At 40.7% G+C, this 546,633-nt stretch overlaps 9 protein-coding genes, 1 long non-coding RNA gene, 1 other non-coding gene and 1 pseudogene across 54 annotated transcripts in view; 4 read left to right on the top strand and 8 right to left on the bottom strand.

The window, feature by feature from the left end:
• Positions 1–26,750: 26,750 nt before the first annotated feature.
• Positions 26,751–36,829, bottom strand: Pdcl (phosducin like). Its single transcript, XM_038336889.1, has 4 exons — positions 36,707–36,829; positions 34,999–35,166; positions 31,904–32,085; positions 26,751–28,383 (listed from the first exon to the last, which is right to left on the bottom strand). The coding sequence occupies exons 2-4, from the start codon at positions 35,159–35,161 to the stop codon at positions 27,832–27,834; spliced, it is 897 nt and encodes a 298-aa protein (XP_038192817.1). The 5' UTR covers positions 35,162–35,166; positions 36,707–36,829; the 3' UTR covers positions 26,751–27,831.
• A 27,995-nt stretch (positions 36,830–64,824) lies between these two features.
• Rc3h2 (ring finger and CCCH-type domains 2) lies at positions 64,825–117,126 on the bottom strand. Of its 13 annotated transcripts, none has more exons than XR_005286134.1 (24): positions 116,851–117,111; positions 113,709–113,744; positions 109,669–109,965; positions 107,102–107,219; positions 104,459–104,692; positions 98,771–98,946; positions 95,260–95,460; positions 94,462–94,594; positions 94,219–94,337; positions 92,805–92,917; positions 86,480–86,788; positions 81,577–81,791; positions 81,196–81,228; positions 78,930–79,363; positions 77,974–78,138; positions 74,773–74,919; positions 74,229–74,442; positions 73,775–73,859; positions 73,258–73,339; positions 73,038–73,172; positions 71,425–71,532; positions 71,177–71,325; positions 67,649–70,021; positions 64,825–66,089 (listed from the first exon to the last, which is right to left on the bottom strand). XR_005286134.1 is itself a non-coding variant. In XM_038335908.1 (24 exons), exons 3-24 carry the CDS (start codon positions 109,897–109,899, stop codon positions 66,087–66,089), a joined length of 3,465 nt encoding a protein of 1,154 aa, XP_038191836.1. In that variant the 5' UTR covers positions 109,900–109,965; positions 113,709–113,744; positions 116,851–117,114; the 3' UTR covers positions 64,825–66,086. The 13 variants fall into 13 exon arrangements, 12 of the variants coding, with proteins under 12 accessions (XP_038191836.1, XP_038191838.1, XP_038191835.1 ...); XM_038335908.1 differs by having other exon boundaries at positions 67,649–67,709; positions 116,851–117,114; XM_038335910.1 differs by having other exon boundaries at positions 67,649–67,709; positions 71,196–71,325; positions 116,851–117,114.
• LOC119820142 lies at positions 94,683–94,793 on the bottom strand. The gene has a single exon (XR_005286409.1). It is a non-coding gene; the product is annotated as a small nucleolar RNA SNORD90 (small nucleolar RNA).
• A 1,717-nt stretch (positions 117,127–118,843) lies between the features above and the next one.
• On the bottom strand, positions 118,844–123,928 carry Zbtb6 (zinc finger and BTB domain containing 6). The gene is made up of 2 exons (XM_038336459.1): positions 123,858–123,928; positions 118,844–122,711 (listed from the first exon to the last, which is right to left on the bottom strand). Exon 2 carries the CDS (start codon positions 122,700–122,702, stop codon positions 121,431–121,433), a length of 1,272 nt encoding a protein of 423 aa, XP_038192387.1. The 5' UTR covers positions 122,703–122,711; positions 123,858–123,928; the 3' UTR covers positions 118,844–121,430.
• A 1,149-nt stretch (positions 123,929–125,077) lies between these two features.
• Zbtb26 (zinc finger and BTB domain containing 26) lies at positions 125,078–138,235 on the bottom strand. Of its 7 annotated transcripts, XM_038337213.1 has the most exons (3): positions 137,761–138,210; positions 130,658–132,372; positions 125,078–129,767 (listed from the first exon to the last, which is right to left on the bottom strand). In XM_038337213.1, the coding sequence occupies exon 3, from the start codon at positions 129,755–129,757 to the stop codon at positions 128,432–128,434; it is 1,326 nt and encodes a 441-aa protein (XP_038193141.1). In that variant the 5' UTR covers positions 129,758–129,767; positions 130,658–132,372; positions 137,761–138,210; the 3' UTR covers positions 125,078–128,431. The 7 variants fall into 7 exon arrangements, with proteins under 7 accessions (XP_038193141.1, XP_038193143.1, XP_038193138.1 ...); XM_038337215.1 differs by lacking the exon at positions 130,658–132,372 and having other exon boundaries at positions 138,136–138,235; XM_038337210.1 differs by having other exon boundaries at positions 125,078–132,372; positions 138,132–138,222.
• A 120-nt stretch (positions 138,236–138,355) lies between these two features.
• Rabgap1 (RAB GTPase activating protein 1) lies at positions 138,356–286,235 on the top strand. Of its 7 annotated transcripts, none has more exons than XM_038336124.1 (28): positions 138,356–138,547; positions 162,977–163,037; positions 170,760–170,979; positions 171,850–172,054; positions 175,393–175,567; positions 176,655–176,812; positions 179,579–179,689; positions 180,456–180,522; positions 181,418–181,442; positions 181,988–182,085; positions 182,758–182,860; positions 185,134–185,303; positions 207,485–207,659; positions 213,566–213,659; positions 218,914–219,064; positions 247,049–247,162; positions 257,981–258,055; positions 261,039–261,164; positions 261,688–261,831; positions 263,127–263,168; positions 263,381–263,509; positions 274,713–274,805; positions 275,202–275,312; positions 281,764–281,868; positions 282,438–282,521; positions 282,986–283,057; positions 284,144–284,341; positions 285,397–286,235. In XM_038336124.1, the coding sequence occupies exons 1-28, from the start codon at positions 138,513–138,515 to the stop codon at positions 285,517–285,519; spliced, it is 3,264 nt and encodes a 1,087-aa protein (XP_038192052.1). In that variant the 5' UTR covers positions 138,356–138,512; the 3' UTR covers positions 285,520–286,235. The 7 variants fall into 7 exon arrangements, with proteins under 7 accessions (XP_038192052.1, XP_038192050.1, XP_038192049.1 ...); XM_038336122.1 differs by having other exon boundaries at positions 162,839–163,037; XM_038336121.1 differs by lacking the exon at positions 138,356–138,547 and adding an exon at positions 146,780–146,845 and having other exon boundaries at positions 162,839–163,037.
• Positions 142,618–146,666, bottom strand: LOC119818589. Its single transcript, XR_005286164.1, has 2 exons — positions 146,541–146,666; positions 142,618–142,930 (listed from the first exon to the last, which is right to left on the bottom strand). It is a non-coding gene; the product is annotated as an uncharacterized LOC119818589 (long non-coding RNA).
• LOC119818751 lies at positions 210,015–210,630 on the top strand (annotated as a pseudogene).
• On the top strand, positions 226,627–227,676 carry Gpr21 (G protein-coupled receptor 21). Its single transcript, XM_038336137.1, has one exon. It carries the CDS (start codon positions 226,627–226,629, stop codon positions 227,674–227,676), a length of 1,050 nt encoding a protein of 349 aa, XP_038192065.1.
• A 4,029-nt stretch (positions 286,236–290,264) lies between the features above and the next one.
• LOC119818587 (spermatid perinuclear RNA binding protein) lies at positions 290,265–429,862 on the bottom strand. 9 transcript variants are annotated; one of them, XR_005286163.1, is made up of 18 exons: positions 429,703–429,862; positions 371,637–371,802; positions 368,623–368,840; positions 363,973–364,138; positions 355,610–355,754; positions 346,942–347,033; positions 345,829–345,924; positions 344,593–344,704; positions 343,924–344,021; positions 343,612–343,723; positions 332,470–332,562; positions 331,229–331,428; positions 325,851–326,009; positions 319,659–319,793; positions 319,117–319,257; positions 306,436–306,480; positions 300,707–300,840; positions 290,265–290,518 (listed from the first exon to the last, which is right to left on the bottom strand). XR_005286163.1 is itself a non-coding variant. In XM_038336132.1 (18 exons), the coding sequence occupies exons 2-18, from the start codon at positions 371,637–371,639 to the stop codon at positions 300,836–300,838; spliced, it is 1,944 nt and encodes a 647-aa protein (XP_038192060.1). In that variant the 5' UTR covers positions 371,640–371,802; positions 429,703–429,862; the 3' UTR covers positions 300,196–300,835. The 9 variants fall into 9 exon arrangements, 8 of the variants coding, with proteins under 8 accessions (XP_038192060.1, XP_038192061.1, XP_038192056.1 ...); XM_038336132.1 differs by lacking the exon at positions 290,265–290,518 and adding an exon at positions 312,155–312,278 and having other exon boundaries at positions 300,196–300,840; XM_038336128.1 differs by lacking the exons at positions 290,265–290,518; positions 300,707–300,840 and adding exons at positions 303,147–304,096; positions 312,155–312,278.
• A 93,546-nt stretch (positions 429,863–523,408) lies between these two features.
• On the top strand, positions 523,409–542,621 carry Crb2 (crumbs cell polarity complex component 2). The gene is made up of 13 exons (XM_038338186.1): positions 523,409–523,502; positions 529,760–530,083; positions 532,510–532,705; positions 532,790–532,929; positions 533,388–533,573; positions 533,811–533,924; positions 536,212–537,084; positions 537,167–537,675; positions 538,100–538,265; positions 539,079–539,847; positions 540,367–540,483; positions 541,139–541,265; positions 542,397–542,621. The coding sequence occupies exons 1-13, from the start codon at positions 523,409–523,411 to the stop codon at positions 542,619–542,621; spliced, it is 3,840 nt and encodes a 1,279-aa protein (XP_038194114.1).
• A 2,266-nt stretch (positions 542,622–544,887) lies between these two features.
• The window catches only part of Dennd1a (DENN domain containing 1A), a 533,475-nt gene continuing 531,729 nt past the window's right edge, over positions 544,888–546,633 (bottom strand). For all 12 annotated transcript variants that reach the window (XM_038335860.2, XM_038335849.2, XM_038335850.2 and 9 more), the window contains one exon: positions 544,888–546,633. This exon is cut by the window's right edge and continues 468 nt beyond it. In XM_038335860.2, coding sequence (XP_038191788.1) covers positions 545,899–546,633 — 735 coding nt within the window. In that variant the 3' untranslated portion in view covers positions 544,888–545,898.

The raw sequence follows: 546,633 nt of genomic DNA, 5'->3' as shown, positions 1-546,633 counted from the left end.
ATGTTTCCAGGCTGCGCGGTACTCTGCGCCTCAGATTTGGCTGTAACTTGGATGAAAAGAGTTTCTGTGCTGCACGCTCAGTCTCAGAGTTAAAGTGCTGAGTGCGGCTCCTACCTGGCGGCCCCAGAGCTAGTAGAAAATGGTACGTCCTCCATTTTGAAATTGGAGAGAGGTGGAGCCAACATCAGATCAGCCCGGCAGCTCTGCAGCTCAGAGGTGCAACCGATTTAGAGTCACAAGCGGCTCCGCCATGTTGGACTGGGCGGGGCAAGCTCACAGTACCTGTTTTTGACCTAGGAATGTCATAGCTTAAAGTCTTAAGCGCTTAGCGATGTAGAGGCGCAAATCAAACATGTTTCTGGACAATAAAAAAATTACAGATTCACAATAGGACACATTCAGACATAAAAGACTTTTAAATGAGTCACAATGTTGGATGAATGTGTGTAGGCTTGAGAGAGAGAAAAAATAAATATATAGAAAATAAAGTTAATGCCTTAAAAAAGGGTAAAGTTTTTAAAGAGACAGAATAAAGTAAAGTGATAGAGTAAAAATAAGCCACGTAAAAATGAAAAATTCACAGAGAGTCTGGATTATGTATTTTATTGTATTTTCTTTGAAAATTTTGACTGTAAAGGAGCTAAATACAGAGAGACATTTCATTATATGGGCTGCCAGGCTAGACCAGAATGGACATCTTAACGGTATGACTTCAGGATTTGGATCTAAGAACATGATGCTTTGGAAAAGAGTTTCTTCTTTTGTTTTCACAGAGGACGAGACTCTGTGGATTGCTTCTATCCCAATATGGTATGATAGACCATGCCCTCCTGAAAGGTTGCTGTGAACATCTTCAAAAAATTACTTCACTCAACTGCCAACTGAGAGGAACCTAGCACACAGGTTACACCATAAAAGACCTAAATAACAGCGCCCCCATTCAACAGGAAGCAGTTTGGAGAGAAATAACTGTGCCCACATTCCCAAATATTGCTTATAAATGTTCTTTTACATTTAAAGGGGGATATGATATAGAGATGAATAATTTGCATTGGTATAGATTTTAAGGTCAATTTTGTTATAGGTATATGTATTTCTGATCTTGATTAAGGTATTGTCATTGTGTAGTTCATTTAAAAATGTAATATATAATTAGGAAATATAGGTTGTTAATGGATAATCATTGATAATAGTTAAGCTTGTAGTCATGTTATTAGATTTTCTAGATATGTAGAGATATATTTCAGTTAGATAGACATTCTTCATATCTTTCAAAGACTGCAGAATATGGCATTTAATGTTTTAATAACTTAGGGTTTTTCATGACAATGAGACACATCTGCTTCTGGCAACACCAATCTACTTCGAGAGGAAGATGGGCATCGAAGAGGCTACTTATGGAGTTTGTTAGCCATTTGGGCAAGAAACTGCGCTTGCCTGGACTGTTGCATAAACTGGACACAAGGAACCCACAGAAAGAGGACTGCTGAACTTGCCTAAAGGTGAGATGGCCTTTTGGGGTTCCTGATTCATTAAAGAGTCTGCGAGACGTTCTGCAGGACACAGAAGAAAGTGACTGAACTGTCTTTGGAATTTCCTGCTTCATGGAAATGTCTGCTGGATACTTATGGGCCTGTAGGCTGAAGATGGATGCCCCAACGGTACAGAGGAACTTTGGGTGACTGTCCAGGCAGCGAGTTGTCTCTGTCATTTCTAGAGTTTGAAAGTTGCATATGACTTGTTTACTTAGGTAATATTATATCCTTCTGGAGTCTTTGATGGAGTTGAAAAATAAATAGATAGTTATAGCTTTCCTTAGTTGTGATAAAAGATAAAATAGATTTAAATATTGTAACTGTAATTCTTGCTTGATAACTCTTTTGTTATATGTAATTTTACTATGTTAAAGTTAAAGCCTTTCTTTTCTGTTTAAACAGAAAAAGGGGAAAAGATGGAGGAGTGTCTATGTATTACTTTCATTATTAATAAAGAAAACTGCCTTGGCCCTTTAAGAGAACAGAAAATTAGGTAGGCGGAGTAGACAGAACAGAATGCTGGGTAGCAGGAGTTGGGGAGATGCTTCAGGCAGTCGCCATAGTGAGTCGCCATGATTCTTCTCTCTGAGATGGACGCAGGTTAAGATCTCTCCTGGTAAGCCACACCTCGTGGTGCTACACAGATTACTAAGTATGGGTTAAAGGAAGATGTGAGAATTAACCAATAAGAGGCTACAGATAATGGGCCAGGCAGTGTTTAAAAGAATACAGTTTCCGAGTAATTATTTCGGGTGTAAAGCTAGCCGGCAGCCGGGTGGCGGGATGCAGCCCTGCCGCTTCCTTTCTACAAGGATCATACCTAAATATAATAAAAGCAATATACAGCAAGATGAGATCTAACATCAAATTAAATGGGGAGAAACTTAAATCCATTCCACTAAAATCAGGAACAAGACAAGACTGTCCACTCTCTCCATATCTCTTCTATATAGTGCTTGAAGTTCTAGCAATAGCAATAAGACAACATAAGGAAATCAAGGAGATTTTAATTGGGAAGGAAGAAGTCAAACTTTAGTTATTTGCAGATATGATAGTGTACATAAGTGACCTCAAAATCTCTACCAAAGAATTCCTACAGCTGATAAACACTTTTAGTGATGTGGCAGGATACAAGATCAACTCAAAAATGTCAGTTGCCTTCCTATACACAAAGAACAAAGCAGAGAGGGAAATCAGAGAAATATCACCTTTCACGATAGCCACAAATAGCATAAAGTATCTTGGGATAACTCTAACCAAGGAAGAGAAAGATCTATTTGACAAGAACTTTAAGTCTTTGAAGAAAGAAATTGAAGAGGATACCAGAAAATGGAAGGATCTCCCATGCTTTTAGATTAGGAGGATCAACATAATAAAAAATGGCCATTCTACCAAAAGCAATCTATAGATTCAGTGCAATACCCATCAAAATCCCAACAAAATTCTTTACAGACCTTGAAAGAACAATAATCAACTTTATATGGAAAAACAAAAAAAAAACAGAATAGCCAAAACAATCCTATATAATAATAGTACTTCTAGAGGCATTACCATCCCTGACTTTAAACTCTATTACAGAGCTAAAGTAATGAAAACAGTTTTGTATTGGCATAAAATCAGAGATGTTGACCAATGGAATCCAATCGAAGACATGGATGTTAATCTACAAACCTATTAAGACCAGATTTTTGACTAAAGGAGCTAAAATTATACAATGGAAGAAAGAAAGCATCTGTAACAAATGGTGCTGGCAGAACTGGATGTCAACCTGTAGAGTGAAAATAGATCCATATCTATCACCATGCACTAAACTCAAGTCCAAATGAATTAAAGACCTCAATATAAATCTGACCACACTGCACCTAATAGAAGAGAAAGTGGGAAGTAGTCTGCAACACGTGGGTCCAGGAGACCACTTCCTATGTATAACCTCAGTAGCACAGACGTTAAGAGCAACAATGAATAAATGGGACCTCCTGAAACTGAGAAGCTTTTGTAATGCAAAAACACTGTCATTAAGCCAAAAAGCAACCTACTGAATGGGAGAAGATCTTCACCAACCCCACATCAGACAAAGGTCTGATTTCCAAAATATATAAAGAACTCAAGAAACTAGACTTTAAAATGCTAATTAACCCAATTAAAAAATGGGACACTGATCTGAACAGAGAAATCTCATCAGAAGTTCAAATGGCCAAAAGACACTTAAGATCATGCTCAACCTCCTTAGCGATCAGGGAAATGCAAATCAAAACAACTTTGAGATACCATCTTACACCTGTCAGAATGGCTAAAATCAAAAACACCAATGATAGCCTTTGCTGGAGAGGATGTGGAGTAGGGGTACACTCATCCATTGCTGGTGGGAATCAAACTTGTACAACCACTTTGGAAAGCAGTGTGGTGGTTTCTCAGGAAATTCTGGATCAACCTTCCCCAGGATCTAGCAATACCACTCCTGGGAATATACCCAAGAGATGCCCTATCATACTACAAAAGCATTTGTTCAACTATGTTCATAGTTTGTAATAGCCATAAACTGGAAACAATGTAGATGCCCCCTTAATAGAAGAATAGATAAAGAAGGTGTGGCACATATACACTTTAGAGTTCTACTTAGTGGTAAAAAACAATGACATCTTGAATTTTGCATGCAAATGAATGGAAATAGAAAACACTATTCTGAGTGAGGTAACCCAGACCCAAAAAGATGAATATGGTATATACTCACTCATAAGAGGATTCTAGCCATAAACAAAGGACATCGAGCCTATAATTCATGATCCTAGAGAAGCTAAATAAGAAGTTGAACCCAAAGAAAAACATGTAGTTATCCTCCTGGATATTGGAAGCAGACAAGATCTCCGTGCAAAAGTTGGGAGCACGAGGGTGGGGGTTTGGTGGGGAAAGGGGGATATAGGAAGAGAAAAGGGAGAAGAGGAGGATTGGGGAGAGCTTGGGGGAATGGCATGGGTGAGATGGAGGAATGGTAGATATGGGAGCAGAGAAGAAGATATCTTAATTAAGGGAGCCATTTTAGGGCTGGCAAGAGACTTGACTCTAGAAGGGTTCCCAGGTGTCCAAGGAGATGTCCCCAGCTAGGTCCTTGGACAGCAGAGGAGAGGGTACCTGAACTGGCCTTATTTTATAGCCACACTGTGAATATCTTGCATATCACCATAGAACCTTCATCTGCGATGGATGGAGATAGAGACAGAGACCCACACTGGAGCACTAGACTGAGCTCCCAAGGTCCAGATGAAGAGCAGAAGGACAGAGAACATGAGCAAGGAAGTCACAACCGCAAGGGGTGCATCTACCCATGGAGATAGTGGGACTGATCTAATGGGAGCTCACCAAGGCCATCTGGACTGGGACTGAACGAGCATGTGATCAAACGGGACTCTCTGAATGTGACTGACAACGAGGGCTGACTGAGAAGCCAATGATAATGGCCCTGGGTTTTGATTCTACTGCATGTACTGGCTTTTTGGGAGCCAAGTCTGTTTGGATGCACACCTTCCTTGGCCTAGATGGAGGGAGAAGGGCCTTGGACTTCCCACCGGGCAGGAAACCCTGACTTCTCTTAGGACAGGAGAGGAAGGGGGAGTGGGAAATAAGAGAGAAATGGGAGGAGGCGAGGAGATTAAATTTTTTAATAAATAAATAAATTTTTAAAAAAACATGTTTGCATATCTAAACATCTTAATTCCCATCCTTGTGAAGCACACGATATAAAGCAAGTCAGGATTGAAAACTTCAAAGAAAGGAAATGAGAAGTATCTATACTGATGAGATAAAAAATTCAAACTACAGCAAAACACAAATTTTGCAATATTTAATACTATCAACTAAAATTACAGTATATATGCATTGCTGTGGAATACTATTTTAAGATGCATTACATTTGTTTATGCTATGGAGCATTAGTTTAATGATATAAAGATGTATAGTTTTTGTTTATGTTGCATTTATTTAATTTTGTGAAGCTGCAATTCTTGACCTGTCTAAAACATTTGATGGTCTAATAATGAGCTAATGAGCCAATAACAAGGCAAAAGAAAGGATAGGCAGGGCTGGCAGCCACAGAGAATAAATAGAACGAGAAATCTGAAAGGAAATAAGGAGCAAGAGAAAAGAAGGAGAGAGGATGGTAGGGTCTGACCACTCTCTGAAGTAAGCTTGAAAGCAACACAATGGAAAAGGAAAAAGCTCAAGGACAAAAGGTAGCTGGGATTATTTAAATTAAGAAAATCTGGATAGAGAAAAGCCAAGAAAAGGCCATTTTTTATTTTAAAAAAAGCATTAGTCCTCCCTGTGTGACTTACTTGCGAGCTGTGTGGTGGGTCCCCCAAAATAAAAGAACTAAGGACCCCTCAATAGAGCCCAAAGAGTAAAAGAAAAAGAGTAAAAACAACCAACTATGTGTCAATCGTCAAACATGGCAATTAATTATATAAATAAAGGTAAATTTCACCTACTGCAAATAACAGAAATCTAACTTTGATGGTTTTCATAAATGCATGCTCTTTTAATTAAACTCTTGTAAAAGTCAATAAATAACTTCACTTGCAGAAATTTACCTATGAATACTTTGTCTATATCCTCATCCTCTTTTAAAGTAAATACTATTATTATTTTTCCTATGAAATTAGTTTAATTTGATGTTGAATTTTATATAAGTAAAATTATGCACTAAATTAAAAAAGAAAGAAAGAAAAACCCAGAATTTCTGTCTCATGTCAGGAGTTATGATATGGGACAGAAAGAAAAAAGAATTTAGAAAACATCTTTGCTTTTCTTCATATCTATCATACCTTTCATTGAATATATATGTCTGTATATGTCTATATAACTGTTTAAGTTTTCCACAATGAACAATGAATTTTCCTGCAGTAATCTTTGAAGTTTCCAGAAAGAAGATGGGGCCCCACAACAACAATTCCACTTGGTTGATATGACATCCCCTTTCCCAGCAAAGTTTGTCCTCAGGCATAGGGACATCATTTTGGGGTTGATTATAATTGGTATACAGTTCAGGGTTGGGGGAGGAATTCTATAAGCTCAGGGATCTTTTGGCGGAAAAAAGGGGAAAATTGGATGATAGGATAATAGATTGGTATTTGTGAGTTATTTTTTATAAACAATTACATTAGTATAGATTCTTGTATATGGATACAAAGTTAAATTATATTGAATATTGTATGCATGCATGCTTCTACCTCTGTTTAAAACATTTTTATGTATATACGTGTATATATATATATATATATATATTTACCATATTGCAGTGTACATCTACCTTTGATTAAGATACTTATATATTGTTTATATTGATATATATTTACCATATTGCAGTGTACATTTCTACCTCTAATCAAGATATTTATACATTGTTTACATTTGGAGGTCATTGTCCTCATTTATCACACAGTTGTTTATTATCTGAGTCTTTAAGTTAGATAAGTAATAAGAATTATAGATCAATCTATGTTTGTCATATTTATAGTTAGACTAATCAGCTTCTTTAGATACATAGAGATTATATTCTGTATAAATAGATAATCTTCTACTTCTTCAAAGAGCTATAGAAAATGGCATTTAATCTAACTTAGAGTTCTGTGGTAGCAAGACACAATCACTCCTGGCAATACCAATCTATCCCTAAGAGATTGTTGAGCACCAAAGACACTCCACTTGGAGCTTGTCTTCTTCTTGGCAAAACTGGCCTTTGGGCAAGGAACTGCCCATACCTCAACCACTGACAAAATACATGGTCTACGGAAATGGATAAGCAGAACTGTCAAATCTTGCCAAGACAGGGTAAGATGATTTTGAAAAATTTCTTGCCTTTAAAAATAATCTGTCAGTTATTCTAAGCCTTAGCCAAAGTTGGTTGCTTCAACATTGCAAACATGACTTTGGGTGATTTCCTCAGGTAGCCAGTTGTCTCTGTGATTTGTTGCATGTTTTGGAAGTTGTTTTATTGCACTTCCTAATTACTCAGGTAATATTATTTCCCTTCTTGGATCTTTGATGGGGTTGAAGACTAGATAATTGTAGTTACTTTCCTCTCATGACTTGACCAAGTTATTTATTATACAAGACTTAAGCTAGTTAAAATAGGATATTTGTTCTTATTGTATTAATTTTATAGTAGGTTTAGAACTCTCTTATTTAAATAAAAAGGGGAGGTGCTGTAGGAAGGTTATAGCTAATACTTACCAGCCTACTGGGGCGTGGCCTCATGGACTATTTACCTGGATGAGGAAGCACATCTGGCCCCTTCCTCTCTCTGCTTGCCTTTGGGCCCTGTTTTGGCTGTTTGGTTTGCTTTGGATCTGATCTTTGTCCATTGTTCAAGCAGAACATCCTGACCTTGTAAGTCTACCCCTTAATAAATACCTATCTGTTTTCTTAGTTCTGAGTTAGTGTGAGATTCCTTTTTTGTTAAGTGCCCAATCATTTCCACCTTCAATATGCTGCCATCAAAAGAGCCATCCACCTGGTGCTATGCCTTCCCACTATAATGAACTGTATTCCTCAGACTATGAGCCAAAACTCTTTCCTTCCTCAGTGCTTTCATGTTCTTATCCCCTAAAATGCCCATGTTATTTTGCTATACCCAATTAAGAGACAGTCTTCTAGTATATTCCCTATTATATGTCTATTCATTTTATTTTACAATTCTGTTCTTGAAAGTCAAGGTTCTGTTTTCATTTTTTTTTGTTCCATCAAAAAAAGTTTTTTTAATTGCACCCTGATGGGGAAGAAAAGCTATCAATAGTCTTTCTAATTTAGGGACCCTGAATGATACATTAATGATCTGAAAAATCAAGACTGTTATGTTATAACCAACTTCCTACTGACTACATTTGAAGCCCACTTCACAGGAAGAAATTAATATCTTTTACTTCAAACCTACTCAAAAGCCCATGTCTGAGATCATAGGCCTTGGGAGGGAAGTTATTTGGGCTAGTAAGTTTTTTGTTTGGTTGGTAACTCAACACAAACTAAAGCAATCTTGGAAAGCAGAACCTCAGTTGAGAAAATGCCCCATGAAACTGGGCTATAGACAACACTATGTGGCATTTTCTTGATTAGTGATAAATGTGGAAGGACCCAGCCACTGTGAGTGGTGTCACTCCCCCAGGCAGATGATCCTGAGTTGTTTAAGAAAAAAGGGTAAGCAAGTCATGGAGAGAAAGTCAGTAAGCAGTGTTCCTACTTTAATTTCCACCTTGACTTCCATTGGTGGTGGACTGTAAAATAATTGAGATAATCCATTTTTTCCCAAGTTATTTTCAGTTGGGTTTATAACAGCAAGAGAAAGAAAACTAAACTACATTATTAATACCGCCAATCAAGATGTGCCCACTTGTGAAATAGTGGCATGACTGTTCCTGAAGTAACAAACCACTTTCTAGCAGGGTGGTGGTGGTGAACTCCTTTAATCCCAGCACTCAGGGAGCCTGAGACAGGCAGATCTCTGAGTTCAAGGCCAAACTGGTCTACAAAGCGAGTTCCAGGACAGTCAAGGCAACACAGAGAAATCCTGTCTCAAAAAGAAAAATCACTTTCTTACTGAATTTGAAGCTCAACTACACAGAAGGAATTTAAGCCCAGTACTGGAAACTTAGCCAATTTAGCCAAAAGCCCAGAACAGAGATGTCATAGGCCCTTTTACTGTTGTTTTGCTAAATGATCATGCTGCCAAACTGCCTTGTAACTATTTACTTATCCCCATAAATTATTGCTGCTCTCAGCATTGATCAGAGAAGCTCCTATCTACAGTAAACTATGGTTAATGCAAACTTATAAATAGCCAAATGTTGAAAATAAGTGACTATTGAATGCTTATACTAAACAGGTAAACATTGCAGAAAGAATATAAGAGCTAGAAGATGGGAAGGAGTGTTGTAAACTGTTATCTTCTGGACACAACCAACTGCTGGGCCCATGAAATGACAGTAGTTAATTATCTGCATAAGACTATCAACATCCCATCATAGAGAGGGGAGAGGCTGATGAAGTCCTACCCATCTCTGTGGAGATATAGGATATAAGCAGTTAATGTTTGCTAGGTGGGGGGATTAGCCACTAAGTTGCCTTACTCAAGTAAATAACACCCCTACCCATGTTCATATAAGTAATTACATGCGATGGAGAGTACAAACAAACAAACAAAAAGAACATGGAGGTAGGAAGGGGATTCACTGCAAAGATGGGGTTCAGTGGGAAGACAAAGAAATAAGAGAAGATAGGGGATATTATCAATCTGTATGTGTGTGAAACCGTAGGAAAAAAATAATCAGATCATGGATGGAAGAGGAACTCATGAGTCCCTAACATTTAAAGAGCTATTGGCAGTTAATGGTTGTTGAGGGAAGGGGAAACATTTTGTTCAGTAGTGTAGCTGCTGTAAGTTGTCCATGATCCAGTCAATAACCCCTCACTCATGTTATATAAACAACCCTAACTAACTCAGTAAAGCATCAAAACCAAAAATACATCAAAGCAGAAGAGGAACTATTTGTAAAGAAGGAAGTCAGTGTGGAGGGGGAGATGAAGACAAGAGAAGGTGATAGGGTGAACATAATCAAAATGCATTATATTTCTTTATGAAATTATCAAAAATGAATTTTGTAAAGAAAACAATATTTTGAATTGTTCCTGCCCATTTACTCAGACACTCTTCTAGACACCTGTACAATGAGTGATCCAAAACACAAAACAAATCCCAAAGATGTAAGTGCCTTAGCAAAAGAATGGTAACTTAAATATCTAATACAGGGGCTGGCTCAACATGGTGTGGTTTATTCAACAGTGAATTATAAAGCCACTGATTTATTCCAGGCTTTTACAATATACCAAAGCATTTTAGTATGTACTATTATATAAGGCAGAACATAAATTCAATAACTATAAATGTTATTAAATTATTTGTTAAAAGATTGGAAAGAAACTAGAAATAAACTAGAACATTCAACCATATCTGCTCCTAAAGTTCTTCTTGACTTCTACAAGGAGCTCCTTAGTCAGCAGTACAACACACTCTGTTTTTGTTGATTAAATCCAACAAGTATGTCCAAGACTAATTTACAGTTTGTTTCTGAGCAACCAAAAAACTCAACTGTGAATACTAAAGCTAATTTTACTTCCAGGTTACATTTTATTTCCCCTGATACTAGGACATATTATTTAAGGAATAATCAAAAGGAAACAAAAACTTGAATGGCAATGAATTTTATAAATACACACATATACATAAAGTTAGAAAGAGATCTGTAAAAACTATGACAGGAATTATTACTAGTGAAATTTTTTCTCATTTATTATTAAAAATTTCCATCTCCTCCCCTCCCCTCCTCCCCTTTCCCTCCCCTTCCCTCCATACCCCCACTCCCTCCCTCTCCAGGCCAAAGAGCCATCAGGGTTCCCTACTCTATGATAAGTCCAAGGTCCTCCCAACTCCCCCCAGGTCCAGGAAGGTGAGCATCCAAACTGACAAGGCTCACACATGCCGTAGAATCAAATCCCATTGCCATTGTCCTTGGCTTCTCAGTCAGCCTCCACCATCAGCCACATTCTGAGAGTCCGGTTTGCTCACATGTTCCATCAGTCCCATTCCAACTGGTCTTGGTGATCTCCTGTTAGTTCTGTCCCACCGTCTCAGTGGGTGAACGCACCCCTCACGGTCCTGACTTTCTTGCTCATGTTCTCCCTCCTTCTGCTCCTCATCAGGACCTTGGGAGCTCAGTCCAGTGCTCGAATGTGGGGCTCTGTCTCTATCTCCATCCATCACCAGATGAAGGTTCTATGGTGATATGCAAGGTATTCATCAGTATGGCTATAGGATCTGGCCATTTCCGGCTCCGTCTCCTCAGCTGCCCAAGGAACTAGCTGGGGACATCTCCCTGGATAGCAGAGAACCCCTCTAGAGTCAAGTCTCTTGACAACCCTCAGATGGCTCCCTTAATTAAGATATATGCTTCCCTGCTTCCATATCCACCCTTTCTATATCCAACCATCCCATTCCCCCAAGCTTTCCCCATCCTCCCCTTCACACTTTTCTCTCCCCATCTCCCCTTACCTCTATCTCCCCCCGCCCCCAGGTTCCCAATTTTTGTCCGGCAATCTTGTCTACTTCCAATATCCAGGAGGATAACAATATGTTTTTCTTTGGGTTCGCCTTCTTATTATTTTCTCTAGGATCACGAATTATAGGCTCGATGTCCTTTATTTATGGCTAGAAACCGATTATGAGTGAGTACATCCCATGTTCATCTTTTTGGGTCTGGGTTACCTCACTCAGAATAGTGTTTTCTATTTCCATCCATTTGCATGCAAAATTCAAGATGTTATTGTTTTTTATCGCTGAGTAGTGCTCTAATATGTATATATTCTACAGCTTCTTCATCCATTCTTCCACTAAAGGGCATCTAGGTTGTTTCCAGGTTCTGGCTATTACAAATAATGCTGCTATGAACATAGTTGAACAAATGCTTTTGCAGTATGATTGGGCATCTCTTGGGTAAATTCCCAAGAGTGGAATTGCTGGGTCCTGGGGTAGGTTGATCCCGAATTTCCTGAGAAACCGCCACACTGCTTTCCAAAGTGGTTGCACAAGTTTGCATTCCCACCAGCAATGGATGAGTGTACCCCTTACCCCACAACATCTCCAGCAAAGGCTATCATTGGTGTTTTTGATTTTAGCCAATCTGACAGGTATAAGATGGTATATCAAAGTTGTTTGGATTTGCATTTCCCTGATAGCTAAGGAGGTTGAGCATGACCTTAAGTGTCTTTTGGCCATTTGAACTTCTTCTGTTGAGAATTCTCTGTTCAGTTGAGAGCCCCATTTTTTAAATGGGTTAATTAGCATTGGAACTTCTGGAGGCATTACCATCCCTGATTTCAAACTCTATTACAGAGCTACAGTATTGAAAACAGCTTGGTATTGGCATAAAAACAGAGAAGTCAACCAATGGAATCAAATAGAAGACCCGGATCTTAACCCACAAACCTATGAACACCTGATTTTTTGATAAAGGAGCCAAAAGTACACAATGGAAGAAAGAGGCCATCTTCAACAAATGGTGCTGGCATAACTGGATATCAATCTGTAGAAGAATGAAAGTAGATCCATATCTATCACCATGCACAAAACTCAAGTCCAAATGGATTAAAGACCTCAATATTAATCGGAACACACTGAGTCTGATAGAGGAGAAAGTGGGAAGTACTCTACAACATATAGGCACATGAGACTGTTTCCTACATATAACCCCAGCAGCACACATATTAAGGGCAACATTGAATATTTGATTTGGGACCTCCTGAAGCTGAGCAGCTTCTGTAAAGCAAAGGACACTGTCACTAAGACACAAAGGCAGCCTACTGACTGGGAAAAGATCTTCACCAACCCCGCAACTGACAAAGGCCTGATCTCCAAAATATATAAGGAACTCGAGAGTTACTAGTGAAATTTTATGGCTTTTTTATTACTTTAAAAAATACCGATCCGGGAACTGGAGAGATGGCTCGGTGGTCAAGAGTACTGACTGCTTTTCCAGAGGACCCAAGTTTAATTCCCAGTACCCACATGGCAGCTCACAACTGTCTGTAACCCCAGTTTCAGTGGATCTGACACCTGTTCACCAATGCACATAAAATAAATTTAAGTAAATTATTTTTTAAAAAATACCAATCCAAAGTCCCACTCCCTCCACACACACTCCAAAGCCTCCCCCCTCCAATCCCAAGAGAGGACAAGGAACCATGTCCTGTGAAAAGTCCAAAGCCCTCCCCAATACATCCAAGTTGAGCAAGGTATGGATCAAAGAGAACAGGATCCCAAAAAGCTAGTGCATGCAATAGAGACAAATCCCAGTGCCACTGTCAGTGGCACCTCAGTCTGCCCCAATTGTCAACCACATTCAGATGGACTAGTTTGATCCCATGCTAGTTCATTCCCAGTCCAGCTGGAGCTGGTGAGCTCCCATTAGCTCAGACAAACTGTCTCAGTGGGTGAACCCCTCATGGTCTTGACCCCTTACTCATATTCTCACTCCTTCTACTCTCCAACTGGACCTTGGGAGCTCAGTCCAGTGCTCCGATGTGGTTCTCTGCCTCTGTTCCCATCTGTTGTTGGACAAAGGTTCTGTGGAGATATTTAAGATAATCATCAGTCTGACTACAGGGCAAGGCCAGTTCAGTCACCCTCTCCTCTATTGCTTAGGGTCTGGGATCATCCTTGTGGATTCCTGGGAATTTTTCTAGAGGCAGATTTATTGCTAACACCAAAATGGCTCCCTCAATCAAGATATCTCTTTCCTTGCTCTCATATCTGTCCTTCCTCCATCTTGACTATCCCATTCCCTCAAGTTCTCCTCAACCCTTCCCTTCTCCCTTTTCTTCTCTCCCCTGCCCCCATGCTCCTAATTTTGTCAGGTGATCCTGTCTCTTTCCATTCCCAGGTGAGTTTATGTATGTTTTTCTTTGGGTTCATCTTATTACTTAGCTTCTCCAGAATCATGAACAATAGGCTCAATGTCCTTTGTTTATGGCTAATATCCACTTATGAGTGAGTACATACCATATTCATTTTTTGGGGTCCGGGTTACCTCACCAGGATAGTGTTTTCTAATTTCATCCATTTGCATGCAAAATTCAAGATGTCATTGTTTTTTTACAACTGAGTGGCACTCTAATGTGTAAACGTGCCACACTTTCTTTATCCATTCTTCAGTTGAGGGGCATCTAGGTTGTTTCCAGGTTCTGGCTATTACAAATAATGCTGCTATAAACAGTTTAAAAATGCTTTTGTAGTATGATTGAGCATCTTCTGGACATATTGCCAAGAGTAGTACTACTGGATCCTGAGGTAGGTTGACTCCCAGCTTTCTGAGAAACCACCACATTAATTTTCAAAGTGGTTGCACAAGTTTACATTCCCAACATCAATGGATGAGTGTTCCCCTTACTCCGCATCCTCTCCAGCATAAGCTATCATTAGTGTTTTTGATCTTACCCATTCTGACAGGTGTAAGATGGTATCTCAGAGTGGTTTTGATTTGCATTTCCCTGAAAGCTAAGGAAGTTGAACATGTTCTTAAGTGTCTTTTGGCCATCTGAAATTCTTCTATTGAGAATTCTATGTTTAGCTCAATACACCATTTTTAAATTGGGTTATTTAGAATTTTAATGTCTAATTTCTTGAGTTCTTTATATATTTTAGAGATCAGTCCTTTGCCTGACATGGGTTGGTGAATATATTTTCCCATCAATAGTCTGCCTTTTTGTCTTATTAACTGTGTCCTTTACTTAACAGAAGTGTCTCAGTTTCAGGAGGTACCATTTATTTATTGTTGCTCTTATTGTCTATGCTACTGAAGTTATATTTAGGAAGTGGTCGCCTGTGCCCATGAATTGAAGGCTACTTCCCACTTTCTCTTCTATAAGGTTCAGTGTGGTCAGATTTATATTGAGATCTTTAATCCATCTGGACTTGAGTGTTGTGCAATAGATATTCATTCTTCTGCAGGTTGACATCCAGTTATGCCAGCATCATTTTGTTGAAGATTTTTTTTACATTGTATAATTTTAGCTTCTTTGTCAAAAATAAGGTGTTCATAGGTGTGTAGAATAATATCTGGGTCTTCAGTTCTATTCCATTGGGCAATGCCTCTGTTTTTATGCCAATACCAAGCTGTTTTCAGTACTGTAGCTCTGTAATAAAGCTTAATATCAGGGATGGTAATACTCCAGAACTTCCTTTATTGTATAGGACTATTTTGGCTATCTTGGGTTTTTGTTTTTCCATATGAAGTTGATTATTATTCTTTCAAGGTCTGTGAAAAATTGTGTTGGGATTTTGATGATTTTGATGGATTTGTGATACAATTTTGATTGCATTGAATCTATAGATTGCTTTTGGTAGGATTGTCATTTTTACTATGCTGATCCTTCCTATCCAACAGCATGGGAGTCTTTCCATTTTCTGGTGTCTTCTGTAATTTCTTTCTTCAAAATCTTAAAGTTCTTGTCAAATAGGGCTTTCAATTCCTTGGTTAGTGTTACCCCAAGATATTTTATGCTATTTGTGGCTATTGTGAACGGTGATGTTTCTCTGATTTTCCTCTCAGCTTCTTTATCTTTTGTGTATAGGAGGAGCATTGATTTTTTTTCTCAATTTTTTTATTAAAGATTTCCATCTCCTCCCCTCCGCCTCCCCCTTCCCTCCCCTCCCTTCCACCCATACCCCCACTCCACCCCTCTCCAAGACAAAGAGCCATCAGGGTTCCCTTCACTATGTTAAGTCCAAGGTCCTCCCAGCTCCCCCTAAGTCCAGGAAGGTGAGCAACCAAACTGACATGGCTCACAGTGAGCCTGTCCATGCTGTAGAGTTCATGTTCATTGCCGTTGTCCTTGGTTTCTCAGTCCTCCTCCACCGTCAGCCACATTCAGAGAGTCCGGTTTGGTCCCCTGTTCCATCAGTCCCATTACAACTAGACTTGGTGGTCTCCCTTTAGATCTGTCCCACCGTCTCAATGGGTAAATGCACTCCTCACGGTCCTGACTTCCTTGCTCATGATCTCCCTCCTTTTGCTCTTCATCAGGACCTTGGGAGGTCAGTCCGGTGCTCCTATGTGGGGCTCTGTCATCTTCTCCATCCAATGCCAGGTGAAGGTTCTATGGTGATATGCAAGATATTCATGAGTATGGCAATAGGATCTGGACATTTCTGGCACCCTCTCCTCAGCTGCCCAAGGACCTAGCTGGGGGCGTCTTCCCGGACACCTGGGAACCCCTCTAGAGTCAAGTCTCTGCCAACCCTAGAATGGCTCCCTCAACTAAGATATATAATTCCTTGTTCCATATCCACCCTTCTTGTATCCTGACACATCACTGAAGGTATTTATCAGCTCTAGGAGTTCTCTGGTAGAGTTTTTGGGTCGTTTATGTACACTATCATATCATCTGCAAAGAATGAATGTTTGACTTCTTCCTTTTCAATTTGTATATGCTTCATCTCCTTATGTTATTGCTATTGCTTAAACTTAACTATGTTGAAGAGATATGGAGAGAGTGGACAGTCTTGTATCGTTCCTGATTTTAGTGGAATTGCTTTGAATTTCTCTCCATTTAATTTGTTGTTAGCTGTCTGGTTGCTGCATATTGCTTTTAATATATTTAAATATGATCCTTGTATCCATAATCTTTCCAAGACCTTTATTATTAAGGGGTGTTAGATTTTGTCAAATGCTTTTTCAGCATCTAATAAAATTATCATTATTTCTTTCAGTTTACTTATATGATGAATTACATTGATAGATTTTTATATGTTGAACCAGCCCTGCATCTCTTGGATGAAGCCTAGTGGATCATGATGGATGATTTTTTTATATTTATTGAGCTCTACATTTTACTCTGCTCCCCTTCCTGCCTCTCCCCTCCCCACTTCAGACCTCCTGAAAGGTCCCAATACTCCCAATTTAGTCAGGAGATCTTGTCTTTTTCTACCTTCTACTTCCCATGTAGATTAGATCTATGTAAGTCTCTCTTAGTGTCCTCATTTTTGTCTAAGTTTTCGGGGATTGTGATTTGTAGGCTGGCTTTCTTTATGTTTAAAAACCACCTGTGAGTGAGTACATGTGATAATTGTCTTTCTGTGTCTGGGTTACCTCACTCAATATGTTCTCTAGCTCCATTCGTTTTCCTGCAAAATTCAAGATGCCGTTATTTTTTTCTGCTGTGTAGAAAAAAATCCATTGTGTAAATGTACCACATTTTCCTTATCCATTTTTCAGTCAAGGGGCATTTAGGTTGTTTTCAGATTCTGGTTATGACAAACCATGCTGCTGTGAACATATTTGGCCACATATCCTTGTGGTACAATTGAGCATCCTTTGGATACATACCCAAAAGTGGTATTATTGGGCTTTCAGGAAGGTTGTTTCCTAATTTTCTGAGAAATCGCCATACTGACATCCAAAGGGGTTGTACCATCTTGCATTCCCACCAGCAATGCAGAAGTGTTTCCTTTTCCTCATAACCACTTCAGCATAAGTTGTCATCAGTGTTTTTTATCTTGGCCATTCTTACAGGTGTAAGATGGAATCTCAGAGTTGTTTTAATTTGCATTTCTCTGATGACTAAGGATATTGAACATCCTTAAGTGTCTTTCAGCCATTTTAGATTCCTCTGTTGAGAGTTCTCTGTTAAGGTCTGTACTCCATTTTTTATTGGATTATGTGATCTTTTGGTGTCCAATTTCTTCAATTCCTTGTATATTTTGGCGATCAGACCTCTGTCTGATGTGGGGTTGGTGAAGTTTTTTTCCCATTCTGTAGGTTGTTGTTTTGTCTTATTGACCGAGTCCTTTGCTTTACAGAAGCTTTTCAGTTTCAGGAGTTCCCATTTATTAATTGTTTCTCTCAGTATCTGTGCTGCTGGGGTTCTATTTAGGAAGTGGTCTCCAGTGCCAGTACGTTCAAGTGTACTTCCCACTTTCTCTTCTATAAGTTTCAGTGTGGCTGGTTATTGTTCCATGATCCATTTGGACTTGAGTTTTCTGCATGGTTATAGATATGAGTCTATTTTCATTCTTTTACATGTTAATATCCAGTTATGCCAGCAGCACATGTTAAATGTGCTTTCTTATTTCCTTTTGATTTTTCTTTTTGCTTCTTTATCAAAAATCAGGTATTCAAAGATGTATGGATTGATGTCTGGTCTTCTATTCGGTTCCGTTGGTCATCCTGTCTGTTCTTATGCCAGTACCAGGCTGTTTTCAGTACTGTAGCTCTGTAGTAGAGTTTGAAGTCAGGGATTGTGATGCCTCCAGAAGTTCTTTTATTGCTCAGGACTGTTTTGGCTATCCTGGGTTTTTTGTTTTTCCTAATGAAGTTGAATACTGTTCTTTCGAGGTCTTTGAGGAATTTTTCTGGGATTTTGATGGGCATTGAGTTGAATCTGTTGCTTTTGGTAAGATTGCCATTTTTACTATGTTAATTCTGCCTACCCAAGAGCATGGGAGATCTTTCCAATTTCTGGTGTCTTCTTCAATTTCTTTCTTCAAACATTTAAAGGTCCTGTCATACAAGTCTTCCACTTATTTGATTAGATTTACTCCGAGATATTTTACGCTATTTGTAGCTATTGTGAAGAGTGTTGATTCTCTGATTTCTTCCTCAGAACTTTTATCATCTTTGTAACAGTAGGGCTACTGATTTTTTTTTAGTTAATCTTGTATCCTGCTACATTGCTGAAACTGTTTATGAGTTGTAGAAGTTCCTTGGTAGAATTTTTGGGATCACTTATGTAAACTATCATATCATCAGTGAACAGTGAGAGTTTGACTTCTTTTCCAATTTGAATCCCCTTGATCTTCTTTTGATATCTTATTGCTCTAGCTAGAACCTCAAGAACTATATTGAATAGATATGGAGAGAGTGGTCAACCTTGTCTTGTTCCTGATTTCAGTGGAATCTCTGTGAGTTTCTCTCCATTTAGTTTGAATTTGGCTGTTGGCTTGCTGCATGGTGCCTTAATTATGTTTATGTATGTTTCTTGTATCCCTGCTCTCTCCAAGACCCTCCATGAAGGGATGTTGTATTTTGTCAAAAGCTCTTTCAGCATCTAATGAGATGATCATGTAGTTTTTATTTTTCAGTTTGTTTATATGGTGGATTACTTTGACAGATTTCATATATTGAACCATCCCTGCATCTCTGGGATGAAGCCAGCACGATCATGGTTGATGATGGTTCTGATGTGTTCTTGGATTTGATTTGCCAGTATTTTATTTAGTATTTTTGCATCAATGTTCATGAGTGAGATTGGTCTGTAATTCTCTTTCTTAGTAATGTCTTTCTGTAGTTTGGGTATCAGGGTAATTGTAGCCTCATAAAAAGATTTTGGCAATGTTCCTTCTGTTTCCATTGTGTGGAATAATTTGAGGAGTATTGGTATTAGTTCTTTTTTTGAAAGTCTTGGAGAATTCTGAGCTGAAACCATCTGATCCTGGAGGGTTTTTGTTTTTGTTTTTGTTTTTGGTTGGGAGACTTTTGATGACTGTTTCTATTTTTTCACCAGTTATAGGTCTGTTTAATTTGCTTATCTTGTCTTGATTTAATTTTGGTAAGTGATTTTTATCCAGAAAGTTATCCACTTCCTTTAAGTTTTCCAATTTTGTGGAGTACAGGGTTTTCAAAATATGACCTGATGATTCTCTGTATTTCCTCCATGTCTGTCATTATGTCCCCCTTTTCGTTTCTGATTTTGTTAATTTGTATATTCTGTCTCTGCCTTTTGGTTAGTTTGGATAAAGGTTTCTTTATTTTGTTGATTTTCTCAATGAAACAAGTCTTTTTCTCATTGATTCTTTGTATTGTTTCCTTTGTTTCTATTTTGTTGATGCCAGCTCTCAATTTGATTATTTCCTGCCATCTAGTTCTCTTAGGTGAGTTTGATTCTTTTTTTCTGTTTTCAAATGTTCTGTTAATTCACTAGTGTGGGGTTTTTCCAGATTCTTTTTTTTTTATTTTTTAGATTTTTTTTTATTTATTATGTATACAACATTCTGCCTCCATGTATGCCTGCAGGCCAGAGGAGGGTGCCAGATCTCATTACAGATGGTTATGAGCCACCATTCCAGATTCTTTATGTAGGCATTTAGTGCTATGAACTTGCCTCTTAACACTGCTTTCATTGTATCCCATAAATTTGGGTATGTTGTGTGGTCATTTTCATTGAATTTTAGGAAGTCTTTAATTTCCCCCCTTTATTTATTCCTTGTCCCATTGATGATTCAGGTGAGCATTGTTTAATGTCCATGTGTTTGTGAGTTTTCTGGAATTAGTATTGCTGTTGACTTCTAGTTTTAAACCATGGTGATCTGATAAGGTACATTGGGTTATTCCAATTTTTTTGTATTTCTTGAGGTTTGTTTTGTTATGGAGTATGTGGTCAGTTTTTGAGAAGGTTCCATGAAGTGCTGAGAAGAAGGTATATTCTTTTCGATTAGGATGGAATATTCTATAGATGTCTGTTAGGTCCATTTGAGTTATAACATCTGTTATTTCTCTTATTTCTCTGTTCATTTTTTGTCTGATTGTCCTGTACAGTGCTGAGAGGGTAGTGTTGAAGTCTCCCACTATTAACATGTGGGGTTTAATGTATGATTTAAGCTTTAGACTTGTTTCTTTGACTATGAGGGTACCCTTGTGTTTGGGGCATAAATGTTCAGTATTGAAATTTCCTCTTAATGGAGTTTTCCTGTGACTAATATGAAATGACCTTCTTTGTCTCATTTGACTGATTTTAGCTTTAAGTCTATTTTGTTAGATATTAGGATAGCTACACCCGCTTGTTTCTTAGGTCCATTTGATTGGTATATTTTTCCCAACCCTTTACTCTGAGATGATATCTGTATTTGAGGTTGAGATATGTTTCTTGTATGCAGAAGGATGTGTTCTGTTTTCCCAACCAATCTGTTGGTTGGTGCCTTTTTATAGGTGAGTTGAGTCCATTTACATTAAGGGATATTAATGACCAATGATTGCTATCCCCTGTTAACTTAGTTTTCATTGTTGGTGATGTTAATTTGTGCATTTTTTTCTTCTTTGGGATTTGCTGTAATGAAATCATCAATTGTCTGTGGTTTTGTTGGTGTAGCCATCTTCCTTGGGTTGGAGTTTTTGTAGTATTTTGTGTAGGACTGGGTTTGTGGCTTGGTATTGGTGAAATCTAGATTTGTCATGGATTATCTTGTTTTGTCCTTCTATGGTGATTGTCAGTTTTGCTGGATATTGTAGTCTGGGCTGGCATCCATGGTCTCTTCATGTCTGCATAATGCTTGACCATGACCTTCTGGCTTTCATTGTCTCCAATGAGAAGTCAGGTGTAATTTTGATAGGTCTACCTTTATATGTTACTTGGCCTTTTTTCATTGAAGCTCTTAATATTCTTTCTTTATTCTGTATGTTTAGTGTTTTATTATTATGTGGGGAGAGAACTTTTTTGGGGATCCAGTCTATTTAGTGTTCTGTAAGCTTCCTGTATCTTCATAGGCATATCTTTCTTTAGGTAGGGAAAGTTTCTTCTATGATTTTGTTAAATAAATTTTCTGTGCCTTTGAATTGAACTTCTCTTTCTTTTATACCTATTATTCGAAGATTTGGCCTTGTCATCGTGTCCCATATTTCACGGATATTTTGGGTTAAGCTTTTGTTAGATTTAATGTTTTCTTTAACTGATGAGTCTATTTCCTCTATTGTATCTTCGGTGCTTGAGATTCTGTCTTCCATGTCTTGTATTCTGCTGTTCATGCTTGCATTTGTGGTTCCTGGTCTTTTTCTCATGATTTCTTTTTCTATGATTCTTTCGGCTTGTGTTTTCTTTATTTTTTCTATTTCAGTTTTCAAGTCCTGGATAGTTTCTTTTATATGTTTGATTTCTTTTTCTTGGTTTTCCTTAAGTAAATTGCTTATAGCCTCCAATTTTTCATTTGACTTTTCATCAATTTCTTTAAGGGAATTTCTCATTTCATCCTTAAGAATTTCAAACATTCTCTTGAAGTTATTTTTTAGGTCATTTTCTTCTGGTTCATCCATATTTGGTTGGTCAGGTCTTGCTGTTGTAGGGTTTTACTGGTGTTGTGTTGCTCTTTATGGTATAGCATGTGATCTTACCTTTTCTACTCATCTTTTCCTCTAATAGGTGTGGCTGGGGCTGTCTGAGATTCTGTTGAATAATCTAGGTGCTGGTGAATCCAAAGTTCAGATGGTTGTTCCTCGTGGTACAGTCATTGTCACAGTTCTAGTTATCCTGTTGGTTATCCCTGTTCCGGGAGATAGCTCTGTACTCCTGTGCTTTGCTCTGCTCCTTTGGAGTTTGCTATCTCAGGCCTACTTTGGCCTAGGTTGCTGGCTTTGATCTGTTTCTGTAAATCCTGGTCTGGATCCCCTCCTGCGGAAGTCCCTGGCTTGAAGGTGGGCCTGTTCTGGTGGAGATTGCTGACTCTGGATCTGGTTGCTGACTCAATCCTGATCCACCAGTGTTCTGGGACTAGGTTGTCTCCTGGGACTGGATTTGCTCCTGGTTTCTGCTCCTGGTAGTTTGTTTTCTGATGATCTTTTTGATGTGTTCTTAGATTCTGTTTGCCAATATTTTGAGAATTTTTGCATCCATGTTTATTAGTGAGATTGGTCTATAATTCTCTTTCTTGGTTGAGTCTTTGTGCGGTTTTGGTATCAGAGTAACTGTAGCCTCATAAAAAGAGTTTAGCAATAACCCTTCTGTTTCTATTATGTGGAGCACTTTGAGGAGTATAATTATTAGCTCCTCTTGAACATTCTGGTAGAATTTTGCACTAAAACCATCCTGCCCTGGGCTTTTTTTTTTTTTTTTTTGGAGGTTTTTGATGGCAGCTCCTATTTCCTTGCAGCTTATAGGTCTATTTAATTGTCAACCTGGTCTTGATTTAATTTTGGTATATGGTATCTATCTAAAAAATTGTCCATTTCTTTTAAATTTTCTAATTTTGTGGAGTACAGGTTTTTGTAGTAAGACCTAATGATTTTCTGAATTTCCTCAGTGTCTATTGTTAATGTCCCCCTTTTCATTTCTGATTTTGTTAATTTCTATGTTCTCTCTCCACCTTTTGATTAGTTTGGGTAAGGGTTTGTCTATCTTGTTGATTTTATCAAAGAACCAGCTCTTTGTTTCATTGATTCTTTGTATTGTTTTCTGTGTTTCTATTTTGTTGTGTTCAGCTGTCAATTTGATTATTTCCTGTCTTTTACTGCTCCTGGGTGAGTCTGCTTTTTTTTTTCTAGAGCTTTCAGGTATACTGTTAAGTCACTAACATGAGCTTTCTCCGTTTTCTTTATGTGGGCACTTAGTGGTATGAACTTTCCTCTTAGCACTGCTTTCATAGTGTCCCATAGGTTTGGATATGTTGTGCCTTCATTTCCGTTGAATTCAAGGAAGACTTTAATTTCTTTATTTCTTCCTTGATCCAAGTGTGGTTCAGTAGTTGACTGTTCAGTTTCCATGAGTCTGTAGGCTTTCTGGGAGTAATATTGTTCTTAAATTCTAACTTTACTCCATGGTGATTCGATAAGACACGGGGTTACTCCAATTTTTTTGTATCTGTAGATGTTTGCTTTGTTACCGAGTATGTCATCGATTTTAGAGAAGGTTTCATGAGGTTCTGAGAAGGTATAATCTTTTTTGAGTGGAATGTTCTATAGATGTCTGTTAAGTCCATTTGATTCATTATATCTGTTAGTTCTCTTATTTCTCTGTTAAGTGTCTGTCTGGTTGACCTGTCCATTGGTGAGAGAGGTGTTGAAATCTACTATTAATGTGTGGGGTTTGATGTTCGATTTAAGTTTTAGTAATGTTTCTTTTACATATGTGGGTGCTTTTGTATTAGGGGCATAGATATTCAGGATTGAGACTTCATCCTGATCAATTGTTCCTTTCATGAGTATAAAGCATCCTTTTCCATCTCTTCTGACTGATTTAAATCTGAAATCAATTTTGTTAGATATTAGGATAACCACACCACCTTGTTTCTTAGGTCCATTTGATTGGAAAACCTTTTCCCAACCCTTTACTCTGAGGTAGTGTCTGTCTTTGAAGTTGAGGTGTGTATTTCTTGTAAACAGCAGAATGTTGGATCCTGTTTTCATATCCATTCTCTTAACTGAGCCTTTTTTATACGTAAATTGAGCCCATTGATATTAAGCGATATTAATAACCAGTGGTAAACTCTGGTTATTTTTCAGTAGTAGTGTTTGTGTGTTTTCTTTCTGAGTTATGCTGGTAGAGGGTTATCAGATGTCTGTGTTATTGTGGGTGTAGTTAGCTTCCTTGGGTTGAGATTTTCCTTCTAGTACTTTCTGTAAGGCTGGGTTTGTGGATATGTATTGTTTAAATCTGTTTTTGTCCTGGAATATACTGTTTTCTCCATCGATGGTGAAAGAAAGTTTTGCTGGGTATAGTAGTCTGGGCTTGCATCCATAGTCTCTTAGTGTCTGCAGCACATATATCCAGGACCTTCTGGCTTTCATGGTTTCCATAGAGAAGTAAGGTGTAAGTCTGATAGGTTTACCTTTATGTTACTTGACCTTTTTCCTTTGCAGCTCTTAGTATCCTTTCTTCATTCTGTATCTGGATCTCACAGACAAAAGGCCTACCTTGCTGCAGGCAGACTGTTGAAACAAAGGAACTCTGGCCCGGTTGCACTCACCACCCCATCCCAGCACCCAAACAGGCAGAGCTGGGGGATCTTATGGCCCCGAAGAAGGAAGAAGGGAGGGTTTGCCTGGGTGCAAGCTGGGATGGGATAGGAGGAGAGAGGCAGTAGCCCGGGAGAGTAGCCCCTGCACAGAATGACCAGGAAGCATAGGGGGTTGAGGAATGTCTGTGCTCCGTCTCCCGGGGTGCTGCCTTGGGTCAGGAACTCACTCACCCCTCTGATGGATCTTGGAGCTGTATTAGAGCCCCTCGCTGGCCAGGGAGCTCACAGACAAAAGGCCTACCTTGCTGCAGGGGAGCTGTTGAAACAAAGGAACTCTGGTCCAGTTGCACTCACTACCCCGTCCCAACGCCCAAATGGGCTGAGTTGGGGGATCTTATGGCCCCAAAGAAGGGAGACAGAAGGGAGGGATTGCCTGGGTACAAGCTGGGATGGGATGGTAAGAGAGGCAGTAGCCAGGGAGAGAAGTCCCTGCAGAATGATCAGGAAGTATGGGGGGTTGAGGAATGTCTATGTTCAGTCTCCTGGGCTTCTGCCGGGGGTCAGGAACTCACTCACCCCCTCTGATGCATCTTCTGGAGCGGTATCAGAGCCCCTCGCTGGCCAGGGAGCTCTCAGACAAAAAGCCTATCTTGCTGCAGGCAGGCTGTTGAAACAAAGGAACTTCAGCCTGGTTGCACTCACTACCCCGTCCCAGCTCCCAAATGGCTATTCTGTATGTTTTATGTTTTGATTATTATATGATGAGGGAATTTTTTTTATCCTATTTGGTGTTCTGTAACCTGTAAAACTCCCTGTACTTCTTGTACCTTCATAGGGGTATCCTTCTTTAGGTTGAGAAAGTTTTCTTTTTATAATTATGTTGAATGTATTTTCTGGGCCTTTGAGCTGGAGTTCTTCTCCTTCTACCCCTATTATTCTTAGGTTTGGTCTTTTCATGGTGTTCCAGATTTCCTGAATGTTTTAAGAATTTGTTGTATTTAATGTTTTCTTTGACCATTGAGTCTATTTCCTTTATAGTATCTACAGTACCTGAGATTCTTTCTTCTATGTCTTGTATTTTGTTGGTTATACTTGTCTCTGTAGTTCCTGTTCATTTACCCAGATTTTCCATATCCAAAATTCCCTTGGTTTGTTTTCTTTATTACCTATATTTCAGTCATCAAGTCTTGAACTGTTTCCTTCACCTGTCTGATTGCTTTTTCTTGGTTTTCTTTGAGGGATTAATTTCTTCCAGTTTTTTTTTATCTTCTCTTTCCTTTCTTTAAGGGAGTTTTTTACTTCCTGTTTAAAGGTCTCTATTATTTTCATAAAGTTACTTTTAAAGTCATTTTCTTCTACTTCTGGGTTAAGATGATCAAGTCTTCCTTTTTTGTGTCTGCTGGATTCTGGTGTTACTATGTTGCTTTTTAGAATGTTGGAGGAATTCTTGCTTTGGCACCTACCCATCTCTTCCTTCAAATGAGGCCAGAGTGTCTTGGTGTCTTGGTTCAATCCTTGTTGTTGCTGTCTCTTAGGTCCCCTCAGTATTAGAGGAAGATGTGTTTCAGGGTTCCACAGAGCTCAGAGGCAAATAGGTGGGTTTGGGGGCAGGCTGGGTTGAGGGATAGCCTAGACACAGGAAAACTCCGATGGCTGGCTAGAAAGCTGAGGGAGTTGGTCCCTGGGTTTTGTCCCATGGGGAGATCTTAGAGAGTGGGGCGTCCGGCTGCCCGGCCCTGTGGCTGTTGACTTATTCCCCTCAGTACTGGAGCAATCTGTGATCCAGGGTTCCACTGAGCTCACAAGCAAGCAGGCGGATGTGGGGGCAGAGTGGGTTGGGGGTAGTTCAGCCGCAGGAATACTCCCTGCTGGCTGGCTCTTAGATCCCCTCAGTATTGGAGCAAGCTGTGTTCCAGGGGTTTCACTGAGTTCGCAGGCAAACAGGGAGGTCGGCTTTTAAATATCTTTTAAGCGTAATTTTTATTATATGTTCTACAATTGAACATGTTGCTTTCATAATAATAAAAGTTTGCCATCTTTGTAAAAAATAACCACCAAGCAGATTACAGTATATGTACCAATGGACTATAAAATGTTACAGAAGAGTATTTACTAATATGAAAAAAAATTCTGATGTTAGTGGCTGACCATATGATCAGACAGTATGCTCAGAATGATCCCAATTTCATTTAAAAACAAACAAAAGCCTCTGAATACATAAAAAACCTACATATGAAATATACCAAAGCATAGTATTTATGTGGTAGAAATATATATATATATATGTATATTAAACCATTTTTGCATCTGTATCTGGCCAATTTTCCTCTACTAAATATGAATTTTTTCTTAACTAGCAAAAAAAAGTTCTTTTTTTTTTTAAATCTAGATTAAACAAGAAGTTATCTTGTTAAATAGAATGAATCGAGTTGATGAGCAAAACAGAAAGGTCCTCCTACTGAGGCTTCAAGCTCTACCCATACAAGTGTCAGTCTTGGAGCCCTATATATGCTCCAAGTAAGTGTTCACCACTGAGCTACATCACTAACCTTGTATGAAGCCTCTAAGTCAGACCCTGGTGGAGAAGGGTCTAGAGAAAAAGAAAGTAGAGTTATGAGTCTGATTACAGGAAAACATGATTTTCAACAAGTGATTATGGAAATGCACTATTTATATTACACATAACACACTCACTAGGGAATTATACTCTCAGACCGGGTAGAACTCTGAGGTTATTAAAAGACAATTTTCAAGACATTGCCTTCAAGGGTGTCATGTCAATACTGACTAGAAACAATATCAGAGAAAACACTAGATAAGTAAAAAGCTCAAAGCTTAGCTTCCTGTTTATATACTCTGAAGTCACTTTACTGCTAGCCAGAACGTGAGTCGACATTCTGATTTAATCTAAGCATTTCTTGACTTTCATATATACTAAGTGAGACTATGAAGAACAGCTGTAAAGCCAGAAGATGCAGGAGGGACAGAAATATGTGTCCTCTAGCCCATACAATAAGATAACTCTGGAATTAAATTATCAGTTCAATCTAATTCCAGATCACTGTCTTCACTATGACAGGTGGCAGAGTTTCGCACAGATGTCAGCACCAAGACTTCTTTTTCTGGGAGCAATCCAAATTCCTGTAGGAAAGCTTCAAGGTCTACAGCAAAGAAGTCTTCCCCTAGCTGGTCAGTGACACGAACAAAATTGCCGATTAATTCACCCGCCTTGTAGATGAGCAGAGCAGGAAGGGCATTCCGGGTAAAACGACTGCTGGCCCCAATAACTGAGCTCCTCACTCGGCAGAATTTGACAGCCGGGTACTCTGTGGCAAGGCAGAGCATGCAGCCATTCATGGCTTCAGTCCCAGGAATGCCATCTTCATAAATATGAACCATGATAAGGGTGTTTTTCTGTTCTTTATCAATCATGTCTAAAAATCCTTCTCCACTCGGGATCTCAAAAACTTGCTTGAACTGGGGCCCTTTATGAAACTGCTGCCTCATCTCTTCCATTCTCTGCTTCCGGTACTGCTGCAGAAACTCTTCGTCATCCAGGGTCTTGTCTACTGTAGCAAACTCCTTCAGAGTCATCTGCAGGAAGACCAGCAGGTGAACAAAAACAGAAACTAAACAGTTTAATCAATGTGGATATGCACCCTGTAGTTAGAACACATAAGGAGCCACATTAACGACTTATGCACATTATGTCAATCTCTTTTATGTACAGAGGTGTGTTATATGTGCACCATGTGCATTCTGGTGCTTGTGGAAGACAGAAGAACACATTGGATGCCCTGGAACTGAAGTTACAGAGGTTGCAAGTTATCACATGGGTGCCGGGAACCAAGCCTGGGTTGTCTACAAAAACAAGTACTCTTAACAGCTGAGTCATCTTTCCAGACCATCTTGAAATTTTAAGTTACATTTACACTCAGAGGGCAGAGGGCATGCCCATACCTTTATGCTCCTATGGAAGGTAGAAGACAACTTGAAGGAGTTAGTTCTTTCCTACCATATGGGGCCCAGAAGTTTTTTTTTCCTCTTTAAAACAGGGTCTTTTTAAAAAAATATTTATTTATTTATTATGAATACAATGGTCTGTCTGTGTGTGTGCCTGCAGGCCAGAAGAGGGCACCAGACCCCATTACAGATGGTTGTGAGCCACCACGTGGCTACTGAGAATTGAACTCAGGACCTTTGGAAGAGTAGGCAACGCTCTTAACCACTGAGCCATCTCTCCAGCCCCCAAAACAGGGTCTTATTATGTTGCCTGGACTAGCTCTGCCATGGTCTCCCAAGTAATTAGTAGTATATGCCCTGGCTGTCACCCTTGAGTTTACCTATCACTGAACTCTATTAATGTAGGTTTAACCCAAAGAGTTTACATTATTTGCACAAATTCACACAAGTATGGAGTACAACATGAGGATTCAAACTAGACTCTTTTTAAAGGTTTATTTTTATTACTTTTAATTATGTATATCTTAATTATTATTTTATTACTTTTAATTATGTATATTTTAATTATGTGTCTGTGTGGGGGTATATGAGTGCAGAGGCCTGCAGAGTTCACAGGCAGCCTCACAGAATATCAGCTCTCTGATGGACACTCTTTCTGTCAGCCTCGCCAAGCATGACTTTAGTCACTTGATCCTTTTGAAAAGACATCGCAATTAAACTTCCAAAGGAACACACCTCATTGCTGCTTCGCACATGCATTCACATGACACAAACTCTAAATTTCCCTTTTTTTTTAAGATTTATTCACTTTATGTGTGAGTGTTTTGCCTGCATGTATTTATGAACACCAAATGAGTGATCAGTATGTTCGAAAGTCAGAAGTGGACACTAGATCTCCTGGAACTAGAGTTATGGATGACTGTTAATTACTATGTAGGTGCTGAAAATCAAACCCAAGTCCTCCACAAAAACATGTGCTCTTAATCACTAAGCCAGCTCTCCAGCCCGTTTTTTTCTCTTTTTTGAAACAGGGTTTCCCTATGTAGATCAGGCTGGCCTGGTAAGCACAATATAGATCAGGTTGGCTTCAAACTACCAATGCCCCCAACTGGGACTCCCATGTACCACCAAGCCAGCTTTTCTATCTGCTACTCAAGTGACTGTAGTTGTCTTGCTTCTGTAGCAGCAGCAGCTGTGGGTATTGTAACCTGCTTTTGTCTCTAGTTACTGCTAACAATACTTTATATTGTTATATATATTAAAGGTGGTGGTGCACACCTTTAATCCCAGCACTCAGAAGGCAGAGGCAGGTGGATCTCGGCGATCTATGGCCAGGTTTACACAGTGAGTTTCTATCTCAAAAAATTAAAAAATGTCCTCGTGGAGAGCACCCACCCACTGAGATGGTGGGGCTGATCTAATGGGAGCTCACCAAGGCCAGCTAAACTGGGACTGAAAAAGCATGGGATAAAACCAGACTCCCTGAACATGACGGACAATGAGGGCTGCTGAGAAGCCAAGGACAATGGCACTGGGTTTTGATCCTACTGCATGTACTAGCTTTGGATGGGGCCTAGCCTGTTTGGATGCTCACCTCCTAGACCTGGATGGAGAGGGGAGGACCGTGGACTTCCCACAGGGCAGGGAACCCTTACTGGTCTTCGGACTGGAGAGGAAGGGGGAGGGGAGGAGGGAGGGAAATGGGAGGCGGGGAGGAGGTGGAAATTTTTAATAAATAAAAAAAATGTCCTCGTGTTTCCAAACACTTTTATAAACTGATATATGTATGTCATGCTTAACCTTTCCCCCAGCCTCATTTCTGCCAACTAGGCAGTTTTCAATTCTGGTCTACTATAGGCAACTCAACAAGATAGAGACAGAATCTCTCAAATCTGACCTATGTGGTCATATGACTATTGGTTCATTCTGCTCTTTCTGTTCATTTGCTGTGAGCAGCAGGCACAGTGTGCTACAGCCAGCTTCCCTGACAGATATCTTTCTCCTGGCCTGGTACAGCAAGACATCTATTTCTAATCTTGTATAGACTAGGGGTGGTAACCAGGTACCACACTAGAGCAGAGCACTGAGTCAGTACTGTGTCATAACAAACCAGTATCCTTCTGGACTCTGTCTTATTACCAATCTTCCCATCACGTTAACCTGAGACTGTCTTATTTGGCCAACCTAACTGGGTCTTTTAGTTGATACACTATATTCAGGTTTTATGTCCAGAAATCATTCCCCAACTCTTGACTTAATGCTTTATCTGCACCCTTAAGTTGACTGATTTTTTTTAATTTTTGTTTTGTTGGTTTGTTTTGTTGTTTTTTTCTTTGTTTGTTTGGTTTTGGGTTTTGGTTTTTCCAGACAGGGTTTCTCTATCGTTTTGGAGCCTGTCCTGGAACTCACTCTGTAGACCAGGCTGGCTCCAAACTCAGAAATCTCCATCTCTGCCTCCCGAGTGCTGGGATTAAAGGTGTGCACCACCACCGACTGGCTATTGGGTGATATTTTTAAATGTTAACTTACTATCACAGTGTGTGCATATGCATGCACACATGTGAATGTGTGGGTACATGTGTTACAGTGTACAGATGGGGGTCAGAGGACAGCTCTGTGGATCTGGTTCTTTCCTCCCTTTACATGGGTTCTGGGAACTGAACTCAGGCCACCAAGCTTGCATGGCAAGCACCTTTCCTACTGAGTCTTCTTCTCACTGACCCCTTTGCTTGGTATTTTTAGCTTTAGGCCACAGTTAATTGATCTTAGGCACTCTAGGACATTTCTTCCTTTGTCAGAGAGAACAAGAGAGACTTTAAATGTTGGTAAGGTAAGGAGGTGTCAGGAACCTGGACTCAAATATCTCCTAGTTCTACTATACTGCCTCAACAAAATAAATGTTCGTGAATATGATTAAGAAACTAATAGATACTCCACTTTCAACAGGCCAGTCCTTAACATGGATATTTGACCTGCAGAACCCTGGGGAGCTCAGGCAGCACTGAGACCAAACCCAGATGCACCCTGAATTATGACAAGGTTCTCCCCTTTGCCATACTCTGCAAAGCTCAGAAGTCAAATTCAACTCCTCCCTTTCCTGAATCACCAAGCCCACTTTCAGCAGTCAGGAAGTATCAGAAGATGTCATTACCTTCCCACTGATTTTCTCCTGGAGGTCCTTCTGTTTCTGCTGCTCCTCCTCTTCGTCCAGATGGGACCTGCAGGTCATAGACAGCTTTTTGATCAGCCGCTCCATCTCCCGGCACTGCTCTTCCCTCTGCTCTGTCTCCAACTGCTTGAAGCGGCGCCAGTCATTGATCACACCTTTTGGACCTGAGTAGGGCAAACATGACCAAGAACAGACAAATGCTTTAGACAAGCTGACATCCATAAACAGGGACTTACATCAGCAGGAAGCTTGTTCAATCTATTACACAGCAGGAGCCTCCACATATCCTTATACAGGGCAGAATGTTCTACATACAATGAGTTCTACTACAACATAATTTGCAGGAATTAAATGGCCAACCTAATGCCCAACAATGGGCATTTACTAAAAGGTAAATAAAAAAAAATTTAGGAAGCTCAAGGTAATTCTAGACAGAGCTTGGTGGCTCATGCCTACAGGGTAAGCATTCCACACTCAGGAAGATCAAATGTTCAGTCAGCCTGAGCTGTAAGATCCTTCCTCCAGGCAATCTTACCAAAAGCAATCTACAGTTTCAACACAATGCCTATCAAAATCCCAGCAAAATTCTTCAAAGACCTCAAAAGAATGGTACTCAACTTCATATGGAAAAGCAAAAACCCAGTATAGCCAAAACAATCCTGAGCAATAAAAGAACTTCTGGAGGCATCACAACCCCTGACTTCAAACTCTACTACAGAGCTACAGTACTGAAAACAGCTTGGTATTGGCATACAGACAGGAGGACCAATGGAACAGAACAGAAGACTCGGATATCAATCCATACATCTTCGAATACCTGATTTTTGACAAAGAAGCAAAAAATATCAAATGAAAAAAGGAAAGCATATTTAACATGTGGTGCTGGCATAACCGAATATCAACACATAGAAGAATGAAAATAGACTCATATCTATCACCATGCAGAAAACTCAAGTCCAAATGGATCAAAGACCTCAACATAAAGCCAGCCACACTGAACCTTATAGAAGAGAAAGTGGGAAATACACTTGAATGCATTGGCACTGGAGACCACTTCCTAAATAGAACCCCAGCAGCATCAACACTGAGAGAAACAATTAATAAATGGGAACTCCTGAAACTGAAAAGCTTCTGTAAAGCAAAGGACACAGCCAACAAGACAAAACAACAGCCCACAGAATGGGAAAAGATCTTCACTAACCCCACATCAGACAGAGGTCTGTGTGTATGCCTGCAGGCCAGAAGATGGCACCAGACACCATTACAGATGGTTGTGAGCCACCATGTGGTTGCTGGGAATTGAACTCAGGACCTTTGGAGGAGTAGACAATTCTCTTAACCTCTGAGCCATCTCTCCAGCCCAGACAGAGGTCTGATCGCCAAAATATACAAAGAACTTGGAACACCAAAAGATCACATAATCCAATTGAAAAAAAAAAAAATGGAGTATAGACCTTAACAGAGAACTCTCAACAGAGGAATCTAAAATGGCTGAAAGACACTTAAGGAAATGTTCAATATCCTTAGTCATCAGAGAAATGCAAATTAAAACTCTGAGATTCCATCTTATACCTGTAAGAATGGCCAAGATAAAAAACACTGATGACAACTTATGCTGGAGTGGTTATGAGGAAAAGGAAACACTTCTGCATTGCTGGTGGGAATGCAAGATGGTACAACCCCTTTGGATGTCAGTATGGCGATTTCTCAGAAAATTAGGAAACAACCTTCCTGAAAGCCCAATAATACCACTTTTGGGTATGTATCCAAAGGATGCTCAATTGTACCACAAGGATATGTGGCCAAATATGTTCACAGCAGCATGGTTTGTCATAACCAGAATCTGAAATCAACCTAAATGCCCCTCAAACGAAGAATGGATAAGGAAAATGTGGTACATTTTCACAATGGAGTACTACACAGCAGAAAAAAATGACAGTTTGAATTTTGCAGGAAAATGGAGCTAGAAAATATTATACTGAGTGAGGTAACCCAGACACAGAAAGACAATTATCACATGTACTCACTCATAGGTGGTTTTAAAACACAAAGCAAAGAAAGCCAGCCTACAAACCACAATCCCAGAGAACTTAGACAACAATGAGGACACTAAGAGAGACTTACATAGATCTAATCTACATGGAAAGTAGAAAGTAGAAAAAGACAAGATCTCCTGAGGACCTTGGGGGAAAGTTGAAGTGGGGAGGAGAGAGGCAGGGAGGGGAGCAGAGAAAAATGTAGAGCTCAATAAAAATCAATAATTAAAAAAAAAAAAGAATCTAGAGCTAATGGACCAAGCAGTGATTAAAAAAAAATCCTTCCTCCAAAACCAAGGACTGGGAATGTAGGTCAGCTTACAGAATACTAACCAAGAACTCACAACACCCACCCTGTATTTGACCCCAGCAGCAAAAGGCAAGAGGGGCAGGATGAGAAAATTCTACATTTCTTGACATGAAAGATACTTCATAAATAATAGGGGGGTTAGGGGGCTCTAGGCATAGTAGTACATGTCAGGAGTATGCCAGAAATTTCTACTATAGAGAAGCTGAGGATGAAGGATCATTTGAGATCATGAATTCAAGGCCAGCCCAGGAAACACAGTGAGACTCTTATCTATAAAAAGAAAACAAAAATGACTATTTCTTATCTAATAAGATGGCACCAATTTAGAAAGTTGCTAATACAGTAGAAGAAAAAGTGTAAGGAAAAATACTGTATTGCTGGCTGAACTCTAAGAATCACCTCAACTTATAGCACTGGCATATTGAGACATTAAAGAGGACTGGGGATGTAACTCAGTGATAGAGCACGTGCATAGTATGAACAAAGCCCTCAATTCAACTCTCAGAAATTAAAAAAAAAAAAAAACCTAAAAACAATACACAGTATTATAAGAGCCACTGGAGTGGCTCAGTAGGTAAGGACCTGTAGTCCAAGCCAAGCACAAAGACAACACTGTGCTGTCTCTAGAAGTGGGATTGGAGTTGGATAAAGGAGACTAGGAGTTTCTAGTTGCTATATACTTTACAGGCCACTTTTTGAGTCAGTTTTCAGAGCTCAGCACTTTCCAGTACCTGTATTGACTGAAATGCCTTCGCCTGCCAAGTCGGCCTCCGCAGGTGTGGAGCTGCTGGCTGGAGCTCTGTCTCTGTCTTCGTGGTCACTGTCCTCATCCTCGCTGGTGCTGTAGTAGTACTGCAGTTTCTCCCCCAGCAGTTTATCATCCAGGGTTGTCATGGTGCCTGGAAAAGGGCAATGACTGTACCAAGGATTTCTGCTGGCTTGAGCAAGGACACAAATCTGACCCATGCGAGGTGCTCTTGTGCTGACATCAGAATTTGTTTTCAATAAGCAGAATCTCAACAAACCCCAGCCCTGGCTCTATGCCGTAGTTTACCGGGTCTTCTGTTATAGAAGGCATAAGCAAGGCTTAGATAAAGGATGTTTCTTTCCCAAACTCGGCAACAAAAGCTGGTAACAGATCCACAGATATGTGTTCCTGTGTAATCGTGTGCACTGGGTAAGAGCAATCTACTGGCTGGTCGCTTTATCCACACACGCTTCCAGTTTGAAGACTGCTAGCTAACAAACTGGGGAAAGGTTCTCAGGGAAAACATCAAAGGGGACCACCAAGAGCATAGTTTTGCAACTAAATTGTTCACTCCTCTTCCTCACTAAGGCTGGCCTCAAGATGAACCAACTGTGATGAGCTAAAACAAGTTTCTACGACAAGATTTAAAACAATAACCAAATGTTTAAAGAACACGTAAGACCCAGCTATTTGGGGGAAGAGGTATAGTCAGCTCCTTAAAAGTTTGTTTGAGGAACTAGCAGGAATGACTAGAATAAAAGAATAATCTGGGTGTGACAGTGCACACCTTTAATCCCAGCACTGAGGGGGCAGAAGCAGGTGGATCTCTGAGCTGGAGGCCAGCCTGATTTAGTGAGTTCCAGGACAGCCAGGGCTACACAGAGAAACTAGGTCTAGAAAACCACTCCCCACCCCCACCCCACCCCCAAAAAAGGAAAGAAAGGAAGGAAAAAATACAAAATGGCCCTTCCTCTTAGCATACAAACACCTTGATGCCTTCAGGAGGGACAATACACAACTTTTACAGTATTACAATGTGCCTATCTCCCACAGAACAGAAACCCAACAGTCAAAACAGAGTACTGTGCAGGTCAAATGGAAGAAAACGTTAAAAAAAAAAAAGACACCTCTTTGTCAGGGGTGCACAACTAAGTCCGAGAGACAGGTAAAGACAGGTATCAGAGATGTGCAGTGGGTAAGTATGCTGGGCCAAGAGAGTGCTGAGGAGGCTGACCAGCTGAGGTGAGGAAGGCCTGCACTCTGGCACAGAGAAGTACCACGGGTAGGAAGACCATGAAGAAGGCGGTCTAAGGAGAAGGCAGTCAGATGGGCAGGGCCAGAGAAAGAGAAAGGCTTGCAGAGCGGCAGCAAGGAAGGGAGGGATTCTGAGCAAGCGGCAGTGAAGGCGGAGCCACAAGGGGCGGAGCAGGAAAAAGTGCCCTGAGGAAGGCGGGGCCAGGGAAGAAAAACCACGGGAGGGCGGGGCTGAGGGGGAACAGAACAATGCGGAAGGTGGGCTGAGGAGGCGGAGCCAGCGTGGGGCTGGCGAGGGGCACAATGAGGAGGGCGGTACTGATGAGGGGCGCGGAGTCTCAAGGGGAAGAGCGGAAGCCCCTCGCGCCTAGGCGCGCAGCCCCGGCCCCACCCAGTCTAGGCCCGCCACTCCCTCCCGCTGAGGCCGGTGCGGTTACCTCGCCTCGCTCAGTCCGTTCCTCCAGTCACCAGCACGGAATGCTCGCTAGGAGAAAGAAGTGCCAGACCGCCTTGAGCGACAGTGCAAAGCTGCCGAGAGCGGCCGGTGCGGACCAATCAGGAGGTCTTCCGGCGTCATGGCGGACGCACGCTGCCCAATCACAAGAAGCTTATTCTGGCTGCTGAGGGGGAGCTACGGGTACTATCTTAGGACAAAACTCTTCAAAACTAAGTTTGAACTATGTATTTCTAGCTTTAAATAATAAGTTTATCAACTTCCCTTCCAAGTTTAGAAAGAAGTTCCGAAAGCATTTTCTTGGTTTTTCTTTTTTTATGTCTATTAAGACGAAGAAATGGCCAGGCGGTGGTGCCGCACGCCTTTAATCCTAGCACTCGGGAGGCAGAGACAGATGGATCTCTGTGAGTTCGAAACCAGTCTAGGCTACAGAACTAGTTCCAGGAGAGACGGGGAGAGGAAGGAAGGGAAGGGGAGAGAGGGGAGGGGGAACAGCTCTCTTAAAACACTCCAAAAACAACAAAACATTTATTTCTTCAAGGATAAGTAACCCAAAGAACAGAAATTAAAACTTAAAAAAATACAAATCCAAGCCCTTAACAACCAAAAGTATGACATCCTGAATTGGATTATTGGACAGGAAAACGGTATGAAGAACTGAAGAATTTGAATGCCTTCTATCAACTAATATTAGTTAAACAGTTGTTGAATCAGTAGTTTGCATAATTACTACAGTTATATATGGTGATAACCTTGAAAATTTTAGATAAAGAGATAAAGAAAACTATCCTATTTTTGCAAATTTTGTTAGACCTAACATGATTTCAAACTCAGAGTTAGTTGAGGTGTCAATACACAGCTGTGAAATTTCTCATTAAAAACCGTGTTCAAATTAAATCATATAAAATATGCTAGATTTATATGAAATACATTGTTTAAGATAGGGCACAATTTGAAGAAAAGGGTTCTCAATTTATGGTTCCAGGATCACCTAAACATTACTGCAAATTTGTCTACATGCACGTTTTCTTTAGAAGTTATTTGTTCAGGCTAACAGAGGCAGCATCTTCCAGCAACCACGCATACACACTCGCGCGCGCGCGCGCGCACACACACACAACACACAAACACACACACACACACACCAATTTAAAGCAATTCACTTTAAAAGCTCCGTTGTAGAATAAATACCTTATGTTTTTCAGTTGTATATGCATAGTAGATTTTAAGTTTGTGATCTGCTTTTCTGCTTTAAGTGGCACAACCAACACTCAGAAAGAGTGACTCTGCAAACAAACAAAAAAGTCCATATATATATATATATATATATATATATATATATATATATATTTGGTTTTTCGAGACAGAGTTGAATTATATATATTTTTAATGAGTACTTGAGGGCCAGTGGAGATGACTCATCCAGCTAAAGTGTCTGGGCACCTGAGTTCAGTCCCTGGGACATGCATGGTGGAAGGCAAGAACTGACTCTGAAAGATATCCTCAGACTGCTACAGAGAGTCATCCTCCCCCAACCATGTAAATAAATAAATCAATGTTAAAACATTTTTCATATATACTTAGTAAATGCTTTCACTTTAATTTTACTTTTATTGAGCTCTCCCTATTGAGGCTGTCTTCTTCATCTTTTAAAGTTTTTAAAGTCTGGCTGGGCAGTGGTGGTGCACGCCTTTAATCCCAGCACTTGGGAGGCAGAGACAGGTAGATCTCTGTGAGTTCGAGGCCAACCTGGTCTACAAGAGCTAGTTCCAGGACAGGATTCAAAGCTACAGAAAAACCCTGTCTTGGAAAAAAAAATCACTTCAGTGCTGCCCAACAATCCTCCGTTTATTTGGGCAATTTCTTCTCTCATTATAAGAAAAGTAATTCATATCTATTCTTTCAAATTTCAGTACCTCTTCCCCTTCCCTCACTTAGATAAACTTGACTTTCGTTAACCCGAAAAATAAAAACAATCAGAAGAGACTTGCACTTGATTCAACAACCGAAATGCACCCAGTGTTTTCCTACTGCCACTCACTAAATGAATCACTGGTACTGTTTCTTGAACTAACAGCACTGTTTGTCTCTTCCTCCCGTTTCTATAGCATATTAATATACTTTCTCATCCTTAAAACAATATTAATACTATTGTTTACCTTTATGATTATTGAAGTCTAAAATTGAGGAATATATCAATATTGCAAACTTGTACCTTTTAGCTTAATCATTCCACTTAACAGGGTTACAGGTATATATTGTTTCATTTAATAATGAGTTGTTACTTATTAATAGAGTAACTAAGGAGAAGTTTGGAAACATACACCTGCAGAAGTCCCAGTACTTAGGACAATGAATAGGAGGGTCACTGGAGCCCAACACCAAGTTGGTCAAAAGAGACCCTATCTCAAAACAAAATAAATAGATCAGTATATATCAGTCTTATGTCTGCATAAAATAACCATATAAACAACATTTATTATATATACATAAAGACAAAGACAGATAGGTAAATATATAAGAAATAAGTTACCTTTGCAGAGCAAATGAGAATCAGAAGTACAAGAGACACTACTTTTTTATTTTTCAAGACAGGGTTTTACTGTGTAGCCCTGGCTATCCTGGAACTAGCTCTGTAGACAAGGCTGGCCTCAAACTCACAGAGATATTCACCTGCCTCTGCCTTCCAAATGGTGGGATAAAGGTGTGCGCCACTACCACACAGTGATAATTATTTACACAAATTTATATCTAATTTTCAATCATCTAAATGCTATTACCTATTATAATATTGTCTTGATTGCTGTTCTATTGCTGTGAGGATATACCATGACAAAGACAGCTCCTACAAAAGGAAGTATTTAATTGGGGGCTTGCTTACAATTAAGAGCAATGTTTCACAACCTGTAGGTCATTACCCTTTTGGGAGTAAAACGACCTTTTACAGAAATCACATATCAGATATTTATATTATGATTTATAACAGTAGCAAAATTAGTTATGAAGTATCAATAAAATAATTTTAATGTGGTAACCATAACATGAGGAACTTTATTAAAGGGTTACAGCTTTAGGATGTTGAGAACCACTGTTTCAGAGGATTACGTCATGATCATCACAGCAAAAAACAGACAGGCATGGTGCTGGAGCAGTAACTGAGGGTTTTACATTCTGATCCACAGTCAGAGAGAGATGCTGTACTTAGGATGGGCTTTTACACATCTGCAGCAAGGCTACACCTCTTAATCCTTCCCAACTAGTTCCACAAATTGAAACCAAGCATTTAAACATATAATTCTATGAGGGGCATTCTCATTCAAACCACCACAAATAAACTCATTTTTTTAAAAAAAAAATGATTTATTTATTATGTATACAGTGTTCTGCCCACAAACATGCCTGAAGGCAAGAAGAAGGCACCAGATCTCATTATAGATGGCTTTGCTGGGAGTTGAACTCAAGACTCTGGAAAAGTAGTCTGTGCTCTTAACCTCTGAGTCTTCTCTCCAGCCCCAGCAAACTCACTTTTTAAAAATATAAGCTACTTCCTTCCTCCACATCCCTCTGACCATATCTCAGTTTTCTGACTCTTCTTATAAGACTCCAAAAATTCTAGACATCCCTTCTTGCATTTCTTATTTGTGACACACACTACAAGTTAAGGCCTGTTCCCACTAGTCCATTGAAGCCATGGGCATCACAATAACCACAGATTTCACAAGGCAGCCTTTGTAGGTCCTTTATAAGTTTTCATTTGTGTTTTAAAGTTTCCTTTTTCTTTCTTTTTTTTGTTTTTTTTTGTTTGTTTGTTTGTTTGTTTTTGGTTTTAGGAGAAAGCGTTTTTCTGTATAACAGTCCAGACTGTCATGAAACTAGCTCTGTAGACCAGGCTGGTCTCAAACTCACAGAGATCTGCCTGTCTCTGCCTCCTGAGTGCTGGGATTAAAGGTGTGTGCCACCACCATCATCCAGTTAAAAAAAAAGGCTTATATTTTATGTATTTCAGTGCTCTACCTACATGTGTGCCTGCGTGCTAGAAGAGAGCCATTGCAGATGGTTATAAGGCACCATGTGAGCTCAGGACCTCTGGAAGAGCAGCCAGTTCTCTTAACTGCTGAGCCATCTCTCCAGCCCATTTTCTTTTCATTTTTATTTTATGTGTATGAATATTTTGCCTTCATGACTATAACTGTACCACATGTGTTCATTGCTTGCCAGATAACTGTCATATCCCTGAAACTGAAATTACACATAGTTGAAAGCTGTCATATGGGTGGGAACCAAACCCAAGTCCTCTTCAAGAGCAGCCAGTGCTCTTAACCACTAAGCCATCTCTTTAGCCCCAATTCTATGGTCTTCTTACTCCATTCATTACTTTCTCCCATTTTTACCAAGTCCATTGAGGTTCTTGGTGACCTCTCTGCTTCCTTGCCTCTAAATAATACTGTGCCCTAGGACACACACACACACACACACACACACACACACACACGCACACACACACACAGAGGGAGGCTCTTTCCAAATAATAAGGAAGAAGTAAATTACATTCAAACATTTAATCAAATGAAGAAGTTAGTAGATGTATGTCAACAAAGGTTTTTTTTTTTAAACTTAGCTAGGTGGTGGTGGTGCATACCTTTAATCCTAGCACTTGGGAGGCAGAGGCAGGCAGATCTCTGTGAGTTCGAGGCCAGCCTGGTCTACAGAGCTAGTTCCAGAGAAGCTAGGACTGTTAAACAGAGAAGCCCTGTCTCAAAAAAACAAAAAAAAAACTTACTGATTTATAAAAAGATGGGGAAAGTGAAATGTTGAGAAACCAAGATGAGTCTGGCAGAAACTAACTAGGAAAGAGATTGGAAAGCAGTCATTATAGGGTGAGGATGTTGACCTTTGAGAGCAGATCAAGTCATTAAGGAAAATAATTGTTTGTATTGTTGTAAGCGCCTCTATTTTGAAATAGAACTGCTATTTCCTAGTCAATTTTTTATTGCTGATCAGAATTCTTCAGATAAAAAGAACCAGTAGGAAGGATGGATTGATACACATCTATCCATCCATATATAGCGGAAAAATCATGAGGAATTGATTCATGTGATAAGAAGGTCAATTTTTTGTTGTTGTTTGGGTTTAGGTTTTGGTTTTGGTTTTTTTGAATTTTTTTAGACAGATTTTCTTTGTGTAACAGCTGTGGCTGTCCTGGAACTCTTTTTGTAGAACAGGCTGACCTCAAACTCATAGAGATCTGCCTGCCTCTGCCTCCTGAGTGCTGGGATAAAAGGCTTGTGCCACCAATACCCAGTGAAGGCCAGTAATTTTGTTGTTGATGATGATGATGTTGCCTCTGTGGGTTGTTTTGTTTTTCAAGACAGGGTTTCTCTGTGTAGCTTTGGAGCCTGTCCTGAAACTCACTCTGTAGGAAGGTCAGTACTATAAATGATGTATTTGCTCATTGGCTGATGGGTTAAAAGTGGGTTGTTACTATATAATACTAGTATGATAGATGAATAAATTTGTAAACTGTGATGACCTTGAACTCAGAGATCTACCTACCTCTGCTTCCTCAAGTTCTGGGATCAAAAACATGCACTGTCCCCTAGCATGGAAGATACAATTATAATAGTCATTAGCAATTGTGACATTTGAGTTTCTTGTGTATTATTTGGGTCACAAAGAAATATATCCATTGCACGTTTGGAGTGCGAAGCTTGCATGGTAATAATCCTGGTGCAATTTACTGAAATTTGGCTCAGATTGATTATCAACATGACAGAATATAGAAAAAGGGACAAGCCTCCAGACATGCCTGTGAAGGATTATCTAGCTAGGTTAGTTGAGGTGGAAAGAGTTGTTCAATGGGATGGGGTCCTGGACAGAAAAAAATGGAGAAAGTGGCGGGTGTGGTGGCACATGCCTTTAATCCCAGCATTTGGGAGGCAGAGGTAGATGGATTTCTGTGAGTTCAAGGCCGGATGAAGTTTCAGGATACAGAGACTGAGTTCCATGGCAGCCTGGTCTACACAGAGAAACCCTGTCTTGAAAAACAAAACCCAAAAAACAGAGAGAGTGAGCTGAGCACAAGCCTTTTTTATTCTTGCTTGCTGACTGTGGACATAATGCCTCCTGTTCTGCTGCTCCTCCTTCCCATCCATGACAGATCGCATACTCTGGAACTGTAAGCAAAAGCAACCACTTAAAAATGTCACTTTCAGGTATTTTGTCACAGCAGTGAGAAAAATTGATGTGAGATGCCCCTCTGTATGTGGTGAATATGTTTTAGTACCATTGGTGGAAGGAGGAGGAGGAGGAGGAAGAAGAAGAAGAAGAAGAAGAAGAAGAAGAAGAAGAAGAAGAAGAAGAAGAAGAAGAAGAAGAAGAAGAAGAAGAAGAGAAGAAGAAGAAGCTGCTTCTGCCTATGGCAGATCAGAATAATCAGAATATAGCTAAGTGGGAAATCCAAACAGATAAACAGGGAGAAAGAAGAGGCAGAGTGAGAGAGATGCCAGCAGCTGCTGGCGGAGTAAGATGCCAAAGCTTTACTGGTAAGCTACAGGGAATGTGGTGACAGACAAATTATTAGAAATGGATTAATTTATATGTGGAGCTAACCAGTAAAAAGCCTGAGCCATCAGTCAAACAATTATAATTAATTTTAAGCTTCCAATTGATTATTTCATAAGTGGCTGCAGGGACTGGCAGGACAGAGAAAAGATTTCCAGTACACATGGTATTTTCTCCCTCTCTTCGTAAGTAACTTGTTCCTCTTAATAAAATGTTAGTCACAGAAAGATTTGTTGTTTTGTTTTTTTTTTTCAGATAGTGTCTCACAGTGTAGCTTCAGCTGGCCTGAAACTCACAGTCAACTTCCTGCCTCAGCTTCTCAAGTGCTAGGATTATAGGTATGACCTACCATAAGAGACTAAAGATTTAAGAAGTTGGAAATGTTAAAAAGATCTCAAATTCAGGTTACACTGATATTGAGAGAATAATAAAAAACACGGAGTGTGTGAGAAATATAGTTAAAATTTAGTTCTGAGTCTTAAAATCATGTAACAACTGAGAAAGAATATATTAGAAAATAATTGGGCCATCACTTGTATTTTTAGTCTAATATTTTATTCTTCATATTCTTCCCTTGGATTTCTTTATACTTCCAAGAAATGTAAATGTAGCTAATAGTCATTACTGTAGTGAAATATCCTAGTAACACTGGAAGGAAACAACAAACATGATAGCAGGTTTATGTGGCTCAGGAATCTGGGCATGTCTTACTTGCTCAAGGTTTCTATGATACTGAAGTCAAACTCACTGGAGCAACAGCTGGGGTGGGGCAACAGGGTAACAGAGTCACTATTAAGCTGGAACTCATGGTTGATGACCAATTTAATTGTTTAACCATGTGTTTCTCCATAAAATTATTTATTTTGTTGCATGTGTGGTGTGTGTTGTACATGGTTACTGGCACACATGTGTGCACATGAAAACTGAAGGTTGATTTCTAGAGTCTTCCTCAATCATTCTTTACTGTGCCCATTGAGAAAAGGGCTCTCATTGAACCTAGAGCTCCTAATATGGCCAGTTTAAACTAGTCAGTTTTTGTAAGGATTCCATCTCTACATTCCAAGTACTGTAATTATGCAGGTGGGCCACAATACCTATCCATCTTTCTAAGATCTGAACTCAGGTCCTTAAAGTTGAGAGACACATGCTTTAGCTGCTGAGCCATCTCCCCAGCTCTGTTTGTTTGATTTGAAGATTCTTATTTTGGAGGGTTTTTTTTTGGGGGGGGGTATTGTTTTGGTTTGATTTTTTTTTTTTTTAGACAGGAGCCTCACTCTGTATTCCCAGCTGACCTCCAAAGTACTGGGATTACAGGTATGCACCACATGCATGGCCTCATAGTCTCGTGCCTGCCTGCTGGTGTTTGTGTGTGTGTATGTGTGTATGGGTGTGTGTGCAAGTACTCACATGCATGGCATTTATTGAAGGAGACAGAGAAGAAAAAGAGGAAGAGGGAGGGAAAGAAAGAAGAAAGATGAGGATCAGCAAGATGGTTCAGTGGGTGGGGCTCATGTCACCAAGCCTGACAACCAGGGTTTGATTCTAGACTCATATAGTTAAAGGAGAAACTGACTCCATGGCATATTGTGGGTTCTCTCTCTCTCTCTCTCTCTCTCTCTCTCTCTCTCTCTCTCTCTCTCTCTCCCTCTCCCTCTCCCTCTCCCTCTCCCTCCCTCTCTCCCTCCCTCCCTCCCTCCCTCCCTCCCTCTCTCTCTCTCTCTCTCTCTCTCTCTCTCTCTCTCTCTCTCTCTCTCTCTCTCTCTCTCTCTCACACACACACACACACTTTTTAACTATTTAAGGAGAAGCGAGCCCAAAACTAAAATGGAGGAGATGAAGAGATGGCACAAAGATTTTTTGTTTTGTTTTTAGAGACAGGGTTTCTCTGGCTGTCCTGAAACTCACTCTGTAGACAAGGCTGGCCTTGAACTCACAGAGATCAATCTGTTAATATGCTCAATTACAGGTTTTCAATGTAAAAACCAATCTGCATTTCTGAAAAAAGCATGTTTGGACTTGATGTGTTATATTTTGTATGTTTATATACTAAAATTCTGTTGCAACTTATAATAAAATAGTTCCACCCTGGCCCAGAATGGAGTATAATAAAGGTTGGTTTATTTAGGGTTAGACTCACAGGAAAAAGCAGTGATCAGCAGTTCTCTGTGTGAGAGGGGAACTGGAACTGAATCCAGCAGCCAAGGGGATGACACACACTTTTCATCTGCATTTATAGTACATGAGATCTTGCCCAAAGTGGGCCGGTATCTTAAAGGCTATTGACTGAATGAGTTTCCACAGCACCTCCCCCTTTGTCTAAATAAGATAGGTCTAAGCCTAATACAAAACTATATACAATAAGAACAAATATCAAGTATTGTCCAGAGAAAAGAAGAAGCAAAAACATACATAGAAATTAGAATTATAACCAATATGAACAGTATCAAACAAGAAACATATGCTAAATGTTTCAATAATTATCATATCCTAAAGAGTCTAAATCTTATGTTAAAAACATCCTGGCTAAGTTATGAGAGGAAAGTAACTATGACTTCAACTCCATCAAAGACCTGAGAAGGGAATTTATATTACTTGACTAAACAGGAAGCACAATCAAACAACTAACAAAATGGGCAAGAAATGACAGAGACAACCAGCTCCGTGGGCAATCACCCAAAATCTCATTTGGGGCAACCAACTTTGGTTAAGGTCTAGAGTAACTGAGAGACCATTTTCAGAGGCAGGAACATTTTCAAAACCGTCTTACCCTGTCTTGAAAAGGTTTGTCAATTTTTTTGCTTATTGCTTGTCCAGTCTGGACACCATGCATTCCAGGGAGGAGCAGATCTTTGCGCAAAGGCCAGTTTTGCACAGAAGAAAACAAGCTCTAAGTGGAGTATCTTCAGTGCCCAACATTCTCTCGGGAATAGATCTGTGCTGCCAGGAGCAATCGTGTCTCACATCAACAGAACCCTAAGTTATTTAAATGCCACATTCTACAGTTTTTTTGAAGTGGTTGAAGACTACATATCTATGCAGAATACAATCTAATATGCATCCAAAGAACCTGATTAGTCTAAATATAAGTATGACAAACATGGATTGCTATTGACCTATAATTCTTAATACCTATATAACTTAAAGAGTAAAGCTTCATATTAAAATATTAAACAATTGTTAAACAACTTTGCAGAAAATGAGAACAATGACTTTCCAATGAAACAATGTATAAGTATCATGATCAGAAATAGAAATGTAGAGTGCAATATGATAAATATATCCTAAAATTGCATCAATATACAAAATATCTTAAGCAGAGGTAGAAACATGCATGCAAACAATATGACAAAATAACTTTGCATTGGTTCACAAATATTGTAAACAGAAATAGGATAATATCCAATATAACAAATATAATTTAAATTTGTATCAATATACAAGAATCTATATCAAGGCAAATTTCTGTAAGTAATAGCTCACAAGTATTTTCACTATTACTATTATTATCAGTGTGAATAAGCTCACTCGCACAAATATACCTGTTATCGCATCCAATCCTTTTTTCCAAAGAGAGATCCCTGAGCCTCTTAATTTCCACCCCCAACCTTATACCACTTATAATCAACCCCTAATAGATGTCCCTAACCCTGAGGACAAATTTTGTTGGGAGAGGGGACATCATCTTCTAGAATTACTTCCAGTTGTCATGGGGCAATGCTCTATCTATGGGATCCTGTAAAAACTAAAATGATGGTTGAGTTTCAAGATTGCTGTCTGGAGTAATTGCAAATAGTCTCTCAATAGTTGATAGGCTTTTTCTGAAGTTCTTATTTGAAGTTCTAGCCAGAATGTTATAAGAAGGTGCACCATCTCAGCTTGGAATCATCTTGAGCAGCTTGTAACCCAAAACCAGTCTTAAAGTAGTGCTATTGACATAATGATATAATATCAACCAGTTGGAATCGTTGTTGTGGGGCCCCATCTTCTTCCTGGAAACTTCAAAGATTACTGCATGAAAATTTATTGTTAATTGTGGGAAACTTAAACTTTATTCATATAGACATATATTCAACAAAAGGTTCCAAAGAGACAAAGATAGGTATGGGGAGAAAGAAAAGGTTTCCTAAATTCTTTCTTCTTTCTGTTCTATATCAAATGGCTCCTGATATGAGACAGAAACTCTTAATTTTTCTTTTAACAACATGCTTGGATTTAGAGAAGGACCAAGCCATTGTCCAACTCCAAAGCCAGCTTTGATTTTTAAGTGAGTTGTGACTATTTTTATACTGAGAAATATATATATATTCAGTTAGTGAAATTTTATCCTGCAGAGGATATTGGTACCATAAGTCAGATTTCTCTTTGCTTGGTGATTCTTTTTTTCTCTTTCGGCATCTAGATGTCCAGGACTCTCAACGTTTTGAAGATGAGCACTGTCCCTCAAAGACAAGATCAGAACCCTGCCCCAACCCTAATGAGATTTCCTTACCACCTGTAGGATTGTCATCTCTGTGGATGAGCTGTCATTTCTCTTTGTCAAGAGGCTTCTCCTTTTCAAACAGAATCTTTTTAGTTCTGTTGGTATCCATAGCTTTTCTTCTCCTGTGGATACAAGAGCAAAACCCCTTCTCCACCCTAGCACTTCTTCTGGTTGCCATTCTGAGGTCCACACATTCTGGAAATACACTGGCTGATTTAATTCAGAAGTGTTTTTCTGTTAACCAATGTCTCTCTGCTGCCCTTGTTCCTTTCTCATTAGCATTAAGAAAATACAAGGTTAATAAAGAATTATGCAATCTATTTCTGGGAGTATTATCCACCCTTTTCTGTTTGTTCAGCATAACCTTTATAGTTCAATCTGATCTTTCTATAACTGCCTGATCTGTAGGGTTATTTGGTATTCCTGTTATATGCTTTATATTATAATGAGCAAAAAACTGTTTCATTTTCTTAGAAATGTGCAGGTATACCCATTTTGGCCATAACTTCTAGTAAATGCATGATTACCAAATCAGTCTTTTCCAAACTCAAAGCGATTGCCTATTGAAAACCTAAATAGGTGTCAATGGTGTGTGTATATATTTTAATTTTCTAAATTCTACAAAGTGGAACACATCTATCTGCCAGATTTTATTCCTTTGTGTACCCTTTGGGTTATTTCCTGAAGGGAGTGGTGTTTGGTTATATAAAGAACAAGTAGAAATCTCCTTATTTTCTCCTTAGCTTGTTGCCATGTAATAGAAATTTTCAGCAAATTTCCAATCAATAATCGATCAATTTCTTCATTACATTTTGCAAACTTGTATGGGATCAGATGTGTGTCATGTATATAGCACAAAGTCTATTCCTAATTATATTTTGAATCTGAATGAATAATGAAGTCAGTTCTGTATCATCTGGTATAAATTCAGCAGTTTCAATATGCAAAACAACTCTTTCTGCATATTGCAAACCAGTAACTATATTGAGAGGTTCTTTAAAATCACTTAGTGCCATGAGCATATCATATAATTCTGACTTTTGGACAGAATTAGATGGGCTTGGTTCCACTTTACTTAAATCTTTTGATTTGTAGCCTGCCTTTCCTGATTTATTTGCATCAGTATAAAATGTACAGGCTCCAGTCGTGTACAGTGCAGGGAAGGATCCAAATAGCTCTCTTTATAAGGTTAATTCTATCACTTTTAGGATAGTTGTTATTAATCTTTCCCAAAAATTTAGCACAAGCTCTTTGCCAGGGTTTGCTGTCTTCCATCACTAGTAAAAGATACTATAATCTCTGCTTGGTCTATTCCTACTAATTGACAAAGTTTCAATTTTCCCTTTATAATTAATTGAGACATTTTCCACATAAGTTTTTGATTTTTTATTCAGTTTATGTGGTAAAAGATCAATTCTAAGATAATATCTTCCCTCTGCATTAAAATTCCTGTAAGGGGAAATTTTGGAGGGTAACATGATTAGAATGCAGTTAAAATTCAGATTCACCTGATCCACATGTGCCTCCTGTAATTTCTCTTCATAGTCAAGTCCTCCCAGCTTCAGCTGTTAATTCCATGGGAATATTTAAGTCTTTATCATCATCTAAGGTTTTGTTTAAATGAATTATTAATTCAGGCGTTACCCATGAAGTGGGTCATAGGTTGGAAACGACTCACAGCAAACTTTGATAATCATTAAGAGTCTGCAGTTGATCTCTCCTAATTTGCACTTCTTATGTTCTAATTTTCTGTAAACCTATTTTATAAACGAGGTAATTGATAGAATCTGTTCTTTGTATTTTTTTTCAGGAGCAATTTGTTGATGTGGTCTTCCCCTCTGTTTGCTGTAAATATGACTGGCTAATAAAGAATCTGTCTTGAGCCTGGCAGGGCAGAATAAAGGTAGGCAGGGAAAAATAAACTGAATACTGGGGTGAAAAAAGGTGGAGTCAGGAGAAGCCATGTAACTGGTACTGGGAAAAGATGAGCTAGAACCTTGTTGGTAAGCCACAGCCACATGGTAATACACAGATTAATGGAGATGGACTAGTTTAGGATGTAAAACCTAGCCAATAAGAGGCTAGAGCTAATAGCCAAGTAGTATTTTAAATAATATAGTTTCTGTGTTGTTTAGTTCTGGGCAGTGGGAACAAACAAGTGACCTCTTACAACAGATTGGCATACCAACATGGATGACTATATCCATGTAAAACCTGAGAAAGCTTAGAAAGTAATTCTAGACACAAAAGAACAGAGTTAAGCATGGCTTCTTGGTAGCCAGCATTTTCCTGACTGCTGACAGAATGCTGCAGCTCCCTTAAGTGAGGTCTTCCTGATTCCGTGGTAGAAAAAAACAAATCCAGGTTTTGAAACAGTGGCTTCCTGGGCCTGGGCAATTTTGTCAGCATAAACTCTGACTCTTTAAAGAGGTCCAGCTATGGAGCATTTCAATGGGGTCTTTGAGCAGTGTTTCCAAGAGTGCTACAACTTGCTTAATGGCAACATAGACCTATTGTGTGCCTGAAAATGGAAATGTGAGCATGGCATGTGCTAAACAGGACTCTGCCCCACCATGTTGGACTGAGTAGAGCCAAAAGGCAAAGCAGCCTTAGTCTTAGTAAGGACGCTTAGTATTTTAAGAAGTGCTTCTGGTCAGAAAATAATTACAGATATGCATTAAAGACAAATCCAGAAGGAAAAGACCTCTAAATGGGTCACAGTGTTGGATAAGTATACATAGGCATGGGAGAGAGAAGGAAAAGAGTATAGAGAGTTATAAAAAGAAGTAAATTTTTTTTAAAAAACAGAGTACAGATAGTCATAGATTAAAAGGAGTAAAGAAAAATAAGCCACATAAATATGGAAAATACAGAGAGTCTGGATTATGTATATTATTGTGTTTTCTTTGAATTTTTTGACTGTGAAGGAGCTAAGTACAGAGAGACATTTTATTGTATATGCTACTAAGCTAAACCAACAATTTTAAAGGTGTTTTGACTTCAAAATATGGGCCTAATGATATGTTGCTTTAGAAAAGAGGTTCTTCTTTTGTTTACACAGAAGATGAGAACCTATGGATTCCTTCCAGACTAATGTGGTTTGACGAACCAAGATTCCCCAAAAGGTTGCTGTGAATACCCCCAAAAATTACTTTGCCCAACAAAAAGCAGGAAACTGTTTGGTGAGAACTATGCCAAAATTCCCAAATATTCTTTATAAATGTTTGTTTTCATTTAAAGGGGGATATGCTATAGAGATTTGCATTGGTATAGATCTTAGTTTATTGATAAAAATTTAAGGTCAATTTTATTATACTATGTATATGTATTTCTGATCTTAATTAAGGTATTGTGTTTGTCCAGCTCATTTAAAAATGTTATGTATAATTAAGAAATATAAGTTAATAGATAATCATCTAAAACAGTCAAATTTGTAGTCAAGTTAGTTAGGTTTTCTAGATATATAGAGATATATTTCAGTTAGATAAGTATTCTTCAAATCTTTCAGAGACCTTTAGATTATGGCATTTAAAATGTTTTAATAATTTAGGACTTTTCATGACAATGAGACACATCTGCTCCTGGCAGCATCAATAACTTCAAGAGGAAGATGGGTATTGAAGAGGCTCCTTATGGAGTTTGTTAGCCATTTGGGAAAGAAACTACTCTTGTCTAGACTGCTTGATGGCATGCTGTGTGAACTGGACATGCAGAACCCACAGAGAAATGACTGCTGAACTTGCTTAAAGGTGAGACAGTCCTTAGGGGTTTCTGCTTCATGAAAGAGACTGCTAGACATTCAGCAGGACACACAAAAAAGCAACTGATGGACTTTGCCATTGCAAGGCAGAACAGATCTTCAAGTTTCCTGCTTTATGGAAAAGTCTGCTGGATACTATGGGCATGTGGTCTGAAGATTGGATGACTGTCCAGACAGCGAGATGTCTCTGTCAATTCTAGAGTTTTGGAAGTTGCTTACAATGCACTTTCTGTTTACTTTGGTAAAATTATATCCTTCTGGAGTCTTTGATGGAGATGATATAAAGTAGATATAAATAGTGTAACTGTAATTCTTGCTTGATACCTGTTTTGTTGTATATAATTTTACTATGTTAAAGTTAAGACCTTCCTTTTTTTTTTTTCGAGACAGGGTTTCTCTGTGGCTTTGGAGCCTGTCCTGGAACTAGCTCTTGTAGACCAGGCTGGTCTCGAACTCACAGAGATCCGCCTGCCTCTGCCTCCTGAGTGAGACCTTCCTTTTTATTTGAACAGAAAAGGGGAAACGGTACAGGAGGTCCTTTTGTCTATGTGTTGCTTTCATTGGTTAATGAATAAAGAAACTGCTTTAGCTTATAGCAAGGCAGAACTTACTTAGGCATGGAAAACTAAAATGAATTCTGGAAAAAAAGAAGGTGGAGTCAGGAGAAGCCATAGAGCCGCTGTCAGAGACAGACATGATGAGACTTTGCCAGTAAGCCACAGCCATGAGGCAATATACAGATTAATTGAGATGGGTTAATTTAAGATGTGAGTTAGCCAGGAATACACTTAGCTATTTGGCCAAACAGTATTGAAAATAATATAGTTTCTGTATAATTATTTTGGGACTCTGGGTAGCCAGAAACATACAAGTGGAGTACTACAACAGTTTGTAATCCTCATTTAGCAAAACTTTACTTCTTCAAACATTCTTTCCAAAGTATCTACATTCGAATCAGATAGCAAATTGTCATCCATGTAATGGTATACTATAGATATAGGAAACTGCTTACATTTTATTTCCAATGGATGACTTAACAAAATATTGGAACAAGGTAGGACTATTTAACATTCCCTGAGGGAGGATCCTCCCTAATAGGCTGTGAATTATTATAAGTAGGTACTGTCATCCATGTAATGGTATACTATAGATATAGGAAATTGCTTACATTTTATTTCCAATGGATGACTTAACAAAATATTGGAACAAGGTAGGACTATTTAACATTCCCTGAGGGAGGATCCTCCCTAGTAGGCTGTGAATTATTATAAGTAGGTAGTTATTCTCTGTCTTTTTCTTGTAAAGTCTAATGAAAAAACAATCTTTTAAATCATGAACTATAAGGGTTCGTCCTTTAGGTAAAAGGGAAGGCAAAGAATTTACAAATTATAGAGGGACATTGGCTGAATTACCTTATTGACAGCTCTTAGATCTGTCACTATTCTTCATTTTCCAGATTTCTTTTTAACAACAAATACAGGAGAATTCCAAGGGCTGGTTGATTCTTCAATATGGTGAACATCTAGTTGCTTCCGTACCAACTGTTCTAAAACCTTCAGTTTCTCTTCTGCTAAAGGCCATTGTTTATCTGATATTGGTTCCTTGATTAACCATTTTAAAGGTAGGGCCTCTGAATGTTTGCTAGTTGTTTTGTGTTTTTGTGCAGTCTGAATGGTCGGTGACTTTTTTTTATAGTATCTTATAATATCCTTCCCAGAAACATGAGTTGGTTTATGATCCATTTCTAAGACTGCAGAAATGTTAATCTAGGTATTCCATTGCTGCAACAAATCATGACCCCATAGATCCACTGCTATATTAGCCACATATGGCCTCAGCTTTCCTCTTTGTCCTTCTGGCCCTTTGCATTCAACCCTACCTTGTGCTTTCTTTTACTTGAGATAAAGTTCCAATTACTAGGAATTGAATATGTGCCTCATGAAGAGGCTAATTCAGATGCCAAGATTCTGGATTAATAAAAATCACATCTGCACATGTGTCCAGAATCTTTCCATTACAATGTCATTTATTTGTACTCTAAGCTTTGGTCTTTGATTGTTTATAGAAGTCTGCCAAAATTTACGTTTCCTATTTTCTATTGGAATTTTTGATTCATTCTCTGTGTTTATTCCATCATCCAGAGCAGTATGGTTTTTTACAATAGGCACTATTGTAAAATGGTTATTGTAAAATTTAAAATGGGTTTTTTAAATTTTATTGGGGAGACATGTCCTCCACAGTGACTGGGAATAATTGGACCACATTTGACCTGGGGGCCTGTGAGAGCATACCCGCCAGGAGTTTCCTGATGGTAACAGGTTGCCTTATTTGTCTCTTGTTGATCTACAGTCATTGGCCTAATGTCGGCCTTTGCTACATCTTCTACATAATCCAGAAGGTTGAGACTTTCTATTTTTGTCATTCCCAGAGCACGCGTTATTTCTAGGAACACCTTGTCTACAATCCCTTTTCACATGTCCTATCCTACCACAATTAAAACATTTGGCATTTTGATGTCTCTTCATACCTTTGGAAATTGCTTCTCCTACCCAAGCATTACAATACCCAAGTATTACAGTCAAATGACTCAACATTTACTGTGTGCAGGATCCATTCATTTACTAGTGTTGATCTGACCTTTAAAGGTACAACTATGTTTTTGCGTTATAAGTTGGCATTTTCAAAAGCCAGAGATTCAAAACCTGTCTAGATTTTGTATCTCTTATCCCAATTTGTATAGCTTTAGTTAATCTTTGTAAAAAGTCACTAAATGGTTCTATTGAACCTTGTTTAACTTTAGTATATGATTTAATTATTCCTGGTTCTTGAATTCTGTCCCAATCATTTAAGGCTGCTGTATGGCATGGAGACAAGATGTATTCATTACAAATAGCCTGACTCTGTGGATCAGCATAACAGCCCTTGCCAAGTATTTGATCTTGGGAAGCCTCAAATCCTTTGACCCTTCCTTGCTGCTCTAAGGCTTTAGCCTCCTCTCTCCAATAGCACATTCACTATAACTGTGACCCATCTTCAGTGATCTGTTGAGACTAATTGAAGCCAATCATGCGAAGTAACCTTATTTCTTGAAGCCCATGTCTTTACCATCTCCTTAACAAATAGTGAACTACTGCTTGCTTAATTTCTTTTAAATCTTTCATACCTATAGTTTTCCATTTATATTCTTTGCATTCATTTGGGTAATTTTGGCTTTTCAGAAGTAATAACAGGATAAGTAGCTAAAACTCTTGGTAAGTCATCTCTAAATCTGAGAGGTACTGGCAATGCTAAATCCTTTGCCTGTACCTCCTCTCCTTGTTTTTCAGTTCTGACAATTTCCTCAATTGATTCCAATGTCTTTTTTACCACTGTCTTTTGTAAAGCCTGAATCTCTTGACCTGTGAATATTTCTAACAATTTCATTGAATCAAATAATTTCTGGTCCTCATTCTGCACATATGATTCCAAGGTATTAAAAATTTCCATTAATGATAACTTCTTATCCTTGGATATTATTTGGGTGGCATGCAGATTGCCTTCCTGGAGAGATATTTAACAGTATGAATCCTTTCAGATAATCTCTCAGTACCCTTTTGTAAGGTTTCATAACCCACTGATATGTATTGAATTTTGTCTGTCAAATTAAGGTTATCCTTTTCAATGTTATGAATCCTTTCAGCTAACTTTTCATTTTCAATGATATGAATCCTTTCAGCTAACTTCTCATTATCAGTCTATAAAGACTGTATCATTTCTACAAGTTTCTCATTCTTGACTCTGTTATTAAACCATTTCTTTACGGATATAATATGAAAAACAAAGGTGAGCCCCATGATCACACACACACACACACACACACACACACACACACACACACAAAATTAACAGGGTAACTCCTGTAACTCTTGCAGAATTCCATCCATAATAGAAACAAAAAGGCTGTTAAATTCCTCAATGAAGATATCGTCTACCATTATCTTGGGGTTTGTTTGCAATTTTCTAATTTATTTATTTATTAATCAAATGAACTCACCCCCATTACAGTTTTCAGAAAACTGTTGTAGGTGTAATAATCCTTATTGGCCAGCAGGTGTTGCAGTTGCGGGTGTGGGGCAATGTGAAAAGTTGTGGAGTAAACAAAGTCCCTGCGTAATTCCACAGTGGCAGCAGCTCAAATACTAACAACTATAGTAAGAGCAATTAAATCAATTCTGTATATGGAAAAGGTTCGAGCAGAACTTAGAGCTTACAGGCAGTTGTAAGTTATAAGAGCAGTGAGGTTACTGGCCAGGCATTTGCTTATCCGAACTGGGAATGCAAGCTGGAGGACCCTGCCCCATGAGACAGAGATAGGCCTGATTAAAGCAGGCCTGGCAGAAACCAGAGAAGCCTGGGAGGGATTTCAGCAACAAATTTCTTAGTAGGTGTGATCAAGTCACATGGGCGAGGGTGGGAGAAGGCTGCAGACCTTCTGGGCAGGTCCTGATAATGGTATGGGCCTGGGCGCCACATAGGCACCAATCTGTTGCAATTTATACTAAAATAGTCCCATACTGGCCCAGAATGGAATCTACTAAAGGTTTATTTTTTAGGGGAAGACTCACAGAAAAAGTGGTGATAGTAGTCCTCTGCATGAGCAGGGATCTGGAACCAAATAAAGCAGCCAACGGGCCTTGTGCACATTTTCATCTGCATTTATAGTACATGAGACCACACCCAAAGTCAACTGGTATTTTAAATGCTGTTGGCTGAAGGAGTTCCCACAGAAAAAAATCATTATGTATATATTAAGAATTTTTTACACATATGTTCCTAAAGAATTTTTGGTAATGGTTTTGGTATCTGGTTTTATTTTCAGGGTTACTTTGGTGCCCTGGTTTATTGACACAAACCTAGACAAATGTATGAAGAAAAAATATTATTTCTAGAAAAGGACTCCATGAGATTGGCCTGTACGCAAACCTGTGTGAGCATTTTCTTAGTTAGAGGTTGCTGTAGATAGAAGAGTTGAACCCATTCTGGGTGGTGTGCCTCTGAGCAGGGAGTCCTTGGGCAAAGCAAGCCAGTTATTAGCACTCTTCCATAACTTCTGCTTCAGCTCCTGCTTCCAGGTTCCTGCCCTAACTCCCCAGTGATGAAATGACCCTAGAGTTTAAGATAAAATGAACCCTTCCCTCCCTGTTGCTTTTAGTTGTGGTGTTTCACCACATAAACAGAAACCCTAACAAAGACATTTGGTTTAATAAAACTAGTTGGAAGTTAACTTTTTTACTTTCTTAAGAACTTTTGTAAAATTGGTGCTATTTTAAGTATTTAATAAAATTGACTTTAAGAATGGGTCTGGAATTTTGTCAGGTTTTCTGTAATGAATTCAATTTCCTTAGTAAGTATGCAGCCATCCTAGGTAGCTCGTAAAAAGTTCTTTGGCTGATTAATTTACTGCCTTTATTCTAGACTCTTTAACGATGGCCAGAATACCCCAAAGATTTATCCCTGCTCAGTAAAGACATTGAGGGATTTTCTCAGTAGAGGGCACAGGAGGCTTTCCTGCAGCCACATGGAGGCCAGCAATGTTAATGTAAGGATATCCAGTAGAGCACTCCTCCATTCATGCATCTACCATATGTGGTCCCTTGTGGACACTTCAATCTACTCTCAATGCAAAAACTGGTGTTTTGAAGCTACCCTCCAACTTCCAAAGACCTACTGAGAACCCTCGTACCAATTTCCTCTGTAGCTGCATACTTCACCTGTGGCCTGGAGAATGGTTCTCTGCTAGTAAACTAGTTTGAACCTGAGCAATCCAACAATATTTTACCCATTAGACTGAGTATAGTGTCTCCTATGCAGTCTGAACCCCAGCCTTGAGAAGTGGCCTCTTTCAACTTTGGCCTTAGGAACAATTTGCTGAACCAGTGTGCTATATTTTACCTTATAATTGTTCTTTAAAATAGAGCCTAGTGTTCAAAAAAATACATCCGATATAACCACTACATGGTTTCTGTCTCCCAACTGGACAAAATCCTACTGCCAAAACAAAAAACCTGTCTATAGGATGCATGCTGTTGTATGACTCTCCTTGCCTCAAGTGCGAACTTGACCTAGGGCCTTTCTTTCGAGAACTAAAATATCACAAAAGTAATGAGATGCCACTTCCAAAATACAGTTCTAAAACTAACTTTTCAGCTTTCTTGCTTGCTATATGGATTTTCCTGCCACCTAGATGAGCCAATCTTATCCAATGCCTACTGTGAGATGTCCGACAGAGGCTCTTCTGGGCTCCATTGGACAGCCAGCAAAAGCCTGAGGCTTTCATTCCAACAGTTCATAAAGGAGGAGATCCTTGCAACCATTATAGTGGTGAAATTGGAAGCTTATCGTTCCACATCTGAGCAGAGAAATGATGGCAATGCCAACTAACTTCTGGATTGCAGTTTTTAAAGGACCCATTCAAGCCACATTCAACTTCCTGACCTACAGAATCTGAGATAGTTAAGTACTGTTGTGTTACACTGCTGTTTGGATGGCAATTTGTGACAACATAAAACTAATACAGGCAAATGCCAACTTACTCGTGTATCCATTTTTGCAAGCTCAATTTTTAAAAATTTTATTTTTATGCATATGGATTTTTTTTTTTTTTTGCTTGCAAGTATGTCTGTATGCCATGAGGGCATAGTGCCCATGGAGCCCAGAAGACATCAGATCCTCTGGGACTGGAGTTACAGATAGTCCTGAGTTGTCATCTGGTGCTATGGGAAAATTGTCTGTAATCTGTCAATCATGTTATAAATAAAACGCTGCTTGGCCAGGCAGAAAAACCACACAGGAAGTAAAAATGATGTAATGAGAACAGGAGAATTCTGGGAAGGAGGAAGTTGATTCCTTGCATTCCTGCCCAGATCATTGAAGCAACAGGATGTGATCTGCCTCACTGAGAAAAGGTACTGAGCCACATGGCTAACATAGATCAGAAAAATGGGTTAATCAAGATGTGAGAGTTAGCCAGTGAGAGGCTATAGCTAATGGGCCAATCAGCTTTATAACTTTAGAGACATGTGTGATTTTCTTTGGGGCTAAACGGCTGTGGGGTACCGGGCGGGACAGAAACCCAAACAAACAAGCAGGCCTGGCTTCCGTTCATTGTTACAATCTGGGAGCTGGAAACCCAGGTCCTTTGGAAGAGTAGCTAGTGCTCTTAACCACTGAACCATCTCACCAGCCCTGGCAAACTGAATTTTTAAGGAATTCATCTAAGTTGACACTTCATCATCCTCTTCAGAGGTAGATAAATACCAGCTTATTTACTCAATTTTTCAGAAATAAAAACTATATCCACACAAAAGCATTTATACAAATGTTCATAGCAGCTTTATTTGTAATAGAAATTTGAAACAACTCAAATGCCTTTTCATGGATGATGGTTAAACAAACCACGGTATAGCTGTACCATGGCATAATACTCCGCAATATAAAGGAACAATCTATTAATACATGCAACAACTTGAATGAAGTTCAAGGTAATTGTGCTGAAGTCAGTAAAAAAAAAAAAAAAAAGCCAATTTCAAAAGGTTACATATAATTTCATTTATAACATTGTCACCATGACATAATTACAGAGATGGAGAACGGATTAATGGTTGTCAGGGTTCAGAGAGTATAAGAAAAATGATGTGAATATAAAGGGCAAAAGGAATGAATGAGAGGAAACGACTGTTATTTTAGGAAAGGCCTTTCCACAAACTTACACTTGAGAAAACTGCATCAGAACCATCTACATGCCTTACTTTGTGGGTGAGCATATACAGGTGAATGAATACACACGAAGCTGAGGAGGGGTAAATAATGTCTATGGATTGCCTGTTAAGTCCGTTTTCTGGTTCTGATACTGTACTAGCTATGCAAGATACTACCATCGGATAAACTATGTGAAAAGTACATGGTAATGGCCATACTTTCTGTAACTTCCTATGAATCTCTAACTATTACAAAATAGTTTTTTTAAAAAATACTTTTATTGATCTCTATCCTCTTGGACTTAGATATCTATTTTAAATTGCACCTTTCGTTACTTTCCATCTGATTTTCATTGAGGTTAGGTTTTGAGAAACTCCTGAAACACCTAGTCATGAAGCTATCCCATGGGCATCTGAGCTACTCGGTTAAACATGTTATTTCAACAGGGATTAACTATAAATCTCTCAAAAATTTTATTTCTTCCATGATGCTTCCTTTCCTTGCTGGTGTGAACACATGTGACCTTAGCACTCTGAATAATGAGTTTCAGGCCAAGAGGGCTACCCAAGACCCTATCCCTGTAGTAACTCGATTCCTCTGCCTGGTTCGCTTTTCTTCTTGCTTTTTCCTATACTCTAAACTCACTCCGGGGCTCATGCAAGACTGCATGTGACAATCATGTCTTCCTTCAGCAAAACAGAGTTTGCAATCTTTAAACAATCCCCTAATAATGCATATATGCCTAATGTACTTGTTTTGCACAGCAAATCTGGTCAGTTGTTCTCCCCAACCTCAATCTTCAAGCTCATCTTTTCTTCCATGCCTGCATGGCCATGTAGTCTACATTTAACTTACAGTATTGACCCAGCCTCTTTGCTAGTCTATCTCCAGCTTCATCTTTTACATCACTGCCAAAGTATCCTTTCTAAAATCTCAAATCATTCAGCTTATGTAACTTCCAAGCTTCTCTTATGATTTTGTTAGTAAGGTAGTCAATGCCCATCTTCCTCTTCTAATAATGTAAACTTGGGCAAATTTTTAAGAGTATCTATTTCTTTTCTTGACTAGAAATGGTGAAAATAATCTACATTGTAACAATTATAAACTCTGTCTGAAACATACTCAGAGAACAACTGGCTGTTTTTATTATTACTAAATCCCATTTTTTTTTTTTTTTTTTGGGTCCTGATTTTTCAAGACAGGGTTTCTCTGTGTAACAGTTCTAGCTCTCCAAAGACTCAACCAAGAAAGAGAATTACAGGCCAATCTCACTCATGAACATGGACGCAAAAATTCTCAATAAAATACTGGCAAACCGAATCCAAGAACACATTAGAAAAATTATCCATTACGATCAAGTAGGCTTCATCCCAGAGATGCAGGGCTGGTTCAACATACGAAAATCTATTAATGTAATCCATCATATAAACAAGCTGAAGGAAAAAAACCATATGGTCATCTCATTAGATGCTGAAAAAGCATTTGACAAAATTCAGCACCCTTTTATGATAAAGGTCTTGGAGAGATTAGGGATACAAGGGTCATTCCTAAATATAATAAAAGCTATTTACAGCAAACCGACAGCTAACATCAAATTAAACGGAGAGAAACTCAAGGCTATCCCACTAAATTCAGGAACACGACAAGGCTGTCCACTCTCTCCTTATCTCTTCAATATAGTGCTTGAAGTTCTAGCAATAGCAATAAGACAACATAAGGGAATCAAGGGGATCCAATTTGGAAAGGAAGAAGTTAAACTTTCATTATTTGCAGATGATATGATAGTATACATAAGCGACCCCAAAAACTCCACCAAAGAACTCCTACAGCTGATAAACTCCTTCAGTAACGTGGCAGGATACAAGATCAACTCCAAAAAATCAGTCGCCCTCCTATACACAAAGGATAAGGAAGCAGAGAGGGAAATCAGAGAAGTATCACCTTTCACAATAGCCACAAATAGCATAAGATATCTGGGAGTATCGCTAACCAAGGAAGTGAAGGATTTATATGACAAGAACTTTAAGTCTTTGAAGAAAGAAATTGAAGAGGATACCAGAAAATGGAAGGATCTCCCCTGCTCGTGGATTGGGAGGATCAACATAGTAAAAATGGCAATTCTACCAAAAGCAATCTATAGATTCAATGCAATCCCAATCAAGGTCCCATTAAAATTCTTCACAGAGATTGAGAAGACAATAATCAACTTTATATGGAAAAACAAGAAACCCAGGATAGCCAAAAAAATCTTATACAATAAAGGTACTTCTGGAGGCATTACCATCCCTGACTTCAAACTCTATTACAGAGCTACAGTATTGAAAACGGCTTGGTATTGGCATAAGAACAGAGAAGTTGACCAATGGAATCGTATAGAAGACCCGGATCTTAAACCACAAACCTATGAACACCTGATTTTTGATAAAGGAGCCAAAAGTACACAATGGAAAAAAGAGGGCATCTTCAACAAATGGTGCTGGCATAACTGGATGTCAACCTGTAGAAGAATGAAAGTAGATCCATATCTATCACCATGCACAAAACTCAAGTCCAAATGGATTAAAGACCTCAATATTAATTTGAACACATTGAGATTGATAGAGGAGAAAGTGGGAAGTACTCTACAACAAATGGGCACAGGGAACCGTTTCCTATGCATAACCCCAGCTGCACAGACTTTAAGGGCAACATTGAATAAATGGGACCTCCTGAAGTTGAGCAGCTTCTGTAAAGCAAAGGACATTGTCACTAAGACACAAAGGCAGCCTACTGACTGGGAAAAGATCTTCACCAACCCTGCAACTGACAAAGGTCTGATCTCTAAAATATATAAGGAACTCAAGAGACTAGACGGTAAAATGCCAATTAACCCAATTAAAAAATGGGGCGATGAACTGAACAGAGAATTCTCAACAGAAGAAGTTCGAATGGCCAAAAGACACTTAAGGTCATGCTCAACCTCCCTAGCTATCAGGGAAATGCAAATCAAAACAACTTTGAGATATCATCTCACACCTGTCAGATTGGCTAAAATCCAAAACACCAATAATAACCTTTGCTGGAGAGGTTGTGGGGTAAGGGGCACACTCATCCATTGCTGGTGGGAATGCAAACTTGTGCAACCACTTTGGAAAGCAGTGTGGCGGTTTCTCAGGAAATTCGGGATCAACCTACCCCAGGACCCAGCAATTCCACTATTGGGAATCTACCCAAGAGATGCCCAATCATACAACAAAAGCATATGCTCATCTATGTTCATAGCAGCATTATTTGTAATAGCCAGATCCTGGAGACAGCCTAGATGCCCTTCAGTGGAAGAATGGATGAAGAAACTGTGGAATATATACATGCTAGAATACTACTCAGCGGTAAAAAACAATGACATCTTGAATTTTGCAGGCAAATGGATGGAAATAGAAAACACTATTCTGAGTGAGGTAACCCAGACCCATAAAGATGAACATGGGATGTACTCACTCATATTCGGTTTCTAGCCATGATTATAGGACATCGAGCCTATAAGTTTGGGATCCTTGAGAAGATAATAAGAAGGTGAACTCCCAAAAAAGATATAGTAATCCTCCTGGATATTGGAAGTAGACATGATCGCCAGGCAAAATTGGGAACTTGAGGGTTGGGCAAGACTGGGCCAAGGGAAGATGGGGAGAGAAAAGTGTGAAGGGGAGAGCGGGGGGAGCTCGGAGGAATGGGGTGCTTGGGATATAGGAAGGGTGGATATGAGAGCAGGGAAGCATATATCTGAATTTAAGGAGCTACCTGAGGGTTGTCAAGAGACTTGACCCTAGAGGGGTTCCCAGGTTTCCAGGGAGACGCCCCCAGTTAGTTCCTTGGGCAGCTGAGGAGAGGGAGCCTGAAAAGGCCAGTTCCTATAGCCATACTGATGAATTTCTTGCATATCACCATAGAACCTCCACCTGACGATAGATGAGAAAATGACAGAGCCCCACCTTGGAGCACCGGACTGAGCTCCCAAGGTCCTGATGAGGAGCAGAAGGAGAGAGAACATGAGAAGGAAAGTCAGGATCGTGAGGGAACCTCCAGCTGGCGACAGATGGGGAAGGTGACTGAGCCCCACATTGGAGCACTGGACTGAGCTCCCAAGGTCCCAATGAGGAGCAGAAGGAGCGAGAACATGAGGGAGAAAGTCAGGAACGAGAGGGGTGCGTTCACTCATGGAGACGGTGGGACAGAACTAATGGGAGATCACCAACTCCAGTTGGAATGGGACTGATGGATCATGCGACCAAACCCGTCTCTCTGAGTGTGGCCAACAGCGGGGGCTGACTGAGAAGCAAAGGACAATGGCTCTGGGCTCTGATTCTTCTTCATGGACGGGCTCTGTGGGAGCCTTCTCAGCTTGGTCGATCACCTTCCTGGACCTGGGGGGAGTTGGGAGGACCTTGGTCTTAGCATAGAGTGGGGAACCCTGATGGCTCCTTGGCCTTGAGAGGGAGGGAGGGGAGGTATGGGTGGAGGGGAGGGGAGGGAAGGGGGAGAAGGAGGGGAGAGAAAGGGGAGAAGGAGGGGAGGGAGGGGGGAGGAGGAGGGAAGGAGATGGAAATTTTTAAATATAAAAAAAAAATAAACCATGAGAGAGAAAAAAAAAAAAAAAAAAACAGTTCTAGCTCTCCTAGAACTAGCTCTTGTAAACCAGGCTGGCCTCAAACTGAAGATCTGCTTGTCTCTGCCTCCCAAGTGCTGGGATCAAAGGTGTGCGCCACTGCCCCCTGGCTTAAAACCCATTTCTTAATCAAACTTTCCATTTAAGTGGAAATGGATCCAACAACCACTACTGTTACCTTTTTGAGAGAAAGCAAGATGGCAGAACTCGGACTCTGTTACCTTTCTGGTTATGAGATCTTGGCAAATAACCTATCAAATATAAAACAAGATTACAATACAAAATAGAGGTAAAAGTCGTGAAGGTAATCTGTTACAGCTACAAATGTTATGCAGGATTTAAAGTCTAGCTAGAGGTGGTCTCAGAGAAGCACCCCCTCTTGCTCAATTCAACTACAACTGGCCCCTTAGTAGGTAGCTTTCTGAGTTATTCAAATTGGTCTTTGCCATTTCTACACTGTAAGTTTCTAGGGAAAGGGCTCATTTCATTACCTATAATCTTAGGGGCTTATTACACATAAGTGGGGTGAATAAAAGTACTCTGAGGTCAATGACAATGGTGCCGAGATTCACACCATTTTTTTAAAAAAAACTTTTCTGAAGTCTACAGAATGATTTTCGTAACACATGACTTTGTCCTATTTATGCATCTGTCCTATTATCTCCCAGACAGTAAACTCAGTATTATATTTTACACCACCACCCATTTAAAAAGTGCTCTATATTGAATGAAGTGTCAAACAGAATTAAGAAATATTTCATCTCCTTAGGTCTATTTACCTCCCAATGTATACCAATGAAGCAGGTGAACATTTAAGTCCCTACTTAAGGAGTTTCTTTGCAGCTTTATTAAAGATAATATTAAGAAAATCAGGACAACTAAAACATACCATAAACTTAACATTGACACTAAGCAAACAACTTTTAAGGTGGACAAATAATTTTATTTTGTGCATGCAAATACATGTCAAGTACTGCAAACTTTTTCCATCAATTTTCTCTCAAACACTGAAAATCATGATGCTCTAGTTTGTGAACAGCCAAAGCTAATATCTCTTCACTTCAGTGCTACAGCAAAAACACACAGAATTCACTCTTTGCTATTCACTATCATCACAACCCTCATTGTTCCATCTTTGCCCTCCCCCCATATACAGGCCTTATAAGTTTTAGCCTTCCCCCCATTTAATCCTATTCCTATAGCACAAAGGGAAACATTACAATTTGGAAATTCAAATTGAAATAAATGGAATAGAATTTATTCCCATATATATTCCCCATATTTCATTGTACAGAATTATTTTATAGTTTTAAATAGAAGCTGAGTATATGCCTTAAAAATGAGCATTAAATCCATCTTAGAGATGGTGCCTGCTTTTTACATGATGGGTGTACACCATCTTTAATTTCATTTACATTTCAATCGAACAATAGATTTGCAAAGAAAATGTCTAATACAGACGTAAAAATATTCACACTAAGCTTCACAATCGGTTGTACAATTGACAAATAGGCCTCTTTCCCCAAACTTTCCAGCTAAGCAAATTTATAAAATGTAATCAATGCAACAAGAAGAACATTTCTCTTTCACTTCCAGGGAAAAGAATATGCAATAAACAGTATAAATGCAGACGGCAGTTGTAAGCTAACCACGATACTCCCAAGTGGCTGTACAGTGGGTATGTGCAGTACAAATAAAAGCCACATGTGTTGTATCACAACTACAGTATAATTGTTTGCCCAGCTAAAAGAATGCATGCACTTTCATGCTGTGGGTTATAAAGAGAGGCCTAATTCTTGACAGGTTGATGGAATATGTGCAAATGACTTTGGCTTTTGGCAGTACTAAGTGCAGCCAGTATCTATTTTCCATTGGTTTAGGGGATATTTTTTAATTTTTTATATAAGAGAAAAAATAATTGCCAGTTTCATACTTGGGGGAATAACTCCCCTTAGAGTAAAAATAAGTCTCCACTCAAATGTGGGGTGTTCTGATCTGGGGTTTGACTCCTTGTACTCCCTTGCCAGCAAAGGGATACAAAGAAACAGCTCATGTAAAGGAGTTACTAGCAAACTTAATCTTTAGAAAACAGGATACTCTTTGAGCATGTTCATTTGTGTTCTGCTTGCAGAAGGTGCCCTTCTGTAGAAGTTACAGTAAGTGATCCCATCAGTACTCTTGATTCACTAAAACACAAGAAAAGTTCTAAGACACTAATACATAGCTGCAATGCAACTTTTCTCTTTAATGATTAATTACCAATATTGATGACAGACTGCTCAGAAAATAATTTAAAGAAACATGGGAAGAAATACTCAAGATTCACAGCTGAAATCATATGCTGAATCAGATTGTTTTAAGTTCCAACTCTAGCTAAAAAGACAACATGGACTGTATCACATCTAAAATTCAAAAGTAGGGTAGGTGGCTTTTAAACAATTTTTTTCAAATGGTTAAATGATCCCATTTTTCAAAAGTCCTACAAACCACTGCATTCTGTAATCTGTATATAAAATCAGGATGTGCTTTATAACTCAGCATCAACTTGAAATCTGGGTCAAAGTGACTAGGATCTATACAAAAGGGAATTTTTAGTTTTTGTATGAGAGGTTTTATTTAATTCTTTTACTAGGGTAAAAAGTACGAAAGGAGAGAATAAGTCCATAGGCCTAAAGAGCTACCTTTTTTCTTTTTTGTGAATGTACAGCTGTCCCCACATATACTGGTTTACTGCATGGCATTAAAATAAGTCATGGTAGCATAGGTAAGAGAATATGATTTGTTTAGGTACCAACTAGAAGAAATACACATAGAACTCTTAGAATTCATAAAATTAAATGACCCCACACAAGACTAAAGATGCTATATTCACAGCATCTGAATGTGGTACACTGACTGGATTTAGAAACTGGGAAGAAAAACAAAACACAAGGAAATCCACATCATTTTTCTGCTTTTCAGACCTCAGAGTGCTTTTCCCTGATTATACCCATAGGCAACACATGCAGTTTAGATATCAACATTACTAATTTTCTCTTCTATTGCAGCTGTAATCTCTGATCCCAAACGGGTTCATCATAATGTCTTATTAAAGGGTCAAAGTGATGATTGCCCCCAATTTTAATAAGCCATGTTCTAGGTCTGTTTATACTATTTTCCTTTTGACATCATTAGGTATCATTTTGAAGAAAGGTCAGATGAACTGTCCTTTCTTCTGAAGTGGCAGAAATCCAATGGCTTTATTTCACATTAACCCACCAAAACAGAGAGTAGGTTGTCACTACATAAAAGATGCAATACGGAATAATGACACAAAAACAATTCCTCTGTTGTTAGTGAGAAAGAGAATCTAAGAATAGGGAGTTACTATTTTCTGGGATCATCTACTGCAAGACAAGTATTTGACGCTACGTATTTGAGACATACCAATAAGACTGGCAGGAACACATACTGATGCAAATGTAATTTACTGAACAAGTAGGCAAACACCTAAGCATCCTAACCCCCTCCAGCAGAGCACAACCTCGCTTCAAATGTCAATTTTAAAATTAAAAAGATAAGGTTAAATACACAAGATCAATTTATGTAGTATATAATCACCCTCAGAAAGTACTGAAGATGTTTGTGTAGTTCTGTTGCACAGAGGGTTCTTTCCCTGAGGGCACATAAGGAGCTCTCAACTGTTAATAGGTCTCTATTTTGTAACAAAATAGCAATTTTAAAATCTTAAAAAAAAATACATTACCTTCAACATGGAAGATCTCACTATTAAATATCCATGAAATAGACAGACTGGTTTACATAACCTTTTTGGAATTACAAAAGGAAAAAAAAAGAGCATTGGAAGCATTTCAAATGTAATAAGCTCATATTCATAGAAAGGTTCTGATATAAATTATATAACAATCAAGTTCCTGTAATATCCTAGACTAATACATAATGTCAGAAATAAGTTAATGTAACATGGTTTAAAACTCTTGTTCCTATCCATTTCAGGTTATAGAGCGAAATAAATAAAATGTCTTTGTAGGGATGGGGAGCACTGGCCATGGCAAAAGGTACAGTATTAACCAAAGGAAATTAAGTCAAGGCTACTGTGCTGTTATGCTATAAACAAACATCTCCATACACTTAAGTATTAAATAAATGTGTAAGATCTTCCATACTGACACCAGAATATCAAAACTACCCCTTTGTTTCTCAGGTATTATTTACAACTTATCAGTCACCTTATGAGCATGTTCATTAAGACAGTTATCAAACACCAGTATTTACTTATTCCAATCAAGAAATTTCAGGGAAATGTCAACCCTCCCACCCCTGGAAATGTGCACAAAACGTTTTATCAAAATCTTATCTGATACAATGCTGTGTTTTTTTTTTTTTGTAAAATAACTAAATAGCTCAGACGACCAATAACATGATCCTGTTTAAGCATCTTGCTAGCAGGAGAAGCCCTTACATACAGTACACCTGGTGAAAGATCAGCTTGGCTTAAAATATTCCAGTACAATTTTCAGAGTAAACAACTTCACAGAAGTTAATTAAAAAACAATAAAAGTCAAACTAATCTTAAAGAAATGGAGGAAAAACAAAAACAAAAAAAAACAAACTATAGGTAATATTACCACCAGGAAGAAATGCCCAGCTTTTGTTTTCAAACGTTGACTAAAATTTAAGCTTCAATAAAATACCACTCGCAAATCTGAGACATGGCTGGCTAGACATACTGCATACTTTCAGATGCCAACTAAAAATTTCAGTCACATTATGGCAGGGCAGAAATTATTCATGTTTTTAAGTATGGATAAATGTTAGCCAATGTTCTACTACTACATGGTTCAAAGTCTTATCAACCTAACAGTCAGAAAACATGGAAAATTAAACCCAATAATGAAGTAAACAATAAACAATATGTAACTAAAACAATGCAATGAACACCCAAATTATATTAATTAAAGACCCAGCAATACCGTCTTGTTAATCAGTGCAAACGCTACATACAGGGTTTTCTCAAGAAAGCTGAAAGCACCTGATTCTTTTGCCAAGTCATCAGATTCAATAATGTACAGGCTTAAATCTGCATTTTAAAAAATTGCCATTACATTAGTGCATAATTTATCAAAATTGTAAAAACGATTCTGCATAACTTAGGAGAATTTAATATCTAGTACATCAGCTGAAAGACTTAGGCACTTGGTTATATTTTTAGTTAATTACTTCAACAAGTAGCCTTTGTATAAATATTAACAAAGCAGAAACTATCCTTGAAAAATGGAAAATTAAAAAAATTAAATGCTACAGATAAAAGCACTGCACCACACTTCTACATATAATGCAGTAAAGCTAGTATATAACCCTGTAAAACTCTATGGTTAAGAACATCTAACTTCACTCTTTAAAAACAAAAAAGAAAAATACATGCAAAGCTCAATAAAAAAGATAAATAAAGCATCTGGAATGAGATGGAAATTTCTCTCAGTGAAACATAAAATAGAAATAAATTAATTAATTAACTCTACTTTCACTAGATGTATCATTGTAGGATCCTGCTAGTTTAATAACTGAGTTGTTAATTTACTGTAGAAGCCATTTAAAATAGGAAATGGCTCAGTTACTGCACCGGATTGCTACAAACTCATAAAAAGCTGCTTGAAGCTTAAGTTAAATGTCCAAATTCCAATAATTTCTGGAAAGTGAACATTACCCTAGTAAAGTAAATTTTCTTTTTTTTCATAATGCTAATGCAAGAGGGCTTGAAGTATCAAAGAGTCCACAGGAAATGGATGCCCCCAATAATATTCTTTTTTTTTAAAAAAAATATACATTATATAATATATATTATATATATATATATATATATAAAAAGCTAGTGTAAATGCTTCCAAGGTGTGGTCATAAATTTGAAAGATGAGCCTCCTTTCAGCTGTTAACCATCTTCCCATTTGCAATAGGTTTTAAAAAGTCGTTTTTATCTTCAGACATAACATGAGTTTTCAGGATGAGATTGCCAACACTGACAGATGTAGTGATGGGGAGGCAGCCTGCACTGCTAATAGATACTGGGAGTGGCTGGTTAAAGCAAGACGTTACTGGCAGAATTGTTTTTTGTTCCTCCCTATGAGAAAATAAATGATAGTGAAAGCAAATTAACTTTAAGTGCAAATATTTAAGAGTTACCATATATGCTCTCTAAAAGCTATTTCAAACTCTTAAGAGCCCACAGAAAAAGTCTATCTTCTTTATCAAGAAAAGTACTGAATGGGGGCTGGAGAGATGGCTCAGCAGATAGAGCATTAGCTGCTATTCCAGAGGACCTGGGTTCAACTCCTAGCACCCAAAATGGCATCTCACAAAGGTCTATAACTCGAATCCCAGGAGACACAATGCCCACTCTGGCCTCTGCAGGCACAAGGTTAGCACATGGTGCACAGATGAAATGCAGGCAAAATACCCAGACACACAAAAATTAATAAATAAAAATCAAAGTAATTTTTAAAATATAAGAAGTCACTAAAAAGGTCCTATTTTTCAAATTTATGATAAAAATTAAAATACTGACTAGATGACATATAAATTATCAAGCTTAAGACCAGGCCCAAATCTTTGGCAGTAATTAAACAAAATGGCAATATAATAGTCAAGAAAATCCTAACATGATTTTTAAGACAAGAAACACTTAACACTTTTTGTTTGCTCTAGTTTTTATGATTTTTTTTTTAAAAAAGATTGTTTTTCGTGTATGGATGTGAACCACATGTGTGCACTGCCCTTGGAGGTCTCAAGATTCTCTGGAACAAGAATTACTGATGATTGTGAGTTACCATGTGAATATTGGGAACCAGCAAGTGCTCCTAACTGCTGAGCCTTTTTCCAGTCCCTTATGGTTTGTTTCTGAGATAGGGTTTTGCTACAGATTCCATGATAGCCAAGAACATATAAGTAGCTGATCCTGACTCTGCCTAACAAGCGCTGAAGTTACAGCTGTGTTAATCTAGGATTTAATTTCAAAATTGCAAGTTTGGCCAAATTGAAGAAGTATACTAGAGACTAGAGAACTTTCATCCCAACAAATAGTTAAGTTTTAGGTTATTAAAACAAACTACTTTACAAGTTCAAATTTCCCCAAAAATACAGACTGACCAAATCATTACTTTAATACATAAGGGTCCCCCTAATAGTAAAAAGACAAAATTAATCTAACACTACATCTACTTCTCTAAATATTTATATCCTATGTCCCCTGCTGATAAAGGATCTGTCTAACACTCACAGAGTTACACGGTCTTCACCTAAACTCTGTCTCTTCTGCTTTACTGGGTCCTTCTGCTGTTGCTGGCCAGGATGGCCATTTTCCACTGCTGTTCCATTCAGCAACTGATCATTTTGAGAACTGATACCAAGTTGTATGTCCAGGATTTCCTAAGAAAATAAAAAGTTAATCTTTCAATATGACAGTATTTTATGCGTTTTAATTTACAACAGAACAAAGTCATCTAATTATCTAATTGTGACACTTACTTCAATTTGTTCACTTTGTCCATCAGGTTCATCAGTGTCAAGTGCTGAAAGCTCTAACTCAATATCTCTATCGGGCTTTGTATCTACTATGTCTTCTGTATAATCACTCTGTAAATAAGAAAAATATTAATTTTATACCTGCAGAACCTGAGGCCTCCTTTAAATTAAAATGGGAATCCTACAGATTTAGCTAAAGATCAGAAGTCTGGAGATAGAGACAGAGACCCACATTGGAGCACTAGACTGTGCTCCCAAGGTCCAGTTGAAGAGCAGAAGGAGGGAGAAGGAAGTCAGGACCACGAGGGGTTGGTACACTGAGACAGTGTACCCAACCAAAGCAAGCTGGACTGGGAGTGAACGCGTATGTGATCAAACCAGACTCTCTGAATGTGGCTGACAATGGGGGCTGACTGAGAAGCCAATTTGTCTCTACTGCATGTACTGGCTTTTTCGGATTCTAGTCTGTTTGGATGCACACCTTTCCTAGGCCTGGATGGAGGGGGGAGGGCCTTGGACTTCCCACAGGGCAGGGAACCCTGCCCTCTCTTAGGACTGGAGGGGGAGGGGGAGGGAAATGGGAGGAGAGGAGGAAATGGAAATTTTGAATGGTATTATTTATAAAGCAATAAAAATTTTAAAAATGTGCATATAAATAAAAAATTTAGAGCTGGAGAGATGGCTCAGCCGTTAAGAGCACAGACTGCTCTTCCAGAGGTCTTGAGTTCAATTCCCAGTAACCACGTGGTGGCTCACAACCACCTATAATGAGATCTGGTGCTCTCTTCTGGCCTAGAGGCAAGATACTGCATATATCAATCAATCAATCAATCAATCAATCAATCAATCAATAATCTTTTTTAAAAAGTAGCAAAAGAGAACAACAAACAAACCTTTAGTGAGGTAGAAAAAGAGCTCCCTGCAACAGCAAGGGAGAAGACTAAAAGATGAGGTTGCCCTAAAAAGCATTTTTCAAAGCTAGAAATAACAGATTCCCTTAAAAAATAGAATACTGTAGTCTTCATATAACTTCTTTAAAAAAATTTCTAACATTATAAAAAAGGGTATTACAAAGATACTATTTTGCATTTGAAATGTGGAAATGAAAATTTATAGTCTCTTCATATGAATACTCAAGAAATTAGTCACTCAGTTTATCTTAAACATTTATGCTTTTTCAGTTTAATAGAACTTAATTAAAGTTGTCCATTTAGAACAGGGTTACAGTGCAATAGTTTATTTACTAAGATAAATACGAAGAATGAAGCTTCTAAAACAGATTCACAAACTTTACTAAAATTTGAAGGACCTTTCAAACTTAACTATTAATAATTCTGTTTTAATTTTGAAATTATAACATAATTACATTTCTCCCTTCCCTTTCTTCTCTCTAAGGCCTCACATATATGCCTTCCTTCTCTCCTTCAAATCTGTGGCCTCTTTTATTTGTTACTGCATCTTCAAATGTACTTGCATATCCAAATACATTTCTAAATATAAAAAAAGTAATCCATCATACCTCTGAAAAATTCACTAAGAAATAGTAGGTACATCTCAATACACAGTTACAGAAAGCAAATACATTAATACGAAGCCAAGATATTCAGTTTTCTTACCTCTCCATTTCTCAGTTCAATTTCCTTGCTTAGAAGATTTAAAGTAAGATGTCGGCCTTCATCCAGAGAATTCCACTTCTGTTGCATGGCCAGAGCATTAGCTTCCCTCTGAAGAAGTAATGAGTTACTCTTGGCCTCCATGAAGAGAGAGAAAAACATAAACTTAGCTTTCAATTATTATTTACTTTTTAAAAATCAAAGCTAAATAAATAGAGCCTACCTGCTGAAGTTCAATGCTCAAAAGGTCTCCAGTACTGGAATGCTTTCTATGACCAGATAAATCAGTAACAATGAATCTGTCCCTTTAAAAAGAAATATGTTTATTGTAGTAAAAGTGAGAAATAAAGCAACTAAAGCATTAATGACTATATGTTCTTTGTAACTATCAACACTGAATATGTTTTAGTCATCATTCCAAATAGCTGTGTATCTACTGTGGCTTATTCCATGGAAAATTAGTAGTGATACACACACACACACACACACACACACGTATATATGGATGTAAATTTTTTTTTTTGATTTTTCAAGACAGGATTTCTCTGCAAAACAATCCTGACTGTTCTGAAACTCGCTCTGTAGACCTGTAGCTGGCCGCAAACTCAGAGATCTATCTGCTTCTGCCTTCTGAGTGCTGGGATTAAAGGCGTGTGCCGACATCGCTCGGCTGGTTTCTATATTTTAAGATGCATGTAGTTTGAAAGTAAAGTATCGTAAGGAAATGAGAGCAAAGTTACCGATCAATATAGTGTGCTGATGATGTGGCCTCATTTCCATATGAACTCCACCTTGAATCAACAGCATTGACATAAGGGACATAATCTGTAGGAAACAAAAAGAAACAATTATTAAAAAAGCAGAAGATAAGCCAGACAAGGTGGTGCACATCTGCAATACCAGTACTCAAGAGACTGAGGCAGGAAGACTGCCACAAGTTTGAGGCCAGCTTGGATACAGAGTGAGACCATGTCTCAAAAATAAATAAATAAGAAGACAAAGAAAAATTTAAAAATCAGTATGTAAGTACAAATATACTTTTTAAATGGCTGTGTATTTTTTCCTACTAGCCAAAGGATTTGCTTAAAACACTTCATTCTCAGTTTTAGATGGTTAGATGAAATGTTTTCTATCTCACAGGTTAGGAATAAAAGTACATGGTATAAATTCTTTGGTATTACTAAAATGGATCACCTGATACACTGATGGGCTTAGTAGTACTTCCTTGGGAAGCAGTTGCCTGGACAGGATCTGTTGTATGGTAACCTGTTCGGGAGGATCGGGAAATTGCACCCCATTTTGAGATAATTGGTCCATCACTAAAGGGAATAATTGGGTCTTCTTCTTTTGTCCTTCTCTGAGTTTCAAATAAATGAACTCTTCTCTTAACATCCCCACTGTCCAGGTCCTGCACAAAACAAAGAATATCAATCAAAGGTCATTACTGTAGCTAAAGATAAACTATGCTCTTAGAAGACACATAGTTAAGTTTTTCTGGTCAAATTTATACTAACTGTGGATCTAAATGGTACGTAACAACCATATTAAACTACTAAGTTATGGTTAAATAATTGAAACATTCTATGAAATTTGTTTTATTAAAATATTATCCTGCTATTTACACTTAAGTTATACAGTCAGAATATAAAAAAAATAGCCTTCATTTTAAAACTTGAAACATTAGCATTACCTTCCCTACCTCCAAAACCCCCTTTTACCCAGTCAAACAAAATCATACCATTAGCACAGCATTTGAATTAGCAATTACGTCTTTGGGCTCTGAATCAATGGCATTTATACAAGAGCCTATGGTGCCACAAGACCAGGGAGAATAATGGGAAAGATGGTCTTCCTCAAATTTTGTGCCACTCACACTCTCAGAGAACTGATTAAAAAAGGAGGAAAAAAAGGCAAATTAGTATGAGACCTAACTTTACAAGTTTGTAACTAATACTGAATAACTACTATACAATTAAAGGATCATACAGTTAATAACTGAACTCTTTCCAGAACTTATGTAACAGCTGGGCGTGCTGCCTCACTTCCATAATAACTATAATATGGTGACCTGAGGAAAAACTGCATGGAGTTCAAGGTGAACATGAGCTATATTGGGTTCCACATCAGCCTGGTGGTGTGGAACAGAACCTTCTCTCAAAAGGAATAAAACAAACAAATAATAAATCAGCTCTAAGCAATAATATTCATATAACAGAAAATAGCACACCTTCTTTTCCTCTGTCTTGTAAGTTATTTATTCTATACATTCTTTCATTTTTGTCCTATTAAGTGATTTTTAAAAATTTTTTTAAAACACATTCAAATTTCATTTTATTTATTTATTTATTTAGTGCTTATGTACGCAGGTGCCATGAGGTATGAGAAGCCAAAAGACAACTTGTGGGAGTTGGTTCTCTCCCTCCACCATGTGGGTCCCAGGAATCAGACTAAAGGTATCAGATTCTACAGCAAGTAGTACAGCAAGTAGCCCTACTTACTAAAGCTTACTGCCTCAGTCCTTTAAGTGTTCTTACAAAACTCCTGACCAGTAATATCAAAATCAATTAATAACAACACACTAAAATGGTATGTGATGCTAGCAAAAAAAAAAAAAAAAAGAGGAAAAATAAAAAACACAGATCATGGTCCATGTCTTAAAGCAGTCTATAATTCTCTTGAGGAAAAAAGATCATGTAGCAAATAAAGGAACATCATAATTTATGCAGTGTTAACTAACAAAAGGAATTCCAAGGCAGCTCTAAAGCTAGAAAAGGAAAAGAACAGATGTGAAAGGAAATGTAATATACTATAATACTACTGCCAGGACACTAAAGTTTTAACAATCATAAAATCTACTTAAATAATTATAGAGACTGGGAAACTGAGGAACAGAAAAGTTAAACATGAGTAATGCTATTTGCCAATACCTGATCTGAATCGCAAAGAAATACTTATTTCTTAAAGTATATTGCATAAAAAAGTGAAACTATGGGCCAGACAGTGTTGACACACACCTTTAATCCCAGCACTTAGGAGGCAGAGGCAAGTGGATCTCCAAATCTGAGGCCAACCTGGTCTACAGAGCTAGTTCCAGGACAACCAGGGCAACACAGAGAAACCCCATCTCCAAAAAACAAGAAAAAGAAGAAAAAAGGAAAATTATTCTATAATATTGACATCTTTAACATCATTGCCAAGCTGTTTACTAGAGGCAGTCTCAGTTTAGTGAGATGAATATGAACAGGTTAAAAAGTAGCATTTTAATGAAATATTCCTGAATAGAAATATTTATTTAATTTGGGCGTTATAGCTCACATTTGCAGATCCAGCACTAGGGAGGCTGATTCAGGGGAATTGCTGAGTCCTGGGCTACCTAGTGAAACACTGTCTCAACAATCAAATTAGGGAATGGAGAAATGGCTCAGTAGAGTATCTGCTCTTATTCCAGAGTACATGAGTTTGGTTCCAGCACCCACACTGATCAGTTAATAACGTTCCTTAACGCCTGTTCCAGAAAATCCAATGCCCTCTTGCCTCTATGGGCATCTATATAGGTGGTATAATCTCAGACAGACAGACAAACACACACACAGATTTTAAAAAGTAAATTAAAAAATAAAAAACAAGACAAAACTCAACAAATTTAATTAAAAATGAATGTGTATGTATAGCTAGGACTATGCCAAAATAATCCAATGGTAAGAAGCACAAATGAAATAAATTTGGCCAAGTTGACAATTTTGGAAGTGATATAATTATATGTAATTATTATGAGTCATTTTTTTGTATGTCTGAAACTTTTCATTACAAAAAGGTATAAAAACTGTTGTTTGTTTGTTTGTACCAGAAACCTGAGGAAAAAATAAACAAAAGAGTATGCAAAGAAATTTTCTCATCATACAGTGGTAGCGCACACTTATAATCCAGCACTTGAAAGGCAGAGGCAGGCAGATCTGTGAGTTTGAGGTCAGTCTGGTCTACAGAGCAAGTTACACAAAGAGACCCTATTTTGAAAAACATAAAGAAAAAAAAAACAAAAAAGATTTTTCCTCTAATATACTATATTTAGAGAAATAACACACACACACACACAACATACAATAAAAAAGGCAGATAGAATAGAAATCATCCTGTCATAGACTTGTTTTGTAACAACTAACAAGAATAATTAACAGGGATACAAATAGGAGAAATAATACAGCAGGCCATTTCTGTACTTCCTGTGAAACAGAAAAAAAAAAAAACAGGATTCAAACTCTAAGCTATGTATAAACTGAAAGATATTGGACAAATTATTTAAGTTCCCTGGGTTATAAGCTATACAATGCAGATAATACATGCCTTCTAATTTAATTCATGAGAATTAAATAAAACAGCATTTTTTAAGTAGTTACTACTAGGTAACTACTAGGTAAATGGTAGCTATATTTTTATTCTGAATCTTACACCAATCAGGAATTAGCATAAAGTTCAATGGTAGAGGATGTACAAGTTTTGGACTTAGCCCAAAACTAAAAAAGCCAAGAAACATAACAATAACAATAAAAATATAAAGTATTAAGTCTACTACTGCAACAATCTTGAAATCTTGGTAAAGGACCCTTATGTTGAGAATCTCCTCCCCTAGCCATAGTTTACACGCCGCTTACTGAGCTAAATGTTTTTTGTTTGTTTGGTTTTTCAAGACAGGGTTTCTCTGTGGCTTTTGGAGTCTGTCCTGGAACTAGCTCTTGTAGACTAGGCTGGCCTCAAACTCACAGAGATCCACCGCCTCTGCCTCCCGAGTGCTGGGATTAAAGGCGTGCGCCACTACCTCCCGGCTAATGAGCTAAATTTGACTTCATACAAAACCATTCCAAAATATACAAATCAGTTAACCATAATTTAAAGTCATCTGTTTGAACATCAGTGATTACTAAGTGGTTAAAACCTTTCTTACATCTGTTCGGAAGTCTACACTGAATAGAGAAGGTGGTGTTGGTGACTGTGTTGCCACAGGAAGAGTTGAAGAGACAGGTGCTTTCTGGGTATGGTACTGTGCCCACTGATCTGGCTTTCTTCTTATCTGTTCCTCACAACTGGTCTTCAAATGACTACAAGGCTCCTAAGAAGGATAAAAGAAAAAAAAAATCTTGGTCACCTGTAGAGTGGTAAATAAACTATGTTCTGTGAGAATAAAGTAAAAAGTTTCTATGGTTGGGATGTACACATGTATAAAAAGAACAGAGAAACTGCCTTAGAACCCTAGTGTTTTCTCTATACTCAAATGGTTCAGCTGATATCAAGGAAAATGTGAGCACTCATTTTTCTACTTTAGAAGTCATTTGTATATATGTGAAGCTACTGAAAAGAGGCCTTGTCCTTCTATCTTCAGGACTGTTTTTAAATTTCTGCATCTGTTCCTAACTGAACATAACACTTTTTTTTTCTCCTTTTTTTGGTTTTTGTTTTTGTTTTGTTTGTTTTTTCAAGACAGGGTTTCTCTGTGAAATAGTCCTGCTGTCCTGGAACTCACTATGTAGACCAGGGTGGCCTTGAACTCACAAAAATCCGCCTGTATCTACCCCCCAAGTGCTGGGATTAAAGGCGTGATCCACCACCACCTGGCAACATAACACTTTTTTGAATACTATCAAGTCTAGTTCTAAGAGTTTTGATTTTTTTTAAACTAATTCTCACAACAGTCTTATAAGTAGGTGCTACTCTTACTTCCATCAAACAGATAAAAAAAAAAAAAAAACACAAAACGGACAACAACAACAAAAAAGGCCAAGCCATACAAAGGTCAAACAACTTCTCTAAATCACAGTGAGTGAGAATCTATCTGGTTTAACTCAAGACACCAGATCTCAACTAACACACGACAGTAATATTTTTATGTTCAACATTATTTACCCTTGGTAAAGGCACAGTCGTCCTTGGCTCATTTGGTGGCTGACAAGCCATTGAATAATATCCATCTAATGAATTATATCTTTCCCGTAAAGATGTCTGATAGACAGATGAATGCATCACATCCATTGGAGGTAAAGAATTGCTTCTAATAATGTCATCTCGTTGGTACATAGCTGGGCGCCAGATGCGCCTGCTGTCATACACAGGAGCATACATTCCAGAAGGTACTGGAGGAACTGGTCCGTACTGCTGCGGAGGAGGAGGCTGGTAAGGAGAAGAATTCATTCGGTCTCGAGGGGAAAATGTACTGTAATGATCAGCATATGGCATGGAAGCAGGTGGGAGGGAGGACTCTGGAACATTATTGGACCTCACAAAGCGAGGAACACAAGGAGTCACACCAGCTGGTACCGTTGGAGGTGGTGGGTAGTATCCTTGAAAATTGGAAAGAGGAATATTCAATGTAACATCTTAGTAAAAAGAACATTTTATAATGTTTCAAGTCTAAAGCTGCCCTGATTGTGGGAAAATATAATCAGCATTGACCTTTACCTTCATATAGAAACTATATTATTGTCAAGATACCATTATAGTAATATCAACATTCAACAATGTTAAAACTACATGGAGCTTTTGCCAGATAGCAGACTGATTCTTGTTTAATGAATCTTTCCCTCCCTCCCTCCTTCCTTTCTTTTTAGGTTTTAAAAGACAGGATTTCTCTGTACTCTGGCTGTTCTGGAACTTGCTTTGTAGAACAGGCTAGCCTCAAACACACTGAGTTCCCTTCGTCTGCCTCCCCAGTGCTGGGATTAAAGATGTGCAACACCACTGCCCAGCCTGTTAAATGAATCTTTTCCATGAGGTTTCTAAATAAGTAATTAGTTATATCACTGTCTCTTATTAAGCATTTGAGTGCAGAGGTTAAAGATCTCTCTTTCCTTCCTTCCTTTTTTTTTTTTTTTTTTTTGAGACTGGCTGCCCTGGAACTGGAACTCACTCTAGACTAGGTTGGCCTCAAACTCACAGAGATCCGCCTGCTTCTGCCTTCCCAGTGCTGGGATTAAAGGCGTAAGCTACTCCCACCTTAAAGATCTCTTTCAGAATTTGTTATTCATTTTCTTTCCAAATTGTACAAAAAATAGATATGACGGCACTCTCCTTTTATCCCAGCATTTGTGAGGCAGAATAGGTGGATCTCTGAGTTTGAGGCCAGCTTGGTCTAAGAGTTTCAGACCAGCCTGGGCTACATATATTGCGATCCTGCCTCGAAAATAAATGAAAATTAAAAAGTAGGGTTGTAGAAATGGCTCAGTGAATAAAAGCACTTGCTATTCTTGCAGAGCACCTGGGTTCAGCTTCCAGCAACCACAAAGCAGTTCACAACCATTAGTAACCCCAGTTCCATGTATATACACATACGGACAAACACTCATATACATAAAAGTAAAAATGTCTTCTTTTAACGAAGCACAAAAGCATTACATTTTATATACCATTTCATTGAGGTAATTTTTACAAAAGACCTAGTATCTAGGTAGAAAAGAATAAAACAGACTCTTACCTCTAACTAGTTATAAAAATTAATTCTGTAGAGAGTAAAGATTTCTATATATTACCTGGAACTATAAACCTTTTAGAAAAAATCATGAGAAATGCTTCAAGGTACTAGAACAATCAAGATTTTTTTTGCTTTGTTTTGGAAAAAACCCCAAAAGTAAAAAAAAGACAAATCAGGAAAGTGGAACTTTCTATCAAATAATAAAACTTCTCATAGGCTAAAAATCAGACTGTAGAAGCAACCTACAGAATGGGAAACAATATTTGCAAGCTACATATATGACAAATGCAATAAAAAAACAAAGCAACTTGATAAATATAAACAGTATATTTAAATAAACATTTGCTAAAAGATATCCAAAAGGTCAACTAGTAAAATACAAATGTTTAACACCAGTAATATTTTGGAACATCCAAAAAAAAATATCACCTTACTCCAGTACGAATGGCTATTATTTTTAAAAAAAAAAAAAAAAAAAAAAGATAAGAAAAGAAAAAAGAAAGCCAGGACAGCAATTAAGAGCATGTAGACCAAAGTTCAGCATGAGTTCACCTCCCAAACCCACATGCTGGAAATAGAGAACTGACTCTGACTACCATATGTGCACTGATGCACCAATGTTCCCTTTTTATTACACTACCCCCACATACACAGAAAAGACCAAAGATACCAAGTACTGACAAGGATATATAACAATACAAATACCTGTAATAGTGGGAATGTAGAAAACATATGCACCTAGGTATATGAATGGAGCAAATGTTAGTGCAATTGTAATGCAAATGCAAATGAGTAACAGCCTTTGCTGGTTGGTTTGTCTATTTTGAAACATGGTCTCCTGTAGTACAAGTTGACCTTGAACTCACTGTGTAGCTAAGGCTGGCTTGACTTCTGATTCTCCTTGACACCGTCTACCAAATGACAGAATTACTAACTAGAAGCAAGTATTTCCTAGGGCAGAAGAAAATTTATGGATCATGGAGTAGTATTAATCTGTTAATTTACTCAGCCTAGACACTCATTTATTTAGGATAATAAATACTTATATTGGCTTCTTTGTTCTTAGAATCGACTAAAATTACTTACCTGTTTGTGGGTATTGTGGGACTTCAAAGGGTATCTGAGTCCTTGGGTCTTGAAAATACTGAATGCTTTCAGAATGCTGAGGATATACTGGAACTCTAGTTAGAAATGGGCTGGATTTGGGAGGCACAGAGCTTAACTCTGTTCCAAAATTAGAGGGCCCAGCGGAGGTAGCTGCTGCATTACTTACAGGAGTCTTCGGAGGAGAACCAATTTTACTGGAGAGAGAATTGAACAAAGAGGAAAGGATAACTATGATCACTAATTTTCCTCAGAAAAATGTCTCATAAAATTTTAAGCCAAAATTATCAACAGAAAACATGTCAGGTATTTTGACAGGGGCAAATATATTTGGCAAGAAATTTCACTGCCTCCTCAAACTGTAATTCACAAGCCCATATAGTTTAACAGTTCTCATGTTCTGATGAGGCTAACAGGATATAAAAACAAATTTCAGGCACTAAAGTGGCTTTTCACCTGACTTTGATTCACTCTTTAAAGGTTTTTCCTATTGAAAAAAAAAAATCAAAAAACAAACAACAAATCCTGCTCAGTAAGTTTAAAAAATAAACAATAGAAAGTCTACTAGTAGAAGTCTTTGGGATAAAGAAGATAGAAACAGTAAAAAAAATTGATTAGCTAAAATGTAATCTAAGAAAAGTCCATTTTTGTCTATTTTGTTAACTCTATGAATGTGACATCTAGAAAACAGCTCCTGGCTTGGAGCAGGCACTCAATAAATATTTGCTTGAAAAATAAAATATATCCTAGTACAAAGTGAGTACTTAATATTTGTTGGGTGATGTAAAGCCAATTCATTTTTTGTTTTAATTTAAAAGGAATTTCTTGGTTGTATAAGCAAGTAATTAGCCCCAAAGAACATTATCATAACATTCTTGTTCCCTTTCTAAAGCTTTATAAACTCTGCAGGCAACAGTGCACACAACTTGAATCCCAGTGCTTGGGATGCAGAGGAAGGTGGAGGCCTGGGTTTGAGTTCCAGGACAGCCAAGGGCACACAAAGAAAAACCCTGTTCCCCCCTTCCCACACCCTAAAAAAAAAAAAAAAGGAAAAAAGAAAAAAAAAAGCTCTAAAATTTCTACAAAGAGTGTTAAATATATAGGAATTCAATGGATTACAACCCAATCACATTAAGAAGCTTTTTTCCAGCCAGGCAGTGGTGGCGCTGACTTTAATTCCAACATTCAAGAGGCTTTCTTTGCACACACATCTCCCAGAAGAATGAAGCACACATATTACTGTGTTCCAATAATACAAAACCATTCAAAGTGTATCATATAGAACTGTTTATATATCTAACACCCAAACTACACTAGAAGACTCTTAGAGGATGGGGTTTATCTGACTCATTTTCATAAGGACATCAGTTGGGTCTCATGTTTGGCATGTATTAGGCAATCCATATATTTAAATGAATAAGTAGTTTAATTACATCTTAAATTTTTTATTGTGTCTTATTTACTCATGTGTGCATGTGTACACACATGGAGAAGAACAGACTGTAGTACATTCTCTCCTTACAACTCTGTAGGTCCTGGGATTGAATGCCAGTTGTCAGGCTTGGCAGCAAGTATATTTCCCTTGTAATCATCTTGCTATACATCTTACAAATATATTTCCTTTTATACCTAATCGCTTATTTTATGTGCTTATGTATATTCATTGGCATGCACCTGCCAAACAATACATATGAAGAACAGGATGGTAACTTTTGGGTGTCTTTCTCTCCTTCCACCATATGGCGTCAGTCACCAAATGGCGTCAGTGGACTGAACTTAGGCTGCAAGGACCTTTATTAACACACTGAATTACTTTACCAGCTCTGTCCATTTCTTAAGTGGTAGAGCAGATGCCTAAAATATAGAAAGAGCCAGGCTTGATTCCCAGACGAAAGGAAAAAAAGAAAGTTAAGAACTCAAACTGTAATTCATGGTTTTAAGGTATGTACGTATCACTTGTATCAATAAATCAAGATTTATACCAATACTGGCTTTTGACATAAGATTTCCAACTATCTAAATAGAAGTCTGCACCCATTAACATTCACTCCCTATGTCCATCCTTAACCCCAGCAGTGACTACTGATTGTCTTTCTCTCACTACAAATTTGCCTTTTTTTGGACAATTCTATTAAACTGAACTGCAAACAGCATTTTGCACCTGGGTTCTTTCAAGTCACCATAATTTTTTTTTCTCTTTTGGAAGTGGATATTAAAAGCGGGGTTGTGCATGTTGGCATGCATGGAGAAACTAACCTATATATCTGAGGAGGGGATTCGACAAGGTCTTACTAATTTATTCAAGCTGACCTTAAATTTCCTCTGTATCCGAGGCTGGCCTTGATCTTGGGATACTAATAACTCAATCTACTAAGTCCCTAAGACTATAGACCTGCACCACCAGGCCTGGTGTAGCGTATTTCCAAGGTTGATGACGTGACACATAGTGATTTTTCATGGCAGAATAACATGCTACCTTACCAAAATCTTTAGCATTCTATCTTCTAAACATGTAGCGTAACGTTTTTATAGCCTCATAACAGTTGACTTCTATGTATATGTATCCGTCAGTTAACATAAACCTTCAGATACATAAATGAGTATCTGGCGCTAGGGATCAAATCTAGGGCTTTTTAAGCAAGCACTCTACCATTGAGCTATAACTCCAGCACAAACTTTCAGTTCTCTAAGCCTAGCCCTAATACTTCACATATTTACCAGTAAAGTTACATCATATTGTTCCCCCATTAAAACTTTTATACTACACCAGGAACATGGAATACGCCTATCCTTTAATATGCTTCATTTGTGTAAATGCTACATCCACATTTATAGAACTGAGTCCTTCAAAAGAAGAGAAGCCTATTCTTCAGGTCTTTCGTTTTTGTCACAATGCCAGTGACAAAGCTTAGAATGAAGTAGTCAATATTTTTGATCTGTCTTTTTTCAAATACATTCCAGTGAAGATCATTCTTTTAATAAAGAATTTCCCCATTACATACTGAACTATACAAGTTGAAAATATATTTAACTTATACAGTCTCCATGACATCAAGTCAGTAACAGTTTACTATGTGCAAAGCATAATGCTTTTTTCCCACAGCAGACATATACTAGTACTGACAAACTTACTCAAGAGCAATGAAATCTGAAAATGCTTTTAACTGCAATTTTTAAACTTCAAAATATGAGATTCCAAAACTGGAAGTAACTTCTAATTACCTCAAACTTTCAATACTTTTCATATTCATAAGATTAAAAAAATCCTTTTATAAAATGAAATCTTACATTGATAACCAACAACAATAATGGTAGTAAAAACAAAGCAGATATTTACTGAGTGGCTACTAATGGACAAGTAATGTTCAAAATACAGTACAGCATTAAGTCGTTTAAGTTTCACAAGTACTGGGCTGGAGAGATGGCTCAGAGGTTAAGAGCACTGCCTGCTCTTCCAAAGGTCCTGAGTTCTATTTTCAGCAGCCACATGGTGGCTCACAACCATCTGTAATGGGGTCTGGTACCCTCTTCTGGCCTGCAGGCATACACACAGACAGACCAATAAATAAATAAATAAATAAATAAATAAATAAATAAATAAATAAATAAATAAATAAATATTTATTTATTTTAAAAAAGTTTCACAAGTACTTGATCACTGACTTGCATACCTAGCCCATGAAGAAGTTATTGTAATTTGAGGTAGACTGATAAAACAACTCATTTAACATCCAATAGTAAGAAAAAGTTGAGTCATAATTTGAGTCCAAAGAGCTTGGCTCCCAAGAGTCTGCCCTAAAATATATTACAGAGAATGTAGTGGAAGCTGACTGAAACAGCTAGAAATTCAACCTTCTCACCCGCTTAGGTTTCTACTTAGATTTCTATGAAATTCATACTGAAATTCAAGAAAAATAAAGGTATGGAAATCCTAATTCTGGTCCAGTCTCATTAATATAGTTGAGGAAAACAAAACTCAAGAGTTAAAGTGACTTTCCAAGTTTGCAGAGTTATTCAGTTGCCTTGTGAGGATTAGAACTCAAATTTCTGCTGCATGATGGCACACGCTTTTAATCCCAGCACTCAGGAGGCAGGGGCAAGTGGATCACTATGAGTTCGAGATCAGCCTGGTCTACAGAGTGTGTTCCAGGACAGCAAGAGCTGCACAGAGAAATTCTGTTTAAAAAAAAAAAAAAATCCAATGGTCCATGGCATATGTAGAGATGAAGAGAAGGGAGCAGACTGCAAGTGTTTGGTGACCAGATGTGACAATATATTGTATGTGGAGCATGAAAGCAATTCACCCAGCATACTGTCAACATCAAGGCTCTGGGCTGGAGAAACTAGGATGTGAGTTACATTGCCAGTTGCTAGAATGGGAAGCCAGGAAAGGACAGATTTGAAACAAGCCTTTGGAGTTGTTTTTAGAACTGCTAAACTTAAGGAAACTATCAGAGTCACAAGTAGAGCTGTGCATGCCTGCAACCCCAGTACTCAGGAGGCTGAAGCAGGAGAATCGTGAGGTTTTCTGATTGCTTTTAGTTTTACTTGCTGGAAGTTGAAAGCTGCACTGTATGAATGTTAGGCAAGTGCTCTACCACTGAGCTTATATCGCTAGCCCAGGAGCTTGAGTTTAAAACCATCCTGGGCTAAAAAACCAAACAAACAGAAAATGAGATTCAAGTGGACTTTTGTAGCAAGATGGTGAAATATTTGGGTCAAAAAAAAAATCCAATGGGGAAGAAAAACCTCCAAATTTCTTTGTATTTAGTTTATTACATGAATAACTGCATAAAATTTCAACTAATTATTGTACCTCAGGATAAAAAAATAAGGTCATTTCTAAAAAGGAGAAATAAACCCATCATTTTCATCCAATACCTACTTTTCAGACACAGACTCTGCAGAGGGCCCAGCAGGGTTCTGTCCATTAGTGCCAACTTTCCCGACTTTCTTCACAGTCTCTAGAGTTCTTAGCGCACTGTCAGTGCTTCGTGGGATTAGCTGGGAAACACTGTTTTCTGCATTTGAAATTCCATTTGTACTTGGAACAATTTTCCCAGATGTTTCAGTACTTCCTATGACCGAAATGCCATTTCCAGCTGTGGTTGTAACAGTGCTGTTTATACCAACTTTATTCAGAAGAGGGAATGTTCTTACAGTTGCACTCATCTTTTTGTTCCTTAATCGGTACCTGTTTAAAAATAATCAACATATTTGTAATACTGTTCCCAATTTTAATCTCAAAAGTAAAAAAGAAAATATTTCTTAAAAAGGAAACAGCTTTGTAAGAGTTTCTTCAGCTAAATAACAAATACTCTACAAGCCACATATGCATGTAATATACATGCATACACACACATATAATTAATACAGCAAGCAAGTACATAAACATTTGAAGCTTTATGAAGGAGTAGAGTTTGAAAATCATCTGGTTTTTTTTTTTTTTTTTTAGTTTTTCAAGACAGGGTTTCTCTGCAGCTTTAGAGCCTGTCCTGGAGCTAGCTCTTATAGACCAGGCTGGTCTCGAACTCACAGAGACCCGCCTGCCTCTGCCTCCCGAGTGCTGGGATTAAAGGTGTGCGCCACCACCGCCCGGCTGAAATCATCTGTTTTTATGTTGTATCAAAAAAGCACCAAATTCTGAAAGTAACAGAACAGGAAAATATTCAAGAGTTGAATGCATTCTCTGCTGTTATTTAATTATATAAGCAGAGTGTAATTATAAAGAAATAATAAAAACTCAAACTCATTTTTGAACTTTACACCAAAACATAGAAATTTTATATTATTCCTAAATGAGTTTATCTCCAAAGAAGAGTATTTAGATTACAGATTTTTCTGATATCAATTTATTTATGAAGACTGGATATAATGTTGTAATACACAACAATATGATCTTTTAGTTCATATAAAAATACTTATAGCTGGGCAGTGGTGTGCACACCTTTAATCCCAGCACTCGGAAGGCAGAGACAGGAGAATCTCCTTGATTTTGAGGTCAGCCTGGTCTACAAAGTGAATGCCAAGACAGTCTCCAAAGCTACAGAAAAACCCTATCTTGAAAAAAACAACTAAAGAAAAAAAATTTTCTACTTGTATATTTCATTCTGGGACTAGAAAGATGGCTGGAGGGTTAAAGATCACTGGCTGCTTTTTCAAAGGACCTAGGTTTAGTTCTCAGGACCCAACAGCAGCTGGCAACTGTTACTCCAGTTCCTGGAGATCTAAGGCCCTCTTCTGGCTTGTGCAGATATTGCACGCATGTGGTACACAGCATACATGCAAACAAACACCTTAATACCTAAAATCATTATTTAAAATTTTTTTTTAAAATTCTCATTATTACACTGTCTTAGTCCTGGTCCTTACTTCCTATATTATATATATATAATTAGAAGAAAACAAAATCAATAAAGGATGAGTGCCCTGAGATAAGACTAGATAACGAAGGAATAGAATAAAACAGTAAAAACAAAAAGCAGAGAGTCAACAACCCTTATAGTGAGTGACTAATTCACATACCATTATAGACACAGGGATTGGTGGCCCAAGAACTTTTTCTTAAGGAAGAGGAGGAGAATGAGCAGACTTATACTACAGAAAGCAAACTGTTACCATCAAGAGGTAAGGAATTCGTTTTCTTCAGTATGTTCTCTGAAATGTCTTCATTCTATTCTTCAAAGTTCTTAAAGAAAATGGCCAGTTACTCCTTGCTTTCCAACTTCAAAGTCAAGTACATATCCTCTATCTTTAAAATTTATATCTGTCTGAGGGTATCACACACACAAGTATGTGCACTCATGTCTCAGCTAGGATGTTAGGCAGCAGGCCTGAGCCATACTCTATCACTTCCAACCCTCTTTGTAGCTGGGGTACAGGCAGTTGTGGGGATACCTAGCTTGTTACACTGGTGCTGAGATCCAAACACAGGTCCTCATGATATGGAACTAGTGCTTTTAACCAATAATCCATCTTTCCAGCCCTGTAAGTCCACATTCTTAAGATTGTTCATATAAGCAATAAAATTTTGTTTCCCTCTAAAAAGAGGGAAAAGTAAAATCATAATAAAATGTGTCGAATCAGTGAAGAGAAGGTGTATGCACTGGTCTCCTGGTTACTAAAACCATGGAGTTACAAACTAACTCTCACATTTGAAACAGGCAATTCTTTTTAAGCCACTCATGAGCACCTTCAAGTACTGCCTCTCTCATTTTACAGTCTACTACCAGACACTACCACCTCCCTTTTAAGTACCTTTGACTCTCTAGCCATAGGATGTATAGAAAATGGTCCCCCTTACAAAATTTATCTGACAAAATTCAGCTCAATTACTCTGTAATTATTCACAAACAACTAGCTAAATGTGTGGAGGGGGGGATACAATCGCACTGTAAAGACCTTCAAAATTTGTATATTTAAAATCACTAAGCAATTCACTGATGTACGTCTTTCCTAACTTTACTTTCTCATCTTTAACATTCTGTTTCTTTCCACAGCTCCCCCAACCTGACAATACGGCATCCTTAATATTGAAAATATGACATAATAGAACTATCACTAATTCCACTAGCTTCCTGTACCTATAACACTATATTCTTTATAAGACAAAGAGCAGAGTTCCAGTTCCTAAAGTGAATTTACTTGTGCTTGATGCCTCAAACCTATCTGCTTTCTCAAAGACTTCACTCCTCTAAGTATTTTTTTTATTTCTCTTTTGTACTGTAACTTCAGGCAGGTGACTGTTTAAATGTCATATCCTCTGATAACTGAGGTCTGTGTGCATACAAATACAGGAACATGGACCCTCACATAGAAATATGCACATAAACATAATAATTACACATACGCACACAAGTCTCAGTGAGGCAGCAACATATAATTTTAAAAAGATAATCTGATACAATTAAGAGATTTTTTTTTCTGTTTTATGACCCCTTTTTGTTTGTTTTTTTTGAAGAGCAATACAAAAAAAATGAGGCTAACTGGAAATATGAAACAAAATGTAGATTATCTGCTCCTTCATTGAAAACACTAACAAGAAAGATAAAAATGAACAACCCAAGCGATAAATGGTGTCCAATGAAAATATAAAAGTAAATGAATAATTAAGAAAAAGCAAGTTTATAACTATTAGTGACAGTAACCATGAAAAGAACACTGCTTTGATTTCAATGTGTTCTTCTAAGTTCAAGGTTGGAATCTTAATCCTTAATGAATTAAGAAATGAGACTCCCCCCTTAAATGATTTAGTCATGAGAACCAGTGTGGTAGACGCATTTTCTCTTCTCAAATGACTCCAGTTTGTGTGAAATTAACAAAAATCTGAGTAGAGCAATGGCTTTATGCCATTACCATGGGAATGGGCTCCTAATAAAAGGGGGAGGGTTCAGTCCCATTTTCTATTTTTTTTCCTCTTTCATGCGTATTTTTTTCTCCCCTTCTATCTTCTACCTAGGATGATGCTATAAGAAGGCTCTCACCAGATTTGGCCCTTCATTCTTAGACTTCCCAATCTATAGAACAGTAAACCAAATACACCAAGCGGTAGTGGTACATCTTTAATCCCAGCACTCTGGAGGCAGAAGCTGGTGGATCTCTGTGAGTTTGAGGCCAGCCTGGTCTCCATTGAGCGAGTTCCAAGACTGGCTCCACAGCTACTAAGAAAACCTTTCTTGAAAACCCAAAAATAGAACAACAACAACAACAACAAAAAACAAAAAACAAAAAAAAAAACCAGTAAGCCAAATAGATTTTCTACATTATAAACTATCTACTGGGGTTTCTGCTACAGCAGAAGCAAACAAACTAACACAAGTGCTTTGTCAGCATGATGACAAAAGGAGCCAATACTCCTCAGGCAAGTCAGGGACACCTACAGAGATGACACCTGAGTATGATTAAACATAGATAGAAGGGAAAGTGTACAAGAAGAGTAAAACAAATGCATATAGTGGGGTGATGGTTAGTATTGTCAACTTTGCAGGACCCAGAATTACCAAGGAGCCAAGTTTCTGGTTACAACTGTGATAAAGTTTCTAAACTTGGGTGGGAAGATACACCCAACTATAGGTGGCATTATCACAGTCAGGGATCCAGGACTGAATAAAAAGGAGAAGTGAGGGGCTGGCGAGACCGCTCAGCGGTTAAGAGCATTGCCTGCTCTTCCGAAGGTCCTGAGTTCAATTCCCAGCAACCACATGGTGGCTCACAACCATCTGTAATGAGATCTGGTGCCCTCTTCTGGCCTGCAGGCATATATGCAGACAGAATATTGTATACTTAATAAATAAATAAATATTAAAAAGTGAGATTCATTGTTCTTTGATTCCTGACTGTAGATGCCTGACACTATGACTTCCCCATCATGATGAATTGTAACCTCAAACTGTGAGCCAGAATAGTCCCTTCCTTCCATAAATTGTATTTATTAGTATTTTATTATAGTGACTAGAAAACATAAAAAATTGAAATGGTTGATATGATAAGCCTGATCATATGGTTTAAAGTCAAAGGCCTTTGAAACTAGTTCATAGGAAGATTATGGAAAAGTTTGTAGCTTTGGTCTAGAAAATTCCTAGAACACTGTAAACAGAGGTTAATAGACCATTTTGGTAGAAATTTAGAAGACCACGATGTTGTGAAATAATCTTTTTGCACACCGTGAAGATTTGTCACTCTGGTTTAATAAAAAGCTGATGGGCTAATGAGATGGAGGGCTCAGCAGTTAAGAGCACTGACTTCTCTTTCAGAGGTCCTGAGTTCAATTCTCAGCAACTACATGGAGGCATACAACAATCTATAGTGAGATATAATGCCGCCTTCTGGAATAAAGGTGTACATGCAGATAGAGCACTTATACATAAAATAAGTAAAACAATTTTTTAAAGCTGAATGGACAAAAGCTAGACAGGATTTCGGACACAGATGACACTGGGAAAAAGGGTGGAGACATCAGGGGACATAGAGAAAGCAGCATGGGTATTACAAAATAAAGGTAACCAAGCCTCATAAAAGAACATAGATGAGCACAGGGAACCACTTCCTAAATAGAACCCCAGCAGCACAGACACTGAGAGAAATAATTAATAAATGGGACCTCCTAAAACTGAAAAGCTTCTGTAAAGCAAAGGACACAGCCAACAAGACAAAACAACAGCCCACAGAATGGGAAAAGATCTTCACTAACACCACATCAGACAGAGGTCTAATCTCCAAAATATACAAAGAACTCAAGAAACTGAACACCAAAAAATCACATAATCCAATAAAAAAATGGAGTACAGACCTAAACAGAGAACTCTCAACATCCTTAGTCATCAGAGAAATGCAAATCAAAACAACTCTGAGATTCCATCTTACACCTATAAGAATGGCCAAGATCAAAAACACTGATGACAACTTATGCTGGAGAGGTTGTGGGGAAAGGGGAACACTTCTGCAATGCTGGTGGGAGTGCAAACTGGTACAACCGTTCTTGATGTCAGTGTGGCAATTTCTCAGAAAATTAGGAAACAACCTTCCTCAAGACCCAGTAATACCACTTTTGGGTATATATCCAAAGGATGCTCAATACTGACACAAGGACATGTGCTCAGCTATGTTCACAACAGCTTTGTCATAGCCAGAACCTGGAAACAACCTAAATGCCCCTCAAATGAAGAATGGATAAGGAACATGTGGTACATTTACACAACGGAGTACTACACAGCAGAAATAACAACATCTTGAATTTTGCAGGAAAATGGACGGAGCTAGAAAACATTATTTTGAGTGAGGTAACCCAGACACAGAAAGACAATTATCACATGTACTCACTCATAGGTGGTTTTTAAACATAAAGCAAAGAAAGCCAGCCTACAAACTACAATCCCAGAGAACTTAGACAACAATGAGGACACTAAGAGAGATTTACAAAGATCTAATCTACATGGGAAGTAGAAAGTAGAAAAAGACAAGATCTCCTGAGTACATTGGGAGCATGGGAACCTTGGGGGAGGATTGAAGGAGGAAGGGGAGAGACAGGGAGGGAAGCAGAGAAAAATGTAGAGCTCAATAAATATCAATAAAAAATGTATATAAAAAATGCAGGAAGATTGCTGACAAAGGAGATTTCCAAACCATGCCCTGCACATGTTTAATAGTTTAATAAGCAGAATCCAATAGAAAAAAGACAAGGGGGACATCAGAAGACATTTCTCCAGACTTACTTTTCAAGTTCTTCCTGAGAATGGGCAAATGTACAATTTGTTCCTCGTGGACAACCCCCTTGTTGTCGCAAATCTCGGCACATGCTAGTTTTGTACTTGCTGTTTGGCTGAGGCTATAACAATAAGCATTTAGCAAATGGAAGAGAGAAGATATCAGTTACTATTCACTCTCTGGACTCCACAACTTAATGATTATACCACCCTTAAGACTTTTTTGCATCAGAGAAGGAACTCTCATGCTAAAACAAGTTCTACCCCATCATTTCCCATTGTGAGAGTGAGTGACATCCCTTTCCAAAGATTAGCTGAAATTGATTCAAATATGCATCTATTTATTTCTTAGGTAATGTAATTTTCATGGAAAATATTTCTCATTTTATTATTATCTTCAAATTGTGATAACAAAATGAAATAATTTTAAAAGCACTTAAAAATGGCAGACTATGATCTTTATCCATTTAAAACCCTCCTAGAAAAAGGTGATGAAAATTATCACTTCATTAGTTGACTTGTATGTACAACTCTATTCATAGGCAAACAATGATGGAAGGTAAGAAAATGAATCTTAACTGTTATATTGTACATCAAAATCTAAGAAGTTGTTCTTATTTCTGTGACCTTAAGATAAAGCATTCATCATTCAATTAACAACAGAATATTATAGTATTTTCTAAATAAATATGGATAGGAGAATATAAAGTTAATAGATTTTGGAGTACTTTTGACCCTACCTCTGTCAGATACGGAGAGCACACCCTTCAATATCTAAACCCTTTAAATTTCAGCTTGGCAACAGAAATTACCCTCCAATTAGTTATTAGGATTAGAAATAAAATATGTAAAACATTGTACATAGACAGTATCCTAAAACAACTCACCAAATGAATTTGGATAGGGGATTAGATTTTAACTTCCCTTTCTAAAGTACACTAAAAATATTGGGGAATTTCAAATTCCATGTATGTTATAAAACAGAAATTCACTTGAGAGAACAAAGGAGAAAAAAACTTTCTGCTAAACAAACAAACAAACAAACAAACAAAACACTGGATAAAATGTCTGAAGGACTCAATGAGCTATAGTTGGTCAAAAACATTGCAATTCAGAAAATTCATATCCAAAATGCCCATCTAAACTCATTATACACTGAAAAGCTAATCAAGTACAATAAAAAGCAATTTTCCCCCCAAAAGTACAAAATAAAAATTTTCAAGAAGGATGGGTATGCCATTCGATGTCCGACTTGTAGCCAAATCTGTCAGGTATGAAGCCCTGGGTTCAATGCCTGTACACTACACAAGCACCTTCCCCTCCTGCACACACAAGGAGTCTATTAGCTAATCAAATTGTTCATATGTTCTGGATGAAACTGTGTTAGACACAGCAGTGGTTATAGTGTAATAAATCATCTTACCTGGGGTGTCTCGTGGCCTTTTCTACTATAGTTTTGTATGAAGTCCACAAGACCATGAACCACTGTTTTAACAGCTACCATTGCATTTTCCAGCTGTTCCCAAGTTGGAGAAGCAGCATCTAATTTAAGAGCCAAAGGGATGGGGCGGGGGTTGGAGGAGACAACATATCAACAGTCATTCCACTGTACTATTTACATCAGAGTTTCATAAAGTAGAAGCACTGGTGCATTTCCCCCACGTACCTGGATTAGGGTCTATGTTTGCAAGAAGTTCTAAATGAGGCCTCAGTCTATTTAAATTAGCTGGGTCACCTGTTCGTTGCAAAACAATTGTCAATTCTTGGACACTCTTTGCAAATGATTCTGGAGACTGTAGCTAACAAACAGAAAAGAAAATGATTTTTACTCTGAATTTTAGAACATACCTATATTCAAATGCTTTCCAAAAGATCACCTTTCTTCATAGGTTTTCAAGTGTCTTCAGTTTTCATAATAGGACGATCAATGATGAATTAAATTTTCACCTCAGAATCTGCCCTATGAAACTCATCACTAGACACTTAGAAAACATATTTATCAGCTATGCTAGCTCTCTGGGGCCAGAATGTAGATAAAAGTTTTCAAACTTACAACATTACAAAAGCAAAACATATTCAGTAGAAAGTATTTCATATTTTACATTTAAGTTTTTCCAGGTGAGTGATATAAAGTACAGTATTCACATCGTGGTACAATGGCACCAAGCTACAACTCTCAGTAAGCCACATAAGCATGTCTTTAAAAAACAGTTTCCTTGCTTAGAAAGTTGTATTTTGCTGTTTTAGTGAAAAAGAGTCCTGCTTTCTTATTTGAGAAGGAGCAGGGCTGAGTGCATAGCATCACAAATACATCACAAAGCCCAAAGTGTACAATGCTGCTAAGTTATCATCTTCACTAGGTTAGATCAGATGGGCATAGTAAGTTGTAAAAAGAGGAGTGTATGTGCTACAGTACTCTGTGAAACAGAAAGCATATAAGATCAGTACCTCTAATTTCACAAACCTTATCAATGATAGATTGCATGTGTGACTTATGAGCCAAGTCCCCGTACAGCAGTGAGGACCACTGCTCAGGTGAAATACGGAGTCCTGCTTCCATGGCAATGTGAACAATTTGGGCATCATGTTCTCTGCGCAGTGCCTCATAACTCCGAAATTCCTCTTTTAGCTGCATCAGGGAAGAGTCTTCATCCCTTTTAGTAACCTAAAAATGGAGAAAAAAAATCAAACTCATTAGAATTGGCCTGTTCTTTCCCCTTACCCAACTCATTTACTTTGGGTGTGAGAGTTGGGGTAAAAGGGGATATATACCATACACCAAAGCAGAAAATGTCAACACAAATTCTCTTCAGAACAAAATAGAAACTACATAACCATGTATTCAGTTCTTGTCTTTAATAACTTCATCAGCACTTTAGAAAAAGAAAATTATAGTAATGGTGCTCCATTACTCCATAGCAACATGAACAAAAGGCAATTAAAAATGACAATTAACAGAAGGAAATTGTTCAGAAAAGGTTTTCTCTTGGCTGAAGTCTATGTAATCTACATCATGAAAAATAAGATTTCTTTAGGAAAAGGGAGAAAATAAAATTCTGAAAAAAAAAAAAAAAAGGTAAAACAGAAACATGAATGAAGAAAGGGCACAGAGTTAAAAATTATTATACAGGCCACAGAAGACTCAGCCTTAAATAAGATGGTAAAACAGGTATTAAATCCTGAAAGGAATGACGTCACCAAAATTTTTTACAGATGTGCTATCATCATGTACATGTCTTTAAAAAACAGTTTCCTTGCTTAGAAAGTTGTATTTTGCTGTTTTAGTGAAAAAGAGTCCTGCTTTCTTATTTGAGGAGGAGCAGGGCTGAGTGCACAGCATCTTTCTAAGATGGTTGGAGTAGACTATTACTTGGAGCATTATTTACTGTGGTTCTTTGAGAAATGAGATATTGCAGTTTAAGAAATTAGAGTCCTGTTTCTAAGGTTGAGATTGTCTTTTTACCTAGAACAGTTTTGTGCAGAATGAGAATGAGTGCTTGTTTTTGTTTTTGAATTCTGTTATCTTTGTCTCTTTCCCCGTGTGTGTGTGTGTGTGTGTGTGTGTGTGTGTACAAGTCAGAGAACAACCTTGGAAGTGAGGTTCTGGGAAAATTTCCTTTCACCTTCTATTCATCTCACTGTACAGGCTCTGGGATTTAAGATTCAAAGCACATAATACCACACCAAATTCTGAGACTCAGTCTAGACAAACCATTTGATCTATTCAAAACTCAACTTTTCCTGCTGGGCATGAGGGTACAAACACCAGCATTTAAGAAGCTCAAACAGAAGAATCATGAGCACAAGTTTGGCCTGCACTAAATAATAAGACCCTGTCACAACCGCACAGTGTTGGCACACGCCTTAAATCAGCTCTAGGGAGGCAAGTGGATCTCCATGAGTTTGAGAGCAACCTGGTCTACAAAGCAATTTCTAGGACAGTCATGGTAGTTATACATACCTTTAATCCCAGCACTCAGGAGGCAGAGGCAGGGGGATATCTGTGAGTTCGAGCCAGCATGGTCTACAGAGCAAGTTCCAGGACAGGCTCCAAAGCTACAAAGAAACCCTGTCTTGAAAAACAAAAAGAAAAAATACTTATCACAAACAAACTTTGTTTTCCTCATTGGTGAAAGAAAAAAGCTCCGGAGTACCTCTGTGGTTGAGTGTACTGAGAGGGTCTGCCTCTATACTCTATCTTTGCCTCAAAATTCAGAAATCCCCTTGCCAAACCTCCCAATTGCTAGGATTACAGGTGTGGATCACTATGCCCTGCTTTAATTATTTTTATTTCTGCTTCTGGCACATCAGACAGCAGTAATCTGTCCCTCAAAACATGAACACAAGGAAATTAACCATCACCTCATAATTCATAGGTCATATACTCTTTGGGAATCAAAAATTGTTAAGAGTTTGGGACACACAAAACAAAACTACTCTTTTACTTATATGATTATTCACCTGCTTATATATATGTACATCATAGGTGTGCTTTGTGCCCATGGAGGCCAGAAAAGGGTGTCAGATTCCCATGTGGATGCCAAGAACAAAAGCCAGGTCTTCTTCAAGAACAACAGTATTTCTATCATTGAGCCATTCATCACTCCAGCCCCAATCAATACAATCGTAAGCATTTATTAATTAGTGAGGTGTGAGCGTAACTCAAAAATTGGTATTCTTCAATAACCCACATTAAAAGAAAAGGGGGAATTATTAACCTAAATAAGGGGGAGAGAGGGAATAAAGATCTAGAGGATTACAGCACACCTCTAAGCATCATGAACAGCAAGAGCACTTGAAAGAAGACTTAGGTAACTAACAGGGCCCGATACAATTAATATTAATAGGCATCAAAATCATTTGTGAAGGGCTGCTGGAGATGTACTTCAGTTGATAAGAGTACTTGACTAGCATGTACAAAGCTGGGGTGTGATCCCTAGCACTACATAAAAACTCGGCATTGAAGTGATGCACATTCATAATCTTAGTAGTTGTGAGGTAAAAGGAAGAGGACGTTTAAAGTCATACTCAGCTACAAAACAAGTTCAAGGTCAGTTTAAGATACAGGAGAACCTATCTTCACATATACACACAGAGGTAAGTTTAGGATACAGAAGAACCTATCTTAAAACACACACACCAAAGAAAAAGGGAAAACAACAAACAAACAAACAAAACCCCGAAATCTATGAAGCTTTGAAGACATAATCTCAAATCTTCTTGATGCCAGAGCCCAGGAATATAAACATAGACGACTCCAGTGCTGAACTTTTCTTTCTTTTCTTTTCTTTCCTTCCTTCCTTCCTTCCTTCCTTCCTTCCTTCCTTCCTTCCTTTCTTTTCTTTCTTTCATTGGTTTTTCAAGACAGGGTTTCTCTGTAGCTTTAGAGCCTGTCCTGAACTAGCTCTTATAGACCAGGCTGGCCTCGAATCCAGAGACCCGCCTACCTCTGCCTCCCAAGTGCTGGGATTAAAGGCGTGCGCCACCGCCCAGCTCAACTTTTGAATTTCTTGGGGGGAGGCAGTTTTTGAAACAAGGTTTCTGTTTAATAGCCTTGGTTGTCCTGGAACTCACTCAGGCTGGCCTCAAACTCACAGAGATTCACCTACTTGCCTTTGTGCCCCCCTCCCCCACCTCGCCAAGTTCTGGAAGTAGAGGCCAATGGGACTCCTTGCTTAAAACAACTGATATAAAGAAGTGAGACTTGTTTAGTTTACTTTTACAAGTTTACTTTTACAAGAGTCTAAGGTTAGGGTTTTACATATGTTCAATTCAAAGTTACTGAAACCAATAGGGAGTAACAACTACCTGGTATCAAAAATTAATTAATACAGAAGAGAAAATAAAAAAAACAATTCCTCTGAACTTTGGAAGTGTTCTGTATTTCTGGGGTCATTACTCTAGGTAATATGGATTCTAGGAAGCTTCTATCTCACACAATAAGCATGCAATCATCAGAGCTGTACAGCACTTACTTTAAAACAAGAAGCTCGATACAGTAGCTGCACAACATGACCAATACTTGTTTTTGATGCCTGAGGAAATCTTGGTTCTAGTCTTTGCACAACAAAAAGTACCAGAACTTTCCTTGAGAGGGCAGAACCATCTTCCAGTGCCAGTAATACTAACTTCAAGGCTTCTTCTTGCATAGCTAGAAACAGTAAAGGAACAAAGATTATATCTGTCATGATGATATCTGTCAAAAGTATATTTAGATATCAACTTATGGTGGTACACTAAAAACAACTGCATCTAATTAGCATGAAAAAGGGAAATCACACATATACAAAAACAATTCATTTTTAAATTTACCAAGGGCCAGCAAAATGACTCATGAGGTAAAAATGCTCATTAAGACTAGCAACCTGAATTCAAACCTCAGACCCAGATAAAAATAAAAGAAAAGACTCCACAAAATTCTCCCACAAACTCCACATGTCAAGGTATACTTTCAGTTAAACAGATTCAACACACCCCATACCCACACTATTAACTTTTCCGTTTATTTTTGGTTTTCAAGACAGGATTTCTCTTTCTAGCCTTGGCTGTCCTGGAACCCTGTCTGTCTGTATGTATATATGTACGTGTACATGTATGTATGCATACATTTTTATATATGTATGTGTACATACATGCTGATCTTGAACTCAGAGATCCACCTGCCTCTGCCTCCTTAGTGCTCAGATTAAAAGCATGCAGTTTGTAATATTAAAATATTTTTTTTTTTAGATTTATGTGTAACAAAGTTTTCTCTACATGTGTGTGCCTGGTGCCATGGAGATTCTGAAAGGGTATAGTACCCCTGGAACTGGAGTTTGCAGATAGTAAAACCACTATCTGAGTACTGGGAATAGAACCTAGATCCTCTGCAAGAGCAAAGACTGATCTTCAACCAATAAGTCATCTCTACAGCCCCATTAAGTAAGAATTTTAAAAGTTATTAAGCAAAAGAAAACATGTTGCACTAATGATCATTCAGAACATAGGTGTGAACAGGACATTATTTCTTTTATTATTATTTTTTAAATTGTATATGTATGAGTGACAGTCTATGCATCTGTAAAGGTGCCTTCTCAGGTTAGAGGGGTCTTTCTTACCCCTCAGAGACTGAATTACAAGTGAGTCACCTACTATAGATACTGGAATCAAACTCTGTAATAGCAGTGGCTGCTCCTAACCATTGAGTCATCCCTCCAACACAGTGAACAGAAATTTCAATAAAATATCTTTTATAGTTAAATAACAGTAATTAGATGATGCTAATGGGAAAGCAATTCATAAAACAGAGTACTACTTTGGCAGTGATAATTTGCAAAGGACATACATATTTGGCTTATACACTAGACAGTTAATGTGCCTCTCAGAAACTATTTTGCCTATAATTTTAAATAATATTAGCCTTTGGGTAAACTATCTAAAGAAGGCATTAGCCTCGCTTATGTTGATTTATTATTCATTGGTTTTTAGAGACAGGGTTTCTGTAGATTAGCTATTCTGTGTGGACCGGGCTGGCCTCAGACTCAGAGGTCACCTGCCTCTGCATCCTAAGTGCTGGGATTAAAGACATGTGCCACCACTTCCTGGCTACTTATGCTGTCTTATAATTAGGAAAATGCAGAATATTCTCAGTCAAATCACTAGGGAACACCAGGCAAACCTAAAACGACAAATATTCTATAAAATAAATAGTCTGTATTCTTCAAGAATATGAATGCCAATGTTCAAGATGCTGATGGCTGGTCATGGCAGCTCAGGCCTCTTAATACTTGGAATGATGAGGCAAGAAGCTCTTGAGTTCCAGGTTAGCCTGGGCTTCTACATAGTAAGACCTTGAAAAACAACAAACAAATAACATTAAAAAGAGTCGTTGTGGTCAGGCAGTGGTGGTGCAGTCCAGCACTCAGGAGGCAGAGGCGGGCAGATCTCTGTGAGTTCGAGGCCAGCCTGGTCTACAAGAGCTAGTTCCAGGACAGGCTACAAAGCTACAGAGAAACCCTGTCTCACAAACAAAACATACACACACACACACACACACACACAAAGGAAAGAAAAAGAGACACTGTGATAACACAGTAAGAGACTGTAAGTTGGCTCTAACACTAGAAAACTCACAGAGATATGCCTGCCTCTGTCTCCCAAGTGCTGAATTAAAAGCATGTACCACTGCCGCCTGGCTTGTCATCAATTTTTTAATTTGACGAATACACTCTTTTCAAAGAGTAGTACCCTTGCTTTTAGAAAACATACTAAAGTATTGAGTAAAAAAAGGAGAAAAAATATGCGACCTATTTTAAAATATTTTAGAAAAGAAAATAGTTACCAAATGTAGAATATTAAAAGTGATTAACAGTTAAGGAATATAATTATCTGTATTATTTTTGCATGTTTTTAGTGAATTTAAAGTTATTTCAAACTAAAAAATTAAAAATACATTATTATTTATCAAAACAATGGAACTTTACAACTGAGATACCATCAAGAGTCTAGAGTCAATCCAATACACTTTTCAAAGTGAGGCTATTATGAATCATGAGGACAGTATCATGCCACCATCATTAGTCAAGAACAAAATGAGAGCTAATTGAGGACTTTACAAAAATTCGAGATAGAATTCTCATAAAATTAACCATTTTAAAAACATCCAGGAATAAAACTTAGATGTAGCGTTCTTTCTTGCTTAGTATATGCAAGACCCTTAATTCCATCCCAGCACTGTAAAACAAAAAGGTGGTTTGAAATATCCAGTAGCAGTTAGTACATTGCAGTTACTACATTCACAGGACAACCATTAATTGTACCTATTCAAAGACATTTTTACTGCTCCAGAGGAAAACTCATAGTCACCAAGAAGTCATTTCTGGTAACCTTTTCTCCTTAGCAATCACTCATATCCTATCAGGTTTCCTTCAAGTAACACAGTATTTTCAAACACTACAAGTAGTATGTATCACTCTAGGAATATGTCACATTTTGTTTTACTTTACTTCTTTATATGGTTAGACAACACTTTATGAACACATTATGTTTTGATTATGCCTCTATTAGTTGACTGACAAATAGGATGCTTCTGCCTTTAAAATGCATGGCCTATATCGAGGACGATCCCTGCCATCAACACGATGTAGGGAATGGTTCCAGATAAAAGAACACTAAAGGCTAGGCATGGTGGCATATCTGTAAAATCAATACTGAGGTTCTCTGAGACAGGGGTTGATATGTAGCCCAGACTGTCTCCAACTCATCTTCCTACTTGATCCTCCCCAAGTGCCAAGATAACATATATGCATGGTTATGACCAGCTTGTGCCTACTTTTTTTCCCATGTGAGTTCTACCATTTCCAAATTGTGCCTACTTTTTAATCATTATAAATATTATTGCTATAAACATCTGTGTCCGAGTATCAGTTTGAGTATCTAATTTCTATTATTTTGGAAGGCCCAGTGAACTCCTGGGTTGCATTCAACTTTAGAGGGACTGCCAAAGTCTTTTCAATATAGGAGAGCACTGTTTTTCTATGTCCACATTCTTCACAGCATTATCAATTTATCAGGTGGTTTTGTTTTTAATCACAGCAAATCAAATATGTATGAAGTAGTATCTCACTGTGGTTTATAATTGCATACGCATGCTCTGGGGAGCAACCTCAGTCAAAGCCTAACACAAGCTAGGAAAGCATTATCACAGAGTTCCACCCTGCCGCCGCTTGCTGAATGTGATTTATTAAAAGACTTTCGTTGTCCTACATATGCTTATTCTCCACCTGTCTCTGTCTCTTATTTGGATGTTAGTCTTTTTTTTTTTTTTTTTTTTTTTGGATGTTAAGTCTTTGAGCCACTTTTGAATCAGGTTTTTGTCTTTCTGAGTTAAAATAAGAAATACCAGGTATCTAGTGCTTCTACAGATAAAAAATAAACATGGATAAATATTCAAAAGCATCCATCATCTTTAAGTTCATAAAGAATGAAGATTTTTTTTAAAAAATTTTAAATGTAACTTCGAGTTGTGAAAGATTAAAAGCACACATTTAACTATCAACACAGCTGTTTTCAGAAAGGTTTGTTAACTTTTTCACTTTTCTAGTTTATTTTACCTCATGGGTCTAAATGTAAGTCCCAGACAACATATTACTTTATCCTTAAATACATATTTGTAATTGGTGACCCTTTTTCTTTTCTTTTCTCTTTTGGTTTTTCAGTACAGCGCTTCTCTGTGTAACTAACAGTCCTGGATGCCCTGGAACTTGCTCTGTAGACCAGGCTGGCTTCAAACTCAGAGATCTGCCTGCCTCTGCCTCCTGAGTGCTGAAATTAAAGGTTCTTAGCACCACCACGGCACAACTGGTGAGTTTTTAAAATCTTTACATAGGACTAACAAAAATAATGTATTTCCTTAATTTAATATCAAATCCACATTTTATTTTTCCCATTATATTAATAGCACTTACTTATAGTTGGTTTAAGTTTCCAAAGATATTTAAAGAGGCACCCAATTCTTTTGCCACATTTCAGTCCAGTTGTCCCAATGTCTCTCAGTAAAAATGTTTCCTAATACCTGTCTCAACAAACTAAAATCAAAACAAAACAAAAAGTTTCCTAACAGCCAAAGAGATGGATCAGTAGTTAAGAGCACTTGCTACATTTCAAGAGGTCCCAAGTTCAATTAGATAGAGTACCTGTGTCAGTCAGCTCACAACTGCCTGTAATTCCACTCCAGGCAGAGTATCTGACACTATTTTCTGGCCTCCTTTGGTACCTGAATACATGTGACACACACTCACAGGAACAAATAAATACATGACTTTAAACTCAGCATTTGGGAGGCAGATGCAGGTGGATCCCTTTGAGTTCAAGGCCAGCTTGGTCTATATAGTGAGTTTCAGGATAGCCAGAGATACATAGTGGGACGAGCACGTCCACACACGCATGCACACACACAATTAAGTAAATATTTAATGAAAATGTTTAGCTAGCTGGGTATGGTGGTGAATGATTGTAATTCGAGCTGAGGCAAAAGGAGACCAACCTGTACACAAAATATTCTAGGTCAGTCTTAGCTATACGAGTGACTTAAAAAGAAAAAAAAAAGAAAGAAAAAAAAAGGCAAAACAAACGAAATAAAATGTTTCCTATATAAATTTTATTCAAATTACAGCTCTAAATCAAAAAATAAATTTCCCAATTAGCAGACAAGTACTTTATAACTTGGTATTAGAGATTGTTTTAAACAGGCCATCCATAGCATTGATCATAAAGAAACTTCTTGCTGGTTTCAACATGTCCCATGTTTTCCAAGTGTTAACAATCAATCCAAAGTTTATTATTTGTATTATGCTGTCCCCTCCCAAATAATTTTATCTTCCTTGATGTACACCCGTGCAAATATAGGCCCTTTCCTAAACCAGTTTTTAATTTGTAAATTGCAGATGAGCCCAATTTCTTCCAAAGCAGTGGCTAAAAGAATAGACCATGGCCAGGTGGTGGTGGCACATACCTTTAATCCCAATGCTCAGGAGACAAACAGAGGCATAGCTCTGTGAGTTCGAGGACAGCCTGGTCTACAAAGTGAGTTCCAGGACAGTCAGGGCTGTGACAGAAAAATCTTGTCTCAAAAAAAGACTATGACTTATATTTTACAATGTCTGGATATGCAGGATTGTTTTTACCTGGCCCTAGAAACTGGCATCCTCGAGCCCTGACAGCAGCCCATAGGTTGGCAGACAGCTGCTGAGGGTTCTGGTGCTGCAGAATCAGTTCTGTCACAGTTCTTTCTCCTAGTGAACGGGCCGCTCGCATAGCTCTGACACGACCTTCTTCCTCTACCAGTTGACAGTTTACAAGTGTGACTAGCTTCCTTTGCATTGGACGGCTTAGGGCACTCTGGTTCAAACTAGCTACACCTTTAACAAAAGGAGACAAATAAAACTCAACATATTTTCAACAAAAAAAGACAATTTTCATCATCTATGTTTAATTATTAAATAATAAAGTCTGTTGTTAGATAATTTGATTTTCTAACCGAATATTGTGGCCCTGTTGATTACAATTCTTTAATAATAAAGAGCCCAGTTCTTAAATACTTCAGGTATCATTTAGATGTCTAGTTTTCTAGGCTGGATCTGTTCAAAGATTACACTGGGATTTACTTTACTCTCTGCCTTTAATAAAGTACCTGGAGATAAATTTATAGACAAATGAATATAAATTTTAACCTTAAAAAGTAACAATTAATAATGGTTATAAAAAAAGCTGCACACAAAAAATAAATGTGAAACACTGCTTAAATATAGTTCTTATTCCCTTCCTTTGGACCCACTAACGGCATTGGTCAGGAGGAATCCTCCCCTCTTCTAGACATACAGTGTTTTTTCACTGCTTGAGCAGTTCCATCAGCAAAATATTTAAGAACAAGTATGCCACCATTCCAATAATCTTAAAAATGCAATGCGCGTAGACTGAAGAATGGGTAAGAAAAATGTGGTACATTTACACAACGGAGTACTACACAGCAGAAAAAAATAATTACATCTTGAATTTTGCAGGAAAATGGATGGAGCTAGAAAACATTTTTGAGTGAGGTAACCCAGACACAGAAAGACAATTTTCACATGTACTCACTCATAAGTGGTTTTTAAACATAACACAAAGAAAACCAGCCCACAAACCACAATCCCAGAGAACTTAGATGACAATGAGGACACTAAGACAGACTTACATAGATCTAATCTACATGGGAAGTAGAAAGTAGAAAAAGACAAAATCTCCTGAGTAAAGTGGGAGCATGGGAACCTTGGGGGAGGGTTGAAGGGGGAGGGGAGAGACAGGGAGGGGAGCAGAGAAAAATGTAGAGCTCAGTAAATATCAATAAAAAAAGAAAGAAAAAGGGAAAAACAGACAATTACATCTACTTTGTTAAATCCACAGTTAATTTTCAACTGTTATTTTATTTGACTTTTCAGTAACATTCAATATAGATGATTTTAGTCCTTTAAGCACTTTATTTTGGTTTATAGAACATTCCATTTTCTTAGTTTTCTTCCTTCTAGTATCCCTTGATATCAGTTTTTAACTCCCACCCTGACCTACTAGCATTAAAGAGTCTATCTTCTAAACTCATTAAAGATGATCTCATCCAGTCTCATTGATATCCAAAACATTCATATTGTAATAATCCCTGAAGTTATAGGCCATGCACCCCATGCTGAATTCAACTCACTGGCCACTCAATACCAGCTTAATATAACCAAACTGAACTTGAGCTTCTTACCCAAACGTGATCTATTCCAAAAGTTGAAGCAACTCTCTTTGCAGGTACTTAGCAAAAACTTCAAGAGTTGCAGTTGTTTCTTCTGCTCTGCCTCTCAAACTCCCAATCTAGGAAATATTTTTTGCCTTATCTCCAAATGTATCCAAACTTGTTACCAACTCCACTTTTGCTAACTGCTCCAATTGCTTAACTGTTCACTATTTCCTTTTGTCCTTCTAAACAGTCTCAATGGAACAGTCAAAGTGACCCTTTAATGTTAGTCAAATTATGTCACTACTCTGTTCAAAACCACTCCCCAACTTTACTTAGAGCAAAAGCCCACGTCTTTAAATGGTCTGAAAGTCGGTGTATCACTTTGTCTCACTATAGTCATCTTAATTTTTCTTGTAATACTCTCCTCACTCACATTATTCCAAGCACACTCTCCTCTTGCCACAGGGACAATACACTGGATGGCTGTTTCCGCTACCCAGAAAATACTTTTCCAGGATCTATCTCAGTATCTACCTCACCTCTTTTACCACAATTAAATTTCAAGAGCCACATTCTAAAAAAGGACTTCACCAGACATTCTTAAAACTTGTAATCTGTCTTTATCCTTTCTCCCTGACATTTTAACTTCTGTGTATTCTTTTTTTATACCAATTACCACTTATATTATAAAACCTAATTCATCATACTGTTTATTATAATTTCTATTTACTGAAATACAAGTACTACATATAGGTTCAGGTTGTGTTTTTCTGTTTACTAAAGTATTTCAAGCATCCTAAGTTCACTCTTTATTAATAGGCACAAAATAAATATTTAATTTATTCAATAACCATTATATTTGTAAAAAATAGCTAATCACTGGAAAAGCAATGATAAACTACAACTCTGCTTTTGTCAAAGCAATTAAAATAATTTATTATACTTATATACCCATCTAATAGACTGTGGATTCCATGACAGGCAGTGACTCTAGCTAATGTTAAGAGCTCAACACCTTAACACTTGACAAAGTCTTACACACTAATAAAAATGAATATTACAAACTTACCTTTACCTCCACTTAGTGGTTTTAAGTAGAGTGCCAAATCTTCAACGCATTTTTTTGCCACTTCATAGTGTTTATTCTCACCTAGATTACTTAATTTTATTGACTGATGATCTGGCACCTAAAAAATAAAATAAAAAAAATTGTAGCAATGCATTCATTCAGGTCATGCAACTTCTCTTTATATATCCGCTAATAGTCTTGGAGAGTATAAAATTGTTATACATATTCTACATCAAAGCCATTTAAGTGAACTTAAAATGAAGCTGGAAAGTTAATAGCAGTCTATCAATGTTAATCTTTAACCATACATACCATTTAGTACTAACTTCTACATGACTTTAGCTATTAAATTTATATATTATGACCTATACACCCTTGACAGAATGTAAGTACCAGAGATGTAGTAACTCAATGATCAGAATTCCCAACTAGTCCATGTGAGGCCCTTGGTTTAATCCCAGCATCAGAAGAAAAAAAAAGTGGGTAAACTTCATCTCAATTTCCATATCTGTAAAACGATGAAGATATGTTTCATAATGTTATTATGAAAGTTTAATTCAGTACAATACTGACATTTATAGAATATTTCTCATGTGTTTACACTATGGATCTATCAATAATCAAAAAAAAGTCTGCCTCAAAGAGTTTATGTTACAGAGGTTAAGAGGCAGCTAATAAATAAATAAATATATAAATGAATACTATGTTAGAAGGTGATCTATGAAATTACACTGCAAGTACAAGTGGAAGAAGAACTATGGAGAGAGCTGGAGAGGTGGCTCAGTGGTTAAGAGCCCTTGCTGCTGTTCTAGATGACCCAGGTTCAGTTCCTAGCACCCATGTTGGGCAATTCGTAACAGCATGTAACTCCAGCTTCAGGGATCTAACACCCTCTTTGGATTACTTGCATGCATGTGTGACATAAATAAAGGTAAGATTTGGGGTTGTAACATTCCTACATATAGACACACCCACACAGACACATTTACGCAATTAAAAAATAATAAAAATAAGCTTTAGAAAATGAAGAACTGGAAAAGAATGGCAATTTACTGAGTAACTTCCTGAAGAACTATAAACATCTGAAAATACTTCAAAGTAGAGAGAGGGGAATTATTGTAAATAAAGATATTTTTAAAATCCCTATTCATTAATATACATAGCATATTTGAGAACTCCAGCATAACTAGAGACAGGGAAGAGATGAACCTGAAAAAACGCATTTTACAATGCACAGATCCACAGACTATTTTAAGCACTACAATAATATATTTATTCGGAAGGAATACTAAGACTACCTGAGCTAGAGCAGTCTGACAGTAGGTAGTAGTATTGTAAAAAGCAAGTATTTTACTGGCTCTTAAAGTGCCAATGTTGTCAAGAGAGAGCATTATTCTATGATACATTGGGAAAAACATGCTATGCTGCCAATTAAACCATGACACTATTGATTATGGAATCACCACCAAGCTTGATTTTCAAACAGTGAAAATAAGACTTTGAGCATTAAAAGAACAGCATCAAAAAGAAATGAATATAGTGAATTATTAAATTTCCTGAATAAGCCAAGAAGCTTTTCATAAATCTGTAAACTCCATGCTTTAGTTAGTTTTGGGTTTGTTGTTTTGTAGATGCTATTTCACTTGACTTTTTAGAGATAGTTTCCCTATTTGGGCCACACTGACACTGAACTCTTATCTTCCTTCCTGGAGCACTGCCACTAGTCTCTTGCTTACATGTACTGTGCCATGCATGGAATTTCATCTTCTCTTCTGTAAGTAGGGGTAATAGGTACCTAAAGAGCTTAGAATTAGAAATAACATTAAGAACATTTATTCTCATACGTACAATTGAACAGACCCTAATGAAATAAAAGTTATTTATCAAAAATAGGGGGTTTTTTTTGTTTTGTTTTGTTTTCGTTTTTTGAGACAGGGTTTCTCTGTAGCTTTGGAGCCTTTACTGGAACAGCTCTTATAGACCAGGGTGGCCTTGAACTCACAGAGATCAAGAGGCTTGCCTCTGCCTCCTGAGTGCTGGGATTAAAGGCGTGCACCACCACTGCCTGGCAAATAAAGGTTCTTGCTATCATTCAGTGAAATTATATGTGAAATAATCATTGCATAACATACAGGGGAATAAGATGCTGCACAGAAATTGCTACTGATACAATTTATTTTCTCATTTACATATCCAACTGACAGTAATATTCTAAACCAATTGAAGTTCTAAAAAACACTAACAAAGTCTTTACCTTAGGGCTATTTAAACCTTTGATTATATTTTTCACATGACTTAATGAATAAATACTGATATACTCATATACAAACTGTTGCTCAACAATCAAAGCACTTACATAAATTTTGGCCTTGGTATTGAGAAAACAAAGATATAATTGTAATGTGATTCATTATTTTGTGTAAGAATTTATAGCATTAAAACAACTCACAAAAAGTAAATACACTGATGTTCTAGGTTTCAACTACCATTCAACATACACTGTACTGGCTAATAAACTAATTCTGACAACTGACTACACTAAATCAGTAAAAATACTGGACACTTACCTGGGCTCCAACTAACTGAAGAAGTGCAAAGTTGACAGGGAGTACGTCAATGTCTGTGTTTATGGCAGTTTGGTCAAAAGGACACGCTTTTCGGTGAAGTTTATTCAAGCAGGTCTTGCAAACTGTATGTGAACAACCTAAACTGATGGGTTTGTGCACATTCTCATCAAATTCATTATAGCAGATTGGACAGGACAGAAACTCTGTCCACTGAGCTGCCTGCACAGGCATTGTGGAAGCTGATGCTCAGGTTAGCAATCTAGCATATCATTATTTTGCAGTGTAGTGTTTTATAAGCTGCAAATGGATAAAAGTAAGAATTAATGATACATTTATTAGTCACTCAGTTAACTATTAAAATCAACTACCAACAGTGCAGAACCTGAAACATTTCTGAATATAGGCTTTAGATGTCTCTATAACAATAAACAACAAAACTGTATTTTGAATTTTGAAAATTTACCCAGAAACAATTTGTTAATATTATTCCTTTCAACGAAATTCTGATTGCTCATGTAATAGTAAACAAAACTGTGTATTTCTTTAGTGACCATAAACATATTTTCACATTATAATTTTTATTACATTTAATGTTTTTATTCTGAACAAATGTGTGTTTATGTGGATGTATGCATGCCATGGCATGCTAGTCAGTTTTCTCCTTCTACCATGTGCAATCTGAGGATAGAGCACAGGTCATCCACTGGGTTTGGCGATAAACATCTTTACTATCTCACTTGCCTTCCACATTCTGTCTTAACAAGAACTATTAGACCTAAAGTTTCAAGTGTTTTCCTTGGATAACCACTACCTAAAAATATACTGATATGGCTTACTAGCTAGTAAGCTTCGGAAACTATTGACCAAAATAACACTATAGGGATAGGGATGTAGCTCAGTCATACAGTGTCTGCTCAACAGGCTGGAAGCCCCGATTCAATTCCTAGTACCACAACCATCACAACAAACAACACTATCCACTTCAGAGTGAAAATGTCACCTTGGCACCTGAAGGAAGGAAGAAGTCTATGGTTAGGATGTGCCTCAGAAGCTAAGTGAGTTGCTGAAAATCTACATCCAAGACTGTGATGAGAGAGGTGTCTGTTGCCCATAAATGAAAAAATGCTAAACTAAAGCAAAGAAAATATTGTCTAGGTCATTAATATGGCTCAGAAGGTAAAAGCACTTGCTGCTAAGCTTGACAACCCATGTTCAAGCTCTAGGACCAAACTGTGGAAGGAGAGAAACAATTTTCACAAGCTTTCTATGAACATGAGCATTACATGCAACTCACCCCTAACAAAGTAAAATGCAAAATTCCCCAAACCAAAAAATTATCTACAATCTTTTGTCATAGTTCATTATAATACTTTTGACAAAAGTGTGTATCTGTATCCAAACCTTGTCAAACCCAATAGAGCTGGCTTAGAAGAAGAAAACGTTATTCTTTTCAAATAATTCTAAGCAGAAAAAAGCAAAATATAAAATTTCTATCTTTGCATTGATTATAGTAGGCACATAGAAAAACAACTATAAGGAAATAATCTTATGTATTTTCTTGTTTAATAGTTGCATAGCATTTAGTGTAACTCATAAAACTTCAATATTTTCCAATTTAAAACTATGCCAGGTGGTGGCACACACCTTTAATCCCATCACTCCAGAGGCAGGAGATATCTGTGAGACCAGTCTGGTCTACAGTCTGATATACAGAGCAAGTTCCAGGACTGTTACACACAGAAACCTTGTCTTTGAAAAACAAAAACAAAAAACCTTATGTAAGTCTGACAAAGGCCATCAGACAAACAACAAATCTAGGTATTTAGAGTAATTGAATAGCCAATACCTTATTTCATACAAATGTTTACCTACTAAATACATAAGACATACAGAATACTTGTTGCTTGAAAGAGTAATCAGCATCAGGCAAGAGGAACATGTAACAATGAGCACTACCCCAGCACCCCAAGAGACAAACAAAAACTCTTACTGCAATATTAAAAAAAAACAAACTTAAAAATTACTTGGTAAACATAAATTACAGGTCTTACTATATTAAAAAAAATCCCATACAATGGACTAATTTTCACAAAACAGCTCTAATGCAGAAAAATATTACATATTAACATCAACAATATATTTTCTTCTAAGCAACTCAAAAATTTCAAGTTATTATTTTTATACTGTATCCTCAAATTTCCAAACTGATTAGAGCTACCAATCTAAAACTATCTAGTCTGCTTCCAACTTTAGAGATCGGCAATAAGCAGGTGAGCAAATTCTCCCTGAAACTAACATATTAGATGTTCTGTTTTCTGGCTGCAGAATTATAAATCTAGACAAAAAGATGAATTTCATTTTAAATCTACAAGTGGAGCTTTGAATTAGTAACACAAAGTGATATTTTTCAGACAGATACTAACTCTGCTGAGTTACGGTATCATAGGCTGCTGGACAACAACAGACTAAGAACTAAGTCTCCTTAGTTTCCCAAGACCATTAGGACAGTACTCCACATTCATTTGACAGTCCTGTAATTACATATGCATACACACACACACACACACACACACACACACACGAGTTTCTAATACTGTCGACAAGTTTAGTTCATATTTAGAAACTACATGCCTTTAAAATGTATAGAAAAGAGCTAAATAGAACTTTGACAATAACTATTGAGTTTTTCCCTTACTGTTTGCCAGACTCTAATAGTAAATTTATGAACTAAACTTTCCTTATAGGATATGATTTGATTTCTAAGAATGTTTTCCTTCAGTATTATAATCAATAAATTTTAGTTACTCAAATTAGAAATTAAGATTTTATCTAAAATACAGAAACTTGCATAGCCCATTAAAATATTTAATTAGTGACAAAATTGGAATTTCAATTCTCTATTAAAGAAAGTTTTTCTTCTTCTGGTTTTTCAAGACAGGGTTTCTCTGTATAGACTTCAAATTCATAGAGACCTGCCTGCCTCTGCCTTCCAAGTGCTGGGATTAAAGATGCTACCATGCCAGGCAAAAAGAGCTTCTTAAACTTATGTACAAAATACTTTAACAACTACCCAAAATGATAGATATCCTATTATTTTTATATTTTTAAGAGAAATATATAAATTAACAATAAAGAGATAAGCATACTAATTTATAGAACTTTTAAGCTTATAGTGATGCATTTTAACAATGACTTGATTCAGTGGGTACCTTAATTGCTGCTAACATTTATAGTGACTAGACGCACTTACTCCTAAATATACTTCCCAAATGTTTCAAATTGATAGAAAACGGATTAAAAAGACCAAAAGTCTAGATACCTACAGAGATTGAGAAAACATATTTTTGCATTAACTAATTTTAGTAACTAGTTTTAAGAACTGAAAAAGCGTAAGTTAAAGCACAAATGGAAAAAGGCTAAATTAGAGGCGGAACCTGAAACTGTCTCAGATCCTTGTTGTTAATAAACTTTTTATGATATACAAGAGTAACAGACTTGCTGATGGTGTTGGCACACGCCTATAATCTCAGCACTCAAGAGGCAGAGACAGGCGGATCTCTGTGAGTGTGAGTTTAAGGCCAGCCTGGTCTACAAGAGCTAGTTCCAGGACAGGCTCCAAAAGCTACAGAGAAACCCTGTCTCGAAAAACCAAAACCAAACCAAAACAAACAAACAAACAAAAAAAGTAACAGACTGGTCTTATAGCTGTAAATTACAAACTTCTTTACCAAAAACAAAACAAAACAACATACCAGCTAAACACTTTCATTTTCTGTTATTTATATTACACAATCAGATCAGGACACAACACGGAGTAGAGAGTATATAGGCCTTTTTCACTGCATTATGTTAACACATAGTACTTTATAATTCTGTTTATAAAACTATACACTTAGAAGTCAGTTCTGTTACTTTAAAAAAATTAATTATATTTGAGTACTATAAGCTACTGAAATGGACTACACCAGTACTTCCTTATATAGAACATATCAAAGTAATTAGCTGTGATCAGGGATGTGGCTCAGTGGTGGAACACTTGCCTAATGTTTGTGAAGCTTTAAATTCAATCCCCGGTACTGCAAAACAAAACAAAACACAGCTTTAGATTTAAAATCATACTGTAAGCATCAGATGTACAATGTAAGACTCAACCTAAGAAACAAGGAAACGCTAATGGAAATAACCTGTAAATTCTGTGGCTCAGCACTCAAGGACAACAGAGTTTGGAGAAAAGAGAAGCTATATCACAATGTCAAAAACTACTATTTTGTTTAAAGCTATGAGATGGATGCGATCAATTTTAATCCCCAAATTAGGCTTGAACCAAGTTTTTTAAAAAGAGAGAACTTTCAATGCATTCTAATAGGAAAAAAAACCTTCCAATTTAACAAAGTTCTATTTCTTTAGTGATGGCTAGATTTGAAAAAATACTTTGTGACGAAAATTATGTGTTCTGACACTAGATTACCTTACCTTTCTTATTACTAGAATCCTTATCCCTCGAATTACTTTGACGCTAAAAGGATACCATCATAAGTTTTTGGTTCTTCATGTATTTATTTATTGTACCCCTGCATTGCAGTTGACCCTTATAAGTACTAAGGAAGTTCAGGGCAAGAGTATAGTCAAGTTCAAGGCTAGCTTAGGCTACACAGTGAGTTCTAGGCCAGCCTGGGTTAGAATGAGAGCCTGAATCAAAAAACAACAAAAAAAAAACTATAACAATTTCTGATTGTCAAATTTTTAAAAAGGCCAGCACTTGGGAGGCAGAGGCAGGTGGATCTCTGTGAGTTTGAGGCCAGCCTGGTCTATAAGAGCTAGTTCCAGGACAGGCACCAAAGCTCACAGAGAAACCCTGTCTCAAAAAACAAAAAAAACTAAACAAAAAAATTAAAAAAGGAAAAAGAACATAGATGAATCACTTTTAGTGGTACATTTTATATAATTAAGTAAAATATCATTTTAACCTGCAATTATATAAAAACTTAAAATATTAAAATGTTTTAGAATTTTCAATTAAAGTCTTTGAAATATGGTATATAATTTGCACTTAACACATTTCAAGTCCTTAGTTGTTACATGTGGCTGCTATCAGGTAGTAAAGGTAAATCTAGACTACAAATGATTATAAGGTAATACTCAAAATATAATTTTTATTAGGAATTTTGAGGTAAAAGTCACATTTAAGGTTCTAATGGAATTAGAAAACTTGATCACAAAGATAAAATCGACAACACTCATGTGACTAGATGCAATTCATTTTTAATTTCCAATTAGCTTTATTTTTCTGCAGACTTCCTTTTTCCAACACTAGGAAGTGAAACTTCAACCAAGTCCAACCAAATATAAGAAAGTACTTATTACAACTTTGTTACCACCAGTCATGGTGGTGTACTACCTTAGTCTCAGCGCAAATGAGGCAGAGGCAGAATGATCACTCACTGTGAGTTCAAGACCAGACTGATCTACATAGTGAGTTTCAGGACAGTCAGGGCTATGAAGAGAGGACCTTGTTTCCAAAACAAAACAAAATAAATTAATAAACAGAACAACCTTGTTACAAATTATCAGCATTCTTAACCATCACACACAATGTTCTCGTTTTAAATATAAAATCCCGAGTGTAGGGAAAAATGCTTTTGCCAACTAGAAGGAAGCAAATTACAGAGAAAGTGAATTAACAAAAACATGGATATTAAGTCTTCCTGCATGACACACTAACACAACAGTAACAGATCAAGAGTAATTCAAAGGCTTCTCTAATGAACTAGACTGCAAAGATATTCTCAAAGAACAAAAGCCTGTTAGAATTATGGTATCAGCCTTTTCTAAACAAGACCGGGAAATAAATTTAACATTTTGTACTAGCAATTTTCCAAACTCTGAAATTTGGGAAAACAAGAATCTCCAAATCAACAACAAAAGGGGGAGGGGAGGATGCCTTTAATAGGATGTGTTTAATGGCTTTTATTTGTTCAAGAATTGACTGTGTTAGTAAGCAACTTAAGATACTGATGCTGAGGTCGGAACAATGATGTAGGTTTTTGTTTTGTTTGGTCGTTTTTTAAAACCAGAATAAAGGTGGAAATGGGGGAATCTACAAAGTATTCTGGACCCACCAAATGAAACCAACATTTGTTTCTTTCCTTCCGGGTCATATTATATCACTTTAGTGTGTCATTATTAGTTTTCTCAGGTAAACTAAAAGCTTTTATTGGAGCTTTAAAAGTGTGACTAATAAAAAAATGATAGTAAGATTACTTAAACACTTTATTTGGGATACAAAGTCACTAATCAAGGTAAGAAGAAATTACTAAAAAGGGTTCTTAGGCAAGAGGACAGTAGGATTAAAAAGAATTGAGATAGAGCTTAAATAAAAATATAAACAGGTTGACTACTTTATGTCTGTGATTACTTGTGACTATTTTGGTGTGAAGGCTGTGTCTGCGAGTATCTTAAAACTCTTGGTGATTTCAAGGATGGAAATGACAGCTACCCTTATCCTCTTTCTTCTTGAGTGCTAAGGACAGAGAAAAGTCCAGTTGTTTTTCTGAGAAACAAAGATGCTTCCTACCATTCTCCTAAGATGGTGGAAGAATCTCCTCAAGAGGCTTCCCCAAGGAAAATAAGACGAAAGAGGGAAAGAAAGCCTTAACAGACTTCCCGGTCTGTGTTTCATGCCATTGATCCTAGTCACATCCCCTGCGCACCCTCTCTGGTCTAGCCTAACAGGGAGGTTAAGCCTTCCCTGGGCATTGTTTGGCCAGGGTCCCTATTAACGTCAGGCAGATCGCCTCCACCATTCGTGCGCTGGGGTCTTGGTAAGCCCTGAGGCTGAAAGAGGACGTTATCAGGGCTTCGGAAAACCCTCTTCCTAACCGGGATAAGCAAAGGAAGTCGGCCTCTGCTCGGGTGGGCTTCTCAGTGGTCAGAGGGCATCCCTTCAGCTAGGAACGGTGGCCATTTGAGCGTTTCGCTTCTCATCAGAAAGCCCTACCGGAGCAAGGGGCTCTTCGGGGTCCGGGGTCCGCCAAGGGTCGGGTGCGGCCCGCGATTCCCAACCCTCGGGGCACCAGCGGCCACCATGCACAGGCCGCCGGGCAGAGACAGCTCCCCGCCCCACCTTTGGGGACCGGACAGCGGGGCCGGGGCCCAGCCGCACCGTGCCCGCCCCCGCCCTACCTGAGGGGCCCGGGCGGGGTCGCTAAGGGCCGCTCCCGGGAACCCCGCGACGGCGCGGCTTGGCTACGGAGGCGCCTCGTCTCGCCGGGGCAGAGCTCGGCGGCGGTTTCAGGGCCTCAAACTCCATCGGGAGCTACAGGGACAGCCCCGTTGGCGGCGGCGAAGGCCGCGACGGGGCCTCCTCCTCCCTCCGCCTCCTCCTCCTTCTCCTCCTCCTCCTCAGCACGGAGGCGGACCTGGAGGGATCCCTACTTAACTCTCGCGAGAAGATACTGTTCACTTCCCGCGAGATTTCGCAAGCCCGGGATTTGGGGTGGAAGGGAAGCGTAGTGGCCCTCACTTCACTGCGCGTTAGTTTCCCTCTGAAGAGCTACACCGTGGTCACATGACCAAGGGAGCCCCGGAGTACTGTGGGAGATGCTGTGAGGAGTAGGGAAGCCAAAGAGACTTATGGGAAACTCCCTGAACTAAGCCTTGAGTCCAGGCCGTTTGTGCAGTTGAGCCAACGTTAACCTTCCACCAAGAAAGGCTTATCATCCATTGAGCAGATCCTATTGAACCCTTCTTGTGAGATACTGACCAAATTAGCAAATAATGTTCCAGGTTACAAGAACCAGGACCAAAGTGAGACGTTTGCGGACCCACCTACCTCATCTAAAATCCCAAATGCCTCAAAAAGAGGAAGGATCATAATCTGCAAGTTTTGGCATTTTGACTCAGTATTTGTTAGAGAATTTATAGCAAACTGTAAAATGGGAATTATCCTTTGTTCTAATAAATGAAGAAACATTGGGAATAAAGATGAGAAAAGCAACAATTATGAATTACTATATGCCAGACTTTATAAGTGATATAAGCATTTTAGTTTTACTTATAATTCACTTGCCAAAGTAATACTGAAAGGTTGATATTGTGTAACCTTTGTTAATGATGTGCAACTGAAGAATAGAGGTTAATGGTCACGCCTTGTAATTAAACTCGCATTTTCCAATGTAAAATGAAATATTCAACAAAAAAAATCTGTGAATCTGTACATAAACTAGAATATGGAAAAATGACTTTGATAAGGAGCCTTTAAAACACATGATTTGTAAGCCAGGTGTGGTGGTGCATGCCTGTGAACCCAGTAATTCAAAGACTGGGGCAGAATCATAGACTGGGCTGCACATCAAGAATTCTCACCCTCCCCAATATTTGTACACACACACACTCCATAACCACAGCAACTCACAACCTCCTGAAACTGCAGCTCGAGGAGGAGATCCAAAGCTTCTGGCACTTACAAGAACAGTGTTTCAATTTTTTATGAAAGATCCATTGGCCCCACAAATCTTATTCCATTTATTATTACTACTTTCATACAATTATGCTATTCAAAACAGGAAATTTCCCATCAGGTGTACACTTTTGTATTTTCAACTGACAGTGATGAGAAATTTTACATATACACATTCCTAACCAATAGTGTATGTGTGCATTTTTCATCTTATGCCCATTAGATATACCCTTCCATTTCACGGAAGAAAGATAAATTCCTCAAATGTGGAAAACTATATTTAAAGTAACAACTACACCTTTTTTTCCTATCAATAATTTATACCTGGCATTATGTTTGCCAAACTGATTTCAAAATTTTACGTACATTGTCTACCTCCAAGACAGCTGGTATTCTTTGTGTACTTAACTTTTAGTACAGATAAAAAGAAACCAAGTAGCTATTTCAAAAATGACTAAATAGCAGGAATAACGGAGGACTAGATGCTCAGTGGTTAATGTAGCCTACAACTTTTGCACAGTTCTCAGATCCCACATACAGCAGTTCACAAGTGCCTGGAACTGCAGCTGCAGGAGGGGAAACAGCTTCTGGCAAACATGTGCCCACACAATACACATAACTAAAAAAATAACAAATCACACACACACAATTTTTAAAAACCTTATCACCAAACAAATTCAGTTCTTTAAAATTCATAGAAATACACAACCCAAGTTCTCCATTCCCACCTCCAGTTTATTATGTTTTATACAAACATAATTACATACAATAAAAAGAGGAAAGGAGTCTCTCTGCAATAAAATAACAACTACCTTTAAGATTGTTTACATATGGAAATGCAGTAAATAAAAGAGATTCAACTCGAACATTTTCTGTCATAAACAGCTAAAAGTATTTAAAAATTAATAAAGGCTATACTTTGTCGTACCTGCATATTTTAACAGATTCTACTTTGCTGATTTTTTTTTCAGACATGTCATGCAAACAGACACTCTCCCAGGAATGTTTTTTTGCTCGTTTACCTTTTCCCCTCCAAAACAAGGTCTCCTTTAGCTGAGGCTAGCCTCAAACTTAGCTATATAATGAAGGCTAGCCCTGAATTGATTCTCTTGCCTCTACCTCCCAAGTGCTGGGATTACATACAGGCATGTGTACTTTACCCAACTCCTAGGAATGTTTTAAAATCAATCTGTATACATAACAAAAATAAATAGTATAACAACCACTTTATAAAACACCCTCCCCACAAGCAAAATTTTCAAAGTGCTCACAAAAATTTTTACAACAATCTTACAAGGCACACACAAAACTTAAAACACCTTCAATCAAAATGTCCCAAATATTAAATATAGTCGATACTACTTCCTAAAAAAAAAATCTTTTTTTTTTTACACTATAGTTTACCCTCTCCACCCATCCCTAGCCCTCCCTTCCAAAATTCACTCAGGAAGCAAAATTAGAAGCACTTCAGTCACAAGTAAACAATTTCTCAGAGGGAAATACTCTCACAACTATAATTGGTCATTCTTAAGTCATGTGGGAAAGGAAATTAGCCACTATAGTGGTCCATTAACTAATGGAACAAAGCGTTTCCCTTAGAAAAGTTCTGTCTCCAAGCGAGTACTCAAATAGCAGTGCTCATAAAGACATCACTGTCTCCTCTGCTCTAATGAGGAATATAAACTTGTAGAAATTTAGACCTAGAAATAATTCTAAAAATTATCAAGATCAAAGTTATTTTATATAAAACTAAGAAAAGCTGAAGAAGTGACCTGGTCAATGTCATTAATTAGTGTCCCAGGTTATGAACTCAATTGTGAGACCTAGATTCTTTAAAGTCTCACCCAGAGCTAAAATTCTATATAGATCATTACTCCCATGAAAGTGTCACAAAAATTATATTTAACACTTATAGGATTTTCACAACTCTTTTATAGTACAAAGTATATTACATGTTAAAATACCAAACTCTGTCAGCAGAACTTAAATACAGTAGAAACTCTACACAGAGCTGAGTTATGTAGAGAAATAGGATAGCTTGAAAGTCAGTGCTTTCTACAGTCAGGAAAAGTGATTTGCATTGCAGTGAATTTTGCTCTTTATTGTAAGGGCAAATAAATTTTAGATTTAGAGGTATTCATATACATGAGATATTAAAACTAATTATAGTAGCTTTTTAAATTTAAACAATTCACCTGGTGACTGCTTGAAAAGAAAATGTATATATAAACAATTCAACACAGAAAAGGGGCCAGGCACATCCCAGTGTTCAAGAAGTTAGGCAAATTCGAGGCCAACCTGGGCTATACAAATCAAGTCAAAAGTAAAGTAAGAGAGAAGATAAAATAAAGAAATAAAAAAGGACTTGTTAATATATACATAAATGAAGCTCAAAGGCATTATGTTGTATAAAAAAATATCAAAAGGTAACATACTAGAAGATTCCAGTTTTATATTACCCCAGATTTTAACAAATTATAGTGATGAAGAACTCTTCCTAGAATTTAGAGTTGGAAGAGTAGATAATAGAGGAGCAGCATAAGAGCACTCTGGGAGTTGTGTCCCAACTGCAAAAAATTATTACATGTGTTAAATTCATAGAAAACTCCTCAGAGAAAGGTCAATTTTAGTGCATGTTAAGCAAAGCAAACAAAACAAAAATCCCTAAGTAAACAGTAGGTGTCTTTAATGAAACTGAAATATTTAGAAAAAATACTTTTCCAATCTAAGCCAAGAACATACTTTCATTGGCCACTGAGTTCTTAATTCAACTATATAATATGTAATCAGGAATAGGGTCTAATTACATATTCTCTTGGATATTTAAATAATGAAATTCTAAGGAAATCTGCTGGTCCCATGTGAATATAGATTGTGCTCCTTTAAAACAATAATTGGGTGTTTTAGCTATAATCCAAGTACACTAGTTAAACATTAAAAACCAAACTGTTAGTCCTGTTTTCAAAATTAATAGTAATGGATAACACTATGCTTTCAAATCTATTTTCTTGTCATTTGAACTTATTAAAGTTACTATATAAATTCAACATTAAATCACTAATCTAAAAACTACACATCAGAATCTGCAGTTCCTGCTGAACAGAGGATTAAAACTAATGTTTGAGACAAAATAGAATACCATAAATTTAATCACTCCATTCACAACTTTGGAACTATTAGAAATTCAGAATGAATAATAGGTAGGAAGAACAAAAACAAAAGCTAAAGATTGGGGTGGGGGGAATATAACACTACCAATGTTGTGTCTTTAAAAACTTGCTTTCGTTGCAAGTTCATGATTTGATTACAATAGATTCTGCCGTTTCAGATCAGGCCTAGATAGTTTTTCACCACTGCTTCTGCCATGAACAGAGGTTAAATGCTTTTTGAGAGCAGATTTGTGTTTGAAATCCATATCACAACAATGGCATTTATATGGTCGGTCCCCACTGTGTATGTTCAAGTGGTCCTGAAGTGTGCTTTTAGCAGTAAAGGTCTTTAAGCACACAGTACACTGAAAGGGTCGTATACCCATGTGTCCTCGAATATGCCGGTTGAGATTTTTCTTCTGTGTAAATGTTTTCCCACACTGCAAGCACAAGAACAGTTTATGCATCTTAAGGTGACGCAGATAGTTTTCTACATGAATAAAGCCCCTTGGGCACCTGGGGCACTGATGCCTCAATGAAAAATTCTCATCTAGATTCTGGATCTCATTTACTGTACCATGGCTTCCATCAGTATTCTCACAAAATAACCCTTGATTTTGATTTCCGGGAACTTCTGCCACTCTGCTCTCAACTGTAGAATTGATCAATGAATGCTGTGTTTCAGGGAAATACATGCTTGCTTTGGATGATGTACAAGGCTGTGAAAACTGCCCATTCTCTACACTATCTGTACTGATCGATTCTACATGGAGGATACAAATTTCATTCTCTTTAAAACCACTATCTACTGTAGAGAGCTCTGGAGATTTCATTTCCCTCTGCTCTGATGTCAGCCTCTCCACAGCAGACTGTAATGTGTTGCTTTCCTCTTCTTTAACATGGAAATCTAGGTTTACAGGACTATCTTCTGAAATTTCAATTATCTCACAGTCTTTATCAGAATTTTCCTCTTCATTCTTAACATCTGTATCTGAAGATTGACACAAGTCAGTGTGTTGGTTATTTTTCATAGAAAGATCAATTTCCAGATACTTGGACAAAGCTTCTGTGCATTTTTCTACAATGTGAACCATCTGGAGATAACTGGCAGCAGTCAGGTATTTCAGAAGCTCTTTCCTTTTCACTTCAAGTGCTCCAGTATAGCAGGACAGCAACAACTTTCTGCCAACTTCTGCACTCTGCAGAATGGTGATTCTGACATGCTTTGACTGTGTTAGCAAAAACTGATCTCTCATGAAAGTGGAACAAGCAGCCAAAATCACCTTGTGACCTTGGAACTCAGTATCATTAATATAAATTGATACATCACAAAATAAATTCTGCTGTCTCAAGAGATTCATTTTCTGTAAGACCACATCTCCTTGCTGTTCAAACTGGAAGTGTAGAACATCAGACTCAGTTGCCATGGTCAAAATCTACGCAAAACAGAGCACAAGCATTGATACAGCATACGCAATGCTATTTCAATTTATTAAGGTAAAGAGTCACCCACTTTCCAACATACATTAGGAAAAATGAAGACCTAAACTCTACTTTGGGTGTTAGGAGTTAATCTGTCCCCAAATAAATCCAAAATGTCATAATGCATTTGTGTCATCATATGGTACATAATTTTTAAATACCAGTCAGTAATGAGTACAGTGACACAAAGAGTACACTTGTTATCTTAAATTAGAAAATGTAATCTTCAAATTGCCTATTACTAGCACCCCCATTACAAGTCCCTAGTCCTGCCCTGACCATCGTTAATGCTTTCAACAGGTATCCTGACAGAGCACTATTTGAATATTCTGAACTACATCCTGAATTCCCACTAACATTATGATTTAAAAAAGGAGGAGAGAAAAAAAACTTCTTATGCTTTAAGCCCACTGTTTCTTCCACTTCCTGGACTGCCTTTCATTCTTAAAAAGAATGCAAACTCCTTCAGGATTTCCACCCTACCACACTTTTTACAGATGGATCGTTCTTTTTCTCTCTCTCTCTTTTTTTTTTTTTTTGGTTTTTCGAGACAGAGCTTCTCTGTGGCTTTGGAGCCTGTCCTGGAACTAGCTCTTGTAGACCAGGCTGGCCTCGAACTCACAGAGATCCGTCTGCCTCTGCCTCCCGAGTGCTGGGATTAAAGGCGTGCGCCACCACCGCCCGGCTACAGATGGATCTGTTTTTCATATACCCATCGTTGTACTATGAGCCCCATTTGCCTATTACATTCACGCTTCCTGCTCCATTTCCCAATTCGTGCTTTAGCTCTGTTGAACCCAAACCCAAACGTGACTCTTCGTCTCCCAGAGATCTTTTGATCCTTATTTTGTGTTCACCCAGTGATCGCAGCGTTCCACACACAGCAGGAAGAGCTGACGCGAATCCGAGAGGGCCAGCCTGCCAACTCCCTCCGGCACCGCACAAGGTTCCCACGCCGAGCCTTCCGAAGGTCAAGGCCCAGCCGGCCAGGCCGGTAGGATTCCAGGCTGGGGCTGAAGCCGAGGCCGCCCCGGCTGCAATTCCGCGCAGCGCCGTCCCCTAGCCTCATCCCCAGGCAAGTCTCCTTCTCTTTCACTTACCGACTAGCAAAACAGGCTTTGAGGCTTCCGCAGCAACGGCGGCCCAGGCCGGAAGATGGACCTTAACCCAGGAGGAAACGCTTCCGGTGTCAACCAGCCTCACTCTTTAAGAAGACTGTCTAGACGCCCCGGAAGGACATCCTGACCTGCTCTTTTTTTCCCTCACTTTGTCCGCTTCTGGAACAACAGAAAGACGTCAGAATACCGGCGAGTCGGTCTTTTCTGGCAGTTCCCACCATGCCGTGAAGCTAGTTATAACGAGTGAAGAACGCTCAAGACCGGAACCGCAGACGAGCTGAGCAGCGGGGCCGAAGGAAAGGACCTCGTGGCTCAGTTTTGGGTTGGCCCCAAACTCTTGGGTGCAACTCCACCACCGTATCCACCCTCCCCTCCTCACCCTGCTTCGGACAGCCTGTCACTAAGAATGTTTCTATGCTCCCAGTTCAGAAAGGATTTTTTTTCTCCTTTTGGGTGATGGGAACTGAACATTGGGCCTTGCGAACGCAAAACACTGCTTTGCCATTTACCCTTCAAAACTGGCTTATACCGAAATCTCTAAACTGATCCTCAATTAAGTTGGGATCCAGTTGGAAATGAATTCTCTTCAAAACTGAACCTACAACCTACATCGAAATATATCCTACATCAAGGGAGGGGATTACTTAGGACAATATGTACCTAACTTTGCATTTGCAGAGTGAAGATTTTTTTGTGTACCTGTTGCCAGAGCCCGGGCTGCTGGAATGCTAGGCAAGCACTCTACACCACCGAGTCACACACATTAGCCCTGAAACCGGGGTCCTTTATTCTCAGCAGCTTCATAAAGCAGTAACTGGTTCTACTAATAATTTCTGGATAACCCACACTTTCTTCAAAAGGCAATCTCAAAATTTCTTTCTAGTGCTGAGGCTCAAACCCAGGGTCTTTGCATGCATTTGCATTTTCAGTCCCTCACCATCCTTAAGATGTGTTTATAAAAACAGGCGGTAGTGGCGCATGCCTTTAATTCCAGCACTAAGGAGACAGAGACAGTAGTTGGGTCTCTGTGAGTTTGAGGCTAGCCTGGTCTACAGAGTGAGTTCCAGGACAGTTAGCTAGGGCTGTTACACAGAGAAACCCTATCTTGAAAAACAAAACCAACAGCAAAAAATAAAACATTCTTGAATTTAAATTCAAGCAACTGAGAAAGAAGGGAAGACAGTAAGAAAATAAGTCAATGACACAGTTTAATTGTCACACTTTTATTAAGGAAACTTCCCCATTTTAAGTAAAGAGGTAGTTCAAAGTATGTCTAACATACAACAGATTTAGAACAGCCATTCATAAGCTGAAATCAAATGTTCTGAGTTGTTTGTTGATACAGTATTTTAGAAATGGTGACAATAGTCACCTTTCACACATCTTCCAAAGCAAAACCACACATGCTTTACCTCACAGTCACTTCAGTTTGGAGCTCGTTTTAATATTAAATAATAAATAAATAACATCAAATTTTAAAAGACCAAACTGCAGTAAAGAGAGTCCTCTTCCTTTTGAAGTTTTCCTAGGAATCCACATAACACAAATATTGAGCCCAGCACTTAGGAGGCTGAGGCAGCAAAGGGTACAATAGTGAGATCCTGCCTCCAAAAACAAAACAAAACAAAAAACCCAAATGCTGGGTAACTAAGATTTATACCCTGACCCCATATAATCATGACTAGTGTTAAACCTCTTCCACCATAAAATAACTTGACCTCTTTGCAATTAAATCTGAGAAATGTGTAAGAACCCTAGTCCCACCAAACTGAAATGTCTCGCACAAATGAGAACTCTCCAGGCAAGAAATGAAAGGCTTGCAAACAGTGAGAAGTGAAAATTTTAGTAACAGAAAACACTTAAGAAAACTAACATTACATCAGTGGTTCTCAACCATATAGTTCCCTGTAATATAAATATCTGTGTTTTCCAATGGTCTTGGGTGATCCCTGTGAAAGGGTCATTCAACACCTCCCCACCCCCAAATTGTGCTGGAGACCCACAGATTGAGAACCACTACTTTAAATGCTGGGGGGGGGGGGGGGGGAGGCAGCCATTCTTAGTCATGAAATAAATTGGGGACCTTGTCTCACTAAAATTACTTGACACTGTAAGTCCTATAACAACAAGGATATATCAATTCCTATCCTCAGAATCTATCACAGTGCCTTGGAAATACCAGTTGCTTAGTAATGTTTCTTGAGGCTATGGGAGTAGCTCAGTGATAGAGAACATGGTCAGTGTGTTTGCGGTCTTGGGTTCAAACTCCCAAGCATTTAAGAAAAGAAAGAAAGAAAGAAAAGAAAAAAAAGGCTTCTGAGTGACTAAAATGAATCAAGATACAGCCTCCAACATAAGAGGTCAATATTATTTGAACCCATTCTGTTTTTAGTCTTCAGACTACCAACAGCAATCAGACAAGAAAAACAACATGTATAGCCCCCTTATTTTGAAATGTTCCTATGAAAAAAAAAATTCAGAGAAAATATTCAAAACATTGGATGACATAGCAGAATCCCATTGTTGCAAAGAATCGGTGCTCTTTGGATGAATCATTAAAATTCAGAATCCTAGAAAACACTATTAGACTATACAGTGAGTGATGTTGAACATAAAGTACCAACAAGTCTTATTAGTCAACTGTATTCTATTTATTTAGTAGAAATTATGCCTCAAATCTGAGCCATGTGTAAATATATCAAATTATAACAAATTAATACCTCTTACCATCTATATATAAATTAAGTTTAACTTTTGAATTATCTGTACATGTACTCTCATAGCTCCAAAAAAAAGTCTGGTGGAAATAAAATTTCTTATATAAATTTAGTTTCACATTTGGATCTATCTCACATTATTCTAATTTGCCCTTCGCTTCATACCTAAACCAGCTACTCATTTAGAAATAATACAATATTCATCTATCTAAAAAACAAATAACAGGATTGTAGTTCAGTGGCAGGTTCAGTGCTTGGCTAGCACATGTGAGATGCTGGGTTTGACTCCCAGCACCACTACAATAAAATAATTACATTTATTTAGGTCTTAGTCCAGGCTGACCTTTAACTTACAGCAACCCTCCTGCTTCAACTGCACAAGTCACCAAAATAAAATCAGTTTAAAAAAGTTCTTCTGTAACATTTTGTTGGCAAATCCTAAGCTGTCTCCAAAAGCTAAAATGGATATACATTAGTGAAGCAAAACTAGAAAATTTCTGTGAATGCACTATTGTTCACCATCTTTTAAAGCCAAAAGGTATAGCAGAAGAGAGGCATGAAAACATTCATTCATTCATATTTAGTTGGGTGTGGGTTTTGTTGTTGGTTTTTTTTTTTTTTTTTTGGTCAGTGGTGGCCAGGAAATCTGACTCTGAATGGTCCTACTTAAAATGACAGAGATAGTATAAACAATCTTGTAAGAGTTTCTACGTTCTCTAGCAATCCTACACCTCATTGTGACCCATGGGTCAGAAACAAGCTCAAAATTATGTCTGAAATGTACTTAGAATAAAGAATTGTTTTTTTTTCCATCCTTCAAGACCATCTATGAAAGGTGGCAAAGTAGACAGTGTATCTCTAAGACTATCTAAAAGCAAAACTTCTGGTTGTCTTCTGTATACCACTTAATTTTTTTTCATGTTTTCAAGATGAAGGTATACAAGAAAAGGAAAACAGGGAGATACTGTAAACAGCACAAAAGGGATGGCCAAACTCACCTTTCTTATGAAATAAACTGTGATATACAGGTCAGACTCCAATATAGTCTATTTCTATAGAGGCCATTCATTATTCTTTAGCTCATTTAAATATGCCAAAGCACTTCCAATTACAAGAGCATCAACAAGGTACATAAGTAAGCAGCTGGTCTCTTGTTTAGGAAACCTTCCATGTGCCCACTGTTCTTTTATTATACTTCTATTATTTGTTGATTATCTTCCCCACAGTGGGAAGATGTTGCTGAAAGAATTGTATTCTGGGTTATGAGAACAACCCAGTGGGCTGTGTTAGTGTATAAAGTACAAACTGACATACTTCTTCATAGCAGCTCCAAAAAAAAAAAGTACAAATGGTAGGAAGCAGACTCACTTATCAGTCTTAGATGAATCACAGTAGACAGAGGCTCTATCGCATATTTAGATCAACAGCAGTATCACCTCATATCCCAGCCTCATTTCCCTCAACGAAAAGTGTGAACTTTTCTAAGTACAGCATCTATTGGTGGGAAGTAGGTAATGTTATTTGTTAGTACCTTCAGATGTGCTCAGTAAAAAGATTGGAACAGTGTCAGTCTATGCCAGGCATTGACACTAGGTAGACAAATGGAATTATATTTTAAAAAGGAAAATAGACATCATAAAATAAATAACTCAAAAAAGAGTCGGGAGAGGGCTAAAGAAAAGCAAAGCCACTGCAAGTGGGTTGCCTGGTCTGCTGCTAATTACCCATGACCACCTGCTTGGAGGCTTTGGAGAAGAAACTATCCAAACCACGTCTAAAAAGACTTAGAACTATTGTCACACTCTCAGTCAATTCTAGCTGTGAGTACTAGGCCCCTCCTCAGTTTACACATGTACTCTCACTCCTTAAGCTGAGGACAGCTTGGGTCAGTTTACCTGCATCCAGGACCTGTGTTGCATCAGGTTGTGGTTGACAACCTTTAGAGTCTGTGACTGTTGTACATGCGAAAGAATCAAAATCCACTGTGAGGTCTTGCACATTCCTCTCATTGGCATTATCAAAGCTGTTTTTGCCATGCAGCTGTTTAAGGTGTTTCCTCAAAACTGGCTTATGTGCAAAAACCATGTCACAATAGTTACATTTATGGGGCTTATCTCCACTGTGAAGGTTAAGATGGTCCTGCAAGGAACACTTCTGAGAAAAGGTTTTCCCACAGATTTTACACTGGAAAGGTTTAATTCCGGCATGTACACGCATGTGTCGATGAAGATTGCCTTTCTGAGTGAAAGTCTTGCCGCAGAGTAGACACATAAAGAGTTTGTGCATTTTTAAATGGTTGGCGTAGTTCTCCAGGTGACGGAACACCCTGGTACACTTTGGGCATTGGTGATGCCACTGTAAGCCTTTGTCTACACCTCGAATATTAGGCCCAAAAACATCTTTTGAGGTCATAATGATGTCATCATTGCCTGTGTAAGAGAGGGCGTAATTGTGGAGATGGCTCTGGTCTAGTTCACTTACTCTGTTTTCCACAGTTGAGTTTATTAGGGAGTGCTGGGGTTCTGATGAATGTAAAGCAGTGGGTTCAGAGGAAATGTACTGGTTCTGATCTTTCTTACTTCTAACCTCTGATACATCCCCAATAGATTCTACCTTAACAATCTGAATATCACTGTCCTCCATATCCATACTGTCTTCAGATGGATGAACACAAGGTAAGTCCTGTTTTGAAGAGCCTCTGGCATCTCCCTGCTGTTCTTTCGACTGGGAAGAAGCACTTTGTGGTTCACATCCCTCTTTACTATCCATTGGTTGTTTTGGCTTTATAAACTTCCACAGCGCCTGTGTGCACCGTTCTACAATGTGGCTCATCTGAAGAAAACTCGCAGCAGTCAAGTAATTTACCAGTTCCATCTCAGGGAATTCCAGCACACCACTATAGCACGATAAGAGCAATTGTCTCCCCACTTCAGAACTTTGTAATATGGAGATTTTTACCTCTCGGGAATCATTCAGTAAAAACTGGTCTCTTAAGAAGGGGGAACCTGCAGCAAAAACAATTTTATGCCCCTGCACCTCAACATCATCTATGAGAACCGTAACATCACAAAATTTATTCTCTTCTCTTAATTTGTTCATTTTTTGTAACATTGAATCTCCATAATTTTCAAACTTGAAGTGAAGGAGATCTGATCTTTCAGACATTTTGGCAGACCTAAAGAACAGAAATGTAAAAAAGGTGGAATTTAAGAAAATTTAAACAATTTAGAAACCTGGATTTACCTTTCAAAACCAAATGTGTTGTTTTGTATGTATCCAAAAAGCTATAATAAGAGCTTTCAAAGGTCATGGATAATTATTCTTTACCAGTATCAGGTGCCAACAGTTCCCAATAAGTAGACACATAGAAATGTAAATAACTGGGCATTCACTCAATTTTTTAAGACACTTAACACAACAACAAAGCTCAAGTTAGTTCAAGAAATTTATTTTTCATGTCTCAAATGAAAATTCTATCTATTAAAAAGAAAACATCATAACCCAACTAACAATGAAGACATTATTTTCTTTTACACAAAAGATATACCGGCTTTTTCAAAAACAAAATGCTTTTTTTGTTTCCTATTTTTATTATTGTTTTGCCTGTATCCATAGCCATGTGCCTGATCCCCACAGAGGCCAGAAGAGTGTCAGTTCTTTGGAACTGGAGTTACAGATGGTTGTCAGCTGCCATGTGGATGTTGGGAATCAAACTGGAGTCCTCTTGAAAAGCAGCCAGTGCTCTTAACCACTAAGCTAGCTCCCTAATCCCTCTCTTTCTATTTTAGAGTTTACAGGGGCACTGTTTGCTGGGAACTGCCACCCTCCTTTTCTGTTTAAACTGGTATGAATTTATTCATATAGCTATTCCTGTGATAAAAGTCACAGACTTAAAGAGACGGTGTTTAGTCACTGGCAAAGACACAATTCTTTATCATGTGCACTACAGATAAATCTAAACTCTCTTGTAAGGAGAACAAAACACTATCAGATAAACCAATCATGGCGGTATGAATGAGAACAGATGCAGATTCAATACTTACTAGATTGTTCTTTCCTTCTTACCTCTATGTGTACATCATTTCTCATGTGGACTACTAGAATTGACTCTTAAATGCTTTCCTTGGATTCCAACTCCTCTTCTCTGAAACTTAACATATACACCACATTTCAAAAACAATAGGTTATATCTAACCCATCTAAATTTCTACTCAATGTCTCTTGGATAAAGGTTAGCCTTTTGGTTATAAGTCAATTAACTAAAACTAATAAAGGTAAATAATGATGTAACACAGTCAATCACAGAGAAGGTTTCTTTGACAAAACTCCCTGCATAGGGTTCAGAATATCCAGAGTATCTATATCTCAGTAGTAGATAATCTGCCTAGTCATTATGTGAAGCTAGATTCAATCCACAACACTGTTAAAAATAAGCAAATGAAACTAATTCTGCATATTGTTCTGTTTATAAGACAAATCTTTCCTGAGAAAGTCCTCATGTTCTGATTGCATTCTTTCCAGGTTTTCTCATAACTTGGCTTCTCATGTATATTTCTAAAAGGGAAGGACAAATTAGTCATATCAATACTATAATCCAGTCTACTAACTAATCACAAAAATAACTAGTATTCTTTTCTTTCCTTTCTTTTTTTAAAAATATTTATTTATTTGTTTGTTTGTTTATTTATTTATTTATTTGGTTTTTCAAGACAGGGTTTCTCTGTGCAGCTTTGGAGCCTGTCCTGGAACCTTCTCTGTAGACCAGGCTGGCCTTGACCACACCGAGATCCACCAACCTCTGCCTCCAGAGTGCTGGGATTAAAGGTGTGTACCACAACCATCCGGCTCCAGTATTCTCTTTTTAGAAACCAGCCTTCTATCAGGTCAGTAAGAATGTCACTTCTGTCTTTCAAAAGCAGTTCTATAATCTCAGCAGGTTAGGAAATCCAGCTTGAATCCTGTGTTCTCAACTGCGATTTACTTCATAGTCAAATGAGACAGCCAGATTTTCTTGGATACATCAAGATTTTGGTTTTCTGTTTTTGTTTTGTTTGTTTTTGAGACACGGTTTCTCTGTGTAGCCCCAGCTGTCTTGGAACTCTCTTTGTAGATCAGGCTGGCCTAGAACTCAGGGATCCGCCTGCCTCTGCCTCCTGAGTGCTGGGATCAAAGGTGTGAACCACCGTGCCAGGCATCACATCTAAATTCTAAAGCCTAAAATTCATAATCTTATTATTTCAAAGTGTCAGCTCCCGATGACAGAGTTCAGGTGTTTGTTATTCCTCAGTGCTTGGTAGATAATGTATCATCTACTTGCTCGAAGCTTGTCACACACATTGCACTAGTCTAGAACACTGCATTCTAGCCAGTCTAGCGCTGTTTCCTGGCAGGCAGTTTTCCAACCACTTAGAGCAAAAGAGTTGTCTCTAGGGCCCTTAGGACTGTACTTCTATGTAACACTCAAAAGGCTTTATCAAATAATTCCTTCCTGTTCAAACATAAATTCCCTGGCATTAGGAAGCAACATATACATCTTATGTCATGGGGCCGAAGTTGGAAACAGTCTGCTTTCACCTCAAATTCTTACTGCAGTCACCCTGCTTCTTCCACTGTTGACCAAACTCTCCTTTGTTCAAAGTGGTGCACACTGCTATCACCCACACCATACCAAACACACAGGAAGGGCTCAGTGTGCAGCAGTGAAACCTACAGCATTAGTTTCACCATAAAAAGAATTTTGTTAAGTAGACCAGGTCTTCCATGAGTGAGGCTACAAGGACCTAGAAAGGAATGAAAACGGAAATAAGAAACAAGCAAAAAAAAAAAAAATAGTAAAAGGTATTTCAGAGAACTTGAAAACTGATAATGAGAATAAAAAAAGAAAAAGAAGGAAAACCAAAAACAACCAAAAACCCAACGGCACACTCAGTACTCAGAATCTAAGATAGATAGATTGCAAGAGCCAGGCTAGTCTGAGTTACATAGTGAGATCCTATCTCAACAAAATTTTAAATCTCAGAGTTTAGCTGAATGTCACAGAAAGAGTACCCATTTAGGATGGTGTGTCACATGTATGTTAATAATCACAAACCGTTTAAGGTTTTCTCCTGGATGGCATTCTGAATGTGGGGATAATAAATCATGGCAATAAAGGAACTGCATTAGAGAAGGGGAATGCAGAGAATCAAATGCAGCAGAGAAATCAATGAGTTTCAAACAAGGGGAAATCTAGAAAACATAGGGAATTTTATCAGTATTTGGAGCAAACAAACTGTATTATCACTGGTCAATTTTAGTGGTAATAGCTTAGAAATTTCATTCTGTAACTGGAACAGTGAATGTTCCCATTTAACAAAAAGTTATAAAAATGACCATTGTTTCAAGTTGCTAAACAAAAGCGGCATTGTCTTTTTAGAGTTGAGCTGGTCTTGAATTCACTAAAGCAGTATTTTCCTAGTCATAGTAAAAATCGAATTAATTGTTTCCAGTTAGAGTATAGCAGTACTCAGAATGTTTTAAATGTCTTTGGGGAAACTTGTTCCTTGTTTCTCTACAGAGGAGCCTGAGTACGGTTTCATTTAATCTGACTCATGAGTTCTCAACAGAAGTCAAACAGTGTCTCAAAACAAACAAAACCGTGCTTTGATCTTCCTGCTGCAGTCCAAGAAAGTTTGGGAAGTCTATTGTTTACTTTAGGAAGTTTTTTCCTAGTATCTATCAGTCCAATTATCCCTTTAATAATCTATTCCCAGGCCGGGCGGTGGTGGCGCACGCCTTTAATCCCAGCACTCGGGAGGCAGAGGCAGGCGGATCTCTGTGAGTTCGAGACCAGCCTGGTCTACAAGAGCTAGTTCCAGGACAGGCTCCAAAGCCACAGAGAAACCCTGTCTCGAAAAACCAAAAAAAAAAAATCTATTCCCAGGTCATATACTTTCATCATTAGCTATTTTCTGTCATTAGTCTACTTTGCCAATAGGTCGTTAGTTATTTGAGGACACGAACCAACTGTTTATTTCACTTTACACTGCTCATTAAACAAAACACAGCACTATAGTAACTCCTCGATATTTGCTATGAAATTATTATTTGCCTATAAGAGATGATTTTTTTAATACCATTATATCCTGTTTGTTTGGTTTTTTTTTTTTTTTTGAAGATTTTGAAGATTTTATTATGTATGACTACAGACCAGAAGAGAGCACCAGATCTCATTATAGATGGGTGTGAACCACCATGTGCTTGCTGGGAATTGAACTCAGGACCTCTGGAAGAGCAGCCACTGCTCTTAACTGCTGAGCCATCTTTCCAGCCCTGATATCATCTTTTGAGGACCCGAAGAACTCTTTAGATTATGTAGACCCAAATTTGTAATACCTTTTTTAAAAATAGAAAAAAATACGTTGCAATAATTGATTGTTCAGTAGTAGAATGTGTACTTAGTAGAAATGGAATCCTAGGTTTAATCCCAGCACCACATGTACACGAGTAAATAGGTGCTATAAAAGTAAATGTATATGCACAGACAACCAAACAAGTTAATATAAAATTATAGTAATCTGCAGTGGTAGTTTTTGGGGGTTGGCACACACCTTTAATCCTAGTACTCAGGAGGCAGAGGCAGGCATATCTTTGTGAGTTTGAGGCCAGCCTGGTCTACAGAGTGAGTTCCAGGACAGCCAAGGCTGCGCAAAGAAACTCTATCTTGGAGTAATATGTATATATACATACACACACATACATTATATATGTATGTATGTATGTATGTATTTAAAAAAAATCACCTAACAGGATTCATTCCTTTTACAAAATGATACCTAATATCTTCTAAATTCATATCACATTTCAAATATACTGCTATAGGCTTTATCTAAATTAATTCATTTAGTCCTGAAAGTCTCTACTGTTAGGTTATTACTACTCCTGTTTGACTATAAAAAAACAAAGATGAGAGAACATAAATAATATGCTGAAATTAATAGAGATAAAATGGCTAATTGTTAGAGCTGAAACTTCTGCTCGAGCTATGAATCAACATAGAAAATAAATGGACAAGCACAGCTTAGCTTAAGAATTTATCTGAACTGTGTAATGGTTCAGATTTTCCTTCTCATATTGAGAATTACCAAGGAAATCTATGAAGCACTACACTGTGATCTGTAGACTTTTGTATTTTAGTTATATTTCAGTAAAAAATGTTGGAGGAAGTGGGCTGGCCTCTTTTCCGGCTGTGGGATTCAGTTGCTGTTCTCCATTCCAGCAGAGGATACTGATTTGTGAATCTACCCCTAAATAAATAATCCTCTATTGGTCTCAATTCTGAGCTAGAGTGGGATTTCTTTTAAGCGTCCATCTTCAAAAAAATTCACATCTAAAAGCAAAAAGTATAAATTAAACCAAATTTATAGTGTAGAGAAGATAACGACAAGCCATTTATGTATTGGCTAACACTACTAATACATACATAGATTCTTGAGTGCATCTTATATGTCTTTATCCTCCTTCTTCTGATCTCGGGGGTTTTGTTGCATTTTTTTAGACTTATTTTATTTTTATTAATATGTATTGTGTTTGTCTGTATGTATATGTGTATGTGCATGCAGGTGCCAGTGGAGGCCAAAAGACAATAGATAGAGAACAGAGAAAAATTATCAAAACAACTAAATATTTTAGCTCAAGTGCCTAGGTATATTTGAGTGTCATTCAGTAATCTAGAGAACACTAAAGGGACAATCCTAAGGCTGGTCATTAAAATGTGCACAGGCGTCCTTTGAGGCACCAGAGTAAAATCTAGTAATCTGTTTAGAAACAGGCCTGATGCTATAAAAGAAACCTCAGTATAAATCGTAAATAAATTGTAAATGAAGCTTTACATTGGAGTAAAAGAAATAAATACTTAAGTTAGCATAGCGTGGAAGAGGACCCTAGGACAAAAGGGAAAAAAGCATATATACAATATAATATAAACTCATCACTTACCACTTTCAACTTTGCTATCCTTGTAGGTCTCTCTTAAACAATAAGCCTATCTTTCCTTACAATATTTCTACTCCTTGACTCCTATATAGTCACCACATAGCACAGTAAGTAAAGTATGGACTCCGAAATCCAATATCTAAGGTTAAAAATCAGTTACAGCACAGGCTCCAAAGCTACAGAGAAACCCTGTCTCAAACCACGCCCCCCACGACAAAAAAATCATTTACTAGCTATATGGCCATGGGTGAATTACTTATTCAGTCTGTTTCAGCTTTCTTGTCAACCAATAGTAAATTACTTTATGAGACTGCTAAGGGAAATTAAATAAGCTCATAATTAAAGAAGATTTAATTATTTTATATCATGAACGTTCTGCCTGAATGTATGTGCCTAATTTGCATGGTGTCAGTGGAGGTAAAGAGGTATCAGATTCCCTGGAACTGGAGTTATGGACGGTTGTGAAGCATGTCAGTCCTGAGAACTAAACAAGTAAGTCATTTCTCCAGCCCATTAGTCCATTTTCAAAACAGCTTAGGATGGTGTCTGTTATGTGCTCTTTAAACATGTGTTGAGTAGCTGGGCAGTGGTACACACACCTTTAATCCCAGCACTTGGGAGGCAGATGTCTGTGAGTTTAAGGCCAGCCTGGTCTATAGCACGAGTGCCAGGACAGGCTCCAAAGCTACACAGAGAAACCCTATCTCCAAAAACCAAAATAAAAATTTTTTAAAAATGTTGAATAAATAAACAAGTAAGGTCTGTCAGTTTTCTTTGTGAAATCCTTCACTTTTTCTTTTCCCAATTGAGGGCTCTGGTATTTTATATTGCATTACCTCATCTACTAAAATTAATTTTTACCAGGTCACTGATGGCCTGTTAATAAAAAGATACTTTCTTTTTTCTTTCTCATTCCCCAGTAGCTGAGCACCATCAGTGGACTCTCTTCAAAACTCTCTCCTGATAGCAGGTCACCAAAGTTGCGGCCGCCCTGTGTTCTTGGGCTTTCTTTTCTACCTCTCTCTGTGGGCTCTAATTTGCTGTTCTGCTTCAACTATAACCATCATCCTTCAAATCACCTTTTCTCAGTGCTCAGTCCTCGATGCCAACTTTTCTCACGATGTCTACCGACACGCCAATTTTCAAATATTTTACCTGTAGCTCCAATATTTAGGCTGATCTCCACATTTGTGTTCCCAACTCTTTTTTTAAAAATATTTATTTATTATGTATACAATATTCTGACTGCATGTGTGCCTGAGGGCCAGAAGAGGGCGCCAGACCTCATTACAGATGGTTGTGAGCCACCATGTGGTTGCTGGGAATTGAACTCAGGACCTTTGGAAGAGCAGGCAATGCTCTTAACCACTGAGCCATCTCTCCAGCCCCTGTTCCCAACTCTTAAACTGAACAGTTATATGTGGTTAACCCTTTAGACAGAACTCAACATGAACAGAAAATGAATTTGTATTTCTTGCTAGCCTTATGGTTTTATTTCTGATTATGGCATCACCATTTTTTAAATGTCAAGTGCCTAATACTTAGGGTTTTTTCCTCCTTCAATGTATGATTATCTACATTAGCACTTTTTTCTCTATTTTAGACTTTATTGCATCTCACCAGGAAGAACTCAATATTTTTTCAAAATAATCACCAACAGAACTGTATTCTAGCTAAGAGAGCCCGGATTCAGCTAGTTTCTATTCTACCAGCTTCCCAGAAAATACAGTACAAATACGACTATATCAGTTTTCTGCTCAAAGAGTTTAAAAAAGATAATCCATCTCCTTTTATGATTAATTAAACCTTTCACTATCTGGACTTCATCTTACTTATCGGGTTCAAATTCCATCTTATGCATACAACCTCCCTTACTTCTATTTCTTTTTCTTTTCACGCACACTCTATTACGTCTCAGTAGTACTAAAACTTTCCCTTTTGCCGCAAAAGTACTTCCACGAAGTAGAATTTAGAGGCCACTTTCTACCGGCTTCCCGCAACTGTCCTTAGAGCAGCTAATATAAGTAACCAATTGCACACCCCGACCCGGATACGAGCATCAATTTGTTCATATATCGTTTCCAAACGAGTATGAATACTAAATATGTGATGACCCTCCACTGTTTGGCATAGCGCTAGTAATACAAAAGGTGCTGTAGCCAGCGGCTGAGCAAAGGCAAAAGTCTGGCACTTACAGCAGTCTCGCAGTCGGCACTGAAGGCCTTGCCTTGGCTAACTCCCGCGGTTCAGTTTTCTGCTGGCCTCAAGTCCAGCACTTTTTACAAAATGCCAAGGTCTGGCGTCCTGGCAAGTCACAGGGCCCTAGGAAGAGGGTCCCAGGAGGTGGTCCCTGGGGCATCCTGAGACTCTCCACTGCAGATTCGGTAAAGGGGAAGAGCGTGGGATGCATCATGGGCCGGTCCAAGGCTTAAGTCCCCCGGGGCCTAGACCAGCACCTCGACTCGCATCCCAGGGCAGATCACGGCCAAACCAGATCCCCAACGGGGGCTCCATTTCCAGAGACCCCCGCACCCCAGCCCGGCTCTCCGTTCGCCTCCGAACTTACAGACCCGGGGGAAAAGCCGCCATCTGGATCTGGCACCGTCTGGAGCTCCGGCCCCTCGGGGCTCCAGGAAGGGGGAGGGGCCGGCAACCTGAGCCAAAGGGGGACCCAACGGAACCGGAAGGGCAGCCCTGGCCGGACAAAGACAACTTCCAGGTCCCATGGTCATCTCCGCCAATCGGAATGCTCGAAGGACGACGAGCCCCTGAGAGGGACTTCCCGCGTTGTGGGCGGGGCGCAGGCCAAGGCTGGGGAGTCGTCTGCGGCTGCGGAGTGTCTGTGTCTTCGGTTTGTTCTGCAGCTTCGGGTCTTCCGTGGGATGCGTGTCCCAGCTCTGTTCTCGGTGGCTGTCGTCACGCAGGGCTCACACCGTCCGCCTCCTGCATGGGCCTGAACAGCCTGTCTGCGCACAAGCCGTGGTAAGTCCCTCCCGCCCTGGGATGTGGACTCGCCGCGTGGGAGCCTGGAACGCCTAAAGCTGTTGGTTCCCCTCCCTTGTGGATACTGGTGTGTCTTAGGGACTCTTTCTTATGTGTTCCGGGCCAGTCTCTTGCCTTCCATAGCTTCGGTTACCCTGGAGGTTCACAGATCTCTCGTTAGCCTGAAAACGTCTCTCGAGATATATTTAGTGTTGATTGTCCAATGTTTTAATGTGCCTGTTTGAATCAAGTTCATGCCCAGGCCTACCCAGCTATAGTTCTTGGTTGTTGAAAACATAACAGGAATCATCCACGTACTCCTCCCGATGAGAAAATTTGAATATCTTTCTGAATCCCCTGTGCTTTGCCAGTCCACTTGTTTGCTGCGTTATCTTCATTTATTTTATTTACCCTTCGGGGGCGTTATTATGTAAAAAAAATAATTGTCATTTTAATCAGTTGCCAACCTAAATTTAAGTGGCCTTGTGCAATGTTGTGTAACCACTACTAGCTATTCCCGCTTTACCACTTTCTATTCTTTTGTGGATATCCACGTTTTGTAACATGTGTTAAAAACCTTCCGCCATGGAGTGTACTTGTTGAAAATCAATTAGCTTATGAGAATTTTTTGCCGGGCTGTCAAGAGTACAGTGATCTATATATTTATCCATATTAGTACCATACTGCTTTGCAGGCATTTTTTTGCATTTATTATTCATCTTTCTTTAAGACTGTTTTGGTTCTTCAAGATATTTGGTACCTCCATTTGAATTTGGTACCAGGGATTGAACCAAGGGCTTTCTTGGTGCTACACAAGTACTGTAGTACTGAGCTACATCTCTAGCCCTATTTTTGTATTGACTTGAGGATTGACTTTACCTTTCTTGGAAAAAGGCTTTTGGAAATGGGGTTTTATGGAATATGTAGGTTGCATTGGATAGTGTTAAGATTTTGATGCCTACCCGTACATAAACATAAAATGCTTCTTTCTTTAAGTCTTTATTAATTGCTTTCAACAATTAGTTTTTGGCATTATTGGTTCATTGACACTTTTTGTTGTTTGTTGTTGTTGTTTTCTGAGACAGGGTTTCTCTATGTAACCCTGGGTGCCCTAGAACTCACTCTGTAGACCAGGATGTCCTCAAAATCACAGAGATCCCCTTGTGTACGCCTCTGAGTGAGTGCTGATTTCAAAGTGTGCACCACCACTGCCTGGCTTCATTCACACATTTTTATTGGATTTGCTTATTTAATTTCCTTTTTCTATTTCTTATTGCTAGTGTCCAAAAATAATTTTTAAAAAACACTGATTTTTTTTTTTCATGTGTTGGTATAGTTGTAGTTCACTTATTCTGGTACTTCTCTTGTGGCCTCTTTTGATTTTCTACTATAGATTGGTGTAATCTATGAACAAAGATCATTTTACTTTTCCAACAGGATACTTTTTCTTTTTCTTGTCTAATAGTTCTAGCAATTAGTACAATGTTGAGCAGGAGTAGTAACAGTAAAGTAAAAGTGGGCATCCTTGTTTTATTTCTGATGTTAAGAGGAATTTTTTATGCCTTAAATTATTATGTGTTTCACTCTGAGTTTTTCATAAACACCTTTGCCATGTTGAAGAATTTTCTGCCCATTCTTTTGTTGTATCAGTGTATTCTGTTGATTGATTTTGTTTAACTACCTTGCGTCCATGAAGTAGGCTGAATCTACTTGGTCATGGTGAAATTCTTTTAATATGCTTTTGGGTTTAATGTATTTATAGTTTGCTGATTATTTTCATATCAAGTCTTCATTGGTACTGATCTGTATTTTTATTTATCTATAATGCATTTGACTGATTTTGGTGTCAGTAGTACTGACTGCATAGAATGTATTAGGAAGCATTCATTCCTCAATTTTTTGTAAAAGTTTCAGGAAAACTCTGCTAATTCTTCCTTTAAACATTTAATAGAGCCGGGCAGTATGGCACATGCCTTTAATCCCAGCCTTTGCTAGGTAGAGGGAGGCAGATCTCTGTGAGTTCAAGGCCAGCTTGGTCTACAGAGTGAGTTCCACGACAACCAGGGATGTTACACAGAGAAATCCTGTCTTGAAACAAAAAACAAAACAAAACAAAAAACATTTAATAGAATTCATTAATGAGACTGAACAATGTGAGACTTTGCTTGTTGGGAAATTTCGATTTCTAAATAAATCTCTTTATTTTGTATAGGGTTATTGAGGTTTTCTCTTGAACCAGTTTAGTTCATTTATTTCAAGTGATGTGTCCTTTTCTTTTTTGCTCTCTAATTTTTGACATGTAGTTATTACAATACTCTCATTTAAAAATTATAATGTTAATAGTAATATATCCCTGGTTTTATTTCTTGTTACAGTTATATGTATATTGTCTCTAATTATTCTGTCAATTTTGTTGTTCCTTTTTTTTATAATTTTTGTTGATTTTTCTCTTGCTTTTTTCAACTGCTTTGTCTCTTATTTAATCTTTAATTTTTTTTAATTTTTGTGCTAGCTTTGATTCTTTGTTTTGTTTTGTTTTGTTTGTTTATGATACAGGATCTCTCTTTGTGGGCCTGGTTGTCCTAGAACTCCCTATGTAAACCAGGCTAGCCTCAAACCCATAGAGATCCACCTTCTGATTGCCAAGTGCTGGGATTAAAGACCATACCTAGTTTGCTTTACCTATTATGTCTTTTTGTAGATCTTTGAAGAATAAGGTCTAGGTTTTTTATATGAGTTTTTTTGTTATTGTTGGTTTGTTTCTTTTGTTGTGTTTTTGAATTTTGAAACCGGGCTTATCCTAAACTGGCATTGATCTCACTATTTAGACAGAGATTGTCCCTGAATTTGTTATCCTCTTGCCTCTACCCTTCAAGTACTGGGATTACAAGTATGCACCCATCTATTCTTTTGCACCCACCTCTGAGGTCTATTTTAAATATAAACTTAAAATTAAAGTTCCTTCTGATGATTGTCATAACTACAGCTTATAAAATTAATATGCACATTATGTTTGTTTATTTCTAAGTATTTTATAATTCCCTTTGATTTTCTTCTAGCACTTATTGGTATTGTTTCTATATGTTTATAATGATTCTAGTTTTCCTCTTCTTGTTGATTTCTAACTTTATTCTGTTACGTTGACAGGAAATCTGTAGTTTGTTGTTGTTTTATTACCCTTTTGGCTCTTTGCTCTCTGAGAGCCTGTCATGCAGCTCCCAAATAAGTGTGCACACACACACACTTCTTCTTACTTATAAATGCCCGGCCTTAGCTTGATTTCTTTCTAGCCAGTTTTTCTTAACTTAGATTACCCATCTACCTGTTATCTCTGGGCCTTTTTCTTTTCTTACTTCTGTAATCTTATTTTCGCTCTTACACCCCATCTGTGGCTGGAGATGTGGTGAGGAGACTCACCCCTTTTTTTCTTGCTCCTCGATCTCTCTTCTTGCTCCTCGATCTCTCTTCTTGCTCCTCCTTCTTCTATTTTTCTTCTCCTTTTATTTATTCTCTCTGCCTGTCAGCCCCATCTGTCCTTTCTTCTGCTTTGCTATTGTCCGTTCAGCTCTTTATTAGACCAATCAAGACCAATCAAGTGTCACAGTAACAGACACAGTAACACAGCTTCACAGAGTTAAACAAATGCAATTAAAAGAATGCAGCACATCTTTGCATCATTATACAAATATTCCACAGCATAAACAGATGTAACATGACTTAAAATAATATTCCACAACAAAGATCCTTTGTGGACTTGTAAAATTCACTAGGGCTTGTATTGTTGTCTCTCTTGGTGACTCTTGCATATAGACTTGAGAACAATGTGTACTTTGTGATTAATGTATGGAATGGTTTATACATGCATGCTAATAACTCTAGTTGCCCACCCCCAGCTGTCCTGGAACTCACTCTATAGACCAGGCTGGCCTTGAACTCTGAGATTTGCCTGACTCTGCTGGAATTTAAGGCGAGTGCCATCACTAGCCAGCAGAAAGCTTGACTCATGGTTTCAGAGTTTTCAGTGCATCATGGTCACAAGGATGTAACAGAGCTGAGCAGCCACAAAATCAATGATTTAGCTCGCTCATTTTATTCTACCCCCTCCCAAAGTTGGGGGTTATACCCAAGGCATTGGTTATTTCTTTTGGTCATTGGGATATAAGCACAAGCCAGCTACCATTTTTTTTTGTTCATTTTGATATAATTTTTAGGAGTTTTAAGGGAATGACATTGTATTATTTCCCTTTTACTCTATTTGGAATCAAAGATTAGGACATTGATAAGCAACTGTTTATGTGGAGCAAAGTAGACCACTGCTGTGCTGATCAGGGAGGACTCAGGCATGTTGGGGGAGGCTGCTTGTTTATTCCCAGATGTCCAGACCTGAAATAAACACAGAAACCATATTATTTGTAGTACTGTTTGGCCAATAGCTTAAGCATATTTCTAGCTAGCTCTTAAATCTTAAATTAACCCATTTCTATTAATATGTAGCTTACCCTCAAGGTTTCAGCGTGTCTGTCTCCTGCTGCGGGTACATGGTGTCCCTGACTTCGCCTACTTTTTCTATATATCTTTTCCAGTCTGGCTTTATTCTGTTAAGCCATTGGCTGAAAGCAGCTTCTATATTAACCAATGGCAATAAAACATATTTACAGCATACAGAGGGGATCCCACATCACAGGCTTATGTGCATGATGACAGTACGCAGGCTCATGTACATGTTCAGTAGGGTTGCAGGCTCACTGAAGAGCCAGGAAAAGATTAAAACTGGGCTGAAGAGATAGCTCAGTGGTTAAGACCTGGGTTCAATTACCAGCATGGTATTTCACAGCCTGCTATCTGTAGCTCTAGTTCCAGGATGCCTGATGCCTTCTTTTAGCCCCTGAGTGCCTCTATGATGTACACAGACATACATGCTGGCAAAAAACACTCATATACATAAAAATGAAACAAAAATTAAAATCCCAACAAATAAGGGGGATAAGGGAGATCTTGGTTTCTACAATTACCACATATGATTCAGATGTCTTAATTTCCAGTAAGTTTGAAAATCACAAAGCAGAACTGAAGAGATGGCTCAGTGGTGAAGAGCACTTGCTGTTCTTGGAAAGGGCCCAGGTTCAGGTCCTAGCACCTACATGGCAACTTACATGGAGTCTGTAACTCCATGTCCTGGATTTGTGTCAGCTTGACACAAGCTGGAGAGACTGGAGAGAACCTCAATTGAGAGAATGCCTCCATCAGATCAGGCTGGATGGAAGCCTATAGAGCATTTTCTGAATTAGTGATTAATGTGGGAGGACCTGACCCATTGTGGGTAGAGCCATCCCTGGGCTCATGGTTCTGTGTTCTATAAGAAAGCAAAACTGAGCAAACCATTGGCAACAAGCAGTAAGCAACATTCCTTTGCGACTTCTTCCGCTTCTGGACTTCAGGTTCCCAGCCTATCTGAGTAGAATTTCTTCAGTGAGGAACAGTGATGTGGAAACATAAGCCAAATAAACCCTTTGCTCCCCAAGTTACTTTGGTCATAGTGTTTCATCACAGCAGTAGTAACCCTAACTAGAACACTCCAGTTCCAGGGGACCTGACTCCCTCTTCTTGCCTTTGCAGGCACCAGGCACTCATGTGGTACACATAGCATTCATGCAGGCAAAACCAAAATACATAAAATAAAGGTAAATAAATATTTTCTTAAAAGCATAAAGAAATTGTGAGAGATATAAAGAAATAGGAAGGTATGGTCCATTTGAAATAAAAAATTAAGTCCAAAAATTGTCCCCAAGGAAGCTTAGATATTTTATTTAATATTTAACAAAAAATTTATGGGGTATTGGTCTTGATCAAACCTAGAGACCCATGTATTTTGGCCATATCTGACAGACTTTAAAACATCAGTTTTGAGTTACTATAAAAATTCAAGTCGTGAATGAAGTCAAGAAAACAATATATGAACAAAACGAGAATCTCATGAAAAAAAGGTTATGCAAAGCAGCCAAAATAAAATTCTGACATTGAAAAGTACAACAATGGAAATAAAATATTGATTGATGGGGTTGAGTGGATGGCTCACTCGGTTAAGTGTTTGCTGTGTAAGCAGAAGGACCCAAGTTCAGTCCCTAGAACCCACACAAATAAACCAGGCCTTGCAGTAAATGCTTGCAGTTCTAGTGCTACAGAGGTGAAATCTGCTGAACTCCTGAGTTGGATGCCCAGCCAGTGTATCCTAATCATGGAACTCCAGGCCAGTGAGAGACCTTATTTCCAAAAAAAAAAAAAAAAAGCAAGATGTACAGGATGAGTAACATTTAGAATGTCCTCAGGCCTCTAAGCACATGCTTACGTGCCTTCTTGTACATACATGTGCATGCACTCAGGCGCCCCCCCCCCCCCCCCACACATTATTGGAAGACTTCCAGGGCAGATTTGACCAGCCAATCAGTTAGTTTGGATGGGGTTCTATTTTAAATGCCCTAGTCCGACTTCCTTGTGCTTAGCTTTCCTGCATTGTTATCTAGTATGTCTAACACAGCATTCTAAGTAACATGCATTAGTCCATAATGTTTCTCTCAAGTCCTTGAACTTTCAGATACAACTTCTAGTTTGCAAAAGTGTAGGATTTATAAGGCAAACTCAATGACTTCACTGTAGATTTCTTGAAGCAAATTTTATTCAAATCCAGGAATTTTGTACTTCAGTTTTTTAGATATTTGTAAAGAGCCATTCATTTTCAAATTGTACATTTAAAAAACACCTAAAGGGCACAAGTAGATGCAAATAATGATCTAATAATTAGATGTAATAATAAAAAGTAAGGTATGTATTGTTAATTGAAAAAGGAGATTACTAACTGATATGTTACTCTAGCATTTGGGAGATGGAGGCAGGAGTACCAAGAGGCAAGCCTGGGTTACATGATGCTCTGTGTCAAAAAATGGCATCAGATTACTAAACCAATCTTGTCAACTGAAATGTTAACATTGGTGGTGAAAATATGACATTCCTATTTATGTCTATTTTTTAATTTTTTCCAAACTTATTGATTATGCAATAGTTTTATTTAAGAATACTTAATTTATACATGTATTTTGACTATACTTATGAATCGAGGAATTTATGAAAGTTGTCTACTAAAATAGTAAACATTTTGCTAGGAGTTCCCAAGATTATACTTTCTTCCTCATTATTTGCATACTTTAAAATAGGTGTGTAAAAAGGAAACATCATCCTTATCCCACTGGAGTGTAGGTGTTTCGTAAAGCATAGACACAAAGAGGAACTGTAGCAACAAAACTTTTTTAGGGAGGTGTTTTTATTGCTTTTCTTGTTCACATTATAAATGAGTCACTAGGAAAGGAGTGTATTTCGTTCTGATATCGAGTAAGGGGCTTTAGAAGTATAAAGTACGAAATCTTGTATAGTAGCAGTGCCTGGTGACAAAGACCTGTAATCCTAGCTACCTAGGAAGGTCAAGATAGGAGGATGAAAAATTCAAGACTTGCTTGATTTACAAAGTGAGTTCAAGGCAGCCTGGGGTAACTCAGTGAGAAGTCTCAAATAAAAGTAAATCTGTGTGGTAAATGCATGAGGTCCTAGGTTCAAGCCTTAGCAACAACAACAAAATAACTTAAAAAAAACTGCACACCGCCTGTTTTGTTTTCGGCTACATTGTGTTTTCTGGAGAGGAATTTTAAATTTTGCTTTATTGCTGTTGCTTTGTATTCAATTTGTAATGCTTTTCAAATAAAATTCTAATCTTCGGAGTCACAGTCCGAAACAACCTTATTCCTTTCTAGTTTCTTCAGTGCCTAAAACGGGCTAACTCTAGGGAGTCTATAGTCTAATTTGTAGATAGGATTCTACCACATAATCCTCACGGGTTTGGGGTAAAGATGAAATAAGAGAGAGGTTTCTATAAAACCACTTATCACAACCCTGGCTTTGCGCGCCTCAGTAAAAGTTGGGGGCTTGAGTTGGCGTTAAGTGCTACCTTGCAGATTTAGGACTTGCTCATTAAAGGTGGCATCCGGGCTCAGGTTCCAGCTGCTGTCGCAGGTTGTTGAGGCTGAGTATCGGGCGCAAGCGCAGATCTTCCAGCAGGTTCCTAGGTAGGGCTGCAAGTAAGGAAGCTCCGCCTCGCGGGAGGACACGGGGCCTATGAGGTGGGGCGGGAGGCGGGCCGGAGGACGGAAGGAGCCGCTTCACGTGAGCAGGGGGCGGGAAGGGGGGGGGGGAGGCAGGGCGGCGGGGAGGCCCAGGCGGCGGAGCCTCCCGGATGGTGCTCGGCGGCAGCAGGTCGGGTAGTGTCGCCGTTCCCCTCCTCTCACTCTGGTCTCCCCACTCCGGAGGCGGGGGGTACTTTTGCCGCCCTGGCTGGAGCCCGGCTGCCTTCTCCCGCCGGGCGTGGTCCAGCCGGGAGTTGCAGGGGGCTCCCAGGACGGGCGGAGTTCTGAGGGGAGAGGAGATTGGGTGTGGGGAAGCGGCCGCGGAGGGCAGATGGCGCATGCGCGGGCCCTACCCTCCAGGAGCCCCTGTCCAAACCGGTTCCCCCAGTCAGAGTGGGTGTCTGTCTCCAAGCTACTACGTAACTGCTGCCTTTTGAGAGGTCTCTCCCCCCCCCCACACACACACACCCCCAGCAAAGCCGGTTTCTCTACTTTCGTGTTTTGGTCTCGGTTTTGTTTGAGGAATTGCCGATGTTCTCTGCCTCAGTTTCTCCCGTTGCCTACTAGGTCGGTGTGTGTGTGACTGAGGTTGATTTGGGCCTCCAGTTGGCTTCCCTGGTTGCTCCTAATTTGAAAGACTTGATCGCTTTCAGTGTCGCTCTGCTTTCTCCTATTGGTGTTTTGTGTCTCATATTATCCACCTGCAATTAAAGTGTCTTTGGCATAGCACTCTTTCCATCCACAAGAAACTCCTGTATGCTCCAGCGCCTTATCATGTCTTGATTTTTTTAGCACCTTTCGGGGTTATGTGAGTCCTCCCAAAGGCTATCCCCGGTCTTCCAGGAGTGTACTGTCCATTTCCTGATAGTAGGCAGGACCATAGTCTTGACAAATACCCACATTTGTAGTCTGCACCTTTTCTTGAAAGCATATCCATACCTGTGTTACCCGAAGGATCCACTTCTCTTGGAAGCGTATGACCTAAGCAGACTTAAACTCATTATGCTCGCAGCACTCGTTTTAAAACCGTGCTCCTACTTCAATTTGAGATTTGGGGGTTGGGGAAGTCCGCAGGGCGTGGGTCCCCTCCCCAACAGGGAGAGGCTTTCACAGTGTGCTTGATATTTTCATTTAGATCAACACCTGTGTTTGCATTATTGTGAATAGACACACGTATATGAGCATCCAGCTGCATTGTTTATTTAGGCAGAGAAGCAATGGAAGGTAGTGAAACTGTCCAGCTGAAAAGTCATTGAAAAAAAACTTCGGTGCCGAGGAAGTGCATGTATAACTTTTTGGTTTTTCAAGGCAGGGTTATTTTGTGTATCCCTTACTTGTCTTGAAACTCCTCCGTAGAAAGGCTTGTGCCACCACCACCCAGTGCATATATAACTTTTTAATGTAAGTGAAGGACCTGTTGTCTTAATTCACAGCTATATATGGTGCTATAGATTATGCTATATATTAAAGATTTAACCAAACCTTTCTTAGGAAATGAAAATGAAAAAGAAAATTCTTTATGATCTTTCTTTATAGCTCTAAATTTGATTTAAAATTTGAATGCATGATTGATTTGAATATATTTACATTTTAATTTACATGCTCCATGGCTGTAGTAGGAGGCCCTTGAGTTCAGGGCCCTACCTGGGCTATGTAGTAAAACCCTGTCTCAAAGAACAACAAACCCCCTCCCCAAATTACATGTAACTTTAATACAAAATGTTAGATCAGTTTCATGATTAAAGTTGCCATATTGCTATGTTGTGGTACAATTTTCCGTAACTGTGTGTCAGTGTGTGTGTATGTGTGTGTGTGAATCTGAGTTTAAAAGCAAATCAGTGTTTGACAGTGTGCCTTGGTAGATCATAGCATTAGCCAAGCAGACTCATACACACACTCAAAAATACAGTTGAAGAAATTGCTCTGACAATGGCTCGCCATAATTAATTATCTTTGCAGCTTTTATATTCTTATTCTTGGACGCTTCACTATGATTTATGATTGCCAAGAAGTCTACTTCAAAGTGAGGAAATAAAAACATTTTAAAACAAAATACAAGATAACAGACTTTTAAAGAATCAGTATATACCTAAAGTAACTCAGTTTATAATTGTTTTATAATTCTTTTTTTTGGTTTTTCAAGACAGAGTTTCTCTGTAGTTTTGGAGCCTGTCCTGGCTCTTGTACACCAGGCTGGCCTCAAACTCACAGAGATCCACCTTTCTCTGCCTCCCGAGTGCTGAGATTAAAGGCATGCAACACTACTGCCCAGCCATTTTGGTACTTCGTATGTATTGCTTTTCTTCTTTTTTTTTTAACCAAATTTTCATAGATCTTAAGGAATAGATACCCATGTATATCCTGAAAGGAAAATGCTGCTTCACCTGAACACTGTGTTTTCATTTCTTCACAAACTAGTCACCTGGTCGTCCTTCTCCACTTTCATCCTTTCCTGTATTGTTAGCCTTAAAAGAAAAATATAAGCAAAGCAATATTGCGGGTGTTTGCACTGTTGTTGACTCATTTCATGTACAAAGACTGACCAAATATAGAAGTGTGTAAGTCATAAACATGTTACTTTATACAGTTTGGCCTAAAATTTTCTCTTCTCTTTCAAGTTGATCATAATATTCTGAAGATTTTCTCTCAGAGTAGAGTTTTGTAAGACCCAAGTTTCCCCAACCCTTCTTTCAGTCATTAAAAAGTAAATAAAACCCTAATTCTGTCTTTTAAGTTCATTATTGACACTAAGCTTTTCAATAAAATAAAAATAGATTTTAATTAACGATGCTGCCAGACTTAGAGGTTTGTATTTCCCAGTGCATAATTGTTAAGAATTTCTGGTTACGTCTGTATCAGATCAGCATTTGCATCATAAGCCACTGGTCTTTGGATTCTGTCAACCTTTGTGGCAATAAATTTTTCTCCATATCAAAGTCTTGCCTTTATTTATTTATTCATTCATTTATTTATTATTTATTTATTTGTTTGTTTGTTTAAAGGCTAGAGTAGCCTGGGCTAGTGATCCTTCTGTTAGCTGCTGAAAGTACAGAAATGCACCTCACTTGTAGCTTGTGTTGGACTTTTTATGGCATGTTAACTATGAGTTTCTGTGGTAAATTTAACATTTTGTTAATTTAACGTGTTGTGTTAAAAACATTTAATAGTAATTTGTTTTTCAACTTTCTCTTTCATTTTCCATTAAACATTTTGGTAATTGCAACCCATAGAGTACAGTCTGGATCTACCTCTAAGGATGAGTCTTGCACCTCTTAAAAGAAGTAGTATTGAAGGGCTCTAAGTATGGCCTGAGTATAGCAAACATTGAAGACAGGTTTTGCCCTTTTCCTCTTTCCCTTGCTAAACCTGGTACATTACTAAAGCTAGCACCCAAGGCCTCTTCTCTTATTTGGCCATGACTTGTTCCTAAGGTAAAACATCAAGGTCCAACAATCAAAATTCAGTATTTAGCTAACATGACCAATCAGGATTTTCCAGCTCACCCTAGCACAGATTCCCCCTTTTCCCCTTAAAAACCTACTCCTGTTTAAAAAAAAAAACAAAAACAAAAAACTTGCTGTCTCTCTCCCTCCTTCCTTCTCTCCCTCTCTCTTTTGTTTTTGTTTTTCTTTTTCAAGACAGGGTTTCTCTGGAACTTTGAAGCTTTAGAGCCTGTCCTGGAACTTACTTGTTTTGTGAACCAGACTGGCCTTGAACTCACAGAGATCTTTCTGTCTCTGTCTCCCTAGTGCTGGGATTCTCTCTTGCTCTCTTGTTGTTGCTCTTGTTTTGAGACAGTGTCTCTTGTAGCACTGACTTTCCTAGAATCTAGTTTGTAAACCAGGTTGGTCCTGAACTCACTGATATCCACCTGCCTCACAACTGCAGGGATTAAAGGCGTGAGCCACTAGACCCAACTTGACTTAATATTTGAAGATAGTAAGTGCACTCACATCTATATTGGATTAAATGTGGAGTGTATGTACAAGATTGATGGAAATAGGCAATGATTTTTATTATTTTTGTGATGAGCTCTGTGCATTTGAAGGTATCCTGATGAATGAACTGTTTCTGGCAATAGGGGGTAGGGATATGTCATATAAATCTCTTGCTGTGCCACACAGTGGTGGTGCACGCCTTTGAACCCAGAGGCAGGCGAGTCTCAGTGAGTTTGAGGCCAGCCTGGTCTACAAAGTGAGTTCCAGGACAGCCTAGGCTACATAGAGAAACCCTGTCTCAAAACAATAACAACAACAACAACAACAACAAAAAAAACCCTCTTGCTGTGGCATAGGATTTTCTGTGTATACCTTTGATTACTTGCTGAAGAAAAATTATTTCTTTGTTGTCATGAGTTACCTGTTGCATCCTCTGTATTGAAATGAAAGCTGATTTTTGGGGGTGGCAATGGTGACACATGCCTTTAACCAACACTCTAAAGGCAGAGCCAGGCAGATCTCTGTGAGTTCGAGGCCAGCATGGTCTACAGAGCTTGTTCCAGGACAGTCAGAGCTACACAAAGAAATTCTGTCTATAAACATGCCCCCACCCTCGCAAAATAAAAGAAAAAAAAAGCTGAAATTTTTTTTTGTCTGACCCAAAAAGCTAAAACTTAACCAGTCCTATATTTAAAATACTTTTATTTTGGTTTTGGCTTTAAGAAATGGTCTTTTCAGATAGATTTAAAACATTTATGGAATTTAAATATTTATGAATTTTGTATCTTCTTGCACAAATGCCTGTTACAGTAATTTAAGATGCTAATGAACTGCCTTCCCATGTGCTTGATACACTTCCTAATATCTTCCATCCCTTTGTTAGTATGGACTGGACCTCTATCAAACATTATTGGTATGCTCTCAACATATTCCTCTGAAAAATAAACAAGTTATAGAAAATAGAAACTACTAGTACATTTCTCCTAGATTTTAGTCTATTACTGATACATAGTCAGACATTTCAGATCTCAAGTACAACAAACAGGTAGATATTCTAAATGGAAGAAGTTCATTTTTCTTAACTATGCATGAGGAGGAATTATGTTGACTAATTTTCTAAAAGGTTGAAAAAAATCTTTGAAAGATTTGCAATGCTTTAAAGTATTCATATTTTATATCTACACAATGCTAATTTAAATTACATTATGCTTCTGAAATCTGTTCAGAAAAAAATGAATAAATTTTTTTAATGTGCTAGTAGGACTCAGAAGAAATGACCTTGACACTAAGCAGTAGTAAGTTCATTGATATTAAGATAATTTTCATATGTTCCTTTTGTGTAGTTTCTATTATGAAAAGGGCTTTCAAATAGCAATTTAAATATTTAGTAGGTACTTTGAAGTGACATGAGTTCTAGAGGGAAGAAAAAGTACTGTGTCCTGAAGTAGCCATACAAACATAAACCATTTATTTCATCCTTTTATTAAATTTTCAGTATCAGCATTATTGCATTCAAGTAATCAACAGAGTTAAGAGGATTGTTTTTTAAAAATATATTTTATGGTTTATTTAACTTTATTTTATGTTCATTGGTGTGAAGGTGTCATACTCCTACAACTGGATCTTCAGTCAGTTGTGAGCTGCAATGGGGGTGCTGGGAATTGAACCCAGGTCCTCTGGAAGAGCAGTCAGTGCTCTTAACCACTGAGCCCTCTCTCCATCCCCAAGAGGATTGTTTTATGTACACTTCTCTCCCTATTCCTGGTACTTTTTCTCAATAGTACCAAGGTATAGTGGGAAGAATATTAACTTTGGGATCAGAAAGACATGGACATCCCAAAGCCTTAGACTTAATTTAATATGTAATTGGAGGTAAAAATACTCACTAAATTTGAGATTTAGTTTCTTCATTGGTTAAAATGGAGCTACTTACTTTTAGCTCATGGGTTATTGTACCACTGCAAAGCACCTAATATTTTCTACTTTCTTAGGTAAAATAATAAGGTTCAGTCCCCTCATTTTACATAATAGAAATAACATCACTGTATAAGGTTTTAAGAAGAAAATCAAAATTTAGCTCTTTTTTGAAACCTATTAGATTACATTGTTAACCTTTAGATTAAACAAGAAGGGTTGATTGCTCATGAGAAAAAAAATAAAGCATTGGCTTTCTGTAGGAATTTTACAATACTCATTTTGTAAGGACTTTATTTACTTGCCTGCCTAGGCACCATGTTGTGCCTGGTCTCTGCAGAGGCCAGAAGAGGGTGTCACATACTCTGGAACTGGTTTTACAAGTGGTCATGAATGTCCATTTGTGGCTGGAACCAAAGCCAACTCCTCTGTAAAAAACAAGTGTTCTTAGCTGTTGAGCCTTCTCTCCAATCCCTCATTTTTGAGTTTTCAGGGTTTTAACCTGGGTGATATGGATAAATAGTATATGACTTGTGATTCAACCTTTAAAAAAAAACTCTTTAAAAGTTATGCCTTCTACAACATTGATTGACTTTGATGACATTATACTGAATGAACGAAGCCATCTTGAAAAAGACAGATTTTGTGTAATCCTGTTGCATAAGAGGTATTCAAGAGTATAACAGTCATGGTGAAAGAAGATAGAATGGTGGTTGCAAGAGACTGGAGATGAGAGAGATCCTAGGTGGTAGTAATATAGATGTGCTTAGTGCACAAATCTCACCCTAAACATGCCTCAGGTGGTGAAGTTGTATCACATGTATTTGACTGTGATGGTAGAAAGAAAGGAAAACTTTGTCTCAACTTTTAGATAAACTAGCTTTTCTAATTTTTAATTACAAATATACCCAAGATAAGTAAGTTTTCTTTTGTTTTTGTATTTAAAGTTGAAATTAATCAGAAGATTTGCTTACACATGATTCCATTACTTCACTAAATACAGTTCAAAGAAGCAGCTCCAAGTTAAGGGTCAGACTTTAAAACAAAGCCTATTGTTTAGCAATTAGTGGTGGAAAATAATCTGTATGGGAGGATTTTCCATTGAGTTCATTTAGTCTGTTTCATCCTTTTCAGGGGGGATATTCTATGAGAAATTCATTTGAAAACAAATGCAAGGAAAAAGGTTTAAAGACTGACAAAAAGCAAAGAACCTAGACTAATCTGTATATTCCCTTGTTACTCTGCTTATTTAATTTTGGTACTGGGGATCAAACTCAGAGCCTCACACATGCCAAGCATGTGCTCTGCCACTGAGCCCTACTGTAGATCCTAACTGTTCTTTGTGGAGGTTATGCCCTTTTGCTTGTGGACACTGGTGGTAGACACCAGCTAGTTGTTCTCAATTGTTTTCTGCATTCATGTTTTGAGGTAGGTTCTCTTGCTGAACCTGAAACTCACCAGTCAGCTACCTGATCAATGAGCTTTAATGTTCTACCCCACCCATACTCCCGTGCTGGAATTATGGGCTTATATATTTTTTAAAAAGTGGATTCCCAAGGATCTGAATTCAGGTCCTATTGATTGATTGCCATGGCAATAATGGCTTTTGCTGCTGACCTGTCTTCCCAGCGCTCATTTTACTTTAAAAGATACAAACCCAGTGGGAATTGACCTGCTATAACATCTTTGAACCTTGTTTTGTTTCTTCCTGTTATGTTCTAATTCCTGAACTGAGAGTGGTCTTAACCAGAGTTAAATTTTAGAAGGACACAGCATAGAGGACAGGCAAAGAATGGAGATAGAGATAGTAAGGAGTGAGATACAACTCAGAAAAGAATATAAACACCTACACCTTGGTGATCAGATAGATTCTCAGACCAGAGCTGAATCTTATATTAGCATAGTTTATTTGAGTCTGTGAAAACTATAGCATTGTTTGTTTTGTCCATATTCATACATTAAAATTATCCTTAACATTGAAAAAAAAAACAGAATAGAAACACCTAGGTGCCTGGGTTTACAACAACAACCTTTATAATTTTCTCTGTGAGCTAAAGCAAGTTACCCAACCTGTCTTGAGCTTGGGTTTGTCATAGAAAGTTAATAATCATCTGCCAAGGTTAGTGTGGCACTGGCAAAAATGTGTTTAAAGCCTCTCAACATCGGGCCTAAAATTGGCACTCAGTAAATTAAAACATATTACTTTCTTTTTAGATTTAGCAAGATGTTTAAGCATCCTCCTTAAGATTCCATAAAGCAAAAAAAAAAAGATTCCATAGAATTGTTCTGTGCTTACTGAGCAACACAGTCAACGTTATGAACAACAAAAAATGGTAGTGAGTAGGAAGGAAGTGATGAGTGTGTTTGTTCCAAAGGAAATACAAGGTATGTTTTGAGATTCTGATGTTTAACTGTCTTGTTGACTATGATGTTTGGGAATGTTCAAGGGTAGTTAGTATCTCGGATAGTTGGCACACTCCTGTAATCCCAGATCCCAGGAGTCTGAGGCAAGAGTCAATTTTAAGGCTAAATGGGGTTGTGCAGTGAGATTTTGGTCTCAAAAGAATGTGCTGGGCTGGAGAGATGGCGCAGTGGTTTAAGAGCACTGGATGTTCTTCCAGAGGACCCGAGTTCAATTCCCAGCGCCCACGTGGCAGCTCACAACTGTCTGTAACTCCAATTCAGGGAACCCGGCACCTTTATACCAATGCACATGAAATAAATTTAAATAAGTTATTAAAAACAAACAAAAAAGAATATGCTGTTGTTTGGTTTGGGTTTTTTCCTATTAGTTTTCTATAGCTATATTCCCAAGTACTTGCATATAGTGTAGCATATTGGTCATTTGTCTTTCTACCCAGATCCTACCATTACACTCATGCAGTCGTTGTCCCCCAGTGTCTTGCAGGATGGGATTGGTTCAAAGACCTGCCCATACTAAAATGGTATAATATTTGCATATAACCTGGACATCCTTGCACATCCCACATCTGACATACTGTAAATTATCTCTTGGATACTCGATACAATGTAAATACTTTTTACTTGTTATGCTATATTATTTAAGTGCTGTGGGGGGAAAGTACATGTTGGGTATAGATGTAATATTTTTTCTGCATATTTGTGATCCTCAGTTGAACTACATTGTGATCATGTATTCCCAGTGTGTAGCATATTTACTTCTAAAATGACTAGAGAATGAGTATAGTAGAGTAGGAGAGGTGTAACTTATTATATGATATAGTATATATCATAGTTCTTGTGATAAAACTTAAAAGCAAAGAAAAAAATTAGAAGCCCTAGCATGAAATTAAATAAACATTTCAGACTGCTTAACTATGTCACTAGATTGTTGTTGGATGGGGGGGGGGTCTCACTGGGAGGAAAAGAGGCACATTTCTCACTTAGGAACCACCATATAAAAACGCTTACAAGCCTAAAAGTAGTGAAATATTTGGTTGACTGTGTGGTATGATTTGATAAGAATAAAATGATAGCCAGGCTCAAGATTTTGAAGACTAAGTGATTCAAAGAATTTGGGTTTCAGTTTTCTTCTCAATTTTTTTTTAAATTTTTAAAATTTTTACCTGGGTGATGGTGGTTCATGCCTTTGAATCCCAGCACTTGGGAGGCAGAAGCAGGCAGATCTTAGTGAATTTGATATCTACAAAGCGATATTCAAGACAGCCAAGACTGTTAAACAGAGAAACCCTGTCTCAAAAAAACAAACAAAAAAATCATTTTTATGTGCATGGGTGTTTTGCCTGCACATATAAGAACAGCCTTCAGGAGGTCACAGGTTTGAGACAAACCAGAGTTATATGACAAGGCCTGACTCCTCCTACATCTTCCCAGATACAATTTAAATGGCACTACCTTTCACTGGATACCCTTACTCTGGTGTTTGTACTGCTGCTTTAGTAAACATTTGAACATTTATTGTGTGTCACACTAGGAACTAATACAACAACCATTAATGAAATGCTGAAAGGAGCTGGGTTTTAATTTACATGATATTTGAAAACAAAATTATATATTAAGTGATAAAGAGGTGCCATGGAGACTTGTAGAAATGGATGGAGATCAACTATTTTCACAAGGGAGTTTGTACTTCATTGTCTGTGGAAATTGGAATTAGAGACTGAAAGATGAAGACTTGATCAAAGGTAGATAGCTTTGTTGCAAGGAGCAGCTTGTTCGTCCCGACTGCCCAGCTAGCTTAGACCCGAAATAATCACACAAAAACTGTATTAATTAAATCATTGCTTGGCCTATTAGCTCTAGCTTCTTTTCCCTGTCTACCTAAGTTCTGCCCTATCAACAGGCCAAAGCAGTTTCTTTATTCATTAATGATATCACCTCCCCTTTTCTGTTTAAAAAGGAAGGTTTTAACTTTACCATAGTAAAATTACATATAACCGGTATCAAGCAAGAATTACAGTTACAATATTTATATCTACTTTATCTTTTATTATAACTAAGAAGAACTATAACTATCAATTCTTCAACTCCATCAAAGACTCCAGACGGATATAATTTTACCTAAGTAAACTGGAAGTTCATTGTAAGCAACTTCTAAAACACTAAAAATGACAGAGACATCTTGCTCTCTGGACAGTCACCCAAAGTTCTTCTGTACCATTGGGGCATCCATCTTCAGCCTACAGGCTCATAGTATCCAGTAGACTTTTCCTTGGAGCAGGAAATTTCAAAGACAGGTCTGCCTATATTGGCAGTTTGCCAGTCACTCTTCTATCTCCTGCAGAATGTCTTGCAGACTCTTTCATGAAGCAGGAACCCCGAAGGATCGTCTCACCTTTAGGCAAGTTCAGCAGTCATTTCTCTGTGTGTCTTGCATGTCCAGTTCATCTTGCATAAGGAGCCTCTTCGATAACCATCTTCCTCTTGAAATAGATGGGTGCTGCCAGGAGCAGATGTGTCTCACTCTCATGAAAAGTCCTAAATTTTTAAAACAATTTAAATGCCATATTCTGAAGGCCTCTGAAAGATTTGAAGAATACCTATATCATTGAAATATATCTCTGTAATCTAGAAAACCTAACTAACATAACTACAATCTTGACTATTAAGTTATATTTCTTAATTATACATTATGTTTTTAAATGGGCTGTACAAACACAATACCTTAATCAAGAGCACAATTATACATATAACAAAATTGACCTTAAATTTGTATCAGTAAACCAAGATCCATACCAATGCAAATTATTCATATCTATATTATATCCCCTTTTAAATGTAAACAAACATTTATGACAATATTTGGAAATATGGGTGTAGTTATTTTTCCAAAACTGCTTCCTCCTGTTTATTGGGCAAAGTAATTTCTTTGTGGGGTGTAGTTTTGAGGAGTATTCAAGGCAACCTTTCAGGAGGTCTTGGTCCATCAAACCATATTGGTCTTGAAGCAACCCACAGGGTCTCATCTTCTGTGAAAACAAAAGAAGAACCTTTTCCAAAGTAACATATCCTTAGACTCAATTTTGGAATCAAAATACCTTTATGTTGTTTTAACTTAGCAGTCCATACAATGGAATGTCTCTTTGTACTTAGCTCCTTCATAGTCAAAAAATTAAAAGGTAACACAATAATATACATAATCCAGACTGTGAATTTTCCATTTTTACATGGATTTTTACATGGCTTATTTTTTTACTCCTTTTGATCTATGACTATACTCTTTAAAGATTTTACCATGTTTTTTAGCATTAACTTTATTTTATGACTCTATATTTTTTTTCTTCTCTCTTCCAAGCCTACATACATTTATCTAACACTATGGCTCATCCGGATTCATCTTTATTGCATCTCTGTAATCCTTTACTGTCCAGAAGCGCTTTTTAAAATGTTAAGTGCTTCTTAAAACCTAAGATGTGCCATTTATAGGGTATTTATGGTTCTGTCTTCTTGCTGGTCCAGCCTAAAACTTAAGCTGCGCCATTACTATAGTATATATGGTATTCTCTGATTGCCTTCCCAGTCCAGCATGGCGGAGCTGCTAGCACCTCTTGAGAGCTATGCACACAGCCCCATTCTCAGGCACACAGCCAGTCCATGTTGCCATTAAGCAAGCTGCAACAGTCTGCTAACAGACCCCATCCAAATGCTCTGTAGCCGGACCTTCTGCCTGAAAGAGTTAGAGTTTATGCTGGCAGGGCCTAGAAAGCCAGCATTTTAAAACCACCACTTTTTTCCTACTACAGCTGAATCAGGTAAACCTCTTTTAAAGGAGCTGCCACACACTGGCAAACAGCAAGAAGCTGCGTTAAACTCTGTATTTTTGTGTCTAGAATACCTTTTCAAGCTCTCACATTTTTAAGTGGATTTAGTTGGCTACATGGGCACCAATCTGTTGCAAGGAGTGGCTTGTTCGTTCTGGCTGCCTGGCTTGCTTAGACCTGAAATAATCACACAAAAACTGTATTAATTAAATCACTGCTTGGCCCATTAGCTCTAGCTTTGTATTGGCTAACTCTTCATCTCTATTAATCTGTGTACCACCACAAGGTCGTGACCTACCAGCAAAGTTTCAGCATGTCTCCAGCAACGAATCCATGGCATCTCTCTGACTCTGCCCTTCTTTCTTCCAGCATTCAGTCCAGTCTTCCTTGCCAACCCAAGTTCTGCCCTATCAACGGGCCAAGGCAGTTTCTTTATTCATTAACATTAATCACAGCACACAGAGGAGACTCCCACATCACGGCTTGGCTTCTTGTTCTAACTGATAAAAATAGAATTTTAAAACAAAACAAAATTAGTCCTTAGTGTCTTAACGCAAGACTATAAGTCTCTGAGTATTACCAGAAGTTATCAATTTCTGTGATGCTGTTCGTTGCCAAGGCTGGAAAGGCTCTTACAGTCTGTCCATGAAGAATGGAAAGAAGTCTTAGAGTATAGTGTTTAATAAGCTTCATTCCTGCTGAGTGATTCAGTTAGTTTTAGCATATTTTTTTAAAAAAGCAAAAAACACAGTAAATTATCTTAAGTGTGTTTTTATCACCTCCTCAAAGGAACAGGTGGGACTTTGAGCCCACCAAATCTTTCTGACTTCAGAGTATTGGTAAAAGTTGTTAGACTCTGGGGTCATATGGGAGAGAGTTTTCCCAGGCCTTCTACTGGTGCTGCACTATTGACTTCAATTTAAAATAGAACCAAGACTTACTTGGCATGAAAAACTGACTTAAAATACAAGCTCTAAAAGAAACTTCTCAGCGCTGAGATGTTAGCTAATAAACAGGCATTGTCTTGATAGAGCTCTGCTTTGGGATCCACAGTAACAGTACAGTTTTGGTCTTGAGTTCTATTAGTTATGTACCTTGATCAAGTCAAACCATCTCATTCACACTTAATTTTATTATTTATAAAATAACAATGTGAAGATTAAATTAAGACACTTTCATCATGACATTATCAAACAACACAGTGTTTTTTTAGAAAACAAATTTTAACTGCAATGGGAATATCAACAAAGAAGCAATTCCTTTGACTTAAGTGAAAATGATCAGTTGGACTGAAAAGACTCCTAAAAGTAGAAGGGATACTAAACAAGCTGATTCTATACAGATGACAGGAGACCACTGTTACTAAGTCCAAGCCTGAAGGTATTGAAGTCTGCATCCTTAGCAAAATTCTTAGTTAGTGCTTATCCAACATGTTTCTTAGTTTGATACTCTAAATCAGCATATTTGGCCTTTATAAATTTGCATCTCTACAGGGCCTGTAAAGATGATTCAGCAGTTATCAACATTGTCAGTTCTTTCAGAGATATTGAGTTCAAATCCCAGCAACCACACAGTGGCTCACAATCATCTATAATGGTATCCGATGACCTCTTGGCATGCAGGTGTACATGCAGATAGAGTATTGCCACATACATAAAATAAACAAAGCTTTTAAAAAATTGCCTATCTGCTAAGACTTTGATTTGTTTTACTAACATTACTTTTACTGTACCAAATGTTCAATGTGTATTCATTCAGTGGATGAATGAAAACATTTTTCTTTGGACTTTTCAGAAGATGATTTTAAAGTATTTTTCAATCTGGTACTATGTATTCATTTAAAATTTTAAAACATGTTTATGAGCATTTGACGTGCATGTATTATGTATGTGCACTACATGTGTGCCTGGTATCCACAGAGTCCAGAAGACATGGGTCTCCTGGAACCAGACTTACAGATGGTTATAAGCATAGTTATCTGCATGCTGGGAAGAGAACCTGGGTCCTCTACAGGAACCAAAAGTGTTCTAACTTCTGAGCCATGTTTCTAGCCCTATTCATCATTTTTGAAACAGGGACTTACTGAGTACCCACCGCTGGCCTCAAACTTACAGCAGTCCTCCTGTCTTAATATCCTGAGTGGTAGAATTATAAGTGAGCACTGCTATGTTCCTCCCTACTATGCATTTATATTTGGTCTTGTAAAATATAGTCTCCAGATAATCTTTATTTGTTAATTTTCTTGAGACAGGATCCACCAATGTAGCTCTGGCTGGCTTAAAACTCAGCAACGTAGACTAGGCTGTCCTGGAATACACCAAGATCTGCCTGCTTCTACCTCTGTAGAGTGTTGGGAATAAATATATGTGCCACTGTGCCTGACTCTGTAATTGTTTTTTGTTTTTTTTCCAGTTATTTTATTTTATGTGCATTAGTGTTTTGCCATGAGTTTGGGGTCCCTGTAGAACTGGAGTTACAGACAGTTGTGAGCTCCCACATGGGTTCTAGGAGTTGAACCTGAGTCCTCTGGTAGAACAGCCAGTGACCCTTACCACACAGCCATCTCTCCAGCCCCTGACACCATAATCTTAAAGCAGAAGAAAAGTAAATAAAAGGCAACAGAAAGTCCAGAATAGAATCTATCCTTATCTGTGTCATTAGCTTGTTAAGTGATTTTTTTTCCCTTCTTTTGGAGTTGCTGTTTGTTTATGTTTAATATTATTGATGATTTCTGATTTGTAGTTTTTTGTTTTTATTATTTTGTTTAATACTTAGGAATGATGCAACTCTTTTTTTTCTGAGACAAGGGTTTCTCTGTGTAACAGCCCTGGCTGTTCTGGCACTTTCTTTATAGACCAGGCTGGCCTTGAACTCACTGAAATCCACCTGCCTCTGCCTCCCAACTACTGGGATTAAAGGCGTGCACCACCACTGCTCAGCTGAATGGTCCAACTCTTGATAAGTGCTTTAGTTGAGACTTAGACGAGAAAATAGTATGTTCAATAAGTATATGTTCATTAAAAATCCAAACCACAGGGTATGGAGCAGTGCCTCAGTGGTTAAGAGTACTTACTGCTCTTACAGAAGAGGGCCTGGATTCAATTCCCTGCACCCACATTGTGGCTCAAAATCATTATTAACTCTAGTTCCATGGGATCTGAAGCACTCTCATGCCTTGTTGGGTACTGCGTCCATGTGATATACATACATATTCAGGAAAAAGTCTGCACACATAAAATACTGATCTTAAAAAAATTTCAAAGCCTAAGCCAACTAATCTTTGAGTTGGAAAGATTAAACACTTAGCTTTATTGATGCAGTGAACATAATGCTATAGTTGTGTTTAGTTCTGTTTTTGTTTTATTTTCTAGATAGGGCTTCTCTGTGCAGCCCTGACTGTCCTGGAACTCGCTGACTCTGTAGACCAGGCTGGCCTTGTAAAGTGTAGGAGAAGATTGAGTTTTTACTAGAAGATATTTCCAAGATGTAGAATTTCTGTTTGCCCTGCATTGGATTTATCTCTTTTGTGTATTAATATGAGATTTTGTTTACTATAACTATCATATATTTTTTTTTTGGTTTTTCGAGACAGAACTATCATATATTTTAAATTTTACTATTGATGATTTTAGGGAAATATAGTTATTACAGTTTCACAATAACCAGGTGTTTTAACTTTATTTATGTGTAAAGTATTAAAAATTAAGAGTACTATTGAAATCTCCTTTGCTTTTGGAAACCAAGACCAGAGTTGCAATATGTGCCAAAGACAGCCCTGTAGGTAGGTGGGGTTACTATAAAGAGAGTGTTTTATTTATTTGTAACCTAAGCTATCTTGGCCCAGAATAGCACAGAATACCTTAACAGAATGAAAATCCTAAATTACAAGTAGCAGGTGTCCTGGAAAAATACTTTACAAGCTTTCAAAAAAAGTTTTACTTTTAGTTTGCCCATTTTTTAAAAACAATAGAGCATAATTGATTATGTGACTTATATTTTATATGATTCTTTACGGTTTTTGTTTTTCAGACATTTAAAAATATATAACCATTTATGAGTTGAGCCTCATTCTTGAGTTATGGATGACAAGGCTTCTGTTGGAAAAATCAGTGTCTCCTCAGACTCAGTATCTACTCTTAATAGTGAAGATTTTGTCTTGGTTTCCAGGCAAGGAGATGAGACACCATCTACAAATAACGGGAGTGATGATGAGAAGACTGGACTAAAGGTAAAGCTTGAGAGCCTAAGTTTGTCTTGCAAAATCCAGTGCACAACTTGGGCTTAATAGGGAAAAGATTAACATGGGAAGAACAGAGAACTCATAGATAAACTTCTCAGTGGTGTTGAAGACTTTTGTATATACTTAATGAGTTAGTTTTTATTTAAGGATTTTTTTTATTGATTTTTATTGTGCTATACATTTTTTTCTACTTCCCTCCCTGCCTCTCTCCTCACCTGCAACACTCCAAAAAGGTCCTCATGTATTAATTTTTTTATCCATTCTTCGATCAAGGGGCATTTAGATTGTTTCCAGGTTCTGGCTATGACAAACAAAGCTGCTATGAACATAGTTGAGCACATGTCCTTGTGGCACGATTGAGCTTCCTTTGGATATATATCCAAAAGTGGTATTGCTGGGTCTTGAGGAAGGTTGTTTCCTAATTTTCTGAGAAATCAGCACACTGATATCCAAAGGGGCTATGCCAGCTTGCATTTCCACCAGCAATGCAGGAGTGTTCCCTTTACCCTACAACCTCTCCAGGTGTAAGATGGAATCTCAGAATTGTTTTGATTTGCATTTCTCTGATGAATAAGGATGTTGACCATTTCCTTAAGTGTCTTTCAGCCATTTTAGATTCCTCTGTTGAGAGTTCTCTGTTTAGGTCTGTACTCCAACTTTTTATTGGATTATTTGTTCTTTGATGACCAATTTCTTGAGTTCTTTGTTTATTTTGGAGATAGACCTCTGTCTGATGTGGGGTTAGTGAAGATCTTTTCCCATTCTGTTGGCTGTCGTTTTGTCTTATTGACCGTGTCCTTTGCTTTACAGAAGCTTTTCAGTTTCAGGAGGTCCCATTTATTGATTGTTTCTCTCAGTGTTTATGTTACTGGGGTTCTATTTAGGAAGTGGTTTCCAGTGCCAATGCATTCAGGTATATTTCCCACTTTCTCTTCTATAAGGTTCAGTGTGGCTGGCTTTGATCCATTTGGACTTGAGGTTTGTCCATGGTGATAGATATGTGTAGAAGGAGCAGTGGGCTGCGTTCCTGCCACCCGTCTCCCAGCCACCTGGCTAGCTTATGCCCCGAAATAACAACATACAGATTGTATTCTTTTAAACACTGCTTGGCCCATTAGCTCTAGCTTCTTATTGGCTAACTCTCACATCTTGATTAATACATTTCTAATAATCTGTGTACCACCATAAAGTGGTGGCTTACCTGGAAGATTCTAGCCACTGTCCATCTTGGGTAGGAGAAGCATGGCAACTGACTCACTTCCCTTCTTCCCAGCATTCTGTTCTGTCTTCCCCGCCTACCTATGTTCTGACCTATCAGGCCAAGCAGTTTCTTTATTAATTAACCAATGAAACCAACAGATAGATAGAAGACCCACCTATATCAGATATGGGTCTATTTTCATTCTTCTTCATGTTGATATCCAGTTATGCGAGCACCATTTGTTAAATAAGATTTCCCTTTTCCATTTGATATTTTTTTGCTGCTTTGTCAAAAATCAGATGTTCAAAGATGTGTGGATTAATATTTGGTTCTTTGATTCGGTTCCATTGGTCCTCCTGTCTGTTCTTATGCCAGTACCAGACTGTTTTCAGTACTGTAGCTCTGTAGTAGAGTTTGAAGTCAGGGATTGTGATGCCTCCAGAAGTTCTTTTGTTGTACATGATTATTTTGGCTATCCTGGGTTTTGTTTTTCCAATATGAAGTTGAGTACCGTTCTTTCGAGGTCTTTGAAGAATTTTGCTGGGATTTTGCTGGGCATTGCATTGAATCTGTAGATTACTTTTGGTAAGATTGCCATTTTTTTTTTTAATTCTACCTACCCAAGAGCATGGGGAATCTTTCCACTTTCTGGTGTCTTCTTCAGTTTCTTTCTTAAAAGATTTAAAGTTTTTGTCATACAAGTCTTCCACTTGTTTGGTTAGAGTTTCTTTACCAGCCCTTTTATCATCTGTGTACAGGAGGGCTACTGATATTTTTGAGTTAATCTTATATCCTGCTACATTACTGAAAGCGTTTATGAGTTGTACAAGTTCCTTGATAGAATTTTTGGGGTCACTTATGTAAACTATCATATCATCAGCAAATAGTGATAGTTTGGCTTTTTTTTTTACAATATGTATCCCCTTGATCTCCTTTTGGTGTTTTATCGCTCTGGCTAGGACCTCAAGAACTGTATTGAATAGATATGGAGAGAATGGACAGCCTTGTCTTGTTCCTGATTTCAGTGAGATCACTGGGAGTTTCTCTCCATTTAGTTTGATGTTGTCTGTTGACTTGCTGCATATTGCCTTAATTATGTTTAGGTATGTTCCGTGTATCCCTGCTCTCCAAGACCTTTATTATGAAGGGATGTTGTATTTTGTGGAAAGTTTTTTCGGCATCTGATGAGATGATCATGTGGTTTTTATTTTTCAGCTTGTTTATATGGTGGATTACATTGACAGATTTTCGTATGTTGAACCATTCCTGCATCTGTGGGATGAAGCCAACCTGATCTTGGTGGATGATGGTTCTGGTGTGTTCTTGGATTTGAGTTGCCATTATTTTCTTTAGTATTTTCGCATCCATGTTCTTGAGTGAGATTGGTCTGTAACTCTCTTTCTTAGTAAGGTCTTTCTGTGGTTTGGGTATCAGGGTAATTGTAGCCTCATAAAAAGAGTTTGGCAATGTTCTACTCATCTTTTCCTTTAATAGGTGTGGTTGGGGCTGTCTATGATTTTGTTGATTAATCTTCTAAGTGCCAGTGAATCCAAGGTTTAGATGGTTGTTTCTTGTGGTACAGTCAGTGCCACGGTTCTAGTCACCCCTTTGGTCACTCCATGTTCCTGGAGGTCACTCAGCACTCTCGGGCTTTCCTCCACTCCCTTGGAGTTTGCTGTCTCAAGCCTGCTCTAGCCTATGTTACCAGCTTTGACCTAGTTCTGTAAATCCTGGTCTGGATCCACTCCTGCAGAGGTCCCTGGCTTGGAGTTGGTCCTGTAAACATCTCTGGGTCCGGTCTACTTCCTTGGAGTTCCCAGGCTTTTGTGCACCCAGAACCATAGAGGACCTGGCTCAGGCTTACTCCCACAGAGGTCCCAGACTCATGTTGGGAGCCACAGAGGTTTCTGGTTTCTGCCTATTCCCTTTGATGTCCCAGACCAACGCCTGGACCCACAAAGGTCCTGGCTTAGGCCCACTACCTCTGAGGTCCCAGACTTACACCTGGACCCACTGAGATCTCTAATTCCTGCCTACTCCCTAGGAGGTCCCAGATTCATACCCAGACCCACAGAGGAACTGACTCAGGCCTAGTTCCTGGGAGGTCCTAGGCTCATGCCCAGACCCACAGGGTCCTGGTTTAGGTATACTCCCTTGTAGGTCCCAGATTCACGTCCAGACCCTCAGCAGTCTCTGGCTCTGGCTCACTCGATCAGCTACCCTGTACCTTTTCCGGTGGAGTTCGCTGTCTCAGGTCTGCCAATGTCCCTGTACTTGATTTGCTCCTGAGCTTGCTTTCTCAGGCCCACTTTGTCCTCTGTAGCTGGTTTAGTCCTATTCCTGTGGAATTTGTTGCCTCAGGCCTATTTTGGACTAGGTTCCTGGCTTTGTCCTGGTTCTGTAAATCCTGGTATGGATCTGCTCCTGCAGCGCTATTTAAGGATTTTTTTTATTTTGATTAGCTTCTCTTAAATTTTTTGAAACCCCTGTCAAAACTCTTAGGGTATAAACATTTTTAACATGAGAATTATTCTCTTTTTACTATTTAATCAAAAATACTTGTTTCTTGTTGTTGGTTTTTTGTTTGTTTGTTTTGTTTGTTTGTTTTCTGAGACAGGGTCTCTCCTTGTAGTTATTTATGGCTGGCTGTTCTGGAACTTGCTCTGTAGACCAGGCTGTTTTTGACCTCACAGAAATCTGCCTACCTCTGCCTCTGTGCTGGGTTTAAAGGAGTGTGCCACCACTGCTGGGCCAAATGCTTATTTCTTTCAGGCTTGTATGTGTAGTGTAAGGACAATACCAGGTCAGCATTGCCATTCATAAAAAAATAACATTTAAGCCAAAAACAGAGCTTTAAATACCTCACCTTTTGGCCACTCTGTTTATCATTTCCCATGTAAATAAAGAACCATTCCTTCTTTTGACATGCTCCGTTGCTGTTCTGCTTTTCATGGATATAAATGGAAATATATTTTTGAAATTTTTTATTTAAAATATAAGTAATTACAATATTCCAAGTTCTATTATATCTGTTCATTCAACAAATACTTCTTGAAAACTCCCTGTGTCAAGTATTGGTAACGTGGTGGTGAACAATGCCCTGACCTCTTAGAGCTTACACACTAATGGGTGGGTAAAGAATACAGACATCAGAAAGTAAAGTGGCCTGGGATTGTGACTTAGGTGGTAGCATGTTTGCCTAGCATGTAAGAAGTTCCAGATTTGCTTTCTAGTACCATATAAATCTAGGGATGTTGACATATAATCTCAACACTTGTCAGTAGAGGAAGCAGGAGCGAAAGTTAGAGGTTGTCCTCTGCTGAGCAGTAAGTTGGAGCCAGTCTTCAATATTGGAACCTGTTTTAAAAACTAATAATTTAAAACTTATGTAAATATGTTAAGAAAAAGAGAGGATACATGGGTAAGTAATGAAAGATTTTATGTTTTTTTGAGGGGGTGGGGAGGTTCAAAACAGTGTTTCTTTGTGTAGCCCTGGTTGTCCTAGAACTCTGTAGACCAGGCTGCCATCAAACTAAAATTTGCCTACCTCTGCCTCCTGAGTCTTGAGAATAAAGGTGTGTGCCACACTGCCCAGATATGGTTGTTTTTTAACTGTTGCAAGCTTCTGTCAAATTTTTAAAAATTCATTTAAAAATGTTTTTGTGTGTGTATAAATTGTCAGGTGCTTCTATTATACCCTATGGGTATAGGTAGTTGGTTCCTTCCATACAGCATGTGAATCCTTGGGCGCAAACCCAGCTTATAAAGCAATCTCCTTTGCTGACTGAGCCATCTCACCAGCATGTCAACATATTCTTATTATCTATCACTTGTAAATGGATAAAAGGAATAAATTTTAAAAAGTTAAAATAACTCCAGTTTTCAGGCCAGTGTTGGTTCACGCTTTTAGTCCCAACACTTGGGAGGCAGAAGAAGCAGGTGGATCTCTATGAGTTTGAGGCCAGTCTGCTCTACAGAGCTTGTGCCAGGACAGGCTCCAGAGCTCCACAAAGAAACCCTGTTTCAAAAAGAAAAACAATAACAACAACAACAAAAAACCCTCCAGTTCTAGGTGATCTTACCCTCTAATGCATTCATACACATCAGTAAAAAATAAAATATTTAAAAATTAGTGACAGTTACTATTTTAATGAGCAGTATTGAGGGGCTGGGAATGTAGAGCACCTTCCTAGCATGTACATGATCTTGGGTTCAATGCCCAGGAATTTTTTTTTGATAGATTTTTTTTTTTTTTTACAAAAAGCAGGGGGGAAAAACTCATTTTGAAGTAAGCCCTGAATGAAATGAAGAAAACCATAGAAGATTGAGAAACTTTTCAATGTCAGAACCAGATACAGAGACACTTGGGCAGAGGCTGCAGCAGGGCCAGAGGAGTAAACTGGGACCAGTGTGATCCGAGGGGGGCAGGGGCAGGCCCACAACATGGCCTGTTTTGTTTTGTTTTGTTTTGTTTTTCTCGCATCTTGGTACAGATTTGAGCTTTGTTCTAAACGTGAGGAGAATTCTTGAAAGTTTTGAATGGGAACATGATCTAATTTACATTTTAAAAAGCTAGCTAGCTGAGAGTGATGCCCAGCATAACAGGAAGACCTACTCCCCAAAACACTGTTGACAATTATTAAGACAAAAATAAAAAGTAGCATTTGAAATCTCTGGAAATCTTGGAAAAGAAGTGCAGCAAATAAAAAAATCTTAATCATGAAAGTACAGTAAGATTCTCTCGTTTTGCACTTCACCATCTTGTTGTTCCTCTCTCACCTCAGGAATACGCAGACGGAAACACGCTAACCATATCCGCTCTGCAGACCAGTACATAATCAAGATGGCCTAGGGAATGGGGAATGGATCAAAGAATGTGGTCAAAATGTACTTTATGAACAAAATATTAGAAAGAAAATAGGGTTCAGAAAGGTCATTGACCCAACTCCTAGTTCCAGAGCAGAGACTCAGATTTTTGCTTGGAAGGAACTACAAGCCATAAAACAGCTCTTCAACAGATGTAAACAGAAGTCCTCAAGTGGGGTCAAGATCCTAAGTACAACATATTGTATACAGTGTCTAGTTTTCAACAACAACAACAGCAAAAATATGAATATACACAGGAATAAAATATTATCTATTCACTGAAAAGAAAAAAGCAGGTAACAAATTTCTAGTTAGTGACCATTGAAATTAACATATGAAGCATTCCAAGACAACCAGAGCTACACAGGCAAACCTTGTCTTAAAAAAGCGGAAGAGGAAGAAAAAAAATTTCAAAGTAGTCTTTTATTGCTGTGTCCAACAAATTATAGAATATAATGCTTGCAGAACAGATGTATACATGACAATGACATCAAATACTGTAGACAGCATAAATAAGGAAAACTGGAGAGATGGGTTAGCAGAGGTCCCAGGTTAGATGCCCAGCACTCACAGGGTGGCTCGCTGCTGTCTGTAACATTAATTTCAGGGACTCTGCCAAGCTTTTTTGACTTCCACCAGCAGCAGAGGCATTTAGGCAAAACTATCCCTAAGGAACTACATTGCTTTTAAAGAGTTACCTGAAACTTCTGGAACTAAAAAGTATAATAAGCAATAAATGTTTAATAATAAATACTTATAATAATAAATACTTAGTATTCAGAATGCCCCCTCATGTAGCCCTTCCTTTTAATTTTTTTTCTAAATTAATTATTTTAATATTGTTTTGTTTTGTTTTTGTTTTTTGAAACAGGATTTCTCTCTAGCTTTGGAGCCTGTCCTGGAACTAGCTCTTGCAGACCAGGCTGGCCTTGAACTCACAGAGACCCACATGCCTCTGCCTCCTGAGTGCTGGGATTAAAGACATTTGCCACCACTGCCTGGCTTATTTTATTAGTTTTTAAAATAATTCTTAAACAGTAACAGTTTCTTGGTTTTATTATCTGTATGATTTTTTTTTTTTAGCATCAAACAGTCTTAACTTGATTTTGCAGTTGTTCGCTCCGGTTTATGAGCAACTAATGATAAACTATTATGGCCTGGGGTATAACTTACTAAAGAAACAAACAAAGAGAAAAGATAAAGTAAGTCATTGGAATACAGTACTTTTCTTTTTTAGGACTGACATACTCATGCTGTCAGCTTTACTCGCATGTCTCAGTTCATATATAAACCGAGGAGACTTATTACAGGAGACTGACTCATAAAATATATGTGAGCTTTTACTGTATTTTGCATCTCTTAACTTTTAGAAACAAGCACATTTTTTTAGAAACATTATTAAACAGAAAACATTAATATTGTCATGTTGTTACCTATTTGTGAATATTGTTTTAGATTCATTCTGTGCTATTTCGTGGAAAACTGGAAGAAGAGAGCAGCCGCAGCCTTTATTTGTTTATTTAGGTCATCTATTTGAGAGTGATGTCCAGCATACTGCCTTTGCTGATCCTTTGCTTCAGAACATGGACCCGCTTGAATCAGTGCTGGCCTCTTGCTTTGCTGATTGTGTTTGTGACCCTTAGATTGTAGGGAATGGAAGTGAGCAGCAGCTGCAGAAAGAGCTCGCAGATGTGCTGATGGACCCTCCCATGGATGACCAGCCAGGGGAAAGGTCACAGCCAGATGGTGAAGGAGATGGGCCTCTTTCTAATCAACTCTCAGCTTCGTCTACCATTAACCCTGTGCCACTAGTAGGACTTCAAAAACCAGAGATGAGTTTGCCAGTGGAACCTGGACAAGGAGGTTAGGATTGCTGCATTGCTTATGTAACTGAAGGTTATTGTTTTTAATACTTGAGTGTTTCTGTCTATACTAAATTCAAGAATTTGAAAACCATATAAGTTCTCTAAAAGCTCCATATTTTAGACCTAAAAAGTTGTCAAATATATATGCCATTCTGACCTTTCCTTTAACTTTTTCTGTTATACCAAAGAATGAAAAACAGTAGTTGGTCACTGAATGTGCATTTGGCTTAAATGTAAATTATAAAATCAGAACAAATTAGGGAACAGAAAGAGGAGTCAGAGCTGAATCTCAGGTTAGATTTTGGGTTTGGAATTAACATCAGTGCCTGAAAATCTTGGTATTAGAGTTCAAGTATAAGCTCCCTAGCTTCTATGGGCTGTCTATCTGTCTGTCTGTCTGTCTGTCTGTCTGTCTGTCTGTCTGTCTGTCTGTCTGTCTATCATCTACTATCATCTATTATCATCTATCTATCATCTATCTATCTACCTATCATCTATCTACCTACCTACCTATCTATCATCTATCTATCATCTATCTATCTATCATCTACCTACCTACCTATCTATCATCTATCTGTCTACCTATCTACCTACCTACCTACCTATCTATCATCTATCTATCTATCATCTATCAATCTATCTATCTATCTATCATCTATCTACCTACCTATCAATCATCCATCTATCTATCTATCTATCTATCTATCTATCTATCTATCTATCTTATTTTGCCCACTGGAAATTTGGCATACTATATTAATTGATTTTTTTTAACCTAAATGTGTCTTTTAGATGTTTATTTGCTGTTCACATCAATACTATTCAAATAGAGAAGAAGAAGCATATTCTTATATTTTGTTTCTTTCAGATTCTGAAGTGTCAAGTCCTTTCACACCAGTGGCTGATGAGGATAGTGTGGTTTTTAGTAAACTAACTTACTTAGGCTGTGCCTCAGTAAATGCTCCCCGGAGTGAAGTGGAAGCCTTGAGGATGATGTCCATCTTGAGAAGTCAGTGTCAGATTTCTCTGGATGTGACCCTCTCAGTGCCAAATATATCTGAAGGAACTGTGAGGTAAGTCTGGCCTCTGTGAAGTGCTGTTGCACAAGGAAGCACTCACTAGTAGGTAACATATGCCATATTCATATCCTCCTCGAATTGCAACCCTCATGAGAAATGGATGTTCATTTGTACATGTTCCACATCCCAATCCTGTATAGACTATTAGAGATTTAAATGGTTTGGGGAAAATTGAAACATACTGACAATGAAAGAAAGATTTCTTCTTCTTTTTTAAAATGAGAAAACAGAGTTCCAGAGAAGTCCTAGAAATGAATATTGTTTATTCAAAGACATAAAGATAGCCATGACATGATTGTTATCAACGAGTTAAATAAAGAATTGCTAATTCAGAAATATGTTTATTTCAGAAAAATAACATGAACTAAAAAAAAACTTTTAATTTTACTTTCTTACTGATAATCAGTTAAAGTCTTGGCTCATGTATACACTTTATAAAGGCCAAGAAAATAGCTGTGTATCACAAGGATATGAATTCAAAGGATTATGGCACTAGCTCATGATCCCAGTGCTAGGGAGGCAAACAGATGGATCCATGGGTCTCACTGGTCAGTCAGTCTCAGTGTGTGTATGTCATTTCTCTCTCTCTCTCTCTCTCTCTCTCTCTCTCTCTCTCTCTCTCTCTCTTTCTCTCTCTCTCTCTCTCTCCCTGTTTCTATGTGTGCTTGTCTATTTATGTGTGTCTCTCTGTCTGGTGGGGTGCTCACACACACTGTAGATGTCTCCTGAGCAATAGCTCCTAGTTAATCTTATATCTTCATGTGTAGTAACATACCCAATACCAAACTCTTTGTGTATATATGTGTGCTCACCTTTGTGTTGCAGTAATAGAACCCTAGAGAAATGATTTTTTTAAAAGTAGTATTCATTTTGGTAAGTGGTTTCAGAGGTTTTTAGTCCAAGGTCAGCTGCTCAGTGTCTCTCTGCCTGGTGAGGTAATATATCACAGCAAAAGGCCTTGGTAAAGGAAATCTTTTATTTGTTTATTTTATTTACTATTTTTTGTTTTTCGTGTCAGGGTTTCTCTATACTATGGAGCCTGTCTTGGAACTAGCTCTTATAGACCAGGCTGGCCTCCAACTCACAGAGATCCTCCTGCCTCTACCTCCCAGGTGCTAGGATTAAAGTTGTGCGCCACCACCTCTTGGTGATAGAGGAAATCTTACCTCATGGTAGTCTAAGTAGAGAGAAACAGAACAAATGCAGAGAAAAGATAGGTATGTCCCAGTGACCTGTTTCATCCAGCTGTGGCCTGTTGTCCAAAGGGTCTACCACCTCTTAATGTAGCACTGACAGCTTTCAGTGCACGAGTCTGATAGTTCATACTAAAGGCATACAGTGTATATGGATGGGTGTGTGTCTGTGTATGTGTTTATAAATCCACATACACATGCATATATCACTGTCAGTACATTTTTGCTGGCAGTAGAATTACATATGATGTATATTATATTTCCTTCATTTAGTTTTATATTGTGAGCCTTTTACCATGTCAGTAGATTTGCTTTAGTTTATCATAGGTGCATAAACATTAATAACCGTTTCTTTTTAAATATTTTTAATTCATGTGTATTGGTGTTTTGTCTGTATGAGGGTGTCGGGTACCCTGGAACTGGAGTTGCAGATGTTCTTGAGAATTGAACCCAGGTCCTCTGGAAAAGCAACCAGTGCCCTTAACAGCTGAGCCATCTCTCCAGCCCAACTTCTTCCTTTTTAAAATTCTTTTTATCTATCTATCTATCTATCTGTCTGTCTGTCTGTCTGTCTGTCTATCTGTCTATTTACTTATTTATTTATTTTGGTTTTTCTAGACTCGGTTTCTCTGTATAACAGCCCTGACTGTCCTGGAACTCGCTTTGTAGACCAGGCTGGCTTCAAACTCACTGAAATCCACCTGCCTCTGCCTCCCAAGTGCTGGGATTAAAGGCGTGTGGTCAGTTATTGTGCAGTTATTTAGTGCCTTATAAGTGGGTGGGTAATTTGCTTGATCTTAATTTCCTTAGGATACATTCCTGGTATACTTACTGGCTCAAAAGTCTCCCCGTTGTTACTGCTTTTATTGTGTTTAGAAAATAATTGATCCGGGGCTGGAGAGATGGCTCAGTGGTTAAGAGCATTGACTAATCTTCCAGAGTACCTGAGTTCCAACTCCTGGCACCCACATGGCACCTCACACCTGTCTGTAACTCCAGTTCCAGGGGAACCCGACAGACATACACATAGGCAAAACACCAATAAACATAAAAGAAAAATAATAAATTATTAAAAACAATAATTGATCCAATTTATACTTTGGTCAGTAGTTTCTGTGTTTTTCAGTACTCTTAGAAACATGCTTGGTTTTCAGCCAGGCAGTGGTTGGTGCATGCCTTTAATCCCAGCACTTAGGAGGCAGAAGCAGGCAGGTCTCTGTGAGTTGGAGACCAGCCTGGTCTACAGAATGAGTTCCAGGACAGATTCCAAAACTACAGAGAAACCCGGTCTGAAAAACAAAAAACAAAACAAAAGATTAATTCTGATTACTTTTAGTGTGCATTTCAAAGTGAATGCTTATTCTAACAACTGAAATTAATACTTTGTACTAATAGAGTTTCCTTCAGTAAGGAAATAAGAAAACATCTGTCTTGCCCCACATTCTCAGAGCCTTTGTGAAAGTGTCTTTAACCGGGGTTAGAGCCCCTTTTGGGTTCTTCCATTTTCAAGAGGGCTCCTAGAACATTTTCCATTGATGGCTTTGCTGTGCAGTGTGGAAATTGTATAGTTACTTCTTGACCTTTTGTCACTATCTTTAGTGCCCGAAAGAGTCTAGAATATCGTAGCTATCACATAAATACTTGTGGAGTAAGTAGATTTGATTGGGTGATGTCCTTTTGACTTGCATTAACTATACTTTGGATTTAATATGTGGTTTTGAACAATGGTTTTTATGCTCAATCATGCACTGCAACTTTTTTTTTACTTTTATAAACAGAACATTCTTTTAAAATGATAACCAGATGCAAAGGTTTCACAGTCTGTTTAGTTAGTCTTAATTTAGTTAGTACTGGTTTTGTCTTTATTTTAGTTGCAGGCTATAAGACTCATATTTGCTGATGTTGATACCTTTCTATGGGCCTCTCCCAAACATGCACTTCTCTAGATTAACATGGAATTATGTGATCAGTACCTTCAACATCCCTATGTGATTTATGTATCAAAATTTAGTATGCTTGGCTAGCATACTAAAAGTGGCTTACATTATCATCTTTCTGGACAGATATCTTGAGTCCTAATATAAATACAATATGTTACTCATAATAAATTTCTTTTTTTTTTTTGTTTTGTCTGAACAGACTTTTAGATCCTCAGACCAAAACTGAAATAGCAAACTACCCTATCTACAAGATCCTCTTCTGTGTCAGAGGACACGATGGTACCCCTGAAAGCGACTGTTTTGCATTCACTGAAAGTCACTATAATGCAGAGCTCTTCAGGATACATGTATTTCGCTGTGAAATACAAGAAGCTGTAAGTCTTTAAAGGAGAACTACAAATGAGATTTCACCACCATTACTGCAAATGGCACAGGACAGGGAGATACTAAATGGGTAAAATGATCCTGGGGTTTGCTGGCTAGCCATTCTAGTTTAAACAGAGTTCCCAGTTCAATGAGAGACTCTTTCTCAGAAAATAGAGAATAATGGATAAAGACACCCAACTGCAGTCTCTGACCTATGCACACACGCTAGTGAACACACCTGTGCACTTGTACATGCAGTGCTGTAAGAGGCCTGATGGTGATCGGCTAGTGGATTAGACCCACATTCTTACCCTGACAGTGACACATTTGCAAGCTGTTCTGTCCTGAGTTTGTCCTAAATTGTTAGAGCCATGCTTGTTATTAAAAGTATATTTACATAGAATCTGACATTAAGGATGTGATTTTTTTTTCAGTTAAGTTTTTTAATTGTGTATATGTGTGTTTGTATTTTTAACTATCTCTGTTTTTAAAAAATCCCTCTGATGATTTTGTTTTAAAACCTAACAAATTACATAATTAACTAAAAAAGTGGGTAAGGGAAAGACAAGTGTTGCTTTCTCCCAAGTAAATAAGTACTTAACCTCAATAAAACTCATTTCTGCTTAACTTATATGGTTATTATGATTGCATGTTTGTGTACATGTTGGGGGATATGGAGTTCAGTTGGCAACTTTGTGGCATCGGTCCCTCCTTCCATGCTTACGAGGGTTCCAGGGATCTAACTCAGGTTTCTAGGCTTGCACAGAAACTTTCTCCACCTGCTTTGTCATCTCACTCACCCTGAGATGGACTTTGTATAAAGTGTAGACCTCCTCAGTGGTAGCCTGGTGACTTTCTACCATTACCCAGATGAAGATACAGAGCATACCCAGCATTTGGGAATGATCTCATTTGTTACCCCATCCTTCACCCCCACCCGCACAAAACATAACTGCTATTCTGAGCCATGTCCCCAAATGTTGATTTTGCTTATTTCTTGTAAAGGATGTTGTACAACAAGTGCTTTTGTAAGTTGGGGGGGGGGTGTTTCCTGTCTAACTATAACAGCCAATTTCCTGACATGTCTGCTTGTAGGTAAGCCGGATCCTTTACAGTTTTGCCACTGCCTTCCGCCGTACTGCCAAGCAGACCCCACTCTCAGCCACTGCCACACCGCAGACTCCAGACAGTGACATTTTTACCTTCTCTGTGTCTTTAGAAATAAAAGAAGATGATGGTAAAGGTTATTTTAGGTAAAGCATCTTACCTGTTTATTTTGTGAATTTATTTAGTACACTATTATCTATGGCACAGAAGAAATTAGATCAGATTAAATACCTTTCATACTTAAAATGGTTTTTCCTACAAGGAGTAAGTCAATGACAGCAAGAAAAGAGGGAAAGATAGATTTATAGTGTCAATGTTTAAAGAATTTTAAAGTGTTGAATTCATCTTACAGAGAACCTGTTACTTTATTATTTTAGTCAAAATGACTCTAGCTGACTGATAAGAATTACGGCCTAAGTTAAGTAGACTACATTTATAGCTAAACTTGTGTCTTAGGTTTACTATTGCTGTGATGACCAAAGCGACCTGGAGAGGAAAGGGTTTATTTGGCTTATGCTAAATCACAGTTTATCATTAAAGGAAGCCAGAGAACACAAATTCAAACAGGACAGTAACTTATAGTCAGGAGCTGGTCCAGAGGCCATGAAGGAATACTGCTTACTGGCTTGCTCCCCATGGCTTACTCAGTCTGCTTTCTTATGAAAACCTGGACCACTAGCCCAGAGATGGCTCTACCCACAATGGACTGGGCTGTCTTCCCCACCACCACCCCAGTCACTAAGAAAATGTCACTAAGATATTAAGGAAATGTCCTACAAGCTTGACTACAGCCAAACCTTATGGCATTTTCTTTTTTTCTTTTTTTTTTTTCCCACAAGAAGCCGTGGGAGAGAGGGACACACACACACACACACACACACACACACACACACACACACACGGTTCACACAAGCAGCACACAGACACACGGGACCCGAACTCGCGGACACACGCACACGCACTCACGCCATCACCAGCGCCCTACACGATGAGCCACCGCATGGCTCGCTTTATGGCATTTTCTTATTTGAGATTCCTTCCAGATGACTTTAGCTTATACCAAGTTGACAAAACTATTTAGCACAATTTGTCTTCTTTTAAAATGTGGTTTGTTTTAAAGACCTTAAGATTTTTGACATCCAGTTTTACCACTAAAGTTTATCTAAACCTTATTAGAAGGAGAAATATGAGTTAAAGATAATTTAAGTTTATGTTCTTTTCATTATTTAATTTCATTCATTCATTCATTTATCCTTTGAGATAAATGGACCTCACTAGAATACCAGGCTGGCTTACAACTCACAATGTAAACTGGGTGTGGTGACACACGCCTTTCATTCCAGGATTTGGGAGGCTGAGGCAGGTCGGTCTCTAAGTTTAAGGCCACCCTGACTTACTAATCTACAGAGAAAGTACCAGCGCAGCCAAGGTTAATCAGAATATGTCTGTCTTTGGGGTGTGTGTGTGTGTGTGTATGTAGTCGGGGAAAGGTCCTCAAAATGTAGCTCAAACTGGCCTCAAATTCATAGTAATTCTCCAGTAAGCTTCTTAGGGGCTGAGATTACAGGTGTGAGCCATCATACCTGGGCAGTTTGGTTTTTTAAAAAAATATTTCTTTGAGTAATAGGAAGGACCCAGAAATAAACATCAAAACTTGGGTTTAGTTGCTGATATTTCACTGGTGTGGCTATTTGGAAGTTCCTTTACCTTTCCTGTCTGCAGTTCTTATTTGTAAAATGCAGTGGCCAGAATTAGATTCTGAAGTTATGGTTGCAAGATGACTGGTTTTTTATTCATATAGCTCATATCATAAAGTGAGTGACCATAATTAATAATTGTATGTACAAGTCTCTTCTATGGTATCTCATAAAATTGGTAGAATCAAATTATGAGAAGAATATATGATTTCTAATAATTTGTTAAGTGAAAAGCACAACAGCTGACTGTTTTTTTCTTAAACTGCTGTCTCTGTACTTTTCATGTCATCTGGTGGCAAATTTTATTAAAAAATAATATGTATTACATTTTAATACAAAACAGTTTAGGAAAATTTACCCCTGAGAAACTTTCAAAATGATTGGTTGGTTGACTGGCTGGCTGGTTGCTCAGTTGCTTGGTTGACTGATTGATTTGATATCATTTAACCTTCTGAGCAACTCAGGTGAAATTATGCCTTGACCTCCCAAGACTAAGATGTGATTTTTAGTTCATAAGGTGTACAGTGGGAATTAAATGTAAAGATCCTTTTTTGGGTAATGTAGTCATAGGTCAAGAAATGTAATTTGGCCCCGGTATTCAGTTAAGTGAATTCCCACTGAATTTTGGCATTTCTAAACTCCTCTGCTGGAATTTTTTGTTTGTAATGAAAGCATTGCAAAGTATGGATTGACAAATGCAAAAATGCACAAATATTCCAAAGTAGTATTTATGTAATGAATACCTACCAGTTTTCAACTACTCATGTATTTTATCTACCAAGTTCTGTTGCCATTAAATCAGTATTTTAAGTCAATAAGATAGTTTAGAGTTGCTGCATAAAAGCTAATTGCCACTGGTACTGTCACCTTTGAGATCAGTGCAGCTAGAGAGTATATGGGAGATTAGGCAATGGTTTTGGTAAAGAGGCATTTTAAGACTTTTAAACTTTCTTAAGCTGGCATTTATTGGCTACTCAAAATAACAACAATAGTATTCATAAGGTTATCACTACCTAAGGACAGTAAATTGTCATGGTTAGGCAATAAATAAATTGGTTACCCTTTTTTCCATCTTGTTATTCATACTCAGTTCTATTTTCTTTTTTGCTACTCCTTGTAAATCAGACAGAAAGCAATCAAAAATCTGAGACTTTAAAATAATTGTTAAGGTGTCTGACAAGAAATTGACATTAATGAAATGTATTGGCCTTGCAGTGCTGTTCCCAAGGACAAGGACAGGCAATGCTTTAAACTTCGACAGGGAATTGATAAGAAGATTGTCATCTGTGTGCAGCAAACAGCTAACAAAGAACTTGCCATTGAAAGGTAAACATTTCTCTATGTTTATCTTAAATATGAGTTTTGGGTTTTATCTGTCTAGTAGAATAGTCATACACTGTATTAAAAATTCACTCTCAAAGTATTTTCACTCCTTGGTAATTCTTTTGTTTTTGTTGTTTTGTTTTGTTTTGTTTTGAAGAGAGGGTTTCTCTGTGTAGCTCTGGTTGTCCTGGAACTAGCTCTGTAGATCAGGCTGGCCTCAAACTCAGAGATCCACCTGCCTATGCCTCCTGAGTGCTGGATTTAAAGGCGTTGTAAAAATACAATGCTGCGGGTCCCTGAGTGGCAGCAGCAGCCAACTTCGGCAGGTCAGCTGGTCACATGCGGAGTGGCTGGTCAGAGACAGAGACAGGGCACGCCATGCAACGTGAGGTTGGATATTTATTTAGTGGGTTATAAAGGGCAGAAGGGGAAGAGCAGAGAGAGGGAGAGGAGGGGAGATGAGTAGAGGAGAAGAGAAGCTACCTCTTCAGGAGAGAGAGGGAAAGGAAGGAGCTCAGGCTGAAAGTGGAAGGAAGATCCCCTTGCCTTGGTGGACAGGGGAGAGAATGGGTGGCGCTTGTCTCTTAAAGGGACAGGACAGACCATTACAGTAGTAAAAGACAAAGCTTGCTTAACTAAGGTAAAGATGATGATTGTGACAATACTGATTTATTAGAATGCTCCTTTTCCACTCATAAGAAAAGTGTTAAGTACATAACTTAAAATGTATGTGTATGCTTTTAGTTTTATCACAGTTTTTTTTTTCCAGGTGCTTTGGTCTTCTCCTTAGCCCAGGAAAAGATGTCCGAAATAGTGATATGCATTTGTTGGACTTGGTAAGGTTCTTGTCATAGGTTCTTTTGGTTGTGGTTGGTTGGTTCTTATTAGAAGATTATAAACTATTTCTATTTCATTAATATATTGGTTTACTTTATTACACTGGACTCAAAACTTGTTTATATAAGTGTTCATTTAGGCTACAAAGCAATGCACAAGGATAATTTCTCCCCCCCCAAAGGATTTAAAGTCTGACCTTGAATAAATAGCTCAGCCTTGGTGTCTTTTGCTTTGTTTTGTCTTTAGTTCCTGAGATAGGGTTTCTCTGTAGCTTTGGAGCTGGTCTTGGAACTCCCTCAGTTCGAGGCTGGCCTCGAACTCACAGAGATCCTCCTGCCTCTGCCTCCCAAGTGCTGGGATAAAAGCTCTGCACCACGACCGCCAAACCAGCCTTGGTATTTAGACCTAGGTAGTACTGATAATGATTTTTTTGTACTTTTTACGTAGGATTGATGTGAGAATCAAGCTGCTGTGTATTTTATTCACAAGCAGAAGTAGTTGTGCATGGTGGCATATGCCTGTAACTTCAACACTTGGGAGGTTGAGGCAGTCACACAGTCAAACCTTATCTCAAAAAAAGGGGGGGAGGGGCTGGAGAGATGGCTCAGTGGTAAGAGCATTGCCTGCTCTTACAAAGGTCCTGAGTTCAATTCCCAGCAACCACATGGTGGCTCACAACCATCTGTAATGAGGTCTAGTGCCCTCTTCTGGCCTGCAGGCATACACACAGACAGAATATTGTAAAATAATAAATAAATATTTAAAAAAAACCAAGTTCAAAATAGAAAACTGACACAAAAATTCATGTAAGTAGTAGGAGGTATTAAGGTTATTGCTGTTATATGAAAATCATTTGAAAAACTAAAAGTTACATGGTGATCATTCTCTTGACAGAAAATTCAACATAGGACTTTGAGAGGTAAATTACCCTGATTTTTTTTTTCATTTGATGTGATTTATATACATTTACCTTATATAACTTTAGGAACAGTTATGAAAATAATTGACGTGTCTTTATTCTTAAGTGTAACCATTCAATGGACAAACTCTGATTCTTGAGCAGCTTTATACAAGGCTGCATTAGTGCCTTCTTTGTTTCACAACACTGTTCAATAGAAGTCCATTTTATTGTCTTTTGAGTTTTGATGGATGATGGATGCCACAAGAAAAGCTGCCTGCACTGTGGATTGTGTAGCAGCTGTATATGGTGCCTTTGATACTGGGAATTCAATAAATCTACTTGAATATATTCAAAGTGGCTTTGCTTGTTTGGTTATAGATATTTTACATCCCAGGAGGAAGAAATGACATGGAAAGAACTGAGTATCAAACACTATAAATTATGCCACCTTAGAGTCAGAATTGATAGCATAGGAGTTCAGAAACTAGACTTGAATCATTTCTTCCACTAACCAAATTTTGTACTTAAACTGCTAATATGAAAATTAGATTTATTTATTTCAGATCATCAAGATAAAAATGAATATAAGGTTTTAGAGAGCCATTCAGATTTCATTAATGGTTTGCTGTTTCATCCCAGAGAAGGCCAACCAGTTGCAAGAGTGAGTAATTACTGTACCTGCAGTGATAAACTTGGAAGGAAGTTAGAATCCTGAGAAAGCTTTTAAGTTGATGGTCACAGAGGCAAATAGAACAGTCTAGTTTTATGTTTTTGGGGCATAATTGTCCTTTGAGTCAGAACAGGTACTATTAATGTCAACACACTCATGCTTCATAAACACCTTCAAAATTGTAGCTTTTATAGGAAGTGATTGGTTAATTTGGGATATAACTTGACCAGTTAGCCTTTTCACATGGATTTAGACTAGGTAGTCAGGTCATCTGCAATTAATAAAAGTTATTTTGCAACCACTGGTTATTTTGATATATGACAAATCAGTTTCAAATTACTCCATCTTCATTGGTTTTGAGATACTGGATCTCCCTCTTGCCTAGCATAGTGCTCTCCCACAGTGTGGGATGTGGGAAAGACCATGAACAGTTATCGTTCTGGGTAACTTGAAATGTGCAATCTTTGCAGCACTTTAGATTCCTGGATGGTTTTAGTATATATTTTGGAGACTTCCACACTGTATATCAAATATATGTAAAATTCTTTAAAATTACTACAATCCCTATCAAAATTATGTATTTTGAATTCCTTTTTTTTAAAAGCCTCAAGATGAAAATAAGCCCACTTTTTCATTAACGTTTACTTTTACTCTTTTCTTTAGGAGTCTATGGGCAAAAGTTCAGATGGCAAGTCATATGTTATTACTGGAAGCTGGAATCCAAAATCCCCACATTTTCAAGTTGTGAATGAAGAAACTCCTAAAGGTGGTGCAGAATTTTAAGACTTACTTATTATTTTACATGGATGGGTATTTTGGCTACATGTGTATCTGTGAAACTCATTCATACCTGATGCTGACAGGTTACAGAAGATGTCAAATCTCTTGAAACTAGGTACAGATAATAATAGACTGCTGTGTGGATGGTGGGAATTAAACCTGACTCCTCCAAAAGAGAAGCAAGTACTCTTAACCATTGAGCCATCAGTATCAGCCCATGGGGTGATACTGATTTTTTGTTTGTTTGTTTCTTTGGGTTTTTGGTTTTTTAAGATGTGGACTCTGTGTAGCCTTGGCTGTTGGGAAACTCACTATGTAGACCATGCTTACCTCAAACTCAATGAGGTCCTCTTGCTTTGCCTCCCAAGTGCTGGGATTAATGGTGTGTGCCATCACCCCTGGCCTGATGATAGAAAATTTTAACATTCACATTTTTAGGAAACTTTGGTGAAACAATTTGAATAATTCTGAAGTTTTTTTCTAAATTTAACCTAAAAACAATATCACTTTTGGTTATTTGGGTTTTTTTCCTTCCCTTTTTTCATTACACTTATGTAGGTGAGCTGGGTAGTGGTGGCACATGCCTTTAATCTCAGCACTCTGGAGGAAGCAGCAGGCAGATTGCTGTAAGTGTGAGTAGTATTCCATTGTGTAAATATACCACAGTTTCCTTATCCATTCTTTGGTTGAGGGGCATCTGTGTTATATCCAGGTTCTGGTTATTATAAATAATGTTGCTATGAACATAGCTGAGCACATGTCCTTATGGTATGATTGAGCATCCTTTGGTTATATCCCCAAGATTGGTATAACTGAGTCTTGAGGTAGATTGTATCCTAATTTTCTGAGAAATGGCCATATTGATTTCCAAAGTGACTGTACAAGTTTGCACTCTTACCAGCAGTGGAGGAGTGTTCCTGTTACTCCACATCCTCTCCAGCATAAGCTGTCATTAATATTTTTACCTTAGCCATTCTGACAGGTATAAGATGGTATCTCAGAGTAGTTTTGATTTTATTTCCCTAATGACTAAGAATGTTGAACAATTCTTTAAGTGTATTTCAGCCATTTGAGATCCTTCTGTTGAGAATTCTTTGTTTAGATCTGGGTTTCAGTTTTAAATTGAATTATTTGGTATTTTGATGTCTAGTTTCTTGAGTTCTTTATATATTTTGGAGATCAGCCCTCTGTCAAATGTGAGGTTGGTGAAGATCTTTTCCCATTCTGTAGGATGCTGTTTTGTCTTATTGACAGTGGCCTTTGCCTTACAGAAGCTTTTCAGTTTCAGGAGATCCTGTTTATTAATTGTTCTTAGTGTCTGTGCTACTGGTATTATATCCAGGAAGGGGTCTCCTGTGCCAATGTATTTAAGACTGTTCATCATTTTCTCTTCTATCAGCTTCAGTGTAACTGGATTTATGTTGAGGTCTTTGATTGACTTGGACATGAGTTTTGTACAAGGCGATAGATATCAATCTATTTGTCTTTTTCTTTATGTCAACATCCATTTATACCAGCACCATTTATTGAAGATGCTTTCTTTTCTCCATTCTACAATTTTGGCTTCTTTTTAAAAAGAATCATGTGTTCATAGGTGTGTCAATTTATGTCAGGGTCTTTGATTCGATTTCATTAATCTGAGTGTCTGTTTTTATGCTAATACCAAAATGTTTTTATTACTATAACTCTATAGTAGAACTTGAAGTCAGGGATGGTGATAGCTCCAGAGGTTCCTTTATTGTACTGTATTTTTTTTTTTTTAAGCTATCCTGGGTTTTTTGTATAATAACCTTGCCTGTCCTGGAACTCAATTTGTAGACCAGGCTGGCCTCAAACTCAAAGAGATCCACCTGCCTCTGCCTCCCGAGTTCTGGGATTAAAGGTGTGTGCTACCACTGCCTGGTTAAAAAGCCAGTACTAATAAAATTGACAACTTGACAATCTACAGGGTTTGTGCAAGAGACTTAAGAGATGTATAGCACTTTTGTAGACATGGTCTGACTGTATATTTCTTTCTGCCGGACTGTTGTCACCACCTAATTCTACTTCTGGAATCCTACCTAGGATCAAAGTTATCAGTGTGAAAAAAGATTTCAGCTGCTTGTCTAATATTTTATTTTTCATGTCTGCTTACAGAATTTTCATAGTTGACCTTAAGATATCTTGAATACTTAACAATTAGAATCAATTACTTCTCCAGTGATTACATGAACAAATATATTTCCGTATTTTCTCTTTCTTGTTTCTCTCCCTATCTAGATAAAGTGTTGTTCATGACAACAGCTGTGGATTTGGTGATAACAGAAGTACAGGAGCCCGTTCGTTTTCTTTTGGAGACGAAAGTTCGAGTTTGTTCGCCTAATGAAAGGTTGTTCTGGCCCTTCAGCAAACGCAGCACTACTGAAAACTTCTTTCTGAAACTGAAGCAGGTACTTTGTCCCCCAGGGAGATAAAAAAGTAGGGTCAAACCTGAGGCTGATCAATCATTTATTATTAGATCTTTGAAAGAGTCATATGCCTTTTAAATGTATTAAAAAGGAAAATAATTTAATAATTTTACTCACCTGTTGTAATCCAATACTTTTTACCTTTCCTGAAGATCCAGGGTTCCATTTATCTTCATCCAAAGGAATTCAGAATTTCCTGCATGCATATTTTCCTCCTTGTCTTTATTCCACCTCTTTCAACATGGTGTTTTCACTGGATGTAAGGTTCTTCTATTCGTCTTCCTCAGCTCCACTGCTGTGTCTGATGAAGGATTTTTTTTTTCTTTTTTAGTTTTGTGCTTATATTGTTCATTTCTGGAATGTCCAGCTGATTCTTATAGTGTTTTTCTTTTGTTTTATTTGTTTTTAATTTCTTCTGAGAGTTTGTTCTCTTTTGAGCAGATTTTCTTTGACACTCTTGAGCATTATGTGCTACAATTCTTTCAGAAATCACTGAATGACCCTACAGGGATGATGAGTAATATCTTCCCTTTGTTTGTCTGTATCATAGTCATGTTAATTATTTAACAGTGCTGCTGTGTTTTTAACAGATTCTATTGTGTTGTTTTGAAAGAGGTCATTTTCCTTCTTACTTTGTTCTTAGGCGGCAGTTAACTTTGACAGGAGTCAGTTATTTATCTTACCTGTGATGGCAGTGGCTGAAATATGGTGTGTTCTTTAGCCTTCCTTGGTTCTCAATTTTCCACCACATACTGGTCCTTATTTTTTTTTTAATTGATATTTATTGAGCTCTACATTTTTCTCTGCTCCCCTCCCTGCCTTTCCCCTTCCCCAAGGTCCCCATGCTCCCAATTTACTCAGGAGATCTTGTCTTTTTCTACTTCAAATGTAGATTAGAACTATGTAAGTCTCTCTTAGTGTCTTCATTGTTGTCTAAATTCTCTGGGATTGTGGCTTACATGTAGGCTGGCTTTCTTTGCTTTATGTTTTAAAAACCACCTATGAGTGAGTACATGTGATAATTGTCTTTCTGTGTCTGGGTTACCTCACTCAAAATAATGTTTTCTAGCTCCATCCATTTTCCTGCAAAATTCAAGCTGTTGTTATTTCTGCTGTGTAGTACTCCATTGTGTAAATGTACCACATTTTCCTTATCCATTGTTTGATCGAGGGGAATTTAGGTTGTTTCCAGGTTCTGGCTATGACAAACAAAGCTGCTATGAACATAGTTGAGCACATGTCCTTGTGGCACGATTGAGCATCAATGTTCATGAGTGAGATTGGTCTGTAATTCTCTTTCTTAATAATGACTTTCTGTGGTTTGGGTATCAGGGTAATTGTAGCCTCATAAAAAGAGTTTGGCCATGTTCCTTCTGTTTCTATTGTGTGGAACAATTTGAGGAGTATTGGTATTAGATCTTCTTTGAAAGTCTTTTAGAATTCTGAGCTGAAACCATCTGGTCCTGGTCTTTTTTTTGGTTGGGAGACTTTTAATGACTGTTTCTATTTCTTCAGCAGTTATAGGTCTGTTTAATTTGTTTATCTGGTCTTGATTTAATTTTGGCAAGTGATATTTATCCAGAAAGTTATCCATTTCCTTTAAGTTTTCTAATTTTGTGGAATACAGGGTTTCAAAATATGACCTGATGATCCTCAGTATTTCCTCCTTGTCTATTGTTATGTCCCCCTTTTTATTTCTGATTTGTTAATTTGGATATTCTTTCTCTGCCTCTTGGTCAGTTTGGATAAAGGTTTGTCTATTTTGTTGATTTTTCTTTTTTTAATTAATTAATTAATTTTTCCATCAAAAATTTACACTTCCTCCCCTCCTGTTTTCCTCTAACAGGTATGGTTGGGACTGTCTGAGATTCTGTTGAATAATCTTCTAGGTGCCAGTGAATCCAAAGCTCAGACGATTGTTCCTCTTGGTACAGTCAGTGTCACAGTTCTAGTTATCCCGTTGGTTACCCCTGTTCCTGGAGATAGCTCAGTGCTCCTGGGCTTTGCTCTGCTCCCTTGGAGTTTGCTGTCTCAGGCCTATCTTGGCCTAGGTTGCTGGCTTTGATCTTTTTCTGTAAATCCTGGTCTGGAACCCCTCCTGCAGAAGTCCCTGGCTTGGAGTTGGACCTGTTCTGGTGGAGATCGCTGACTCTGGATCTGGATCTCAATCCTGATCTGCCAGCATTCTGGGACTGGGTTGACTCCCAGGACTGGATTTGCCCAGACTGGCAGGGGTCCTGGCTTAAGTAAACTCCCTTGAAGTTCCCAGATTCATGTCCAGACCCTCGGCTGTCTCTAGCTCTGGCTCACTCTTTCAGTGGTTATGCCCCTGTACCTGTTCCAGTGGGGATCATTGACTCTGGATCTGGTTGCTGGTTTAGTCCTGTTCTACCCATGTCACAGGACTGAATTTGCTCCTGACTTCTGCTCCTGGCTGAGCTTGTTCTCTCTCTGTCCTAGGCAGCTGGTTCAGTCCCACTCTGGTTTTGGTGGAGATCGCAGACTCTGAGTCAGGTCGTTGGCTCAATCCTGGTCTGCCAGTGTCCCAGGACTGGGTTGGCTCCCGGGACTAGAATTGCTCCTTGCTTCTGCTCCCAGTGGAGTTTGTTTCCCTGGTCCTTATTTTTAATCTCTTCATGGCTGCCTCTGCAATTGCTGCCATCTCCGTGTTCCCCTCCTTCATCGTCCCTCATACCTTCTTTCCTTTTCTTCCTTCTTCACTTATTCTTGTTGAGCCAATATTCTGCTATTGACCTACACCATCAGCCTCTGTCTCCACTCTAATTTTCCTGTGTGGCCAAATTTCTTGAAGAAAGTCACGGTCCCTGTTGACCTAAATTGCTAATCTGAGTTCTCAGCTCCTTCTACCTTTCTGTGGCATTTCTTCACTCCTCACTTTATTTCTAGGATGTCTCATACTTACTCCACTCTCGAGTGCTCCACCTATCTGCCTTTAGTGTTGCAGTTTATAGCCATTACCTAATAATTTCTTAGTCCAAGAAATGTACATTTTTATTCCTTGTGCTTCATATCCAGTGTTGGAGGAAATCCTGTTTCCTTTCAAGACATATCACATGTCTGCCCACTTTTCTGCACCCGAATTATGTTAACCCTCATTCACTTGCCATCGCTTTTCACCTGTATTATGCTAATAATATCGTATGTTTTAAACATACCTTCTTTAAGTCAGATCTTGTTTTTTTTTCTATTCCAAACTCTTTATCCTTATTTTTTTTAAACTTTATTTGATGCGCATTGGTCTGAAGGTGTCAGATTCCCTGGAACTGAGTTACAGAGAGTTGTGAACTGCCATATGGGTACTGGGTATTGAACCTATGTTCTCTGGAAGAACAATCAGTACTCTAAACCACTGGGCCATCTCTCTATTTCAATCCTTATTTTTTAAGAGCTAGAAATCAATCTTTCTTTCTTTCCTTTTTTCTTTCTTTTTCTTTTTCTTTTCCCTTTTTTTTTTTTTTGTTTTTTTTTTTGCCAAAATTCTTATCAGACTGTAATCAGTGGGCTGCCTCCTAGGTTCCAGTAGATATGTCTTTCTCTTCCTTTCCTGGTGCACACTGCTCTAGTCATGTTCTTTTTATTTTTTGTTTTCTAAGTCAGGGTTTCTCTATGTAACAGTCCCGGAACTCATTCTGTAGATCAGGCTGGCCTTGAACTCTGCCTTCCTCTGTCTCCCAAGTTCTGGAATTAAAGGCCTGTATACTACCACCAATGCCTGGCTTCTAGGCACATTCTTAAGGACTCAGTTATCAGCTGTTCCTTATCAACTACTCCTTGGAGTACTTTCCCCTGGTTTCTATTGACTAATGCTCATCTTTTCCTTATCCTGTGAGTTTTCACTCAGATTTACTCAAATGCTCACCGTGAGTACCCATTTAGTTTGCCTATTCTTATGCTGGTACTGCCAATGTCCTGCAAGATAGGGCAACATAGTGTGTATGTGTGTGTGAATGATATAACATGTATAACTAGCTTTCATCTTTTTATTTTATACTATATACAATGTAATATATTTTTATTTTTCTTAGCCATTTTATAATCTTTGCTAATCATTGAATACTGATCCACTGATAAATCCTAAGGACTTAGTGTAATGGTAAAAATAAAATGGCACCGTTCACCAAGAGGTGGCAGTGGGCCATGCGGGGCAGCGGGCCCCAGAAAGGGAGCCACACAGCGGGTGAGAGACCTCTGCGTGTCAGCAGGTCCCACGAGGAGCCACTGCAGGTGAGAGACAAAGATGGATAGGCACGCCATGTGGAGAGAAACTGGCTTTTTATTTAGTGGGTTATGGAGGGGATAGAGAAAGGGAAAAAGGGGGGAGGGCAAAGAGAGAGAGAGAAAAAGAGAAAAAAAACAGAAATGGCAGGGGGGTTAGAAGCTACCCCTTCAGGAGAGAGACTGAAAAGAGAGAAAGAGCTCAGGCTAGAAGAGGAAGGAAGATTAGCTTGTCTTGGCGGACAAAGGAGGGAGTAGGCTTGTTTCTTAAAGGGACAGGACAGACCATTACATTCCCATCTCTTTTTTATGATAAAAAGGCAGGAGATTAGGCACAACAGGTAAAAGGAATTAGGTGGTAGATTCTCAAGACTGCTTCTTCCTTATTTGTGGGCATTGTCTTGGGGGGGGGAACTTGAGAAAGCTGGGTGCTGGTCACATCCTGGGGTAGCTGGTCCCTTTGCTCCTGTCTGGTGTTTGTGGTATGGAAATGTCTGGTGTCTGTTACACCTGTTTAAGGTTTTTGCAGAACAGAGGACAAAGTTAAGTTTAGGAAAAAAAATTTTAAGATCAGGGAATTGAGAGGGATGTATCTGACCTGTTTAAGATGGATCCTTCAGTTCAGCTCCCTGGAACTCAGTAATTTGGGGGGTTGTGAAAGCATAAGTTTTAGCATATTTATGTCAGAATGACTGTGGCAGATGTTTTTGCACCATGAAAAGTATTTTTAAGACAGTGGAAGGCAGTGTGAGAGAGAAATTCCATAGTGTGTATTTGTCCTCACTCATTTATAACTTGCAGGTACACACCTTAATAACTTGTATTTGTATTTTGTTGAAATTTGTTTGGTGAGGTTTTCCTTTTAAACTAATAAAACCTCTCAACTGTCAAACTTCATAAGAGATATTTGAAAAGGATAAATTTTTACTTGAGCTATTGATTAAAAAATGACAGAGAACTTACTTGGTTGGCACCTAGAGCTACTCCTTCAGGTCCTCCATGGTCGCTGAGGGTCGTATTTGCCTTTTGCTTTTTAGCACAGGGCCTGCCAGGCTCCAGAAGATCCTATGGGCTAAGAAATCTGCAGGAAGACAAGCCTACCTTGACCTGAGCAGCTAGGCTGTCGATTCCAGCGACTCTGTCCACTGTCTGGAGATCTTCAGTTTAGATCTAAGGCAGTTTTTCCCAGTGGTCAGCGCTTGGCAGTTGAAGTGAATTGCGGATGGACATTGTTCTGTGCCCACCTGTCTTCTGTCTTCTTTGGAGGAAGTAGAGTAGAGTGCTGCTGCTAAAAGCCAACCTGTCTGTCTCTTTTTGTTATGAACAGTTTTTTAATAATTAAACATTTGAATGCCATATTCCCCAGATCTCTGAGCAGTTGAGGACTGTTTACAGGGTATAGATGAGTTATAACTGCAGTATAGAATCTACCTGGAGAGCTGGATATGAGCTTGATTGTACTGGCTCTCAACTTAACTGGTAAAGCAGAGTTGGAGTAAGAGACTTAAAAGTACATTCCAATTTAAAACATGAGATTTATTGCTTTGTTAGTCTGGAATGAAATATAATGGGCAGACAATTATAACATTTAACAATAAATATAGGTGCATTTAAATTACATGTATGTACACACATGCACACAGACATAGTGAACAAGAATTGGGCTCAGTAGATGCTCTTGGTGGGCCCTACCAAAGGCATGCCACTGTACAAAACATACATGTAATAGAGTCAGCACTGGGGAACCAGGCAGGACATACCTCAATAAAGATGGCGGGACTTGGTCACCTGATCTGGCCCTCAATTAAGATGGCGGTGAAGTCACCTGACCTCAGTCAAAATGGCAGTGGTCACGTGTTGTATGGAGAAGTCATGGGTTTTTGTTGTTGTTGTTGTTTGGGGTGGGGGGCGTTGGTGTTTTAAATATAGTAATAAGAGAGACTTAGAGGCTGTGTAGAACATACATTTAAAACAGAATTACATCCATGTGGCCACACCATTTACACATTCTTTCATACATGAAGTAGAGAGGAAAATTACTCAGCATTGTGAGCCACTTTGTTGCCAAGCTGCCGCGCCACAAGCTGCGGCGGCGAGCAAAGGCTGGAATTGAAAACAGCTTCCACGTGGATCGACTCGTCTTGTTGGTTTCTGCGGGACCAGTGGTAGTGGTGGCAGGGGTAGAATAGACAGAATGGGAGTGAGACGAAAAGAACATTTTCAGATGGGTAGAAGGGGCTGCCCACTGAAAAGAAAAGCAGAGCCAACAGGACACCAACAGAACATTCATTCATAGGCAGGTGTGATAGTTTGATGGTTTATAGTTCATAGCTGAAAACGTGAAAACAGTAACCATAAGGCCTGTAGAACGTCTTTTCTCTACAGGTGGAGTGTTGATGAGACCAACTGGAAAGCCAGAGGCTAGAGGCCGTCCTGGATGATCTCTCACAGCGGGGACCCCAGGCCCTAAAGTGAACGCACTGCTTAGTGTGTGCAGTGCTAGTACGAGAGGAATGACCCTGGGTCATCTGATCACGTTTTTAGCTATTGGAAGCAACCAGAGATGAATGTCAGTGTAGGGCTTAACCGCAGCCATGAAAGCTGTGGTTGGGGGATTCCCCCCATTTCTAGGAACACCATGGCATTGCCAGGAGCTCAATGGTCAAGTCCTCAGGTTCACAGAAACAGTTTAGCTGACTGGAAAGGGGGAAACTCACCACCGAAGTTGATGGTGTGCATAGAGGTCAGCATTCGGGCAGATAGAATGTGGGGCTGTTGGAAAGAAACCTGGTTCCCTAGCCAAAGGTTCCAACGTGTCCTCAGCCAGTCCACCTGTGGGCGGGCAGGAACGTGGAGAGTGCCTGGCCAAGTCATGAGCACCAATATAATGGTAAGAATAAAACAGCTCCATTCCCCAAGGGAGACAGCAGGCAGCAGACAGCAGGCCACGAGGGACAGCAGGTCCCAGGCAGGAAGACGCGTGGCAGGTGAGAGACTACATACAGCACATCAGCTGGTCACATGAGGAGCTGTGGTGGGAGAGAGACAAGGACGGATAGGCACACCATATGGAGAATGTGGGCACTTATTTAGTGGGTTCTGGAGGGGAAAGGGAAACGGGAAAGAGGAACAGCACAGAGAAGCGGGGTGGGGGAGAGGGAGAAAGTGGGCGAGGCTTGTCTCTTAAAGAGACAGGACAGACAGAGCATAGTAATTCTCAGTAATTATTTTATTTTAGTTTTTGTTGAATTAAGTTTATGTACTTGTAACTTTGATTTTCTACTCAATAAAATTATAGTATTATGTATATAGTAAGTTTTGGATCCCTGATTATTGGATATCCACCACTGATGATAAGCCATTCAAATTAAATTAATAATGTTATGCACAGATCACGGAGTCCCCTCAAAACCAACTAGGAGACTTGAGTCCTGTATGTAAAAGCAAAGAGCCTTTATTCTTACACAAGTTTGCAAACTCTAAGACTCTCCCTGTGTCCATCATATTGGAGTGGTCGGAGAGCCCCAAGCTTAGTTGGGGTTGGATTTTTGTAGTAGCAAAGGTAGGGGTGAGGGATTTCTAAGGTTCAGAACCCCTGATTGGCTGACATTTGTCTAGGGGTGTCCTGTGGAAAGTGATGAGTGTGTGCTGGCAGGTGATCCTATCTACAATGGTTTGGAACATTAGGCATTTCCTTTGGATGGTCTGTTCCTTGGTGGTGCCTGGGTGGTCTCAGTTTGTGGTCTTTCTTGGAACCAGGGTAAACAACTGAGACTCAGGCCTCTATCGAGTTTGTTATGGCTGTGTCCTACAAATAAATCCAGGTTTAATGAACAGAGGGTGACTCTCAGGGAGAGTGGGAGGGGAATCACGTGGCAAATATGGCTACCAGGTCTTAAGTAGCCTATAGGCATGGTCTTGAGCAGCCCCCAGAGAAAGAGCTGTTGCTTGGCGATCTTTCTGAGGGGAGGGGTTGCTGCTCGATGGTCTTGTTGAAGGGGTGGGTATTGGAATGTGAGGAGTGAGACCTAAACGTGGAATGGGGCCCCAAGCTGGAGATCCCCAACATCCAAACCTTTTTGAGTATGTATGGATGCTGGTAGGGCTTCCACCTAAACATCGCAAGTCTTGCTACTTCCTGCAGGCATGGAGTTGGTGGCTCACATTCTGTGGACAGTGTAAGTTAAAAAACATTCAGTTAGCTGCCATCCTGGAAACCTCAGGAACCTTGTTTCTTGAGGATGCAGAAAAGACAGCATGGTTAGAGAAAAAGTAGGTTGTTATCATTGGCCCCATGAACAGGTCTAGCCATGAAGAATAATAACTGCCAGGAAGAATAAAATGGAGAAGTGCCCTGGATGTACAAAAGAGGCAAGGGTGAATGAACAAAGCATGAGGGCACATAGGCTGTTCATTGGGACATCTCAGAAAACCAGGTTCCAGTTGCTGGGTAGGTGTCCACTTGATTCTGGAGAGGTGGTACCATTGGTGAAGTCCTAGGAGTTGGTACAGGTGATGGCGTATTTGGATGGCCCTCTGTAAGGTTTGGCCTTGGCCCAGGCTGGAGGAGTGAACCTGCAAAATATGCTCAAAAAGAGGTGGGATCAAATGGGCACTGGAGACTTATTTTTCATCAGACCAGATTTCTTAACACAGTAGCAAAACTTCTCCCAGGAACCTGCGGGTGTCTGTAAAATAACTGAACCGATTTACCTCTTAGTGTCCTAGTAAAAAGGCCATGGCTTTGCTTTGAAAGGCATGAACAATTTAGAAGACTACCAGAGGAAATTTAAGACTCTGAACCTCCAGAGTTCATAATTAAACCTGTTAATTTTGGACTATTGAAGCCTAGGAACTGTGCACACCTGTCTGTACTTTAACAGGAAACTTAATGAGTTACCAGGGTACTTGTAGCCTTGGAGGGCAGAGGAGAGCTGTTAAACTGGTACCCTATTTATCAGTGGCCACCAAATCTGAGAGGAATAAATTTGAGCAGAAGTCAGACAGCCTTCTAGCTTCCTAGGCTGCAGTCTCAGGTCTTTGGCGAATACAAGTCTCAGAAGCAGTACTTGCTTGCCTTTAGCTGCTAAGCCCAGGAGGCCTGACAGACTTTTTCTGTGGAATAGAGATTTGGAGATTGGCCTGCCTAACTTGTTAGGGTGGAACATTCAATCCCCTATTGCTCTGCTTGTTCACAGTGTGGACAGGGTCTTGGCAGTTGAGGTGAAAGGCAGTTTTTTGCCCAGTAGCTGGCATCGCCACATTTGAAGCAAGCCTCCAGGTGGAAGTTCTACAGCTATCTGTCTTGGAGAAGATACAGGATGTGCCAGGAGCTGGCATGTCTATCATAAAAAGCATTTTTCTTTTATGCCATACTCTCAGATCTGTAAAGGTGCTTAAGGATCAGGGTATGATTACCTGTCAGGTATATATAAATTAGACAAATATTGTTTAGGCTTAGCTTGGAGATCATATAAATTACATATGGACATACAGTTTACCCAGTTAGTCACAGACTAGCACAGTTAATAAAGGCACAAGATTAGAAGGAATGTTTCAGTCTCTAGTTTTCAGTTGTGGGCCTGAGACCTAGAGCATAATCATAATCTGTGTAAGGCAAAACCAAGTTTTAACATTGTAAACAGTTTAATGTTTTAAATCAATAACATCAAGGGGTTTACTCTTAGGTTACAAAATCTGGCTCATTCATTCCTGTACATGAATGTAGAGGTGCAGCTTTTAATATCTCAGTAAGCCAGCATTGTTTTAAATCCTATCTTTTATAAACTTTATTTTTAGGACAAGACAGGAATTATCATACAGAAACATATCCTAACCCAAAGCATATTGGAGGTCTAATGTCTCGTTGGTGGGGCCAGTCCGTGTGGTCACCCTTACTAAAGATGGCAGTAAACTCAGAAGACCTCTGTCTCTGACCTTAGTCAAAATGGCACTTGCCCAAATGTTATAACGTCTTTGCAGATCACGTGGTGTTTTCCAGAGCAGTTTCAATCTGGAGTCACAAACACACATACACACACAAAGACATAGAACAGGCATGCTGTGACCACATTATTCAAACACACACACAGAATAGCAGGGACATACCAACAGAAAGGCAAACAAAACCCTAAAATAAGAGTTTACAATATAAAACAGCATAGGAAAGACAGTTTCTGGCCATGGCAGTTGCCTGGGTGGTGGCAGCCTCCTAGTGGCAGTGCTGTGGAGGGCAACTGAATAGTCAGGAACAAACAAGGAGAGTGGAGTTGCTATAGGTGGATCGGACTGGTAGAGTTACAACATGATACTGTAGAAGAGAAGGCAGAACAGGCAGAAGGTATGGACCTGCTGTGGGAAGAATCCCCGCAAGGCCAGACCAACCGCTAGGGAAGCCTGTTGGACAAAGTCAAAGTGAGCAAGCAGACCGTGCCAAAGGTATGCCAGTAAGAGAACACAGGAGAAACAAGAGATTCATTCAGGTTGGGGGGAAAAGGAGTGAAAGGGCAGCCTGGAGGTAAGACATGAGAAGCAGATGAGCAGGGAGCAAGGGGTTTGGGGAGGGAAGAACATGGGAAAGAACCAATGGGACCCGGGAAAGAGCCTGAGAACTGGGAACCTATAGGGCCACTTGGCAGAGAGGACACAGCTGACTGTAGCATAAGCTGTAGGTCTTCCAGGCTGTTGGGGCAGAGGAAGCAAACAGCCATGGCTGGACCAAACATCAGGGAAGCAAAAGCAAAGTTAGAGTAAGCATCCATGAAAGCAACAAGTCAGGGAAACTGGGAGGACAAGTGGACAGAAGCATGAGATAACAGGCAGACAGAGAAGCAAGATTGCCTGCAGACAGTAGGAAGGGAGGGGGCAGGAATGCAGTTCTCAGGAACCTGGCTAGGGTAGCTCAAACCAATATAAGGTGAGACAGCCCCAGTTTGGATAAATGTCATAGTGTGTCTGGGAAGCGAACTTGGACCTGGAAGTATCCAGTCTCAAATCATTAACTGCCAGAGACTATGGCAGGGCAGTCCCTGAGATAGCCTGAGGCCAGAAAACGGAAAGACAAAAGTATGCCTGAGTGGGACTTGTCCCAGACAAGGAATCCTAAGAGGCTAGAACTGTCCCTACCCTGTAAAGGGCCAGTCGCTGCAGTGGCTTGGCAAGCAGGAAGGGATCCTGGATCCATTTGAGGCTGTTGGCTTGAAGTGGGTAACTCACCAAGCAAGTCTGTCAGATGGCGGGGGGGAAAAAAGAGTAGTTTTCCACAGCCACATGGTCACCAGAAAACTCCACTTGATTCGACTTTTTAATCCCTAGTTATTGGCTATCTGCTGCCACTATTGCAATGTGCCAATCAAACTGTATTAATAAGTCCAAGTTTAATGAACCTCTGTTCACTCCTGGGTGACCCTCAGGAAGGCGGGAAATGAATCACAAGATAAATATGGCTACCAGGTCTTAAGTAGCCTATGGGCGTGGTCTTTAGCAGCACCCAGGAAGAGGAGCTGACCTTGGCAGGCTTTCCGAGGGAAGGGACCGCTGTTTGGTGTGCTTTTTGAGGGGCAGGTATTGGAATGGGAGGAGTGAGACCTGAGCATGTAATGGGGCCCCAAGTTGGAGATCCCCAGCAGTATGGATTTACTTTATATCCAGATTAGTTCTGATGAGTATATTTAGACAAGGGTTTCTGTCCATCATTGTCTTAAGAAGCAGAGTAACCCTGAGCCTTCACAGGAAAAGGAGATTAGCATAAAACCAGCATCCTGCCTTTAACCAATGGCCAGCTTTATGACTTTCAGTGATTTTCTTTGACTGTGTGTCTCAGTTCACTGAATTCTAAATTGGCCCCAATAATAGAATCTCCCTCATCCTGCTCCCTCATCTGGCATTAAAGAGAAACTCTATAAAGTTGGATTGGAAATTTTATTTAAGAGGTACTATGACAAAAATCAGAAAATTCTAAGTCATAAATGAGAACATTGCTTAACATTTATTTACTCATTTCGAAAGCCTTATTCCATCAAGGTTGGCCTCAAACCCTCAATCCTTCTGCCCCTATTTCCTGAATGGTAAGAACTAAAGACTTGTCCACACCCAGCACCATTCATTGTTTAGGTGGGATGGTAGTGCTCAGGGAAGAGTGTAGCCAGAGGCTTTTTTGCATCCCACAGCTGCTTATAAAATCACTCCCAGGGTTAATATTAATTATAATTGTTTGACCGATAGCCCAGACTTGTTACTAGCCAGCTCTTACATATAAATTAACTCAATTCTATTCTCATGGCATCTTATTCCTTGGTGGCTGCTGACATCCCTTTAGATCCCACCTTCTTTTTTCCTTGTAATCAGTTTGGCTTTTCCACCTAGCTATATTGTGCCCTGCCATAGGCCAAAGCAGCTTTATTCATCAACCAATGGAAGCAACACATATTCACAGTGTACAGAAGAACTCCACATCAGAAGAGCACTTCAGAAGTCAAGTAAGTTCACAAGCATAACTGAATGTCCTGAGAGTAAGGGAATAATACAAAGTGTGTCTACAGTAGCTCTTGAGAGATGTTGACTCAGTGATTAAGAGCACTGTCTGCACTTCCAGAGAACCTGGATTCAATTCCTAGACGATTTACAACCGTCTCCAACTCCAGTCCAGGGGATCTAGCACCCTCTTCTGGCCTTTCAGCCACTTACGCATATGGTGTACAGACAATGCAAGCAAAATACAAAATACCTATATACGTAAAATAAAGATAAATCTTTTACAAGTATCTAGTGCAATAAGCAATAAATAATTTATATTAATAACTAGAAACTATATAATTTTTATAGAACAAACTTGTAAGTTTCTTTTACTAATGTTCTGGTTTATTAGTCTTGGGTTAGTAGACATAACTCTTCGGATACTGCATTTTTCTTGGGTTTCTTGTTATCTTCATTTTAAGTATTGTGACCTGCTAGACTAGGGAAGGTAAATCTTTTGTTGTTTTGTTTTTTAAAGACTGCATGGGTTGGTAGAAATATTACTTTTTTGGTTAAGTATAGAGTATTTCTTCATGAAAATATTTTTTTTAATTCCTTGAAGAGATGAAAATATATACCTAAGGTATTCTAGCACTTTTAGCTTTACTTTTAAAGTTAGGCTATAAAAGTGTAGTGAGTCTTTCTCTGTCCCAGCCACCTCCCAAATAACTACACGGGAACTTATTATTAATTATGAAAGCCCTGCTGATAGCTTAGGCTTGTTTCTAACTAGGTCTCATAACTTAAATTAACCCATTTTTATTCACCTGTGCACTACCCCATGGCTCATGACTTGTTGCCTCATCTATTACATGTCATGCTTCCTCTATGTCTTCTTGTGTCTCCACCATCTTCTTCCCAGCATTCTTTCTGCCCCCAAAATCCTGCCTAGCTGTTGGTTGTTTAGCTTATTATTAAGCCTGTCACAGTGACATACCTTCACACAGTGTAAAGGAATATTCCACAGCAGTAAAATATGAAGTACTGAAACAATTTTTCACGATTTTTAGACACTCACAACTAGTCTTAATCGCACTCCTTGTAATCTAGTAGCCTGCCTGCATCCATCACTTTACTGGCCATTGCTGTCTGTCCTGTGCCGCTTTCACAGCAATTCAGTGAGCATGTGCACTGTTCTCCTGGACTAGTTACCAGAGAGATACACTTTCACAGCAACTCAGTGAGCATGTGCACTGTTCTGCTGGATGAGTTACCTAGAGAGATACACTTTCACAGCAACTCAGTGAGCATGTGCACTGTTCTCCTGGATGAGTTACCTAGAGAGATACACTTTCACAGCAACTCAGTGAGCATGTGCACTGTTCTGCTGGATGAGTTACCTAGAGAGATACACTTTCACAGCAACTCAGTGAGCGTGTGCACTGTTCTCCTGGATGAGTCATCTAGAGAGATACACTTTCACAGAATGACCATAAGCATAATACTTGCTCAGCCTTCTGAGTGTCAGCAGGATTCTTCCACAGAGACAGGCTATTTTTGTCTTTCTACTAAATCTTTTTTTTTTAGGATTTACTTAAATTAAGTAGTAATTGAAATTTGTAGCCCTTTTGATTTCTGAGCAGACAGAAAACAAAATAGGACTACCAAGCAGCTTTTTAAAATACACAATGTATAGTCTTTCATGTTATTGTTGGTTTTTTACTTTTTGTGGGTTTTTCATCATAAATATGAGGAAATGTTGTTGTTGGTGTGTGTGTGTGTGTGTGTGTGTGTGTGTGTGTGTGTGTGTTGTATATTTAAAACCTTGTTTTTTCTTTCACTTAAATTATCTGGTGACTCAGTAACTCCTCTAACTCCTCTTTAAGTTGGAATCCTTCCCTTCTGGTATGTTTTATTATGATGGAATCATATTAGAAAAGAAACTTAAATTAGTAAGGAAAGAAAGACTGCATTCTTTAAGCTAAATGTTCAGATAACATTTACTAAAAAGAGCCGGGCGGTGGTGGCGCACGCCTTTAATCCCAGCACTTGGGAGGCAGAGGCAGGCGGATCTCTGTGAGTTCGAGACCAGCCTGGTCTACAAGAGCTAGTTCCAGGTCAGGCTCCAAAGCCACAGAGAAACCCTGTCTCGAAAAACCAAAAAAAAAAAAAAAAAAAAAAAAAAAAACATTTACTAAAAAGGATCTAAATTCGAAATAGTGGCATAAGGTAAGTGCAAACCAACAAGATATTCTTGGCAGTATAAAATTATAGGCGAAATCCTGCTAATTGTCCTCTCAACTCCATACAGGAGCACATCACACATTCCCATAATAAATGAATAAATGTAGTTTTTTTAAAAAAAAAAAAAAAGACAGAGAAATCAGCTGAAGAGATGGGTCAGGAGTTAAGAGCACTGAGTACTCTTAAAGAATGAGTTCCCAGCCTTCATACCATTTGTAACTTCAGTACCAGGGAGTGCAGTGCCCTCTTCTGGCTTTGCAGGTACAGGACACACAGGTGCAAGTAAGAGTCAACTGCACATAAGTTAAAACAAAAATTTTAAAGACTGAAAAAGAAAAAAATATATCAAATTATAGAATTTGGGGGCTGGCAAGATAACTCATATTTGATTATTGAATGCCATGTAAAAAAGTCAAATGTGGTCATGTATATATATCTGTAATCCCAGAATTCCCACAGCCAGCAAGGAGACAGAGATAGGCGAATAGTCCAGAAACCTCAGGGTCAGCTAGCAGTGTGGCAGAAAAAAGTAGATACTAGAAGGAAACTAACTTGTCAGAGTTGTCCTCTGACTTCCACATTCATGCCATGGTCCATGCATGTCTGTACTCATACACAATAATAAATTACAAACTTCTTACTGCCAAATAAACTATAGGGCATTCAATTTTGTATGCAATTGCTATTTTACAAATAAAGTTAATATCAGCTGAAAAACTTAAGTGATGTTACCAGAATCATAGAGATAAGTAATTAATATAACCATAACTGATAACCTGGGCATCTTGTTCTTCTCATTTGCTCTGTGTGTGTGTGTGTGTGTGTGTGTGTGTGTGTGTGTGTGTGTGTGTATAGCATATGCAGTAAACTAGTATACATCTGCCAAATTTAGGGACCGGGGAGATGGCTTCTTGGCTAAAAGTGCCTACTGAACAATCATGGACACTTCAGTTTGAATTCCTTTCACCCACATAAATGTGTGGTCATGACCCCACATCCCTCGAACCCCACTGTTGAAGGACCAAAGCAAGCCTGGATGAGATGGTGAGTTTCAGTGAGAGATCCTGTTTCCAGGAAATAAGGTGGAGAGAGAGAGAGGGGGGGGGGTACCACAGACATACACTGCACAGTCACACACACCACAGAATACTACACTGCCACACACACACACCAAAGACAAACATACTCTACAGACATACCACACAGACACACATACCACAGGCGTGATATGTGCATATACCACACACACACATACACCAGATACATACTGTATACACAGAATTAAAATATATCCCAACATTTTAAAAACTGTTGACTTTATGTATCAGCGTTTGCCCTCAGATGTCTCTCAATGGGTGACTGGTGCTCAAAGAGGCCAGAAGAGGATGTCTGATCTCCCAGAACTGAAATGATAGATAGTTATGAGCCACCATGTGGGTGCTAGGAAAGAAAGTCATGTCCTTGGGAAGAGCAGCCGGGGCTCATCATTGCTGACCTATATTTGCAGCCCCTGTGTTTCAGCATGTTTTAGTATACTGGAGAATTCTTTCACTGCTAATTTAGGAAATGCATGTTTTTCCACAGTTTTCAGTGGGAATATGATCAGTTAAGGTGGGTTCTCTGGTTCTTCTCTTTGTAAAAGTGAGTTTTTTTCCCCTTTGTATTTATAGCCAGTAGCTCTTGGTAGAATACATTTTGTAGATTATAAATACAGTGGGTTTTTTTTTCTTTTATTTTCTTCTTTCCCCTCTCCCATTTCTTTCGTGTGTGTATAAGTGTTTGGCCTGCAACTGTGTACCGTGTGTTTGCCTTGTATCCACAGAGGTATGAAAGAGGCCATCAGATCCTCTGTGAATCTGCTGGCAGGCAGTTGTGAGCCCTCATGTGGGAACCAAAGCTGAGTTCTCTGGAAGAGCAGCCAAGGCTCTTCACCACTGAGCCGGCTTTTCAAGCCCTCCCTAAATATAGTATTTTCTCATGCATGGAGATGTATTTCAAAATCACTAGTGGGTGCCTGGAACACTGGCTACTATTGATTCCTATGTATGCACTGTTTTTTTCCTATATGCACGCAAATTTAATACCTTTTATGTCTTAACTAAGCAATTTTTCTGTGCTGTGAACATAATTTTTATAGTTTAAGTCCAACAAAATTAGCAAAAATTTGTTGTTTTAGACTATTGTGACCATCTATCATAAAAAAAATTTAGCACATGATTTACTGTCTTTCCTTCCCCCCACCCCCCCAGACATTCTTTCTTTGGTAGGCTCAGCTGTCCTAGCTTTGTAGAGTAGGCTGGCTTCAAACTCACAGAGATCCACCTACCTTTGTGTCCAGAGTGCTATGATTAAAGGTGTGTGCCACCACCACCCAACTGATTCACTTTCTTAATCAACTAAATAAAGAACTTCCATTGTTTTACTTAAAGAAAAAGTATAACCAGAAACTGCTCATTTGTTTCCCGACTGCTCAGACCCAAATAATCACATAAAACTATATTAATCACAACTCTGTATGGCTTAGGCATATTCCTAGCTAGCTCTTACATCTTAAATTGACCAATTTCTATTAATCTGTGTTTCACCACGAGTTTGTGGCTTACCAGTAAGGTTCTGGGATCATCCTTCTGCAGCTACATGGCATCTCCCTGATTCCACCTTCTTTCTCCCTGCATTCAGTTTAGTTTTTCTTGTCTTACTGTGCTCTGCCCTGCCATAGGCCAAAGTTTCTTCTTTATTAACCAATGGTAATAAAACATACAGCATACAGAGGGGAATCTTACATCAAAGAAACATTTCCTGGTATATCTAAAGCATGTCCAGATTTATAACTTCAGTGCTGTGCTTTCAAGCTATTTATTAACTGAAACCCAGGTTACTTCAACACAAACACCACACTACAGTGACACTGGTCTCTTGACCAAAGGAAGGGAGCCTGTGTGTGATGGCAAAGGGAAGATTTGTGTCCTAGGCAAATTCATGTACTACTCAGATCACCATACAATTTAATGCTTGTCAGTTGCTTACTTCTGTGATTTTCCATTTACTATTTTTGCCTGTACTGGATGATTGGGAGCTGAAACTGGAAAGTAGAAACACAGATAAGAGGATCCAACTATGTTCTGCTCTGTATCAGCTTTTTCTTAGCATCCATTCGTTATGCTTGCCAGAATTCATTGAGTTTATTTAAACATTTACTATAGAAACTTAACATTACAAAGTTTTCTCTTTTTTTATTATGAATATTGGTCTTAGTTACAAGACCAATAGTATACTTAATTTTACTTGTCTTCAAGTTTCAAAAAATATTAGTTTTGCCTTAATAAAATATTCAGTGAAATTTAAGATTTTTGTGGCACTTCTTTTTGGTCTTTAAGTATCTTTCAGTAACATAAAATTGATACTTGGAGTAATAATGGTTGTCGTAGTGATAGACTTGAACTCAGAGCCTTGAGCTACACAAATGCCCAAGAATGAATTATACTCCAACTCAGAATAACTTTTTTCATTGTGGTCCTGTTATCATATGATGTATACTTAGGCTTATTTGTTTCTATTTATTTTCAGTTGTGGGCTTAGGTTATTTGTGTTCTTCTCAATTTAATTTTTGAATATGTAGAATGCTTATATTGACTAACAAGAAGCAAAATTCTGTAAACCTATTATCAGAAGCAGTGTCCCCGTTTTTGTCAGCAAACCCCATTCCACAGGTAACACTTACTGGTTTCTGCTTTTCTTCTTTCTTTCTTTTTTTAAGATAATAAATATTCTTGTGTGGATTTTAACATGTTTTAAAATATAAATTAGTATGTTGTAGATATTTTTCTGTTCCATTTAAACTTACTATAACCTGAGAATATTTTACATTCAACCTGTTTCTCTAAAAGCGTTTTATGGATCTGGATGGTGCAGTGTTTACTGTGGATAATTTTACCTTTTATGCATAATGGTAATTTTCCTTTTTTTTCTATGTTTCCTGTTAACATCATTTACTTTGTTTTTTCTTTTTGATTTGATTGTGTGCGTGTGTGTGTGTGTGTGTGTGTGTGTGTGTGTGTGTGTGTGTGTGCACGCGCACAAATTCATGCATGCGTGTATGTGTTTAGATAGGGTCCCAAGCCAGGGTAAGCTCTTAACTCCTCTTCCTCCTCTGTTCTGGGGATTATAGGTTCTTTATGTATTTATTAGTTAAACCCTTTAGATGTTTTCCCAGTTTTTCACTAATCTTTTCACTTTAATTTTAGTGATTCTTTTTCAGTTTGTCACACCATTTCTTTTTATGTCCTTGAATTTATCAAGTTTTCCTTTTAAAGCATCTGAATTTGATTTCAGAATTGTAAAGCTAAAAATAATATTCCCCTTTTCTATGACTTGCTATCATGATGTTTCTAGATCTGTGATTCATTAGTATTTAATGTAGTGATCTATTGTTCACTGAAATGGGCTGCCTTTATTTCCCAAGCGCCATCCAACTGCCCAGGTGAAATTCATTAATTTTGTTCAGTGATTGGTAACGCTCTTTTTATCCAGTTTTCATGTATCTTTGGCCCTTTTTTTTTTTTTTTTTGCGGGGTGGGGGGAGTTTCCTTCCTGGTCCATTTGTAATGCATTGATGTCAAAGATTTTATGTCTTTGTATGTTATGGGATCCATTTCATTCTGCAAATACTCCTGTGTTTATGGTCTTTCTTAGATACTCTTGTTCATTTTTTAGATAAACAATGGAATCCATTAGTTTTGTTCTGGGAAAAAGTTACTTCTCTTAAGGAGATATCATCTTACCCAAGAACAAGGAATGTCTTAATTTATTCATGTCTATTCTCCTTTTGTCCTATCAGACTGATTTTCTTATAATTATGTATATAATTTTATTTGTTTATTTTGTTTTTTCAGGGAAGGGTTTATCTGTGTAGGTTTGGAACCTGTCCTGGAACTCACTCTGTAGACCAGGCTGGCCTTAAACTCACAGAGATCTGTCTGCATCTATAATTTATATATAGTATGTATTGTATACTATATAGTAACTTACTTTATATATTTGAATGTATGGTAACATAGTTTAGAAACTTACCTATTTAAATTACTTAATATTTATAAAAATATGTGTTGTAACATGTAAATTTCAAAGCTTTTTACTATAGAAAATTCTGAGGTTTTTAATATAGTATAATGCATCCCCTGTCCTTGAACAGTGAGTATCTTCACATGTGGCATTGTTAACTTACCAGTTTGTCTCCATTCTCAGTTCTGTGTAACTTCACAAGGCATATTTTTTCTAGGCAAATAACATTGGTAACCTTATTTTTGTAGTCATGGAGAAAAATTTGTTTGTTTTAATATGTGTTGCTAGTATTTGAAGTCTTTCAGATAGCAATTAAGTGACATTTCAAAGAGCAATAAAGGCCAGGCCCGTTGGTGCATGTCTTTAACCCCAGCACTTCGACAGTAGCAGCAAGTGGATGTCTGTTGGCTTTTTCACATTAGCCTGTTTATACAGTGAGACACTGTGTTTCGTTTTGGTTTTTAGAATAATTTAACAAAATTACATCAAAACAAAAGATTTAAATAATATTTTCCTGCCAAGGAATTTAACTATTCAGGGATGAATATGTATCAAGGATTATAATATAGTTCACTAATGAATTAGCCAGTAAGATGATAAAAACTAATGCTAAGTATTTAAGATCTTGGGACTATGTTGTCCTTCTTTTTTAAAAAAATGTGCTAGAATAAGATTACTAAGTTTAGTATCCTATAGGTTACCTTTGGGTTGTCTTTTCTATTTGATAGAAATAATTTTCATATGTCCTAGACACAAATCTGCAGACTACTATGTCCCATCACAGAGCCAGAATCCTTTATTAATAATGAGTAGCTAAATTTGGAACAAATACATATTCATCTAGAAAGCTAAGTAATCCTAGAGTCAGTTATTAACTAATCAAATAGCCTGCTGTGGCTCCACACTGTTCCTGTTGGGGAGGTTTTGTTGTGCTTACTCTGTGTTGTGCTTGACCTCTCCTGACAGAGAGGCTTATTGCAGCAGGGATTGCTGGCCTTCAGGCTAAGACTCCCAGATTAAGTTGTGCTTCAGGACACGTTGCCTTACTCCCAAGATTGGGGTAATGTTTGTGCAATGAAAAGCCAAGAGGAGATTGGGGTGGTAAAGTCCACTCTGATGTTCCGGTACCCTGTGGAGGTCCATCACCATCTGTCTGCTGTGCACCTTTCTGTGCTTACAACCTCTCTCTCTCCCTTGTGCTTCATGTCGCATGATAACCTTTTCCAACTGGCATAATAAGTATGTTAAGGTGCTCAAAATATGTATTATACTGACAGAATTGTATTTGTGTGTCTTTTTTTTTTAATTAGGCCTGTGTAAATTGTTTATAGTGCTTGCCTAAAAGTAAAAACCAACGTATAGGTTGATTTCACTTGGCAAAATTGGTGGGATTTTTAATTGATGTCTTTTTGGCTGTTCATCCCCACCCATTGCCCTTTTCCCACCCTGAACTGTTGATTTGGAATTAAGAAAATCTCCTGTGTATTGCTTGTGTTAAGCAAAAGAAGAAAAGGATTTTCTTAGTGCTAAATTTTTAGAATGTATGAATGGATTTAATATGTGATTTTAGGTAAGAAACCTGAAAAGGCACCTTAAATTTATTGGAAAGACACAGGATGGTTAGCTTTCACATTAACTAAATACTGGTGATTATTTTATTGACAGATAAAACTATAGAACACTTAAAGTGTTCAATTTTCTTAAGAGGTTTTGTTTGTTTGTCTGAGGCAGGGTGTCTATATAGCCCTGACTGGCTTTGAACTCACAGAGGATCCACTTGCTTCTGATTGCTACATGCTGGATTTAAAGGGTTTGTTTGTTTGGGGGTGGGGGACGTTCTATTAGTGGTGGTGGTAGTTTTTTGTTTGTTTGTTTTTTGCGGTTTTGGTTTTGGTTTTTTGGTTTTTTTGAGACAGGGTTTCTCTGTGTAGCTCTGGAACTTACTCTGTAAACCAGGCTGGCCTCAAACTCAGAGAGATCCGCCTGCCTCTGTCTCCTGAGTGCTGGGAGACGTTTAAGTCTTAACATAAGCTTTTCTGCTTGATAAAGGTTACATTGGTATAGGATTCAAGAAACCACTATTTATTCTTATATCCAATATAAAATCAAAAGTGATTAAAATAGAATTTTACTTCATAATCTGCTCTTTTGTTGTTATTGTTGTCAAGATAAAGCAAAAGGAGAGGAAGAATAATGCTGATACTTTATATGAAGTTGTGTGTTTGGAAAGTGAGTCAGAGAGAGAGAGGAGGAAAACTACAGCCAGTCCTTCAGCTCGCCTGCCACAGTCTGGATCTCAGAGCTCCATGATTCCCTCTCCTCCGGAAGATGATGAAGACGAAGGTAAGTATAGAAAGATTGTGTGGAGGGTAGAGGGCTATCCACACTGCTGCAACTCCATCTTTATGGGGCTGATAATGGGACATGGGATTGGAATTCATTCAGTGAGCACTTGTGAGATTCTCCCATAGACAAGCAACTAGGAAAGGCCGGAAAATAGTCGATGTTGGCCTTTCTCTGCCTCTCTCTCTCAGTATTTATTTTTGAGTATGTTTGTTTTGTACTTGTGACACAGTGTACCTGTGAAAGTCAGGGGGCAACTTGGCTGGAATCTGTTCTTTCTTTTCACCCTGTGGGTTGCAGGGATCACCCTGAGGTCACTAAGCATAGCAGCAAGCACATTTACCCAATTAGCCATCTCACCAGACCACACTGGGCATTCTTTAAGGTACCTGTAATCCAATTGAGGAAAATGAGATTTTATAATGTGCTGGTCACTATTTAATGGTAATACACAGAAGTGGAGACTACAGGAAGTCTCAGATACAGGAAAAGAGAATATTTCACAATGGTTGTCTAGCTCATAGCAGTACAGCGGCTTCATTTTTAATGAATGAAATGGATGATGATGAAGGTCATTTGAGTTTGAATCTGAAGTTTACTCGAAATTGATTAAATTTTTCACTCAAGGATCTAATGGGACATCATAAGGGTGGTTTCTGAGCTGGGATTGAAAATACAAAAACTCAGTGGAGAGGAATGGGCTTCTCTGAACATTTCTGGCTAAGAAATCGGGGAGGGAAGGGGGAGGAGGAGGGGAGGGAGGGGGGAGGAGGAGGGAAGGAGATGGAAATTTTTAAATATAAAAAAAAAAAATAAACCATGAGGGGAAAAAAAAAAGAAAGTGAGAGGGAAAGAGAAAGTAAGAGAGAGAGATGTAGAGGGAAAAGGGAAAGGCAGAGAAGTAAAATGGGTGATTTAGAGGGAGAGGGAGAGAGGGAAAGATAGTCACAGAGAGAAGAGAAAGGTGGGAAGAGAGTCAGTGGTAAAGAGGGGAGAGAGAGCAAGAGAAACACACAGAGAGAAAGTGAGAGAGCAAAAGAGGGGAGAGAGGAAGATAAAGGAATAGAGAGAAAAACTGAAAAGAGAAAAAAGATAGGAGAGTGAAAAAGAGTGGGAGAGAGAACAGCAGACAGAGAGAAACAGAGGGCATATGGTATGTGGAAAGTGAGAAGATTGGAGAAAGAGAAAGAGCGAGAACAAGAAACAGAGTGTTGTGGGGTATCTGACCACATTGTGAAACTCCAAGACTGCGTTAATAAAATTAATTTTGAATTAAAAAAAAAAAAAAGAAATCACATTAACAAAACTATAGAGATGTAAGGAATCACTATCTTTGTTAAAAGAGATAAATACCTATGATTGCGTGTGCATTTTCAAGGTTAGAGTAAGCAATGACTTTTTACGTCCTCATTTTTTTTTTGTTTATTTTTTTTTTTGGCATAATTCCCTCCCTGTTTGTTTTTTTGGCATAATTCCCTCTCGCTTGTAATTAATCACCTTATGTTCAGTTTTTAGGACTATTAATGCCTAATGATTAAATGCTTATTGTGTGGTAGCAAAGTGCCTTATTCTCAATAATCCTCACAGTAAACCTAAAAGTAGGAATTATTATTGTCCTCGTTTTTCACATTAAGTAAAATGAGAGAAAAGTAAATTTGCCCCAAGCTACAGGGATAGAAAATGGCAGTTACAATGTCAATCAAATTCATGTACTTAAAATCTGAAGTGAAGTCTGTCTTCATCGTCTGCATTTAGTTCTCATAAATCATTGAAGTGCAAAAAAAGACCCATGTGTTTTTTTGAGGTCAGGTGCAATTTGGCATTCCCCTTTCAAACCAGTTCAAGTTATGTTTTTTCTTCTTTTTTCTTTTTAGATTTATTTATTTATTTTATGTATGTGGGTGTTTTGTCTACATGTATGTCTGCACACTAGCAGAGGCATCAGATTCAGTGGGACTATAAGTTCTAAGTTGCCATGTGAGTGCTGGGACTTGAACCCAGGACTTCTGCAATAGTTGCTATTGCTCTTAACTGCTGAGCCATCTCTCCGACCCCTTAATTTTTTTTCATGGGAAACTTACAATATTTCCACTGTTTGAGATTGTCGATTATATGTCTGGTAGACTTACAACTTGGAGCTTCTCTTTTTGGTCAGTATCAGCTACAATGAAGAATAGAAAACTGTCTCCATAAATCTCCTGAAACTCAGCAGTAAAACAAAGAACTCAAGTTTGAGAGAGGCTATCATGACAGGAGACTATTGAGTCTCCATTCAGTGGAGCTTGAGGAATATCTGCTGGTTGCAAAGAGTTGCAGAGTTGGCCCAACTAAAAAATGGTATGAGGGGGTGCTGTCATGGCGGGTGCGTTGAAGAAGACCACCGGCCTGGTGGGATTGGCAGTGTGCCACACTACACATGAGAGGCTAACAATATTGTATGCAAAGATTCTTGATATTCTGAAGCAGTTCCTTAAACATGCAGCCTATAGAAAATACACAGAACAGATCACCAATGAGAAGCTGGATGTGGTCAAGGCCGAACCAGATGTTAAAAATTAGAAAACTTGCTTCAGGGTGGTGAAGTAGAAGAGGTAATTCTTCAGGCTGAAAATGAACTAAGTCTGACAAGGAAGATGTTGCAGTGGAAGCCATGGGAGCCACTGGGGAAAGAGCCTCCTAGTAGTACTAATCTGTGGGGGAAAAAAAAGATTTTTAAATTTTTAGCAGATTCAGGAGAATCTACTAATAGTTATTTGTTGTTGTTGTTTTCCAAGATAGGGTTTTTCTGTATAGCACTGGTTGTCCTAGAACTCTGTAAACTGAGCTGGCCTTGAGCTCACAGAGATCTGCTTGCCTCTGCCTCTTAAGGGCTGGGATTAAAGGCCTGTACCACACCCACTCTGCTAACTGATGGTTCTTAACTAGGAAGAAAGAAGGACTAATGGCACCTGATAGTCCATGGGGAAGGTAGTGGTACTAGAGCATGAACTCTGCAGAGGAACAGTTTTCCCTGCTGTGTTCCTTAGTGTTTCCCACAATAGCCAGTGTGCATGGGCATTCAGAAAATATTGGCGGATTGAGTTAAGTCCCTACACTTCCCTAACAAGAAGCTAATGACAGGACGTCTGGAGTACAGAGATTGTGACCATGTCTTCTTCAGTCAGAATCTTTCTAATTTAGTGTTCCCACCAGGAACCATGTTGTATTGTGATATTTACTCCCTGGGAAAAATGACTACTCTCCAGAGAGATTTCTTACCCATAGGACATCTGACAAGAAATTGAGCACTTAACAAAACCACATTCTGAAACTTGAAATAACTTTACATTCCCTTTCTCTCCCTCTAGCCTGTTACCTGAGACTCTAATGACAAATCCAAGTTATTACTCTTGAGATTTATTGGAAGGGCCAGAGCAGTAGAAGCTGAGTGTGGAAGATAGGCCTTCCTACTGCTTCTGAACAGCTTACCACACTTTTCTTGACATTACACAGATTTCATCGCATGATTGGATTTTAGCAACACCTAGCCCATAATAGCACATTTTTTTGTCATCTTCATGGGTTGTATATGTAATATTTTAATGAATGGGAAATTGAGAAATTACAAAGTAGTGTTATTCTGGCATATTAATGAATTTAGAAAAATTGACCTTAGTGTCCTAAGCTTTTTCTGTTCATTATTATTCATATACAGAAATATCTAATTTATAGTCAGTGTCTTTTCCTTGTCTCACAAGCAAAACTATAATAATATCCAAAATGTTACAATGTAGGAAGTTTGATAATAGATTTCAAAGATTTATGAGCTTTTAAAGTTGGTGCTTTGCCGGGCGGTGGTGGCGCACGCCTTTAATCCCAGCACTCGGGAGGCAGAGGCAGGCGGATCTCTGAGTTCGAGGCCAGCCTGGTCTACAAGAGCTAGTTCCAGGACAGGTTCTAGAAACTACAGGGAAACCCTGTCTCGAAAAAGCAAAAAAAAAAAAAATAAAGTTGGTGCTTTGTGGTAATACTCTGATGAGGGCTGGTGCATGGTGATGCTGTCCTCACATTTTGGCTGGGTGAGGTTGTATGAGGACAAGTACTGCTGCAGCCACGTAGTGAGAATGCACAGCATCACGACTATTGAAAAAGACAGTTTGTCAGGTAATTACTAAATCCTAAAATGTAATGGTGTTTTTTTCCTAAAAAGTCCATTTCTAGGCATGTTCCCAATAAGGCCATGAGACATTATCCTAATGCTGCTGAAAGCTGAGCATTGGAAACCCTTCAGTGTCCAGAAACAGGATTAAGGAAATAATATGCCATTGTCATCTTCTGTTTTCTTTTTTCCTTTTTGGTTTTTTGAGACAGGGTTTTGCTGTGTAACAGTTCTGGCTGTTTTGGTACCAGTTTTTGTAGATAAGGCTAGCCTCAAACTCACAGATATCCTCCTGCCTCTGCCTCTGCTGAGATTAAAGGTTTGTACCACCACTGCCTGGCTAAGAATTTTTGGGGGCGTGGAGAAACATCTGCTGTTTTCTAATCTTTGGTGCTGGGTGTGAACCAAAGCCTCAAATATGCGAAGTCTGTCACTGAGCTATGCCCTCAGCTTTCCTCTACAACCTGCATATTTTATACTCTCTAAATTTTTGATTCATTAAACTGATTTAATATTTGCTTTAATGCGTATGGATATTTTGCCTGCGTGTATATCTGTACCGTGTGCATTCTTGGTGTCCAACGAGGACTGTAGAGGGTCAAATCCCCTGAGACTGGAGTTACAGATGGTTGTGAGCCACTAAATGGGTGTTGGGAACCAAAACCAGGTTCTCTGGAAGAGTAGCCACTGTTCTTAACCACTGTGCACTCTCTCCAGCCCCCTCTAAATTCTTAATTAATTAATTAATTTTAGTTATTTAAATTTTAAATTATTCATTTTGTCCTTTTTAATGTTCTGTTTTCTGTTGTAAATTAATGTCATCCTGTGGAACATTTAGAAAGTCATAACGTCATGAAAGACCAGTGAAAAATATTCATGGTAATTGATCATTCACACACATAATGATTATTAATGTCTTAACTGTGCTCCACTGCCATCTATCTATTTGGTGTTTTTTAACAGATCCTACTGACAGCTCTTCTTTTTTTTTTTTTTTTTTTTTTTTTTTTTTTTTTTTTTTTTGGTTTTTCGAGACAGGGTTTCTCTGTGGCTTTAGAGCCTGTCCTGGAACTAGCTCTTGTAGACCAGGCTGGTCTCGAACTCACAGAGATCCGCCTGCCTCTGCCTCCCGAGTGCTGGGATTAAAGGCGTGCGCCACCATCGCCCGGCAACTCTTCATATTTTTATTATATCATTATGTAAATACAAACACTTGCATTCAGTTACCTTGAATACATGTCATAATTCAATACTTTTAAAATTAGCATACAAAGTATTAGGCATCATTATAGCATTTTAAAACATAAACGTAAAACTGGGGAAAGAGGGCTGGAGAGACAAACAGGAGAGAAGATTCAGCAAAACATCACTTACCAGGTACTCTTTTTAGGTGACTAAGTTTGCTACTTACTGTTTTAAATAAACACTTTTGTGGGTGTTAAATTTGTTTGTATATAAAGCTACTTACTTTGGAAAAGGAGAAAGACCATTCCACATTTTGAGTTATTTTATAAATAAATGACTCTTTTCCTAAATTGACATAATAAAGACATATATAGAAAGCAAAAGAGAATTAAACAGGTTATAAAATCATTGTACCTGTGACAGGATTATTCAGATTTGTACATAAATACTAAGAACATATATTATGACTTTATAATAATATAATATATATTAAATATATAACAAAATAGAAGTAATAAATGTTTACATTTGCTTTTTATATTCCCATGTTTTTTTTAATAAGCCTAAATTTTGCTTATTACAGATAATGATGAACCTCTCTTGAGTGGATTTGGTGATGTATCCAAAGAATGTGCAGAAAAAATTCTTGAAACATGGGGAGAACTACTGTCAAAATGGTGAGTTGTAGAATCACTCTGCCTCTCGCTGTCACCTCATCCCATAGACAGGGAATCCTACCTGCTTCTCAGTCTAGAACTGATAACAGAAATCTGCAAGTAAGGCCTCATTCTAGAATATAATAGACATTTATAAGGATTACAGCAGAGATTTGAATCGGTTCTGAGACTTACCAGAAGCCTCATTGATAGAAAAGAATTTCCAGACATGGAATTCATAGACAGAGAGGGAGAAATTAGCTGGTCCTGTACAGTGAAGAAGATAGGTAGATTATAAGAACTCTATAAGAACTCTATTGTAGCTGCCACTATCATTCTCTAATGCCAGAGCTGTCTCTTACTTACCAAGCTCTGAATGAAGAAGTTTAAGGAGGTCTCTGTACAGTGGCTTGCACAAAGGAGACTGCCCCATAAATCTACTTGCAAGAGTGTGCCCTCTAGGGGGCTGGAGAGATGGCTCAGTGGTTAAGAGCACTGCCTGCTCTTCCAAAGGTCCTGAGTTCAATTCCCAGCAACCACATGGTGGCTCACAACCATCTGTAATGGGGTCTGGTGCCCTCTTCTGGCCTGCAGGCACACACACAGACAGAATATTGTATACGTAATAAATAAATAAATATGTTAAAAAAAAAAAAAAAAAAAAAAAAAAAAAAAAAAAAAAAGTGTGCCCTCTACTCGAGAGGTGAGGAAACGTAATGGTCACAGGCCTGATTGTACAATACTCTGAAATTAGATGCTATCAGGAGTCCATTGGACTTAGATTAGACATCCATACAGTCTCTGGTAAGAAATTCCTTAGGGTTTCAAAATAAGTATGTGCTTCCAAAATGTGGCTATTGGTGCTGTGCAGGAGGCAGATGAGATGGCCTGTCTTGTTTGCCTTTGTATGTTATCCAGGCCAAATGTTTATCAGTTATACCATAAAATGCCCTGTTAGCAAACCATGCACATGGTGAACTTGCTTAAGAATCCCCTGTGATAGTGCACGCCTCTAATCCCAGCAATCGGGATACAGAGGCAGGCAGATCTCTGTGAGTTTGAGGCCAGCCTGGTCTACAAGAGCTAGTTTCAGGACAGTCATGAAAGTTACACAGAGAAACCTTGTCTTGAAAAAAAATAGAAAGAAAGAAAAAGAACCCACTTTGATGGAAAACAGTTCATCTTCACAATGTGTTTTCCTCTCTTCCAATTATTGGTAATTCTCAATGTTAGATAATTTTCCCTATTTAGTTTAAAGGTATCTAAGCACAATTGGCAAGTAGAAAATAGGGGACAGAAATCAGATATTGGCAGTTTTCCCATTGTCGTTTGTGTGGGAAATTTAATTTTATTATAAAAATGAGGCAAAAAAAAAAAAAAAGCAGTGCTGTATGTCAGCTTCCATGAGCAGAGCAGCAGTCACCTTACAGCCATTGAAAATTCATCTGATGAATTGTTAAGATGGGAAAATTGTACTCTCAGTGATCAGAGAAGTGTAGGAGATGGTCACTGTGTGTGTGTGTGCGCGCGCGCGCGCGGCGCACATATGTGCGCGTGCACATGTGTGTTAAATAGTAGAACCCTCAGGTAGAGTTTTTCTTTACCTATGTTACATAAGATACCTATAATGGCAGAGCAGAGTATCCAAACATGATATGAGTGCCTTGCTATATTCATTATTTTTATGTTATTTGTATATCCCCAGGTTTGGGTTTTTTGTTTGTTTGTTTGTTTTGTTTTTTCTGTGTTTTTTGTTTGTTTGTTTTGCTTTTTCAAGAAAGGGTTTCTCTGTATAACAGCTCTGGCTATCCCAGAACTCACTCTGTAGACCAGGCTAGCCTTGAACTCACAGAGGTCTGCTTGCCTTTGCTTCCTGAATCCCAGGATTAAAGATGTGTGCCAACACCATCTGGCTTGTGTGTTCCTAGTTTAGGTTTAGTCTGGGGATATAATTCTGTCATATAGAATATTTGCCAGGCCATGCTTGGGTCACTCTGTTTAATCCTCAGAACTGCAAAACAAAATGTGACTGCTTCCCAAGACAGGCATGGTGGACATGTCTACAATCTCAGCATTGGGATGTGGAGGCAGGAGGATTAAGACTTCAAATCCAGCCTGGGTTATATAGCAAAATTGTGTCTCAAAACCAAGAATTTGGCCCAGACATGGTGACTCATGCCTTTAAATACCAACACTCGGGAGGCCAAGGATCTCTGTGAGTTTGAGACCAGCCTAGTCTACATAATGAATTCTAGGCCAGCCTGGGGTATACAAGAGACCCTCTCTAAAAACAAACAGAAAAAAAGACAACACAACAGTGTTAGGAAGCATTGTTCTTTAGCCTATTTACAGAGAGGTGTTGATTAGCATACTAGAGATAGTCCAGTGGGACATATACGGAGTATCTTTTCTTCCTTAGTAAGATGTCTTGGAGGAAAAAGCTAAGTTTGAAAGTGGTCTGATGTCTGTGTTGCAGATGCTCTGGTTATTAAGGTTCTCATTAAAGTTCCCTATGGACCTTATTCTTTTTTTTTTTTTTAAATATTTATTTATTTATTTATTTATTTATTATGTATACAATATTCTGTCTACATGTATGCCTGCAGGCCAGAAGAGGGCACCAGACCTTATTACAGATGGTTGTGAGCCACCATGTGGTTGCTGGGAATTGAACTCAGGACCTTTGGAAGAGCAGGCGATGCTCTTAACCGCTGAGCCATCTCTCCAGCCCTGGACCTTATTCATTAAGGGTTTTTTTTTTTTCCTCCTAGAAGTTTTGCCTGTTAAATCCTTCCCTGTATTTTTAGTAAAGCTGTGTCTCAGCAGATGTGATGACCCTTAATGCTAACAGTACACATGACGATGCTTTCACAATGCTTTACACTTTGAACAAAATACTGTCTGCAGCCAGGCAGTGATGGTGCATACCTTTAATCCCATCACTCAGGAAACAGAGGCAGGTGGATTTCTGTGCATTTGGTTTCTGTGAGCTAGTTCTAGGACAGGCTTCAAAGCTATACAGAGAAACCCCGTTTTTGAAAAACTAAAAAAAAAAAAAAAAAAAAAAAAAAGCAAACCACTCTGCATTTCTGCATTGCATTGGGAAAAATCTCAAAAATGTATTAAAAAAACCAACAAATCAAAACATGAATTGTCTTTAGACATATGACCTAGAATGCATGAACTATGCAAAAGCCCTCAGGAACATTTCTTCTTAAATTTTGATGTTTCTTTACTCTCAGGAGTCAGTCAGTCTCAGCTTCCACTCAGTGAGTTTTGAGGGTGTGAACTGCTGATGCAGAAAGTCTTACAGACGTGAAATGTTCCTACTCTAAACCAGCATTGTAATCAGTGCTGACCTAATTTCATAGTAGCGTGTTTAAAATCATCTCCACGGTATTTACAGTCGAGAATGCATTTTCTGTCCTGAAACTCACTCTGTAGCCCAGGCTGGCCTTGAACTTACAGAGATCTACCTTCCTCTGCCTCCAAGTGCTGGTACACATTAGGCAAGAACTCATTTAATTCTGTGAATTAACATTTCATTTCATGACTTAGTTTGTTGTCAAACTTTGTTGCTCATAATCAGCTGTGTCCTCCCATTCTCTTAAACATATTAACTGAATTCCCATCTGTGTCTGCTGTCATCAGATTTTTTTTAACTGGTTTTGCTTATTTGAGTCATGTCTCCAAATATATAATAATCTAATAATCTGTTCTGTTTCATCCATCTCATCGTTTTCGTCTATCTTGGGTGTTCTATGAACATTGTAATATCATGGAAATTAGGAGTGTGCAAAACTACTGATAGTCCTGTTGTTTAAAGTTTATAGATTTTAGGGTTGTAGTAATCATAGGTGAAACATTTATCATGCGCCAAACAGTGTCAGATTGTATGCACTCTTTCAACTATAACAATATTACAAACTTCTGCATTTTCACACACAAGGTAAGGATTCTAATAAGAATAGCCATAATTTTTTTAACATAACATGTCTGATCTTGAAGTTAGTTTATTTACAAAAGTAGATTTTCATACAGTATTAGTATCTTTGTATGTCATTTTCCAGGTTCATTTGAATATGATTCTTGGAAGATAGGAGTACTGATGCACTGATGTCCTCAGTATAAAATAAATAGTGTGCTAATTATATGTCGAGTTAAAACTGTTAATGGTTGAAATCACTCTGAAAGAAATCTTACCACTTTAAATTAGGGTTAGCAAATATTTCTGCGAAGGACCAAAGAATAAATATTTAAGACATTGTGGCCCAATGATAGTCTGTCACAACTACTCACCTCTACTACAGAAAATCAAAACAATCATAAACAATACAGAGACATACTCATAATTGTGTCGTAAAAGTATTTACAACAGAGATGGAGGACTGTATTTAGCTTAAAGGCTATAGTGTTTCAAACCTTTAGTTAGCAGCAGAACAACTAATACTGTTTTTTACTGACAATTCTCCATGCGTACACACATGCAAGGAAAGTTTATATGAGAGCACCCTTATCTCTCATATCATGGTATAGTCTGGGTCTCTGCAAGAGCTGCTGCAATTGGTTTTAGCAGTTAAGCATGTCTCTAGCACCTAATTGCAGTTTCTCTCTGTGTGTCTGTCTGTCTGTCTCTCTCTGTCTCTCTCTCTCTCTCTGTGTCTCTGTCTCTCTCTCTCTCTCTCTCTCTCTCTCTATATATATATATATATATATATATCTTTCTGTCTCTCTCTCTCTCTCTCTCTCTCTCTCTCTCTCTCTCTCTCTCTCTCTCTCTCTCTCTCTCTCTCTCTCTCGGCTTTTCAAGACAGGGTTTCTCTGTAGCTTTGGAGCCTGTCCTGAAACTAGCTCTTGTAGACCAGGTTGACCTCAAACTCACAGAGATCTGCCTGCCACTTGCAGTTTTTCTCTTAAATTGTACGTAAGCTACAACAAAAAAGCATCTCTGCAGTTTCCAGTTCTAAAGACAGTTTTTATTTGTTTTATTTTGTTTTAAAGACAGTGGTTCTTTGGCTGTCCTAGAACCGGTCTCGAACTCAAAGATCCACCTGCCTCTGCTGTGATTAAAGGTGTGTGCGGCCACCATCTGGCTTCCAGTTTTACTTTTTAGATGATTTAAAGATACGTAGAGTAGCTTGCAGGTGCCATGTCACTGCTTCCACTTTTATTATTATTACTGTGTTACCTTCTTATATCTTTGTGAACCATTTTCATTAAAGACTTTCAGAGTATCTCCCTTTGCTGCAGTAATGAATTGTGACTTTATTTTTAGGCATCTCAACTTGAGTGTGAGACCGAAGCAGTTGTCATCCTTAGTGAGAAGTGGTGTCCCAGAAGCTCTTCGTGGAGAAGTCTGGCAGCTGCTAGCTGGCTGCCACAACAATGATCACTTAGTAGAAAAGTACCGAATTCTCATCACAAAGGTCAGAGAGGATGTGAGCTTCAAAGTGAATAGATGAATGCTGTATAATTTATGTTAAATGAGTAGTTCAGAGATGTTTCTTTTCTTGACACAAAGACAAATGAATGCATGAAGTTTACCTCTCCAGTTGAGTTTGTCTCAGGGTAGATCATGCCCTCTGACCCACTGTGCGTCTCAGTCCTTTCCACCTAGATTAACAATGAGCCAGATTACTTGTGCAGTGCAGTGTACACAAATGTTTTGTTTTGTTGGTGTGGGTTTTTATTTATTTGGTTGCTTTTTGTTTTGGTTTGTTGTTTGTTTGTTTTTTTAAATGGGTTCTGGGCTTGTCTAGAACTCACAGTATAGACAAGACTGGCCTTGAACTGTGGCAGTCTCCCTACCTAAGGCTCCCAATTGCTGGCATTATAAGCATGAGCTTCCACAAACTAGCTATATTTTTTTTTTCCATAGAAATACGCTTTGGTAAAGAAGGCCTTCTTTTATTTTCTACACTTATAAGAAAATAATCCTGTAGCTTTACACTTAATCTGCTGTGGCTTATATCCTCTAAGGTGAAACCTTTATTTCACAGTGTTCCCTGCTCAAGTTGAAGCATTCTTCAAAGTTTCACGAGCAAAGCAAGAGGGGATAAAATACTGTGTCCCAAGTACAAAGATGTAATTTCCTACTGGGTTAGGCAGCATTTGTGCCTTTTGTACCCATATAATAGGTTTGGTTTTAGTTTTCTCAAAATGTTGGCAATGTTTATCTACTAGGAAGCAGCTTCTCTAATAGGTAAATTTGGAATCTGGGTTATGAACATGCAGATTCTCCCACAGCACTTGAAATTTCTTAAAATTGCATTTACATTTTATTTGTTGTGTTTGCATATGTATGTGTGTGTTTGGGCATGCTAGTGCCCCAGTATATTTTGGGGCTTAGAGGAAAACTGGTAAAAGTCCATTCTCCTCTCTCTCTCTCTCTCTCTCTCTCTCTTTCTCTCTCTCTCTCTCTCTCTTTAAAGATTTATTTATTTATTATATATACAGTGTTCAGTCTGCATGTATGCCTACTAGCCAGAAGAGGGCACCAGATCTCATTATAGATGGTTGTGAGCTACCATGTGGTTGATGGGAATTGAACTCAGAACCTCTGGAAGAGCAGCTGGTGTTCTTAATCTCTAAACCATCTTTCCATACCAAGTCCATTCTGAAGAAAATTCACCATATGGGTCCAAGGGACCAAACTCAGGTTTTCAGACTTAGGTACCTTTAACCACTGAGCCATCTCACCTGCCCAACGTGAAAACTTTTTATATGACAAAAGGTAAAAACCTTTGTAAACAAAATATTTAAACCTTATGAGGAGTTTATATTATCTTTTTAAAACTGTTAACACAAAAAATCTTATAGAAAAGCAACATAAAGAAAGAAGATACAATCTTCAAAGAAAATGAGAGTCTAACATAACAGTTGTGGTCCGAGGAAGCCAAACACAAGAACAGCTGAGTGTCCTTTATTGAATGTGCCTGACAAATCACAGTGGGAGCCATAAAGGAGAGGTTCATGTGGTGTATTTTAATGGGTGGGCAGCTTTTGAGACAGCTTCTAGAAAAGAATTTGTATCATCCCCTACAAGGCTCAGGAAACACTACAGAAGATGGTGTGGAAAGGATATAGGACCCAGGGGCAAAACGTGGAGTACAGTAGAGAGCTGTCTTCCAGGCACAGTATGGCCTTTCCGATTTGCAGCTTCCAGAACCTTTTTCAGTCCCTTCTGTCTTTGGCTATACTTTATAATATTTTATATTTTATGTCAGTACCTCTCAGTGTTCCTTTTGATTCAATATTTAGTATTCAAAATTTACAGCAAAACTTGTACGGTAAATTATTTTATAGTGAGAGACTAATTGGTCAGCAGCATATCCTGGTGTTCCTCTTTTTCACCCCTTGCTCCTTCTCAAACGTGTGTGGTCTTTTCTGAGCTTTAATGTCTTTTTTTGTTTCTTGGTTGGTTGGTTGGTTGGTTGGGTTTTTTTTTTTGAGACAGGATTTCACAGTAGCTATGGAGTCAGTCCTGGAAATCACTCTGTAGAACAGGCTGGTTTCGAACTCACAGGGATCCACCTGTCTCTGCCTCCCAAGTGCTAGAATTAAAGGTGTGTGCTACCACCACCTAGCAAGCTTTAATTTCAATTTTAAGACTTTTCTGCAATTACATGTGCATATCAAGACCCTAAGTTAGCAGCACTTCTATATCACAGCTTTTTATCTCTTAATTACTTATCGAGTTGAAGCTTAGGGGGCCCAGCCACATTTTACTAGTCTAGAAATAGAATGCACCAATGATGGTGTCATCACTGAGCAGATTGCTTCCTTCTTAAATAAAAATAGCTCTCTGGAATTTAATAGGCACGGACTGAAATCACAAGAATGTAGCTCAGGACACCCAGCAATGAAAACCTGTTTGTTTAGCAGGAAGCACCTGGAGTTAGGAAGCCTGAGCACTGATTCAGTGCACTCATTTGTAAACCCAAATATGGTTCTGTACCATGGATCAGTCGTTGGGACATAGATGAAAGCCCTTTCTGAATTTTTAGATCCTATATAAATAGATCTAACCATCAGTGATAGAAAATGTTTTTGAAGGTTTGCTTCAGTATCAAAAATCTATAAACTTTTTTCTTATTATTTCCCAAATAAAATAATAGCAATTATTTATGTAGGCATTTACATTGTATTATGTATTGTTAGTAATTTATACAGGAATATTGGGGTATTTTTCTTAAATATTTGTTTTGGAGTTTGATTTTTTTGTTTTGTTTATTTGCTTTGCAACAGAGTTTCTTTGCATAATAGCCTAGGCCATCTTGGAACTCACTTTGTAGACCAGGCTGGCCCCAAAACTCACAGATATCAACATGCCTCTACCTCCTGAAGCTGGGATTAAAGGCATGCACCACTACTGCACAGCTTACAGGAATATTGTTTATGTTGCATATAAATACTCCTTCCTTCCCATGTTGTAGATTGAACTCAGGATCTTGGGCATGGTAGGCAAGCACTCTACCATAGTCCCTAGTTCCCCATTGCATCATTTTCTGTAAGGCATATGAGCATCCATGAATTCTACATTCAATAGAGGTTCTGTGACCTATTTTCTTTGGGTACTGAGAAATTGCTAGTGTTTTACCTCAAAACACAGGCCATGATTCTACCATATCAAAGTGGATACTCCTATTGTATAAGAAATCATAGGGGCTGGAGAGAGATGGCTTAGCAATTAGGAGTACTTATTTGCTCTTGTGGAAGCCCTGGGTTTGGTTTCTAGAACCCACATGGCGATTCACAACTGTCTATAATTCCAGTTCCAGAGTATTAGATGCCCACATGTAGTATACATAAACTTATCTAAATATACACATATACACATAAAAATAAAAACTAATTAATTTCTCTTAATAGAAAGACTTTATGTTGTGAGTTGTCCTTAAGACTGTTTTCTGTAAGGAAGAGGGCTGCTGACTGGTACTGGATTTTGGGGACTACAAGAATGAGGAGTGGGAGGGAATTTAAACACAACGTATAATGATACACATGCATTAAAGTGTTATGAAACCCATTATTTTGTACACTAAAAAGTATACAGACAAAATATAGGAGACACGGACACACAAATTACCCTGTATTACTGCTTCCATATAGCAGTTGCTACATCATGTCTCTTTAAATTACTTGTGAAAATAATATTCTGCATATCAAATCTATCTAGGGAGTTCTAATGTTTCCTGAATTCCAAGAATGTGAATATATTGGTTTGATTATTTTGAAATTGTTAGTATTTGGGATTTTTTTTTTTTTTTAAATTTTATGTCATTTAGCCTAGTATAGATCGAACATCTCTAAAAGTTTGGGATTGGAACTGTTTCAGATTTGTGGTTTTCCTCTTGGTTGTGGTGGTGATGTTTTTGGTTTGTCTTGGTTTTGCTTTTGTATAAACTATCAGTTAAAGCACCATGATATGAAAATATGAAGTGCTCTGAAACCGTAGGCTAGTGGAAGTCTTTCATTGCTTGCTTCTAGGTCCTAGACTTTAGGAAAGGAGCGCTTCCCCTGTATTGTGACTGCACCAGCAGTTGTCATTGCTGTATTTGAAAGCTCTTTCAACCCAAAAACAGAATTTCTGTTGTATTTGGCTTGTGTTGTTTATTCATTTAAAGAAGAATTTTCTCTCTGGATCAGTCCTGAGAAAACTAGGCATTTAACTATAAACAATTCAAATTCCGTGAGAATTTTAGAAGAATGTACATCATCACTGAATTCAGATGGCATTAAAGGTTTCTCATCTAGCCAGGCGGTAGTGGCATGCGCCTTTAAACCCAGCACTCGAGGCAAACAGGTGGATCTCTGTGAGTTTGAGACTAGCCTGGTCTAGAGAGCAAGTTTGAGGACAGCCAGGGCTACACAGAGAGAGCGTGTCTAGAAAAACAAACAAAGGTTTCTCACCCAGCCTTCTAAAGGTCTTGTCTTCTGAAGTCATCCTGGAGGTTGGCAGTTGGGCACATTGTGCAGTGCTACAGTGTTGAGGAGGTGGAGCTCTCATGGTCAGAGGTGAGGCATTGGCTAAGCCCATGTGAGGCCAGGATAAGTAAGGCCAGAAAACCCAGCATGGGCCAGATTCCAGTTGACCTTAATAAAGAATGAATCATTTTATCTCATGTTTATTTTATAGCATTTTGTATTTCCAGTGCTGGCTGTATATCCAAGACAAATGCTCTACTGTTTCCCTATGTTTAGGTTTAAAAGGCAGTATAACTGGGTGTGGTGGTACAGAGGCAGGCTGATTTCTGTGAGTTTGAGGGCAGCCTAGTCTATGTAGTGAGACTCTGCCTCAAAAAAGCAAATAAATAGATGAAATTTTAAAAAGTAAAAAACATGTAAGATGATTTCACGTGTCTGACAGAAGGCAGGCTGTCTTGGTTCAAATCCTAGCTCCCATGTTTTCTAGCTGTCATTGGGCAACTTAATACCACTAGGCATAAAATGGGATGATAATAGAAACCTACTTCTATGATTGTTAGTATTAACAGGGTTAATAAGTAAAAGTATTCAGCTCGATTCATAGTCATATTAAGTGTAAGCAGCTGCCTAATTACTGTTATTAACTTGTTTATTTGTCATTTTAGTTTTAGAATATTATTTTAGTTCCAGTGAAACATGGCATTAAGATAATTGTGGGTTAGACTGGGGTGAGAGATAGCAAAGGAGACTCCCTTATTTGCTGGGGACATGTTCCAAGACCTCCAGCATCAGATAGTGCCAGACTTGTAACTGTTTTATCCTTTCTATACCTTTAATAAAGTATAACTTACAAAGTAGGCATAGTAAGAGGTTAAAAAAATAGATAATAATAAAATAGCTATAACAGTATGTTGTGGTAAGTATTAATGTGGGCTGTCTCAAAGTGCAGCATTTTCTATTTGGTGCTTTTAGACTACAGCTGAGCCTAGATAATGGGCTATAAAATTGCAGCTCAGGAGACTGATATTACTGTGTAAGACACGCTCAGAGGTAGAGCCCTTAGCATACCGCGTGTTTGGTGATGAGTGTGGAAAGAGAGTGGGAGAAGGAGCAGGAGTCAGTCAGTACCTCAAATAATCTTTGAGCTACAATGATTTAAATACAGAAAGATGCTGCTGCTCTCTGCTGAGGCCTGTCACGTACTGCTTGCTGTTAGTCTTGTGCTTCAGCATGTTTTCAGGTCCTTGCTTTCCTGCGGTAAAGTGTTCACACTTCACTGAATTGTGATTGTAAGGCATCCTTTTGCCCACAGTAAGAAAGAATGTATAAAATAAATAAGAATACAAGTTGGATCACACATAATGTTCTGTTCAGTTTGCAGACTTCCTGGAATCATGACAGACACCACCATTTGTTTTCTTTCACCCTACTAGAAATGTGGGGCTTTTTTCTGGCAGAATTATACCATTCCCTCAGCACCCAATTCCTAGTTATTGAAGAGCACCTTTTATGATATTATCTGAAATAAATGCTGTATGATTTCAATTTGCATCATAAGATTGGAAAACTTGTACCTAAATATCTGCATGCTGTTTCGAGCGTCACTTGGGTAGAGCGCCTAACTAGACTGATGAAGAGGCAATATCCAATAAACGAGAAAATAAAATTGAGGCTGAATATTTAAGTCTTCTAACTATAACTTCTTGTGCATCTGAGTTAGAGTCCCTCCATTGCCATATACTGTTAACACAATTCCTTTCTCTGAGAACTGTTCTTTGTCCTTGGGAAAATGGTACAAAATAGGACTTTACCCCTCACTCCTCTAGTAGTGAGCTTCAGCCCAACTCCTGACTCCTCCTTCTCTTCCCTCCCTCTCCGCCCATCCACCCTTGTAGTTACTGCCTATTTTTCTTGCTGGCAGTCTGAATTCTACTCATTTACCTAAGAGAGGGATTCTAGACAGAAGGGAGACAGCTTTCAAACACTCTGGACTGCTGGCAACCCAAGTCAGTGCCCATGGTGTGTCTGATTTTGAAAACCCGGAGCTTCTCTCTGGCGATGAGCTGCCCACGATGCTAGATGCTAAATGTGAGCACATTTGGTTTCCTTCCCTTTCCCCGTTCTTTCTTTTCCCAAGTCCCTTCTCCCTGCTTCCCCTCCTACTCCATTTTCCTCTCCCTCTGTGCTTTAGTTCTGCCGTACACAGGCTGAAGCACAATCCTGCACTTCAAGGCTTTCTGTTAAGGATTTATTGTGGCTTTTGTTTGGATTTCATCATGCAGAATTACAGGTAACACTCTGAAATTGAGCTAAGCATTTAAATTCTATTAAGATGTTTTCAGTGGTAAAATAGTACATTGAATTTAATGGAAAAATTAATCTTGGTTAATTTTTATCAGTGATAATTGTAGCCAGATGTTTTCGGGATTACCATAAGGAGATTCTGTCTCCCACAACACGTTAAATAAAAGAAAATAAGGGTAGAATGGATCAATAAGTGCTTTCCTTTTATGTTGATCTTGGAATAGCTGCTCCACTGGAGTAAGCGCCCTTTATAGATGGGTGCTGCTGAGGGGGGGGTGGTGGTCGCAGTCAGAACTAGCTAGGTTTTTTGATTAGGATATGGAATGCAAAATGTAAAATGCTTTCTCCTTTTCTTCTGTCAGCTGTTCAGAGGAGACTCATTACAACTCCTGCTGAAGCTTCCAATCTTCCTCTCTCTGTCCCTACCCCCACTATCACTTGGCCTGAAGACACTGTCCCCAGTTTACCTTACTCCCTTGGTGCTATGCACATGGTAAACATGGCAGTATGGCCAAGTCTGGGACTGGCCAGACAACTGCTGTTGACTTTCCCAATTCCAGGAAGAATTTAAAGGGAAATTGCACAGCAGGCAATGTACCTCAGCAGCGCCACCTCCAGGAACATGGTGACCAGGGTTCTCTGGGATTGTCTCACACAAATTCACACATGCAGAGTCGAATGCAGTGACAATAGCTGCTCCCGGGAACTGTGACAGCAGCCAGGTGGCAGCATGAAATGAGAACCAGTTCCCGACGAGATGAACTCCACCTTGGATGGTGATCAGAGCAGCCATCCTTTCTGTCTCCTGGCACTGGGCTACTCAGAAACTGTCAGTTTTTGTCTTTTGGAAGCACTGATTGTTGTCTTTCTAACCACATTGATTATTTCTGGCAACATCATTGTGATTTTTGTGTTTTACTGTGCACCTCTGTTGAACCATCACACTACAAGTTATTTCATCCAGACAATGGCATATGCTGACCTCTTGGTTGGGGTAAGCTGCCTGGTCCCTTCCTTGTCGCTACTCCACTACCCCCTTCCTATGGAGGAGGCCATGACTTGCCAAGTATTTGGCTTTGTAATATCAGTTCTGAAGAGTGTTTCCATGACTTCTCTGGCCTGTATCAGCATTGATAGATATATTGCCATCACTAAGCCTTTAACCTATAATACGCTGGTTACTCCCTGGAGACTACGCCTGTGTATTTTTCTGATTTGGCTGTATTCCAGCTTGGTCTTCCTGCCTGCATTCTTCCACTGGGGCAAACCTGGATATCATGGAGATGTATTTCAGTGGTGTGCAGCGTCCTGGCACACCAACTTCTACTTCACATTGTTCATCGTGGTGATGCTGTACGCCCCAGCTGCCCTCATTGTCTGCTTCACATATGTCAGCATCTTCCGCATCTGCCAACAGCACACAAAAGAAATCAGCGAAAGGCAAGCCCGATTCAGCAGCCGGAATGAGGAGACTGGGGAAGCCCAGACTTGTCCTGATAAGCGCTATGCCATGGTCCTCTTGAGAATTACAAGTGTGTTTTATGTCCTCTGGTTGCCATACATCCTCTACTTTCTGCTGGAGAGCTCCACTGGCTGCAGCAGCCACCTTGCATCCTTCCTGACTACCTGGCTTGCTATTAGTAATAGTTTCTGTAACTGTATCATTTACAGTCTCTCCAACAGTGTTTTCCAAAGAGGATTAAAGGGTCTCTCAAGGACTGTGTGTACTTCTTGTACAAGTCACACTACAGCCAAGGACCCTTACACAGTTAGATGGAAAGGACCCCTTAATGGATGCCATATCTGAGGGGTTTATATACTCAGTTGCTTTGTTTGCAGGGAGAAAGGGTGGCTTTGGTTCTCCTTTTCCCTCCTATCCTGTACTCCCAGTTTACTAGGAGATCTAGGACAGGATAATTTGACTCTGAGCAGCTGCGGACTATCCGGACACTTTTCAGTTTGCAGAAGTTGTTTCCTAAATGAGATTTAAAATTAGAAGAATCCGGATCATAAAAAAAAAAAAAAAAAACTCGTGATGCAGTTTTTGAAATGTCATGGAAGTAAGATTCAAAAGGAATAAAGCCATAGCTGATACCTCTCCCAGCTGGTGTGACTGAACCTGGGTGTGAAAAGTGGCAGCACTTTAAAAAAAAAAAATCGCCATTTTCTTTTCTCTTTTCTGGATTCTTCCAAGCAACTTGGAACTTATGTGCAATTGATATCTTTTAACAGGGAATATTAAGATAGACTTATGAACTAACAAGGATTTTCTTTATCTGTGCAAAGATATAACTGCACTGTAAGTTTCAGTACTCCTTTAGATAGTGAAATGTCTTGGAAGAAATCGCCATAGGATGAATAATGTGATCCCTGAAGATTACTTTTGGAGTTTTGAAATGAACCGTGAAGCAACCATGCAATGAAGTCATACAGTTTGTGAGAAACAGCTGCAATTACTTCATGCTTGTGAACATTCTGTACATGTGTGTAGAAGTGACATTACAGTGCTTTTTCCTGTGCCTCTGTGTTTGTGAATATTGAACATTTACATTGAGTTGGGTTTCTTTTTATAACAAAAATGTATTTAAATAAATAATAGATGGATAACTGTCCATTGTAATGTGAATATTAGATAGATAGATAGATAGATAGATAGATAGATAGATAGATAGATAGATAGATAGATAGAGACTGACTTTAATGTTTTCTGTTCTTATCTAGTCTTCAGTAAGAACTGAATCCACTCAGGGTTGATTGTGCTGTGTGCCTTTTAAACAGTCAGATGACATCACAGTCACCGTTCATTTTGGAAAACCTTTTTTCAGGTGCTGGCCAGGAACCTCCTTTGAAGGGAGAAGGGTTCTGATTGGGCCAAGTTACCTACCTGTGATCCTCTTTTTGGAAAAAGTCCTCTGTCATATAGTTCTTTTCTCACTTGTCTGTTTTCCAAAGCACTAGCAAAATGTATAGAATTTTATTGTTTAGAATTACTGGAATGCTTTGTGTTGGTATTTAGTGTTACCTTTGTTTTAAAAGTGATTGCCTTGAAAGCAAGGGAATTGTTTGTCTAAAAGGAGAGAGCTGTTAGCAGTTCCAGTCAGTACTTCCTGGACTTTGTGCTAGTTTTTATTTTTAAAAGTGTCAAGGAGATTAACTGGCCTCTGACTCTGGCCAGAGGTTGTCATGCAGGTGGAACTGTGATACTCAGTGAAACAGGCAGTGGAGGAGATCGGGGTGCTAGCAAAAGTAGATTTTAAAATCCAAGAAAGGATAAGGATGATTATGAAACCCACAGATATGCTTTGGTTTTCCATCCTGATGTTAGAAGGCTATTCCCTTTTAAACAGAAGGTATTGTGTGTCCCCTCCCCAATTCTTTTATTGCACCCAGAGCCTTGTGCAAACAAGGCAAATACTTCTTTTATATTAACAACATAATTTATTTGTTCTGTTTTTCTTTTTAAGCCAGTGTCTCACTTTTTAGCACTAGCCACCTAGGAACTCGCTATCTAGACCAGACTGGCCTTGAACTCAGAGTCCCACTTGTCTCTCTCCTGGGATTAATGGTCCACCATGGCCAGCCCCTAGCCAGTTTTATGTTTTAGACATTGATTTTTATTTTAACCTCAATTATCTTCTTTTTTAAGCTTTTTAAATGACTAAGAATTATAAAAGCTTCAGAATTCAAGTTATAGAGGCAGGTAGAGCTCTGTGAGTTCAAGGTCAGCTTGATCTACATAATGAGTTCCAGAACAGCCAGAAGTACATAGTGAGATCCTTGCTCAAAAAAAAAAAAAAAAAAAACGGATTCTGAGTTTTCCCCCAGTCTTGCTTGTTCTGATAGTTAATATTAGCAAATTTAACTCAGCTCTTTCAGAATTTAAAACTCATGATGAAAATACTCGGTTAGACGTAGCTAGATGGTTTCTAGATGGTGGTGGCACATGCCTTTAGTCCCAGCACTCAGGAGGCAGAAGCAAGAGGATCTCTGAGTTTAAGGCCAGCCTGGTCTACAAGACAGAGTTCTGCTGTGGTGCAGTGAAATTTCAGCTGATATACAAAAGGTGGTAGGTCCAGCGCCTTGTGAATCTGGCTTTACATCAGAACACATTCATTCTGGTGGGTCAGCCTTCTGCTTCATCAGCTGAAATCTCATTGCATATTTCCTGCAGACCGCAGCTCTCCCTGTTTTTTGTTTAATAAATGCAGTGTATGGCCATCCTCTGGTCAACGCATATTTCAGATCCTAAGTGTCTGAGGATGACTGGAATAAAGAATAAAAGTAAAATGATTAATTCTTCTATAATTCCAAAATTGATAAGAAGGTTCCACAAGGAGTTGTTATCAACAAAATCTTTAACTGAGTTGACAAAATGATTGACTGCCTCTTCTGGAGAAGAAAGCTGGAGTCTGGAATGGCTAATGAGACTGATCTGATTATGTAAGGTACCTATGTTTATATCTAGCCTTCCAGGCACCTCTCAGGTGAGCTTGTACCTGATTCCAGGACATTCCTGAACCATTAAGCAGTAAAGGGGTGACACACATCTACTTAAAATCAGCATGACATGATGTTGTTAACCATATCTTGATATTCTGAATCTGCTTAGTTTAACATGGGAATTCCCCTTCTCCCCTTTGTAGAGTTTAGAAGCCTCTTTTCTGGCCACATCTCCCCGAGACCATAAAGATGCTGACAGTGTACCTTAGGACAGCTCTTATCTGCCTTTTGACCTGAGAAAATTCAAGCTCAGAATCTGTCTTTGTTCTCTGTGTGTGTTTAAGCTGAAACTTAGCAGGAAAAAGAAAAAAAGAGAAACTGATGCAGAAAAAGTACATAGTGGAGAGTTCATTTCACCCTTAGATCTAAGTCCATGCTGCTGTGAGTCTTCTGAACCCTGAAAGGGACACTGAGGCTGGCACTCAGAGGACCCTGGGTAGAATTCCAGGGCAACCCAGGTCACACAGAAACCCTGGCCCGGAGTTGGGAAGGAACTTAGTTGAATTTCTGTTTCAAGTAGAAAATGTTTTCTGCTGGATTCTAGAAATAAGTTCGTAAATTTCTATCTCCTTGCATTACACAGCTGAAAGGTCAGCTCTGTAGACTTGGTGGGGTGTATGCGTCTCATTCCCTTTTGTGAAGTGGTCTCCTGTAGCTCTCCCTTCCTCCTGCTCCCCAGTGCTGGGATTTCAGTTGTCCACCACAGCAGCTTTGTTTTTCATACATGCTAGGAAGTTTCATCTTTTCATATTTGCTTTGTGCTTATGAATTTTTAGTTCAGCAAACATGAGAATCTTGAAGATGGTGTTTATTAAAATGTATTAAATCAGTAGTAAGAGAACAGCTTTTCCTTTTATAAGAAGTGAAGCCCTTTTCACTCTTGTTCTGGGGTTCCATTTTGTAACAGTGGGAAAGAAAATTATTCTGGTATTGGCAACAAATGCAAGCATGGCTTTTTAATTAAGATCTTTTTCTAACAGTTGTTTAGTTTTACAATATCAAGTTCTGGTTTTATTAAAGGCATTTTTTTTCAAAGTAGAGTCTATAGTGCTGTTTGAAGCACAGACTGAAGAAGAAAATAAGTAGTTGTAGTAATTGTTAAGAAAAATAGGTAGACTTTATGATGCTTGGTAATAGCAGACGTCTTCCCAATTTATATTGTCTTCATTGTGCTGTGTAAACTTTTAAGGCTCGAGGAATCAATCCTGTTATCTTTGATTCATTGTGGGCACTGCTGGTTTATTTTTAAATTACTATGTGGCAGGGCTGGGGTTAAGAAGAGATGAAGGGAAAAGTTACATAGTCTTCAGGGGCTGAGAGAATTCTCTCTGCATGATAGCTTTGAAAAGTTTGTGTTTAATCTTTTTATTCTGGGACATTAAATGCAACATTTGATGACATTTTGTTTAAATACCAATCCAACTAGTTCAGAGTGAAAAAAAAGCACCTAATTTTAGACTCAAATACCACAGATAGCTCGTCTAACTCAGTGGTGTGTGACTGGTACCAGAATACACATATACTTTTAGAGATGGTGTTGAAGTAACTTCATAATAAAGCTTCTAAAGTAAGACAATGGTAATTGTTTAGCTTGTAAAGGAATTGTGTGGTCTTATGCAGTCATTCCAGTGAGGACATTTTGGTCCTCTTAGAGTGGGGAAGTAGTTGGCATGTGAGCCAGTGGCTACCTTAGAAAGAATACTGAACAGCCCAGTTGTTGACAGACCTGCTGCTGCTTATTCAGAACCCTCTTTTGGACAGGTTTCCTCTTAGCAGTATTGCTGCATAAATTCTTTTTGAGCCTTTTACACATGACTTTTCTTTTGTACTTAGTTTATTTCATATTTTTAGGATTGGAGAAACTTGAACTTTCATATTATAAATGAACTGTCCATGCCCTTGAATGTGAAGTGGCAGGTTCACTAGCTTAGATGGTAGAATGGTTTGGGGAGGGTTTCCTCTGCTTTTCCAAAGTTCCTTTGAAAAATGTGCACAATGACTTTATAGAAAATGTCTTAATTTCATTGACCTTGTGCTTCTTATTAAAAAGGTTTGCAAAATAAGTTTTTGGCAAACCATAGTTTATTGGTATATGAGCAGTTTGGGAGACATTTAAAGATGGGAGAACTGTGGCATTGGGAAATTTTAAACCTGTAAATTATGGCATGTTGTGGTTTTGCATACTTTCCCTGTTTCAAATTGAAGAAAAACCAAATGTAAATATATTAAACTGTACATGTTATTAATGTTATTTATAGATTCTAGAAACGAGGTAGCTATTTCTTTTTGAGGGGGTGAAGTTGGAGAGAGTGTTTTTCCGTGTAGTCCTGGTTGTCTTTGTAGGCCAGGCTGCCTCAAACTCAGAGATCCACCTGACTCCTCCTTCCTAGCACTGGTATCAAAAGATGTGCACCACCACCACCTGACTGTGGTAGCTATTTCTTAGGACTACAAAGGAGTCACCGGCATTTCTTTAAAAATTTTAAAAGGAAATCTGGCACAGTAACAATGAACGTTGTATTGCAAATGTGGAAACCTGGTGAGCTGGTTAGTAACTTAGGGATAGTAAAGGCAATAGAGGCCCTTTTGTGCTCTGTGACTCTGAAGGACTGAATCAGATCATGGGAAGCGCTTCATGAGTGCAAGTGATGACTCTTCCTACTTGCCGTAGCTTCACGTATGTTATGGTAAGCTTCCATACATTCAGTCATGGAATAGATCACTACTCTGTGCTATTTAGCAATCCCAGACTTGAAGATTATATAAGTACTAGTTTATTTTCTTTTATTGCCTGAAAAATTGGTGAAGGCAAGGGGCAGTACCCCGATAGCTGCATCCCCCAAATTTCACACAGAACCTGCTCCAGAACAGAAGTCTACATAAACAACAGAATGAATAAATGACGTTTATTAGTCTCCTGCCTTGCTCCCTTCTGTCCTTCTGGATTGATAATGGGACTGTTTTAAATGCACTCTCAAGCCCTACAAGCAACTTTCTATATGATCTGGGCTACTCTACACTCTTTAGAAATGATACTATTTCCTCATTTTTCTTTTCTTCCTTTCTTTCTTTCTTTTTTTATTTTTTCATGAAAAGAGTAGTGTGGGAATACATCCTCAGTTCCTGAGGCTACCCCATGCCTGTCAGTGTTACCTAACTGCAGTTTCTCACAGCATAGATGAAATGCACATAGTCGGAACATACCTTGCTCCAGAGCCAGGTAAAAGAAGCTACAAAATTCAGCCACAGAAGAGACTAGAGATGTTGGAACCTTTGGTGCTATGGCTTTGCTTTCTCAGTTTTCTTGCTCTGTGTTCTTTGTTCTGACATTGGTGGCTGTATATCCAGTAAAGTGTCATCCCTGTCTCATAGAAAATCTGGCCCTGAGACATTACACATGGAAAGTTCTGAAGTTAGGTTTTTCAAGGAGCCTCACAGAGTGAACTTCACCTGGAGGAATTTACCAAAAGAATCCTTATGAGACACACAGTCCATCTTTTATTTAGGGTAAGTTCACATAATGTCAGTTCATTATTAAAGTAAGTAATGGCAGTCTTTTCCTGGAAGTACGTCATTAACTGCACCATATGCGGATGGTTCCCAGATGGGGATGGAAACTCTTAACACTGTTCTGTTGTGTGAGGGATCAATTCTGTGACTGGAAAAGCCTTGCCATTCAGACACAAGAAGAAATGAAGTCATCTCTGTGGCCAGTGCTGATCTGCCTGTGTGCTGTCAGACACCATGTTACATTGATCTAAATTCTTGTCATTTGTCTTTTCATAAGAACCCTTGCAAGTCTTACTAGCCTTTGAAACTTTTTTGGTTTTGCTTTTGTTTGTTTGTTTCTTAATATTTATTTATTATGTATATAATATTCTGTCTGTGTATATTCCTGCAGGCCAGAAGAGGGCACCAGACCTCATTACAGATGGTTGTGAGCCACCATGTGGTTGCTGGGAATTGAACTCAGGATCTTTGGAAGAGCAGGCAATGCTCTTAACTGCTGAGCCATCTCTCCAGCCCTTGTTTTGTTTTTCAAGACAGGATTTCACTGTTTAGCTCTGGCTGTCCAGGAACTGGCTTTGTAGACCAGACTGACCTCTGCCTCCTGAATGCTAGAATTAAAGGCACGCTTTACCACTGCCAGTGAAACTGGTTTTTTAAGATAATTTTATGTCACTGATTTATATTTCATCATATTACAGATTTCTATTTTCTGATGAGCCAAAGAGCAGCTGAGTTTATTTAGCTTGTTTCTAGTTCCTCTTGTCCTACTCTTCATATGGTGTCTACTTGGAAAAGCAAGGTATATGAAACCTCTCTGGAATTCTATAGCATCCTTAGGCACTGGTGTTATCATGTGTAACAAAGGAGAAAATGGTGGGGGGGGGGGACAGTAAAGTAGGAAAGAACCTTAGAAATATTTGCTCTTATTTGGACATTTTACACGGGGCCACAGTCTGACTGTTCCATGTGTTCATAAGAACTCAGACATCTGCCCTTGAAATCCTGCCTCAGTCTCCTGAGTAACTGGGACTGTAGGCATGTGCCCTATGCCTGGATGCTTCTCTTTTTCTATTACAAGAATCAGAGAAGCTTCTTAGAAAATAATTAGTGGCCAAAACAAACAGAAATCAAAGGAAACAGAAAGATGTGGGTTTCCAAAGGAACCCCACAAAACTAAACTCCAGCTGATGCAACTTGAAAAGAATTGATATCCATTAATGGAGAACAAAGCACAATTTAAAAATGAACAGGAAGAGAACAAAAAAGAGGTCTGAAACTTAAGTGTAAGAGTTATTTTCAAACACCAGACAAGCTGAAAAGTAAAGCTTAAGCAGCAGCAACTAGTAAAATGGAAAGGCAGAGATGGGGCAGTAGGTGAAGAGGAAAGTGGGCTCAGGGAAGGATAACTGAGTAACAAGGAACCCATTGCTGATGGAAGGAGGAGATATCTACCTTTTCATCCGAAGATTTCAGAACACTGAAGATGAAATCGTAAAAGCTTAGTCTGAGGAAGGAGTCCAGAATCTTATGTCCAGTTAACTATTATTCAAGTAGGAGGATACAATAAACCCATTCTACAACATGTGGTGTGTTAGGATGTATTCACTAGCCTTACATACTTTCTTAGAGAGTCGCTTCAGAATGAGAAAGGACAAAGATGTGATATCCAGGAAATTGTTTCTCCAGGGAGGTAGAATTCCCACAGAAGGGAAAACCCTGGGGAAGAGGACCACTGAGGTGAATTAGATAGCAGCTGCTCAGAAATAAGCAGGGGAAAGGCCTAGAGTAAGGAGGTGTGTTATTAAGAAGTTGGTGTGGAGTGGGATTGTCTGCCATGTTTAACTTAGAATGGGGCCTCAGGCACGCTAGAGAAAAGTGCACCATCTTTGAGCTCTACTCCATAGCTGGCCCTGTGACTCTTCCAGACTTTGAAAGGAATTATACACTGATAATATGCATAGTATAGTTAGATACAAAGAAAACCAGAGGAAAGGAAAATAATAGGACAATTGATGAAAAGAAAAAATAGCAAATTAATGAAGAAAGTAAGGCAAATTATAGATGTACTCTGATTCATTATAAATTATGTTGACTTAGCCAAAAATGGTAGCAAAAACATGTTGAAAATTAAAGGGAAAGACTTGTGGATAGAGACCTGTGAGTGGACAGAGCTGCAGTATCTTTTCCCATGCTATAAAAATGTAAAGGTGGTGTCAAAAATGGAAGAGTCTAGGAAATAGCAGTTAGGCATTTCATTCAGAATTAAGAAAAACAACCAGCTATAAAAAGGGGGTATAGAGCTGATTGGCTCTGAGCAACAGCTGGCGGCGGGTGTGTCCAGATGTGTCATGGTAAACTTTGTGTCCTCTGACCTTTAAAGGATTGCTTTAATGGAAAACATAAACTGTGATCAGCAAAAGGCAGTGAATTTTAATAGAAGAGAAACAATGGAGGAGCAAAAGGCAGAGAACTCGATGCTGCTTCTAAGGAAGTAGGTGTGCCTGGCACCACTTACCCGTGGCCTTTAAGGAGCAACTTCCTGTTACTCATCTCACATCCTTCTCCCAGAAAGACTGTCCAGATCAGTTTGTTTTCAAGGGAATTGTGTAAAGTTTCAGAGCCCTAAGGCCATTTTGGTTCCTAACCTGCTGTTGTATGTTCTCTGTCTGGATCCTTTTAGATATTTAATGTTTGATTTTCATTGAGAGGAAGACAAGGGCTATTAAAAAGCATTCTTTTATATCATAAAAAGAAATTTACATCATGGGATGTAAAGTATGGAAAGCAGATGTCTGTGTAGGGATATGTGTTTCTTGTGCTGGATGGAGGTGGTTAGAGAATGCGAAGTGTTGCCTGGAATGTGGAGGTAGTCGAGGTATACATGGAAGGCAGTGCATGGGCCCTGGGAGGGATCTTTTCTGTATGTCTATGCCCTTCAGCCATCCTTACCCCACACCCTTCATACATAGTACTGACACTGAAAGTATCCAGCTGGTAGATAACTTGCTCGGCCTAGATATAGTAGGGAGGGCCTTGGACCTTCCCCAAAGCAGTGTGCCTCACCCTCTCTGAGGCGGAATAGGAGGAGGGGAGGGGTGAGAACTGGGTTGGTATACAAAATGAAAAAAGATAGTTTGTTTTCTTTTTTAAAAAATAAAATTAAAAAAAAAGTATCCAGATGGGCAAGATTAAGGAAATACAGAAGTCAGTAAGACCCTAGTAAATTGATCTACAATTTACCAAATAGTGTATATGGCATGAGAAAACCCTCTCTGCAGGTTAAAAGAAATAAAAGATTGTTCTTTTGTAAATAACTATGACTGTAATCATGTAATGATAAACTTAGTGACTTGTTTACAAAGGAATTCTATTGTATCTGTTCAAAATACAAAAGTAAAATTTAAAATTCAATCAACTTTAAATAATAAATTGAATTGAATTGGCAAGGCAGTATTTGGTAACAAACTGCTATTTATATAAATAACTTGATGTCTTTCTAAAATTTCTTTCCCCAAAAAGAAAGCCATTACTTTGCTGGTTCTTGTGGAGCAGGATCTGCTTCAAATTACCCCCCCCCCTTAAAAAGAAAATGTTTCTTTGCTTGCTTATTATCTGTGTGTATACATGTGTGTACACATGCGTGCATAGCATCAACACATACAGATACCATGGTTAAAATATAGAGGTCAGAGGACAACTTGCAGTAGTCAGTTTTTCTTTCCACAATGGATCCCAGGAATCCATTCAGGTTCTCAGGCTTGGCAGCAAACAGCCTTACCCAGAGAGCCTCTCACCAGTGGTAGCCTTTTTCAGTTTTAAGAGTTTCCTTTTTTGCAGCATACATGGAGGAATTGAAACCTTTTCTATTTAGGGTCACTGTATTGAAGATGTGTTACAACCTATAGAACACTGAGAGTAAAATAAGAACCAAACAGAGTTCATCTCTGGCAGTTAATTAGGCTGTTTTAATCTCTCTGAACTTGAGAACAGTCCTCATCTTTGAGTGAGGGAACAGCCAGCATAGTCCCTTCAAGATGAGCTACATGGTGACAGTAAGATTCTGAAAGCAGTTTTTGTTACCAGGATAATTTTATATTATTAAATCTGTTTGTTTTTTGTTTCTCAGATAAAGAAGGTTGTGAAGTAGATTACTAGAGGCTCTGAGTTTTCTATTTTATAAGATGGGACAATGCTCCTTGATTAGACTTATTTGAAAAATGCCATATGTTGCATCCTGTGTGTGTGGGAAGTGTGCTTGGTGAAATACTTCTCTGGAATAGACACACCCTCAGATCCCTAAAGTCCTGCTCTTATGTTCTGCTGCAGTTTCTTTGTACTGGAGTCTAATGTATCATTTCTTGCTTTTAGAGAATATTTTGCAGAAGGGTTGATACTGTCTGTTTGGGAACATTGAGTTGTACATGTACTGCATTGGAAAATTCTGGCTTACAGTAAGAACCAAGAAGATTTGAGGCAGAAATGTAGTAAACAGGTATCATTTTAATGATACTTTAAAAAATGATGTTGGGGACTGGGCTTGTGGCTTGCTAAGTAAAGCGCTCACTACAAAAGCACAAGGGCATGAGTTAGATGCTCGGCTACATGGGTCCCCAGCCTGGTTAACCAAGCTCTATGGAGTAGAGTTAGTAGTTTCATATATCAGTGATGAAACAAAATAACCTTTAAATATTTAAATAGTTGTTTCTTGACAGTTCTTTCAAGATTAATTCTAAAGCAGAAAAGTAAAAAACTTAAATAAGATTTTTTTATCTATTTGATCTCAAGAACATAGTTTTCCTTAAAAGCTATATAAAAGTATATGATTTTTAAAATGCTGACACACGGGCGGCCTATACACATGTGTGAGTGCATACCTTCTGGATCTGAATGCTGTTCACAGCAGTCTGGAGATGTCCTGTGAACAGTACTGTTCATTGTTTATTTATCAGATTCTCATTTAGCACAGTGCTCCAGAGCAGGGAATTGGCATAGCACTGTTAAGACTCCACCACAACAGCTTCCCAGCTGTGTAGCTCTCGTTGCACTCCGGAATCCTTGACTAAAGACATTATTTCCAGAGGAAACCTACTTTTTGAAATAATTTGTTGAATGTTAAAAAAGAAACATTTTAGTAATTGTAACTAAGTGGATTAAGTTATATAAAAACATAACTTGAGGAATATAGGACTTGGACTCAGGTTTGTTATGTACTATGCACTGTGTATTGTGTGTATTTGTAGGGGCTGAGTGGGAATATGGTGGTCAGAGAATGGCCTGGAGGAGTTAGTTCTCCTCTTTTATTGTGTGAGCCCCAAGGAATTGAACTGGCATCGAACTTGGCAGTGACTTTCTCACAGAACCCAAGTTGTTTAGTTATTTTATTGTTGGTGATGTTTGTTTGTTTGTTTGTTTGGTGGTTTTGAGATGTGGATCACTTAATAACTCCTTAGCTTGCCTGAAACTCACTACATAGGCCTCACTAGCCTGGAACTCACAAAGACCCCTCCTGCCTCTGACTCCTGGTACTAGAGTCAAAGGTCTGCAATACGACACCAGGCCCAGGACTTCGTTCTTAGCGTGATGCTCTATAAGATTTTTAAGCTTACACATCCAACAATACAATAATGCTAAGCTGTTAACTTTGCTAGGCGAGTATTTACTTGATGTGTAGTTTGCTGGGTGATAGAAATAAAATTGAAACAAGTGTTTAGAAGTCTTTATAGTTGCCAGAAACGGTTGTATAGCATATGACTTTACATATAACTTTGTGCCTCCTAATTTAAATCATGACTTTCCACCCTCACCATCACTCTCTCTTTTACTCAGAATGACTCTGTGCCTGTTCAGTTTTCTCAGTAATAGTTTCAGCATGTCTGGCCATTGGGCTCTTCAGAAGGGTTGCTCTGCAAGGAGAATTAATAGCCAAGCAGGAAAAGGTTGGCAATGCTGTTAGCTTTTATGCCTTATCTATACATGATTTGGGGCAGTTTTGCCAGACAGTGGCCAGTTTTCCTGTGGGAAACTTGAGCCTCTAAAAGGAAATGGACATATCTAAAAGACTACATGTCACATGGGACTTATATTTATTTTTAGAATGGCATTATAATGCCATATTTGGTTTGAAACAATGTGACAGTGGTCCATTATTTTTTTAAGTATGGAACCATCTTTTCTGAGAGTTGACTTCTTTCCTCTTACATTGTTTGCCATAGATAGAACCATACTGTCAGTGTGATTCTTACACAACCATTCAGTTGATATAGTTTTAACTATCCATAAAGATCAGAACTGCTTATTGGCAGGCATTTCTAGAACAGGCTTGCTGAGTTTAGTTTCTGTAAGTAGGGCTCTGGTCATCATATATGGCCATCTTTTTGTGTTCCACATTTGGGGATGGTTGTTTGCTTTATTGGATGTTGGGAACGAGTGAAGAGGCATTTGAAGTTACTCTAATCGTTGTCTTGAAATGGAAGAATCCACTAAATGTGACATGAGAATAGAAAATCTGAAATGGATCTCTGCCCTGAAGACTGGTTTAAAACAAATCTAGCCTACACACTATTTTTTTGTGAGCTCTACAGTATTTGGGTCAGTATAGTTCATAGGCTAAAAGGAAAAAAATCTTAATCTATCATTTATATTTTAAGTGTCAGTTTTTCCATCTTATTTATCTCCTTTATAAATTAATTTGATTACAATGAAGTATGATATTGATAACATACAATAGACTGTGATCGAATTGCTTACTGTTTGTTTACAGAATTCCTCCTCCCCAGACCAGGCACTAAGTCTCAAACAGGAAAACATGCCAAATACATATTTTCTCTCTTGGCTTCTTACCCAAGATTGGAAATAGGCCAACAACATCAGTTTCAAATCTGGTGGGAAGGGTTACTACCACTTCCTTCCACACAGTGTTTCTTTACTTCTTATAAACCCAGTGAGGCAAATAGGTTAAATTTTTTTGTTGTTTTTTTGTTTTGTTTTGGTTTTTGGTTTGTTTTTTTTTTTTTTTTCCGAGATAGGGTTTCTCTGTCACTTTGGAGCCTGTTTTGAAACTAGCTCTTGTATACCAAGCTGGCCTCAAACTCACAGAGATCCTCCTGCTTCTGCCCCCAACCCGAGTGCTGGGATTAAAGGCGTGAGCCACTACTGCCTAGCCCAAATAGGTTATGTTTTATATCACTTAGGTTTTATAAGTAAGGACTACAAAGTTTTGCTTAAGTAAGTAGCCACCCCAAGGTTATGAAAATTAAATTAGGAAAAGAGAGGCAATACACAGATAGAACTGCCTATGATAGGGTTTAAGTCCTAGCCATTGTGGTGTTGTCTAAGTAGAACAACTACATTCTGTCAAAAACCCAGATGGAGAATCCACACAATTGTGACTGTGTTTTGAAGTGCTTCCAGTTACCTTAGTGTTCTCTGGTCTGGAAATGGATCTCCAGGCTGCTCTGGGTTTGTGTAATGAAGCTTTGGAAGAGAAACTGAAACATTAACTACTGAGTGTCTGTAAAGTATTTTATATTTTTAAATCTGTATAGCTCAATTTCCTGTCTCTTTGGTTCAGCTTTTAAATTCTGCTGTTAACTTTCAATTCTTATGGTTTTATTGTCATCATGGGTTCTCCCACCCCAACCCCTTTAAGGGGAACAGTTCTCCAAAAATATGTGTGAAAAGCAGTCTCTGTCAACAAATTGGTTTCTACTATCCATCATGTTTGATTTCTGCAAAAATCCCCTCTATTTGTTGGTGTGGAAGAATAACACTGAAGGACAGAAATCCCATGGTCCCTAGGTGAAAGGCAAGTAAGGACTTAAAGAACAGTAGTGCCAGCCATGAAGGGACCACTGAGCATGCATTGCATAGCTACATAAGATATATGTTAAGTATTAAAAGCTCGTGTCATCAGTGGAGGTGTTTGTTTTGTTTTTTAGCTTTTATTATTAGTAAATGAGCCCATTAGTTAACATTTATTTCTAGGATTCTTGTTTTGACAATGAAAAGATAGTGGGCGCTGGATCACTTTCCGTGGAACAGAAATATTTATAATTCTTAAAACACAGTCTTTTACAAGAGCATTAGTAATATCCTTACATGAAATGTAAAGACCCTATAGCAAGTGCTATATTTTGTCCTTTCCCTCCTTCTCTCCCTCCCTTCCTGTCAGCAGTCTCAAAGCATCCTGCAGGCGTAACTCAGTGAGATGGTACTGTGAGGACTAAGATAATTATGGCCTAAATACATTTCAGTAATTATGATTTAGTGAAATTAAAGATGTCCACTTAAGCCAGGCAGTGTTGGCAGACACCTTTAATCCCAGCACTCAGAAGTGAGAGGCAGGAGGATCTCTGTGCGTTCAAGGCCAGCCTGGTCAACAGAGCGACTTCCAGGACAGCCAGAGCTACACAGAGCAACCTTGTGTGTGTGTTGGGGGGGGGGGGTATACTTGCTGTGCTGGTTTTTTTATCTTGAATATTTATTTTCATTCTTACGTGAATTGGTGTTTTTGATGGTGTGTATGTTTGTATGTCTGTGACTATCTGTGGTCACTGACAGCAGACACCTGTGAGCCACCATGGGGTGCTGGGGGTTGAACCAGGTCCAATGGAAGGGCAGCCAGTACTCTTAACCTCTGAGCCATCTCTCCAGCCCTGCTGGTAGGTTTTTATTGTTGTTGTTTGTTTGTTTTGTTGTCAGTTGACACAGCTGGAGTATTTTAGCAAGAGGAAACTAGAGTCATTTGGGAAGAGGAGTCATTTGGAACATCAGTTGAGAATATGTCTCCTTATGGGTTGTAGGCAAATCTGTAGGGGTGTTTTCTTCATTGATGATTGATGTGGGAGGGCCAAACCCAATGCAGACAGTGGAGTCCTGGATACTGTAACAAAAATAGTGGGCTGAGGAGTGTTCCTTGATGGGCTATGCTTCAGCTTCTGCCTCCAGGTTCTTGCCCTATCTATCTTCTCCTCAAGGATAGACTGTGAATGGGAGGTGTAGACAGAGATTGCTCCTTCGTGCCCAGCCACCCAGGCCCGAGTAATCATGCACATACTATATTAATTACAGCACTCCTCAGCCAATATTTCTAGCTAGCTCTTATATCTTAAATTAACCCATTTCTATTAATCTATGTGTTGGTAGAAGGCTGTGGCTTACAGGTAAGAATCAGACGTCTGTCTCCTTTGTCAGCTACATGACGTCTCCTCGATTCTGCCTACTTTCTCTCTATATATATCTGCTCGGATTTCCCACCTGGCTTTATTCTGCCCAGCCATAGGGCCCTAAAAAGCTTTATTAACCAATGGTAGTAAAACCTATTCACAGAATACAGAGGGGAGTCCCACATCAGGATGTCTAAGTCCTTTCCGCAGATGGCTTTTGATGATGGTGTTTCTCACAGTAATAGAAGAACACATGTTCTTAGGGATTTTTCACCTTTTTCATAAATACCAACAATGTTTATCCAAATAAGTATTTCATACAATTACTATTCATAACTTCTTTTTTATTAGAATTTTGTGATACATTCTTAACATGTTAACAGACAAAGCTGTTACATTAGTTTTTATCATGTTTAAACTCTGTCAAATTGGAAAAGCTATTTATTAGATACGACATATACAACTAAAGTAAGTCTTAAAGACATTCCAGGTTTTTGGTTTTCTTCTTCTTGTTCATTTACTCTCTCAGTCAGCCCTCCTTCTGTCATTTTCAGTGATAGGGATTGCATCCAGGGCTCACAAGTGTTCTGTTGCTGAGTTCTATCCCCAGCTGGTCAGCCCTACTGTAAATATACAGCAAAACTACAAATGACAGGACTCACAGGCAGTCACAGAGTAAGGCTCTCTATCTTCAGTACCACTTAAATTTCAGTTTTGCCTTTTTCTCTTTGGGCTTATATCTCATCAGCTTTTAACTACTTTTAACAAGCTATAGCTGAAGCCAGGGGCTGGTGTGGCTCACACCTTTACTCTCAGCACTCAGACAGAGGCAGGCAGGTCTCTGTGAGTTTGAGGCCAGCCTGTTGTGCAAATCCAGTTCCAGGACAGCCAGGGCTACCCAAAGAAACCCTGTTTCAAACAAACAAACAAAAGCTATACCTGACTTTTTGAAAAGGAGTTCAAGACTGAAGGAACAGCTTAGCAGGTACAAGCATTTGTTACAATAGCCTGAGATCTGAGTGAGATACTCAACAATCTACTTTTAGAGGTGGAGGCAATAGTCTGTAATCTTAGTGCTCCTGTGGTGATGTGGTGGGGGGTGGAGACAGCAGAATCAGCATACAGCTCTCATAGCAGCTGGGTCGAAGTTCACAGTAGTGGCAGAAATAAGTGATTCTGCCTCAACAGTGTAAAAAGCAAGAATTGACTCTCAGAATTAGATTTCTAACTTCCACATACATGTTGTTCCATATGCTTACCTGTACACACACACACACACACACACACACACACACACACCAAGGATATGCAACCAATATACTTCATTCTTAAAAAACACATAGACAGGACATGGGCAAGGTATGATGACGCACAGAAGGCTAAGGCCAGCCCGAACTATGTAGTGAGACCCTGTCTCATGAATAAATAATATATTTGAGTGGGGTGCTTTTCTGTTTTATTAAGTGTTACATATAGTTTTATGGCATTTACAATGTTTGGAGTTATTCTTGAGAACTTTTTATTTGGGCAACAAACCACTTAGGAAATCCAGTCCTCTCTGCTCCTTATTTCCTATGGCAGCCTTCCATGGCATTTCTTTTGTCTGGGTACTTTCTTTTTCTTCCTACCATTATTAGCTTTCTATTTTTCAACCCTAGTTTTCAAAGAACATCCTCCAGTTCCCAGTACCTTATTAATCCTGAGAAGTTACCCAGTCATCCAGTTCTCACAGTAAGCTATAAAAATAGACATCCAGAAAGAGTAGCATATAGGACTACTGTGACTTGAACTAATACATAATTTTGACCTGAGGACAAAAAAATACCATGTGTTATAATTTCCTTAAATTTTAATCCACATACTGTTTTAAAGGAGCGTTAAAATGAAAAGAGCTCAACTCTCACACCCACAGCAAGCATCATGGTGGGAGCTCAGGGAGAAGTCACTAGAAATCAACCACACGTGGCCTCCAGATATTGGTTGTTAGTGACATCCCTAATGAAAGGAACAAGAATTATGTGGTGGTTTTAAGGGATACTGGTCAAGCATTTTGTATAATGTCCTTCAAGAAGTTTTCTTGTGTTTTTCTCATGGAGTTATGAATTTGAAGGGAGCAGATATAAAGTAAAAGCCATTTTCACAACATGAAGAGGGCCTGCTAGCAGAATGACTTACCACTGTTAATACTGTTCTTTGCTGTGTGCTGCACCTCTCATTCCATCACTGTACTGTGGTCCTCCAGAGCAAGATTGTCCATTCTCACTTCCTTGACAACATACTATGTACATAAGTTATTTGAAATTCTACCTGGGTGATTTATCTCTTTACCCCATTTATTTATTTAATCCATCATTTATTTTTGTATTTAGAGACTCATGGATATTTCTTTCATATTCAAGGATAGAGCTCAGTAATTACCATATCCTTTTGTTGCTTATTTGGCTTAGGTCATTAGGAACATTTTTCATTGTCAGTATCTCTCTGACATACTTCCATCAATATAGGTATTTTGTTGCTGATAGCATTGCTGTTCTCAGTTGGTTGGCTTGGATTGTGGTAATAATAAAAGAAGCATTTGGTTTTGTTTGTTTGTTTTGTTTCTCAATTTTCTGGCATTACAAAATAGTCCAGGTTTATCTTCTATGTTTTTCACCTCAATTTTAGAGTCACTCATTTCTCCATGTAGCTCTTATTTCTTTCCTTAGCAAATAATATTAAACTTGTGGATGCTGGGTATGCTGTATGTTCACCGAGGTGATTGCATGGTGTACAGACTTGTCATTATTTGTAAGAGATCCAGCTGCTGTGTTACCTCACCAGTGTTTGGTGCTTTAATTTCAGGCAGCCTAAGTTTCTGGGATACTTATATTGTCTTATTTTGTTGCTTAAAATACAAGAGACAAATATAACTATTTACAATATTTCATTTAAACTGTTACTACACTTGAATATATAGAAACATACAGACTTATTAAGAATTGACTTTTTAAATTGCAGCAAATACTGTTAACATTAATTAATTACTACATGAAAGATAAGTATTCAAAAGGACATTCCACTTATGGGAGAGTCTGTCAGTGGTTCTAAAGGCTGAGCATGTATAAATACTTCACAACAGCAGGTGTGTGCATTGAAAATCAGTACCCAAATCTCTCTGATCACATTGTTGAGGACAATGAATTGTTTTTCGAATTTTGTGAGATTTGTAATAAAATTATTCTGATAAGAACTTATTAAACTTGTCATCATTAGAATTCAGGAGAGGGAGTTTAAATCAAATGGATTCATTCCAAGTTCCTCAGCAAATTTTGTAAGACCAAATATTTTAAGCCAGTGGTTCCCATGGGACTCCAGTTTGTTATCGTTTTCGCAGGCCTTAGAAATTCCGCATGTGAGTGTTCATTGGTCAGTGGGAAGAGCACTAGATAGATGAAAACTGCAAGGGGAGGTTAGGGGCCTTGGACCATGGATGGAGAGACGGCTCAGAGGTCAAGAGCACCGACTACTCTTCTAGAGGACCCGGGTTCCATTCCCAGCACCCACATGGTAGCTGAGAACAGTCTGCAACCCCAGTTCCACCTCACATGAAAGGAATGCACATACAGGGCCTTGGACCTTTTCCATTTGGAAATGGGCATGAGCTTTGATTAGTATTACTTTTTCTACTTTGTTTTTCTATCAGAAGCACTTTGCCTTCTCCTTTGAAGTAACTTGAATGTTTTTTCTGTGGGAAACCACTTTTTAGCAGCTTACTTTCCTTTATACAACAGGAAGGTCACTAGCCTCACTTCTTACCATGCGTAGGGAATATGGCATGAGGCGTGTAGATGAAATGGCACTTTTCTTCTGACTTGCCCACCCTCATTATACTTCTTTTGAGGGCTTAGTCCCGGAAGAGGCAGTAAGTACAGGCTTGAATATGTGTTTGACCTTACAGTACTCTTTAGTATAAATCCAAAGAGATACCTATGTTCTGAATGTTCCTGGTCCTCTCTATTTCCACAGGAATCTCCCCAAGACAGTGCTATCACAAGAGATATTAACCGCACCTTTCCAGCTCATGACTACTTCAAGGACACAGGAGGAGATGGACAAGATTCCTTATATAAAATATGCAAGGTATTTCATATTAAAATATAAAAGTATTGGTTTTGAATGATGGTTCTGGCTCTTTGAAATTATATAAAAGACAAATATCAAAATGTAATTTGGGCTTGATTGAGGCTTTTTGTTTTGAGTTCTTTTGTTTTTTGAAACAGGGCCTTGTGTTGTCTTCAGTCTCACTAACCCGAGGCTGGCCTTAGATTCCTGCTCGTCTGCCTCCAGTCCCCAATCATAAGATTACAGGTGCATTCCACCACACCATCTACAAAGTGTAGTTTGTTATTCAGTGTTCAAAACTGGAAAAGAAAGAAAAAAAACGACAAAAAAGAGAATGGAAAGCCATAGATAATGCTGTTTTAGAGTTATCAACAATCGGGAAATAATGAGTGGAGAGATGACTCCGTGTTTAACAGCACACACTGCTCTTCCAGAGGACCTGAGTTCAGTTCCCAGCACCTACACCCACTGGCTTGCAACCATGAACTCTAGCTACTGGAAGTCCTCTGGCTCTATAAGCATCTGCATTCATGTAGGTCATGCTGTTATACTGGAAGTTACTCTCAGCCATTTAGAAAATGCCATCTTGGCACACCATAGCCACTGCATTACAAACTCATAACCACTGGCCTGCACAGGACTGTCCCTGCCAACAGCCAGTTATGGATAGGGTAGGACTTATGGGACCCTACTTTTCCCTACTGAACTATTAGCTTCTGAAATGTAACAGGAGGAATGGGGTCCCTTTGTTTCATAACAGGAGCGAGCAGGCTGCTTGTCGTCCCAGCAGTCTGGCTAACTTACACCCGAAATAACCACACAGAAATTTAATTAATTAAAATAGTGCCTGGCCCATTAGTTCTAGCCTCTTATTGGCTAACTCTCATATCTTGATTTAAGCCATTTCTAATAATCGGTATGCCACCATGAGGTCGTCTGACCTGGCAGCTCCCTGGTGGCTCTCTCTCTCTGACTTTGCTTCCTTCCTCCCAGAATTCATTTTTGTCTTCTCTGCCTACCTAAGTTTTGCCCTATCAGGCCAAGCAGATTCTTTATTGATTAACCAATAAAGCAACATATAAACAGAAGGACCTTTTACACCGCTGAAAATTCTGGGAGTGGGCGAGTCCTCTTCAGTTGTGTACCTACTGAAAGCCCCACTGGTGAGCCCGCCAGGCGCCAGTGGAGAGTTGCAAACCTATGGTCATACAGAATCCTAGTTCAAGCAGTAGGTCACAAAACCAAAGAGAGGTAAACGTTGGGAAGGGATTTGTCAGGAGGAGAGTATTTACTGGTGTGAGAGTTAAGAGGGCTTGGGGAGAAAGTAATTAGTGTGTATTATATACATTCGTGAAATTGTCAAAGGACAAATATGAGGAAGATTATGTTTGAAAACCCAAAAGAGAAAAAGAATAACTGAAGCCAGTGTAGCTAAATGTGACACTAATCAAGACAAAATTCTCAGTGTTCAGTAATAACAGAGCAAAACACAGTGCCATCCTGACCCTTCATAAGGCATATTTAGACTTTTCAATTTTGGTTTGTAAACTCCTGGGAGCTGTGGAATGTTTATGCACATTCTAAGTGCTGAAGTTGGCTCTGTGGACATGGTCCAGCAGTAGGAAGTGCCAGTGTCCATTCAGGTGGATTGGTAGCACTGGTGCTTAATAAATAAGTCATGGTAAATATTCATTTCTGAGGACTGTGCCTAAATACTGTAAAAGTAGCAGTCTTTTCAGTTGTAATCTTTTTTGTTTATTTGTTTGGTTTTTTGAGACAGGTTTTCTCTGTTTAGCTCTGGCTGTCCTGGAACTCACTCTGTAGACCAGGCTGGCCTTGAACTCAAGATCTGCCTACCTCTGCCTCCCACGTGCTTGGAGTAAAGCTTGTGCCACCACTGCCTGGATAGTTGTAATCATCTTACAGATACAGAGTAAGTAATGCACATCAGAGCTACAGAGGCCATGACCAGACCTTTGCAGTCTGGTCCTGACTGCAGACCCAGTCTTTGATCTTTTCCTTCTCAGAATTAAGTATTTTTGTTTTGTTTTGTTCTGTTTTTTGTAGTGTATCCAGGCAAGGTACAAGACATACTCTTAAAGAACTCCCACTTAATATTGAAAAGAAAAAAACTACTAGCTGATTTTAGGACAGGCTAGCAATAAAAGGCTTTCTCGTGACGTACTAGGTGATTGGAATTTTCGAGGAAAGTTAGACATTAAAGAAATTGTTCTGTAATTTCTTCATAGCACTCAAAGCTGTGATTCTGTTGTAATTTGCTTAGGTCGTTTAGCCACTTGTATCTTGTATCTCGATTGTTCCTGCAGCCATTCCCCCCCTTGTTGCTGGGTTCCCAGAGTGCATCCCACCATCCACCATCTCTGCCTCACACCTGTATCCAGTTCCCATGTCTTTATCTCCCTACAGCTCCCTACCTTTGACTCTTCCCCTCCTGGCTATCCTCCCAAACCTCACAGTTTCCTCAGTAACTCCGTTTTCTCTCTTGTGGCCTGCCCTCCCACAGAGACCTTCCCCTGGTACTCTGATGGAATTCTGCAGCTGTACATGGTCACTGTGAGGTTACTGGAAGATGTACCCAAATTCCTAGGTGCCGGTTAATCTCTTGTCAGAATCATGTAACAAAGTTGGTCTTTCGAGTTAACTTAAAAATATGTTTATTGGGAAAGCTTTCAAATATACAGAAGTTGATTATTGTGATGAATTTCTGTGTATTCCCTTCACATCAGCCTCTTTCCACTTTGCTCCATCTGTTCTTTAATACTTCAAAATAAAATTCAGAAATCTTGACCCAAAGTTAGACTAGTGTTCATCTCAGCCATCCAGTATCAGCTGAATCTATATCTAGACGTCCCTAAATGCCTTCATGCAGCGGGCAGTGTAGGGGTCATCAAGACCTTCGCTCAGCCGCTGCGCCTCCTCCAGTGGCAGTCAGTCTTCCTTCCCCCATGTCATATCCTCAGGTTGATTCATGTGCTTGGTGGCCCACTTCCTTCCCATTATTCCCTCTTACGTTGCTGGCAGTTTTATTTAAAAAACAAAAACAAAAACAACTGCCTTGAATTAGTCACCCAACCTCTGGGGTCCAGACTGCTTTCATGTTTACTCCAAAACGTGCTTCTTGTTTACAGCAAAATTGGGCTCACTTGTGCAGCCTCCACAGAAATCTTGAGTACTGCAGTCTTAACACAGTAGAATGAAATAAAAGTTGAGTTCATTTTCTGCTTCTGGATTCCTTACCTTAGCATTGGTGATGTTCTGTAATATATCCTGGTTCATGATTTACTCCTGCTTCACCAAATGAACTTCTTGCTTTACATGGCTTGATTTATTTATCAGGATTCCCTCACTGCTCAAGGACAGTAGCACTTGGCGTACTGCTGAGCATATTACAGATGATGATCCTTAGGTAGCCGCGAACTAATGAAATGGCCTGTCCTTTTCTTTATTGTAGACCATTGAACCTCATACTCCCACTGTTTCCCAAGTCCCTCATGTACTCAATACCTGTGTGCATTCATTTAGTCCTTTATCAGCCTGAATAATATGTTCTCCTCTGTTTTCTGTGGAGATTCCATGTATACATTTCCTCCTATTACATAAAATTGCTTAAACTGTGCTTAACCTTTTGTCTGTGAAGGCTGAGTGAGGACAGTAAGTCAACATTATGACATTTTGTAGTGTGCATAAATAATGTGCTAATGATCCAGCAAAACTGACAAACACAGGCCTCTGACTCTGTAACTGAAAAATTGCTGATGATATCCAATGATTCCCAGAGGAGTATCAGCTATCTGCCATGATAGTTTTCAATACACTATTAGCAATATTGACTCTAACATTAATTTTTATTAACTTGAGTTGTGGAAGGTGGTGTGCCTCCTGGTACAGTTTTTTTCTAATTCCCTTGTTTTGTATCTTTTAAAAAAAAAAAAGTATATATGCTTCTTGTCACTCTCTCATCAGATAAACTGTGAGGAACCAGGAACCCTAATAAAATTACAGTGAATTCCACCTCACTTTATAAGGATAGAATTGTATGTGTTTGTAAAGGTGTCTCTAAAAGCTAACAATAAAATATGCTTACATATATTAACCTATCATCTGATAAACACTGGTTTCTCATCTGCCGAAAAGACAAACTCTAAAACACCTAATTTTAAATTCCTTTCTTAGAATACAGGAATCTTGGTACATAGAAAGTAGGAAAATAAAGAAGTGTCAACTATAGGTGGACTTCTCTTTCCCTCCCACCAGTTCCCAAATAACCAACACAGAGACTCAATATTAATTACAAATGCTCAGACACTAGCTCAGGCTTGTTATTAGCTAACTCCTATAAGTTAAATTAACCGACTTCTATTAATCTACATTCTGCCATATAGTATGACCTCTCTTTCATCTTGATCCTCCTGTTTTCTCCACTAACTCTGTTCTTCTTTTATCCCGTATCCTTAGTCAGGCTTTCCCACCTAACCTTATCTTGTTCAGCTATTGGCAAGGCAGCTTCTTTATTAACAAATCACAGAATAGTATACATAAATATACAGAAGAATTGTCCGACAGCATTTTCCCCTTTTGGTCTAAATAAAAAGGAAGGTTTTTAATTTTAACACAGTTAAATTATATTCAACAAAACAGGTATCAAGTAGGAATTACAGTTAAAAATCCAGACAATTTATATTTGGTAAAAATCAGAGAAAATATTCTGTTATCTATTTTATCTTTATAAGTCTAAAGTTTTATATCTAATTTAATTTGTTATTATACTTTTTGATGGTTTTTTTTGTTTGTTTGGTTTTTGTTTTGCGAGACAGGGTTTCTCTGTAGGTTTGGAAGCCTGTTCTGGAACTCACTCGGTAGACCAGGATGGCTTTGAACTCACAGAGATCTTCTGCCTGTCTCTGCCTCCTGAGAAAGGGGATTATAGGTGTGGACCACCACCACCTGACTATGATATTTTATTTTTTATCATGGACAGCATAATGTCAGCAATTAAGGCAAGGGAAATTTCTTTGCCTAAATGACTAGCTTTTGCTGTAAAGAAAGCAAACTCCATGCAAAGTTTCTTTGATACCTGTCATTTTCTATTGAAGTAAATGGGCCCTGTCTGGAGCAGACATGTCTCATTCTCATAAAAAGCCTTAGGTTATTAAACATATTAAATGCCATGTTTTATAGGTCTTTAAACACTTCAACTATCTATGTAAATATATCAGTGAATAACCTTGAAAATATACGTAACATGACTAGAGATTTGATTTTAATAGGTGATTAACTACTTGTAGTGATGAGGCGAGCAGGCCTGCTTTTCATCCTGCTCGGCTTCCGCACAGCCAGCTTAGCCCCAGAAATAATTACACGCAACGGTATTCATTTAAACTCTGCCTGGCCCATTAGTTCCAGCCTCTTATTGGCTAATTCTCACATCTTGATGAACCCATTTCTAATAATCTGTGTAGCCTGACTCTACTTTCTTCCTCCCAGCATTCTGTTCTGTCTACTCCACCCACCTAAGGGCTGGCCTAGTAAAAGGCCAAGGCAGATTCTTTATTAACCAATGAAAGTAACATATAGACAGATGACCCTCCTACATCAAATACTAACTTTTATTTCTCTATTATCCTAAATAGTTTGTAGTAATTTTCAAGGACTAGAAATGCACATTACATTATTAAATGTGCTGTATACATTAAACAAAAGTAGGAACATTCAGTATGCTCTAACAGAAATCACATGAAATTTGTATCAGTATACAAAAATCTATACCAGTGTAAAATATTTAAGACTAATAGTTGCTTTTTAGATTAAAGTAGATTCAGTAATCTATCCTTTATCCTATTATTTCTGTATCCCCCTCTTCATTTTTCTTTTTAGAAAAAGATCCATGAAGTTAATCTTTTTTCTGCTTTTTCTTTCTGACCATTACCAATAACAACTTGTAACCAATCCCCTTAAATGATGACAAATATCCATAACCAATATTTCTGAAATGTGGGCAATTTTCTCTAGACTACTTTTTCTTTTCTGGGTGGTGCTAGTATCTTTGGTAGAAACTTGAGAAAACTGGGATAATAATGAGGTCTCAGCTGGAGTAGTCCATGAGGTTGGAACATCTCAGCCAGCAGCCTTGAAGGTGTTGTAGATGTAGAATTTTGAGGAGACTCTAACAGGCATTTTGAAATGATGGGTTACCTGGGCCATTCGTTTTCATTGGTGTTTGGCCCCCTTATTCTGAAAATACATAAGCTTTTTTTTGTTTTGTTTTAATTTTTATTTTGTTGATTTTTACTGAGCTCTACATTTTTGTCTGCTCCGTTTCCTACCTCTTCCCTCCCCTTCAACCCTCTCCCAAAAGTCCCCATGCTCCAGATTTACTCCTGAGATCTTGTGTTTTTCTACTTCCCATGTAGATTAGATCTTTGTATGTCTCTCTTAGAGTCCTCATTGTTGTCTAGGTTCTCTGGGATTGTGATTTGTAGGCTGGTTTTCTTTGTTTTATGTTGAAAAACCATTTATGAGTAAGTACATGTGATAATTGTTCTTTGGGTTTGGGTTACCTCACTCAAAATGTTTTCTAGCCCCATCCACTTACCTGCAAAAATTCAAAATGTCATTATTTTTCTGCTGTGCAGTACTCCATTGTGTAATTGTACCATATTTTCCTTATCCATTCTTTGGTCGAGGGACATTTAGGTTGTTTCCAGGTTCTGGCTATGACAAACAATGCTGCTATGAACATAGTTGGCTGCTGGTTTGCTGTATACTACTGCCTTTATTATGTTTAGGTATGTTCCTTGTATCCCTGCTCTCCCCAAGACCTTTATCATGAAGTGATGTTGTACTTTGTGGAAAGCTTTTTTGGCATCTAATGGGATGATCATGTGGTTTTTATTTTTCAGTTAGTTTATATACTGGATACATTGACAGATTTTTGTATGTTGAACCATCCCTGCATCTTGGGATGAAGCTAACTTGATCATGGTAGATGATGGTTCTGATGTGTTCTTGGATTCGATTTGCCAGTATTTTAGTTAGTATTTTTGCATCAATGTTCATAAGTGAGATTGGTCTGTAATTCTCTTTCTTAGTAATGTATTTATGTGGTTTGGGTATCAGGGTAATTGTAGCCTCATAAAAAGAGTTTAGCAATGTTCCTTCTGTTTCTATTGTGTGGAACAATTTGTGGAGTATTGGTATTAGTTCTTCTTTGAAAATCTTGTAGAATTCTGAGCTGAAACCATATGGTCCTGGGCTTTTTTGGTTGGGAGACTTTTGATGACTGTTTCTATTTCTTCATCAGTTGTAGGTCTGTTTAATTTGCTTATCTGGTCTTGATTTAATTTTGGTAAGTGATATTTATCTAAAAAGTTGTTCATTTCCTTTAAGTTTTCCAATTTTGTGGAGTACAGGGTTTTCAAAATATGACCTGATGATTCTTTGTATTTCCTCTGTGTCTGTTCTTTAGGCCTCTTTTAATTTTCTGATTTTGTTAATTTGGGTATTCTCTGCCGATTGGTTAGTTTGGATAAAGGTTTATCTATTTTGTTGATTTTCTCAAAGAACCAACTCTTTGTCTCATTGACTCTTTGTATTGTTTTCTTTGTTTCTATTTTGTTGATTTCAGCTCTCAATTTGATTATTTCCTGCCCTCTAGTTCTCTTGGGTGAGTGTGCTTCTTTTTGTTCTAAAGTTTTCAAATGTTCTGTTAATTCACTAGTGTGGGATTTTTCCAGTTTCTTTATGTAGGTATTTAGTGCTATGAACTTTCCTCTTAACACTGCTTTCATTGTGTCCCATAAATTTGGGTATGTTGTGTGGTCATTTTCATTGAATTTTTAGGAAGTGTTTAATTTCTCCCTTTATCTCTCCCTTGACCCCTTGATGATTCAGGTGAGCATTGTTTAATTTCCATGTATTTGTGGGCTTTCTGGAATTAGTATTGACCTCGAATTTTACTTTTAAGCCATGGTGATCTGAAAAGATACATTAGGTTATTCCAATTTTTTTATTTGTTGAGATTTGTTTTGTTACCACGTATGTGGTCAGTTTTTGAGAAGGTTCCATGAGGTGCTGAGAAAAAGGTATATTCTTTTGTGTTTGGATGGAATATTCTGTAGATGTCTGTTAAGTCCATTTGAGTCATAACATCTGTTAGTTCCCTTATTTCTCTGTTCTTTTTTTTTGTGTGTGTGTGCGACTGACCTGTCCAGTGGTGAGAGTGGAGTGTTGAAGTCTCCTACTATTAGTGTGTGGGGTTTAATGTATGATTTAAGCTTTAGAAGTGTTTGACATATGAGGGTGCCCTTGTATTTGGGGGCATAGATGTTCAGTATTGAGATTTCCTCTTGATGGATTTTTTTCCTTTGACTAATGTGAAATGTCCTTCTTTGTCTCTTTTGATTGATTTTAGTTTGAAGTCTGTTTTGTTAGATATTAGAATAGCCACACCAGTTTATTTCCTTTTTTTTTTTTTTTTTTTTTTTTTTTTTTTTTTTTTTTTTTTTTGGTTTTTTGAGACACGGTTTCTCTGCAGCTTTAGGGCCTGTCCTGGAGCTAGCTCTTGTAGACCAGGCTGGTCTCGAACTCACAGAGATCTGCCTGCCTCTGCCTCCCGAGTGCTGGGATTAAAGGCGTGTGCCACCACCGCCCGGCTCAGTTTATTTCTTAGGGCCATTTGATTGGAAAATTTTTTCCATTTATCTGAGGTGATGTCTGTCTTTGAGGTTGAGGTGTGTTTCTTGTATGCAGGAGAAGGATGGATTCTGTTTTTGCGTACAATCTTTTAGCCTTTGTCTTTTTATAGATGAGTTGAGTCCATTTATATTAAGGGATAATAATGACCAGTGATTGCTATCTCCTGTGAATTTATTTTTCCTTGTTGGTGATGTTAATTCTTGTGTTTTTCCCTTCTTTGGGATTTTGCTGCTATGAGACCATCAGTTGTCATTGTTTTTGTTGATGTAGCCAACTTCCTTGGGTTAGAGTTTTTTTCTACTATTTTGTCTAGGGCTGGGTTTGTGGCTACTTATTGGTTGGATCTGGTTTTGTCATGGAATATCTTGTTTTGTCCTTCTATAGTGATTGAAAGTTTTGCTGGGTATAGTAGTCTGGGCTGGCCTCTGAGGTCTCCTAATGTCTGCATAACGCTTGACTACAACTTTCTGTCTTTCATTGTCTCCAATGAGAAGTCAGGCATATTTCTGATAGGTCTACCTTTTTATGTTACTTGGCCTTTTTCCTTTGCAGCTCTTAACATTCTTTCTTTACTCTGTAGTATGTTCAGTGTTTTGATTATTATGTGGCAAGAGGACTTTTTTTTTGATCCAGTTTGTTTGGTGCTCTGAAAGCTTCTTGTATCTTTATAGACATATATTTCTTTAGGTTAAGAAAGTTTTCTTTTATGATTTTATTAAATATATTTTCTGTACTTTTGAGTTGAACTTCTTCTATACCTGTTATTCTTAGGTTTGATCTTTTTATGGTGTCCCATATTTCCTGGATATTTTGGGTTAAGCTTTTGTTAGATTAAATGTTTTCTTTGACTGACGAGTCTGTTTCCTCTAATGTATCTTCAGCACTTGAGATTCTCTCTTATATCTCTTGTTTTCTGCTGCTCATGATTGCATTTGTAGTTCCTGATGGTTTCTCATGATTTCTGTTTCTTTAATTCTCTGGCTTGTGCTTTCTTTATTGTCTCTATTTCAGTTTTCAAGTCTTGAATAGTTTCTTTCATATGTTTGATTTCTTAGTTTTCTTTAAGGGATTTGCTGATGTCTTCCAATTTTTTGTTTGTATTTTCCTCCATTTCTTCGAGGGAATGTCTCATTTCCCCTTTCAGAGTTTCAAACATTCTCCTGAAGTTATTTTTTAGGTTATTATCTTCTGCTTCATCTATATTTAGTTGTTCAAGTCTTGCTGTTGTAGGGTCTTCAGGTTTTACTGGTGTCATGTTGCTCTTTGTGGTGTTGCGTGTTTTCTTACCTTGTCTACTCATCTTTTCCTCTAATTGGTGTGGTTGGACTGTCTTTGATTCTGTTGATTAATCTTTTAAGTGCCAGTGGATCCGAGACTCAGATGGTTGTTCCTCATGGTACACTCATTGCCACAGTTCTAGTTACCCCATTGGTCACTTTGTGTTTCTGGAGGTCACTCATTGCTCCTGGTTTGCTCCGCTCCTGTGGAGTTTTCTGTCTCAGGCCTGCTCTGGTCTAGGTTTCCAACTCAGACCTGTTTCTGTAAATGTCCCTGGTCAGGATCTGCTCCTGTGGAGGTCCCTGGCTTGGGGTTGGTTTTGTAAAGGTCTCTGACTCTGATATTGTCCCTTGGAGGTCCCAGAATTGGGTGCACCTGGATCAGCAGCCGATTTACTCTCTCAGAGGTCCCAGACTCACACCCAGACCCACAGAGGTTTCTGGTTCCTGCCTGCTCCCTCGGAGATCCCAGACTCATGCCCAGACCCACAGAGGACCTGAATCAGGCCTACTCCCTCAGAGGTCCCAGGCCTACACCCTACAGAGGTTTCTGGTCCCTGCCTACTCCCTTTGATATCCCAGGCCAGTGCCCATACCCGCAGAGATCTCTGGTTCCTGCCTGCTCCCTTGGTGGTCCTTGACTCATGCCCCCCCCTTTTTTTTTTTTAGTTTTTCAAGACAGGGTTTCTTTGTGTAGCTTTTGAACCTGTCTTAGAACTGGCTTTGTAGACTAGATTGGCTTTGAACTCACAGAAATCCTGAGTGCTGGGATTAAAGGCGAGTACTGCCACCACCCAGTGAATGGGTTATAACTTTAAGCACTTTGTTTTTTGTCCCTGTGCAGGCATACTCTGTGTACGATGAAGAAATTGGTTACTGCCAGGGCCAGTCCTTCCTCGCGGCTGTGCTGCTTCTCCACGTAAGTTGAGTCTGTGTCACAACTACACAGACCTCCCTGAGCTTAAGTATAGCTAAGATTAGGTTTGACCATATTCTTGGACAGAACTTGTATTTAGAAACTCTAACTTAATGACTCTATGAAGAGAAACCTGATGAGGATAAATGGCAGTATTGAGAACTAGTATAAGGTTAGATTTCCTTTTTATTTTCAGATTAGACAGACTTCAGTATTGGTTAACATTTTGTTGTCTGTAAAATAGCCAGTCATTAATATCTGTTTGAAAATTTGTATCCTGGGAAGAGATCAAGGCTTTTTTCAGTATCATTCTACTCATGTGCTCGTTTAATAAAGATCTTTATTCTTCAACTTTACTTCTTGAAATAGATAAAAATGTCAGAAATACATTAAGCTGAACAGCCATTTTAAGTGGTCATCATTTGACTTCTAGTTACTGATTTATTTTGTCTTCATTTTTCATTTCCACAAACACAGCTTATTAGCTTTTAAAAGAAAGTAGCAAACATTTGAACCTGTCTTATAAGAATCAGGGTATTCTACATCATAGCTGTAATGTGATCAAGTTTCACACTGGCTTCCTGCCTAGCACAGGTCCATACTCAGTGCCCCATCCCCGTGCATGTGTACTTCAGGAGCTGTTGGTGCTTCTGCTGTGCTGGGGGTTGAACCCAGGAACGCAAACCTGCTAGGTGAATGTCATACCTATGAGCTACCCTGCCCATATGTGACTCTTTTATGACCATCACTCTGACTGTGATCCAGCAACAAATCAGATGCTGCACTTGTTTGCCTTACAAAACCACTTTATTGTCTTTGTTTCAAACCATTGATGTTTAAGAAATAAATTAAGCACACTGTCTCATAAAATGTTTCAGATTCTTAATTTGCCTAATCATCTCATTATTTAATATAAATGTGTGGCAAGAAAGTGTTCTACACAGGTAGTATCAGCAATTCTGACTGCTTCTGGAAATTTGAAGCTAAGAGTGAGCACAGGACAAAGCTAGTAATGCCACCATCTGTAAGCAGATAGCTGTACAAGCATGCTTTCAGGGATAGTAATAGATCCATCCATACAGGTAAAATGCAATGAACAGTGTAAGATTGTAACAGAGAACTTCATTTAGATTAAAGGCTCCTTCCTCTTGGCTGATAACCATTAAAGTTCAGTGCACCCTGAAAAACAGAAAGGGCTGTCACTCTGTTGTATACTTTTCAGTGTCATTTAACCTTTTCCCTTGTTATGTTGCAATAGAAATATTTTAAAAGCATGAAAATAGAGTAGAACATTGCTGTCAAAGGGGATCATATAATATAGAAGCTGAAGAATTCCAAATATATGGAATTAAAAGAGGCATAGTGTGACTGTATTGGGAAGTGGAGGGAAGGAAGAAAGAGAGAGAGCTAGAGAGGACAAGGGCCCACCAAGAAACCATGCAAGTCAAAATAAAGCTTCCATGTTTGCTCTCAGAGGGCAGGAAGTCTTAGAATTTTAGCCCTGTTTTCTTTCCTGTGAGCTCAGCGTGGTGATGTCTTTAGCAGGTACAGCAGAGTTACAGAATAAAACAAGGTTGGTTCTGGGTCAGTTAGAATATTTGGGGAAAATTGGAATATATGCTAATGCTATGACATTAATAAACAGGTCAGTTGTTTTTTTCTTTGATTTGTTGTTTTAGACAGATTTTATGTCTCAGTCGTGCACACATATGATTCATCTGTTATTTATTGTAGTTTCACACAAAGAACATTTATTCCCATTTAATTATCACCACCCCTTGAAAATGGCTTCCTCAAATTCTAGTCCTATTTAGAACTCCTGCTGCATCCTTTGTGTTAAGTGTTTCCAGCATCAGAAATGCCACACAAATAAAGCCACTTCTCCCTCACATGTACAGGAAATATCTCAGAAACTCTAACATTTTGTCCCTTACAGCCTGTCCTTCACAGTAAGAATCTGCTACGCTTTGTCATGTTTTGCTTTTGCTGTGCTATTTTCTCACTGGGTCCTGTGTTCTGCCACCTCCAGTATCGTGTTCCTCAGTAGCTCACCCACCATCTTGATTTTTCTGAAGCTTGCTACAGTTAAATGGATTCTTAACATTGCCAGTGCTTGCCTTCTGTTTTGAAACTTAGACATCTCTCTATATTCTTGGAGGAATGTTCCATAAAGTCATGAAAGATACGCTTATTCCTAAGTGGCTATCTATAGAGAGAAACGGAGGAGGGTAGCTCAGCACGTCTACCACCACTGCTGTTGTACTTTGAGTAATAACATAGACCTGAAGATGTGGAAGGCTCTTCTAGAATAAGCTATTCTTTTGTTTTGTTTTTAGAGACAAGCTACTTTTTAAGAATTATTTTTAATTTATGTGTATATGTGTGTGTCTGTGGGACCTTATGTGTATGTTCTGTAGGTACCCACAGAACCTGGAAGAGGACAGGAACTAGAGTTACAGATGTTTGTGAGCCACCATGTGGGTGGTAGGAACTGAGGTCCTCTGCAAGGGTAGTAAGTGATCCTAACCACTGAGCCTTCTCTCCAGCCCCACAAACTATTTCTTAGTGTGATAGGAAATGAATAATAATTTTGCTAGAATGACACTGTAGCAAAAGCAGGACGAATGACTGGGGAAGAGGGCCTCATTATTTCAGAGAGCTGAAACATACTGTGTGCCAGCCTGTTGTATCCTCCTCTAGCCCTGTCCTTCCAGCAGAACTTGTTCTTGATTCACAAGCTTTGCTGTCCTGGGTGCTCATCAGCCCTTCTACCGGTTCCTACTTCATTACACTCTTGCTCTGAGGAAGGCAGTGTTAGCATGGAGTAGGCCCTCCTTTAACATTTCTTGCCTGAGTGAATTAATGCTGTTAAATAAAACTCGAGAGCTGGGTTTCTGTGCGCCATTCCATTTCCTGACAGTGGAGGGATAAGTTAAAGATAAGTCATTATTTTGTATCCCACTCCTCCGTTGCCCATCTGATACAGATGCCCGAAGAACAGGCATTCAGTGTTCTGGTAAAGATCATGTTTGACTATGGCCTCAGGGAACTTTTCAAGCAAAATTTTGAAGATCTACATTGCAAGTTCTACCAGTTGGAGCGCCTCATGCAGGTAAGGGAACTCAGGCTGGGTTGGACAAATAGGTACAAACTCTGGCAGATGGATTGGGGAACAATGGCTTTTATTCCTGTTGTTTCTTACTATGTGATGAGGATGCAGAGATCCAACAGTGCTGGGAATCTAATATGTTTAAGCTGAGTTTTCAGTCATAGAAAAAACCTAAGAGCAAATTGCTTAGTCGGGTCCTTTTCTATAGCAAATGCAGGGAAGAAGTGTTCCCCAGGGCTACAAAAGTGTCTGTTGATAATACCCCTACCAAAGTTGAGACAGACTTTTCTAAAACATTTCACAACTTGGAAATAAAAACTGGCTTTCCAAATACTTGTCACTGCTCGGGAATTCCTCTTTCTCTCAGCTAGTTTGTAGTATGGAACATAGCCGCTGAGTGTTCTGAAGCACTTCAGAGATGCACAAGTGTGTAACTGCTTGGGCTACTGCTGGCAGATTTATGAGCCTCCTAAGAAATGTAGGAGAGCTGCATATATGCTCAGAACTAATTAGTTTACTATTTCAGGAATACATTCCTGACCTGTACAACCACTTCCTGGATATCAGCCTTGAAGCACACATGTACGCCTCCCAGTGGTTTCTTACACTTTTCACTGCAAAATTCCCTCTCTACATGGTCTTCCATATCATCGACCTGCTCCTCTGTGAGGTATGTGTCAGAGGTCACAGTCCTTAGACTTCTGCTGTAAGCTCTGTCAGATCTCTTGTCTTTTTATTTTGTTTTGGGATTGCCAAATCTGAGCTGAGGTGACTCTTCCTGAGGCCAGTGTCCTGCTCACCCTTTTCACAGAGGTTCTCTGCTGAGAAGACACAGGCATATTAGACAGATGACTACTTAGTATTCAGTTTGACTCTGTGACACTGAGTAAATAAAATAGGGTGTAGAGGAAGACAGAGGTTGGCAGTGCCCTGCTTTCTCAGAGTCTTATCCTTAGAACTAAGCTGTAACTGTCTTATCTGAATTTGAGGGGATGTGTGTTTGTTTGGTGTCTCCTGGATGCAGAGTACAACTGTATGCTAGCACTCCTAGCTCTGCATTCTTCTTTTTAAAGAGAGGCCTTGATGGAGGTCCCCCCAGCACTTCCACGAGTAGGCCGAGTTACACAACCATACTAGCTAATGACTTGATGACTTGAAGTAAGGAAGAAATTTACTGAAAGTAGAGCACTGGAACTAAAAAGAGACAAGACAGTGTGAAAAATGTCCTTAGCCATGACATAGGTTGAGATTTGAGAGGTGTGTATGTGTTAAGAAAGAAAAAACTTAGAAAAGATGTGCTCACAGTAGAAACTTCAGAAAGTATGATCAAAAACAATTGAAAATATTTCAGTCTCGGTGTCTCTACAGTTTAACTACACAGCACTTTGGTGTGTATTCACCATTTTTGCACCTGTTTTTATATGCAGTATGACATTTTCCCACTGTAATGTTATATGATATGTATTACAGTTCTATTTCTATATTTTGAAAAATATAGCCAGGCACAAATCTTTAATCCCAGAGCTCAGGGTGCCTCAGTGCAGGTGGATGTCTGAGTTCAAGGCCAGCCTGGTCTACAGAGTGAGTTCAAGACAGCCAGGGTGAAACAGAAACCTTGTCTGAAAATACAAAATAAGGAAAGTATTAGTTCTAGGGTCGAAGGCCCAGACACCTTAACTGTTTAGTGTGAAGATAGTTCACCTGTTCTGAACTACACAGCTTCCATATTGGTCAGATGCAGAAGACAGATTAGAGACCACCAAGAAAGCTCAGGTCTGAGATATGTGCGATTGCCATATTGATAGATTATATGACTTTCATGTTTGGTGTGGAATCCTGGACTGCTGGAGAAGCACTTGTTCTCTCTGGGTTAGAACAGGCTGGAGTACCTTTCCATGATGGCGCTACAGCTAACAGGACAAAATGGGTACAGACACTAAAACTGTCTCGTCTCTTCTCTTTCAGGGAATAAGTGTCATTTTTAATGTCGCCCTTGGATTACTAAAGGTACATGTCTGGGTTGTCTGGTGTCCTGCCCTGTTCCATTGTGTTTCTGGTCTTCATCTCACACTAAGTGCTCACTGTGCTCTGCCATTTTCATTGATGCAGTGTATTCAAGTTACTCTGCAAAAAAAATGGTTCAATTGTAAAATGGTTCTTGGGTATCTTCATAACAAACATATTTGTTCCTACATGTGGTTGTTTTTTCTTAATTCAAGACTTCCAAGGACGACCTGCTGCTGACAGACTTTGAGGGTGCCTTGAAGTTCTTCAGGGTTCAGCTCCCTAAAAGGTATCGCTCAGAAGAAAATGCAAAGAGGCTTATGGAGCTGGCCTGCAACACGAAGGTACGCTAACGTTTGTGTTAGGTCATTCTTTGTTTTTCAGTTGATGTCTCTGATGAACTTGTTAATGCTTGTAATATATAATTGATAGCTCACACAGAATGTCCTTATCTTAAATATTTGCACCAGAGTGTTTGAGAAATGGTTAGGGGCTTTCTGTTGTGTTTTGCTTTGGTAGGAATGGCATTGTTGCTCTTTTTATTTTTACTGAACTGCCGTGGGGTTAGAACTCAAGTGTATTTCCCAAATTCATGTGTATTTCATATATAGTTTATATGTACAACCTGAAGGTAATTACAGTACATTGTTGTTTAGTGTACTTATGTTTGGCTGTGGTATCACATGTAGTCAGATATGATATCATGTCAGTAATACATTTTTTTCAGATTTATTGAGGTTGGTGATGTACACCTGTAGTCTCAGCACTCAGGAGACTGAGGCGAGAGATTTTTTAGTTTCAGTCCTGCCTGGGCTACGTAGTGAACTCCAAGAAAATCTGATCTGCACAGCAAGACTAACAAAACCAACTGAAACAAAAACAAAACAGTGTCTGTTTGGAGAGCATGCAGGATTTCCCATTTTCTTTTTTTTTATTTTCTTTTTTTTTTTTTTTTTTTTTTTTTTTGGTTTTTCGGAACAGGGTTTCTCTGCAGTTTAGAGCCTGTCCTGGAACTAGCTCTTGTAGACCAGGCTGGTCTCGGACTCACAGAGATCCGCCTGCCTCTGCCTCCCGAGTACTGGGACTAAAGGCGTGCACCACCACCGCCCGGCTGGATTTCCCATTTTCAAATTAAGGACTCATACCCCATAATAAGGACATCTGCTTTTGTGTTGTATAGCTTGCACCTTTCTGTTTTTAAAAGACCTTCATAAACACTTGACTTTTTCTATCTGTGGGTTTCCTGTCTATGGATTCAACCCGTTGTGAACTGAAGGTATTTGGGGAAAAATACATGTATAGAACACAGATTATTTTTTCATTGATATTATTCCCTAAATAGTATGCCAATTAATATGCAGCATTTATATTGTGTTTAGGTATTATTGGTAATCTAGAAGTCATTTCTCTATGTATGGTAGGATGCATGCAGGTTCCACACAAACACTTCACTACGTTATATAAAGTGAGCGTGCTCTGATTCTGGACCCAGCTCCTGTGGATCCTGAGGGATGACTGTATCTCACATCTTTGAGTTGAACCTCATTGGCCCTTACAGTCTGTTGCTGTAGGAGGAGTGTAACTGTCCAGGGTACAGAAAGATGAGATAGAAACCCTGTTGACACTAAGCTGGTTTGGGACAGAATTTTGCTTTCTTGGTTTTCACTGTGCTGACTTCACCCTTTGACATTAATTATTGTGATCAGAAATTCTCTAAAAAGAAGTAAAAATAATAAAAAAGAAGTAAAAATATGTAGAGAACCCTCATAATCTTTTAACTTCACACATGACTACAACTTTTATGGGTTTTATGGTTAATATATAAATGATCACAGTGTACTCACGTTTTGATAAATTTGTGTTTTTAAAGAGGAAATACTGTAGTTGAAGGGGCTTTAATTAGAAACTTCAGGATAGAGACAGGCAGAGTAAAGGCATAATAAAGATTGTATTTAGGTTCACACGAGGTACAATGAAGAGTTTGATGTCACCACTGGATTCAGATCTGAACCCAGAGCTGATTCTTCCCCCAAGGCTCCACTTCATCGTGTATGAAATAACATTATCTGGGTCATGTGTCACACTAATTTAACAAAGACAACCCTCTGTTAATGCATAGAGAAATGAGGTAAAGTGTGATGTAGAAAATGTCCAAATATAGGAATGAGAGAAATGTAAATTATGTGCCTATAAGAAAGTAGCTCAGTTAGTGTGTGTGAACCCACACATCCATATTCCAAAGCACTGTGGGTCTTATAATCAGGGTCGGATAGTTCACACATAACCATATGGGTGTGACTTTGGACCTTGAGGAGGCAGCGAGAGCTTAGAATGGCTTCCTGGTCATTAAAAGATGATAAAATATAATGAGAAAAGTAATGCTGAGATTGTATACAGTATGCTAGATGTCCTGGCTTTTATGTGTGGGTTAGCCATGACAGTATGTGCATTGATTAATATAGTGCCTAGAAATTAGTAAAGGCTCAGGAAATATACCTTCTGCTGGAATTTGCTCATCTCTGTTTCAGTATAGTCACATGAGAATAGGTTTGTATAGGGCACAGAGCCAAGCAAGCTCTGACAGAGTCACGTGTGTTCACATGGTTCTGCATGTGAGAAGGCCTCTCTTCTGCCCACATTCCTTCTACTTCCCCTGTCCTTTCTTGATGGTCCTGGGAAGTAGGACAGGAACATTGTTGCAACTTTTGATTCCTTTTGTTCACAGGCACTATATGAAGCACTATCCTAATTAGTCTTAATAAATAAAACCCAGAATCAGATATAGGGGGAAAAGCTGAAAGATAGAGAACTAAAGGATCAGCCACATTCACCACTTACTTCTCCAACTGCTCAGACTGAAAAGGGCCAAGCTCCTGTCTCCGTCCTGCCTTATCGCTTCCAGTCTGTTTGTACAGGTCTCCAAACCTCTATGGTTAACTAGTGGCTAGGTCCACCCTCTTTATTTGTCAGAATACAAACAAAATATCACAATACCTATCTTCACACTCCATAGCCTGTCATTAAAGTGTACCCTGATTCTGCTCACCTCAGACCACTTCCTTTCTACAGTGGCCCTCTGTTTTCCCATCCTTTTTTTCCTTTGCTTAAAAGTCTGGTGTATGTTATCACCAAAATGGTGTCCTGTTGAGGCTCACAAGGTTCACCTCAGTCATGAACAAGTTCTTTACAGCTTCTCTGATTCTATCTCCTGTTTCTTTTACTTGTTTCTACTTCAGATTCCCCTGGCTTCCTTGTGTTCTCAGACTACACTGAGTGTGTTTACCCCTCTCCTCTTTACAGTGGCTAACTTTTCAACTTAGAACTCTTGTACTAGCTGTGTGCATGACTTCCCTTCAGATCCCAGAGATGTCTTCTCTAATCACAGTATCTAACCACTTTCCCTAGCCCTTTATACTCACAGATTAATCGGGCCTCATTGAAATAGAGTCCACAGCAGGAGAGATTTATTCTTACTGCAGAGTCCTCAACACTAAGTGTAGTGTCTGACGTATAAATACTGCTTGGCTGGCTGTTGAGTTTCCACCTACTCTTTTACAAACATTTGGGCAAGTCTTAAAAAGAGGTTCCAGCTCTAAGCATCATTAGTTGAAAACATGTTAGTAAATAGATGTTTTCTTCCATAGTTCAGATAGAGGTAGCTTTCTCCTTTCCTATCCTTTTTAGTAAGATCAGACAACAACCTGCCTTCACAGTGTTTGTATACCATGTATATCTCATTTGGGGTATGAAATTCCTCCCATTCCTGGAGAACTTTGCCTGCTTGGGGTGCATTTTGGATGGTTCCCCCTGTTTGTTCTTACTCTAGGTGAGTCTAATTTTTCTTGAAATTCATTCTACAACGAAAGCCTATAGCTTACCAGGCTACAAGACACAAACCTTTTCTGGTGAAAGATGAAGGAAAGCATGCACAGGAGTGATTCAGTCTTGCTGACATAGTGAGGAAAACAGAGGGAGTGGCTGAGTCAGGTTATTGGCATAGTGAAACTGCATGGTACGGATTTAGTCTCTGGCAAATGCATCATGAGCTCCATGTCCTCTGCCCCACCGGTGGGAGGAGCCGTAGGCAGCACAGGAAATAACGCCGTCAGTTGTGGAGTTGGAGTCTCCTCTAGACATGAAAGGGGTTTTGTGCTAAGGGACTATTGAGGTGTGGAAACTAGCTTGCAAACTTTTCAGCTTTTTGGTGTAGAATTTTAAAAGCTTGGCTCTGCCATTCATTGGTATCCTATTCTGTTATTTTTAAATGTTCTTAAATTGTGCTTTGTTTACTGGGTTGTACCTCCTGATTAGTGTGAGAATTGGAAAACTTTGTCTCATGTGACTAGAAACAAATATTTGTGTTGTTCCTGTGTTTCAGTACTGTAATAATGCTATGATTTATAGCTATTTCTTACAAGCATCTTACTCTTCATAGCTTAGTAAGGGGGGAACGGCAGGCATGGATCTGAGACTAGTGGAGGCACATGGTTTACCAGATGGCGTGAGGGCCAGTGACAGGAAGCCTGGTTGAGGCTCAAGCGTCTGACCCTGCTCTCCCTGCCTTATGCTTCCTGTTCTTTCTGAAAAAGTGCACTGAGGATTAAGGTTGATGTGGCAGTATATGAAATGGCCACAAGATGGGTGTGTTGCTTAAAAAGCACCATGTTCTCTGGGGTCTGTGAGCCTTAATTTTCTCTACATTTCTCCCGGGCCTGTCTTTTGTTTTCTTGGGCCCTTTACATCTTCCTTCTCTTTCTTTGTCTTCAGATGAGTTAGCTGCAGGACTGAAGGCTTTTGTCTCTTGAGAAGTTAGGACCCATGGCTCTTAATGTTTAGTGTGTTACATGAAAGCTCACCAGTCAGTCTGTCTGTGAGTCCGTAGACAAACAGAAACCCTCTCACTGGTACACAGCATCCCTTGTTGGTTTCCTAGGAGCTCCGTGACTTCCGTGGTTGTGTGCCACACAGAATTTTTAAGAGGAAAAAGGGGGAAAAGAAATGTTTCTAGGCCTTTTAATTTTTGATTCAAGAAATACGAAAGGATTGGGCATCTGCATAGAATCTCAGGACTTGGGAGGCTAGAGGCAGGAGGATTCCCAGTTCCTGGCCAGCCCTGGCTAAACTGTATAGATTTTGTATGCTGTTGAGGTAAGGAAAGAGTGTGAGGTGTGAGACTAGTTTAGATAAAGAGTTATTTGTGAGGTGGCTCTTAGATGAAGCCTGAATATCTGTTCCTCTGTAACAGAACCCTGCCTTGGAATATGATCTCAAATATGAAGTGAATGCAGAACTTTGGGCTGCCTGTAAGAGAAGATACTGCTGCAGAAGCCAGGGACAGTGCTTCCTTCTCTATCCAGCCCATTTATGTTGTTAGTGGTGTTATCATGGAGTGGGATCTTAAGTGATATGAGGGTAGTGCTCTCAATATCTTTTTGTTTTATTTTTTATTTTTGGTTTTTTGAGACAGGGTTTCTCTGTAGCTTTGGAGCCTGTCCAGGAACTAGCTCTTGTAGACCAGGCTGGCCTCGAACTCACAGAGATCCGCCTGCCTCTGCCTCCCAAGTGCTGGGATTAAAGATATTTGCCATCACCACCTGGCACTCACAGACTCAAAACATAGTGCTTTACATAGTGAAATGGATCTCTTTAGAGATGCCTAGAGTATAGAAGTAAATTACTAAGGGTGTCAATAGATGATGGCATGGAGATGCTGTAACTTAAAGACTGACCGTGCTCGGCGCGGACACTTGTTCTCTGAACACTTTACCCAAAGCTGTGCCACCCTCTAATGCTAGATAGAACCACAGAGCTTTTTTCATTAATGCACACATTTTAGAACTAGATTTTATTTTTTATTGCTTTATAAATACCAATCAAAATTCCTACTTCTTCCCCTCTTCCCACTTCCCTCCTGCTCCCCCACACACCCTCTCCCCTCCCCCTCCAGTCCTGAGAGATGGCAAGGTACCCTGCCCTGTGGGAAGCCCAAGGCCCTCCCCTCTCCATCCAGGCCTAGGAAGGTATGCATGCAAATAGCATAGGATCACAAAAAGCCAGTACATGCAGTAGAGACAAATCCTAGTGCCATTATCATTGGCTTCTCAGTCAGCCCCAATCGTCAGCCACATTCAGAGGGTCCGGTTTGATCCCATGCTCATTCAGTCCCAGTCCAGCTGGATTTGATGAGTTCACATTAGCTCAGGCACACTGTCTCAGTGGGTGGACAAACCCCTCGAGGTCCTGTCTTCCTTGCTCATATTCTCCCTCCTGCTCTTCAACTGGACTTTGGGAGCTCAGTCCAGTGCTCCAATGTGGGTCTCTGTCTCTATCTCCATCTATCGCCGGACGAAGGTTCTATAGTTTTATTCAAGATAGTCATCAGTCTGACTATGAAACAAGGCCAGTTCAGGCACCCTCTCCTCCACTGCCCAGGGTCCTAGCTGGGGTCATCTCTGTGGACTCCTGGGAGCCCCTCCAGAGCCAAGCCTCTTGCCAACCCCAGAATGGCTCCCTCAATTAAGATATCTCCTTCCCTGCTCCCGGAGGAAGGACGAATATAGAACTAGATTTTAGCGGGGAGGCGTGTGCCTTGTTTCTGGTGCTTCTTTTGTCCGTAATGAGCCCTATATGCTGCTGGCTAGTGCAAGGCCAGCAACAAGCAAGCTTCCTCCTTTAAAAAGCTAGGTTCCCTTGACTGTCGGCTCTTAGAGCCTTGGCTACTAATTTTTTTCTTGTACTGTAGAAAAGAATTCAGGTCAGATTCAGATGCCTGATTCTGTCTAATGGTCCACGATTAAAGGAATACCTGATTCCTTTAAAGGACTGTGAGTATGAGCTATTTGAACAGAACCTTAATATACTGTTTATTTACATCAGGCATTTTAGAAGGCCAACCTTGGCCTTTGTGCTGTGTGATCCAGGTAGACTAGACAGCATTGCTGTAGTGATGCCTTAAGCAGCTGTTGCTTGTGGGCTTTTGTGACATGGCCTGTCTCCTTCATCTGGTAGTTCAGGTCAGTGTAAACCACAGAGATGGGAGGAAACAAGGGTCACCAAGACTGTGTTCTTGTGGCGTTGTCAGTCACCATTTATACATGTTACAGCTGATACTAAAATTACCCATCTCAGGAATTTTTTTTTTTTTTTTGGTTTTTCTAGACAGGGTTTCCCTGTAGTTTCTAGAGCCTGTCCTGGAACTAGCTCTTGTAGACCAGGCTGGCCTCGAACTCAGAGATCCGCCTGCCTCTGCCTCCCGAGTGCTGGGATTAAAGGCGTGCGCCACCACCACCCAACTCAGGAAATTATTTTGAGGCATAAATAAAATAGTAGATATAGAGGCATGTCACTATCTGGAAAGTTTTATATAAGCCTTGGTAACTCAAAAGCACAGCAGTACCCCCAAGCATTCTTGAGCTGGAAGGAGGGCCAGTATCCAATTTCTTAATCACTTCATCAATCCTATTCATATCAGGATCCCTCCTGCACCAGACCTCTTATTTATTCCCCAACACCTACCAGGTTACCCAGACCTAGGCTTCAATCTTGTCATGCAACTTTTAACAGGCTGCCTTACTGAACTCCCTTGTGGCTCCCATACCAGGACACCTCCTACCTACCTCTGCAAAACTTTCTTAAGGCATTCTGGAAACCTGTTCCTCTTCTAAAGGGCCAGACTAGTTCAAGCTTTTCTGTGTAAAATGGACTTCATTTAAGTGATTTGATATATTCACATTGTCTTAGTTAGGGTTTCTATTGCTGTGAAGAGACGCCATGACCATAGCAACTCTTACAAAGGAAAACATTTAATTAGGGCTGTCTTACAGTTTCAGTGATTGGGCCCATTATCATCATGGTGGGAAACAAGGCAGCATGCAGGCAGACATGGTGCTGGAGCTGAGATTCATTACATCTTGATCCAAAGGAAGCAGCAAGTGGACTGTTGCACTGGGTGTAGCTCGAGCATCTATGAGACCTCAAAGCCCACCTCTGCAGTGCCACACTTCCTCCAACAGAGCCACACCTCATGTCCCACTTTCCTTCAAACACCACAGTTTATTGAGGGAGCTGCTCTATTTCTTTCAGATAGGTTGCCAGATAATAATTGCAGCAGCAGTAACACTTACTGGTTATTGAAAAGACCATACTCTGTGTTGCATGTCTTCTGCGCACTGAACATGGTAGTTTTCTGTCACGAGATCCTCAGACACACTATTAGTATTTCACAGATGAGCAAGTCATCCGCCAAGATTGAAGCTATGGTGTGTTACTCATGGAGCTGAGCAGGTTGCACTTCAGTAGAACCCAAGTCAGCAGCCTCTCAGTTCTCTCCATCTGTGTGGACCTTGATATCACTGTCTGCTCCAGAGGCTGACTGGGGACCAGCTTCACCAGTGCAGATAGTAGGCATTTAAAAAGTGCATTATCCAGTTCTCATGGCAGATGAATGGCTAAAGGAGAGATGTTTGGAACTGCATTGGAACTTATGCCAAATACGAGTTTGGGGGACACTGAGATAGCTCTGCAGGTAAAGGTGCTTGCCATCAAGTCTGACAAGCCTGAGTTCGGGCCCCAGAATTCACATGGTAGAAGGAGAAAACCAACTCCTGAAATTTCCCTCTGACCTACAGATGGGATGCATAGCACATGTGGTAATGGCACACATGGACATATGTGTGAACACACAGAATGAGTGTAAATAATGTAAAAAATTAAATTAAAAATTAAAAAACAGTTGGCATGCACTAGTTTTCCACCATCTTACCTGGGGACCACAGACAATCTCAGGGGGCCCAGAGCCCTCTGATGGCATTTGCAAAATGTTTCAGTAAGGGGTGAGTACATGGCTCTGCCCCTAAGGGAGAGGGATTGTGTGCTCAAGAAACCCTGAGTGGGGCTACTTCTCAGAGCTCTCCATTAACTATAGTGGGTATGGACCTGCTGCTTGACTTCAGTTACCATCCCACACTTGAGCCAGCAGTTTGGTTTCTTTTTCTTGAAAGAAACTAAACAGAGCAAAGGGTCAGTTTCTACTTTAATCTTGCTGAAGGATGACAGTACCGCTTTGTGTAAAGCTGTAATTTTTGAAGCCTTCTGAACTCTGGAGCAGAGTGAATAACTTATCCTTCCAAGTTTAACTACAAGAAGTGAGTCTTGAATGTTTGAGTGGAGACTGTGTCTCTGTTTAAGTATTTTTATGGTTACTGTGCGACAGAAATGTCACAATAAAGCTGTCTTGGGAGAATGTGTATATTGGAATCTAGATACTTCTGTCATGAATGCTCCACAAAGAACATGGTCCATATCAGACCCCGAAGGGGGGCCTGATTGAGTCCTGTTCAGACATTGATTATGCACTGAGGTGCATGGCAAGTGAAAGAGACATGGAACATAGAGCAGGGAAGAAGAGCCTGAGTAACTGTGAACTTGGACACCATGGATGCTGAATTTGCTAGTTTCAATCAAAGATAATAAAATTTGGAAATTAGCCTTTCAAATGGATAGTTATAAGGAAAGGCTTGCATGAGACTGAGCTAAAGCGTCCTGAAGATTGTTTTGTTTTTGTTTTGTTTTTTGTTTGCTTGTTTTTTGAGACAGGGTTTCTCTGTAGCTTTGGAGCCTGTCCTGGAACTAGCTCTTGTAGACCAGGCTGGCCTCAAACTCACAGAGATCTGCCTGCCTCTGCCTCCTGAGTGCTGGGATTAAAGGCATGCGCCACCACCACCACTGGCAGCGTCTTGAAGATTGTGAAGGCTGTGCAATAGATGGTGTCTGCTCTTCTCTAGAAGGAGCTCAAGGGAGCCTTGTCTTTGCTGCCCTTGCTTCTCTTTTGCCCAGACTGAGAAGAGCACTGGTAGAAGAGCATGCTGCCCATGAGCCTCAATTATTTTCTGACAGGATTTGTTTATAAATTTCCTGATTGCACAGATGTTTTATTTAGATGTGGTTTTTGTTTGTTTTGGTGAGTCACTTAGCAGCACAATAAAAGTTTACCCTCCAAATTGGTAACACAGAGATGTGTAGTAGAACTAGCCCTCTCCAGCTTGTGGTCTCCTGTAAATGTTTAATGGGAATCTTTGTGGAGACTGTAGCCAGAGCCAAAGATTGTACCACAGCTTCAGGACAGCAGTGCTCGACTCCAGCAGTGCAGCTCCAGTTGAGGCTCATGTGCTCACAGCCCATGCAGAAGTCAGAGCAAGTGAGAGAGGATGCTCCAAGGTGCTTGAGCTGGATCAAAGCATGAGCAGAAAAAAATGCAAGCACTACTGCCAGCATGCTGCAGGCGTGCACCTGCTCACCACTTCTGCTTGAATCTCTTCATCTGTAGTTCCCTGGACCTGTGGGCCAGGAGCAGATTGGAAAATGAGTAATTTAATGCTGATAATTGAAGCTTTGAGAACAAAGAAGCACTAGGCTTATAGTCATTTTCTAAGCTGAACATGTCTGCTTTATCATGCTATCTGTAATAGCTCATACTTTAAAATATATGTAGTTATATATATGTATGTATGTATAACTTATATAATGTATATGTGATTTTAAAAACACAAGAGAATGGTTGATCTTGGTAGCACATGCCTTTAATCCTAGCACTAGGGAAGCAGAGGTAAGTAAATCTCTCGGTTCAAAGCCAGTCTGGTCTACAGAGCAAGTTCCAGACAGCCAGGGCTGTTATACAGAAAAATTAAAAAATAACAAATTCCCACAGAGAATGAGTTAGCTTTTTAGAAGGAATTGAACAAAGGAGAGCCGATTCCTGAGGCTCACTTACTTAGGTTTGAAGGAAGAGAAGTGCCTGCCAGTACACAAAGAACTCCTGATAGGCACAGGAAGAAAGCCAGAAGAAAGGGAGATGCTAAGATTCCCCATAAGAAAGAGAAATGGTTGGCCATGATGGAATATGAAAATCTAAGGGAGAAGGAAGACTCAGGGAAAGTAGGAAAGAAGCATGGTGGCTTCAGGAACATCCTTTGTCTAGAGTAGTGAGGATCAAGGTTTCTCCTGAGGCTTACAGTAAGAAAGGACAAGGTGGAACAGTGAGATCTGCCTCTAAGGGCAGAGAGAAATGCACCTGTTGGAGGCAGCACAGAGGGAACTAGTATAGTGGAAACAGGGCTTGGGAATCTTCAGATTGTGGTGGGCTTGGGCTTTGAAAGGAATCCAGTGGCCAGGCTTTCAAACCAATTCCCTCTTGACATCGTTAATCATGAAACAGAACCTCTTGATCCCTCAGATGAGGAAATGGTGTGCTTGGAGAGGGAGGGTCTCGGTGTGAAGCATTTAGTGACAGTGCTGGTATGTGCTGCAGAAAGTGGTGGCTTACTAGGATCAGACAGATCCCAGACTTAGGTAGGTGTTCCATAGAGCACTGTTAATAATAACTTGGGGAGCCAAATATTCCTGACAGAGTCTTGGGCTTATATTTATCTATGAAGATTTCCATCCCCAAGTAGTAAACGTCATGTCCACAGTAATTGGGTTTGCCCAGGTCAGTGGCAATAAGCACCACCATCCTCAGGTTCTTCATCTGTGCTGTGACTTCCTTGGCAGATTAGCCAGAAGAAGCTGAAGAAGTATGAAAAAGAGTACCACACCATGAGGGAGCAGCAGGCCCAACAAGAAGACCCCATTGAGCGGTTTGAGGTTTGTTTTACAGCCTTGACTTCACAGGCTTATACCCATAACTAGCTTTACTGAATCTTTCCAAAAAATTCAATTCTGCTGCTTAAAGACTAGTTTTCAGATTGAGTTTGCAAATGACAAAATAACAGCTGTTCTGCTCCAAAGCAGCTGCCCAGGTTCCTTGTTCTTTCCTCACAGTCAGCCAGAGAGTGCTGCTTGACAAGGCCACTCCAGTCAGTTATGTGTCTTTGTGGAGACAGGAAGTTAGAAATAGTTTATTTAGAAAATATCTGGATTGGTGGGTGGTGTACGCCTTTATGGGACTTGGAGACTTGTTTTGAAGCTTGGCCATGAAAAACTATCATTTCCATTTTATTTCTTTTTTATGTTCATAACTGACTTATTTCCCTCCTACAGCGGGAGAATAGGCGGCTGCAAGAAGCTAACATGAGGTTGGAACAGGAAAATGATGACTTGGCTCATGAGCTGGTCACTAGCAAGATTGCACTGCGGAAGGACCTGGATAATGTAAGTGTGATGGGTGTGAGGAGCAGGCTCACAGCAGGGACGCTGACTCCTCCCATGAAGTTCAGTTTTGACTTCCTCCACTTTGCTGCTGCCCCGATATCCTCTGTATATTCTCAGTGCTCACAGAGCCTCCGTTTCCCCAAGGTTGTGAAGTGTTGTTGTTTTGTTTTGGGGTGGAGGAGTGAGGAGATCTTCTAATTCTCATGCTGTCAGTAAGCAGCATTCAGTTCTCAGAGCTTTTTGGAGCTTCTTGGAGTCCACACTAAGACACAGAGGTTTAGTCCCTCTTCCTGTCACAGGCCTGCTCAGTGACACTGCTCACGGGGATTCAGTTCAATGCTGTCTACTGGCAGATAATTCCACTTTTGTTCGTTTCTCTTATCCTGACAATGACTTTCTGCTTTCTGTACCATAAGCTTCCCTTAGAAGAAGTAGTCTCATTCATTGCTTAGGAATGGCAGACTTATTTGTGGCGCACGCCTTTAATCCCAGCACTTGGGAGGCAGAGGCAGGCGGATCTCTGTGAGTTCGAGACCAGCCTGGTCTATAAGAGCTAGTTCCAGGACAGGCTCCAAAGCTACAGAGAAACCTTGTCTTGAAAAAGAATGTTTAAGGTTTTGAGGGCCTGTGGTGTTTTTTTCTGCTAGTTGATTCCACCATTGATACAAAAACAGTTTACAGATAAAAGAATGAGTATGGTTGTTTTCTATAAAAATTTATTTACAAAAATTGGAGGTAGATTGGATGTGGCTCCTGATTTTAAGTCCCTAGATTTAATTGCCCAGTACCCTGACACGACTTATTTGTTGGTTTGCTGAGATTCTAGCAATAGACTTAGACCTTTCACACTCATATATAATTTCATCTGTAGAGAGTATGGACTTTAGAAAGTCCTTGATGTCCATCCATGTATACAAATGGTGTACATGTAGTATACTTCCTTAAACTATTAATTTCTCAGAGTTTATAAAATATTAAAGGAAAATATGGTAGTATCTGTTGGTTCTTTTACATTTTCTTCAGAAATTGAAAATTTCAGACAGACCTGGGCTGTAATCACCTAGTTTGCTTTCTGTCCATCTTGGACACCGAGGTCTGGGCAAGAGGAGTAATGGCTGTGGCACAGGTAGAGTCGGGATTGCATAATTTTACATACTGCTCAAAAAAAAAAGTCTGCAAAGAATATTAGGGGTCAGAATCCCGACTGCTGTCAGACACCGAAAAGGCTTCTTTCCCCAGCTGCAGTGAGAACAGTTGAAGGCCATTAGCTCCCCATGACCAGCACCTGGGCTCTCACCACCGTTCTGCCACAGGCCTGCTTGTCGGGGTTAAGCTCCTTCCTCTCTAGAGACTGCACAGCACTGTCACTGCTCCGGCGTTTCTGCCTGGAGACTAGACGAAGCTGATGTCAATGGAACAGAGCTGCAAAGATCACCTCACACTTCTCTCCCAGCTGTGGATGGTGCAGAAAGGAAGTGAAAATAAAGAAAACACGTCTGAAAGGTACAGCAGTGGCAGGTTGGCCAAAGTCTTAGGTGAGTTTCTGCTTGAGCTGTGACATTTTCTACTCTAAGAACCAGTGATAGCAGCCATTCAGTGGTCTATGGTAGAGTTTAGACTTACATTCTTTTGTTTGTTTTTTGGGGGTTGTTTGTTTGGAGCTTTTGTTGTTGTTGTTGTTTTGTTTTGTTTTTGAGACAAGGTTTCTCTGTGTAGCCCTAACTGGAATTTGCTTTGTAGACCAGGCTAGCCTTGAATTTATACATCCACCTGCTTCTGCCTTCCTGTTGCTGGTATTAAATGTGTGTGCGCCACTACCATGCCTCAGCTGGACTTAAAATTTTGAGCCTGTCTCTAAGCTGTGTAAATCTTTTTTTAGATGTCTTTATCCTGGCACTGTTGTCAGAAAACCAGGCTACATTCCTGACACCAGAAATAGAAACAATGAAAACTCTAGCAGTCTCTCCCATGGCGCCATACACAGTTTATAGCATTTCACAGAGCTTTGGTAATCTCTTAAGAACTTTGCTACCTCTTCCAGGAAGGAAGGAAGAAAGGAAGGAAGAAAGGGAGGAAGGGAGGGAGAGAGGGAGGGAGACCTTTTATTTATTATGGAGCTCCAACAGACTTAAAATTTTCTATACAGATCAGGCTGTCTAGAACTCACAAAGATCCACCTGCCTCTGCTCTCAAGTACACCTTTACACCAGGCTAAGAATGGTGTTCTTAACAATTATGAGGTGCAGAGGGGTGACAATATCCAGAAAGCTAGAGAACTCTGGAACTTCCTAGAATGCCTGAGATCTTTCCTGTAATATCAGACTGTCTCCTTAATAGATACAGAAACAGCCAAGGCCCCTTGATCTGATGTCTTAACTATATCGTAAGTACAAGCTAAAGAAGATTAATGAGTCTGATCCGTAAGACGTAGCATTTCTCTAGACACTGTTCCAGGCACTCTATACACCATTTTTGTGAGCCTTCAAAACAACCCAATATACAGGACCATGGTCCCTTTCACTGATCACGAAATGGAAGCAATCAGTTTGACCATCTTACACAGTTGCCCAGCTATTCACAGGGCACAGTCATCATGGTGAAACCCAGATGGCCTGAATCCAGTGCTTACATTCAGGAGCATGTGCCAGCACACACAGTTCCGAGCAGATACCCTTTCCGAGTTCATCTCCCCTGATTAGTGCCTTAAGTGAAAGGGACATGAAGGTGGGGTGTTCTCAGTCTTGGGACTTCAGTGACTCCGATTTAAAAGAAGTTCACTCCTTTTGATTCTTTCCTCATATTGTGTTTGTTGTCATCTGCCTCTTTGTGCCATTTACAGCTGTGGAGAGATTTCTAGTCATTTAACTCCTTGGCGATCCCAGAAAAGTTTTCTCCTCTGTGCAGTGGAGTAACCTATAGAAAATCCCTGACATGGGGTTGATGGCACTGTATCAGTCCTCTGTAGCATGGATGTTCCTCTGCCTTGAGACAGTATGACAGTAGAGCAAAAAGCAACATAGGAGCTACATGCTGGGTCCAGCAGGTTACTAGACTTCCTGTACCACCTCAGACCCCTCTACAAACATCAGCTGACTCTGCATTCCTTGGTCTAATTGACACTCCAGTTGCTTCATCCTTATGCCAAGACCACACTTCCTTGATTTCAGAAACTTTCTAATGAATCTTAAAATGAAGTCATTGAAGTCATCTGGCTTTGCTCTTTTTAAAGCTCTCTTGGCTGCTTTAAATCCTTTGTATGTCTATAAAAGTCGCAGTCTGCTTTTCAGGTTCTAGAAATAGACGCCTGCTGGGATTTTGAGTTAGGTTTTGTGGAATCTGTCAATTTGTTGCAAGGCTTGACATGTGAACAGCAGCTGAGCCCCCAATCCATGGCCTGTCAGCTTTGTATAAACATGCCTTCAGTTCCTCTTAGCACTGCTTTGCAGTTTCCAGTTCACATGATTGCCTGTTTCAGTATGTTACAAACAGTGGTGGGTTTGTTTGTTTTTTTCAAGACAGGGTTTCGCTGTCATAAAACTCATCCTGTAGACCAGGCTGGCCTCAAACTCAGAAATATGCATGACTGTGCCTCCCGTGTGCTGGGATTGTGCCAGCCACAGCGTGGCTGGTGATCTCTGGAAATACAAGTAATTGTGTGCCATACCTTGTCAAAATCTGATGAGTCTAATCAGGGTTGGGGGGGGGGTGTTTTTTATATTTCTTTTGCATTTTTCACACACTATTGTATCTCAGAATGAAAACCATTTAACTTCATGTTCTTCTGTCTCTTCTTCTGCCTTTCATACTTGCTAAGGTCTTTGGAGCAGTACCGGGCATAGAGTATCATTTTGCAGTTAGTTTTGGGGGTCGTATTGAGGAGCGGAGATACTTTTACTCTGTTCTCTGCTCAGTTTTGTCATGACTCTGTTGAATTTTGCCACATGCTTTTCTTGTTTCTGTTATAATGACTAGATTTATTTTCTTAGTTTTGTTAATCCATTACATTATAATGTAAACTAACTTTACATTCCTATGGTAAGTCCCAGTAGCATTTCATCCTTGGTTTATAATAATAAGAATTGAACCAGGGCTTTACACCTGTCAGGCCAGCACTCTACCCTGAGCTGCTACTGAGCTCTTGTTTCTTGTTCTGAGACAAGGGCCTTACTAAACTGTCCAAGTGAGCCTTGATCAAACTTGTAATCTAGTAAACTTGGTTGTAAGGCTTACAACTTGGAAATTGTGAGCTGACTAGCCTGGAGTTCGGGTAATTCCCATGCTTCTGTTCCCCAAAATGCTGGGATTGGAGGTATATACTGCTCAGCTGGTCTTCATTTTTATGTTGTGCTTTAAGCACCTTGTCCTTGATGACCAAGCCTGTGGATCTGACTGCTGGTGTTTATGTATCTATAGCAGTGTTCCTTTTGCACCAATACTGGGTTGTCCCCACCCCACCTGATTATATTAGTACAGGTGGTCTTTCCAAAAGCCAACTTTTGTTTTACTGCAGTGTTTGTTTTGTTCTGTTTGTTTGTTTTGTTCAAAATCTCTATTTTGTGGAGATTTAATCTGCACATTTTCTACTATCTTAAGATTTTAAAATTTACTGCAAACCTTAAAAATCATCATTTAAAATTGTGAAACTCTGGGTGAGCACTGTTTTTGTAAAAGTTAGCTATGCACCTACTTTACTTCCAACTTACGGAGTTTTATGTGGTAGCGGGGAGCATCTGCATGTATCTCCATTGTGTTTCCTTCTTTAAAGTCTGTGTGTGCTGCAGGGCAGCTATCTTTTCTGTCCTCTTTGTTATATTCAGACAGGAATAAGTTTTCCATCCTGCTTGTTTTTTTTTTTTTTCTCTTTTGCTGCATCCTTTGTTTAATTAGGTATTTTCTTGGTCTTCTATCACCTTATAGACTGTTGTGACCTCTCTCTCCCACTGCTTCTGCACCTCAACGACCCAGGACACCTAACCTTTCATTCATCCATCCTCTGGCCTCTGACAGAGCCCCAATGATAGGAGAATGTACATGATTTCTTCTTTCCTCCTATGGAACAGTTGTTTCCCAGATGTTGTCCAGTTTTCTGATTGCAGAGGAAGAGTCATTGTGGTTCTATTCACTCTTCATGACCCAAAGTAGAAGCTGGGATTTATATATATATGTATGTATATTATCCCCAGATGTTCTCATCTCAGCTGCTTATGTAAATAGAGTAACTGTAGCAAGTGGGGTTCCATCAGAAGGACTGGCTGGGGCAGTCAGCCTCAGCACACCTTCCCATCAACACAGTGCTGAGAGTCAGCTAGAGTGGTGGAATAGGTGCTGTGGAGAGTCCAACTCTGCCTCCTGGCTTGTGGGGGCTTAGGAGAAGATCCCCGCCACCATCACCAACCACCTTGCTCCTATGAAAGCAAACCTATAGCTAGATCAGCTCTTCCCCTGGATGACCCATGCTTGGAGTCAACTCCATTAAGTCACCTCCTCCATAGCAGTGATAATGGGTACAGGAAAGAGTATCCCAACTATGCTCAAGAGTGTCAAAGAGCTGCGTTCTTCTTACTATCTCCTTGTGGCCTGCTGTCTTCATTTTGCTTGTGACTGCCTCTTGGGTTTTTCAATAGAGGAGAAAGTAGTGAGTGATCTCAGAAAGGACATCAGTTACCTCTATTTGTGCCAGCACAGCCTGTCTGCAGGTCTTCAACAGTCAGCTGAGTGTGCTCATGTCATGCCTGTCTCAGTTCCCCATGGGAAGCCCAAGAGTGCAATCAACACTGTTTAATGTTAGAGAAGCCTGGGAAAGTTGTCTAGGAAGGGACAGAAAAGGCCATCCCTCGCTTCCTTGATTGCTGTCCAACATGACAGACACTCTTCAGTTATCTGTGACAGGTCAGAGTCAGGGACCACAGGGATCTTTCCCTGAGATTCAGATCTCCACTCAACAGACATCTGTGTGTGCTAGCAAAGACTACGGTAGCACATGGCCATTTAAAACTACACAAAGTACCTGAAGAAAAGCAGCCTTCTCTATTGAATAACTTTAGCAAGAACACATGCAAGACTATTTGGATGCACAAAAGAAATGAGAAAGGAAGCACAAAAGAAATGAGAAAACTCTTTTTAAAATTTACGGCTACCGTTCCAGTGTTCCCTCTAAGCCTAGGCACTGTACTGAATGTTATGCTGGAGAGCCTGGGCCTTAGAAAGGTTCTCCATAACTTACTCATTCAAGTGTCAAGTCACCCAGCTGTGAGATTTGAGACAAGTCAAAAGCTCAGCCCCTGACCACTGCTGCCCTGAACTGTCACACACTTCAGGTAGTCTAGGTATGACCTTGGGCATACCATTCCTGTCTGGGTTTGCTTTCCTACTTTCTTAAAATGGGATCATACCCTTCCAAGTTCCAAGCTCCTAGAGAATGCATGGTGATGGCATCTCGTCAATGTTTCAGGCAGAGGAAAAGGCAGATGCACTGAATAAGGAGTTGCTGATGACCAAACAGAAGCTGATTGATGCAGAAGATGAGAAGAGGCGGTTAGAAGAGGAGTCTGCACAGGTGAGGGGATCCTGTCTCCATCCCTGACACCCGAATTTTGCAAATACTGGTGGGTTCAGCTGGAACCCCTCTCAGCACTGGAGAACCTGGACAATGGGTCCTTGGATACCTACCTCTGTCATAGAATACACGAAGAGCTGAGGGTACCATGTGATCCAAAATGAGGTCCTACCTCCTCCCTCTGCACTCTTGCAGGACTCTTCACAGCTGCTCAGGCAGGACTGGCCAGGGTGAGCCTATCTAAGCTCATCTTGTGTAACACTGCCCTCTCATCCTGTGTTTTTCCATCTGTGTCTCTTTTCCTGCACTGTCTCTTGTACAGTGCTGAACTGACTTCGGCAGAAGCCCTGCTGGAACTGACCACCAGCATTTTTTGAGGTGTTACTTTTCTCCTTCTATTGTCTTTAAGTACAGAGGATTAGTACTGAGAGGAGGAGGAGGGAGATGGGTGTGGGGGAAACTAAGCCCAACCAGAGGTAAGTGAGGCACTATTTGGAAGGCCCAGCACTACGCAAATAATAACCAAGCTTCCTTTTTCACTTAAAACATTTTTTCTTTAATGTGTGCAGTTAAAGGAAATGTGCCGCCGGGAACTTGACAAGGCAGAATCAGAGATTAAAAAAAACAGCTCTATCATTGGTGACTATAAGCAGGTGAGTTTCTTTACCCCAAGACCTGGGCTGTGCACATGGTGAGGAGACTGCACTCTGGCCTCAGTGCAGCAGCACACTGGCTTCAAGCCCCTCTTCTTAACCTCAGTCTTACTTGTAAACTAAGCAAGCTGATCCCCAGCTGGGAATATTGTTGAGTTCCCAAGTAGGTAGGCATGCTTGGCAAGTGCTAGCATATAGGGGTACATGAATGTTTCAGATGATGAGTGGATCTAAATGTTAACATATCACCCCTCCAAGGCTGGTATAATTTCACAATCACAGAATCATACTGAACTCTTCCCTTCTATACCACAGATCTCAAAGGGGCCAATAGAGAACCTTGTAGGCCAGTTCCCACCTCACCTGTGCACTCACAGCATATTCCAGGTGCTGATAGAATTTATCCAAAGTCCAACTTATGTAGGTGATATTGAACCAATGTCTGTGGTTTTATGTTTCTTTAGATTTGTTCTCAATTGAGTGAAAGACTGGAGAAGCAGCAGACAGCCAATAAAGTTGAAATTGAGAAAATTCGGGTAAGACTTCTTAACTAAAGAGATATCATACCCTCTAGTTCATATTATGGTCTATCCTTAATACATAGGTCCAAGTGCGTCAGTCTGAGCAGTCCAGATAAACTGCCTGTCACAGGCCTAAGCTCAGTACTCAACAGCTTCCATGTTTGTTTCCTCTGGAAGGGTTGCGAATGAGACCAAATGTGCTATGGCTTTTAGATCTCATACTTGGGTGCCTGCCCATAGTGAACATCACTAGGAAAGCTGCATCAAGTATTGCTTGAGGTGGGGGTTCTTGCTGCCCTGCAGACTCTGGATGAGTTAAAACCCCCCTCACACCACAGTTCCAGCCTTTCCTGGTCTTAGTTTATAAAACTGCATTCATCCCAAATTACGCTTTCTTTAAACATTTACATCTCTAAATTCGAGGTACGGTTTTGTTTTGGTTTTGGTGGTATGGTAGAATTCTTTTTTCCCTCAATGGCATCCTTTTTTGGTGAAATGTAAGGTATTTGTGATTGTTTTACATACCTTATTTTTTATCATTTTAAGAGTATTTTTTATATTTTTAATAATTATAGTTTTTTATTTTTATTATTATGGGGAAGATAAGTGCATTTGAGCATATATGCCTATGGAAGGCCCTAGAGCTAGAATTGCAAGAGGTTGTGAACCGCCTGATGTAGTACCAAAATCAAACTCAAGTCCTTTGAAAGAGCATCGCATGCTCTTAACTACAAGCCATTTCTCCAGCATCTATATCCAGTTTTGTGCCCTACTTCTTTATACTAATATTAGTATTTACCCATTCCCCTATATTATCAAGGCTCCCCTGAACAAGCACAGACTACCATATCCTACAATTCCCAGTTGGATAGTATGCCCAGTTAGTAAAGGTCCTTGTATGTGAGCCTTTCTTCTCTTACCCCAGAACTCCTCACAGTCTACATTGGGTCTGGAACATCAACCAGGTAAGTCTTCAAAGTAGGTTTCTGACAGTTTCCCAAGGTAAATGGACTTTTCTGATACTCACAAGACACACTGAGACACAAAGTACTCAACAGGGTACTGTCTTTTGGGTCTTTTCACTTTCGGTGTTCACTCCAGCAAAAGGTAGATGACTGTGACCGCTGCCGAGACTTCTTTAATAAAGAAGGGAGAGTGAAAGGTACCAGCTCAGCCAAGGGGGTTTCAGATGAGGACATGGATGAAGAAAAAGAGGCACTCAAGAACCAGCTGCGGGAGATGGAGCTAGAACTGGCCCAGACCAAACTACAGTTGGTAGAAGCCGAGTGCAAGATCCAGGTAACAGCAATTCATGAAGGTACACACCCTCCATAGCAGTCCAGGTTCCTGATATGTACTAGAGACCCCAGAAACAACTTGTGTGGTTTGGTATGTCTTGATCCCCACCACCACTTAAACTTGACCATAGCCCTTCTGGGGAGAACACAATCCTCTTTACCTACCAGAGCATGTTCAACCATTTAGCCTGACTTAAGGATCTGGACTTTAAGAATTACCAAGAGAGCTTCAGTGTTTTTAGTGGGGCATAGAGCAACTGTTTAAAAACTGTAGCTCCCCCATTCAGTCTGGGTTAGTAATCTCCCTACACCTCAGGCTCCTAGTGTCTCTACAGAAATGAGAGTTCTATTGTTTGTTGGGCTATACTGAGTATAAAAATATTATATAGGATATATATGGGGATGGGGTCTAAGCAAATGCAAACCTTTTTGTCCAAACACTCATCACTTAACTAGTTTTGTGACCTTGGGCATATTTCCTAATTTATATGAGCCTCTAGCCATCCTTATCACTAGGGCAGCATCAGTGGTTCAAGTCTAAAACTTCAGACCAGCTATACCATGTCAGAGGCCATTACTGGACATGTCCATTTTTGTCAGGTTCTGCCCTTGGTTCTGGGAAAGTTTGTGGGATCACCCCGGACAATCACAAAAAAAAAAATCACCAAGATAGTCTCTAAGCTGTGGTCAGAGAACGGACAGAGCAACTGCAGAAGGACAAGCGCAATGAGCATTCTGAGCTGAGGTAATCCCTCAGACCACAACCTAAGGGAGAAGAGGCCTGCCTAGTGAATAGTCTCAGTAAAGGGATGGAAACTAGGGTCTGGACTGTAAAGCATCTCAAATGCCATACTGAGTGATTTGGATTTATAGGGATTTAACTAGATGATGATGTTCCTGACAGTCATGGTGGTTGTAGTAACAGACTAAGCAAGAAAGGGCTTTACTAGAAAAGCTTCCAGATCCATAGGCACTGCAAACCTGCCTCAGAAGGATGAGTGAACAGAGCTCTTGGTTCAGCTCTGCAGAGGCTCACATTCTCTGTTGTCTCTACAGGACTTGGAACACCACTTGGGCCTTGCCCTCAGTGAGGTGCAGGCAGCCAAGAAGACCTGGTTTAACCGCACACTGAGCTCCATAAAGACAGCAACTGGAGTTCAAGGGAAAGAGACATGCTGAGAATAGCTGCTGCCTCCAGACACCTCCAGAAAACATACCACCTTTGGTTGCCTTCTTTGGCCAGATGTGTGATTCTGTGACATGTTCCAGGACCAGAATGTACCTAGCTCAGAGCTGTATAGCAAGTTGGTAGGTCAGTGGGCCAGGGCTCCTGCAGCAGGCTGCCAGCCCCACTGATGCTCTGGACATGCACCCGCCTGAGGGCCATCCAGGCCTCTGCCGTGTACAAGCACCTCACCCAGTTAGAGTTGAGGCATCCTACAATGTGTTAGTTTTTTGTTTTGTTTTCTAAACCTTTTATTTAAAAAGACAAGAAAAATACACACACACACAACTAGGTTAGGGGCAAGGATTCATTCATTGCTGGCAGAAGTCCCCAGAGAGACGAGAAGCACTTTGTTTGAGTAGAAGAGCTTTGTAGTAATGGCTCAAGTCACCTAATTTTGTTAATTAGTAAAGTAAACAGGTTTTGATTTGGCGTTATTCACATTTCTGAGCAATTCTATGCAACTCTCATAGTCCTGTCTTTTTTTTTTTTTTTTTTTTTTTTTTTAAAGCATTAGCTGCCAAAACAACTTCAGAAGGCAGGCATGGGCCACATGACTGTGAGATTGAATCAATCATGATGTGGACAGCTCTTACTTTGTTTAATGTGTCCTGTGTACATATGTATGTGGGTGTGTACTAGTATAACTATATAGATATATATATATATATAAATACTTTTCCCAGTACCCTGCACTGACAGTGTTTAAATCCCAGATGAGGCACTTCCTGTTCTTTCTGCCATTGTGGGGCTGGCAAGAGCTCCTTCACCTCTATTGTTTGCACAAGTGAGGAAGACTGAGCTGTGTATGCACACACTATACGGTTCTACTTCCTGGCCTGTCTTCCCCAGAGTGGCAGGTATGGATCTCACTGGTCAGATGGGCTGCAGAGTCTCACTTTAAAAGCTATAAATTAGTGGTTTTAGCACTTTTTTTTAAAATTAAAAAACAAAACCTTTTGACTTAATTTATGTTGTGATATGCTGACAAGCGGTCTCAGAGGGGTTCGTTCTTTCTGCCCTGTGGAGGTGGCATGGGTTTGTATATAAGGACTCTTGAGTCGTTTTCTCTTTCCCTGTTGGCTCTACTAATGCTTGATGAAAGATCTACAGTGAGAAGATAACAAGTGGCCAACCCTTCCCCATACCATCCCCCACCACTTCCAGTGTCTGTCTTGTTCAGTTACCACACCATCTGTAAGCCCATCTAAAACTAGGTGTGTGGACATTGTGCTAGGATAGTTTGTGCGTCCACTTTATGAACTGAAATATAAACCAGTAAAATTGTATTACTATTTCTTTTGTTCGTTTTAACAGCATATTCATTAAATATTTTGGTACAAATGGCATTGCTCTGTACAAAGCAGTTTTATGATTGCGTGTTCCTTTCCCATCCTCCGGCACCAGTCATGACCTGCATGTGCTGCCACATGCGCACATCAGGCAGAGCTGAGATGTGTCAACCACATGTGGGAAGAACATAGAGGTACAGATTGTCATGTTTAAGAAAGAGGTGGGTGCATGTGGCCCTCCCTGAGAAGTACAGAGCTGTGGTTGACAGGTGAGATAGTCCAGTGCTTAAAATCTATGGAAGGTTTTCCCGAGGAGAAGGCAGAATTATGTTTGGAAAGACAAATCATCAGTTGGAGATGGGAGAGGGAACAGCAAAGGGCTGGTGGTACTGGGAGGGAAGGACTTGAAGAGTAGAGTTAGCTCAAACACCTGGGCCCTGGGATACTTGTTTGGCCATAGGCAAAACAGTGGCAAGGGCAGGGATGTCTTTACTGAGGTTCACTGAGGTTCCTTACTCTCTGGCTGGTCCTTTTAACATCTCTACATCCTATGGATGCAGGTACCCAGGCCCTCTATTAACTAACACTCTTTAATCCTCACTTCTCTAAATGTGAGTATTGCTTTTCTACCATGCCCCTCAACTCCCGGCTTGCCCAGACCTTCAGAACCACCATAAACTGTCAGAGTGGCCCCTGCCTGGCTTGCCTACCTAACTGCTAATCCTTGGGCCCAGCCTGAGATAGGCGCTCTTAGAGAAGCCTGGATGGTGGCTCCAGAGCACAGTTGAGACCATACAGGGTGGAAGACATACTTCTGGGGTCCACATTTGCTGGCTAGCTAGCTCCATAGTTTTCCTGGCTCAAGGGTCCCATGTCCGGAAGTGTATCTTGGCAGAAATCTCCATCTTAAAGCTATACCATCTGAGAAAGGAACCCCCATACAGCAATCAATCTTAGTATTTGGGACTACAGTAACTCCAATAAGAACCCTGAATTGGCAAAATGCCTTACAGTTGTGGGATATGTTGCTGTACCGCTGAAGGTTTGTAAGGAAGACAAAAAGGTGGGGGACACAACTATGCAGGAACAGATAGGGATTTGCTGTGCAGAAGCAGGAGGACAATGTTTAGGAAGGAGAGTAAGTCTGTAAGTCAGGTGGAGGCCCAGGCAAAGGAGCTTCAAAGTAGTGGGGAACTACTGGAGATATTAAAGGCAGTTTGCATTTTGGGAAGTTCCCTGCTGATTATTTAGGGGGTTAAAAATATGGAAAGAGAAAGTAGGGTGTGTGCAGCGGTGGCAGAATAGAATGAATGAGAAAAGGAGTCAGTGACACTTCTTGACCCAGAAACACTACGAAGATAAATTTGACTTCTCAGGGTTTGGGTCCTAGATGGCCATGGACAGAAGGCTGGAGATGTCTGGAATGGACATTTGCTAAGGACTGAGCCATCTAATAATACAACACTTCTCAATTTCAACACTTTAAACAGCTTTGGCTATTGATGCTGTCCAGTGTGGCAGTGTTCAGCACAAACTATCACTTGTAACTTGACCAGGGTTGGGGGAGCACAAGCAATGTGGAGAGAAAGCAAGCAACTAACAGAGGTCTAAGAACAGCTACACAAGTGACAGCTGTCACAGGTGAAGAAGTTAGTGAGATAGGAAGCAGCATTATTAAGCTGTTGGTGAGGCAGATCCAGAAAAGGAGTGTTGCAGCCGAAGCTACTAGGGTGTAGCAAGGGCAGGAAGTGACAAGACCAAACAGGCAAACAGTTAAGATGGGTAGGACGGAATGTGGACAGAAAATGAACAGGTCAGGCAGTTAAGAGCTGGAAGTTGGCTTGCTTTCTGTGCTCAAGGGTAGTAAGAAATACAATCTGCAGCCTGATGAGGAAATATCTTGGTCAGCCCCTTGTCAGGTATTCTCAGGGGAAAGAGGAGGAAGAGGCTCACAAGGCTAGGCAAGAACTCTGAAGCGTTAAGCTAAGTTTCTGGTTAAGCTAAGTTGGAGAGGAAGAACAGTCTAAGAGGAGTGAGGAAAAGAAGAATACACATAAACCCCAACTAAGCCTAGACTACCACCATGCCCAAGTGAATGACCATAAGTAACAAACACCAGAGCCTTTGTGAAGGGACATTGTGGTGAGTGACATGAGAGAGCCAGTCCCCTCACTATTCAGAGTGTCATATGCTAAAACACTGATCTTCTAAGATTCACTGAGGGGAGGGGTCAAGCCATAACCTAGAGCAGACAAGATTAAAACCATACAAAATGACTGGGTGCTGGCTCAAAGAATAAAGGGCGTAAGCACTGGGCTCTCTACCCTCCTATTTCATAAGTGAAGAAATTAGGGTTCATAGAAGGGCCTAGACAAGGCCACACAGATGGAATGTTACCCTGCAGTTCTAACTCCTGGCAGAGGGGAGGAGATATACCATACCTGCATGCTGCCCAGGTGGTCTCTTCACTAGATTCACATTACATGGAAATGAGCACACCCCCATTCAACCTTTCTCTGCCTGCCTCATGGGGGTTGCTAAGTTACCCACTACAGGATGCTCTTGACTCGCATCATACATTCATCTTCTACTCGTTCCTTCCCTGGTTCCCTAATAACCTTTTCTGTGGGCTGAGCCCTGTGCCCATTACAGAAGAATGCACCTGCAGTAGAAACAGTCCCTCCCAGTAAGGCTGCCGGCAGAGTTCACGGTGATGATGTGCAGAGAAAACATGAGCCCTAAGTTATATGGTGCTTTAAGACACGAGACCCAATGCCACTGTCTACTTACCTAACTGCTAGGCCAGGTGACACAGTGGCTGCTAGAAGAAGAGCTTCACCAGTCAGACTGCTTGATGCTGGCCTGTTGAAGTTCTATTCCTCTGTTTCTGGTAATGCTCAAGTCTTGCCTATCCATGGGACAGTTGTAAGGGTTACAAGTGAGGGATGCAAAAAGGTTTAGATTCCACATTGATGCGACATGACTTACCACTTGGAGCCAATTAGAAGTTTAACATGGCAAAAACTGTACAGGACCTGTGCCCATAGCCCAAATCACTAGCTATCTCAGAACACACACACAATCAGTCCCCTCCATGTGAGGTGAAAAACCTCTAATGTGAAGAAGTTTGCCTTACAGGCCCAGAAAGCAAGTGGAGTTTGCATTTCATTCAGTTTTATTGATATGTCTTTGTGCGTTTGGGATGTATATATGTGCAGATGCCCACAGTGGCCAGAAGAGGGCAGTGGATCCACTGGAGTCAGAGTTAAAGCAATTGGGGGATGCTGGGAACTGAACCCAGACCCTCTAAAAGAACAGTGAGCTCTTTTTAACCACTGAGCCATCTTTGCAGCTGGTACTGGAACTTTCAGCAGATTGAGTCCTGCACAGAGTAGTTCATCCATTCCTATTTTACACATAGCATTTATTTTTATTCATTCAAATGGAAATGCAACATGTCAAGGCATTACAAACCACAGCAGCCAGACAAAGGGGTCAGTCTATGGCAGAGTCCAACGTATTCAACACAAAAGAGCCACAGTGTGGGTGCTGCTTGCAGGGCTCAGAGCAGCAGGGTCCCTTTGGATGAAGGCCAGGCATCTCTGGGCGAGGCACTGATGATAGTCCACACATGCAGGCTGCTGCTTCAACCACGGCGACACTTGTAAAAAGTCCAAAGTCTATGTTACCATAGGCCCAGAAGGCATGGGGCAGTCCATGATGCTTGTGGTTTCCAATGTTTAACACTATACATCTTGAAGTTATTGCCAAAGACTTTACACTGCAAATTATAGTATTTACACTGTGTACTTGGGGAAAACAGTAAATACAAATGGATATTTTAAACAGACTCCTAAGCACAAACTTGATCAATATCAGACTGGAGTCTTACATGGAGAAAAATGTTACCTGTAATTCTGCAATAAACAGGTTTTCCCCTCCTTAAACCAGCAAAGTGCTTGCCAGGGTCTTGGTGTGTTTCCTGGGATAAAAGAGCTTTGGACAAGCCATAAGGATGCTCTGCCTCACCTGGCAGTGTCTACAACTGAGCATGCTTTCCAGGCACAGGAATATGGGTAGTTAAGCACCTCCACACCACTATGATGTGGCCTGCCACCGGAAAGATGCCATGTGAGCCAAGTGAGCTAGGAGGGTGTCAGCACTCTGAATCCTTCTTAGATGTCTTGTGAGGGGTGGATGCTAACCAGTCGCACCAGGCTAGCCTAAGCATAAAACATTAATATTAGAGAAGGGACTGATACATCTGGTAGCAGCACTTCTGTCCTTAGGCTAAGAAATAGTAGAGGCTTACCTGGCTCACATCCAAATCCTCCTCCATAGATGGATGCCAGCACTACCATGAGGGTCAGCTGGGACATGATTATATCCAGGGGATAAGTTTACTTAGATCCTGTGTCTTGTTACTGATTCACTAAACCAGAGTAAGATGGTATGCTCAGCCAGGAAGGGTGGAGCACATCAACCACTCAGAGGAAGGCAAGGAGCCAGAAACTAGAAAAGCAACTTTCTGATTTACAGGAAGACCCTTAAAGGCAGTCTAACCACTCCTAACCACCTAAGATTGTCCTTACTTAGATCTCATTTTCTTGACCACTCAACAAGGAATGAAAACTTTTCTGGCTCCCCAAGGGTACAGCATAAAGAATTAGAGACAGAGGTTTTTCTGTTTTTTTTTTTTTTAATTTTGACAATTATCTTTTTCCCAAAGTACGAAAACAAACAGATGGCATTAAGCTTATAACTGAAGACTAGGACACACTTGACAGGCATCTCTATCACCAACTAACAGTGCCAGATGACAAGAACCAACAGCCTATCAGGCTAGAACACAGCACAGGACTTAGCTGCCAAATATAAGGATATTCCTGGTATCAGCTATGAACAGAGTATAGACTCTTTACTAAAGGTAGAGCCAATCTCCATCTACTCCATGCACAAATCAATTTCCCTTCCACGAACCTAGAAAGTTCTCTAGAAAAATGCAAGGAAAGTTCCTTTTACTATCAGCCTCAGAGCTACACCACATCTCCAAGACATGACCAGGCAGCAAAATCAAAGGCAGTACAGCCCTACAAAGCAAGTTCTCAACCTGTGGGTCGCAACCACGTTGACAAACTATCTCCAAAATACCCTATTTACATTATGACTAATAATAGTAGCAAAATTAGTTATGGAGTAGCAATGATTGGGGGTCACCACAACATGAAGAACAGTATTAAAGGGTTGCAACATTAGGAGGGTTGAGAATCACTTCTCTAGAGGCAGCTAAGCAAGGCTGAAGACAATCAGCATGTCTCAGAGGCAGAATTCCTGCAGATCACAAAATCTTACCAAGAGCAAGCTGTTGTTGCTGGAACTTTCTAGGTGAAAGCTGCTTTCAAATGAGTTAAAAACTGCCCTAAGGAAAGTACCTGGAGGAGAAAAGAGGGATTCCAAGGAGCACCCAAGTCTACAAGGCCTAGCCTAAAGTGAGTCTGCATTCCATACAGCTTCACTGCCCCGTGATTTGGTTCAGAAGAAGTGATAATGGGGGGGGGGGGGGGGGCGCACAACATGGGACATGACGACAGGACTGATGTCCATCAGTTTACCCTCGCACACACAGGCCCCAAGCCAAAACTGGCCCAAATACAAAAAAGGGCAAGGTCAAAGAAACATTGTTAGTGATCTTTAGGCTCAAAAGAAAGAAAAGGTCTCAGTGCTACCTTATCACAAAAGACCGTGGCAAAAAAACCTTCCAATGCTCCAGCTGCATTTTCCATCCTAATCCCAAGAGCTCCTTGCCCTTTAATAGTCTAGTACACATGAAATGGAAAGGCATAATTTGTAGTTACAGGCATGATCTACCATAATCAGAGTGACATTACTCAAGGTGATGTATCTGTAGCCACTTTACCCTCCTGAACTCATCTGTTGACTGCTCACTACCCAGACCACAGTCCATACCCTTCAGACTTGTCACCTAGCGTGTCCCAATCTAGCCCCAGTACCTCTGGGCAACATAAAAGTTGCAGCTGTGATACAACCTCTCTACTGGACCATGTCACCCTCTAGCTCCAGCCCCACAGCTGCTGCCTCCTTGGGCATTCCCCACTTCATCTTCCTCCTCGGAGAGAGCCTGGGCCCTGTTGTTGCACTCTTTGGACAGCAGTTTGCATCTCACTTCCTGCTGACAGGATCTGTGCCTCACTTATCCTCAGTACTTGCCCAGGAGAGCTCAGGAAGCTGCCGCAGGACAAATGTAAAGGGTAAATAATCTCCACCGACTAAAGCCAGGGCTGACTTCTGGCCTGGTATGTAACTAATATGTGATTGGACACAGCCGCATTTACCAATGCCCAGATTTTCATTTTAACAAATGGGAAGGTGACATCTTTGTGGCCCTGGAGTTCTCATTACACATTACTCAAAGACTGATAGGCTTGGTGTTGCAAATACCTTCCAAAGCTTTGACCTAAGGCCTTCAAACAGTAGAACCTCCAGTTCTAGTCCCCAGCAGAGCTACAGAAATGCAATGATGCTGAAGCCCATCCTGACCTCATCACTACTACTTGCAAGACCCTAGTTCTGAATCCCTCCTCCCAAAAAAATTCCAGCACTGAAAAGAATACACCTCATTGTGATTCCCACATGGCTTTCTATCCATGACACATGAGACTAACATAGACGAAACCCAGAGCAAATCCTTCAGTAACCACATAGCTTTATCCCTCCTTAAGAACCTCTGTAAAGTAGATGCACCTTCCGACTAGTTAACAGCTATACTCTATAGACACTGAATCCCAAAAAGCACTAATCCTTTCAGAAGTTAAAATTTTTTAAATTAAAAAAAAAAATTCTAAATGAAATCAAAAGACAGACCCCAGTAAAAGGGAATATCCAGTATCTATCATAGTTGTGTTTAGCAAGCCCAGCGCTGTAAAAACAAAAGGGTAAGGATGACAACTGACAGGCTTCAAATCTGTCTGCCTGATGTCAAGATGATTGTGCCTAGAGCCCCAGTGGAGACTGCCCTTGCTCCATCCACCTCAGTGGATCTGAACTCTTTCTGCTCAGAGGCAGCACTACTCCCCGATGGGAATGCTTATGCAGATAAGCTGCAGGCCCGGTTCAGTGCAAAAGAGAAGCCAGGACCCCAGCTCTGCTAGCTCTAGCTATTCCCTTCATCCTTATCTGGGCAAGTCAATAGCCTCTTCCTCCCTCTTCTCATCAACCATGATTATAGGTCCTTGGGTTTCTAGATGTCCTTCCACAATTTTCTCACCACACTGGAGAATGGTAATCACAAAGGGCACAGCACCCAGGACTCTTTGCAAAGTAGCTCTAAAAAAATACCTCCTCTCATCTGAGGAACCATTCCAGCCCTTATGCCAAGGCATTCACAAGGCCTAGCAGACTGCACCTTTCTCTGCACACAGGCATCCCTTGCCAAGGTACTCTCCAGAATCACCTCACTGCTCAGTACTGTCCCAATCAGCTGGGTCACTTGGACCAGGGCTGCTGCAATAGCCCTTCCGAGGCTGTTAGTCAACTCACAGTTGGTCTATGAAACTGAAAATGGACCTACTAGACATCAGCCCTGAAACCAGGAACAGCATCCCTATGAGGTGGTGCAGCAGAGCTGTTAGCTGTGGTGATCCCACTACAGAAGACAATTTTGACTCTGTTCAAACCTCCTGACGTTCTCCTCCCTTCCTTTGCCTTCTACCTGCCAGTGGTCTCTGTTCCTTCCTTAGCTCTCCTAAGATTGTCATGTAATGACGTCAGCTAAAGTAGAGGGTTATAGTAAACATTTCCCCAAATCCAGCTCCAGAAAGAAGAGCTATTCCCAGCAATGTCATCCAATCCTGTCAGAAGTGGTTCAAATAGACATCTCTGGCACAATTTCTTTTATACTATCTAAACAAGTATCTGGTTTGTTTTGTTTTGGACAGGAGGTTCTCATTACATAAGCCTAGGCTTGGCCATGAACTCAGTCTTCCTCATGCACCACCACAGCTCATAGATTGAACACTGTCACCATACCACAGTGCTCACTTCCTGTGTTCTTTTGAATCAGCTTCACCTGCCCTAAGGTGGCAGCTTCATGTTACACTGCCAACCTGGCTGCTCATAGCTGTCTTTACCTCTCTGGAACCACATATATGTGGGGAAAAAATCCTTTAAAATAACTGGTAAGAGTATCTATGCTTGCCCAAGGCCACCCCTTCACTACCTTTGAAATACTGGTCCTTTGATCTTATTTCCAATTGATGTTAGCCATTCTGGGTTCTTCAAAAGATGGCATCCATAATTTCTTAGTGTAGCCTCAAAGAGTATGGGAGATTTTACAAAGTGAGCCCAGCATTAGACTGCTCTGGAAAGTGCCACTGTGAGGATGACCCTTTGGTTAAGCACATACAGACTAGCCAGCATTATATGACACACACACCCACACCTCCCGAATCACATTTCTAAAAGCTTGGGATCTCTCCAAGCAGCATTCACTAAGTTTGCACTTCACTACATACAGTTTGGGGAATATCACAAGACTATTAATATTTCAATGTGCAGCTAGCAAAAACCAGGCTTCCTGGCTTAGAGCTGAATTCACAATCCATTTCCAAAGAAACCAGTGTAACATGAAGCTGCCACCTTAGGGCAGGAAAGCTAACAGGAGAGATGGATTGGTTTTGTTTGTTCTGTTTTGTAAGGCACACACAGTATAGTCCCAAAGTCTAGAAGAAAGGGAAGTAGAATGTACCAGAGACAGAGGAAAGGATACTGCTGTCATATAGCCTTGGAAAGCAGGGTGGTAATGAGTGCACAGAGCCAGCTGATTATAGCATGGTCAAGAGCACGTGGGCTCTGCCACCAAGCACTATGTAACTGAGGAAAATCATTTTACCTAAAACCTTTTCCTAGTAAGAGCAAACCTCTAGGTCCTTCAGTTGCAGGATTCAAAACCAGTCCCCTAGGAGAGTACAAGAAATGTCATTTCCTCTGTGTGGCTCAATACTCACTCATTATAAGCTACAGTATTTTTACCACAGACAAGCAGAGTGGTTTATAGAGATCTCTGGGCTTTTGGTCCTTGTAGAACAATAATCCTTGCACCACCACTCCTTCTCTAGGACTTGGCACTAGAAATGGGCCGCAGAATGGAAAAGGGCCCTGCAGTGCTCTGTGTCCCACCAAGACCAGGGCCTCACATTCTTTCACATACTTTGATGCTCTAGAACTTGGTTAGATTAAGATTCTGCCAATTCTTTTCCAAGAATGCAACAGAGCATGCTTCCCTTGTCAAAGATGACAAGAACAAAGAAGAAGATAGAATTCTATCTATACTCCCTCTCCACATCTCATCTCACTGCTGCTAAGCAAATGGTAATAAATTTGGGAGGATATACAGACAGAGACCCCATGGTTCTCAAACCAGATTCATTGAACCCTGGCCTAAGGTGGAGGGAAGACTCACATTCCAAACTGGCAAGTGCCTAACACTCAGCATAGGTCTTTTGATGTATCACTGTCCCTCCTATACCTACCTTCTACCCCAAACCTCTTCCTTCTACCCAGTGAGCCAAAATCTCATCCAGCTCCATCACCTTTCTCAGACAAAGAAATATGTTCCAGAAACAAGAGCTAATGAAAACAAGTACCTCAGCCTCTTGATATTTCATCCAAACAAACAAAAAACAAAACAAGCTTCCTCTGTTGGCATAGCCCACTGTGTTCTTTCTCTTCATTCCATTTGTTAGATACCCTTTTCCCATAGGCCACCCCACCCCCACAAATAAATAAATAAATAAACAAACACACACACACACACATACACACACCAAATAAATAAATAAGTAAATAAATAAATAAATAAATAAATGCAGAAATTCCTGTTTTTCAGGATATACTGCCTGCTCAGGAATATGCTTAAGACAAGAGGCATAGAATCCAGCCAGTCTTCATCTTTGCCTTATAATTTGAAGCCTGTAGAGCAGAAAGCAGCATTGGCACCAAATGGAACTCACTCCTGTCCCTAGCACCTAATCCTAAATATCAGATTCATGTCTAGGTCAGAAATAATAGCACCTGCAAGAAGGCTGCCTGAGAATTAATAATGCCCCAGTGCCACATACACCTAATAATACCAATTCTGGCAATATTTCTTCCTTATTCTCTCTCTTTTTAAAAAAAAATTTATTTATTGTGTACACCATAGTCGGTGGTGGTGGTGGTGGTGGTGGTGGTGGTGGTGGTGGTGGTGGTGGTGGTGGTGGTGGTGGTGGGTGTGTTAAGAGCCTTTCTTCAATGCTGGCCAAATACAGCTAAGAACCTAACCATAGTCTTAGCTAAGAAGGAACACAGTAACTTTTACCAAGTAACACAAAGTCTAATTTACTGGCCTCCTTAAACATAATCCTTGTCCACACGGTTTGGGTTTTTTTGTTTGGTTGGTTGGTTGGGTATTTTTCCCTCTGAAATTCAGCACCACTTCAGAATTCAATTTGTGTTTCTACTTAACTTACCTCCTACTAACAGTCTGGGACACAACCTGTCCACCCTTCTTCTGAGGCTCCTTAGGTCTTTGCCAGCATGTGCGAGCCAGCACTTGCATGGTAGTGCATCTTTATTCAGTTCAGAAGCAGCAACTTCACCATCACTCCATTTGTCCTTATATTCAACAGAAACTTCCCAATTGTGTCCAAATAGGTAGACAACCAGATAAAGATAAAATATACTAATGCCCTAAGAGTCTCAGACAGAAGGGAGGGAAGCTTCATGTGGTGGTACATGCAGACACTAATGTACCATGAGACAAAAGACAGGGGACAGAGGACAGAGGGCAGGGACTCTTCACAGAAGAATCTGAATTAACAGCATCCTAGGTGCTTCCTGGGTCCTCCTTTTCTTTCCATAGTTTATAATAACTTGTTCTCTAAAACCAAACACCACAAGCCTTCAAGACTAGATTCTGGCCATTGTAGGGTTTTTATTACTGAAGTGTGGGTAGAAAACTTGAATCAGCAGATAAATGGTCTAAGTTCAGTTCTTGTGAAACCCTAAGCACCCATAAATCCCCAAGTATTTACAAACCCTGAGCTGCAAGTTGGCTGGTGCAACAGACATATGAGCAAATCTGTCCTGCCAAGTCTGACCTCAGTCGGGGGGCACCCCAAACCTATGAGCACAAAGGAGTAAAAGTCCAGCTCACCCCAAAGCAGGTCATGCACCTGCTACTTAACCAGCATAGCATCACATCCATTCTTCTGCCTCAACCAGAACAGAAGAGTCAGCTTTCATAAGTACTTCCTGTGCACCAGGTGTTATATTTATGCTGGCTTGCCCTGTCAGCTGGGTACCTGTCCCTTTAAGAAACAAGCTCCCTTCCCAGAAAAGCAAGCTGATCTCCTGCATCCTCTCTTCCTTTCCCTGTTCTTCTGAAGAGGCAGCCTCTGCCTTCTCCTCCTCCCCCTTTCTCTTTCCTTTTCCTCTCTCCCTTCCTGCCTCCCTCCCTCTCCTCTCCTCTCTCCATAACCCTCTTACCCTTACACTTCATACCCTCCCAATACCCACTAAGTAAACTCTATACCCAAATACTCTCTGCATGGTGTTATCTGTCTGTCTACCACCCAACACAGTCTTTTCCGTTCACAGTGGAACTTGCCAGGGTCACCCACACCAACACCAGGTACCATTAAAAGCTTTAAATATATGAACTCATCAGATACCCAAACTCTCTGAAATGAGAGAAATGCTTTGGCCTAGATTCCCACATGCTTTCTATCCCTATCTCTATCTGTACTGTAAAGCTTATATAATCCAATCCACATGATGGTTCTATTTTTAAAAACTTCCAAAGATCATTGCTTCAAACATTAATGGAAGCTGTTAGTTGCTAACTGAAATGATGGTGACGTGGGAAAAGGTATCTATTCGTGCAACTAATCCAACACAAATTCTTTGCTTAACAGTCTTTCTATAAGACACCATTAGGAGAAGGAACTGAGGCTTAAACAGGCTGCACTGTGTGCTGGTAAGTGCCACATAGACACACACACCCATGCTGAAACTCATTTTAACTGCAGTTGTCACTGACATCCCACCCATCTCCCTCCCAAGCCTCCCAGAAATACTAAGGAACCCATAGTCACTAGCTGCATGGCATCAGATGTTGCAGAGATCAAGCCTGAATGCCATGGTACCTATCTGGTTCTGGTTGAGTTGAGGTGACACTGGCATTAAAAGAATGGACAAAGGCTGCTTTTCAGATGTCACTCTGCTCACAATGCCCCCAGTTTACATGCCCCGACAGGGAGAAAACATCTCTAGCTCATTTCTGTTAGTACTGACTATTCTCCTGCACTCTAATCATTAGTAAGTAAGTAAGTAAGTAAGTAAATAAATAAATAAATAAGAATCAGGATTATTACAGCAAGTGATTTATTATAATGGTAGTCAGTGTTTACATTTCCCACTGTATTCTTTGCAGACTACAGAGACTGCTGCCAAGCAGGGCTGCAATGTGTGCTGGGCGCCCATCCCATTTTTTGACCACACATGTGGACAGAGCAGAGCAGCATAACAAGAGCAGATTTCAGGCCCTCAAAAGTGCCAGGAAAGTATGCTACATGAGGAAATCCTCAAGTAACATCAATTTTCTGGTGTTAGAAAGCCTACAATGTTCAGTATTTTATAATTAAACTAGTAAATAAATTAATAACTTTTCCCACTGTTCTCTCAAAGTTGGGTATTTATTTACAACAAGGCCAATTCCACCAGCAAGGAAATGTTCAGATTTCAGATGCTCCCACTGATCAGGATCTCCTTCCCTGGTCCCAGAAAGGACCTGGCATCAACAGGCACAGGACTACATTGCTCTGCTCTGCCTTGTACAGACTTTAACAGAAGTCAACCTCAGAAAATGCAGGTTTTATATGGGAACAGAGTTGTCCCAGCAACCTTAATGCTAGAAATGAACAGAAACTGCTATAGAAATGTAAAACATAAAATTTATTTTTATATATCTATCTATATAAATACAGCTTTAGCACAGAACATCTAACATAATGAAGTGTATTTATGGGGTATACTAAATGAAGCAAATCCTTATTAAAGTATCTGGCCTAACCCTCACATTCTTTAAATACACTTTGTTGATGACTGACTACAGTGAGAAATAATACTCTAGGTACCCTACTTGGAAAACATAGATTCCTAAAGTCAATTTGTTTTCTGTGGACTCTGCATCACTATTTCTGAGTCTTGCTCAAGTTGATTCTGCAAATAACTTAACACAGCCAATTACACATATTTCCCACAGTTAATAATAATTTTGTCTTTTCTATTGCTTTTTTTTTAATGGCTTCTTGCTGTTGCTGTAATGGGGCATGCAACACAGGTCAGAGAAGGTTTTCTTCTTGAGAGATTGGCACTTATACCCTCAAACTACGTAGCAATTGCACACATAAATCCTATGGCACTGTCACCAATTTTACTGTTTCTGATATTCCAGTTTCTAGTGCCCTGTCATTTTAATTCTTCTTTAAGTGTTCCTACCACTGAATTATTATATTCAAACAAGTGCTTCCATGTATAATTTACATATACATTATATCCTAAGTTTCTACCCACATACACTTGACTCAGTGAATGTTTCTCCTGAATAAAAAGCATTTACAAGAGTATTAAAACAAATGCTGAAAATTACTATTTTACATTTAGGCCATAAAAAGTTAAAGTTAATGCAGTGACATAAGACCTAAGAGATCAAATATATCATATGATTGTCATATATGCAGATTGTGTTAATTGGTTATTTTTTCTTTAATCAGAAAATAAAAGAGCTTACCTTTGTGTACTGAGATCACAGCTTACAGTCACTATAGCTCAGCCTATCTTATACAAGTGATATGGCTACGGAGGTCCGAGGAGAACGAGAATAAAGTGAGATAAACGTGCTGAAAACTGCTTAAAAGTATTAACCTGAAATACACAGAGGGTCCAACACCAGTTTTAAAAATACATCAACGAGGTATTCCCAGCTCTTCAATTAATTATGGTGACTGATTCATGATTTTCAAACATTCACCCAATTTTTAAACAAAAAAAAAGAAAAAGAAAAGAAAAGGCTAATCCAAGCATGACCAGTATTCTATTCCCAAGGTTAACAATTTCAGATATTACAAAAAAAAAAAAAAATCAGGAGTTATTTAAACCCATCCCCTTACTTCACCATACTATGCATCAAACCTCATCAGCATGAGGTATGTCAGCTATCAATGGAACCTCTATGGGTAATAAGAGGTGGGGTACTCCTGAAGCCTTAAGGGACACAGGTTGCCAGCCACACCTCTGGTGAAGTGCTGGCCCCCACCAAAAGATATGGCTTAGGGAGGACACCTGTCTCAAAAAAATTCTAATACTGCTAGCTGGACAGTCAAAACTGTAAGTGCTCGAGTTATGTGCTAAAAATGACTAAAAGTGTCAGAGGATAGCATAGCTCACACAGAGATTCTAAGTTCTACATTAATCTGTAAATTCCCTGACAAGAGCTACACCGAAAAGTTTACATCTAAATATTGCTATATTTCCAAAAGGAGCTTTTAAATAGTTATCGTGGCTTTGGACAAAGTATTGCTCTTCTTTAAAATTCCCAGTCATTGTTTTCAAAAGGGGTTAGAGTGGTGGGTTTGAAAGCTGGGAAGCCTCAGGGCTCACAATGCTCTTAAGATAAAGAAACTGCCATTCAAGCCAGACAACCTGATGGTTCTAGAAGTCAGAGAAGAAATCTTGAGGGCCCAAGTGAATAATAAATGGTGCGACGCTCAGAGGCTGGCAATAGGGGCTGTCAATGAAAAAACCACCTACAGTGGAAAAAAGAGCAGAGAAGCAGAGCTTTATGTTAATCTCACACAAGTGGACGAAGCTAAGCGCTTCATTTATATTTCTCTGTTCTTTCAGCTGTAAGTGGAATTTTCATTACAAAATGAAGGGTGGGAAGAGCAAAAGGTGGGAGGACACTTAATTCATTACAGCTTTAAACAGTTGAACTTGCATGGTTACCACTTCTAACATAGGGTTGACAGCTCCATTATTTTAAGTAAAGCAGAGAAATGTAAAAGTTTGCAGCAACTCGGCAGGTTTACAACATGGTTAGTAACTTCCAACAAACAACAAATTAAGAAGGGGGAAGACTTGGTAGAAACCATTTGAAATGACGGCCATCATGTTGGAGAACAGCACAGCTCCCTCTTCCATCAGAGAGGGGGGTGAGTTATGAAACAGAGTCAGAGACTGCAAAAATATTTTCTTAAGAGAAATCTCCAGGGAGATTCCAGCCTAGCGTCCAAATTTGATAATCAATTTCAAATAATACAACTGCAACTGCCAATTAATAGTGTTTCAAAAAACAGAGGACCACTGTAAATATTTAATTAATAAGAACTGGACATTAGCAGCCATGCTTCTTCTTCTCAGTGATGGCTCTGTTTCATCCATAGGTCAGCAAAACAAATCAATGAACATGAAAACTCCCAGCTGAAAGGGGCCCTGCTCGATTACATCTTGCCACTAACACACATGATGAGAATGACAAGTTAAAGCTATTTCCAGCCAAGTGACAAGGTTTTATTAAAGTATCACCCACCACTAGCAGAAACAAAGGGTCAAGGAAGGAACAGATGATTGTGCAGTACATATCTGAGCAGTGGTGCCGCACTTGTGCCTTCCTGCTTATCTCGCCCTTGCTTCCAAAGTTAGTAAAGACCACTTAAAGTAATAGGCACCTCTTAGTTTTGAGAAGGAATTTAGCAGAAAAGTAGTTATTTCCTATTGAGTCATCTTTAAGCCACAGTAACTTGTAAATGTCTGCAGAGGACGACATTGTCACTTGAATGGGGGTGAATACCTTAATGAAACCATTACCTTCTAGTAACATCATCAGCTTTCCAAACAAGGTGAGAATGCAAGTGAAGACTTGGGTCTGCACCCTTCACAGAACAGCACAATGTTACTGACTCAGTTTCCACCAGTGTAACCAGGTGTCTTAAAAGTAAATGCTGACCCATGGCTGAAACCTGTCACTTTTCACAGCAGCACTCAACAAGAACTGGGACAATCGGAGAGCAAGTTTTTATGGGGATCCTGTTGCTGCTTTAGATTCTGATATCATTGAAGAGGAAAGGAGACCCTTCAAGGAATCCCAGAAAAACTGCTAATCGTCTATCTTCATGAAAAAGCCAAGGAGTGAAGAGTCTTACAGAGTGAAGAAGGCCACAAGAACAAAAGAGGGTGATTGATTAATTTATTTTTTTAACTTGGAAATTCGTAAACTAAAATATTCACAATCCTCCTTCCCCATCTTTGAGTGGTGCCGTCATTTGAATAAAGCAGTGCTGAGATAACAGAATGTAACCTTATCATGGGGATGCTCTGTACACTGGAGTACAAGAGCTTACAGAGTAGACTGAGTCGGACTAACAATCATCTCGGCTGTGTTTTAGCAGCTTGCTTACAAATAATGAATGGGTTTCTAGGGTTATTATTAGTTTGCAATTCCTTGAAATTTTATACCAAAACATATCAAAAATAATAAGCTAAAACAATATTCAAACCCATATTTTATTGGTTTTAATTACACACTTCATTATTTACAAAGTTAAGTTTTAAATGAAAAGTTTCTACTGTATTTGAAAAAAAAATTAACTACAGCCCAAATTAAAGTGCCCTGGGGCAAGCACATTAGTCAGCTATGAATCAGTGGCTGCATCAGGAACCAGGCAGTACTCTTGTGTTACAACAAAGCAGTTTATTTGTGATCAGTGTTGAGACTCTATACATCCTTCACAAATTTAACTTTACATAATCTGATACTCTGAGAACGTCAACTTTGAGCTGCTAGACTTACTTCGCTACAACGAAGGGGCTGGTATAAATTATTTCCAGGAATGAGGTACCGTTTCACAGAACTGGTTTCTTTTTGTTTGTTTTCAAGTTTTAGAGAACTGAATTTGCATTTGTTAAAATCAAAAAGTAGGAAAGATGTTCTTTACAAATAATTTGATCAAGTATGTGTTCAAAGAAAGCAGGATAAAAAGGCTTTTTCTCTAACATTCTGCATTGTACTGTACTGTTGTTCAATAGGAATGAGCTTCTGTCATTTGCTAAAAGAATGAGTAGTGGGGAACAGGATATGTTGGGAATTTCATAACGGGTAACAGAACCATTCTCTTGGGCAAACCTACAGAGAAAAGAAACGGAAAGGACTCTAATAAAAATTTCAGGTTAAAAAAATTCTTACAATAATTATCATTAACCATTTCCAGATTAGTCAGTCCATTTTATATATGCCATTTTGGATGAGGCCCACAAATACCTCACAAATCAATTGCTTTTCTATTTTGATACATCATGTTTTCTGCTCAAAAGTAAAATGCCTATATCACAGAATGATTCTCAGAAATGACATCTGAGTGAGTAGGCATGAATTGTAAAGAAGATGGTATATGACATATTTAGGAGAAATATGTCACAATTTAAGACTTTCTGTGCAGGCATCAACTCCCAGGAAAGAAAGCTCCAACCAGAGCCACCAACCAGGTGTTGTCTTCTCATGGATGACCACTAATGCTGACATGGCAAATCTGGAAAGATTAATATTGTTTTCTTAATTTCTAATTAATGCGTTCTTGTGGCCTCACAAACTCCTGCACACTAAAGAAGGATTTGAAATCTGCCCCTGTCTTTATGCTGATGTTTAACCTAGGAGAAATCACAAAGCAGCAACAGCAGGTATTCAAGAGCACCAGATGATCAGAGGGAGATAACCCCACATGCAACAGCTTTACAAAGGCCAAAAGACATATTTACCTTACAGCCAAAATAAAGCATTGTTTTAGTAGATTTGCATCACAGTAACATTTAAAAACCAAATCCTTTATGTGAAAAATGGGGCATCAAATAACGCCAGCTTTGGAAGTCAGTTATATGGCACATGAAAGAGGAGCCTACTGAGGCTCAGAGGTCACAGGGTGAAAGAATGTTAAGGACAAACCAGGAGAGAAAAATTAAAAAGACTGAGGGAAAACATGGATGTAACTGAAGAGGCTAAAAACCAAATTTTTAAAAGAAAGAGTCTCTAGCAACACTTTACCATAATAAATTCTTATTATTATGTGATTGACACACAACTGAGAGTAGAAGCTCTGGTGCTCACAAAAGGCATAGCAGAGCAAATAAGTCAAATGTGCTGTGTCTAGGTTAGGAACTGACCCCATTCTAGAAGAATGAGGTATTCTGGACATTCAAAAACTAGAGAAAAGGGCAAATGCCAATGGCCAAACTGAAAAGACTCCAGCAGTCTGAATTCAGAAAGAACTGTAGGTAAAAACATATTCTTGGAATAGTCCCTAGCCCCCATATTTAGGATTACTCTAGTTCAGAATATGGGGAAGACTGAGCCACATGAGTGTGCCAGAGGAAACAACTAGGCATAGTACCTAAGTCTGTACTTTGCCCAAACAAAACCTTCTACATGTATTTGACCCTTGCCAAATTATTCAAACTCTACACTTCAGCAAAACAATGTCTAAGAACCTGTAATTGTCATCAAAACAAAATAGTAAAGTTGATGTGTGAAGAGAAAGGGCACAAGGTGAAGGTCTGAGCTCATGTAGAGGATTCATGCCACAAATAGCAATGCATAGAGGACCTTTGCCTTCCATGTGCATGCATGCCTGGTTTGGGGCTGTGTGGACACACACACTCACACACATGCACGTGCGTGCACACACACACTCTCTTTTACTCTTTGTCAAGCATCCTGTAGATGGTGGCTGATTCTGTAACATTCAACATCTGAGTTACAAAAGATGTCTAACAGCATATCACTGACTCCAAACCTACTGCCTCCATTGCCACATAAACCTCATTCAAAAGTTATCCAAAGGGCCATTAGTGTTCATTCACATATCTGCTGCTACTTTTTATTTTGAAAAGGAAAGAAGTGACAAACCTAGGATTTTCTACCATCAGCTACTGACTTCTGAAGAAGAACAGGTAACATTGACAATAAACCCCATCACCTCTGTGGGACCAATGACATCTATCCATTCCCAAAGGAAAATGTATAGCAAAGACTAATGGGTACAAATTTAAAGTGATGGCTTCCTTTATTTGACTCAAACCACCCACATTCATAAAATACACATACAGAAACTAACAATGTGGCCATGTAACTGGTAGGTGGCCATGCTAAAAACTGGGTGTGGCCCTTCAGTAGCCTTTGAATGGAGTATAGGTTTGCTGTAAGAATTACTTCAAATATTTAACACTTCAATATGGTCAGAAACAGGCAATAAGAACAAGCAGTTCTCCAATCAGGCAAAGCAGAGAGAAGAGCAACTTCAACCAAACCAAGAACCACAAGGTTGTGGCATTTGAGGGAATTTAAGTTGAATCACTAGAATGATTAGATCTGAGATCCTCCAACTTGTTTCTGGAAACCCTGATTACAAACTATGCTCTGGGTTGCTGTGAGAGATAGGCTAGGAAGAATAATCAGTAAGAAGGTATACATACCATATGCAGGAGCAGCTGTGCTGTAACCATATGGTGTTCCATAACCTGGTCAAACAAGAAAAGAGCAATTAGTTCAGGCTTACTTGGAATACTCCAGACTCTGGAAGGCCAAGAGCAGCCCTACAGCTCAGTCACCCCCTAGTCCTGCTTAAGTGTAGAAGTCTCACATTATGACCTATAGAGAATTCCTTAACTTACTCTAACATACGCCTCCTCTCTTGTTCTGTTCAATGGTGTTCTCTCTCGCACTCCCTCCATCTGTACTTCTATACTTACTGTAATTTATCTACTTGTCTGTATGCTCCACTAAAGTGACAAAGGTCACATCGTAGCTTTTTATCACCTAAACTTAGCAGAACAAACAGCATTTGTTAGCCAAAATAATACTTAGAATCACCTCAATCACCAATTTCTCAAAGATGGAACAGGGAAACTTTCCATGGTTCCTTTCAGAAAAGAGTGACAGAGCTGCAGCCTCAAATGCCACTAAAGCGCATATCTGGGTCAGGTCATGAGCCCAGTGACAAGGTCCACAACTTAACAGTATCTGAATGCCAGACTCCAGCTCAAAGTCTCCCTGTAAAAGTTGGTAACTTGATATATTAGTGTCTCTTGCCTATAAAAGAAAAACTGATTGTAATAAGTGAAAACTATTACTAAGAAAACAACTGTTTTTGAATGAGTTAATCCAGACACTAACTGCTCACACATCCTTAAACAAGGAGCACACAATTTGCCATATTCCCATCTTTTAAACTGGAAAATCCAAGCTTCTTTATAGTGTTTCTGTAAGGTTTAGATACACCATATTAATAAAAACTGCAATTTTCCATCTTTCAGAAAAACAAAAAGCATACAAATATGAAATGGTTTGGCCAAGTTCCAGGGATCACATTTTAACTGGGCTCTAACTACAATGAAGGCCCATCACGGTCATGCACACTAGTAATTCCAGTACTACAGATGCTGAGGTAGACATAGGCTTCATAGAGTAAGGTTCCAGGGCATCCTAACCTATGAATCAAGATCCTGCCTCTAAGTAATACATAGAAACAAACCAGGCTGGGCATGATGGCCCATACTTTTAATCTCAGAGTTGAGAGGCAGAGACAGGTGGATCTCTGTACATTCAAGCTCTACAACTTAGCAAGTTCCAGGCCAGCCAGGGCTATAAGTGAGACCCTGTCTGAAAACACAACATGACATGGATGCTATATAAAACATATTCAAATTTAAATTTTTCATACAAAATCATATCACAACTGCTCTAGAACTACTTGTGCTGCTCAAAATCCTTGAAACTGGCATCAAGGATCAACTCCCCAGGACTAATGTCTCCTCCATTGTCCAACCCATTTCATAAATGTATTCCAGGGAATGAGAGCTAGTTCTTTAACCTACAATGTCAAAAAGTTTTACTGAAAGAGTTGAAACTGGTAACTAGTTAAGTTGGCCAGTGATTAGGCCACTAGGATTTTAACCCTGACCTTTAACTAAGCAAAAAGGCTGAGTTCCATAAAGACTCTTTGAGCATCCATACTACAAACAGCAGCTCCATGGGCAAGGAAGTTAAAATACATGTAAGAACGTTCACCTATGCCATCCCTGGACATAAGACAATTCACTAATGACAGAACTCATCAAGATCCATATGAACCTTAATTCTTTATTGCCCTTAATTCTTTATTGGTTTGGTTTTTCTTTTTTTAAGTTTCAGGAAACAAGCCTTGTACAGAGGTCAAAGCAATGGCTTAAGACAGAAGATCTGGCAACCAGGAAACACACACAATCCTGCTCAGCATCACAGGATAAATGCAGCTGCATACCCCTTGGGCAAGAATCAAATCAAAGATCTTGCAACAAGAGAAGTTACCAAATTGAGCCCCAAAGGAAAAGGTCATCAAAAAACAGACTCATCTCAATAAATACCCATTACTGAAATGAAAAATGTCAAAGCTATTAATTATCAATAAAGAAAGTAAGGCATAAGAAAGAAAAAAATTTTTCCCCTCAGACAGGGTTTCTCTGTGTAGCTTTGGTCCCTGTCCTAGAACTAACTCTTGTAGACCAGGCTGGCCTCGAGCTCACAGAGATCCACCTGCCTCTGCCTCCTGAGTGTTGGAATTAAAGGCGTGCACCATGACTGCCCAGCTCAATAGAAAGGTATCTTAATGTTGGACACAAACTGAAAATTACATGTCCATTTCCTGTCACACTTCTTCATCCCATGAAATGACCCTCCTATTTCATCAAGCTAAAACTTTGGCATTACTCGCTTAAAAGAAAAAAAAGTGGCTAGTAGCTATAAAACAAAGGACACTGAGCCTTTGTTTGTTCATGATCCTAGAGAAGCTAAGTAATAAGGTGAACCCAAAGGAAAATATATATATATCCACCTGGAAATTGGAAAGGAACAGGATTGACTGGCAGGGTTGGGAGCATGAGGGTGGGGAGAGAAGGGAAGTAGGAGAAGAGGAGTGGAGAGGAGGAGGGGAAAGCAGAGGAGAACTTGAGGGAATGGGATGGTAGAGATGGAAGAAGGACAGAGAGCAAGGAGAGAAATATGTTGACTGAGGGAGCCATTGTAGGGTTAGAAACCTAGAGAAATTCCCAGGAATCCACAAGGATGACCCCACCTAGAACCCTGGGCAATAGAGGAGATAGGGCCCGATCTTGACTTGTCCTATAGTCAGACTTATAATTATCTTAAATATCACCATAGAGCCTTTGTCCAGCAGTCAAGGCCCACGTGGGAGCACTGGACTGAGCTTCCAGGGTCCGGCTGAGGAGTGGAAGGAATGAGAATGTGGGCGGGGGAGGTCGGGACCACGATGGGTTCGCCCACTGAAACAGTTTGCCTGAGCTGATGGGAGCTCACCAGCTCCAGCCGGACTGGGAAGGAATGGGCATGGGACCAAGCTGGTTCCTCTGTGTGTGGTTGATGGTTGTGTGGCTGGGGCAGACTGGAGGGCCACTGGCAGTGGGGCTAGGATTTGTCCCTGCTGCATGTACTGGCTTTTTGGGATCTTCTTTGGATGTATGCGTTGCTCGGCCTGGATGTAGTGGCAAGGGCCTTGGACCTTCCTCAGGGCAGTGTGCCTTGCCCTCTCTGGGGGTTAGATGGGAGTGGGGTAGGACGGTGTTTGGAGTAGAGGGGGGAGGGAGTGGAAACTTGGATTGGTATTTTTTAGAAATCTAATTTTAAAAAGGGAATGAAAAAAACTTTGGCAGTACTCTTGAAACTTCACTCTTCAGTCTAAATATTCCACCTATGAACAATGTTGCTTTCTGTAATCTGTTCTCATCTTGTCATCCGTCTATCCTTGCACCATTTACCAGTTTCCAGTCTCCTGTACAAGTAACACATGTACAACAGTCTTTTAAAGTGTGCCATTATGCCCATGTCGGTCCTTGCATATATTCTTTACCCTATAGAAAGAGTAATATTTCCAAATAACATACAAGTTTGCCAATCTCTCCTTAGAACCCTTGATGACTTTCTACTGTACTTAAGATCCTAAAACAAAATCCAAGCCATAGACTCCAGGACTGGATAACTCATCAACTTTAGCTCACACTTCCCCCCAACCCCAAGTTCTTCCCAATGTTGGGGGATATTTGTACACAGTATGAAAATGTATTGCTGTGATTGGTGTAATAAAAAGCTGAATGGCTAATAGCTAGGCAGTAGGTATAAGTGGGTCTTCCAGGCAGAGAAAGAACTCTGTAAAGAAAAAAGGGGAGATGCAGAGCAAGCAGGATGTGCAGGAAGTATCTGCCATGAGCCATGAGGCAAAGCACAGATTAGTATAAATGGTTAATTTAAATTATAAGAGCTAGTTAGGAACAAACCTAAGCTATAGGCTGAGCTTTTATAACTATTAAAAAGCTTCCATGTCATTACTTGGGAGCTAGCAGGACAGAGAAAGACTTGTACATCCCACTGCCATGTTTTCCATCCTCCAAATTATTCAGTGTTTCTGTTTCATCGAATAGGTCAAGTTCTCATCATTAGTACTGTGGCAGGGGCCCTCCAAGAGCCAAGAAGAAGAAACATGCAACTCTAACACATCTCTTCTGCAACCAGCCTTCCTTTGTCCTCATTCCAGCACTTTTAGCCTCACTAATTTAAAGTACCTATTCAGAATGTAAATTACCTCATATGGGTGATAAAGAAGCCAAAACTGTACAAAACACTTTTTTTGAGATATTAACGGCTCTTTGCCTTTTAGGAAAATTTCCAGAAACCATGCTAGCACACAATAAACTTCTGCCTGCAAAAGAGCCTCATTTCTCTATTCAGAAAGCCTGCAACAACAGTAGTGAGTCTCTGCACATGCAATTTGCTTTTCCATCCCAGCCTTCTCAATTAACCCCTACTAACTCTCCACACTCCATTCCAGTGTCAATTCCTCAGGGAAGCCTTTGTGGAATCACTAGACTAGATCGAGGTACTCTGTTACATTCTCACCACATGATGCCTGTCTCCTCCAAGACTCAGTTTTAAGTTTTGTTATTTGGTTACTTTTGTTACTTTCCTTTCTCACTGTAAACTCAACAAGGATAAAATCTATGGTATGTTTCAAAGCAAGAGAACTCTATAAGACATATCCTCTGGAAATACAACCAGAGTGAACTTATAATTCCAAAGCACATCATTCATAAAACTTCCCAAATGGCAACAAAATGCACAGTGAAACAATTCTAAAGGAATTCTTAGGGACAGTCCCTAATTTTAAAACAAACAAAAAGGAGAGAGAGAGAGAGACCTAAAGTTCATACAAATTTCATCTTGGTCAACAAATACAAATGGCTTGTCAAGTGAAAATTTTCACTGCTTCACCGCTGCAAAGAATGTCACTTTAACAAGCCAACTGGACATCCATGTTTAAAACAACATATGGATTTGAACAGAAGGCTGATAGTGGGCAGCTTTCTGGATCTCACTCAAGCATGTGTTAAAATGAAAAGACCAATAGCTTCGGGAATGCTAGCACCAGCATCAAAGACCTACCTATGCTGCTTGTTTCACCCAGACCTGGTTGACCTACCTGGAAACTACCTTCCACCTAAGGAAACGCTGAGGACTAAAAAGTGAAGTAACTTATATGGCATACCTTGTATATATGAGCTCTGTAAAAGCAAGGTTTATCCATCCCACAAATCCCCCCAACACACATACTCATGCACACACGCTGTCTCTCTCTCACACACACTCTCTCCCCCATATTTCTGTTTGTGTTATATTTGACTGTTCTCAAATATTGAAATACATAAATATTAATTTAACCAGGATTCACCCTATTAAGAAGCTCCATAGCAATTTAGGTAAACCAAGCATGACTGTATCCCCCACAGGATACATCCTGCTCTGCTGTCCAAGCATCAAAATTTGTAGAACAGCTTTTAGATTCCATCCTGCACCACCCATTCCCACCCTATCAAAGTATGTTCCTTCATCCAAAGTCAGCCATACTTATCTTTCTTCTCCCTATAGAAAGGTTTTAGTTACTCAGAAGATCCCTTTTGAAGCTATGTACATATACACGTACATACAAGTGTGTGTGTGTGTGTGTGTGTGTGTGTGTGTGTGTGTGTGTTCGTGTTTGTTCCTCTTATACATGTGTGGTATTTCCAGAGACCACACAGAACTTTGGAAATGTTGTTTCTTCAGGCCTGGAATCAAAAAGGCATTGGATCTTTAGCAAGTGGCACTAACCTGGAGCTATATAGCCAGGAGCTGCTGTAGCCCCCACGAATGCTCCCCTTGTCAGAGTTCCTCTTCCTCTTCCCCGAACTGCCTGAACTGCTGCAGATACTGCCGTATTCACAACACCCTTTGCCTGTAGTAACAACAGTAATAATTTATTTCATCACTGAAAAAATTTTCAGTCTCTCATCTGCTATGGAGCTTCAGTAAGCCATTTACCGGAAGACTTCTCAGTAGACTATCTGCAAAACAGAAATGACAGCTATCTTAGCAAGCTACTCTGAAGAACATGCTGAACACATGAAAATACCGAGTGACTATATCTCACCCAGGAAAAAACTTCTACATACAAATTTGAGTGGTCAAATTACATCCAAAGTCATTATAGACACATGACACATTGGTTTAAAAGCCACTGAATTTTCTACCTAGAGGCAGAAAATATTCCAGCAATAAACTTGTGAACCTGAGTAAGGTTAGAAAAGAAAAGAAAAGAAAAAAGACAAGAAAAGAAAAGAAAAGACAAGAAAAGACAAGACAAGACAGACTAAGACAGGAAGAGCAAAGATGAACCAGTCCTTTATCATTTCAGGAGTTCCTGGGATTTCTTTGAGGTTGTTTCTTCTGCCTTATGTACACATGCTTGTGTTTTTATGTACTAATCATTAAGTTAAACACTACCTGAAACCTCCACTTGCTTCGAATGCTATGGAAGACTAATGACATCACATCTCTCTCAGGCACTCTACCCCATTAACTATAAAATGAGGATGAGACTTACTTTGTTTTTCTTACATTAGTAGCAGCAGTGAGTATACATCAACACTAAGAGAAAAAAGTAACAAGATCCCTAACATTTCAGAAATCAAACTGTGTCTAGTTTTATTTCTTTTTCAGTACAAAAATACAATAAAAACTCAAACCATGTAGAAGGCAGCGGGTGTGGGGACACACAAAAAGTGCCAGCTAGAAACTGCTGGACCCTTCCTGTGGTCAAAACCCACAACAGATGATGCCGACCTTTAGAACCTCAGAACCTCAGCTCTGACCAGCCATAAGAAACCTCCAAAGTAGAACAGATAGATATACACAGAGACAGTTACTTCATTTTTTCTGAAATTAGCCAAGCCATATACAAAACATTGCTCTCTGGCTAGCAAGCACATGGAATACAGGAATTTTATAGTTTCTAGTGTAGAAAATTTCTAAAAATGAATGGATATTTTTAAAAAAAAAGACACAGTTGAGCTCAAAGTAATCATATTTGATGTCAGAGTATCCCCACACAGATCTAATTTATGTTACCACTAACAAACTTCATTATCTAATTAATACTTTAATCCAGGTTAAATTTTTAATTAATTTTGTCTATCAGTGCTTTGCCTCTGTCTGTGTGTATATAACACATGTATGACTTTGCCTGTGTGTGTGTATGTACACAACATGTATAACTGGTGCCAGTGGAGGTCAAAAGAGGGCATTAAGTCCTCTGGAACTGGAGCCACCAAGTCCGTGCTGGGAACCAAACTCGAGCTGTCTTCAAGAACAAGTGCTCTTAACCACTGAGCCATTGCTCCAGCCCCTGAATATAGGCTTTGTAAATAATAAAATTTCCTGCTCAAGTGGAGGATGTCTCCTATGGGAAATGCATACCAAGGTGACAAAGATCTTTCTACTTAATCTAGAAAATAATTGACCCAATTTTCACTGAAAGAATTGAAAATACTTTATTTTTACATTTATACCTCTATAAAGATTTTGCTTAATTTTACTTTTGTTACAAAACAAATGTCAAGATGGATGAAATATGCAACAAACTGTTCATGGCCTTTTGCTGCTGAAGCCTGGTTTAGAAGGACATCTATTCGTGATGGTCCTATCAGTCTGGATGTGCATCTGCTATAATCCTCAGAAAAACCAGGAGAAACAGTTTCTCACTGTCAGTCTTCCTTCCACAATCCCCACATTACCTCTGGAGCCAGAAGTAGTTATAGAGGAAATAAATGATGATGACATCTAAGGGAGAGTAGAGCTAAGCATGGTGCTGAGTACCCATCCTAGCACTTAGGAGGCTCAGGCAGTAGGATTGTAAGTTAAAGATTGGCTTGCATCACAGCATGAGAACTAGTCTCAAAAAATCCAACCACCCTGATCATTAACTAACCCAGTCACCCACCAAAGCAAAGTTAATAAAAGAAATAAGTAGAAGAAGATTTAACAGTGGGGAACTACAGGAACATGCAATTGCTACCATGATTTTCTCAGCTGTTCTCTCTGTTTTCATCTAAAATTTCAGATTACAGGACCAATAAAGAAGCCCTGAAAGCAAACAGAGACTAGCACCTAGGCAGCAATTTTCTCACCATCAGATAGAGCCAGTCTGTGCCCAGAATTAAAGTAGCAGCAACTTCCCTGACACTTGTGACTCTGCTGTGTCATGGTACTCTGGCTTTCATTCTTGTCTAGACAGTGTCACATAGGAGTACTGCTGTTCCTTGGAACACATTTCTAAGACTGGTTTTTCCTATGTATCCACATGAAAATTAAAGTTATTTTTCCTATTTCATCATTTAAAAGAATGAGAGTAATAAGTTTTGTTTTGATTTTCTTTGAAACTCACTATACAGACCAGGCTGGCCTCAAACTCTCAAACTCAGAAAGATCCATTTACATCTGCCTCTGCAGTACTAAGATTAAGGGTATTTGCCACTGCACCCAGTTATAATTGCTACTTTTAAAAATTTCCCCTTAGCAAAGAAAGTACAGTGGTTTCACTATAACTTTTTTTTTCCTTTATGAGGCAGAGTTTCTCTGTGTAACAGTCCTAGCTGTCCTGGAACTAGCTCTTGTAGACCAAGCTGGCCTTGAACTCACAGAGCTCTACCTGCCTTTGCCTCCTGAGTGTTGGGATTAAAGGTGTGAGCCACCACTGCCAGGCTCACTATCACATTTTATGCTTACTTTGATTTTCCTTGATGATTCCTCCCCTAATCCTTTCTACTCCCAGTGCCTCTGACAAGGAACTTTATCAATCATGTAATCATCTACAAGTTTCCTAATTTCTTCCTCTGTAAAATGTGATGGTGTTCTACCCTCCTAAAATGGATTTACCATATGTGAAAGAATCTAAATATGTTTCGTTAAGGTTCAAATAGTTTAAGTTCCTTTCATTAGTATAAACATTTATTATATTTGTTTCCATCACATAATATATTCAGCCATTAGTGTTACCACCAGCACTCACTATGAGAAAGACAATATGTCTTATATTTTACTTACATTATCTTTTCCCCTCAGAATTATATAATTCAGACATAAATGTCTAGAAAAATCTCATACTAATACATATAACCAAGAGGCCATCTTTCCCAAATATCTTAATAATTTATAAAGATTCTGGGCCTCCAAGTGGCACTAACATTCCCAAAGCGGTAGTCTACATGGACAACACAATCATGTGTGTGCTACCCACAGAGTAGAATTTCTGTCTCTCCTCTCCCCCCAAACAAACAAACTACTACTACCACCACCACAACAAAGAAGCGCATCTTGGTAAAAGTGGGGGCAGGGGTGGGGATGGGGGTTGAGTAAGCTCCAGCAGACAGGCAGTGACTAGAACTAGACAAATGTTCTTACTGCAAAGCCCAAATCACCTCTATTCCTCACTGTACCAATAATGACTTCACTCTCCACAAAATTATGGGCAGAAACAAATACCCACTGAACAGAAGTTGTATCTTGATATATATTACTTATAACCTGTCACAAAGAGAAAGCTGCCAAGACATTAAGGATACACAATTTCACAAACTTATGTGGCACATAAGCAAATTTGAAGGCAGAAATCATAGGATCATCTCAATAAAAGCAGAAAAGGCTTTTTGACAGAGTTTAACATCGCTTCACGATTTAAAAAAATGGCTTTAGTCATTGATCCTGATGTGAGTTAGAGCCCCTGTGCCACATGGTATAGGATGTCAAGTTGTCCTAACTTCACATGCATGCCTTGACATGTATGCATCCTTCCTGCAACAAATGAAAAAAAAAAAAAAAGAATTTAAAAAAAATGCCCCAAAGAAACTTGGAATAGAAAGAACAAACCTCAATATTAAGAAATGTTATATATAACAAACTTATAGTTGACATTATACTAAATGTGAGAAAAAAATGAGAAATAAGATGGGTGCCATTTTTTTCTGTTGTTACATAATATAGTGCTCAAAATCCTACTTAGAGCAGTCACATAAGTGGGGAACAGAAAAGAAGTCAAATTACCTCATTTGCAAATAACAAGATCCTATACTTAAAAGACCCTGAAGACTTCACACAAAAAAATTGTTAAATCTAGCCAGGCAGTGGTAGCACATGTCTTTAATCCCAGCACTTGAAAGGCAGAAGCAGGTGGACCTCTATAGACCAAATTGGTCTATGCAGCAAGTGCCAGGACAGGCTCCAAAGCTACACGGAGAAACCCTGTCTCGAAAATAATAAATAAACAAACAAATAAACAAAGTACATACTCTTAGCAAAGTGGCAGAATATAAAATTAACAAAAATTAGTAACTTTGATATATATATATATATATATATATATAACAAATTTGCCAAATTCCTAACACCTTCTAACCAAAATACCCAATCAGAGATGAATGATCTCTATAATGAACTTTAAAACAAAGCACCATAACAGCTTATCTCAAATTACACTACAGAGCTATAATAACAGCAGCAGTATGGTGCTAGCACAAAATGACACACAGACCAAGAAGTAAACTGCAAGATCTATAAATAAGACCACAAAGCTACGGGCACTTACTTTTTGACAAACGTGCCAAAAACATACATTGGAAAAAAGATCACCTCATCAATAAAGAAACAGGATATCCACATGTAGAGGAATGAAACTAAGGTCCAATCTCTCAGACAGACAGACAGATTAGGTTTATAATCATAATGTATCAAAGACCTTAAACTCTGAAAGTGCTAAGGGGAGTATAAAATAAAGATCTAGGCACAGGTAAAGGCTTTCTGAAATAACTTCAATAGCATAGGAAATAAACATAAGAATGGACAAATGGGGTTGCTTCCACTACACAGCAAAGAAAATCACCATCAAAATGACAGATAAGACAATGTACAGAACAGGAGAAAAATCTTGGCATCACACAGGGAATAATCAATAATTTGTAAAGAACTCGAAAATTTAAACACAAAAAAAAAAATCACTCAGTAAATAGGCTAATGAATTGAATAGACAGTTCTCAAAGGAAAAATATAAATGGCCATAAATTTTTTAAATAATGTTCAATACATCACAGAAAAAGATAACTACACTGAGGTTTCAACTCACCCAAATCAGAAAACAGGACCGGAGATATAAATAAGTGGTAGAGTGTATGCCTAGCATGCCCAAGGCCCTTAGATTTACCAATGTGTATGACCCCACCACCCTAACGACACACACAGAAACAGAAACAACAAATTCTAGCAAGGATGTAGATTAAGAATCCTTATTCATGGGGCCTAAAGAAATGGCTAAGTGGCTGGGAAACTAGCTGCTTTCCTAGAAGACCCAAGTTCAATTCCCAGCACCCATGTGGCAGCTCAAAACTGTCTTTAACTCCAGTTTCAGGGGATCTATAGCACTAAGCATACACATGATGGACATATATGTGCATCCAGGCAAAACATTAAAAGACATAAAATAAGTGTTTTTTTTTAACAAGACGCACCTTCAGTTGCTCCTGGTAGAAATATAAATTTGATAGCCACTATGGAAATCATACCAAGGCTCCTCAAAACACTAGAAGTAAAACTACAATATTAACACAGCTAAACCCAAAGGATTCTAAGTCTATACTACAAAGATACTTGCATATCCATACCTATTGCTGAGGTATCTACAATAGTCAAGACACAGAATGAGACTAGAAGAATAGATAAATGGATAAAGAAAATATGATATACACACAAACATAGACACACATACATGAACAGAGAGAGAGATTGATTTTATTAGGTATAAAGATGATGAAATTTGGCTAGGTGGTGATGGTGCATGCCTTTAATCCCAGCACTCAGGAGGCAGAGACAGGAGAATCTCTGAGTTTGGTCTATAAGAGCTAGTTCAAGGACAGCTAGGACTGTAACAAAGAGAAACCCTGTCTCGATAAACAAAAAAACTACAACAACAAAAACAAAAAGATAATGAAATTATGGTATTTCCAGAAAAATTGGTAGAAATGGAGATGATTATATTATACAAAATAAGACCATTTGAGAGGAGAAAAGTGCCAGCATTGGGTTAGAAGGGATTGGGACAGGGGAGAGGGCAGTGGATTGGGAGAACAAAGTACAATGGCAAACATGTATAAAAATGTCACAATAATCCATGCCATGCAGTGGTGGTGCCTGTGTTTAATCCCAGCACTCGGGAGGCAGAGGAAGGTGGATCTCTGAGTTTAAGGCTAGTCCTGGTCTACTAAGAGAAATTCCAGAACAGCCAGAAACCCTGTCTCAAAAAAACCAAAAGGAAAAATCACAATGAAACCCCTTATTTTATATACCAATTAAAAATATGGTGGGGAGCCGGGAGGTGGTGGCGCACGCCTTGAATCCCAGCACTCAGGAGGCAGAGGCAGGTAGATCTGTGAGTTTGAGGCCAACATGGACAATAAGCTAGTTCCAGGACAGGCTCCAAAGCTACAGAGAAACCCTCACACCCTCTTCTGGGCTCTGTAGAAACCCTCACACATGTGGCATACATTCACAGTTACACAGATAAAAATGTAGTCCTGGTTGGTTTGGAACACACTATATAGACTAAGCCGGCCTAGAACTAACAGGAATCTAATTACCTGCCTTACTTCCCAAGTGTGGGTTTAAAAAAAATAAAATTTAAGGAGACACTAAAATGACAAATAAATAGGATATTTAACTTGAGAATATTACAAAGGTTGCTTCATTCATACCTGAGGAATGATCTTCTTTTTCTTATTATTTGCTGCATTGGGTCCAGAAAACAGCTTCTCCAGAGCAGCAAGTGCTGCACTTGCCTTGGCCACTTTCTTGTTTGGACCTGCACCTCTAAATTTCTGTCCATCTACTTCTACCTGAAATTAAAAGCATAACTTTACAGTAATCTCAGAAAACTTCCTGTACATGTCTTTTAACTTGAAGATAGAGTAGGGCTGGAGAATTAGTTCAGCAGTTAAGAGTACTTGATGCTCTTTTAGAGGACCTATGTTCAATTCTCAGCACTCAGATGTGGCTCACAACTGTCTATAACTCTATTTTCAGGGGATTCAACAGGCAATGATACACATACATACATGCAAGCAAAACATTAGTACATATAAAATAAAATAAATCTAAAAAAATTTTAGGAAGAAAATACTGAAAGTCAAATAGTGCTCTTAATAAAAGCTAACAGAAGTCTAAAATAAAATGCTTTTTGCTATCAGTTCATGTCTGTGAGATAAAAAATAAGGTAGGTATGTATTTAGGTACACACCTCCATTACAAAGCGCTTGTCATGGCTTCCACCTGTCTCTGAGATGAGTTCATACTTGAGACCTCTCCTTTTTTCATTGAGTTCCATTACAGGGTTTTTGCCACTTGCTGTGAGAATAGGACCCTGAGTTCTTACCTAAAAAAGACAGGGAAGATAAGATGGTCAATCAAGACTTCAAAACACCTAATTTCTTTTTAATATAATTATGCTAAAAGTAAATTTATTAATTCTAATTAATAAGTACTAAAATGAATCACCTTTGTATCCTCATGGCGAAACATTATCTAAGGTGATGAAACTCTGTAAGCGGTAATTACAGTAGTCATTTCAACAGCCTGCCTTTCAAGGATTGCCCCCATTCAAAAACACAAGGAACATTGCCACTCACTCCACAGTAGTGCAGGGTGTGAACCGAACTGTGCATGTTCTGAGACTGTAGGTAACTAACAAAGCAGATACAACAACTGGAATTTGCATAATGCCTTGAAGATTCACAATTTCCATCTTGAGGTATGCAAGAAGTAACTCTCAATTTTGGATGTGAAAGATGTTTCTAAACGCCCCTCAGTCCCTCTAAACATATCTGAAAGTGTCTAATATAAAAAACAATAGCCTATAAACTATGGATTTTGAAGCTTAAAACAATAAAAGTACAGTAAAATTGTTACAGAGCAGGTACCTGCTGTAGAAACCTTCTGTTTGGCACTGCTGAGGTGAAACCTCAGCTCATTTTCTAGCCCAAGCAAGCTAGAACTCAATGCTTTTTGCTGTAGTTTTGTTTTTTTTTTCAGACAGGGATTCTCTGCATGGCTTTTGGCTGTCCTGGAACTCACTCTGTAGACCAGGCTGGTCTCAAACTCAGAGATCTGCCTTCCTCTACCTCCTATGATGGAGGAGGGTCATCTGTCTATGTGTTACTTTTATTGGTTAAATAGGACAGAAAATTAGGTATGCAGAGTAGACAGAACAGAATTGTGGGAGAAAGAAAACAGAATCAGTCAGTCGCCATGATTCTCCGACCCGAGACAGACGCAGGTTAAGATCTCTCCTGGTAAGCCACCACCTCATGGTGCTACACAGATTACTAAATATGGGTTAGTCAAGATGTGAGAGTTAGCCAATAATGGGCCAGGCAGTGTTTAAAAGAATAGTATCCGTGTAATTATTTTGTGTAAAGCTAGCCATGCATGCAGGAGCCGGGAGGGAACGCAGGCCACAGCTCCTTCTATGCTCCTAAGCACTGGAATAAAAGATGTACACTACCACTGACCAGTAGAACTCGAGTTTTATATTCTCATTCCTTTGGTTACCACTTTCTGAGAGCTGTGATTACACCCATGTACTGACACACCCATCCACACAAGATTACTTTTAAAGGCAATCAGGACAGTTTCCTTGAAATACATGCACACCTGGTTTTAAAGGGCTCAGTGCCAGACCAATCATGAGTAGCTATCAAGAAAAAAGGGAGAATTAGCAAGTCAAAGGACAGTGTAGTTTGGCAATATGGGGGTAGGGATAAATTACATTATTATTAGAAGGATGGTTCCAAATCACAAAACACTTTTTATGCAAACAAATCTCATCCCCCACCCACACATATACAAATCACCCAACTTTGATCAATTAAGGTAACTTAAAAAAAGAAATAAGAGATCTCTACTCACTGCCACAAAGCATAAATAGTACCCACTACCAAAACTCATGTAGCTGCTATGAGAGAAGCTCACACTGCTCTGTAGTACAAATTCTAATTGATCTTAATAATAAAAACTTGGAGTCAGCTATCAGGGGTGAAAACTGGAAGATCAATCCAGGCAGTGGTAATGAACGCCTTTAATCCCAGCACTCAGCAGGTTCTCTGAGTTCCAGGCCAGCCTGGTCTACAAGAGCAAGGACAGCCTCCAAAGCTACAGAGAAACCCTTTTTTTTTTTTTTTTTTTTTTTTTCGGGGGGGGGGGGGGGGAGTTGGATGGATGGACTGAAAGATCAGAGAAACAGAGCAGCCAGTCACTAGAGAGCTCTTATCTACCAATGCTCAGACGAAGGGGAGATCCTGTCTCTACGAATCCTCAGACTGAATGCTCTCCACCTATCCTCTTTAGCAACCTAGGAGAAACTAGTGTTCTACAGCAGTGTTCTCAATACCAACCAAACCACTTGGCACTGCTCAAACATGTACTTACAACTCCAGGACATGGCAGCTCACCTTCGAATACCTGTTCCCTCCACTCCTGCAGAAGTGTTCTTGCTGCAGTATTCTAATTTTACATGGCTTTAAGTGTATGCACCAGGAACAACCACTCCTTCCAGAAAGACTTCGCATTATTGTACTTACCTGGAGCACCTTACTATGACCCTAGCTTTTTGCTTTTTGCAGTGGTGCATTTTCAGGACACAATGGTTGCAGCACATCGAGCTAAGCAATTACTGACAGGGATTTACAGACTTGAGTCCTTAACAATTACTTACTCTTGTAACTGAGGCAGCAACTTTGTGATTTTGTTTTCTTTTTTCTGATTTAATTTTATTGATTTTGATTGAGCTCTACATTTTTCTGTTCCCCTTTCTGCCTCTCCCCTCCCTTCAAGCTTCTCCCAAACTCCCCATGCTCCCAATTTACTCAGGAGTTCTTGTCTTTTTCTACTTCCCATGTAGATTCTATCTATGTATGTCTCTCTTTAGGGTCCTCATTGTTGTCTAAATTCTCTGGGATTGTAATTTGTGGGCTGGTTTTCTTTGCTTTCTGTTTAAAATGAGTGAGTACATGTGATTATTTGTCCTTCTGGGTTTGGGTTACCTAATTCAAAATGATGTTTTCTAGCTCCATCCAATTTCCTGCAAAATTCAGATGTCATTTTTTTTTTCCTGCTGAATTCGAGGGGCATATACGTTGTTTCTAGGTTCTGGCTATGACAAACAATACTGCTATGAACATAGTTGAGCACATGTCCTTGTGGCATGATTGAGCATCCTTTGGGTGTATACCCAAAAGTGGTATTACTGGGCACTTGAGGAAGGTTATTTCCTAATTTTCTGAGAAATCACCACACAGATCTCCAAAGGGGCTGTACCAGCTTGCATTCCTACCAGCAATACAGAAGTGTTCCCTTTACCCCACAACCTCTCCAGCATAAGTTGTCATCAGTGTTTTTTATCTTGGACGTTCTTATAAGTGTAAGATGAAATCTCAAGAGTTGTATTGATTTGCATTTCTCTGGTGACTAAGGATGTTAAGCATTTCCTTAAGTGTCTTTTCAGCCATTTTAGATTCCACGGTTGAGGTCTGTACTCAATTTTTTTATTGGATGATTTGTTCTTTTTGATGACCAATGTCTTGAATTGTTTGTATATTTTAGAGATAAGACCTGTCTGATGTGGGGTTGGTGAAGATCTTTTCCCATTCTGTAGGCTGTCATTTTGTCTTATTGGCCATGTCCTTTGCTTTCCAGAAGCTTTTCAATTTCAGAAGGTCACATTTATTAATTGTTTCTGTTTTCGAGTATACTTCCCACTTTCTCTTCTATGAGGTTGAATGTGGCTGGCTTTATGTTGAGGTCTTTGATCCATTTGGACTTGAGTTTTGTGCATGGTGATAGATATGGGTCTATTTTCATTCTTCTAAATGTTGATATCCAGTCATGCCAGCACCATTTGTTAAATATGCTTTTTCCCCATTTGATTTTTTTTTTTTTTGCTTCTTTGTCAAAAATCAGGTGTTTGAAAGTGTGTGGATTAGTATCTGAGTGTTCGATTCAGTTCCATTGGTCCTCTTGTCTGTTTTTATGCTAATACCAGGCTGTTTTCAGTACTGTAGCTCTGTAGTAGACTTTGAAGTCAGGGATTGTGATGCCTCCAGTTCTTTTATTGTACAGGATTGCTTTAGCTATCCTGGGTTTTTTGCATTTCCATATGAAGTTGAGTTCTTTCGACGTCTGTGAAGAATTTTTCTGGGATTTTTCTGGGTATTGCATTGAATCTTTAGATTGCTTTTAGTAAGATTGCCATTTTTACTATGTTAATTCTACCTACCAAAGAGCATGGGAGATCTTTCCAATTTCTGGTGTCTTCAATTTCTTTCTTCAAAGATTTAAAGTTCTTGTCATACAAGTCTTCCACTTGTTTGGTTAGAGTTACTCTGAGATATTTTATGCTATTTGTGGCTATTATGAAGGGGGTAGATTCTCTGATTTCTTCCCCAGACCTTTTACCATCTGTGTACAGGAGGGCTATTGATTTTTTTGAGTTAATCTTGTTTCCTGCTACATTTCTGAAAGTGTTTCTGAGTTGTAGAAGTTCCTTGGTAGAATTTTTGGGGTTACTTATGTAAACAATCATATCATCAGTAAACAGTGAGAGTTTGACTTCTTTCCCGATATGTATCCTCTTGATCTCCTTTTCTTGTCTTAATGCTCTAGCAAGGACATCAAGAACTATACTGAATAAATATGGAGAGAGAGGACAACCTCCAAGGCTGCTCAGGACACGTCACACAACAGTTCTGAGTCAATCAACCATCCTGTCTTTCTTCAAACTGGCTGACCCTCAATTGGGGAAGAAGATCTTCAGGAGCTTTAAAACCCCTAGAGAAGAGACTGGGATTCTCAGCTTTCTGAGTCCTCCCTCTGCTTTGCAGAGTCTTTTTCTCTGTACACTCCATGTCTGCTATGTGTGTTTCCTCTCCCCAAATAAACACCTTTCTTCAAAAAAGTAAAATAAATGTGAGTTTCTGCTATTATTCCAAAGCCAGTTCTTCAGAGGGAATGCAACCAACATGGGTTCCTCTCAATGTACTACACATAATCAGTACTTAGATTCATCCCATTCTATTATTGGATCACTAGTGCATAGTCTGATTCCTTTTTTTTTTTATTCTTTACACTTTTTTATTATAATATTTATTTGTTTACTATGTATACAGTATACTTCCTGCAGGCCTCATTACAGATGGTTGTGAGCTACCATGTGGTTGCTGGGAATTGAACTCAGGACCTTTGGAAGAGCAGGCAATGCTCTTACCCACTGAGCCAGCTCTCCAGCCCCCCCTTTCCATAGTCTGATTCTTAAATACACAGTGGGCAGTCTACACCCTCCTGTAAGGATGTACAAATTAAATGGTGAACTTATCCTCATGTGCCCCTGCTTAGCACACACTTCAGAAAATTCTGTTTCCTCCACTAAATTTTTTAGGTTTTGTCCTTCAGTTAGTACTGATAGTCCTTTTAGAAGTATCTTCCATGTTTAGTAGGCTTCTTAAATTAGCATATATTTTTTTCTACAGGTATTGTGACATTCTTTTTAGGAGGTCAATAAAAGAAGATCAAGATGTACAACTATTTGAAAATATGGCTGTCATCATACATATATTCAGAAATATCTCTGGGCAAAATTAAGGTAGAGAGCCATGTAGGAAGATAAGGCCTACAGGCAGAGAGGTGAGTCAACCTGGAGTCTGCCTGAAAGCCTAGCAACAGGTGCTGTCAGAGGTCCTGATTATGCCTAGCCAATGAGGGGTGACCACTCGTCAACAAAATCAGACCTCAGTTTGGGTGCTAGGAGGAGGGTATACAAGGCTCTCCCCACTGCCGAATAAATGAGTCTGCTGTTTGTCGTTTACCTAACTCTAGCTGTCTATATTGTTGACACTGCGCCTTTTCACCCACTCCCTTGAGGGACCAGTTAGGATCCAGAAACAAAGCCAAATGTTGTGACAATACTCCTGTAATCAGAGCACTTGGAAGGTAGAAGCAGGAGTTCAATGTCAACATCAACTATATAGCCAGTGTGGACTACTAGAAGCTCAGTCGCAAAAACAAACAAAACAGCCCAGGCGATGGTGGCAGACGCCTTTAATCCCAGTACTTGGGAGGCAGAGGCAGGCAGATCTCTGTGAGTTTGAGGTCAGCCTCAAACTATAGGAGCTAGTTCCAGGACAGGATCCAAAGCTACAGAGAACCCCTGTCTCGAAAAACCAAAGGAAAAGAAAACAAAACAAAGCAAAGTAATCAAGTAGAGAGCTACAGCTGTGGCTCAGTGGTAAAGTGCTTGCCTACAAAGTCTAGGGTTTGATACTCAGTACCACTCAAACTATTAGTAATATATGCCTCTGTGAGACACTTACTCTTTTCCACATCTCTAAGATTTCCACAGCACTCACACTATATTCTACAGAAGAAAAGAACACAAGTATACCTCTAAGGTACTGGAGGTCTCAGTTGTAGAATTTCCAGTATTATTGCTTGAGTTTGAAGACACTGTTTCATTTTTGCTTTCATTATCTGATTTTTCATCGGAGCTCATACATTCAATATCTGCATCAAAACCTGTTGGGTATCCCATTGCCTGTAAAACCTGTACAAATCCCATTAAAACATGTTTATTCAGTTACTAAAGATCAACAATGACAGCTGAAATTCTGATGTAAAAAGGTTTCAGAATCTGTAACATTTAGTTTTCAGAAACACCTGTGAAGAACAAGATTGTACTACACCTATGAATCCTCGGTTCAGTCCATCCCATGTACCAGGGTATCACTGAATGAGAATGGGAAAGCTTCCTCAGAGTACCTAGCTCAAAGACTTCAGAAATGCAAGTCTAAAATTACTGCTAGTTCATTTAATTAGGAGGTGAATGATAACGAGAACATACAGCACTGTCAAGCTTATCCAATGGAGGGGGGAGATGGCATTCAAATAGCACCCAAAAAAGGAAATGAAACTAGAAAGAAAAAAAGACCTTAAAGTCTACTCTTATCACTCTCCTCTGGTCTTCAATCTCTCCATCTATAAAGCAGAAGAATGGATCAACTCACCTTTAAATTCTGTGACAACTATTGAGAAATTGGCCAAGGGACAGAATCCAAAGTTGTTTTTGTTGTTGCTTTATTCTGTTCGTATTTGGTTGGTTTTACTTTGTGTTTTACCTTCAAATTGGTTTGCCAATAGAGCCACAATTTCCAGATTTGTTTATGTGTCTCCTCAAGGCTTCATAGCTACAAAGCTTTTGCAATATTGCCTATGTGGGCTTTTGTGCAAGAAGGTATGTGCAAGCACATGTACATCATCTTTGACCACTCCTTACAGATTACACTGTTTTTACAGTAAACAAGACAATGAATTCACTAGTATCTTAAAACTCTTCAAAAGTAGATTAAATGAGTTACTGACTAAACTTTTTTTTACTTTATTTTTAAGTGAAAGAGAGTGATAAGGATCAAACTCAAGGTTTTGCCAGGATGAGTACGTGCCCACCCCTGAGCTATTCTCTCAGCCTTTAATTAAAACAATATGCCCATGGATATAGGAGTAAAGATCTAAAAGATCAGTTTTTAGTTGCTGGAATATATAAGCAAAGTCATTTCTCCATTTTACCTATTGTAATTAATAGGTGACTCAAAATGATATTACAAGTGGTCAAATTTTAAAAAAAGTCTTTGCAGAAAATGACAGCTATATAAAAGATTTTACCAATATAAACAAAACAGTAATCCCGCCAAAAACAAAAGAAGGGGCTTAAGTTGAACTCTGTGCAAAGAAATTAACTCATCCAATTCATACGGAGAATCTGGCATTCTCATCATAAATAAATTCCTTAAGTTTATTTAGCCATAAAGTCAAGAACCCCTTTTAACATCTTAAGTTCTAAAAGTACTCAGACAGCACTTTACACTAAGTACACTAACATCACTTGGCTAGTACATCAATATTTCATAAAGAAAACACCTGCTCCCATGAGTTCTGAAAATAATGTTCTCCCCCTGAATAATCTCACCCAGGACAAGAGATACGGGTATAAAACTAACATTAATAATGCCCACCACAAGTCAAAGTCAAGCATCACCAACAATGGGGCTTGTCTCTTCTATTACAAAGACACAGAGGGATGTGGCTTGGAATTCGGGTACTGGCCTAAGTTCAAATCTCAGCATCACAGCAGGGGAGAGAAGGTTTCTCAATTTAATAGCAATTGAAACCTCAATGATAATCACTGAATACCACTTCTTCCTTTGCTCTTCTCACTTGTCCTAAGCCATTTATTTGTTAACACAAGTTACAATTTATAAAAGTGGTGTATTATCTCTTGAGAGATACAATATCCGCTTTCAAGATAAATAGATACCTAATAACTACTTTTAATAACAGAGGCTGGAGAGACCTTCAGCCATTAAAAGCATTAGTTGATCTTGCAGCGGACCTGGGTTAAGTTCCCATCAACCATGTGGTGGTTCACAACCACCTGTAACTCCAATTCCAAGGGACCCAGCACTTTTTTCTGACCACTGTGGGCACAGCACACATACACAGTGAAGGCAAAACACTTATACACATATAAAAATAAATAAATCTTTAAAATAGCTAATAAAAGGTAGAAACATAGCTCCAAAGTGGAATTCTTGCCTGGCATACATGAAGTCAAACAGGTAAATGTCCTTGAATTTTGGAACTGTACGTTTAAATAAAAATAAATCTCAGGAAAAAATATACACTTTCTGCACTTAAATGTAAAAACTGCTACTATTATTTCTAACTGTCAGAATTAAGGATGTTTCATTCTAAACTATAACAAACATACATGACAACTAAAAAGAGAAAGAAACGCCAACTTTTAAAAAACAAAGCCAGATGTAAAATAAAAGCTACCTAGAAAGCTTGTACTAGGCACGATGGAGGACACAAGTACTTGCTGCCAGATCTGATAACTGAAGTTTGATCCATGGATCCCGTAAGATAGAACGAGAGAACAGACTCCCACACGCTGTCCTGACAGTCACATTCACACTCATTCCATCACAATGTACACTCTTCCCCAATACATACATACACACACACACACACACACACACACACACACACACGCGCGCGCGCGCGCATTAAAAACATTAACATTAAAATTTGAAAACCTTGGAAAGACCTCTTTGCCTCAATACAGCAAGCAAACTCTAGAACATAGCTACATAGTACACAAACTGGTATAAGAATGGGAAGACACAGAATGGACCACAGGCTACTTCTGACTACACCTTCATATAACACTGTTGAATAATCACCATAAGCCAAACAAATTATCCACAGAGGAGCATCCAGAGCTCCAAAGCCAATTTATTCAGTTATTTCACCTTTCCTGAGTGGATCAGCAATCTAGTTGAGTGACTGCTAAAAATGGGCAAATCTCATCTCTTCACAAAGTTCAGGTATACTACTCAACTGCACATTCTACCTGAACTGCAACAAAGACAAAAAAGAAAAAGGAGAAAAAGAGAAAAAGCATGACAGCCATCTACTTCTGAAACATCTAAAAAGGATGTTTAGTGTGGGACAATGCTCCGTATTCTGTCAATTATGTTTTAAATAAACGCTGATTGGCCAGTAGCCAGGCAGGAAGTATAGGCGAGACAACCAGACAGGAAGTAGAGGCGGGGCAATGAGAACAGGAGAATTCTGGGAAGAGGAAAGCCCATTCCTCAGGAGTCCTGGCCCAGCCACAGAAGAAGCAAGATGTGACTGCCTCGCTGAAAAAGGTACTGAGCCATGTGACTAACGTAGACAAGAATAATGGGCTAATATACATTATAAGAGTTAATAAGAAGCCTGAGCTAATGGGCCAATCAGTTTATAACTAATATAGACCTCTGTGTGATTTCTTTGGTACTTAACAACTGAGGGAACCAGGCAGGACAGAAACCTCAGACAACAGATGTTAACTTGCTCCTCTGACCCAATTCCATTAGAATTATAACTAATGCCTCAGATGTGTGCTTATATACCTTTGGAATATAAGAAAGCAAACTGAGAAACTCTAAGTATATAAGCCCCCTCCCCCTATTTATCAAAATTTAGGTTAAAATAATCCATCATGGTATAATATTGTTATACTGCATCAAATAAATATAGCATCTAATTCACGACATAAAAAAATTTAACTACAAGTTGCTATGAGAAAAAGTAAAAGAAGTATAAAGTAAAAGAAGACAATCCATTAAGGATAACTGGTTTCCTATTTTATAAAGATCTACCCAAGAAGAAATGCCCACCTGAATCTTATACAACCACAACTGTGACTCTCAGAAATCAACTGACTTTTTATGTCACAGATAGTTTATTTCACAAGATTTTTGTCTCACTGGCTACAGAATTTAGCTTTAAACTTGCAGTTCATTCTCAGGGTATGCAGTACAGTTCATTTGCGATGGTGAATTTTGTTTTGGTTTTGTCTTCTTTACACAAGTTTGGGTCATCTGGGAAGAAAAAACCTCAATTTAAAAAATGCCCCTAGAGAGAGACCATCTTTGTGAGTTCGAGGCCAGTCTGGTCTACAGAGCTAAGTTCCAGGACTGGCTCCAAAAAGCTACAGAGAAACCTTGTCTCAAAAGACAAAAAGAGGCCGGGCAGTGGTGGTGCACGCCTTTAATCCCAGGAGGCAGAGGCAGATGGATCTCTGTGAGTTCAAGGCCAGCCTAGTCTACAAGAGCTAGTTTTAGGACAGGCTTCAAAGCTATAGAGAAACCCTGTCTTGGAAAACAAAAAAAGAAAGAGAAAATGCCTCCATAAGATTGGCCTGTCAGCAAGTCTGTGAAGCTTTTTTTTAACTGATGGATGTGGGAGGGTCTAGCCCACTTGCGGGCAATGCCACCCCTGGGATATATAAGAAAGCAAACTGAGAAAGCCACAGGGAGCAAACCAGTAAGCAGATTTTCCTCCATGGCCTACTTATGCTTCACTTCTTCTCTCCAGGTTTCCTGTCGTCCCTTCAAGATGAACTGTGTATAAGATGTAAGCTTCTCCTGCCCACACTGATCTTTATCACAGCAATAGAAAACAACTGAAGCAGTTATTAAACTCTGTTTTTTTAAGTCTTTTAAGTCTTGGGTTCAATTTACAATCTCATTTTAAACTCATATCCTCATTATACTTAAACACCCAACTTATAAACAAAGCAGACTATACACTGTCTGGTATCTTTATCACTTTGTTACTATTTTTCTGTATAGTTCTAATCACTAACATAACATACACTTTCCATATATGCATTATTTATATCTCCATCCTATCCACACTAAGCTCCATAAACTCTTCTTACCTTAGCATATAGCATACTGCTTTAGCAAATGTAATATCCATGAAAACAGACTAATTCTATTTTATACCATATATTCTTAATCACAGAATAAATAAAAATCAGACTTCATTGTACATAAATGATCTGGGACATTTTGGCATTAATCTACAACATATCATATTTATTTATTGAGATATTTCATTATTTGGGCATTATCTACTTACACAATTGATCATTCAAAATATCTTCATTATTATTCCCTATAAAAAAAAATTCTCAAGAACAAAGCATCACCAAAAACAGTGTACCATGTATAAATATTATCTTTGCCTTAGAAATGCTAGTGATATATTTTCTATATTTTCTAAATTGCATACAATCAACATATGTCACAACAACAACAAATGTGATGTGATGAAAGAAGTTTCTATGTTACTGTCCTTAAAGTCTTATACACACAAGCCCTTTATCTGAACAAAACAAAGGAAGCACTGGCAAGTAAAAGAATACTGTACCTTCACTGCTACGTGAAGTTTTGCTGTTTTCTTGGATGGTCCTGAGGCTTCATATGTTGTACCATCCACATCTACAGACATTGTGAAGACTGGGGCATGGACCGGGCCAGATTGTGACAAAAGCTTATATTGAAGCCCAGGCCTGATCTGATTTAATCTCATTAGTGCATTCATAAGGTCTATTGCTTTACTATCCAGAACTATGAGAGAAAGAGAAATTAGAACAGAAATTAATTAGCAAGACATTTTGCTTCAAATTATACATCTGTAGCTTCCATTAACCATGTAATGACCTAGAAAGATGGGTCAGCACATAAGAAAGAACACTTGCTCTTGCAAAGACATGGGTTCAGTTCCCAGCATTCACACACATGGTGGTTCACTGCCACCTGTTACCTCCACCTGTTACACCTTCTAGGGTGGTGTGGGATAATTCTGTATTCTGTCCATTATGTTTTAAATAAATGCTGATTGGCCAGTAGCCAGGCAGGAAGTATAGGCGGGACAATCAGACAGGAAGTTGAGGCGGGGCAAAGAGAACAGGAGAAATCTGGGAAGGAGGAAGCCCATTTCTTCCCCAGTCCTACCCAGACGCCAAAGAAGATGTGATCTACCCCGATGAAAAAGGTACTGAGCCATGTGGCTAACATAGATAAGAATAATGGGTTAATTAATATAAGTTATAAGGGTTAATAAGAAGCCTGAGCTAATGGGCCAATCAGTTTATCATTAATATAGATTGCTGTGTAATTTCTTTGAGATTTACTGGCTGTGGGACCTGTTGGGAGGACAGAAACCCCCAACAAGCAGGTCCTCATGTTACACTAGTGTACTTCATGCCCTCTTCTGACTTCTGCAGGCACCAGGCATGCACATGATACAAATATATACATGCAAGCAAAACATTCATAGACATAAAATAAGCAATGTTTTTAAATATCTCATATGTTTACAAAAATGAGAATTTTAAAATACAAATACACATTCACTCCATGAGAAAGTAATCTTTGAATTTCTTACACTAATAGGATGGTAAAAATAATGTCCCAATAATTTCTATTTGTCAGCATTGATGTCTTAAGCAATGAAACTTAGAAACTCAAAGTTCTTCTATTACCAATTTTGTCAGCTCAGGTCTATTCTTAAAATTCTAATTCAAGTCAATGAAACTCTTCATTTCTTATTTTTCTAAAGTTATAAACCTTCTCTAGTTCCCACAATAAGAATAAGAATTTACATACTTTTCCTTAAATTTCGTTTCATCTTCTTATTGGGATCTTTATCATCCCCTAATCCATCTTCAAACGGCCTCTTTAGAGCTGAAGCTCCAACACCTAAAAATAATTTTGAAATCTTCACTGTCAGTTAAAACGAGGATTCTTTTAATGTTTTAGTGGGAAAAAAAATCTCAAAAATATCACACAAGTTTTTCAACAACCAATTAAAACACCATACTTATAATCTAGAATATGCAATGTTCTTTTGAAAACATTTATTATCATTTTTGCAAATACCTATTCTACATTTATTCAGGTATATACATGTCTATGTCTATGCTATGGTCTGGATGCTTCTGTCCTAAAATTCATATGCTAAATCTTAATTCCCTATGGAAAGATGTTGAGAGAGGTTATGTGAGAAACAAATCCTAATGAACATTAATTAAGAGTTGTAAAATACACCTGAAAGAGAATCCCTCTTCCATAATAAGAAGACATATAGCAGGCAGTATCTTTTGGGAAGCAGAGGAAGGTAGATCTGAAGTCAAGAGTGGTCTCCAGAGCAAGTTCCAGGACAGCCAGGGCCACACAGGAAACCCTATTGAAGAAGAAAGAGGAAAGAGGAAAGAGGAGGAGGGGGGGAGGGGGAGGAGAGAAAGAAGAGAAAGAAGAGGAGGGGGAGGGGGGGGAGGAGGAGGAAGAGGAGGAAGAGGGGGAAGAGGGGGAAGAAGAGGAGGAGGAGAGGGAGGGGGAAGAGGAGGAAGAGGAGGAAGAGGAAGAGGAGGAAGAAGAGGAAGAAGAGGAGGGAGAGGGAGGAGGTGAGGTGAAGGAGGGGGAGGAGGAAGAGGAGAAAGAGGAGGAGGGGGAGGGGGAGGTGAGGGGAAGGAGGGGGAGGAGGGGAGGAAGAAATGGACTATTATCAAGTGTTGGGTGATGGTAGCACACACCTTTGAGCTTAACATTCCAGTGGCAAAGGCAGAGGCAGGCAGATCTCTCTACATCTAAGGATAGCCTGGTCTACATAGTAAATTCCAGGACAGCAGGGACTATGCAGAGACAGACACACTGTCTGAAAATACCAGAAGGAAAATAAAAGGGCCATTACCAGACACCCCACCTCCACCTTGTCTTCTACTTTATAAAGTATTTTAACATGAGACTTAGAAACAACATAATGGAAAGGAACCTAAAAAAAAAAAAAAAAGTTAGATTAAGCAACCAGTCAGCAATACTCCCAGGCTTAAGGTGGGAGCTTTGCGGCCCAAGTTTCAAAGGAGAAGAAGTCATTTGCCTGTTCAAGTACATTAATGGAATTCCATCTTCAACTTAAAAACTAGTTCACGGGACTTTTCCTAAGAAAAACTATGTTCAAGATATTCATGCCCACAGTGAAATTCTTTATTTTCTCACTATCAAGATTTATTGTCCCTTGGCATGAACAGTTCAGCAATTGCTTGAGTCAGTATTTTCCAGTCAGGTCAATCTTGATGTTCTCCAACAAGTACCTAGCACTGTTTTGTTTGCATAGTTTTAAGTATATCAGTCTTCTAGAATACAATATTTAAGAGATAAAAGCTTTAAAAAAAAGAACTATGTTTATTCAATCATTGCTCCACTCATTCTTTACATTAAAAGCAGTTCCCTAACTGACTAGAAAGTATAAGTGGGTTAAGTAGATTTATATATGACAGCTATATGGATAAGATTCTGTGGCTTATTTTATTAGTCCTGTCATTGGAAAAGAAATAAAATATCTGGGGCTAGTCACAGAATCAGAGAAAACATGGGATTACATTTATAAATAGCAAGACATTTTAACCTTCATGGTCTGGTAATGAGAAGAGATCACTTCTGAGGTTTGGCATGATCCTTAGACCTTTATGTGTAACAACTTTATTTTCACAAGCACTTTATTGTTCCCATTATAAACTCATATATACATCTATTCAATAACCATTTTCAAAATTTACTACTTACAGGCAAAGTAACAATGTAACAGGGACAAACAGTACAGCTATTCTCAAACAGCTTAGTCACAAATGGTGGAGACTAATTACAACATACCATATAACAGTGAGGCAGGCCACACAAGAGTTTCAGGACCTATACCCCCAATTTGGCTTTGGTTATGTCAGATTCCACGCACATATGCACACATACACATTTTAATAATGCACTTTAACTTGCACATAATATGTATACATATGCATCTCAAAACAATGCACTTAGAAATTTCAGAATGCCCTCATTCCACAAACTACATTAGCAATGTATACTCCCATCTCTAAATGATGATTGAAATTTCTTCACCCCTAGTAGCAACCAAATTTAGAAAATTTCTATGCAAGTGTATTCCCAATATGTACAAGTATAAGCAAGAGAAGAGAATATTTAGCCTGAACAGGTTTGGGTGCCAAGTAAGATAAACCTGTGTCTTCTTGTTTTCTGGTAAACTTTTAGGGAGAATCACCCCCACTGCCATCTTATGCTATACCTAAGTAGGTGTGCATATGATTAAAGGCAGATTCATTATGGGGAGAGAAATACAAAGTAGGAAAGAAAGCATGACCTAATCTATCAAAGAAAATAAAGTACTACACACATTTATAAGAAACTCTTTTTCTTGACCTCATAAAAAGAAGCCCCAAACAATAATTGGGTCTTTAAGTATGCTCATTCTTGTGTTAGTTTTGACAGTGTATCCCTCAAATCAGCACTGCTGCTTTATTCCAAATTAAGTTATCTTGCTCCTTCTGCTAGTCTGTGTGAATCCTTACCTTCAATGGATCAGACATCAAGAACTTCTAAACATTCAGGCAAGACCCTGACCACCTATAAAAGTAGTGGGTACTGTAAGAAGTTCTCAGAAATCAGTAAGTTGATTCAAGACTGACTCATCAGATTTTGACCTAAATACAGATGGAAAATGTCCAGTGCCTGGGAAAAATAAAAGCAGACTCAGAGGAGAACAGTTTATATTTTAGGGGTTAAAGCAATGGATGAGCAGCTTAAGAATAATGGCTGCCCTTTCAGAGGACCTTGCGGGATTTGATTCCCAGCACCTTCATGGGCAGCTCACAACCATCTGTGACTCCAGTTTCCGGGTATCTGATGCCCTCTTTGAACCTCACCAGGCACCAGGCACACTCATGGTGCACAGACATTCATGCAGAAATTCATGTACATAAAATAAAAATAATTTTTTTAAAGTTTAGAATTTAAAAATATTAGGTCTAAGGTGCTATTCAGCTAGACATTTATGTGATAAATGAAGAGGCACTGGGGACTGGACAACAAGTACCAGATGGAAATGTATAAATTTAGGGCCGTCTTTTTGGTAAAAATAAGAAATTTCAAGACAAAGGCTAAATGAATCAGTATAAATAAAAACAAAAGGCTTAGGATTAAGGACATTTTTAGTATTCAGAGTTCAGAAAGACAAAGAACAAACAGAGAAATCAGAAGCTGGCACTAGGGCTAGAAGAACCAAGAGAAAATGATCATGTGACACTCAATTGAAAAGTAGCATTTCATGTAACTCAAGTGTCCGGTGATACCAAAGGAAGAGAACAGAGGGCAATAGGAACTGCCCTACTCTGTTAGAAAAAGGGTAAACTGGTATACTGGACATATTTCTAGGTCCACATTTTCTGCCTGTAATATTTCCAAGACACACACATGCATGAAAGTACTCAAAGAAATTCTGTGGGTGGCAGAAAAATACTAAATAGCCTAAAAATCTTTCAAAAGTCAGATGAATAAATTGTGACATGTTCATAAATGAATACTACGGGCTATCAAGATAACAAACTAGTAAAACACCTAGAATTAATCACAAATAATATTCGACAAAAAAGATTAAAACCACAAAAGATTAAATTAGTGCAGCTCAATTTCTACAAAGTTTAAGGCAAATTAAATTACTAAAGAAAGAATATCCAGGTGGGAAAGTCAGAAAAAAAATCTAGAAAATACCGTCTACAAGTCAGGACTGGAGTTCACACAGCAAGAACATAACAAGGTGGGATACATGGATGGTGCCCAAGGAACAGACAATGCTCTGATTATATAAATAACTTTTAAAAATAATTATTTGGGGGGAGGGGAGGCTAAGAAGATGACTCTGGTTAAGAGCACCAGTTGTTCTTCCAAAAGACCTGGTTTCAATTCTCAGCATCCACATAACAGCTAACTCTAACTCCAGTAGCAGAGAATCCAAAGCCTTCCTTTTGGTCTAAATAGGCACCAGGCATGTATGTGCTGCCCAGACATAAATGCAGACACATACATAAAATTCAAAAAGTGTTCATCAATGTCAAAGTTGCAGTAGGATAGAATAAAGGCTCAAAGCAAACCACTGAATGTGGTAAGGGAAAGGTCCCAGGTAATACTTCAGAGTGATGAGGAAGAAAGCCTGATAGAACAAGCTCAAATCATAGAAAAAGTTAGATATTTCCCCATTCTGTAGGCTGCCATTTTGTCTTGTTGACCGTGTCCTTTGATTACACTCCAAAGTCCGAGTTTTTAAAGTAGGGTGCTCCCATTTCTTTGCCTCCTCTTCTGCTGTTCTTTCTTTGTTCAATGGCGCTTTGTCCCACCTCCACTTCCATCTCGGTTTTCATTTGCCGACTGCTCTTTTATCCTGCCCCAACTTCTGTCTCTCTTTATGCTTTCATTTAGTCCCGCCTGCACTCTGCACTTCCCTTCCAAAGTGCTAGGCCACATGTCACTCTGTGCCCACTTCCATTCCAAAGTGTTCCAAAGCCACGTGCCACTGAGCATCCCCCACCTCAAAAGAAAGTGGCCCAGCCCCTCTGTTCCAAAGTGCCCACCCAATAGAGCAGCTGGCTCCAGTTCTGGAAGCGGCATGGCCAGTTCATGGAGCAACACTTGCCCATCAGTTTCACTAGCCTGCATCAACACAGGTTTCTATCTGGGCCCAGCACAGGCAGGGGGCTTGGCCTTATGTTCTCCATAGCTGGTATCCGCCTTCCATGCTCAGACCACTCTGGCACCTCCGCTTCTGCCCCTCCCTTTCCTGATGACAACAAATCTGCCCCCCGCCACTCTAGAACTCTACAAAAATGTTTCATCCTTATATTTCTGTTCTCTCTTCCAACGTCTAGTCAGCTGACAGAGGTCCCTAAGGCTGTCCTGTTTCTCTGTCAACATAATGTGGCCACGACGTGTTTTTATCAGTGTGTAACTGTGTTTTCACGATGTAATTTAAGTTTTGTGTATGTGTGTGCTTCCAGATTACAATAGCTCTAAAATTTAGCTTATATGCCCAGTTTAAAATACCAGGTAATGGTACCTGGCTCTCAAGTGCCTTTATAGATCTGAGATTATGGCATTTTAACAACAAGAGCTTCTAACACAGAGGCATGCCAGCCTTTGTAGCACCCTTTGATTCCTCCAAAGAGACCGAAGACCTGCCATCTCCAGGCTTGCGCTGGGTTTGCAAAACAACTCACACAGAAGCAAAAACAGGCCTTTTACCCAGGGAATTGATCTGCTTTTTCCTGCCAAGACAGGTAAGACAATCTTCCTGTTCACAGGAAAAATCTTCGGGCCTCTCACACTCAAGAGCTAATGGCAAATATTTCTAAGACTTATGTTCTCCAAGGACAAGATAAGGACTTGGGATTGCCTGCTAGCCAAAAGCTGTCTCATTTTTTTTCCTCATCTATTCCTCCCAGATCTGTCTAAAGGCATTTGACAACTCAAAGTACTATTCTTTAACAGGCTTCATATTCCAGGTTTCAATCTTCGGAGGTTCAGAGTTCCCAATTTCCTCTAACAGCCTTCTAACCGATGACACAGGGCCCTAAGGCTGTCCTATCTGTTTGTGTTATACCAAGATATAAAATCTGTTCCAGTTCTCTTACAAGATCCTGGAAAAGTTCGATCACCAAAATCAGGTCTGGTAAAATCCAAGGTTTTAAGTGGAAGACTTGTGTGACAAGAACTTTAAATCTTTGAAGACAGAAATTGAAGAAGACACCAGAAAGTGGAAAGACCTCCCATGCTCTTGGGTAGGAAGAATTAATATAGTAAAAATGTCAATCTTACCAAAAGCAATCTACAGATTAAATGCAATGCCCATCAAAATCCCAGAAAAATTCTTCAAAGACCTCGAAAGAACGGTACTCAACTTCATTTGGAAAAGCAAAAAACCCAGGATAGCCAAAACAATCCTGAGCAATAAAGAACTTCTGGAGGCATCACAATCCCTGACTTCAAACTCTACTACAGAGCTATATTACTGAAAACAGCCTGGTACTGGCATAAGAACAGACAAGAAGACCAATGGAACCAAACAGAAGACCCAGATATCAATCCACACATCTTCGAACACCTGATATTTGATAAAGAAGCAAAAAATATCAAATGGAAAAAAGAACACATATTTAACAAACAGTGCTGTCATGACTGGATATCAACATGTAGAAGAATGAAAATAGACCCATATCTATCACCATGCACAAAACTCAAGTCCAAATGGATCAAAAAATCTCAATATAAAGCCAGCCACACTGAACCTTATAGAAGAGAAAGAGGGAAGTACACTTGAACGCATTGGCACAGGGAACCACTTCCTAAACAGAACCCCAGCAGCATAGACACTGAGAGAAACAATCAATAAATGGGACCTCCTGAAACTGAAAAGCTTCTGTAAAGCAAAGGACAAGGTCAATAAGACAAAACAACAGCCGACAGAATGGGAAAAGATCTTCACCAACCCCACATCAGGCAGAGGTCTGATCTCCAAAATATAAAAGAACTTAAGAAATTGGACACCAAAAGATCACATGATTGAATAAAAAAAAAAAATGGAGTACAGACCTAAACAGAGAACTCTCAACAGAGGAATCTAAAATGGCTGAAAGACACTTAAGGAAATGTTCAACATTTTTAGTCATCAGAGAAATGCAAATCAAAACAACCCTGAGATTCCATCTTACACCTGTAAGAATGGCCAAGATCAAAAACACTGATGACAACTTATGCTGGAGAGGTTGTGGGGAAAAGGAAACACTCCTGCATTGCTGGTGGGAATGCAAGCTGGTACAACAACCCCTTTGGATGTCAGTGTGGCGATTTCTCAGAAAATTCGGAAACAACCTTCCTCAAGACCCAATAATAACTTAGGTATATATCCAAAGGATGCTCAATCGTGCCACAAGGACATGTGCTCAACTATGTTCATAGCAGCACTGTTTGTCACAGCCAGAACTTGGAAACAACCTAAATGCCCCTCGACCGAAGAATGGATTAAAAAAAAAATGTGGTACATTTATACAATGGAATACTGCACAGCAGAAAAAAATAATGACAGCTTAAATTTTGCAGGAAAATGGATGGAGCTAGAAAACATTATTTTAAGTGAGGTAACCCAGACACAAAAAGACAATTATCACATATACTCACTCATAGGTGGTTTTTAAACATAAAGCAAAGAAAACCAGCATACAAATCACAATCCCAGAGAATTTAGACAACAATACGGACACTAAGAGAGACTTACATAAATCTAATCTATGTGGGAAGTAGAAAGTAGAAAAAGATCTGAGCAAATTGGGAGCATGGAGACCTTAGGGGGAAGGTTGAAGGGGGGAGGGGAGAGGCAGGGAGGGAAGCAGAGAAAAATGTAGAGCTCAATAAATATCATGGGAAAAAAAAGAAATCCTTCACGCCAGTGTATCATAGTTTAAACTAACTGGTAGAAGTGGTTATTGAAATACATTACAAGTTCGGAAAATTTCAAAAAAAAAATCCAAGGTTTTTAATTTTAGCCCCAGACAGTTTTAAGCGTATTTTGTAGGTTACTCCTGCTGCCTAAGTCAAGACCAACCTACAAAATGCTCCCAGAACAACACCAAAAGCACCTGTACCAGCTCCTGGACTTCCCACTGGTACCAGCTCTCCTGGATCAAGGACACCTGCCAACTAAAATCTGGTTTCCTCTGCTATTGTGTCTCATCCCATGGCCAGTCCCATTTCATATTTTTTTCTTCCTAGACACCTACCTGTCTTCTTACCTTCCTCAAGAAACAAATGCCTGGCATCTCCAGGATGACAGTGAACAGGATGCCTTTCCAGCCACACCACCCACTGTATGTGGACCCACCAACTCCCCTCCCCATGTCGCTCCATGCCCGCAGGAAGTAGCTAGACTTGAGTCTACACCCTTTTTCCAAAGAGCCAAAAATGTTGGTCATAATTATTACCTCAGCTTCCTGTCACCCCTATATCCAAAGAGTCTGGAATGTTAAGTCTGAAGCATAACTCCAGCCCCTGGCATCCATCACAGCCCTCCTGGCCTGGGAGTTGCGTTAGTCTGGACTCCAAATCCCAGAATGACAGGTCCTGACTCTTCCCTTGGGGAGGGTCAGGATCACTCCGACAAGAGTATTTAAATGTGCTCCCAGAGGAGAAAAACATGGTTCCAGGTTTGCAGGTGTTCCCTGCTTTCCTGTCTCGCCACCATGCACTTGGCCACCCAAGAGCACCATACTTAATAAAACAATGGGCATTTTAATTTGGTTTGCTCTGACCTAATTGGATTTCTTTACACCAGCAGAGCCTACCCTCTTAGGATTATTTTTTCCTAACACTACCACAACAACAAAATAATAAAAATTAATAAACACTGCTCAATAGTAATTCTAAATAGCAAGTCTCAATTTTCCAATTAAAAGCCGACTAACAGAGGGATTAGGAAACAGGATGATTCTTTTTGTTGCCTACAAGAAACATATCTTTGCTGGGCAGTGGTGGCACACATCTTTAATCCCAGCACTCTAGAGGCAGAGGCAGGTGGATCTCTGTGAGTTTGAAGCCAGCCCGGTCTACAAGAGCTAGTTCCAGGACATCCACCTTGTCTCAAAAAACAAACAAAATAAAATAAAATAAAATAAAATAAAATAAAAAAGAAACATTAAAGGCAAGCACCACTTTAGCGTAAAAGGACAGAAAAAGATATTCCAGGCAAACAGAATATTCTAATACCAAACAAAACAGATTTCAAACCAAAACTAGACAGAACAGATAGGAAAAGGCAATTCATACTCATTAAAGGAAAAATTCACCAAGAACACACCACAATTCTAAACATTTACACAACAAAGGGGCAAATACGAAATTGGGAAACTTCATAAAAGAAACAATCTAAAACTCACAGACTGACACTAACACAGTGAAACTGTGGGGCTCCAATAACCCACTCCCATCAAAAGGTTATCCAGACACAAACAGAGAAACTCCGGAGTTAAATGACGTCATAAATCAAATGGACCTAACAGAACATTCTATGCAAACACTAAAGAATTCACTTTCTTCCAAAAATGACCACAATGCAAGTCTCAACAAATATAGAAAAACTAAATATCCTGCATACTCTGGTCACAAAAGTATAAAGCTGAATTCCAACAACAATAGAAATGGCATAAAACAGACAAACTCATGGAAACAAGACAACAAGGTACTGAATAAAAGCTAGGTCAAGGGAGAATCAAAAGGAAATTGAGATCAGGAAGTAGTGGGACAAGCCTCTTTTTTTTTTTCCTTTTTGGTTTTTCGAGACAGGCTTTCTCTGTATAACTAACAAACTGCTCTTGAACTAGCTCTGTAGACCATGCTGGCCTTGAACTCACAGAGATCCAACTCCCTCTGCCTCCCAAGCAGTACATGCCTTTAATCCCAGCACTCGGGAGACAGAAGGAAACAGATATCTAAATTTAAGGCCAGCCTGGTCTACAGAGCAAGTTCCAGGACAACCCATGGGGGTGTAAAACTTCGCAGAATTGAATCAAAATAAAAACACAACATAATATACCAAAATCTATGCAACACACTAAAGGCAGTCCTAATAGGAAGGGCCACAGTACAGTGCCTATCATCAAGAAACTAGAGAGATCTCATGTTATATACTTGAAAACTTAAAAAAAATAAAAAAGAACAAACACCCAAAGAAAGTAGGAAGAAATAGTCAAGATAGGGCTGAAATTAATAAAATAGGAAAGAAAAATAACAATACAGAATCAATGATATAAAGAGATGGTTCTTTGGTGGGGGGAACTAAAACTAACAAAATTGCCAAGCCTTTAGCCAAATTAACCAGAAAGAAAGATCTAATCCAAATTAGATCTAAATTAACAGAAGAGACTGGGGGACAGACCAGAGGTTAAGGGCACTAGTTGCTGTTGCAAAGAACCTGGATTTGTTTCCCAGGACCCACATGGTGGCGCCTAGAAACAAAGACACTCTCCAACATGTTGAGATGTCTGTAGGCTATGCAGTGTGCTCCAGGTTTCCCAGCCTTTTTCCACTTACTAGTATTTACCAACTGTCAACCACGCTGGGGTGAGCCTTGGTGACGCAGCTGAGTCATTTCTGATCCTGTAAGTAACTCCTCACCCACGGTTAGATGCTGGGAGCAGTGAGACCCCAGATCCTGAATTTCTTGTGGCAATTTGAATTAAATGCCCCCATATTTTTGGACATCTAAATCCATGCATGTCCTGTTAATGACTATTAAATATATTTTAGCATTCCTCAAGGTGGGTGGCCTTTTGAGTTTAAACTGCTCCCAACAGTTAACCCCAATAAAACTCATTGGTTCACCAAGTTGAACTTTGGTGTTATCTTACTTTGGTCTGTCTTGAATTCCCTATCTGGAGTGGAAAGATGAATGTGTTTCATATGCCCAGAAAATGTTTTGTCATACGAGTACAGGTAGACATACAAACGGAGGGTGGTCATGAGTTTTCCAATACATTTTTCGCATCCCCTATATTTTTGTTTCCCTTTCTTTCTACAAAGCACTTGCAAACTTCAGAAAGTTCATCACACTGACCAGTGACAGGAACGATGTCTCTTCTTAACCTTTTTATCTCCTCTTAGACCAGAGCCTAACGTATGATCCATAAGTCTATGCAGTAACAAAATCTAGCAATACAGAAAAATAAGCTGATAACTAATAAGAACAATTGAGACAGAAGACTGATATCACTGATGTTTTGGATAGAAGTCAATTAAGAAAAGCAGTAACTTGAATGACCAATGTTTAAGCTCCCTAAACAAGGTGCACACCACTACTATCAAAGTTAACCCTCAACTCTAATGAGAAACAAAAACAAACAAAAAACCTTTCATACTCACCTTCTTTATCACTAACCGACCAGGAATACTTCTGAAAAGGTTTACTGGATGGAAGGGGGTCCATTTCCAACACTTTATAAATCTGGCCAAAGGCTGATAGTCTAAGTGCATGCTAAAGAATAAAACATTATATTTAATAAAATCTCAATAACCATTCTCACTTATATGACATTTAACTCAAATTCTTTACATACTGATATTATACTGGTAGAATTCCCAAATTTAAACATACAAAAAAAGTAACCACACAGAACAATTCAGAAATGGAAGATATGGTATCCGTCTAAGCAATTAGTGATACCAGTCTCATACCTGTGCACTATGAGTGATTTCTTCTTTTTGCTGAGTGGTCATATAGCTCAGAGCATCTGTTGGGTCTCGCTCACAAGGATCATGAAGGCCAGGACCCCCTAAGGCAAAGGCAAGAAAAAATAAAAATTTAGAAATGAGTTTAAAACATCAAAGTAACATAAGAGAGAAGGGAAAAAAAACTGAAGAACTAAGTTAAAAGTCTGCTCAAAGAAGTGGAGTATTAAGGACAATCTGTCATTTGCAAGTGTTAGCACCTAACTATACTTATTTTTTACTGGAAGTCAACTAATACCAAAATGAGCCTTACTCCAAAAATTTACAACATGATAAATTATACCTAATCTGTAAATGGATCACATACTTAACTTTTCCAAATTTATGACTAGACTTGCAATCAAAATGAACTTCATTCTTATCAAATAAGCATTTACATTTCAAATTCTTGGTGAAGCAAATGCATAGTAGACACAGTATCTATTAGTACTCTTTATGTTAGTACATATAAAACAAAAATTAGAACATTGTAGCTGCTAAAATTCTAAAGAACACAATTCCTACACATCATTTTCCTCTTCAGAGGACAAACATTTAGCATATGTTTAGATAAATTAACTAAAATTAAGATTTTTTTTTTCTTATTCTTCTGCCTTGAGAGTTTGAAACCCTTACCAGGAAGTAGTATTCCAGATGCCAAACACTCCATTACTCGTCTCAAGGCCTCCCCAGCGCCCAAAGGTCTATTACAAGTACCTATTGACTTTTCACATATAAGCTCTAGTGGCTAGAAGATATTAAATTACAAATTAGTACATGCACCAAGTGTTAAAAGGATTCCAGTTAAATGTGAGCTGATATTTCTATCTAAAAGGGAAGCTAAAAAGTATAGACAATTGAATATTTAAGGTCCATTTAACTCTTCCTCCATGATTATCTACTCTAATCCAACCATTTTCTAATTCAAGTATTTTTAGATATTTTCCAAAAATATTTAAGAAAAAACTTTGAATTTTAGTTACAAAAAATAAAGTTACAGTCATATGATTCATTCAAGATTAACAAGCTTTTACATGAATAATAGCTAATAAATAACCAAGGTACCAACTGGTCTATCTAAATAGTTGAATTCATTTGAATAGCCTGCTCCAAGAGCAACAATTAGAATAAACAAAGAACCACACCTCTGTGTTTGTTACTCGAATGTTCATAATTGCTCATTATTTTATAAATGAGTCCTTACAATTTTGAATTATTTGAATAAATTTTTAAATTGTAGTCCTTAGTGGATCAGGCATAATAATCTCCAAATTAAGTCAATGTTACAATATATGTTATGTCCTAATTAGTAATTAATATCAAACACTGCACTTAACCTAATTACAGACATACTTTATTACTTTATTATAGCATTGCAATTAACCAGCATATTGGATCTGTATCTATATTTCATGAGAATTACAAAAGACACAGTAGATCAGATAATCTCCACAGAAATGTAACAAAACACTGACGGCAATGGACCAGTCAAGAAGGCTATCATGGGCAGCAAGTGATCCATGAGTGATTAATGATCAGTCAAGAGTTCAAGCAGAACAGGATTTATTTCTAAAATTTATAAGACCTTTATAAAGATCAAGGGGATCTTTATATACATACATACATACATACATACATACATTACATATATGAGATTTAAAATTTATATATTTTTATATATATGACAAAAAGGACAAGAAAGAAGTTATATGCATAAAAGAATTCATAAAACTGCATAATTAATTCTAGGGCAAAAAAGAAAATAGATGCCTTAACTAAACTCAGAAGATAGTCATTCTATAGTAACATCATTTCTAGAATTACCTCTGCTATAGCTTCAGATTTGTTTTTTAATCACATTTAAGTACTTACCCATCCTTTCAACGGCGCCCATGTGGGTACTCTGTTGCACAAATCACGCAGAATGCGGAGGACAATCACACAAGATTTTAATCCATTTGCCCTTGCCTAAAACAAACAAAATGATTCCAATATCCCTGTAGAAATCCATTCCTCATTTGAAACACAATGGTCTTGGATAAGTTTTTTTATTTTTTTTTTTTTGTTTGTTTGTTTGTTTTTTGTTTTTCGAGACAGGGTTTCTCTGCAGCTTTTTTAGAGCCTGTCCTGGAGCTAGCTCTTGTAGACCAGGCTGGTCTTGAACTCACAGAGATCTGCCTGCCTCTGCCTCCCGAGTGCTGGCATTAAAGGTGTGTGCCACCACTGCCCGGCGGATAAGTTTTTTTAAATGATTATCAATTAGCAAATAATTTACTGGTTATCAAGCAAATCAAGAAAAATCAAATTATGAAAACTAGCAAGTTATGGCTCAGAAAGGCAGGTTTTTAAGTAAAAGGAATATAACATAAAAAGACTTTTTGCGAACTCATGCCAACTATATTCCAGGCACTATCTTAACTTTCAGCTTTTCTGTGTTTTTATTTTATAAGCCACCATCTACTACTTCTAATAGTAAATCAAAAAGAATTCCATGATAACAAAACATCATGGAGGACAGCTCGATGGGTAAAGTGCTTCCTTTGCAAGCATGGAGGATTGAGTTCAACCCTCAGAACCTATGTTTTAAAAGCCAGGTGTGGTGGCAAACACTTAGAATCTCAGTGTTGGGGAAACAGCACTGGAAGATCCCTGGGGCTTGCTGGCCAGTAAGCCTAGCCTACTTGTTGAGTTCTAGCTTGCACTTAAGAGACCCTTTCTCAAAAAGTAAGGTGGATGCTCCTGAAAAGTAACACTGATGTTGACCTCTGACCTACACACATGCGTGCGCACGCGCGCACACACACACACACACACACAAAATGAAAGCTATTCTAAGGCACTTTATCCAAAGGAACTGATTTATTTCAACAATAACTCTATGAGCTACAAAGTATCTCCATTTCATACAGCATACAGAAAACACTAAGTAAAAGGTGTTCCAAATAAAACTGACAGAGAACAGTAAGGAAAAAACAAAGTGCCAACCTGAAACCATTTGGCATGTCGCAGAGAAGCCAAGGCATTCAGGCATTTCTGCCTGTCCAGTAAGTCCGGAGGGTCTTTCATCATAACATTTTCTAGTAATAAAATGGGATAAGGGAAAACAGATATAACTTGAAAGGGGGTTCTTTAAGAAATTATCAATTTCAACAACCAAAAGAAAGCAGCGTTTGAGTGAATTTGTAAGACTCCAGAAATTTTCATAACTTGGTTTTGTTGCTTTTTTTGTAATTAAGTGAACATTATTTTAATAAACAGTCATCAGATTCTGGGCAAAAGTACAAGAAAAAGTAAAAGAATTCATTCAACAAAGGAATCAGTAACCACAGCTTCTTATAAACAATCAAGGATCTTACTAATGAATCATACCATCATAGAAAACAAAATAAATACATAGCACTTTTTCATTTTGGAAGCTACAAGAATGACATCTGGGAACAATTGCAATAAAAAACTTTTTTGTTTGTTTGTTTTTCAAAACAGGGTTTCTCTGTGTAGCTTTGGAGCCTGTCCTGGAACTTGCTCTGCAGACCAAATTGGCCTTGAACTCACAGAGATCTGCTTGTCTCTGCCTCCCAAGTGCTCCCACCCAGCAATTAAATTTTTTTTTAATTTTATTTATTTATTTTTTTGGAGACAGGGTTTCTGTGTTGCTTTGGAGCCAGTTCTAGAACTAGCTCTTGTAGACCAGGCTGGCCTTGAATTCACAGAGATCCGCCTGCCTCTGCCTCCCGAGTGCTGTGATTAAAGGCGTGCACTACCACTGCCTAGCTTAAAAAATTTTTAATAAAAGAAATTTTGATAACTTATCAGGATCTAAAAAATGTGGACGTCTTATGTAGTAACAAAATTGAGTAACCTGAAAGTATACTGAGTGTGACCTAATAGGGAATTATTTGCTTCTAAACAATCAAAACCACTAAAATAACCACCACTAGAAACTTAACTCCACTGATGAGACTCTCAACAATTACCTTGAAGTTCATTCAATATTTCTTTTTTGAGCCAAAATATTAAAACTACAAATATAAAATAGAATGTATTTCATATTTATTGATCTTTTGTTCTTTAAGGCAACTAACTCATAGACTGCTATATAACCATGGTCATTTGACTTGCCTTACTATTTCATAACTATTTGATATGGTCAAAAGCAAAAAAAAAAAAAAGAAAGAAAGAAAGAAAGAAAGAAAGAAAGAAAGAGAAAGAAAGAAAGAAAGAAAGAAAGAAAGAAAGAAAGAAAGAAAGAAAGAAAGAAGGAAGCCTGGTTAACAATAAACCCACATACTTGATACTAAATCCAAGTTTCTGTCACCAAGTTCATTTCCACTAAGTATGGAGAAGCAGGTTTGTTAATTTTTGAAGTCTTGATGCATTATTTAAAAGCATAGTTCTACAAATGGATTCCTATGGAAAGATTGTCTAAACTTGTGTCAGATTCATTACTCTCTTTTAAGAATTCTTTTAAGTATGAGTCCTGCTAACACTTCTCAATATTCTTCTAACAGTAGATATGGAGTACACTGCATGGTCCAAAAAATGTAAATACTTTTAAATGGTAGACAAGAGCATGGAAACTTTTTGGCTTTCTTAGTTATCAGTGACTCTACAGTGGCAAACCTAGAGTTTATTCTACTAGTTAAAACATTTCTAAAACTAAAGGTATAACGCCCAAATAAAACCACAACTTTAAGGAAGAACCCTGTACTACTGTAACACTAACCAATAAAATACTACAACTTATTTCCTACCAAGTGAGCTCCACAGCAGATGTCTACATTGTTTCCCATTAACCCCTACCAACAAAAATCACAATGCTAGGTCTGAATTCATTTATAATTTCTACTAATAAAATCAGAAGCTTCTAAAAGAATTATCAGTATAGACTCATTTATAAACCCAAACAAATATGGTACTCATAGGTGAAAGTCCTGGACTTGTGTTTACAGGCACAAAATATACAACTGAGTCATTTCAACGTTTTATCATCAAATTGTTTTGTTGTAGTCAATAAAGGCATTTGTGTAAGCTCATTTAAAAGCTAGGACATCTCTAAATGAGTTATTAGAATATTCTTATTCTTCTTTTCTTGTTTTGTTTTTCAACAAAGGGTTTCTTTGTGTAGCCCTGGGTGTCTGGAACTCACTCTGTAGACCAGGCTGGCTTCGAACTCAGAGATCCACCTGCCTCTGACTCCCAAGGGTTGGAAATAAAGGTGTGTGCCGCCACCACCTAGCAAGTTATTAGAATTTCTTGAAAGGTAGACATAACAAAGGTTGACTGACTGCTAAGGTACATAATTCAAATTGGTTATTTTCTTTTTACAACTTGAATTTTTAAATTAACAGTAAGTTTTATTCTACCCATTTTACTGAGTTGAGGTATCAGAAAGAAGGTGACAAAGAAAGAGAAGCACAGGAAGAGGGGAGAGAGGTAAGACCCAGTAAGCCAGAACTCTTTGCTCTTCTTAAAGTATCTTGTCAAATGGACAGAGATGGTAAGTACCTTACCCTAATTGTGACACAGATATTTGCAATGGTGACAAGAGAAAGATATTTTTGATGACTTCTTTCATCTCCAAATCAGATTACTACCATAAATTTTTATTTTAAAAAAAATCAAGCTGGGCGGTGGTGGTGCACGCCTGCCTTTAATCCAGCACTCGGGAGGCAGGCAGGAAGATCTCTGAGTTCGAGGCCAGCCTGATCTACAAGAGCTAGTTCCAGGACTAGAAACTACAGGGAAACCCTGTCTGGAAAAAACAAAAACAAAAACAAAAAAAAAAACTCAAGACAACAGCTTGCTACAGTCAGTCAACATTTGGAAACAACAGATTTTACTAAAAGAGAAGAAAAGGAAAAGCACTGAGGACTTGTAAACAGATTCCTCTTACAACAACATCAAATAGCCATGCTTCTTTATGCTCTGACAGTGAAAAAATACAAAATGTTTTACTATTCATGAAGCTGGAAACAACAGGGGTATAACAATACATTTTATCTTTAAAGATTTTTTATTATATTATGTGACACATTAACATATGGCATCCCTCAGTGCTACTTATCAGCCCAGCTTATCTATTTTCTTTCAATGGCTAATAATATAGTCTTACATATTTTTACTAATAAAACTGTTAATGTGCCAATCATAGAACTATTGCCTGGAAAACAATGCCCCTCCTGATGAAACTGCAAGTTTAATACTTCAGGACCTTACTACAGGTGTGTATGTGTTTCAATTTTATTAGGTGAGCAAAGACTTACTTTAAAAATTGTCATTAATTAAAAACAACAGAACCACTGGAGTTGTGGTCTAACCACTTTTAACCCCAGCACTCTCAGATATGGGTAGATGGGTATTTGTGAGTTCCAGACCAGACTGGAATTCAAAACCAGGGGTGCATAAAAAAAACTCTGTCTCAAAAATGAACGAATAAATGAATGAATAAAAATAAAGTACAGAACTATGACCTATTTCACTTGCTTTGTAGGAAATATAAAAATATAAAATATATATAAATATATATATTTATTATATAATGTAATATATAATAAAAATTAAAATGTATATTATGTATAATAAAAATAAAATATATTATTTTTATATATAAATATAATATTTATATTAATATATATATAAATATAAAAAACAGCACAAAAATGGACAAGTATTGACAAAAATGCCAAATACAAAGATAAATACAGCTTTTAAAAATGATTTTGTAATCTGCCATCACTATGTTTATGTGTACTGGAACAATGTATGTGCATCAAAGGAAGCACTGAAAAGAAGGCTATTATGCCTAAACCTGCTCACTTGGTTAAAGGTTAGATCAGTGACCAAACACTATTCTGCAGCGCACAGTTGTTTTCTTAGTGCCTTACATGCAAGTTATCTGCCCCTGTTAACAAAATAATATCCTGGAGAGGAAGAACAGGGAAAGCCAGAAATGACTATGGCTGTGTTATATGTCTAGACTCCTCAAAAGTAAAATAACTGAGCTGGGCTATCATGGCAGGCTTCATAAAATTCTGGACAAAGCCGAGCTGTCAGTTAATCCTGACAGAACTTTTTAGTATGTCTAAGGATATTCTGAAATCTCCTTTCTCTCAATTCCTTGAAGTTTTCTGCAAAGACATTAAGTCTGAATTACCATTTATGAAAAAAACACAAGGACATAGTAATATGATCAAACAGAAATAGCAATAAGGTAGAGCCAAGAAGCACTATCCTCTTAGTCTTAATTATGCCACAAACACTATCATTGTAATAATAGAGCACCAGAAAGAAAATGACCATAGGTTTGCTCTGCATAGGGCGTATTCAGCACCTGGGGAAGGCAGGAAAATAAAACCTGCAGCACAATTATGGACTGCAACAATCTACTGTCCTGACCCTAGCAGGAAATATACCAGTGAACCTCTGCCAAAAAGAGCCAGAAGTCCACCCTGGCATCAACAGGTGAAAAGGAACTCTAGAACAACTTCTCTATCAAGCTCTGACTCTATCTACCTCAGCAGTATGACAGAAAACACTATTTTTCACTATCTGTTTGGTTTAAAACTGCAACGTAAACATAATTTTAAACAATTTATCATTCCCCCATAGCAAATATATTTCTATTGTAAAATCACAAGCTCCAAAGTTAAGGTTATGTTATGGTCAGAAAGAAACAATCAACTACAAGTCCATGCAGAAACCCCAGGCAGGAAGGGATGAGAAGATTCTATACTGGACTCTGTCAGATTAGCTAAACAAAATATGATACATTCCTGCTTATAGCAGCCCAACAGTTACCTCCCTTCTAAGGCCACTGTGAGTTTTTCTTTTTATTTATATGCGGATTATAACATGGTGGGTATAACACTAACAGAAATAAATCTCCAATAAATATTATTCAAGCCATGTAAGATGCTGCCTATTGTTAACTTTTCTTTTTTTATACACTGTACTCTATTTTCTCAGACAGTATGTTGACTGAACATTCTCTGTGAAGATTAATGTGTGGAACTCTCTAGTAATCTACCTCTGTATCAGGTACAGTGCTAGGTGCTTAGGACAAAGGATAGGCGGAGGAGGAGGCGGCGGAAAAGACACCTGCCTTCCAAGGAACATAACTACACAATAAGCCAGCTCATTACTAGCACCGCAGAGTACACTGTACACTAACTAATACTGCATATTTCAAGTGTGGTTTAAAGTTTAGCTATGTGGATGAGTGTGGCAAGGGTTGCATACAGGAGGCTTACTTACGCAGGAGAATCTCTGAGTTCAAGGCTAGCCTGGTGTATCAACCTGATGTACTTGGTGAGTTCCAATGCAGACAGAGCTCAAAAACCAAAAATAAACTTGCCCAATGTCATACCAAACTAATAAGGTGAACAACTGAACACACAGATATTATGCAGCAAGATCTGTGCTTAAAAAAAAAAAAACCACATACATAGTACTAGGGAAATGGTCACTGAACAAGGCTGTCTAGTAAAGGGTTAGACTATGCTAGCACTGATAGCATACAAGAAGTCTTACTTGTGACATTTTTTTAACAGACTTTTTTGTTGTTGTTGTTGTTGTTGTTGTTGTTGTTATTTTTTGAGAAAGGGTTTCTCTATGTAGTCCTGGCTGTCCTGGAACTCACTCTGTAGACCAGGCTGGTCTCGAACTCAGGTATCCATCCGCCTGCCTCAAAAAGGATATTTTTCATTCACTCCTGACAACTTAAAAATAAATGGTGGTTTGAAGTGAATGGTTATCCACTTCTACACAGAAAGTATTAAAGAGAAATCTAATGACCTATCTTAGCCCCAGTCCTCTGGCTCTGCCTGCTCTCAACCTTTCTTTCCTCTCGTTTAGATTTTGTCAAATGTAGCAAGTTAAGACAGGGAAGAAAAAATGATAATTGGTGTATCTGCTGCAAATTGTGTATTTGGGAGTGGTAAAGCAAGTCAGAATACTGTAATAAATTGTCTTAGGATGAACTTTGAGAAAGAAAATGAAGAGAAGGGAAGAGCTTTCGGTGACCAGTATCCCTGAAAGCTAATGTGCTTTGTGTTTTCATCCTATGCATATGGAAAGATTTACCTCAAGGGAGAGAATAGTGTCTAGGTGAACAAACAGAACTGCATAATCCACATTGCAGATGCTCAATTATGTTGGATGTTCCAAGTTGCCCAGGAAATAGACAAAAAGGTGTCTATGACAAAGGCCACATAGAAAAAGTGAATACGCTGTGAAATGATCAAGTTGGTCAACAGGGCTGAGCTGTTAAGAACAGCAAAGAAAAACTTCCTGCCATTCAAGAAGAAAAGTAACATCTGTTAAGAAAAAAATCAGCTCCAAGTTGACGCCTTAACCTTATCTAAACTCATATCAGCTGATGTGTCAGCTCATGGAGGCCTTTCGATCCTTAGTAACTCAAAACACCTCAAAGACTGTGACTGTTTGATACAAATCCCCAACCTGTGATTAACAGAGCCTGTTTTCAGTGTCTCTGTACTAAAATTAATGTTTTTAAACAACAGGTTAAGCCTGAGGGAATCAAAACTGACAGCTATGACAAAAAATCCCATGTAAGTACACAAAACCACAAGAGAAAAAGCTTTGAATTTTCCTGATACCATGAAAGAGGTAAGGCAAGGAAGGAACAGATATAAAGAAACATCTCTCAATATAAAAATAATGTTTAGAGCCAGATGGTAGTGGCACACACCTTTAAACCCAGCACTTGAGAGGCAAAGGCAAGTAGATCTTTGTAAGTTTGGGGCCAACCTTGTCTAACAGGGAAAGTTCCAGGACAACCAAAGCTACACAGAGAAACCATATCTCGAAAAACAACCAACAAAAACAAAACCTTGAAAAAATAATGTTTAGTAGCACCTATAATTACAACTCAACATAGAAATGGCTGGTTTTGTACAACAGGGTCAAGTAGAACACAGCTTACCAAAATTAACTCATCTTGACACACCAGAAAACCAGAAATCATAGATCTGCTGTTAAAAAAAATTAAGCCATTTAAGAGAATGGTTCTTCCAAGGTGCTACAGAATGTTACATAAGGAATAAAGTACAGGCATTAAACCCAACTATAGATTGGATGTACTTTTATTTATTTGAATAACTCAAAAATGTATCTGGTTTCTGACTTTTAGTCGACCACATAACCTAATCCACCCACCCTCCCCCCCCACCAAAAAAAAAAACTTTTTTAAAAAGGTGACCATCTATTTTAGTTCCAGGATTCTATGATTCATGTCTAGGAACTAAAACTCAAAAATCTACTTCACAGTTAAGTGTGCCTTTTTCTATATTTAACAATCTGAAATAAACTACAAAACTGACCTATATTCCTTTTTACTTTCGTGGTATTTGTGCTAAAGGGGTATGCAATGAGATTTGTTAAAATCTGACAGATGGAAAATAGCAAATATTCTATTGGCCCATATATACCATAGGACATCGAAATTGTTTTGACAGAGTGGTAAGTAGGTCAAAGGTCCAACACAGTGAAAATATCTCATGGCATTTATCTTTGAATTGGACTAAGAGTACGAAAAAGATAACTTGAAAAGATAAAAACATAAGAAAATGAAGATCACCACACATACTTCATTACTTTTCAAAATTAGCAACAGTTAGGTAATTTCTTTTCTATATTTATGAGAATGACAGTGTCATACAGTGATTTTTTTTAACGCACATCTTATTTAAAATGTAACAGGGTAAAAAGTTTCTCAAAAATTTACTCAAGGCAGGTGAACTGGCTCAAGCCTTTAACCTCAGCACTGAAGAGGTAGAAGCAAGCATATGTCTCTGAGTTCAAAGCCATACAATTCTACATAGCAAGTTTCAAGTCAACAGGGCTATTCAGAGAAACCCTGATTCCAAAATAAAAATTTACATGTGTGTGCACATAACGCATACACACACACACACACACACACACACACACACACACACAAATATACTCTCTAAAGATTAAAGATTATTGAGTAAATATATTCACTAATTCTTCTTATTCTATAAACCAAATGTACACACAAGAAATTCAACTTTTTTTGTTTTGTTTTTCGAAACAGGGTTTTCTCTGTGTAACAGTTCAGTTTGTCCTGAGATCTCGCTCTGCTGACCTGGTTTGCCTCAAACTCACAGAGACCCCTGCCTCTACCTCCCAAGTATTAGGATTAAAGGCATGCGCCCCCACTGCCCAGCAAGTAACTAAAATTTTTAAGGGTATGTAATTATTAGAAGTCAAACACAGCATGTGAATAATTTCAAAATAAGCAAGCAAATTTTAAAATACTTCTGTCTTAGACTATATTTAATTCTGAATCTGATCAGTAAGCCAGTATAATAGAACAGGTTAGCAGATATCAATGACTTCAAGTTATACTAAGAAAAGGAAAGCAGATCATCGAAATGTAGGAACATTAAAGCAGAATTAAAGCCCACATGATACACAGGTCTCTGAAACTGCAAAATATACTATGTAAAAACAAAACTTTAAAAATATCATGGGATAGCATACAGAAGCAAATAAAGTCTATAACCTCCTAAATCCCAAAGCACAGTTATCACAGTATGGAAAAGAGCTGTTATATAAATAAGACAAAACATTGATATGTATGTATGTGGATATATATACACACATGTACCTCCATCTTTCTTCTCCAATTCGTCCCTAATTAGAGGAGAAGTAAGTATCACCTTCAAAGTCAGTGTGGGCTCTTTTGTGTTCCGAATTATAATGGAAGCTTCACTTATACATTGTTCCACTTGGTATTTCTCTTCTGTCAGTTTCTAAAAGTCACCAAGAAATCAAAAACAATCAGATTAAAATCTCTAAATGGGACACTTGTGATAAGTTTATGACTATTATTTACTATTAATATCACTATGAAAAAGAGTAAATAAAATCCACAACTGTAACTAGTTCCTTACTTCAGGGATAACTTAAGCAAGCCCATTCTCCATCCCTCATAAAAGGATCATAATGTCAACCATGCAGACAATTATGAAATAATATTTAAATCCATTTTTCTTCCATGTGAAATGTCACCAGCAGCATTATAATATAATTATTCTTGAAATTATTACTGTAAATTATTATACAACAGTAGATAGCTGGAAATGATCTTCAAAATTATAGCACTGTTGACAAAAGAATCTAAACTACTTACCAAGGAATTATGAATATAAATTATACAAATTTCTAAAGTAAATCAATAAAGTATGAATGACTTGTAGTCACATGAAAGAGTATAAACAGTTAGTTGCCTTGTATAACAGATCTCAGAAGTCATTCCACTGAGACTTATCATTATGAGATAATCCAAATGACATCCACAAGGAAATTTACGTTGCTGTTTTTAGCATGCATAGAGATAAACATACAATCTTAGGGCTGTCATAAAATAATCCAAATTGTATATTAAACAGTACAATAAATTATAACTAAATAATACAAGGCATTTCTTATTACTTGACATACAATGAGCTGAAGGAAATAATAAGATATATTTGAAATGAAGTCAGTCATTTATAAAAAATACTATTTTAATATTAAATACTTCCCAAATAGTAAGAAAAGTCACTGCCCTAATATTGAACATAAGAAGCAAAAGAAAAAAAAAAGACCTCACTATAAATGGAAGAACCAGAAGTAAAATAAACAAACACATGCACACGTGCGCGCACACACAAATTGTTCACAACCATTTTGCCAATGGGGAAAATGTCATTAAAGTTATCTATTAGAGGGCTGGAGAAATGAGTTGGTTATAAGGTGTTTACCACACAAGCATGAAGATTCAAGTCTGATCCCAGCACCCACATAAAACAATAGACAGTGCTGGAAAGATGGCTCAGTGTTTAACAGCACTTGCTGTTGGAGAGGACCAGAGATCAACTCCCAGCACCCATATGGTGGCTCATAAACCATCTGTAACTCCAGTTCTAGAGGACTAAATGCCTTCTTTTGGCTCCTCAGGCATCACTACATGGTGCACACAACATTAAATAAAAGTATTTGTTTTTTAAATAACAGGCACAGTGGCACCTTCCTAGAGACCCTGAACTGAGGAGATGGGTACACACGGATCACTGGGGCTCAATGGCCAACCATCCTGCCTATCCTAATTAACAAGAACAGTGCTTGAGGAAAAGGAACACACCAAATTGTCATCTGCCCTCCACATGCAAACACGCGCACGCGCGCACGCGCACACACACACACACACAGAGAGAGAGAGAGAGAGAGAGAGAGAGAGAGAGAGAGAGAGAGAGAGAGAGAGAGAGAGAGAGAGAGAGAGAGATCTATTCAACCCAGAGAGATGGTTCAGCTGTGAAGAGCACTGGCTGCTCTTCCTAGGTTCAATTCCCAGCACCCACATGGCAGCTCAGACCTGCTAGTAACTCATTCCAGGGAACCTAATGCCCTCATACAGGCATAATTAAGGCAAAGCACCAATACATATAAATAAATTATTTTTAGAAAATTTTAAGATATCTATTGGAAATCAAACTAAAATTGTCAATTAATAGACACATCCAAAATTATAAACAAAGTGTGAGCTTGGACTAGACTAACTTCAAAGGTTATTGGGTTTGTCACCCTCTGCCTCCTTTGTATAAAAAAGCTCTAAAATCACCCTGGAAAAGAGTACAGAGAGAAAAAAAAAAGTGTATTTCTACCTCAATTATATTAAGGTAGTAAATAACCAAACTGTTCCTACACTTATTAATCAGAAAAGATATTTGGTCTGTAAAAAAGGTCCTATTAAAGATTATTATTTCTTGAGTGTGCACACGGACATGCACACACAACTAGTAGAGTAGCAGGGCATATGTGAAGGTCATTCTTCAAATTATTTCCTGAAATATTACAATAGTAATGTATGAATGCTTAGACACAGGTTTAGAGAGAAATTTGTGTGTGTATAACTTAATCTTAACATCAGTGGATAATTAAGATTATCACTTTCCAATGAAATGTACCTTCACCCAGATACAGATAATTCATTGTTAGGAAGCTATAATGACTTTACGTTAAACTGAAATATATGAATCATCATATCCACCACTGGCCCTAAGTGTTCAAGTCTCTTTCATCTCTTCTAACATAACCCTTCAAAGACTTCAGAATATTTATGTCTTTTTAGTCCTCTCTAGCCTAGAAAGCCCAAAGTTCCTAAAATTTGAGATGGTCTGCACAATCTATACTCTCTCTTTGTGATTTTTTTTCTGTAAAGATTTACTTGATCAAAAATAACATTTTAAAACTGTGGTACCCAAAAATAACAATCCTCACTTGAGAAAGGGACAATGCAGAGTTCAACAAGTGAAACCTGCACAGAGAAAATACTATTGTATAGACTGTTGTATCAAATCTAGGTCAGCTTGGTCTACAAAAAGTACCAGAACACAGACAGAGCTATGTAGGGAGACCCTCCCCAACCTAAAAAAAAAAAAAAAGAAAAAAAAACAAACAAATAAAAAATAGCTACAAAGTATTGTTAGCCCCAAACATATTACTAGACCTTCCTTGTCAAAACCCTTTATCCTGTAACTCACACAGCTATCACTCTCCATCTTCAAATGATTACAATAGTTTTAAAAGAAAGATGGAAACTGCAAGGCAGAAAGAAACTAAATACTTTTAACAAATAAAAAAAAAGTTGCTCTGGGCTGGAGAGATGGCCCTGTAGTTAGAAGCATTGACTGTTCTTCCAAAGGACCTGGATTCAGTTCCTAGCACCCACATGGCAGCTCACAACTGTCTCTAACTCCAAGATCTGACACCCTCACACAGACATGCATGCAGACAAAACACCAATGCAAATAAAAATAACTGAAAAGAAAAAACTGTTCCACCAAAACTGAAAATAGAAAATCTAAATATAGTTTTATTTAAGAAAGAATATTTTCAGAATTAAAACAGAATAAAATAGTCCCCAAAAGTTAATATAGGAGTCTTTAAAGCCAGCACTTGAGAAACAGAGGCATACAGAGACTCTGCATCAAAAAAAAACTAAATAAGAGACGTTTTTAAGTTCAGTTAACATGTATAATACAGAGAAAGTGATCCAAATAAACTATAACAAATTACAAATTCACATAACTAGGCCCATTTTACACAACAGATTCTTACTGAATAAGTACTAAGTTACATGGTTTGCAATAACATGGATGGAACCAGAGACGATCATGTGGGCAAATGATAAGACAGGGTCACAAAGACAAGTAGTATGTAGATTCTTTTTTTTTAAGTTTTATTTATTTTCATTTAATGTACATGAATATTTTGCCTATGTGCATGTTAGTCCACCACATGTGTGCAGTGCTGATGGAAGCTAGAAGAAAGCATCAGATATCCTGGAGTTAAAAATTGCTGTGAGCAACCTTTGTGAGTGCTGGGAACTGAACATGGGTCCTCTGCAAAGCAGCAAGTGCTCTTCACCACTGAGCTAGCTCTCCGGGGCCCCGCCTTTTAAGTTTTCTTTCTTATGAGAAACTAGATTTTCAAAAAGGAGAAAGCAGGGTGACAAGACAGCTAGCTTAGTGGCTAAAGATGCTTCCTGCCAAACCTGATTCAATCCTAAATTCAATCCTTAGAATGTACACTGTAGAGAGAACTAACTCTTATAAATTATCTTCTGACTTCCACAACAAGCAAATAAATAGTTAGGCAAGGTATTTGTTTGTTTATTTGTTTGTTTTTAAGACTTGAAAACAAAGAGAAGACCTTGGGAAGGGAACAAGTAGAAGAATAATACAAAAGAAGGAAACAAATACAAATGGGTGAATAGGTCAAAGCACATGGTCCATATGTATCAGAATGACTCAATAAAATCTAAGATTTTATACAATGAATATACACTGGTTTTTGTATTTTGTTTTTTTAAAATGTGCAAATTAAAAAAAATCACACTTAAATAAATCAGAAAAACGTGGGTTTTTTGCTTTTTTAAGGCATCTGCCTCATTTAAAAGGAATACAAATTTAAAAAGAAAACAGGGCTAGAGAGATGGCTCAGTGGTTAAGAGCACTGGCTGCTCTTCCAAAAGACCCAGGCTCAGTTTCCAAAAACAACACGTCAGTTCACAACTGTTTGTTAATTCCAGTTCCAGGGGATTCAATGTTGTCTTCTGACCACCCATACACACAGGGAAAACACTCATACACATAAAATAAAAATAAATTTTATGTTGTCTTAAACAACATAAAATATCTCAGGGTAACTCTAACTAAACAAGTGAAAGACCTGTATGACAAGAACGTCAAGTCTTTAAAGAAATTGAAGAAGATATCAGAAAATGGAAAGATCTCCCATGCTCTTGGACAGGTAGGATCAACAAAGTAAAAATGTCAATCTTTCCAAAAGCAATCTACATATTCAATGCAATCTGCATCAAAATCCCAATACAATTCAACTTCATATGGAAAAACAAAAAACTCAGAATAGCCAAAAACAGCCCTGTACAAGAAAGGAACTTCCAGAGGCATCACCATCCCAGACTTCAATCTCTACTACAGAGCTATAGTAATGAAAACAATTTGGTATTGGTACAAAAACAGACAGGTGGACCAATCGAATCAAATCAAAGAGCCTGATATTTAATGTGCATACCTATGAACACCTGAGTTTTGACAAAGACGCCAAAATTGTACAATGGAAAAAAGAAAGCTTCAACAAATGGTGCTGGCATAACTGGATGTCGACATGTAGAAGAATGCAGACAGATCCATATCTATCACCATGCACAAAACTCAAGTCCAGATGGATCAAAGACCTCAACATAAATAAATCCAGTCACACTGAACCTCATAGAAAAGAAAGTAAGGACTAGTCTTGAACGGATAGGCACAGGAGACCGCTTCCTAATTACAACCCCAGTAGCACAGACACTGAGACTGACAATAAATGAAACCCCCTAAAACTGAGAAGCTTCAGTAAGGCAAAGGACACAGTCACCAAGACAAAACGACAGCCTACAGAATGTGAAAAAAAAATTTCACCAACCCCACTTTGGAGAGAGGGCTGATCTACAAAATATACAAAGAACTCAAGAAACTAGATATCAAAATATTAAATAATCCAATTAAAATGGAGTATAGATCTAAACAGAATTCTCAACAGAGGAATCTCTATAATGGTCAAAAGGCACTTAAGGAAATGCTCGACATCCTTAGCCATCAGGGAAATGCAAATCAAAATGACTCTGAGATACCATCTTACACTAGCTGGAATGGCTAAGATCAAAAACACTAACCAAAGCCTATGTTATAGAGGATGTAGAGTAAAGGAAACATTCCTCCATTGCTGATGGGAGTGCAAATTTGTACAGCCACTATATGGCAGTTTCCCAAAAAATTGGGAATCAATTTATCTCAAGACACAGCAATACCACTCTTGGGCATATACCAAAGGATGCAGACCCATACCACAAGGATATTTGCTCAACTATGTTCATAGCAGCATTATTCATAATAGCCAGAACCTGGAAACAACCTAGATGCCCCTCAACCAAGATGCCCCTCAACCAAAGAATGGATAAAGAAAATGTGCTACATTTACACAATGGAGTACTACTCAGCATAAAAAAAAAATGACATCTTGAAATCTGCAGGCAGATGGATGGAACTAGAAAAAAAACATCCTGAGTAAGGTAACCCAGACACAGAAAGACAAACATAGTATGTACTTATTTGTTAGTGGATATCAGGCATAAAACAAAAGATAAAGAGCCTACAGTCCACAACCCAGAGAAGACAGGGAACAAAGAGAACCCTAAGAGAGATGTACATGGATCCCCCACTGGAAAGTGGAAGTAGACAAAAATCTTAGTAAATTGGCAGTGTGCATAGAGTATGGGGAGGGTGAAAGGAAAGAGAGGAGGGAAAAAAAGGTTAGAGGGGGAGGAGAACATAAGGGAACAAGAAGATTGAATTGGGTAAAGAACAGAGAGGGAGAGCAAGGAAAAGATGCCTTGAAAGAGGGAGTCATTGTGGGGTTAGCAAGAAACCAGGGACTAGGGAAACTCCCAGGAATCCACAATGATGACCTCAGCTAAGACTCCTAGCAATAATGGAGAGGGTGCCTCAAATGACCCTCCTCTGTAGTCAGATTGATGACTACCTTAATTGTCATCATAGAAACTTCATCCAGTAACTGATGGAAGCAGATGCAGAGATCCACAGCTAAGCTGAACTCCTGGAATCCAGTCATAGAGAGGGAGGAGCAAAATTATGAGCAAAGGGGCCAAGACTATAATGGGGATAGCCACAGAAACAGCTGACTCGAGCTAGTGGGAGCTCACTGACCCCAGACTGACAGCTGGGAAACCTGCCTAAGACCAAACTAGACCCTCTAAACGTGGGTGACAGTTGCACTGCATGGGCAGTTTGTGGAGGAACTAGCAGTTGAACCAGTATTTATCCCTAGTACATGATCTGGCTCTTTGAAGCCCATTCCCTATGGAGGGAGGGATACCTTGCTCAGCCTAGACACAGAGAGGTCTTGCCTCAAGTGATGTGACAGACTTTGTTAGTTCCCCATGGGAGGCATCACCCTCTCTGCGGAGTGGATAAGGGGAGGGGTGGGGAGAAGGTGGGAGGAGTGGAAAGACCCAGAGGGAGAGGGTACTGGGATTGCTATGTAAATTAAAATTGTTTTAAAAAAGATTTAAAAAATTAAAAATATATTATTTTTCAAGAATGAATGAAGCAAGCAAGCATAGGCAGACAAGTGAGCATTTACCAACTCAAAAAAAAAAACTTTAGACTTATATGGGCTAACATCTATTTCTGTGATACAGATATGAAGATAGCCTAAATTATCACGTAAGTACAATCCAATAAATTACGGGTAACACATAACTGAAATGAAGAAAGACAATCTCAACTTCCTAATCAATGTTGAATACATCTCTGTGATAGGTGGGCAAGGTGGGTCTTAGGGTGGTCAAAGCCCAAAAGCAGGCCAGCATTAAAACTTTCTAAATCCAACCCGATGGGAAAACAACTCGAAAACCAAGCAGGAAGAGTGACTTTTTATAAACTTAAGAAATGCATGACTTTAACTAATTCTTAAGACCTGAAAGAGGTCAAAGTGTTTGGTATGCTAGCTTGATAGCCTAAGTTCAGTCCCCAAAACCCACACAAAGGTAGGAAGAGGGAATTGACCCCACAAAGTTGTCCTCTGGCTTCACACATATGCACAAACACAGACACACACACACACCAATAATAATACATTTAAAATTTAACCAAATCTTTCATCTTTTTAAACTATTTACTTATTACTTATAGTGTTCTGCCTGCATGTATTCCTGCAGGCCAGAAGAGGGCACCAGATCATTATAGATAGTTGTGAGGTTCCTTGCGGTTGCTGAGAACTGAATTCAAAACCTCATTAAGAGTAGATGATGCTCTTAACCTGAGTCATCTCTCTCCAGGCCCCAAATCTTCAAATCATTTTTAAATTCAAAATAATTTTAAGGTATCATTATGAAAGTATCTACAGTTGTGTGGATTTTTTTTTTTTTTTTTTTTTGGGTGGGGAGGGTTTAGAGACAGGGTTTCTCTATGGATGCCAGGCTGTCCTGGAACTCACTCTGTAGATCAGGGTGCCCTCAAACTCAGAGATCCACCTGCCACTGCCTCCTGAGTACTAAGATTAAAGGCATGCACCACCTCCGCCAGGGCTGAACCTTCTTTGTTGTATCTCACCAACTCTTCCATGAGTTTTATAATACTTAGAGACATACACAAAATGGGGGTGGGGAGATATAGTCTCAGCAAAACATGCATGTAAGGTCTAAGACTTATTTTAGCATATATATCCTGAGTATAAGTCACCAGAAATGTGCTTTAAATGTGAGTTCATCACTGACCAAATCACGCTGGCATTCTTTTTTTTTAATACCTATCTCTGACTTACCAATTCTTGTTAATAGTCATCAATATCACTGTTTCTCAACTCTTTACAAATTCTTAAATGCAGTTAAACACTTCTTACCTGAATTTGAACAGGAAGGTTATCTTTGACTGTATTTAGCAGGGTTTCCGTGGGTTTGTCTTTGCACATTAAAACCAGCTCGAGGTCCATATCATCTTTAATCAGCAAGCCTTTTGCAACCAAGCCAATCCTCATTACACCACACAATGTCCGGCCACCTTGATCCCTACAAATAAAAAGCCAATATTATTATTATTTCTATAACCTATTTCCCAAGCTACAATTAATCATCCATTGACTTCCTGAATACCTACATAAATAAACTATTATATACATCCAAAAAACTACAAATTAAACCTCAGACTAAAAGTTCTCACATTTAAAATTACTTTTCCCTAAAAATTGAACAAGGATCATATGTCACACTATAGGTATTTTAATTCATTATGACACCTCTATTACTCAAGAATCCCAAGAATATTCAAAAACCTCCAACATTTTTTCAAACTGCTGTTTTTAAGCTTCTGTAAATTTTAGCAGTAACTAAAGAACATATGAGAAAGACTGGGGGAAATGGCTCAGTGGGTGGCCTGAAATCTAATCCCCAGCACCCACAAAAAAGCTGAGTGCAGGAACACTAGGGAAAGAGAGATGGGAACATTCCCTGGTGGTTGGTGTCCAGTGAGAGACATCTTAAAACATTTTTTAAAATGTGGGACAGAGGGAAAGAATGAAAGAGAACCCAACATCAACCTGTGGCCCCAACATGTGAAGCACACATGCCATATACTCACATATGCACACATATCCACCACACCACTACCCCAACATGCATTATAAATAAACTTATTTTCTTTTTAAGTAGCACATCAATGCCTGAGCTTAAACTCAGGAGAGTTGACCATAACAGTCAGGCTCTTTACATTCTGTGGTTGCTTCTAAAGAAACAGTTACAATTACAGATGACAAGCAAGTAAAGTTTGACTAGACTGGAAGGGGCATGGTTTAGAAGCAAAGAATCGCCAGTTAGTCAAAAGTAAGTGAAAATGAGAATGAAATGAAGAAGACAGTACTATACTGTGATGCAAATTAGACCGGAAGTTAAAAATTAACTACCCACTCAGTGCCTGAGCCATCGTAGAGATTCAATAAACATTAAGGTGATAAAGACAATGTAAGTCGAGATGGAGACAAATGCAAGTAACTGTTGAAATCTGCCCCCAGTAATCTTGAATTGTTTCTTACTCTGTCTCACCCTCTCTGATTCACTAATGTGTATAGTCCCTTCTCCATAGTCACCTTCAAAAATCTTGTCTTCAAACTAGTCTGTTCAAAAACTAGAGTATTTCGATAACCCCTTCCTTACCAGCCTTACCTCTAGCACCTTTGATCTATTATATAGTAGTATATTATTTGCATTTTAGTAAATAAATCTTGCCTGAAGGTCAGAAAAGCAAAGCAGCCAAGCCACTAGAGAAGTCTTACCTCTACCATGGCTGGGCAATCATAAACTAGGCAGACTAAGCCTCTCTCTCCCCCCATTTTTTATTCCCTCTAGTCCTGGGATTAAAGATGTGTGTCACCACTGCCTGACCTCTAGAGGCTTTAGCTCTGCCTCCGGTCTTCAGGCAAGATTTGTTTATCAAAATACATATATAACTACACTGTTACATGCAGAATACTGCAAAATCTCCCCAAATCACTATTTTGGATGACATCCCACATATTTTCCTTTATGTCCCTGTGAACATTTGGACATTCAACACAGTGTAGCGGGCAATCTAGAAGGCCTCTTGGCTTCCTGGTTTATACCCTGGCTCTATGACTGTGTGAGAGAGGATGGATTACACATACTTGATTTCTTTGAGCCTGTTTCCTTCTCCATAAAACAGGACTAAACCTTTTCTCATATAGCAGTTCTCATAGAATTCAATATAAGCAAGGAACTTTGTCAACGCTCAACATACATTAAAACCTCAGTAAATAACAATTATTTCTCAAACAGTTCTTATATTTATTTCACACCTAAACCTTTGCAGAGATTTTTGCTTTGCCTTCACTGTTACCAAAACACTACCAGATTCTCTGAGCCATTTTCAAATACGACCTCTATAAGTGTTTTTCTTTCCCTCCTCTCCCTGACTTTTTTTTTTTTTAAGACAGGCTTTCTGTGTAGCCCTGGCTGTCCTAGAACTGAAATGGCTCTATAGACTAGGCTATCCTCAAACTTAGAGATCCACCTTCCTATGCCTCCCAACTGCTGTGCCACCAATGTCAGGCTCATAAAGTTTTTCTGATTACTAGAAACAACAGCATTTTATCTCCCTCTTCTTTAATTTAATTTATCCAGAGGAAATTTAAGCACAGATACTAAGAAAAAAAATGGATGATATATAGCTCAATGGTAGAACACTTGCCTAGAATGCTCAAGACCACTCCTACTAACATAAGTAACAGAAAAAAGGAAGCAAGGGAATCTGGAAGACACAGAGCACAGAGACTACTTTCGCCAACACAAACAAACACACACACACAATAATAATAATAATAACAGACTAGTTGGTTTATTGAAATAATGAAAAATGATCTGGAAAAAGTAGGTTGCACACAGTAAATGTAAGTAGCCATTGTTAGCACACTTATTAAATTCTAAATAATAGTTACAACATGTCTCATCTTATCCCACATGTAAAAAACAGTGTGATTGAGCAGACAAACTAATTCCTAATTCTAAAGTCCTGAACTTAAATGATGAATTTGAATATAACAAACAGTTACTGGAAAACAAGCAAATCAATATAATAAACTGAGGAAACAGTTCTGACATTGCTAGTGATATAAATTGTGGGACCCAATGCCCCTTATTTGACTTTGGAGTCAGACTGTAAAAAGGTAAATGAATGGATTCAAGGAAAAGCACAGACAGCAGCTATGCATAAGAGCTTGACACTAGACTGTGCTTAACAACGGTCTGCCTGGTCTTGCTGATCTTCATGCTCTTTGAAGCATTTATTGTAGACCAGGAGCCCAAATATGGGTGTCCATGGAACACAACTCTAAACGTAAGATACATCGGCCCTTGGTTTACACAGAGTAATGAACAGATCTAATCGGTACTCCTTGAGTTCTACCATGTGGCAAGAAATTACAGACAAGTACCCAACCTGAGATTTTTCCACAAACGCAAAGACTTTAACAAACAACGAAGAGTATCCAAACATAAAGCTGTATTTTAAAGACTGAAAGAAAGTGTAGATCACATATTCTTTTAAAAGCATTTATTTAAAGCAAAGTAATTTCATCTAACTAAGAAAAATGTCTGATTGCTTTCTACAACTAAGCCAATCTCAATAATAAAGAATAGGAAGGGGAATGTGGTGCATAAAAGTCCTAATTTTTAAAAATTTTGAAAAAACAGCATAAATACTAGAATTAAAATCTGGAAACCTTTAATGACTTAACTTGTCTAAGAACTAAAATATATACAGAGAAAGTCCCAATGTGTAGGTCCCTCAATAATCTAATCACTGGAAAATACCATTACCATGAGCCCCAAATTAAAGAATTACCATGTTAAAGCATCATATTTGAGAAAAGGTGGATTACTTACAAGAACCTACAAACTGAGACACACTCCAGTATGCAGTTACATGTCAGTTGCCATGCTCTTCAGCATGAAGCTCACTGCTTGTCTTTGAACTGAAGAGGAAAAAATCGCACTATCTTTCAGTACAGACCATCCATTCACCAATTCTATTCTGCTCTTCCTTGTCTACTCACCACAGTGAAACAAAACTGAAAACTGAGGAGAAATTCTGAGGCCTTATTTTTCACTTATATAAACCAAGACTAAAGTAATGTTTTAAAACTATAAATATGGTACAACCAATCAAACATTATTTTCCCAGAATAGGTAGACTTATTCAAATCATAACAACAGTGCTCAAAACAATACCTCCAAACTGGCATGACATAAAATTTCATGATCTGACTGTAGGCAGCAGAGTGGTTTCATCTTATGGATCACTACTATTACTGCCTAAAATACTTCTCATGTAACTGTTAGAAGGCCAGGCTTCCATTAGTCCTTCCTTCTACAAATAACACAAAATGAACATTAACACTACGTAACAATGTGCAACAAAGATACTGATACATTCTAAGAATTAACAAAGTAAATACAGTTAATGCTGCTAGTATATTTTCCTATATTTTTCTGTACTATGATTTCAAAATGTCCCACAGAAACAGTACTTTTTTGTTTTGAGACAGGGTCTCATTATGTAGCCTTGACTGTACTAAAGTTCACTACGTAGACCAGACCTGCCTCTTGCCTCTGCCTCTGCCTCTGGAGTGCTGGGACTAAAGGCATGCGCCACCATGCCCAGCTAGAAACAGTATTTCTGACTTTCTTGAAACAGAAAACATTACTATTTATTTAGAACTTAGGAGGCTAAACCAACATAGCAAATGAAATATCATAATCTTCAAACATTAGTGTACTATCAAAAGGGGTCCTGTAAGGACTATCTTTTTTCTGATTCTACTAATTACTCTTCCTCACTTTCTTACAGAATTTAACTCAGAAAAAAAAAATTACATAAAACATTTACTTTCTTGGTTATATCACATATGATAAAATTCAAAGAACAGCAAGTACATCACCACAAGCTTTTCAAGCAAAGCTTGACAAAAGCTATCAACACTCACTTGGAATAGTTTTCCACAGCCTCATCTTTCTTTACTTCTGTCTCCCCATCAGTTTTTGTGCCTTTATTCTCATCCAGCCAATCTGAGACATGTTTAAGAGCACATTCAACAGTAGACACCATATTCTGAACAGCTTCAAGCTCCTCCGGAGATGGATAGATTGTTGAATGTTTCACCATAACATGGCGATCGTCATTGGCAAAAGATCTAATAGATCTCTGTTAGAAGGGGAGGAAAAACTTTAACAAAAATGTCATCTTGAAAGGATAACAGTGTTTTAACACAACATGGCACCAACTAACAACCACTGTAAAACAGTCAATGTTCAAATAATAAAAAATGTGCATAAATGAGTAAAGTCCTATTTTATTAAACCACACCCAAAAAATAGCAGTTATTTCACTCATGTGATGATAATATTCACATTAGTCACACTAAGCACTGTACACACTTTGTCTTCCATCTGAACCTGTGCTTTCTGATACCCCTTCCAAAAAAAAGAACAAGAAAAAAAAATCCATACCACAAATACCACATGACACTGTAGCTTCAAGAATCTCTAGAAACGCTGAAGCGGTGGTGATACATGCCTTTAATCCCAGCACTGGGGAGGCAGAAGCAAACAGAGCTCTGTGAATTCAAGGCCAGCCTGGTCTACAGCCAGGACAGTCAAGGCTACATAGAGAAACCTTGTATCGAGGAAGGAAAAAATAATCTCTAGAAATGAATGGTGGTTATTCACAACATGACACCTGGCCACCTCCCAAAGTGCTAGAGATTCGCACACTTTAATTAAGACTATATAATAAAATAAAAATAAAAGATGCAAATTTATAATGTGAATGTGGAAACCACTACAAAAATGTTTAGCATTTGACATTCAAATCTTTGATGTAAGCCTTTGAACAAGAAGCACTCCAAATTTCTTAACAGGAAAAATACATATTCCAAGGCAATCAATTTCCCAAGCTAATTAACACATGTATTGCATTTACTATCAAAATCACTGATTTATTCCAATAAGCTCCAGACAAACATATTTAAGTATTAAAATAATTAGACCAGAAGAACTATACAATAAAACAAAAAAATGATCACTGAATCTTAAAAATCAAAAGCAGCACTAAAAAACAAAAAAATGAATGAAATTAATTAAAACACAAAATTTTTACATCACCTAAGCTAAAACTAACTACAAAAAAGCTTTATATATGTATTATATAATACATATATGAATATGACATTAAATCATAGGACTATAAAGACAACAATTAGAACAAAATTAAATTCTGCTAGAAGCAGATAATTCACAAGGAAGGCAACACAAGTCAAACTGTTTTTTTCTGTATTTCACAAAAAAACTAACAGAGAAAAACCCAAATTAATATTTTTTCCCACCATTCTGAACTAAGATGTTACAAAATTTCTTCTCCATAAAAGCAAATTAACTGCTTTCAGACCTTGGCAAAATACTTTATAGAAGCATTTAACATCTAAAGAAATACTATCATATTTGCTAAACAATATATTTAAAAATACACTGGTAAGGGCTGGAGAGATGGCTCAGAGGTTAAGAGCACTGACTGGTCTTCTGGAGGTCCTGAGTTCAATTCCCAGCAACCACATGGTGGCTCACAACCATCTGTACTGAGATCTGGCGCCCTCCTCTGGCATGTGGGCATACATCGAGGCAGAATGTTGTATACATAATAAATAAATAAATCTTTAAAAAAATACACTGGTAAAATATTTTATTCTTTTTCTCCTAACTTACAATGTCTTTTAAAATCACTTACTTTGGGGAAAAATTTACACAATATTCTGTATAACTAAAATTATGAAGGGTAAAAACTCAGCAAATCTTACCTAGGCACCAGCTGGTGGATGGGCTCAGTTGGTAAAGGCACCTGCAACCAAGCCTGACAACCTGAGCTTGATCCATGGCACCCACATAGTAAAAGGAAGAGACCCAATTCCTGTAAGTTGTCCTCTGACCTACATATATATATGCCATGGCATGCAAATTCATGTACACACAGAATACACACAATACACAAAAATATAATTTAAAAATGTAAGGACCAAGACCTCATCTAACACCATGAATTCTAAGTCTTACTTCTCACAAAACCCAAACTTCCTTGACATCCACTCTAACACTCCTTAGTATACCCAACAATTAACTCTAGTATATTAAAAGCATGTAAAAGTGGTACCTTTCCAGTTATAATTCATGTTTTAGAAACTCTTCCACCATTCATTTGGGTAAATTAATTTTCACGAAAGAAAAATTATTTAAATTTCATCTGAACTTCATGTAAAGGTCTAGATAGATATTATTTAAAGTTCAAGATTATTGAGCTACAGTAATTTGTTAATGCCAGTTTTTTTCTAAAATATTGTTTATTAGCATTCCTACTCTTTGTATTAAGTGAGTTATAGCATACAGTAGCCATAGCCTGGGCTCCAAAATGTGGTTTCTAATTTTTCTGTTGTTGTTAAGATTTATTATTTTTTGCAAAGATTTGTGTATTATTAATTTTATATGTGTGGGGGCTTTGCCACACAACATAGCATGTGTGACTTTGCACCACACACATGCAGTACACAAGGAAGCCAGAAGAGGGCATTGGATCATTCAGAACTGGAGTTACAAATTGTTGTGAGCCACCATATGCCTGCTGAGAACCCAATCCAAGTTTATTGCAGAAAATGCTCTTAACCTCTGAACGACCTCCCCAGCTCCCGCATCTTTTCTTAAAGATTAGAAAAGTCTAACAACCTTAGCTTGATCCATAGGACCCACATAGTATAAGGGAGAGACCCAACTTCTTTAAGTCATTCTCTGACCTACATACATATGCCAAGTTAAAACAGTAGAGCAGCCATATTTGTCTGAGACACTGAAACCAAAACAATTGTTCACTATCTACCCTTACTGTTAACACTGCCAATTTTACATTATATATAATTTTTTATAACTAAAAAACGAAGAAATACCAGTAATCACCCACCATGGTTTCCTATGGAATTTTAGCTTCTTTTTCCGATCCTTTTCTCTTTCTTGTCGTCTTCACTAGATACTGTTTTGTGTGACAGTACCTCCTCATATGCCTAAATCCCAACTGCTCAGTGTCAAACGTAAGCAAAGATGTTTGAAAACTGTTCTCTGGATTACACCTGCAAGAAAAAAAGGAAAAAAAAACTTTTTAACTTGTCTACAATTAGTTTCAAATCTAAATGTGGAACCCATAAGCATGATCTATATTGATTTCAAAGAAACAAACTTTACTGACAAAATTTACCTTATCTCTTTTATTATTTATTTACTTATGTTTATGTGTGTTTGTATCTCTGTGTGTGCCATGTTTATGTGGGAGCTCAAGGAACCTTGGAGCTGGAGTTACAAGTAGTTCCAAGCTACATGTGCTGTGGAATATTTAACTATGTAAAGATGTGTTACATTTGCTCTTCTGCCTTTCTTCGTGATGCAAAGATGTGTTGTATTTGTTTCACCTTGCCTGTGTAAGGTACCTGATTGGTCTAATAAAAAGCTGAATGGCCAATATCCAGGCAGAGAAACGATAGGTGGAGCTGTCAGGAACAGAGAAAAAATAGGAGGAAAATTCTAGGCTTGAGAAGAGGAGGGAGAAATAGACATGCCCAGAAGACAAACAGCCTCCAGCCAGACACAAGAAGCAGTGAAAGTAAAATATACAGAAAGGTAAAAAGCCCCCAGGCAAAAGTAAATAAAGAGAGGTTAATTTTAAGTTAAAAGAGCTAGCCAGAAATAAGCCTAAGTTAAGCTAAATATTCATAACTAATAAGTCTCCATGTTATGATTTGGGAGCTAGTTGATGATCCAAAAAAGAAAGCCTGGTATATACATGGGTGCTAGAAAAGAATACCAGGTCCTATGGCAGAACACTTTTTGCTTTTAACCACTATATCATCTATTGGCCCCCCCCTCTCTCTTTTAATAATTATATTATCTCAAACAAAAGCAGTCTAAGTCCAGAAGTCTAAGGGATATGAACAGAAAAAAACAACCCTCCTGGTAGTTAGTGTGGCAACTGGATCCTTGGCCCTCCTTTACATAAATGTATTTGCAAGGCAGACAGACTCACTGAAGAGTCACCACCAAAAAAGGCAATACTGCTACTGATGGTAATAATGCTTCAAGTAACCATCAGATTTACAATAAAAACTTGATACTTTATCAGACCTACATGAAAACTCAATGCATCAAGCATCTTAATATTAACAATATACTGATTTATCATATTTTCCCACTTAATACTACCATTAGATTGACAATACATGTTGGCATAATGTTCATCCTTTGTTTTTAGGACTAAAGTTCAGAATACTCTTCTGGCTTTGTTCTTTAACTACTTAAGGAGGAAGCAGGGACAACATGATAAGGGATGGAACATGACCCATACACTCAAGCATCCCCTTGACCTATATTTATTCATGCCCCAGACTTGAAACTCCACTAGATTTTGGCTTCATTGCTTCATTATTACTGAATATCCACTCCCTGGATTACCTCCAGAAGCCTTAATAATCATTCTGCTACCCAGGTTAGTTCATGAGATTTTATTTTACTCAGAAAAAAATTCTGAGCATGGGTGAAATAAGCCCCCACTATATAAACAAACAAGGCAGGTCCCAACCTTTAATAATGCAGCTATCAGAATAAGAAAGCTACAGAAAATGCAAAAGAAATAGCTTCCTCCTAATCTAAACAGTAGCCAACTTAAAGCATTCGTTTTGTAGACCAGTCTGGCCTTGAAATCACAGAGATCCGCCTATGTGACACCAATGCCTGGCAGCATCCGACTTGGGCAGTAGAACCATGGCATCTGCCTGTCTGTCCTTCTTCCCAGCATCCAGTTCTGTCTTCCCGCCTATCTAAGTTCTGCCCTATCAAAAGGCCAAGGCAGTTTCTTTATTCAACCAATGAAAGCAAGACAAATACAGAAGGACGTCCTACATCATGACCCCTCCCAGGGAGGGTCAGGACCACTCCCACGGGGTATTTAGGCTTGCGCTGGAGAAGGGAACACGTGGTTTTTGGGTTTGCATGGGTCCCCCCTCTGTCTATCTCTCCCTCATCATGCTCCAGGCTACTCGAGTACAGTATTTATTAAACACGAGCATTTTAATTTGGTCTAATCTGGTTTTTTGGAGTTATTAATGCGTCAGCAGAGCAGCTTCTCTTAAGATTAAACGAAACAAGTACTACTAAAACAATTTCTTGAAATGAAGTATCTCAAAAATGTTCTTTTCACTAAATCTAGAACAGCCATATAAAATCCATGCAGTCTTCAGCACCTTCCATTCTCAACACTATTTTATTCTAAGAGGGTTAACCATTCAATATGTAGCTGTGACTCCAGTAGCTAAAAAGATTGCTTTGTGTTCAGTAAGAACTGAAAGTCTACAGGCTGGAGAGATGGCTCAGCCAGCAAAAGCTAGTTTCACAACCAAAAACATATCAAGAACTGGAAGTCCATAAACTTTACTCTGTGAAAGAGTGAAGCTAGGGCTGGAGAGATGGCTCAGCAATTAAGAGCATTGCCTGCTCTTCCAAAGGTCCTGAGTTCAATTCCCAGCAACCACATGGTGGCTCACAACCATCTGAAATGAGATCTGATGCCCTCTTCTGGCCTGCAGGCAGACACACAGACAGAATATTGTATATATAATAAATAAATATTTTTTTAAAAGAGTGAAGCTATTAAGCCAACAAAATTAAGAAGATTGAAAGCAAACAAAACAAGAACACAAGGGAAGTTATATTTCAAAGTAACTCTGACTGCTAACTTGGTCAAAGTTTACACAGAGGGCAACTCCTCTGCACATACAACCTCTGACAACATCACACAATAACATAATAAAGGAGGGTTTGGAGACAACATTGGGACGAAGCTATAAATGAACTTATAAATCTCACTCAACATCACACTATTTACAAATGAAATCGAATAAAAAAAATTAAAATTGCACTACTAACCAGATACAAGGCATGTCCAACATGGATCATATGTAGTCAATGACATCCACAATTACAGCCCAACACATAACCATAAGCTTAAAGGACTAAACTTTTGTCAATTTTTTTTTTATAGCTCAACTGTGTGATTTTATTTTCAAGCATGAACTTTGCAAATGAGGGCATTGTTATGGTAAAAATAAAACACTGCAGGTCCCCGAGTGGCCACAGAGGGCAGGGGGTCCTGAGACCATGGTGGGCCATGAAGGCAGCTGGTCCCAGGCGGGTGAGAGACAGAGACCTATTGGGCACATCATTCAGAGAAAGTGTTTATTTAGTGGGTTATGGACGGGAAAGGGGGAAAAGGGAAAAGAGAGAAGAGCAGAGAGAGAGGCAGAGAGAGAGAATGAGAAACAGAGAGGGGGTAGAAGGGAAGAAGTGAGAAAAAGGAAAGGGAAGTACTTAGGCTGAAAGTGGAAGGAAGATCTGCTTGCCTCAGCGGACAGGGGTGGGAGTGGGTGGGGCTTGTCTCTTAAAGGGACAGGACAGGCCATCACAAGCACATCATGTCATAATGTCAAAAGGTTGGGCACATTTGATGGAATCTAAGTCACAGTCCAAGGATTTTGCCTCTATCAATCTGATTTTAAGAGAAAAAAAAAGGAAAATGGGGTTGGATGGACAAGATGGCTTAGCAGATAAGGGCACTGGTTCTCTTCCAAAGGATCTGGGTTCAATTCCCAACACCCACACATCAGCTCATAACCATCCAGTTCCAGGGGATCCAATGCACTTCTGGCCTCCATGAGCACCACCGTATGATCATGATACATGCAAGCAAAACAAAAAGTAATTTTTAAGTATTTTAGGTTAAGTTGTATTTAATATAATCTAAGTAGCCGGAAGAAATCACAAAGCATTTTTCAGCATTTATCTTTTTTTAAAAAATAGTCAATTTAGTGGTTAAAATTCTGGCCTTGATAGATTAGATGATAGATAGATAGATAGATAGATAGATATGAATAAGTAAGTAAATAAATAAATAAATACCTGCAAGCCAGTAAAGTAGTACACTCTAGTAACTGAGCACAGAAGAGATTGACAGAGGAGCACAAGTTTAACTGTGTCTTGCTGTGTGTGCAGGTATACGTGTATGTGTGCACATGCATGTGGATGCCGAGGGACAAATGTCTTTCCTCAGATAATGTCTATGTCCACTTTCTGTTGTTGTTTGTGGTCTGGGATTTTTTTTCCTCTGAAATTAGGGTCTTGGCCTGGAACTCACTGATGAAACAAGGCTGGCCAGCTAGTGAGTTCAATCTCCAGAACCCACAAAGTAAAAGAAGGGAAGCAATCCCCACAAGCTGTGCACACATGAACTCATGCACATAGAATAAAAAAAGCCAGGCATGGTGGTGCATACCTTTGATCCCAGCACTGAAGAGGCAGAGGTCTATAGATCTCTGAGTTTGAGGCCAGCCTGGCCTACAGAGAAAATTCCAAGACAGCCAGGCTACACAGAGAAACACTGTCTTGAAACCTCTTTTCACTGCCCCATAATAATAGTGATTCACTAATACAAGTTCAACCCTGTTCCTGTCACAAATCTTTGAATTTTAGTAACCACAAAAAGTGGTTCTAAAAGTCTGGTCTGTTACTTTAAATTCCTGTCCTCCACAGATCTTGTTTCCTTTCCTATTTTAAATAACCACTCTCCACCAGGCCAGGATATACAGCCTAACCTGGCTACCAGTTTTTCACAGTTCCTCCTCTGCAGACTCTCACTTCTATCTTTCTATCTAATTCAAATTTTGCAATGCATTATTTGCAATTCACATCAGTAATTCCTGTCCTCGCCTGACAAAATAGCAACCCTGGTTAAAGCCAATCCTCTTGGTTACTAAGCCAGTAACCGTGGGCAGCTGAAAACAGGAGGAGCAGGAGTCTCAGCAGCAAACTAATGATCTTTAAAAAATCTTTAAAAAAGCAACAAGGAAGAGCTCCCTCAAACAAAGGTGGTGCTACACCCCCCCCGGAGGGGGGATTTAAAATGCTAAATCAGTGCCTGGCACTTGCTTAAAGAGGAAAAATTCAGATCCTAGCACCTGTATTAGGCGGCTGGCTCATAACTCCAGCTCCAGAGAACTCCATGCCTGATTCTGGACTACACACACACACACACACACACACACACACACACACACACACACACCACGCGCGCATGAGGGGGGGAGGGGAGGGGAGGAGGGAAGGGGGAGGGGAGGGGAGGGGAGGGGAGGGGAGGGGAGGGGAGGGGAGGGGAGGGGAGGGGAGGGGAGGGGAGGGGAGGGGAGGGGAGGGGAGGGGAGGGGAGAGGAGAGGAGAGGAGGGGAGAGGAGAGGAGAGGAGAGGAGAGGAGAGGAGAGGAGAGGAGAGGAGAGGAGAGGAGAGGAGAGGAGAGGAGAGGAGAGGAGAGGAGAGGAGACGAAAGGAAAGGAAAATGCTGTTTCCTATTGTGATGTCCTGTCATTTGAAAAAACAAGATCCCTGGTGGTTAGCAGCAACCTGAGGCTCTAGATAAACTCCAGTGTTCAAGGACTGCCCCAACTAAGAGACAAATACTACTACTACTAAAAAAAAGTGACATGTTCAACTTTTTATTTTTTATTGCATTTTTATTTATTTTGTGTAAAAGGGAAAAGGAAAGTGTGTACATGTTACATAGGGTACACATGAAAGCCAAGAACTGATTCTCCCCTTCTACTGTATGGGTCTTGTATAGCTCAGTTTTTTTTACATCTTCTCTTGAACATGTAAACTTTTTTCCTACCTCCTTTTGACAAGTCACCCTGTTTCCTATTTCATGCAACATGCCCTCATACTAGTGCATTTTAAGCCATGTATTTTTCCTTCCTTCCTAATAATTCATTATAATGAACTATCTCCACTCCTATATAATACAAACCTCTGAACTTCTTCATTCCTACTAGTTTCTATCACTTTGTGTCTACTCAACAAGCCTAATGCTCCTGTCATCTGCATCATAATTTCCGTCATTCTATTGGACCAACTTCTATCAGCAGCCCGACATTATAGTTACACCCACCCATCTTTAGAAAAAAAATTTACAAATCTTTGACCTCTTACATGGCTATTGTCATGGTATGTCCTGTCCCTTTAAGAGACAAGCCATGCTTACTCCCTACCCTGTCTACCAAGGCAAGCTGATCTTCTGCTTCCAGCCTGAGCCTTCCTTTCCCATCTGTCTCTGTCTCTCTCTCCCCTTCCCTTCCATAACCCATTAAATAAATACCCAACTTCACTCTGCATGGCATGCCTATCCATCTCAGTCTCTCATCCACCGTGCAGCTTCCTGCTTGGGCCCCGACTGCCTTAGTTCATGGCCTGCCGTGGTCTTGGGACTGGCTGCCTGCTCCTGCCACTGCTCAGGAACCTGTGGCGTGACCTCATGGCCCACAACCCACTGCCACCACTCAGGGACCTGCAGCATTTTACTTAAACCATTACAGCTATGGCTATACAAACCCATTTTTACGTTCCTCTTTTAAAGACATAATTCTTTGGGCTTACACTTTTGGTTGACTTTCTTTTTTTCTCTCCTATTTTCTTCTAAAATCCTCCCCCCAGCCAATTTCTAGTCAGAGTACTTCTGAAAACAGGCCTGGTGACAATCTCGTAGAATCTACATACTGTAAATGCTGTAAATGATTTCATTATCTTTGTTGCCATTTCAGCAACAGAAGTTCCTTACTTGCCCCACTTTACTTACCTTGGCTTCCATCTAAGACACCAGTCTCTCTATTCTCACTCAACTTTATAAATTATTCCACTGTCTCCCTTTTTCTAAAACCTAAGTGTTGGAGTACCTTAGAATTCAACAACTACACTCCTGTAAATGCCATTAGTACACTACAGATTTCTAAATTTCTATCAACCCAAGTTTCAGATTCAAAGTCAAGTATATAAACACAGAAGGCTGGATGCTTAGCATTACCTCAGCTCCCTGGCATCCCTTTATACAAAAAGTCTGGAATATATAGCGAGGGGCTTCACCCCAGCTCCTGGCATAAGCTCCCTCTTCTGGGAGTTGCCTCAGTCCAAACTCCAACTCCAAGGAAGCCCACCAAATGGTGACCCATCTCCAGGGAGGGTCAAGAAAGCCGCCAAAGGGTCAAGGCCACTCCAACTGGCTATTTAAACTACACCCCCCCCCCCAAGAATGAACATGTGGTCTCTGGATTACCTGTGTGGTCTCCCCTTCTCTCTCTTCCCCTCTCCATCATCTATTAAACCTGGGCGTCTTTTAATTAGGTCTGATTTGGTCTGATTGGAATTATTTGCATCAGTGCAGAGGTTCATTTAAGAACCCAGTTTAATAGTAGTTTAAGAATCTACTTAATAATTAGTAAGCACCTGATGGAGGAGAGTGGCACTCCAACGTGGTGACTAAATCCACTTAAAAACCTGAGAGGGCTTTAAATAAAGGAGAGAGAGAGTTTAACACAGCTTTTTGCTGTTTGCCTGGACTTGCCGTAGAGAGATTTCCTGTTTCGGCAAAAGCGGCAGAGAAAAAGCTGAGTCATTTTAAAACGCGGCTTCCTGCGCTGTGCCGCCAGTGCAAACTCTGGCTTTAAAGCATTTCAATGGCTTTTATGGGCCTGGATATTTGTGTTCCCGCTTGGGATCGGAAGGGGAGTCCTCTGAGACCGTGCCAATGGCTCAGAGCTCCCTGCCTGCACCTGGGCAGATGGCAAAATCAGGCTTAGGCAGGTGGAAGAACATGGCGGATTCCTGCCACAATACAGAGAGATGTTTTCAGACTGCGCGGTGCTCTGCGTGTCAGATTTTATTGTAACTTGGATGAAAAGAGTTTCTGTGCCGCATGCTCAGTCTCAGAATTAAACTGCTGAGTGTGGCTCCAATGTGGACTGCTATGTGCCTGGAACTGTGTGCGGCTCAGGGGTACCAAATGACTGAGGCAGGAGCGGCCCTGGCTCTGGCTCTGCTCTGCCATGCTGAACTGTGCTGGTCTCAGGCAGGATCTATTGTAATTACCATGATAACAGCGCAGTTAAGGTTTAGACTTGGCTGGAAACAGGCGGTACCGTATTACCTCTACGTGGCGCAACTTAAGTTTTTAAGAAGTGCTTAACCTTTTAAGAAGTGCTCCTGGATAGTAAAAAAATTACAGATTCACAATAGGAAAGATTCAGACATAGAAGGCCTTTAAATGGCTCACAATGTTGGATGAATATACGTAGGCTCGAGAGATTAGAAATAAATATATAGAGAATAAAGTTAATGCCTTAAAAAAGGGTAAAGTCTTTAAAGAGACAAAATAAAGTAAGTGATAGAGTAAAAATAAGCCACGTAAAAATGGAAAATTCACAGAGAGTCTGGATGATGTATTTTATTGTGTTTTCTTTGAAATTTTTGACTGTAAAGGAGCTAAGTACAGAGAGAGATTTCATTATATGGGCTGCCAGGCTAGACCAGAATGGACATCTTAATGGTATGACTTCAGAATTTGGATCTAAGAACATGATGCTTTGGAAAAGAGTTTCTTCTTTTGTTTTCACAGAGGATGACACCCTGTGGATTGCTTCTATCCCAATATGGTATGATAGACCACGCCCTCCTGAAAGGTTACTGTGAACATCTTCAAAAAATTACTTCACTCAACAGCCGACTGAGAGGAACCTGGCACACAGGTTATACCATGAAAGACCTAAATAACAGCGCCCCCACTCAGCAGGAAGCAGTTTGGAGAGAAATAACTGCGTCCACATTCCCAAATATTGCTTATAAATGTTCTTTTACATTTAAAGGGGGATATGATATAGAGATGAATAATTTGCAATGGTATGGATTTTAAGGTCAATTTTGTTATATGTATATGTATTTCTGCTCTTGATTAAGCTATTATGATTGTGTAGTTCATTTTAAAATGTAATGTATAATTAGGAAATATAGGTTGTTAATGGATAATCATCGATAATAGTCAAGCTTATAGTCATGTTAGTTATATTTTCTAGATATGTAGAGATATATTTTAGTTAAATAGGCATTCTTCATATCTTTCAAAGGCTACAGAATATGGCATTTAATGTTTTAATAACTTGGGGTTTTTCATGACAATGAGACACGTCTGCTCCTGGCAGCACCAATCTACTTCGAGAGGAAGATGGGCATCGAAGAGGCTACTTATGGAGTTTGTTAGCCATTTGGGCAAGAAACTGCTCTTGCCTGGACTGTTGCATAAACTGCACACAAAGAACCTGCAGAGAGAGGACTGCTGAACTTGCCTAAAGGTGAGATGGTCTTTTGGGGTTCCTGATTCATTAAAGAGTCTGCGAGACGTTCTGCAGGACACAGCAGAAAGTGACTGAACTGTCTTTGAAATTTCCTGCTTCATGGAAATGTAGGCTGAAGATGGATGCCCCAACGGTACAGAGGAACTTTGGGTGACTGTCCAGGCAGCGAGTTATCTCTATCATTTCTAGAGTTTGAAAGTTGCATATGACTTGTTTACTTAAGTAATATTATATCCTTCTGGAGTCTTTGATGGAGTTGAAGAATAAATAGATAGTTATAGCTTTCCTTAGTTATGATAAAAGATAAACTAGATCTAAATATTATAACTGTAATACTTGCTTGATAACTGTTTTGTTATATGTAATTTTGCTATGTTAAAGTTGAAGCCTTTCTTTTTTGTTTAAACAGAAAAAGGGGAAATGATGGAGGAGAGTTATCTGTCTATGTTACTTTCATTGGTTAATTAATAAAGAAAACTGCCTTGGCCCTTTAAGAGAACAGAAAATTAGGTAGGTGGAGTAGACAGAACAGAATTGTGGGAAAAAGGAAGCAGAGTTGGGGAGACGCTTCAGGCAGTCGCCAGAGTGAGTCACCATGATTCTCCTCTCTGAGATGGACGCAGGTTAAGATCTCTCCTGGTAAGCCACACTTCGTGGTGCTACACGGATTACTAAATATGGGTTAAACAAGATGTGAGAATTAACCAATAAGAGGCTACAGATAATGGGCCAGGCAGTGTTTAAAAGAATACAGTTTCCGTGTAATTATTTTGGGTAAAGCTAGCCGGGTGGCGGGACGCAGACCCGCCGCTCCTTCTACAAGCACCTTAATGTTCCAATCAACTACAAACACACATAGAACCCACTCCTCCAATCCCAATTCTTTCCTTCTCCCTCCCTCTTTTCCTTATTCTCCCTCTACTCAAAAACTCCATCCAACTACTCAGGTCCAACTCTTCTCTTCAATCAATAGATCCTTTCATCCTTAGCTTCTGCCTGTCTAAAATCTGATCAGTCCCATCTTCCAGAAGTTTGAACCACCAAAATCCCTCACCTACACTATACTACTGGCTCAAACATGTCTTAAGTCTCCCCACATAGTACTGTTCTCAGAAATAGCACATCTTAGATTAGGTAATGGCATATCTTTGCATATCTGAGTAAACACCTGTTGATTATTAAGGATATAAATCTCCAATAATCCAATTCCCACTTCTTGGCCTCCTCTGTCACTATCCACACTTGCTGTGTTAAATCCACACCAGAATTTCTGCTTAAGGTCCACACTCTGGGACCTCTTATCTTTGCTAGTAGTTTACCCTTCATAATCCATGTAATTCCTTTCCCCATTGTTTCAGGAATGCATTCAATTGTCACATTATCATACACCCAATTCCTTATCAGTCTACAGACAATAGAATATCCTTCAAGATACACCTGCTGTATTAGTCTCAAATAGATGTATCACTGGTACATTTTTACTATTTAACAGTTTTACTATTTAACAGTTCCTGTTTTACTATTTAACAGTTTTAAATGTTTTACTATTTAACAGTTCCTGGCATGAAGGAAAAATTAGCATTTCTCTAAGTATTTTCTTATATGGCACTGCATATTATGCCCACAACAGTCCTGATAAGTAGTGAGAAAAAAAGAACAAATGGTATAAACTTATTTTATAGTATGAAAGCACAGACATGCAAACATGTTTGATGGCTTTTCTACAACCACAGTGTGGTACTGGAGAACCACCCACGCAACTGGTGTCCCCAGAATTCTTCTGAGTTCACATCAATGTCTCCATGAGCATGAAAGAGCATGAAAGAGCAGGGATTTAATTTTACGCAAAAATCTGTAAAAGTTCAACCTGACGTCTTCTCCTTTAAATGATGTCCAAGCACAGAACAGCAACTCAACTGTGTAAACCACAGCAGCTGTTGATTTTCTTCTCACTAAAAAGTTATGATGCAGGTCATCAGACTAACTTTAAAATTTCCAGATCATGTGAAAATTCTGACCAAAAGGAAAAGGGGGTAGGGGGTTAGCAAACAGTTTAGTGTTCCAGTATTTCCTGTCCCCTGTACCAGATGCAGCACACTTCTCCCAGAAGGGTAAACCAACACCCTGACAAACAAGCAACAGTATTTAATTCTCAAAACTTCTGCTGGCATTCTGCAGAAGAGCATGACAAAGAAACTCTCTGAAGATGAAATAAAGACAAATATTTCTCTTAATTAGGCAGGTTTGCAAAAATGACCTGAAATCCTGCAATCTAGCTTTTAAAAATTCGCAATTGAAAATAGAAGTTTTGTTTGCACTCTGACAAAGTATTTTTGCCATCAAAATAAGGTTTGGGTTACACAAAAGTATTACAAAATATATTAGACCCTTCAATAATCCAACTAGACTTCCAGCTCTTGCCAGCACTCACTCCCCTTTGCTGCAGCCCTCATCAGGTTAGAAACTGTTTATTTAGGTCAGAAAAGACAGGGACCTTTTCAGGACAGCTCAGTATCTCTGGCTCATGTATCAGTATTGTAATTCAGCCCTTTCACAAACTCCTCCTAAAATGAATTCTGACATAAATCACAAGACTGGCACTACTGATAATCCATGAAGAGTCACAAGAGAAAAAAAACCTAAGTACTAGACTTAGACCATTTACAGAGATTATGAACAAAGAAAAAATATGATAGGCTACATTAATAATTAATGTAAAAGCAACAGAATTGCAGTCAGACTTCCTAATACACCTGAGGAATGAGCTAATCAGTTCTGAACCAAACCTAACTTCTCTAAGTGAGTCTCAGCTCCTTCATTCATAAAATTACAGAGTGGGATGCTAAGATGGCACAGCAGGTAAAAGTGTTTGCAAACATGAAAGCAGCAAGGAATCAAAGCCATTTCACCTTTCAACAGTTCAAACAAAAAAGTTGCTGGGTGGTGGAGCAAGTTTGAAGACAGGCTCCAAAGCTACAGAAAAACAAAAAAGAAAAGAACCCAAATATAATGTTTTTCTTAAAGTTCCTGAATTTTAACTTCTGTCTGTGTCTATATCTCAGCAGATTTGCACCTGGCTGACAGACGTCATTCAGGGAGCACCTGCAAACTGCTGAGCTCTGGATTTGCTGAAAGCTGTTATCAACTAGTCCAGCCAATGTGATTGGTCTCTTTACCAGAATCAGCTAATCAGATGCTTCTGATAAATGCCCCATTGCCCAGTCTTTGACTAGTCTTTCAGCCTTCCTGGGTCCTGACAATCGATGCCCCAGTTCATCCCTGCCTCCATAACAGGCTGAAATATGTTAAGTCAAAAGAAAACTCCCTAACACAGGGGACAAAATGGCTATCTATAATCTACAATGTTAACTGACATAAAAGAAAAATGGGCTCACATTTATCAACAGGTAGATATATTAACTAAAATGGTTCTACTATATGATCTACTTCATGCAAAACAAAGAGATATTCATCGCAATGCTTGAGTCTTTTGCCTCTGCTAATTAGTGTTGGCTCTTACATTATTGACACAATAACTAAGCAGTAATTCCTATCTGGGTACCATTAAGGTAATGGTTAATAGATACAAATATAAACCAGTACCCATCATAACGTCAAGGATTTGATTCCAGGGGCAATCCAATGCCCTCTTCTGGCTCCCATGAGCACCCACACAGATGCAAGCAAATGCTCACGCATACACTTATAAAGACATTCACATGAATAAAAATAAACCTACTTGAAAATTTTTTAATTTTTAATTTTAATTATGTGTATGTGTGTAAAGGGATATATGCATTTGAATGCAGGTACCTGCAAAGGCCAGAGGGATCAGATCCATTGGAAGCTGGAGTTACAGATGGTTGTAAGCCATGTAAAACATGGATGCTAAGAACAAACTCAGATCCTCTGCAAGAGTAGCTCTCATTCTTAACAGCTGAGCAGAACATATCCACAGCCCCTATATAAATCTACTTTAAGTTTTGTTAAACCAGTACTCAGGAGGCAGAGGCAGGTGGATTGAGGCCACACTGGTCTACATAGTGAGTTCCAGGACAGCAAGGGCTACTCAGAGAAATCTTGTCTCAAAAATACCCAAAAAAAAATAGTTTCTTTATATAGCTATACCAAACTCTAAACTTTTTAAATGATTTATTTAACTTTATTTTATCAGCATTGGTGTGAAGGTGTCAAATCCCCAGGAACTGAATTTACAGACAAGCTGCTATGTGGGTGCTGGAAGGGCACAGTGCTCTTAACCACCGAGTCAATCTCTCCAGTTCTGTTTTCTAAACAGATACTATCACTCCATTTACAAACAATTCTTGAAGATCCATAGTTCTTTCTAACAAAGCACTTCAGACAATCTTGCCTTCAGCACAGTATTTACACCCCAGTTCTACCAAAGTGATCTGCTGTAATTTCTCTCCTTCTGTCACTCATTCCTCCATGTTCTTCAATGTCATCTACTTCTGACAACAGCATCTAAATTTTATCTCAAACCCTGGTGTTCAAAGCAAGTTCTACCATCTTCACAAAGTCTCTAAAAGATCCAATCGTGAAAATCTTTACTAAAATTTCCACAATATACAACTATGTTAGCTGTTAATCATATGCATCCTTATATTCCAACTTACATGCTTCAGCATGCTTTTCTCCAAACTTATAAATTAAGAACCATAATTAAGTCTCAAAATACAGTATCCAGCTCAGTTCATAAATGAGATCAATAAATATTGGTAATAAAGTGTCTGATATCTGATAGACCTGGATTTTAATCTACTGTCTTCTAGCTGTTTGAAAGTACCAAGTAATCCTGAGTTTCTACTTTCATTTGTAATAAAATGTCCACTTCATGGGAATATTATAAAATGTCAAAAAATTTTAAAGCCTTCAAAAATGAGACAGACTAACAGTTCTGAGCACTCTTAATAATGAAACCAGAAAACAGAAGAAAGGTATTTTCAATGCACTTGACATGAATACAGAGGCTGGAGAGATAATGCAGCAATTAAGAGTACTTGCTAGCCAGCAGTGGTGGCACAGGCCAGCACTCAGAAGACAAGAGGCAGGCAGATCTCTGTGAGTTCAAGGTCAGCCTGGTCTACAATAGGAGAAAGGGAGTTCCAGGACAGGCCCCAAAGCTACAGAGAAACCCTATCTCAAAAAAAAAAAAAAAAAAAAAGGAAAAAGGTTCTTGCTAATATTACAGGGGATATGAATTCACTTCCCAGCACTCACACAGCTCACAACTGCCTACAACTCCGATTCCAGAAGATCTAACTTTTGGCCTCCACAGGTACCTGAGCACACGTGGTCCATATACAAATAAGCAGGCATACATATACACATAAATTATTATTTAAACTGTAAATAAAAAAAGGAATGCAGCTTGATGTGGTGTCATTCTTGTGTTGGGGCAGGAGAAACAGAAGGTCATTATCAACTTCAACTACCTATCTAGTAGGTCTGCCCGGGTTACATGAGATTGTCTCAAAAATGACAAACAGAAAAAAACCCAGAGGGGCAGGGAGCCTCAGGAATCTAGACAAAAATCAAAAGGAATAAGGAAGTTGCTATGTATCTGAATAAATTCAAAGAAATTTCAAGCAAAAATTAAGGGGTTTTTTTTGTTTTTTTCTGGTTTTTTGAAACAGGGTTTCTTTGTGTAGTTTAGGAGCCCTCCTGGAACTCATTTTGTACACCAGGCTGCCCTTGAACTCACAGAGATTCACCTGTCTCTGTCTCCTGAGTGCTGAGATTAAAGACGTATGCCACCATTCCTGGCTTCAAATAAATATTAAGTTTTAACATTATTATAAGTCTAATATTTGGGGCTGGAGAGATGGCCCAGCAATTAAGAGCATTGGCTGCTCTTCTAGAGGTCCTGAGTTCGATTTCCAGCAATCACATGATGGTTCACAACCATCTATAGTGGGATCTGACGCCCACTTCTGGCCTAAAGTCGATAGAGCACTCATACATAAAATAAATAAATCTTTTTTTTAAAAAAAGCCTAATATTTAACCTTTTTCAGTTAAATATTAAATATGTAATTATACAATTAAAAGAGGCTAAAAATTGAGAAGATAATAAATTACTATATCATCTATACGTTTTCAGATTTTGTTTTGTTTTGTTTTTCGAGACAGAGTTTCTCTGCAGCTTTAGAGCCTGTCCTGGAGTTAGCTCTTGTAGACCAGGCTGGTCTCGAACTCACAGAAATCCGCCTGCCTCTGCCTCCAGAGTGCTGGGATTAAAGGCGTGCGCCACCACCGCCCGGCTACGTTTTCAGAATTTTAAAGGATAAATATTATCAACTAATAATCTATTAGTCAAAGATATTAAATTGTAATTTTTAGAAAAATGTTGGGGCTGTAGAGCTCGGAGGTTAGATGCATTAGTTAAGAGCTCAGAGGTACTGAGAGCAATTCCCAGCATGGCAGCTCACATCTATCTGATGGCCCCTTCTGGCATGCATGCAAAAATGCAGACAGAACACTGCATATATAATGAATAAATCAATCTTTATAAGCCAAGTGGTGGTGGCACATGCCTTTAATTCCAGCACTCAGGAGGCAGAAGCAGAAGGATCTCTGAATTCAAGAACAGCCTTGTTGAACAAAAAGAAAAACAACCTTAAAAACTTCCAAAGTAACTAAGGAGAAAACACTATTTTTTTTTCAATTTTGTGTGTGTGTCTATTACAATACCTACCCTTTTAAACTAGCAAGTTTAACTTTTAAATTTAAAAAGGCCAAGACTTAGTGGAATTAAGTGCCTTTGAATAAATTAGATGACTTTGAATGAATGTATTCTCCAAATGAGATATCTCAGCTAGAAATTATTAATTTATAAGCCAGGGTAAAAGCAGTATTTGAAGATGGTACTTGAAGACAAAGCAATCTAGATGATGTCCTCAACAGACTCTCAGAGTTTTAAAATAAAATAAGTGAGAAACAACAAAGGAAAAAGAAACTGACAAGGACTTGGTAATAAAATTTGGGGTAGGAAAGAAGACAAAAGAGAAGGTAGACAACATAGAAAGCCAAGAGTACTTAAAGAATTATTAAGAGAGCCGGGCGGTGGTGGCGCACGCCTTTAATCCCAGCACTCGGGAGGCAGAGGCAGGCGGATCTCTGTGAGTTCGAGACCAGCCTGGTCTACAAGAGCTAGTTCCAGGACAGGCTCCAAAGCTACAGAGAAACTCTGTCTCGAAAAACAAAAAAAAAAAAACAAACAAACAAAAAAAAAAAAAGAAGCAAAAAAAAAAAAAAATTATTAAGAGTACTCAACCACCAAACGCCGTTTTTACATCAAACCAAAGACTGAAAACAGACTACTGTAGGCACACTGGTGCTACTCATGACCTTGTCAAGGGCACTTTTTCCGCAGAAAAAGCCTGATACAAACTGGCTTGAGAATATGATGGCGAAAATCTGAACTAGGCATAAATTGCCATTAGGACTATAAAACCAGGCAAATGTTTTTTGGAAAACAGCTTGCCAGTTCTTCAAAACATCAAATATAATTTACATGACTGAGCAATTCTATTGCTAAGTATACACCCATAAGCATTTTTAAAATATACCAGGTGGTAGATCTCTTGAGTTCGGTGCCAGCCTGGTCTACAGAGTGAGATCCTAGGCAGCCAGGGCTACAAAAAGAAACACTGCCTCAAAAATAGATGGATGGATGGATGGATAGACAGACAGACAGACAGACAGACAGACAGACAGACAGATAGATGTGGATATTTTTCATAATAGCCATAATATAGAAACAAATCTAATGTTGATCAACTGATGACCAAGTAAGCAAAATGTAGCATATCCATATAATGGAGTATTACCTGACCAAAAAAATAACAAAGGGCATGGTATAGTATCAATGACCTTGAAAACCACTATGGTTTGGCTGCAAAATGTCCTTCCTAAGATCACATTTGAACACTTGGTCCCCAGCTGAAGCCTCTGCTTGGGAAGGTTCTAGAAGCAGGCCTGGTCTCACAGCCTGATCTCACTTATAGCCAGGTCTCAATTACAGCCTGGTCTCACTTCTGTTCACTCTGCTTCCTGAGTATGGATGCAATGAGACCTGCCAGTTTCTTGCTACCCTGCCATAATGGACTTTACCACCATGGAATTATAAGCCAGAACTAATCTTTTTCCCCTTTAATTTAGTACAAGAACATTAAACAAAAACATAATTAGGAAAAGAAATTAGACCTAAATAAAGACCATGTATTACCCCAATTACAAAAATGTCCAGAATGGGAAATCCTATAGATTTCAAGTATATCAGTAATTTCCAGGGACTGGGAAGGAAACAGAAACTGCTCAGGGTTTTTCAAGGGGTAACAAAAATATGTTCTAGAATCAGTGGAATGGATGTACAAGGATGGAATATATTAAAACATGGAATCATATCCCTGAATTTTATGTTATATAGTCTTTACTGTTCTACTGCTATGAAGAGACACCAATCCCACAGCAACTCTAATAAAGGAAAACATTTAACTGGAGCTTGCTTGTAGTTTCATAGGTTCAGACCATAATCATGAAGGTGGGGAACAAGGTGGCATGCAGGCATAGTAGTTGAGAGTTCTAAAGCCAGATACTCAGGCAGCAAAAAAAAGAGAGACACCCCGGGCCTGGCTTAAGCTTTTGAAACCCCAAAGCCCAGTTCCAGTGACACACTTGCTCCAACAAGGCCACACCTCCTAATCCCTCTCAGATAGTGCTACTCTGTAATGATCAAGCATTCAAATATAAGAAATTCTTATTCAAACACCAACTATGGATTACATTTCAGAAAGAAAAAAGATAAATGGAAAGAAGCACTTGGCATGAACAAATTTAAGAAGTTTTATTACAAAACAGAGCAAAGAGATAGGTGTGATGGTACACACCTTTAATCCCAGCATTTAGGAAGCACAGAGGCAAGCAGATCTGATTTCAAGGCCAGTCTGGTCTACCTAGCAAGTTCCAGACCAGTCATGACTATAGAGCAAGACCCTGTCTTGAGAAAGAAGAGGGAAAGAAGGTAGGGAAGAAAGGAAAGGAAGTGAGTTGGGGGAAGGGGGAAAGAGAGAATGGTAGAAAATGTTACCTGTCAGTTAAAGTGAGGTCAATTGTTTTAACATGAGTAAGATTATTTTTATGTGTTTTAAGACAAAACCATGGTGATACAGGAGAATTGGAGAAAGGGATTCCTACACCACTATTTTAAGTAGTTGGAAAGAGATAACATATAGTACATAAGAGCTTGATTTAATAAAAGCACAAGTAGTTCTACGGTTAAGAATAATGAGGGTGGGTGGCCAAACAAATATGTGATGGAGAGGTAGGAAAGACAGAAAAAAGTGGAGCACAGCATGCACTAGGAAGAGAGGCAAAACTGGAGACGTTGATAATGGTGACAGGTGAAAGGACTGAGGTCTACATGCTGTCATTGACCAACAAGGTTGGAAGGATGGTGTACAACAGCCTGAAGCTTAAGCAGACACAGACTCAACCCCCAAACCTGTGGCCGGGCCTCAGAACTCCCCTGACTCTGGGCAATGATGGAGTCCAGAAATAAAGATGGGACCTTCTCAAAGGACCACCTTGGTCCACAACACCACCTGAGGTCATGTAGGTACTGGTAGTCCATGCTGTTGTCCCAGGCCACAATGAAGCCTAAGATTGCCTCAATGATGTCCTCAGGCTTTGCTGCCTCAGGAGCCATGCTGAGGTGAATGGTCTGTGGTAACCTCCTGAGACCATGTTGAGGCTCATGATCCATGGAGTCACTGAGAGCCATGAATGGGTCAGTGGTGGTGATACAGTCAAGGGCTGTGTTTGATGTCTGAGGCCTGATTATACTCAAGCCCATTTAGAGGCCTGTGATAGGGACTGTGGCCTAAAGTAATGTTAATGTCTGCTCAGGCCACCTAATGGCTCTCCTTAGCTGATGGCTTCTGGAACAAATGCAGATGGAGAAAGACTCATCCTCCCTTGCAGGGCTGGCCACTACGAATTTGACCATGCTCTGGTGAACATATGGCCCACACAAAATGGACTTGTTTGGGGGGGTTGCTTTTTTCAGGGGGGTGGCAGTCACAGGGGGAAAGGGGTGAAACAGAAAGACTGGGAGGTGAGCATAACAGGGCTCATGATGTGAAATTACCAAATAATAAAAAAATTTAAAAAAGAAAAATGAGGACAAAAAATGCATAGGTACATAATGCTTCATTGCCTTTAGAGAAGTAGGGAGCAAGGTTATCAGCTGAATGGAAGTGAAGGTGTTATGGGTTAAAAAAAAAAAAAAAAAGAAAAACAAGTCCCTTGTGATGCATAGCTTTTTCTCATAGACAAAAGGACAAGATAATTTTAAACTCAAGGTCAACATGAGCTATACAATCTGGTTTATATTATAAAATGGAGAGAAAAAAATCTTGTAACCCAACAACTATCTAGGAGTAGAATAAGTGGACTAAGCAATGATTGCCTGGCAGCATTAATGACCCACATGAGTTTTTTAAGGTCAAAAATTTGAAGCCGGGCATTGCTGGTGCACATCTTTAATCCAAGATCTTGAGAGGCAGAGGCAGGTGGAAATGTGAATCGAGTTCTTTAACAGCCAAGACTACACAGAGAAACTCTGTCTCAAAAACAAAAACAAACGAATTTGAAAATATGGTTGTCTATGTACACTGATATGTGTTTCCAGCTATGTTCAGATGAACCAAGTACAGGTACAGAGCAGAAATGTCAAAAGGTGCTGGAAACCAAACCTGAGTCACCCCCCAAAAATGCTAATAACTGCTGAACTACCTCTCCAGTCCTCTCCTAAACCTCTTATTTTGGCTGATATTCCAATTCAAAATCAGAAGTCAGAAGAACAAGAGGAATCATCTTACGCTTCCATCCACTCCTCACATCAAATAAAAAATTAAATACTGAAGATTTAATGCCTGGAAAAGGCTGGCCTAGAGAACCACCTGCCTTTGCCTCTGGAGTTCTGGGACACGATACCCAATCTAAAATGATACTTTCTTCAAGAAACAAATCTGACTGTACCTTCCTCAGCCAAGGTTCCCCATGAATTAATTCAATTTCCCTGCTTCTCTGACCTCTATCTGCTAAATTTATCCTGCAAGTGTACAGACTTGCTTACAGTTAAGTTACCTAAACACATCATTCTTCATCTTTCTCCTGTTGTGCTTCTATGAGACGCACAGCTCTTTCACACTGCTACACAAGAGTTTAGTTCCCCCTTTCTCCTGGAAGTTTATTTGCCCCTACTTCAACCTAAACAGTGCTTCATCTCCTTTATCTCGTTCCCTTCTATGCAATTCTTCTTCCTCCTCCTCCTCTTTCTCTTCCTGTTATTCTTTTGTTTCTTTTTTGAGACAGGATTTCTCTGTAAAGCCATGGCTGTCCTAGAATTCACTCTGTACACCAGGCTGGCCTCGAACTCACAAAGATCTGCCTGCCTCTGCCTCCCAAGTGCTGAGATCAAAGGTGTGTGCCACCAGAACCTGCCTTCTTCATATTATTACTATATCTACATCTTTCCTAGAAAATGATCACACTTGTAATTAGAAACAAAAAAGTTTTCAGTATCTACCTAATTTACAATAGCCCACACACAAACACCTGCTCTGGGAATGGCATCTTCTAACCTTCCCCAACACAAAGACAACTCAGAAAAAACATAAAAGCAAGCTTCCGGGACAGTATACATATTCCAAAATGTTGTGCTCAAAAATTATTGAGGAAAGACTGAGCCAATCAGAGTCTACCTCCCAAAAATTTGGACATTAAAATAAAGTAAAAATTTGGTATGTCTATGTGTTACTTAGAAATGTTAAAACTAAAATAAAGGCTATGAGAGCAGTCACATATTTGTAGTAGAAAGAGAAAGTAGGTCCTCAGAAAGAATAGAACCAACATATATGGGCAGAGTGAAATGGTTTAAGAAAACACACCCTTGGCTAGGCATGGTGATGCACACCTTTAATCCCAGCTCTCTAGAGGCAGAGGCCGGCGGATCTCTGTGAATTCAAGACAGTCTGGCCTACAGAGCAAGTTCCAGACCCACCAGGGCTACACAGAGATACCCTGTCTTGAAAAACTAAAAGGAAAGAAAAAAAAAAAACAGTCTTACAGGCCTTCTGACTGTTGCTTTTCGTCCTCCCTAAACCTCTCCAATTCCTCTTGCCTTTGGCATCTTAAAGCAAGACCTGTTATTTATATTATTCACAAGTTCTGAATATTATTATACTAAACTTTCTTTCCTATGTCTCTCTCCTACTGCACCATGAAGGCAGACAGTACCTTATCCATGTTTTCATCTGCAGGACTAGCGGATCCTTAAAGTCAGATGCTTAATTAATGACCACCATTCATGACATACTTAAGAACTGTGCATTTTACATATAAATTTTAGCAAAAATGTACAAATAAGTATTGTTCTTTAATTAAAAGGATGATGAAATGAGGGAGTGGAGAGATGGCTCAGTGCGTAAGAGCACTTGTTCTTGCAGAGGACACAGGTTCAGATCCTGGGACTCACATGGTTGTTTAAAACCAAAGGTTACTCCAGTTTCAGAGAATATACCACCTTCTTTTAACCTCCATCAGCACCAGGCATGTATGTGATGCACATATATACATGCAGGCAGAATACTCATAGACATAAAATCTAAAACAGAAAACAAGAATGATAAAATATTATGAGCAATAAAATTAATTTTTATCTTTATCAAAAGACAGACTGATAGAAAATGTGAGATAAATAGAAGGAAATAGATGTTACACCGATTAAAGGACATAATTATTGGGCTGGAGAGATGGCTCAGTGGTTAAGAGCATTGCCTGCTCTTCCAAAGGCCCTGAGTTCAATTCCCAGCAACCACATATGGTGGCTCACAACCACTGTAATGAGGTTTTGGTGCCCTCTTCTGGCCTTCAGGCATACACACAGACAGAACATTGTATACATAATAAATAAATATTTTAAAAAGAACATAATTACTTCAGCTTTCTGCATATTTAAGATTTTCATAACAAAATCAGGGAGAACTGTATCAGTAAAACACTACGCTAACTTATATAGAAAATTTATAAAAATACATACACTCAGGTTAACAGATTTTTTTTTTACATTGCCTTAATCTTACAGTGAAAATTCAAAAGAAATTCAACTAGTGTAGTTAAATGGCTTCCTTTCTTTGGGCAGTAGTTTTCAAAGAGCTGAGTCAACTTTTCTAGTTTACCTGCTTCTTTTAAAGTGACAACCATAAGGCGGGCATGGTTTAATGCCAGTACACAGGAGACAAAGGTCAGGTTAATCTTGGTGAGTTCAAGTGAGTTTGAGTCCAGGTTGGCTACATAGCAAATTCCAAGCCAGCCCAGGCTGCATAGTGAGGCTATCTCAAATACACAAGCAAACAAAGAGAAAGACAACATTGAAATACAAATAAAATATAAAACTATGTATTTTAAATTTCATTCCTCCTTTAGAACTAGTTTTAACAAAGAGCAATCCAAATCAGTTTTCTATTATCATAACCAGTCATCACAACAAAAAAAGAACTTGAAGCTTTATGCTAGAAACTTTCATCACAAAGCAAACAAGACATAACCACAGACTTCTACAACTCATCAAAAGCCTAAGACAAGAACAATTCTCAAAAAAAAATAAGCCTCCAGAGGGTAAATATTCTTAGTAAAGATACCAACCAAGTAACTTCTTTGGGACATTGTTCAAATCCCAGGATCATCCAATGATCTTCCCGTCCTTATTTGGAGGGCCCTATGTGTGATTCATGTACACATTCATGTACTTCAAGCAAAGGCCAGTGCAGGACATTTGGGTGTCCTATTCTCTGTCTTAATGCCTTCACAGACAAGTTCTGTGAACTAGAAGATCAGCATGTCACCTAGGATGACTGGTCAGCAAGCTCACAAGATCCGTTCCACAGTGTTGGGGTGACAGGCACACACTTTTTTACCTGGGACGGGGTTTTGGAGCTCAGATCCTCATGCTTGCAGTGCAATACTCTTGGTCCATTGACCCATTTCCCTCGCCTGACCTAGTTTGTACTTAACATTTTTCCTCCCCTTTTCTCAGGAGAGTAATACTACACAGAGTACTTCATTTAGGCAATATTTTGTATCTGTTCAATGGCCCAATTTTTAATTTTTCTAGACATTCATGTTATTAATACAGGCAAATACAGAAATCACAATATAGGCAGGATTCAAATGACATATAACTAATTATAGCTGAACTTAATTAAATAACTTAAAGATTATTTCAGGCAAATAAAGCAGTTACAGAACTTTCCATTCCTAGTCAATGGTAGGAAAAATATTTCATGTAATTTATCCATAATCCAGTTTTTACTTTTTTTCAATATGTACATGTTAAAATAACAAGCTACAGAAAGCTGAGTGAAAAAAAAAGGTTTGAAAGAAAATGGCCCCATAGGGAGTAGCACTATTAGGAGGTATGGCTTTGCTGGAGTAGATGTGGCCTTGTTGGAGGAAGTGTGTCACTGTAGAGACAGCTTTGAGGTCTCCTATGCACAAGCTAAGCTCTGTGGCATGCAATTGCTTCTGTTGCCTGCACATCAAGTTGTAGAACTCTCAGTTTCTTCTCTGCATTATTCTTGCCTGAATGCACCGCGTCCTGACACAGTGATAATGGACTAACTAAACCTATGAAACTGTAAGCCGCCACCCCAATTAAATGTTTTCCTTTCTAAGAGTTGCTGTAGTCATGATGTCTCTTTACAACAATAAAAATCCTAAGACTTATAGGTAACTATATTCTTGCAAAACCATCTAAAAAATTGTAAACTGAATGACAAAGACCTCAATCAAGCTTCAGAGAATTTATGATATAAACTACCAAATATTTATTGAAACTCTATCAAACAAAAAGCAAAGAAAAAACTGCATCTTCAGTAGAGCACAGATACCCTAAAGGTCATAAACCAGGTACAAAAAGAACAATACTTGTGGGTTTGGTTATATCTCAGTAGCAGGTCCCTTGTTTAGTATGCAACAAGGCCCTGGGTTTGATCCTGGACAACAAATGGGTAGTGGGAAGGAAGATGGCATTTGTCTGTCTGATCTATTCCCATTTATAGCAAAACTAAAGCTGTAAGGGGTAGCTAAAGGGCACTTTATTATAAATAAAATAAAATGAAATACCTTGAGTCTATTAAAACTTAGCTACACTAAAGTAATTTTTTCTGAAATAAATTAAGGAAAAGAATCTCTAACAAGGTAAGAGTTTCAAAAAAAAAAAAAAATCCAGGGGCCTCGAGAGATGGCTCAGCAGTTAAGAGCATTGCCTGCTCTTTCAAAGGTCCTGAGTTCAATTCCCAGCAACCACATGGTGGCTTACAACCATCTGTAATAAGATCTGGTGCCCTCTTCTGTACTGCGGGCATACACACAGACAGAGTATTGTATACATAATAAATAAATAAATATATTTAAAAAAGAAAAGTAATCCAAAGAGTTAAAACTAAAAAAAGAAAGGGCTTGTGATTTTGGTATATTAAAATGAGAATATTCAGGCATAGTGGCACATACCTTTAAGCCTAGCACTCAGGAAGCAGAAGCAGGAGAATCTCTGAGGCAGGGCCAGCCTGGTCTGCATAGTGAGTTCCAGGACAGCCATGGCTGCATAATGAAGCTTTGTCTCAAAAAGTGGTAAGGGATAGCCTGAAGTTTCCACATTATTTTCTCATTAACATCCACAGCTTCCAATACCTAACTCAAGTTATCAAAAACTCTGCAGCTGAAAATAAACTACCCACAACACTTTAATACTAAGAAAAATCCTGGGTGTGGTGGCAGATGTCATTACCTAAGAACCCAGAAGGCTGAGCCAAGATAATCACTAGTTCAAAGTCAACCTGGACTACATAGCAAAGACAAAACAAAACCAAACCAAAACAAAACATTAAAAAGCTTAACATGCTGGCACACAACTTTAACTGTAACACTTGGGAGGCAGAGGTAGATGCATCTTTGTGAGTTTAAAACCAGTCTGATCTACATAGACAAACCCTGTCTCCAATTCAAAATAAAATAAATAGAATAAAAATAAAAATTTTTTTTAAAAGGCAGACTATGTCTTGGCTTCTTAGGCAAGGTTAAAACTATCCAGATAAACACTACATTCACAAGAAATACACTAACGTAAATCAGAACTTGAGAAGATCATCTATAGTTCAAGGTCAGCCTGGGCTATACTGTAAGTTCGCCTGAGCTATACTGTAAGTTCCAGGTCAGCTTGGACAATAGTGTGAGAGAAAAGAGACATTTACTAAAAGAAAGCATAGCTGTCCTAATATGTTATTTCTAGATTTATTTCTTATTTTTAGATTTATTTCCTTTACTTATTTTATGTATCACTTTATCTCCTTGAAGCAAGATTATAGCCTCTAAGGAGTAAAGTATTCCATTAGCTGATATCTAAAGAATTATATCATTTATTAATTTAACAATGACTATAAGACAATGCAAATCCCTAGAGTATTTCCTAAACCTTTAAAATAAGATTATATCATAGTAAATGTCAATAAATCAAGGTACATTATCAATGATACAAAAGTAGTAACCACAGCAGTATAAAAATTGTTGCACATAATTTTCTGGGGTGGGAGGGGACAAAAAAAACACCAAAGATGTTGTATGAATTGTTCTAAAGTTCTGCAACTGCTCAGCTAGTTTTCTCCATTTCTGTAGGAATACTGCAGCCTACTTATCTACTTACTTGACTGATAGGACTGTGACAACAATCAAGAGTTGAATGTGTACAATACTTTACAAACTGTACCAGAGAACTGTTCTAGAATATCTACTGAAACTGAGTATTACAGACTGCTACTTCTCTACCAAAGTTTACTTTCTATTACTTCCCAAGAGCGATAGCTGCAAAGAGACTTTATCTACATTAAGATCCTATAACTGAAAATGCACTAAGAAAAACTTCAATTTCCCATCCCTTTGACCTCAATAAGGCAAAGATACTAAGTGCTCAGGAACAGAATCAGAAGGGATGTTGTGCAATGTTCACCTCACATGCTTAAAAGAAAATTTCTTGTCCCACATTTCCAATAAGAAAAACCTTGGAGGAGTGCAAAGAAGATAGAATCCCCACTCACCTGTGGAAGAATGCACAGAAGACAGAATCCCCACTCACCTGTGGAAAAATGAACGGAAGACAGAATCCCCACTCACCCGTGGAGGAATGCATGGAAAATGGAATCCCCACCCACTTAGGTCCCAAAATGCCTTTATAAAAGATAGCCATTTGTTAATGTGAAACACCTGCCCTGTGAAATGCCTATTCACAAAATCAGGGGGTTTACTCATTATATTTTACACTCTATTTAATAAAACAGGCAACATATGTGTAAGAAGAATACAAGTATAGAATCCAAAACAGAAGCAGGTCTCTAAATTCCCATGATTATAGTTTCCCAAAAAGGCATTATTTGAGGAGAGAGTAGTAGTAAGAAAGTAAATAGACTCTGAAATCAGTCAGACAACCCAGGTTCAAGTCCCTGTCTTGCTAACTGTGTAACTTTAGAAGTGTAACCTCCGTTATCCCTCTAAAGAGGAGGAATAAAAGCAGTACTCACACTTCACAGAGCTGTTATGTTTAAATTTTAAAAATAAATATAGGTATTGCCATGATTTAAAGTTGCTCAGCAAAATGTGTGGTACCCAACATTCAGTAAATGTGGAGCTGTTCTTATTACAATTATAAAGTCTACTATGATCATTTACAATTTCACAAAGCTAATCATGTATCAGTGAAACACTAAAGTATTTCCAAAGATTCTCTGTTGCAGGATATTTGTACACTGTGTGAAAATTTGTCATTGTGATTGGTTTAATAAAAAGCTGAAGAGCCAATAGCTACTCAGGAGAGGTTAGGCAGGATTTCCTGGCAGACTCAGGATTAGAATCTGGCACAGCAAGGAGACACCAGCAAGACACTGAGGAAGTCAGACATACAGAACAGGAGAGAGGTAAAAAGCCAGGATGTGGATTAATAGAAACTGGTTAATTTAAGTTATAAGAGCTAAGCTAAAGGTCAGGATTTCATAAGTAATAGTTAAGTCTCAGTGTCATTATTGAAGAGCTGGTGGTTCCAAAAGAAAGTTTGACAAAAAAGGCTAACAACAATTCTCTTTGACCTAGTGTGATGTGACATGTTCTAGGAAATGCCCAAGTATATGAAGATTTCCCCCACAGACAAACCAAAAGCTATCTAATTGCCAGTAACAGAAGACAGCTGCATAAAAGAAGCATAACCTAGGTTCTGGTTATTTAATAAAATCATCATACCAACCAACAGAATTGAGCAGGAAAACCCAATTTCAGTACAGACTGCATAGAACTGATAAAACTGATTTTCAAGAGAAAAAAAAACTATCCTAGCCTCACGCAATGCACATGAATTTATTTTTAAAAAAAGAAGAGCTGAGCTGGGTGGTGGTGGCATACACTTTAATCCCAGCCTCAGGAGGCAGAGGCAGGCTGATCCCTGAGTGTGAGGCCAACATGGTCTACAGAGTTCCAGATCAGTCAGGGATACATAGAGAACCTGTCTCTAAGAATGAGGGAAGGGGAGGGGAGGGAAGGAAGAAAGAAGAACACGGGCTGCTCTTCTAAATGACCTGGATTCGACTCCTAGTGCTCAAATTCACAACCATTTGTAACTGCAGTTCCAGGGGACTGAATCCCTAACTCTGGTCTCCTTGTGCTGTGGAACAATGGTTTTACCCTGTAAGGATTTGTTTCTTGTACTTGTTTAATAAAATGCTAATTGGTCAGTAGCCAGGCAGGAAGCAGAGGCAGGGCAAGAACGGGAGAATCCTGGGAAGAGGAGAGATTCAGTTTGCAGTTGTCACCAAGAGACAGAGGAAGCAAGATGAAAATGCCTCACTGATGAAAGGTACCAAGCCACATGGCTAACATGACAGGAATAATGGGCTAATTTAAGATGTAAGAATTAATAAGAAGCCTGAGCTACTAGGCCAACCAGCTTATCATTAATGTAGACCTTTGTGTGTTTCATTGGGACTGAACGGGTGAGGGATCAGGTGGGACCGAAACCTCTCAACATCTTGGGCAGCAGCCTTCCAAGTGGTGCACAGATACATATGCAGGACAAACTCAACACACAAATTTTTTTTTTAATTTAAACAAAGGCCTAGCATGGCAAGCAACTATGACCCCAGCACTGGACAGGCAGAGACTTGAGTTGTAGGCCAGCCAAGGGACCTTGCTCCCAATGGGCAGACGGATAGAAAAGTAAAATTTCTGCAGCAGTAGCAGTCATATTTATGCTTTTCTGCCTCTAAAATTAAACAGCCTGACACACAAATGTTTTCTTATTATGGAGCCATCTATTGTGTTTTCACTTATTCTGACTTCACTTGTATTTGTACCACAAATTTAGGCACAATAGTATACATCTTATATTTTATAATAGCATATGTCTTGGGAATGTGACTTATGACTGAGATTAAAAACTCCTGAAGGGCAATGACAGCTCTTTCTGCTATACCATTCTTTTAACAGGAATAAAATAATACTATCATTAGCAGGAGTAAAATAATCATTTACATGTCTAGCACTGAAATAGAAACCATGCACAAATTTTAAAAAATCATAAAAATATGATTACTAAATATCCAAATTATTAAATATTTTAATAAAGTATCCAAAGGTACCTGCCTTCACTCCTGCTGGTGATACCTGAAGCTCACCAGCAGTCAGTTTAGTTGAAATAATGAGTTCCAGATTCAGTGAGAGACTATCCCGAAAAATAAGAACGATATGAAGGAAGACCCTTGACCTCCACATGTTTGTACATGGATACACACACACACTTACACCCTAAGTACTGTTTTCAAACCACACAAAAATCTAAAAAGCCCTCCATTTTCCTTAGTAATATCCAGTCAACGAATTGGGGGAAGAACAAACAGGAACCCCAGAGAATGTGACTTTATGAAGCAAATATCACTAGACTATTGTCTAACAAATCACTTTTTCACTCTCATTTGTTCTTTTCCCGGTTAGCATTATCAATGCTGATCACAAAACTCCCTTCCACTTCCAGAAGGCAATTCAATTTTTGTTTTTCTATACCCTATCTTTCCATGACTTTCGCCACAAGCACCAGACAACTATCTTAACTGCTGGTGTAACAAAATATTGTGACAAAAGCAGTTTAGGGAGAAAAGGTTTATCTGGGTTACAGTTCCAAAAGGGACACAATCCATCACAGCAAGGAAGGTCTGACAGCAGAAATGTGAAGTCAGCAGGAAAATAGGGCATCAGCAGTTCAGAAGCAAAAAAAAGAGCAGGAAACAGGAACAGACTATAAAACCTCAAGGCAAGCCAGGAGGTATTAGCACAAACCTTTAATCCCAGTGCTCAGGAAACTGAGGAAGGCAGATCTCTGATTTCTAGGCCAGCTTGCTCTACAGAGTGAGTTCCAGGACAGTCAGGGCCACACAGAAATGCTGTCTCAAAAAAATATGATAGATGATAGATAGATAGATAGATAGATAGATAGATAGATAGATAGATAGATAGATAGATAGATGATAGAGAGAGATCAGACAGACAGACAGACAGACAGACAGACAATTAGGATAGTGAAATCAGTTTTGAAAAAGAACAAGATGGAACACTCCACCCATTTAATCATTATTATATGGCTTTAGTAACCAAGATTACACAGTATTAAAAGCGACAAACAGAAACAGAACTCAAACACAGATACACAAAGCATGCTGAAACAATTTTTTACAACAGTATAAAAGCAATTCAGTGGTAGAAAAATGCTTTTTTGATGTGGGATTCCCCTCTGTATGTTGTGAATACCATTGGTTAATAAAGAAACTGTCTTGGGCCTGTGCAGAGAATAGAGGTAGGCAGGGAAAACAAAACTAAATGCTGGGAGAAAGAGTCAGAGAGAAGCCATACAGTCCCGCCAGAAACAGTCGCAGAAAGTTTAGCCGGTAAGACACGTGGTAATACACAGATTAATGAAGATGGGTTAAATTAATATGTAAGAGTTAGCCAATAAGAAGCTAGAGCTAATGGGCCAAGCAGTGCTTTAATTCAGTTTCTGTGTGATTATTTCTGGTCTAAGCCACCGAGCAGCTGAGAACCAACAAGCAGCCTCCTTACAACAGTCTTTTCAACAAATGAGGCTGAAGGAACTAGACATCTGTAAGATCCAAGAAACTTTAATCAATACCCCAAACTTTATTTTAAAAAATTAAAATGCAGCATAGACTTAAAAGTAAAATTATAAACCTCTTTCATTTTTAGGATAAAACAAAACAAAAACTCCATAGATCATACAGCCAATGGAGTTCTTAAATTTGACTTCAGAATCAAGATTCTGACAGGGAAGATTTACAGATACCCTCATAAAGCCTATGGCCTGTATTAAAGAGAAAAGCTACAGGCTGGGAGAAAATTTCAAACCTCAGACCTAATGGAGGATTTCTCACTAAAATATATTTTTTTAATTTTCAAAATGAAAAAGTAAAAGAGGCAATCCAACCAGAAAATGAGCAAAACTGCTCTTTAAGGACTCAATTTTTCTGTTAAAATGTTAGTGGGCAAGCAAATGTGTGTGAAAAAACTGTATCATTTAAAACAGTGGTGGTAAACATAGCTTAAAAATACAAGAAGCCAGGCCTGGAGGTACATGCCTTTAATCCCAGCACTTAGGAATCAGACGCAAATGAATCTCTTAAGTTTGAGGTCAACCTGGTATACAAAATGAGGGCTACACAGAGAAATCATCTTGAAAAACAAAAAACAGACTCTCTTCTATCTCTCAGATAGATAGATATACCTCTGTATCCATGGGTGGGTGTATAAAACAAATCTGAAAAGATACAGCAATGCCTTACAGAACTTTAATCAAACAATTCGGCACCTGCACTTTCAACAATTACTCCAGAGACACAGAAAATTACAACTACACAAAGACATGTTCAAATAGCTTCTTTATTAGTAATAGCCAAATTGGAAACAGCCCAAACATTCTCCAACAGGTGAATGATTAAACAAATTGTGATATGTATCTACCTACACAGAAAACTATTTAGCTACTAACACATCAAACAATCTGTATGAATCTTAAGAGAATTACATTGAATTTTTTAAAAAAGAACAATCTTAAAAGCTGACAAACTAAAGCAGTAGTTCTCAACCTTTCCAACACCGTGACCCTTTAATATAATTCTCCATGTTGTGGTGACCCCCAACCATAGAAATATTTCATTGATATTTCATAACTGTATTTTTGCTGTTATGAATTATAATGTGATCATGATATGCAGGATATCTTATATATTTGACCCCTGTGATTTGACCCCTGTAAAAGTGTTATTTGACTCCAAAGGTCAAGACCCACAGGTTGAGAATCACCATACTAAAGGATTACATTTATGTAACATTCTTGAAATGACATTACAAAGATCGATTTGTTATTTCTTATATAACAGCATATGAAGCTAATCTCAAAATTAAAAGTTTTGTAAACTCCAAAGGTGATAATGTATTCTCTGAAATCAAGTTTTTCCCCTTTGAATGAGCTGATAAAACTTCTAGAACACTGACTCCTCAGTCTCAGATGCACATTGGGACTACTTCTAAAACTCTATAATGACTTAGACACCATATCAGACCAATTAAATTAGAATCACAAGAAAGACACTCAAACATTTGTGCTTTTTCAAACTCTCAGGTAATTCCAATGTTCAATCATGAATATAAGTTAGTAAATTCCGATAATTTCGATACTTTTTAAGTAAATCCTGAGTGAAGTATTTAAAGCACTTGCCTTTATTGGTTACTTGATAAGAATTGATGGGCTGGGCCCAGGAGGTCAGCCTAGGCAATACTGGAGAATGGAAAGAGAGGGAAAGAAAAAGGAGAGAAGAGGGGAGGAGAAACTTCCCTGGACACAGAAATAAAACTATTAGTTTGGCTTGTCGAAATCATTCAAGCAGGAAGGATATTATACCCCATTTAATATTAGCCTAAAAGCAAAGACACAAATCTTGAATAATATCACAAACAATCTACACACAAACCATTACAACAAAGTACATAAGGAGGCATTTCAAATGCATTGTTCTTTTTCATCTGCGTGGGAAAAAGCAACAGTGGCAGCATCAAAAACAGGCCACTCCCAGCACTCGGGAGGCAAAGGCAGGAGGATCTCAGAGTTTCAGACCACCTGGTCTACAGAGATAGCTCCAGGACAGCCAGCGCTACAGAAAGAAACACTGTCTCTGGGAGTAAAAATATTAAAAATGCAGAACACTGAACAAACCACACACCACAACTTAATTCAAAACATTCAGGAAGCAGTGGGTAAGTAATGAAATCTCATAGATTCTACAAACATTTTACCAAGTAACACATTCACATCCTCTTGGGACTTTACTGAAAGTGTTTTTAATTTTTAGGTTTGTTTGTAGTAAGTGGGACGGGAAGATATAATCATGCTACAGAAATTACTGAAATTGTCAGCCCAGGAAAATTAAATAAATGCTGTAACATAACAAAAATCTGACACATGTCAATTAAAATATTAAACTGATAAGGTCATTTTTAAATATATATGATCTTTTTACAAGTTCAGAAAAACCACAAATTATGGGGCTACAAACCACCAATTTTTCTAAGGAAAATTGCAGCTTATAAAATACTGGCTGACTGCCAATACAAATGAGTTTTTTCCTCAAGTTTTGTAAGCCACAATTGTCCTTCAAACATGGCTATAACCATATTATTCAATCGAGAGGCAATGTTACTAGATGGCATAACTAAGTCAACGCTTGGCCTAAAACCATCTGTACAAGCCTACAAACTCGTCACTTTTGAAAAGAGATCTCAAATTTTCCAACATTACTGTTTTATCACAATTTTTCAAGCAATTAAGTAATTAAGTGTTTTGTTAACTTTTTTAAAATCATTGTTAGAAGCCAATAAGATGACTCAGTGGATGCATATACTGCCAGACATGGTAACCTAAGTTCAATCACTGAAATCCACAAAGGGGAGAGGACCTTCAACTATGAAGGTCCTGACTTCCATCAATGTGCACCGACAGATGGATGGATAAACAGACAGACAAATGTAAAGAAAATCAGCTTTGCAATCTGGGTATCAATTAGTATTTTTAAAAGGAGAATGACCACCATCCAATATCTCCCCACATAGATAGCCCACAGAAAAAAACACAAATTCCATTACAACCCAAAAATATTTCAATTTTATTGCCTAAATAGAAAGGTAAAAGATGATCTTGAAAACAGAGCAGAACAGCTTTAATTCCCAGATATACTTCTGTTGTTCTTTGTCTGAAGTACCTTGGACGGCTTATTCCACACCTCAGTGTTATCATTTATTAAACAGAAACACTTTTTTTGTCCCTTCATGGTGAGGCTATGATACCTTAGCGATGCAATGTGCATAAAGCAAGCAGCACAATGCCTAAACATAGCAACAACATCCCACAGAGGCCAGAAAAATTCCATTACTATGTTGAACAGAAAAATATAGACTATCAGACATTAAGAAACCTTCATGTCTTAATATATTGAAATTGTCAGCCCAGGAAAATTAAATAAATGTCTAATATACAAATAGTATATTAGAGATGATATGAGCAGGAAAAAAAACTGTAACAGCCTCTTTGTGAGTGTTTTCTAATGCCAGGCTGTTCAAAAGTTTCCTCCAAGATTGAAACATTCCTGCAGGGAAATTCCTTTAAAAGGAAAGTGAACAACAACTCAAAATAGCTTCACCAACTCCCTGAAACTGACCAGATTCACTAGGTCCCTCCTTGTCAGAGTAAGCAATAAAAGCTGAGGTCTCTCTCACACAAGGAAGTTGGGATACAAAGCAGACTCAGTGAAGCTGAGCTACAAAGAAGACTGAGACCAAACAGCTACCTAAAAGTAGAAACCAGCTGAACTGCCTTGACAAAATTCAGACCAGAATCACTTGGAAAGGACACTCCAATCTGTTGAGGGCCTACAGGTTGTGCAGTGTGCTCCAGGTTCCCAACTTTTGTGGGCTGTCACCTGTGCTGGGGTGGGCATTGGTGATGCACCTGTCTGTATATCATTTCTGCTCCTGTATAACCCCTCACCCATATTTCTGAATAACCACAATAAAACTCAATGGTTCACCAAGCTGAACTTTGTGGTATTTGTACTTTGATCTATTTTGGGATCCCCATCTGGGGTAAGTAAACATGTGTGTTGTGTACCCTCAGGAAAAGTTATGTAACACAACATAGGCACTTTACAACATTTTTAAATCCTTTTAACAATTCAATAACAAAACATGTAAGCACAAGGTACCTTACAAAGTATTAGAACACACTGTTCCTACAATGGAAAATGTTTGCATGGAGATGTTTATTCTTTGCATGTATTTCTTACCACTAAACAAAAAATCTGGCTATTTTAATCCTACTGCGTGTGTGTGTGTGTGTGCATGTTTTTCAAGACAGGGTTTCTTTGTGGAGCCCTGACTATCCTGGAAATGACTTTGTAGACCAAGCTGGCCTCAAACTCAGAGATCCACCTGCCTCTGCCTCCCAAGTGCTAGGATGTGCTACCAACACCTGGCAAAACTATCTATTTGTGTGTGTGTGTGTGTGTGTGTGTGTGTGTGTAAATTCATACTTAATCTTGCTCTCCCATATATAAAATATCAATGACATATGCTAAGTTTCTAAAAGAACAAAAAAAAACTTTTAAAAAGCCGGGCGGTGGTGGCGCACGCCTTTAATCCTAGCACTCGGGAGGCAGAGGCAGGCGGATCTCTGTGAGTTTGAGACCAGCCTGGTCTACAAGAGCTAGCTCCAGGACAGGCTCCAAAACCACAGGGAAACCCTGTCTCGAAAAACCAAAAAAAAAAAAAAAAAATACTAGAACTAAGACAGGTGTGGTGGTGCATACCTTTAACCTCAACACTCAGGATCCAAAAGCAAGAGACCAGCCTGACCAGTCAGAGTAACGTGGTGAGACCCTGTCTCAAAATAAGTTAAATTATTTTTTAATATACTAGAAATAAACTATACAAATCTACTTTTGAAAATAGAATAACAATGACAGTAAATGTAAATTACAACTTTTAACTTTGTAAAACTACTCTAATTCGGAACAAGCTACCTAGGACAGAGAGGGCCTAAGGAAACAAGCTCCACCTGGAGCAGAAGCCAGAAGCAAATCCAGTCCTGGAAGCAAACCCAGTCCCAGGACACTGGTGGACCAAGACTGAGCCAGTGACCTGACCCAGAGTCAACGATTTCCACCGGAACAGGTACAGGGAAGTAACCACTGAGCCAGTGAGCCAGAGACCGCTGAGGGCCCAGATGTAGGACCTTCAAGGGAGTAGACCTAAGCCAGGACCCCAGTGGATCTGGGCACAAGTCTAGGACCTCCCAGAGGCCTGAACCAGGACCTCTGACAGTCTGGGCATGAGTGAACCTGGGACCTCTTAGGGAATAGGCAGAAACAAGAGATCTGGGGGCGGGGGGGGGGGGGGGGGGGGGGGGAGGTGGGGAGCAGGTGTGAGTCCTAGTCCTCAGAGGGAGGAGGCCTGAGCCAGGAGCTCTGTGGGTGCCGGCATTGGTCTGGGACATCAAAGGGAATAGGCAGGAACCGGGACCCTCTGCAGTCGGAGCATGAGTCTGGGACCTCTGAGGGAGTAAGCAGGTCCTCTGCGATTCTGGGTGCATCTGAGCCTAGGACCTCCGAGGCAGTAGACCAGAGCCAGAAACTTTTCCACATCCAACTCCAAGCCAGGGACTTCTGCAGGAGGGGTTCCAGACCAGAATTTACAGATACAGGACAAATCCGACAACCTAGGCCAAAGTAGGCCTGAGACAGCAAACTCCAAGGGAGCAGAGCAAAGCCCAGGAGCACTGAGCTATCTCCAGGAACAGGGGTAACCAACGGGATAACTAGAACTGTGACACTGACTGTACCAAGAGGAACAATCGTCTGAGCTTTGGATTCACTGGCACCTAGAAGATTATTCAACAGAATCTCAGACAGTCCCAACCATACCTGTTAGAGGAAAAGATGAATAGACAAGGTAAAAACACATGCAACACCGCAAAGACCAATATAACACCAGTAAAACCTAAAGACCCTACAACAGCAAGACCTGAACAACCAAATATGGATGAAGCAGAAGAAAATGACCTAAAAAATAAATTCAGGAGAATGTTTGAAACTCTAAAAGAGAAAATGAGATATTCCCTTAAAGAAATTGAGAAAAAAAAAAAGGAAGACATCAGCAAATCCCTTAAAGAAAACCAAGAAAAAGCAATCAAACATATGAAAGAAACTATTCAGGACTTGAAAACTGAAATAGAGGCAATAAAGAACACACAAACCGAGAGAATTAGAGAAACAAATCATGAGAAAACGGCCAGTAACCACAAACACAAGCATGAACAGCAGAATACAAGACATAGAAGAATCTGAAGCGCTTAAGATACAATAGAAGAAATAAACTCATCAGTTAAATAAAATATTAACTCTAACAAGAGCTTAACCAAAAATATCCATGAAAAGGTCAATTCTAAGAATAGTAGATTTCAACTCAAAAGCACAGAAAACCTATTTAACAAAATCATAGAAAACTTTCCCAAGAGAGATATGATTATGAAGACAAAAGGAGCTGACAGACACCAAATAGACTAGATCCAAATAAAAGGTCCTCTCGCCACATAATAATCAAAACACTAAAAATACAGAGTAAAGAAAGAATATTAAGAAAAAAGGCCAATACCATAAAAAAAGGAAAAAAAGAAAAAAGAAAAAAGGCAAAGTAACATGTAAATACAGACATATCAGAATTACACCTGACTTCTCACTGGAGACAATGAAAGCCAGAAGGTTGTGGTTAAGCATTATGCAGACATTAATAGACCACGGAGGCCAGCCCAGACTACTATACCCAGCAAAACTGTCAATCACCATAGAAAAACAAAAAAGATATTGCATGACGAATCTAGATTTCACCAACAATTAGCAACAAACCCAACAAATAAAAAAAAATTAAAATAACCCAATGTACCTTATCAGCTCACCATGGCCTAAAAGTAGAATTCAACGACAATACTAATTCCAGAAAACCCACAAACACATGGAAATTAAACAATGTTCACCTGAATCATCAATGGGTCAAGGAAGAAATAAAGGGAGAAATTAAACACTTCCTAAAATTCAATGAAAATGACCACACAAGATACCCAAATTTATGGGACACAATGAAAGCAGTGTTAAGAGGCAAGTTCATAGCACTGAACACCTACATAAAGAAACTGGAAAAATCCTACACTAGTGAATTAACAGAACATTTGAAAACTTTAGAACAAAAAGAAGCAAACTCACCCAAGAGAAGTAGAGGGCAGGAAATAATCAAATTGAGAGCTGAAATCAACAAAATAGAAACAAAGAAAACAATACAAAGAGTCAATGAGACAAAGAGTTGGTTCTTTGAGAAAAATCAACAAAACAGACAAACCTTTATCCAAACTAACCAAAGGGCAGAGAGAGAATATCCAAATTAACAAAATCAGAAATGAAAAGGGGGACATAACAACAGACAAGGAGGAAATACTGAGAATCATCAGGTCATATTTCAAAAACTTGTACTCCACAAAATTGGAAAACTTAAAGGAAATGGACAGCTTTCTAGATAAAGATCACCAAAATTAAATCAAGACCAGATAAGCAAATTAAACAGACCTACAACTGCTGAAGAAATAGAAAGTCATCAAAAGTCTCCCAACCAAAAAAAAAAAAAAAAAAAAAAAAAGCCCAGGACAAGATGGTTTCAGCTCAGATTTCTACAAGACTTTCAAAGAAGAATACCAATACTCCTCAAATTGTTCCACACAACAGAAACAGAAGAAACATTGCCAAACTCTTTTTATGAGGCTACAATTACCCTGATACCCAAACCACAGAAAGACATTACTAAGAAAGAGAATTATAGACCAATTTCACTCATGAACATTGATGTAAAAATACTAAATAAAATACTGGCAAATCGAATCCAAGAACACATCAGAATCATCATCCACCATGATCAATTCGGCTTTATCCCAAGATGCAGGGATAGTTCAACATACAAAAATCTGTCAACATAATCAACCATATAAACTAATTGAAAAATAAAAACCACATGGCCATCTCATTAGATGCCAAAAAAGCTTTCCACAAAATACAACATCCCTTCATGATAAAGATCTTGGGGAAAGCAGGGATACAAGAAACATACCTAAACATAATAAAGGCAATATACAGCAAGCCAACAGCCAACATCACACTAAATGGAAACAAACTCCCAGCAATTCCACTGAAATCAGGAACAAGACAAGGTTATCCACTCTCCCCATATCAATTCAATATAGTTTTTGAGGTCTTAGCTAGAGCAATAAAACAACAAGAGATCAAGGGGATACAAATCTGAAAAGGAGAAGTCAAACTCTCACTATTGGCTGATGATATGATAGTTTACATAAGCTATCCCAAAAATTCTACCAAGGAACTTCTACAACTCATAAACACTTTCAGTATGTAGCGGGATACAAGATTAACTCAAAAAAAAAAAAATCAGTAACCCTCCTGTACACAGATGATAAATGGGCTGAGAAAGAAATCGGAGAAACATCACCCTTCACAATAGGCACAAATAACATAAAATATTTCAGAGTAACTCTAACCAAACAAGTGGAAGACTTGTATGACAAGAACTTTAAATCTTTGAAGAAAGAAATTGAAGAAGACACCAGAAAGTGGAAAGATCTCCCATGCTCTTGGGTCGGTAGAATTAACATAGTAAAAATGGCAATCTTACCAAAAGCAATCTACAGAGTTAATGCAATGCCCAGCAAAATCCCAGAAAAATTCTTCAGAGACCTCGAAAGAACGGTACTCAATTTCATATGGAAAAGCAAAAAAACCCAGGATAGCTAAAGCAATCCTGTACAATAAAAGAACTTCTGGAGGCATCACAATCCCTGACTTCAAAGTCTACTACAGAGCTAGAGAACTGAAACAGCCTGGTACTGGCATAAAAGCAGACAATAGGACCAATGGAACTGAATCGAACACTCAGATACTAATCCACACACCTTCAAACACCTGATTTTTGACAAAGAAGCAACAAAAAAAAAAAAATCAAATAGGGAAAAAGCATATTTAACAAATGGTGCTGGCATGACTGGATATCAACATTTAGAGGAATGAAAATAGACCCATATCTATCACCATGCACAAAACTCAAATCCAAATGGATCAAAGACCTCAACATAAAGCCAGCAACACTGAACCTTATAGAAGAGAAGTGGGAAATATACTTGAATGCATTGGCACTGGAGACTACTTCCTAAATATAACCCCAGTAGCATAAACACTGAGAGAAACAATCAATAAATGGGAACTCCTGAAACTGAAAAGCTTCTGTAAAGCAAAGGACACAGTCAATAAGACAAAATAACAGCCTACAGAATGGGAAAAGATCTTCACCAACCCCACATCAGACAGAGGTCTGTCTCCAAAATATACAAAGAACTCAAGAAATTGGTCACCAAAAGAACACATAATCCAATTAAAAAAAAAAAAAAAGAGTACAGACCTAAACAGAGAACTCTCAACATAAGAATTTAAAATGGCTGAAAGACACTTAAGGAAATGTTCAACATCCCTAGTCATCAGAGAAACGCAAATCAAAACAACCCTGAGATTCCATCTTACGCCTGTAAGAATGGCCAAGATCAAAAACACTGATGACACCTTATGCTGGAGAGGTTGTAAGGTAAAGGGAACACTTCTGTATTGCTGGTAGGAATGCAAGCTGGTACAGCCCCTTTGGAGATCTGTGTGGTGATTTCTCAGAAAATTAGGAAATAACCTTCCTCAAGTGCCCAGTAATACCACTTTTGGGTATACACCCAAAGGATGCTCAATCATGCCACAAGGACATGTGCTCAACTATGTTCATAGCAGTATTGTTTGTCATAGCCAGAACTGGAAACAACCTAAATGCCCCTCGACTGAATGGATAAGGAAAATGTGGTACATTTACACAATGGAGTGTTACACAGTAGAAAAAAAAATAATGACATCTTGAATTTTGCAGGAAAATGGGTGGAGCTAGAAAACATTATTTTCAGTGAGGTAACCCAGACCCAGAAAGACAATTATCACATGTACTCACTCATAGGTGGTTTTTAAACATAAAGCAAAGAAAACCATCCTATAAATCACAATCCCAGAGAACATAGACAACAATGAGGACACTAAGAGAGACTTACATAAATCTAATCTACATGGGAAGTAGAAAGTAGAAAAAGCCAAGATCTCTTGGGCAAATTGGGAGCATGGGAACCTTGGGGGAGGGTTGAAAGGGGGAGGGGAGAGCCAGGGAGGGGAGCAGAGAAAAATGTAGAGCTCAATAAACATCAATTAAAAAAAAAAAGAAAAAAACCTACTCTAATTCTATGAGTCTTCCTATCTAGTCTAACTAGAATCAGAACAATTGCCTTCTTTCTCTCCTTGTAGGTCACACAACAAAAAGCACTGCAATAGTCATCTTCTCAAAATATTATATACTTCCTCCCACCAAGTAGACTATAAACTGAAGGAGACTAAAGCAGAAGTTATTAATTTCAAGGACTGCCTAAGCTACAGAGTGAATTCCAGGTAACAGACTTTATCTCAAAATAAAAGGCCAAAAAAGGCAGCTGGGGATATAAGTCAATGGTAGAAGAATTGCCTAGCATGCATAAGGTCTCAATCCAATCCCTAATACCACAAAAAATATACAAAAAAATTAAAAATGCACAACAAGAGAATAGATTTTAATATACCCAAGTGTGAAAAAGTCACTGATCTACTCACTATTCATATCTGATTTCTAGTTCCCTTAAAAAAAAAAAATGTGCTCAGCTGTTACAATCACTGACTGCTCTTGTAGAGGATGTAGGTTTGGTTACCAATACTCACATGGTGACTCACAACTGCCTATAACTCCAATTCCTGGGGATGTTCTCTTCTGGCTTCTGTAGACTTCTGCATGTACATGATGGACATAAACTCCTAAAGACTCATACACATGTATAAATTTTTTAAAAATTAATCTTAAAAGCTTATCATCTGTCAAATACTAAAATAGTATGTAAAATAATTAAAATTACCTGACTAACCTTTTCCAACTACATATCTGTATAAATTTTTCATCTTCACATACTTCAATCAGAACATACTACAACAGACTATATACATGCAGAAGTAATTTTCTATTAAGCTACACTAAATTGAAAACTTAAAACCAACAGCTACATTTCTCACTCAGTTTTCTTCTATCTTGGAAAATAACTATTAACACATCGCCTGGGCTAACATATACTAAGTTTCACTGGCATTTTAAAATTAGTAAAAGAGGGGGGGCTATAAAGAGCTCATCAGTTAAAAGTGTTTGCTGCTATTTAGATCCCAGCACCCACATCGAGAGGCTCACAATCGTCTGTAAATCCAGATCTAGGGAATCCAACAGCCTCCACAAATATTTACATGCATACACGCACTGAGTACACACACACACAAATGTTTTTCATTATTCATTTAATAAAACGGATTACATGTATATATATGCATATATATATATATATAAAATCTCTGGATATCAATAATTAATAGCACATTTAAACAAGAGGTCTTTAAGATCCTCAAATTTTTAAGATTAAAAAAAAAAGGTTGAATCCAGACATGGTGGTGCATGAGAGGCAGTCAGAGCTCTGTGAGTTAAGGACTAGCTTGATTTACACAGCAAGTTCCAGTGAGAACCTGTTTAAAAAGAAAAAAAAAGGGGGGGGGGGCACAAAGCTTGAGAATGTCTGATCTAAACTAAATGTTCCCCATACCAGGTTCTTTCTCTTGCTACTCACAGCTGGTGTCAAAAAAAAAAAAAATTTCAACTCACTTTGCAGTGAACAGTGTCCTCCCTCCAAGCAACCAACAACTCAGATTTCCAGTGAAAGGCTTTGGCATAAAACGACCATTCTCATCAATTCCCATTTCATAAAGAATAATAACTTAGCCATATGACCTGTTTTAAGTAATCAAGAAAACAGTACAAAAGACCAGACAGCACTTACTGAGCTCTGAGCAATGCCTGGCATTGTGCTTACTTACATTATCTCTAAATTCTAAGGACCTCACAAAGTAATAAATCAGGAAAGACTCAGATTTACTTGCCAAAGGCCATACAGTTAAAAAGCAGTGAAATATGGACTTAAAATCAAGTCTGTGTGACTCCAAATTCCAGGCCTCTCTCTGCTTTACCAGTTACCTTCAAAATATTGAACTAGAAATCAGACCTTCACTTACTTTCTATGTCCTTGAGCAAGCCACAACTTCTCTGATACAATTTTCTCATCAACAAGAGGGTTAGCTAGTCGATCTCCAAAGTCCCATCCACAGCTAATATTCTTAGATTATGATTCATTTTAACCTCAACCCTACAGTTATAAAGTAAAAAGGCCTTTGGTGTGTTTTTCTGGACTAAATAAAAGAAATTATACAAACAATAATAATATGGAGCGATGGTAGCACACACCTTTAATTCCAGCACTAGAGAGGCAGAGGCAGGTAGATCTCTGGTGAGTTCCAAGACAGCCTGGTCTATAGAGTGAGTTCCAGGACAGTCAGGGCTACACAGAAAAATCTCAAAAAAAAAAAAAAAAATAGCAAGCCAGGTGATGGTGGCGCATGCCTTTAATCCCAGTAGTCGGGAGGCAGAGGCAGGCGAATATCTGAGTTTGAGGCCAGCCTGGTCTACAGAGTGAGTTTTAGGACAGCCATGGCTACACAGAGAAGCCCTGTCTCAAAAAAAAACAACATATATTATTAAAAAATAAGTATGAGAATGATGAATGTCACAGTTACTGTCAAAAAAATTTTTTGAACAAATCTGACCAACTTCAAAGTCTATCTGTACTTGACATTTTTTCTATCTCCCAAGAAAATGAAACTTCTTCCTACATCAAATTTAAAAAGTAGTATGTAATATTTGATCTAAGTTATAAGGGCATTTTGATTTTTTAAATAAAAAGTTTAAAAGCAAGAAATCCATTTACGGATACTGTCTGGGTATTAGTAAAAGATATAAGGTCAAGAAAAAAAATCTGTACTACTTTGGATAACTACCAATACACTTAAACACATGACATCTGCCAGACTGCTGCTGCTGATGTAGCTCATATTGATATGCTAGCAAAACCCTTTTTTAAAACCTTCAGTGTTAAGAGAAGTGGCTCTGTGGTTGAGAGAGCACTTTTTGTTATTGCAGAGGATCCCGATTCAATTCTACACAAATGATGGTTCATAACCATCCCTAACTACAATTCCAGGGCATTCAATTCCTTCTAAACTCTGAAGGCACCAGGCATGCTCATGATGTACATATACACGTGACTGCAGGTGCCTGTGAAGGCACTGTAGAGTCATTCAGTTGTGAGTCATCCAACATAGAGGCTGGAGCTGAACTCAGGTCCTCTGGAAGAGCAGCAAGCATTCATAATTACTGATCCATCTCTCCAGGACGAGGACTGTTTAAAGAGTAATTGTCTCTGCTGGGAGGTGGTACAGCACAACTTTAATACCAGTGCTCAGGAGACAGAGGCGGGAAAATCTCTTGAGTTTGAGGCCAGCCTAGTCTACAAAGCATTAGCCAGGGCTAGAAAGAGAAACCCTGTCTCAAAAAATAGACAGACAGACAGTTGTTTGTATTCTTCATAGGAACGAACTACAACTCTTTGAGGGCTATGGGATGGCTCAGTTGGTAAAGCACCTACCTTGCAAATGCAAAGATCTGAGATCCATCCTCAAAACTCACAGGAAAAATTGCCAGGCATGCTGGTACTTGTTCATCATCTGAGCACTACAGAGACAGAGCTAAGCAGATCCCTAAGGTTAACTGGCCAGCCAGTTCTGCCTAATTGGTAAGTTCCAGGCCTATAAGAAAACCATCTTAGAGGAAGCTGATAGATCGATCTCCTGAGAGTGTTGCCTGAGGATATCTGACCACATGTTAAGTATATATCTTAAAGTGAAAACCAGTTCCAGTATTAGTAAATATACTCAAGAAATCAGTTTATAAATTTAAATGTATTAAAGATTCACTAAAAATAAATGGGGGAATGGAAAATTTATGCAAACAAACCTCAGAAGCTACACTGCAATTTCCTATGTTTATACTAATGTCTACTAAAAGTTCCAACAGCTGTTTCCTATTTTGTTTTCCCTCCTGGTCCAAGGGGTTCAAAAGGCAGACAGACCATTCTAAGGCACTACATCCCATACAAGACATCTCCATTTTTAGCGAAGACACAACATTTTGAGGCAAATCCATATGGGTTTGAATGCTGATATTATATGAATAAGGAGTAACTGAAACTTGAGTTTTCTCATCTGGGAAACCATTGTAAAAGAGTAAAGCTGAAAATGTGCACAATGCATATTTATTATCAGTATTAATATGACTGACTCCTCTATAAAGTCAAGTTTTTTTCAAGTATAATACATTCATTATTAAGCAGCAAATGGAGGACTTTCTTTATTCCTTAAAAGCATCAGACATTAGCAGCAAAGCTCCAGAGGTTGATAACCTCTAATATAAACGTGCAACAGTCACCTTTACTTTGCAAGATTTGTTTGCTTGCTTGCTTGGCATTCTTTTTTCCCCCTAGGATCTCACCATGTAGCCCTGGGCTAGCACAAACTGCTTTGCAAACCGAGTTGACCTTGAACTCACAGAGATTACCCACCTCTTCCTACCCTGTTTTGCAATTACAAGCACCATCACACCCGGTTTTCTTTTTTTTTATTCTAATGATTAAATTACCTATTTTTTTTTTACCTCAAAATAACAGAAATGTTTTCAAACTACGTAAGATGAAGAGATTGCTTGGCCTTGTGAATGTACTAAATACCACTTATATGTTCATTTTAAAAGACTTATTGCTATTCAACATTATCGGTGCTACTGATGTGATCATTAAAGGTTCACTGTCCAATTTTTTTTTCTCTTTTAAATAAAGGAAATAGACTTATTAAAGGAAATAAGTAACTCCTAGAACTAGGAAAGGATTCAAGGGAGGAATACATCTAGATAAACTCCTCCATATTTCTAAACCAGAAGCCTGGCCAGGTAGTGGTGGCAAACACCTCTAATCCCAGCTCTTGGAAGGCAGAGGCAGTTGGATATCTGAGTTCAAGGCCGGGTTGGTCTACAGAGTGAATTACAGCACAACCAGGGTTACACAGAGAAGTCCTGTCTTGAAAAACAAAAACAGAAGACTGGTTGAAGAAGGCAAACCTGGAGCACGCTTAACCAAAAATCACAAAATCCAATGCTTATGTTAGTCACATCTCTCTTGGGAGAGGCCTCAAGAGGATCATAAATTTCAGGCCAGCCTGGGCTACTTAAGTAAAACCCTGGGGAAAAAGAAAAGAAGGAAGGTAGAAGGAAGAAAGAGAAGGGCAAATCTACCTCTTGCTCCTTCCTGTCACTAACTTGGTATGTGACTTTGGAATAGTATACTAATCTCCTTGGTACAAAGAGGGCTTTACGTTTTTACAAAGGAAAGGCCTTAGGAGAAATCATTCTGTAAGACCAAGCTCACCTTCTTTTTCTTTTTGGTTTTCAAAGCAGGGATTCTCTGTACCTTTGGAGAGTCACCAGGCTGTCCTCAAACTCACAGAGATGCAACTGTCTTTCTGCCTGGGCATGCACCACCACTGCCCAGCCTCAAGCAAGACTTCAGCTAATAAACTCAATGATTTCTTTTTTTCCTACTATTTAAAAATGCATTAACTATATAAGGTATTATTAGTAGCCTATAAATAAAATGTGTGTGTGTGTGTGTGTGTGTGTGTGTGTGTGTGTGTGTGTGTATCAACATTATTCTGCAAAAACAAATTCCCTTGTTCTTATGAACATACAAGGCTTCGAGAAGCAGGCCAGAGCCAGTGACCTGGGCCAGAGCAGATCTGAAGCAAAATTCCACAGGAGTAGGACTGAGCCAGAGACCTGGGCCAGAGCAGGCCTGAAGCAGTGAACTCCACAGGAGCAAGACATGCACAAAACTCAAGTCCAAATGGATCAAAGACCTCAACATAAAGCCAGCTACACTGAACCTCACAGAAAATAAAGTGGGAAGTATATTCGAACGCACTGGCACAGGAGACCACCTCTTCCCAGTAGCACAGATACTGAGAGAAATAACTAATAAATGGGAGAAACTGAAAAGCTTCTGTAAAGCAAAGGACACAGTCAATAAGACAAAATAACAGCCTACAGAATGGGAAAAGATCTTCACCAACCCCACATCAGACAGAGGTCTTGATCTCCAAAATATACAAAAAACTCAAGAAATTGGTCATCAAAAAGAACAAATAATCCAATAAAAAAAAAAAGGGAGTACAGACCTCAACAGAGGAATCTAACATGGCTGAAAAGATACAGAAGGAAATGCTCAACATTCTTAGTCATCAGAGAAACGCAAATCAAAACAACCCTGAGATTACACCTATAAGAACGGCCAAGATCAAAAACACTGATGACACCTTATGCTGGAGAGGTTGTAAGGTAAAGGGAACACTCCTGCATTGCTGGAAAGAATGCAAGCTAGTACAGCCCCTTTGTAGATCTGTGTGGTGATTTCTCAGAAAATTAGGAAACAACCTTCCTCAAGCACCCAGTAATACCACTTCTGGGTATACATCCAAAGGATGCTCAATCGTGCCACAAGGACATGTGCTCAACTATGTTTATAGCAGCTTTGTTTATCATAGCCAGAACCTGGAAATAACCTAAATGCCCCTCGACTTTAGAATGGTTAAGGAAAATGTGGTAAATTTACACAATGGAGCACTACACAGCAGAAAAAAACAGCGACATCTTGAATTTTGCAGGAAAATGGTTGGAGCTAGAAAGCATCATTTTGAGTGAGGTAACCTAGACCCAGAATTATCACATGTACTCACTCATAGGTGGTTTTTAAACATAAAGCAAAGAAAACCCGCCTACAAATTACAATCCCAGAGAACCTAGACAACAATGAGGACCATAAGAGTGACATACACGGAGCTAATCTACATGGGAAGTAGAAAAAGACAAGATCTTCTTAGTAAACTGGGAGCATGAGGACGTTGGGAGAGGGTTGAAGGGGAGGTGAGCGATGGGGGGGGAGAGCAGAGAAATATGTAGAGGTCAATAAAAATAAAATTAAAAAAAATACAAAGCCCAAAAGTACAGAAATCTAAAAGAATCTTACTCTGTTTGAATGCACTTAGAACAGAAACTAAATCCTCTGATATCTTCTGGCATGTTTTAAGTATAGGTTGTTATAAAAATGTTTTGGCACCTAGCATTCTAACTACCCTTAATCAGGTTAGATGGCCTATTATCTCCCATTGTGATAATATGTCCTAAGGGATTTTAAAAGGAGATATGGGTCAGCACATAAGGGTTTGCCACCAAGCTAGAAAACCCTGAGTCCTAGTCCCCACCCACACCTCTGTGTCTTCTGGCCTACACATGCACACAACGGTTAATGCACACACATACATGGTCACGTATTGAATTGAATAAGTGTAATTTTTAAATTTTTAAATAAAAAATTAAAAGAAATATAGACTATCATTCAAACCTTTTAATTTGAATAAGCATCACCATCTTGACAAAGTAGTCAAGGTTACTAGTTGGAACTCTTATCATCTGACTTCAAAGAGGTTAAGACAGATACTACTTAGATGTCTACAGACAGTAAGGCAGCAATAAAGGAGAGCTCAGAGTTTTATCATGCCATATATATGAACTGTTTTTACAGTTTGGAACAACTTACCAATATGCAGTGAAACACGCTGAGCAACTGACCACTCGGGTTATTTAGCACAGGCTTCAAAATCAATTAGCTAGACTTGGAGTCTATCAATAGATTTAGAAAAGGCAAAGCTTGGGAAAAATTCAGTTTAATATGTTAATAAAGCACCTAAGTGGGAAACAGCACATTGGCAATAGGCTATAAAAGCCCAGCGTTCAAAGCTAAAGAAAAGTTGAGCGTTTAAAACCATGAGATCAGGGCTATAGATAACAATTATGAGCACTCACTGGCTGGTCTTCCAAAGGACCCTGGTTCAATTCCGAAGCCTCTTCCTTCCTCTGCAGGTTCCTGCACACATGTGGTTCTAATACAAACACTTAGGAACACACACAAGTTTTTAAATCCTTTTTTTATTTTTTTTTTTTTTTGGTTTTTTATTTATTTATTTTTTTTTGGTTTTTTTGGTTTTTTTCGAGACAGGGTTTCTCTGCAGCTTTTTTAGAGCCTGGCCTGGAACTAGCTCTTGTAGACCAGGCTGGCCTCGATCTCACAGAGATCCGCCTGCCTCTGCCTCCCTAGTGCTGGGATTAAAGGCGTGCGCCACCACCGCCCGGCTTTTTTTTTGGTTTTTTGAGACAAGGCTTCTCTCTGTACTTTGGAGCCTGTCCTGGAACTCACTTTGTAGACCAGGCTGGCCTTGAACCTTGAACTCAGAGATGCATTTGCCTCTGCTCCCCAAGTTCTGGGATTAAAGGTATGCATTGCCCGGCTCAAATAAATCAGATAGGAGCACCAAAGGAGAAAAAGCAAAGACCTCCATGAGGTGGTCCAACAGAAAAAGGTAGGAGCAAAAGATCAGGATGGTGGGAGCCATGAGAAAAGGTCAAAGAGGTAGAGGGAAAAAAAAAACAGAAAACAAAATATTTCAAGAAAGCCAACAAAGGCATCCACCATGCCAAATGCTGCTACTGAGCAAAATAAAAATAAGCTTGGTGGGCTGGAGAGACAGCTCAGCAGTTAAATGTGCTTGCTACACTCTTCCAGAGTTCGAGTCCGCTTCTCAGACCTTAACTTATATTGTACTTAATTTTCCCTTTAAAAATAAACATAATAATCAGGCATAGTGGTGCACACCTTTCATCCCAGAATTTGGAAAGCAGAGGCAGGAAAATCTCTGGGTTAAAGGCCAGCATGGTTTACATAGTGAATTTCAGGACAGTCAGGACTACATGGTAAAATCCTGTCTTGAACAAAACGACAAAATAAAGACATTATATGCTTCGTAACTTATTTTTTAATTTTTAGATTTTATTTTTACTTGCCTGAGTGTTTTGCCTACATGTATGTATGTTCCACTATGTACCCTCAGAGTTCACAAAAGGATACTGGATGCCCCTAGGACTGGAGTTACAGATGGTTGTTAACAACCATGTGGGTGCTGGGAACCAAACCTGAATCCTCTCCCAGGAGAACAGCAACTGTTCTTAACTGATGAGCTTCCTCACCATCAAAAAAATTTTCTTATTTTCTTTCATCTCCATTCTAGTAGTAAAATAGAGTGTATTCCAATTTTAGACATGAAATCTATAACAAATTTAGCTGATTTTGTACAATTCCATGGTTATCTAAAAGCTAGCAGATAAAACACCATTTAAAAGCCATCATTATTAATCCATGATATCTACTCATCACAAGTTTATTCATAGCACACAAAAACAACTGACAATGCACACGCCAAGGGTTACGATACTTATTCTCCCTGACTTGCTAACCTGTATAAAAATTACACCAACTTTCCCTCTAGTTCACTTGCTTTGCTAACTGAAACTTAGTTACCAGAGTTGTTTAAGATCTAACCAATATCTAGAAGTAGGCAGATCTCTATGAGTTCAAGTCTAGCCTAGTCTACAGAGTGAGTTCAAGGATAGGCTCCAAAGATACACAGTGAAACTCTTTCAAAAAACCAAATATATGTTATCATTTTAAAGCCAAGCAGTGGTGGTGAACACCTTTAATCCCAGCAGCACGGAGTGAGTTCCAAGGCCGCCAGGGCTGTTACACAGAGAAACTCTGTCTCAAAAAACTAAAAGAGAGCTACCCAATATCTAAAACCTCAATACACTAAAAATGTAGACAGAGCTGCACAAAAGCCAATATGTCAGTGCAGTGATTGATGAGCTTCAAAATCCTTCAAACTACAAACACATCTTTGAATGAACCCTCTCTAGTGGAGAATGGTAGCACATGCTGGTCTGTAATGACAGCTTCTTGGGAAGCTGAAGTAGAAAATCAGGTTCTGCCAGATGGCGGTGCACGCCTTTAATCCCAGCACTGGGGAGGCAGAGGCAGGCAGATTTCTTGATTTCAAGACCAGCCTGGTCTACTAAAGGAGTTCCAGGACAGCCAGGACTGTTTCAGAGAAACCCTGTCTTGGAAAAAAGAGAGAGGCAGAGACAGAGTGAATGAATCCAGGATGATGGTCGGCCTATAAAAACCAGATTTGGTAGATCATTCCTGTAATGCTAGCAACTCAGGAGGCTGAGGCAGAATAAATGCAAAGCCATCCTAAGCTACACAGTGAGTCCAAGTCAGCTGGGGTTACTTGTAGAGTGAAAAAACAAAAACAAAAACCATGGACAGGGAGATAGTTCAGCAGATAAAGGTCCTTGCCTCCAAATGACCTGATGACCTGAGAATCCCAGATCCCACATGGTAGAAAGAGAGAAAAGATATCCACAAGTTGTCCCCTGACCTCTACACACACACACACACACACACACACACACGTACAAACACACACCACGAACACACATAAAACGTAGTATGTTTTTTTAAACTAACTGCCTCCATCTTTTTTTTAAATATTTATTTCTTTATTATGTATACAATATTCTGTCTGCATGTATGCCGGCAGGCCAGAAGAGGGCACCAGACCTTACTACAGATGGTTGTGAGCCACCATGTGGTTGCTGGGAATTGAACTCAGGACCTTTGGAAGAACAAGCAATACTCTTAACCTCTGAGCCATCTCTCCAGCCCCCTAACTGCCTCCATCTTAACTTTCAGAAACAAACCACTTATTGTACAGTTACAGCCTAACTATATTAAAATATATTTTTTTTTCAGTGGGCTAACTAAACATAACCAAAATCACAGCCTATGTTCTGTTTGGTTGGTTGGTTTTTGTTGCTGTTTTTGATTTTTCAAGACAGAGTTCCTCTGTGTAACTCCAGCTGTTCTGGAACTCACTCTGCAGACCAAGCTGGCCTTCAACTCAGAGACCCACCTGCCTCTGCCTCCCAAGTGCTGGGATTAAAGGTGTGTGCACTACCACAACTACTGGCAAATTCTCACTTTTCAGATAAAAATGAACCATGAAGTCACATCACACAATGCTGTGATTTTATTACTTATATAATCAACTGCATCCTTTCAAGTCATACTAAAATTAACTTGAGAAAGCAAGTGTTTTATATTGTGTCATGTTAAAAGTTAAGAGAATAGGCACTTTTAATCCCAGCACTCAAGGAGGCAGAGGCAGGCGGATCTCTGAGTTTGAGGCCATCCTGGTCCACAGAGTAAGTTCCAGGACAGTCAGGTCTATACAGAGAAACTTTGTCTTGAAAAACAAAACAAAACAAAGAGAACCTGAATAGCAAATAAATAAAGATTTAGAGCTTCTTCCTTCATGCAGAAGCACACATGTAAAGAAAGTCTTTTGCAAGGCACTTCCTAAACACAGTGCACCTGAAGAACTTGTAGGGCAATAAATTAATTCAAATTAGGGATGAAAGTGACCAGTCAGATCATTTGGTAAAGTCACTAGTCAATGTAAAAACTAAAAACTAGATTAAAAAGTAAAAGGTTGGGCTGGAAAGATGGCTCAGTGGTTAAGAGCATTGCCTGCTCTTCCAAAGGTTCTGAGTTCAATTCCCAGCAACCATATGGTGGCTCACAACCATCTGTAATGAGGTCTGGTGCCCTCTTCTGGCCTGCAGACAAACAAACAGACAATATTGTATACATAATAAATAAATATATTTTTTTTTAAAAAAAAGTAAAAGGCTTCAGTCATAAACCATTTAATGATTATATCACCATTTATGTGACTTCATTAACTTGTTTCAAGTGACATATAAATTTAATTTATACCTCTAAATAAACAGTTTCCTAAAAGTAAAGCATAAAGCTACCCATAACTACCTGTCAGTTTTTCAATAGCTAAAATCATTTTGAAAAGCCAATCTGGAGGCTCTTCATAACAAACGAACCGAGGACAATATTGAAAAGGGTTTAAATTTTTACAAATTGTTCACCTTCAAGCAGAGCATACACTGTCCATCAATAAAACTGAAGCTGGAAAAATGGCTCAGAAAGTAAGATCACATACATACTGCTCTTGCAGAGGTCTCAAGTTCAGTTGCTAGCACCTACTTATGACAACTGCCTGAACTCCAGTTCCAGTGGATCCAATGCACTCCTCTGGCCTTTACTGGCAGGTGCACTTACATGCACAAACCTTACAGGCATTCACAGACAGATGCAAACACACACACACACACACACACACACACACAATTAAAAATAATAAAGAGAAAACATTTTTTTAAAGGAAAAAGCTCTGGTTGGGCAGTGGTGGCACACACCTTTAATCCCAGCACTCGGGAAGCAGAGGCAGGCGGATGGTCTACAGAGTGCATTCCTCCATACCTACTTGGAAACCCTGTCTCAAAAAAAAAAAAAAAAAAAGAAAGAAAAGAAAAGAGAAAAGAAAAAAGCTCTAAAGCTGGGTGTGGTAGTGCACATCTTTGATCACAGAACTTAGGAGGCAGAGGCAAGTACATTTCTGAGATCAAGGCCAATTTGGTAAACAAAGCAAGTTCCATGACAGCCAGGGCTACAATAGACAAAGTGTCTCAAAAAAGAAAAACCTCAGTAAGTTTTATGGCACTTGCAGAAGCAATAGCTCTATTTTTCTGTTCTGAACACTGAGAATCAATTTCTGCAAAAAAAAATATGAAAACATATATGTATTTCTCCTGATTGAAGAAGTACTGCTTTTAGAAATCACGTTTATAAATAATCTTGGGCTTACACTAGAACTCAGTGTCTGCACAAGCTTCAGCTGTGACAGAAATAAGCAGATAATCAATTGGAGAGGTAATAGAAGTAAGTACACAGTAAAGCCAACAATAAAAAATGAATTAAGCGATATCTCTGATATGCACAGAATTCTCACCTCCAAGTTTCTCACAACAAACTTATCTAATGGCAAAATATCTCTCTCTGAGACAAGGTCTCCCTACATGGCCCTGGCTGCCCTAATATTTGACCAATCTAAAAACCAAAGGGATAAAAGGAATAAAGAAACCTATCTCCACATTAACAAAAATCTCATCTTCCTAAAAGACTTACTTATAACATGTGTCTTATGTCCAAGTATCCAGGAAGCAAAGGCAGATGGATCGCTATGAAACAGAGGCCAGGTCTATATATTGTATTCAAAGATAGCCAGGGCTACAAAGTGAGTCTTAAAGAAAAAAAAAAGGACAAACTTGTTTCAATATAAATATCTCAACCCTCTTAAAAGGTAGATAAGGAGTCAGGTTTCTGGAAGAGAAACAAAAGCACAAAGGGATTAAGTGTCTTGTACAGCAAGTCATCAGTGAAGACAAAACCAGAATTCAATTATTTAGCTTGCAAAGTCTAAATAACCTACCTTTCTTTAAAGTACCTATAAATTATCACAAGCTGTAGAATTTCACCCAATAATACATTTCAACAAAACACTATTTCAGAATTATTTTATTAAAGAAAATATTGCTCGCCCTAAAACTAATAAAATGAACAGGATGGACCTAAAACTTATTCAAATGGTGCAGGTGTACTGGCTTATATCTGTAACCCAGCAGGCAGAAGGGTATTTCTTGCATTTGAAGCCAGTCTGGGTTACACAGAATTTCTATGGGTATCCTGGGCTACAAACAAGAGTCACTATCTCAAAAATAAGAGGGGAGGGGAACTAATGGAAGAAGCAGTGACCATATTAAGAGATAATTTTCAAAGGTTACTCTAGTCATCTCATAGCCTACTTTTCAAATTCCCTGCCAAGGAGCAATGGAGGGGTATATACGCGCCTTATATTATATTCTATACACACAATAAATCTCAACAAACTCCAAGGGTTTTGATCAAAAGTATACTAAAATACATTTCCCTCCAAAATAAACAATGCATTCTGAACATTACTTTTTACTCCCTGCATAAACACTGCAAATATGGATTTTAAAAATCATTAACTTTTTAACTATTTATAATTAGATTCAAACTACTTAAAAAAATGGTGCTCTACTCCTGCCTTGCTATGTCTAGGCAAGATTCTCACTCAAACTGGTGTCTTGAAAGTACAATGCCTACATGAAGATACTTCCCAAGTTGACAAAAGAAAAAACCAATCAACCCAAAAAGTCCCTAAGTATCCAAAACAGACCTTTTCTTTGAATCATAGCAGTACTACACTACAGACTATATGAAGGGCATAGAATAGTAATTCAAGTTACTTCTATAACAAGATGAAATCTACTTTTTAGAAAATCTGGCAAGACAGAAATTTCAACTGTCAAAAGAGAATTAATTCACTTTCCATGATTCTAGAAAACAATGCTTACTGTGAAACAGTCTCAAAGCAGTTTGCTTAATTCTTCAAATCTCTCTCTCTCTCTCCTCTCTCTCTCTCTCTCTCTCTCTCTCTCTCTCTCTCTCTCTCTCTCACACACACACACACACACACACACACCTTCTAACACAAACTACAGAACACTAAAAGTGACAAGACACTGAAATGTCTGTGCTCAAACTCCTAAAGGTTAATTCCTATGTGTTTGGCAAGATGATGATGGCCTTATATACACCCAACTCCTCATTAAAGCTAACATCATATATACCATCAAAGCAAACCAAAAAACCAAGAATCAAAAGCCTCAAGCTAAAGTTTACCTGGGGGGAAAAAAAAGCTGACAATCCAACAACAGTTATTAACATTTTAAAGGTGAGAATCCAAAGGTTCCATTTATGTCACTTTTGTCAGCCTGTACTATAAGACTCAGGTATTACATCATCCGATATGTGAACACTGTCCCATTACCCAGGAAGCATCTGGGTACCTGAGACACTGAATACCAAGGTATTCCTTCCTCTCTTGGTATTCTTGATGCTACTGGCCTCTGGGATCTGCTCTCTTGCACCTTCACAAAGACATCTGCCATGTACCTGCTGCTCTCCCACTTCTTTTACATTCCTGGGTGTATTCCTCATGATGCTTGATATCTGTCTACTCACAAGTTAACAAAGCAAATACACACCACATACCTCTCAACTTGAGAGCAGACACTCAGCTCTCCCTTACTCTTTCCCATTCACTGTTCTGGAACTAAAATTCAGGTTTCATCATCTTTGTGATCCTAAAAGAATGAACTTTAAGATATGGTACACAGAGCCGGCGGTGGTGGCGCGCGCCTTTAATCCCAGCACTCGGGAGGCAGAGGCAGGCGGATCTCTGAGTTCGAGGCCAGCCTGGTCTACAAGAGCTAGTTCCAGGACAGGCTCTAGAAACTAAAGGGAAACCCTGTCTCGAAAAACCAAAAAAAAAAAAAAAAAAAAAAAAAAAAAAAAAAAGATATGGTACACAATTGAATGTCCTCTTTTTTTGTTAATAGCAGTCTAGGATCCACATCCTCTGTCCATTGTCCCAAATGTCTAGTCCCTCTAAGCCTCAAAGTAATCCTCTCTAGTTTTTTCCTCCCATTCAACTTCTGCACTCCACCCTTTATTAATCTCAGTGACCTAATAATTTTGGACCCTCCAGTCTCGAGACCAGCCTGGTCTACAAGAGCTAGTTCCAGCACAGGCTCCAAAGCCACAGAGAAACCCTGTCTCAAAAAACCAAAAAAAAAAAAAAATTAAAATTAAAAAAAAAAATTAAAACTGTAAATACTCCTTTTCTCACACTTCAACTGAAATCTTCCAAACTCTTAAGTAAGCCACTTCTGAATGCTCTCTAACATTTGTTTCCTGCCTTAAACATGGGCATCCTACTTCCCTCAACACATCAATCCCTACAGCTGTCCCTCTCTAGTCAGACATGCATGCATCCACATATTCCTACCATGCGTCCTTTCCTTCGATATACATTCTCTATTCTTTCTTCCCCCTTTCTTCTCACTATCCCTTGCCTAGTCCCTTCCCTTTTCCCACTACATGGTACTCCAAACCTACCCCACCTTCTGATTTCCCTTCAAACACACCCCCTTGCATCTTTCTCCTCCCCAACTTCTCTCCACACCTCCTGCCCTGCGAATAATTCCTTCCACATGTCCCTACACCTCACCTACCACTCCATAAACATCCCCCTGCTTCCCTTCTACCTACAACAGCTCTCCATCCTGCCACACACCTGTCCCTTCTGATGGTGCCCCCAACCTCAAGGTTCCTCTTCTGCTGTTGCCCACCAGTATTTCTCACACAAACACCTTTCATTTCACTCACTTCTGCTGCTTTTTTACTGCTACACACACCTCCTGCCAGGACACCACTTTCCATCCAATCGCCTAAACTCCTTGCCCCCATTTCTCTCCGAAACCCCTCAAATTCAGTCGCTGTGCCTATCACCCCTCCCCCCATTAAGCCCATCCTCCTCTCCCCTGAGTACAGGACAAACAACCTGCCTTTTTCCTCTAGCTTGTCAACCCCTTCCCGTATCCCTCCATTCCTCTGGGCCAGACACCCATCAAGGGAGCCCTGGGCACACACAGACTGTAGACAGGCAGGCAGGGAGGCAAGCAGGAAGGTAGGCAGAGAGACACACAGACAGACAGACAGACAGACAGACAGACAGAGACAGACAGAGACAGACAGACAGACAGACAGACAGACACACACACACACACACACACACACATCTCCTACCTGAATATCCTCTTTTTCATCCGCCACTACTTGAGAGAACCCCCTCCCCAGACACTCCTTGTCCGCCACACTCCCTGCTATGGCCCCCTCCTCCGCCATTTCCCTTCAGGCTGTCCGGTGGCCTTCCTACTCTCAGCCTCGTTCCCTGTCCCTCACGCGCAGCGCTAACCGGGACATCTGCTCCTTTCATTCCTGCCTAGAGGTGCCTATCTTCTACCTCCCTCCACTATCTCACTTGCCCCTGCAGCCCCGAATCTCCCTCCACACACATCTGAACCCCCAAACCGAACGTCCTCCTTCCCTCTCAAATCCAACCTATGCCCCTATGGGTCCCCCAGGCCTGCCTTTGAGGCCCTGGACACCATGGAGCCGGGTCCCTCAACCCTCTCTGCTCCCTAAACCTGCACACACACACTGTGCCCGCCCCCCAGCCTCTCCCCGGTTCCTGCCCGCAACGTCCTCCAGCACCTGCCCAGAGCCCTCCCACCTTCCCTGAGCTCGCGCCCCGCGCGCTGCCCACGCCCTCCGGAGGCTGAGGGCCGGGACTCGCGACCCCGACCCCGAAAGCAAGCAGGGTGGCCCGCAGTCCTGGCACGGACCGGCCAGAAAAGACGGTGGCGGCCACAATCCCCAAGCCGCAGGGCCGGGATTGCGCCGCGCTCCTTGCCTCAGCAGCCGCCGCGGCTGCTAAGGACGCACAACAAACAATGCGGGGCCCGGGCCGGCTCCACCAACCGCCTCAACCGCCGCCTCAACCGCCGCCCGCCCGGGACGGCCCGCCGCGCAGGCGCCGGCCCCGTCGCAGCCTACCCGCGCCGCCGCGCTCCGCCCGCGTCCGTTCCCCGCTCCCGCTCCGCCGCCGCCGCCACCTCGTCCGCCCGCGTCTCCGGCTCCTCAGCTCAGCGGCGGCGGCTGCGGTGGCTGCTGCCCTGGTGGCGCTCGCGGATCCGAGATCGACTTCGGCGGCAGCGGCGGCCTCGGCGGCAGCGAACACGTGACGACGCCGAGCACGCCCATTGGCCGATCCGGGGGGCGGGCCCGCGGCTGCTGGGGAACGGAAAGCCCGCCCCCTCGCCCTCCGCGCGCCCCCTGCACGCGCGCTCTGCCGCACCTGAGAGCTCCGGCCAGCGCCCGCCGCCGACTGCGCCAACTGCGCACCTGGGAACGCGCAAAGGCGCTCAGGCCCGGGGCCACCGCCTGCACCTGCGAGACCGCTTACGTAAACTGCGTCCCGCCCACCGCGCGGCGCCCGGCTCCTGCGGCGGCCGCACCTGATCCCCGCTGCGCCCACGACGTAAGCACTGCTGAGCGGAGACCAGCTGCGTGAAAGACCGAAAGGCGCGGAAACTCCGTAACTGCGGAATCCGAGAGCCGCTCCCGGACGCAATAGCGAGCTGGCCTTCTCAGGCTCCACGCCCCGGTGCTGGATGCTTCCTCAACCTCAGCTTCTAGGCAAACATTGTAAGCGCCGCAAAATGCCTCCCCAGGTGGAGGAGGGTCAGACTGTACCCTGGCTGAGTAAAAGACTCCAATCCGTCCTGAACTCCTCTCCCATTTGCCGGGTGTATGACCTTGGCTAAGTTACAGAACCACTCTGAGCCTCAGTTTCCACTTCACAGAAACTAAAACAGTAAATTCCGGATAAGATTCGTTGAGCAGATGGCATACAACAATAGGTATGAATTTTCCTGGCACATATGAAGCACTCAACAGAAATCAAAATCTCCTCACCTTTCTCTACCCTGTAAGAGCCTGGGAAATCTGTTCCCTACTTAGGGTCGTGACAGACTGGCTAAAAACCTACCAGCTTTGGTCCAGCAGTGGTAATGTATACAAACAACTACTGGCTGGCATCTTCTTGGTGGCTAGCATTCTGCCAGCCAGATCAGCTGCTACTATGTATGTGCTGTGTTCCCTGTGTGGTGCAGTGAGCTAGAATGCCCTGGAGAATGAACCTAAACAAATTCCTGGCAAGAACCCTGACCATTTAATGCAAGAAGTGGGGGACTGACTTCCCACACCAGTCCACCCCTGGTGGTACTCTTCTCGTCTTGCTACTAGACACAAATATTAACAGCTCTGGACTGGGAATGATGCTCAGTGATGGGATGCGCTTGCCAGTCATGGACAGGATCCAAGGTTGCATCCACAGCACTACCAAAAAATACAACCTCTGTGCTTCGTTCACAGAATGTGTTAATACTTAGTTGAAAAGTTTTGACGGTATGGTCTTCAACTCCGGGACATACACACTTACTTTTGCCCCTCCTTCAGGTCAACTTCATCCTTAGGTAACTACAAAACTGTCCTTTCCAAAGTATGCCTAGGTCTGTAACACCTCTGAGCATCTGAAGTCAGTGCAAGGCCCCAGATCACTATGTCTGATTGGCACCTCTATCAGCTCAGAACACCCTCTCTGGAGCTCATTGGCTTCCCTGCTTGCACCTCACCCTGTTCAACAATGTATTGGTTTGGCACTGAACTGTAGCTTAGTCAGTCTCTTCCCTGGATTGTAAGCACCTTGAAGAATCCCTCTGCCTGAGTGAGGTGGGGAAGACCACATGCACAGAAGCTGAGATCATCAAAGCTGGGTTTTGCAGTATAAGAGGAAGTCTGCCAAGGGAAAGGAGATGCTGCAGTGTAAAGGTCCACTAGCTGTGTGACCTTGGCAAATCTAGGTCTTACGTGTCTAGGAATTATGTGTCAAATCACACAGAATCCTGCATACCTAGAAGCGCTGTTACAGAAAGTCCATGAGATTGCATTTAAGGTATTCAGCCCTCAGAAATACAAAACTTAGAGATTGTATTACTTTTTTAAAAAAATAGGAAGAGTACATGGCATTAAGAAAGGATTTGATAGTATCTTTTATTTTTATTTTTGTTGGTCTTAACTTCAAACATTCATAAAAAATGGATAAATGAGAGTTGGTGAGATGGCTCAGCAGGTAGAAATGTTTGCTGCCCAGCCTGACAAACCTGAGTTAAATCCCAGAATCCACATGGTGTAAGGAAAGATCCCACAAGTTATCCTCTAACCTACTGCCACAGAAGTGCCGTGACACATGTGCCTACAGTCATGCATGACATCACAAATATAAAAAAATAAAAATGTAGGAAACAAAGCAAGCAGGGCAGTGGTGGCACATGCCTATAATCTCAGTCCTCAGAAGGCAGAGGCAGGAGTTAGTTCCAGGAAAGCCAGAACTGGACAGCCAGAGCTGTTAGACAGAGAACCCCTGCCTCTGAAACCAAAATAAATAAATAAATAAATAGCTTTGAAAAACAAGCAAATGATACAAAGGTAAGGAGAGCATGAAAGTTCACATGTAAAAGACATTATCCTCTTTCCCTGACTTTACTACATCAATACTTGCAGAGAAAATTCTGTCATGTCTTACATTATAGCCAGGTGTGGTGCTGCCCACTGTGATCCTGACTATATGAAGGCCAGTAAAGAAGGATCAGAAACTCAAAGATAGACTCTGCTACAGAGAGTTGTCAGCCATACTGGACTGTATGAAACTCCTCATAAGAAACCAAAGACAAGGGGGTAACGTGTGGCTCACTGTAGAGTGCTTGCCTAGCTGCTTGCCTAGCAAGCCCAAAGTCTGGGGTCCCATCCCTAAAACTGCTTAAATCATGCCTGTAGACCTAGCAAATGACAAGCAGCGGCAGAGGATCAGATTCTAATGTCATCCTTAGGTATAGAGCAAGGTCAAGAGACTGAAGATATAAGAACTGGGTCTTTGCTGTTGTTCTTATTCTTGCTCTCTTTCGTTGGTTTGGTTTTATGTTTTCTAATGAAATGAAGAAAAAGAAAATTACAAACAGCTCTTGTATTTATAATCTGTTTTTTAGATTTGCATAAAACAAAAATTTATTAAACATCGTTCACCCCTGGTTTTGCTTAGAAAATAGAATATGATATAAGAGCAGAGGACTTTAATTCCACATTGCTTGGAAATTTTAAGTATACATTTTTAAATTATGTTTATGTATATATGACTATGTTTGGATATTTACACATAAGTGGAGGTGCCCATAGAGACCAGAAGTGTCATATCCCTTGGAGCTGGAATTACAAGCAGCTGTGAGCCACCCGATATGGTTGCTGGAAACCAAGCTCAAGTCCTCTGCAAGAGCAGCACCTGATCTTAAGCACTGAGCATCTCTCTAGCCCCCTGCTTTAAACTTTTAAGAATACAAACACATATGTAATTCTTTAACATTTTTTAAATAATGTCTACACATCATAAAAACGTGCATTTCAACCATAATTCTTTATTGTTACTTTGAGGGTGACTGGGGGTAATTGTTTTTTATTTTGGATCGATTTCATCATTTAAGACAAAGTCTCATTATATAACCCAGGCTGACCTTGACCTAAAGATACTTTTGTCTCAGGCTCCCAAATGCTGAAGTTACAGGTATGAGCCACAGCTACTGGCTTAACATAAATCAGCTTCTGAATACTTGGAATATTTTTGTGGATTCTCATAAATTCCTTCTGTCTCCATTCCTATTCCCAGTCACTAGTCTATTTTCTGTCTCATATATACATCTATGTGTGATACAATTTTTTTTCTTATGGTACCAAGAATTCAACTCAGAACTTTATGCGTACTCTAGGTAAGCATAATGAAATCAGGGCTGGCTGGGTGGTAGTGGCGCACGCCTTTAATCCCAGCACTTGGGAGGCAGAGGCAGGCAGATCTCTATGAGTTCTAGGCCAGCCTGATCTACAGAGCTAGTTCCAGGACAGGCTCCAAAGCTACAGAGAAACCCTGTCTTGAAAACCCAAAAAAATAAATAAATAAGTAAATAAAAATAAAAAGAAATCAGGGCTGGAGATGTAGCTCAGATCAGCTCCATCTCAGTGCTACAAAAATGAACAGTGACAGTACATACCTGTGACCCCAGGACTAGGAAAGCGCAGGCAGGGGAATCAGAAGTTCAAGATCATCCTCAGTTATATAAAGAGTTCAAAACTAGTCTGAGCTAATAAGACATTGTCTCAGAAAATGAAAGTGAAACAAAGAAATCCACAATTTATGGAAAAAGGACAAAAGCATTACCTACTAATCCTATCCAGTGGTAATGGTCAATGTTAATATAACCATACACTGAATTGGTCCAATCTTTTTCTGTATGTATAAATATATATTGCTGTTGTTTACATTGGGTTTTCACTCTGTAGCCCAGGCTGGCCTCAAACTCATGGGTAATCCTCATGTCTCAGACTCCCAATTGCATAAGCCACTATATCTAATTTAATATATATTTTTTACAAAGTAATATTATTGTATACTGTCTGCATTTTTGTTTTTCATTTAGTATAAAGTGAATAGATTTTTTAATTATTTTTAATGCAGGGTCTCACTATGTAACTCTAGCTGGCCTGAACTCATAGAGAACCACCTGCCTCTGCCTCCAAGAGCTAGGATTAGGGGCATGTATTGCCACATCTGGCTGAATACATTCTTTTATTTGTACACTCTTGTATTTTCCTGCATAATATTGTACCCTTTTCTCTTCCTTCCTTCCTTCCCTCCCTTCCTTCCTCCCTCTCTCTCTCTCTCTCCCTCTCTTTCTCTCTCTCTCCCTCTCTCCCCCTCTCTCTCCCTCTCTCTCCCTCTCTCTCTCTCTCTCTCTCTCTCTCTCTCTCTCTCGCTTGCTTTTTTTAGGTTTTTCAAGACAGGGTTCCTCTGTGTAGCCCAGCTGTCCTGGAACTCACTTTGTAGACCAGACTAGTCTTGAATTCAGACATCCTCATGCCTCCGCCTCCCAAGTAATGGGATCAGAGGTGTGCACCCCCACCACCCAGCTATAATGTTGTATTTTAAGGATTATTTAATTCAACTATACTCCCTATAGTGGGTATTATGTCCTTCCCAGTATTTTCATTATTGTAAACAGTAAGAAGATAATTGTAACATCTTAAAGCTTAGACTATTTTGAAATCATACCTAAGTTCAAAGTCCAGCATTGCCTGTTTCAGCCAGTCTTAGTGTAAATATTAACTGAGATCTTATATGTGGAAGTCCCTAGAGATTTAAAAAAAAAAAGGAAGAAAGCAGTTATATTGTACTTGTTGCTCAAATTCTAATTGGTCTTAATAATAAAAGCCTAGAGTTAGATAACAGGGTAAAAAATACTGAAAAATCAGAAGCAGAGCAGCCAGCCACTAGACTTCTTACCTTTATGAAATCATCAGACTGAAAGGGAATCCTGTCTCTAAAAGTCCTCAGACTGAATGCACTGAGCTGTCTTCTCTCTCCTTATATTCCTCTCTCAGCCCAGGCATATCCTTTCCTGTCTCCACTTCTTTAGCGTTGGATTAAAGACATGTGACTCTCAAGTATTGGAGTTAAAGGTGCATGCCATCATTGCCTGGCTCTGTTTCTCTTTTAGACTGGATCAATCTCAAGTAGCCCAAGGTGGTCTTGAATTCACAGATCATTTGCCTCTGCCTCCTGAGTGCTGGGATTAAAGGTGTGTGCCACCATTGCCTAGCTCTATGACTAACTAGTGGCTTAGCTCCATACTCTGATATTCAGGCAAGCTTTGTTAGATCACAAACAAAGTATCACCACAGTCCCCATCTTTGTTGATCTGACACAAACAAACAAACAAATGTATTTTTGAAAGGAGGAGTGAATCAATTCTTGTATAACTTTCAATACAGTGTTCTTAGTCCAAAAGACACTGAAAGATAACACTGAAGACAAGGGAGGAAATATCCAGAGCAGTGCTGTCCAAACAAAAGATGTGGTCATTACTTCATGTATTTAAAAGTAAATATAATGTAAGCCTGGGGGATACAGCTCAGTGGGTAGAGTGCTTACATAACATACAGAAAGCCCTGGGTTCAAGCCCCAGCACTGCATAAAATCAATCAGTGTAGCCTATGCCTATAATCCCAGAACTTGGGAGGTAGAGGCAGAAGGATCAAGAGTTCAAAGTCGCCGGGCGGTGGTGGCGCACGCCTTTAATCCCAGCACTCGGGAGGCAGAGGCAGGCGGATCTCTGTGAGTTCGAGACCAGCCTGGTCTACAAGAGCTAGTTCCAGGACAGGCTCTAAAGCTGCAGAGAAACCCTGTCTCGAAAAACAAACAAACAAAAAAAAAAAGAGTTCAAAGTCATTCTTGGTTCTAGGCCAGTCTGGGCTACATGAAACCCTGCCAAAACAAACAAACAAACAAACAAACAAACATAATCCCAGCACTCGGAAGGCAGAGGCAGGTGGATCTCTGTGAGTTCGAGGCCAGCTTGGTCTACAAGAGCTAGTTCCAGGACAGGCACCAAAGCTACAGAAAAACCCTGTCTCAAAACAAAACAAAAACCCAAAAACTAAAAAAAAAGGAAATGAAATTTAAAACAGAGAAACACTAGGCACAGTTAAAACTCTCCATAAGCAGGTCAGCACTGACCCAAAGGCTCAACAACAACAAAGCAATAACAGTAACAGTCACACCCTTCTTCCAGAGCCCATGCCCTGGAATACCAAGGTGGGGCTGGCCATCTCTATTCTTCTTTTCCCTTCACACCTGTCTTCCTTCTCTTCTTTTACAAAATCAGATACTAAACAACAGCCCAGGCTCTGTCTGGTGTCTGGTTGCCCCCTTTCCTAATGCCCTAAGGGAGGGACATCACTCCATAGTTTGTCCTTCTTTGATGTGGCCAGTCTCTCTGTATTGGAAAATTTCCATGATTAAACAGTCCCTTTCATTATTTTTTTTTTAATGAAACTAAATCTCCAGGTCATTCATGTGAATGATACAACTTGAGAAGCATTGGCCCAAATGCAACAAGGACTGATACCAATCAAATGGAGCCTCCAATTCCAAGGTAGGGTTGCTATTGCTGACAAGATGTTACAAATGGTAAATAACCCTTGGTATAGTCTGAACAAACAGGATATAATCTTCATTCACTTTACATAGCATTTGCCTCCCTGGAATAGTAAATCATACTGGAATGGACTTTGTTCATTTGAAAACCGGAGTGAGCTGTCACTCTTAGATATAGTAACCTTTCCCCTACATAAGTATTCAAAAGTCATGCAGCATTATGCATATGTAGGACATCAAGCATCTTTGGTTTCCTCCCACCCCAATAAATGTTGCTGTAACTACCTAGATTCAGCACAATGTCTGAAGCTACCACCGTGGATCCAGAAACTACAGGCTCTCATTCAGGGACTGCCTGCGCCCTATCTGGATGTCTGCTATGCTTCTGTCAATTGTTCCTAACAGCTGAATCTTTCCCTAAATCTAAACCCAAGTCAGTTCCCTTGTACAAGTCATATTAACCACTTATCTAAGCCATAGACAGTAGGCCCTACATGGGCAGAATTTGTTCTCTCTTCTCTTCACATTTCCTTATAGAAGTGTCCGGCATTAATTTGTTCATGTAACAAACAACTGTTGGATGAATGTGTTATACAAATTTCTATTACCTTTCTTCCTTCCTTCCTTCCTTCCTTCCTTCTTTATTTCTTTCTTTCTTGTGTTTTTTTTTTTCAAGACTGGACCTTTCTGTGTTAGCTCTGGATGTCCTGGAACTCCCTCTGTAGACCAGGCTGGCCTCAAACTTAGAAATCTGCCTGCCTCTGCCTTCCAAGTATTGGAATTAAAGGCGTGCAATATTACACCTGGGTGTGTTCCCTTTTTTGGATGACAAATCTCAAACTGATTTCAAGAGAGAAGAAGCTACAAGAATAAACCAGGCACTTGGGTTCAGGAAGCCTCTAGTTCTTCCAGAATTTATTCTATCATCTGGATACATCCATTAGAGCTAGGCATGGTGGTGCATACCTGTAATCCTAGCTCTTGGGAGGTTGAGGCAGGAGGGTTGCCACAAATTCAAAGGTAGCCTGGGCTACATACTGTTCATGGTGAGCCTGAAATAAATCCTCAGATCCCCTTTAAGGAGTTCAATTTTCAGTCTTCATGCTGGACCCAAGTGATTATCTAGACTCCAGATTCTAGAGTGACAGTCTAATTTAAATAGTGAGTCTTACCTGGTTGTGATTCTGTCCCTCCTTCCCTTCATTTTTTTCTTATCTTTTCTTTCTTTTTTTTTTTTAAAAAAAAGTCTCACTGTGTAGCCCTGATTGACCTGGATTCTCTGGATTCCCATACTGACATCAGACTCACAGAGATTCATTTTTCTGTGTCCTGAGTAGTGGGCCTAGAGGTGTGTGCACTGTGTACAGTATCTCCCCTTCCATTATTGTCTAGATGTCTTCAGTAATAACACTTACTAGGTAGGAGTAGCAAAGCTGCTAATCTTGTAGAAAAGAGCAGTGAAATCTTCTGGACTAAAATATGAATAGTCAGATTTCAAAAGTGTTGCTAAGGAATGATGGATTTCTGGGCCTGTTTCCTGAGTCCCATGACCACACTGCCATAGTGTCCTCTTTTCAGTAAGGACTTCTACAAAAAGTCTTGCTTTCATTGTAAGCCAGCAGAATGTGTAACTAACCCCTGCTTGTTTTAACTGTATGTTAGGGTATTGCCAAAAGACTTTGCTTTGTATGTGTGTGTGTGTGTGTTTAATTAAAAAACAGCATTATTTATTTATTTAGTTAGTTAGTTAGTTAGTTTAAGTTATTTAGTATTATTTAGTTAATTAGTTTTTAGGGGAATTTTTCTTTCCGTTGAGAAAAACCAATAGTGTGGAAGAAAAAGAATTGGAAATGAGACTTCTTTCAATGAAACTTATAAGGTAGCTTTGACTTTGAAACCACATAAATGATACATGCAAATATTTAAATCATTAAACCTTATAAATTTTAAATTATTCCTAAGCTAAACACAGGCCCAAACACAAATATAACATTATATGAGATCCACAGCATGTCTGCAAAGGAGAAGGCATTACACGTCATTCTACACAGAATTGGATCATGCCCCTTTGGAACAATGTTTCATTCAACAATATAAACAGGAACTAACATAAACCAAGCCTGAACCTGGGATGTACAGTGATGTTAGAAATCAAGGATGTGCCGGGCGACGGTGGCTCACGCCTTTAATCCCAGCACTCGGGAGGCAGAGGCAGGCGGATCTCTGTGAGTTCGAGACCAGCCTGGTCTACAAGAGCTAGTTCCAGGACAGGCTCCAAAGCTACAGAGAAACCCTGTCTCGAAAAAACCAAAAAAAAAAAAAAAAGAAAGAAAGAAAGAAAGAAAGAAATCAAGGATGTACTCAAAAACTGGACAAGGCCTCTCTCAAAAGCATAAAGAATCAGTGTAAGGGAATTCACACCTGACAAAGACTAGACAATGAGATCATGATGAAGAATATAACACATAATAAAAGACTTGACCGGGCTGTCGTGGTGCACACTTTTAATTCCAGCACTCGTGAGGCAGAAACAGTCAGATCTCTAAGTTTGAAGCCAGCCTGGTCTACAAAGAGAGTTTGAGGACAGCCAAAACTACACAGGGAAACTCTGTCTCCAAAAAACAAACCAAAAACAAAATTAAAAAGAAAAAGACCTTGAATATAGATGAAGCCAGGCATTCATAATGATGCTATTATTTTTAAACCATCAACAAACAAACAAAATATTGCACTGAACTGGGTGCTTCTAAAGCTCTAACTTGTTATGTAAAAAAATTTTATTTAAGGGGTTGGGGTGAATGGCACGGTGCTAGAGTCCGTATCTAGCAAGCAACAAGAGCTGGGTTTCATCTACACATTGCAAAAACAGCTTAGAGGAGGGGGAACTGTAAGTATTTATGGGAGAAGAATCCTAATAATAACAACAGCCTTTTATTCAATACCCTGTAGTTTACAGAGCGTTTTCCTGTACCTCATCCCATCACTGCCTGTATGAAGATGTTTCAGATTCTCTGAGAAATACAGCTGCCTCTTCACACAAACAAGAGCAGTGAGACTGGGCTTCCATACTGAGTTTGTTCTCTCTTGGAAATTTAACAAAAACTGGAGAGGTTTGCTTTGCCTTGTTGGTTTATTATGTCTGATTATGCATATGAAGGTCAGAGGAGTGAGTTCTCTTCCTCAACCGTGTGGATCCTGAAACACAAACTTGGGTCATGCCAATGATCAATCACCTTTACCTACTGAGTCATTTGGCATGTCCCTTAAAGTGTTCCTTTTAAAAGGAAAAAAAGTTAAATTGTGGTTTTATTGGGTTTTTTTTTTTTTTTTTGCGGGGGCAGGGTTTTTTGGTGTAGTCCTGGCTGTCCAGCTCTGTAGACCGCTGATCTCGAAATCAGAGATCTGCCTACCTCTGCCTCCCCGGTAACAGGATTAAAGGTGTGCACCACCACTGCCTGGCATAAACTGAATATTTTGTATCCATTAAAAATTACATTTTGAGGGGTGAGAAAATGACTTGTTTGTTTAAGAGCACTTGGTGTGCTTGCAAAGGACCTGGGCTTAGGTTCCAGAACCCACATGGCAGCTTACAACTGTAACTCTAGTCCCAGGGAATCTAATGCTTTCTTCTGGCCTCTGTGCATTCATACTGACACTCACACATAGAAATAAAAACAAAATAAATCTTAGAGAGAGGGAGAGCTATGTTTTCAGGGAATACAGTTGAAATTATTGCATGACTTTTGCCTGACCCTTCCTGATATCTGGGGGCTTCTTCTCACAGAAATAAATATAAAATGTCATTTAAAAAAATGAACCTGGGACTGACCCAGCATCTCTTTTATGCTCAGGTGGTCTAACTAGTCACCAGCTGACCCATATTCAAAGAGGTAGAAGATGGAACTCAACTGGAGGGACTGTGATGATGCCCAGGAAGGAAGGAGTTAATTTTCAGGCAGAAAGGAGACAAGCCCCACAGACAGGCATAAAATTTGAGACATGCTTTTTCTCCATGACTTAATGCATTTTCCCCCTAGAACCTGAAATACTAGACAAGTGCTGAACCACTGAGCTGCAGCTCCAGCACTGTGTACATCTCTCAGCCCTCCCTTTCTCTCCACCTCCACCTCTTGGTCTACCCCTGAGAGAGCTTGCCCTCAGCTCCCCGCATTCTGATATTGGCTAATTGTTGTGCATTCCTGGGAGTTTTCCAGAAGACCAGATAGGCAAGATCAAAGGAGCGACTTAGAAAGATGACTCACCGAAACCTTTAAGGGAAAGCATTGCCAGATCCTCTGGGCCTGCCACCCCCATCACTATGCTCCTTTGTAAAGCTCACTTCTTCAAAACGGGTCACAGAAATTGCCCTTGCTAAGTTCCAACGAGTTTGAGTTTCTTTAAAAATAGCTCATTCAAGTGCAAAAAATAACATCTGAGACATTTGTTTAAGTGTGAAACACACCTTTGTCATGACTCAGAACATGTTGAATGGAAGTTTATTAAACTTTCCAAAAGGAAAAAAATATCTTCTTGAACTAAGGAAGTCTGAGAGATGACAGCTTGGGAAAAGGGTAGAAGGGAGCAAGAAGAAAGGACACAGGTAGAGCAGAGCAGGGCAGCAACCAGTCTTCTCAGCTCATCTTCACCTGCTCTGCTTTTGCCTTGAATGACCTTGTCCTCCTGCAAGCAAGGCGTGAGTTGATCCTGCCTGAAGTCTCGTTCCAGTGTCACTTCTATGTACCCTTCTCTCTGACCCTTCAGGTAGCTACTCATACTCTCTTCTCAAAACTCTCTGGGCGCACATTTGTGTTTGGCACATTGTACTGAAATTGTCAGTTTACAGATCTGCCTCCCAGTCAGGGACCCTAGGTGAGTCATCTGTGAACCCATCTGCCTGGCACAGAGCAGGTGCCAGGAGAACATGCTGATAAAAAATGAGTCTCCGTGCTTTAACCATAGAAATGACTGCATTCATCCTGAGCTTGGCATCCATTTACAGACAATGGGAGCTCTGTTCCCTCTGCTACCTAAGGCAGGCTCCCCTGCTCCCTGAGTCCATGCCCATAATTCCTGCGGTTATTCTTCCTCACCCTATATCATTATAACTTTATCTATCCTTTTTTCCTTTATTATTTATTTTTGGTATGAGGGTGGTACTAAAGATTAAACCCAGGCAAGTGCTTTATCACTAAGCTATATCTGTAATCCATAATTTTCTCTTTCTAGTAAACTATTTCTACCAAAGTACACTCTTTTCTCCTTCCTTTTGTTTTTTTGAGACAGGGTCTCATGTATCCCAAACTGGCCTCTCTATCCTCTGAGTGCTGAGATTACAAGAGCATACCACCATGCCCAGTTTATGAAATGCTGAATTAAACCCAGGGTTTGTCGTGCATGCTAGGCAAGTGCCCAACCGAGCTACATCCCCAACCCAAATCATTCTATGCTTTCTAAGCACAAATATTTATGCAGACTCATTTCTCTGCAGTTACCTTATTCTCTCCACTCAATCTATTCTCTTCCATTTAATCATGAGAATTCCACTATATTGACATTTGGATGGTCAATTCTGTTTCTGCCTTCGTTTACCTGACTCCTCAGCAGTATTCAACACCATCGATCTCACTTGTTCTCATTTGGAAACTCTTTGCTTCTAGGACTCAATGCACCCCTCCTCAAACTTTCCACCTTACAGGAACCTTCTTAGCCTGGGCCAGATCTCCAATGCCTACCTCTGCGTGTTGGAGTGACCCAAGGAGCAGGCTTAGGGGATTTTTTCCCCACTATCACACTCCCTTCTGGAGTCATCTAGTCTGTCTATGACTGGATATAATTGTTGATTACACTCAAATTTCCTTTTTTAACATTTTAAATTGTGTGTGTGTGTGTGTGTGTGTGTGTTTGTGTGTGTGTGTGTGTGTGTGTGAGCACAGTGCCCAGCAACCAGGAACTTCTGCTCACCCTGTACGTGGAGTTACAGGTGGTTGTGAACTGTCTAGTATGGGTGCGGGAAATTGAAGACGGGTCCTCTATAAGAGCAGTCTTTACCTCTGAGCCAGCTCTCCAACCCAACACTTAAATTTCTATCCACACACCCAACATAGGTCCTGCTGATTCCTGCATTGGAGCACTAACAGGCCTCACATTTACTGTGTCCAAAGCCAAACTCAGGTACCCCATTACTTATCTACCCTTTCCTACCATCACCTGACCCTCAGAAGAGAGCCCCACACTTCAGGTACTACACTTTCATCTTGCCTCTGCCTCAACTCTCCATACACCATATACAGAAATTCAGGAAGTTTTGTTCCTTCTGCCCTCATTGTACACCCAGAACCTGACCTTTGCTCACTACTTCCCCTGCTACAAATGTTATCCAAGCAACAGTCTCGTAATGGTCCCCCTGCTTTAACTCTTAATTATCCCAGCATCTAAAATGAACCTTAGAAATACAAGATAAAGGTCACATCTGCACACACCTGCCAATAACTTCTCTCTGTAAACTGAAATAAAATTCAGACTCATTATTATGGTTTGCAAAGTCCACACACCAACTCCTGCCCCTACCACCTAATCATCTTTCACTTTCTCCCTCCCCTGTACACTGACCACACATGACTCCTTGCTATTTCTGAAACAGAAGATGACACATACTTCTGCCTCGGGGCCTTTGAACTTCTTCTCCCTGCCCAGAACATTTTCCTTGCCACCTCCTGATGGCGTAAATCACAAACAATCCCACACCAGTTTGGAATTATGATTAATAGAATGGTTATTTATTTAAAGGGAAAAAATTACAGATCACTGTCCCAGACAACAGCCCTCTGCGCAATCAGGAAGGGAGCCTAGTCATCAGAAGCGGAGCCAGAAGCCAGAGAGCGAGCAGAGGGAAGTGGCCGCATTTTTAAAAAGAGAGACCACGCCCCAATTGGGCTGGTATCTCAGCAGCTATTGGCTGAAGAAGCAGAAGGAGCTCCCGCAACACCTCCCCCTTTTGTTTAAGTAAGAGAGTTCTAAACCTACTATGAAATTATATACAATAAGCACAAATATCCTATTCCAACTAGCTTAAGTCTTGTATAATAAATAACTTGGCCAAGTCATGAGAGGAAAGTAACTACATTTATATAGTCTTCAACCCCATTGAAGATCTGAGAAGGGAAATAATGTTACCAGAGTAATTAGGAAGTGCATTCAAACAACTTCCAAAACATGCAACAAATCACAGAGACAACTAGCTACCTGGACAATCACCCAAAGTCACGTTTGCAGCGTTGAAGCAACCACTTTGGCTAAGGCCTAACGTAACTGACATAGCTTTTCAATGGCAAGAAACTTTTCAGAACTATCTCACCCTGTCTTGGCAGGATATAACAGTACTGTTTTATCCATTTATGGATACTCTGTATCTGTCAGTGGTTGAGGTATGGGCATTTCTTTGGCAAAGGCCAGTTCTGCCAAGAAGAAAGGCTCCACGTGGAGTGTCTTTGGTGTTCAACATTCTCTCGGGAATAGATGGGTGTTGCCAGGAGCAGTTGTGTCTCACTACCAAATTATTTGTCTACCATGGAACTCTGAGTTAAATTAAAGGCCATTTTCTATAGCTCTTTGAAGAGGTTGAAGATTATCTATCTATTCTGAGTATAATCTCTATTTATCTAACGAACCTGATTAGTCTAATTATAAATGACAAACATAGATGACTACTGATCTATATAATTCTCAATACCTATCTAACTTAAAGACTAAGACAATAAACAACTGTGCAATAAATGAGGACAATATGACCTCCAAATATAAACAATGTACAAATATACAATGCAATATGGTAAATACATACTATATATATCAATACAATATATATCAATACATAAATGTTTTAAACAGAGGTAGAAACATGTATGCATACAATAGTCAATATAATTTAACTTTGTATCAATATACAAGAATTGATACCAAATTATTTGTCTAAAAACAGTAACTCACAATTACAAATCTATTATCCCATCATCCAATTATCCCTCTTTTTTTTTCAAAAAGATCCCTGAGCTTATAAAATTCCTCCCCCAATCCCCCAACCCTCAACCATATACTAATTATAATCAACCCTTAAATAATGTCCCTAAACCCAAGGACAAACTTTACGGGGAGAAGGGACGTCATCCTCTAGAATTACTTCCAGCTGTCATGGAGGTGACGTCTTTCTGGGGGATCCTGTGAAAGTAAAATGATGGTTAAATTCCAAGATCAATATCTTTTAAAATTGCAAATAGTCTCTGAGTATTTTGTGTAGGTCTAGCCAGAATGTTGTACAAGATGTGCACCATTTCATATAACCAAGTTGGAACTGTCTTGTGCAGCTGGTACCCAAAACAGGTCTTGTAGTCTTGTAGTAGCGCTATCAGTATCATGACGTCATATCAACCAGGTGGAGTTGTTGTTATGGGGCCCATCTTCTTCCTGGAAACTTCAAATGTCACTGCAGGAAAAACTCATTGTTCATTGTGAAAAGCTCAAACATTAATCATATAGACATATACAGACATACATATATTCAATGAAAGACATGATATGTTCAATGAAAAGTATGAGAGGTATGAAGAAAAGCAAAGATGGTTTCTAAACTCATATTTCTTTCTGTCCCATATCATGGCTCTTGACATGAGACAGAAACTCCAGAAACTCTGGGTTTTCCTCTTAACAACAGGCTTGGAATTAGAGAGGGACTGAGCCAGAGTCCAACTCCAAAACCAACTCTATAAATTTAGAAATATGATTTAGTATATTCTACTTACAGAATCCATTCAGTTTTCTTGATAATCCCTATTGGGCAGTTATTTTTCCATCTGTCAGTATTCAAACATCCAGGGTCCCTTGAATTTTTCAAAGATGAATGTTTACCTGTGGAGATAAGAACAGAACCCTGCCCCCATTCTATATGTTTTTCTTACCACCTGTATAAATATCATCATTGTGGATGAGCTGTCATTTCACCTTTCCAAGAGGTTTCTCCTCTTCAAATCGAACCTTTATTAATTTTGATGGTATCCACAATTTTTCTTCTCCTGTGGAAACAAGAGCAAAACCCCTTCCCCAACGTAGCACATCTCCTGGCTTCCATTGAGAGGTCAGCACATCTTTGAAATAAATTGGTTGATTTAGTTCAGCAGACTTTTCCATTATCCAATGTCTTTCTGCCGCTGTTGTTCCTTTCTCATTAGCGTTAAGAAAATTCAAGGTTAATAAAGCATTATGCAATCTATTTCTGGGGGTATTTTCCATCCCTTTTTGTTTGATCAGCATATCCTTTATAGTACGATTTGATCTTTCTATAACTGCCTGACCTGTAGGATTATTTGGTATACCTGTAATGTGCTTTATATTATAATAATCAAAAAAGCATTTCATTTTCTTAGATACATATGCTGGACCATTGTCTGTCTTTATTTGTACAGGTATACCCATGATGACCATAACTTCCAATAAATGTGTGATTACTGAATCAGCCTTTTCTGAGCTCAGGGCAGTAGCCCATTGAAAACCTGAATACGTATCTATGGTGTGGTGTACATATTTTAATTTACCAAATTCCATAAAGTGAAACACATCCATCCGCCAGATTTCATTCCTTTGAGTACCCTTTGGGTTACTCCCTGCAGGCAACGGTGTTTGATTATAGAAAGAACAAGTAGGACATCTCTTTATAATGTCCTTAGCTTGTTGTCATGTAATGGAAAATTCTTTCTTTAGGCCTTTACTATTGACATGATGCTTTTTATGAAATTCTGAGTCCTTCAACACACTTCCAATCAATAATTGATCAATCTCAACATTACCTTGTGCTAGAGGACCAGGCAGACCCGTATGGGACCGGATATGTGTTATGTACATTGGACAAAGCCTATTCCTAATTATATCTTGTACCTGGATAAACAATGAAGTCTACTCTGTGTCATCTGGAATAAATTCAGCAGTTGCAATATGCAAGATAACTCTTTCTGCATATTGTGAATCTGTAACTATATTAAGAGGTTCTTTAAAGTCCCTTAGCACCATAAGAATGGCATATAATTCTGCCTTTTGGACAGAATTATAAGGGCTTTGTTCCACCTTACTCAATTCATCTGACTTGTAACCAGCTTTCCCTGATTTATTTACATCAGTATAAAACATACGGGCTCCAGTTATTGGAGCATCACGTACAATTCTAGGAAGAATCCAAGAAGTTCTCTTTATGAGGTTAAGTCTATCACTTTTGGGATAGTTGCTATTAATTTCTCCCAAAAAATTAGCATAAGCTCTTTGCCATGGTTCATTGTCTTCCCATGACTTTTTTATTTCCTCAGTAGTAAAAGGCACTATAATTTCTGCTGGGTCTATACATGCTAGTTGACGAAGTCTCAGCTTACCTTTTATAATTAATTCAGAGACTTTTTCCACGTAAGTTTTTAATTTTTTACTTGGTTTATTAGGCATAAATATCCACTCTAAAATAGTATCTTCCCTCTGCATTAAAATCCCTGTAGGAGAAATTCTGGAAGGCAATATGACTAGGATGCAGCTAAGATTTGGGTTCACCCTATCCACATATGCCTCCTGTAATTTTTCCTCAATCATTGTCAGTTCCTTTTCTGCTTCAGCTATCAGTTTTCTGGGACTATTCAAATCTTTATCACCATCTAAGGTTTTGTTTAAATGAACTATTAGATCAGGTGTTATCCCAACAGCTGGTCGTAGACTGGAAATGTCTCCTAACAATCTTTGGAAGTCATTAAGAGTCTGTAACCTGTCTCTCCTAATTTGTGCCTTTTGCGTTTTAATTTTCTCTAACCCTATTCTGTAACCTAGGTAATTAATAGAATTTCCTCTTTGAATTTTTTCAGGGGCAATTTGTAATCCCCATTTAGGCAAGACTTTCTTTACTTCTTCAAACATTCTTTCTAAAGTATCTTTATTTGAATCAGATAGCAAAATGTCATCCATATAATGATAAATTATTGACTTGGGAAATTGTTTACAAATTATTTCCAATGGCTTACTTACAAAATATTGGCACAATGTGGGACTATTGAGCATCACCTGTGGGAGGACAGTCCATTGACATCTCCTAGTAGGCTGAGAATTATTAAAAGTAGGCACTGTGAAGGCAAATTTTTCTCTATCCTTTTCTTGTAAAGGTATAGTGAAAAAACAATCTTTCAATAACTATAAGAGGCTATCCTTTTGGTAATAGAGAAGGCAAAGGAATTCCAGATTGTAGTGGGCCCATAGGTTGAATTACCTTGTTGACAGCTCTTAGATCTGTCACCATTCTCCATTTACCAGATTTCTTTTTTACAACAAACACAGGAGAATTCCAAGGGCTGGTTGATTCCTCAATATGGTGAGCATCTAGTTGCTCTTGTACCAGCTGTTCCAATGCCTGTAATTTATCTTCAGCTAAAGGCCATTGTTTAACCCATATTGGCTTCTCAGTTAGCCATTTTAAAGGTAGGGCTGTTGGTACCTCTAAAGGTTTGATAGTTGCTTTATGTTCTTGTACAGCCTGAATGGCTGGTGACCTTTGTGCATGGTACTTTATTACATCCTTCCCAGAATTATGAGTTCCTGAGACTGCAGGAATGTTAATCTGGGTATTCCATTGTTGTAGCAGGTCACGGCCCCATAAATTTATTGCAATATTGGCTATATATGGCCTTAGTCTTCCTATTTGCCCTTCAGCCCCTATGCATTCGACCCATCTTGTGCTTTGTTTTACACGAGATAGGGCTCCAATTCCCAGGAACTGAACATCTACCTCTTGAAGAGGCCAATTCGGATGCCAAGATTCTGGAGTAATGATACTTACATCCGCACCTGTGTCTAATAAGCCTTCAATAAAAATGCCATTTATAAAGACTCTTGGCTTTGGTCTTTGATCATTAATAGAAGTCTGCCAAAATATACGTTTACTCTGTCCTACTGGATTTTTTGACTCGTACTCCACATGTAATTCATCATTTAGACCAGTATTACTTTTTACAGCAGAAATTGGAGCTTTTAGTTTTCTTGGTGAGGCACGTTCTCCACTGTGACTGGGAATGACTGGGCCACTGTTGGCTTGGGGGCCTGCGAGAGACCCCTCAAGGGGTTTCCCGATGGTATCGGGTTTCCTTGTCTATCTGTTGTTGACCTGCATTCGTTGGACCAATGTCGGCCTTTACCGCATCTCCTACATATACCTGAAGGCCGAGGTCTCCTATTTTTGTCATTCCCAGAGGAGATATTATTCCTAGAAGTTCTTTGTCTGCAATCCCTTTGCAGATGCCCTAATTTACCACAATTAAAACACCTGGCAGTTTGATGTCTCCTCATTGCTTTGGAAATTGCTTCTCCTACCCAAGATTCATCATTATAGCTAAACGTCTCAACATTCATCGTATGCTGAATCCATTCATCCATAGGTGCTGATCTAGACTTTAAAGGCCCAATTATTTTTTTGCAATCTACATTTGCATTTTCAAAAGCTAGAGATTCAAGAAGTATTCGTCTAGCTTCTGGGTCTGTTACCCCTATGTCCAGAGCCTTAATTAATCTTTGCAAAAAGTCAATAAAGGGTTCTCTCTGTCCCTGCCTAACCCTGGTATATGATTCGATCCTTTTCGCTGGATCTTGTATCCTATTCCAAGCATTTAAGGCTGCTTGGTGACATAGACATAATACTTCTTCGTCATAAAGAGCTTGGACCTGTGGATCAGCATATGCTCCTACACCAAGAATTTGATCTTGGGAAACCTCCACACCTTTTGCTCTTCCTTGCTGTTCCATATGTTTGGATTCTTCTCTGAAATAAATTCCAAACATCAAGAAGGTCCATCATCTAAAACTGCAGACACTAACTGAGAGAAATCATGGGGGGTAGCTCTGACATTAGCGGCCCAAGTCTTTATCATTTCCTTAACAAATGCAGAGTGCAAGCCATAATTAACAACAGCCTGCTTAATTTCTTTTAGATAATTCAGTTCTATTGGCTTCCATCTAGCATCTTTGACTCCCTTTGAGCCTTTGGAAGTTGATGCTTTGTCAGAATTAATTACAGGGTATGTTGCTAAAACCCTGGGTAAGCCGGTTCTAATAGCTGGTGGTGGCATTGTATCCTGTCCTTGTGCCTCCTTACTCTGTTCACCAGCTCCAATAAGTTCTTCAATCTTTTCAAATCTTTTTATCATCATCTCTCTTAAATCCTGAATCTCCTGACCTGTATGTGTTTCTAGTGATTTCACTAAGGTACCAAATTTTTGGTCCCTGTTCTGTACCTGTGTTTCCAAAGTTTTAATTTTTTCCTTCAAAGATAATATGTCCTCTTTAAACTTTTCTTGTATATCATGTAGATTCCCATCTTGGAGGTACATTCTGTCTGTTACCTTATCAAAACTTTGTGATAATGTCTGAACATCAAATTCAACAGCCTGAACCCTTTCAGGTAACTTCCTAGTACCCTTGTATATAGAGTCAATTTTGTCTATCATAGTATCCACTTGTTCAGATAACCTCTGATTTTCAATAATTTTAATGAACTAGTTGTTCATTATTAGTCCGTAGAGATTGTATCGTTCTTACGAGTGCCTTATTCTTCCTTAATGATAGAATATGAAAAATAAAACTGAAACCTAGTAACAAGCAAATTAAGGTATCCCCATAATCATATAAACCTTGCATGATATAGTCCATTGTATTAATAAACAAAACAGTAAAATTTGGGTTTGGAAATGAAAACTGCCATATTACCTATTATCCAGCCGGTAGTGCTGTTGCAGAGTCGCGACTAGAACCGCTGCAAAGTTGACTAAAACGGGGGTCCTGTTTCAGTGTCCACCTTAGTATTTGTTAAAAACTGGGAAATGTGAGTTGCTCAACAAAGAAAATGTAATTAAATCAATTCCATACACAGAACTAGAAACCCAGAATCCAAGGGAAAAGAAGAGCAACCTGGAAGCCGCAGCTGTGTATGGCCTCCACGTGACAGAGTCGCCCTGAGGGGTTGCAGTTTTTTGGCAACCGCCTGCACGCTGGTTTGCACCACCCAAGCGCTGCGCTTGCAAGGGAGATTTAAAAGCGTCTCAGAGAAGAGTAGGCCAGGTGGGCAGAGACTGTGCGGGCCTGTGGAGTTTAAATCCACGTGGGGAGGCAAACGATAGGGTGCGTGGGGACTTGGAGTCAATCTGAGGCGTGTAAAGAGAAAATATAAAGAATTTCAGCAAGAAAACCCACTGTGTGATAATTTATATTAAACGCTGTCTCCACGCACAAGGCACAGGCGGCGGCTGAGGGAGGGAGGGCTCGCGCCAAGCCGCGCTGGCGGCAGACAGCCAAGAGGGGAAAGGAGGGGTCCTAAAACCAAACGGTGGGCGCCAGATGATGGCGTAAATCACAAACAATCCCACACCAGTTTGGAATTATGATTAATAGAATGGTTATTTATTTAAAGGGGAAAAACTTACAGATCACCGTCCCAGACAACAGCCCTCTATGCAATCAGGAAGGGAGCCTAGTCGTCAGAAGCAGAGCCAGAAGCCAGAGAGCGAGCGGAGGGAAATGGCCGCATTTTTAAAAAGAGAGACCACGCCCCAATTGGGCTGGTATCTCAGCGGCTATTGGCTGAAGGAGCAGAAGGAGCTCCCGCAACAACCTCCAAACATGCTTCCCTCCCTCCCTCCTTCCCTCCCTCCCTCCCTTCAGAGCTTTATTTATTTATTTATTTATTTATTTATTTATTTATTTATTTATTCAGAGTGTTCCGCTGAGTATAAACACACACCCAAAACGAACTTCTCTGGCCCCTTATCTGCTTCCTGTTTCTTCATAAGTACTTATGAATGTCACTTTATGTGAGACATTGATTTGCTTTTACCACATGCTTCCACAAAACCCTAGATCTGTTAGCTATGCAAGAGTACTACTCTATTGCTGTCAATTACAGCTTTCTCCCCAGTGCCTACAGGAGTGTCTGCTATGCAAGACTATTTAATTGCCACCTGTTGAATGAACGACCTGACTGATTGGCTGAGTGAGCGCAACAGAATGAGACACAAGTGGCTATTTTATGACTTCTGAGTGTAGGCCTGGAGGATCTTACAGATTGTTACATACTATTCCAGATCCCAGCCAACCTGCCAGAGCTGGTTGAGGGAATATAGGAAAGCCTTACGGAAGAACTGCCCAGCCAACACACAGAATCCCCAAGCACAATAAAGCATTGCTTTACGCACCTGGGTTTAAGGGCTGTTTTGTTACATGGCAAAGACAACTTATACAATTTGGCCTCTACCCTAGGTTTGCTTCTCCAATTTTACCAACTCCAGTTCAACTATGAAGATCACTAGAACAGTCATTCAGACGTGAGCTCCCATTGGAGCAAGTATTTCATTCAAATCCTTTAGAACCTCCCATTTTAAAAGATGATGTCATGTTTCCATACTGTGGTTTACCATGTCCTCTCCATGACTCAGTCTCTACTGACCTCCTCAGCCCCATCTCTGCACTCATTTGGTACCCTCTGAAAATTAAGCCCCTGCTAAGACACACTGTTCTCAAACACTCTGAATCCAAATCACCCAAGGGAGCTTCAAAAAATTCCAGTACTCAGGCTCCTCCCTCAGAGACTCAGAGTAAATTGACTTGAAATGGGACCCAGACAACAGCATTTTTAAAAAGCTCCCAAGTGGATGCTAAGGTGTAGCCAGGGTTGGGAACCATTCAGCAAGAAATCCAAAAGTGTATTTCATAACTGCTGACCTTGCCATCAAGGAAATTCTAAGGCTTCAAGGAAATATCAAATTATCCTCTGTGCCCTCTTAGCATTAAGTAAGCAATATTATGTTCTAAGTTTTGGGAAATTGGTAATAGACTGTAGGAGAATGTTTCTTAATTATTTGAAATGGTAAATTATCAATATTTTATATCCTCAGTTTTAAGACTCATCCTCATATCCTTGATGTTTCTAAGCGGGCTTTATCTTATCAGAAATGTATACATCTACTATCTCTTACTTCCATAAAAAAAAATGGTAGTGCTAGTGTAAGCGAGTCTTATCACTGGCAGTGATCACAACCAGGAAAGCATCTTCGAGATATGGCTTTTTTTTCCTTCTGTGCAAAGAGCTATGACCTCTCTGATCCCCCATTGATCTTCCATCAGTCAGCAAGATTGAGCTTTTAAACCTCGTCTTATATATAATAACGGCTACAACTTATTGAGCATTTATCACCATTCTAGGGACTTTGCAAATATCTCATTTGAGTCCCAGGACAACCCAAACTATGCCCCACATTTTATATACAGAAGCTGAAGCCTGGAGATGTTTGCTCATGGCCACACAGCTAGGCTTCTACAAAGTGTGGATTCCTTAATATGGCATCTGCTGCCCCTTTTCAGACTTTCTAAGCCTGTAAGGCTAAAGGTCATTTAAATCTAAATCTGCTGACAGAGAAAGCTGGGAATTGGGACCTCGGTCTCTGTGCACTCACTGTAGGAGCACAGCATCCCTGATCCTCCCAGGAACCTCTGTGGAGGCATTTACAGCAGCGTGGGTTGATTTTGCTGCTAAGCATGCCTCACTTTGCTTCTGGATTTTTCCTTTGGGTATCATCTCTCATTCCTCTACATGTGTAGTCTTAGAAAGATTGTTAGTCAAAATCCCACCCCACCCCCATTCCTCCCTTGTGAAGAAGTGGTCCAGAGACACTAACCAGGCCCTTCACACTCTGTAAAGATTTGAAGCTTGGTTATGGTTTGTTGGTTTGTTTGATTTTTTTTTTTTTTTGAGACAGGATCTCATGCAGCCAAGGCTGACTTCAAATGTAAAATGCAAGGATGATTTTAGCTTTTGGTCCTTCTGCCTCCACTTCCCATGGGATTACAGGAGTGTGCCATCATGCCTAGATTTATGAAGTATTAGGAATCTAACCCAAGGCTGGGAGCATGGTAGGATCTACCAACTAAGCTACATCCCACCCACCAGGTCCTTTCTATCTGTCTTATCTATTTATCTGGTTGGGGTCTTTTGGAAAAAAGGTCTCAGTCTCACAGCTATCACAAGCTGATATGGATGGAATTTTCTATGTAACTGAAGCTGTTTTCAAACTATTGGCCATCCTCCTGCCTCAGCCTCCCAAGCGTTGGATTTACAGACATGAACCACCATACCCAGCTTACATTCTTTGTTTTCTTAACTAATTAATTTGCTCTTTGAGTATATGTGTCTGTGTGTATGTGTTCATGTGTGTGCACATGGTTCTGAGTATGAGTGTATGTGTGCATATATGTTAAGTATCTTTCTCAATCACCTTCTCCACTTTAATTTTTGTGGAAAAGGATTTGAAACAGGGTTTCTCTGTGTATCTCTGGTTGTCCTGGAACTTGCTCTGTAGACCAGGCTGATTTCTAACTCACAGAGATCCACCTGCTTCTGCCTCCTGAGTGCTGGGATTAAAGGTGTGTGCCTCCACACCTAGCTCTACTTCAATTTTTGATACAGGGTCTTTCTCTTTTTTTTTTAAATTTATTTATTTATGTATTTATTTATTTATTATGTATACAATATTCTGTCTGTGTGTATGTCTGCAGGCCAGAAGAGGGCACCTCATTACAGATGGTTGTGAGCCACCATGTGATTGCTGGGAATTGAACTCAGGACCTTTGGAAGAGCAGGCAATGCTCTTAACCACTGAGCCATCTCTCCAGCTCTCCAGGGTCTTTCTCTTAACCCGGAGATGACTACTTGATTCAGCTAGCTTTGGCTGGCCAGAAAGCCCCAGGGATCCTTCTAGCTCTGTCTCCTCAACACTGGGATGACAAGTGTCACCACACCCAGCTTTCACCTGAGTGATGGTAAGCTCAGGTCTGTGTGCTTGCAGATCACACACGGACTGCACAATCTCCCAGTCCCTCCCTTTCTTTATTGTGGCAATCTATAGAAAGTCATTATCATTTTAATTATTTATAAACATATAAGTCAGTGGCATTAAATAACTCGTATTGTCATATAGGGAGGAGGGGTTTATTGTCTCAATTTTGGAGGTCCTGGATCAGGATCTATTAGCCCTGCTGTCTGGAGATGGTAGTAAGGCAATGAACCATGGCAGAATATTTGACTACTTACATCATGAGCCAGGGAGCAAAGAAAAGGGAATAGTGGTCAGAGTACCGCAACCCCCACTCACTGGCATGTTCTCAATGACCTAAGGACCTCCCACAATGCCCCTTCTTCTAAAGATTCACAGCATCTTCCAATAGCACCCGCACATACTTCTACTGTGCCTTTAAACTCTGGGCATATGAGGGTCAGTTACCCAAACCACAGCAATACCTAAAACATTTTTTAAAAAGTTTCCAATAGGGGGCTGGAGAGATGGCTCAAAGGTTAAGAGCATTGCCTGCTATTCCAAAGGTCCTGAGTTCAATTTCTAGCAACGACATGGTGGCTCACAACCATCTATAATGGGGTCTGGTACCCTCTTCTGGCAGGCACTCACACAGACAGAATATTGTATACATAATAAATAAATAAATTTTTTTAAAAGTTCCAATATTAATTCTGTGCCAATTAAACAGCGACTCCTTATTTTTCCTTTTCCTCTGCCCTTGGAAACCTTTTTTTTCTGTCTCTTCATCAAATATTTCATTTACCCTGGCTTTTTTCCCCTTAGCATGATGTTCTCTGGGCTCATTTGTGTTGAGGCATATATCACACTCTCATTTCATATTCCAAGGCATGCAAAGACAACATTTCACATCCCCATTAATGTTAACACATATTTGGGTCTTTTCTACCTTTCAGCTCTTATAAACAATACTGTTATGAATAATGAGTCATGCCCCTAGTTCAAATACTTCTGGAGTTCCGGATCATGTGGTGGCTCCATGTAACTTCTTGAACATGCTGCCACACTTGTCCACAGTGCGCTCACCATGTTATATTTCCATAAGCATCGAGTGAGGGCCACATAATCACCGCTATTTTCATTTAGAAGTTTTAAGCTGTGCTTTTATTTATTTTGTGTGTATACATTGAGGGGGCATGCCATAGCACACATATGGAAGTCAGAAGAAAACCTTAAGGAGTTAGCTCTTTCCTTCCACCATGTAGGTCTCAGATTGTGGCAGTTTGACTGTAATTGGTCCCCATAAGCTTATAGGAAATGGCATTATTAGAAGGTGTGGCCTTGTTGGAGGAAACATGTCAGTGTGGGAGTAGGTTTGAGGTATTACATATGCTCAAGTCATGCTCAGTGTCCCAGTTCACTTCCTGTTGCCTGAAGATCAAGATGTACAACTCTCAGCTCCTTCTCCAGCACCAGCCTGTGTGTTGCCATGTCTCACCATGATGATAATGGACTAAACCTCTGAAACTGTAAGCCACTCAAATGTTTTCCTTTATAAGAGTTGTCTTGGTCATGGTGTCTCTTCACGGTGATAAAAACCCCAACTAAACAGAAGTATTGAATTCAAGTCATCAGGCTTCGCATGGAGTAACTTTATGAACTGAACCATCTCACCCACCTTATTTTCCATTTGTTAAATTTTTAAAAATGTATTTATGTTTATGAGTACTTTGCCTCTATGTGTATATATGTACCATCTGCATGCCTGATGCCCATGAAGGTAAGAAGAAAGTATTAGATCCTCTAGAACTGGAGTCATGGATGGTTATGGGCTACCATATGGGTTCTGAGAACTAAACCTGGGTCCTTTGCAAATGCAACAAATATACTTAACACCTGCGCCATCTCTCTAGTGCCTATTTCCTACCCCAGGATGTATGCAGCATTGTCTCATTCCTTTTATGACAGGATAATATTCTATTTTATGAATGTTCTACATTTCGTTCATCCATTCATCATTGGGGAAGGCTTGGACTGCTCTTGCTGTGGGGTTGTTCTGAATAATACCAGAGAGAATATTTCAACTCAAGTTCCCATGTGGCCAGCAGTGTTTGTGTGTTTTTAATTCTCCTGGGTGCATACCTACAAGTGGAATTGTTAGGTCATATCCTAATTCCATGATTGTCTTTTGAAGAACTATGTAAGGCTATTCTTTTCTTCATATCTGGCAGGGACAGGGATTGAGTCAGGTTTCTCTGTGTATCCTTAGCTGGAACCCGCTCTGTAGACTGCATTTTTTATGTACTCTTTTGCTCTTTGAGGAGCCTATTCACCAGCTCCCAAATAAATACACAGAGGCTTAATATTTCTTATAAATGTCTGGCCTTAACTTGGCTTATTTCTAGCCAGTTTTTCTTAACTTAAATTAAACCATCCACCTTTTGCCTCTGGGCTTTTATCATTTTCTATTCTTTATACCTTTCTTACTCTTGCTGTTTGACTAGGTAGCTGGCCCATGATATCTTCCTCTCCTCCTCTTGCTCCTCAATCCTCTTCCCAGATTTTTCCTCCTGTTTATTTTCTCTGCCTTCCAGCCCCACCTATCCTTTTTTTCCTGCCTTGCTATTGGTCATTCAGCTCTTTATTAGATAAATCAGATGGTTTAGATAGGCAAAATAACACAGCTTCACAGAGTTAAACAAATGCAACATAAAAAAGTTCAGCACATCTTTGAATCATTAAACAAATATTCCACAGCATAAACAAATGTAACACATCTTCAATTAATATTCCACAACAGTAAACAAGGCTTTCCTTGAATTCACATAGATCAGCCTAACTCTGTATCCTGAGTGCTGGGATAAAAAGTGTGTGCCACCACCACCTGGCAAGTGAGGTTATTCTTACTCTCATATTATAGATAAAGTAAGGTTATTTTTACTTTCATATTATAGATAAGGAAATAAAGCACTATGAAGTATATCTCTCAAAGCCACTCTACGTAGTAGGTTCAAGGCCAATCTAGGCTACATGAGACCCTGTCTCAAAAAAAAGTCCAAATAAACAAACATATAACAATTCCATATGGGGCTGGGAGGTGGCTCTGTGGTTAAGAGCACTCACTGGCTGTTCTTCCAGAGGACCTGGGTTCAATTCCCAGCACCCACATGATAGCTCACAACTGTCTGCAATTCTAGTTCCAGGGGATAAAACACCCTTACACAGATGCACATGTAGGCAAACAAATACCAATGCCAATAAATAAATAATTTTAAAAAAGAAAAAAATTACTAAAAATGTGTGATTTCTCGGCAATTTTGGTACCTGATGAATTGATATCACCCTCATCATCAATATAACATTTTTTCACCATTATCAGCCTGTTATTATTAGTAATGTGGTGGTCTGATTGAAAATAGCCCCCATAGATTCATAGGGAGTGACACTATTAGGAGGTGTGGCCTTGTAGGAGTAGGTTTGTCATTGGAGTAGGTTTTGAGGTTTTAAAAGCTCAAACCAGGCATAGTGGCTCACTGTCTCTTCCTGTGGATCCAAATGTAAAACTCTCAGTTACCTCTTAGTACCATGCCTTCCTGCATGCTGCCATGCTTCAGATAGTGAAAATGGACTATGGTTTCAATTGCTGTGAAGAGACACCATGACTACTGCAACTCTTATAAAGAAAAACATTTAATTGGAGCGGCTTAAACTTTCAGAGGTTTAGTCTATTATCATCATGGCAGGACATGGAGACATGCAGGCAGACACGGTGTTGGAGGAGCTGAGAGTCCTACATCTTGGTCTGCAGGCAATAGGAAGTAAACTGTTTACAATAATAAGTGTAGCCCGAGCATTGGCGACCTCAAAGTCCACTCCCACAGTGACACACTTCCTCAAACAAGGCCATACCTACTTCAACAAGGCCGTACCTCCTAATAGTGCCACTCCCTATGAAATTATGGGAGCTAATTCAAACTACCACATGGACTAAATCTCTGAACTGCAACCCAGCTCCAATGAAATGTTTTCCTTTATAAGGATTACCATGGTCATATTGTCTCTTCACAGCAGTAAAACACAAATGAAAGTTGGACAGTGGTGGCACACCTTTCATCCCAGGGCTTGGGAGGCAAAGGCAGGGGATCTCTGTGAGATCCAGGACAGCCAGAACTGTCACACAGAGAAACCCTGTCTCGAAAACAAACAAACAAACAAAAAGAACACACACATAAAAATAAATAAATCAAATCAAATCAAAATAAAAGAACACCTAGAAGGGCCAGTGAAATCTTTGGAGTTAGTGCCCAGGCTTGTGTTTTGGTGTTTTGTTCTGTTTCTAAGTTGACAAATGTAATTGCTGCAAGCCCAGCTCCTGTGTGAAATAGAGACAATATTGGGAAAAAGCTGGCAGAATTGTCACAAGGTAGCATTGGTTAGGTGTGTAAGAGATCAACAAACATCAGTATAAATGAACTTGTGAAAACATTGTGACACACATTTTACGGATTAGAAAACAGGCTTAGTGTTGCTGTGGTCTAGCCACAGTCCTGCTGAGTTAGCACAGTAGGGCTCTTCTCTGGTCTGCCCATTCTGCCTGTGGACCACTTAGACACCTGGAACTTTTCAGTCTTGTGAACCCCAAGTGTGCTCATCTGGAGACACTACTGTTTCCCACCATGCACCCTCTTTCCTCCCACATCAAACTGTCTGCATCTCCCAGGATATCTCTTCCATCATCACTGCATTTGGCTGCAGTTGTGGCTGCAGTTTCAACTTCTCAGTTGAAACTCAGTGCGTGGCACCGGAGCATGTTCTGGGATGACCATATGATACAATGTAAGAGCATGGATTTAGCATCCTCAGTTCAGTCTTGATGCATCACTCAGGTAAATGGCTTTATCTCTGATTAATTTCTTCAAACCTCAACCAAGGGCAACTGTTATACTCTGCAGGGTTACTGAAGACTTGCATGTAGGATACCTCCTATGGGCACCTTGTCTACCATGCATGCTTAGTGGATGCTCATCCTCCCCTGGTCTTGTTAGTTGTAGAAACTGGCAAGAGGAGAACAAGGTTTCCACAGGGCAAAGCTCAAAGGTGGAGTCTAGTGGGTTGGAAAGCAGCTTGGCAGCTGCAATGAGAGCAAAGAGGACTCAAGGGTGGCAGAGATCAAATGCTAAATTATGTAAATTATTCCTTTGTTCCTTATAGTTTGCACTTGCCTTGGTGTCTCGTGGGGCAGGAGGGAGGCAAACTCATACCATAAGCACTCTAATGCACAATCACATATTTGCATTTGGGCACCACTGTAGATGCACACGAGTGTACTCTGCTACACCACAAGCACAAACACACAGCATGGGCATACATACTTGTTAACATGTGTGCATGTACACTTTAAACTTAAACTCATCTTCATGCACAGGCAGATTATAGGCACGTGAGCAAATGCAAGCATAGAACAACAATACAGGTTTTGCAAGCACATATGCATGCACATGTGTGTTCACAACCACAAACCCACACGAATGCATCCACAAATGCTTGTCCACATGTGCAAGCCACCCTTTTCAAATCCTCAGCTCTAAATAGAAGCATAAGCTGCAGCATATGTGCCGCTCTGTCGTTAGGCGACAGGAGGTTTCAGAAAGACAGCCTCGCACAAGAATTGGCAGGGCTTCCAAGCACTGCAGAAAAGATTAAGGGATAGAGGGCATCCTGCAAAGGGGGGTGGGGTGGGCAAATACAGGAGGTATGATGCTGTCTTAGGGAGAGAAGACAATCCTGAAGCCATCAATCACCCACCCAAATCCACATTCACCAAAGGTTTCTACCAGCCTTTCTCCAATATGGCTAGTCAGCACCAAATAAGGACAATAAAGGAGATAGTATTTTATTATTACTTTTTAGTCTGGTAAAACCCAGAGTGCCTACCCTCTTCAAAATGATGAGACACCCAGGACAGGCTCTAAAGCTGCAGAGAAACCCTGTCTCAAAAAAAAAAAATGATGAGACACTCAGAATTTGGCTTGACCTTCAACCTCTGAGTCAACCCATGAAGGACAAGCGCTATGCCAGATTCTCTGCTGACAGCCTCCCTTTGCCTGTCTGTGACTGTCTTGCCCCCGCACAGGCTGCACATCTCTGCACTCACTCTTTACTCACACTCAGGGTTTATGCTAGAGAAAGTGAAAGATACGGTTGAGAGGCTGAGGGTACAGATGGACAGAGGTCAAGTTCAAGACCTGTCTCCTTGGGAAAGTACTTTGTCCTTTGGCTCTGTCAGAGTATAATTAATGGCTGACAAACTGCACACGTACAGCATGGAGCAAAAGTGGGCCATACTGGGGGTGGGGCACAGACGGGGAAGGCTATTTTAGGGAGAAGATACCCTCCAGCTCAAGCTCCCAAATAAGAAAAAGCAGCTTTCAAATGAGAAGCTCTTGTTTTCATTTTTAGATTTACTTAGTTTACTTAATGTGTGTGAAAGTTCTGCCTGCATGAATGTAATGTGTGTGCACCAAGGATATTTGTGGTGATTCCCCCAGTTCTGAGCCACCACATGGGTGCTGAGAATCAAACCCAGGTTATCTGCAAGAACAAGTGCCCATAGCCGCTGTACCCTCCAGCCCTACAAATGAGGAAGTCCTAATGGCAAAAGTACAATGCTGGGGAATGGGATGTGTTAGAAAGAAAGAGCAGGCCATTCCCAGAAGTAAGCTTATGGCCAGTCTGCCTCGGCCCAGCCTCTTGGCCCCAGCCAGTCTTCATGGTCTGGGCCTCTCCCAGCCTCTTCTCCTGCTGGTCCCTGAGATGCAGGCTAGTAAGCCATTCCCAATAGACCAAGAGAGCAGGACTCTGTCCCACAGAAGCTTTCTGCAGCCTATTTCTGCTACAGGTGCTTTCTCCATGCTCAGAGCCTCGGGCTAGCCTGCTCCATGCTCAGAGCCTCGGGCTAGTCTGTTCCCACTTGGAGCCCCTACCTAGCCTGTTGACCAAACCAGTAGTTGTTGTCTAAACAGTCCTGGTTGTCCTGGACTGGAACTTGCTCTGTAAACCAGGTTGGCCTCGAACTCACAGATCTTTTAAATAATTCTTGGCTGTTTCCTTACACTTTAAAACAACATTTTCCGTTTCTTTTACATCTGTGAGTGTTTTGCTGCATGCCTGTCTGTGTGTCACTGTTTGTCTGGAGCCCACAGAGGCTGGTAGAGGACTCTGGATCCCGTGACACTGGAGTAACAGACAGTTCTGAGTCACCATGTGGGTGCTAGGAAATGAACCTGGGGTTCTCTGCAAGAGCAGCTAGTGCTCTTAGCAGCTGAGCCGTCTTTCTAGCTCCCTGTCATTTTCTTTCAAGGCAGGGTCTCACTGTGTATCCCTGACTGAATAAGTCACCATGTAGACCACTGGCCTCAAGTTTACACTGGCTCATCCTGCCCTTGCCTCGCTAGTGCTGCTCCTACAGGCATAGAACAGCATGTACTCCTTAAACAATTTTTTTACTTCTGTATTTAAGAAAAACAAAGTGCATTGACAGCTTTTCACTGATCACACACCTATATACAACTCCTTAATTTCCTTAAGATAGCTGAAGAATAAAAACAGATCTTTACATCAACTTTATTGACAAATTGCATATTTTACAGCATTTTGACATCTAGCCAAAGAGTTTTTCATAAAAACCAAACAGTCAACCTTAAATGTGCAGTCTACAGCGTTTCTCTTGCCACATTGCTGTCAGGACGTATTGTTCACAAGCAGATTTCTTCTTCAAAGGCGATAGGCTAAAACAAAGCATCACAATGCTGTTTTCATTTGCATTTTAATAATTAATAAGTTTTCACTTTGTATGTTTATTGGTCACTTGGATCATTTCTACCTTCATGGATATCTTTGCCTTTTCAATAAACTTAGAAAGGAAAAGTATCCCTTTAGTCAGCCTCTGTCTGCACTCACCGCACAGTGAGCTCACCCTATGAGAAGAGTCCAGCCTGACTGTCACACTGATTGTGGTGGATTTTGTCTTAGATAGGTGGAGGTTAGAAACAGATTACAGAGAAAGCTGGAAACAGAGATGGCAAGTATAGAAAGCCTTGTACCTCACAGATTGCCTCCGATTATAAAACAGCAGACTTGGGGTGTGCCTGTTTATTTGTTTGTTTTCATTCTTTTCTTAGTTGCATGAACTCAAAATATAGCCAAAGATGATGACCTTTGATTCCTCACCCTCTACCTTCCAGGTGCTAGGGTTTCCGGCATGTGGGACCACACCCACTTTAGCCTCAGGTTGTAGAACACTTGCCCAGCATGTTTGCAGTCCTCTTTTGGATTCTCTAAACCTGTAAGTAAAAATAAATAAACAAATAGCAGCAATCTCTGTTAGTAGGTATTCTTTTATAAACATGGTTTTTGTTGTTGATATTTTTGGCTTTTCAAGACAGGGTTTCTCTGTGTAGCTCTGGCTGTCCTGAAACTCACCTTAAACTCAGAAATCCTCTTGCCTCTGCCTCCAGAGTGCTGAGTTTGAAGGCATGCATTACCACTACCTGGCTATAAACATGATTTTAATATATGCATAAATATACATATAATAATTGCCCTAATTTGGGCATTTAGTTCCCTTCTAATTTCTGCTCTCACTAGTAACAGAGTGATAAAGCATCTTTATCATCATTTCTTATTATTACCCTAGATATAAATTCCTAGGCTGGTACCTAACAGAGAAAAAGAACCTGATAAACATTTGAGGTTGTAGAACCGGGTTGAACTGATACTAACATGTTCAACTAAACATGCATGCTCAGACACAAAAGCTGTCACTAAAGACGTACAAATTAGAACACAAAATTTCTCATCTGAATGTCTCTTAGGAATGGCTGGGTCAGAGCAGTTGGCTAGCTGCTAAGGTGTTTAATAAAGCCCCAGTTAATTAACAAGAGAAAGATTCCTCAGTGGTTTGCTTTACAAAAGAGGACAGCAAGAAATGTGCTGGAGACACAGTCATACTTCACTGCAGGTTTTTCAGAACCTTGATAGTTAAAAGAGTCAGTGGACGACCAGCTGGTTCTGATCTAGGTTAGGCTACTGAAGGGCAGCCAGAAATGACAGGGGTGGGGTCTCCAGCCCTCCACATGCTCCAGAGCTGGGAACACATTGGCGTTTTCTCTTTGGTGAGCAACCGTCTACTTCTACCTAGCATTCCACCAATTGAGATCCAACAGACATTAGTTCAAACGTGCAAGGAAAACGGTGTGAGGGTGAGTTGTCACCACACTGTCCAGGGAAAGAATAAGCAGATGATACTTTGGCCAGGAGCAGAATCCAAGCTGACCGTACAAAGAGTAAAGTGGTGCTGTTCTCAGATGAAAATAAAATCCTACATGAATTTCTGTTTTTCAAAACAACACAGGATGTAAAGATGGCTCGGTGGGTAAAGCATCTGCTGTACAAATGTGAGAACCTGGGTTAGGTGGATGCCAGGACCAACTTCTACATATAAACTGTGGACTCATGTGTCCATACATGAACACACACGCACACCAGCAACAAATACTATAGGTTGGGACCACAGAGACCATTCAGTGGTGAAGAGTGCTTATTATGTAATCATGAGGACCAAATTTGGATACCAGCAACCATGTAATAAGCCTAGTAACTTGTACACACCTGTAATCCCTGTTCTCAGGGAGGTGAAGACAAGAGGTGTGATTTGCTGACTTCCAGTCTAACTGAGAAAACAAGAGCCACAGGATCAGGAAGAGATCCTGCCTCAAAGAAATAAGTGGAGAATTCTAGAGGAGGATAGCTGACACTCTCTTGTAGCCTTTGCACACACATGTACACTCACAAAGACACATACACACAAATAAAATTTTAAAAATCATAAGCCTGAATATATGCACACACATGTATGCATACACATGCACATGATTGTGCACATAGAGTTTATATACACACAAGGGAAGGTCAACTACAAACACATCTGACCTCTGGGGAGAGAATTGTGTGGGAGATGAAAAAGAGATTTCACCTCTTACCATCAAACCTGTGGGTTATCTCAATTTTTATAAATATATACTAATTTTGTACTTAAGGAAGGAAATCAGGGCCTTTGTTTAGCTGGATCCCCAACTCCCTTTCTTTCACAAAGCTTCCTGACTGCAAACTGTGTTTCCTTTCTAAATACATCACATCCATTATGTGTCTGGATTGCCATAACAGACCTGTAAAAGAACCCCTTGTTATCATTCCCATCTCATGTGTCTGGTTACTCAGATTCTTGAATTCTGGTGTTTGTTAAATTCATAAAGGAAAAAAAACCAAACCAAAATAAAACATAACCAGTGGTAATAAAAAATACTAGAAAATAAGAAACTCATATATTGCTACTAACAGTGTAAATCTATACAAGCCTTCTGGGGAGCAATTTAACAATATGTATCAAAATCCTTTAGACTCTGCCCTTTATTCTGTGATTCTTTTGCTAGAAATATATCCCAAGGACATAATTAGGATGTGCACAGAATTTCAGCCACTAGGACAATCATTTGGAAGATGCTCAAGATACTGAAAAATTAGAAACCACTTAAATATCCAAGAATAGAAAATTACTTAAATAAATTATGTTCCATTCATATGAGAGTTACTATAAAATCATTAAATGGTGGCAAATGATGAGGAACACAGTTCATGAAACATTCTAAAAAGTAGGTCACCCACAGTTTATATTATAGGAGTCCATTTTTGCTTTAAAAAATGCAAGCATAAGGAGGGGGAGTGGAGAGGGGTAAATGGGAGGTGGGGAGGAGGCAGAAATTTTTAATAAAAATTAAAAAAATGCAAGCATCAGTAGCAGCATGCATAAAAAACAGAGAAGCAAGCACTCCGGACAAGAGTTTATCCCTGGGAGTGAGGCTGACAGTGGTCCTTACTTTTCCTCCTTTTCTTAATTGTGTTTTTACACTAAATTTCTGGCAATAAAAGTACATCTGCTGGAATAAGAAAAAAATGTGTGTCTCAATATACTTAGCATCCTGAGTTTGTTTTCCAGTAACTCCTTTAAAAAGTATGAGGGGGAGGGGGAGGGGAGGGAGAAGGAGAGAGAGAGTGCCCATGTGTGTTGGTGCTCCACAGTCCATATGTGGAGGTCAGAGGACAATTGTTTAGAGTCAGTTCTCTCCTTCCACCTCTACCTGGGTTCTGGGGCTCAAACATAGTCTCAGTCTGTAGGTCTGTGTGACAAGTCTTCACCCACTGAGCCACGTTGCCAACCCTCCCCTTACTCCATATTAATTTTTAAAGCAAGATTCATCACTTTCCCCTAAAGCAAGTTTTGTGGTCCAGCCTATGTGCTTCCCTCCCTTTCTCCTAGACTACGCCCTCCTCTACAATCTACTCTGTGCGTTCTGCGAAGCCAGCCCCTCCAAGAAAGCCTGCCAGGATTGGCATTGGCTTTCGGCTCCCTGACTTATATAGCTAACAGTAAGCTTGCTGCCAGTGGTTATGAGGCTCTTGCTTCCAATGTCTGTTCCTCTCCCAGGAAAGCTTATGGCGTTTCCAAAGTGGTTGCTTGGCCTCTGGACCTTTAAATAGACCTGGGTGCTTACACAGCAGGTATTTGTGGTGTGCCTGAAATCCCAGGCTCTCAGAGCCCCTCCCAGTGGCCTTCACAAGAAGCTTTCAATCAGTTCATGCTTGGCTGGCTATTCCCTTGGCTCTGTACCAAGGCTTCTATCACCCTGTGGCTTGTCAAATCCCAACCACCTTGGAGTTTATCTTGTGTTCATATTGTGCTCTGGGTCACAGTTAAGGTTTCTTTCAGGCCTTCAGTCTTGTATTAATCAATCATGCAAAGGCCAAGGCTGATGAAAACCATGACTCTTATGTACTGTACATGAACTGTATGCTAGACATGTAGCATCAACATGCAATCATTAGTCTGTAAAAGTGAGCATAACCATAGCTACCCTTTATTGCATCCTTCTGTGCCAGCCCCAACCACACTCTGGTCTGCATGCACCTCCATCCCCTAGAGTATTAAAGAGAGGCTCAGAGAGGTAAAGCAAGCTGTCCACGGTTGCAGAGCTAGTGAAGAAGCAGGAGTCTTACTTCACCTCAGCCCTCACGTCACTGCCGACTTCAGGGCTCAACCACTGCACCCTGCTTCTCTCACAGCCACAGACAATGTGAGAGATGAGAAGAGTAAGCTCCATCAAGATTACATGGTTCAAGGTCATTTCACCTGAATACAGAGGTGTCTGCAATCTTGGCCTTGGACACATGTGATCCAGTCAGGAGAAGAGATGAGTAGGAGAGTTGTCAGGGGGAAATCTGGGTGAGTGAGGCATGAGTCCCTCCAGGAAAACAGACTTCCAGGTCTGTAGGAGAAGTACAGGGTCTCTAGCTACCCACCTGGGATGGCACAGCCATGTCTAGATTATAACTGCCCCTGTTCCTTTGGCCTATGGCTCAAGGACCATACCAGCTTGCATGTGCTGAGGGCTGTCACTGTGCAGCCTGGGCAGAGGGAATGGTACCTCTCCTGCTCCAGAGATAAAATAAAAACTCCACCTGTGGACTGAAGAGATAGCTCAGGGGTTAAAAGCACTGACTGCTCTTCCAGAGGCCCTGAGTTCAATTCCCAGCAACCACATAGTGATTCATAACAATCTGTAATAAGAACTGGTGCCCTCTTCTGGCCTGCAGGCATACAGTGCTATATAAGTAATAAATAAAGAAATTGAAAAAAAAAGAAAAAACTCTACTATATACTTGTACTTTTAAAAAACAAAACCAAACCAAACACAAAAAACAAAAACACTTTACCTGCCTGAGGTCAGGCAGCAAGGTGGACCCTAGGCTAAGAGTTCTTGCCCAAGGTCCTGAGACTGTCTCTAACCTGCCTTTGGTCTTTAGGTGCAAATCTGCTGATGCTGTCATGTCTCCCCTATTGTCTGTGGAAAAAATGGCACAAGAGAAACTATTCGCAGAAAGAGAGTCAAGAAGAGCCCATGTGGTGGTTTAGAGAACAGTCTAGTAGTTCCTCCAGAAGTTAAAATAGCAGCCCCATATAATCCAGGAACTGCACTCCTAAAGTAGACACCCAAGAGGAGCAAAAACATCTGTGCCTCTGAATGTTCCTGACAGCACTGTTCACAACAGTCAAAAAGTGGAAGTAACCCAAATGCCCATCAACTGTCAAAGAGAAAAACAAATTTAGTATGTCTGCTGGGGTGTGTGGACCTCTAAAATAACTCTAAAGCCATTTCAGACAACTCTGAGGCCAATTTTGAGGCCTCTCAGCAGTAGTGCTTCCCCCTCCCTGAGAACCAAGGATCTAACAACTATACATGCACATACTGAAATGTTGGGAACTTTCTATCATCTCCCTGAATCCTTCTGAATGTTCTTCAAATAGAACTCAGTTATTGAATAGGGGCAAGATAACACTTAGGTGTTGACTCAGTTCCTGGTGTTTTGACTCAGTCCCTGGGAAAGGGGCAAAGTGACCCTCAGATGTTTCTTCTTATCTCATCTGATCTGGCAACTGCTCTCCAGTCAATTATTGGTAATAGCCCTTTTAAATAAGCCAATCATAATAGTTAAAGAACAACCCTCAGACACCCCCCTTCCTTTTGTGACTTTTTGCTTTAAAAGTAGCCTGAGCCGAGTGATTGTGGCGCACGCCTTTAATCCCAGCACTCGGGAGGCAGAGGCAGGCGGATCTCTGAGTTCGAGGCCAGCCTGGTCTACAAGAGCTAGTTCCAGGACAGGCTCTAGAAACTACAGGGAAACCCTGTCTCGAAAAACCAAAAAAAAAAAAAGTAGCCTGTACCAACTATTCAGGGTCTTTCTGGCTTCTCGAATGCTGAAAGACCCTGTCATGACAGAATTAATAAAATCCTCATGCTTTTACATCAACTGTTGTTGGGGCAACTCCTCCTGGTAGTTGGACTTCAGGGTCCAACAGGTGGTGGTGCCGGCTGTCTTTAATCCCAGCACTCCTTTAATAGAGGAAGGGGTAGCAGAGGCAGGGGGACCAAGGCCAGCCTGGTCTACAAAGCATGTTTCAGGACAGACAGACAGGGCCAACAGAGAAACCCTGTCTCAAAAAAAATAAAAACAAACAAAAAGTCTACACAATAAAATACTACTCATCCATAAAAAGGAAGGACTGACCTGTGCTACAAGGGTTCCAGTACAGGCTCTAAAAAAGCTGCAGAGAAACCCTGACTCGAAAAACCAAAAAAAAAATAATAATAATAATAAAAATAAATAAATAAATAAATAAATAAATAAATAAATAAAAATGTCAGTCACGTTCTTTGATACAGAATGTGTAGGCAAACCATAAAGACTTTTAGAAAGCAGAGCCATGGTTGTTTTGGGCAGGGAAGTTGGAGCAGTGAGTGCTGGTAAGTATAAGGTGTCTTTATTCTAGAGGGTTGGTGAGATGGCTCAGCGGGTAAAGGCACGTGCCATGATCGCTAGAACCCACAAAGTAGAAAAAAACAAATAGTTATCAAAAGTTCCCTTACCCTTAGTCGTAATTCAGCCACAGAAAAAGCAAGATGTGACTGCCTCGCCAAAAAAGGTACAAAGCTACATGGCTAACATAGACAAGAAATATGGGCTAATGTAAATTATAAGAATTAGTTAATAAGAAGAGCCTGAGATACTCGGCCAATCAGTTTATTAATTAATGTAGACCTCTGTGTGATTTCTTTGGAACTTAATGACTGTGGGAACCAGGCAGGACAGAAAACTCAGTCAACAGAATGGTGTCCAACGTGTGGACAACTGCATCCACATAAAGCCTGAGAGAACTTGGGAAGTAATTCTAGACAGAAAAGAATAGAGTTAAGCATGGCTCATTGATAACAGCATTTTCTCAGGTGGGCTCTGCTTGCTAGAGGCAAGTATTCTCATTTAAGAGAGGCTTCCTGACTCAGCTTTAGCTGCAAAAGCTTGCATCTCTTTTAAGAGGTCCTGCCACAAAACACATAAATGGTGTTGATGAAAAGCTGACCACATGATTTTTTTGTGGTGGCAGGGACCTTGAAATGCCATAGAGTTGTGGCAATAAACATGGCTCCAGCCAGTACCTCAGCCATGAGGCTAGACTCTCAGAAAGCTAAAGAATGGGCCGGATCCAGCTGTCAAAGCCACGGCTTAAATCCGAGGCATATTACTTAGCAAATTAAAGACTCATGTGGTCAGAAAAAGAGAGAGATACAGTAAAGATAGATTCAAAGACAAAGAAAACCTCTAAATGGTTTACATTGTGTTTAAAAATATACGCAGGCTTGGGAGAGAAAAGACAAAGGTTAAAGTCCTTAAAAGAAAAAAGAAAAAAAGAGAGTAGCTGGGTGTGGTGGTGCACACTAATCCTAGCACTTGCGGGGCAGAGGCAGGCAGATCTCTGTGAGTTCAAGGACAGCCTGGTTACAGGTGAGGACAGCCAAAGATACGTAGAGAAACCCTGTCTCAAAACGCAAAAAAAAAGGGGCTGGAGAGATAGCTCAGAGGTTAAGAGCATTGCCTGCTTTTCCAAAGGTCTTGAGTTCAATTCCCAGTCAACCACATGGTGGCTCACAACCATCTGTAATGGAGTCTGGTGCCCTCTTCTGGCCTGTGGTCATATACACAGACAGAATATTGTATACATAATAAATAAATAAATATTTTAAAAAAACAAAACACAAAAAAATAAAAATAAAAGAAATAGAGGTTAAAATAAAGCTACGTAGCTGGGCGGTGGTGGCGCATGCCTTTAATCCCAGCACTCTGGAGGCAGAGGCAGGCGGATCTCTGAGTTCGAGGCCAGCCTGGTCTACAAGAGTTAGTTCCAGGACAGGCTCTAGAAACTACAGGGAAACCCTGTCTCGAAAAACCAAAAAATAAAATAAAATAAAGCTAAGTAAAGATGAAAAAATACACAATGAGTCTGTATACTGTATGTTATTATATTCTCTTTGAATTGTTTGAATGCTGAGGAAGGAGCAACAGCTGCTAAAAGATATTTGTTTATAAATGCTGCTGAATTAATCCAAGATAGGTATTTTGAAAATATCTTGACTTCAAGATTGAAGTTAAAAGGTATGTTACTTTGGAGAAGAGGTTTTGCTTTTGTTTCCACGGGAAATGAGAGGCTGTGGATTCATTCTGGGTTAAGAAAAATCAGATTTGATCAAGGAAGACCATCTGAGAAATCTCCGATAGGAGTGAATTGCCCAGATGTCTGATTTCTACATCCAGAACAGATTCAAGACTGCTGCCTGAGATGATCAAACCTCACAGGATACTCCAATAGTGACTTGATCATAATTCTAAATTTTCTTTAGGTCCCCATAAGATTATCAGCACCCCAATCAGCAGGAAGTAGCCTGGAAAACTACCTCCACATTCCCAAAAAATTGACTATGAATATTTTCCTTTGTTTAGAATATTAGTTACAAGTTGTTATGGATAGTGGTCAGGAGAAAAGCTAAACAAAGGATATTAGATTCAGAGTTCTTGTTTTAAAAGGGGGAGAAGTGCTGTGGGACAATAGTCTTTTATCCTGTCGCTTGTATTATTTTTAATAAAATGCTGATTGGTTAGTAGCCAGGCAGGAAGTATAGGTGGGGTGACCAGGCAGGAAGTCAATGAGAACAGGAGAATTCTGGGAAGAGGGAGGTTCAGTCTGCAGTCGTGACCCAGCCACAGAAGAAGCCACTGCCTCACCAAAAAAGGTACCAAGCCATGTGGCTAACATAGACAAGAAATATGGGCTAATGTAAGTTATAAGAATTAGTTAATAAGAAGAGCCTGAGACACTGGGCCAATCAGTTTATTAATTTTTTTTAAAAAGTTCTCCTACCTTCACAGGTACACCAGGCTGTGTACTTGTACATACAAACAGAGAGAGAGAGACAGAGACAGAGACAGAGAGAAGAGATTTGGAAATGGTATTGATGTGTTTACAACTTTACAACGTTGCTAATACACTAAAACACTGAATTGTTTAAGGGAGACTTTGATGACATTAAGTTGTCCTTAATGCTGTCCATGCTAGGGCTGAATCCCCCAGGGCCTCACAAATACAAGTCAAATGTTCTCCCACTGGATTACCCTGGTCCCAAGCTGAGTTAAGAATGATGTTGAGCAGTATGTTCTTGCCTCCATCTCTGAAGTGTTGAGATTAGAGGCATGCACCACCACTCTTTGTTTGCTTCTGAAGATTGGCTCAGGGCCTCATGCAATCTAGGTGAGCTAACCCAGCCTAGGAATGTTTTTAAAGAGACAAAAGCCAGTGCACACTTGGTGCTCACTTCTCGGAGTTCTGTGTGTTGTCTCTTCTTGGATGCTGTCTTATTGATTCCCCACAACAGTCTGGACTTTGTAGATAAGGAAACTGAGGCAGGAAAGTTAATAACTTGCTCAGAGTGGTACTTGGAGCAACCTATCTATGAGACAAGTGTCCTGCTCCTCTCCATCAGACGTGGTTTTTTTTTTTTTTTTTTTTTTTTTTTTGCTGACGTGTTGCAACCCTGTGCTGTCTTTGCCTTCTTGTCTGGCCTTGCAGAGACATTGACTTTTCACCAAAGTATGGTATCTAAGGCAAAATCTTCAGGTTGCCATATGCTGCTTCACACACTTTCTGAGGTTGCCCAGACGAGAGGCAAGAACTACCTCAAATCGAGACAAAATGCATTTGTGGTTTTGAAGGAAAGTCCTTAAAGATAAGACCATTGTCCAAGGCCAAGGTTGCTTCAATTTTGTTTACTTAAAGTAAAAAGAAGAAAGTCCCTGCTCCAGTGGATGGTTGGGAGCAAGCCTGCAGGAAGAAGAGAGGTGTTTGCTTGTTTGATTGTTGTTTTTTTTTTAACTTTTTATGGCTTATTTAACTTTTATTTTATGTGCATTGGTGTGAAGTGTCAGATCCCCTGGAACTGGATCTTCAGATAGTTGTGAGCTGCAATGTGGGTGCTGGGAATTGAACCCAGGACCTCTGGAAGAGCAGTCAGTGCTCTTAACTACTGAGCCATCTCTCCAGCCCCAGGAGAGAGGTTTTGTTGGGTTTTTTTTTTTTGTTGTTGTTGTTGTTGTTGTTCTGGTAAGTACCTACTGCTAACCCACAGGAGAGAGCAGGCAAGAGACAGAAAGAGACACAGCAAGCATCTTAAAGGCAGAAATAATGGGAGGAGGTAGGAGGAGTGAGAATAGGTTTGAAGGCCAAGCTGGAAGCAGGGCTGAAAGGAAGGATAGGAAAGTAGGAGGGGCTTGTGAGAAGAAGGCCCTGCAGAGCCTGGCGTAGCCTAGGAGGAGCCCAGTAGTCAAGACCTAACGTAGCTGGGCTCACAATACAGTACTGGCTGGGCCAAGACTCCTCCAATAGCCTTTTCTGGTACCCCCTGACTCCAGCCTTACCCCTCCTCATTTTCCTTCACTTGAACACAGTTTCTACTCCTCCAGTTCCTTAAAAGAATCCTATGGGCTGGAGAGATGGCTCAGTGGTTAAGAGCACTGGCTGCTGTGCTCTTCTAGAGGTCCTGAGTTCAATTCCCAACAACCACATGGTGGCTCACAACCATCTGTAATGAGATATGTTACCCTCTTCTGATGTACAGTCAGAACATTGTATACATAATAAATACATAAATGTTTTTAAAAAAAAGAATCCCATGGCTCCCAGCAACTAGAAAATAGTCAGGAATCCAGTAGAGGCATTCCAGGCTTCTGGAGGCTAGGCTGAGCTTTCTTTTCCATGCAGGAGTACTGAACGTAGGATCTTGCACATGATAGGTAAGCTTCCTACCACTGAACCACAGTCTCAGGACCAGACACCAACTTTCCCTAAATGAACTCAGCCTTTCCCTTTTTAAAATGTTCTTCTTTTCACAGATATATGTTGACACTTCCTACAATAGCACATTTTTTGAAAATTGTATCTATTTTTAATTGACACAATATTTTCTTTCTTTATTTGAGACAGGGTGTAGCCCTGGAACTCACTCTGTAGATCAGGCTGGCATCTAACTTGAGAGATCCGAATGCCTGAGTGCTGGGATTAAAGGTGTGAGCCACCACACCTGGTCACCTCCAACATTTATCATTTCGCTGTGTTGGAAATCTTTGAAATCTCTGCTACTCATAGTGGCATTGAGATGGCCCATTATTCTCTCTGTTAGCCATCGTCACCCACTGAATGTCACAAGTTCCTACTGCTTGTGGAGCCCAGAGACCAGGGTGTAAACTGAATGGCAGAGCACATGCCTACCATGTGTGAGACCTTGCCACCTCCAGAACTATGGAACCCAGTACTGGCCATGGACTGCACACTCAATAATTGCCTGACATGTCATCAAGTAACTAGTCAGAAGTGACCACACACCAGGGTGCATTCAGGAGTGGGTATCATTCTACGGAGTGCATTCCACTGGGGGAACAGTACTGCTTGGTTTCACTCAGAGTGGCATCACTCTCTGGGTACTATTCAACTGAGGCAACAGTACTGTTTGGTATTTGTTTCCAGCTCCCCACCTTTGACTGAAAGAAATTCTTGGAAGACTTTGTCCTGGTCCCTGTCAGAAAGCTGTGGCATGAGTCATAGACACTCACAGTGTCTTCAGAAAAAGCAGGAGGGACCAGCAATGCAGTATTTGGCCTCCAAGTTAATCTAAATGTGTCCCCCACTTTCCCAGCCTCTTTTCCTCAGGATTCTTCACCAGCAGTGAGCCCCTACACATCCTGTGTGGCCCAGAGAACATTCTCCTGGGCTTCTTCAGACAAGGGAGCTATCCCCTCCCCAGCTTCCACAGCACCCACCTCCCTTATTGTTCACAGGAGCTCCCCACATTCTGGTCTGCTCTCCTCTTGAATGATGATGGACTAGGGTCTCTAGCTGGCTCTCTGTGTCTCCAGCACCAGGAGTGACTGCCCAGTGAACCACTGAATGAATAAGCAAGGATAATATCAAATATTTATTGAGCGCTGTGTGCCAACTTCTTTACACATAACAACTCTCCCTGTCCCTGTTTTTTGTTTATTTGTTTGATTTTATTTTGCCTATTGTTTGGTTTGGTTGTTTGATTTTTGTTGTTGTTGTTGTTTAGACAGGGTTTTGCTCTGTAGCCCGAGCTGGCCTCAAACGATCTTTCCTGCCTCAGCCTCTTGCGTGCTGAAATTACAGGAGTGTGACACAGTGCCCAGTGGGATGGCGTCTTTAATCGATACGTCAAGGACAGTGCTTTGATCATTGCCAAAATATGAAAAATAAAGTTGGACATGGTGACACATATTCCAGTGTCTGAGAGGTAGAGGCAGCGGGATTGGTCAAGGTCATGATTGGTTACACCATGAGTTGGAAGCCAGCCTGTGTTACAAGATACCCTGTCTCAAAACAACAACAACAACAACAAAGTACTTTTTAGAAAAAGCTATGTTGTGTTTTTATTTCTCTGCCTGTACGCGTATGTACACATGTGCCTTTGGAGGCCAGAAGAGGACACCAAATGCCCTGGAGTTGGAGGGAGGCAGTTGCAAACTATGCATTGCAGATGTCAGGATTTGAACCTGGGTCCTTGGAACGATCAGCAAGCACTTTTCATTGCTGAGCCATTGGTGCAGCCTCTTAGTTTGTGTATTTACTTTTTATTGGCCTGGAGCTCATCAACTAGGCTGGACTGGTCAGTGAGCCCCTTGGGTTTTTCTGTCTCTGCCTCTGGGATTACAAGTGAATGCTAATATGCCTAGCCTTTTTTTTTAAAGAAGTGTGTCTGAGCGTGTGTATGTGTGTGTGCATGTGTATGCCATGTGATTGCATGTGGAGACGCGAGGACGACTTTGTAGAGTTGGTTTTCTCCTACCACCTGTGTGTAGGTCCAGGTTGTGAAGAGGTGCCTTTATCGCTGACCAGCCTCACTGGCCTGTTCCTAGCTTTTTCTGTGTGTTCAAGAGATGCAACTCAGGTCCATGCTTGAGTTACAAGCATTTGACTGACTGAGGCATCTGCCACCCTTGCTCCCAATCCCATCCAGCTTCTAAGTTGTTTCTTTCCCACAATCCCAGAGCCCAAAGTCACAGGATAATTCTAGTGGACACTTTACAGAGTTACAGAGCTGAATTCAGAGTTCAGACAATCTGTGAGGGAGCCTGGTTGATGTGCCTGCTCTATCCTTTCTTTGTTCTCAGTCTAGCCTGGATGGACCTCCTCACCAATCTGACCTCACTGTCCTCCTGGGAAGGGACAACACAGGGAGAGCACACATCAAACAGGTCTCATTTCATTCTTGTCACACATTATTATATGTCACATATTATATGTCACATATACACTTGTAGAGATGAAGAAACTGAGACCCAGATGGGCTAAGAACCACAGCCAAAAACACACAGAAAGTCATTGGTGAGGTGAGATGGAGAGCTTAGGTTTGGTTCTTCAGGCCCCCGGTGTTAGAGTGCAGCAGGCAAATAAGAGCAATGTGTAAATCATGGGATTTACCAAGGTGGACTCACCGGTTGCGCTATTCACTTGCAGCCTGCTTACTTGGAAGCACTTCACACCTTGTAGTGATACTTCATTTGTATTTTGATAAATAAAGCTTCCCTGAAGTTCAGAGAGTATAACAGCCACACTGGTCAGTCTTACAGACCAGGCAGTGGTGACACACACCTTTAATCCCAGTAGCCATGCTAATTTGCCATAGAACCTGGGCATAGTGGTGCATACCTTTAATCCCAGCACTAGAGAGGAATATAAAGCAGGAGGAGACAGCTCTCACAGTCTCATTCTGAGATTCCTGGAGGCAGGATCACCATTTTGGATTGAGGTAAGAACCAGTGGCTGGCTGTTTTGCTTTTTCTGACCTTCAGGCAAGCTTTATTTATTAAAATACAGATGAAGTATCACTACAACACCTCACCCATCAGAACAGGTACAGACTAAGGGATCCACAGTAGACAGCTCAACCCAGATAGCCAGCCAAAGTCACAACCAAAAAGAGGACACCCTTTGCTTGCTATGACTGTTAGTGGAACAGGTGAGCCACTGTCCCTTCCAGAGCTACATACTGGGGCTCTGTCAACTTCTCCCTGAGGTTTCAGCACCATCAAAGATGCATGGTGGCAGCTCAGGAGACAGGCAAGGACTTCATCACCTTGGGATTCCTGACAGTGACATAAAATTTGACTTGGCCTGTGAAGAAAGACACATGTCCACTCTAACCCACCTCTCAGTATGGACAAACATTTTGCCGGAAGCTCAGAGAAGTTTAAGGGACTGTTTTTCTAAGCAAAATAAGAGTTATCAGACTCCAGCTGTTGGGACTGGCTCCCAAGAAGAGCTGGACCCTCTTTATTATATGAGGAAAGTTTGGACCGAACAGATGTTCCACAATGTAGCTGGATGAGATGCACACAGCATATGTAAAAGGTTTTTGAGAAATTGAAGACCTGAGGCTGCAATTGTTTTGCCTGGCCGATTTTTTTCAAACCTTCTTGCTCCTGTGGTATCACATGCTCAGCCTGCTCCTGCTGTGGTAAAAGTGTAGCAAGCACTGCACCTAAAATAACATCTTTAAGGAGGTGTTATTCACAGACCATGCAGTTCACCCATCTAAAGGGCATGGTTTGTTGGATTTTAGTGTATTCTCAGAGTTGTTCTGATTCAGAACATTTTCAAAAATAAACTCTATATCCATGAACAGTTGCTCTCGATTTCTTCTTTCTCCCAGCCTCTGGCAACCATAGATCTATTTTCTGACTTCCTGGATTTACCTATTTGGGACACTTTCTATGAAGAGAATCATCTAATGTGTGATTTATAGGACTTCATGCTCTAAAGCCCTATGCCGGCACCTCAGAACATGACCTCCTCTCTGAAAATAAGGCCCTAGATTCAGATGAGGCCCCTAGGATGAGCCTTAATCCAATACAACTGATGTATGCACACATAGAGGAAAACTAAATACAGAGACAAACAAGAATAGTGTATGAAGATGAAGCCAAGGAGCACCAGAGATTGATAACAACTGATAGAAGCTACAGAAGAAGTCTCAGACTCAGAAGGAAGAAATCTGGCCAACACCTTCATCTTGGGTTCATAGCTTCTCAAACTATGGGACAGTATACTTTTGTAGTTTAAGCCACCCAGTTTGTGGTGCTGCCCTATGGCAGCCCTGAGACACTAATGGACATTTTTTTCTGTGTCTGGCTTCTTTCACTGAGCATAATGATTTCAGAGTTCATCCACATTGGAATATGAATCAGCACTGTACTTTTTGTGGCTGAGAAATATTCCACTATGTGGGTATACCACATTTATTTACCACTTACCAGCTAGCCAGCTTTCGAGGGGTTCACAGATTAGGGTTCTTCTGAGATAAATGCTACCATGCACATCCATGTAAAAGTTTTTATATGGACATGTTTACTGAGTTACAAGACTTGACTAAAATTGCCAACTAGAACTTGAAAGAACTGTCCCTTTCACTTAGATGTTTGATTTTAAATTCGGAGACCATTTAAGTAACACACACACACACACACACACACACACACACACACACTCATATACATTAATTCACACACACTATGTTGGTTAATCTCTATTGTCAACTTGATGTTATTTAGAATGGAAACAGACATGTGGGCCTTTCTGTGAAGGAGACCCTAGATTAGGTTAACTGAGGTTCCGATAGCACCGTCCCTTGGGCTGGGACCCTGCTCTGAATGAAAAAGAAAAAGCAAGTCAAACAGCAGCGTTCACCTCTCTCCTGGCTGCTGAGGTCACCGTACGTCCCGAGAGCTGACTCAAGTTCTTACCGCCATGCCCTTTCTATCATGATGGACTGTATGTTCAATACTCCCTTCCCTCATGAAGCTGGTTTTGTCAGGCATTTTGTCAGAGAAATAAGAAAAGTAATGAGCATATGCATATCATATCGCCAAAACAAATACTTCATTGAGCCCATTGTTTCCCCAGAATGTGGCAGTTCAACAGAGAATGAAGCAGAAGTCCTATGACACCAAGAGACAGAGATGAAATTTCCAAAGACTAGTGTAAGTCAGAGCATTGATTTGAATATTACTGAATAGTAAAACCATAACATTTAAAGGGGTACAAAGAGGTCAGTGAAAAGAAAATAGCCCATTCTTGGCCTTCTGAGTGTGCATACAGCTTCTGCCGATTGACACATAATTTCTGGAAAGAAATGGGCTTTACCAGAAGGCTAGCACGCAAAGATATATACATGAGGGAAGAAAGCACATTTGATTTCTACACAGGGCTCTGCTGGTGCAAGACTCTCAGTGTCTGGTTCCTATGGAGGGCCTGTAAGCTTATATAAGCAAAACTGTTTAGATCAGAGTGAGCACAGGAAGATTCGATTTCACTGTGTCTGCGAGCAAGCAGGATCAGAAGTTATTCTGAGCAACCACAGAGGAAAAGTGCCAGAAATCATAAATAAAGCAGTCAAACCCGTTCAGTGGCCGGATCAAATGTGACATTCCCAAAGAATGTGTGAACAGGGCATCTTTGAAGCTGCTGATTCAAAAAAAAAAAAAAAAGGCAGGGGGACAAAAGGCAGAAACTTTACTCACAGGCAACAGTGGGAACCATAGGAGCAAAAACTTGACCCCAGCCAATGTGTTCAGGGTGAGGCGAGAGGAATGACAGTTGGAAAGGTGTGGGTCTCAGCCGCCCATTGAACAAATATTGATTCTGGACACTGTGCCTATCATTGTACACACTGTTCTTTGGCCCTTCGCCCTTCATTTTGTTCATCCTCCTGCTACTTCCGTTCTTACTGCTCCCTGGATGTGCTGTGCCCACTGCTGCTCTCCTGGCTGTGGTGCCAACTTCCGGAGGGTAGAAGCTGCCCTAGCTCATTCACCTCGCTTCCAGAGGATAGCTCCACCACCCTGGTCACCTCCTTGCTTCTCCTTCAAACTTTTTCCATTCCACTGCCCAGAAACTACTTAAAAGTTTTTGCCTGGGAGACCCAGAAGATTCCATATACAGAAATGCCCAGATTCTTGAACAACACAGAGGGAGGCACTTCCAATGTCCTCTCCGTCGGGACACTTCACTCTGCTCCAGGGGACGACCCTCCTGGAGCTGCTTGCCCCTAAATTCAACAGAACTCTCTCCACTGACAAACAGAGCCATATTCAGTCCTCATGTTCTTGCCATCAAGCTGGCTCTCCCCATCTGCCCTGCCTCCAGATGATAGGACTCAAGCTTAGGTGCCCAGTATGGACAGTGCTCAGCCTAGCTGCTGGCACATTGTATAGTCTAGGATGCCTTGAATGCACTGAATGCACCTGACTACAGCTGAAGCTGACCTTGAACTTTTGATCTTCCTGCTCTCAACTCCTGAGCACAGGTTTGGGGATTAGGTACTCTGGTTTACAGGTGTGTACCTCCACGCCTTGTTTAATCATGCTTGGACTTGAACCCAGGATTTTCTTCATGATAAATCCCTATCATGAAGGAATATCAGAGCTATATCCCTAACCCTAAAATGTCTTCATTGAAACTGTAGTCCTTGTACAATGAAACTCACCCTTTTAAAGTATAATTCAACAGTGTATTCAGAGTGTACAGTCATCAGCTCTGTTTCCAGAATGTGCTCTTCACCCTCAAGGAGATCCCATTGACTGTCACCCCCCTTCCCACTCACCCTAGCAACTACTATCCTTCTTTTTATCTTTCTATGTATTTGCTTATTCCAGACAACTTATATAAATGGGATCATACAGCATTTAGTCTTTGGTGCCTGGCTGATTTTCCTGAACATAATTTTGTTTGGTTGATTTTGTTTTGTTGAGACAGGGTCTCTCTATGAACTGAGTATAATTTTTTTTGCATTGGGATCTTTCTATGTAGCCCTGGCTGTTCTGAAACTTAATCTGTAGACCAGGCTGGTCTCAAACTCACAGAAGTCTGCTTACCTCTGCCTCCCACATGCTGGGATTAAAGGCATGCACCACCATGCCTGGTGTATATAATGATTTTAAGGCTTGTCCATACCAGCACTTTGCTTCTGTTTAACTGTCAAATAATATTCCGTTGTATAGATATACCATATTTTGTATACTCACTCGTCAGTGATCAACAATTAGGTTTCTTCGACTCTTGATAATTATGAAAAATGTTTCTGTGAACGTTCATGTACAAGTTTTCATGTTGACACATTTCAACATTTCATGAGTAGAATTGCTGGAACATACAGAAAATATGTCTAACTTTTGAGGAGCTTCCAGTTTTCAAAAGGAATTGTTTTATCCTACATCTCACCAGCCACGTAGGAAGATCTCAATTCCTCCACACTCTTGCCAAAACTTGATATTGTGTGTCTTAGTTCAGCCATCCAAGTATGGGAGAGTATGTGTGTGTGTGTGCGCATGCACATGCACTTCAAACTGATGAATGTTTGTGCTCACTCACCTTCATATCCTTATAAAGTCCAGGGTCCCAACGTTTTCTTCTTCCTAAAGCAAGCACTCTACCCACAGACCTACACCCCCAGACCCATCTCACTTACTCTTGACATCCTTCTACTGGCTTCTCTTCACATCGCTTGGCTTCTGCCCTCGTAGAAACAGAGCCATGTTTGAGAGAAGATGTGTCACCCCATTTGGTCACCTGTGGGACCTGGCTCTCCAGAGGTACTGTGCCTGTGCCTTGATTCACTGTTCAAGAAGTGGGTCAGATGGGCCAGACGGGCAGTTTTGTTTAGTAATGGCTGTGAGTGTGGCAGCTCTTAGAATAATCCATCATCTTCCAACATAAATGGAGAAGAAACAAATGAGGCTAGGAAGGCGGATTTGCCTTGAAAAGCACAGTAGGCTATCTTGGCACAGGATATCATTAATTATTGATGGAATTAACAAGACCATTATTGTGTCAACTAGTGGAAGTTCTGCTTTTCTGGAACCTAAGGGCCAAAGATCACTGAGTGCCATGGTATTAGATCAAGGCAGAAGTTAGGACATTCAACCTTTCTCTACTTTCTCCCAGAGGTGGGCCTTGCTTCTTCTGGATTGCCCTGACCCTCTTCCTTGCTCTCACCAGAACTGCTATGCACGCTCAAGATCTTTCCCACCGTCCCGGACACACACAAGCTCAGACCAGATCGCCTTTAGGTTCTCAAGGGTTCCCAGACACTTTCACCTCACTGGGGACACAGTGTGCCAAAGGATCGGGGTAACCTGTTGCTCTTCTCAGTGCTGCCCGCAAACCCCAGTTCATACATTCCAGTTCCTGTCCAAACCAACTGGTACAGCATGGGCCAGAAGCCATACCAGAACAATGACCCCAGGGCCACATGGCACCATCATGGCCACCAGGAACCCACCTCTGAGTGGGTAGTAGTTGAGATAGGTCATTGAGAGCCTCACAGACACTTCCGGTGGTGTCTTTGACACCAAGAAAGGAAGATCGACTATGGGGTGGGGAAAGAAGGGGGTCTGTGTGGCTGGCTTTCCTTTCTCCTGCTACTTCTGTGGGACTCCAGAGATGACGGCCTTTCCCACAGTACTTCCACGGATTTTGACATGGAAAACTCAAATGATACTATGAAGGATTGTATACTGGGCTTAACTTTCTGATATGTCTGACTCAGAAGATATTGAAGAAGGTCTGGGGAGATGGCTCAATGGTGAAGTCCCTGTCATGCAAGCATTGCACCCGAGTTTGGATGCCCAGAGCCCACATAAAGGCCTGGCACAGTAGTGGAAACTATCCAGAGTCTACTGCTAGCCTCCACAGGCACAAGCATTGGCAAGTGCTCACACACACACACACACACACACACACACACACACCCTACAACCACCCCTCAGAGCTTTGTCACAGGTAGCAGTGCCCCCTGAAGGGTACTCTTCTCAATGAGAGTCTGGCTGAATTTTATCAGGATTGGTTTGGTTGTAAAATAGAAATTCACTGAGTGGCATGGGTCACCATGCATGTGTTTTACTACTTTGATGCTCACTCCCCATTATTCTAGAGACAGATTCCATTCTTCACCTCTTAGTCTCTGTGGGTTAGTGCCTGAGACCAGTCCAGAGCCAGGGATAAGTATTAGACAATAACAATGAAGAAAACATGACTGAGCCTGGGTTTTTGGTTTTGTTTTTTATGCTTACGTGTGGGCGTTCATGTGATTGTATGTGTGTAATCATGGAGAACTTGTGAGTTCTCTTCAGGAATGCTCTCCACCTCCTTTGAGACAGGGTCTCTCATTGACCTGGAGCTCACCTAGCCTGACTGACCAGCAAACTCCCGGGGCCCTTCTGCCTCCATTTCCCTAGCAGTGGAATCACAAGTCTGTGCCTCTGCTTGGCATTGTTTTCTTGGGTGTGTGGGTACATGTGTGTCTGAATGTATGTATATGTGTGTATGTGCTCATGGAGACTGATGTTTTGTCTTCTCCTAGCAATCTGCACTTCATTTACTGAAGCAGAGTCTCTTTCTGAGCTGCTTTGACTAGAAGAGTTAGCCAGCTTGCCCCGTGTCCCACATCTGCCTCCTGAGTGATATGATTACAGGTGAGCTGCCCATGCCTCCCCAGCTTTTGTTTTTAAGCTCAAGGACAATTTTGTTGTGGTTTTGAGGGCAAGCAAGCTGTAAATCCTGGCAGCTGCCTGGAGAAAGAAGATGGAGAAGAGAAAGAGAGAAAGCCATGCCTTTCGCAGTGGACATTGGCAAGAGGCCACATGGCAGAACGAGAGGGAGGCTTCAGAGAGTAACGGGAAGCATGTTTAGCAGGGCCAAGTCATAGTTCTGAGTTCAGATGGCACCTGATTCCAGGCTCCTGTGTCCCAGTGCAAATAACTGTACCAGGGACATATGGTCAGGAATGGACATAGAGCTTATTGAGAAAAGACTCTGCAGGATAGAAGTGGTCTAGTGAACAGAAGAAAGAGCACCCCACAAAGCCCCAGTCAGCTTCTTTCAGTGACAAGGATCAGAACGCCAGTCCTTACACTGTCAGCAAGCACTTTATCCAATTAGCAGTTTTCCTAGCTCATGCTTGGCATTTTTATGTGGGTTCTAGGGATAGAGCACAGGGCTTCATGCTTTCAAGGAGAGTACTCTCCCAACTGAGCCATTCTCACAGCCCTGATCTGGGTTTGCTTTGACTATTATGAAATCCTTACCACTAAGTCCATTGACTTCATCTTTCAAAAAAGTTGTTGTGGGCCAGATGTGGTGATGGAAGGCTGGACATGGTGGCACACTGTCCATGACTGTGTGTTTCACAGATCTAAACCTGTATGCAGATCTTCCCAGCAGGCGGATCTCTGAGTTCTAGGTCAGACTGGTCTACAAAGTGAGTTCCAGGATAGCCAGGGCTATTTATTACACAGAGAAATCCTGTCTTGAAAACACAAAAACAAAAAAAAAGTTGTTGCAGAGTTGGGCATGGTGGTGCACATCTTTAATCCCAGCACTTAAGGAGCAGAGACAGGCAGATCTCTGAGTTCGAGGCCAGCCTGCTCTACAGAGTGAGTTTCGGGGCAACCAGGGCTACACAGAGAAGCCCTGTCTTGGAAAACTAGATAGATAGATAGATAGATAGATAGATAGATAGATAGATAGATAAAATTGTGGGGGAGGGGCTTCACATGCCATAACACATATGTGGCAGTCTGAGGACAGCCTTCGGTGTTAGTCTTTACATTCCATCTGTGGTGGTTTGAATAAGAATGGGTCCATAGGTTCATATATTTGAATGCTTTGTCACCAGGGAGTAAGTAGAACTATTTGAAAGGATTAGAAGGCTTAGGAGGTATGGCTTTGTTGGATGAAGCATGTCACTAACTTTGAGGTTTCAAAAGTTCAAGTCAGGCCTAGGCGCTCTCTCTCTCTCTCTCTCTCTCTCTCTCTCTCTCTCTCTCTCTCTCTCTCTCTCTCTCTCTCTTTCTCTCTCTCCCTATCTATCTCTGCCTGTAAATAGGGATGTAGCTCTCAGCTACTTCTCCAGCACCATGTCTGCCTGTACACTGGCATGCTCCTTACTATGATCATAAATGGACTAAGCCTCTAAAACTGTAAACCAGTCCCCAGTTAAATACAGTTTTTTATAAAAGTTGCCTTGGGCAAGAGCAGTGGTAACGCGTGCTTTTAATTCCAGCACTTGGAAGGCAGAGACAGGTGGATCTCTGTAAGCTCGAGGCCAGCCTGGTCTATAGAGTGAATTCCAGAGCATGCACCAAAGATACAGAGAAATCTGTCTTGAAAATAAAAAAAAAAAAAGAGTTGCCTTGGTCATGGCGTCTCTTCACAGCAATAGAACAGCGACTAAGACACTGTCTTTTGTTACTTGCCACTGTATATGCCAGGCTATCTTGCCCCTGACCTCCCAAGGATTGTCCAGTCTCTCTCTCCCATCCACCATGTTAAGTGTCTAGGTATCCAAACTGAAGTCCTCAAGGTTATTGGGGAATCATTTTCTCTTCTAGGCTGTCCCTCTAGCCCCATTATCTTTAGTCTACCATCCCAGCTCACAGATAAAGTTGAGATTCAGAGAGATGAAACAACTCTTCCTTGACTACACAGCTGAGAAGGTACAGGGTCAGGCTCACAGACCAAGTAGATCTGGGCAAAGCTCTGGAGAATTTGCATCTCAAGACGCGCAAAGAAGAGCAAAAAGAAGGATAAAGGAAAGAGACAGAACAAGGCTGGAGACCCATAGTGCCTGTGAGATAAAGGGGCCTGTGAAGACTTCCCAGGGCTGAGTTGTCAAAGGAGCTGTTTCAAACAAGATAGTTCAAGGCTCCTTTGAAGTTGTGTGAATTTATTTCTTAAATACACCACTATGGCTTGTCTAAGTCTCCCTCCATTGCCTCATGCACAAATACCTTTCACTGTGGATTTGGGGCAGACAGGAGAGGGGCTGGCTGAGTCCCAGGTCTCAGTTAGAGCTGGCCCAGGTCAGCCACCAACCCAGACACTAAATGAAGTTAACAGATCCCGTGCAAAGGGGAGGAGGAGTGTGAGAACACCAGCCATCCCAAAATCTCCAAAATAAAAGAAGAAGCCTGTCTTTCCACCGCGTAGGAAATGTGGATTTGAGCACATATATTTGAACTGGTTGGGGGAGGAAGGACCAGCTAAAAAATGTAGGAAGTGTGAATTGAGGTCTAGGGATCCTCTCCCCAAAATCTAGAGCCCTTACTCCGCTGAGTCCCTGCAACTCCACCTGGGGCTGGAATTTGAGGATGAAAACTACAGGATGGGCTAATGATATTTATAAGAAAGAGGTGAGGGAGAAGGGTCTTAGAATCTATGGGCCCTCCTGTCACAACTGGGTGTGAGGACTGGGTGTCAGGTGAACTCTGGGGTCTGGATGTGGATCTCTGATCATGAACTCTTTGTTGCCATAGATAAAAAGGGTTCCAGGTTTGCCTGGCTGTCTGCAGACAGGCCTCTATGCCTCTAAGAGTAGCAGGCAGGGATCTGAGGGTGATCTGGCTGCCACATCTGTCATTTGGCTGATCTGGCTGGCTAGGCGGGTGTCTGTTCCCTCCCTCTCTGCTTCATGTGCATCCTTCCCGAAGCTGCACACTCGGTCAGGCGAAGAGGATGACCTTCCCCGAATAGAGGAAGATCAGTGTTCGGTCAAGGGTATACGAGTAGCTGCGCTCCCCTGCTAGAACCTCCAAACAAGCTCTCAAGAGTAGCAGGCAGGGAGCCAGGAAGGACTTGGCAAAAGACTAGGAAGAAGGAAGGCGAACAGCCTGGTAAATTGATAAGGAAAAGGACTGGGGTGTGAGGGCAGCCCAGGCCTCAGGGCCTGCAGAATGGCTCAGGCTGTGCTGAGTAGACGCCAAGGCCAGGAGGAGGGAATAGAAAAAGAAACAGGGGGGCTGGAGAGATGGCTCAGCGGTTAAGAGCACTGACTGCTCTTCCAGAGGACCCGAGTTCAATTCCCAGCACCCACATGGCAGCTCACAACTGTCTGAAAATGCAGTTCCATGAGATCTGACACCTTCACACCAATGAACATAAAGTTAAATAAATCATTAAAAAAAATTTTAATAATAAAAAAAAAAGAAAGAAAGAAAAAGAAACAGGAAGGTAAACTTGGTCTGCTGCCCATGTGGGCAGTCTCAGAAGCAAGAAGCACTTAGGTTCCCCACAGCAGCAGTCAGTTGCCAGAGGAGGGCCTGGTCCAGAGCAGACCTGGACCTGAGTGCCGCGGGGCTCCTCAGCCAGCTCCCACTCTCCTTCCTTTCCTCAGGACAGCCTCTCCTCTGTACTCCACGTCTGCACTTCCCATATCACTTCCCAGTTTTCACTGCTCAGAGGTCTCTCTGCAGAGTCCCAGACCTGGAATCCTTTGCCTCCAGTGTAGCTCCCATTTTCAGAGGGCTGCCATACAGAACTCCTTTCTGCAGCCCCTGATGTGGGGAGGTGTGGAGAGCAGTTTTAGATGTGTGCCCTTCTCCCTACTTACCCTCTAGGCGAGAATGGTCCTCAGGACTCAGAGCTTGCAGACATGTTCCCAGGATTCCTCAGGCACCTGACCATTAACTGCTGCCACTCTGAGGTTCTGCTTCCTTTACAGCCACATGGACTCCATTCTGTTCTGCCTCCCTACTGTGCCAAGAGGTGGTGGTCAGGCCTGGGCACAGGCTTGCTGCCCCGCCCCCTCCACTAGAACAGCAATGCTTCCAGCCCACTCATATTGATGGGTTCTAAGAGTTATGTTTGCTCTTGGAAGGAGAGGCCTTCACACACCTCACAACAACATCCAGGGGACTAGTATGGAACTAGGCCCCCAAACAAACCAACATCACCGTGACTCATGTTGCCCACAGTCTAGTCCTGTAGCTATGATGCTCTAGACCTTGTAGGTGAGGATGCATGGCCAGGCAGTGCCAGGTCACTCCTCATACCACTCCACATGGCCTCTTTCCATCTTTTTTCTAGCAGTCACCTCCCTACCAGGCCTGTCATGCTCTGTGTTCCTGCAGCAGACAGTTTATGGAGTGGCTCCCCATGTGACTCAGCTTCTGTTTCCTTACAGCAGCCATCAGGTGGTCTCTGTCACGTCTCCTACCAGGAGGCACTGGGGACCTCCAATGATACCTTCATCCACTAGAAGACTTTCAGACACTTGTGATTATAAGGCAATCGTTTTGCTTAAGGTTTGGTTGTGTTAAGCTTTGTGTGTGACACCACCCACACCCACACATACACACACATGCACACATATCTATCCTCTGGAATCAGATGGAAATCTCTTTCCCTTCTGACTTTCAGGCTCTAAGTTAGGTTTAGCTCAAGCCCTGGTGGACCGATGGAGGACGCAAGTGGAAGTTTCCGAGGTCCTGACCAAGGATTGAATTCTCAGCCCTCCTCAGGTCGCTGGGGTTCCTCTCTAGGCCAGCAACACCTTCCTTCCAGTTAACCCTCAGCTGGCCCCTCAACCACTCCCTCCAAGAGAGGGAACCTGCAAGCCTGAAGTTTTTAAGCCCTGCTGCTCCCAACCTCATTCCTCCCTAGGATCCAGGACCCAAGGACCTGTCACTAGGACTGCCTCACCATGACCTCCCTTCTGGTGGCTCTAGGGTGGATGGCATCTCACCAGGGAATGAATGACATGACATATTAACCTCCTCCTCTAAAGGTCACCTTACACACTACCAAGAGCTCAGCAGTGCCCCGGGGTACCCTTTCTCTTTCAGTTGAGGGAAATGCCCACTTGAGCAGTGCCCTCCTTTGAGGAGGCCTAAGAGTGGAAAAGGAATTTCAGAGAGTTAATCTCCTCTGCAAAATTTTCCAGGTTCTCAGTCTTGCTGATCAATCCCACTAAACCAGTTTGACCTACCTTTCCTTGTGGGCAGAGTCTCTGTGTGGTGGGTCCCCAGGCTGAAGGCTCCTATCAGGATATTCAACGTATGATGCTTGCCTAGCCCACGGCATTTTCCCTAAAACTGAACTGGGTTTGTAGCCCAATTGGTAGGGTGCCTCTCTGGCATTCACAAGATATGGGTTTGGGGGCTGAAGAGATGGCTCAGTGGTTAAGAGCATTACCTGCTCTTCCAAAGGTCCTGAGTTCAATTCCCAGCAACCACATGGGGGCTCACAACCATCTGTAATGAGGTTTGGTGCCCTCTTCTGGCCTGCAGACATACACATAGACAAAATATTGTATGCATAATAAATAAATAAATATTTATATAGAAAAGAAAACTGTTCTCCTTACTGCCTGGCATTTGATCATAAAAAAAAAAAAAGATACGGGTTTGGTCTTCAGCAACTTATTGGGCGTGGCGGTGCATATCTGTAACATCAGCACTTGGGAGGTGGAGACAGGAGGCTCAGCAGTTCAAAGTCAGCCTGTCTCAAAGACAAAAATAAATAAATAAATAGACAAACAAAACCCAGAAAGTTTTAGTCACCCTTGCCACATTCTCCTCTTTGCCACATCTTCTTGGTCACCTGACCCTTTGGCACCTAGGTACAAGAATGTTCCTCGCTGATTTCTCTGCTCTAGTCTCTACTCCACAGTTTCATAACACTTGGTTCACTACCCCTTCACATCCTTCAGTGGCTCCCTATTACCAAGAAAAAGGCATAAAGATCACTCCTCTCAAATCCAGACCCCTAAATGCTGTAGGAAGTCCTGCAGCCAGTGGTTACCCACCCACTGGGGTGTGGCCTCTTATACTATATATGTGGATGTAGAGCATGTGTCCTGCCTCTTTGCCGGCCTCTCTGTTCTGGTTGCAGATTTCGGTTTCTGATCTCGATTCAAGCAGAGGATTCTGATTTGTGAGTCCACCCCTAAATAAATAACCATCTATTTCTCAATTCTGAGCTAGTGTGGGATTTCTTTTAAGCATCCTTCTTCACCTAAGGGCTGAGAAAATCGCTCTGCTGATAAACTGTGTGCCACACAAGCTTGAAAACCTAAGTTTGATCCCTGAGTCCATGTAAGAAGCTGGGAATAGTGACGTGCTTGTAATCCCAACACTGGGGAGGCAGAGGCAGGAGGAGCCCTGGAGCTGGCTCAATAGTCAGCCTAGCCTAACCACCCACACCAAAAACATCTTTTTGAAAAATTCTAGGCTTCTGACCACATTGGGAGATGTGGCCTCAGATTTAGTCTCCCATGAATCTATATCCTAGGCCTCAGTTGAAATACTTGTCAGTCTTGGATCCCAGAGCACTATACCGAGGGTTGTGAGCTTGAATCAGGGCTAAGTGGGAATGAGAATGCTGTGATCAATTAGTAATGCCTGTTGTGGACACAGAATGGCAAAGCTTCAAAACTTTTGCTTTCCTGCTCTCGTTGTTTCAAATCATCCATGACCCTACTAGGACTCTCCTCCTCATTGCTCAGGATTGGGACATTGAAATCCATGATCTAGGCTATTATCACCACAAGATCTTCCCTAAATTTGCCATCAGAGTAGCCACAATTCTACCTGACATCAAGTTGTCAAACCTGCACATTTTCTATTCTTCTGTTGAGTTTGAATGAGCATGACTATGTTTGCCTGGCCTTGCACTGTGCTGCTGACAGAACTAATAATTCATAATTAGTAGTAGTATCCTTTCACATCAGATATGTCCTGGTTTGCACTTGGAATCATACACACTTTACCTGTAAATTTAGTACGGACAACACTGAAAGCCCTTGTGTCGGGCAAGCTCTGATAGCTCACCAGTACCCGTTCCAGTATCTAGGACCACGGGGGTTGCTGCAGTGGAATGGATTCAAGCTGTTAGGGGGACAGAGAAAGGATAACCAGAGCAGAGAAGGGACCCAGCTTTCAGTGCTGCTTCAGGGGAAGGACCATGACAGAGACAACCACAGGAGAGACAGTTCAACAAGAAGGCCCAGACCCTGCTTGCCCATCAGTTGACTTTGGAAACTAAAATTCACAAATCCAGCAACAAAGAGGAAGTGGGAATCAAGGAGCCAGCGGAGGCCCAGGCTCAGCTGTTCTTACCCCTGCCCAATCCTCTTCCAGACTTAGAAGGGGCTTTCTTCAGGATCTCCTTTTCTGAACAGTTTGACCCTTCAAAAAGGTCTTCTCTGTCACCCTCCACATCATTCATCCCGGACAGACTGGCCCCTCCTGTTAAATTGCCTCTAGTCTTTGTTCCACAGCTCCACATCCTCTTAGATAACCATCCACCTAATGTCCACCCACCTCCATCCCAGAACTTTAAACCAAACGTTGACAGTGGGGACTTGAAGTCCCATTGTTTATACAGAATGTGTTTCATGCCTCATCTGTAAAAACTGCCCTTGGCTGAGTGACTGAGATGTATGAGGAGGTATGTGGAGGTTAGAACTGTTCCCAACTCACCATCATGTCTATTATTAGTGCTTGGTTAGAATATCTTCAAGAGCAGAAATCAGTCTTCTCATCGCACCATGAGGAACCGTGAAAAGTGCCAGGTACACAATGAGCAGCTATTTCATGAACACATCTTCATTCTCAATCATCTTGTTCCAAAAGAGACCTGAGGCCACGAGATGGCTTATGCCATCAAAGCTTTGTTCCCAAAGGAACTCCTATCTGTAGAGTGACTCTCCTGCCCGTGTGGTCTCGTGGCTCACAGCTCCCCACAGTGACAAGAAAAGCCCGAACCATTGGAACGGAACTGAAACTCACTTCAGGTGACCAGTCCTGCCCTTGGGGTTCAGTCTCCTGGCTCGGGAAGACCTGGAGGGATTTGAGAACAATATGTGAACTGAATTCTGGGTGTGGGTGTGGGGATAGGATTGGGACCCCAAGTATGTGTGCTTATGGCTATCCAGGGAGGTACTGGCTATACACCCTGCCCACGCCTCTGAGGGGAGGATAATGGAGCCGCGCTTTAGTTAAACCTTCTATGCTCTCTGTGCAATCCCCGGGAGCCTGAATAATTGACAGTGTGGTCAGCAGCTGACCACTGACCTCCAAGGGTGGTGTGAATCAATCTGGTCAACATTTACTGCTCAGTCCCAGGAGATCCAGAGGTCAGAGGAGAGAAGCAGTGCTCCCTCCTAAGTCCTGATCACACCATGACACTGAAGAGGTAGTGGAGTGGTTCATTCCTGCCTTGCCCAGGAATATCTGCAATTTCTAAATAGGATCTCATATAGCCTAAGCTGGCCTCTGATTCACTATGCAGCCAATGAATGACTGAACTTTTGGTCCTCCTGCCTCCACCTACCAAATGATGGGACTGCAGGCAAGTGTGACAAGGTTTAGGTAGTGTTGGGGATCAAATCTAGAGCTTCTCTTATGCTAGACAAGCACTATCAAGTAAGCTACATTCTCAGCTTTTCCTTATTGTGATGGATTATTAAAAATGTTTCATGATTCCTGGTGGCAGCAGAAACGCTGCAGGTCCCCAAGCAGCAGCAGGCAGCAGGCCATGTGGTGGCAGGCAGGGGGGAGGGGGTCCCGAGAGCAGCCAGTCCTAGGCAGGGACTGTGCATGAGACCATGCCACAGGTCTCCGAAGGTGGCTGGTCCGGGGTCACACGTGGTGGTGGCAGGCAAGAGACAGATGGATAGGCACGCCATGCAGAGTGGAGTTGGAAATTTATTTAGTGGTTATGGAAGGGAAGAGAGAAGGGGAGAAGAGCGGGAGGGGGGAGGGAAGGAGAGAGAAGAGAAGGGAGAGACAGAAGCTGCCTCTCCGAGAGGGAGACAGAAAAGAGAGAGACTAAGACTGCAAGCAGGAAGGAAGACCTGCCTGCCTCAGTGGATGGGGGAGGGAGTAGGCATGGCTTGTCTCTTAAAGAGACAGAACAACTATTAACATGCCTATGAGGAAGTTGGACTCACTTCCTCATGGGGGATTGCACTATGTCAACATTATAAGGGTATCCACAGTGGGCTGTGGAAAGAAAAGTCTGATTTAAGGGTGTTTCTGGAACTGAGGTGTCCATGGGTAACTCTGAGAAAGGACATCAGTTGACCAATTGAGTCCGGAGTGATAGAAAGAGGAAGTTGGGGGACCCCAACTCTAAGTGGTTCCTGAAGGCACAAGAAAAAATTGGTGCTGTCTAGGGTGGACAATGATTAAGGAGGTGACCAGAAACAGGCAGTGGGAGACCACTGGCTTCTCAGGGATGGGCACAAGGAGGGGAGACCCCCAAGGATGAAGGAGCTGCCTGAAGAACAGAGCTGGTCAAAGACAGAACAGGGAAGGGGAGTCAGGCTAAAGAAGGTCAATAGGTGGCTCCTTGAGGGAAGTTTAAGGATGGCTGCTGAGCATGGTGGGGGAACTTGATTTTCTTCCTGAGTGGCCTCTTGAGAAAGGGGTGTAGTGGGCAGGAGAACAGGCTTCCATATACCGACTTCCACAGTGACCTGCACAAGGTTCCAGCCATAATGAGGACCCTGGCTTTGACTGCAGGTGCTATTGTGAGTAAGCCTCTTTTAGCCCAGTTTTTTCTGTCTTGTCCAGTCTCAGCCACCACCTACCTGTGGCTTCCCACTGTTGGCATACAGAAACAGCCACTTTGGATGCCACTTTCCATCCCAGGCAGTGGCTGACACCTCCACAGAGAGCAATCACTCTCTCTCCTCTGGGCCTGTGTGGTCTCTTGTGGTTTGCCCACGTCTGTACAGCCACTTATTCCCAGCTGCCAGCTACACTCACCTTGCACCAGTCTCTGGGGGATTTGAGCTAGGAGAGAGACAGACAGAGGAGCCATGAGTAACCATGTTGCCTGAGGACAAGACCACAGCTGGACCATGCAGCCAGCACACCCCCCTCACTTAGATTAGCTTCTTACTTTGTGGGAGACAAGCCTGCCTCAGTCCAGAGTGCTCACCGGAGACAACATCTGCTCTGTGTGGCTTAGAGAGAGGTCCCCTTAAGTAGACAGGTGGAGGAAGAAGGCCTGGAATAGCAAAGCTACTCCCATGGGCCCCCTACCTGAAAGGAGCTGAAGGGAGCATGTGTCTAGAGAAAGGGAGAAAGAGAATGTGTTTATTCTCACACCAACAGGGGCCTCGGGAAGCAAGGCATGTACACTGTCAGGGAAGGAGTCCTGGTCCACAGCCCGGAGGCCACAGTTCAAGGTGATATTTTCCTTTTGGGCAACCCAGACCCCTTTCCCAACAAGTGAAGCCTACAGCTCAGAATCATGCCTTTTAAATGCATAAAATCAAATGCATGGGATGGCAGAGAACAGCAGTTAGACTGATTCCGTCCACAGTCCCCTTGCCCTTAAATGTTGGAAGAATGTAAAAAGATATTTATTTAAAAAGGCTATTTACTCAAAATCTCCCACATAAAAGCAATGGGGACCTTATAATTTGATAGAGCAAAGGCATGTGGGGTTCAAGTTGCTAAAAAAAAAAAAGGAGGGTTCCTGGTGAGAACCACCTAAGACCCAAGGGGTGGTATGGTCCAAAGCTGGCTTCTGCAGGGGCCTGTTGCCTAGGAAGCTGGCTCCAGTGCTCCTGAAGGACCCATTTGGAAGATAATCAGGTGGCACCTGACAGGAAATCTGAAGAAACAGGCTTGTCGGGGACCAAAAGTGCTAAGTCTGCCAAGGTGCCTGTGGGAGTCCGGCGCCTGCCAGCTGGTCCCTGAGGCCCCTGCTGGCACCTACAGTCACAAGGATGACACACATTCTACCATTGTAACAGACTTTAAATGTCTATTGGACCCTGGGACCTGGTGTCACTAAAGAGTCAAGCCCTGAAGAGTGTGTACACTTGGCCACCCAGTTAGAGTCCCTAAATCAGAAATGAGCCAACTGGCTAGTAATTTTGTAATAGCTAATCTATATGTGTACACACATGTGACTCGTGTGTGTGTGTGTGTGTGTGTGTGTGTGTGTGTGTGTGTGTGTGAACATGCACAGAACTGAACTCAGCCATTTTTCTCTTCTATGTCGTTCTGCTAGGATCTTAAGCCTGCAGTTGCATTTACTGACGTGGACTTCTGGTGAAAATGGGATGAGAGGTTATTCTTCAGCTTGGGACTTTGGTTCCCTGGGTTTGCCACAGACATGCCACCCCGTCTCCTGCCAGAGTGTGGATCCCCACCCTACTTGTGTCAGCTTTGCCCTGCTACCTTGAGACCAAGCACAAAGACCTAGCTGGTGGCCTCCTGAAATCACAGTCAGGTTCACCTTGAGAATGGCTGACAAATGGAACATGGACCTGGGCCACTTCTAAACTCATAGCCCTTATCACCCGCCACCATCCGCTACCATCCGCTACCATCCCACCTGCCACCATCATGCAGTCCTCCAGGTCCTTCTCTGACCTGCACAGTTCTACGACCGCAGATCTGCATCCAGGAAACGTCCTGGGTCACTCCCTAAGGGACAGTAACAGATCGGCAGAACCTGCTCATGATTCACTGCAGTGGCAGTAGCCTTAGAAAACAGCTGTTCAGCTGGGCAGTAGTGGCACAGTCTTTAATCCCAGCACTCGGGAGGCAGAGGCAGGTGGATATCTGTGAGTTCGAGGCCAGCCTGGTCTACAAGAGCTAGTTCCAGGACAGGCTCCAAAGCCATAGACAAACCCTGTCTCAAAAAACCAAAAACAGAAAAAAAGAAAGAAAACAAAAAAAAGAAAAAGAAAGAAAGAAAAACAGAAAACAGCTGTTCAACAGTGCTTTCTGCACGCAACACCACCCCACTGAGTCTCAGCTTCTTTAGCTTCATGAAGAAGTTAGGTGGAGGGATGTCCAGAGACGCCTGTACCTAGGGGTATGTAAAAATGTGCATGAACTGCACTCTGGACACTATGTCTACAGGGACAGGCCTTTCTGGATACCTTTTTTTGTTTGTTTGTTTGTTTTGAGACAGGGTTTCCCTGTAGTTTCTAGAGCCTGTCCTGGAACTAGTTCTTGTAGACCAGGCTGGCCTCAAACTCAGAGATCTGCCTGCCTCTGCCTCCCGAGTGCTGGGATTAAAGGCGTGCACCACCACCGCCCAGCTCTGGATACCATTTTGTACAAACACCCAAAGAAGGAGGGTGGCCAGATCCTTGCTTTGATGGTCATCTGTGGAACAAATATACACTGCAGATCAATAAGATGTACTGGCCAAGTCCAGTAAAAAATATGATTGCTTCTGTGTGTTTTACAACTTCCTGAATAACCAAAAGTGCGGCCACCTGAACCCATGCTCTGGGAAGCTTCTGTGCAGCGCTTCTCCTACCCTGTAGGCATTGCAGAGGCGGAGGATTTAGCATTTGGCCCTTTGGAATCAGAGGCACTCCTGTTGATAGCTTCCAGCCCAGTTGGGGCTGGTATGGGGAGAGCCCCCGGGGGAGGGAAAAGCAGGGAAACCACGGAGACATGAGACATTGTTTTTCAGTCTTCCAGGACAGTTTCTCACCTCATTCTAGAGACAGAATTGACCTGGGGAAGCTACAGGGACAGGCTGGGGCTTGGTCAGTCATGGTACCAGAGCTACAAAGGTGTGCTCAGTACTGTTGTGAATATTTTGCAGTTGTGAACACCTTCAAACCTCATGATAATCTTGGGGAGATTCCTGTTTTACAGAGAAGGTAAAAATGTATTCAATATGACACACCACGAGCAGCCTTGACAGTGTCCTCCGTCTGTACTTTGATTCCAGAACCGCATCTCTAGGCTAAGAGGAGTGTAGGTCCCTCTCCCCTCAGCTGTTTTTAGCACCACTAATGATTTTAATTGACATACAGAACAATGAACCTCCTTCTGACATATTCATACATGTGCATCACTGTATTTTGCTCATAGTCACTGATGTAATTGCCACATAACACACTGACCTGCTGGTCTCCTACCACAAACTCTTACCTAGCCCCAAATGATTGAAAAACACCCTGCTGAATCAGGACAGAGGTGTGACTACAGCTTCCTTGCTGTGTGGTGCTGGGAAGTCATCTCCCCTCTCTGAGCCTCCATGACTTCAGGAAAACAGTTTGGAATAGCAATAATAGACAAAGCCTGGCACAAAGGAAAAGCCCAGTAAGTGCCAGCAACTACTTCACTTGGTCTTGTCTCACTCTACCTCCAGGCACTGTTACAATGCTTGACAAAGAGGCCCTTTGCAGGAAACCTGGGAGAGTTCTTCACCAATACTTCTCAGCTTCATCCAGTCTTCAGCTCCTCTAATTACTTATTTAAAGACTATCGATTCTTGGGCCACTGCTGGGAGGCCTGGCGGAGTCGCATGTCTCGTAAATAGCAAGAGAGCTGTGGCCTAGCGACTGGAGCTGAAGCCTGACATAACCAGACAGGGGGTTATTTTCGCCCGGGATGCTTGTGAAATATTCATGTGCCGATTTAAATACGGACAATGTCAGAGCCGGAAAGGGCCAGTGAATCACATCGGCGAAGCCTGCCCTTGTCCATGAGGTGCAGCTGAGACCATGGGGGAGGAAAGCTTGCCCAGATTGGGTAGGTGCAGGCTCAAGATGACAGACTAAGACAAAGCTGTATCCTGGAGAGGGTCTCTAAGGGAAGAACTGACAGGATCTAGGAGGCTGAAGTGAGGTGGGCATCACATAGCACACATGTGGATTGCAAAACTGAACTGCCTGAGCGTCAGCATGTCTGCCTCACCCGGAACTTCATCCTCCCAACATCTCACAGGCCTGTAAATTTATATGAGGTGACAGGTGAGCCAAGCAATGGCTGACAGATGTTAAGTGTGTTTTATTAGCACGTGGGGTTTTTGTTTGTTTTGGTTTTTGCTTTTTGTTTTTTTGTTTTGTTTTGAGCGTGGTCTCCTGCCATGCAAGCTGTTTTCAGACTCCCAACGTGCCAAAGATGACCTTGAATTTTTCTTCCTGCCTCCACCTCCCAAGAGCTGGGATTACAAACCTATGCCACCATGCTCCCCAGTCAGTTTATGTAATGTGGGGAATCGAACCCAGGGCTTCATGCATGCTACCCACAAACCAATGGAACTACATGCTCAGCTGGCTAGCATGTGTTACCCTCTACTCAGTGCAAACTGCTTAACCAGACAAAAGCACCCGTGGTGAAAGCTGCCATTACCCGAGGCCAAAAAACGTGCTGGCAGGTGACAGTTGGGTGTGGGGCCTTAACCTTTTTCACAATTGCTGATGACCTTGGAGTAAACTGTTGTGGCTGAATTCAAGCCCCAGTGTGACATCAGTGAGGCAGAGCTGAGAAGAGCTGTGCACACACACACGTGGCACGTGGGAACAGGGCCGTGGAGATCATCTGCTGATAACTGGCTGAACCACACCTGTCCTGTCCCCTAGCCCCAGCCTTGTCCCAAAAGGTCACCAGAACCACACCTGCCCTAAGGTTGGGCCCTGTGCTTGTCAGATCCACATTCTCTTACTGACTCTCCCAGACTACCTGAGAAGTGGGGACTCAAACTGACTGTCTGAGAAGGAAGCTCAGCTGGGGAATTCCAGTGCTTCTAGAATGGGGAGTAAACCCAGATCTACGTGGCTGCAGAGTCCACGCCCTCTGCACCAAATGGCCTTCACCTGCCCATAGATAGCTCAACCCATGTAGGGCTTTGTGTGGCCGCCCACTACATTCCGACCCATTCACTTAAAAGCTGGCCTGTTCTCTGCCTTCACTGGTGGACATGCAACCACCTAGGATACCTCACGAAATAAATCCAGAGCTCCCACACCATACCATTTCAATCAGAATCTCTGTGGACGGGGCGCCGTCTGAGTGGCTCTGGTGTTCACGGCTTTCCAGGGCACTCTGATGTACTCTAGGGACTACTTCTGTGTTTAATAACTTTTGGTGGAAGCTGCTGACTGCAAGGTGTCAACCTGGGGACAAAGGGTGGATCCCTAAGTAATAACCTCCATGGGACCCTTGGGAGGCTGAGGTTGTGCACCACAGGGTATTGTTTTTAGGGACCTGAAAAGGTCACACATTGGCATCAGTGCAAATCAGTCACTGTTGAAGTTCGGGTACTGAGTGCATGTACCCCAGAGGGATGGCAACTGAGGCACTAGTGAGGAGGTGGGGATTTCCAAAGTAAGACCTCATCACTGGAAGCCCCACTTCCATAAGATAGGAAGGTGGTTGTGGAAGGCTGTGAAGAGCTCAGAAGCCCTGGCTGCTCTTACAAAGACCCTGTTCTGTTCCCAGAATGCATATGGAAGCTCACAAACCCAACGTATCTGATGATGCCCTCTTCTGGCTCTGTGGGCACTAGGACATATATGTAGACAAAACACTCATATACATTAAAAATAAATAAAGAAATAAAAAGAGGGCTGGAGAGATGGCTCAGTGGTTAAGAGCATTGCCTGCTTTTCCAAAGGTCCTGAGTTTAATTCCCGGCAACCAAATGGTGGCTCACAATCATCTGTAATAAGGTCTGGTGCCCTCTTCTGGCCTGCAGATATACACACAGAATATTGTATACATAATAAATAAATAAATAAATAAATAAATAAATAAATAAATAAATAAATATTTAAAAAAAAAAGAAATAAAAAGAAACCAAAAACTAGAACACAAAGTCATTACAAAAGCCTGAGTCAGCCCTGCCCTGCTCTTGATGCCCTTCCCAATTGAGGCAGGATTTCCCAACTCCCACTGTCTGCCATGACTGATAGAGCCAAGAAGGCCCTCACTAGAGCTGAGCCATGCCAGTGCCAAATCCTCCTCCAAGGCTGCCAGTCAAATATACCTGTTTTCTTTACAGAGTCAGGCTGTTTCGTAGATACCTCCAAGTCCCAGAACCAAGGCCCCAGACAGCACAGGGCAAAGGCTGGTCACATGATGAAGCCCATCAGCTCTTGAGTCTCTTTCCTTCATTTGTTCATCTGCTCCCTGTGCTAGGCTGAACAAGAATGGCCCCCAAAGGCTCATGTATTTGAGTGCTTAGTCACCAGGGAGTGGAACTCTTTGAAATGATTAGAAGGGTTAGGAGTTGTGGACTTGGAGGAGGTGTGTCTCTAGGTGGGCTTTGAGGTTTAAAAGCCCGTGCCAGGCCTAGACACACATACACACTCTGCCTGCCCCATGGGTCAGGAAGTAGAACTCTCTCAGTTACTGTTCTAGTGAATGCCTGCATGCTGCCATGCTCCTCACCAAAGTGATAATGGACTAAACTTCTGAAACTGTAAGCAAAACCCCCAATTAAATTCCATCTAAGAGTGGCCTCAGTCAATGTGTCTCTTCACAGCAATAGAACAGTGTGGCTAACCCCATGTCTGAGAGCTACCTGAAGAGTCCAAAAATAAGACTATAAAAATGTAGATTCCAGAAATAAGAATGTAGAAATAAAGAAATATAAAGCTGTAAGCTTAGAAGAACGAGAGCAGACTGTCAGCAGCTTTCTCAGCAGCTTAGGAATTAACTATGGACAGTGGGTTACTCTGCTTTACAATGAGAATGGTACAAGGAAAAGTCAGGGGACAGCTTTCCAGAGCCGGTTCTCTCCTTGCACCAAGTGGGTCCTTGGGCCATGCAGGACCTTCTAGATGACTCGCCTGACTCCTAGGACCATGACTTTGTATGATGTATGTCTTTTTACAGATCTAGGGGCTTCCTTCTTCTCCTCTTTTTTGTAGGGATGCTAGCAATTGAACCCATGGCTTTGCATGTGCCAGAGAAACACTCTACCAGTGAGCCGTCCTCCTAGTCCTCTTGCCAGCCTTTCTGAAGTAGAGGCTGCCATACGCCCGATTACAGCAGAGTGAATTGATGCTCAGAGAGGTACTGTAATTTGCCTGGAAGAAACACACATGTCACAAAGGCAGGATTGGAAACTGGGTCTTCTTTATTTGAAAAGTTTTTGCTTTCTTTCTTTTTAAAAAAATGGTTTATTTTTGTTTTATGTGCATTGATGTTTTGTCTGCATGTATGAGGGTGTGAGTTCTCAGGAACTGGAGTTACAGACAGTTGTGAGTTGCCCTGTGGGTGCTGAGAATTGAACCCAGGACTCCTGGAATAGCAGCCAGTGCTCCAAACTGCTGAGCCACCTCGTCACCCCTGAAGAGCTATTCTTATTTAGGACCCTGCCTGTTTAACCCTTGTCAGAAGGTGTCCGGCCTTGGGTAAGAGGAAGGGATAGAACTTGATTATGTACTGGGCCATCTTGTCACACAAGCATAAGGTATTATCAACCCTCTGTTACCATTGAGGAACTTGGGCTTGGAGAAGGCAGGGCTCTTGGCCAGGGTCATGGAAGAGAAGGTTGCAGGAGGCTCCCCACCCAGGGCATTCTCTCTGCCCTCACAGCACTTCAGAGAAAGGTGCCTAAGCATGATATTCAGCTGCCCTTGGCTTTTGTACGTGGGATCTCTGGGGCAGCCCCATCCATCCAACAGCCCAGATACTACTTCCTCAGTTTAAGAAGGAAGTCCTTAAGTGGTGTTGGCTTCATTGTCTTCATTTAGACAGTAGGGCGGCGAGGAGGGGGGGGGGGTAGTTGTAGGGAGAAGAAAATAGTTGCTTCCTGCTAGCCTCACACAAGTTTGGTTGAGTCAATGTGCAGGCCTCCCTGGCTTCAGAACAGGATCAGCAAGCATCTGCAGGTGAGCTGGAAATAACAGCCATGGTGGAGGTAATGTGCTTGGCTTTATGCCCTGGGGTCAGCTTCTCTTCCCACCCCACCTTGCTTATTACTGCCCATGCTTGCTTTTTAAATGAATTACATTTGCCTATGTTGTGTGCACATGTATATATGTGTATAGGGATGTACATGTGGAAGTCAGGGAACAACTTGCAGAAGTCAGTTTTTTTCCTTCTACCATGTTGGTTCCAGTCATTGAACTCAGGTCATCAGGCCTGGTAGCAAGCACCTTTACCTGCTGAGCCATCCTACAGCTTTCTCTCCCACCCCATTAAAAAAATTATAGGATCCTTATATCTATCTATCTATCTATCTATCTATCTATCTATCTATCTATCTATCTATCTATCTGATCCCATGTACCCCAGGCTGACCTCCAACTCACTATATAGTCCAGGATGACCTTGGATTTCTGATTCTCTTGCCTTTGCCTTCTAAGTGCTGGGATTACAGGCATGCACCACAATGTCTGGTTATACAGAACTGGGCTCAGACCCCAGGGCTTTGTGTACACTATGCAAGCATTCTACCAACCAAGCTATATTGTAAGTCCCCTGCCTATACTTTAAGGCCACTTGTCTGACTTGTTCAGCACTCAACAGTTTAGAAAGCACTTTAGAAAGGAACTCTGTGGTCCCAGAGTGATTTATGATTCTAAAGTGCTTTGGGGATTATAAAAACCCAACCCACAAGCCTCCTCACTGTGGCAACATTGACAAAAGGCTTTGTAAGAACAACACAGTTGGTAGTTTAGTAAGTCCTGTGCAGCCTAATACGATTCCCTCTCAAGAGGGGCCTTCCAAGTCCTCAAGCCCTGCTTCCATGGGTATGCTGGCTCTTCACACAGGCTCCACAACTCTGTGAGGTAGTTCCAGGTCTTGTTTACAAACAAGGACATTAAGGCCCAGTTGAGTGAAGCATCATGGAGCTGGTCCATGGAGGAGCTTGGGTTTGACCTTTTGTAACTTCGGTACCCACTTCCAGTTGAGGAAAATACAGGATCAGGACAATTCCACACACACCCGCCCCCCTCCTCACCCCCCCACCCCCCCACCCCCCCACCCCCGCCACCGCCGCTGCCATGCTGTCTGTGAGACCACGCGCTGGCCTTCCTTTCTGGTCTCTGCTGGTCATGGGGACAACATTCCCTGTTGAACACCTCTAACTCTGGACTGAGACTGGGAGTTGGTAACAAAAAGACTAAGCTTGGGCACACACCTTGGTCCTGCTGCCTCTAACAAAGCTATACATGGCAGCTGCTGTACTTCTGCCTCCCTTGTAGGCTTTGCCTCCACTCTGCACAGAAAGCCACCTGCCGTGTGCATCGAGACACCCAGGTCACACACAGGAGGGGGCACAGTAGAGTAGGCTGTGGGGCATTGCTGAGGACTGAATTCTGTCTTCTGAAAACAGCCCTACAGAAAGAGACCACAGAAGTCACAAAGTTCATTGCTTGGGGTGCTATACAGACGTGTAAAAGAACTCAGGAAGGCGAGGGGCACTCAATCAGGCAGGAACTTGGATCTCAATGCTCTTCAGACCTGGCATCTGACTTCTGATCTTATTGGGTGTAAGATTACTCATTCATTCACCAATCTGAATGAGTGAGTGAGTCAGTTAGGTGACAAACATTGCTTGAGTGCCCAATACTAGACCCTTGTCCTGCCTTGCACGGACTTTCCAGTTTAGACCTGTAATGTTCAGTACAGTAGCCAATAGCCACATATGGCTATTGAACACTTAACAGGTGACTAACCTTCCAAGATTGTGTATAAAGTAAGCTATGATAAGTTTTCTTTTTATCTTGATAACATATAGAATATGTACACACGGTATTGTTATTACACGTGATATTGGAGATGGGCAGAAGAAATGATGGCTCAGCAGTTAAGAGTGCATACTGGTCATAATGACGACCCAAGTTTGCTTCCCAGCACCCATGTAGAGCTGCTCACAATACCTGTAACTCTAGGTCAGGGGTATCTGACATGCTCTTCTGGCCTCCATAGGCACCTGCATTCACATGTGCATGAGCACACACACATACATAAACACATATGCATACATACATGAATACAAACACACAAATACACACACATAAATACATGCACATAAATACAAAATACATACATATATGTGTACACATCCATTCACAAATATACACAAATACATGCACGCATAAATACATGCACATATGTACAAATACACACATACATAAATACACATCTATACACAAATACACATACATGATTTAAAAGACTTTTTTAAAAAAAGAAATGTATTTGGATATTTGGGTTAAATAAAAACATCAAAATTAACTTCATCTGCTTCTTGTTTTCTCTTCCAGTAAGTGGCTATAAAAATCAGAATTACAAGGCTTGGCTTAGTCAATAAGAGTGAACTTGAATTCAGATACCCAGAACTCACCTAAAACAAAGCTGGGAGTGATAGAAGGCCCTTGTGATTCCTGGTAGAAGGTGAGAGGCGAGTTCCTGAGGCTTACTGATCATCCAGCCCAGCTTGAGCTGAGAGTTCCAGGCCAATGAAAGACCCTGTCTCCCAAAATAAATAAAAACAAGCTGAGCAGTTAAGAGCACTGGCTGCTTCCAGAGGACCTGGTTTAGTTCCCAGCATCCACATGGCAACTCACAACCATCTGAAATTCCAGTCCTAGGGGATCCAATATCTTCTTTTGACCTTCACAGGAACTAGGCACACATATGTGGATCCCATATATGCATGTACGCAAAACCCCCGTACATATAAATAATAAAAATAAAAGCTGGGCATGGTGGCACATGCCTTAATCCCCAGCACTTGAGAGGCAGAGGTAGGCAGATCTCTGTGAGTTTAAGGCCAACCTGGTCTACAGAGTAAGTTCTAGGACAGCCAGCAAAACCCTCTCTTGAAAAAACATCATCTTCATCATCATCATCATCATCATCATAATAACAATAAAATTTAAAAGGTGACTCATGTCTGAAGCAAAGTATCTAAAGTTGTCCTCTTATCTCCTTATGTGCATGCACATGTGCATCCAGCCCTCCCACAACACACACATGTGTTTATGTATACATGTGCTCATACATACAGTTAGACTGGCAATTGTGCACAGGGCTCACAGTCACCAGGGCAACACTGGAGTCCAGGGGAAGCCTGAGTACAGACAAACCACACAGTTGCTGCCTTGCCTGGTCCCAGAAGCTTTCCCAGCTCTTCCTCCTCCTCCTTTCCTTCTTTTTCCAGAGCCCCAAAGGCCAGCTCCATCCCATCACCTCTACAATTGTCCCCAAGGTCACTCACCTGAGCTCATCCCCAACCCTGTCCATTCACAAGGGGAGGTGCCAACTGACCACTCCTAAGCATCCAAGCACTCGCCGGCCAGGCAGAGAGCACCATGGTCCCAGTTCTGCCTGTTACCAGCTGTGGCCCACCACTTACGATGGCCCAGACAAGTACAGCTGTGTCCCAGATCTTGCCAGGAAAGCATGTGGAAATCAGTTAATGGGAGGGTCTGGCCAATGGATGACCCTAGAGAGTCTTCCCTGAGCAGGTGGGACTGGAGCTAAGGCTGCAGCTGGAGGCAGCAAATGTAGGAGGTGAGGGAAATGGCCCAGGACAGTACCTAGGGACCTGAGAACTCAGCCTGGGTTACGTCTCTACCAATTCAGAAACCACGATGAACAGAAGCGCTCAGCCCTAGAAAGGTCCCATGAGATGGTCAACAAGCTCAGAGATGTCTGGCTCTGCAGCAAGAGGTGGCCTCTGGTGGTGGGTGGAAGACTGAAGCCAGGAGCTTGAAAGCCATGAGAAGAAATATGTTCTTCACATAAAAGACGTGTGGGTTGAAGAATGCGTAGTCTCAGCTCTCTGGTGATGGACAGGGACTGAGAGAGGCAGGGCCTGAAGTTGGCTCTCTTCCTCCTACAGTTGGCCCATGGTGGGCCTCGGCCTCTCCAGCCCCTCTGTTCCCTGGCTGTGTGACCTTTACCGGATGGCCTTCTTCTCCGATCTTACATTTCCTTATCTTTAAAATTGGCATAGCAAAAGTGATTGCTTGAGAGTGTTTGGAAGAAACATGGTAATGTCACACTTTTCAAACACTCGGCACATAGTAGGTCTGCCACTGGTCATTTTGTTCCTGCCCCTTCCTCTGAGTCCCTTCACCTGTCAGCGGCCAGACCGCAGGCAGTAGGCAGCCGGATCAAGGAGTGTGCTTCCGCTCCACAGAGTATTTATAGCTGTGTGCTGTCAGCCGTTGTTGTTTTTCGGTTGCATATATATTTTTACATTCTCCACCGTCACACATGGTTCCTCACAGTGGTTGAGAAGCGTGGGGGTAGAGGGGGGGGTAGATGGATGCAGAGAGCAGCAAGTGTAGGAAGTGGGGACAGATGCCCCAGGACAGTACCCAGGGACCTGAAAACTCAGCTGGGTTCTTCTCTCCTAGCTCAGAAACCATCAATGGCTACCCAGTGCCCTGCCTAGAGCTCAGAGTTTTCTGTGGTCCAGGCCCACACCAATCTCCTAACCACCACTACCACCATCACCACCATAACCACCACCACCATCACCACCACCAACAACAACACCATCACCTCCATCATCATCACTACCATCATTATCACCATCACAACCACCACCATCACCACCACCACCATCACAACTACCACCATCAACAACAACAACACCATGAACACCACCACCACCACCACCACCACCACCACAGCTGCATTCTCTTTCCTCCCTTCATGGAAGTCACTTTCTTTTCTGTGCATTCAGGCTGCAGGGTGAAAGCCAGCTGGACTTAGCTCTACAGGTGCTGCAGAGTAACCCTGGGCAGGTCTCTTGTCCTTTCTGGACCATGAGACCTCTAATTCCAACCCTGTAACTATGGTGGAGATTATGTGTAAATTCACTTGACTACCGAAAGAGCCAGGCCCTGGGACTTTAGCACAGGCTGTTCCCTCTGCCTGGAGCTCCCTCCAGTTCCCACTCTCCCTCCATGCAGGGACCATTTCTTCAAGGAGCCTCTAGGCTCAATTCTGCAGGCAGGTCACCATCCTTCTCCTGGAGGGCTCTGGGATAAGCCTAGTGTGCTCAATTGGTCCTCACCCTGTCCCTCAGGGACTAAAGCAGTGAAACTGGTCCAGGAGGGGACTCAGCTTCTCTCAGATATACTTAGAACCATGACTTCAGAGTGAAGCCTTTGGTCTCAGCCCTGTGCATACAATGCTTCCCCAGTTTCAGCCTCAGTGTCTTCTGAGCAGTGGTCCACCCTGCCTGTTCTTGAAACACCTCCAACTTCATCTGGGCCAGCCCCAGGGTCTGCTCCCCTCCCTACCTGAGGTCAGGTCCTAGAGCTATACTACCCTGATCCTGGAGACTGCAGTGGGTGGGGCTGACCAACCAGGACACTGTTGCTAGGCAACAGCCTGGCAAAGACTCTGGAAGACTCCTTGAGGAGAGAGACCAGGGGGCTTTTGCCTGGGAGGTGTAGGTGGAGGGAGGTGAGTGGGAAGGGCAGTCTTACATCTTCTCACTTTTCTCCCCCAACCCCTCTCCTCTCACTCACTCGCTTCTGTTAGGAATTTTTCCTAACGCGAGCTCTCTGCCGACACAAAAATCCCAATCAAGCCAAATCACAACAAGCCAAATTAAGAAATATCCAGGTTTAATGGGATTCTTGAGCTCTTGGGTGGCCCCAAGGGAGAACCGGGAGGCCACTAACGCAACCACCAGGAAGAAGGAAAAGAGACCACGTGCTCTTCTTTTGGGAGCTCACTTAAATACCCTGTGGGAGTTGGGGGGTCAGGACCTGGCATGCTGTAATTTGGAGTCCAGACCAATACAACTTTCAGGTCTGGGGGTTGAGATGGATGCGAAGGGCTGGGGGCTATGCTCCCAACTTAACATTCCAGACTCTTTGGATATAGAGATGATAGGAAATTGATGTGATAATTGTGACCAACAATTTAGGCTCTCTAGGAAAAAGGGCGTTGACTCAAGTCTGGTTACTTCCTGCTGGCATACGGCAATGTAGGGAAGGGGAGAGCTAGCTGTTGGTGGGTCCACACTCAGCAAGAGGTGTGGCTGGAAAGGCAACCCATGTACTGTCATCCCGGAGACGCCAGGCATCTGTTCCTTGGGACAAGTGAGAAGGCAGGTGTCTAGGAAGAAAATGTTGTTATTACCAAAGTTGAGTGTGCCAGGATGAGGAGCAGGTAGGCCCTTCATTGTGGCATCCTGGAAAACCAGAGGGTGGAAGGTCCTGTCTGCTGGATAGACCAAGTGTCCTAAGTAGGTACCTGCTTGAGCCTGGAGAGATGGTACCAGCATGGGTGTCCCAAGAGCTTGGCAGCCAAGGGGGTTTTGAGGACTACCGTGTGAGGTCCTGTCCATCGAGGTTCGAGACCTAGCAGTTAACTGTTTGAGGAGTACTCTGTCCCCTGGGGAGAGTGGGGCAGGTTTAGGGGCCTTAGAGTCCACTGGTGTGGGGGCAGGGAGACAACTGTCAGCATGTGAACGGAGAAGGAACCTTAAAAGGGAATGGTAGGGTAGGTAGCCCACCAGTGGAGGAGTTTGGACTGGGAGGTGATGATTAAGGAGAAAGGGCCTGCCATAAAGCAGCTCAAAAGGGCTCAGGCCCGTAGGGGAACATGGAGTGGTCCTGAGGCGAGTAAGGGCAATGGGGAGAAGGGAGGGCTAAGATAATCCAAGATAACCCGAGTTCAATGGAGAACTTGGTTAGCTGTTGTTTGATGAGTCCATTGGCCCTCTCCACCTTTCCCGAGGTGATATAGATATGAATAATTTGCATTGGTATGGATTTTAAGGTTAATTTTGTTATATGTATATGTATTTCTGATCTTGATTAAGCTATTGTAATTGTGTAGTTCGTTTTAAAAAATGTAATGTATAATTAGGAAATATAGGTTAATGGATAATCATTAATATAGTAAAGCTTATAGTCATGTTAGTTAGATTTTCTAGATATATAGAGATATATTTCAGTTAGATAGGCATACTTCATATCTTTCAAAGACTACAGAATATCGCATTTAAATGTTTTAATAACTTAAGGCTTTTCATGACAATGAGACACGTCAGCTCCTGGCAGCACCAATCTACTTCAAGAGGAAGATGGGCATCGAAGAGGCTACTTATGGAGTTTGATAGCCATTTGGGCAAGAAAATGTACTATTGCATAAACTGAACACAGAGAACCCTCAGAGAGAGGACTGCTGAACTTGCCTATAGGTGAGATGTTCCTTCTGGGTTCCTGATTCATGAAAGAGTCTGCGAGACATTCTGCAGGACACAGCAGATACTGACTGAACTGCCTTTGAAATTTCCTGCTTAATGGAAATGTCTCTGGATACTATGGGCCTGAAGGCTGAAGATGGATGCCCCAACAATAAAAAAGAACTTTGGGTGACTGTCCAGGCAGCAAGATGTCTCTGTCATTTCTAGAGTTTGGAAATTGCATATTTCTTATTTACTTAGGTAATATTGTGTCCTTCTGGAGTCTTTGATGGAGCTGAAGAAGAATAGATAGATAGTTATAGTTGTTTTCCTATGTTATGATAAAAGATAAAGTAGATATAAATATTGTAACTATAATTTTTGCATGATAACTGTTTTGTTATATGTAATTTTACTATGTTAAAGTGAAAGCTTTTCTTTTTTGTTTAAACAGAAAAAGGGGAAATGATGTAGGTGTGTCTTCTATCTATCTGATGATTTCATTGGATAATTAATAAAGAAACTGCCTGGCCCATTTGATAGACCGCCCCTTAGGTGGGTGGAGTAGACAGAACAGGAAGAGGAAGTGAGGTAGAAGGATCAGAGATGCCAGATGCGATGAAGCTCCAGCCCAAGATGGACGTATGCTAGAATCTACCTGGTAAGACACCACTTTGTGGTGTTACACAGATTATTCGATATGGTTTAGTCAAGATGTGAGTAAGAGGCAAAAAATAATGGGCCAGGCAGTATTTAAAAGAATACAATTTGTGTGATGTTATTTCGGGTTTTAAGCTAGCCGTGCAGGAGCCAGGGCTGCAGGAACGCAGCCCGTCTGCTCCTCACTACACCGAGGATTGTGGATGGTAGGGGGTGTGGAATTTCCAGGAGATGTTGAGAGCTTCTAACATGAGCTCCATGACCCTGGAAGTGAAGGCTGGCCCACTGTCCGTCTGGATGGTTCGTGGGACACCAAACCGAGGGTCTAGGAGTACTTGAGCTACCACATCTGCTGTTTCCCTGGAGACCAGAAACACTTCTATACATCCTGTAAAAGTGTCCACAAGTGTTAAGAGATAACAAGAGTTTCTTATGAGTAGGCATATGAGTAAAATCAACCTGCCAATCTTCTCCTGGTTGGTGTCTGCGAAGTTGGTGTAGAGACTGATGTATGTGGAGAGCCCCTTGTGGGTTGGCCTGGGCACACATCTGGCAGGAGTGACCCTATAAAATATGATCTCAGAGATGGGTGGGGTCATAAAGGGGCTCCAAGAAACAGAACAAAGCTTTGGGGAAGCAGCTAAAGATATCTCAACCCAGTAAAGGTGCTGGGCAAGCAGGTATCCCTAAGAAAGAATGAGAAAAGAATTGTCCTGCAAGAATGCAGGGTAGTGGCAAAGTTTTAAGTGGGGAGGAATGGGTTCCATCTACCCCCATAACTGAAATTGGTGAGGGGAACGTAAGGCCCGAGTGAGATGTTAGAACAGAATAGGTAGCTCCCATGTTTAAAATAAAAGTAATGGATTTACCCACTACCTGAAGCTTTACCCTAGGCTCAGATAGGGTTACAGGATATACCAAGTCTGGGCAGCATCAATCCTCTGCAAGGCTCAGAAGTTCGAAGACTGGTACAGTTTCACTTGCCAATGTTGGTGAGGCTGGACCTCCATGGCATGGCATAGAGGACAATGGGGGCATTGTGATTTCCAGTGTCCAGGTTGCTGGCAGATAGGGTATAGCTTTGGAAGAGGCATAGTGCAATATTGTGTCAAATGACCATTTAGGCCACACTTGAAACAGCTTGCCTGTGAGGTTGACTTAGGCTGGGCTCCATCAGGGTAGAGCCTTGTATTTGGCTTCCCTTGTCCCCCTTCCTGCAACCTTAGGGCAGCTGCTAAGGTGTGGGCCTGTAGGTTAGCTGCCTGTTGTAGCCTTGTCTGATGGGAAGACTCAGCTGTTTCTTCTCAGGCATTAAAAACTTTAAAGGCCATTTTCACCAATTCCCATATAGGGGTTTGGGGACCCTCCCTAACCTTTCTTAACTTTTTCCTAATATCTGGTGCTGACTGAGAAATAAAATGAGTAGCCAAGACCGTGGCTCCTGCCGGGGAGGCTGGATCTAGCCTGGTATATTGGACCATGGTTTCTTGTAACCAATTTTTAAAAAAGGCTGGGTTTTCATCTGTTAGCTGTGTAATCTCTCAGAGTTTGTCAAAATTAACTACTTTTTCCGAGACTATTTCCATACCCTGAAGGAGACAACGAACCATGATGTCCCGCCTCTGTTGGCTGTTTTGGCCAAGTTGGTAGTCCCAGTGTGGTTCTGTGGCCAGCACAGCCACTTCTCCCACAGGGACTGTGCTGTCTACCAGATGAGTCTGGTCTGCATATTACCTAGCTGCTACCTGAATTCTATTTTACTCCTCAGGAGTGAGAGTAGAAGCTTGGGTGACATAATAGTCATGCCAGGTAAGATCGTAGGTCTGGGATAAATAATGAAACTCCTTGATATAAGCAGAAGGATTAGTAGAAAAGGAACCTTGTCACTTTTCTATCTGAGAGGGATCTGGAAGAGAAAAGGGAACATGAACTTTCATAATGCCATCAACTCCCACCACCTCCCAGAGAGGACAGAGAAGGGCGGAGCTATGGTGGGATCTGGAATGGGAGGAGACTGGGGAGGAATGGGAGGGGCTAGACCAGTGTGCAGAGGGGGTCTGAGGGTGGGGAGATGAGGTAGGAGGTGGGGGGGGGCGGAGCGAGGAGGTGGGTGAAGTGGAAGTTGACCTTGAACCTCCAGATTGTGAAGGAAGAGGTAAGTCAGGGAAGGAGAGGAATGTGGAGAATGTTGCTCCACAGGAGGGGGTTGGGTAGTGTGGGCTTGAGGGAGTGGGGGAGGAGCCAGTCCCTCTGGCTGCATGGTCCAGCTAGAGTTGTTGGGGTTCCAATTTCCAGAGGATTAGGAATTTGGAGGCATTGCGACCTTAGTGACCAAGATTGGTGCTGCCAGACACTGGCTACTAAGGGAAGGGCGGAAGCGCAGAGCCCAAAAAACCATGGACATATGTACAGCCCCAATTTATAAAAAAATTTGTAAGAGGCATCCCAGGGGCAGCAGCGGATCTGGCTTTGAACTGCAAGTGCCCATTTTAAAGTCTATGCCCAACCGCGTGGCCTAAGTCTATTACAGTGCACGTCCACTAAAATAGCTCTTAGGGCCGGGCAGCAGTGGCGCACGCCTTTAATCCCAGCACTCGGGAGGCAGAGGCAGGCGGATCTCTGTGAGTTCGAGGCCAGCCTGGTCTACAAGAGCTAGTTCCAGGACAGGCTCTAAAAAAAAAAAAAAAAGCTGCAGAGAAACCCTGTCTCGAAAAACAAAAAAAAAAAAAAAAAAAAAAAATAGCTCTTAGGCCTAGCAGGGTCATGGAAATTGAATGCTAGTCGTCCCTGGTGCAAACAAAGCCCACCTCAGCCAGGCCCCGTCTTGCCGGCCTAGCCGCTATAGCTTAGACAAGAAACCCTATAGCTTAGACAAGAAAAAGGGACTCACAAGACGCAGCCGCTGTAGCCCAGGAGCCAGTTTTAGCGTGGTGTGGAGAGCTCAGATTGTGGACTAGGGCGCTTTCGATGTGTGCCTAGGGCCACACGGAAAAGCCCCTGACTTGGTGGGACCTCCAAGATGTTAGGAATTTTTCCTAACGTGAGCTCTCTGCTGACACAAAAATCCCCATCGAGCCAAATCACAAGCCAAATTAAGAAATATCCAGGTTTAATGGGATTCCTGCTAGGGAACCGGGAGGCCACGAACACGACCACGGGGAGGGGGAAGAGACCACGTGTTTCTACTCTGGGTGCTTACTTAAATACCCTGTGGGCATGGTCCTGACCCCTGGCATGCTGGAATTTAGAGTCCAGACCAATACAACTCTCAGGCCTGGGGGCTGAGATGGATACGAGGTGCTGGGGGCTAGGTTCCCAACTTAACAACTCCACGAGGACTCAGTGTTTGTTAGTCCATTGCTCTCCTCATTTGTCCTCTGCCAGATGATGTCCAGATGTGCCTCTTACCACTACATCTCAGGTTCTCTGTCTATGGCATGTGTGTTCCCATCCATGGCATGTGTGCTCCTGTCCGTGGCATCTGTGTTCCCATTCATGGCATGTGAACTCCCATTGGTGGCATCTGTGTTCCCATCTATGGCATGTGTGTTTCCGTCCGTGGCATGTGTGCTCCTGTTCATGGCTTATGTGCTCCCGTCCGTGGCATGTGTGTTCCCGTCCATGGCATATGTGATCAGCATATGGCCTTGCTTTCATGGTGCTGACTTGTTGGCAGTGTTTCCCTGGTACTTGTTCTGTAGGGACAGAACCCATGAACTCCTGGGCTATCAGGAGGGCCAAGCAAAACCTCCAGGAGCCAGCTCAGATTCTGTCTCCATCCGTGTATGGTCACTTTATAGATCTGACAAAGGAGTAACCAAGAGTTGCCTGAGGAACTGGGCACCAGGAGTTCACGTTCTCATCCACCTCTTAATGCTGCCTTCCTGGGAAATGGAAATAATAATGCCTGGCCTCACTTTCACAAGTCTGTATAATGGGGTTGAGTAGCAATGATTTTCATGGATAGGACCTTATGTGACTCTAAGCACGTGATTAGCTAGAGACATAGGAACTGCTGTTGTGACCAGTGTAGGGTGGGAGCAGAGCCTCCCAGGACTGTAAAATCCTGCACATCCACCCAGCCTCCCCGTTTTCCTCGCTGTCCTATTGCCTAATCTGCCTGCTGTTTCCTCCTCCGCTGTCTGCTCCTGCTGTCGCTCCTCCGGAAATAGCTGCACTCATTATTTCTCCAGGAGGCTTCAGGCACCAGCTGGCTGGCTCCCAAGGAAGACTCTCCAGGGGTGCACCTTTCAAAACCCCTCCCCTCATACTTTCCCCTTGCCCCAGCCACATACCCCTGAACCCCAACTCCTTGCAAAAGCCACAAGAGCTGCCTGCAGCTTTAGCAAGCCAGCTGGCTCCCTTGAGGACTATTCCCATTTTTCTCAAAGTCTCCATCCCTTGAGGCCAAGCTCATGGGCTGTCTATGCAGTCTTTCTGCCCACAGTGCCTTGGGGCCCAGAGAGCACCCCCAGGAGAGACAGTCTTTGTTATGCTGAAGACATCCGGCTGCTTCTCCCAGCACTTAGCACAGGGCATTTAGTTTTGTAGGCATGTTTGTTTAATGGTTGGCTTCCTTGGCTGCCTCCACAACCCCAAGCCAAGTGGGTAGGCAGATGGGTGGGTACGTGGATGTGAATGGATGTGGCATCTGGGAGAGGTAGACTTTGCGCTTCTACAGATATAGACAGAAGTTGGAGGAAAGCGTAGCAAGAGTTCAAGAAACAAGTAAGAGCCCCAGGCTTCAGTTTCCTCAGTCATGCCCTGTTTACAGTGACCAAGCTTGAGCAACCCTGGGAACAGGGGTGACTTGCCTGAGGCTAGGTTGGCCACTTCTGCAGACTCAGGGATCACCTGCCACTCTAGACTCGATTGGTGCCCAGGGATCACTCAGGAGAGTGCCAATGGAGACCCACCATGTGCTGGCCAACACATACCCTCTACAGGCCTGAGCCTGAATGCTGTGAAGAAGAGCTCAGGATGAGAGCTGATGGGCCAGCACTGAGGTGAAGCTGAATTATCTGCCCTGACTACCTCCTCACCCAGATGCTCTCCAGAGGGATGGCGAGGTACCACGTCAGCACCTAGGACAGAAAGTGGCAGCTGTGCCAATTCTCCAAACCACCCTTGGCTCACAGTGGGTGGTTCTCCCAGCTAAGTGACCCACTGAGGTATTTCTGGAAAAGTCATCTGAGTGCCCTGAGGTTCTGAGGCGGACTTCCTGGCTGTCTGCTCCTGTTCTGACTCAGCCAGACCCCACCTTCTCTTTCTCTGCTAACCAGCCCTGCTCTGGCTCCTGGGGCCTCAGTTTCCCACTGGAGGCCTGGGTCCTATCTGAACAGAATCAGGGCTCAGTCTGCCTGGGATGAGAATCAGGCTCTGGCCTGGACCAAGAGAGGATCAGGGATCAGGCTCTATTTTGAACCAGGGTTCGGAATGTAGATCATGGCTCAGTCTACCTGGACAGAGAATCAGGTTCCACTTTGAACCAAGATCAGGGATCAGTCTGGCATCAGGATTAGGGCTTAGTTTGGGTCAGGAGTAGGCACTGATCAGAGTATAGGTCCTGTGGCCTATGCCCTCAGACAGTGCCTGAAAGGAAGGGGTGAAGTAGGTGCACACTACAAGGGTCCTGGGAGCTGTACCTTGGGGGTGAGGGAGCCTGGCATTGTTGTTCCATATCCATCAGGCTCTGGCCACCAGCTGTTCCCAGCAGAAGCCTAACCCCATGAGGCAGTGTTGGCAACATTTCCTGCACTTCTTCCTAAAAACAGTCTTTGTTTCATTGTTTTCCCACCGTTCCCCCCAACCCCCGGGCTCTGCCTCACACCTGGCTTTCAGGGACACTGGGCACCCTGACAGGATAGAACCCCTGTCCCCAGTGCCCAACATGGGGCCTGGTCAGATAGCACAAGAGAAGAGAAAAGTATGGAGTAGGCTGGTCACTCAGCCCCCCTTAGAAGCCCAGAGAGAGCAAGATACCTTCCTGAGTTCACATAGCTGCAGATGGCAAACCCATGCTGAGTCCTGGCGTTCTTAACAGTAAGGCAGTGAGCTTATTAGAAAGCAAAGGCCTGAGGGGGAGGAAAGCCCCTCCCTCCTCCCAGTTCCCAGAGCAGGATCAGGGTACAGGCACAGGGCCCTCTCTGGCCAGCCCACCAGGCATGGTGCCCAGGACAGGGAGCGGCATGTTGCAGGCGGGCAACCCTTCTTGGGTAATGAGGCCCAGCCTGTGGTTTGCAGGCCTTACAATGTGAATAATTCATTTGCAACCAAGTCTGGGAATTAGAAACCCATCCTAAATGATTTATTTAACAGGGGCTGCTGCTAGGGAGAGGGGAGGAGGGCTTTGGACTATAAAAGGGAAGCTCAAGTCTAGCTGGATTTAAAGAAACAGACCCGGGTTCCAACCTCAGCTCTGTCTCCTGCCAACTGTGACTTCAAATATGCTACAGCCTCAATTTCAGTGGCTGTAAAATGGAAGATCACAGAGAGTACTTGCAATTCCGGCCGGGTCCTAAGTTTGTTGAGTGAAGAAAGGAACATTTACTTTAACAACGGGATTTGCCTTAACTCAGCCTGTCCTCTGTGGTCTGCCCTAGGCTAAGAGATTGCATACCAAATTAGGAAGCAGACTTAGAGAAGGACCCAGGGCTCCATGCCTAATGGCCCCTGATAGCCAGGACCATCTGAAGCAGGTAAAAGCAAGTGGACAGGCAACAAACTCTCCAGCTATCTTCCTCTTGCCCAACTCCCCACTCTCCAAACTCCAACCCTGGTGGAGAAGGGAAAGCCTGGCATTGAACTGGGAGCAACTATACCTCCAGCCCTGATGAGCTGCCAGGCTCCTGCTAAGAACCAGCCCTGGTGCTTTCCACAGGGCACGTGGCTTTGGCCTTTGTAAGGGAGGCTGCTGTTCCCTGTTGGGAACCCCCTGCCAAAGAGGGGAGGCAGGGGTCAGGAGGGCTTGGGTGGGATCCAGGTGGTACAGCTGTGTCCTGATGGCACGCACGTCAGGGACCATTTTCCTAAGGATAGATTTGTCAGGGACCATTGTCCTTGCAGGGATGGCAGAGGTCATTGCCCTAAGGATGTTTACAGAGAACCCACCCCTCATCCCACTATCTTGAGAGCTATCCCTTAATGGAACCCACCCCTTACTCCAATGCTAATGGATCACATCTGTTAACGGAATCCGCCCCTTACTCCAATGTTAATGAATCACATGCTTCGGCTTACACCAGGTGCTGGCTGATGACCTTCAGTTACCCCAGCAGAGTTCCTGCCTACCCCTACCTCCACCCCATTCAAGGGTATATAAGCTGTAACTTTCACCCCAATAAAAGGAGACCTTGACAATAGAATCTTGCTTGGTCTCCTTCCTCTTCTTCAGCCCTGTCTTGCAGGTTAGCGCCCCTTCAGAGCACCCTGAAAAGCTGACCCTGCCGGCAGGGTTACAAGCACATGACTCTGTGATCTTATGTAATTTACACATGTGAGGTTGCCTGTGTGTGTGTGTATGTTCAGGTGTTTATGAACGCATGGCGATGGGGAGGGTCAGGACTGGTCTGTAGCTGTGTCCTGAGGATGGTTTTGGATCTTGAGGGTGTGCCATACCTGGTTTTGTCTACATGAGGATCAGGGCATACTCTGAGAGGGTGACTACATGTATTTAGGTGTGGGGTGATTAGATATATGTACAAGTTTTGGCACATATGTGTGTGAATGTGATTAGATTTCTATGTATTTGGGTGCTCCAGGTCAGCCTGTTTCTGTGAAGGGAATTGTGTAGTTTGTGGGATCTTGAATTACATACGTACAGGTGTTGGTATGCCTGAGTTTAGAATTTTCTGTGTGTTTGTATGTGTAGTGTGTGGGAGAAGAGGTGTGCGTGATATGATGTGTTTGTGTGCTCTATGTGTAGATGTGTATGGTGTGTGGTTGAGGTGTGCATGTGAAAGCATGTAGGCCGCCATGAGCTGTGTAAAGAAGGGTCCTAGCACCAGATGGTGGTGGCACAAGCCTTTAGTCCTAGCACTTGGGAGGCAGAGGCAGATGGATCTCTGAGTTTGAGGCCAGCCTGGTCTACGGAGCTAGTTCCAGGACAGGCTCTAAAGGTACAGAGAAACCCTGTCTCAAAAAATAAGAATTAAAAAAAAGAAGGTCTTAGCAAACTTGAGAGTCCAGTTTTCCAGTTCAGGCGCTGTATGGTGGCGTGTGGGCCCCAGCCCCTCTAGGCCTCAGCAGCACTATTTGGGCAGGTCAGCTGAGGAGCCTGTGGGTGCTTCTTTCCAGGTTAGCAAAAACTGGCTGGAATTATTTTCGGCATGCATTTGGGCTTTCAGTCGAATTGAATAGGAATAGGTTTCCTATTTCAGTATCTCCATTTGTTACTTGTTTTTTGTTTTCATAAAAAAATTGAAAAGATTGTTCCGTTTAGATGCAAGCATAGATGTATCGCTTTCCCAAAAGATTCCCCTGTCACTTACTCCCATCTCCTCAGTTGGCCGCATCCTTTATCTCCTCAGCATCTCACAGGGGCTTTCTGAACCCTCCTTTGTGGATGCTGCCATCTGGATCCCGGAAAGGCATCTCCCTCACTCCCTGACTGCCTGTGGACCACGATGTGTGCTTTGTTCCAGCTGCACCTCTATGGGTCCTCTTCCTGGACCTCTGTGGCCTCCTTCGCTTGAGGTCACCTCGGCCTGGGTTCTCTATCTCTCAGCAAACTGCTTTAACTGCTTCCCATCCATCTGCCGGACAGGATGCTCTGCATTCTAGCAATTCGCCACTTGCCTCTGCAGGCCTGAGCAGGGAGGGGAGGGAAAGCTCATTCTCCTGCGGTGGCCTGCACACAGGGACTTTTCACACAGGGAGTGCGGATGAACGTTAAGCGCCGCAGGCACAGGGTTCAGAATCACCTCCTAAGAGCTTAGACGGAGGAGCCAGCTTAGACTGCAGCAGGAAACTAGGTTCCTGGATAGAGCTGAATCCGAATCCTGGATCTAAGACTCTTAGCCATGACTCCAGACAGGCTGAGCTTCACCAACCCTGAGTCCTTCCACCAGATTGTGCTAGGGGAGTCAGTATCTTCACTTGTCCAAATACTTTGCCCAGCCTCAAAAGGTCACCACTCCCAGAGGTTGTGGTAGGGTATGCCGAATGGGAAACGCCTACCTACGCTTTTTTGGCTCAGGGAGGGACTATTCCTCCTGTCCTTCCGATGTGGGGCGCCCCTGCAGTCCCTTTTTCTCTCAACAGTAGCAGCCGGGCTGCTTGGATCTCACCCTGAGGCGACCTTGGTGAGACACCTCGCTGGGAACAGGGTAGAAAGGACAAGAAGTAAACTTGGCCTGCAGCTTTCGGCCTTCGTCTCTCCCCGCAGGGGGGTCGGTCATCACCCGCAAATTCGGCTGCGGCAGAACTAGGCTACTAAATGCACCTTCGGGAGGAGTACAGCCTGAGCCTTCTTGGCGCGCCCTCTGGTGGCTGAATGGGAACCTGCAGTTTGTCCTTTGTATTGATCATCTTCCTTAAATGAAGGCCCCAGCCCTCGCCCCGCCCGCCCCCACCTTCATGAGTTACCTAGCTGAGGTCTTGGTTCTGCTCTTGCCTTCTCAATTTTCCCAGCCGTCGCAGGCACCCAGCCCTGTCTTAACTCAGACATCTTTCAGTTTGTTTGTCCTACCCTGCAATGAATCTTTCACAATCTTTCCACAAGGAATGGACCACTACACTTCCAGCTTTATCCTCAACCTTGGTTCCCCAAAACCCCCAGGACCAAATTTAACTTCTTTAGCATCTTCAAACTCTGCACTAACAGTCCCTCTCTTGACCCCAGTTTCCTTCCTTCCTTCCGTCCTTCCTTCCTTCCTTCCTTCCTTCCTTCCTTCCTTCCTTCCTTCCTTCTTTCTTTTGAGACGGGGTTTCTTTGTGTATTCCTGGCTATCCTGGAACTGGTTTTGCAGACCAGGCAGATCCGCCTGCCTCTGCCTTCCAAGTGCTGGGATTAAAGGCGTGCAATACCTCCGCCAGGCTCTTCACCCTATTCTTATCTTATTCTGCTCTTCGGCAACACTGGTGGCCTTGTGAGGATCTGACTTTGCAAACTCCATTTTAATGAAGGGACTTCATCTTAGGCCATATAATGAGCTGGGGTGGGGGTGGGCGATCTCAGCTCCAAAAATGTGCTACCATAGCAGAAATTTGAACAGATACCCTAAAAATGACCAATTCAGAACAGGGCCATAAAATTTAACAAAGATGTACCTAGGAGGCGTCTTATCCTTGAAGATACCTTGTCAGTTATAAATGGCTCTGTTGGACCAGTGAGTTCAGAAACTACCTTATCCTATGTACTCCTTCCTCAATCCCAAGACAACAGGACATGGACCCCCCTGATAACGGTGTTTCACCTTTAAAAGTTCTACCCTCCCAAGGCTCTCTGCCACACTTTCTACATCCACCATGCTGGGGTGCTGGTCCAAACTTGAGTTTGAATATTATTAGAAACCCTCTGAATTCATTTGGGAACCAGTAACTTGGGCATCACAGCCTCAGTTCATCATCACTGACATTTGCCCAGTTAGAATTCTAACCTGTTGTAGCTTCTACTTCTTCATCTAGAAACTCCTATTCATACTCCACGGTTCTGTCCACTCTGGGAAATTGCTCTCCTAGAGTTGGTCTGTCCTGAGATGGGCTTCCTGCTCCGTCAGTACGTCTGTCTGAGTGTTCTTCAAGCGTGAGAGCTGAATGATTCTCACTGAGCCCTGACAGGGGTCGACACTGGTGGCTGGAATAGGCCAGGAGAGGCTCTTCCCCAGTCTGTGGTAGGGATCTGAACTTTCCCTGGGTGGTGACTCCAGAACCCGATCATAAAATGACAGTCAGTCATGAATGTCCATTCCTTGCCTGGCGCGGCTTAGGCCTCCGGCCCGGCAGTCAATGACGGGTTTGAAGCTTATTCTCCCCAGATGCCTAAGACAGAGGCTTGCATATATGAATGCCTGTTCCAAAGACGGGAAAAATTTGGGTAAATGAAGAGGACTTTGCCCAAGCTAGGCGCGACCCATCTGTCCTGTTGCAGAAAGCACAGGAGTTATTAAAATTAATAAGACAGAATGGATTTTGTAGGCCCATATTTCGGTATGGCACAAGAGCCATAAGCCCGGTCTGAGGTGGTCATGTAGCTTCGCAGACAAGCTGTCTCAGCCTAACAATAGCCTGGATGTGCTGCTCCTTCCACTTTTGTTATTAATATAGATCGCCTGAGGAGAGGTGTTGGCTGAAGCTGATCAGGATATTTGGTGCTCCTTCCTTTTGTAATTTGGAGGATGTCTTATAGAGATGCTAATTCAGGCCTACGTGACAGCTAGCATGATCGCAAACAGGTGGGTGCGAAGTTTACAAAAAGCCATTCACCTGGTTACCTAGGAGACAGCCTAATGTATTCCCCCCCCTCCCCCCCCCCCGCTCAATTGATGGGATGATATATAAACTGTTTGGAGAATAAACAGATCTTGCCCTTCAAGGAAAAAAAATGACAGTCAGTCATGTGAAGTGGGGTGGACACTCCTGGGAGCATCCCTGACTCTCAGAATTGTCACATTAACTGGGAAGGGGGTGGGGACAAGTGAGAGGTGTGAGGTGGGCCAGGGGACTGCTGGCACAGGTCATCTTGGCTTAGGAACTTCGCTTTGGCCTGAGAGTAACTAGGAGTTAACAGGCAATAGACACATTTTCAGTTGGGAAAATCCCTCTGGCAGCTGGCATAGCACCCACTCCCCTGGCTTGCGCTATTTGGGAATTTTTGGAGTCTTTTTGTTTTCAAGCTGAGGATGACCTTGAATTTCTAATCCTCCTGCCTCCACCTCAGAATTGCTGGGATCACAGGTGTGCACTACCATACTATTTATACACTGGGAGTGGAAGCCATGGCTTCAAGTGAGCTGGGAAAACACTCTTCCATCCGAGCTGCAGACATGGCCCTTTGCTAGGTCTTTCTGATGATCATGAGATGGGGAGTACCTCTGGCAGCTAGTGGGTCTTGGATTCAGGGTGATGTATTTATAGGACAGTAAACAGCTCATAGAACTGAACCCCAGACCACCTGATTTGAGAATTTTCTGTGGGCCTTTTGTATGGAGTACTACTTAAAATAATAATTTAAAACATTATCTTATGTTTATGAGAAGTTTGCCTGCATCTCTGTCTATCCACTGTGTGCGCCTGGTGCCTGGGGAGACCAGGGGAGGTCGTTGGATCCTCTAGAACTGGATTTCTAAACCAATTATTGTGAGCTGCCATGTGAGTGCTGGGAGTTAAACCCAGGTCCTCTGGAAGAGCAGTCAGTGCTCTTAAATGCTGAGCCCTCTCTCCAGCCCTGGAGTGCTATTTTTGATGGATAGTGGCCAGATCCCCGAGTGACTTGCACAAGAATACATAGTATTTCCCATAGTTGTTACTACACAGAGAGTGTGCTAGAAATACAACCACACAAAGTAAAGGAAGATGGTGCCTGTCCCTTTGGAAGCATCCTAGATTGTCAGTACCTCAGGGACTTAGATACCTGCCACAGAAACACTTAGTATCTGAGGGACTTAGATACCTGCCACAGAAACACTTAGGCATTTGAATTGGACTATCTCTTGACATTGGAAGCTGCCTGTCAAACTCCGGGGCTCTATGGATAGGACCAAACTTATCCTTACTTTGTTAAGCTCCCCAGTGTAACCAACAATATATTTCCAATTTGAAATCCATATGGCTTAAAGTTACTTTCCTCATTTTAATTTGGCTAGCACTTGTTTAGCTGTTAAACACAGCTAACCAGTAAGACAGTTCTGGCTTTTATTCATTTTTTTACTTGGAAGTTAATGGAGGTTTAGGGATGCCAAGTAACTCACCCAAGGTCACAGAACTGGACATTTGAATTAGTCCTATTGCCCACTGATATTTTGGTTCCCTGAGCACCTTGCCCTCTTGTGGAAACCCATGCTACAGGCTGACTTTGTCCACTGCAGGCCTCACGAGACCACTAGGTGTCGCGTAACAGCTGCGGCTCGGGGTGGGAGGGTGGGTTCTGACTGGGTGAACCCGTGCCTCTCAGAAGGCTGACTCCCCTTCACAATCCACCCCCATGCCCCAGGATCTGCTATTTAACATTCCAGGTGCTGTCCAGATCCCTGGAGTCTCATGAGGCTGGGTTGCTCCCCTCATCTAACCGAGGACAGAATGCTGAGAGGAAATAACCCCAGGTCATGGGGGGGGGTTCAGGTCGGATCTGTTTAGCTGTGTGACTTCCCCAGGATTGGCGGGAGGAGCCCCAGGTCCCTTTCTCAGCTCTGGGAGCACTCTGATGCATGGCTGGTGAATGCACGGTGACTGCGGGTACTGACACCCTGGAATGCTCATTGTCCCGCCTGCTGCTTCTCCAAGGACAGCCCAGAGATTCAGTCCTAGCTTTGCCAAACACAGCAGAGTCTAGGGCCCTGGGGCAGAATGCATCCTCAGTCAGAAGGAGAAGGCCCCCCGCCAGGCAGCAGGCCGTGGGAAAGGGGCTGCTGTGTCATCTGGCAGGGTTTTTGTATTTTTTGTATTTTTTTTTTTTTTTTTTTTTTTTTTTTAGAATTTGGGAACTCCTGGCTCCACCCAGTGCAACATGTGACTGTAAGGTTAGACAAAGAGAAGGACTTTCCAAGAAGAGGGATGGAGGTGGCAGCAGAGCACTATCTTTCTTAGAGCTGCTACTTAGTGGAAAGGCCCTCCTTGGGCCTCAGGGACATTTCTCAAGTTGCAAACACCAGAGACACAGATCAAGGGCAAATGGGGAGACAGAGAAGGCTCCGTTTGGTGGGTGAGGGTGTGGGAAAGGAAAGACAGAAGGGAGGCAGGGGAGCTCATACATATCCAGGGCCCAAGGCCTACTCAAAATTTTAAGGACAGGAGCTGTGTGACAGCAACAGGGACAGGAGCCCAGGAGAGAGGAGGGGGGAGGAACTGTGCTAGCTCAGGTGTGGAAGGAGCAGGTTAGGAAAGGGCAAGGGAGGAAGCTGCGAGGTGGCTGAGCGCTTGGGAAAAGTGGGAGCTGCCACGGGAATCTTTACCGGCCCTTCTAGGGGCTGGACTGCTTGGGAAGAGGCTGTGCACTGAGACCCAGGGTCAGGCCCAGGGCCTTGTCTGGAGCTGGGGCCTCCAATGAGGCCGGTGTCTGTGAGGGGGCTGTGGGTCAGACCCTCCTCGAGGATCCTGACCGGGGAGGAGCAGTGGGAGGCGGGGCGGAGGGGGAGGGCAGGAGGAGAGGTCGGGCCTCTGTCCACCGCGTCAGTGCTGGTTGGAGCGAGGAAGGGGCGCGGAGCTCGCCAAACAGAGGGCTCTCACAGGCAAGCAGAGCCGGCTGCCATGGCGCTGGTGGAGTGTGTGGTCTGGGGCTCCAGACGAGATATCCACCTCCTCTTGCTGTTGTTGCTGCTGCTGCCGCCCTGGGTTCCGGCTGGTGAGTGTGGCTGGGCCATGGGGTTTCACTGAAGGCCTGACCTGAGAGACTGATAGCCAAACTAGAGGGAACCGTGTCCCAGGCCCCAGAACGTGAGGAGATCCTGAGATTGAGGTGTTCTGGGACTCACTTGGAGTGCTTGGAGCGTCCTGGCAACTTCATACCGAGGAGCCTATATGCTAATGTGAACTGCAGAAGCCGGTCTGGGAGACCTGGTGCGGTCGGTGTGGTGTGGTTAGGTAAAGCTGAGGGTCTTGGTGAATGGTCGCTGAGGGAAAGCGTGTCGGGTTAGGTGGAAGGGAGAGAATTGGAGAAGTTTCAGAGAATCCGGGCAATCACCATAGTCTGCTGGAGTCATGCTTTAAGTTGCCAGGCGGGTGGTTTTGGGGGCGAGGCGGCCTGTGAAGTTCTGTGTAGAGAGTTGTGTCCTAGCTGAACTGGTTGGAAGTTGTCTCACATGTTTGGCAACTGGAGGTGCGGGTAGGGACGGGGGACTGGATTAGAATAGAGGAGGGGGAAGAGAACCGGGGTGTAGGGGGGTGCTTGCACCCATCCCTCCCTTCTTCAACCATTAGAGCTGTTCCGGGTCTCTGGAGTGACCAGGGATTTGGGACCGTGTGTGTCCCCTGCAGCCTGTCTCTGGCATTCCTCAACTAGGCTGGAAGGGGTCCCTGAAGCCAGCTCAGGCAGCCAAAGCTCTTTGCCTTTGTCCAAGTGCATTCAGCGTTGAGCCTGGAATTCCTGCTGGGGGGTGGGGAGGGGGCTGGAGGACGCTTTGGTTTGGTTGCTATAGTTACCAGAGCAGCAGGGAGGGCCTAGGTTCTCCTGCAGCCAGTGAACCCCACCTGTGGCATTCCCTTTACCTGCCACTAAGACTTTATTGTCTCTTCTGGGGTAGGAGGGAAAATGAGTGTAGTGAGGACCCCATTTGTAGGAAGAAAACCAAATGATGATCAGAGAAGGAAGAGAGCTAAAGCTGGGTACCTGAAGCAAACGAGGATGGAGAACCAGGCAACTCTAGGCTGTCTACACATGGGCATAGGATTCTGGGCTGTGCACTTCCCGTTTGTCCCACCTGTACTACATGTACTCGTGACACAAAACAGGACAGGTATCCACAGGCACATTCCAGGTCACCCTGTGAACTCACTGGTAGATGTGCTGATGAACCTACCATGTATTGCCACATGCATAATGCATGCCTGCACACACCAGTGGTGTGCACACCAGCAGACCGCACGTACAGCTATGTGCTCGCACAGTGGTGCAGAAGGGAATTCTATGTCCTGTGTATTCCCCTGGACCAGTTCTCCAGGGATCCCTACAAACATCAGTACCCAGAGTTGACTGAGGGTTTGGAGATGCCAGGACTTTGTGACTTGAAAGGTAATTTCTAACTCAGGAGATGGAAGTTCTGGAGGCTCAGGACCAGACCAGATGCCCACCCCTGCCAGGCCCTGAGCTGGGCCCCTCCATCTCAGCCACTCTGCAGCTGAGGACTGCCGGTTGCTATGGAGAGGAGGAGGCATCTTGGAGTACAAAGGGACACGTTGGGTTGTTCCCACCCCCATCTCTTCCCTGAACACCCAAGGAGCACAGTGCACAAAGGAGCAGCCAGTCTTCCCCAAACCTGGCCCCTCCTCCAACTTCAGGGTGGAGCTTACAGGAGAGAAACAGGGATGCCACTCACTTTCAACCAATGTGTGTGGAGGGAATGTGTGTGCTGGCTACTGGGTTCTTGCCTCCAGCAAAGGTTTGCTGATGGGTGAGTCACACCACCCATATGTGGAGAGAGTTTAATGCTCCCAGCAGCCAGAGAAGCTGGTTCTCTATCCTCTATTTACAGGACAGGTAAATGAGGCCCAGAGAAGGTCAGCGACTTGTGTAGGGTCATGAGAGTAGTGTGTGGTAGGGCCAGGATCACACAGTAGGTTACAGCTCTTTGTACCTCCATTAGATGGGGCCCATTGTTCATTCCAAGGGTCATTTCCAGATTGGACGCACTGATGCTGTGGGTCTGTAATATAGGGGATGAAAGGACCCCTGATATCAAGGAAATTGTAATGGTATTACTTTAAAAATTAATTGTATTATTATTATTATTAGTTATTGTGTGTCTGCCTGTCTGTGCAGATATGCATTCCTGCATGCGTGTGTGCATGTGTGTGTGTGTATGCGTCTGTGTATGCGCGCGTGTGTGTATGTGTGTGTGTGTGTATGCGTGTGTGCGTGTGTGTGTGTGTATGCGTGTGCATGTGCGTGTGTGTGTGTGTGTGTCACAGGACAACTGTGGTGTTGGTTCTCTCCTTCCATCATTCCATGGCTTCTGAGGCTCAGACTTAGGCCATCAGTCCTCCACAGCAAACACCTTTACCTGGAGAAACATCTTGCTAGCTCTCAAGGGGATTTTAGGTGGAAGCACATTTCTAGTTACTAGAGAAACTGTCCACAGTAGCCAGGCGGCAGGTCTGAGCCAACCCTGCTTGTGTTCTCACTCAGAGCCTGAGACCAGCGACTAGCAACTTCAGGATGTGCCAGTGCTGGGCACTGAGTCCAAACACCGATACACACAATACCTGAGACTGTTACTAAGTTATGCCTTTTGTTCTGGGGTGAACATCTCTGAAAAAGTGTAGCCAAGCTTCCCTGTCTTCTGGGGTGTCTTTGCCTTTTCCTGATTAGTGGATGTTGAGTGTCAGTGATCCCTGCTGTACTATACCCCTTGGGGCTCCGTGCTGGCAGTTTTATGTCTACTCGACAGAAGCTGGAGTCATCAGAGAGGAGATGCCTCCCTGTCAGACCAGGCTGTAGGTGAGCCAGTAGGGCTTTATTTTATTTTATTTTTTTGGTTTTTTGAGACAGGGTTTCTTTGTAGCTTTGTTGCCTGTCCTGGAACTAGCTCTTGTAGACCAGGCTGGCCTCAAACTCACAGAGAATTGCCTGCCTCTGCCTCCAGAGTGCTGGGATTAAAGGCATGCACCACCACCACCCAGCGGGCATTTTCTTAATTAATATTTAAATGGTTAATGAGCCCAGCTTATTGTGGGTGGAGTCATCCCTGGGCTGGTGGTCCCAGGGTCTACAAGAAAGCAGGCTGAACAAGCAATGAGGAACAAGCCAGTAAGTAGCACCACTCCATGGCCTCTGCGTCAGCTCCTGACTCCAGGTTCCTGCCCTGTTAGAGTTTCTGTCCTGATTCTTTCAGTGAGGTGAATAAGCCGTTTCCTCCCCAGCTTGCTTGGATCAGAGTGACAGCAGCCCTGACTAGGACAGGCACAGAGAAAATAAGTGAACTCAGGAAGAGCAGATGTTCCTAAACCAGTCTTAGGACTAGCATAATGGCATGCCAGCTGCTAGGCTCAGGGTGGGCAGAGTGCTGCTCTCCCCAGTGCTGGGGCTGCAACCCAGGGCTTTTGCATATGCAAAGCAAGTGCTGCACCACGGAACCACACACCATTCCCCAGACCTCGAGAGACTCCTCTGGTGAGGGAAGGAGGGGCTGGGGACACAAGCTTCTGTAGAAGCGGGTTTAAGACTCTTGATGATGGGAAACACTCTTCTCAATAGTCCCTTTTTTTCTACCTAGAAGCAAATATACCAGGATGGCAAAAGATGCCCGGCCCTAGAACACAGCGCTCCCTCGGTGACAGCCGACAGTGACTACATATGTTCCCCTCATGCCCTCTTCAGCGTAGGGCAGGGCGCAGGTCGAAGGAGAGGGCTAGCATCCCGTGTCCGTGTCTGTTAATCTCTCCTCTGCCAGGTCAGCCCAGGCAGTCTGAGAGGTCCGGAGGGATTTGTAAAGATAAGCACTGGCCCCTTGTTGCCCTAGCAACAGGCTCCGCCCCTCCAGCTAGGCCCTAGAGAGAGACCCTCCCCCTCCCCTGCTTAATCGACCCTCTGTGCTCTTTGGGGGCCGAATGGGGCCACCCTGGTGTGCGGTGAGACTGGAAGTGAGGAGTCTCTGGATTGTTAAAAAAAAAAAAAAAAAAAAAAAAAAAAAAAAAAGGCAGATAAAACCACAGGCAGTGAATGAAGGTCCAGGCTGAGCTGGCTCTGTCTGGGCCTCTTCTGCCTCTGTTCCTCTAGAGATGGATTTTCTAACTGTGGGGCTGGGCTCTGCCTTGCAGGGAATTCTCAGAGTGCAGCCCGCTGCTGGGCTCTGGGAGGATCCATAGAGGAACAAAACTCCTTGCCTTGGTGCTGTGGCCAGTAACAAAGAGAGCTCCGAGCTTGGGGTGCGGAGATGAGAACCTGTGCCCTGATGAGATTACAGCGGGATGCGGCATGGGCCCAGTGGCAGGCGCTTCCTAACTCTGGGGCCTTTTGAGCCAAGGATCCCTGGATTGCCTCTCAAGGGGGGTTCACTGGGTGTCGAGGCTCCTCAAACCATGCTTTTCCCATTTCCCACTGCACCCAGCTGACCATATTCCCAGCGCCCATCAAAGCGTTCTCTTACCCACATAGGGTATGGATCCTGGGACACCGGCACTGCCCTTCCCAGTCTCTACAGTCACAAAAGCAGCCGCTCCCTCACTGCCTGTAAGCTCTTAGAGTAGCCCAGGCTCCTCCTTTCCCCAGCCCACATGTTCAGGCCTGACAGAGGCCTGGGAATGGTGCCTGGGCTGGGACAGCTGTGAGCGGAGGGGCCCCTTAGCCAGAAAGTATCTCAGGCTCCAAAACCTGACCCCATGCCAGGCTCTGGTAGGTGCTAGGCCCCAATGTGGAAGGAAGAACCCTGGGCACTTGAGATGGCTCTGCACAGCCGTGTTTTCCTGGGTCCACTGTCCCCATGGCTTGCGGCCGTCCTTCATCTTGGGCTGCCCGGGAGCACGGGGATCTGGCCACCAGCCGCCTTGCCCCGTGGAATGTGGATGACGCCTGACAGACTGCCAACCTTATCTGGGGGAGGGGAATCTTCCTGGAGTGGGGGAGGGGAAGGTACAGGGCCTGATGCTGCTCACTGCTCAGGTCTGGTTAGTGTCTGTCTGACAGCCTGGGGGAGGGTAGGTCCTGCAACTCCAGGTGGGGGTAGTAGGGCTCCTGTCCCTCACGTTTGTATCTGGCACCCAAGGCTTTGAATCCTCTGCCTGTACCCAAGGTCTCAGAGCTGGGGCTTGGACCTGTCAGTGACAAGGCTTCCAGGCCGGGATGAAGTGAAGGAACAAGGCTCTCTGAACTTGGCTTCTAAGTCAGCACAGGGTGCTCCAAGTGTGTGGACCCTGGTTGGGTAGCCAATGGGTAGATTGAGGCCGTTATATCTGCCCTATCTCAGGTGCTCTTGTCAGGTGTTTGCTTGTGGGGGATGAAATGAGTGTTAGGGATCCTCTAGAAATCCCAGGCTAGGGGGCAGGAAGGTGGGACCAGGGTGGGTAGGAGTGAGAGAGGTTGAGCCAGGCCCTGCCTTTGAAGTCCATTCTTTCTCTGAGGCTGAGGTCAGACATCTCAGGTTTCAGTCAGGGATGGAGTTACCAGACCCCCAAAGGGGGCTTCGGCGGAGAGGGGGGCGCGACTGGGGATGGGGGACGGATAGAAGCTGTCCCCTTCTTTGTCTCCTCCATCCCACGTCAGGATGCTGAGAGGACACAGGCTTGCAGAATGGATTGGCCCGGCAAGCTACTCCCTGGTGTACTGAGATCTGTTTCTTGTGAACTCACTGTGATGTCAGCAAGCCTTTCCTTTCTTGAGCCTCTATTGCTTGTCCTACTGAACGTAGGACAGTTCAAGCCTCCTCGGGGTACTTCGGGGGTGACCAGAAACCAGCGTGGCTACTCTCTGTTATGCAATGCTATCAGATGGGAGTCACCCATTCTGTCCTCTGTCTCTGCTCTCTAAACACAGCTAAAGCCTGCTTGGCCCTGGGGTGTAGCTCAGTCTGAAGAGTGGCTGCTTTTTACCAGGGAAGCCCTGGGTTTGATTCTCCGGCAGCCCATCAACCTGGAGTGCCAGCATGTGCTTATAACCCCAGCGTTTGGGAGGTCGGAGGGAGGATTAGAAGTTTAAGGTTATCCTTGGAGACAGAGCAAGTTCAAGCTTGATTGGACTATAGTAGAGTATTTCTAAAAATAAACACAAAATAAGTAAATAAAACCTGCCACAGGTGTAAGCATCTCTCGTTTCTGATCAGCCTGTAGGAGTGCACACAGGGTCTTAGACACTGACAGACATGTGTTACCTTTAGGTTTGTTGCTAACAGTGGGAAAGGATGTGTTATGAAGACCCTGCCCACATTGCCAAATTGTTTTCTTTTTCTACAGGGCTGGTTCCTTCAGAGATCCCAAGTGCCTGTGCCTCAGACCCATGTACTCCGGGGACCAAGTGCCAGGCTACAGAAAATGGTGGCTATACCTGTGAGCCTGTAGAGCTTGGAGGCTGTGCTACTCAGCCATGCCACCACGGTGCACTGTGTGTACCCCATGGCCCAGATTCTAACAGCTTCCGCTGCTACTGTGTGCCTGGCTTCCAGGGTCCCTACTGTGAACTGGATATCGATGAGTGTGCATCTCGGCCCTGCCACCATGGGGCCACCTGCCGCAACCTGGCAGATCACTACGAGTGCCACTGCCCCCTGGGCTATGCAGGTAATGGACCAGTCATCTTGGAGGGCTGGATCATAGTATGAGCATCCTTGTTTGACTTTGGCTTAAGTCTAGAGATGCCTCAGGCTGGCTAGTAGCTTTGGTACCCATTCTTGGGCTGACTGCTCAACTGATGTTTCTTGGGCTAATCTGGCAGATGGATTTGGTGTGTATGTGTTTGGGTGTTGGTCAAGCTGCCGTGTATACCCTGTGGGGTTGTCCTGATGGACTCTGGTATGGCTTGGGATGTAATGCAGACCTTTGTCCTCTAGGCATCCTGAACTGGGATCTTTTTCTGTCTGTGATCGGGATGCTTTCTAGCTGTCCTTGTTGCCTAGAGTAGAATAATGTAGACATGGCGCGCACACACGACTCTCTCTTCTAGGGAACACTTACCCTAGTCCCTTCCTGCTCTCACTGCTGTTTTCTGGAGCTGCCTGACATCAGGAGGGAGGGGACAGCTAGGGGATAGGTCCTCAAAGGATGTTTACTTTAGCACAGTCTGGAGTCTGCAGTATAGACACTGGGGTTTTTGTCAGCCCTGAATTTAGACACCGTGTTCAAACTGTGGGGCAGTCTGAAGTCCCCTTTGGACAAATGGTCTATATAGACTGGGGACCAAGTTCCAGAAAGGACAAAGAGGGATGAGATGGCACACTGGGTCCCTGCATCTTTCCCCTCTCAGTGTCTGTACATTTGTGCAGGTGAGACAGCAGGTGCCAGCTATCTGCATGCATATGGACCCTCTGAGCACCTGCTGGTACCATGTCTGTGCATGCTTCTGTGGGGAATTACATGTATGTCAGGAGGAGCGTGAGCACCGCATGTGCAGGATGTCAATGGATGTGATGGGAGCAGGCAGCTTTGTGTGACTCATTTTTCTCTCTTTCTGCTCAGAGCAGTGTGGGGGAGTTGGGATTCCAGGCAGCCTGGGCCTGGCTCTCCCTGGCACAGAGGGTGGGAGTGTGGCTGGAGGGTCATGGGAAGGAGGAGTCCTGAAGCTGGCTGGGGAGTAGAGAGGGTTCAGCTGGACACAGCTGGCTTCTTAGCCCCCATGACAAGACCTACTTAGGAGGTGGGGGAAAGCTGTGGAAATCTACACTAACAGGACATGTCTCATAAACCCCACACCTGGAGTTTCTCTCCAGCTCCCTCTGTCTCCACTCCTATCCTGGGTAGGTTCAGCTCGTACTCAGGGTTCCCCCAGAGGCTTGGGAATTTCTGGATAGAACCAGGGGCTTCCAGTTTTAAAGCCAAGGCAGGATAGGAGCTGGTGACCCTACTGTGGCCTATCTGGAGTGCCTGTCTTTATCTGTCTCCCTTTCTTTCATTCCTTCTGAACCATACTGCTGAGCTGCTCTGTTGGTTACCCTTCTCATTGCTGTGGTTAAACTTGACAAGAAGCAACTACAGGAAGGAAGTACACTCTGGTTCTTATTGGGATGCTGTCCATCCCATCTTGTTGGGATGCCATGGAGTAGAAGGCATGGCAGAAGCAGCATCTGGTCACATCATATCACTAGATGCTGGTGCTTAGCTTGCTTTTTCCGGTTTTTCTGTTTAAAATCAAAAATTTTATTCAGTCCAGGATCCCAGCCTTCCTCCCTCAGTTGAACCCTTCTGTAAACTCCTTACAGATACAGCCAGAGGTGTGTCTCCCAAGGGATTTCAAGTCTGGTCAAGGTGATCACAAAGATCGACTGTTATTACCTCGACCAACAACTTACATTTTTTTAGATTTAATTTTTATTTATGTGTATGTGATAAGTGTGGGGTGCTAGAAAAGGAACTGGAGTGAGGGAATGCTAGGAATACTATCTGAGCATCCTCATGAAAGTCGGATCAGGCAGACCTGCTCTGCCAGAGCAAGTGTGATCTGCTTAATGTGGGCGCTGGGAACGGAACTCTGGTCCTCTGGAAGGGCAGGGAGTGTTCTTTATGACTGAGTGATCTCGAGGCTCTAAGTCTGACCAGTCTGAGTGAGCAGGAGTCTGATGGAGTACTTGATGCTCTAGTGCTTCTCACCTCCCTCCTCCACTCTCCCCAGGTTATGTCTGTTCTCCAACCTTCCCTGGGTATTGTGCCTCTGCCTCAAGAGGGATGTCACCAACTGTCATCTGCCTGCCCTATCTCAGTCTTCAAAAATCTGTTTCTGAAGAAGCCCCCACATCCGTCCTCACTCCCAGCACCTTAGAACAGACCCTGGCTCCTGTCCTCAAAGGATCCAGTTCTCTTGTTATTATTAAACGCCAGCCCTTTGCGGGGCTACCCCGCTGTGAGGACTCCAGGGCCAGAAGGGTCCTCTTGTGTCCACCCAGCAGCACCTCTGAATGAGCGAGCCATCTGGGTAAATGGAGCAGATTGGGACTGCTGGCTGGGCCGCTATCGCCCCTCTAGATGTGGTTCCCGTTTCTTCCGCCCCTGTCCAGGTGTGACCTGTGAGGCGGAGGTGGACGAGTGCTCATCAGCGCCCTGCCTGCACGGAGGCTCGTGCCTGGATGGCATGGGCTCCTACCGCTGCGTGTGCGCGCCGGGTTACGCAGGCGCTAGCTGCCAGCTGGACGTGGACGAGTGCCAGAGCCAGCCGTGTGCGCACGGGGGCGTGTGCCACGACCTGGTCAATGGGTGAGCCCTCGTCTGGGTGACCTGGCTGTGGGGAGGTGGGCTGCGGGACGAACACATGCTCAGCTCCTGCCCCGCTCACACCAGTTTCCGGTGCGACTGCGGGGACACGGGCTACGAAGGAGAGCGCTGCGAGCAGGAGGTGCTGGAGTGCTTCTCTGCGCCCTGCGCACACAACGCGTCCTGCCTAGATGGCCTCCGGAGCTTCCGCTGCCTCTGCTGGCCAGGTGTGTGCGCGCCTGCGCTCCTCCTCTCCCGTGAATGAGTGTGTGTGTGTGTGTGTGTGTGTGTGTGTGTGTGTGTGTTGAGGAGAGCTGCGGGTCAATATGGTGAGGCAGGTGTGGAAACCGTGTGCGTGCATGCGGGAGTGAGGTCTGGGCCCTCTGAAACCTGCATGTGTAACCTACGTGCCTGAGTTCAGGTTCCTGATCTGCAAATAGGGCTGCTGACAGCACCTGCCCATTGGTTGTAGAGAGGAGTAACAGTGTACCTAGCACACAAGAAAGGGTGTCTGAGTGTATTCATAGCAATCAGTAGCCGACCATCACTGCCCCTGCTCTCCCTCTGTCAGCATCTGCAACCTGAGTTCCTGTGTGTGTCCCTGTCCGGTTCTGGGTTGGCTTGGGTCATCGAGGGGAGCTGCCTGGACACTTCGTGTTTCCTGATGTTTTCATGTGCACCCCAGGCTTCAGTGGAGAGCTGTGCGAAGTGGATGAGGATGAGTGTGCTTCGAATCCTTGTCATAATGGGGGATGGTGCTTGCAACGCTCTGACCCAGCCTTGTATGGGGGTGTCCAGGCCACCTTTCCAGGCGCCTTCAGCTTCAGTCACGCTGCTGGCTTCCTTTGCATCTGTCCTCTGGGCTTTGCCGGTGAGTTACCTCCTGGAGAAGCACTCAGCCAGGGTCCAGACCCCAAGGATGGATCCAGCTTGGCCCATGGCCTGGCCCTGTCAGGTGCCACCTTGCCTGAGTCCATGCACCTCCCCCTCCCACTCCCTCTCCCTTTCCCTCTCTCTTGTTCTCAATCTACCCAGTTGGAAAACGGGCCCTTTTGGTTCTTGTCTGGCTCTGGGGTGCAGGTAGAAGCCACAGTTGATCCTTTTATAGGGGATGATTGCAGCGTGGATGTGGATGAATGCGCCTCAGGACCATGCCTCAATGGTGGCAGCTGCCAGGACCTGCCCAACGGGTTCCAGTGCTACTGCCTGGATGGATACACAGGTGCACAGGTGGGGCGGGCTTGTCATGGAGGTGAGGCTGGGTGATAAGGTCCCTTCTGGCTGAAAGGGAATTGATACATACAGGAAATGAGGCTGGAGGTGGGTGTGGTGGCATAGGTGACAGGTGGGGGTGTGTGCTGAACTGGGACCCCAAGTTTGTGAGTGGGAGGGAGAGACTGGTCAGTTTGAGTATAGTCAGGAGGAAGCATGGAGTGGGTGCATCTGGACTGCCAGATTTTCTGCCCTGGAGAATGTTGGCTGATGCTTGGTTGGTGACTTCAGCCCTGTAGATACTGAATGTCTGAAGCCAGGGCTAGCCTGGGGGGATTAACCCAAGAGAGGGGTCTAGACTGGAGTCAGTATTGGGGTTCATGCACAGATGTCTGGTGGCCGAGGCTGCAGGCTTTCTGGGAGAAACAGCAGAGTGATGATCAGGAAGCTGGGCCCTGCTATCAAATCAAACACCAACAGAGCCTCAACCAAAACAGAAGAGGCGGAACTGTGCTAGACGTGCGCCTTCCAAAGCTCACGTTTGCCTCTTGGGAGCTGTGCCTGCTGTCACTGGCTGGAGTGTGAAGGCTCTCCTTGCAAACACAAGGCCACCCAGGAACTACACACAGACTTCCTCTCTCTAGTGTCCCTGTCTCCACTGGAGTGCGGGTACTCCCCCCCCCCTCCGCCAAAAGCCAGCATTCCTGCCTAGCACACAACAGGATCCCTTTCCCTGAAGGTCCCTGAAGGGGCTGGAGATACACTCCCTCCCTCCTATCTTCACCACTCAAAGATATAGGAACTTGCCAGATTTAGTGGCACTGGCCTTTAATCCCAGCACTTGTGGGGGAGGGGGCAGAGGCAGGCGGATCTCTGTAAATTCAAGGCCAGCCTGGTCTACAGAGTGAATTCTCCGAATTCCAGAGCTACACAGAGAAACCCTGTATCCAAAAACCAAAACCAACCAAACAAAAAAAGATATTAGAGCCCCATGCTCCCATGTTGGGTGGCACATGCTCAGTCCATTGTACCTACTGCCCGAGTCCTCCCTCCCACATCCTCCCCAGTTCCTCCACAGTCTCACAATGTAGGGCTTACCATCCCCACCGCACAGATGAAGCCTGGAGGGGGTGTCTATCCAGTGAGTTCGGAGTCCTGGAGGAGAGACCTTAGCTGTGAGGCAACAGAAGGCTTTGGTGGGGGGGGTCTGCCTGGCATGCCTGAGTTGTCTGAAGGAGGCTGGTAAGCCGGGCTGGCAGCTCCACTCCAAAGCCTTGCTGCATGGGTCCTGGGGCCTCCTAAAGGGAGGGCTTCCAGCTGCGTGGTGAGTGTGAGGAGAGAGCTGTGGCTGTGTGGGCTGATGGATCTGATGCCTGGGTATCTCCAGCTGAGCTGTGGGGGTGAGGATGGCCTTGGCTTGTGCTGTGGAAGCTCTGGGGTTGCACTTATGCCGTCTGATCCTGAAGGAGAAGAGGGGGTGGCACCTTCTCAGGCAATGTAGGGACCTTAGGCAGACCCTGGGGCAGAGCGACTGAGGAGTGAGCCCTGCGGAGGGCAGTGCTCAGTGTGCTCCGGGTGTATCATCCACTGTGGCTGCTCTGCGTCTATAAAGGCTTATACCAAGCAAGCCTTTCACTGGGTACCAAGGACAGATTCAGGTTCCAGAGGGAAACAGCTGAGTGAACAGATATTCTCAAGGCAGGGTTCTGGGGAGCTGAGTCGGAGAGATGGAACGGTGGACTAGTTTAGGTCAGGTGTGATGGGAGGGAGAGTTCTGGGCCCTCTGCAGGACGAGGAAGAGTTTGAAAATACTAAGGGAAGTTGAGGCAGGACTTTCCAGAAAATACTTAGAGTAATAGCAAGTTCAAGGATTTCAGGGGGAAGGTTGAAGTGTGGGAGCCTGGTAGGCCAAAGCCTATGACAGTCTCGAATACCAACGTGAGAGGCTGGGTCATATGCGGCAGAGGAGTGTGACTCGGTGACACCTTGGAAAGAGGCCTCTGGTCACTGTGGAGACGGTGCAGAGGAACTTCTGAAGGCTGCTAACCTGGAGGCTGCCAGATCAGCTCAAAGAGCTGGCAAGGAAAGAGGCACGGGGTGGAAGATGGGGTCACAGAGCACTTGGAGAAACAGACCCACCAGGCATGGAGACTTATCAGACATGGCCAGGGAAGGGGACCCTGGGGCACCTGGTTTATAGGTTCCAAGGTCAGCATCACTAAGATGCACGTGAGTTCTGGTTGGAGACTGTGGCTCTCGCCTGCTGTACTGACTCTTGACTGATCCCTCCCCTTTAGGCCTGATGTGTCAGGAAGATGTGGATGAATGCCAGTCGGAACCATGCCTGCATGGTGGAACCTGCAGCGACATTGTAGCAGGCTATATCTGCCAGTGCTCTGAGGCCTGGGGTGGACATGACTGTTCTATACAGCTCACAGGCTGCCAGGGCCACACTTGCCCACCTCTTGCCACCTGCATCCCCACCTTCAAGTCTGGGCTCCACAGTTACATCTGCCACTGCCCACCTGGGACCTCTGGGCCTTTCTGTGGCCAGAATACCACCTTCTCGGTCGTATCTGGGAGTTCTGTGTGGGCATTAGTGCCAGCCGGTGACTCTCTGGGTCTGGTACTGAGGTTTCGAACTACGCTGCTTGCTGGGGCCCTGGCCACTCTCAAGGACACTCAGGACATCTTGGAGCTGGCACTGGTGAGGGCCACACTCCAAGTCACACTCTGGAGACATGGTACTGCTCTGCTTGTTCTTACACTGCCAGACCTAGCCTTAAATGACGGCCACTGGCACCAGGTGGAGGTGACACTCCGCCTGGGAGCCCTGGAGCTGCGGCTCTGGCATGAGGGCTGCCTTGGCCAGTTCTGTATGGCCTCTGGTCCTGTAGCTACAGGTCCCACAACCACATTGGCCTCTGGGCCTCCTGGGCCCTACTCCATCCATCTCGGTGGCTGGTCCTTTGCAGGCTGCTTCCAGGATGTACGTGTGGAAGGGCATCTTCTGCTGCCTGCGGAGCTCAACGGAAATGTACTCCTAGGTTGCAAGCACAGGGAACTATGCCAGTCTCTGCCCTGTGCCAATGGAGGGACCTGCGTGGACTTGTGGACTCACTTTCGCTGCGACTGCCCAAGACCTTACCATGGGCCCACATGCACTGATGGTGAGGGTTAGCAGGTGGGGAGGTAGCATCAGTGCTGGCCCCTCACCTGCTGGCCTCACCCTAGTACTGTCTTTCCCTGCAGAGGCTCCTGCTGCCACCTTTGGCTTGGGCGGCACCGTGAGCTCAGTCTCCTTCCTGCTCCACGAGCCGCTAGGCCCAAATCTCACAGTGTCATTTTTCCTCCGCACCCGAGAGCCTGCCGGTCTTCTGCTCCAGTTTGTCAATGATTCAGTGGCTAGCCTAACTGTGTCCCTGAGTGAGGGCCAGATCCGAACTGAGGTGCTGGGCCAGCCTGCTGTGATCCTCTCTGGGCGCTGGGATGATGGACTCCGCCACTTGGTGATGCTCAGTTTTGGTCCTGACCAGCTACAGGACCTGGGCAAACAGCTGTATGTGGGTGGAAGGCTCCACCCTGATGACACCCAGCCCTGGGGTGGGCCCTTCCGAGGCTGTCTCCAGGACATGCAACTCAACGGCTTTCACCTCCGGTTCTTCTCTTCGCCGATGGAGAACTTAAGTTGGCCCAGTGAACTGGATGTTGGTCAGGCCTCTAACCTCACCCAGGGCTGTGTCTCCGAAGACATGTGCAATGTGAGTGCCTTAGGACTGAGTGATCCTCATGTGCCAGGCACATTGGACAGACTGAGACTCAGAGAGCCACATGCTCTGCTCACAATCCTGTCATTGGAGTGGTAGAGTAGGAATATACCCATGTCCAGTGGTCCCATGATCCCATTTGTGCCAGTTTGAGATGACACCCTGAACTAGACAGGATGGGCCTCAGCCTTTCTGAGGTTGCTGCTTGTGGGAAAGAGGCAGGGAGGGTTATGAGCAGAACATCAACTGGATACTTCAGTCTGAGCTAGGCTAGCCTGTTCACTGGCGGCATCCCTCAGACTGTTTCCCATCTATGATGCAGGGGTGAGGACAAGTTCCCCTCAACTTGTGGTGAGGTGGTCATGGGGGTGGGGTGCTGCTTTCCTGCTTGCTCATTGGTACCCTGACTCTTCCACAGCCCAATCCCTGTTTCAATGGTGGAACCTGCCTGGTCACCTGGAATGACTTCTACTGCACCTGCTCTGACAGCTTCACAGGGCCCATGTGTGCCCAGCAGCTGTGGTGCCCCAGCCAGCCTTGCTTCCCACCTGCCACCTGTGAGGAGGTTCCAGATGGCTTTGTGTGTGAGTTTGGGTGCTGGATACTGAAGTTCATTAGATCCGTTAGGGTTTATGGGATGTTGGGCCGTGGATCAGGAGTGCCAACAACCTCTGTGTGGTGGGTCGCTGCATTCTGAGGGACAGGTAACTTAAAGGGAGCCCAGGAGAAGAACATTAGGAAGTGGGGTAGCATGTGTGAGTTTTTGAGGTTCTTAAGGACAGCACAAACACAAGATTAGGAAGATGCTGTAAGAGATGGATTGAGAAGTTGGTAGGGAATTGAAGCCCAGCTCAGAGACCAAGGGGTCCCATGTCGTTCAGGTTAGCCTTGAACTCACTATGTAGCAAAGTGTGATCTTGAACTTATGATTGTCTTGCCTCAACTTACCCAGTTCAGGGACTTCAGGTGTGGGCCCCCATACCCACTTTGTGGGGTTCCCAAAAATGGAACCTAGGGCCTCCTACATGCCAGGCACTCTACCAGCTGAGCTATATTGCCAGTCTCCCAGAGGGCTGTAAAGGGGAGAGGAGTGTGATTGGGTGTGCACCTGAATTCACCTTCAGGGAGGAGGTGATCAGGCTGGACTTTTGAGGACATATTGTTGATGCTCTAGGCTTCCAGGGTAGCAGGTGTTGTGGTCCCCTAAGGATTGCCCTGGAACTGATTCCCTCTAGGTGGAGAATGCATAAGGGGTAGAAAAGGGAGGCTGCAGTTTTTGAGGTCAGGTGATCGGGTCAGCAGTTGTGGTCAGTGGACTCTACCACTTGAACTCCTGAGGACGGGGTGGTGTGTGGAGAAGGCTGGCAGGTCATTTCCCAGTGACTCTAACTCTGCAGGTGTGGCTGAGACTACATTCCGCGAGGGCCCTCCTGCTGTGTTCAGCAGCCACAACGTGTCCTGGGCACCAGCGCTGAGCTTACTGACCCTGGCCTTCCGCACCCGCGACCCTGAGGCTGTGCTGCTGCGTGTTACTGCGGGCGTCCACTCCGGTATCTGGCTGGCGGTGCACAATGGCTCGCTGGCAGCGGATGTGGCGGGCTCAGTGCTGCCTGCGCCCGGGCCGCGCGTAGCCGACGGTGCCTGGCACCGCGTGCGTCTGGCCCGGGAGCTCCCACTAGCCACCGCCTCGCGCTGGCTGCTGTGGCTGGACGGTGTGGCGACGCCCCTGGCATTGCAGGGTCCGGGTGGCGACCTGGGTTTTCTGCAGGGCCCGGACGCCGTGCGCGTGCTGCTGGCTGAAAACTTCACAGGCTGCCTGGGCCGCGTGGCTCTTGGCGGCCTCCCGTTACCCTTGGCGCCGCCGCGGTCCGGCGCGATCCCCGGAGCCCGCAAGCACTTCGTGGCCTGGCCTCGGTCGCCGACCATGCGCCTCGGCTGCCACGGTGCGTCCGTGTGCACGCCCTCGCCCTGCCTGCACGGCGGTGTCTGCCACGACCTCTTCGATGTTTTCACCTGTGCCTGCGACCCGGCCTGGGAGGGACCCCACTGCGAGGCCCGCGCCGACCCGTGTCGCTCGTCGCCTTGTGTCCGGGGCCAATGCCACGCGCGCCCCGACGGCCGCTTCGAGTGTCGCTGCCCTCTGGGCTTCGTGGGCCCGCGCTGCAGGTGCGGGTGGCAGGGGCCGTGGCCGTGAGCAGAGGGGTGAGGGTGGGAGATGAGTTCTCCTTAGACTCTTAAAGGAAATGGAAAACCCACTTCCGTTTGATGCTCCTAAAGATAAAATACAGGCTAAATTTTAATTCAGAACAATATTGTGATTTAAGGAGAGTTAGGAAGTCAGAAATAATTAGGGGCATGATTTTGGGGCTTTGACACAAGCTGCCCTTAATGATATTGCCGCCACCCCCATCCGTGCATCCCCAGGGCCAGAGCCTTTGCAATATTCACTTCCTCCTGGATCCAGAGCTGTCTAGCCCTCCCAAGAAGACTAGGAGCTGTTCTTGCCCTGCCCTGCTCTTTATTTCAGCACGTATCAAAGATCTTAACACTTGTGGGGTGGGGGAAGCAGCAGAATGACAGCCCTGTGTTCCTCTGCTTCCATGGGGGTGCAGTGGGTGTAGAGGTTGGGTCTGTATTCCAGCTACCAGCCCCCTACCTCCAACCAGCCTTGCACCTTCTCTGCAGGATGCCTGTTCTGCCTCACCCATGTAGCCTCAACTCCACCTGCAAGGAGGGCACCCCTTGTGAGAGTGGTCCCTTAGGCACCAACTGCAGTTGCCAGGAAGGTCTTGTTGACCTGAGGTGGGTCTGGGGACCAGAGCCCTGGGAGGTTGCCCCTGGATTGCCAGCCTGGGCAAGGGAAATGGGTTTTCCTTGTCTTGCCCTTCACTGTCATCAGCGCCGGATGACCCACCAGTCTCTTGGTTCTTCTGGAACTTCTAAGTTCATTGTCTCTTAAGCAGATGCCAGTAGGGCAGGATTTTTTTCGTATTTATTTGTTCATATCTATCTATCTATCTATCTATCTATCTATCTATCTATCTATCTATCTATCTATCATCTATCTATCTAGCTTAGATAGGGTTTCTCTGTGTAGTCCTATCTGTCCCGGAACTCACTCTGTAGACCAGGTTTGCCTTCGACTTAAGAGATTCACCTGTTTCTCCCTCCCGAGTGCTGGGATTAAAGGTGTGTGCCACCACCACCCAGCCCACCTAGTTTCTTAAAGCCCTTTGGTCCTCAGTGTACATGGCCAAAATGCAACTTCTGGGCCTCAAGAGGTGTAGCTGGCATCCTCCCTGCCACATGCTCTTTCTCATTCTCATGGAATAGGAGCCCTTCTCAGTCATGAACACTGGATGGAAGGGAAGTGGCAGAGCTGGGTGGGGAGCAGTTAGGGGAATGGGAGGCAGCTGTGGGGGGAAGAGCCGGCTTTCTCAGTTTCTGTCTCTTCCAGGTGTCAGAGTCCTGACCTACCTTGTGAAGCCAACCCTTGCTTGAATGGGGGAACCTGCCGGGCAGCCAGTGGCATATTTGAATGTACTTGCAACACAGGATTCTCTGGCCAGTTCTGTGAAGTGGTGGTGAGTTGTACCCAGGGGTGGGCTGCCGGGCCTATTTGGACAGGGAACTTGGCACTGGGTGAGCTTTGCTGAGGTGGGGGGGAGGACACTCAGGCCCCTTCTAGGACCCTATGTAGAAAGTATTTTCACTTCAGGGAAACTTGAGGAGCCCACCAGCCATCAAGTAGAGTCTGGAGCTTCCCTGTGGTAACCAGGGTAGTGGCAGTGGGGACAGGTTGGGATCTTCCAAATCTACTCTGTGACTGGATTCCAAGCTCTCAAGGATCATGGGGCCTGTGATCTCCTTGGGTTCCAGAGCAGTTTCTGAAGCAAATTAGGCTCAGGCACTGCAGGTATCCCTGCCCCAAGGAGGCTCAGCTAACAGATGTCTGGGCACCCACGGTGGGTGCTGATATGGGCTCTTCTAGAAGGGCAGTCTGGAGAGTGGCCTTGATCCCTGTAGTTCCTGGCAGAGCCCCTTCTGCTTCTGTGAAGTGTTACAGGCTGTGCTTCCTCACCTACCCACTATGTACCGCCCCTACCCAGGGGAGGAAATGGCTTTACAGCTCCCACTGATGAGCTGGAGGGGGGAGGTGTGAACTTTCTAGTTTTGGGGCCCCCTTCTCTAGGTCTGAACGCTGGGGATGGGGATGCAAATGACAGACAGTAGACTGAGAAGCCTCAAGATGTAGGGGAGACCAGGGAGTCTGGATTGCAGGGGTTCTGATTCCAGGGCTTAGGAGTCTAGGCACATGGAATCTTTAATGGGTCAACATGGGAGTCTGTGACTGGACATGGGGAAATGCCGCCCTCACCCCTAAACCAGGCTCAAGTCTGCCAGGGACAGGCTGTCAGAGCAACCCCTTGCAAGCAGGCAGGCCATAGGGAATTCTGTCTGTCTTCATTAGTGGGCTCAGTTCATCCTAGGAGCCTTCTGCTCCTGCTTTACTTCAGCTGACTGCTGTTGATTCTGTGACTCAACAACAGGCACTCCTGGAATGTCTACTGTCTGCCCCCCTAGCCAGGGCTTTGCAGCATGCCCCTAGCATTGGCTTAGACAGGTAGCTTCCTGGCTTCCTGCCTGCACACCCTAGGGGCTGCCTCTCTCACCCACTCTGGAAAGCTTACTTCTCTGTCTCCCATCTCTTTCAGAAAAGCCCGCCTCTGCCCCTGCCATTTCCGCTGCTGGAGGTAGCAGTGCCTGCAGCCTGTGCCTGCCTCCTCCTCCTCCTCCTGGGCCTCCTTTCAGGGATCCTGGCTGCCAGAAAGCGCCGCCAGTCTGAGGGCACTTATAGCCCAAGTCAGCAGGAGGTGGCAGGGGCCCGCCTGGAGATGGACAGTGTCTTCAAGGTGCCACCAGAGGAAAGACTTATCTAGGCTGGCCTGGCTGCTGGTGTCATTCCCTGACGGTCTTACAGGATCACTGCAGAACCTCTACTTGAAGCCCAAGGAGACCATTTCCAGAGCTAGGACATCCACAGGACGTGCCCCCATGGTTGGCAAACCTTCCCCTGTTCATCGTGGACTCAGAAGATGGGGAACAACTCAGGGAAGCAGAGGAGGGTATGGGAGTATGAATGTCTCTGACCTGCTGGGCTGTACATAGGAGAGTATGACTGACAGGTGTGTGTATGTGTGTATTTTTCTGTCTCTCTGGCGGCAAGGAGGGGAGAGGGAGGGAGAGAAAGGGAGAAAGGGAGAGAGGGAGGGAGAGAAAGGGGAGAGAGAGAGAGAGAGAGAGAGAGAGAGAGAGAGAGAGAGAGAGAGAATATGAGAATGTCTATGTGGGATATGTGGGTTTGTAGGTTGTAGTGCCAGGGCTTGTGGGAATGCCCTATGTGTCTACATGACTGTGGTGGGGCAAGGGATTTCACAGGGGAAGTGGCTGCTTCATGGCCGGGGACGACTTGGATGCCTCTGCGACAGGAGAAGCCCAAAGCTGCATATACTCTTTAACAGTAGCAGGCCAGAACTTGCCCAAGTAGACTTTGGTCTTGACATCTTGTCCAACCTCCAATGACAGCCCTTGTCCCAGAGAAGCTGGGAAATGGGGGATTCCTGGCTTCTAGAACAAAAGACGTTTTGGGTAGATCTGACTGAGTGCTGTGACCAATACCCCCATGTCTGTAGGGCAGGCTTGCAGGAACCAAGAAACCAAGGATCCTGGGCTGTTCTGCCTGCAGTGGGGATCTGCAGGCATGGAGCAACCTCTCTGCCTACCTCACAGGGCTGTCCTGAGGATCCGAGGGACAAACAGGCAGAAAGTCCAGAAGCTGTTAAACTCCATCTGATGGAAAGGAGTGGCTGGAAAGTGTCTCACCTGCCTACAGTCGAGGGGGCTTCCTGGGATACTGGCAAGGAGGCCAGATGGCAGAAGAATGGAGGTGCTGTTCTCTGTCCCTGGCCCTTGCAGTTCTGCAGCTCCATCGTCTGTGTATGGCTGTGGAAAGCATGCCAACAAAGGCCTCGGTTGTGTGCCCAGTGTCCGGCAGGTGGACATCAGCAGCTACTGCACTGACCTCAGGCTGTGGAATTACATCTCGTGGATACACACTCCAGTGCACTTGACCTCTGACCCCACCCCCCAAGAGCACTGGCTGCAGGTCTAGTCTCCTTTGAACTTCCCAGAGCCCTTTGACTTGGAGATGTGTCCTTTGTCATCCACGCTTATTAGGCCAGTGCCTCCTGACGGGTTCCATGTGACTCTTACACAGGAAGCTGCATGTCTCAAGGTTGCAGTCACCTCCAGAAGGCACAGACTTGGGGGCACTGGGGGCTCAGTGTTTGAGACCCTGGATGCTAAGAGGCCTGCTTGGTCCTTACCCTGTAGTAGTGGGACCAACTTGCCCCTAGCTGTCTCTGTCCCTTGGGAGAGGGGAGAGGAAGTGGGTTCCTGGGCGAACTGTTCTGTTGCCAGCTCCTAAGATGTTTCCTGTGGGTCACCAACAAGGAAACATTCCCTTCACTTCAGTGTCGCCAGTGTGGGCTACACAAGGGCCCCTTGGGGGCTAGAAGCTGCTCTTGCTGAGATCTGGGGGAGGGGTGGAACTTATTCCTTCCCATCATCCTGCCCACCTGCCCATGCGCAGTTCTCTCCAAGAGGGAAGAGGCAAGTGGCTTGGAGCTCCAAGTGGGCATGGGCGGGAAAGATGCCCAAGTGTCTGCTAAAGCTTCCTTTCCTTGAAGGACTCAGGCCCACAGCCTTCCCAAGATTTTACTGAAGGCACAGTTCATCACTAGGTTCACAAATGCTACCCAGTGAATAGATTAAGTGAATATGTGTACCAGCCCCCAGAGGACCATAGGTGTGTGCTGCTACCCAGGCTGCCTGACACCTTGTCATCCCACCGGCCCACTGGCTTAGGATACTGCCTCATCTTGGGTGGGACTGGAATTTGCTGGGATGGAAGTGTTACTGAGACCTGTTTAGGACACAAATGCCAGGGAGTCCCCTGGACCCAGGAGAGACTAAGTTCCCTAGCAGCTGAGAACCCCCCACCCCAGACTGAACCCTGGGGACCCCCAATGACCCCTCCTCCTTGTTCCCATCAGAAACCCTGGGGTGGGTAGGCAGGAAATGAGAAATCAGGTCAAATGTACACAATTTCCTGCATGTCCCTGATGTCTTCTTAAATGGTTAGGCTGTGTTTTACCTTGATTTATTGAAAGGAATCAATTTTCCAGATTCATCAAAATCAATAAGGTAAAAAGGAAAAGCAAGATCAAAGAAACAATAACAAAACATTTCATAACTTTGGTGACTTGGCCTCAGGAATTTCTGCACTGGCGAGAAACTGGAGACTGGGGAGGGCTGGCTTCCAGGCCCCCACTTGTCTCAGGCTTAGAGGCCACATTTATTTACTTCATGGGGAATCTGGGGGGGGGGGCTGAGGCCCCAACTGGTCCTGACCTAGGAGCTCAAACAGCTGTGCCTCTCCCTTTGTCTGTGGCAGGAGGCTTGTCCTTTGAGTTGGAATCTGGGTCACTGTTGCCCAGCTCTGCCTATAACGCTCTAAGTGGCAAGAGGCTGAGCCTGAGCTATGACTGATATGCCCAGAGGTATGAGGGTGGCAGAGAGCTAACACTCAGATTTGTGGGTTTCTCCTATAAACAGAAGTTGCTGGTGTTCCCAAACCCTGAAAGGGCTGGCTGGAGCTGGGTTTGGAGCTCGGGTCCCCAGACCCCTGGCCCCCAGGAACAACTCAGGTTGGTGGTTAGGAAAGATTATATTGCTAGAGATGTTGGAGATGCCCACAAAGGGGAAATGTCATTCCAGGAGTGGCCACTTTAGCCCCTCAAACACCTGTGTCCCCAAAGGTGTGCTCACACGGGTGTTACTGACATGTGCCCTGTGGGGCAGGGCCTGGTAAAGGAGAACTGGGCCTGAGAGAGGGCTTGAGCTTCTTGTCTACTCTTGGGTAACTGGAAGGAAGGCGGTGGGATATGGTCAGCCCAGCTGACCTCTTAGTGCAAACCCTATGTAGGGTGCTGAGGTGGGAGCAGGTGGCTCTTCTGGGATGGTACCATTTCCAGGGCCAGGCCTCAGAGATGGGCTGTGAAGGAGAGGGGGCATTGAGAGTCCCTTTGCCCCAGTGGAACCTGGTCAGAAATGGGACACAGGGAGGCACGGTACTGGACGGTAGCATAGGCCTGCTCACTCGAAGGTCTCCCACTGCCTGCGGAGCTGCTCCACAGAGGTGGAGGCTGGGGCTGGGCTCGGGCTCACATCTTGCTTGGTTTTTCGTAGCAAATCCTCAAAGGGGTCTCTGGCCTGTGCAGGAGCAGAAGGCTGCAGGACTGGTTCTAGACCCTGGGGTGGTCTGGTAGGCAGCAGTGGGGGTTCACCAGGCCTCAGGGCCAACCCCTGCTTGGCCTCAGCAGCTCTGGCACTTGAGCGGGCCAGAGGCAATGTTCGGATCCTGGAGGGGGCAACAGCTGGGGGGCCAAGTGGCTGTAGGGGACTAGTGCGGGCACCCATGGGTATCTGGCCAAAGAGATTGGGCATGGAGAGGGCAGATAGGCTGGGCTGAGACCTGTGAGGGCCATAAAAGCCAGAACCAGACAATAAGATGCTAGGTGTATATGCTGGCCCCAGGGACGCTGGAGGTGTCCCAAAATGCCTGGCTGGTATAGTAGAGCCCAGGGACACAGTGGGTGGAGCTACTGGCAAAGATGGGACAAAGGGATTGAGTGGTGGCCGTGCAAAAGGGGTGGGTGTCACTGTGGGAGGGAAGTTGAGCTGGGGGGTGAATGGGGCAGCCACACTAGGGGTGGCAGGATGTGGTGGAATGGTGCTACCTGACCAGGCTGTGTTAAGTGGGTCCAGAAGGGCAAGCAGGGCATCACTGCCTGTGCCTGCAGCTCCTGGGGCTGGGCTGAGTGGCTGCAG

Source organism: Arvicola amphibius, chromosome 7 (assembly GCF_903992535.2).
Source record: "Arvicola amphibius chromosome 7, mArvAmp1.2, whole genome shotgun sequence".
NCBI classification, from domain to species: Eukaryota; Metazoa; Chordata; class Mammalia; order Rodentia; family Cricetidae; genus Arvicola; species Arvicola amphibius.
This window is presented reverse-complemented; position numbering and strand designations above follow the sequence as displayed.

Excerpts from the sequence above, each read along its gene's own strand:
- LOC119818587 (XM_038336128.1), bottom strand. Across the intron at positions 364,139-368,622 it reads GCTGTGGAAAACTATTCCAA|GGATCAAGGTGGCCGGACAT; the intron begins GTGAGTGTTGAT and ends TTTTATTTGTAG. Across the intron at positions 319,794-325,850 it reads AGACCTCCAGTACCTTAGAG|GTAAGAACTCAGGGTCCTAT; the intron begins GTATACTTGTGT and ends TGTCTTTTTTAG.
- Crb2 (XM_038338186.1), top strand. The coding sequence starts at position 523,409 with ATGGCGCTGGTGGAGTGTGTGGTCTGGGGCTCCAGACGAGATATCCAC. Across the intron at positions 533,574-533,810 it reads CTGTCCTCTGGGCTTTGCCG|GGGATGATTGCAGCGTGGAT; the intron begins GTGAGTTACCTC and ends ATCCTTTTATAG. Across the intron at positions 537,676-538,099 it reads TCTCCGAAGACATGTGCAAT|CCCAATCCCTGTTTCAATGG; the intron begins GTGAGTGCCTTA and ends ACTCTTCCACAG.
- Rabgap1 (XM_038336122.1), top strand. The coding sequence starts at position 162,888 with ATGGATGACAAGGCTTCTGTTGGAAAAATCAGTGTCTCCTCAGACTCA. Across the intron at positions 175,568-176,654 it reads GCTGTGAAATACAAGAAGCT|GTAAGCCGGATCCTTTACAG; the intron begins GTAAGTCTTTAA and ends GTCTGCTTGTAG. Across the intron at positions 219,065-247,048 it reads ACCGAATTCTCATCACAAAG|GAATCTCCCCAAGACAGTGC; the intron begins GTCAGAGAGGAT and ends CTATTTCCACAG.
- Zbtb6 (XM_038336459.1), bottom strand. The coding sequence starts at position 122,702 with ATGGCAACTGAGTCTGATGTTCTACACTTCCAGTTTGAACAGCAAGGA.
- Gpr21 (XM_038336137.1), top strand. The coding sequence starts at position 226,627 with ATGAACTCCACCTTGGATGGTGATCAGAGCAGCCATCCTTTCTGTCTC.
- Zbtb26 (XM_038337209.1), bottom strand. The coding sequence starts at position 138,154 with ATGGCGGCTTTTCCCCCGGGTCT. Across the intron at positions 129,768-138,131 it reads GCGGCTTTTCCCCCGGGTCT|GTCTGCCAAAATGTCTGAAA; the intron begins GTAAGTTCGGAG and ends TCTGTTCTTTAG.
- Pdcl (XM_038336889.1), bottom strand. The coding sequence starts at position 35,161 with ATGACAACCCTGGATGATAAACTGCTGGGGGAGAAACTGCAGTACTAC. Across the intron at positions 32,086-34,998 it reads AGGCATTTCAGTCAATACAG|GTCCAAAAGGTGTGATCAAT; the intron begins GTACTGGAAAGT and ends TGCCCTACTCAG. Across the intron at positions 28,384-31,903 it reads AGGAGAAAATCAGTGGGAAG|ATGACTCTGAAGGAGTTTGC; the intron begins GTAATGACATCT and ends GTCTTCCTGCAG.
- Rc3h2 (XM_038335902.1), bottom strand. The coding sequence starts at position 109,899 with ATGCCTGTGCAGGCAGCTCAGTGGACAGAGTTTCTGTCCTGTCCAATC. Across the intron at positions 78,139-78,929 it reads CGACTGTGCCTTTACCAAGG|GAGCCTTGTAGTCATTTGAA; the intron begins GTAAATAATGTT and ends TATCCTTCTTAG. Across the intron at positions 73,173-73,257 it reads TGAGCATTGAACTTCAGCAG|GCCAAGAGTAACTCATTACT; the intron begins GTAGGCTCTATT and ends CTCTTCATGGAG.